At 38.0% G+C, this 466411-nt stretch overlaps 3 protein-coding genes, 3 long non-coding RNA genes and 4 pseudogenes across 9 annotated transcripts; 9 read left to right on the plus strand and 1 right to left on the minus strand.

The window, feature by feature from the left end:
* Positions 1–6927: 6927 nt before the first annotated feature.
* LOC139951778 (uncharacterized) lies at positions 6928–14776 on the plus strand. Its single transcript, XR_011787842.1, has 6 exons — positions 6928–7172; positions 8093–8254; positions 10071–10168; positions 11180–11237; positions 13459–13535; positions 14378–14776. It is a non-coding gene; the product is annotated as an uncharacterized lncRNA (long non-coding RNA).
* Positions 14777–14780: 4 nt separating this feature from the next.
* Positions 14781–15465, plus strand: LOC139951777 (uncharacterized; annotated as a pseudogene).
* Positions 15466–18120: 2655 nt separating this feature from the next.
* LOC139951340 (uncharacterized) lies at positions 18121–22800 on the plus strand. The gene is made up of 4 exons (XR_011787757.1): positions 18121–18346; positions 19358–19415; positions 21637–21713; positions 22556–22800. It is a non-coding gene; the product is annotated as an uncharacterized lncRNA (long non-coding RNA).
* A 5106-nt stretch (positions 22801–27906) lies between these two features.
* Positions 27907–37261, plus strand: LOC139951339 (uncharacterized). The gene is made up of 3 exons (XR_011787756.1): positions 27907–28029; positions 29562–29833; positions 35984–37261. It is a non-coding gene; the product is annotated as an uncharacterized lncRNA (long non-coding RNA).
* A 232-nt stretch (positions 37262–37493) lies between these two features.
* On the minus strand, positions 37494–48450 carry LOC139951336 (uncharacterized). The gene is made up of 7 exons (XM_071950188.1): positions 48171–48450; positions 46491–46740; positions 45734–45962; positions 45254–45379; positions 44065–44290; positions 43220–43358; positions 37494–42253 (listed from the first exon to the last, which is right to left on the minus strand). The coding sequence occupies exons 1-7, from the start codon at positions 48281–48283 to the stop codon at positions 41783–41785; spliced, it is 1554 nt and encodes a 517-aa protein (XP_071806289.1). The 5' UTR covers positions 48284–48450; the 3' UTR covers positions 37494–41782.
* Positions 48451–52001: 3551 nt separating this feature from the next.
* Positions 52002–75315, plus strand: LOC139951337 (monomeric sarcosine oxidase-like; annotated as a pseudogene).
* A 1537-nt stretch (positions 75316–76852) lies between these two features.
* On the plus strand, positions 76853–167298 carry LOC139951235 (uncharacterized). 3 transcript variants are annotated; one of them, XM_071950011.1, is made up of 26 exons: positions 76853–77021; positions 82386–82452; positions 87413–87483; positions 90157–90214; positions 91038–91072; positions 92753–92843; positions 93586–93641; positions 98069–99104; positions 102493–102593; positions 103415–103478; positions 120183–120232; positions 121047–121137; positions 121553–121602; positions 132547–132628; positions 133493–133542; positions 134352–134629; positions 141953–142043; positions 142825–142906; positions 149694–150316; positions 152146–152289; positions 153377–153550; positions 154510–154587; positions 155371–155439; positions 156719–157031; positions 158452–158507; positions 158750–167298. In XM_071950011.1, exons 2-26 carry the CDS (start codon positions 82392–82394, stop codon positions 159095–159097), a joined length of 4152 nt encoding a protein of 1383 aa, XP_071806112.1. In that variant the 5' UTR covers positions 76853–77021; positions 82386–82391; the 3' UTR covers positions 159098–167298. The 3 variants fall into 3 exon arrangements, with proteins under 3 accessions (XP_071806112.1, XP_071806113.1, XP_071806114.1); XM_071950012.1 differs by having other exon boundaries at positions 133496–133542; XM_071950013.1 differs by having other exon boundaries at positions 103415–103466.
* On the plus strand, positions 146992–147938 carry LOC139951798 (uncharacterized; annotated as a pseudogene).
* LOC139951705 (uncharacterized) lies at positions 148020–149218 on the plus strand (annotated as a pseudogene).
* Positions 167299–173776: 6478 nt separating the features above from the next.
* LOC139951334 (roundabout homolog 2-like) lies at positions 173777–460182 on the plus strand. Of its 2 annotated transcripts, XM_071950186.1 has the most exons (31): positions 173777–173813; positions 234629–234962; positions 391397–391527; positions 397353–397530; positions 410943–411133; positions 414116–414206; positions 416256–416394; positions 420627–420754; positions 421720–421844; positions 422428–422593; positions 424979–425002; positions 429551–429707; positions 430709–430836; positions 431423–431614; positions 432934–433083; positions 434269–434369; positions 436490–436700; positions 438825–438937; positions 439594–439813; positions 440745–441038; positions 441963–442124; positions 442973–443009; positions 443784–443884; positions 447436–447595; positions 448891–449192; positions 449633–449698; positions 450875–451546; positions 452502–452606; positions 453490–453672; positions 454955–455071; positions 456006–460182. In XM_071950186.1, the coding sequence occupies exons 2-31, from the start codon at positions 234890–234892 to the stop codon at positions 456221–456223; spliced, it is 4935 nt and encodes a 1644-aa protein (XP_071806287.1). In that variant the 5' UTR covers positions 173777–173813; positions 234629–234889; the 3' UTR covers positions 456224–460182. The 2 variants fall into 2 exon arrangements, with proteins under 2 accessions (XP_071806287.1, XP_071806288.1); XM_071950187.1 differs by lacking the exons at positions 173777–173813; positions 234629–234962 and adding an exon at positions 371636–372178.
* Positions 460183–466411: the final 6229 nt, after the last annotated feature.

The raw sequence follows: 466411 nt of genomic DNA on the forward strand, positions 1-466411 counted from the left end.
CAAAGCTGTTTATTGAGGCAGAGAAAAATAGAGCTTAACATTCAGTGTACAAGTATGGCTTTTGAGTAAAATAAATGCATTGGTCATGTGAAACAGGAAACAACTGTGTGATGTAGACTGATCATTGTAAAAAATAGTAGAAATACCCCTGCCCTGTAAAACAACCGTGCATTGTTTTGTCAAAATGTCAAAGGAAAAGGGGCCTGTGTGAATTATGATTTGTTAACCTATAAAAAATCCGGAAAAACCTTAAGTTATTTGGTTTGTATCCCACTCCAGTGAATTTGTCTTTGTTCACCCCAAAATCATTTACAATTTGCCCAGTCAGTAATTTCCTTTGATATGATTTGAAACTTTGCACGGTGGAAGTTTTATTAAAGAGATAGTACACAGTAAAACATCTGTTTTGAGAAGTGTTTGTTTTAAAGACCGTTGGTTAACGATTCTTTATGCCAGAACTTCAAACATAGAATTAATCTGCAACAAAACATTTCAAAAAGTGATTGCGTTTTTAAAAACCTGTGTTATTTGTGTCAACATGGAAAGAATTTTCCCTTTATATAGGAATACAAGCTGGAAAGCATTACCGCTGTAACGATTCTTATGTTCAATTTGTGAGAGGGGTTCAAAATTGTTACACCTTTTTCATCCCCATAATGTACAAAAAAGATGAAATGTTTCTCAAAATGCGATTATCTAAAGCTGTTTACTAAGCTTCACCGCAGTTATAAGTTTTTACTGACCCATTATTTGAAAGTTGAATATTATCTATAGGAATACAATCTGGGAGGCAATAAAGGCACTGTACACGTTTGGTAATTGTCAAAGACCAGTATTCTCACTTGGTGTATCCCATCATAAGCATAAAATAACAAGCCTGTCATAATTTGGGCTCAATTGGCCATCGAAGTTGCGAGAAAACATTTGGTGTGCTTGCAGCTAGGAATAAAATACTTCTAGCTAGAAGTCTTTTAATATTTTAGTTAGAAATAACCCCTTTCTCAAAAATTACGTTACTTCGGAGGGAGTCGTTTCCCAGAATGTTTATACCATGAACAACCGCTCTCCAATGCTCGTTACCAAGTCAGTTTTTAAGTTAATTGTTTTGAGTAATTACCAAACGTGTACCTTCCCTTTAACGCTTCTCATTTTAATTATTTGGGAGAATAAAAATAGGAAGGATAATCCCAATAGGAATATAATCTGAGAAGCATTACCGCGGTAATGCGTGTTATGATCGGGGAGGGGGGGTCAAGCGTTTGTAACAGGAAGCGAAGTATAATTTTTTTATCTAAAACTTGCACTGTAGGGCCTACTATCCAACTGCTATAGGCCCTACTCCTCACCGCATGTATAAAGTTTTATGGCATTCCAGAGTTCAATATGGTCCAACTGGAAAGAATTTAGTCAAATTAGGATACAATAGGGATACAATCCGAGAAGCGTTACTGCGGTAATGCTTTTATATTCAATTTGGGGGGGGGGGGGGGGAGGGGAGGGAATAAAAAGTGGTACCCCGTTTTCCATACCCGGACGTAAATGTACTTCTTAAACGATGCATTGTACTATCCAAAGCTGTCGTACTTCTTACCACTTAGATTTTTTTCCACTGGTTTTTCAGAGTTTCATTGTCATAATGGGAAGAATAGTTCATATAGAAACACAATCTGAGAAGCATTACCGCAGTGACGCTTCTTACATTAAATTTTGGGGTCGCCAGAAGCCATTGGACACTATTGGTAATTGTCAAAGACCAGTCTTCCCACTTGCTGTATCTCAACATAATATGCATATAATAACAAACCTGTGAAAATTTGGGCTCGATTGGTCGTCGGAGTTGCGAGATAACTATGAAAGAAAAAAACACCCTTGTCACGCAAAATTGTGTGCTTTCAGATGCTTGATTTCGGGACCTCAAATTCTAAACTTGAGGTCTCGAAATCAAATTCGTGGAAAATTACTTCTTTCTCGAAAACTACCCACTTCAGAGGGAGCCGTTTCTCACTTTTTTTTATACTACGAACCTCTCCCCATTACTCATTACCAAGTAAGGTTTTATGCTAATAATTATTTTGAGTAATTACCAATAGTGTCCACTGCCTTTAAGCTATTTTTCTGTGCTTAGCAAGTGTTTGTGCTTCCAGGCATAATGAAATTAGGCCTACGTTCCAGTCTATTTCCTGGCAGGCAATACATTCCACTGCTCATATTATGAAAAATGCTGTATGATAACGACCAAATAAATAGAAGGCTGGATTTCTGCACAAAAATATTGGAAAAAGTCATACAAATTGAACTTTGATAGCGCCCTCTATTGACAGGCTAATTTCATTTTGATTCAAATTATATCGCCAATTGTTCTTCACCAATGTTCTCCAATAATTTCACGAAATCGCCTTAAAAATTACAGATTATTCTTCATCCATCAACCAGTTAATTCTCGCCCGTGCGTGCAGTATAGAAGTGAGTAGGACTTTTCTTCTTTTGTTATCTCTAAAGATGGGATATTGGTATTTTTTAAGTATGGGGCTCGTGATCAGTGTGATGATCAATCATTGATGGTTTGCTGCGTGCATGGGAAAGTTTGTTATTTACCAGTTACGATATGGTAGTGTTTTACCGTAGTTACAGAAGTTCCGGAGTACCCAATCATCAAGTGGTTGATTATTAAGGTTACTAGTGCTGTGTTTCTTCTCTTTGGGCCTAATAATAATCCAGTTGATCTCATTGTTTTGTGTACATGCTGTATTACCTATAAAATTTTTTTTTATAATAATTGACACTAGGCCTAGGCCTGTTTCGTTGTCTACGGATATGTGATGTGTGCTTTGTTTACCCACGCCTGCTTCTTCTATTCTGTGGAAGAGGTAAAGACATCACCAATCAGTGGTAAAGCTCGTTCATTTCAACAATGGATGAAGGTAAGTGAAGATTGAACAACTTCTTTCCAATTTTCTCATTTGCTTTCACCTTTTTTGTTTACAGTACAGTACTCTTGATGTTGGAACTGTAATACTTACCTTCATTGGTGATGATCAGTGTTGTAGCCATGGTGGGCGACGGTGGGCGGGCCTGCCCAGTACTGACATGTTCAGCGCTTGCGGAAGCAGGGAATTCTGTGTATACGGCAAGCGTATTTCACGGGTTAGCGGTAAATTTTGGCTTTTGTGAGTGCCTACTCCACGTTTCTAGGCATTCTGCGCTTGAAAGGCAAGCACATGAAGCCGGTTATAAACAGCTCCAGCTGGGCCAAATTTCATGGCACTGCTTACGGGAAGCAGAGAATCAGCGCTTACCAAAGCAGGGAATTCTGTGTATACGGCACGCGTATTTCACGGTTTTGCGGCGAATTTGGCTTTTGCGCGTGACGTTTCTAGGCATTCTACGTTTGTAAGGCTAGCACATAAAACCGGTTATAAACAGCTCCAGCTGGGCCCAATTTCATGGCACTGCTTACGGTAAGCAGAGAATCAGCGCTTACGGAAGCAGGGAATTATGTGTATACGGCAAGCATATTTCTCGGGTTAGCGGCAAATTTTGGCTTTTGCGCATGCCTACTCTACGTTTCTAGGCATTCTACGCTTAAAAGGCTAGCAAAGAAATCCGGTTATAAACGGCTCCAGCTGGGCCCAACTTCATGGCACTGCTTACGATAGGCAGAGAATCAGCGCTTACGGTAGCAGGGAATTCTGTGTATACGGCAAGCATATTTCACTGGTTAGCGGCGAATTTTGGCTTTTGCGCGTGACGTTTCTAGCCATTCTACGCTTGAAAGGCAAGCAAATAAAGCCGGTTATAAACAGCTCCAGCTGTACCCAATTTCATGGCACTGCTTACGATAAGCAGAGAATCAGCGCTTACGGAAGCAGGGAATTCTGTGTATACGGTAAGCGTATTTCACAAGTTAGCCGCGTATTTTGGCTTTTGCGCGTGACGTTTCTAGGCATTCTACGCTTGAAAGGCTAGCACATAAAACCGGTTATAAACAGCTCCAGCTGGGCCCAAATTCATGGCACTGCATACGGTAAGCAGAGAATCAGCGCTTACGGAAGCAGGGAATTCTGTGTATACGGCAAGCGTATTTCACTGCTTAGCGGCGATTTGGCTTTTGCGCGTGACGTTTCTAGGCATTCTACGTTTGTAAGGCTAGCACATAAAACCGGTTATAAACAGCTCCAGCTGGGCCCAATTTCATGGCACTGCTTACGGTAAGCAGAGAATCAGCGCTTACGGAAGCAGGGAATTATGTGTATACGGCAAGCATATTTCTCGGGTTAGCGGCAAATTTTGGCTTTTGCGCATGCCTACTCTACGTTTCTAGGCATTCTACGCTTAAAAGGCTAGCAAAGAAATCCGGTTATAAACGGCTCCAGCTGGGCCCAACTTCATGGCACTGCTTACGATAGGCAGAGAATCAGCGCTTACGGTAGCAGGGAATTCTGTGTATACGGCAAGCATATTTCACTGGTTAGCGGCGAATTTTGGCTTTTGCGCGTGACGTTTCTAGCCATTCTACGCTTGAAAGGCAAGCAAATAAAGCCGGTTATAAACAGCTCCAGCTGTACCCAATTTCATGGCACTGCTTACGATAAGCAGAGAATCAGCGCTTACGGTAGCAGGGAATTCTGTGTATACGGCAAGCGTATTTCACAAGTTAGCGGCGTATATTGGCTTTTGCGCGTGACGTTTCTAGGCATTCTACGCTTGAAAGGCTAGCACATAAAACCGGTTATAAACAGCTCCAGCTGGGCCCAAATTCATGGCACTGCTTACGGTAAGCAAAGAATCAGCGCTTACGGAAGCAGTGAATTCTGTGTATATGGCAAGTGTATTTCACGGGCTTGCGACGAATTTTGGCTTTTGCGCAAGCCTACTCCACGCTTCTAGGCATTCTACGCTTAAAAGCCTACCTCAGAAATTTGGCGCTTGCACGTAAGCGGGGAATCGTGATGGTAAGCGCGGAATTCGGCGGTAAGCAGAGCCATAAAATTGGGCCCTGGTCATTCTCAACCATTTAAACACCTCAGGTGTAGCGCTCTCAACCAATAGGAGTAGCGAAACTGTCTTGGGTATTTATGAATGGATTTTTATAAATTTCATGAATTTTCAGTAAAACTTCCGTCTAAGCTTTCTTAGTTTGCAGTTTATTAACTTTAATCAATTATCACAACTCGACTGTGTATCAGCTCCCTGGCATATGTTATTTTTAGTATCCGTATGTCATTGCTGGTAATGCTCATTAACATAATTATCAATCACTTTACTTTGAAGTGCTTTCTTTTGCCATTATAGTAAGTTTTAAAATGTTCAATTTGTGTTGCCAGGTTTTTATTCATTCAAACTTACATTTATTTTCATATGAAATCAAGTACAAACAATTGTTTTTTAAAGGATAACCAATAAACAAACAAGTTCTTTGGTTTGTATCCCACTCCAGTGAATTTGTCTTTGTTCACCCCAAAATCATTTACAATTTGCCAGGTCAGTAATTTCCTTTGATATGATTTGAAAATTTGCACGGTGGAAGTTTTATTATTGTACACAGTAAAACATCTGTTTTGAGAAGTGTTTGTTTTAAAGACCGTTGGTTAATGACTCTTTATTCCAGAACTTCAAACATAGAATTAATCTGCAACAAAATCTATACAAAAAGTGATTGCGTTTTTAAAAACCTGTGTCATTTGTCTCAACATGGGAAGAATTTTCCCTTTATATAGGAATACAAGCTGGAAAGCATTACCGCTGTAACGATTCTTATGTTCAATTTGTGAGTGGGGTTCAAAATTGTTACCCCTGGCATCCCCATATGTACCAAAAAGGTTAAATGTTTCTCAAAATGCATTCCAGAGTTCAATATGGTCCAACTGGAAAGAATTTAGTCAAAATAGGATACAATAATAGGGATATCCGAGAAGCGTTACTGCGGTAATGCTTTTTTATTCAATTGGGGGGGGGGGGAATAAAAAGTGGTACCCTGTTTTCCATACTCGGACGTGTGTACTTCTCAAACGATGCACTGTACTATCCAAAGATGTTGTACTTCTTACCACTTAAAGTTTTCTTGTTGGATTTTCAGAGTTTCATTGTCCAAAATAGGGAGAGTAGTTCCTATAGAAACACAATCTGAGAAGCATTACCGTAGTGACGCTTCTTACATTAAATTTTGGGGTGGCCAGTTTCTATTAAAGCCATTAGACACTATTGGTAATTGTCAAAGACCAGTCTTCCCACTTGCTGTATCTCAACATATTATGCATATAATAATAAACCAGTGAAAATTTGAGCTCGATTGGTCGTCGAAGTTGCAAGATAAGGCCGTGTCCCGAAACGGCGACTTCGGCTACAGCTACGGCTAGGGCGCGCGCGTCTGCCTATCCTTCAACACTGATAGATAGAAGTACTGAGTATACAGTGCTAACACACATCGGTGTATGGGTAAAAACCAAAATTAATATTCTTTATCCCCGATGCAAATTTAACATCTATTATACTGATAGACGCGTTGATCTAGCCGTAGCTGAAGCCGAAGTCGTCGTTTCGAACACGGCCTAACTATGAAAGAAAAAAATACCCTTGTCACACAAAGTTGTGTGCTTTCAGATGCTTGATTACGGGACCTCAAATTCTAAACTTGAGGTCTCGAAATCAAATTCGTGGAAAATTATTTCTTCTTTCTCGAAAACTGTCCCACTTCAGAGGGAGCCGTTTCTCACAATGTTTTATACTACGAACCTCTCCCCATTACTCATTACCAAGTAAGGTTTTATGCTAATAATTATTTTGAGTAATTTACCAGTATAAGTAGTGTCCACTGCCTTTAAGTTATTTTTCTGTGCTTAGAAAGTTTTTGTGCTTCCAGGCATAATGAAATACGTCCTACGTTCCAGTCTATTTCCTGGCAGGCAATACATTCCACTGCTCATGTTCTGAAAAAATGCTGTATAATAACAACCAAATAAATAGGCTGGATTTCTGAATAAAACTATTGGAAAAAGTCATAAAAACAGAACTTTGATAGCGCCCTCTATTGACAGCCTAAATTCAATAATGTTTCAAATTACTGTCATGTTCTTCATCAACGTTCTCCAATAATTTCACGAAATCACCTCAAAATCAAAGATTAATTTTCATCCATCAACCAGTTAATTCTCGCCAGCGCGTGCAGCATAAAAGTGAGTAGGACTTTTCTTATTTTGTTATCTCTAAAGATGGGATATTGGTATAAGTATGGGGCTCGTTAGCCCACCTTGTTGAACTGTAATGGCTCCGCTTTTAACATCGGTCCCATCACTCACTGTCACCATTACCTTACAGCCCACCTTCGATACATGTCTTAAACGCTAAGTTTTCAAAGGTCGCAAAGTGCCAGGTAGTTTGATTGCAAATTTCTCCCATTTATAACAGACCTTTACTACTCCAACACACCTCATTGTATTCCTTACATCAGTCTGTGGAATTACTATAACACAAAACAGGGCTTACTAGTATGATGACTTGGCGTTCAATAAGACATGTATCGGAGGTGGGCTGTAATGGTGACAGTGATGAGAACGATGTTAAAAGCGGAGCCATTAACAGCTCAACAAGGTGGGCTAGGGGCTTGTAATCAGTGATGATCAGTCATTGATGGTCTGCTGCGTGTGTGGAAGGTTTGTTATTTACCAGTTACGATATGGTACTGTTTTACCGTAGTTACAGAAGTTCCGGAGTACTCAATCAGCAAAGGTGTTGGAAAAGTTTCCGTATGGCGCCACCACTTTTTCATTCGAAATAAAAGAAAAAAGTATCTAATTTACCTGATTGATATATCCCTTTTTGTAAAAATGAGTGAAAAAGTTGTGGCGCCATACGGAAAGTTATCCAAAAATAATATTAATAATTGACACTAGGCCTAGATGCCCTGTGTGTTTCGTTGTCTACGGATGTATGTGATGTGTGCTTTGTTTACCCCACCTGCTTCTTCTATTCTGTGGAAGAGGTAAAGACATCATCAGTGGTAAAGCTCGTTCATTTCAACAATGGATGAAGGTAAGTGAAAAATTAACAACATCTTCCCAGTTTTCTCATTTGCTTTCACCTTTTTTGTTTACAGTACAGTACTCTTGATGTTGGAACTGTAATACTTACCTTCATTGGTGATGATCAGTGTTGTAGCGATGGTGGGCGACGGTGGGCAGACCTGCCCAGTACTGACAATTTCCGCCCGGCACTTCAGCTGAAAAACAGACTGCCAATACCACAACTAGTTCCAATGGTAGGTCTTGTATTGCATAATGGTCATCAGCCAGTGAGGCAGTTGAACATCTTCTGTGATTAATTTCTGGACAGAAGTTTTATTGGGCTGTTAAAGTCACCTGGAAGTGGTATTTTTTCAAAATAAAGCTTTTGTCACTAATATATGTGATTTGATGAGTGGAATGTGAATCAGTTAACTAAGGTTTTAAAAAATCAGTTCTTATGTTATTTACAAATTTAACAGTAGACCCCGACCCGAGAAGGCGCTGTTCGTGACGTCAATCGAGGCAGACTTTGCCTGTAATGCGTAGAGTAAACACAATTGCAAAGTACATGTACGGACCAAGTCGTGAGTTTGTGCGTTTAAAAACAAAAAAAAATGTTTTTTTCCGGCAATGCCGACCAGGTGTATTGCTGCTGAATGCAGAAAAACACTTTTTGAAATGTACCAACTCACGACTTGGACGTACATGTACTTTGCACGTGTGTTTATTATACGCATTGCAGGCAAAGTCTGCCTCGAATGGCGTCACAAAAGGGGTAGGCGGAGTCAGCCCCCCAAACAACTTTATATATTTTTTTAACATATAAATCGTGACAAACAATTACTAAAAAAAATTGTTTTATTGTTTGTAAGTATATACTCTTATGTTTGAAAGAAAAAAATCTACTTCCAGGTGACTTTAAGTTTGTACAATGATGCTTTAAGGCAAAACGAGTTGTCTTTCGACCCTTGTCATTTTATTTAATTTTTGGAAATCTGAAAAGAGCAAAAGCTATACTCTGCTACTTTGAAAACTCTAGGTTTATACAACCATTTTTTCAAAATTTATGAAAGGAGATAATACCAAGAGATCTGAGCAACTGAAAAAGGTTGAAAGCCCTTTACATCCACATGTATCAACTGCTAGACAAATTGCTTAGGCCTGCAGACATCCCGCTCCTCCGCCCCTTTGACATAATGTCGGAGGAACCACCTGCAACCAAGTGGAAATGACCAAAAACACTTTTCCAAAAACAAAGTGTCACCCGCCAGACAAATGTTTTGCTGCATTTGGCCTGGCAGACGCTCTGCTCCCCCCCAACTTTGTATAGGGAATGGTGTTATTGGTTTTTTCAACTTGGTTTATGTGGCTCCTCTGATGTTTAACCCGGGGGTTGGGAGAGGAGGAGTCTAGCGGGCCCAATGCGGCAAAACCCTTGTCTGGCGGCTGATACTGGTTTGGGGAATAGTGTCATTGGTCAATTCAACTTTGTTTGAGGTGGTTCCTCTGATGTTTACTTAAGTAGGGGGGGGGGGTGTCGGGCGGGCCCAATGCAGCAAAACCTTTGTCTGGTGGCTGATACTGGTATTGGGAATAGTGTCATCATTGGTCATTTCAACTTGGTTTTAGGTGGTTCCTCAGATGTTTAACCCAGGAGAGGGGGGGGGGGTGTCTGGCGGGCCCAATTCAGCAAATCTCAAGTCTGGTGGCTGATACTGGTATTAATTATAGTGTTATTGGTCCTTTCTCTATCTGGTCATTTCAACTGCGGTTCCTCTGTTGTTTAACCCAGCTACTAGCATACTTGTTATTAAATTATGGGCTCTTACGTTTTAAAAGAACACCAGGTCGACGCGTGGGGTCAGGGCTGGAGCTCCAGAAAGGGGGTGTTTTTAGAATTATGTATTTCAAGAGTATCACTGAGTATGGATTGAATTTTTGGTGCATCTTCATAAACCCTTGGAGTATCAAGAAGACGACAGGCCTAACCATGCCGGATTAACATGAGTTGAGATTTGTGAGTTTGGTGTTATTTACCGAGCTTTGTTTGTTTTGATTGGCTGTTTGCAGGGAAGAGGTTGAATCAAGGAAGAGGCTTAGTGAGAACAATGCAAAGGACTTGAAGCATATGGATAAAAGACGAAGAGACAACCAGGAGCTCCACACAGGTTATTACATTTGGAGAAATCTTTCCATAAAGCTTTGTCCTTTTTGTTGAAACTGTACTTAATTTTGGTCCAATACCAATCCATCAAGTAGTTTATTTATTTGTTTATTTATTTATTCACCCAGGCTTTAAAAACTTCAAAACACACAGCAACAATAAGTAGAAATGTATAACTTTTGCATTATTAGTAAAATAATTAGAGACATATCAACAAAAAGCAAGCAGAAGCCTATAGGGATTGCCCAATAGGGAACCAAATCACTATCCAGTTCTTGAATTGGTCTCAACGTTTTGACCAGCTTGCTCTAGTCATCGTCAAGAGACTGACTCCGGGGTAGTGCAGTTAATTATGATCCTATAAAGCTAAAGTAGTTGTCCCAGCCAATTTTCTATACCTGCGCCAGGGTATATTTACAAAGCAGGACAGTTCTTTTCAGAACAAGTTTCCCCAAAATCTGATATTCTACTCTTTGCGGTAGTAAAATAAAGCAAGACAGTTCTCTAAAGAACAAACTCTACCTGGCAAGTAGAAACACACATGGTGTTTGTTACTGCAAACCAAATATATATTGATACCTCACCATGCAAAGCCTAAATTCTTTTGTACCCTTTTCACTGATGAAAGAGGTTTCTAAAAAAAGTATTGCCTTGTTAGTGATTTCCAATCCATGTTTAGTTTCACCTCACATGTAGGTACTTTTTTCCCCAAAAGACTTCGTTGGATTAAAACACAAGTGCTTTATTTGTCTTTAAAAAGACAAATTTGTCTTTAAAAAGACAAATAGGTAATTAATATCTGCAAATTATTTATTATGGCCCATCAAAATGAACTAGGCATTTGTGAGCTTTTAAGAAACTGGTGATTGTTAAATGTAATACTGTAAAAAATTAACTATGCCTAGTGATCAAATGCACACAAAACATGCAACTACACATGTAGATCATTCAGACTGAATTTCTTCGTTTAACAGCAGCTGATGTAAATTTGTCCGATATTTGTTGTCTATTGTAGGTTGCGTAGAGAAGCCCTACAGAAGTACATTCGGCGAGCAGTAGCATCTAGACAAACGGTAAGTACAGTCTTTCTTATGATTTTGCTCCTGTAGATGATCAGCGTATATTAATAGAAACATGAGTCTTTAACCAATAGTTCTTTTCCTAACAAACACTATTCAAAAAGAGACTCACACGGTGTTATCGCAAAATGTTCTTATAGTTATAATTCCACCATACAAAGTTTCAAATTCTACTAATGGTGGTGGGCATCAAATAGGTGGGGGTGGGGTGTGACAAGGGGAGAGGGGCACAATATCAAATGTCCCCCCCCATCTTTTTGACCACCTTGATCATGAAGCCAAAGTATTGCACTGTGTAAGACCAACCCTGTGTCTCGCCATGGGCATTAATCCTGGGGGCTAAGGATGACACAACTTTTTAGAAGGGTGGGGGACACTATATCAAACGTCCCCTCTCAAAATTGACCGAAGATTGCACCACAGAGCATCTAAAATGCAGAATTTTCCCGTGCCTATAGCTGATGTGACCTCTGACATCACACGAAAACCATAACATGATTCGCGCGCATACTGCCGGGCAAAACCTTTGTGTTTTGGTAGCCAGCTAGAAAGTGTACGCAATCTTACTGTGACTGCGCAACTCGGGTGCCCGGCGAAACATGACGTATAGAGTGTTTTGTCAACAGAGGGTGGTTTGAATGTAAACATAGGTCACATCGTCTATAAGCGGGCCTGGACCCTATGCTATTTGGCTTCTCACACGAATGCTCAAACATTATGATTGATGCCATTGACGGGACACAGGGTTTGGTCTTATACGGTGCAATACTTGAGTTTCAAGATAAAGACAAGTCATTAGATACGGCAAACATTTCAGTTTATGCCCTCCACCCTTCAAAAATGGGGGGGGTGGGGCGGGGGGATAGTCCCTTCCACTGTTTCAAGGGGGAGGTGCAATTTTGTCAACGTTTGAGCATTAGTGTGAGAAGCCAAACAGCATCTAGGATCCAGGCCTGATTAAAGGCAGTGGACACTATTGGAAGTGACTCAAAATAATTATCAGCCTAAAACCTCACTTGGTAACGTGCAATGGGGAGAGGTTGATAGTATCAAACATTGTGAGAAACGGCTCCCTCTGAAGTGTCGTAGTTCCCGAGAAAGAAGTAATTTTTCATGAAATTCATTTCAAGATCTCAGATTTAGAATGCAAGGTCTCGAAATCAAGCATCTGAAAGCACACTACTCTGTGTGACAGGTGTTTTTTTGTTTTGTGCATTAATATCTCGCAACGACCGATTGAGCTCAGTTTTTCACAGGTTTGTTATTTTAGGCATTTTGAGATACACCAAGTGAGAAGACTGGTCTTTGAAAATTACCAATAGTGTCCAGAGTCTTTAGGCGAGCCCGGACTCATTTGCCCCCTACAACTTGTGTCATGTATGTAGATCCGTACTTGAAGATGCTGTTAACTCAAAAGGTTCTACTGCTGCTCACATTTTAAAGGCCTTGCTCTATTCCATTCTTTTTGCCTCTTGTTGACAGTTGCCCTAAGATTGCACCACAGAGCATCTAGAATGTGAACTGTTCCCAGGCCCTTAAACGGGCCCGACCCACGCCGTAAAGGTTTCACACGAGCATGCTTATAGATCCGCACATGAAGATGATGTTAACCAAAAAGGTTATACAACTGCTGCTCACATTTAAAAGGCTTTATAAATGTTCTGTTCCATTCGTTTTGCCTATTGGCCTAAGTTTGCACCAGAGAACATCTAGAATGCAAAGTTTTGCCCAGGCCGAAAAAGGTTTTGCGTTCCGCTTTGTAGCATGCTCCATCTTTAATTGGTTTGCCCTACCAACAAGCCCCCACCCCCTTTATAGAATTTCCTGTCTTAATCCACCCTTGACGATGCTAGGAATGAACCGCCGTCTGAGCATTATATGTAGAAATAATTTGTATACGCAGCTATAATTGAGTTGGTTTTTAGCTAATAACCAGGATAGCAATTAAATGGTGCATCATTTGTCATAGCTCGAAATAGCCATTAAATTCCAAGATCTCAGATGGGGCACATCTTCCCTCAGACTCATAAGATTGCACTAGAGAGCATAAATGGCCTTAAAATTTTCCTGGGGCCCTTAAGCGAGGCCGGACCCCACGCCGTAGATGGTATGACTAACGATGTTCCTCCCCCCATCTTTCAAGACAGATTGACGCCGATGCTAATGGTCACTCTAAAGAAATTATAACATTATGAATGTTTTCTCATTTTCTCAGTTGCACAAAACCCAAGAGAGCAAAAGAGCTGAGCTGGAGAGTCAAATGAAGGATAACAGGAAGCGGAGGAAGACTCTGTAAGAGACACTGTTTTTTTTCTTATTCAAGATTACATCTCAGCAACACCGTACTTAAGGGTTTGGATACCTTTTGAACAACACAAAACTCAATGTCAACAGATATACATTAAACTATCCGGTTTGAAGATAATGGTGGTAGAAGGCTTCTAAAATATTACTTGCCTTGCTGAGGTTGTAAGTTTTGAGACATGAGTAAAAAAATGTTATGAAAGTAGTTTTCGTTTCATGAAACAAAAGTGATCTTAGCATGTAAAACGTATTTACGCTACTCTCCTGAAAACCTTGCTGTTTGATTTTGCCTTTTGTTTTCTTCGCAAAACTTTAAAACTAATGTTGCTAAAATTGTATTATACATGTACATCATTCACAGTGCATAGGGATTTATGTAGCGGCAAAATTGTTATACAAAAGGTACCAAAACCCTTTAAAGATACAACTTTGTACTTGTTTTTGAGATCGTCATTCCTTTTATCGATTGTCCCTGAATGAGAATGCATTATTAACTGAACCATTTCTGGGTTTATAATTTGGTTTTAACCTTTACACTGATGTGTTTTAACCACTGTACCCTGTGAAAACAAATATAATATGCAAATCACTCGAGTGGGATTTGACCGCGCGACCTTTGCATTGCTAAAGCAGATGTCCTACAACTAGACCACCGAGCTAGCCCGATGGCTAGAGGCAGCTCAAATCCTGGGTTTAAAAAACTGACTGACCCATAACCCTATTAACAATAAATAATTGTAGTGCCAGTAGTGAAAATTCTTGTTGTTTCTGTCCAAATTGCTTGTATTAGAAATGTAAAGTTATTGTGTAATGTTTATTTTCATCTGCAGCACGCAGCAGCGCTGGAGTGGGAGTGAAAAGATCACCTTTTGTCACAACAGTGGAGTCAGTGCTACTATACGGAGATGAGACCTAGACCCTAACCACCAGGATGGAGAAGTCTCTGGATGGTTGCTACACCAGGATGCAGCGTATGACCCTAAACATCCCCTGGCAAGACCACATGAGAAACTCCAATCTGTATGCTGGCTGGCCAAAGGCTACAGAGAAGATCCGTGAACGCCACCTCAAGCTTGCTTGGCACTGTATCCGCCACTCAGAGCTTGCCCCTTGCCCAATCATCCTCTGGGAGCCCACCCAAGGCAAGGCTTCTCGTGGGAGAAGATGACTCTCCTACCTAGACACACTGAAATGAGACATCGGCTTGACCAGCGATGAAGAACTAGGCTCCTTCATGCTGGACCGGAACATCTGGAGAAAAATCACTGAGCAGGCTCGAGCCTCTAGATGGCGCTTGACTTGATTGATTGGGAGTATGATTCAAACTGCGAGCAGCTCATCAGGCCTCATCCAAAACACCTGTCATCATAGTCCATAGTGATGGTACCCAAGCCCATCAAGAGAGCCCCATAGTCTGCCGACCAGAACACCAATGGGAATCTTGAGGTTCAGGTGGTCACCAAGCAAAATCCTAAGGAGAGGTCAGATAAGACTGGTGAGGTCAACCATTTTGAAGTCCAGTCGCTCAGACGACGTCATTTTTGTCACAGTGATGAATTTGGTAATGCTTCACCAAAGTCAGTCGGTTCAGAGCCTCCATCGCCAACACGATCAACGGAGAAATCTTCAAGAAAAGATGCTGTCATCCCATCACCTTGGGGTTCACCACAGAAATCCCAAGGTGATGAGCTCTCTGCAGCGTTTCCTGGTCATCACACCAGAAGCATCAGCCATAAGAAAGTACCGGAAGAAGGCGTCAATCCCGAAGTTTTTTAATTAGGTTTTATTGTTTTGTTATCCTTGAGTTTTATACATATTAACTGCAACAATGACGCTACAGTTGTACCAGTTGCTTTAAAATGTATTAAACCACCTCAGATGTATAATTATTTAACTTGGCTTTTAAGTCACTGGACACTATTGGTAACTGTCAAACACTAGTCTTCACAGTTGGTGCATCTCAACATATGCACAAAATAACAAACCTGAGAAAATTTGAGCTCACAAAGTTTTATACTATCACCCTCTCCCCATTACTCAAAATCAACTGGTATGCAGTGCTAACCCCTAAATGAATTAGCACCGTGGACTTGTTAATGCCTTTATCAAATTATGTGACAGGATGCCATACACAAAGCAAACCCTTTCCATTAGGGCATGAATACAACAAATTAAAAAAATTATATGATGTTATATGGGATAGTAGGGTTTGTATAAAAAGCAAAACTTATAACAAGGAACAAAGTTAACTTACTGTTTTAAAGGCACTGTACACATTTGGTAATTACTCAAAATAGGCCTTTATTAGCATAAAACATTATTTGGTAACGAGCAACGGAAGACTGTTGATAGTATAAAACATTGTGAGAAACGACTTCCTATAAAGAGATAATTTCTCACTAAAATAATATATATAAAAATTGGCCAGAAGCACACTATTTTATACAACAAGGGTGATTTTTTCTTTCATCAGTTTCTTGCAACTTCAATGAACAGTTGAGTCCAAATTTCCACATTCTTGTTTCTTTATGCATATATGTTCGGATACACCGAATACGAATACTGGTCTTTGACAAAAACCAAACGTGTTCAGTCCTTATTGTGTTTTTTTTTTTAAATTAAGATGCGTACTGCCTGTGATAGTATTAACAAACCATGCAATGTACTTGTACAGTAGCATTAACATCAGTGCCCAATTTCATATAGCTACTTTTAGCAAGCACAAACCATAGAGTTATATATAAGAACTAGAGCGCGCACTGACCTATATACGCGCCCCGGTATGCGAGCAGGCGGCCATTTTTTAAGTTGACAACACAGCTATCTCACAGTGTGTGTTTGTGCGGCCATTTTGTAAGTTGAACAAACAGCATCGCGTGAGCGTTCAATACAAAAATTCAAACATGTATTTCGTATTCAACGCGCGTGCAGAATGACGCGCTTATCATCTTGCGGTCCCGTAGCGTTTGTGCACGAAGCAACGCTCGTTTGCCCTCTAGTTCGTATATATAATTCCATGGCACAAACACATTTCTTGTTACCAGACTAAAAAGATACCAGCAAGGAACCATGTCACATGGTCCATCTTTTGCTTGTTTCCTGCTTAAATTTGCTCAGCAGACAAGAAAATGTTAAGCAAAGATGTCTGTTTAAGCAGCTACATGAAATTGGCCTGCAGTGCGTTATCAGTATCAGTATTTTTCAGCATTATTGTTTTATTTTTAAGGTTCTGGTTTTTGTTTGTTTTTGCATTTTATTTGTTTCCTGAACTTAACTATAGTTTTACAATTGGTGTCTGGACTCAAACTTCTAGAAAGTTATTATTCTATGCTATCTATTCTGGGGGAGGTTTATGAAATGTTATTGCTGTTTCAGATCTGCAGAGTATTGAGCTTAAAGCTTTTAGTATCTTATTATATAAGTTATCACACAAGCGCGAGTGGATTACGGAAAAATATAGCGCCTCTGCTTTCCATATCCAAAGAGGCCGAAGGCCGAGTTGGATATGGGACGCAGACGCGCTATATTTTCCGTATTTCCACGAGTGCGCGTGTGATAACGTATTTATCTTTAAGCAAACTTGGCGCGTGACATAGAACACACATGACGCATGGTAGTGATATTAGCCGTGCAATATAGGTTTTTATCACCACTCCATTCTGCCAATTTGATTGGAGAATTAGCGCGTACTTGAAGATAATTTCAGTTGATGTTGTATGCTATGTTTAATTAAAAGTACCACTTGGTGATCTTTAAATGAAAAACCAGAGTAGAACCATAGTTTCATTCTACAATCAACCGTTCGTTACATTGTATAAAGTACTAAAATATGTAGTACAAAGCCTTTATATGGAACCAATTGATGGTACTTTTAATAGCAAGTTATTAGGTTGACCCTGAAGGCACTGGACACCATTGGTAATCACTGTCAGCATAAAGACTGACTTGTTAAAGAGCATCGGAGAGCTGTTGATAGTTTAAAACATTTGAGAAATTTTTCCCTTCTGAAGTAATGAGAAAGAAGTAATTTTCCACTAGTGTATGAACAAAAAATTGATTTCGGGACTTACAATTTGTTTTAAGGTCTCAAAATCAAGCATCTAAAAGCACAAGAGATCGTGTAAACAAGGGTGTTTTTCTTCCATTATGTTACTACTTCGACGACCAATTGAGTTCAAATTTTCACAATAACCAAAGGTGTCCAGTTTCTTTAAGGGGTCCAATTTACACATCTATTGATATTCACTCTTCACAACAAACAAAACTACTACAACAAAGTTTCACAATTTGTTTTCACATTTTGGTGAAAGTTCCACATTTACTTGTTTGTTATTAAATAAAATAAAGTAGGCCCCCATAGCTTATTTTACTCAAACGAGATTTTGCATTTGACAACAATGGGTAAAAAATGGCATTTGGATAAGAAGTTGGACTTAGAAAGTTTCCCGCTCTTTTTGAGTGTGATGGTTCGACCTGTCCTCGTGTGTCATTTTGTTATCTAAACTAAATTAAGTAAGCAACGAGTGAGTGTTCTGAGTATGGATTGATCACTGAGTATGGATTGAATTTTTGGTGCATCTTCATAAACCCTTGGAGTATCAAGAAGACGACAGGCCTAACCATGCCGGATTAACATGAGTTGAGATTTGTGAGTTTGGTGTTATTTACCGAGCTTTGTTTGTTTTGATTGGCTGTTTGCAGGGAAGAGGTTGAATCAAGGAAGAGGCTTAGTGAGAACAATGCAAAGGACTTGAAGCATATGGATAAAAGACGAAGAGACAACCAGGAGCTCCACACAGGTTATTACATTTGGAGAAATCTTTCCATAAAGCTTTGTCCTTTTTGTTGAAACTGTACTTAATTTTGGTCCAATACCAATCCATCAAGTAGTTTATTTATTTGTTTATTTATTTATTCACCCAGGCTTTAAAAACTTCAAAACACACAGCAACAATAAGTAGAAATGTATAACTTTTGCATTATTAGTAAAATAATTAGAGACATATCAACAAAAAGCAAGCAGAAGCCTATAGGGATTGCCCAATAGGGAACCAAATCACTATCCAGTTCTTGAATTGGTCTCAACGTTTTGACCAGCTTGCTCTAGTCATCGTCAAGAGACTGACTCCGGGGTAGTGCAGTTAATTATGATCCTATAAAGCTAAAGTAGTTGTCCCAGCCAATTTTCTATACCTGCGCCAGGGTATATTTACAAAGCAGGACAGTTCTTTTCAGAACAAGTTTCCCCAAAATCTGATATTCTACTCTTTGCGGTAGTAAAATAAAGCAAGACAGTTCTCTAAAGAACAAACTCTACCTGGCAAGTAGAAACACACATGGTGTTTGTTACTGCAAACCAAATATATATTGATACCTCACCATGCAAAGCCTAAATTCTTTTGTACCCTTTTCACTGATGAAAGAGGTTTCTAAAAAAAGTATTGCCTTGTTAGTGATTTCCAATCCATGTTTAGTTTCACCTCACATGTAGGTACTTTTTTCCCCAAAAGACTTCGTTGGATTAAAACACAAGTGCTTTATTTGTCTTTAAAAAGACAAATTTGTCTTTAAAAAGACAAATAGGTAATTAATATCTGCAAATTATTTATTATGGCCCATCAAAATGAACTAGGCATTTGTGAGCTTTTAAGAAACTGGTGATTGTTAAATGTAATACTGTAAAAAATTAACTATGCCTAGTGATCAAATGCACACAAAACATGCAACTACACATGTAGATCATTCAGACTGAATTTCTTCGTTTAACAGCAGCTGATGTAAATTTGTCCGATATTTGTTGTCTATTGTAGGTTGCGTAGAGAAGCCCTACAGAAGTACATTCGGCGAGCAGTAGCATCTAGACAAACGGTAAGTACAGTCTTTCTTATGATTTTGCTCCTGTAGATGATCAGCGTATATTAATAGAAACATGAGTCTTTAACCAATAGTTCTTTTCCTAACAAACACTATTCAAAAAGAGACTCACACGGTGTTATCGCAAAATGTTCTTATAGTTATAATTCCACCATACAAAGTTTCAAATTCTACTAATGGTGGTGGGCATCAAATAGGTGGGGGTGGGGTGTGACAAGGGGAGAGGGGCACAATATCAAATGTCCCCCCCCATCTTTTTGACCACCTTGATCATGAAGCCAAAGTATTGCACTGTGTAAGACCAACCCTGTGTCTCGCCATGGGCATTAATCCTGGGGGCTAAGGATGACACAACTTTTTAGAAGGGTGGGGGACACTATATCAAACGTCCCCTCTCAAAATTGACCGAAGATTGCACCACAGAGCATCTAAAATGCAGAATTTTCCCGTGCCTATAGCTGATGTGACCTCTGACATCACACGAAAACCATAACATGATTCGCGCGCATACTGCCGGGCAAAACCTTTGTGTTTTGGTAGCCAGCTAGAAAGTGTACGCAATCTTACTGTGACTGCGCAACTCGGGTGCCCGGCGAAACATGACGTATAGAGTGTTTTGTCAACAGAGGGTGGTTTGAATGTAAACATAGGTCACATCGTCTATAAGCGGGCCTGGACCCTATGCTATTTGGCTTCTCACACGAATGCTCAAACATTATGATTGATGCCATTGACGGGACACAGGGTTTGGTCTTATACGGTGCAATACTTGAGTTTCAAGATAAAGACAAGTCATTAGATACGGCAAACATTTCAGTTTATGCCCTCCACCCTTCAAAAATGGGGGGGGTGGGGCGGGGGGATAGTCCCTTCCACTGTTTCAAGGGGGAGGTGCAATTTTGTCAACGTTTGAGCATTAGTGTGAGAAGCCAAACAGCATCTAGGATCCAGGCCTGATTAAAGGCAGTGGACACTATTGGAAGTGACTCAAAATAATTATCAGCCTAAAACCTCACTTGGTAACGTGCAATGGGGAGAGGTTGATAGTATCAAACATTGTGAGAAACGGCTCCCTCTGAAGTGTCGTAGTTCCCGAGAAAGAAGTAATTTTTCATGAAATTCATTTCAAGATCTCAGATTTAGAATGCAAGGTCTCGAAATCAAGCATCTGAAAGCACACTACTCTGTGTGACAGGTGTTTTTTTGTTTTGTGCATTAATATCTCGCAACGACCGATTGAGCTCAGTTTTTCACAGGTTTGTTATTTTAGGCATTTTGAGATACACCAAGTGAGAAGACTGGTCTTTGAAAATTACCAATAGTGTCCAGAGTCTTTAGGCGAGCCCGGACTCATTTGCCCCCTACAACTTGTGTCATGTATGTAGATCCGTACTTGAAGATGCTGTTAACTCAAAAGGTTCTACTGCTGCTCACATTTTAAAGGCCTTGCTCTATTCCATTCTTTTTGCCTCTTGTTGACAGTTGCCCTAAGATTGCACCACAGAGCATCTAGAATGTGAACTGTTCCCAGGCCCTTAAACGGGCCCGACCCACGCCGTAAAGGTTTCACACGAGCATGCTTATAGATCCGCACATGAAGATGATGTTAACCAAAAAGGTTATACAACTGCTGCTCACATTTAAAAGGCTTTATAAATGTTCTGTTCCATTCGTTTTGCCTATTGGCCTAAGTTTGCACCAGAGAACATCTAGAATGCAAAGTTTTGCCCAGGCCGAAAAAGGTTTTGCGTTCCGCTTTGTAGCATGCTCCATCTTTAATTGGTTTGCCCTACCAACAAGCCCCCACCCCCTTTATAGAATTTCCTGTCTTAATCCACCCTTGACGATGCTAGGAATGAACCGCCGTCTGAGCATTATATGTAGAAATAATTTGTATACGCAGCTATAATTGAGTTGGTTTTTAGCTAATAACCAGGATAGCAATTAAATGGTGCATCATTTGTCATAGCTCGAAATAGCCATTAAATTCCAAGATCTCAGATGGGGCACATCTTCCCTCAGACTCATAAGATTGCACTAGAGAGCATAAATGGCCTTAAAATTTTCCTGGGGCCCTTAAGCGAGGCCGGACCCCACGCCGTAGATGGTATGACTAACGATGTTCCTCCCCCCATCTTTCAAGACAGATTGACGCCGATGCTAATGGTCACTCTAAAGAAATTATAACATTATGAATGTTTTCTCATTTTCTCAGTTGCACAAAACCCAAGAGAGCAAAAGAGCTGAGCTGGAGAGTCAAATGAAGGATAACAGGAAGCGGAGGAAGACTCTGTAAGAGACACTGTTTTTTTTCTTATTCAAGATTACATCTCAGCAACACCGTACTTAAGGGTTTGGATACCTTTTGAACAACACAAAACTCAATGTCAACAGATATACATTAAACTATCCGGTTTGAAGATAATGGTGGTAGAAGGCTTCTAAAATATTACTTGCCTTGCTGAGGTTGTAAGTTTTGAGACATGAGTAAAAAAATGTTATGAAAGTAGTTTTCGTTTCATGAAACAAAAGTGATCTTAGCATGTAAAACGTATTTACGCTACTCTCCTGAAAACCTTGCTGTTTGATTTTGCCTTTTGTTTTCTTCGCAAAACTTTAAAACTAATGTTGCTAAAATTGTATTATACATGTACATCATTCACAGTGCATAGGGATTTATGTAGCGGCAAAATTGTTATACAAAAGGTACCAAAACCCTTTAAAGATACAACTTTGTACTTGTTTTTGAGATCGTCATTCCTTTTATCGATTGTCCCTGAATGAGAATGCATTATTAACTGAACCATTTCTGGGTTTATAATTTGGTTTTAACCTTTACACTGATGTGTTTTAACCACTGTACCCTGTGAAAACAAATATAATATGCAAATCACTCGAGTGGGATTTGACCGCGCGACCTTTGCATTGCTAAAGCAGATGTCCTACAACTAGACCACCGAGCTAGCCCGATGGCTAGAGGCAGCTCAAATCCTGGGTTTAAAAAACTGACTGACCCATAACCCTATTAACAATAAATAATTGTAGTGCCAGTAGTGAAAATTCTTGTTGTTTCTGTCCAAATTGCTTGTATTAGAAATGTAAAGTTATTGTGTAATGTTTATTTTCATCTGCAGCACGCAGCAGCGCTGGAGTGGGAGTGAAAAGATCACCTTTTGTCACAACAGTGGAGTCAGTGCTACTATACGGAGATGAGACCTAGACCCTAACCACCAGGATGGAGAAGTCTCTGGATGGTTGCTACACCAGGATGCAGCGTATGACCCTAAACATCCCCTGGCAAGACCACATGAGAAACTCCAATCTGTATGCTGGCTGGCCAAAGGCTACAGAGAAGATCCGTGAACGCCACCTCAAGCTTGCTTGGCACTGTATCCGCCACTCAGAGCTTGCCCCTTGCCCAATCATCCTCTGGGAGCCCACCCAAGGCAAGGCTTCTCGTGGGAGAAGATGACTCTCCTACCTAGACACACTGAAATGAGACATCGGCTTGACCAGCGATGAAGAACTAGGCTCCTTCATGCTGGACCGGAACATCTGGAGAAAAATCACTGAGCAGGCTCGAGCCTCTAGATGGCGCTTGACTTGATTGATTGGGAGTATGATTCAAACTGCGAGCAGCTCATCAGGCCTCATCCAAAACACCTGTCATCATAGTCCATAGTGATGGTACCCAAGCCCATCAAGAGAGCCCCATAGTCTGCCGACCAGAACACCAATGGGAATCTTGAGGTTCAGGTGGTCACCAAGCAAAATCCTAAGGAGAGGTCAGATAAGACTGGTGAGGTCAACCATTTGAAGTCCAGTCGCTCAGACGACGTCATTTTTGTCACAGTGATGAATTTGGTAATGCTTCACCAAAGTCAGTCGGTTCAGAGCCTCCATCGCCAACACGATCAACGGAGAAATCTTCAAGAAAAGATGCTGTCATCCCATCACCTTGGGGTTCACCACAGAAATCCCAAGGTGATGAGCTCTCTGCAGCGTTTCCTGGTCATCACACCAGAAGCATCAGCCATAAGAAAGTACCGGAAGAAGGCGTCAATCCCGAAGTTTTTTAATTAGGTTTTATTGTTTTGTTATCCTTGAGTTTTATACATATTAACTGCAACAATGACGCTACAGTTGTACCAGTTGCTTTAAAATGTATTAAACCACCTCAGATGTATAATTATTTAACTTGGCTTTTAAGTCACTGGACACTATTGGTAACTGTCAAACACTAGTCTTCACAGTTGGTGCATCTCAACATATGCACAAAATAACAAACCTGAGAAAATTTGAGCTCACAAAGTTTTATACTATCACCCTCTCCCCATTACTCAAAATCAACTGGTATGCAGTGCTAACCCCTAAATGAATTAGCACCGTGGACTTGTTAATGCCTTTATCAAATTATGTGACAGGATGCCATACACAAAGCAAACCCTTTCCATTAGGGCATGAATACAACAAATTAAAAAAATTATATGATGTTATATGGGATAGTAGGGTTTGTATAAAAAGCAAAACTTATAACAAGGAACAAAGTTAACTTACTGTTTTAAAGGCACTGTACACATTTGGTAATTACTCAAAATAGGCCTTTATTAGCATAAAACATTATTTGGTAACGAGCAACGGAAGACTGTTGATAGTATAAAACATTGTGAGAAACGACTTCCTATAAAGAGATAATTTCTCACTAAAATAATATATATAAAAATTGGCCAGAAGCACACTATTTTATACAACAAGGGTGATTTTTTCTTTCATCAGTTTCTTGCAACTTCAATGAACAGTTGAGTCCAAATTTCCACATTCTTGTTTCTTTATGCATATATGTTCGGATACACCGAATACGAATACTGGTCTTTGACAAAAACCAACGTGTTCAGTCCTTATTGTGTTTTTTTTTTTAAATTAAGATGCGTACTGCCTGTGATAGTATTAACAAACCATGCAATGTACTTGTACAGTAGCATTAAACATCAGTGCCCAATTTCATATAGCTACTTTTAGCAAGCACAAACCATAGAGTTATATATAAGAACTAGAGCGCGCACTGACCTATATACGCGCCCCGGTATGCGAGCAGGCGGCCATTTTTTAAGTTGACAACACAGCTATCTCACAGTGTGTGTTTGTGCGGCCATTTTGTAAGTTGAACAAACAGCATCGCGTGAGCGTTCAATACAAAAATTCAAACATGTATTTCGTATTCAACGCGCGTGCAGAATGACGCGCTTATCATCTTGCGGTCCCGTAGCGTTTGTGCACGAAGCAACGCTCGTTTGCCCTCTAGTTCGTATATATAATTCCATGGCACAAACACATTTCTTGTTACCAGACTAAAAAGATACCAGCAAGGAACCATGTCACATGGTCCATCTTTTGCTTGTTTCCTGCTTAAATTTGCTCAGCAGACAAGAAAATGTTAAGCAAAGATGTCTGTTTAAGCAGCTACATGAAATTGGCCTGCAGTGCGTTATCAGTATCAGTATTTTTCAGCATTATTGTTTTATTTTTAAGGTTCTGGTTTTTGTTTGTTTTTGCATTTTATTTGTTTCCTGAACTTAACTATAGTTTTACAATTGGTGTCTGGACTCAAACTTCTAGAAAGTTATTATTCTATGCTATCTATTCTGGGGGAGGTTTATGAAATGTTATTGCTGTTTCAGATCTGCAGAGTATTGAGCTTAAAGCTTTTAGTATCTTATTATATAAGTTATCACACAAGCGCGAGTGGATTACGGAAAAATATAGCGCCTCTGCTTTCCATATCCAAAGAGGCCGAAGGCCGAGTTGGATATGGGACGCAGACGCGCTATATTTTCCGTATTTCCACGAGTGCGCGTGTGATAACGTATTTATCTTTAAGCAAACTTGGCGCGTGACATAGAACACACATGACGCATGGTAGTGATATTAGCCGTGCAATATAGGTTTTTATCACCACTCCATTCTGCCAATTTGATTGGAGAATTAGCGCGTACTTGAAGATAATTTCAGTTGATGTTGTATGCTATGTTTAATTAAAAGTACCACTTGGTGATCTTTAAATGAAAAACCAGAGTAGAACCATAGTTTCATTCTACAATCAACCGTTCGTTACATTGTATAAAGTACTAAAATATGTAGTACAAAGCCTTTATATGGAACCAATTGATGGTACTTTTAATAGCAAGTTATTAGGTTGACCCTGAAGGCACTGGACACCATTGGTAATCACTGTCAGCATAAAGACTGACTTGTTAAAGAGCATCGGAGAGCTGTTGATAGTTTAAAACATTTGAGAAATTTTTCCCTTCTGAAGTAATGAGAAAGAAGTAATTTTCCACTAGTGTATGAACAAAAAATTGATTTCGGGACTTACAATTTGTTTTAAGGTCTCAAAATCAAGCATCTAAAAGCACAAGAGATCGTGTAAACAAGGGTGTTTTTCTTCCATTATGTTACTACTTCGACGACCAATTGAGTTCAAATTTTCACAATAACCAAAGGTGTCCAGTTTCTTTAAGGGGTCCAATTTACACATCTATTGATATTCACTCTTCACAACAAACAAAACTACTACAACAAAGTTTCACAATTTGTTTTCACATTTTGGTGAAAGTTCCACATTTACTTGTTTGTTATTAAATAAAATAAAGTAGGCCCCCATAGCTTATTTTACTCAAACGAGATTTTGCATTTGACAACAATGGGTAAAAAATGGCATTTGGATAAGAAGTTGGACTTAGAAAGTTTCCCGCTCTTTTTGAGTGTGATGGTTCGACCTGTCCTCGTGTGTCATTTTGTTATCTAAACTAAATTAAGTAAGCAATGAGTGAGTGTTCTGAGGAATCCATCCCTGACCTGACGCTGGCTTTCCTGTGCAAACGTTGTTTTCATGATCTCGTTGGATAAAATTACACAATTTATTGTTTTTAGTTATTTATTATACAATACGCATAACTAAAGCTTTAACTATGTGTTGTAGTAAACCATCGGCCTATTGAAACTCTAAATATGTTATATTACTTTTATCATTTACCAAATTATTTTATGTTGGTGGAGTTTTATTAAATAAAGAAACAAGAATATTTATACCAGCCACAATGTTGTGTATTTCAATTGTTTTGTATTACTCAATACATCAGGAGACTTTATAGTTCTGAAAAAGATTCTTGCCTTTAGGAACTTCCTCGGGTAGAAAATCGGCCGTGTGACTTTCTTTTGGATTCAAGGGGACATTAAAGACAGTGGACACTATTGGTAATTACTCAAAATAATTATTAGCATAAAACCTTTCTTGGTGACGAGTAATGGGGAGAGGTTGCTGTTATAAAACATTGTGAGAAACGGCTCCCTCTGAAGTGCCACCAGTTTTTTAGAAAGAAGTAGTTTTTCCCACGACTTTGGAGACCTCAGATTTTAGAACTTGAGGGCTCGAAATCAACCATCTAAACAGGGTGCTTTTTTTCTTTCATTATTATCTCGCAAGTTCGATGACCGATTTAGCTTAATTTTCACATTTTTAAAAAAAAATTTCACATGTTGAGATACACCAACTGTGAAGGCTAGTATCGACAAAACTGCCACCGAGGTAATGGTCTAAAGTAATTCAATTGATAAACGAATCACACAGTTTTACCCTTTTTAAAGTATTTATATTCACTTGATAGTATATTGTGTGAATCCATAACAAATTTCATTTACTCGAGGAGCTTCACACCTACAACAATTATTTTGTGTGAGGCATGCGTTTCGAAAAGATCCTTATCTCGGCGTTTGCGAAACTTCTCATTGATTTAGCTGGTTTATAGTATTTTTGGACCCTGAACTGGGAAAATGCCTGCGTTTCGAAACGGCGAAGAGAAATGAGCAGCCTTTTGAGCCTGAATGAAAAAAAAGCTGCGTTTCATAAATACCCTTAAGCCTGAACTGGGAAAATGCCTACTTTTCGAAAACACCTGAATAATTTCGAAACGTAGGCATTTCCCCAGGCTCTGAAGCCTAATAAAACCGCCGTTTCGAAAACACCCTGGTATATTCGAAACGGCCGACTGGGAAAAGCAGGCTTTAAAAGCCTGAACTTTGAAAATGCCCAAGTTTCGAAAATACCTTGGTATTTTCGAAACGTAGGCATTTTCCCAGTTCAGGCTTTCAAAGCCTATTAATTCCAGTCTGCCGTTTCGCAAATACCCTGGTATTTTCGAAACGGCGGACTTGGAAAAACAGGCTTTAAAAGCCTGATCCTGGAAAGTGCCTACGTTTCGAAAATACCCAAGTATTTTCGAAACGTAGGCATTTTCCCAGTTCAGGCTCTGAAAGCCTGTTGTTTCCAGTCCGCCGTTTCAAAAATACCAGGGTCTTTTCGAAACGCAGGTATTTTTACAGGTCAGGATCCAAAAGTACTTAAAGCCTGCTATATCCGTTCGCCGTTTCTAAAACGCCCAGATAATTCGAACCCTGATGTTGTAGCGCCACCAACTGGCGGTGTATTCCTCGGCTGCTGAAACGGCAGAGATCCTGAAACTGGTCCGTGAATTGGACCACACAGCCGGTGTGTATTTTCATAATTGTAAGGGCCTACAATAAGTATTCTGGCAAGAGAAGATCTATTAAGGTATGTTATGAAAAACCAAAGCAAAATTATTTATTTTGGTAGCGTACCTTACTTCAGTCGTCAGGCCGTATGGTTACGAGATTCTTTTGATTGGAAACGGTTGATCTGGTCCAACACATATAATTTCGACAGCTAGTCACCAGATTTGCCCCATCTTTACCACTTCCAAAAATCATGACACAAATTCTGAGGGTACGAACTTAATCCGCAATGTCTAATGCAGCCTTCCATAATACTCAAAACACCATTTAGAATATTTTTCGAAGAACAATGGACAAAAACTTACCGATCCTGGAGCGATTCTCAGGTTCATATTTTGAACCTGTCGCATCAAACGCATTATTTTGTTGATGGGCTAAATGGGCTAAACCATTCTGTAAAATGGTTCCTGACCATTGAAAGTAAAATTTTTTTTTTTTTTCGTTGGAGCAGGAGATACTCTTTGAAATACCATTCACTCAAACAAATCTATTTTTTAATGTTTGGGGCCAAACATCTGACATAGCATCTTTTAGCCGCTCGAGTGCCCTTAAAGGCAGTGGGACACTATTGGTAATTACTCAAAATAATGTTCAGCACAAATCTTTTCTTGGTGACGAGTAGTAGGGAGAGGTTGATGGTATAAAACATTGTGAGAAACGGCTCCCTCTGAGGTGCCATAGTTTTCGAGAAAGAAGTAATTTTCCATGAATTTGATTTCGATACCTCAGATTTAGAACTTGAGGTCTCAAAATCGACCATCTAACATGTCCTAACGCACACAACTTCGTGTGACAAGGGTGTTTTTTCTTTCATTATTATCTTGCAACTTTGATGACTGATTGAGCTCAAATTTTCACAGGTTAGTTATTTTATACATGTGTTGAGGTACAACTGTGGAGGCTAGTCTTTGATAATTACCAACAGTGTCCACTGCCTTTAAATCCTGTGAATTGAATCAACCAATTATTTTATTGCATACTAATTCAGGTTCCGATAAATCTGACCATTTGTAAGTAGTTAAATACTTTGTTAGTGCAGTTTAGTTATTTTAGTGAGTTTTATTCTGTCCATATTATTTAGTGATTTATGGTTGTACATTAACTCTTTTTCGATGTGCTTTTTACATACATCTAGGCCTAAATCCCATGCCATATTCAAAATTCATCAAGAGGGACCAATACAATACATCAGGCCTGTATGCTATTGCTTCGTTTTTGAAAGGGCAAGCGCACCAAGGCATTTTCTCTTGGAAAAGGGGAGGAAATTATAAATTTGTACTGGAGCATTTCAAGGGCACCAAGGCAATGACCAGGGGCCATCGAGGCAATCGCCTTTGGTGCCACGGTGAAGTATCATACATCTAGGCCTAAATCACATGCCACAGATTATTCCAAATTCATCATGACAGACCAATACAATACTACATGTAAATAGCTTCATACATGTTTTACTGTTAGTTCATGTCAGCGCTATGACAGAATTAGTCTTTAAACAATCTAGTAATCTGCAAAAATAAATTAACTGATTTTTGTCTGTCTTTCTTCTTACAGAATTTACAAGCTAGATCCCAGTGTAGCCGTTAACATCCCAATGTCAACACGCACACAAGTAAACTTTCAAGACGTTTTCCTAAGCCCAAGACAAAACAGGTGTCAAGGACATCCCTGTGTAGGAAGAAGCGTTCTTCGCCCAGGTCCGGTGAGAAGGTGGCTCGAAGTAGGGAGACGTCTCACAGTTGGGATTGAGAATCGACGAAATTGGAGGAAAATACACCCTGCAGAAGAATGGATACAATGAGATTGCTGTTGTGGCTGAGTGTAAGGTAACTTTTACAAGATTCAAATCCATCAAAGTCAACAATCGAGCAAAGCAGAGGTTACTTTGTATTGGAATTAGTGTTGTGGGTCATTTAAACATGGTTTTATTAGGCTACTCTGATGTGGGGGGGATGTGTCTGGCAGGCCTAATGCAGCAGAAAACTTGTCTGGTGGTTGATACTTATTGTATGATGAATAGTGTTATTGGTCATTTCAACTTGGTTGGAGGTACTTTCTCAGATGGCAAACCCAAGGAGAGGGGATAAAGGGTGTCTGGCAGGCAAAAAAGAGCAGACAATTTGTCTGGCTGTTGATCTTTTCTTTGAAAATAGAGTTACTGGTCATATTCAACTTGGTTTCAAGTGGTTACTCCAATGTTGGGTGAGGGGGGGGGGGTGGTGTCTGCATTGTCTGTTGGCTGATACTATGTATTCGGTATACTTTTTTGGTAATTTCAACATGATTTCAGGTGGTTACTCTGACGGGGAGGGGGGGGGGGTTGTCTGGTGGGCCTAATGCAGCAAAACATTTGTCTCATAGATAGATAGATAGATAAAAGGTTTATTGACAATAGCCATCACAGCATAAAAACTGAATTGCAACTATGATACAATATTTTAAAAAGATTAAAAGGACATCATTAAGAGAACAACAATTTATATACAAAAATAATTATATAAAATACACAAGCAAAAAGGGGAATAAAATTAAACAGCAACCACACACCTTCGGCAAGACACACACCACACCAGCACACACAAAAAGGAACAAAAACGCATGTACACACTTGGACTAAACAAAAACAGCATTTTACAAGAACTCTGCAACACAAACAAGACCAAAAGAGCTTTATAAAACGGAATGCAATAAAAAATTAATTAATATTGTACAAATCGAACCAGGTAACAAAATACAACAAGCCATGAGTCATAAGCACAGGCCGGATAATTATGGGGTCCGGATGGGAAAAAAAAAACATTTGAAAAATAAATCAAAGTCAAACAGAACTGTTGTTCCACATATTAGCCATATATATGAGAGGGTTTTTCTGACAGCGAGTTGTTCTACATCTAGGAACGGACAGTTTGTTTGAGTTCCTTAGGTCTCTATTGTGGATGGTACTCTTCTTTGGAGGGACCCAACTATGGAAACGCTCTGATTTCATTAGTGATTTGAAGAAATTAAGGCAAAGCTGTTCTCGTCTATCAAACAATGTGGATAACTTACAGAGTTCAAGTGCCTCATCATACTGTGTGTACTGATTGCCAAGGATGATCTTACAAGCCCTTCTCTGAACTCGTTCCAGTGCAGCGCTCTCCTTGGCAGTAAGACCAGGATGCCACACAGGGGCAGCATATTCTGCCAGGGGACGTACGAAACCAGAGAAGATGGCGATAAGATCATCCATTGGCAATTTGAAGCGCTTAAGAAGTTTCAGTAGATACAATCTGCCATTAGCCTTTTTAAGCATTTCTGCAATCTGACTATCCCATTTTAAATCAGACCGTATGTGAACACCTAGAATTTTTGCAACTTCCACAGTCTGTAAAGTAACGTTGGCAATTTTGGGAGATTGTTGAACGGGGCTGTGTTTCATGAAAGATACTTGCATGGAAGCACATTTCTCAGGATTAAGTTTCATATGGTTCACTGCGGCCCAGTTCTCAAGTTCATCCAGATGATCTTGCATGACAGATGATTCTTTATGCGCTCTTGTCTCAATCAATGTTAGATCATCAACGTACTTCAGGGATGTAAGGGAGGTATCAGAGGCTGCATCATTCACCATGGTTACAAAACCAAGTGGGCCAATGCGAGTGCCTTGGGGTACTCCACCATTTAACTTGATCCAATCGCTGGTTTCACCTTGGTAGCGAACACATTGTTCTCTTTCGGTGAGAAAACTGGCAACCCACGTAACAACCGATGGCCGAACGTCGAGGGAGATGAGTTTTCTCAGGAGAACATTATGATCAACTAGATCGAAGGCCTTGCTAAAATCAGTGATAACAACAGAGCTTACGTGACCAGGCTTATCAGAATTCATGAGCAAAGTGTCCATAAGTTTCGCCAGGTAATGAGTGGTAGAGACTCCCCTACAATTACCGTACTGGTTGGGGTCAATAGATTTATCCAAGTCCTTGCGCAGCCACTTAGCCATAAAGCCTTCCGCAACTTTCGCAAAGTGGTCAGTCAGGGATATTGGTCTTAACTTGTCCCAAGTCGCTGGTTTAGATTTGGGAATAGGGACGACCACAGCTCTCTTCCATCGAGGTGGGACAATACCTTCATGGTAGGATTGATTGAGGATGCTCGTGAGGGGTTTGCTAAGTTCGTACGCGAACTCTCTGATTAACCGTGCAGATATACCATCAGGTCCAGGGGCTTTCCCTGGCTTTGTCTTCCTCAACATGTCGTAAACTTCGTAGTCCTGAACAATGGGACAGGGATGTTGATCAGGTCGATACACAGGGAGTTGAGAAGTGTCGAGGGCTTCCAGATCTTTAGCAACCGAAACAAAGGTGTCGTTAATACCGCTAGCAATGGCTTGAAAATCTTGGGAGTCAACGCCTGGAGGAGGTTGTATATATGATTGAGAGTTGTCTGGCGGCTCATACATGTATGTTGTTTAGGACAGGGATGTTGATCAGGTCGATACACAGGGAGTTGAGAAGTGTCGAGGGCTTCCAGATCTTTAGCAACCGAAGCAAAGGTGTCGTTAATACCGCTAGCAATGGCTTGAAAATCTTGGGAGTCAACGCCTGGAGGAGGTTGTATATATGATTGAGAGTTGTCTGGCGGCTCATACATGTATGTTGTTTAGGAAATAGTGTTTTTGGTCATTTCAACATTGTTTCATCGGGTGGTTCCTCCGATGTTGGGTGGGGGGGGGGGGGGTTGTATGGCAGCCTAAAGCGGCAGACAGTTTGTATGGCGGTTAATGCTTGTATGCAGAAAAGTGTTTTGACCTAGAGAGGGGAAGTGGGTGGTGTTCTAAGATGGTAAACCCAGGGAGGGGGGGGGGGGTGGGTGTCTGGGCGCAAAATGCAGCAGACAATTTGTCTAGTGGCTGATACTTTTCATTGGCAATGCTGTTATCGTTCATTTGAACTTCGTTTCAGGTGGTACTTCGGGGGGTGGGGGGGTGCTTTCCATGGCAGGCCTAATGCAGCAAAGCAGAGGCTACTTTGTATTGGGATTAGAGTTTTGGGTCATTTAAACATAGCTTCATGGGGCTCCTCTGATGTGGGGGGGGAGGTCTGGCTGGCCTAATGCAGCAGAAAACTTGTCTAGTGGTTGATGCTTGTATGAAGAATAGTGTTATTGGTCATTTTCAACTGCAGGTACTTTCTCAGATGGTAAACCCAGGGAGAGGGGATATAGGGTGTCTGGCAGGCAAAATGCGGCAGACAATTTGTCTGGCTGTTGATCTTTTCATTGGGAATAGAGTTACTGGTCATATTCAACTTGGTTTCAAGTGGTTACTCCAATGTTGGCAACAGACAATTTGTCTGGCTGTTGATCTTTTCATTGGGAATAGAGTTACTGGTCATATTCAACTTGGTTTCAAGTGGTTACTCCAATGTTGGGTGGGGGGTGTCTGCATCCTTACACAGCAAAAACATTGTGTGGTGGCTGATACTATGTATTTGGTATACTTTTTTTGGTCATCTTAACATGGTTTCAGGTGGTTACTCTGATGGTTAACCCAGGGGGTGGGGAGGAGAGGGTGGTTGTCTGGTGGGCCTAATGCAACAAAACAGTTGTCCGGCGGCTTATACATTGTTTAGGAAATAGCGTTTTTGGTCATTTCAACATTGTTTCAGGTGGTTCCTCCGAGGGTGGGGGGGGGGCCTAAAGCGGCAGACAATTTGTCTGGCAGTTAATGCTTGTACATGTTGTATGGAGAAAAGTGTTATTGGTCATTTCAACTTGGTTTTGACCCAGAGAGGGGGAGGGGGTGGGTGTCCCTTGGGGCAAAATGCAGCGGACAATTTGTCTAGCAGTTGGTGCTTTTCATTGGGATAGTGTTATTGGTCATTTCAACATGGTTTCAGATAGCTCCTCTGATGTTGGGGGAGGGAGGGGGTGTGTCTGGCGGGCCTATTGCAGAAAACATGTTGTTTGGTTGTTGATACTGGTTGGAAGAGTAGTGTTTTTATTGGTCATTTCAACTTGCTGGGAGGTAGTTCCTCAGATGGTAAACCCAGGGAGAGGGTGGAGGAGGTATCTGGGCGCGCAAAATGCAGCAGACAATTTGTCTCGTGATTGATACTTTTCATTGGCAATGGTGTTATTGGTCATTTGAACTTGGTTTCAGGTGGTTCCGATGGTGGGGGGGGGGGGGGGTGGTGTTGTCCATGGCAGGCCTAATGCAGCAAAGCAGAGGATACTTTGTATTGGGATTAGTTTTTTGGGTCATTTAATCATGGTTTCATAGGGCTCCTCTGATGTGACGGGGAGGGGTGTGTTTGGCTGGCCTAATGCAGCAGACAATTGATCTGGTGGGTGATACTTGTATGGAGATTAGTGTTGTTGGTCATTTCAACTTGGTTGCAGGTAGTTCCTCAGATGTTTAACCCAGAGAGGGGGGAGGGGGTGTCTGGGGGGAAAATGCAGCGAACGATTTGTCTGGCTGTTGATCTTTTCAACTTGGTTTCAGGTGGTTCCTCCAATGTGGTCATTTCAGCATGGTTTCAGGTGGTTACTCTGATGGTTAACCCAGGAGGCAGGGAGGGGGGGGGGGTTGTCTAGCGGGCCTAATGCAGCAAAACATTTGTCTGGCGGCTCATACGTCGTATAGGAAATATTGATTTTGGTCATTTCAACATGGTTTTAGGTGGTTCCTCCGATGTTTGGGGGAGGGGGACGTGTCTGGCGGTTGATACTTAAACGAAAAATATCGTTACTGGTCATTTCGACTTGGTTTCAGGTGGTACCTACAATGTTTGATTCAGCTCATGTGATGTTGTGTGTCCATGCGCCTCGGCAGACATCCATATCTGACTATGTCAAGTTATCCAGTAAATGTTCTTGTACTCAATTATTGGTACCTTGTTCGTTTGACCAAAGTGCTCTGGGCTACTGGATGAGACAAGGCCAACACAACTTATTGAAAAAGAGTCAAGGAACTGAGCTGTTATGTAGGTTTTTAACAAATACAGATAGAGATGATGAATATTTAGCAGCATCATTTAAAGACAGTGGACACTATTGGTAGTTGTCAAAGACCAGTCTTCTGTATCTCAACATCTGTATGCATAAAATAACAAAGTTGCGAGATATGAATAAAATAAAAAACACCCTTGTCACACGAAGTTGTGTGCCTTCAGATGCTTGATTTCCAAACCTCAAATTCTAAACTAAGAGGTCTCGAAGTCAAATTCGTGGAAAATTACTTCTTTCTCGAAAACTACGTCACTTCAGAGGGAGCCGTTTCTCACAATGTTTTATACTATCAACCTCTCCCCATTACTCAATACCAAGTGAGGTTTTATGCTAATTATTTTGAGTAACTACCAATAGTGTCCAGTGTCCACTGCCTTTAAAGGCAGTGGACACTATTGGCAATTACTCAAAATAATTATCAGCATAAAACCTCACTTCGTAACGAGTAATGGCCTAGCAGTTAAGAGCGGCAGATTCAAGCTCTGGCGTTAGATCAGTAGAGTGTACGAAGGTTTGAGTCCTGGTCATTACACATGTTACACTTGTGTTCTTAAGCAAGACATGTAACCATAATTGCTTCGAAAAAGTTGGGGAGGTAGTGCTTTCTGCTATTCCAGCCAGGCTTCAGATAGATGATGTACCCAAGCCTACATCTGTATGGACTGTAAAAGGGTTAATCCTGTAGAAAAATAGTTGTTTGTTGGCAATAACTTGAAGTGGCCTTCAGGCCATGTGGCCTTCAGGCCATGTGTGTCTGGCGACACAAAAAATGTGTTGGCTGACAAGGCTTGATTGTTATATAATTATTAGTAATGGTAATTGTTTTCATGTGCTATGTAGGTTTTTCCATCTTACATCTTATTTATTTCAAGTGGCATTCTTGTAACTAGATGCAATTTTAGACAAAACTCACAAACCATTTATGACTTGTAATTGAAAAACAATGAGCAACTCATCCTATCTTTGTTTTCTTTGTGATCACCCAGTAGGTTCCTGTAACTATCAACCGATATTTGAGAGATTACCAAAGGGAGGGAGTGAAGTTCTTGTGCCAGCATTATAAGATGGGCGAGGGTGCTATATTGGGAGATGGCATGGGATTGGGAAAAACAGTTCAGGTACGACTAATTACTTGTTATGAGTGTTAGGGCATCAAGCAGGAATATTATCTGCTTTAAAGACAGTGGACGCTATTGGTAATTTTCAAGGAACAGTCTTCGCACTTGGTGTATCAAAACATATGCATAAAATAACAGACATGTGAAAACTAGAGCTTAATTGGTCCTCGAAGTTGCAAGATTCAAGGTTGTAGCTACCACGGTCGGAGCCGGTCGGCTATCACCGGCCCCAGCTTTTGCCGACCGGGATCCAACAAAAAAAATCAAACTCCGACCGGCATAAATTTATGTAAAACTGTTTTAAATGCCATTGAAATAAGTGAAAAATAAAGAAAACAATCCTGTAAAACTCCTATTTAGGTGTGTATTTTATTTCTGTAAAAACAATCAAACAATTTTCTCTCCAAAACCGCGATGTTCTCCGTGATTGTTGCTTAAAAATAAGCCGCTTGAATGCTGCGAGTTCATGGAGTACTAAAAAAAGCACGCACAATCTCCGGCGTGCGTGTAGTATCCATGATGCACAAAACCACATGGTAATACACATGGTAATAGTTGTTCATCATACAGAGTGCGATACACAGTATAACCTGCCGTTTATTTCACCAAACTATCCCTAGCTTAGAATTAATCTTAGGACTTGGGAGGAGTTAAGTTCCAAATCCATAGACGTTAGGACGCATTGAACCCATCCGAAGTTAGGACTAATTACTCGTCCTGACTCGAGATAGGATTAATCCTAGCATTTCATGAAATCAGCTGCAGCACATGTAAATATTATATACATGTAGGTTATGGTGATACATACAGTGTTGGGTTGGCAAAGTCCATTTTCTTTAGCCCAAAGATGCATTTGGAGTGCTTTAAAGTAATGGTTTTTAAAAGAGTATGTTAGTCAGAGTTTAGCGCCCCACATCAGGACATGTTTTTGGAAATAGTGCCCTTATTTGACATGTTGGGCACCTACTGTGCTGGTGTTCACAGTGTAACCAGCGAAAGTTAATATTGTTTACCAGTTTTTTAACGCTTAATTGTAATCTGCAGTTCAGACTATTTTTTTTTTTTCAAGGAATCAACCGTTTTTATCTCAGTTAGTTCTGTTTGTTTTTTGATATTAGTTGTTGCTTGCTTTCATTAAATTTGTCCATGTACATGTTACTGAGTGCCAATTTGTCTCTGAGAACTATTTCGTTACTAAGATTAATGCCGCTATTCATATATTTGTACATGTATTCAGTTCTAAGTAATACTATTTAGCTTAGTTGTATATATTGCAAGAATGTAAATTCTTCACATCCACTTTTTGGTTTTTAATTAACACAGCTATATGGTATTAATGTTATTTAACTGAAACCAAAGGCTTGGTTTTGCAAGTGTTATGTACTGTAAATGCAACTTCAATTAAACTTGTCATGTTATAGCTTTTTATATAATCAGTTGGGTTAATATCTTGCCAGTATGTTTTGACGAACCTTGAGATTTTGAAAGCTTGTATGATGGCTGGTATTCCTTAGTTTAGTTATAAGGAAACAATGGATGTTGTCTCATGCTCAAGATGTATTGGACTTTTCTTTTTAAAAAGACACTGGACACCTTTGGTAATTGTCAAAAACTAGGCTTCTCACTTGGTGTATCTCAACATATGCATAAAATAACACACCTGTGACAATTTTGACTCAATTGGCGGTCAAAGTTGTGAGGTAATATTGGAAGAAAAAAACACCCTTGTCGCACAAGTTGTGTGCGTTCAGATGCCTTGAATTTGAAACCTCAGCTGAGGTATCTTATTCAATTCAAATATTTTATTGAGAAATTACTTCTTTCTCAAAAACGACGTTTGTTCAGTGAGATTCGTTTCTCACAATGTTTTATACTATCAACAGCTCTTCATTGCTCGTTACCAAGTAAGGTTTTATGCTAACAAACATTTTGAGTAATTATCAATAGGGTCCAGTGCTTTTAGGCCATTATTATTTGATTGTAATAAAGAGATTAATGTACACAATTTGTATTCACATTAAGGTCACATTCTAAATAAGATGCAGTCTCAGATTCAATAACTGCTGCATTAAGGCCCGGTCAAACAGGCCTCGATAACGAGAACGAAAACATTAAAAAATGCACGCTCTCGATTGGCTGAATGAGTGTGGGCGTATTCTGCGTGGAGCAACTCAACCAATAGATTGCGTTCTCTTTGCGTCGTTATCATTATTGTTATCGCTGCAGTGTGACTCAGCCTTAAATTTAGTCTCCACACAATAATGAGACTAATAATCCAAGTATTCAAATATTTATTGACATTTCAAACAATCTGCATTTCTGCAGTTTCATGTTACAGTTTGTGCTCAAGACTGTCTTATCTTGAAAAATATAAAGATGACTTTGTCATCTTGGAGAAGACAGAATATTTTAAACCACACATAAATAAAAATATTAAGTCATGCTTAACCAAAAAAATGTATATCTGCTTGCTTTTTACTACAAATATGAAATGTCAAGTTATGAAAAGTTATAGAAGTTGATATACATAGCATATGTACATGTACATCGATGTACATGAAATGTTCAGGTCAATAACTGTTATTTCAGAACTGCGTATACAACTTCATTCAGTTAAAGTCATGGCAACCTTCCAAACAAAAACCTACAATGTAATGGTTCTGCCCAGGACGTCTGTAATGGTGGAAAAATGTTTCCCTGGAAACCATTGCGAAATTGATCAGTTACATGGTAGATTATATAAATAGACTGAAATCAAAGAAGAAATTGCAAGTGTAATTTAAACATTTGGAAAATGTGTGGTGGTCCGAAACAGAGGAAATTCTTCGAATGGTGGTTGGGGAATCCAGAGTGCTGGGTGGTTTTTCTGGCAGTGACCATTGTGGGCAGAACCTTGCAATGTTAACTTAAAGCCTATAATGTTCATTCATATTTGCATTTCAGTTTTAATTATGCAAAGGTTTAACTCCTTGTCAGATTTGTTATAGTAAGTCAGGAGAGACTCTTTTGAAAGATCAAACGAGAAACTTTTATTAAAAAACATATGACAGCTTTGGAGCCAGAAAGGAACAAACTTAGTGTGTGGATCAGATGTACTTAATTTGTGTACATGTACATATTCTGGTACATGTACTAACTTACCAAGAGAACATTGGTTGTCAGACACAAAACATTCTCTGTTCACAACCGACTATGAGTGCGTTTGGCGACCCCCAACTAAAGCCCTACCGAACAGCATCCCAATTTTTCCAAGCTCTCAAATCTATCTCAAGATGAACTGTCTTTATTTTTAAAAGCAGTTACGTAGGATCAATCTTTGCGCTTGATAAAATCGGTCTGCAATGTTTTGACAAGAGGTATTCATTTTGGGGGTATATTTATTACTAATTTTAACTATAATGGCTATAACATGTTATTATGCATCCCAGTGCTGTATAGGGGTTACATGCTTGATACATTTCTAGTGCTAGGAATGGATGATTCAATTGAAGGGTCTGGGTACTTTTTGTAACACAAAACACAAGTTCCACAGATTAACATTAAACTTACACAGTTTGACGATAATGGTGGAAGAAAGCTTTCCTTTAAAAATATTCATAACTGAGGTGCTGTAGTTTATGAGAAATGAGTTAAATAATTTTCGTCTCAGTTTTAGCATGCAAATTGTATTCACCAGTTATGGTATAATTACCCTTAAACTGTATAGTTACCATAACTCAGGTTAATACTAAGATTGCTAAAATAATTTATGTGACTTGTTTTAAAAACTACATCACCTCAGCAAGTAATATGTTACGGAAAGCTTTCTACCATCATTATCTTCAAACTGTGTAAGTTTAACGGTAATCTGCGGACATTGTATTTTGTGTCCTACAAAGACTACTCAAATCCTTTAAAGCCATTAGACACTTTCGGTAAACAGTTTTGTCTAAGGCCCACACTTCGTGTATCACAACTTGCATATAAAATAACAAACCTGTGAAAATTTAGGCTCAATCGGTCATCGGAGTCAGGAGAAAATAACGGGAAAACCCACCCTTGTTTTCCGCACGTTTTGCCGTGTCATGACATGTGTTTAAAATAAGTCCGTAATTCTCGATATCTAGAATTGATATTGTTTTATAGTTTTCTCAAAAAGTAAAGCATTTCATGGAATAATATTTCAAGAGAAGTCTTTCACCATTACCCTGTAAGTTATTTGTTAATCTGTGAACTTTTAATTCTGTTTCTGTTCCGAAAGTGTCCAATGGCTTTAAAAGGCAACGTGTCCCGTACTAGACATAAAGTGTGTACATGTAGTTTAATACCTGCCAGCCAATGTACATGTAATAAGTTACTGCACAATAAACCTTCAGAAGCTTCAAACAAGAATTCAATTCGGTCTCCACAATAAAGTGAACGGCTCTCTTTTATTGTTTAATTTATATCCACCAAACTGGATAAGGATTGTACACACATACATGTAGTAGGATATAAAACTAAGCTCAAGAGAATGAAAATGTTTAACCTAGACAAACGGCCAACAAATGATGCACAATGAATGAACATGGATCACACTATCATGTTGCATACATGTACGTGCATAAAAAAAAACATTTATTTTCTTGTTAAAATTTGTTTAAAGGCAGTGGACACTATTGGTAATTGTCAAAGACTAGCCTTCACAGTTGGGGTATCTCAACATATGCATAAAATAACAAACCTGTGAAACTTTGAGCTCAATCGGCCTTCGAACTTGCGAGATAATAATGAAAGAAAAAAACACACATGTCACAAGAAGTTGTGTGCTTTCAGATGCTTGATTTCGAGACCTCAAGTTATAAATCTGAGGTTTTGAAATCAAATTTGTGGAAAATTACTTCTTTCTCAAAAACTATGGCACTTCAGAGGGAGCCGTTTCTCACAATGCTTTATACCATCAATCTCTCCCATTTACTCGTCACCAAGAAAGGTTTTATGCTAAAAATTATTTTGAGTAATTGCCAATAGTGTCCACTGCCTTTAAGTAGTTTCCACAAATTTTACCACCCTAAAAGCAATAATCTATATACAATTTAAATACAATAAATATATACATGTACAATAATAATGATCTTGGATTTGTATGTACAGGTACAATTTGAGTATTTACAATATTTTTCCTAAGGATTTTTTTGGCCTAAGCCTTACCCTAGAACAATGAAAGTCATTATAAGGGTCAGGTATTGCTGTGAGCATAGACACTGCAAACATGTGGAATGGTCATGGCTGAGCGGTTAAGAGCACCGAATTCAAACTCTGGTGTTTCTGAGCGGCAGAGTGTGGGTTCGAATCCCCCAGCCGTAACACTCGTGTCTTAAGCATCGCTTCGTCCTTCGGATGGGAACTAAAGTCGTTGGTCCCATGTGTTGTGTAACGCATGTAAAAGAACCAAGTGCACTTATCAAAAAGAGAAGGGGTTCGCCCCGGTGTTCCTGGCTGGATTAGATTGGCAGCATATTGCCCCACAGCACCTTGTAAACCATTAAATGGTTCTAAGAATTAGGTCTCATATTTCAAACTTCGTCCCACTCACCTTGCAGTAAATACCTAGCTTTGTATCCTTTGGAAAAAGGAGTGTTACCAAATATGGTTGTTATTATTTATGTGCCAAAAGCCCTAGATATTCATTGCCTACAACTGTCCAGTTTAAATGGTGGCTGTTAATGGCTCTAAGGCATCCAGTGTAAGCTGAGGACCAGTACCTCCAAGACCTTTCTGCCTCAGTAATTCTTGTTGAAGAATATATGCTTCTGCCTTGCACAGTGGTTTACGTTTCCCCTTGTATGTCTCCATGTGTACTGTGCGAAAATCATGCTTTCCTGCTTCTTCAACAGGCCTGTTAGCGGGAACAAACGGACGGGTGGGTTGATCTAGTGTCTTCCCCTCAAACTTATTCATTGTCTCTGATTCAGTGGCCATTTTACCTAGAGCTGGTACGTATATGTTAGCTTCATGTAAATCACCGTAGCGTATGCGAGCCTTGACACCCCAGTCTTTGTAGAAGCGCTTGTTTATTGTTTGGTCGTCAAACTTGGCTGGTTGTCTCTGTGTGTTGGTCATTGGACGAGCTTTAGACACAACGTAAGCATCTTTGGACTCAATTGGCTTGTAGGTCATCTAGAAGGGATAAATGAAATAATTTTTAATGCAACAGTTAAACTGATTGCTCACCAATAATACACTAATTCACAAAAAACGAGCTAATGTATCAATATACTATGTATTTAACACTTCAGGCATTGCATAGTGAGGTATCAATATATATTTGGTTTGCGGTAACACCATGTGTGTAATCTATTTGCTAGGTAGAGTTTGTTCTTTAGAGAACTGTCTTTTTTTATTCTACTACTGCGGAGTAGACTATCAGATTTTTCCAAGAGTCCAAGTGTCCAGTTTTCTAAAACTTTTGTCTTTATGAATCAAGTTCAAAGTTATTATAATCACCATTTTCTCTCCTAATTTTCATAGATCAAACTTCAACAAAATGTGAATGTTTTGTCTTTTAACGACACTGGACAATATTGGTTATTGTCAAAGACCAGTCTTCTCACTTGGTGTATCTCAACATATGCACAAAATTTACAAAATTTTGAATATTTTAACTCAATTGGTCGACGAAGTTGCGAGATAATAATGTAAGAAAGAACATCATTACCAAACAAAGTTGTGAGTTTTCAGATGCTTTACTTCGATACCTCAAAATCTAATTCTGAGGTATCAAAATCAAATTCGTGGAAAGTTACCCCTTTTTCGGAAACTACATTACTTCAGAGGGAGTCGTTTCTCACAATGTTTTATACTACAGTATCAACCTCTCCCCATTACTCGTTACCAAGTAAGTTTTTATGTTAATAATTATTTTGAATAATTACCAATAGTGGCAAGTGCCTTTAATAAAGGCAAGAACTCACATGTTATTTCCCATTCACTATTGTATTATTCATGAGTCTGTGTAAGCTATCATACCTTATGACGAGCAGAGTATACTAATCGAAACGTCGAGACCAAACCGGCTCTTTTCAGAGCCACAACTCCTTCAAAGTTTACTTTTCATATTTATATTTATAGTTACTCCTATCATACCTTATTTGTTGTAGTTGTAGTAAACTTGGTTGTGGGTGGTATATACTCCGTTGGATCTTTGGTCATCAGAGCTGGCTTAGGATGCTTCCTTGTGTCATGTCCTGGATATTGGGTTCGTTGTTCAGTGACAAAGTCCAATCTAATTGTAATAAACACCAAACTGTCGTGAGTATTTTGTTTACTGCCTTTTACAACCACTACTACTCTAATCTTACTTTATGTTTAAGTGTTGTGGCCGAACGGTTAAGCGCACCAAGTCGTTACACTTGTGTCCTTAAGCAAGACACTTAATAACCATTGCTTCGTCCTTCAGATGGGACTTAAAGCCGTTGGTCCTGTGTGTTGTGTAACGCACATAAAAGAAGCCAGTGCACTTATCAAAAAGAGATGGGGTTTGCCCCGGTGTACCTGGTTTGATTTGCAGCACATTGCGACCTGAAAACCATAACATGGTGCCATGTAAAAGGAGTATATCTCATAAATCAAACATAGTCCCACATCCTTTGCGTAAAATACTGTATGTTTAAGCGCTTTGAAACGCCCTTCAGAGTGCTATATAAATACCGATTACTATTATTGTTATCTCTATATGCATAGTTTTCTGGTTTAACTCGTTAACAAGTAGGATTTGAATCTTTTTATTGTAGATGAGGTTTGCGGTAACACCTTTGAAAATCTCTTTTGAGTAGTGTCGGAATTACGAAGTGAACAGATGAGTTTTGAGTAGTTATACTATGAAATACTTTCAGACTTCAAAGTAAGACATGTTCAATCTGTCAGGACAACAATTTGACAGCAAAATGGTTGAATAACTGTAAGGCCCTTTCAATTTAATTTGTGCATACCTTGAGTCCATGCTAAGACGGATAGTAGTTGGGGGCGGAGTCACAGGGTGCTCAGGGAGGGGTTGACTGCGGTACCCTGGGAAGTCCCTCATGTTCTGTGTCTTTCCGTCAAACTTGGAGCGTTTGTCTCGGCCCAACTGTGAGGCAAACTTAATGGTGCGACTCTTTTCTTGTGGTCCCATATCTTTATAGGTGTGTTTATTGGTTGTGATGTGGTCGAAGTCACCTGTATCAAAAACAATGTGATTTAAACTTAGGTAAAGATAAACATAAATAATGTGAGTAGGTATACACATTTAAACCGGGGACAAAAGAAGACAATAGGGTTCGGGAAAGGTCCAGAGTTGGAAAACATGTACAAAACCACCGGGATCCGTTGCAAAAACAAGCTAGAGTATAAACAACAAGGGACAATATGAGGTCCACGGTTACACTAGCTTATACAAGCTTGTGTGAGTAGGATTTGAAACTTTGCATAGTGGGAATATGATGTAGTAAGGTTTGCGGTAACGCCATGTCATGATAATTTCTTATTGAGATAAATAATGTGCACATGTTCAGGGACCTGTGACTAACCAAGACAAAATGGCCACCAAAGATCTGAGCCCAATTTCATACAGCTGCTAAGCACGAAATTTGCTTAGATTGAAATTTCTTCCATGACAAAAACATGGTTACCAACCAAATTTCTATTTGTTGCATATTGCTTGTTGCTGATAATCAGCTATTGATTGCTTATCCTGAAAATCATGTGGAAATTTGGTTGGTAGTCCTGTTTTTATCAAGGAAGAAATTTTGGACCGAACAATTGGGGTAGTCTAAGCCGAGACTGACATCATGTGGCATCAATGTTTCACTTTAGCCTGACCTTTACAGAATAAAACAAATTATTGTAGTATCCCACCGTATGCCAAAAATAACAAATCTGTGAACATTATTTTGGTGTAATTGGTCATCGAAGTTGCAAGAGAATAATGAAATAAAAACAACCTTGCGTGCTTTCAGATGCATAATGAGAGGCTTCAGTCGAATTCTTTTACCGTTTGAGTGAGAAATTATCTCTTTTTCAAAAACTGTATTACTTCAAAGGAAGCCGTTTCTCACAATGTTTTCTACCATCAAAACATCTCCTTTGCTCGCTAACAATTATTTTGAGTAATAACCAATTGTGTCTTTAACTCGTACATACCTTCAATGACTATATTGTCGGGGAGCTTTTTAGCAGCAAGTGTTTGTTCTGCGTGATTGCCAGGGAAGTCTCTCTTTGACACGGACTCCAACTCTCCAAGTTTCTGTCCGGGGTACAAGATAGATCCTAAAAAAATAAGAAGTTGAATAACTGATGATGTTTGTTGACAGAAAACAGAGAAAAATTACCAGGTAGAATGGATAGAATGGATTGTGCAAAGTTGAGTTGCTACATGTACCAGAATAATTTTAACTATTTATTTGATCATCTGGGCCCAATTTTATAGAACGTACCCAATGTGACGTTACCATTCAAATACCTGCCTACAACATGGCGTCTGTGATGCAACCGGGAACGCTTCAAGCAGCGTGCTCATTTGTCAACGCGCTTAGACGGCATACGGCCTGGATTTATGTAAGACTATAGGAATGGGTGGCCCAAGCATTTTGGCTGGGATTGTAGAAACAAAAAATTACAAACCTGTGAATGAAGGTAGTTCACCGAACGATTTAGCTGGGCGTGGCACCCAGTGCTTAAAGTGCTCCTTGTTGGATGTCCTGCTGTCAAACTTTGCTGATCTAAGACCCTTCCTGTTCTGAGTGCTCGGTCTAAGCATCTTAATTTCAGGGAATGACGTATGACCTTGATAAGTCACATTGTAAGATGTCTTGTTCTCAAAGGGTGCAGTACTTTGCTCCATATTCTCTTCCTGTTTTCAAACACAGTTACAATAAACAACAATTAAAAGAGTGTTAACTCAAACAGCTTTAAAGAGACACTATTTGCATGATCCTTAGGGAAAATCAACTCCAATCCTAAACTAATCTTTATAACTGTCACAATGAAGAAGGCAAGTCTCGCATCTGATAAGTGAGTGAGCTTCTTTCCTTCACATGTTTAAGCAATGTTTTTGGGTTACACCGCAGTCGTCGAATGCCCTCTCTGCCTACACATAATGCATTGATGCATTGTGGTTCTGAATCGCACTAAAACTTAAGGTCTAAACACAGAGCAGGGACAAGAAGGAGTTCAATTAGTTGTACTTAAAAGGTTCCATGTGTGTTAACGCACTGGCAATCTTGACGCACAGTCCTAAAAAACACAGTTCATAGTCATCGATGAGACATATAAACTGTGCTTTTTTATGATCGCTGGTCAAGATTTCCATTGCGGGACCGTGTTCAAACCGGCCTTTACTGCGGTTGTTTTAAGATCTACAAGATGAGCCTATACTAACCATTTTGATTGGCTCTTGTTTCTTCGCTTGAACTCTCTGTTGATAGTCTGATCGTTGGATTGTATTGAAGTCCATGTCAGGAGGATTGGGGTCTCTTGGTGTTGGAGGTGGAATCATGGGTAGACGACGCTGGTAACCCTCATCAGGTTCCTTGAAGGTTTCTTGATAATGACTCAGTGAACATTTGTTGTTAGGACCAAAGCGATTCCGCTTGTACCTTTTTTTACAGTTCTTGTGATGCTTGTGCCGTCTGTCATTAAAACAAAAAGGTAGTTTAGTTTAAGTTACAATCATGTTTTATCTGCAGGGTCACTGCGACTCACCAACACATCACCATGAGTTTATAAAGTCCGGAAAACTTTAATGTGTTTTTGTTACTTACTTCCGTTTTTTTAATAAAAAAATGAACTACACTTGTTCTTTGATAACATATTCTTGTCAGGTGCTGGGTTGCTTTTGCGGAAGTCAACATTGTTTTTAAATTTTAAATTAAAGTCACCTGGAAGTGGTATTTTTTCAAAATAAAGCTTTTGTCACTAATATATGTGTTTTGATGAGTGGAATGGGAAAAAACAGTTAACTAAGGTTTTAAAAAATCAGTTCTTATGTTATTTAAAAATTTAAGAGTAGACCCGACCCGAGAGGGCGCTGTTCGTGACATCAATCGAGGCAGACTTTGCCTGTAATGCATAGAGTAAACACAATTGCAAAGTACATGTACTGACCAAGTCGTGAGTTTGTACGTTTCAAAAAACAAAACAAAAATGGTTTTTTTCCGGCAATGCCGACCAGGTGTATTGCTGCTGAATGCAGAAAAACACTTTTTGAAATGTACCAACTCACGACTTGGACGTACATGTACTTTGCACGTGTGTTTACTATACGCATTGCAGGCAAAATCTGCCTCGATTGACGTCACAAAAGGGGTAGGCGAAGTCAGCCCCCAAACAACTTTTTATATTTTTTAAACATATAAATCGTAACAAACAATTATTAAAAAAATTGTTTTATTGTTCGTAAGCATAAACAAATCCAGGTGACTTTAAGAGATTTTTAGGGAAGCACTATCTATATGGGGTGCTATTTATTCCAACCCCCCCCCCCCACCCATTTTAAAAGTTTGGGGTTCCGCAGCCCTAATATCTAGTAGCCATAATGTCTCCCTATTTTGTAAATCTTTGTATTTGTTCTAGGGCGCTGAAAATAAATAAATTATTGTGATCATACACATTTCTTTTTCTTGTGACTTTTTTCATGTATTTTTTATTTTTAAAAGTCCAAAACAAAATCCCATCATGCGACCCTAATAGGCCTATAGTTAATTCATTTTCATTTATTCAATGGTTTATTATAAATCTATTCAATTCACTAATTTTCCGCACGTCGCCACCAATTTATCCGCCTTTAATTAACAAACAAAAAACACTGTAGACTGTACATGTATATTACTTCTAGATTCTATAAGGCTATAAGGCTCCCCGTGAGCCTTTTAGTTGCTAGAACTTCTAGCAGAAGTACATGTATATCATATAAATTATTTCCAACATAAAATAAACACAAAAATGTACTTATAAATCAACATGTTTCAAACATAAAATAAACAACAAATAAAATATATCAAGATGTTTCATCAACAACAGAAGTTTCGAAAAAAAACCAAAATGACTACATGTATCTTACCCACAATCACACAGCTCACAGAGACACGTAAAGGCAGGAAATGGTTGATTGAGTATTGCACGGGCTTCAGAACTGCTCGTATCAAGCCGACTGGGTGGGTAGTCCAATGTCATGATGACCACTGTTCCAGATAACAACTTAATTTACAAATTGTATATCACACAACTTCTTTTTATCCTTCTTATAAATATGAAAACGGCCCCAAATTGTTGATAAATGACTCGCAAATTGTGTTACTTTGGTGGATTTCCGTGCACCTGCCAGTGTTGTGACATGCACCTGCTATTTGGAGCTGTGTGTATACAGTACACAGAGCGGTACGGTCCCGTCGTCCGTAGGCCTTAGTTACCAGTCAACAAAATCGGAACCCACTTAACGTGGCGACCTAGCAACGGGACATTGGGATCAAACTACCGGTAGTCAATGGGTGTATGGGGGGGACAGTGTATACAATGGTTAAGCTTTTGGTGTGTAGTGTCTCCGTACCCTGGACCGAAACAGGTCAACTCGTACCCAAGTCAACTCGTACCAAAGTCAACTCGTACCTAGGTCAACTCGTACCCAGGTCAACTCGTACCCAAGTTAACTCGTACCGTACAACGTACGTTGTATGCCGAAACGGAGAATTTCCGTGCGGCGTGATTTTGTAAGCGATGGGAAACCATCATATGGAGCTCACTTTTATTAATAATAATCTCACGAATTTCGTTTTTAATAATGTTTGTTCATCTCATTTCTGCCTTTTTTCCGCTAGGATATTCATTCAGATCCATTGTGGTTTCTTTTAAATTCCCGTGTTGAAGGGTCGCCGTGAAAGGCGTTGAACAGATCAGATGCACACTAGTTCTTCGTATCAAGGAGGTATAAATATTTCGACCTCCATGTTCATAATGAGACCGATTATTTTCAATGAAAAAAAAAACGCAACCCTTCATGTTTACCTTGGTGTGTTCCCAAAAGAAAATTTCATGGTAAGAATTCATTCAATTCATTCATTTGCGTTATGTTCTTATTATCTTTTTCCGAATAAAAAAACCCACAAAATTCATTCTAACTCCCCACCGATAGGGCCTAAGTAAAAAAAAACTGCAACATGAAAAAAAAACCAAGAAAACAAAATCATTGCAACAATGAATAGCTAAATGTATGATTAACAATATAAATAAATAAATTAAACTACAATATTTATCAATACGAGTAAAAAAAATTGTAAACATTTATTTGGGTGCGAGTTGACTTGGGTACGAGTTGACTCAGGTACGAGTTGACTCGGGTACAAGTTGACTTAGGTACGAGTTGACTTGGGTACAATATGATTTTCCGGTATCTGAAAGGAGAAAAGGAGATGGCCACTTTTCGGCCGCCCAAGAAAATCTGCTTTTCAGGTGGCGGAAAAGCAAAGAAATAGAAAATTGCATTTTCACATAACGTTAAATCTGCTTTTCTACTATTCTGGTAGCAGACATGCAAATGGCCACTTTTCGTCCGCCAGCATTAGGAGACAGAGTAAAACCTGCTTTTCTGGTAACAGAAAAGTAGAAACGTAAAACATGCATTTTCACAAAACGTTCAGTCTGATTTTTCTGGTAGCAGAAAAGTAGAAAAGGAGAAAACTCATGTAAATCAACCATAAAATCTGCTTTTCTGCTTTTCTGATACCAGAAAAGCAGATGGCCACTTTTCGTCCTCCATAATATACATGTTTAAAGCTCTATGCATCAAACCATTGTACCCTTTTCATGAAATGTAAATTGCACATAGCGCGTGCGCACTAATATTTTGGTTGGCAAAAAATGTAGGATCATCAATCGGGCTGTTTATTCACGGGTAAATGGGTGCGTGACGCAGAGACGCGATTGTGTGTCTCCTCAGTGCACAACTATATGGCGTTTGCCAACAAACAGGGGTTGTGCGCCTGCGAGAATGTAATTAGCATGTTTCCTGAAAAGGGTCAATATTTACCCCAGCCAAAATGGAACTAATGACTTGATGAACTTTTAAGAATGTTCATGATCAGTCCATGCACCAAACAGTTCATGGCATGTTCATCACAGCAGTTCAAGAACTGTTCATCCATTCCATTAATGGACAAGTTTTAAAGTTGTGTGTGTTTTCATAAAAGTCCATCTAAGCTTTCTTTGCAGAATAATGAACTCTAATGAATAATCATAACTCAACTGTGTATTAACTTAACTCCCTGTTTTCAAATTGGTATACATTTTTATTCTAATTTTAATTATTTCCAGTATCTGTATGTCATTGCTAGTAATAATCATTAGTATAATTACCAAACACTTTACTTTGACGAGTTTTTCTTTTGCCCTCTAGGTGTATGGTAAGTTTAAAAATAATGTTAAATTTATTTGCCAGGTTAACATAACGCATTTTACATGTATGGCTTTAGTATGAAATAAAGACATTGATCATGTGAAACAAGAAACAACTGTGTGGTGTAGAATGATCATTGTAAAATAAAAGAAAAACCCCTGCCCTGTAAAACACTGTGCATTGTTTTGTCAAAGGAAAATGTTCCTGGGTGAATTATGATTTGTCCGGCAAAATTACGAGGTCTTTGGTTTATATCCCGCTCCGGTCAATTCGTCGTTGTTCAACCAAACAATCATTTACAATTTGCCCAGTCAGTTTCCCTTGATGTGATTTGAAACTTTGCATGGTGGAAGTTTTATCAAAGAGATAGTTACACCGTAACAATCCTTTTTGAGTAGTGTTTGTTTTGAAGAACATCGTTGGTTAACGACTCTTATTCCAGAACTTCAAACCTCACTTAGTACATAATGTAAGTAGGCCTATACACTAGAATTAATCTGCAAAATTTTCATGTCAAAAGTTGATTGCGTTTTTGAGAAACTGCCAAAACTCCATTGCAATTTGTGTCAACATAGGAAAAAAATTCCTAAAAGAATACAATCTGGAAAGCGTTACCGCGGTAACGCTTCTTATATTCATTTTGGGGGGAAATAAAAAGTGATACCATTTTTGTCCATACCCGTACATAATACCAAAGCTTCTGTGTACTTCTTTCCACATCAGTTTTTATTGCCATCGATTTTCAGAGTTGAATATTATGTCCCTAAAGGAAAAATAATCTTTATAGGAATACAATTTGAGAAGCATTACCGCGGTAACGCTGGTTATGATCTTTGGGTGCTGGGGGGGGGGGGGGGGCGGGACACCAAGAAGTGAAATAATTATATCTTATTTGCATTGTAGGACCTACATGTACTATCCAAGAGTTTTATAGCCATTATATTCCAGAGTTAAATACGGTCCAAATGGAAAGAATTTGGTCAAAATAGGGAGAATAATCCCTACAGGGATACAATATGAGAAGCGTTACTATACTCTGCGATTCAATTTTCGGGGAATAAAAAGTGGTGCCCCGTTTCCATTTAATATACCAGCATGTACTTCTCAAACGAGTGAAATGTACATGTACTATCCAAAGCTGTTGTACTTCTTACCACATAAGTTTTGTTGTCATAAGATTTCAGAGTTTCAAATTCTGTCCACAAAGGAATAATTAAAAAAAGCATTACCGCGGTGACGCTTCTTACATTCATTTTTTGGGTACATGGGTATAGCCAGTTTCTCATAGGGCGGCTAAGCTATACTTTTCTGTGCTTAGCAAGTTTGTGTGTTTACAGGCATAATGAAACTAGGCCTTATACATTCCAGTCTATTTTCTGGCAGGCAATAAATTTCACTGCTCATATGAATTTTTTTGTATAATAACGACCTAGCCTCAGGCTGGATTTCTGAATGTTTCAAGCAAATTCAAAAGAGGGCGCTCTTCAAATTTAGGTTCTAAGTCTCAGAACAAGATGGCGCGTCCCATACGTGTAGATTTACGGAAATGAGTTGATCTGTAAATACAGTTTTGGGGGCTATTTACCTCAGATCAGTGATGGTTATTTGTAAGGTGAGTTTTATAGAGTTGATTTATGTTATATGTAGTTTAATAATAAGCATGGGTTTCGTGATTGAATGATAACTTCCACCAGGCAAGTTTAGTTTACAGGGTCGCACTAAATCTAATATTAAAAAAAACCGACAACTCACGACCCCTCACGACAACTCACGACAACTCATGACAACAATTTTTGGATAACTTTCCGTATGGCGCCACCACTTTTTCACTCATTTTTACAAAAAGGGATATATCTATCAGGTAAATTAGATACTATATTATTTTATTTCGAATGAAAAAGTGGTGGCGCCATACGGAAACTTTTCCCATTTCCCACTGGGGGACCGAATGCTGCCCCCCCCCCCCCGCCCCCCCTCCTTTTAATTTTTAAAAGGAAAAGAAAGTCCGAATTCCATTTATTTTATATTCTTGCCGCTATGCAAATGTTCCCAATTCAAAGCTTATTTTAAAAAGGGAAAGAAAGTCCGGAATGTCCGTCTTTCTAAAGACGCACCATGTCTCCCCGGACTCTCCAAAATTATCTTTACCACATGTAGTGTTATGCCCGTCTTTCTAAAACTGCCCTCTACCGGTCGTTGCCTGACCACGACTCCGCGACTCCACTTCCCCGACTCTCCACAATCTTGACCACTTGTAGTGGTATGCCCGTCTTTCTGAAAACGCCCTCTATCGGCCATTGCACGCACCACAACTCCGCGCCTCCGCACCTCCACCTTCCCCGACTCTCCAAAATGATCTTGACCACATGTACTGGTATGCCGTCTTTCTAAAAACGCCCTCTACCGGCCATTGCCCGCACCACGTCTCCGCGACTCCGCGACTATGCGCCTCCACCTTCCCCAACTCTCCAAAATCATCTTGACCACATGTAGCGGTACATGCCCGTCTTTCCAAAAACGCCCTCTACTGGTCATTGCCCGCACCACGACTCCACACCTCCGCGCCTCCACTTGGAAAAAAAAAAAGGTACTTTCGGGCTGCGGGGTATTCTGCAATTACTCCCAACCATTAATTAAATATATGCACAAGATTCATATGCACCCAAATCACTTTCAAATCACTATTGAAAAAATTGTATTTTTAAGTGTACAAAAAGTGTTTTTTACCCCAAATTTAGTAACAAACGGAAATATCCGCCATGTTGTCTTTCTACGTACTTGGACGATTCCATTTCACCGCAGGGGTGATACAATATGCAAGATGATTATTTACCATTTTATGTGCCTCTCAAAGTCCCCATAGAGTTTTTAAAAATATGATATTTAAACCTCCACTTTTAATTTCGAATTCAAGAGTGTCGGCTTAGTTAAAAACAGCAGCTAAAACCAAAAAGAAAAATAAACAACTCAGTCCTCAGAAATTACCCATACCCCCTGCAGTGTAATAGAATCGTCCAAGTACATCGAAAGACAACATGGCGAATATTTCCGTTTGCAACTAAATTCGGGGTAAAAAGAACTGTTTTTACAGTTAAAAATATACAACTTTTTCAATAGTTTGAAAGTGATTTAGATGCATATGACTCCTATGCATATTTAACGATTGACTTGTGTTCAAATGTTTTGTTAAAGTGCATTTAAAAATTGTTGTCGTGAGGGGTCGTGAGTTGTCGGTATTTAGTGCGACCGAGTTTACACACTAGGTGCGATATAGCCCCATAAATCGGTCCAATCCACTCCGTATCCTTGGCCCCAGAACGTCTGCTGATATTAAAATCTTTGGCTTTGTCGAAAAACCATCTGCAATGATCTGCATCATGAAACTTAACCGATCTAATGCCATAACGTAACGCTCCTGCCGATGGCGTAGTCGAAGGGTTACGAATCATACGCAATCTGTGCAGGGCGAAATGTTTAAAAACATACAATTTTGACAGCTAGTCAGTAGATTTGAAAATCATGACACAAATTCTAGGAACACAAACATGATCCTCAATGTCTAATGAATCCTTCACTCAAAACACCATCGAGGAAATAGTTTTAAGAAAAATGAAAAGAAACCAGATCCCTGAACGAAAGAGTGAACAAATTTCCCAGGTTGAAAATTTGAATCTGAGTGGGGCGAAGCTTCGGCTGTGTGTGCACGTCACTGGGGTCACCAGACTCAGCGCTGCGTGTTGCGCGGTCACACATGACCAACTTAACGTTCCGATCTATGCACGGCAAAAACTGTACACGCGGTGAGATGCAGAAATCAGAGAAACAGCGCGCCCACTAACGTTGGTTCATTACAAGCATGTACAGTTTTTGCTGTGCATAGATCAGAACGTTGCAATAATTGTGTGTGACCGCGCAACACCAATGGTCTTGGAACAAAGCCGTAGGCTGCACAGTTATCGGGATACACAATGCACCACACGTGCTGAGCCCGTTGACCCCGATGACGTGCACACACAGCTGAAGCGCCCCACTAAGATTAAAATTTTCACCCTGGGACATTTTTTACTCTTTCGCTCATAATCATAATTAACTGATTTTGTGTTTGTTTTATAAGAATATACAAAGAGGGAATTCCTATGCATTTTCGTTTGTCCAAAATCATTAAAATGTGGTTATTCTTAGCTAAAATCATTCTTGCCGTTTGTTGAGAAGGACGCTTGAACGCAATGCAATCTGTGTATTTTTCTGTGACGTAACCACTGTAGACATATAACACCTAGTTCTTTGTACTTTGCTTGCCAGGAAATGCTGGTCATTTTGGACTGCGGTACGCACGTGGAACCTTTGAAGGAAGACTAGTTGTAACTCCTTCTGTTCCTTGCTCTATGGTTAGACCCAGTTGTTACGGATTTATGGTCTTTTGAATATTTAACGAGAAAGAGCTAGCCGTAACAGAAAAACCGTTTATTAGATGGAGCTAAAATTTGAATTTGAGCTTGTTGAGCCAAGTTTACCCCATTAACAAAATTTTAACAAATTTGATGAGGGTAAGGTTTAACCCATTGGCTGATTTGGCATGGAATGACTCGTTGGTACATAATAATTATTTGTGTTTGTCACTCTGTATTACTCCATACATTTATGTCACCCTGGTGGGAACATGAAGGGAAAACTCCCTTAAACAGTGGGTTTGTACAGAAATCGTTATGATTAGCTTGTCTTCAGCTGGTCACTCTAAAAAATGTTACCCTTGTTGAAACATGTGGACAATACACGTATTAGCTTTTGGTCAGCAGTTTTGCTACATGTAGCTCAGGTGGGCGAAGTTCAGCAATGAACTTTCCCTATTAGAAACCAAAGATTTAGTAATTCTATAAAATATATTGAGGGTAAATTCCATTTCCCGACATTATCAAGGAAGAAATTTCATGGAAAGCAAATTTGTGTGCTTAGCAGCTCTATGAAATTGGGCCCTGGCTGCTGGGGATGAGTGAAGTTAGTTGCTCGCCGGTACCAAGCTCCTGTCAAGTTGGTTAAATTATACCACAAGAGGGCGCACTTTTTATGGAGATTAACAACTGAGCATAGTTCACTATCCAATATCGAGCACTTGCGTCTTGGGCCAAGACTAGGTGGAACCTGGCTAACAACTTTTTTTCATTAAAGTTTTTTTTGTTCCTTTATCCAGAACTGTGCTACTGATAGATATTGATATGGACACCCAGTGGTTTGAATACATCGTGGTGGGATGTGGAGGCATTGGAAGTGGAACACTGTTTTGGCTGGCCAAGAAAGTTGGTCCACGTAAGTGTCAATTTATATTAGCACTGGAATCTTGAGTATAATTGTTGAGGAAGTTGTTACTTTTTAAGGTGTACCATGGATGTACCTAAACGAAAATTTGGCGAAAATTTAACTCATGCCTTCCTCTTATTTCCTGTTGAATAACAATTTCTTAGTCAGACATTCAAATCTTATCAGAGTTCAAACAATTTGGTGTGGAGTGATATGAAAGGACATTAGACTGGAAGATTGAGGTCAAATGTACTTGTTATACCTCGCTAACGAATTAGGTTTATTGGACTAGAGCCAATCACGTGATGTGATACAAAGATGCATGTTATACCTCGGGTACAAATCAGGAAGTTTCCTTGGTCGAGAACCAATCATGTGATGCGATACAAAAACACACACCATGGCTGCACAGCGCGGAGGGTAACATGAGTTTTATTAACTGGTGTAAATTACCTTGATTGTTCCTACCGTTGGTCGATTTCCAGCGCTTAGTACGAAACAGCCTTGGGTTCGAGGGAACAGTGAAGAATTGTTTCTTATTTGAACAACTGTTTGTCTGCTTTCTAAAACTGTATGCCAATAATGTTTGAAGATGACAACAGCACATTGGGAAGAGGAATAATAAATTGACCATGGTATAACATTAACAAAACAAAATGTTGCACGATGTGACAAGGTACATAGGTTTAGCACCCTCGTTGTGACGAGTAGTGCTGGGCGAATAGTGAAATTTTGTTATTCGGATACCGCTGGCCAACTATCCGAAATTAACCGGATATTCGAATAGTTTTTTTCGCCGCTAGAGGGCGCTATAAATTTTTTTTTACAAAAATATTTAAAAAAATATTTTTTTTGTCGCTAGAGGGCGCTGTTCGTTTGTGAATGAGATCTTCTGGGCGGATTGATATTAGTTTTAGACAGTGTCACTCGGTTCATTCATAAAAATGACCGGATCTAATTTAAAGATGGCGATTTGCTTTTTCTTTTGATCGTGGATGACTCTACGTGAAGGAAAACTTTTGTAATCTTTGAACAATTTATGTCAGAATTGTCATTGTTTTGACTCTTCACGGAGGTGAGCATAGTTAAATACTTAATATATGCTGTTTTATGCTGTCTTAATAGAATGTTTCATTAGGATTCAGACAAAACATTCATGTCAGTTGTCGCCCGACGTCCGCGGATATTCGGATATTAAAGAATATCCGGTTACTTGGTTGTAATTACAGAACTATCCGGTTTATAAATAGCTATTCGCGCCCTATGCGGATATCCGGTTAAGAAAAAAAGGCATTCGCGGTACGGATAGGAAAACCTATTCGCCATTAACCGGATATTCGAATAATTCGCCCAGGCCTAGTGACGAGGTACATAGGTTTAGCACCCTCGTTGTGACGAGGTACATAGGTTTAGCACCCTCGTTGTGACGAGGTACATAGGTTTAGCACCCTCGTTGTGACGAGGTACATAGGTTTAGCACCCTCGTTGTGACGAGGTACATAGGTTTAGCACCTTCGTTGTGACGAGGTACATAGGTTTAGCACCCTCGTTGTGACGAGGTACATAGGTTTAGCACCCTCGTTGGCAAATGGCACTCATGGCTTTGCCTCAGGTGCCATTTCCCCCTTCGGGTGTACAAAACATTATGGGTCCCATCACAGCTTGCAACAATTGTCTTTGTTATACCTCGGGGACAAACTGCGAAGTTTGATCGGTCGAGAACCACATGACGTGCAACAAATACACATGTTACATGGCTCAGGGGTCAGGTAACATCAAAAGTGATGTACACCGGTGTACATCACCTTGATCGTTCCGGCGTTGGTCGATTTCAAGCGCTGTGTACCAAACAACTGTGGGTTCGTGGGAATTGTTTCTTGTTCGTCCGCTTATTAAACAATGAATAGTCCGTCGTAATAATGTTTGAAGATGACAACAGAACTTCGAGAAGAGGAATAACAATTATACAAAGGTATAACAAAACAATTGTTGCACGCTGTGACTGGGGTCCATGGGTTTTGTTAATGTAATTTAATATAATTGCTTATAATTTTCTGGTCTTAAATGTATACAAATGTAGTGAACCTGTTTGCACATTTCTGGCAGGCCATTGCTTTTGTGATTTTTTTATCAAATGTTCACTATGTATTTGTGTTGTAAAGCTTTTTAATAACTAATATTTGTAGTTATTGTAAATTATGTCGCAATTCAGCGGTATGCTGCGATGGCATTTTTAAATAAATAAACCAATTTATATTATACAACCTCGGGGGCAAATGGCACCCTCGGCTTCGCCTCGGGTGCCATATCCCCCCTTGGGTGTACAAAATGGGTGTACAACAATTTTAAAATGATAGTAGGGGATAGAATGTAGATTTGTAACAAAGGTTACAACACTACCAAAGACCACCTTATCAGGGACTTGTTGATCCTTCTGGGCCAAATTTCATAGAGCCGGTTTTGTGATTCCTGTATGGTTTCCATTTGATAGCGCTGCTTATAGTAGGTGTAAACACACGAACAAAACTCTTATCTTCTGGTGCTTACTGCACGAATATGAATTATGTAACCATACACACCAATGGTTAATGCGCCAGATGGCCCCCTAAGTTTATTACTAATCTGTGAAATACACTTACACCTTTTTAAAATTTTTCTGCTACAGAAGTGCAAGAATTTGCTTACCGTTATGCAGTGCTATGAAATTTGGCACTGGTGGGTTTAACCAAGTTGACTTTGCCACATATTGTAATATCACAGGAGCAGACAATATATTTAGTAGTGACCTGATTTGACCTCATTTCTAGTCCAAATCCAAAAATGTTCACAATGATCAATTTCATTTGTTTGTTTGTGCTGTTTACAAAAACATGCACACTTCGTGTTTACAACTCTACAGCCCGCTACTTTTATTACTATACTACTATACTACAAAGGCATTTATAAAGCGCTCTTACAAAAAATGTATCACAGTGCTTTACACAGAAAGAAAGGAAAACCAAGATAAACATACAACAAAATTAAGAGTCATATAAATAGGTTTTGAGAGCTTTTCTGAAGGCTGCTAATGAAGATGAATGGCGTATATTGTAGGGTAGTCGGTTCCACAAAGTAGGCCCTGCAGCAGAGAAACCCCGGTCACCAGATGAAGTGCGAGAATGGGGGATGATCAGAACTCTGTTATCTTTCGCAGTCCTTCTCTAGTTGGAACGTACGGATTAATGAGTTCTTTGAGATATAGCAGAGCATCTGTGTCGGTGATACATTTAAAAACAATTGTGAGAAGTTTGAACTGGATGCGTTTTGAAATACAGAGCCAATGAAGTTCACGGATAAGTGGAGAGACGTGGTCATATTTCTTGGCCTGGAAAATGAGCTTTGCAGCCCGGTTTTGTAGACGTTGAAGCCGTTTAGTGTCTTTGGTGGAGAGACCCGCAAGCAGAGAGTTGGCGTAGTCGAGCCTTGATGTGACAATTGCTCTTACTGCGTCCTGGCAGGCAGATTGAGTGAGGAAAGATCTTATGCAAGACAAATTGCGAAGGTTATATCTTTGAATTTGAAATGACTTTTTTTGTTTTTGTTCTATACACAGGCGCTATAACTACATTGGAAAGGAGTATGTGAGCTTATGTAAGGGAGCTTTTGAATGCTGGGCAGATCTGGAGAAAGAGTCTGGATTACCTCTAGTATACAAAACTGGAGACGTTTCATTTGCTGAAAAGAACACTGAACAGGAGAGGTACTTGGCCAGGATGAAGGAGACAATGGATTCATATGGAATCAGGTAGGCCTTTAGGTCATGTTCCTTTTATCGAATAACAATAATAAATGCCAATAATAATTTTGCAAACAGGCACCAGACTATTTTTTCTTCCAGCCTCAGTTTGGTTTCATTGATATCAATGGGAAAAGTTCAAGTTCCTGAAGTTCTATAGTAGTGCTGGGCGAATAGTGAAATTTTGATATTCGGATACCGCTGGCCAACTATCCGAAATTAACCGGATATTCGTATAATTTTTTTTGCCGCTAGAGGGCGCTGTTCGCTTGTGAATGAGATTGTATGGGCGGATTGATATAAGTTTTAGACTGTGTCACTCGGTTCATTCATAAAAATAACCGGATCTAATTTAAAGATGGTGATTTGCTTTTTCGTGTGATCGTGATTGACTCTACGTGAAGGAAAACTTTCGTAACCTTTGGACAAATTACGTCAGAAATGTCATTGTTTTAACTCTTCACGGAGGTGAGCATAGTTAAATACTTAATTTATGCTGTTTTATGTTGTCTTAATAGTAATTTCATAAGGATTCAGACAAAACATTCCTATCAGTTGTCGCCCGACGTCTGCGGATATTCGGATATTAAAGAATATCCGGTTACTTGGTTGTAATTGCAGAACTATCCGGTTTATAAATAGCTATTCGCGCCCGGTTAAGAAAAAAAAGGCATTCGCGGTTATGGATAGGAAAACCTATTCGCCATTAACCGGATATTCGAATAATTCGCCCAGGCCTATTCTATAGACTGTATTGAGTATGTAGGGTGTCGTGGCCGAGCGGATAAGAGCACCAAACTCAAGCTCTGGTGCTTCTGTTCAGCAGAGTGTGTGGGTTCGAATTCCGGTCATGACACTTGTGTCCTTGAGCAAGACACTTAACTATAATTGTTTCTCTCTGCCCAGGGATAAATGGGTACCTGTGAGGGCAGAGATAGTTTATGTGAATGATTAGCTTGGAGCGTGGTAACTCCCAGTACCGGCTGGGTACTCCCCAGGGAGCTGAGATGGTTTAAGGAATGACAAATATGGCCAAGTGACCAGGGGTAGTAATGTCAGAAGCGCCTAAAGCACTATATAAAAATTGATATTATTATTATTATTATTATTATTGTGAATAACTTATCCGGCACATCATCAGAAAGTTCACTACAAAAATTAAACATATATGTGTGTTCAAATAATGTAATGCCACATACCCAGAGAATCACCATCATCCCAGTAAAGCTCGCCTTTACCATTGCCATCATCACTGACTCCAACAACAATTGTAAAGAGTGACTGGCGAAAAGCTGTAGTAGTTGTTTCTGTGCTGTTATACTGCATGGCTAGGATGAATCCCTCACGTAAGTGAACATTAATCTCACTAGGATCTGCCTTCAGTTCAACTATCTCAGTGTTGTTTACCCTAAAATAATTGCCCTGTTAAAAAATTAAAAAATTGTGAAGTGACTACTTTTTCACAATGGATACATAAATTCCTGCTTCTGGTCAGTAACTACACATAACCTCTTTAGAGATGAGTGTCTTTTACAACTCTTGTAATTCAGTCAGAGTTTATTAGCCGTTTGGTAGCACAGCGCAGCGAAGAAGCTTTGTTGTTTTCAGCTGTTTTGTAGCGCAGCGCAGCGAAAAAGCTATTGTTTTTGTTAAAGTTTTTCTTCTTCTATTATTATTTATTTCTATAGGTGTTTTCTAAACCGGAAATTCCCCGATAATTCAAAAGTGGCCAAAGTTATGAAGTTGGTTTCAAGGATGTAAGTGTCTAGCAAGGGTTGGCAGTTAAAAAAGAACATTGATGACGTCACAAAACGCAACAGCGCCCTCTAGCTGCAGGTTGAAAACTCTTTAAAATGTACTTTTGAAGATGCGTGTGGTGAAGTTTTGTGTAATCACTTCAAATTTACCTACGTTTACTGCAGGCGGGCATTATGTGTGAAGTTTCACATCAATAACGTCATGGGGGGTCACGTTATGACCTGTCACGTGACGTCATCTTAAAGGTAATTAACTGTAAATATTTGAAAATCTATATCAAATCACCCACAAGAGACCTTAGGTTTCTGTTTGTGGGATTGGGTAGGGATAATTACCTCACATGACCTCTATTTCGGTCGAAACAGGAAGTGTCCTCTTATTCAAAAGTGGCAAAAAGTATGAAGTTGGTTTCAAGGATGTTAGTGCCTGGAGTGGGAAGTTAAAAAAAAGTATCGCTGACGTCACAAAACGCAACAGCGCCCTCTAGCAGCAGGTTGAAAACTCTTTAAAATGGACTTTTTGAAAATGTGTGTGGTGGAAATTTTGTGTAATCACCTAAAAATATACACACATGTTGATCGTCAGGCAGCCATTATATGTGTGTGATCAATGTTTCATATCAATGACGTCATGGGGGGTCCCCGCGATCATGGTAGATTGTTCATCTGCATTTTTTCCCCAGCCATTTTTCAGCTTTCTACTTCTGTCTCGAATTGAGACAGGTTTCTTTGTTTCAATTTGTCTTATGCATTCTCTAACCTGTATAGCCTGTATAACCCGATGATCAATTTGGCCGTGTACGAGGATGTAGGTGATAGGGGGTACTATCAATTGGCTACAATAGAATTAGTATACCAGGATTTGCGGGACACGATAAATAATTTAAGCTCATCAGTCACCCATTTATTTTAAAGCTTAAATTTCATGATAGTTTACCTTAAATGGGAAAAAGAGCTATCTACACGAAAATCGTAAGTACTTTCACGTCTCCATTTGATGAAAATTTTGTCAGATTGTGATGGTCCAAGTATCGTTAATTTGGCTGCACCATGATAAAGGTCTGATGGACACTGGCTGAAGTACACCTTGCAAATGGCCAACCTGTTGTTAAAGGGTCTATGTAACTTTTGTAGGACAAAAAACACAATAACCACAGATTTACAGTAAACTTATATATTTTGCGTGCTGAGGTGCTGTAGTTTTGGGGAAACGAGTAAAATATGTCATGAAAATAATTTTCGTCTCATGAGATGAAAATTATTTTAATCATTTACAAATGTATTTCCATGACATTATTACTAATTTCTCAAAAACTACAGCACTCAGTAGGTAATACTTGCAGGGAAGCTTTCTACTAATATTATCTTCAAACCCTGTAAGTTTAATGTAAATCTATGGACATTTTGAAAAGGTACCCAAATCCTTTAGGCAATTGTAAGCGTGCAGAAAACAATGTTTTTTTTGCTGGGCAAATTTGTTTTCCATGATCCATTTGTTATCCAGTAAAAGTGCATCTTACAGGTACGGTCATACATTGGTAAATGATGATAATAATGATGACACGAAAAAAAGTGTATTACTAAAACTTTCTATCCAAAATTATTATTGTTGTTTGATAAAATATTTAAAGACACTGGACACTATTGGTAAATGTCAAAGACTAGTCTTCACATCTCAACATATGCATAAAATAAGCAGTTGTCTGTAAGCTGGAACCAGGTGTACCATATTGTGGTCCGAGTCACCAAGAGGAGCTTGCTTTAACGATTTATAAGGGCCTTTCATTTTTGTGTAACAATTGTCGACAGTTCTATCTTGACGAGTTTTACAGTCCACGTGCTGGTAGTACTTTGGTAACCCCTTCTTTAGGTTTTGATTGAAATCCCTGATACAATGAAAACAGCATCTGAGTTCTCGTTATCATGCTTCGTAAAATTGGTGGAAAGTTGGTCAATAGCTGCAGATGCTTTTGCCTCGGGTGGTATGTACACTGCAGCCACTATTGAGGAATTCTCTCGGCAAATAAAATGGCCGACATTTCACGATAAGAGTATCCAATTCCTGTGTACATGAGTGTGAAATAATCCTGGCATCGGTGTAGCACAATCTGATCAGTTAGAAACATGAACTACCTCCAGAAGATTTACCCACTTCAGTAAAATTATGATCTAATTGAAAAAGGGTGAATCCCGAGGGTGTAACTGCCGAGTCAGGGACAGTTGAATCCAACCAGGTTTCAGTGAAACAAAACACTGAACAGTCTTTCCGATTATGAATAGTGCAGAAAAGTTTACATTGACGCAATCTGGTTAAGAGTCCACCACTCTTACCCTGCTTTCGTCCACTACCAGATTGTGTATGAGTTGTGCTATACATTCGGGCGAAATTTATTATTGATTTTCGCAAAAAATCTGCAGCTATTGCTTCCATGGTCATTAATGGTTCTGAAATGGAAGTAGTGAAATGTTTTTAATTTCTTGGTGTACATTTACCATCTGATTTGAAATGGGGATGTAATGCAAATTCCATTGTTTAAGAAAGGTCAGCAAAGATTATTTTTCTTGAGACGACTGAGAAGCTTCCATGTCAGTCAGCCACTTCTGTTGAAGTTCTACCGAGCGGTGATTGAGAGTGTCTTGACACAGTCAATGATCATTTGGTGGGGCAATGCAACAGCCGATGACCGGAAGCGTATCAGCCGGATTGTTCGCAACACTAGTAAAATCTTAGGTTGCCAACTTCCATCACTTGATGAACTGTATCTCTCTCGAGTTAAAAAACGAGCCCTCTCTAAGTAGATGACAAGTTTCATCCAGTACATGATTGCTTTCAGCCCATGCGGTCAAAGAATCAAAGAATTAAGAGATGGTTCTTATGAATGATTTAGCAGAGTAGCGCATATTAATGTTGCACAGCCTGTAAACTACCCAGGGAGCTGGGAAGGTTTAAGGAATGAATTAAGGCCCAAATGTTGGAAGCACTTTGAGACACCCTCCAGGTGTGAAAAGCGCAATATAAAAACTGGTGTTTATTATTATTAGGCCTAAAAAAAAAAATATGTTGGTTTGCCCTATCCCGACCGACCGTAAAATAAGGAAAATCTCGGTCGCGTTTTTTAAATTATTTTTATTTTCGTTTGTGTTTTCCCTTTTTTTTTTACTTCAGAATTTAATTTTATGAATGTTTTATGCTCACGAAATGGTATATTTGACACAAATATTTATTTTAGGCCGACTACTTACTGTCGACAACAATAATTATCCAGTGCAACCATGGTGCAACACAGTCGTGGTATTCAACCTTCACAAAAGCGCAACGGAGATCGATTTCCCTCTCACACATATCAAACGCCACGCCCGTTTATCCAGCGTCACGATTTCACAAGAAACCAGTCTAACAATCGATTGAACAACAGAGGGCGCTGTTGCCAGTAATGCCCTTATATGGTATCGCTAGTTTATTGAATGGACGAAAAACATGGTGAATGAAATGACTCTCAGAAATATTTTTTGAAGGATTTCGCCAAAATAAAGACGCAAAAAGAGCGCTTGAAGCGAGATTATAAGATGAAATACCTTGCTTGTTTGACAAAAAGATCTTTCATAAAATGTTTATGCAGTTTTGGCAGGGCATTCTTTGACATCTCAAAAAAAAATATATATATATATTCTGACCGACCGACCAACCCAAGCAAAAAATTGGGTGAAAGAGCAATCCAACATATTTTTTTTGTTTGCCTTATTATTACATCAATAAAAAACCTGCCCTACAACATTGTGTCTGTGAGCATGTGCGTGTACGCACATGTGCCGTAGAAATCAAACCAGAAATGCTGCGTGCTTCATTGATGAACACGTTTAGATGCGATGGTCTGCCCTACAATATGGCGACTTTCATAGCAACAAAGGGGTTATTCGATTCAGTCTGTTAGAGGAATGGATGATTATTTAACAGACGTGGTTAAAGACACTGGACACTGTTAATTGTGTCAGACCAGTCTTCTCTCTTGGTGTATCTCAACATATGCATAAAATAACAACCCAGTGAAAATTTGAGCTCAATCGGTCGTCGAAGTTGCGAGATAATATTGAAAGAAAAAAACACCATGGTCACAGGAAGTTGTGTGCTTTCAGATGCTTGATTTCGAGACCTCAAATTCTAAATCTGAGGTCTCAAAATCAAATTCATGGAAAATTACTTCTTTCTCGAAAACTACATTACTTCAGAGGGAGCCATTTCTCACAATGTTTTATACTATCAACCTCTCCCCATTACTCGTTACCAAGAATGGTTTTATGCTAATAGTTATTTTGAGTTATTACCAATAGAGTGTCCTCTGCCTTTAAACTGGAGAGTAACCTCTTAAGGTTTTTTGAGGTTTTCCAAGTGTTTGGGGATTCTGCCTCGAGTTGCCTTAAGTTTTATCTTGCATTGCTCCCTTAAAGACACTAGGCACTTTTTGTAATTGTTAAAGACCAGTCTTCTCACTTGGTGTATCTCAACATATGCATAACAAACCTGTGAAAATTTGAACTCAATTGGTCGCTGAAGTTGCGAAAGAATAATGGAAGAAAAAACACCCTTGTCGCACAAAGTTGTGTGCTTTCGCTTTCAGATGCTTGATTTTGAGACCTCAACTGAGGGTCTCGAAATCAAATCAAGTATTTTACTGAGAAATTACTTCTTTCTCAAAAACTAGGTTACTTCAGAGGGAGCCGTTTCTCACTATGTTTTATACTAACAACTCTCCGTTTCTCGCTACCAAATAAGTTTTTATGCCAACAATTATTTTGAGTAATTACCAATAGTGTCCAGTGCCTTCCAAATTTGCCATTCTTGTACATTGTTGAGGTTGCTATTATGATGGATCTTTTTTTAACCGACAGTTTGTCTGTTTTTGTTTGTTTTTTGTTGCTATAATCTTTGCAACTGGTTCAAGATGAACCATCTGATTTTATGAATATGTTAAAGTAAAATTCTTTGTTAATCTTTTGGAATCAGATGTGATTGCCTTGATGGAGAGCGTCTAAATGGCAGGTTTCCACAGTTTACAAGAAACCCCAACTGTAAAAAGCTTTGTATTTTCCTGATAATGGAGTGATTGACGCAGATTTGGCTAATGCTGCTCATATACAGCTAGCAAGAAAATATGGTGCGAGTATCCGAGAAGGAGTGCGAGTTACTGCAATCAGAAAAACAGGACATGTAATATTGGTAAGGCAATTAATTGTCTAGTCCTTGGTCTATTTGTTGTCTCTTTCGTTTGTCTCCGGTCTCAGATTTTCTGGTTTACTGCCCGTAAGGCTTTTTCTTTTTATTTTGTTGGATGCTTTTTCTGTGTTTTGTCGTATTTACATGTTCTTTGTTCATTCTGGAATAAAAAAATAAGTATTAATAGTACGATTTTGTTTATTACATACAAATAATGGATATTTATGAGTGCAATGGTGTGAATATTTTCATGAGTTGAAAGATGGAATGTCCGCAGAGTTGAGACCATTCAATCGTTCAGCGATTGAAAGTATTAATAGCACTGTTGCACAAATTAAAAACATTCATTATTTGTTTTATATAACAACATCCAAGTAGATCTTTGTCATTCTGATCAGAAAATACGACTTTTAAAACAAAGAAAGCGCACTATATTTTATTAATTGACATTACACCCATTTATTTTGGTTGTGGTTCGCACCGTGCAATAGAACAGACCCGATGGAATGAAAAATGCACGGTGAATGACCTAGTGTGCAATTGTACGTTTATTTGGTGTCAGTTGACGGACAATCCTCCAATCAATTGGCAAGGTTCTGCTTGGGTGTTATATAATACATATATGTTGTATATATAGCAATGTAGTTTAACTGGGCAATTGCGGAAGCAGGCGCTCCACTGGCATTTCTGCTCTGCTTTTTTGCCAGAATTTTGCTCCTTTAGGCCCTATTAGTTTATTTCAAAACATCTTTTTGACTGTGGGGACCCCTGAACAAAGATATTGAGAAAATAAGTAGATATTACAGGCAGTGTATACTATTGGTAATTACTCAAAATAAATATTAGCATAAAACCTTACTTGGTAATGAGTAATGGGTAGAGGTTAATAGTATAAAACATTGTGAGAAACGGCTCCCTCTGAAGTAATGTAGTTTTCGAGAAAGAAGTAATTTTCCTCGAATTCAAAGTTTAGAATTTGAGGTCTCGAAATTAAGCATCAGAAGGCACACAATTTCGTATGACAGTGGTGTTTTTTCTTTCATTATTATCTCGCAACTTCGATGACCGATTGAGCTCAAATTTTCACAGGTTTGTAATTTTATGCATATGATGAGATACAGCAAGTGAATAGACTGGTCTTTAACAATTACCAATAGTGTCCACTGTCTTTAAGTGTAGACCACCACCATAAGGCTCAGTTGGTAGAGCACTTGCACGAATCTGGAGGTTGTTGGTTCAAATCCCACTCTCTTTGAAAAAGTCCAATGGGAACACGGCTTCACTACACTTTATTACAGTTGGTAAAGAATGTTATCAACTTTGGCATACAATTTTTTTTATGGGGTGTTATGTTAACGGGCCCCCAAAAATAGGGTAGGTAGGTAGGTAGGGATTTTGTTTTCCCTCCCAGAAAAGAAAATGACATGTTTTCTAATTGTTTAAGCCCGTAGTAAACAGAATAACAAAAGAAAACAAGGCTATACACAACAAATAGTATCGTAGGAGGTCCTGTTTTCGAGGTGTCCCTATTATCGTTGCAAATCTTTTACCTCTCTGTGCGCGATGTAAACAGTCCCTAGATAAAAATTGTGTGGTTTTATATGCCAAGCAAAGAGTCTCCTCTTCTTTGACCAAAACTTAGAAACACGTAAGGCTCCACTGGTCATTTGCACTTGTAAATGCAAAAAGTTTGGTATTTTAGGCATTTCTACAAGGTATAAAAATATGTCATAACGTTGAGGCCATATAAAAATATTTGCCCACCGAAAAAGTTTCATCAAATGTATTGCAATTCACAATTCGTGATGATCAAAATCATGTGACAGAATGTTTTGCTGAGCATTCTTGAAAAAAATACCGAGGCTTAAAGAAGCCATGTGCCTTATATCATTTTCTAACATTTTTGGAGATTTTTATTTTGTAACCCTCGTATCAATACTATTATTTATATCAAAATTTAAACATCAGCTTGTTGATTCAATTATCACTGTTTATTTATACGTTTTATTATAAATATTAAGAAAAAAATAGAAACAAAATAAATAGAAATCAGATTTTGAAGCCAGTAATTATTCACTCTTTTTATATTTTTAATTTTTTTTTTTATTGTTTGCAAGTTACCATGATAATTTTAAAAATTTAATAAAAATATTTTTTGAATAAAATTAAGGCAACTGCTGGCTATACAGTCATACACAGAATCTCAAAGAACACTTGTAGTCACTGCAGATTTTTCTTCCATGTATGGCTTCACCGGGAAACCATACTTTCTCGTTTGCCGTGAAAACAGGAAAAACTCAAAACAAATGGGGCCAGTTGAAGTCATCCAAGATCGGTGTGTGGTGTGAACATTTCAATGTCCATCAAGTTTTAATACATGTTTGCGTACTTCGTGTTAACAAATGAAGATAATTAGGGCATCGGTTGATATATGGCATCATTATTTTTTCCCACTTCAAATAAAAAGGCATAATAGCGTGATAACTGGTAAGCAGAGGATATGTTTTTATTAAACTCTTGATGACATTTATTTTATTTTAATGTATGTATGATGTAATAGATTTTAATCATTAAATTTCTTCCCTTGCAAAAAATGAAAGTACCCAGGGTCGGCCATATTTTTAGGGTAGGTCGGGTTACGCCAACATAATTTTTTATTTTTATGCTTTACTATTTATACTTCATTCAATCAATAGGTTGAGACAAGCCATGGAGTATTTGGATGCCGCAAGGTGATAGTTACTGCTGGAGCCTGGGTTAATCATGTTGTGAAATCTGTAGGATTGGAACTACCTTTTCTGACTACCAAGGAACAAGTGACCTACTTTGGAACACCTAACATCAAGGATTTCACAAAAGGAAAGTGAGTAGTGATATGTCCAGATCTCTGAGGGTTTGTCTATGTAGGGTTACCATTGATCTCTAACACACTAGAACAAATTTGGGTGAGCGACTAGACCTGACCAGGGCCCTTTATTGGAAACCAGAAACTGTGACGTAGCTCTCGAATTAACCATAGTTATAGTATTAACCATGCACTATGCTCCAGTGCATGGTCGATATAGCCAATCTCCCTGAGCTCTATAGTTTCTGGTTTAGTCTAGTTGGTCTCCTCAAGTCTTTAGTTGCACCCGAACTTGCTCCATGCTGATGAAAAGGTCTTACCTTAAAGGAACATTACAGAATTGGTTTTGTTAACAAAACAGTTGCTGACAGTGTAAGCGCTTTATGTAATCCACCATATACATAAACTGACAAACCTGTCGGAGTTTGACATCGATTGGCAATCTGGGTCAAGAAAATAGTGAAAAACTGATTACACATTTTGCATTGCATCAATGCCAAAACAAAAATGATTAAAACGCTCACTGAGCGATGAACTCCAGACGAATAATTAAATTATTTATTTCTCATCAAATATTACATTTTAAGACGGAAATATTCCAAGGGATGTTTTCTACTATCATCATCATTAGACCGTGTAAGTTTAATGTAAATCTGTGATCTTCACAATTTTTTTCTTCTTACAAATTCTGTAACGTTCCTTTAACGTTGAGGGTACATCATGGTCAACGTCATGCTTTTTTGTATAAGTTTTTAATTTTAAACTTGTATATGCCAAGTCTTCTTTGTTGAGAGTGTTCACCCTCGCATCTGATCAATGATATGGCCGCCCTTATATAAAGCTATCTAGTTTTGTCAGGTTTTTATCAACTACCAATGCATTGTCTCATTTTCTGGTGAAGTTGGTGGTCCATAATCACTGACTTATGTTGCGTGAGACTAGGAATCGGTCGAGTAGGTCCATGAAAAGCATTTGAAACCGTTTGTTACAAAATGCATATAGTTTAGAAAGACGTTTTAAAAGTAGAATACAATGATCCACACAAACATGCCTGCCTCGTGGTTTTCCTTTTACTTTGCGAACTAACAACATCGGCCATTTTATGGAGTAAAAAACTTGACTCCACAAAATGGCGTGCTAGTTCACGACGTATTAGGAAAGCCATGCAACTTCCAGGCATATTTGTGTGGATTATTATTATTATTATTATTTATTCGGCATAAAAACACATACACATACTTAACTTTTAAAACATCTTTCTACCCATATGCATTTGATAACAAACGGTTTCAAACGCTTTTCATAGACCAACTCGCTCGCTCCAATGCAATGTGTCCCTTTAGTATCATTTAACTTTCTGACTTGATTTAGTTTTCTGTGCTGGAGTTACCATTCACCTGAAGGCACAACGTTTTATATGGCCTACCAATACATGGAAATTCAGGAAGGAAAGCTGGTATAGATGCAGTAGGAGACCCAGTCAAGCCTGATACACGCAACTATACACCCAATCGGAAAAACCTGAACAAGTGCATAAGAATGCTTCAAACACATATACCAAAAGTAAGCATCATACGTAATGTACATTAGTGTCTATATGCATTGATTACCTGCGATTGTGGATGCGAAGCAAATTTTGACCTCACAATACCTGTTTTTGCTGCGAATGTAAGAGTTCTTGGGACTTAGCATAAAACTTTACTTGGTAACGAGTAATGGGGAGAGGTTGATAGTATAAAACATTTTGAGAAACGGCCGCCTCGGAAGTGACATAGTTTTCAAGAAAGAAGTTACTTTCCACAAATATGATTCCCTGGAAAATCAAAAATCTCCTAATGACCTCTGTACTTGAATCAAAAATTAATTTGACGAAATTATTAGAAAGCATCATTACTTTTTACGTTAAATTTAATTTAAAGCATTTTTTTCCCCTTTTTTTTCAGTCATTGGGTCCGATTATCCAGACCAAAACGTGCCTGTATACAATGACTCCTGATCGTCATTTTGTCATTGACACTTGTCATCGTACTGGATTCCCTGAAGTCCTTGTGTGTTGTGGTGCGGGACATGCATTCAAGTAAGTATTCAATTCAATTCAATTCACATTTGTTTCCATACAGCAACACAGGATGCAAATACAATGTAATAGCGGACAGAGTAGTTAAAGGTTTTTAATAATAACAATATCGAAGTCTTGTACAGCGCACGTATCTACCAAACAAGGTACTCAAGGCGTTGAGTGTATAAAACTTTCAGAAAGATAGGTTATTGCGGTGATAAATTCTGAGACCCAATTATTTAGCACCTTATAAAGGTTTACAAGATGCTACGGTTCTTTTACATGTGTTACACAACACACGGCACCAACGGCTTTATGTCCCATCCGAAGGACAAAGCAATGGTTGAGTGTCTTGGTTAAGGACACAAGTGTCAAGGCTGGGGATTCGAACCCACACTCTGCTGATCATAAACACCAGAGTTTGAAGTCGATGCTCTTAACCCCTCGGCCACGACACTTCCACGATCAAAGGAAAAGAAACGTTGGTTGTTTTCATCATTTTGGTTAGTGTGCTCTTATGGTTGTCAGGAAACCGGAGAGTTTTAGGTCTGACATTGAAGGATCCATTTTCAGGCTCTTCATTTCAAGCTTTTGTTACCGCAGGGTTCACACTGTTTGACATTCACTATTTTCTTAAAGGCCTATAAATGTTTTGGGCATGTTTTTTAATTTAAAGGCAGTGGACACTATTGGTAATTACTCAAAATAAAATAAAATCTTACTTGGTAACGAGAATGGGGAGAGGTTGGTGGTATAAAACATTGTGAGAAACGACTCTCTCTGAAGTGGAGTAGTTTTCGAGAAAGGAGTAATTTTCCACGAATTTGATTTCGAGACCTCAGATTTAGAACTCGAGGTCTCGAAATCAAGCATCTGAAAGCACACAACTTCGTGTGACAAGGTTGTTTTTTTCTTTCAATAATATCTCGCAACTTCGACGACCGATTGAGCTCAAATTTTCACAGGTTTCTTATTTTATGCATATGTTGAGATACACCAACTGTGAAGACTAGTCTTCGACAATTACCAATAGTGTCAAGTGTCTTTAAAGGCACTGGACACTATTGGTAACTACTTAAAATAATTGTTAGCATAAAAACTTACTTGGTAATGAGCAATGGGGAGCTAATGATAGTATAAAACATTGTGAGAAACGGCTCCCCCTGAAGTAATGTAGTTTTTAAGGAAGAAGCAATTTCTCAGTAAAATAATTCAATTGATTTTGAGACCTCACGCATGAGCTCGGAATCAAGCATCTGAAAGCACACAACTTCGTCTGACAAGGGTGTTTTTTCTTTCATTATTTTCTCACAAGTTCGACGACCAACGGAGTTCAAATTTCCCAGGCTTTGTTATTTTGTGCATTTGTTGAGATACACCAAGTGAGAAGACTGGTCTTTGACAGTTACCAAAGGTGTCGTGTGTCTTTAACCAAAGCATTTGTATTTCAAGAAATGCATTTTGTTATTCATTATCATATATCATGCAGATTTGCGAGTGTCTTTGGCAAAATTCTGACTGACTTGGTAACTGATGGGCAGACGACCTTTGACCTCAAGCCATTCACACTGGATCGACCAGCTCTTACTGACCCGACCTTTGTGCCACAAGTTAATATCAGCAAATTCGAGAAAAGGACACAAACAAATGAAATATCCAAACTATGAATCAACTATTAAAAGTTCAATCATGAATTTGCCTTAAAGACACTGAACACCTTTGGTAGTTGTCAAAGACCAGTTTTCTCACTTGGTGTATCTCAACAAATGCACAAAATAACAGACCTGTGAAAGTTTTAACTCAACTGGTCGTCGAAGTTTCGAGATAATATTATGGAAGAAAAAAACAGCCTTGTCACAGATGCTTGATTTCGGGACCTCAAAATCTAATTCTGTGGTCTCGAAATCAAATTCAAATATTTTAGTGGAAAATTACTTCTTTTTCAAAAACTGTGTATACAGAGGGAGCCGTTTATCACAAGGTTTTATACTATCAACAGCTCTCCATTGCTTGTTACCAAGTAAGTTTTTTATGCTAATAATTATTTTGAACAATTACCAATAGGGTCCAGTGCCTTTAAATTCCATTGTTATTTTATTCTTGTTCAAATCAAAGACTCAGTTTTTTTATTATATAAAGACACTAATGTGAAAAATATCACTGTGAAATGGATGGAAAATACTGGTATGTAGGTTTGGCACTGCCTAAAACCTTCAAACAATCCGTATATTCTATTTTAGATGTTCTGACATTTATACCTCTTTTTTAAAGCCATTGGACCCTTTCGGTTCAGAAAAAAAAAAAAAAAGTTCACAGATTTACAAATTACTTACAGGGTTTACAGAAAGCAATGGTGAAAGACTTCTCTTGAAATATTATTCCATGAAATGCTTTACTTTTTGAGAAAACAGCAAAACAATATAAATTCTCGTTAACGAGAATTACGGATTTATTTTAAACACATGTCATGACACGGCGAAACGCGCGGAAACAAGGGTTGGGTTTTCCGTTGTTTTCTCCCGACTCCGATGACCGATTGAGCCTAAATTTTCACAGGTTTGTTATTTGATATAGAAGTTGTGATACACAAAGTGTGGGCCTTGGACAACACCGTTTACCGAAAGGGTCCAATGGCTTTAAAACAAATTTTTGACAACTTGTACGTAATGTTACAATTTTGTACATAGTTCATGCATAGATAAAACAAAATTATATAATCACTCAAACATTATTATTTGAATGTCTTCACTCTTGTACTATAAACAAAATATAAATTCTTTAATATTTTGGAAGTATTAAATAAAACACCTGAGGCCAAATTGAAATTAACGCATATTCCCATAACCTATGGAGCTATGGAAATACCATCCGAAATCTTAAAGGATTTGGGTACCTTTTCAAACTGCCACAGATTTACATTAAACTTACAGGGTTTGAAGATAATGATAGTGGAAAGCTTCCCTTCAAATATTACTTACCGAGGTGCTGTAGTTTTTGAGAATTGAGTAAAACAATGTCATGAAAATACGTTTGTTTTGAATGCGTCTACATGTACACACATGCACACATTTCAAGGCATATTGACGCCTTATAGGAAAAATATCGACGGGGGAATATAAGAATAATAAAATTGTTGCTATACCATTCAGTGACACATGTATCTGTTGGCCTGTTATTTGAAATATATATTTGTGACAAAACTAATCCTATTTCGAGGCCTTTTTTGTTTGTTGTTTTCCACAAGTAGGCCTATGATTGTACAGACTCAAATACATGAGCAAAAGTGTACTGTGTCGGTGTGCATGACAAAGTTTCAAAAAAAGGAGTACAGCGCCCCAGTTTACTGGGTCTAGCCAGAAATTGCACTCCAGTGCGGTCCTAATAAGAACTTTATCATGGTGCAGCCATTTTGAAATTACTCCATTTCTATCAATGTTACCAAACCGAGGCTGGAATAACAAAATAGTCTGGTTCTTGGAAAATGATTATTAACATTCATTATTGTTTTTCGATACGAGGTACATGACCAAGATGGGGGCAGCATGATAAAGTTCTGTAGTGTAGGATCCCGTATAACTACTTATAAATAATGGTATGATCAATATTGCTACAATTCTTCGCGCGTACCACTATCTGACCTAACTCGTTCAGTTTTTAAAAACGTGTTCGGAGAAAATCACGATTGAAGTTGTACTACTTTTCAAACTGCTGTTTCGGAGTCTGCTTACTAATTTTTAAAATAAATGTGTAATAGAGACCTATCGAGATAGGTCACTTTGTGAAAATACTACGCTCCCCAGTTAGGTCACTTCGTGGAACGAGCATTTTCACGCGCGCCCTAACTGCGTGCACTTTAGCGCATAGTATAACCATTGGTAAAGTGACGTATCTATCTAAGTGCAGCGATGCGTCGCTTTTTACTAATTAGTTTAGTTACCAAACATTTACGTATTAGGCTCTGAAACTTGCTGATAATGTTATTACAGAATTGAGTTTGTCAATAGTTGTTTAAAAAAGATATTTGCAAAAATGTGTGATTTGAGTCAGTTCGTGGTACGACCGACGAATTGAAGTAACCCAATTAATGAGATTGTGTGTGCGCGCTTCGAAAACAAGCAAGTTGTCATGATCGTTGAGAATATTCACACTCAAAATTCATTTTAATTTTACCCAAAACGTGTGATATGTTTGTTTGAACAAATCCAGGCATATATAGGGTTATCTAAAACTTCAAAAGCTTTAGATTGGTAAGTTTCATGATGCAGATCGTTGCAGATCATAAAAAAAAAAAAAAAAAAAAACTGCTGGATTGAGGAAGCCAATACTCAATAAAGTTGATTGCATTTTGGAAAACAACAGTTTAGCCTGACGTTTCAACCCCAGCAGCTGAGCAGAGTCTCTCTCGATGGTCAAAATGACAACACACAACAAAGTTTTAATTTCTGTAGCAAAGTCGGAGCACTCAAGATCGAGAGAGTAGGAAACTACGCCCAGTATCAATCTTGAAATGTCCCTTCACCTCTCAGAAATTAATAAAAAGGACCACACTATTTTCAAGGCCAGTGTCATCCAAGGCCAAAATATACTGGCGCACCCCATGCGATTTCTATGGTAGCGATGAAAGGCCACCACACATCGCAAAATCACTTTCTTTACAAATATTTTCGATGTCGCAAATATTATCGCAAATATTTTTTCGCAAAACGTTGTCATTGGAGTAGCTCTCCATGACAAGACCAAAGCCCCCCCCCCCCCCCCCGCCCGCCGCGCATCATGAATGTAGTTTATTTCTCTGGCAATGATGTCCCTTAATAGCTTCCGTACTGGGTGACGTCAACAAATATAAATACTTGCTGTACGGGAATTCCCCGTTGATATGGGCGCGTAAAAGTAAATAAAAGTCCTATTCAACCAACGCTAATTGTTAAATATGGTTAAATATTAAAAAATACAGACACACAAAAATATGTGTAAGTCCCTCAGTCATTCAAAACAAAAACACAAAGATACAGTGCCCGCTGGCCTTCAGTTTTCTTTTCGATTTTAAGGGGGTAGTCCCCCGCCCCCCCCCCCCCCCCGAGCTACGACTGTCGCAAAAAACCAAAAAAACGTCACAGGTAGAGGTGGTAATTTCGAAACGCAGAAATAAAAGCAGCCATCTTCGGAAAGGGGTCCTACGCTTGAGAACAAAATAGGACCATTTTGTCAGGCCTAACTCACCAAACCACCCAAAATTGTGAGTCAGGATATATGGGCCATATGTCAACAGTCCCTGAAAGTTTGGGCCCTCGAATCTGCCATTTGCAGAAAATTTTACAAATTATTAACTCGGTGAGGCTCGGCGCATTGATTCAGTCACTATTTACTGAGATGCGCCCATCATATTGCGTTCAGTCGAGATATATATTGCACGTAAGCAATTTCAAGGCCGCCATTTTTGCTTGGAGTTTTGCTTGGACTTTTGTCGTTAATCGTTGGATATTTGAATGTTTGTCATCAATAAACTGCTGAACGGTAACTCAGAGAGCGGGATAAGCTAGCTGAGACAAAGTTTGGAGAATTTAAGCCAGATAAAACTAGGTAGGTAGGCCTGCCTTTTTCTTTTGCTTTCGTCAATCTTTTGCGCTCGATATTCTGAAAATCAGTATCTCGACGCAAAATGCTTGGCCACGAAAAATCAAAAAGATGTACAAGAACGGGGTGGTCGGCACTCCTTTTTATGTACATTTGTCTTTAAAATCACAGTGATTTTATTTCAAATGATCACAAGAACTCGGACAGTCATGCAAAATGTTTTTCAAAACAACCCCAAACCACAAAACGCAGCATCAAAGATACATATTGTGTTGCCTACCCGGCGCACTCCCAATAAACAACTCAAGACTTACTCTGCACACTGTTAGGTGGGGTTCCTGGCATTTTCCGCTATAATTACCGGTATTCTTCTACTACGTGTATCAACTTCGCTGTATTGGTTGAATATTTTTCGTCTGACAGGAGAAAACAGTGAAAACATAAAAACTTTTTTCCAATCAAATGCTATGTAACTTCACATCATGGTACGGAAGACCGCATTGGGCATATCTTTGGATGGGGCAGACTGAGAGTTGTGTTTGGAAAGTGACTCTCGTTTGTTCTGTCTATACCCATTCTCTTTGAGCACTGTGTTAAGTACTCCTAGAACTATTTCGGTTTCGTCCGGCTATCGTCTCCCATAACCTCATAGGTTTATATCTCTCACGCGTTAAACGATGATGGTTCAATCATTGTTCAATGAATTTTGGAATCGAAAATCTCTCTTTATTTTAATTTTAATCTCGCCAAAATTAGGCTCTATGTGTCCTTTGATATCTCAATGTCCGAGGGGGCGACCAGAGAACCCACTCCGCAATCTCAAAAAATGTTAAAAGTTATAAATTTTAACCGTAATTCAGTCCCCAATTACTCCGTTTTACCACTACACTACAAATGCTAATTGTCCCCGAACGCATCGCGAAGTCACGACACGTGACGAGCGTGCGCATATGATTTTTTTCCAGGACAAACGTGGAGAATTATCTACACCTGTTTGTCCTAGAATAAAAAAAACACTCGATCCGTGCTTTGCGTACAAAGACATATGGACACGCGTCTGGGAACCAGACGTCTGATTTCTAGACGCGTGTCCATATGTTTTGTACACAAAGCACGGATCAAGTGTTTTTTTAAATTCTAGGACGGACGAACGTGTGCGAAAATTCTCCACGTTTGTCCTGGGAAAAAGATAATATGCGCACGCTTGCACGTGTCGTGACTTCGCGATGCGTTCGGCAGAGTTCAACGCGTGAGAGATATAAACCTATAAGGTTACGGGAGACGATAGCCGGACGAAACTGAAATAGTTTTAGGAGTATGTGTTAAGGTGCTCCAGTTCATTTGGCAAATGTTCTCTGTCACAAATCATGTGTGGCCTTCGAAGTAGGGTCCAGTTCATTGAGGCTTTCACAGAAGGAGGATGAAATGACCAAGCATTTAGATAGCGGTCTGTATGAGTGGGTTTTCTGTACACTGTTTGTGCAAGAGAACCATCAGTCCTCAAATGACTACATCACAGAAAGGTAATGAATAAGATGTCTCTGTTTCCATGGTGAACAGAATGTTGGGATGTTGGCCGTTAAGGTGACTAAGGAAGTCATCAAGGTTTTCTAATCCATGTGACCAAACGATGAACGTGTCATCCATATATCAGAACTGTACCCAGGGCTTTCTGTGCAAAATCTTCCATTAATATGTTCGCTAAGACTGGAGAAATAGGAGACCCCATGGGGTTCCCAAAGCCTGTCTGTATACCCATCTCTCTGTAGTGTATTTCGCGTGGGATGGTAGACAATAATCCACACACTGTGCAAAGGAGCTGCCGTACTGGAAAAATGTTTTATTAACTATACCTGGGAATGCAGGTCATGGTGTGACCTTTGAAATGAGCTGTATGCAAAGTAGACAGTACTTAATATTTATGAGCTGGGTGTAACCAGGTGGGCCAAAGCAAATATAGCACAATTCCTCCCCACTAAATATGAAGTTGATTTCAATGTTCAACAAGTCCGGTAAACAAATAATAACAGTGATCCATTAAATGTATAGGTAAACAACAGTTCAAAACAACTTGTTTGAGTGAACATCCAAAAATGAGTAAAGTCCATTAAATATCAAAGTAATCCATGGCAACATTTTTGTTTGTTGAATAAAACACCTTAACTATGACTTTAAACAAAATCGTCTTCTTTTTTTTGGTTTTTATGTGCAGTCGGTTATAAATTGAGTTTATCAGGAGGTTTATGTTCGCGTGCGGGGTAGCGACATTCAACAACATGAGGACTACCCGACATGGAAGGTTTAGTAGGTGATGACGTTTCACTAGGTTCAGTAAGGTCTGGTTCAACTGGTGTTGGTGTAGGATTGTCCATTTCTGATGGTACGATCTGTGGTATGACATCATAGGGTACAGGTACATTGAGATTAGGGGGTTTCCCAATGTCCGAGTCGAGAAGTTGGTCAATATGGCGGCTCCAGATCATGTTTGGACCGACACAAACTTCATAGGACACAGGTCCAGTGCGAGCATGTACCACACCAGGTATCCATTTTTGATTGCCTCTGTAGTCGCGAACGGAGACAGTTTGACCAATGTGAAACTCACGCGTTACATTGGCAGATGTGTGTGACGCAGTCTGATCCATTTGCTTGTTGTTGACATGACGGTGGACATTAGGCTTTAGAATATCCAATCGTGAACGAAGGTTTCTCCCTAAGAACAACATTGCTGGAGATTGTCCGGTCGTGCTGTGTGGGGCACTCCTGTATGCAAACAGAAAGTTAGCCAATTTGGCTGCTGTGGAACCCTTCTCCCCATTGATTTCAGCGCTTGTTTTAAGGTTTGAACGAATCGTTCAGCGGGCCCATTCGTAGAAGGGTGGTACGGGGCAGATGTAATATGCTTTATCCCGTTACGCTTCAGAAATGTTTGAAACTTGTCCGATGTAAACTGTGGGCCGTTATCGCTTACTAACTGCTCTGGCACTCCATTCCGTGCAAAAATGCTGCGTAGAATTTCAATTGTGCGCGTAGAGTCTGCAGATTTCGTGCTCACAACCTCAGGCCACTTGGAGTGGGCGTCCACAACTACAAGAAACATTTGGCCAAGAAATGGGCCAGCATAGTCAATATGAATACGCTGCCATGGTGTTGTGGGCCACTCCCATGTGTGGAGTGGTGCTGACTTGGGATTGTGCTGTACTTTTTGGCATCCAGCACAACCTTTCGCAAGTAGTTCGATGTTATTATAAAACGGCAAGCTGCCAGAAAAATTATGATTGTCCGCCCTTTCTTGTCCTTGTGTACCTGTACTCGTGCTTTGAGAATGTTGGCCCGTTATACCCCGAGTTACGTGTAAAGGCCGTGAAATATCCTGACTATTAATCTGTGGGATGTTCGCAATTATTGGCTCTTTATACATACTAGATGTTTGAAACCTTTCCGTATTCACGGTACTCGTGTTACCTTCTAGCGTTACTGTTGGGGCTGTACTTGCCCCAGCATTAGGTCTGAAAATGTAGCGACTCACCTGATTGGCCCGGCTAGTAAGCCATCAGCTTCACCACTCTCTGTAGCCGCCCATCTTCGCCTTCCTCATCAGGTATCACTTGGATTTCTTCAATGCGGTTCCCACTTCCAGCGAGTTGCCAAGAAGGTACCGAATTTTGCGAAACTATACAATCTATCTTAACTCCTCGGTGGCAGAATATTCAATGACGGTTCCCAGAAAGACAAGCACCCTTTCCCCAAATGCATTGCTTTGGTTGGTTGAAAGGAACAATGGAACCACGTCTGAATGCGCCCTGACAATCCCAATCGCTTATAGCCCCGACTGTGCAACCTGACTATAATTATGCATATTTCCTGGTGTTAAATCGGTTTACTGCGTTACGCATTAAACCCTATTAAAGCCATTGGACACTTTCGGTAAACAGTATTGTCCAAGGCCCACACTCGTGTATCACAACTTCTATTAAAATAACAAACCTATGAAAATTTAGGCTCAATCGATCGGTCATCGGAGTCGAGAGAAAATAACGGGAAAACCCACCCTTTTTTCTGCACGTGTCGCCGTGTCATGACATGTGTTTAAAATAAGTCCGTAATTCTCGCTTTAGAGAATTTATATTGTTTTAATGTTTTCTCAAAAACAAAAGCATTTCGGGGAATAATATTTCAAGAGAAGTCTTTCACCATTACCTTCTGTAAACCCTGTAAGTTGTTTGTAAATCTGTGAACTTTTTTTCTTCTTTTCTGTACCGAAAGTGTATAATGGCTTTAAAGAAAACAAAATCTATTTCCAGGTGCCTTTAATGTGAGTGTGATATCACCTAGCACAAATTTTATTTGCAGTAAAAGCCTCGATGTATATATAGGCCTACATGTACCTACAAACACAAAATTAATGTAAATAACTTAAAGTCACCTGGAAGTGGTATTTTTTCAAAATAAAGCTTTTGTCACTAATATATGTGTTTTGATGAGTTGAATGTGAATAAACAGTTAACTAAGGTTTTAAAAAATCAGTTCTTATGTTATTTACAAATTTAAGAGTAGACCCCGACCCGAGAGGGCGCTGTTCGTGACGTCAATCGAGGCAGACTTTGCCTGTAATGCGTAGAGTAAACACAATTGCAAAGTACATGTACGGACCAAGTCGTGAGTTTGTGCGTTTCAAAAAAAAAGAAAAATGATTTTTTTTCCGGCAATGCCGACTAGGTGTATTGCTGCTGAATGCAGAAAACACTTTTTGAAATGTACCAACTCACGACTTGGACGTACATGTACTTTGCACGTGTGTTTACTATACGCATTGCAGGCAAAGTCTGCCTTGAATGACGTCACAAAAGGGGTAGGCGGAGTCAGCACCCCAAACAACTTTATATATTTTTTAAACATATAAATCGTGACAAAACAATTACTAAAAAAAATTGTTTTATTGTTCGTAAGCATATACTCTTACGTTTGAAAGAAAGAAAAAAAAATCTATTTCCAGGTGACTTTAAATTTATTTATTTGGAAATAAACAAGAATTTGAACACATATTTAGCCTACTGCTTACACAGGTGTGTCTTCCCAGAGTTCCAATATAAACCAGGAGCGTAGCTTGAGTTTTTAGGACCCGAGATTGAGAGCTATTAGTATGAATGTCCAACACTAATGAAGATACCCAAGATGCAATCTAGTCTGGTATCAGTCACACATCCTTGACCCTCTTTTCCTTTGGCAAAAGACTGCGTGTGAATTTGAAAAGTAACGCTAAACCTAAAAAAACAAATACAAGAAAAATATTGTTGGTGCAGGTACTTACAGTTATGCGAAAGTGAGTGATGTGCCATCATTTTTTTTATTATTATTATTTTTTTTTAGTTCACAATGGCTGAGGCTCCAGAGAGAACAACTGTGACAAAGGAAGTAGAAAAAACCAAAGACAAAGGTTAGTTGGTGATTAGCTGAGCGTGGGTTCGAATCCCCAGCCATCTTAGTTAACAAATCTAGTTATTGACTACAACTTGATACTGTATCAGTCTGTAAAAAAAACTAATTAAGAGTCAGTTCAGGTAAATAATTGACATAGTTGCTCACGGTCAAAAAATGAATTTTTTTTATACTTTGTTGGTGGAAGGGCCTTGGGGTGCAAGTTAACAAAATTGCATTTTCAATTCTATATATAGCCCGTTGCCATGGTTACGGCTCATTTTGTTTTTTGGCCATTTTAGGCCGATTTTGGGGTCTGAAAAACTGGTTTTTAGCTCATATTTACAACTCCACCCCACCAAAATGCAACATTATTTCAAAAAACCTTTTATATCACTACAAAGTATCATCCTTGGCCTTCCTTGAGAAAAAAAAATTATTGCTTTAAATATCACCCTTGTGCTATTTTTGCATCATGCATTACAGTATGTTTTTAGAACTTGCAAAATCGACATTTTTACCCTATTTTTGGACCCCAAAATGTCAACTTGCCAGGGGTCTCAGAAAATTTTCCTTTCGGCTGTGATTAGGGCCAACAGTGGTCTTTCCATATCTGGTGTCAAAAAATTGGGCAATTGTATCCTGTTGTGACAGTACTGCCTCAGAACTAGACTTTTTTCCCCAAAACGTGAAAAATGCCTTTTTAAGGGTCTTTTCACATAATATCGAAATACGTGTCCATGGTAAAAAAAAGGGAATATTTTTCTTATGCTTTGTGGATGGTAGGGACTTGGGGTCCAAATAAACAACATTTACATTTCAAATCATAATATAACACGTTGCCATGGTAACAGTTCATTTGCGTTTAGGCCACTTTAGGCCGATCTTGGGGTATGACAAACTGTTTTTTTAGTTAATATTTACAACTCCACCCCACCAAAAAACAAAAATATTTCATAAAACCTTTTACATCACAAAAAGTATCATCCTTGGCTTTACTTGAGACAAAAAAATACTGCTATAAATTTCACCCTTGTGCTATTTTTAGAACGTGCATTAGAGTATGTTTTTAGAACTTGCAAAATCAACATTTTTACCATATTTTTTGCCCTCAAAATTTCATTTTTTTTCAGGGGTCTCAGAATATTTTTCTTTCGGTTTTGATCAGGGCAAAAATTTGTCTTTTTTATTTCTGGTAAGAAAAACTTGGGCAAGTGTATCCTGATGTTAACAGTACTGTCTCAAAAATAGACTTTTTTCCCCAAACAGAAAAATGCATTTTGAATTGTTTTTTCTTCATATTGAATTTCTAACATTAAAAAGTAATAATTCTATCAATCTCGCAGCTTTTCCTAAGGACTAGTGGATTACCCAACATTGATCAGGAACTGTTGATGACCTTAATTTTACAATTTGCCCGGCCCAGCCCCAATCATATATTTCTTGACATTGCATAAAACAATGTTTTGTGAATAGCGCCTCTTTTTTTGAAAGTGTTCCCTTTCGGTTGTTATTGGTGTTTTCATGTCTTCTGGGTAGAAACACTGTGTTTATTGTATCCTGTTGTGACTGATCATGCCTTAAGTATAGTAATTTTTCCAAAAACAATGCATGCTTGTTAAAAAATCTGGCACTGTTTCCATGCCCTTTGAGTAATGAATACAAAGTTTTTATTTAAACATAATGGTATCCAACCAAACCATAACCAATGCTTTGCCACTGAGAGTTCTTGATTTGGCTACTTTACCTATTGTACAGGTATGATTCCCATTGCAAGTAGAGTGTGATGAGCATTCTTTACAAGTTGTCTTTAATACAGGGCCTACTCACCTTGGTCCCTGCCTGCTACCAAATGTAAAACTTTTCATAGAGATAGAGATCATAAACAATGTAGTTTCTGTGCTTGAGGCAGATGGTTTGGAGCATCCAATCATGTCCAACACAAATGTGGGAAATTAAAAAGCCCGCTTAAAAGTGTTGGAAAAGTTTGCCAAGATCTTATTAAAAACAATGATACTAACGATTTGCAAGATGAGCGTAAGAGATCATTTAAAAGGAACACGTTGCCTGGGATCGGTCAAGTTGGTCTTTGAAATGCGTTTGTAACCGTTTGTTATAAAATGCATGGTTAGAAAGATGTTTTTGAGTGATACTTGTGTGGATCATTATATTCTACTTTTAAAATATCTTTCTAATCATATACATTTTGTAATAAACGTTTACTAACGCTTTTCAAAGACCAACTCGACCGATCCAAGGCAACGTGTTCCTTTAATGAAACAACATTGAAAGAAGTTGTAAATACTTGCACCTGCTCAACATAAATAAATAAGATGCATTTGCAGTGACAAAAGTCTATTCAGGCTAGTTTGATTATTTTTTCCATTCACTATCTTACTAATTCATAATTATTATATATGTCTCTGAGAACGATCAACAAAAAACATTGTCAAACATTACCTGCTGAATTGTTTATCACGTTAAATAAACCAACTCTTTTGTTGTTTGCAACAGTACAATTGAAATGAACCCCACCATAGATGGGCCAAAGCAGGTGAATGGCCATTTACTTAGATACTTTGGATACAGTACTTGCTCACTTTTAGAGCCTCTTTGTTCTGATAGGGATGAAAATGTTTAGTTTGGTACCGGGCAGGGGACCAAGAAGACTGTTATAAGGCCATGTATAGACAAGAATAGTAAAGAATGCTCATCGCACTACTTCTCTTCTTGCAATGTGAATCATACCTGTACAACTATAGGTAAAGTAGTCATGACAAAACAAGAACTCTCAGTGGCAAAGCATGGTTATACACTTTTTATTTGTTACTTAAAGAGCATGGAAACAGTGCCATACTTATTTAACAAGCATGCTCATTTTGTTTTTTATCAATTCAAACTAAGGGATAACTTCAAAATGCATTTTTATTGTTTTTGGAAAAATTACCATGTTTGAGGCAGAAGTGTCACAGGATACAATAAACCAAAGTGTTTCTCCCCAGCAGACATGCAAACCATAATGATAGCCCAATCACAACAAAAAGGGAAATATTCTGAGAACCACCAAAACATTAAGACAGTACAAACTTTCTTGATGTGCAAGGGGAATTAAAAAATGTGACTTTCAAAAAAGAGGCGCTGTTCACAAAACTTTTTTTTATTTTATGCAATGTCAAGAAATATGATTGGGCCGGGGCCGGGGTGAGGCCGGGGCGGGGCAAATTATAAGATTTAGGTCATCAACAGGTCCTGATCAATGTTTGGTAATGCACTAAGCCTACAGAGTGCTTATGAAAAGCTGCCAGATTGATGGAATTATTACTAACTTCTTAATGTTATAAATTCAAAATGAAGCAAATATTTCAAAATGCATTTCTCTATGTTTTCGGGGAAAAGGGTCTACTTTTGAGACAGTTCTGTTACATCAGGATACAATTGCCCGAGTTTTTTTTACCAGAAATAAAAAGACAAATTTTTGCCCTGATCAAAACCGAAAGGAAAATATTCTGAGACCCCTGAAAAAATGAAATTTTGAGGGCAAAAAATATGGTAAAAATGTTGATTTTGCAAGTTCTAAAAACATACTCTAATGCACGTTCTTAAAATAGCACAAGGGTGAAATTTTTAGCAATAATTTTTTTTTCTCAAGTAAAGCCAAGGATGATACTTTGTAGTGATGCAAAAGGTTTTATGAAATATTTTTGTTTTTTGGTGGGGTGGAGTTGTAAATATTAACTAAAAAAACAGTTTTTCATACCCAATATCGGCCTAAAGTGGCCTAAACACAAATGAACTGTTACCATGGCAACGTGTTATATTATGATTTGAAATGTAAATGTTGTTTATTTGGACCCCAAGTCCCTACCATCCACAAAGCATAAGAAAAATATTCCCTTTTTTTTACCATGGACACGTATTTCGATATTATGTGAAAAGACCCTTAAAAAGGCATTTTTCACGTTTTGGGGAAAAAAGTCTAGTTTTGAGGCAGTACTGTCACAACAGGATACAATTGCCCAATTTTTTTGACACCAGATATGGAAAGACCAATGTTGGCCCTAATCACAGCCGAAAGGAAAATTTTCTGAGACCCCTGGCAAGTTGACATTTTGGGGTCCAAAAATAGGGTAAAAATGTCGATTTTGCAAGTTCTAAAAACATACTGCTAACAACATACTGTAATTGCATGATGCAAAAATAGCACAAGGGTGATATTTAAAGCAATAATTTTTTTTCTCAAGGAAGGCCAAGGATGATACTTTGTAGTGTTATAAAAGGTTTTTTGAAATAATGTTGCATTTTGGTGGGGTGGAGTTGTAAATATGAGCCAAAAACCAGTTTTTCAGACCCCAAAATCGGCCTAAAATGGCCAAAAAACAAAATGAGCCGTAACCATGGCAACGGGCTATATATAGAATTGAAAATGCAATTTTGTTTACTTGCACCCCAAGGCCCTTCCACCCACAAAGTATAAAAAAAAATCATTTTTGACCGTGAGCAACTATGTCAATTATTTACCTGAACTGACTCTTAATTATTCATTAAATAGAATTATGTTGGAAGCAAATTGCAGAAAATATGTTTGAGCCATTGTTCGTTGGAATGTTGGAGGGGGAGGGCTACTGTGGCAGAGAGTTTAAGTTTGTGATAAGCAAGATGTATGCACATGTCGAGGGTTCCAAGGTTCAATTTGATTTCTTGTCACTAAGAAAATAACACTGCTTGGTAAATATCTTGGGCACAAGGCGTCATGTACGTTTGGCACATGGTTACTTTTTTTCTGATTCTTGATAAGATTTGTCTGTTACCTAGTCAGTTTTTGAGCTTGCAAGCTTTATGAATTTGGCAGCCAAATTGAGAAAGGATCGTAAACACTTTAATATTGGTACTGTATCTCTACGCTAACCAACCATCTTCAATAACTTTATGACACGTTGCTTTGATATTCTTTAATTAACATCCTTGTTTTTTCTGTTTAGAAGGGAAACTGATGGAGACATTGTCATCTCCTGAGAAGGCCCCTCTGAAGCCTGAGGAAGCTGAAAACAAGGTTTGATTTATCACCTGATTTTTAAATTTGGCTAAAATCAAATCAAGCAAGCTCAAGCTTTTCCTTTTCAAGTTCTCACCTCTGTGCACTAAACCTATTTGACAGGAGTTAAGAACTACACTAAAAGAATCAAGCATTTTCCTGAAGAAGATCAGGGTATTTAGGGAGCGTTTTTGCGGTCGCAACCAATAATTTTTTCGGTCAATGCTTGAGTCCAAACTAGGGTGTAAGAATCGAGACCCTTCAGTTTCTTGGAAATTATCAATGATGTAAAACCTTGTGATCAAACGCACACTTTTGAACATGCTAAAACAGTTTGTTGGTTAACCTCTGACAAATCAACACTCTTGTTGACTCGAGTCGGTGACTTGGACTCGAGTCAGACTCGAATCACAAATTTTGTTGACTTGCTACTTGACTTGACTTGGACAAAAATGACTTGTGACTTGACTTGACTTGGACAAAAATGACTTGTGACTTGACTTGACTTAAGCAAAAATGACTCGTGACTTGACTTGACTTGCGCAAAAATGACTTGAGAGTTGAGAGGTGACTTGAATATTGAATAAATTTGATTTTATGACAATAAATTAATAATTATCAGTCGTAATTGTTGCAATAATCAAGTCTTCGCAACGGCGACAATGCCGCTGCTACATGTATCTCGATGTTTACCACAATGCCTATATGGACGTATGTGTAACACGCGCATGCATACAGTATCTGTGTACATGTACATGCACTAGTTTGCGCATAGAAAAAATGAATTCTTCCATACAAATCGTTTAGGACAGCTATGTAGGCGTGTATCCTTAGGCTGCAATAGTAGCAATACAGACGGCTGGAAAAGAGGCTGTACAAGCTTGCGTATTGTATTAAGAATTTGCACAATATTTACTTAAATTATCTCAAATTCTAATAGAAAAATAATACTATTGACCTAAATAGGCCAATATGTAGCACATATTATATTTAGTAAGGTCAATAATTGTCCTTTTAAAGCGTTTCGTCCTGAAATATTTAACTATAAAAACATTGTACTTTTCATTATTTAAATTCTCCCTACATCACCATGCTCCCAGCATGCATTGTGCCATGGAGTTGGGAATTAACGCCGTCTATTCGTGTGTACACACACACGGTGGACGTCTGGGATTCAGCTCAGCAGTACGTTGCATGTGTTCAATTCAGCGCGGTACTCCGCCAGCAGCTGAAAGAATCGTCTTCACCAAATGTTGTTGTAAAAACGTTGTAAAAGTGGTTGACGGACTTGCAACCACTTCCAACTTCGTTCGTCGTTGACAGGTCTCTTAACAGTTTTTTTTCTTTTACTTAAGTTTGCCACAACACCATGGGGTGAGCTTATTTCGGGTTATTATGTGACTCACTGACTTGTGACTTGACTTGACTCGAGTAAAAATGACTTGTGACTTGACTTGACTTGAACAAAAATGACTTGTGACTTGACTTGACTTGAGCAAAAATGACTTGTGACTTGACTTGACTTGAGCAAAAATGACTTGTGACTTAACTTGACTTGAGCAAAAATGACTTGTGACTTGACTTGAGCAAAAATGACTTGTGACTTGACTTGACTTGAGTAAAAATGACTTGGCCACAACACTGCAAATCAACACTCAATTATTAATTTGCAATGAATAATATGCTATTGAAATTAACTCAATAGTGCCGGTTGTACCATAATGGAAATCACTTTATGAGAACCATTATCACAGGGAATCAGCTATGATTTACAAAATGTTTTAAGGATTTTAAATTTGTGTAATAGAGCTCAGGAAATTTTGATGTGATGTAAGTTTAAACGTGATGACTCGAAAGACGTCTACTTAACATGGCTAAGTTAAGTTGTAAGCTACATTGTTGGATATGCCTTATAGCTTGACAACATGATTGTTTAAACCATCACTTTGGATTTAGTTCCCTTTGGTTAATCGTGTGAAATAAGTTGTTATATGGTCAACCTTTAACCAGTTAATTAAGTTGGCCTTTGTTATTTTTAGTTTATAAATAGAGACAAAGACACACTTCTGTTGTAGTATCATCGGGTCATGTTCTCTAACTCTTAAGAATCTCTGATGAAAGTCAGTGAAATCTACAAGACTGTTAATTTTTACTCAATTCATCAATAAGGGAATAAAAGAGTGTCGACGAGTTCTTAAATGCTGTTTAAAAACAGCAGGGAAGCAGGGTTGTTCCCATTCATTAATGCCCTTTTGTTAAAAGCGAAAAAACTTACATTTATAGACAACTGTGAAAATCTTCTTCAAAGCGAGTTTTTAAAGTTTGTGCATTTAAAAACAAATTGTAAAAATCATGTTATATAGATAAATTAGAAAAGAGTTTGCGTGCCAAATCTGCTCCAGAGCGAAGTTAAAAAATGTTTTTTTCTTTTAATGCGTGTTGGGTTGTGTGTGCGGGAAATGTCACATGCTCTTACAATTGCATTCCGTGTAGGTAAATTTGCGCACATGTGCTTGGGACACCCATCACGCTAAGCCAGCTGGGTTTAAACTGCTGCAGGTACATAGTCTTTATCCGCCATGTACACACTCCCTAAGTGACGCCCTCTCTGTCTGTGTATAGTTTTTTTAAAATATGATATAATTGGACTTTTTACTAACTCTAAACTTTTGTCTACTTAATTCAACCCAGCCTCCTGAGGACCTATTCTTGCCAAGGTCTTCTTCGTTGGGTTTGGATGATAGTTTGGGTAAGTTAATGGATGTGAGCAGAGAAGTTGTCCAAAACAAAATAAATAAAAAAACAAAGCTTTTACTAAACTTTTTTTTTGGGGGGGGGGGCGGATTTGTACAAACACTGCAATAATGTGATGGTTTTAAGGTGAAGAACCAAGGTCCGCACGCATGAGCAATGCACATAACAGTAAATGTATGGAATGCCTAATTAAAATAATGACTGTTAAAGGAACACGTTGCCTTGGATCGGTCGAGTTGGTCTTTGAAAAGCGTTTGTAACCGTTTTTTATAAAATGCATATGGTTAGAAAGATGTTGTAAAAGTAGAATACAATGATCCACACAAACATGCCTCGAAATTGCGTGGTTTTCCTTTTACCTCGTCGACTAACACGTCGGCCATTTATGGGGGTCAAAATGTTGACTCCCATAAATGGCCGACCATGTTAGTTCGCACAGTAGAAGGAAAACCACGCAATTTCGAGGCAAACTTGTGTGGATCATTGTATTCTACTTTTAAAACATCTTTCCAACCATATGCATTTATAAAAAACGGTTACAAACGCTTTGTTTTGACCAACTCGTCCGATCCAAGGCAACGTGTTCCTTTAATGTCCATTCAAAATGATGTCAAAATTCCATCAATATATACCTTCAAAGGTTATCAAAACAACACAACTAAAGTGAAATACAGTACATGATTGACACAAAGTCTTCAGTCTACAGTCCATAGAGTTATCTCCATAGGCAGGGTTTTTCCTTAGATTACCTGATTGTTATTGCTATTTATAGTTAAACAAAGGTGTACCTAATTTGGTTGTGTCTTTTTTGTATACAGAAATAGAACCACTACAGAGTGCAAGAATGACAGCTGTAAGTAAAAAAAAAAAACGTATTTACAAAGTTACATAGATTAAAACAGTCTGAAAAAGACACACTCAAGTATAACATGAACAGAAAATGGCAAATTTACAAAGTATTGGAGTTAGCTTGGGGAAAACCAGCAGTGAACAAACCTGCAAGTAAAGTACCCCGTATTAACATACAGCTGGTGTGTTAAATAAATCACTGCACTCCATTAAATGGAGTTTGGAAACAATTATTGCCTGTATTGATTAAGGCTTGTAGGAGGAACACATGGTCTATTGAACACAAAGTAGTCACACCGGGGGTGTGTTTGATGTTCGGCTAAAATCAAATCAAGCAAGCTCAAGCTTTTCCCGTTCAAGTTCCCACCTCTGTGCACTAAACCTGTTTGACAGGAGTTAAGAACTACACTAAAAGAATCAAGCATTTTCCTGAAGATGATCAGGGTATTTAGGGAGCGTTTTGGCTGTCGCAACCAATAATTTTTTCGGTCATTGGCAAGTGATAAAGAATGGCCAATTCAACCGAAACACATCCTTGATTGAATCAATGAGTTGTTAAACTAAATAATGTGTTTCAATTAATTGAGCTTTTTTTCTGATTGGATGTCGCCCAATGCTGGAGTCCCAACTAGGGTGTAAGAATCGAGACCCTTCAGTTTCTTGGAAATTATCAATGATGTAAAACCTTGTGATCAAACGCACACTTTTACTAAACATGCTAAAATAGTACGTTGGTTAACTTCTGACAAATCAACACTCAATTATTAAATTTTCAATGAATAATGCTATCGAAATTAACTCAATGCCAGTTGTACCATAATGGAAATCACTTTATGAGACCCATTATCACAGGGAATCAGCTATGATTTACAAAAATTTTTAAGGATTTTAAATTTGTGTAATAGAGCTCAGGAAATTTTTGATGTGATGTAAGTTTAAACCTGATGACTCGAAAGACGTCTACTTTAACATGGCTAAGTTAAGTTGTAAGCTACATTGTAGGATATGCCTTATAGCTTGACAACATGATTGTTTAATCCATCACTTTGGATTTAGTTCCCTTTGGTTAATCGTTTGAAGTAAGTTGTAATATGGTCAACCTTTAACCAGTTAACTAAGTTGGCCTTTGTTATTTATAGTTTATAAATAGAGACAAAGACACACTTCTGTTGTAGTATCATCAGGTCATGTTCTCTAACTCTCGAGAACTGTTAATTTTTACTCAATTCATCAATAAGGGAATAAAAGAGTGTCGACGAGTTCTTAAATTGCTGTTTAAAAACAGCAGGGAAGCAGGGTTTGGTTTTAGCAGTCTGGCTTTACTCTAAAGCATGTACTGGGTGTATTCATGCCCTGTGTAGCACTTTCAAATCTGTTGAATCACCATAAGTCCTGATACAAATTGACATATGTTTTGATTTTTAATAGTCAATAATAGTTAGTACTCATAACTATAATCTTTATTCATTAAGGTTTGATTTGGGGTTCACCCTTTTTTGCTTTTATTCATTTGTTATATGTGTTAACACTTTTGATGTAAATGGGGATTGCATTTTATCGATAGTTATCCCAGGTAATCACCCCCCCCCCCCCCCCCACTCAGAATAAAATATATAAAAAAAAATTAAAAAAGGACAAATAGCAATGCTCCGACTCTAATCATCCATTGAATTGTTTTACCCAGGATTCTCTACTCCGTGCCATTTTTCGGTCGCTTTTACCAGCATCAGCTGCTTCTACATCCTCATCTTCAAGTGGTTTTGTAGGATATTCTGGTAGGTAAATAGATGTAGTTTGGTTTTCATATTTTAGATTGGTAAAAACAAACAAACCCAAAAATAAAATAACCAAAATTGTAGAGTCTGTCTGCTCCCCTTAAACTCCTGGCCTTCGACTTAAAATAATAAAATACAGTTAAAAGTATTGTACATTTAATGCTGCTGCACCTAAGTGCATCAGACAATCTCATTTAATAGCCATTTCCAAAACTTGAGGACCTATTCTTGCCAAGGTTTTCTTAGTTGGGTTTGGATGATAGTTTGGGTAAGTTAATGGATGTGAGCAGAGAAGTTGTTAAAAGCAAAATAAATAAAAAAACAAAGCTTTTCCTAATCTTTTTTTTTTGGGGGGGGGGGGGGATTTGTACCAACACTGCAATAATGTGATGGTTTTAAGGTGAAGAACCAAGGTCCGCATGCATGAGCGATGCACATAACAGTAAATGTATGGAATGCCTAATTAAAATAATAACTGTTAATGTCCATTCAAAATGATGTCGAAATTCCATCATATATACCTTCAAAGGTTATTAAAAAAAACACAACTAAAGTGAAATACAGTACATGATTGACACAAAATACTGTCACAGGCAAGATGATGGCTAAAGTGGACGAAGACCGATAGTATAGAGTCCATAGAGTTATCACCATAGTTTATCCTAAGATTACCTCATTGTTCTTGCTATTTATAATTATAAAGGTGTACTTCTAACTTGTTTGTGTCTTTTTTTGTACACAGGAATAAAACCACAGAGTTCAAGAATGACAGAAGAGCAAGAAGAAGAAAACTACAAGGTTTGCTAATAAAAAAAATTGTCATTGGGTACAACGGATGTCTTATCCTCAAATGTCTTACCCTCGGATGTCAAATACCATAATGCGATAATGGAATCCCATCCGGAGGGTCAGTTACATAGGTTGACACAGTGAATGTAAATGAGTAAAAAACACTTGTTTTATCCGCCATACCACTCTTGCAAAGAGCCATGTGGCGGCCAACTTCTTTTAAAGTGAAAGACGGGTATTTTCAACAGGATGAAGAGTGAAGTTCGTTTCAATTTCATTATCAAAAGAGCGAAACTGACACCACTCGGACAAGAGAGTGACATTTTTACCCTTTTACATTAAGAGAGTTCAACTGTCACTGGTTGGTTTCTATTTCATGACTTGAAAATTTCAGCTTCAGTTCCTGCCCTACACACATTATAGAATATATAAAGTCTGCATCACAAATGTACAGAAATTTCCATTTCCATTTGGCACATATGAATAGAACAATTATAAGTTAAAAACAGTAATTAAACAGATTAAAAGGGTCAGAAGTAGACACACTCAAATATAACGTCAACAGAAAATGGCAAATTTACAAAGTATTTGAGTGAGAGGGCAAAACCAGCAGTGAACAATTCTGCAAGTACCCCTATTTATGCAATGATCAATGATGTAAAACTGCTGATCAAATGCACACTTTTGAATATGTTAATTTAATATGATAGTTAAGTTCCGGGTCAGTTACATAGGTTGACACTGTGAATGTAAATGAGTAAAAACCACTCGTTTTATCCGCCATACCACTCTTACAAAGAGCCATGTGGCGGCCAACTCCTTTTGAAGTGAAAGACGGGTATTTTATTATTATTATTATTATAATATGAATAGGGTAGATGGCCTTAGCTTTCGATCCAATCCGGACCTTCTTCAGAGGCATAAAACAAGTACAAACAAATACATATCAGAAAATAACAGCCAATCAAAGTTTCTATTTCAGAGACAATATTGGTGGCTATGAACCAATAGGAGTGAAGTGGCGAGAATAAAGGATGTTTAGAATGAAAGGATGGGTTACTGGACCATAAAAGTGGTAAATGTATTGTTCGACAACAATGCAGGGAGACATGAAAGGGTAGGATTAGAGAGCAAGTTGCATCATGATGCAACTAACAATGGTCAATTAATAAGAATAGCAAGATCAAAGGGATGATGATTTTAAAAAATAGGTATGAGGGACCTGTGGAAAAAAAGAAGAAGAAAAAAAAAAAAAAGTTTTTTTTTACTTATATCAGATAGTTACAGTGATGAATTTATAAAAACAACTTTAAACAAGATTAATTTATACTTTATGTACAGAATATATACAACATATAAGTTCTTAGGCCGAAGTGAAGTGGAGGGTAATGAGAAGTTATTTAACACCAGTGTTTATGTTAAGTCCAAAGGGTTTGACTGTCTTGAGTTGGTGAATCTTGTGTGATTCTCTACTCTTGCGGTGTGTGTCATCACCATTGCAAGCTTCAATCACCAGAAGTTCAACATCACTGACACTATGATTGGAGCTGTTGAAGTGGATAGAGACTGGGTACGGTTTCTTAGTCTTTATGGAAGAGACATGATTCGCAAAGCGAAGACTAAGTTTGGTCTTAGTCTCTCCCACATATTGTAGCCCACATCTCTTACATGATATGACATAGACTACATTAGACGTGCTACATTCACAGTCGGTCTTGATGTTGTATGAAGAGCCAGTGGTATGACTCTTCACCTTAAGTGAGGGCTTAATGTGCAACGTCCTGCATTTGGAACGGGTACATTTGTGACAGCCCAGTATATCTGTCGGGGGTTGTGTTTGGACTGTACCTGGGGAAGTTTGGCCCTGACCAGTATGTCACCAAGGTTCTTAGGGCGGCGGAATGCAACCATGGGAACCTTGGGGATTGCTGAGTGTAACCTGCTGGAGGAGTGAAGTATAGGCATGTTATTATTGAGAATTGAGGGAAGTTTGGGTAGTTTGGGGTGGAAGGTGGTGACCAAAGCAACTCTATTGGTCGGAGCTTTTTTAGCTCCCGTGTTAGTCAACAGAGTATGACAAGGTACGTTGAGAGCCCTGTTGATAGCAAGTTGGACCCTACGTTCGCTGTGTCCCCTAGATACAAGGTGTTTCCTTAGCTCTGATGAGCGCCTCTTGTACAGGGTATCTGTGGAACAGATACGCCTGATACGTAAGGCCTGACTGTAAGCAATTGCCTTCTTACAGTGACTAGGGTGACAGCTATTGGAGAGAAGGTACTGGTGGGTGTCGGTGGGTTTACTGTAAACATCTGTGACAAGGCCATTAGGAGACTTGGTTATTGTCACATCTAGAAAGTTCACACTGGTGAGAGATTGTTCGGTAGTGAACTTTCTGGTGGAGTGAAATGAGTTGATATGGTTAATAAACTCATCCAAGCTGTCTTGGTCACCACACCAGATGGAGAAAATATCATCAATAAATCTCCACCAAACTAGTGGTCGGTTGGGGGCGGAGGACAGGAGTCTGTCCTCCAACTGAGACATGAATAGGTTAGCATATGAGGGTGCCATTTTGGTACCCATGGCAGTACCCTGTACCCGTAGAAAATGCCTGTCAGAAAATGTGAAATTATTCTTCATTAGAATGTGGCTCATGAGTTCCTTAATATGACTCACTGAGGGGCGGGACTGATTACTAGCATTGAGGGCAGAGACACATGCACTCATGCCTTCATGATGGGGTATGTTAGTATACAGTGATGAAACATCAAAAGTAACCAAAATAGCAGAGTCAGGTATTTAGTGCTTGACCTCATCTAGTTTGTGGAGAAAGTCTTTGGTATCCTTGATGAAGGAAGGAATACGGCAGACTAAGGGTTTGAGGAAGCTATCGACAAACTCAGAAATGCGCTCTGTGGGGCTACCATTCCCAGATACAATAGGTCTCCCCGGGTTATTGGGCTTATGTATCTGAGGTAGAAGGTAGAATCTTGCTGTACGGGGGTCATGTGGGAGGAGATAGTTAAATGTATCTTTCTCAATACCATTGGCGTTATAAATCCTAACCAGGGTGTCACTGATATCTTGGGAGAAAGATTCAGTGGGATCAGAAGCACATTCAATGTAATGATCAGTGTTACTGAGCTGTCTAAGGCCCTCAGCAATGTAGTCATGTGTGTTCATGACTACAACTGCAGACCCCTTGTCAGCCCGTTTAATCACTATGTCTGGTGATTGGCGGAGTTGTGTAAGGGCGTGCCGCTCATCTTGGGGGAGGTTATTGGGAGTAGGGGTACTGGGGGCCTTAAGAACCTCGGAGTTAACCGAATTGATGTATGTCTCTAGAGACACATCTCGGTTCTTAGGGGGTACCCAAGTGCTCTTTTCCTTGAAGCGGTTGCGGGGAATGGGTTGGGTCTCCACAGATGACTCATCATCCATGGAGGGCTCTACATGAAAGTATTCACGTAGGCGTAACCTACGATTGAATTGGGCCATGTCCTGTTGGAAAAGAAGTTGGTTAGGTTCTCTGGGTGTGGGGCAAAACTTAAGACCCCTTGAGAGGAGTTTAACCTGTGGGTCAGTAAGGACCATGTCAAACAGGTTAACTACAGTATTGGTTTCTGGCGACCTAACAGTAGGAGGAGCAATGCTGGCTCTCTTACTGTGGAAACGTCTATGGGTGTGTTTCTTATGGTTAGCCTTATTATATATATAGTGATGAAGAGTGAAGTTCGTTTCAATTTCATTATCAAAAGAGCGAAACTGACACCACTCGGACAAGAGAGTGACATTTTCACCCTTTTACATTAAGAGAGTTCAACTGTCACTGGTTGGTTTCTATTTCATGACTTGAAAATTTCAGCTTCAGTTCCTGCCCTACACACATTATAGAATATTTAAAGTCTGCATCACAAATATACAGAAATTTCCATTTCGATTTGGCACATATGAATAGAACAATTATAAGTTAAAAACATTAATTAAACAGATTAAAAGGGTCAGAAGTAGACACTCAAATATAACGTCAACAGAAAATGGCAAATTTACAAAGTATTTGAGTGAGAGGGCAAAACCAGCAGTGAACAATTCTGCAAGTACCCCTATTTATGCAATGATCAATGATGTAAAACTGCTGATCAAATGCACACTTTTGAATATGTTAATTTAATATGATATTCAAGTTCTGACAATCTTATCAACACTCAATTATTCAACTTGCAGTAAATAATGTAGTTAAATGTAGTTAAATGGTGTAATACCATCAACATAATTTCAATCCTGCCCAATGTATGATGATGGAAATCACTCACATATGAGACCCTTATCAGGAATGACCAAATGTTATTGTACCTTTGTCCCTTCATACCATCTCTTCATTACGTTTTATCATTAATCTTGTCACTCATTTCAACAATGTTCTGATTAATTTGTAGTCTCTTCTGAAGCATATGAGGCATATCTCAAAGGAAATCGTGGAGCTCTCAACTATGGAAATGACAGAGAAGCTATCTGGTCAGTATACATTGATGGAGAAATTGATCAAAGAACAGAAACAGCTCGTAAACTTCCAACAAGAAATGGCAGCAAGTGTAGAACAAAGAGCAACTGACAGTCAACTGGATCAACAGACATCAAGAGACTTGTCAGAATTATTTGGTTTTTTGAGTAAGATCCACTTGGTGTCATTAAAGCTGAATATACATAGGATGAAATCTGTTGATGAAGCTCAAACAGACACCAAAGTATCAGAGAAACAAAATCAATTAGACAAAATGGAAGAGGCTCTTTCTAAACTGGAGTGGACACTGAGGCATCTTGGTCTCGACCGGATAAGTCCTGATTATACACCGCCACATGTCAGAAAGTATGAAACAAAACAGTACATGATAGAAAGGGTATACTACTGCCAACAAATGCTAGTTGATGATTTGCAAGGCTTGGCTCAACAAACCCTACTGGATAAGGAGCCTGCCTATCAAGAGCAGTACATGAAGAATCTGAATGTGCTCATTAACACACAGCAGCAATTGGTTCAAAACCTCACAGATCTGCAAAAGCAGAAAAAAGGCAGCAAGCTGGAGAAGGAGTCCTCTAAGCAAGAGGATCTACCTGCAGGGGAGATTGGTAAACAGCAAATTGAACTGGAACTGATCAATGAACAGACTAATTTGGTGGAAGATTGTCTCCACTGGGTGCAATGTCATAGAGGATGGCAAGGGTCATTCCACATGGGTCATGACATTGGTCATTCCATCTTTATGGCGATATGTTCGGTACATACAGTGCATCGTGCTCATGGTAAGATGTCCCATGGTATTGACCACTGGAAACACCTCATGGAGAGCGTCATTGATTTTATTGACAAGACGATTTATGGTGAAAATGAAAAATTTGTTAAAATTGAAATGGAGATCATGCTCAGTCAAATAAGATTCTTGGATAGAGCTCAAGTGGGGACTAAAAGACGAGGTAAGAACATTAACATTAACTTTTCAATTCATCTCAATATTTATTAAATTGTTTTTCCCATACACCTAAAAGTACGTTAAGCAGTGTATACAGTACTTTCCTTGAGTCCTGTGAAAAAATCAAAGACCTTAACCTTTTTCGAACAAATGTCTTACCACTTATACCAACAAGATCGCCCCTCAGACACCTGCTTTAGAATCACAAGAGTTGTGGGTTCAAATCCCACCAAATAAGCAATGGCGGCACCAGACCTGTTAATCTGGGGGGGGGGGCAAGAGGGGGGCAAACTTAAATTTAGGGGGGGGGGCAAACAAAATCTATAATGTAATTTTTGTACTGCAGAAAAGCACTGACTTACCACTTTGACGGACTTACGCCAGTGTTATTCTTGAGTGGGGGTATTTCCTGGCGTTGTCGATGGACACTAATCACCTTTAAACTCTTAAGTCTCTCGTCGGCCATTGTGGTTCTCAAATGTGTTTTGATAAGTTTGAGCTTGTTGAAGCTCCTCTCACAGCCAGCTGTAATTACTGGGAGGGTCATGGAGATCTTGATCGCTTTATAAAGTTCTGTGAAAGTCATATATAGAGGTTTCAGGTGTTCTGCGATTCCTCCACTGTATGAAACTTAGCCCCTGTACGTTCATTCATTCGCTTTGCTTGTCTTAGCTCCATCTTTATGTCTTCAAGATTGAGTTTATAATGGGTCGCTAGAGGTCTAATGGTCTCAAAATCGAGAAACCATTTTGACGTTGGATCTGTTGCCGACAGCGATTGGAATATTTGGAGGTTTTCCCCAATAAATCTTTTGTTGAGTTCTCCAAGAAAATTGTCGATAGTTGGATACAATATAGCTCGTTTCATATTGGATTAATCCGTTACCGTGTCCCACTTTCCAAGTGCACTCAGTACTACAAAATCGTCCATCTTTGAAGGGGTAGACTTTTGGCGGCTCTTTCTTGAATTGCAACACTTCAACCCATTTCTGACAGCAATATCACATGAGCGCTCAAAATATTCATGGCCTTTTCATCACATCTGTTAGTTTGCAGTTCTCAAATGAGGCTTTCAATTAGACCTGCTGCTTTCATGTAGTCAAGTTTGGAACTTTGTAGCACATCAGAAGCTCCCTTGGCTTCGTGTAGAGTGTCCTTCATGAGAAGCATACAGGATGTGAATGTCTGGTCTAGCTGTGCCAAGATGGATCTGGCGTTTAATGCACGGTCTCGATTGCTGTCGGATAATTCTACATGCTGCAGAAATTTTACAAAACAGTCAAACCTTGATAAAATTGCACTTACAGCACTCACTTGGCATGCCCATTGTGTGTCCGACATTGTCTTGAACTCGATTGGTTTTTCTTTTAGAAACATGTCTTCTCTCTTTTGGAAGGCGATCCATTGGGCGTGTACATTAGAGCCGCTTAGAAAATTGTAGCAGGTTTGAAGCGTTGAAAAAAAATCAGCCACGGGAATAACAGATTTCATGCTGTCAACAATAACCAAATTGAGACGATGGGCAAAACAATGGACGTATACATGTATTGCCTGAGGGACAATTCACCGTATCCTCTCTTGAACTCCAGAACACCGTCCGCTCATGACAGAAGCGCCATCGTTACCCTGACCAACTAGGTTCTGGACGTCCAGCCCATTGTCCTCTAACTCTTGAAGAATATATTGTGCCAAGGATTCTGCATCAAGTTCATCAACTACTTTAAATCCTAAGAATTCTTCCCGAGTTTCAGAATCTTCAAAGTATCTAATAACAAAGCTCATCTGTTCTTTTTTGCGTAAGTCCTTAGTTTTATCTACTAGTACAGAAAAGTACCCAGCTTCTCGTATTTCTTCCCTGATTTCCTCCAGGATGGTATCACTTATGATATCTAAAATAGCATCTTGTACGCTATGGTGTGTGTACTTGGCATTTCTAGGCCCTTCACACAGTCTTTCTTTCAGAGACGGGCAATACTTTTTCAAGAAGTCCAATATTTCCAGGAAGTTTCCTTTATTTTGAGATGTCTCTCCTTCCTGATGACCCCTTTGAGCAATGTTTTGAACGGCTGTTAATCTCAAAGTATCACTAAGTGTTTTCATATCTTCTCTGTTTTTCTCTACAACCAGACGATGACCTTCACTGAGGTGGTCCAATACTGTCTTTTTAGACAGTTTGAACTCTAAGTATTGACTCTGAGTATCTAAGTATTTTTCCATGTATTGAATCCTTCCAAAACAAATGTTTTTTGCTCATTTGGATGCAAGCCTGACGAAAAGTGACGACAGACAAAGCAGTAACCTTTGTCTGTAGTTGCTGAATATTCAAACCATGGGTATGCTTTATACCAATCAGTGTTAAATTTTCGTCGCATGTGTCTTTGGAAACCGGATAGGCTGATTAACACCAAGATGAACTGGTCCATTATCTGGTGATTGGGATATGTCAGAAGGACCACAGATTTTAGCAGAAGACCTACTTCTATTTGGTGTCCCGGTACTACTCACACTACTGCTGGGTAAGGATTGCTCTTCAACGGTAGCTGGTTCATCCAATAAACATACTGATGCTGTGTCATTTTGTTGATCATCAGCACTCAAAACCTCAAATTGATCATCTGGGATGTTTACAGCAATATTAACTTCAGTCCTGAGGTGTTTGTCTTTGGGTTCAGGATTCTCATCGCTTGATTCAGAATCAGATCTGTGCCTATCATGGCATGGAGGTCGTTTGGATTTCTTGCAAAACTTTCCAATATCCATTTTAACTAACTTTTGTATTCACTCAAGAAATAAGACTTTGCACTGTGTGCATGTGACGTGTTGTGCGAACTGTGTGTACAATGGCTGCTTGCGGTTTTGGGCAGACAATGCATTTCTATTTATAGCAAGTTCACATACTTGTACAGATAAATAAATCCACTTTTGATTAACATTGCCGGAGATGGAAAGTGTATTGGGCTTTTTTGATGGTGCCAGCTAGTTATAATCGATGAAATTGAGTTTATTATTTCCAGCGCAAACAACATTGTAACAAATTTGGTGCAATGGTTTGGGATTAAATTCAATTTCCGCCATCGGGGAAAAAACTGGGGGGCAAACTGGGGGGGCAAAACAAATAACTTGGGCCCCCCCCCCCCCCAAACCAAGATAACTCAATTGTAGAAAGACACTCACTGTTAGTTTACCCAATTGCAGTGAGACAGTCAAACCAAGACAACTCAATTGTAGAAAGACACTCACTGTAAGTTTACCCTATTGCAGTGAGACAGTCAAACCAAGATAACTCAATTGTAGAAAGACACTCACTGTAAGTTTACCCTATTGCAGTGAGTCAGTCAAACCAAGATAACTCAATTGTAGAAAGACACTCACTGTAAGTTTACCCAATTGTAGTGAGACAGTCAAACCAAGATGACTCAACTGCTGGGAGACACTCATCCTCAAAGCACGATCACCCATTGATTGATGTGAGACAGTCAAAGGAAAAATATGAGGTGAGACATATAATTATTTAGGCCACTTTAAACTTTGATAGTTTGTACATGTCAGTCTACATGTTAAATATCAAATAGATACTGCTGATAATAATCCCATCAAGTTTGATAGAAACAATTCATGATAACTGGTTCACTAATGACTATCCATACTGCTTTTTGTTGTACGATGTAACTTTGTTTCTTTAAATGACAAGCTTCTTGTTTTAAAGGCAGTGGACACTATTGATAATTACTCAAAATAATTATCAGCATTAAACCTTACTTGGTAATGAGTAATGGGGAGAGGTTGATGGTATAAAACATTGTGAGAAACAGCTCCCTCTGAAGTGGAGCAGTTTTTGAGAAAAAAAGTAATTTTGTACGAATTTGATTTCGAAACCTCAGATTTAGAATTTGAGGTCTCAAATTCTAAATCTGAGGTTTCGAAATCAAAGCATCTGAAAGCACACAACTTCGTGTGACAAGGGTGTTTTTTTCTTTCATAGTTATCTCGCAACTTCTCTGACCGATTGAGCTCAAATTTTCACAGGTTTGTTAATTTATGCATAATGTGGAGGTACACCAAGTGAGAAAATTGGTCTTTGACAATTACCAATAGTGTCTAATGCCTTTAATGCATTTAATGTAGCTTTTTAAGTTTTTTTCTCTTGAAGTAGTGAGAATGAAAGATTCAATTTGAGGATTCTTGTCAGGATATTGTCCTTTTGTAAAAAAAATTATTTTCAATTTTTTAAACAAGTTTGGAATATCCACACAAACTGAAACGCAGGATTTTCTTACTTGATGGTAAATTTCAAGTTCTTCTTCTCCTGGTATAGGAACGTGACCTGGAGGGGCTCAAGATCAGTTTGGAAGAAACTTCATTGTCAGGTAAAGAGGAAGGTATACCAACGTACATCTTATATGAATGTCATGACTTGATTTCCTTTAGCCCCCTTAAAGGCAGTGAACACTATTGGTAATTACTCAAAATAGTTATTAGCACAAAACTTTACTTGGTATTAACAAGTTATGGGGAGAGGTTGATAGTATAAAACATTGTGAGAAACGGCTCCCTCTGAAGTGACAGAGTTTTTGAGAAAGAAGTAGCTTTCATCGGATTTGATTTTGAGACCTCAGATTTAGTTTTTTTAGTTCTCGAAATCAAGCATCTGAAAACACACAACTTTGTGTGACAAAGGTCTGTTTTTCTTTCATTATCTCCCAACTTTGATGACCAATTGAGCTCAAATTTCACAGGTTTGTTATTGTATGCATATGTTGAGATTCACCAAGTGAGAAGACTGGTCTTTGACAATTACCAATAGTGTCCAGCGTCTTTAAAGGAACCTGTTGCCTTGTATGGGACGAGTTGGTCTTTGAGAAGCGTTTGTAACCGTTTGTTATAAAATGCATATGATTAGAAAGTTAATTTAAAAGTAGAACATAATGATCCACACAAGTATCACTGGAAATTGCGTGGTTTTAGTTTTACCTCGTCGACTAACACTGTCGGCCATTTACTCCAATGGCCGACTGTGTTAGTTCGCAATGTAAAAGGAAAACCACGCAATTTTGAGGCAAATTTGTGTGGATCATTGTATTCTACTTTTAAAATATCTTTCTAATCATATGAATGTTATAACAAACGGTTACAAACGCTTTTCAAAGAACAAGTCGATCGATCCAAGGCAACGTGTTCCTTTAAACACCCAAACTATTTGGCCATTGCAAATAGGGGTTGTATATTGCAATTCTAATTTAACTCCCTCTACAAATGGTAAATTATTCTCAGCTCAGCATTTTGATCTTTGACCTCCGACAGACAATTTACAAAGCAGCTGACATGCTTTGACATTGCAATATGAGCATGCACAGTACAAGCACTCGCTGTGCTACACTTGTTTGCCCGATATCAAAGGGAAACAAGGGTACGGGGTTTCATGGTCTTTTTTCCCGAAGGGGTATATATATAATCCCCAGTTCAAGACCTTTATCATTTTGTTGTGCAAAGTATTGATCAGCAGCCTCTTTATTCATTGTATTCAGTGATGGGCGTTACTTCAAAGACAATTACCAAGTATTTGCCAAGTTTTCAGCTGATTGTCAGAGAACACTTGGAAAGTTCCCTATTTACTCAAAAGAAAATGATAAATCACACTGCATTTTATAAGTTTTGTGTTCAAGTTTTTCTTCCTTCTTGTGTCTCATGCCTCATCCCGGTTTGGAACACCAAGCCTCACTCTCTTCATCTTCCCTAATTCCACCTTAGCCCACCATGCCACACTCTCTGCATTTCCCCTCACTCCACCTTGGCTCACCATGTTTCATTTTCTTCATCTTCCCTCACTCCACCTTGGCTTACCATGATTCACATTCTTCATCTTCCCTCACTCCACCTTGGCACACCATGCCTCCTCCTCTTCACCTTCCCTCAATCCACCTTGGCTCACCTGGCCTCACTCTCTTCATCTTCCCTCACACCACCTTGACTTACCATGCTTCACTCTCTTCGGTTTCCCACACTCCATCATGCCACACTCTCTGCATTTCCCCTCACTCCACATTGGCTCACCATGCCTCACTCTCTTCATCTTGCCTTACTCCACCTTGGCTCAACATGCTTCACTCTCTCCATCTTCCCTAACTCCACCTCGGCACACCATGCCTCACTCTCTTCATCTTGCCTTACTCCACCTTGGCTCAACATGCTTCACTCTCTTCATCTTCCCTAACTCCACCTTGGCACACTATGCCTGACTCTCTTCATCTTCCCTCACTCAACCTTGGCTCAACATGCTTCACTCTCTTCATCTTGCTGAATCAACCTTGGCTAACCATGCCTCACTCTCTTCATCTTCCCTCACTCCACCTTGGCACACCATGCCTCACTGTCTTCATCTTCCCTCAATCCTCCTTGGCTTACCATGCTTCACTCTCTTCATCTTCCCTCACTCCACCTTGGCACACCATGCCTCCTTCTCTTCATCTTCCCTCAATCCACCTTGGCTCACCATGCTTCACTCTCTTCATCTTCCCTCACTCCACCTTGGCACACCATGCTTCACTCTCTTCATCTTCCCTCACTCCACCTTGGCACACCATGCCTCCTTCTCTTCATCTTCCCTCAATCCACCTTGGCTCACCATGCTTCACTCTCTTCATCTTCCCTCACTCCACCTTGGCACACCATGCTTCACTCTCTTCATCTTCCCTCACTCCACCTTGGCACACCATGCTTCACTCTCTTCATCTTCCCTCACTCCACCTTGGCTCACCATGCCTCACTCTCTTCATCTTCCCTCACTCCACCTTGGCTTACCATGCCTCACTCTCTTCATCTTCCCTCACTCCACCTTGGCACACCATGCCTCACTCTCTTCCCTCTCTTCCTTCACTCCACCTTGGCACACCATGCCTCACTCTCTTCATCTCCCTCACTCCACCTTGGCACACCATGCCTCACTCTCTTCAACTTCCCTCAAACCAACTTGGCTTACCATCCTTCACTCTCTTCATCTTCCCTCACTCTTCCTTCACTCCACCTTGGCACACCATGCCTCACTCTCTTCATCTCCCTCACTCAACCTTGGCACACCATGCCTCACTCTCTTCATCTCCCTCACTCCACCTTGGCACACCATGCCTCAATCTCTTCATCTTCCCTCACTCCACCTTGGCTTACCATGCTTCACTCTCTTCATCTTCCCTCACTCTTCCTTCACTCCACCTTGGCTCACCATGCCTCACTCTCTTCATCTTCCCTCACTCCACCTTGGCACACCATGCCTCACTCTCTTCATCTTCCCTCAATCCACCTTGGCACACCATGCTTCACTCTCTTCATCTTCCCTCACTCCACCTTGACACACCATGCCTCACTCTCTTCATCTCCCTCACTCCACCTTGGCACACCATGCCTCACTCTCTTCATCTTCCCTCACTCCACCTTGGCACACCATGCTTCACTCTCTTCATCTTCCCTCACTCCACCTTGACACACCATGCCTCACTCTCTTCATCTTCCCTCACTCCACCTTGGCACACCATGCCTCACTCTCTTCATCTTCCCTCACTCCACCTTGGCTCACCATGCTTCACTCTCTTCATCTTCTTTCACTCCACCTTGGCTCACCATGCCTCACTCTCTTCATCTTCCCTCACTCCATCGTGGCTCACCATGCTTCACTCTCTTCATCTTCCATCAATCCACCTTGGCACACCATGCTTCACTCTCTTCATCTTCCCTCACTCCACCTTGGCACACCATGCCTCACTCTCTTCATCTTGCCTCACTCAACTTTGGCACACCATGCCTCACTCTCTTCATCTCCCTCACTCCACCTTGGCACACCATGCCTCAATCTCTTCATCTTCCCTCACTCCACCTTCGCTTACCATGCTTCACTCTCTTCATCTTTCCTCACTCTTCCTTCACTCCACCTTGGCTCACCATAGTTCACTCTCTTCATCTTCCCTCACTCCACCTTGGCTCACCATGCTTCACTCTCTCCATCTTCCTTCACTCCACCTTGACACACCATGCCTCACTCTCTTCATCTTCCCTCACTCCACCTTGGCTCACCATAGTTCACTCTCTTCATCTTCCCTCACTCCACCTTGGCACACCATGCTTCACTCTCTTCATCTTCCCTCACTCCACCTTGGCTCACCATGCTTCACTCTCTTCATCTTCTTTCACTCCACCTTGGCTCACCATGCCTCACTCTCTTCATCTTCCCTCACTCCATCGTGGCTCACCATGCTTCACTCTCTTCATCTTCCATCAATCCACCTTGGCACACCATGCTTCACTCTCTTCATCTTCCCTCACTCCACCTTGGCACACCATGCCTCACTCTCTTCATCTTGCCTCACTCAACTTTGGCACACCATGCCTCACTCTCTTCATCTCCCTCACTCCACCTTGGCACACCATGCCTCAATCTCTTCATCTTCCCTCACTCCACCTTCGCTTACCATGCTTCACTCTCTTCATCTTTCCTCACTCTTCCTTCACTCCACCTTGGCTCACCATAGTTCACTCTCTTCATCTTCCCTCACTCCACCTTGGCTCACCATGCTTCACTCTCTCCATCTTCCTTCACTCCACCTTGACACACCATGCCTCACTCTCTTCATCTTCCCTCACTCCACCTTGGCTCACCATAGTTCACTCTCTTCATCTTCCCTCACTCCACCTTGGCACACCATGCCTCACTCTCTTCATCTTCCCTCACTCCATCGTGGCTCACCATGCTTCACTCTCTCCATCTTCCCTCACTCCACCTTGGCTCACCATACTTCACTCTCTTCATCTTCCCTCACTCCACCTTTGCTTACCTTGCCTCACTCTCTTCATCTTCCCTCACTCCACCTTGGCACACCATGCCTCACTCTCTTCATCTTCCCTCAATCCACCTTGGCACACCATGCTTCACTCTCTTCATCTTCCCTCACTCCACCTTGACACACCATGCCTCACTCTCTTCATCTTTCCTCACTCCACCTTGGCACACCATGCGTCACTCTCTTCATCTTCCCTCACTCCACCTTGGAACACCATGCTTCACTCTCTTCATCTTCTTTCACTCCACCTTGGCTCACCATGCCTCACTCTCTTCATCTTCCCTCACTCCATCGTGGCTCACCATGCTTCACTCTCTCCATCTTCCCTCACTCCACCTTGGCTCACCATACTTCACTCTCTTCATCTTCCCTCACTCCACCTTGGCTCACCATGCCTCACTCTCTTCATCTTCCCTCACTCCATCGTGGCTCACCATGCTTCACTCTCTCCATCTTCCCTCACTCCACCTTGGCTCACCATACTTCACTCTCTTCATCTTCCCTCACTCCACCTTGGCTCACCATGCCTCACTCTCTTCATCTTCCCTCACTCCACCTTGGCTCACCATGCCTCACTCTCTTCATCTTCCCTCACTCCATCGTGGCTCACCATGCTTCACTCTCTCCATCTTCCCTCACTCCACCTTGGCACACCATGCTTCACTCTCTTCATCTCCCTCACACCACCTTGGCACACCATGCCTCACTCTCTTCATCTTCCCTCACTCCACCTTGGCTTACCATGCTTCACTCTCTTCATCTTCCCTCACTCTTCCTTCACTCCACCTTGGCTCACCGTAGTTCACTCTCTTCATGTTCCCTCACTCCACCTTGGCTCACCATGCCTCACTCTCTTCATCTTCCCTCACTCCATCGTGGCTCACCATGCTTCACTCTCTCCATCTTCCCTCACTCCACCTTGGCTCACCATACTTCACTCTCTTCATCTTCCCTCACTCCACCTTGGCACACCATGCCTCACTCTCTTCATCTTCCCTCAATCCACCTTGGCACACCATGCTTCACTCTCTTCATCTTCCCTCACTCCACCTTGACACACCATGCCTCACTCTCTTCATCTCCCTCACTCCACCTTGGCTCACCATGCCTCACTCTCTTCATCTTCCCTCACTCCACCTTGGCTCACCATGCCTCACTCTCTTCATCTTCCCTCACTCCACCTTGGCTTACCATGCCTCACTCTCTTCATCTTCCCTCACTCCACCTTGGCACACCATGCCTCACTCTCTTCCCTCTCTTCCTTCACTCCACCTTGGCACACCATGCCTCACTCTCTTCATCTCCCTCACTCCACCTTGGCACACCATGCCTCACTCTCTTCAACTTCCCTCAAACCAACTTGGCTTACCATCCTTCACTCTCTTCATCTTCCCTCACTCTTCCTTCACTCCACCTTGGCACACCATGCCTCACTCTCTTCATCTCCCTCACTCAACCTTGGCACACCATGCCTCACTCTCTTCATCTCCCTCACTCCACCTTGGCACACCATGCCTCAATCTCTTCATCTTCCCTCACTCCACCTTGGCTTACCATGCTTCACTCTCTTCATCTTCCCTCACTCTTCCTTCACTCCACCTTGGCTCACCATGCCTCACTCTCTTCATCTTCCCTCACTCCACCTTGGCACACCATGCCTCACTCTCTTCATCTTCCCTCAATCCACCTTGGCACACCATGCTTCACTCTCTTCATCTTCCCTCACTCCACCTTGACACACCATGCCTCACTCTCTTCATCTCCCTCACTCCACCTTGGCACACCATGCCTCACTCTCTTCATCTTCCCTCACTCCACCTTGGCACACCATGCTTCACTCTCTTCATCTTCCCTCACTCCACCTTGACACACCATGCCTCACTCTCTTCATCTTCCCTCACTCCACCTTGGCACACCATGCCTCACTCTCTTCATCTTCCCTCACTCCACCTTGGCTCACCATGCTTCACTCTCTTCATCTTCTTTCACTCCACCTTGGCTCACCATGCCTCACTCTCTTCATCTTCCCTCACTCCACCTTGACACACCATGCCTCACTCTCTTCATCTTCCCTCACTCCACCTTGGCACACCATGCCTCACTCTCTTCATCTTCCCTCACTCCACCTTGGCTCACCATGCTTCACTCTCTTCATCTTCTTTCACTCCACCTTGGCACACCATGCTTCACTCTCTTCATCTTCCATCAATCCACCTTGGCACACCATGCTTCACTCTCTTCATCTTCCCTCACTCCACCTTGGCACACCATGCCTCACTCTCTTCATCTTGCCTCACTCAACTTTGGCACACCATGCCTCACTCTCTTCATCTCCCTCACTCCACCTTGGCACACCATGCCTCAATCTCTTCATCTTCCCTCACTCCACCTTCGCTTACCATGCTTCACTCTCTTCATCTTTCCTCACTCTTCCTTCACTCCACCTTGGCTCACCATAGTTCACTCTCTTCATCTTCCCTCACTCCACCTTGGCTCACCATGCTTCACTCTCTCCATCTTCCTTCACTCCACCTTGACACACCATGCCTCACTCTCTTCATCTTCCCTCACTCCACCTTGGCTCACCATAGTTCACTCTCTTCATCTTCCCTCACTCCACCTTGGCACACCATGCTTCACTCTCTTCATCTTCCCTCACTCCACCTTGGCTTACCATGCCTCACTCTCTTCATCTTCCCTCACTCCATCGTGGCTCACCATGCTTCACTCTCTCCATCTTCCCTCACTCCACCTTGGCTCACCATACTTCACTCTCTTCATCTTCCCTCACTCCACCTTTGCTTACCTTGCCTCACTCTCTTCATCTTCCCTCACTCCACCTTGGCACACCATGCCTCACTCTCTTCATCTTCCCTCAATCCACCTTGGCACACCATGCTTCACTCTCTTCATCTTCCCTCACTCCACCTTGACACACCATGCCTCACTCTCTTCATCTTTCCTCACTCCACCTTGGCACACCATGCGTCACTCTCTTCATCTTCCCTCACTCCACCTTGGAACACCATGCTTCACTCTCTTCATCTTCTTTCACTCCACCTTGGCTCACCATGCCTCACTCTCTTCATCTTCCCTCACTCCATCGTGGCTCACCATGCTTCACTCTCTCCATCTTCCCTCACTCCACCTTGGCTCACCATACTTCACTCTCTTCATCTTCCCTCACTCCACCTTGGCTCACCATGCCTCACTCTCTTCATCTTCCCTCACTCCATCGTGGCTCACCATGCTTCACTCTCTCCATCTTCCCTCACTCCACCTTGGCTCACCATACTTCACTCTCTTCATCTTCCCTCACTCCACCTTGGCTCACCATGCCTCACTCTCTTCATCTTCCCTCACTCCATCGTGGCTCACCATGCTTCACTCTCTCCATCTTCCCTCACTCCACCTTGGCACACCATGCTTCACTCTCTTCATCTCCCTCACACCACCTTGGCACACCATGCCTCACTCTCTTCATCTTCCCTCACTCCACCTTGGCTTACCATGCTTCACTCTCTTCATCTTCCCTCACTCTTCCTTCACTCCACCTTGGCTCACCGTAGTTCACTCTCTTCATGTTCCCTCACTCCACCTTGGCTCACCATGCCTCACTCTCTTCATCTTCCCTCACTCCATCGTGGCTCACCATGCTTCACTCTCTCCATCTTCCCTCACTCCACCTTGGCTCACCATACTTCACTCTCTTCATCTTCCCTCACTCCACCTTGGCACACCATGCCTCACTCTCTTCATCTTCCCTCAATCCACCTTGGCACACCATGCTTCACTCTCTTCATCTTCCCTCACTCCACCTTGACACACCATGCCTCACTCTCTTCATCTCCCTCACTCCACCTTGGCACACCATGCCTCACTCTCTTCATCTTCCCTCACTCCACCTTGGCACACCATGCTTCACTCTCTTCATCTTCCCTCACTCCACCTTGACACACCATGCCTCACTCTCTTCATCTTCCCTCACTCCACCTTGGCACACCATGCCTCACTCTCTTCATCTTCCCTCACTCCACCTTGGCTCACCATGCTTCACTCTCTTCATCTTCTTTCACTCCACCTTGGCTCACCATGCCTCACTCTCTTCATCTTCCCTCACTCCATCGTGGCTCACCATGCTTCACTCTCTCCATCTTCCATCAATCCACCTTGGCACACCATGCTTCACTCTCTTCATCTTCCCTCACTCCACCTTGGCACACCATGCCTCACTCTCTTCATCTTGCCTCACTCAAATTTGGCACACCATGCCTCACTCTCTTCATCTCCCTCACTCCACCTTGGCACACCATGCCTCAATCTCTTCATCTTCCCTCACTCCACCTTGGCTTACCATGCTTCACTCTCTTCATCTTTCCTCACTCTTCCTTCACTCCACCTTGGCTCACCATAGTTCACTCTCTTCATCTTCCCTCACTCCACCTTGGCTCACCATGCTTCACTCTCTCCATCTTCCTTCACTCCACCTTGACACACCATGATTCTCTCTCTTCATCTTCCCTCACTCCACCTTGGCACACCATGCTTCACTCTCTTCATCTTCCCTCACTCCACCTTGGCTTACCATGCCTCACTCTCTTCATCTTCCCTCACTCCATCGTGGCTCACCATGCTTCACTCTCTCCATCTTCCCTCACTCCACCTTGGCTCACCATACTTCACTCTCTTCATCTTCCCTCACTCCACCTTTGCTTACCTTGCCTCACTCTCTTCATCTTCCCTCACTCCACCTTGGCACACCATGCCTCACTCTCTTCATCTTCCCTCAATCCACCTTGGCACACCATGCTTCACTCTCTTCATCTTCCCTCACTCCACCTTGACACACCATGCCTCACTCTCTTCATCTTTCCTCACTCCACCTTGGCACACCATGCGTCACTCTCTTCATCTTCCCTCACTCCACCTTGGAACACCATGCTTCACTCTCTTCATCTTCTTTCACTCCACCTTGGCTCACCATGCCTCACTCTCTTCATCTTCCCTCACTCCATCGTGGCTCACCATGCTTCACTCTCTCCATCTTCCCTCACTCCACCTTGGCTCACCATACTTCACTCTCTTCATCTTCCCTCACTCCACCTTGGCTCACCATGCCTCACTCTCTTCATCTTCCCTCACTCCATCGTGGCTCACCATGCTTCACTCTCTCCATCTTCCCTCACTCCACCTTGGCTCACCATACTTCACTCTCTTCATCTTCCCTCACTCCACCTTGGCTCACCATGCCTCACTCTCTTCATCTTCCCTCACTCCATCGTGGCTCACCATGCTTCACTCTCTCCATCTTCCCTCACTCCACCTTGGCTCACCATACTTCACTCTCTTCATCTTCCCTCACTCCACCTTGGCTCACCATGCCTCACTCTCTTCATCTTCCCTCACTCCATCGTGGCTCACCATGCTTCACTCTCTCCATCTTCCCTCACTCCACCTTGGCTCACCATACTTCACTCTCTTCATCTTCCCTCACTCCACCTTGGCTCACCATGCCTCACTCTCTTCATCTTCCCTCACTCCATCGTGGCTCACCATGCTTCACTCTCTCCATCTTCCCTCACTCCACCTTGGCTCACCATACTTCACTCTCTTCATCTTCCCTCACTCCACCTTGGCTCACCATGCCTCACTCTCTTCATCTTCCCTCACTCCATCGTGGCTCACCATGCTTCACTCTCTCCATCTTCCCTCACTCCACCTTGGCACACCATGCTTCACTCTCTTCATCTCCCTCACACCACCTTGGCACACCATGCCTCACTCTCTTCATCTTCCCTCACTCCACCTTGGCTTACCATGCTTCACTCTCTTCATCTTCCCTCACTCTTCCTTCACTCCACCTTGGCTCACCGTAGTTCACTCTCTTCATGTTCCCTCACTCCACCTTGGCTCACCATGCCTCACTCTCTTCATCTTCCCTCACTCCATCGTGGCTCACCATGCTTCACTCTCTCCATCTTCCCTCACTCCACCTTGGCTCACCATACTTCACTCTCTTCATCTTCCCTCACTCCACCTTGGCACACCATGCCTCACTCTCTTCATCTTCCCTCAATCCACCTTGGCACACCATGCTTCACTCTCTTCATCTTCCCTCACTCCACCTTGACACACCATGCCTCACTCTCTTCATCTCCCTCACTCCACCTTGGCACACCATGCCTCACTCTCTTCATCTTCCCTCACTCCACCTTGGCACACCATGCTTCACTCTCTTCATCTTCCCTCACTCCACCTTGACACACCATGCCTCACTCTCTTCATCTTCCCTCACTCCACCTTGGCACACCATGCCTCACTCTCTTCATCTTCCCTCACTCCACCTTGGCTCACCATGCTTCACTCTCTTCATCTTCTTTCACTCCACCTTGGCTCACCATGCCTCACTCTCTTCATCTTCCCTCACTCCATCGTGGCTCACCATGCTTCACTCTCTCCATCTTCCATCAATCCACCTTGGCACACCATGCTTCACTCTCTTCATCTTCCCTCACTCCACCTTGGCACACCATGCCTCACTCTCTTCATCTTGCCTCACTCAAATTTGGCACACCATGCCTCACTCTCTTCATCTCCCTCACTCCACCTTGGCACACCATGCCTCAATCTCTTCATCTTCCCTCACTCCACCTTGGCTTACCATGCTTCACTCTCTTCATCTTTCCTCACTCTTCCTTCACTCCACCTTGGCTCACCATAGTTCACTCTCTTCATCTTCCCTCACTCCACCTTGGCTCACCATGCTTCACTCTCTCCATCTTCCTTCACTCCACCTTGACACACCATGATTCTCTCTCTTCATCTTCCCTCACTCCACCTTGGCACACCATGCTTCACTCTCTTCATCTTCCCTCACTCCACCTTGGCTTACCATGCCTCACTCTCTTCATCTTCCCTCACTCCATCGTGGCTCACCATGCTTCACTCTCTCCATCTTCCCTCACTCCACCTTGGCTCACCATACTTCACTCTCTTCATCTTCCCTCACTCCACCTTTGCTTACCTTGCCTCACTCTCTTCATCTTCCCTCACTCCACCTTGGCACACCATGCCTCACTCTCTTCATCTTCCCTCAATCCACCTTGGCACACCATGCTTCACTCTCTTCATCTTCCCTCACTCCACCTTGACACACCATGCCTCACTCTCTTCATCTTTCCTCACTCCACCTTGGCACACCATGCGTCACTCTCTTCATCTTCCCTCACTCCACCTTGGAACACCATGCTTCACTCTCTTCATCTTCTTTCACTCCACCTTGGCTCACCATGCCTCACTCTCTTCATCTTCCCTCACTCCATCGTGGCTCACCATGCTTCACTCTCTCCATCTTCCCTCACTCCACCTTGGCTCACCATACTTCACTCTCTTCATCTTCCCTCACTCCACCTTGGCTCACCATGCCTCACTCTCTTCATCTTCCCTCACTCCATCGTGGCTCACCATGCTTCACTCTCTCCATCTTCCCTCACTCCACCTTGGCTCACCATACTTCACTCTCTTCATCTTCCCTCACTCCACCTTGGCTCACCATGCCTCACTCTCTTCATCTTCCCTCACTCCATCGTGGCTCACCATGCTTCACTCTCTCCATCTTCCCTCACTCCACCTTGGCACACCATGCTTCACTCTCTTCATCTCCCTCACACCACCTTGGCACACCATGCCTCACTCTCTTCATCTTCCCTCACTCCACCTTGGCTTACCATGCTTCACTCTCTTCATCTTCCCTCACTCTTCCTTCACTCCACCTTGGCTCACCGTAGTTCACTCTCTTCATGTTCCCTCACTCCACCTTGGCTCACCATGCCTCACCATGCCTCACTCTCTTCATCTTCCCTCACTCCATCGTGGCTCACCATGCTTCACTCTCTCCATCTTCCCTCACTCCACCTTGGCTCACCATACTTCACTCTCTTCATCTTCCCTCACTCCACCTTGGCTCACCATGCCTCACTCTCTTCATCTTCCCTCACTTCATCGTGGCTCACCATGCTTCACTCTCTTCATCTTCCCTCACTCTTCCTTCACTCCACCTTGGCTCACCGTAGTTCACTCTCTTCATGTTCCCTCACTCCACCTTGGCACACCATGCTTCACTCTCTTCATCTTCCCTCACTCCACCTTGGCTTACCATGCCTCACTCTCTTCATCTTCCCTCACTCCATCGTGGCTCACCATGCTTCACTCTCTCCATCTTCCCTCACTCCACCTTGGCTCACCATACCTCACTCTCTTCATCTTCCCTCACTCCACCTTGGCTCACCATGCCTCACTCTCTTCATCTTCCCTCACTCCACCTTTGCTTACCTTGCCTCACTCTCTTCATCTTCCCTCACTCCACCTTGGCACACCATGCCTCACTCTCTTCATCTTCCCTCAATCCACCTTGGCACACCATGCTTCACTCTCTTCATCTTCCCTCACTCCACCTTGACACACCATGCCTCACTCTCTTCATCTTCCCTCACTCCACCTTGGCTCACCATGCTTCACTCTCTTCATCTTCCCTCACTCCACCTTTGCTTACCTTGCCTCACTCTCTTCATCTTCCCTCAATCCACCTTGGAACACCATGCCTCACTCTCTCCATCTTCCCTCACTCCACCTTGGCTCACCATACCTCACTCTCTTCATCTTCCCTCACTCCACTTTGGCTCACCATGCTTCACTCTCTTCATCTTCCCTCACTCCACCTTTGCTTACCTTGCCTCACTCTCTTCATCTTCCCTCACTCCACCTTGGCACACCATGCCTCACTCTCTTCATCTTCCCTCAATCCACCTTGGCACACCATGCTTCACTCTCTTCATCTTCCCTCACTCCACCTTGACACACCATGCCTCACTCTCTTCATCTTTCCTCACTCCACCTTGGCACACCATGCGTCACTCTCTTCATCTTCCCTCACTCCACCTTGGAACACCATGCTTCACTCTCTTCATCTTCTTTCACTCCACCTTGGCTCACCATGCCTCACTCTCTTCATCTTCCCTCACTCCATCGTGGCTCACCATGCTTCACTCTCTCCATCTTCCCTCACTCCACCTTGGCTCACCATACTTCACTCTCTTCATCTTCCCTCACTCCACCTTGGCTCACCATGCCTCACTCTCTTCATCTTCCCTCACTCCATCGTGGCTCACCATGCTTCACTCTCTCCATCTTCCCTCACTCCACCTTGGCTCACCATACTTCACTCTCTTCATCTTCCCTCACTCCACCTTGACACACCATGCCTCACTCTCTTCATCTTTCCTCACTCCACCTTGGCACACCATGCGTCACTCTCTTCATCTTCCCTCACTCCACCTTGGCACACCATGCTTCACTCTCTCCATCTTCCCTCACTCCACCTTGGCTCACCATACTTCACTCTCTTCATCTTCCCTCACTCCACCTTGGCTCACCATGTCTCACTCTCTTCATCTTCCCTCACTCCATCTTGTTCCATTCCATCTGTTGATATTGCCTCACCCCAAGTTTACCTTTCCTTAATTTATATGTTACCTTGGTCACCTTGCTTCATCTATCGTGTTCTAGCCTTGACCTTTTGCTTCCTCTTGCCTTCACCTAATTTCTCCTTTCATCAATTTATTGGCTTGCCTGCCTCTTAATTAATTTTCCTGGATCTAATTTACTATCTGTCTAGCATCAAACTGTTTTTGACAGAAAGATAAAGGAAAAGTTATTAAATACAAATTAAGACTGGGTTGCTGTAAAAATCAAAGATATTTTTAAAATGTTGGCGGACTTCAAAAAATGGATTTTGGCAAAACTCCATGTATGAGTAGGTATGGGTACACAATACACAAAAGTCAAAAAAAAAGTTATATCAGACATTGGTTGCCATGGTTACGGCCAAAATAAGATTTTCAGCAAATTTTCCAAGTTTTTACCTTTTTTAAGAGTTAAAATATAGGTAAATTGAAAGCACTGGTACGTGTAAATGGGAAAACGTTGAAGTTTTTCTTTCACACATGTTGCACAACCATGTTTACTCTTTCAGAAAACGTTTTCAAAAATTAAGTGTGCGATCAACTTTGGATCAAACCACTGTTTCAAATAGGGGTGTTTTTGTCATATTTTCTTATAGGGAAAAATAGGGGTATCGAATGGGGCCATAAGTCCGAAAGTGGCACTTTGTGGATTATGACACTTTTATAGTTGGAAGATAAGGTACCAACCTACATAAAAATGCAATAAAATGTTTTGGTATTTTAAGTGCGCGAACACAGTTTTGCCGGAAAGTTAGCACTTTGGCAGGGCAAAAACGCAACAAATGGCAAAAAATTAAAAATATCAGGATTTTTTTTGGGTAAAACCTTGGAAGGGACTTGAGGTGCATTCAAACAAACTAAACTTTTGAAATCACCATATAGCCTGTTGCCATGGTAACAGCTCACTTGTGTTTTGGCTATTTTTTGCCAATTTTGGGGTCAACAAAACTGTATTTTAGCATATATTTGCAACTCCACCCAACCAATGTGCACTCTTTTTTCATAAAACCTTTCACATCAATACATTGAGTCGTCCTATGCTTAACTTGAGACAAAAAAATTATTGCTTTAACTTTTACCCTAATGCTATTTTTAGAACATCATTAGCGCATGTTTTTAGAAATTTTCAAAATCAACATTTTTACCCTATTTTTGGCCCTCAAAATGACAATTTGCCAGGGGTCCCAGAATGTTTTCCTTTCGGTTGTATTTCTGGCCAACATTGGTCCTTCCATTTTGAGAAAAACTTTTGAGAAAAACTTGGGCAATTGTATCCTGTTGTAACAGTACTGCCTAAAAAAATGCATTTTTAACTTGTTTTCTTTAGATTGAATAAATAACATTAATAAAATAATACTTTTAAGTCTTCCATCAATCCGGCACCTTTCATGAGCACCCTGTAGCCTTGTGGACTACCCAACGTTGATCAAGAATATTTTTAATGACCTAAGTTTTGGATTTTTTACTACCCCCCCCCCCTCCCCTGCATGCCCAGCCCCGGCCAAGCATATCAAATCTTGTTGACAATGCATTACAAAGCGCCTCCTTTGTTGAAAGTCCCTTTTTAAAATTTCCATTGCACATCATTAATAGTAGGAAAGTTTGTGCTGTCTTCAGTCACCTTTAGGGAATATTTGCCTTTTCGGTTGTGAGTGGGCGATTATTTGTGTTTTCATGTCTGGGGAGCACAAATAGGCAGCTGTATCATGTAGTGGCACTGCCTCAACATGGTAAAATTTGAAGAAAAAAAAATAGAACAAATTAATTCTCTTTATTGGCATTTCTTACATGCTGAACAACGATGTTGATTGAAAAAAAAAAAAAAAAAAAGCAAAGCAGCTTACAAGTATAAAGAATATAACTGATGCCTCTGTGCAGTGTTAAGGGCGTGTTAGAAATTTTTGATGTTCAAACGAAGAGCTGTGAACGTCCATTTTGTCAAGATTGTATAGCTGCTATAGCCAAACGTAAATGACCACAAACATACCACAGAATCTCTTTGTGATGCATGTTTATACAATTGAGAGTTATATTTTTATACTTGTAAGTTGCTTTGCTCTATTGTGTGCCTGTTTTTTTTCAATCAACATCATTGTTCAGCGTGTAAAAAGTAATAAGAGAGCATTATTTTTTCATATGAGTATGAAATTTGCAAAATACACTTTTTTTTGAAAGGCATGAAGTTTCTGGCAACACTGCTCCACAGTTCAAAAAATACAAAAACTTTCTTTTTTAATTATGTGATGCCTGTTTTATACAACTGGGCGTTATGTTGTCATAAGATGCTTTATTATATTTTGTCCTGATATTTTGTCAGTCTTCATCACTGTTAAGCATGTAGAAAGTCATAAAAAGAGCATTATTTTACAACTTTAATACTATACAATCGACAAAAAGCATGAAGCTTCTGACAACACTGCTCCCCAGTTCAACGAATACCAAAACATTTTTTGAAATTCCTACAGACCAGTATCTTATCTTTCAAGCCTGGTTGCCCAACTTTCCTAAATATGCTACTTTCGGACTTCTGACAAAAAACTTTTGACCGTTGCCATGGTAATGAAGGTGTAAATGCAAAACTTATGCTTTATTTTTACATTTTGGTTGATGGCCTTCACTTGTGCAAAGTTTAAACGAAATCCATTTTTGAAAGTCTGCCACCACTTCTTTGATTTTTAGAGCAACCCAGTCTTAAACATCACTCCATGATGATATTTAAACTTGTAATTTGCTTTAGAACAAGCTTTAATTGAATCTGGAGGGTCTCCTGAGGCTACCATACTGTCTGTAAGTAATGAGTATTCTAACTGTTGTTAATTTGTGGATACTGTTCCTATCCAAAAATCTCCAAACTATCGCTGAATAAAAATTCCTTAAAATACAAATAAATTCGAAGATGAAACAGAAAACTCAAACAAGGTCAGACTGATATGAAAACAAGGGATCAAAGTTCTTTATTCACAAAAATGTCAACTACTGCAATATTGATTGTGTTTAACGAATGTACAATGAATATGTTTAATAAACAAAGATACACTATTTATCTTTTACCAACTACTTATATCTGTTGAGCAAAGATGTCAGAAGTGAGAAGATACAGGCGAGGACCCAAACTGGCTACTACAGGGGGCGAAATCTCAGTCCTCTGCTGATGTAATTAACATAAATTGGGAGGAAATTCACCTCGACTCCAGTCAACAAATATGGAGAAGAGGATCTCAAAAAGCTGAACTGGAAATTTAGTTTGATAATAGTTATGTCCCTTCCAGAATTTAATTCAGTTCTTCACTACACTAAATAGTTAAAGATAAACTCTCTCAAAGTGTTTACCCAACGAGTTGTAAACAAACAAAGTCTTGAAGCATCCACCAGTCTTGAGTATTTGTGGTCTGTCCGAAAAATTTCCAATTTGATAAGAAAATGTCTGCCAATCAGTTTCAAGAACAAAAAGTGTACATGGAACTTGAGATGGCACATTATCTAAAATGTCTTGTTTGGGTATAAAGTAAAACTGCAGAGTGTCATGTTTTTACCACAAAGTGGACTATTTTTTACTGGACTACATGAGAGTGAATGTACAACCAAAATTGTTTTTTATCAGGATGTCACTGTCAACCCACTTGATGAAGACAGCAACCTGGATGCAATCACACAGACTACTCAAACAGTTACACAGATGGCACAAAGAAATGGTGAGCAAACAGTCAAAGGCTGACCCCTAGAAATTAAGGTTTGAGCTAACTACTGCCTGGCTATTACCATGAGGAGAAGCACTGTAGTAGAGGATGAGTAGACATTGCTTTTTTGTCATAACAATCATCTAGAAACTTACAAATTGTGTATTATTTTTGAAAAAAAAAAAAACTCTAGTTACATCAACTGCAGTATTTCTTAACCTTTAGTTTACCTATACCTTACTTCATCTATCATCATCTTTGTTCACCTTGCTCCTAGCCACCACTTATTTGCTTTCTCTTGCCTTTACCTAAAGCCCCTCTACATTTATTGGCTCGCTTGCCTTGTTTAATAACCTATCTGGATCTAATTCACCATCTGTCTAGCTGTCATTTGTTTTTGACAGCTATTAAAACTTGTTATTTGCTTTAGAACAAACATCAATTGAATTTGGAGGGTCTCCTGAGGCTACCATAGTATCTGTAAGTATTGACTATTTTTACTGTTGTTAATTGGTGTATATTGTTCCTGTCCTAAAATTTCCAAACTTTCGCTAAAAATACCTAAAAATGCCCATAATATATTCCAAGATGAAACAGAAAACTTAAACAAGGTGAGACTGATATAAAAACAAGGGATCAAAGCACTTAAAGGGACACACCGGCTTGGGCTATTTGGGCTACAAAATAGACTAAGATATGACTTCAACGGTCTTCCAGGAATGAAGAACAGTCCTTAAAAAAATCATCAAATTTAGCCGTATTTAAGCATTTTAAAACAAAAACACAGGTCGCGTGATTGTTCTTACCAAAAAGTGGTACAAACAATCACGTGACCTTCCGAGCTAGTTTTACTTCCAGCCGTCTAACAGTAACTTACTAAACCAAATTTAATTTTTTTTTGTTACAAAATTATTAACGAATAATTGACGAAAAAGATCATGTATTCAAATTATCTCTACAAAATGTAAATAATGATGAAAAATCTAACGTAAGATTTGCATTCAAAGAGTCCGTGTAACGGTAGCTTGTTATATGGCCCCACGGCGTGGAGCAATTGGAGCGTAAGCCTTGGGGCATATAACGTACCGCTCCCAGCTTGCGGGTCTCGCTGTGAGCTTGGGAGGGGTTGGGAGCCAGACATCAAAGTACGTGTTTGTAATCGTGGGTTTGTCAGTCGGTACACCTCGTCTCAATTCCGTTATTTCTTATGATCGCATAATGCTCTGTTTTGTTTCATGGCTCCTAATTTCTTTTTGTTAGGAGTTTTCAGGTAATGAAAAAAGATTTATGATATCAAAACATAGGAATACCGCATTTTGTTGTATTGACATTGTTATTGTGTGAGTAGCTTAAAAAATGTTTTATGAGGAAGAAAAAAAGGATAACAAAAAACGGAGCCCCCGATCGTAAAACGAACAGGTGAATAAGAATTTTCTAAAAGGTTGAAACAAAAATATTGATAAAACAAAATTCCCTTAAAGCATTATTCTGTGAATTAAGTGTTATTTTTGAGATTGTTGAGGTATTATGTGGTTACAATCCAAGCTACGCAGATACTCGGCTACGCTTACGTTCATTCAAGTTACGGTATAATATCAACAAGTACGTTTTTAAGCCCGAGTCAAGCTACGCTTACGTTCCATACGCAGCTACGTTAACGTTCCAAGATACCCAGCTACGCTTACGTTCCAAGATATGCTGACGTTCCAAAAGATAAGGTTACGTTCTAAGCTTCGCGCGGCAATCCCGCTAGAAAGCTCTACGTAAGAAATGCTGCAAGTAGCGTTGTGTAGAGGGGAGGGTTAAAGTGGCTGGGCAGGATCACATTACAAATCACTGTAGCAAACCACCCATCCAAAGTTAAGACGAATCTTAGTGCTTTGAGAAATCGTACACTAACCCTTGTCCGTCTTTTTCCGTTTTGGCATTATTTGTCAAGCCCATCCAGTGTTTTCCAGTTTCCAGCGGGTCCCGACAGTGGTTCTTTCCCAGTCCGGTTTATATCCCGTTTCGTTTATTCTGTTCCCGTTCAGTTTATTATTTTCCTGTCCTGTATCGCTTTCAAGTCCCCTTTCCTTTTCCCCCTCACCAGCCCCATTCATTTTTCCCCACTTCCCTGCCCACCATGTGCCCCTTCCCTATCCCGTCCCATATCTTACCACGCCTCCGCGCCTCCCGTCCCCGTGATCCCCTGCATTGGCATTGTTTTTTGCTTGCCACTGTTTGCCCATAACCCATATTATTTTCCAGTTTCGCGCGGGTCCCGTTTGTGGTTCTTTCCCGTTTCATCGGCTTGATCCCCCCATTCAGTTTAATATTTTCCTGTTCCATGTCCCATATCATGATAGTCCCTTTTCATTTTTTTAATCCCTACCCCAGCCCTGTTCATTTTCCTCGTCATTTTCTTTTTTTTCCAGCCCATAACTTTCCCCGTTCCACGTGGGTCCCGCCAGTAAGGTGATTTTTCTCTGTCCAGTTTTGTTTCCCCTGTCCAACAATGTCATCATTTGTCCCTTTTTATTTTCCCCTTTCCGTATTATTTTCCCAGCCCTTTTACTATGTTCCCTTCATTTTTAGCCCTTCCCCTGCCCCCTTCCAACAGATGCACCACACTGCGTGCCCCTTCCTTCTCCCTTTATGTACCACAACGTGCTCGAATAACCACCACCAGCCTTCGTCCTGTCGTCGTGCCTAGCTCCCCCCCATGCATTGTTCTTTACTGTATGTACGCGCGAAGTTACTGGACGGTCGCGCTGTGACTGTGACATCACAAAGGAAGCCTGCACTCAATCACAAAGTTATAAATGCTCGTGCTTTGACTGTGACGTCACAAACAACACATATTCTCAACCCACGGGTACCCCGAAATTGACCCATGGACGCATCATTTTAGCAGGGTGCGGGCACCACTTAACGTGAAAACAACATGTCGGCGTCCATGCGATTTAAGCGCTTTTATAATATAGATTATTATATAGAAAGGTTTGCGGTAACACCATGTAATGACTATCTCTAATGAGTTGGGGTGGTTCTGAAAATAACCGTTGGAACCAACGATTCTTTTCAGAACCACCCCAACTCATTAATAATAATAATAAGACATTTGTAAAGCGCCTAATGCAAAAGCCTCTAAGCGCATTAAAGAAACAATAAAATAAATAATTAGAGAAAGATACAAATAGGCAAACTACAAAAAAGAAGCTTTAAACAAATGAGTTTTAAACAAGGACTTAAAACATTGTAAAGTATTAGCTTGGCGAATATGCACAGGAAGACTATTCCAAAGAAACGGTGCAGTGTAAGAAAAAGATCTGTGCCCATAAAAAATGGAAGAAGCTCTAGTAGCAGAAAGCAATGACTGTTGAGATGATCGTAAAGTCCGAGTAGGGGAATAATGATGAACAAGTTCAGATAAATAAGCAGGAGATTGACATGTTTGAGCCTTGAAAGTTAACAGAAGAATTTTGTAAACTGTTCGAAACTTAACTGGGAGCCAATGCAATTGCATTAGTACAGGTGTAATATGGTGAGAACGAGGCAGACAAGAAACGAGGCGGGTAGCAGTGTTCTGTACACGTTGAATTTTAGCAAGATCTTTATCGGGGAGTCCATACAGAAGTGAATTGCAGGAATCAAGTCTAGTAGTGACGAAGGCATGAACAAGACGAAGAGTAGTAGCTTCATCCAGGTAGCGGCGAATTTGTGATATTTTCCTAATAGCCATGAGAGCTCCTTTGCAAACATTATCAACATGTCTACTCATGCACAATGATGAATCCATAATAACACCGAGATTACGGGCAAATTCAGATGGTTCAATGACAGACTGGGCAATTTGTACTGTTGGCGGAGAAATCTTTTTTGCGAAACGAGATCTCAAAAATAAAATCTCAGTTTTTGAGTCATTCAAAGCAAGTTTATTTGACAACGCCCAAGATTTGACATCTTGAATGCACACTTCAACTTTTGCAATGGCAGAAGCGCGATCAGCTGGATCAAATGTAATGTAAAGCTGGGTGTCGTCAGCGTAAGCAACACTAGAAATACCATGGGCAGCAATGAGGTCTTGCAAGTGTGCACTGAACAATATAAATTCAAGTGGCCCAGCTACAGAACCTTGTGGAACACCACACCAGAGATGATGGGGATCTGATTTAACATTGTTGATGAGAACATGCTGGGTTCTGTTGTTCAGATAAGAAGAGAACCAGTTAAGGGCAGTTCCAGTAATTCCATTGCGTTAAGATAAACGTTGGATGAGATGCTCATGGTTGATAGTGTCAAATGCAGCTGAAAAATCTAACAGCACGAGGATTGCTTCCTTATGGTTGTCCAGTGCACGTAAGATTTCGTCCTGCACACGAACAAGAGCAGTCTCAGTACTGTGGAAAGGACGATAAGCAGACTGCATTTTAGCATGGAGGTTATTTTCATGGAGATAGTCATGAAGTTGACTAACAACAGCACGCTCAATCAATTTGGAGATGAATCTCAAGTTAGAGATAGGACGATAATTTGACAAACACTCTGGGTCCAAATGTTGCTTTTTCAGAAGTGGCAGGATGCAAGCCTCCTTAAGATGATCAGGGAAATGACCAAAAGACAAAGATCTATTAATAATCTCTGTGAAGACTGGCAGCAATTCAGAATAACACTCCTTAAAAACAGATAATGGCAGAGGGTCCAGCTTGCAGGAGGTAATCGAACAAGATTTGATCATCTTCATCACTTCATCAGAAGTGACTACACGAAAAGTGGCGAATGACGAAGTACAATGATCATGAATGTCAACGGAGATGGGTGGAGGATGATTATTATCAAATCTGCCATACAGTTTCTTAATTTTGTCTTCGAAGAAACTAGCGAAATTGTTGGCAAGATCAACAGGATTATCAAAACTTGGAAGCTTTTTCAAACACTTCGGAGAAGAAAGCTTATCAATAACACGGAACAGACTTCGTTGGTTGCACTCGGATATTAGATGGCGATGATAATTAGATTTACTATTGTTTACAAGGTCTTTGTATATAATACACTGTTCTTTATACAACTCATGATGCACAGCAAGGCCAGATTTTATCCACTTTCGCTCACGACGACGTTTCACTTGCTTGGCTGCACGTAAAGTATTGATATACCATGGAGCATGAGGGCGTAGTATTACAGTTTTTAGAACTTCAGGAGCATGATTATCTAGAATATCCTTAAGAACAGAATCGTATTGCAAAACAAGTTCATCTAAATCGATGGCAGGATCCGTCATCAAAGAAGAGTTACAAATATCAGATTTAAAAGAAGGCATATCAATTGAACGAAGTTTGCGAGTAAGTAATGTCCTAGTTGATGCTGGAGGGCAAGCAATATTAATCAGACACTTCACAGCAGCATGGTCAGAAGGAAGATCATGATGAGTTGAAACCAAAGAAATTAAATCATCAGTGACATTAGAAATCAGTAAATCCAATGTATGTCCAGCGATATGAGTAGACGAAGTAACATGTTGTTGAAGGTTGGAAGTATCTAACAAGTCACAACAAATAACAGTTTCACGGTTGTTGGGAACATCCATATGAAAATTAAAGTCACCGGACAAGAGAAAACTGCAGGGATTAGCGATGAGTGATTCAATTAGGCATCCAAACTCTTCAAGAAACATCGGAAATGTGAGATTATTTTTCTTGTTAGGTGGAGGTCGATAGATGATGAGAAGACGGAAAGATGACGACATTGATGATAACGTGAGCTCCATGTTCAAAGGCTCTAAATTCATGATTTTGGTGAATTTTTATATCAATACCAGTTCTCACAATGATACCAACACCACCTGCTCTTGAATGAAGACGTGGACAATGGTGGAAAACATAGTTAGGTAAAGTGTTACTGATGTCAGCAAGAGTACGATTATCTCGATCCCCTCCAGTTAACCAAGTCTCAGTCATGATGGCAAGTATATCTAACTGATGACTGATTAAAAATCACAGAGTGCAGTAGATGTATCCTTGGATTTAATAGAGACACATTAGAGATAGTCATTACATGGTGTTACCGCAAACCTTTCTATATCGTATTTCCACAATGCAAAGTTTCAAATCCTAATTATCATTATTATTAAGACTGGGTTGCTGTAAAAATCAAAGATATTTTTAAAATGTTGGCAGACTTCAAAAAATGGATTTTGGCAAAACTCCATGTATGAGTAGGTATGGGTACACAATACACAAAAATCTAAAAAAAAGTTATATCAGACATTGATTGCCATGGTTACGGCCAAAATAAGATTTTCAGCAAATTTTCCAAGTTTTTACCCTTTTTAAGAGTTAAAATATAGGTAAATTGAAAGCACTGGTACGTCTAAATGGAAAAACGTTGTAGTTTTTCTTTCACACATATTGCACAACCATGTTTACTCTTTCAGAAAATGTTTTTAAAAATTAAGTGTGCGATCAACTTTGGATCAAACCACTATTTCAAATAGGGGTGTTTTTGTCATATTTTCTTATGGCGAAAAATAGGGGTCTCGAATGGGGCCATAAGTCCGAAAGTGGCACTTTGTGGATTATGACACTTTTATAGTTGGAAGATAAGGTACCAACCTACATAAAAATGCAATAAAATGTTTTGGTATTTTAAGTTCGCGAACACAGTTTTGCCGGAAAGTTAGCACTTTGGCAGGGCAAAAACGCAACATGGCAACAAATTATACATTATTATTAGGTAAAAATATCAGTATTTTTTTTTTTTTTTTTTTTAAACCTTATGGGTGGATGGAACTTGAGGTGCATTCAAACAAACTAAACTTTTGAAATCACCATATAGCCCGTTGCCATGGTAACAGCTCATTTGTCGTTTGGCTATTTTTTGCCAATTTGGGGGTCAAAATAACTGTATTTTAGCATATAATTTATTTGCAACTCCACCCAGCCAATGTGCATTTTTTTTTTCATAAAACCTTTCACATCAATACATTGAGTCATCCTATGCTTAACTTGAGACAAAAAAAATATTGCTTTAACTTTTATCCTAATGCTATTTTTAGAACATCATTAGCGCATGTTTTTAGAAATTTGCAAAATCAACATTTTTACCCTATTTATGGCCCTCATAATGACAATTTGCCAGGGGTCTCAGAATGTTATCCTTTCGGTTGTATTTCGAGCCAACATTGGTCCTTCCATTTTGAGAAAAACTTGGGAAATTGTATCCTGTTGTAACAGTACTGCCTAAAAAAATGCATTTTTAACTTGTTTTCTTTAGATTGAATAAACAACACTAATAAAATAATACTTTTAAGTCTTCCATCAATCCGTCACCTTTCATGAGCACCCTGTAGTCTTGTGGACTACCCAACATTGATCAAGAATATTTTTAATGACCTAAGTTTTGGATTTTATATAACCCCCCCCCCCCTCCCCTGCATGCCCCGCCCCCAAGCATATCAAATTTTTTTGACAATGCATTACAAAGCGCCTCCTTTGTTGAAAGTCCCTTTTTAAAATTTCCATTGCACATCATTAATAGTAGGAAAGTTTGTGCTGTCTTCAGTCACCTTTAGGGAATATTTGCCATTTCGGTTGTGATTGGGCGATTATTTGTGTTTTCATGTCTGAGGAGCACAAATAGGCAACTGTGTCATGTATTGACACTGCCTCAACATGGTAAAATTTGAATTAATTCTCTTTATTGGCATTTCTTACATGCTGAACAATGATGTTGATTGAAAATAAAATAAAAAAAGCAAAGAAGCTTACAAGTATAAAAAATATAACTGTATACAATGTATAGTTCGAAGACTCACCCCAAGCTAATTCGGCTGGTAATAGTGTTATCCGGCTATGTTCCATTAGGGAACTTGGAAATTAATTGATTTACGTAACCATTAATTGTACACGCAGTCACTGATTATGTGATGCCTCTGTGCAGTGTGAAGGACATGTTAGACATTTTCGATGTTCAAACGAAGAGCTGTGAACGTCCATTTTGTCAAGAAAATTGAACATTTTGTTTAAAGTCACCTGGAAATAGATTTTGTTTTCTTTCAAACATAAGAGTATATGCTTAAGAACAATAAAATATTTTTTGGGTAATTGTTCGTCACGATTTATATGTTTAAAAAATATATAAAGTTGTTTGGGGGCTGACTCCGCCTACCCCTTTTGTGACGTCAATCGAGGCAGACTTTGCCTGCAATGCGTATAGTAAACACACGTGCAAAGTACATGTACGTCCAAGACGTGAGTTGGTACATTTCAAAAAGTGTTTTCTGCATTCAGCAGCAATACACCTGGTCGGCATTGCCGAAAAAAAAGAAAAACAAAACACGTACAAACTCACGACTTGGTCCGTACATGTACTTTGCAATTGTGTTTACTCTACGAATCACAGGCAAAGTCTGCCTCGATTGACGTCACGATCAGCGCCCTCTTGGGTCAAGGTCTACTCTCAAATTTGTAAATAACATAAGAACTGATTTTTTTAAAACCTTAGTTAACTGTTTATTCACATTCAACTCATCAAAATACATACATTAATGACAAAAGCTTTATTTTAAAAAAATACCACTTCCAGGTGACTTTAAGATTGTATAGCCAAACGTAAACGACAACAAACATACCGCAGAATCTCTTTGTGATTCATGTTTATACATATAGGTCTTTTTCCCATGCTGGACCCACACTCTGGAATGACTTGCCTCTACAAATCCGCAATATTTCTAACATCAATACTTTCAAGGTTAAGTTGAAAACCACTTTGTTTAATCTCGCCTATATGTAACTGGTATATTTGTCTTATTGTCCTTGCTGTGTGTGGTTCCCCCTCCTGTGCGCCTTGAGCACCTCATTTTGGTGGATTTTGGCGCCCTATAAATATTCTTTATTATTATTATTATTATTATTATTTGAGAGATATATTGTTATACTTGTAAGTTGCTTTGCTCTATTGTGTGCCTGTTTTTTTTTCAATCAACATCATTGTTCAGAGTGTAAAAAGTAATAAGAGAGCATTTTTTTCATGTGATTATGAAATTTGCAAAATAGGCATGAAGTTTCTGGCAACACTGTTCCACAGTTCAAAAAATACAAAAACTTTCTTTTTTAATTATGTGATGCCTGTTTATACAACTGGGAGTTATGTTGTCATAAGATGCTTTATTATATTTTGTCCTGATTTTTTGTCAGTCTTCATCATTGTTAAGCATTTAGTAGAAAGTCATAAAAAGAGCATTATTTTACAACTTTAAATCTATACAATTGTCAAAAAGCATGAAGCTTCTGACAACACTGCTCCCCAGTTCAACAAATACCAAAACATTTTTTTGAAATTCCTACAGACCAGTATCTTATCTTTCAAGCCTGGTAGCCCAACTTGCCTAAAAATGCTACTTTCGGACTTCTGACGAACTTAGCAACCCCCTCTATTTCCCAAATTGAACTTTGTTAAAAACACCCCTTTTTGAAATAATGGATTATTCCATTCACAATTGACTGTGTCAGGTGCACTTTTGGAAAGATCAAGAGTGTATATTTACCATTATCAGTTGAAAGGCAGATAATATATTTTAACCGATGTCATGGCAACCAAAGTGCAATGCAAAAACTATGCTTTCTTTATACACTTTGGTTGAAGGAATTAACATGCGCAAAGAGTAAACAAAATCCATTAAAACAAAAATTCACATTTTTTGTTATACAATTTGAAAATAAACACATTTTTTTCCAAAAAAGGACGAAGTTTATGGCAGCACTGCTCCCCAGTACAACAAATACCAAAACTTTTTTTTTGAAATTCTTACGGACCAGTATCTTATCTTTCATGCCTGGAAGCAAAACTTTCCTAAATATGCCACTTTGGGACTTCTAACAATTTTAGCAACCCCCTGTATTTCCAAAATTGACTTTTCCTCAAAACACCCCTTTTTGAAATAATGGAATCTTCCATTCACAATTAACTGTACTTTTGTCAAATGCATTTTTGGAAAGATTAAGGATGCATATTTATCATATCCAGCTGAGAGGTAGGTCCACTATTTGGTTTTTACACAGTGGAGCCCTCAACTTTGGGTAATTTTTACTACTCGTGAAAAGAGCTAAATTAGGTGAAATATAGTAATTTTCTACTTTTGACCGTAGCCATGGCAACGAAGGTGTAAATGCAAAACTTATGCTTTATTTTTACATTTTGGTTGATGGCCTTCACTTGTGCAAAGTTTAAACGAAATCCATTTTTGAAAGTCTGCCACCACTTCTTTGATTTTTAGAGCAACCCAGTCTTAAAAAGCAGTTTAAGTAGGAAATCTTTGTTTGTAGGTCATCATCTGAATCTCACTTAACCTTAAGCAGCTAAATCACCCATACAAATTCTCTGCCAAAGTCATACAACAGAAATAATTATTATTACATTTTTATTTTTGCTATTTCACACTTTGTTTCACTACACTCACGGTCCAAGGTGGCTGATTGGCTGGCAAGCTGACATTAAAACAACTGTGCGGGTGCGCAGTATAAGCTTGCAAAATGTTCAGAAATATTGTTGGCAGTTGTTGCAACAAACTGATCAATTTTCAAGTATTATGACTGTTGAAATTCCTTTACTTGAAATTGTTTCATTTGGTAATTTGTTCACCAACCCTGCCCCTCAGTTGTAGTATCCAATACTTCGTAAAACCATGATAACAACTATTTGTACAATTTCCTTGTCAGCGTCATTATTGTATCAAGCAACATACGTTAGGTCTACACATAATAAAATAATCACTAGTTCTTATATAGCGCATTTCACAATAACGTCTCAATGCGCTTAACATTAGTACCCGGGTCATTGGGCCAATAACATTCCTTTATCTTTCTCAGCTGCCTGGGGAGTATACAGCCCGAGCTGCCGTGGTGCTCCGAATGCTTTTTCAAACACATCCGTTTATACCCATGGGTGTAGAGAAGCAATTATTGTAAAGCATCTTGCTTAAGGACACAAGTGACATGACCGGGATTCGAACGTACACTCTGCTGATCAGAAACACCAGAGCTTGAGTTTGGTACTCTTAACCGCTCAGCCACGACACGCTACAATACAACGCACAATCATCCGTTAAGACAACCCTCATTCCGATCTTAAGTTTTGAAGGAGCTCAATGGAAGTTCTACATTTCTTATGTGAAATCTTTCCTATGACGTGTCCTGAGTTGGTACTGGAGATATAAGACAAGCTGAACCCATTGTGAAATCCAGTGGTGAAATCGGCCCCTGTTACCATGGTTTCCATGTTTGCAACAGTTTACATCTGCTTTGCCTCTTTGTCAAGGTATCACATTTTTTGAAGATACAACCTTTTTTTGTTGATGTGCTGTGTCTTGCGTGTTGCTTTTTTTCCCTCCTCAAAATACAAAGTATAACACAGATATTCCTTTGTTTGTGTTTTTCTGCTAATAAGGGAGCAACTAAAAATGCAGTCACGAGGAAAGGACAACGCCCGGAGTTGACGAAGTTGTGCGGGGAACTTAAAAACACCCAAAGTAAGCCCGTTTGAAAATATTTTGGCATGTAGGCCTATTTATTACAGACATGAAGTGGTTACAAAAATTATAAAAGTTACCTTGCAAAAAAAATTAAAAGGAGCTTTAACAGGTGTTTAACATGTTTAAAAAGAGCAGTCCCACATCAAGTTTAATTTTTTTCATAAGAGCAGGGTTTTGTCTCCTTTCCTATTAATTATATTAATGTTATTGTTATTTGCATCATGATGCAACTTGCTCTCTAATCCTACCCTTTCATCATTCCCTGCATTGTTATACATACAATGCATTTACTACTTTTATGGTCCAGTAATTCATACTGAACATCTTTTGTCCTCACCACTTTACTTCTATTGGTTCATAGCCACCACATGTTTCTTAAATAGACACTTTGATTGGCTATAATTTTCGGGCTCTTTTTTGGATCCTGGCTTTTATCCAATCCCCATTTTTTCTATAAATGGATATGTATTTGTTTGTACTTGTTTATGCCTCTAAAGAAGGTCCGGTTTTGATAGCAAGCTAAGACCATCTACCCTACTCATTATATTGTATTTATTATTATATAATTAAAACTATGAAGTGTTGGCTTGACCTTTTGGAACGGGTTCTGTAACTTGGAACTTAGTTTATTTGTGCTCATCCGCCATTTGACCATGACGTAAACAGACTTAACTCAGTGGCATCTCTGGTCCTGATATCCAGTTTTTCTGTTTTAATTCTTCTAAACTTCTCAAATTTCAAGTTATTTGAATTATTTAAATTTATAAGTTATTTTACATCAAATGTTTAATTTATCAATCATTCTAATTTAAAGTTGTATCTTTCTTTAACTCTCGACTGGATCTCCAATAAATATAATAGCAGATGATGACCCTGAACCAATCTTGCCCTTTCCCAAAGATCTGACGCTGGTAAATATATTTATAAATCTTTTGGTATTCTTTAACTAAACACTCTTCAAAGTATTGTTTTATTATTTAAATCTTAACTCCACTTCTTGCTCAAAATGTACTGTTTTTATTCATTAAGAGCATTTACAAAAGTGGGGATCTAGTTTTTTGTTGAACATAATAGTCAGGTTTATTGATGGTAACTGTTTCTCTTACACCATTGGTGCCATACTAGTAAGTGCTTAAAGGGTCTAGGTACAGTTTGTATGACACAAAATGCAATGTCCACAGATTCACATTAAACTCACACAGTTTGACAATACTGATGGTAGAAAGCTATCCCTCAAAATGCTGAGGTGCTGTAGTTTTTTGAAAAATGCGTATAGTTGTCATCTCACAAGACAAAAGTTATTGGTACCTTATTTGTTTTTCTTGATTGTCATAATTATTTGTTTTAACTTTACAAGCCTTCATTGAAATAACTGTTTTAATTTTTTCCCGAAAGTATTTTGGTATAACATTCATTTATTTATTTCTTTATTAATTGCAATTTTATTTAGCATTTATCAAATACGTTTTTTAATAAGTTAGTTTAAGGATTTATTGATTTGTTTTGGGTTTTTTGTTTTCTTTTCCTAAATTGACGGTTGGTCCAGATAGTTTGGACTGAAACCAATATAAATATAATAATAATACAAAAATAATAAAAACATTGGTGATGGTTGTTATGTATTACTAAACAAGCAAGAAACGTATACTGTACAAGAGAGACACAATTCAGGATTTCAAGGTAAAGGGTGAAATGCTTTGTAATTTGTGCTTGTTTGCAGACGGATATTGAAACTGAGGTACTATTTCGAGAAGTAGCAGAACAACTGGGAGAAGATTGGGAACGGTTAGCCACATATTTAGGCCACCGCCGTAGCGACTTGTACGCAGTGAAACGTGACAATGCAGATGATGTCCGCGACCAGATATTCTGCATGTTAGTTCGGTGGCAGCAGGAACTTGGACCATTTGGAAAGAACGCTTTCGACACTTTATCATCTAGTCTGAAGCGTATTGAAAGGAATGACATTGTTGAGTTTTTAAAGCGACGGGTTACAAGGTTTGTCTCATTATCATTGACTATTGCATTCACATAAGGTAGTAATGTTCCATTGTTGCCGGCCAAATTGGCCGCCATCTTGGATTTAAAGTATGATAGCTTAAGCAAGTATATCGAAAAAACATACAACAAACATTTCTAATCATAAATGGTGTTTGAAGCTTTGCATGGTGTGAAGAATAAGAGCATGCCATAAATATAAATGTTAATATTAAACTTGCGGGTACAACCGTGGGTAAAAACTCTTTTGAAGGAGTGGTGGCTCTGAAGACGAGCATAGCCGAGTATACTGTTCGAAATGTGCTGTTCTGGAGCAGCTGCTCCTATTAAAGGAACACGTTGCCTTGGATCGGACGAGTTGGTCAAAACAAAAGAGTTTGTAACCGTTTTTTATAAAATGCATATGGTTGGAAAGATGTTTTAAAAGTAGAATACAATGATCCACACAAGTTTGCCTCGAAATTGCTTGGTTTTCCTTCTACTGTGCGAACTAACATGGTCGGCCATTTATGGGAGTCAAAATTTTGACCCCCATAAATGGCCGACGTGTTAGTCGACGAGGTAAAAGGAAAACCACGCAATTTCGAGGCATGTTTGTGTGGATCATTGTATTCTACTTTTACAACATCTTTCTACCCATATGCATTTTATAAAAAACGGTTACAAACGCTTTTCAAAGACCAACTCGACCGATCCAAGGCAACGTGTTCCTTTAACTAGAAATGCAAATAAATGGTGTCTCTTACACAGTGACGCTAATAATGTGTTGCACCACATCACACAAAAGTTGTAAAAACCTACATCATAAATGCTGTTTCATCAACTACAAATGACCAGGTACAAATGGGATGCTGATCACCAGAAAATCGAAATAAATCAAGCAGAATAATAAAAAAATAAAAAATATTATTATTTTTTTTTTTAAATTAATACAACTGTGTTAGGCTTGGATTGGATGTAAAATTAAACACAGTACATATTATTTCTTTTTCTGAACGTCAATAACGGAGAATAATTTACACCTTAAACTAGACTAGATTATGCATTTTCCCTAATCACAATTTAATACAGAACAGAACAGGTTCAATCTCTTTTTGGAGTGTTTAGCCTACACATATGAGGGTCTTGTCACTGTGTTTCACCATGCTTCTGGCCTTCGGTTAAAGATGATGATGAAGATCTGACAGCAACTCTTGAGAATAATTAGAGAAGTTGTTTGAACTGTTAAAGAAAGAGATAAAGAAAACACAAATCATCTTAATATGTAATCATTCAGATCAATTCCATTCCATAAGCAAGTGGTTTTCTAGTTTTCAGACACTACTGCAACTGCATTTCAAGTTTTTATTTTGTTAAATCTAGGTCCAATCAGAAAAGTGGTTAGTACTGATTGACACATGCAGATTACACTTTTGTTGTACTTTTTAAAACGTAGCAAACTTTGCGGGGAAAAGCTCTTTGACACTCACGCTGAATATTTAAAAATTAGTTGGTAGACTGAGTCGGTCACTCTTATTATTATTATTAGCAGGCAATTGCAGACAACATGTTTTTTCAGTGCATATTAACTCTTGTTCTTTGTTGGCCTCATTAGTTGTCACCCATTTTATTTTTGTGAGTGATTCGTGTAATAATCTTTTTGGATGTGTATCTTCCACTAAATTTCCAAAATACAAAAATTATATTTATTATATTATATCAAATAACAAAACATATTCGAAGCTTATGACAAGATACTTACCGATAAAGAATTAGAAACAAGGATCCAACTTGTAGGGGCACAACAGCAATCAGCAGCCTGAGGATCATCAGATAGTTGCCTACGTATTATCACCATAATCAGTTGAAACGGTCGTTGAAACATGACCGACTGCGTGCATGACGTGAACGACAGAAAAAACTAGGTTTAAGTTTGCTCAGTAGAAAATACCATTATTGGCAGCTATTTCCTCATTCACTAAATCTTGCAACATCAGCTTTACTAAATCTGTAAATCCTTCATTACTAATACCTTGGGAGCTTACTTGTTTTGTCAAATAAAATTAGTTTGAGAAGAAATAGTTCAAAACAACATTTGAATCTACCACTTTACTTTCATCTCTGTTGCATGCAACATCATGAGGCATATATGCATCACGACGTAGGATGCCCAATTCCGTGCTCTCGTGGTTGCCATGGGTTCATTCAAGGTGAAAAGGGGATGGGGGAATGTTTTTTACCCTAACACAGTTGCAAGAGTGCGTGGTAGTCTAGTGGGATTTCTGGAAAAAGCGACTGTTTGGGGCATTTTGGGGTAAAAGTGGGGAACCAGACTTTTTCACCTGCAATAGCTGCACGTGCTTCGAAATCAACTAGTATGACGACCAATGAATTTCATCATTCATCAATTTTTGCATCCCATACATCCCTATATGCAGTTCAGCAAAGACAGTAAAGACAAACCCAGGAAAACGATCCTCTTCCAACCAGACTTGCTAGTATGACGACCAATGAATTTCATCATTCATCAATTTTTGCTCAGTCGATGCATCCCATACATCCCATATGCAGTTCAGCAAAGACAGTAAAGACAAACCCAGGAAAACGATCCTCTTCCAACCAAACTCCTACTACTTGTCTTCATGCGCCAATCCCTGTTTTAAACCGATGGCAGAGGTGTAAAAGGCAATTTTCTGGCGCCGAAAACCAGACAATGGTAGGCAGGCCACCTAGGAGAAGCAAAACTCTGATCACCATCCTGGGTAGGTAGAACTCCTAAGCCTAGGTTGGTAGTCTACCTAGGAGATGACCTCTCTGATCACAATCCCGAGTAGGTAGAACTCCTAAGCCCAGACTGATATTATATACATAGGAGAAGGACTTCTCTGATCACCATCCTTGGTAGGTAGAACTCCTAAGCCTAGATTGGTAGTCTACCTAGGAGACGGACCACTCTGATCACCATTCCGGGTAGGTAGAACCTGTATAAGCTTAGATTGGTAGTCTACCTAGGAGAAGGACCACTCTGACTATCAACCCGGGAAGGTATAACTCCTAAGCCTAGATATGGAGTCTACCTAGGAGAAGGACCACTCTGACTATCAACCTGGGAAGGTATAACTCCTAAGCCTAGATTGGGAGTCTTCCTATAGGAGAAGCAAAACTCTGATCACCATCCCGGGTAGGTAGAACCTTTAAGCCTAGATTGGTAGTCTACCTAGGAGAAGGACCTCTCTGGCCGCAAAACCGGGTAAGTAGAGTCCTGAGAGGAGTAGCGCCCCAAGTCTTATTATAACCTTAAAAAGGACACCAATGGTAAATGTTATGGCAAAACATTTACTTCCAGTTCCGGGAGTGGACAGGAGCGATGCTGCGGACATGTGTGCTGGCAAGGTCTTGGCCCGACAGTGTAACAGTGCCTATACCCCCCCCCTCACTAGACTATGGTGTAGTTCTGGTGCCCCAATTCTACAGTACATTCTTGCAAGTGAGTGTGGTGTACTTCTGGTGCACTTCATCATTGTTGAACAGTTTCTGGTGCCATGCGGGTGTACCACAAAGTGTATTGAGTGTGTGTGGTGTACTTCTGGTGCTGTTGCATATTCAGTGATTGTGTAGTGCAGATTTGGTGTACACCAGAGAGTCACCACGCACCAGATGATGTGGTGTACAATGTGTACACCACTGTTCGGTGTGTAAACCTTCCGAGGGGCACTTTGAACCATTACAAATAATACAGAGCAGACACAGAAGGTGATGACTTTTTTTATCGCCACTCCGTATTCATTTTTTTTTTGTGGCTACTTTAAGCCAACTAATTTGCTTACCGTTACGCAGCCCTATGAAATTGGGCCCATGCACACAGTGCAACATAACTGCAATACGTTGTTAGTGTTGCGCACAGCAGTGTGTATTTTACGTGTGTTTGTATGGTAGGCGTAGGGAAGTAAACGGGTCTCTAAAATGCTTCAGAAATGTTGTACAGTGTATTATCTTCTTATTACGCAAGTTAGTTTTTAAACCTTTCAATGGGCGCTTTGAACCATTAAAAAATAGTACATAATAAGACAGAGAAGGTGATGATTTTTTATTATCGTCACTCTGCATTTATATCGCCCGCCATTTTGTCAGTAGGGGGCCTACCCTTCTTTTTTGCTTAAGCATATGATCTAAAATCATGTGCGCGCAGATTGTTTACGTGCTAACCTCGTAAAATTGGTGTACGTTTAGCATGGAGGTAGAATGGTTCAAGCAATTATTTTTGCTACATTAAGCAAACAAATTTGCTTACCGTTATTAAGCAGCTCTATGAAATTGGGCCTTGGCCTGGCATGCCTGTGCTGAAGCATGCTCTGGAGGTAAGGAGGGGCTGAACCATGAAGTGTTTTAAATGTCAGGAGGTTGATTTTGTACTGAACTCTGAAACTATAATTACTAGCCAGTGTAGATTGTGTAGGATGGGAGAGATATGAGACATTTTTGTACAAATGCAGCATTTTGGACTGATTGTAATCGACGCAGTGTATTTTGAGGCAGTCCAGCAAGGAGACTGTTGCAGAAGTCGAGTCTGGTAGTGATGAAGGCATGTATGAGCTGCTCTGCTGCATTCGTTGTAAGCATGCGACGGATTGCTGCAATCCTTCTAATGTGCATATAGGACACCTGGCAGGTGTTAGAGACATGTTTCTCAAGAGTCATGAATCGATCAAATGATACTCCAAGATTGCGGGCATCAGAACTGGGTTGGACAATAGCATCGTCAATCTGCAAGTCTTGGATGTGTATTTTGTTTTTGAGCTGGGGAGACGATTTATGACAGGAAATTTGGTTTTGTCAGGATTGAACTTGAGGAAATTAGCCGACATCCAGTTCTGGATATCGGTCAGGCAGTTGGCAAGTGACTCAAGCATCTTGGAGCACCTGGTAGTGGGGCTGAATGAGGTGTATTGGGTGTTGTCTGCATAGAAGTGATATTGTAGGCATGTTGGCGCGCTATGCGACCCAGGGGTAGGGTACAGTGTAAAAAGAATTGGACCGAGGACAGAGCCCTGTGGTACTCCATACAGAACCTTAGCTTAATTTGAACTGAAGACTCCACTAGTATGCTGACAACCTGGAGGCGATCACTAAGGTGATCACTAAGCCATCTAAAAGCAGTGCCTTGGATACAAAATAATTACTTTGTCTACAGAGAAGTACCTTATAGTCGATCATGCCAAAGGCGGCTGAGAGGTCAATTAAGACTAGCAGTACGGCCTTTTTGCTGTCTACAGCACACATAATGTCGTTGTGGACCTTGAGTAGAGCCGTTTCAACACTGTGGCATGATCTGTGCTGATTGGTGGCTCTCACACAGCTGATATTTCGCCAAGTGCGCATTTAACCTGCTCGCAATGAATTTCTCAATGACCTTTGACACGAAAGACAGGTTCAAAATTGGGCGATAGTTTTTCATATCATCAGAGTCGAGTGTCTGTTTTTTGATGACTGGTGTAACCAGGGCTGTCTTGAAGCGCTAAGGAAAAAAATCGGTGCTTAGTGACATGTTTGTGATCAGTGTGATACATGTAGGTCCTACAAGTTCGTCCAGGCTAGCCTTGACCATGGATGTGGGGGTGGGGGGGTCCAGCAGGCAGGATTTCAGAGGGGAGGTACGAATGACTTTGGCAATCTCGAGTTCTGATGACGGGGTGAATGAAGTAACCGAGAACTGGAAGCACTGAAGATTATCCGCATTGTCTGGAAGGATCGGGGCCATTTGGTCAAGATCATCTCTGATTCGTGGATTATGCTGGTGAAGTAGACAGAGAACCTATCAGCAAGCTCTTTGCGGGACACATGTGTGGGGAGTTTTGGGGCTGGTTTCCTGTGCAAAAGGGCCATTGGTTATTTGAAAGAGTGCTCGTTGGTCACCTTGGCAGTCTCTGATTTGATCATGGTAGTAGTTGGACTTTTTAACTTGAAAGTACGCAAGAAGATAATACATTGTAAAAAATTATTCTGAAGCATTTTAGACACTACACCTACTGTACAAACACACGTACAATACACACTGCTGCGCCAGCACAGATGTTGCACTTATGCGCTGTGTGAATAGGGTAGCTTAAGCAAAATAGAGGCATTAAGGACCCTTTTTGTTTGCTTACCACTTTAAGCAAAAAACCTTGCTTAAAGCAAGGCTATGAAATGAAAAATTTGCTAGGTGCGCCCAATAAGCACAAAATCGACCGTTACGGCAGCTCTATGAAATTGGGCTCTTCGCTTAAACAGGGTGCTCATGCAGAAATGGGGCTTTAAGGACCCTTTTTGCTTACTTGCTTGCTTGCTTGCCACTTTTAGCAAACAAAATTGCTTAACCAGACTATGAAATGAACAATTTGCCCGGTGCGCCCGTTAAGCACAAAATTGACCATTAAGCAGCTCTATGAATTTGGGCCCTGAGGTCTGAGGTCTGAGGTCATCAGGCAGCAAGCTTTTTGTTCCTCGGACTCGCCTTGCTTCTTATGGTGATAGGGCCTTATCTAATCTTGCCCCCCGCCTCTGGAACTCTCTGCCTCAATGTCTAAGAGATATACACATGACAATTCTTACTTCCAAAACTCCCTTAAAACACATCTTTTCAGACTAGCCTTTGAACACATCTGAGTTTTCTTTAATTGACCTATAGACCGGCGCCTTTGAATGCCTATACAGAGAAAGTGTGCCTTACAAATCCTGCGTTTTATTATTATTATTATTTTCACCCATTGGTCTTTCCCACCTACATGGTAGAGTATTCGCAGCACAATATTGCACAACACTGGCTAAGATTATTTGTGGAAAAAAAACCAACAACACTATTTTATATAGTGTCAAATGTCAAGAAACGGACTGGCTTGAAGGGCATTTGTATTTTTAAACGCAACTTTTCTTGTTTCATTCTTTCTTTCTTTTTCACAATTGTTATTATTTTTCTTATAACAAATTTAAAAAACAAATCGATGCGGCGTCCAAAGATGGAGCTGGCAGGGACGAGCAAGATGTTATTTATTTTACTTGGCCCTTATATGTACTTATTTGAAAGGCAAGTTATGTGAGGGTGAAACACTTAATGGACTGTTCGTATGGTAAGTGTCCGTACTGCGATATGTTGTTACTGTCTTTTTGCTTTTTTTGATTCCCCCATCTTCCCGGAAACCAGTCCCTTCCATTCCTGTCAGTGGGGTTTGGAGCTCTGTCGAGCTTCACAGGGGTCTCCAAGTGTCAATGCAAACTGGTTCAACGAGCTTTAGAATTCGTCATTTTGTATAATTAAATAACTAAACTATATCCCTCTTAAATAATGTACAATGATTTTGTCAAAAGAATACCCCACGAGCAAAGACGTAATAAAGGAGAAGGTACTGATGACGAGGACTTAAACCAGCAACTGCACAGGGCGAAACTCTCTACCGAGGTAACTATGAGCCATCAAAAAGGGGAATTCACTATGACAAGTAATCATTCAACAAAACAACAATGTGCAGACACAAGCTGAACGCGTTAAAATATGGGGAAGGAGTTCTCAGTATGCAGAACTGTAGATTTAGTTTTAAATATGTCTCATTCAGAATTAAATTCAAGGTCTTCACAGCAAACAAAATACACAAATACAGAAATCTTGTAGCATCCACCAGTCTTGACTATTTGTGTCCAATCGGAAATCTTTGCAAATTTTATAAGAAAATCAAACTTTAGATAGTGATATTAAAGTAAGATATAGTCTAAGCTATTTAATATAAACTTAAATTAATGTGTAGGCCACTAGTTGTGTATTTTATACACTTTTGAAGATAAGACGCCATCTCTGAGATTGGATTTTTGGCCAAGTGTTAAGCCTGCATTTTTTTTATAAAAATGAATGAGGATGCAGTTTTGAAAATGGCAGTTCCAATAAAAGTCTGACAAACTTTATAATACTTTTATTGGACTCCACAAATAAACATACATGTAGCATCTCCGATGAAAATTGTAGGCCTCTATACTTTTTGTGTTTTGTGGTTTTTTTAAAATCAGATTTGCCGCCAAGACCACCTAATCAGAGATGGCTCTCGATCTGAAATTGTATTTTTGTGTATAAAGTACATGAGTGCAAACTGCAGAGTGTCATGCTTTTGCCATGAAGTGCACAAAATTTTCTTTGGACTACATGGGAGTGAATGTATAACCATTTTTTTAAACATTTTTTTGTTAATCAGGAAGACAGCAATCTGGGTGCTGCAGGACATACTTCAATCACACAGACTACTCAAGCAGTTACACAGATGGTAGCAAGAAATGGTGAGCAAACAGTCAAAGGCTGACCCCTATAAATCCTCCGAGAGGAGAAGCGCTGTAGCAGAGGATGCGCATCAATGTTTTTTTGATGATAATCAAATAGACGTTTACACTTATTAGTAGTATTTGTTATGAAAAGAAATGTCCCATATGATCAGTGTCCCACACGAAAGTGACTCAAAAAACCTCTCTTAATAAGGGAATAAAAGAGTAGGCGACGAGTTCTTAAAGGGCCGCATAAAATCGGCAGGGTCGTGGCCGTGTGATAAAGGCCCCAGCCGAAGACGAGGGCCTTTAGTGCACGGCCACGCCCCTCCAAGGTTTTAAACGGCCGTTTAAGAACGAGTCACTACTCTTTTATAAATGTCCTTATATAAAAGTCCTTTTATAAAAGTCATAAATGCCCTTATGTTAAAAAGTGAAAGAATCTCACAATTATAGACTAGGTGACACTGTTCTTTCTTTCAAAATTTGCGAATTTTAAAAAAATTTGAAAAATGTTTTGTGCGCGTCGGTCGGTGTGTGTACGCGCGTGTGTGTACACACATTACGCGCTGTTGCTAATAGCTATGAATTGCGTTTCGCGTAATTTAAAATGGCGTACATTAGCTTGCGCGCCCAACACGCGAAGACAGCAAGTCTAAAACAGCTTCAGCTGTGTCTTTATCAACCGTTTAAACACCCCCACGTGACGCACTCTCCACCAATAGGATTAGCGAAACTGTCCAGGGTATTGAGTGTCATGGCCGAGTGGTTAAGAGCATCAAATTCAAGTTCTGGTGCAAATTCACCGGAGTGTGGGTACGAATCCTGGTCATGACACTTGTGTCCTTGAGCAAGATACTAATTGCTTCTCTTTCACCAGGGGATAAAATGGGTACCCAGCAGGCACAAGATGGTCATAGCAACGTTAAACCGACGTCAAATCCGACGTCAGATGACGGTCAGCTCATGGTTCTATGTGAAAGTTTGTAGGACGTCTGTTATCGACCATGATACAACATAATTTCTCCGACCACAAACCGACGTCGAAAGACGGTCAATAAATGAATGTCATTTAGACGTCGGCAAATTTCCCAAAACATGACGTCAAATCCTGACGTCGGATGACGGTCGGCTCATGGTTCTATGTGAAAGTTCGTAGTACGTCTGTAATCGACCATGATACAACGTAATTTTTCCAACCACAAACCGACGTCGGCATATTGTCAATTAATGACATGTTTAGACGTCATTAGAATACCCCAAACTTGACTTTACATCAACATTTTATGTTTACTATTTATTAGTTAGTTTATTTTTAATTATTAACAATATCAATTAATACAATGCACACATACAATCCGCTTGATCTCCCTTCGTCGACCTCTAGTCACCGCACCTATATACTATTCAATGGTACAGCATGTGTATATATACCAATCGGTTTCAAGAGTTTTGCATTCATGGGTGTTATAGATTGTAATTAAAATTTTGTAGTTTTAATTAATATTTTGGAATTAAGCTGTCAAATTTAGCTCACACATTGAATTTATCACAAAATCTATTGATATTTAACACAAAAAAAAAAAAAACGTGTTTGTAGTATCTAATTACCGATAAATTTGTTGTATAATTGTTGCAGTATGTAACCACATCTAAGTCTGACCTCAAAATTTGCATAATATGCAAATGATGTCGTGCCAGTAAATTGCCATCACAAGCTGACCATAATATGACGAAATACTGATGTACATATTATGACGTCATAATGATGTCACAGATTGACCAAAATATAATGGCGCTACTATCTGGTTATAACACAAACAATAATATGAGGTTTGTTTATGGTCGGCTTATGGTACTACAATTATGGTTTCAAAGGAACATACAAAAGATTTACGGAGTGGTGAGGGTAGGAGGCACTTCTTTAAGATTGCTTAGCAGATGGTGAATGAGCGGAAGGATGTGACTGGTGCGAGCTGTGACAAGGATTAGGATGGTAACATCGTGACAGAAAGTGAAGGTGTCCAAGCAGGACGTGTGGAAGAGATACATGAAGCGGCTGCTCAATGAGGAGATGAGTGGGACAGGGAGGTGGAAAGTGACGTGGTGGAGGGCCCATTTTGCCTTATCAAAGAATGGGAGGTGGCTCAGGCACTGAAGCTCACCAAGTATGGGAAGGCCGCTGGTCCATCTGGAGTGGTTCGTTAGATGTTGGGGGCCTCTGCTGGTGTCAGTGTACAGTGGTTGACAGCTTTGTGCAATTCCATCTTGGCAGAAGGTCGTATTCCAACAGATGGCAGTACAGTGGCGAGGACAGAAGCAGGGGAAAGTAGGAGTTTGAAGAGAAGGTCGTCGTACAACAGGGCTCACTACTGTGCTCCATGCTGTTGGCTACTGTGATGGACCAGGAGTGGATTGCACCAAGCGGTCTTAAACCAGTCTATGCACTATAGCCGGCTAACTTGAAACGCGCTTAGACAGTCTTTAATTATAGACCGATTGCAATAGCGCGGTCTTTAATTATAGCCAGTCTTAAATCTTAAGCCTGCTCTGAGCTGGCTATAATCGGTTTTTGTTTTGTTTTTTTAAGATGGCGCTGCATTTGTTAGTTGTAGATGATTTGATGCAAAGAGCTCTACGACGAGTTTGTATTTTAGAAATAGATTACACCCATGAGAGGCATTTTGATGATGATACAGTGAATCGTAAATATATGTTCCCAAGAGTAAAAATTATACAACTCACAGATTTGATATCCAATGCCGTACCGCCAGTGACTGCAGAAGTGCTAAGTATAATGGGACATTTGTTCGTATTGCATTACTTTTCGCCGACTTATCTAAGACCGGCTTATTGCAACAGGCTTAATGACTGACTAAGCTAAGACAGATAGCCGGCTATAACTGACTGGTCTTAGACCGCTGACTAAGACCGTTTTATTACAATCCGCCCCTGGTGTCCAATGAGACACTAGACTTGACTCAAGTCCCGATCCCTTGTCATTGCCAGAAAACTGTTGTTTTGTGATGCTCTGTATTTCCCCTACCTGTTCCCACGCGGGACAGGGACTTGACGAAGCCGCAGACGCCTGATATTTAAATGTATTCACTTATGAATATGTGTAACGGCCCCCCCCCCCCCCCCCCCCCCCCCCCCCGAGTGGAGGGGATTGGCACCATTTTGAGGAGGCACAGGCTGGAGGTGGTTCGGTCATGTGGAAAAAAAGGAGGATACAAACTGGGTCAAGAGGTGTACCAACATAATTGTGGGTGGGCCCTCGCCCATTAGTCGACCACGCAAGATGTGGCAGAGCTCCGTGTCAAATGACATAAACTGCTTGAAATCAATGCAAGGGACATGACGGGCAGGGTCAAGTGGAGGAGAGCCTTAGGTAGGGAGCAGACCAACCCAGAACAGACTGGACAATGGCCTTGAAACCAATAGCTGTTGAGTGAGATGCTTGGTCAGAATCCATGTCTCACAGCCATATAGGAGTACATGTATAGGTAGGCGGGCTGTCTTGATGAAGATGTTGAGTTTTAGCTCTTGAGTCACAGTAGAGGACTTCCATATCCTTCCCAGTTTCCAGAAAGCACCCCATGCTACATATCTACGTCGTCGTATGTCACTCTCTGATGATGCCTTCATTGACCCCAAATATTTGAAGTCTGTTTTGTTTGATGACTTCTCCTTTGAGTGTTAGGTTTGTACATGGTTGAGTAGTCATCAGTTCGGTTTTCCTGGTGTGTATCTTGAGCCCACCTGATCTGGCAGCTTCTGAGACATCTAGTAGTTGTGATCTTGCGCCCTCCAGGGTTGATTCACAGAGTGAGATGTCATCTGCAAATTCCAAATCACTCAGAATCTGAGCTGGCGCTCTACTAGATCTCCTTCGATGTGTTATAAAACCCGAGTCTTTGATGGAGATTGATAGCACGTAGTCAGAGCCACATAAACAGTGAGAAAGGGGGCCAAGACATCCCCCTTGAGAATTCCGGTGTCTGTTGGAACCTCTGTGGTCAGTTCTCCTTCAACGAGCACTGCACTCTTCGATCCATCATACAGAAAGCGGATGGCCTTCCCATGTCTTAAGGTACACCATAATGACGAAGGATGGGAAACATGAGTTTTCTGTCGACGGAGTCAAAGGCCTTTTGGAAGTCTACAAAGGTTGTGTACAAAGGGTAGTTGTTGGGCTGCTGCACCCTCCATGACTCTTCTCAGGATGTGAATTTGGTCGACACAGCCACGGCCTTCACGAAAACCTGCCTGGGTGTTTCTTAGGTATATAAGGATCAATATATATTGGTTTGCGGTAAACACCATGTGTGTATATCTACTTGCCAGGTAGAGTTGTTCTTAGGGAACTGTCTTGCTTACCTATGTCCGCCTAAAGAAGAACCCGATCCCATCAGTTGAAAGGAAGCTCGCTGCCAAACTCTTCTCCCTAAACCGTAGCACTGCCATATCCACTCCACTGTACAGATAACTCAGGCCTTCGGCCTCAAAGTGCCCGAGATTCTTTGGTCAGCCAAAGATTCACAAACCAGACAAACCGCTCCGCCCTATTGTCTCCTCTCGAGGTTCCCCTACCTACAACCTCGCCCAACACTTGACCAAGCTTTTACACCCACTTGTGGGCAAAACACCTCACCATGTACCCAATTCAGCAGGGTTTATAGATATTATCAAGGGAATTGAATTACAGTCATCCGATATATTAGTGAGTTTTGATGTCAAATCTCTTTTCACTAACGTACCCACCGATGAACCTTGCCAAATAACCAAAGCGGTACTAGAACAAGATGATACTCTAACCGATCGAACCAGCCTAACGCCAGACCAGATTCATGATCTATTAATGACATGCGTGAAGTCCACATACTTCCAATGGAGAGATGGATATTACAGACAGGCTTTAGGAACCCCCATGGGGTCTCCTATCTCCCCAGTCTTAGCGAACATTTTCATGGAAGATTTTGAACAGAAAGCCCTGGGTACCGCTCGACTCAAACCCAAACTTTGGCTCCGATATGTGGATGACACGTTCATAATTTGGTCGCATGGATTGGAAAACCTTGATGACTTCCTTAGTCACATTAACCGCCAACACCCTAATATTCAGTTCACCATGGAAACTGAGACATCCGATTCATTACCTTTCCTTGATGTACTCATTTCCAGGAAGACTGATGGTTCTCTAGTACACTCCGTATACAGATAACCCACCCATACAGACCGCTTCGTCAACGCTCGGTCATTCCATCCTCCTTCTGTGAAAGCCTCAGTGAACCGGACCCTAATTCAAAGGGCACACATTATTTGTGATAAGGAACACTTACCTCATGAACTGGAGCACCTTAACACAGTGCTAAAAGCGAATGGATATAAACCTAACAAACGAGAGTCCCTTTCAAAACACAACTCTCAGTCTGCACAATCCAAAGATATGCCCATTGCGGTCCTTCCGTACATTGGTCATTCCTCACACAAAATTCAACGGATCCTCCGTGAGGCCAAAATCAAGGTCTACTACCGAACTCGCAACAAGTTGGATACTAAGCTACACACCCACAAAGACAAGCATGACTCTAGCAGTCAGGCAGGGGTCTATCGAATTCCTTGTACTTGTGGTAAAGTGTACATTGGCGAGACCGGTAGAGATCTAACTACCAGGCTAAAAGAACATAAAGCACACGGCCGCAGAGGGGAATATGACAAATCTGCCATTGTCAAACACTCCACCGATTTAGACCATGTCATAGATTGGGACCAGGCTCGTATCATAGCACCTGAGAGACATTGGTATACAAGGCGCATAAGGGAAGCTATCGAAATACACAGACACGACACTGTGCCACAAGATATCGGCTATTTCATCAGCAGCATTTGGCACACTATCCTACCACCCTCCTCCTCCAACAACCACCAACCTACTGATACGCCTCACTACACCCGAGAGGTTTCTCACACAATGGGCAACCCTAACAATGGTCCTGAGCCCGCCAACCACACAACCAATCAGAGCATTGATTGAACTGCAGTGGATCCACTGAACCCCTATAAATAAGCCCACTCCTCTCTACCTCTTCAGTCTCCTGACGATGACTAGAGCAAGCTAGTCGAAACGTTGAGACCAATTCCGAACTGACTCCACGGCAGTACAGTTATTACGATCCTATAAGCTAAAGTAGTAGTCCAGTCAAATTTCTATACCATCCGCCCTGGTAATAGTTATAAAGCAGGACAGTTCTTTTCAGAACTGAGAAGTCTCCCGAACCTCCGATTTTCTACTCCACGGCAGTAGAATAAGCAAGACAGTTCCCTAAGAACAACTGTACCTGGCAAGTAGATATACACACATGGTGTTACCGTAAACCAAACCAATATATATTGATACCCCACCATGCAATGCCTCAAATCCTATATATATAAGGATCGACGATAGGTCTTATTCTGTCAAGGAGCACTCTGTTGTAGATCTTTGCAGCAACTGACACTAAGGTGATGCCTCTGTAGTTTGACATGGAAGTCAGGTTACCCTGAATAATAATAATAGTTATTCATTTTTGATAAAGTGTCTTACAAAAAAAAATCTCAAAACGCTGTACAGAAATTGTTTACATTTTATAAACATAAGCAAAATACAGCAAGAGTACATTATACAATATATGAACTACCATAGCTCCTAAGAGACTTAGTTACAAGGTGTCTTTGCAAATCTCACTTCAATTGCACAGTTTCAAATTGCATTGATACTTGTATGAGTCTTATTTTATTGTGACAACTTTTTTTTCTTTTCCAGAACCGCTTTCTCATCTTGAAGAGGTATTGAATGAGTTTGACAAGCAGACTAAGATCATCAGTGCCAAAGAGAAGACTGACATCTTGCTGCAGTTACCATACATGGCAGTTGGCTTCTTCAATAACTTAGGTGGCACTTTGGCTCTGAAGAAATATGATGTGCACCTTTACATTCCGCATGGTGCAATACCTGAAGGCCCTCCCAAGCTGGTGTATATCTATGTCAACCCTGATGAAATAGTTGCTGAGAAAGTCAATAGTGAAGAGAAACAATTGTCACCAGAGGTTCAATGTGGTCCTCCAGGTCTCACATTTAAAGACAGTGTGGTGTTGTCTTTTCCTCATCATGCAGACTCATCTGGCTGGAAGTTTACTGCTAAGATGTGTCCAGCCTCTTCAGCAGCCTGGCAAGCCCTTGATAGCAGCATTGATGGTCAGCTGGTGTCTGCTCAGGGAGGCAGAGCAATTTTTTTGGTCGATCATTTCACTGGGTTTGCATTGTTTGGCACATCATCGGGTAGTAATGGAATTTGTGTGAGAGTTGGAGCCTTTGGAGGTATCTTTGATCTGAGGAGTTATACTTTTCGAGTTTATATGTGGAAGGATGACAGGGTGTCTGAGGAGGTAATACGATTTTCCAAATTTGTTAAAGAACGTTTAAGGAATTCTTCATGATGAAAATATCTGATGGGCTCTGCAAAATCAAGTCACAAGGGGGACAATTCACTTATTGGGTTTTATACATAGCTGAAAAGAGCCAACAAGCTTCAGTTTGGCATATCTTACACATTTCGTCAGCGGTTTCACGAAGTAGCACTCACTGCTATACCAGCAAAAAACAACAATCAAAGAAAACGGCCTCTGAAGTTGAACACTTTTAAGAAACCCGCCTCCCTTCAAAACTTCAAAGTATTTCCATTTAAATTTTTCAATGTAGATACTTGATGACTTGAACTTATCAATTAATCTTATTTTGACTCATTTGCATAATTAATTATGAAACTAGACACAAGAGAAGATGCGTGCTACTTCGTGAAACCCAAAAAGTGCAAAATATGTCTTTTTGCGTTTTCACGAAGTAGCACTCGCCTATGCTACAACACAGCATTTTGTATTGATTTTTGAAACTAGGTCAGCGCGCGCGCGCTCACACAACTTGCGTGCTACTTCGTGAAAACGTTTTTACCACACTTTGACTCGAGTGCGTGCCATGCATACAACGGTAAACAGAGGTTCGGGTGCTACTTCATGAAAACAAAAAATGCCACGTTTGTGCCAAAATTGAAAACACTAATTAGCTTAATTAAAAAAGTAAAGCTGTCTGAGCTTCGAAACATTATGGAATTGTAGGTCTTCGTGCATTATCAACAGAAATGTAAAAAAAAATAAAATGTGTAAAAAAATCCTTAAGCACGTAGAGTGCTACTTCGTGAAAACGCTGACGATTTGTATGATGTTTGGTTCAAAAGTAATGACCTTTTGAAAAATAAATTATGTCACAATCTTAAAATATGACCCATACTGGGGAAACAGCCCGTCAAGATTAATTTCTTTTCACCCTCCCATCATTCAACAGTCCTGTACTGGAAAGCGGGTTGTGCGACAAGCGACTCATTTATGTAGAACCTGTCTCATATAGTTACATGGGGGTAGGCAAGCAATTCTTTTATAAATCGGAAAACTTGTATGTTTGAGTTGTATTTCAAGTGTTTATGTTGAAATCAGTGATCACAGATCTATTGTAGGAATCATGCTTGTTTTATTTGAAAGGATGCACAATGCACATGTAAAAGTTGTTATAGGAAATAAAATGCAGAATTTTAAACAGCTACCTGAGCGGAATGTTTTTAACGGAATTGGTATTTTAACTTGTTTATAAAGCAGTTGTTTACCATTTTAATGTAATTTTGATATGTGAACACTTCTGAAATTTTCGTAATTATCAATTAAAAAATCAGGCCCCAACCTAAAGGTTTTCAAAAACTAAAAACACTTCTGCCGTTGACGGCCCCGTCAAAGGACAATGCCCGCTGACGTCGTTTGTGGGAGTTTGCTTTGTTATACCTTCACGCTGCAACAAAGCGGCTTAACAAATTGGAGCTCCCAACTATAACGTTTTAAGAGTGATTACGTAACAGCTTTTCGCAAATTTATCAGAAAAGCGCTGGATAAGGGTATTCAAAATGATTGTTTCTTTTACACAATTAAAATCTATTTATAATCGTATGACTCGATTTTCTTATTCATTGAAAACATTTTAAATGAAATTCAGCAAAGTTCACGACTTGACGTTTTCGTTTAACCAGGTCTTTAAATTAAAACTCTTTTGTTACAAAGTTGGACAAGATGCCGTAGTTGGTTGTTGTTTTTTGTGAATTTTTAGCTTAAAATACCATGCTGTTCTGAATAGTAAAACTCTTTCTTGTTATTCCACATTTTTGTTTGTCTCGCAGAGAGTTGAGGAACTTGAGAGGAAACTAAGATCAGAAATGTTGGATACCTATAAGAATATGATTTTTGTCAAAGATAGAGGACACATGCATGTGGAGATGACAGAAACCGTTGAGGGATGGGAAGTGAGACCACAAACAATCCAGGTAAAGAAATCTAACACAAAGACATTACCGTAATTACTACATCAGTTGAAACAAGTTTGACATTTGAGTTTATTTACCTGTAACCTTTAGGAGACCAAAGCAATTGTCAATGGAGACTTGGAAATACAAGTACAGAATGAGTATTTGGCCATGGAAGCCGTGTATGGGTCTAGGGGCAAAGCCCTTGGGTAGGGTGAGGCAGCCGATCCCTCTTTAAGGTGTTATGTTTTTAGCTTGGTATAAAAAAGCTCTCCTTGCTATAGATTATTTATATCGTAATTAATCTTAGGCTTGGTTCAGTTCCTGAAAGCTTTTGACTTTCTGCATATGCTATAGAATATTCATATCTTAAGGGGCCATTCATAATTGTCGATGTTTTTTAAATTTTGAATTTTTTTTCTTCTCAAATTAGTGGGTGGGTGGGTCAAGGTACATAATTGAAAATCGAAACTCACTTTTTATAAAAAAAAAAAAAAGGTTAATAAATAGGAATAAAAAAGCGAAGTTTGACTTGCCTGCGTACCAGTGTTCCTTAAAAACATCAACAATTATGAACGGCCCCTAATTAAACTTAGACTTGGTTCAGTTCCTGGAAGCTTTTGACTTTTTGCATATTTGAAGACTAGGGAGGACTCTTAATCTTTATTAAATATATCATTATTAGGCAAGTTTTGATAGAATGTACACTTGAAAAGAACTCTTGAATAAACCTATAATCCTAATTTTTATTGTTAGGCTTTTGTAACAAAATGCCCTTTATTATTTTTTACTTCTCCCTTTCTTTTTTTTATAGTCCCTATTCAATTGTTCTTCTTTTTACTTTCTATCTCTCCGTTTTTTTTTTTTTTACTTTCCCCCTTTTTAAATATTTTTTTATAATTTTTAAATGATGGGGGAAGCCGCCTTGTGCCTCCCTGCAGCGTAATATGCTACTCATTGTCTTACTTCGGTGTAATAAAACAAGTCAAACAATCCAGACAACAGAAAACAATAATTTGTATCTTTTACGAGAGCCGGTGATATCATAGTAAAAGGAGAGTTTTTCCTCTAGCAGTAAAGTTCCCAGCAAATTGATTTTTTTGTTCAGGAGATCCGAGAAGAGGATGTATGGGCGTTCTCTCAGAATTCAGTCTCATTCAATGTGAGAATTAGGGGAGGCATCAAAGATGAAATTCCTTACATGGCTGTAAATTGCTACCAGCAACAAGAAGGAGATGATGGGCAAGGAAGGCAGCTTCTACTCGATGTTGGGCCAAAGCTAGTGGGTATTTTCAGATAATTAATAAAAAATGATTATTAGAGATAACCAGGAAGATACAAATATAACTGAAGGGATGTTTTGATCAGTAAGCTATGGTTGTCTTTAGGAGGATGCTGGACTCTTTTGCTGGACGCTATTTAAGTAATAATATAATAATAGTAATAATATCAAAGTCTGATATAGCGCAGTTTCTACCAAACAAGGTACTGAAGGCGCTGAGTATATACAAAATATCAGAAAGATAGGTTATTGCAGTGATGAATTCTGAGACCCAAGTACTGCCTTGGGGATGAACTTCAGTTTAGTGAGCACACACTCCCTACCCAAACCCAGTGGTGGGTTTTTGAGTTTTCAGTTCCAACTCCAGCCAACATGCTTCACCGAGCTCAGCCCAGCTTTTCTCGTTTCTGTTCCCACATTTTTACACCATAGAGCAATGCCCAGCTACAATTTCCAAGGCAGTACTTAAAGCAGCGTTCAACAACAGAGTCAAGCATCCTCCTGAAGACTATCAGAGCATACTGATCCAAAGGTTCAGTTGTCAACCACCGGTTCTTTTCAGAACCAACACTAGCCAAAGAGAGATAATCACATGGTGTTACCGCTAACCTCACCTGGTTATATTAAGAATGGTAATTTTTCCCTCTTGTGTATTTTCAAATAAAAAAATATAAATAAAACAATAGGAAAATTTGGTTTGTTTTAAAGGCAACCAAGTACAAACAAATGCACGTACAAGTAAATGCTCTACCTACAGTAAAACAGAAAATTATATGAATACAAATATGATAAATGCAAATTGTGTGTGTCTGAACGTTATTAAAACTTTATCGAAAAAGTTAAGGACGTGTTAGTAAATTCATTCGGCAAGAGTGGCTTTAACGCTTGACTTTGCACCGTAATACACAGTCATCATTGGTGCACCGCAATGCTTGATTGGATTCATTTTTACACTACAGGCTCAAATGAGGAATAACAACTTGATCCACACCTGTGATGCTCTGCAGAGGCGTATGTGCGATGCTGCTCATTCAATTGTAAGAGCTACAGGCAACTAAATGTATCGGTTATAGCAATAGTATATAAAAACAACTAATGAAAGAGAATTCCAGAAATATGAAACTATGATATAAGTCAGGGTAAACAATTGATGCTTATTTGTGGTTTCCACCAATGCTTTCGCTTGAATGCAATATTGGCACAACAATACTCAAGGATAGGAACTGCAGAGATTACAATGGAAACATTTCATCTGTACCAATTGTCTAATAAATAATAGGCTTATATAAAACAAGACTTTGATGGAAATTTAAGTGTGTTATTTAACAAATTTAGGCACCACATGGAGACTTGTTTTGATTGGCCCTTACTGACCACTTAATTCTAAGAATGTCCTAAAATAAATTAAACACATTTAAAATGCAAAAATAAACGCCTACATTTTTTTAATGAAATAACCACCAAACGGTGACCATCCGCCACTTGCTAGGGCAAATAAAGCATTGAACCATGTAAGGCTGCAAATTGGCTGAAGAATTTGGGAGATGAAGCATTTTATAAAAATAACGTTAATTAAATTACCACTACATGACCATTGGCAGCATTTTGTGAACATTCTTTAATAGAGAGATATACATTTTTAATAAGATGTTAAAAGTTGCATCAGGGATTAAAGTACTGTTTGTTTGGTACGTCTTCTCGTCCTGAAATGTAACAGTCCAGATTTTACAGTGTGGTTAATTGTGTCCGTAATGTGTTAAGATGTGTTGAAAGAATTAAATTGATATGTTTGGAACATTCTTTTTTTTTGCACTTGACAGCGTGCTTCATGCCATACTGATGGGAGTGGAGATAATACTATGCCTAGTAAACCAATGACTGAAGTCACTGTGAGTATAACGGTCTTACCATCAATTTGATAGGTATATCAAAGGTGTTTTGTATTCATACAACAGCCCAAACCTCTTGGTATTGTTAAAATGTTAAGGTTTAAAGAGAATTTTCCTAATTTTCTCATAAAGGTTTATCTTAAAATAGTTTGTTTAAAGGCACTGGACACTACTAGTAATTACTCAAAATAATTGTTTTTGAGACAGGTAATTTTCCACTCAGATACTTGAATTTGATTTTGAGACCTCAGAATTAGATTTTGAGGTGCCAAAATCAAGGTGCATCTGAAAGACACACAAGTTCATGGGACAATGGTGTTTTTCCCAGTTATTATCTTGCAACTTTGACTACCAATGAGCTCTAATTTTCACAGGTTTGTTATTTTGTGCATTAAGTAAGAAGACTAGTCTTTGACAATTACCAAAGGTGTCCATCAATGTCTTTTAATTTTAAATGTAAGTTTTGATTAAGTGCCATGTGTTATCAAAACAGAACAGCTATTTGTTTATGCATGATCTCTACTGCACCAATCCTTCAAAATAAACCAATATGAGTTTATGTATGATCCCTCTGACCCAATCCTTCAAAATCAACCAATATGAGTTAATGTAGGATCCCTACGAGTTAATGTAGGATCCCTACTGACCCAATCCTTCAAAATCAACCAATATGAGTTTATGTAGGATCCCTACTGACCCAATCCTTCAAAATCAACCAATATGAGTTAATGTAGGATCCCTACTGACCCAATCCTTCAAAATCAACCAATATGAGTTAATGTAGGATCCCTACTGCCTTACTCCTCTAAAATCAATCAACATGAGTTTATGTACACTCTAAGAAAAACAACCTGTTGTTGCAATTATTTTACTCTTTGTGTTGTTCAAAAAGGAAAATGGTCGTTTGAAGGGTTTAAAATAAACCGATATGCTATGCATCCAAACCTACAAGCGTTTGCTTGTAACGTAATGGGCCATTGCCTTCATACACTTTCAGTTTCTGTAAAATCAACTTGATGTTTGTATGGATTTAAATATTGTTGATTGTTAATTGTTTGTTGTTGATGAGTTTTTGTAAATTTACGACCTACAAAAACCATTTATTAAAGTCTCTTGGTTGTATGGGCAAATAAGAGGAGCCGATGAAGTGCAGATGTTTTCAGGAATTTAAGATACAGCCTTTTCTCAAGTGTGTTGCTATTCATCCCTCTACCTCAAAATAAAAATGAAACGTGTATAATATTTTTATTCATTCATTTATTGTTTGTCTGCTATTAAGAATGCCATTTCAAGTGTAATCAGAAGAAGACCGTGCGAGGAGGTGAGGATGTTTGGTGGCTTATCAGACCAGAAAGTGAATGATCTTTGTGAGTTTCTTGACAATCAAGCTGCTGGTGACCGTGGTTTGCCTCTTCTGGATTATCTCTCTGGTAATGGATACATACTTCCCAATACACCTAAAAAGGAAGTCCTATCAAGGTACTTTAGCCTGTGTTTAAAGCACAACATTGCTGACCAGGACGCTGTTCAATATCTAAACCTGGTCTTCAATGAACTCAATTACACAAGAGCAGCAGAGATAATAGAACCAGGTATGTTCTTATGCTTAAAAATTCTTATATTCTAGGCATAGAATCAGGAACACTTTCTCAAATCTATAAAATTTTAAGATGGATTGAAAAATATTACTTCAATCATCATTTCAGTTTTCACATCGGTGTCTTTTTTTATATGAGTTTGGCCCATACATTTTTGGCCATGACTTATTACACATTTCTTCTTCTACATATCACATGACTTTTTACACATTCCTACTTCTACCTATCACATGTTGGTGCCCTTCCTTTCCCATGTACCAATATTGTCAAGAGTCATGGCGTTACATGCTGCCACACAATGCGATACCCGGTCCAGTGCCTCTTGTTTTGTGAGATCTTTACTCTAGCCGACCTGTCTATTTCAACTTGTGTTCCAAAGCACTACAATAGCTAACATAAAGATTGACCGTTTTAAAAAATAAATAAAAAAAGCATATCACTGTCTTTCTAACAATTATATTTTTGAGCACACTTCTCTAATATAAGTGAACTCAATAATATCTTCCTATTAACAATGGTTATGTAAAATTAATTTGTGTCGTGTTGAATATTTTCAAATTCTTGTAATCTTTTAACCTTCTTTAAAGTCACCTGGAAGTGGTATTTTTTCAAAATAAAGCTTTTGTCACTAATATATGTGTTTTGATGAGTGGAATGTGAATAAACAGTTAACTAAGGTTTTAAAAAATCAGTTCTTATGTTATTTACAAATTTAAGAGTAGACCCTGACCCGAGAGGGCGCTGTTCGTGACGTCAATTGAGGCAGACTTTGCCTGTAATGCGTAGAGTAAACACAATTACAGGTGTATTGCTGCTGAATGAAGAAAAACACTTTTTGAAATGTACCAACTCACGACTTGGACGTACATGTACTTTGCACGTGTGTTTACTATACGCATTGCAGGCAAGTCTGCCTCGATTAACGTCACAAAAGGGGTAGGCGGAGTCAGCCCCCCAAACAACTTTATATATTTTTTCAACGTGACAAACAATTACTGAAAAAATTGTTTTATTGTTCGTAAGCATATACTCTTATGTTTGAAAAAAAAATTATATTTCCAGGTGACTTTAATGCCAAATTGCACTGCCGCAAAAAAAGTTGAAAAGTTTTAATTTTATTATTTGAGGCAATGGACACCAGTTAACACGCAGAAAAAGACATTTTAAACTTAAAATTAACAATTGGGGGAAGGGAGATAACTTTCCTAGGAAGGAGGAAATTATTTCTTCCCTAAACCTAAGTATAACATGTTAGTATTAAAAGTTCAGATAGCTTGAGACAACTTTAAAGAGACTTCACAAAGTGGTCAACAAGTCTCACATATTTAAAAGTTTAGAACATAAATTGTATTTATATAAAAGTGAAATCGTAATTGTCTTTCTTAAACTCATGATTCAATCTTCGTTTAATCAGGTGGTGAAAGAACAGATGCTGAATCAATCTTGCAGTTTCTTGACAATGAGTCACTGGTAACGTATGATTCAATTACTCAGTAATTAAACAAACATTAACATGTGTTATCGTTGATTTTGGGGGTTGAACAAAGAATTGTCTAGAGAGGGATTTGAACCAACGACCTCCAGATTAACGTGCCAGCGCTCTACCAACTGAGCTATCTAGCCCTATATTGGCGCTGTCCCTATTTTGTCAATATCTTTGTTATAAGTGTTATTGTTATAATGGAATTTTAATTGTATGTATTTACTTTCAGACGAAAGGAGATGCTGAGATATGTCTTAGAGATTTAGCTAAAAAGCTAGGTCCAGAGTGGGAAGACTTAGCAACCTATTTAGGCATCATAAATAGTGAACTTACTGCAGTGAGGAGTGAGTGTGCTGGGAGAGTCAACGGCCAGATATTCTGCATGCTAGTCATATGGATGCAGAGATTTGGTCCATTTGGAGAGGCGGCTTTCAACACTTTGTCATCAAACTTGGGGAGGGTAGAAAGGAATGATCTGGTTGAGTTGTTGAAGGGAAAGGTAGCAAGCATATTGTTCTTTAACAGACAAACAACAGACAATTGTTCAAAAAAGGTAAACAAAGGTTCCAGCTCTTGAGTGTTTGTGGTCATGTGTCTTTGTCACTGCTGATGCACGTGGAGTAATGCAAAAAAACCTGCTCCTACCAATTTAAGAAAAAAGGAACAAATAAAAGCTGTGTTGTTACTATTTTTTAACTAAAAAAACACTACTCCTATTGTTCCATTTTGAGGCTGATTGGAAGGGATCAGGTTCATATCAGATTCAAATGGAAACATCTTTTACAAAGTTAAGTTTTTCTTGCATGATGTCAGCAATATAAATCACCTAACCCTTCCCTCTCAATCTGTGTTATAAAGACACTGGACACTTTTGTTCAAGACTAGTCTTCTCACTTGGTGTATCTCAGCATATGCACAAAATAACAAACCTGTATCATCGTAGTTGCGAGATAATAGCGAGAGAAAAAACGCCCTGGTCATTCGAAGTTGTGTGCTTTCAGATGCTTGATTTTGAGACCTCAAAATCAAATTCTGAGGTCTCAAAATCAAATTCAAATATTTTAGTGGAAACTTCTGCTCTCTCAAAAACCACGTTACTTCAGAGGGAGCCATTTCTCACAATGTTTGTAAACAGCTCTTCGTTGCTTGTTACCAGTTAAGTTTTTATGCTAACAATTATTTTGAGTAATTACCAATAGTGTCCAGTGCCTTTAAACGGATTGGCAGTGTGAGGAGCTGGTATTTACTGCATGGTAATGACTGGGTTGGTGGCTGGTTGCTGTCAGTCAAAAGGTGAGGCTCATTAACATCTGTCAGCCACCAGCCATGGTATGATTATAAAAAATAACTAAAACAGCTCAACAGGGCCCAATTTCATAGAGCTGCTAAGCATGAAATTTCTTCCCCGATTAAAACAGGATTATCAGCCAAATTTCCATTTGTTGCATAGTGATTGTTACTGGTGTTCAGCTTTTGTTTGCTTATCCTGAAAATCACATGGAAATTTGGTTGGTAAACCTGTTTTTATCAAGGAAGAAATGTTATGCTTAGCAAATTTTTGTGCTTGGCAGCTCTATGAAATTGGGCCCAGCTCTCTTCTTGAATGTACTTAAACTCTTAAAACAATCAACAATAATACCCCTCTTGTTATCAATCGTAGATTTAATACTCAGTACCAAAAGAGTGGTAAAAGACATGGTGCACCTTTCACACTATTCTTATTACATTGTTACATACCATTAAAGTAAGCAGCTTTTTTAGTTCATGAGAAAATGAACAAAGAAAACGTTTGGTGCAATATGATGCATTCCTGTTTGAGATGTAATGGTTATAAAACAGCACCCAGCTGTCAAGTTGTTTATAAAGACATGTATTTTTATCTGTAAACCCCTACAACTGTTATGATAGCTAAATATTATAAGTTATCCCCCAAGCGGGAGTGGCATACGGAAAAATATACTGCTGAATGACTAGCAAAGTGTTTACGGATTAAAGGAGCGTCACTAATTCTTAAAATTGCTTAGGTACGCCATTTTGTTAAACAAAGAGTTGGCCGTAATAAATTTAAGTATTTTTTATGACAAGCGTCACACGTGCATAGCACAAAGTTTTAAATTAGAATGTTTTTTTTTCGCGATGAACAGCATGTACACGCACAAAGTTTAGAAAGTAATTTTTGCACTGTCTGTATGCGGAGCGTGATGCATTGACACTCACAATACGCAGTGTGCAATAAAAAAAAACTGGGCATAGGTTATTATACACATAATGAATGTTTATGAGTGCAATGGTGCGAATATGTTCATGAGTTGAAAGATGGAATGTTCTATTCAACGAGGCGGAGCCGAGTTGAATGGAACATTCCAGCTTTCAACGAATGAACATATTCGCACCATTGCACAAATGAAAAACATTAATTATTTGTTTTATATAACATCCAAGTAGATCTTTGTCATTTTGATTGAAAGATACAACTTTCAAAACAAACAAAGCGTAGGCCTACAATCTTTAATTGTAGAAGCCGAATGCTAGTAATTTTACATAATATGCCTTGCAGTAACACTGCTGCGTTACCAAAGACACGCGCACGCAGTGATGTTTTTTTTACTCAGCTTTTTCGTTCCATCCGAAAAGTACCATTGCACGCTGGCAGCGTGCAATGGTACTTTTCGGATGGAACGAAAAAGCACGGTGAGTGACTCAGCGTGCAATGGTACTTTTATTTGCTATCACGTGACGGACAATCCTCCAATCAACTGGCAAGGATCTGCTTGGGTGTTATATAAAGGTTTTGATATAACCTCCAGTTCGAGCATTTCTTTGGTGGATTAGCACGTAATGGATGATAAATCTTTATAGCATCGTAGCAATTAATCAATGATGTTGTAATATAATAAAGATGGATTAGAGTTTGTAATTGTTGCCTGATTGTTGCAAGTAGACATCAGAAACATCTATGTCTTATTCCTCAGAGTAGTGCTATGTTATATTGGATGTTAGTCAGTCCTCTTTTGGACTGTGTCCTTGCTCTATATGACCAACTTCAGCAAATTATGTACATTCAAATAATTTATGTCCACTCGGTACTTACACATTGAGAGATATTTTTGTTTACCCTTTAAGGGTGATTTAGAGGAGGATTTTGTAATTATTTACACCTCTCTGGTTTCTTATTGGTTTATAATCAGCTCAAATGTACATTTTACTGTCCTTATCAAATAAATCATGATAATAAACTTATAAACATTCCAACTTGATAGTTTTCCTCGGACAACATGCCTTTCATAAAATTGTGCCTTTTATGTAAAAAAAATTTATGCAAACAATCTTATTCATGAATTGTTATTAGTGTAGCTAGTCTGTTAGAAAAACTGTGAGAAGTTATTGTAATAGTTGTATGCATTATTTCAAACATTAACGCATTTGCAGGCCTAGCCTATTGTAGATAGTTTGGAAAACTTTGGAAAACAAAATAAGATTTTTAGTCTTGATGATAATCATAATTTTTGTTTAGTCTTGTGGGATGTGGTAACTTCCAAAGTATACAATTAAATCAAGCCTGTGTGTAGCGTAGTTTGATATAAACCCGGTTTAATTCATAAAATATTAACTGGACTGAAATTAACACCTGATGGTGTTTGTACAGAAAGTTAAGCATTATGATTACTATGTATTTTAGGACAAAAATACAAAAATGAAAACAACACAAAATTAAGTATAGTTTGGATCAATGTCTCACTCTCCAAGAATGCAGAGTTTCACAAATCCCCCATACTATAGGGGAGCCCTTAGTAAGGGCTTATAAGAATCATCCTCCCTGTGACATCACACTGGACTGAATCCAAACCAAACAACGAAGAATACCGCAGTAATTGGCACTCCTGGTTAATTTTAATCTTGAATCAGCTTGAATTTGTTCTTGACAATTTGAACTTGAATATGGCTTCTAAAGCAAAGTGCCTTCAATTAAATTGTACCATGTATACATCGTATGCTAGAAATATTACTCATCAATGTTTATCGGTAGCTAGTCTCTATACTTACGTGAATTATAACTATACATTTTAAGCTTTATATTTGTATGTATTGGTTTAAACATTAATCCATTTACAGGCTTAGCCTATACAGCTGTAGATTGAAAGCTATGATATACAAAATAAGATAAATTTTTAGTGTTGATAATAATCATGTTAGCCTTTTGGGATAAGGTATCTTTCAAAGAATACAATTAAATTAAGCCTGTGTATAGCGTAGTTTGATGTAAACCTGGTGTATTATTAAATATCAACTGGACTGAAGTTAACATCTGTTGGTTTTTGTACAGAAAGTAAAACAAGTTCGTTATGATTACTATGTATTTAAGGACAATTAATACAAAAACGAAAATCGTGAAAAATAAAATAATGTTTGGATGTGTCTCAGTTTGCAAAAAACGCAGTTTCACAAGACGCCGATGGCATATAGGAATCATACCTCTTTGTGACATCACACTACGAACTCGATCCAAAACGGACAATGGAGAAAACAACTATAAAATTACAACAGTCTGTGTTGTGAGGTGTTATTTTAGTTGTCTTTATACCTTTTGGACTGTAATATGTTTTGTGGTCCACTTGGACTAGAGCGAACAAATAAATATTGAATTGCTATTTGTTTTCTTCTATATTATGATTAATGTTTGTATCTATTAGTTCCTGCTAGATTGTTTGCTGTGTTTGCTTACTTTCAAGACTGATACACAAAAGTGAATTGGACGTCAAAACCTTTTGATACACATATAGGCCTACAACTAGAGGGCATGTTAATTTGTAGGTAGCATCTTTGTCTTGACAATTTGAACTCTTCCTGCAAAAACAGGTGCATTTTATGAATTTGTGCCATGATACGATGTTGTGTAAAAATTACTTTCTGAAGTACTATCCATTTAAGTTGTATGTGTTGGTTTAAGCATTCACAATCTTGTGTGTATATTACAGTCGTAGGTTGAAAACTATGAAACACTAATTAAGATTTCTAATGTTAATTTAGGCCTAATTATGTGATATCTTCCAAATGTAAGCATACTCTCTTAATGTAAAAGAGTGAACATTTCACTCTCTTGCCCGAGAGGCGTCAGTTTCGCGCTCTTTTGAGTGTGAAAGTCACTCTAAATCTAGTTGAAAGTACCCGTCTTTCACTCCAAAAAGAGTTGTCTGCCATATGGCTCTTTGCAAGAGTGGTATGGCGGACAAAATGAGTGGTTTTCATTTCACTCTTTTACAGTAAGAGAGTATATAACTAAATTGAGTCTTTGTGTAGCATAGTTTGATACAAAACAATTGTAAACATTTATTATCAACTAGAATGAAATTAACAATAATATGAACCAACAAACCAAGAGTTTCACAAGAAGCCCATAAAAGCCTGGATCAAACCTCTCTGTAATATCAGACTATGGATTCAATGGTAAATGCCTATAGTGACTAAGTGACTGCTAAAAACCATAGGGCATGGTGGATGTTTCAATTTAAGATAGCATCAGAGATGATTCTGTTGTTTTAAGTTTTCCTTTAAAGTCTATAAACAAGTACATACTATATACCTTTTTGACTGTAATATGTTTTGTGTTCCACTGGAACTAGAGCGAAAAAAACAAATATTGAATTGCTATTTGTTTTCTTCTATATTATGATTAATGTTTGTATCTATTAATTCCTGCTAGATTGTTTGCTGTGTTTGCTTACTTTCAAGACTGATACACAAAAGTGAATTGGACGTCAAAACCTTTTGATACACATATAGGCCTACAACTAGAGGGCATGTTAATTTGTAGGTAGCATCTTTGTCTTGACAATTTGAACTCTTCCTGCAAAAACAAGTGCATTTTATGAATTTGTGCCATGATTAGATGTTGTGTAAAAATTACTTTCTGAAGTACTATCCATTTAAGTTGTATGTGTTGGTTTAAGCATTCACAATCTTGTGTGTATATTACAGTCGTAGGTTGAAAACTATGAAATACTAATTAAGATTTCTAGTGTTAATGTTAATTTCAGCCTTATTATGTGATATCTTCCAAATGTAAGCATATTCTCTTAATGTAAAAGAGTGATAATTTCACTCTCTTGCCCGAGTGGCGTCAGTTTCGCTCTTTTGAGTGTGAAAGTCACTCTAAATCTAGTTGAAAGTACCCGTCTTTCACTCCAAAAAGAGTTGTCTGCCATATGGCTCTTTGCAAGAGTGGTATGGCGGACAAAATGAGTGGTTTTCATTTCACTCTTTTACAGTAAGAGAGTATATAACTAAATTGAGTCTTTGTGTAGCATAGTTTGATACAAAACAATTGTAAACATTTATTATCAACTAGAATGAAATTAACAATAATATGAACCAACAAACCAAGAGTTTCACAAGAAGCCCATAAAAGCCTGGATCAAACCTCTCTGTAATATCAGACTATGGATTCAATGGTAAATGCCTATAGTGACTAAGTGACTGCTAAAAACCATAGGGCATGGTGGATGTTTCAATTTAAGATAGCATCAGAGATGATTCTGTTGTTTTAAGTTTTCCTTTAAAGTCTATAAACAAGTACATACTATATACCTTTTTGACTGTAATATGTTTTGTGTTCCACTGGAACTAGAGCGAAAAAAACAAATATTGAATTGCTATTTGTTTTCTTCTATATTATGATTAATGTTTGTATCTATTAATTCCTGCTAGATTGTTTGCTGTGTTTGCTTACTTTCAAGACTGATACACAAAAGTGAATTGGACGTCAAAACCTTTTGATACACATATAGGCCTACAACTAGAGGGCATGTTAATTTGTAGGTAGCATCTTTGTCTTGACAATTTGAACTCTTCCTGCAAAAACAAGTGCATTTTATGAATTTGTGCCATGATTAGATGTTGTGTAAAAATTACTTTCTGAAGTACTATCCATTTAAGTTGTATGTGTTGGTTTAAGCATTCACAATCTTGTGTGTATATTACAGTCGTAGGTTGAAAACTATGAAATACTAATTAAGATTTCTAGTGTTAATGTTAATTTCAGCCTTATTATGTGATATCTTCCAAATGTAAGCATATTCTCTTAATGTAAAAGAGTGATAATTTCACTCTCTTGCCCGAGTGGCGTCAGTTTCGCTCTTTTGAGTGTGAAAGTCACTCTAAATCAAGTTGAAAGTACCCGTCTTTCACTCCAAAAAGAGTTATCTGCCATATGACTCTTTGCAAGAGTGGTATGGCGGACAAAATGAGTGGTTTTCATTTCACTCTTTTACAGTAAGAGAGTATATAACTAAATTGAGTCTTTGTGTAGCAAAGTTTGATACAAAACAAGTGTAAACATTTATTATCAACTAGAATGAAATTAACAATAATATGAACCAAAAACCAAGAGTTTCACAAGAAGCCCATAAAAGCCTGGATCAAACCTCTCTGTAATATCAGACTATGGATTCAATGGTAAATGCCTATAGTGACTAAGTGACTGCTAAAAACCATAGGGCATGGTGAATGTTTCAATTTAAGATAGCATCAGAGTTGATTCTGTTGTTTTAAGTTTTCTTTTAAAGTCTATAAACAAGTATATACTATATATATAGTATGTACTTGTTTATAGACTTTAAAAGAAAACTTAAAACAACAGAATCATCTCTGATGCTATCTTTAATTGAAACAATCACCATGCCCTGTGCCCAACACATACAGGTATATATACCTTTTGGACTGTAATATGTTTTGTGTTCCACTGGAACTAGAGCGAAAAAAACAAATATTGAATTGTTTTTTGTTTTCTTCTATATTATGATTAATGTTTGTATCTATTAATTCCTGCTATATAGCAAACTAGTTGTTTGCTGTGTGTTGCTTACTTTCAAGATTGATACACAAAAGTGAATTGGACTTCAATATTTACAACAATTATTATACAATTAGATGGCATGTTTACATGTAGCATCAAGTTAACAAATTTTGAGATTCCAACGGTGTAAGGCCGTATCCGAATTGGCGGCTACGGCTACGGCTGGATCGCCATGTCGTCGTGCATTGAAGTATAGGACGCCCTTAGCAACACCCCTGGCAACGGCTGTAGCCGTAGCCACCAATTCGGATAGACCAAGACCCAGCCAAGACCAGAAAACAAACATGCTTTGTTGTAAAAATTATTGGCATTTTCTCCTCTGTAAATTTGATTTGTGAACAATGTTGGCTTTGTCTTGACAATTTGAACTTTTTTTCCTGCAAAAACAAGTGCATTTCATGAATTTGTGCCATGATTAGAATTAGATGTTGTGTAAAAATTACTTTCTGGAGTACTATACACTTAAGTTGTATGTGTTGGTTTAAAGGCAGTGGACACTATTGGTAATTACTCAAAATAATTATTAACATAAAACCTTTCTTGGGGACGAATAATGGGGAGAGGTTGATGGTATAAAACATTGTGAGAAACGGCTCCCTCTGAAGTGCCATAGTTTTCAAGAAGGAAGTAGTTTTCCACGAATTTGATTTCGAGACCTCAGATTTAGAACTTGAGGTCTCGAAATCAACCATCTAAACGCCGAAAGGGTCCAATGGCTTTAAGAAGGCCCAAAGTGTTACTGTTAGATCCCTATTAACAAATAATAGTTTCCAGAAGTACCTGTTCCCCAAATACTGTAAGTTATATAAAAATGACCACTTAATTTAATAATTATTAAGTTACTTTCCACATTGCAAGTAATTTTGTGTTGATACATGTGCAGAATAACTTTCAACAATAAAACAAAATAAATAAATAAAAATAAACTGGTTGTCAAAGATTCTTATGTCATTAACAAATAGATTGCTTTCTGAACTTTGTGTGTGATCAAATGATTGCAGGGGAATAAAACGCTAAAGGACATTGATCTAATTATAACCCCTAAGGCCAAGTAAAACCAATAACATGTTGCTCGTCCGAATTTTTTGAAAAAGTTGGTGAGGGAGGTCCTTGTTATTTGTTATTTTCATTTTTTTTGTTATTTTTTTCAAGATGGCCACCATGTTAAAGATGGCTGCCATATCGTATTTGAAGATGTTTTTATGGTTTTATGAGTATGTTCTGTATGTCCTCAAATTCTGTGTGTGTTCCTGTACAAAGTTTCTTATTGTGAGTTGTGATAGCATTTTTTGTAGGCCTACATGTAAGAAAGATGATGAAATTGCTCAATAAAAATGAAGGGTAGGCCTACAATTGAAATAGCTATCAATAATTTGTAAACTGACTTCAATTACCTTCAATTCTATTTTTCCTTTTTCTTAAATAACAAATAATTGAAAAAATCGGTGCGGCCGCCAAAATCGAGGCGGGCGGGGACGAGCAACATGTTATTTATTTTACTTGGCCTAATTGAGGTAAGGGATTGAAGCTCATGCCATTGGAAAGGAAAGTTGAAACTTTGTTAAGTACCAATCCCCGCTTCATTCAGTTGTAGCATTTGATGGTACCATTATACACATACTGACTGGCAATAAGGTAACTAGTGTACGTCTGGCCCCTCTTCTGGTCACTCACAGGCCCGAGGGGAATAGGACGTACACTAGTTACCGAATTATGCCGGTCAATATGTGTTTTATAAACCAGCTCGGGCTTAAATGTCAAAGAAGAACAGAAATCTGGAAAAGAAATTAAGTTTTGTAGTGCTGTTCACGGTTCATGTCAAGAGAGGGCGCTGTAACCGGGCACTATTTTCAAAGACTAGAGCCCGCTCGGGTACTAGTTCCCGTATAACCTGCGCGCGCGATCACTAGACTATATTAGTTCATCCCACGTGACCTCAGCCAACCAGAATACAGAAAAAGCAAGAGGTGTGTTATAATGACGAATAGTGGATAAGGGAACCAAACTAACAGCGGCGTAACTAGACATTTTCATTTGGTGGGGCAAGTGGGGGCAAGTGGGGGCAATGATTAAATTTGGGGGGGCCAAAGAAGTGCAAGATTATTATTAAATATGTTAACTGTATATAGTTGATACACACCAATGCAGTTCTAAAACAGTCTACATACTACATTACAGCAGGTAACAAAAGATTGCGAAAACAACAAAATCTTAGAGAACTTGTCATTTTGTATAAGATAAAACTTTTCGACTGTATAAAAGGATTAAATTACCAACTGTGATCACCAATTACCAATTTAGAGTTGTACACAGCATTCTCAAATAGGCTCTGTGGGTGTGTTAATACCCAAAACATAATAATATTAGGCCAAGTAAAAATAGAATATAGAAATGTTTAGCGTCCCCGCCCGCTTCCTTTTTACAGGACACCTCCTTTTTTTTTTCTTTTTTTTTTAAAGGGGTTATTTTAATAGATCTCAGCAAAAAAAAAAAAAAAAAAAAAAAAATACCGAATGTCTTGTCTGAATGCCTTGACCAAACTGTTTCATTAATGTTTTGTGTATTTCAGCAGCAGAAAAAAAAACCAATTGATATTTGACATTCATGGCGGCTATCTTAAATTAAAAAATAAAAAAGCCCCTCCTCCTTCCTTTGTTTTGAGAAACCCAGACACTAAACATGTTTCTTTTTTTTACTCGGCCTTATTGTAATAAGTGTAAGCCATAAAAATAAACGGATATTTAAAATAGGCCTACCTCTCAATTGCACCGCTTTCTTCAAAGGAGAAGAAATGGTCTAAGCAACCTTTTTCGCTGGCCATTTTGCTGTAGTAAATTTCTCTGTAGTGCATCTGACCATGGAGGTAGAAATTTCTACCTCCATGATCTGACTAAATTGTGCGTTAACGGAGCTATTGGTCTGCGTTCAGACCACCACGTATCTAACAGAACTTTGTTACATCCTGCACTCTCTGTAACCGCAAAACCACAACAAACTTTTACCGCCAATACGATTGTGCGCGCGTTTCCATGCATTTTTCATGTTATAGTCCACATAGGGCTTACTGATATGAATACAAGTTTTCCTTTTTACGGCAGCATTTTATGCAGCCTTAAACGGTTTATATATTAGGCCTATAAGAATATACTTGTCTCTGATTTCATATGGGGGGGGGGGGCAAGAGGGGGGGGGGGCAAAGGTTCTGAGTGGGGGGGGGGGGGGCGCCGGCCCCCCTGCCCCCCCCCCCCTCTGGTTACGCCACTGCAAACTAATTATGAGACCGTGTGCACGCTTCAAAAAAGAGAAAGTTGTCAAGTCGATCGATGACAAAGTTCTTACTCAAATTAAAATTCATTTGATTTTTACAAATGCGTGATGTTCATTTGAACAGTTCCGGGTGTCGGGGATCTGCAACTTCAATGAAGCATTAGATCAGTAAGTTTTTTATGCAGATCGTTGCAGATGTTTTTTTTGTTGTTTTTTTTTTTTAACTCAAGATTTTGATATCAGACGTGCTGGAGCCAAGGATACGGAGTGGATTCGACCGATTTGTGGGTGCGTTCGTTTAGCTTCCCCGGGTCGACCCCGGTGTGTGGCGTTTTTTTTTCCAGTACGAACGTGTGCAGATAATTACCCACGTTCGTCCTGGAAAAAAAACGCCACACACCGGGGTCGACCAAGGGAAGCTAAACGAACGCACCCATTGTGGCAGCAATCCCCCAGGTCAGACCCCCAGGCGCACCAATGTGTGGAGGATGCGTCTAGTACAAGATAAAAGGGACACTGATTTATATCTGTTGTTGTGGCCATACTGTACATTTCTTCTGTAGGCTTTGCACATTATTTGATTTTAAAGGGGTTGGTATTTTTTTGTAACACAAAACACATCGCCACAGATTTAAATTAAACTTACGCAGTTCAAAGATGATGATCGATGGGTTAGCTTCCCTTGTTAGTGCTATGTTTTATTTATTTATAGAAATGAGTAACACAATGTAACCTAGCCTTGCTCAAGGCAGTCGAATTATTCACTCCGAAAAAAGACCGCCGCTGTGTATAAAAACCCACCCGTATTCACTGTGCGTAAAACCCACCCGTATTCACTGTGCGTAACATCGCACGACACGATGCCCCCGTACACTATCCGCATGCGGAGGCCGTGTCGGCCTGACGGCCTCCGCATGCGGATAGTGTACGGGGGCATCGTGTCGTGCGATGTTACGCACAGTGAATACGGGTGGGTTTTACGCACAGTGAATACGGGTGGGTTTTTATATAGCGGCGGTCTTTTTTCGGAGTGAATAATTCGACTGCCTTGAGCAAGGCTAAATGTAACCAAGCTACCATTACTGTTATTTAAGCAATTCTCCTGAAACATCGCTCTGTGATTTTCACTTTTTTTGTCTCAAAAACTTGACGACTAATGAAGCTAAAACTTCTACATGTAAACTATGTTACATACATCTTCATTCACAGTGAAGGGCTACAAAAGTTAAAATGGCTACTGAGTAAAATGACTTAGAAAATGAGCTTTGCCCCTCGGCCTTAATCTCTTATTAGGAAAAATAAATAGGCCAGGCCAAGATTTTGACTCTTCTGTCAATCCAACCAATAGCTCAGTCAAATGTTTGGACAGAAATTTGTATTAAAATTACTGGGAAAAAACAAATTGATTGGAATCTTTCTGAATGCTCGCAAATTTGTACTGTTCCTCATCCTCAGGAAATAGTTGTACTTGTACCTTTGCCACATGAAATCACAAAACCTAAAGAGCGCCCTCAATGGGTTCATTGTAGACATATCATTGGCTGAGAGTTGTGAGCAGTGTGTAAACGTGTGCTTGTTTTCATTGTTTTACCTCAGCAATGATGGCCAGTACATCCAAGAGGTGTCTGTCAAAGTTTAAAAGGAAATAGCCTACACACCACTAATGCGGGGTAAGCCTAAAATAATTGTAACCAAAATAGACAATTATGTGTTTTTTTATTCCTGATATTTGTCTATTTATTATACTATATACTATAGTGCCCAAACTATTTATACTATCCTTTACTTAAAGTCGAATGCCCTGGAAGTGGGATTTTGTCAAAATATAGCTTTTGTCACTAAAATATGTGTTTTGATGAGTGGAATATAAATAAACAATTAACTAAGGTTTCAAAATAAGTTTCCATGTTATTTACAAATTTGAAAATAAGCCTGACCTGAGAGAGCGCTCTTTGTGACGCCAATCGAGGCGCGCTGAATTGCATGCAGTGCCAACACAAGATAGTGACGCTTTGCGTAAGCTAAAAACATGCCCTCAAAGTTGAAAAAATACCAGAGTTTTTTTCACGTTAGGCAAATGCTCCTTTAGGTTCGTTACGTCTTTCAGGTACCTTCTTCGACTTCCCGACTAGCTGGAAAAATGTTGGGATGGCGTCATGTTTTAGAAAAGAACTTTTCTCTTCATGTGAAAATATGTAGTGTATTCCGGATTCTAGAAGCATGACGGCTCGAAGTGTTTGCTGCACAGCGCTGAAAAAGACTTGCAAACTGACCCCATCTTCAGTTGTTTTGCAATTTGCTGCATCCAGCAGCAATACACCTGGTTGACATTGCCGGAAAAATGCAAGAAAAAACCTTTTTCGAAACGTACAAACCTACGACTAGGACTTGAATGTACTTGCACGTACGTGTGTTTGATGTTCGATCGAGGCAAAGTCTGCCTCAATTGACGTCACAAAAGGGGTAGGCGAAGTCACCCCCACACAACTTTATTTATTTTTTAAAACATATAAATCGTTAAAAACAACTACTCAAAAAATCATTTTATTGTTCAGAAACATAATATACTCTAATGTTTGAAGAAGAAAAATTCTATTTCCAGGTGACTTTAAGAGTAAAAGGCAGTGGACACTATTGGCAATTACTCAAAACATTTGTTAGCATAAAACCTTACTTGGACCAAATCGTTTTTGTTTTTTTCCGGCAATGCCGACCAGGTGTATTGCTGCTGAATGCAGAAAAACACTTGGGCGTACATGTACTTTGCACGTGTGTTTACTATACGCATTGCAGGCAAAGTCTGCCTCGATTGACGTCACAAAAGGGGTAGGCGGAGTCAGCCCCCCAAACAACTTTATATATTTTTTAAACAAATAAATCGTGACAAACAATTACTAAAAAAATTGTTTTATTGTTCGTAAGCATATACTCTTATGTTTGAAAGAAAAGAAATTATATTTCTAGGTGTCTTTAAATTAAATTTAAAGACAATGGACACTATTGATAATTGTCAAAGCGAGTCTTCTCACTTGGTGTATCTCAACATTTATGCATAAAATAACAAACCTGTGAAAATGTGAGCTTGATTGGTCGTCGGGAGTTGCGAGATAACTATGAAAGAAAGAAACACCACAAAGTTGTGTGCTTTCAGATGCTTGATTTCGAGACCTCATATTCTAAACTTGAGGTCTCGAAATCACATTCGTGGAAAATTACTTCTCGAAAACTATGTCACTTCAGAGGGAGCCGTTTCTCACAATGTTTTATACTCTCAACCTTTCCCCGTTACTCGTTACCAAGTGAGGTTTTATGCTGATAATTATTTTGAGTAATTACCAATAGTGTCCACTGCCTTTAAGAAAATGTCAAGTAAATAAAAAAATTCATCAGGTGAAGAGAGGATTTTGTTTACACAAAAACACAACAAAAGATAAGTTGAGGACATTGTAGTTAAACTAGATGTATAATCCATAATCTAGTTTTGTGGTGTATGTTACTACTACATTAGTAACATAAGCAGGAGCGCACTTCTCTTATTTTTTTACCTAACTAGTGGTAGAATTAATCTGAAAGAGTTCATTGCCTAGTTGTACATCCTGATATACGATGCCCCTAAGGTAAAGGTAGTTAGCCTACATGGAAACTAAGTCAAATCACTGCCTATGTCTTGTTGGACACACATGTCCGTCTAAGACCCTCTCTTCAATCGGCTTCCTGCGTTAGATTGAGGCTGAGCTGCATCTGGCTTCATCAAATGTGCCTACCCCTTTTGTTTAGTATGAAACCAAACACCCCGCATCGAACCACTGCTGAATTCTAATCCGAGGCCCCAGGCCCACTAAGCAATAATATCATCAATATTTTGATAAAACTATTTCCATATTTATCATCTAGAGTTTCAGCCAAACAAAGATGTGTTGGGTTTTTCTGGAGTGCTAGTGAGTGACAGTCCGCTTATGTACTAGTGGCCCATGCACAGATTGTCCAATCAAACTGACAGACACGCTGTACCAGCGGACGTTCTTACAGCTCAATCTGTGAAAATTGATGCCTAGGCAATTGAATAGCCTCACAACCAATAAAGTGAGTCATACTGGGATGCATTGTCTTTATCTAATCTTCTGGAAGCAGGACTTCATCTGGTGAAGGAGATAGATCTGAAGCGAAAAGACAGGTATGTTGGGTTTCTTTAAATCATATTTTCATCGACTCTTATATTAAGTTTTTCAATTGTATTTGTTTAGTTTGCCAGATAGATCAAGGATAGGTTTTTAACTATAATAAAACTTTATAAAATGATTCTTCTTTCAATATGTACATTTGCTGCATTATAAACTGAAATGAGTTCAGTTGAATTTTGAAAAGATGAGTCAAAGGCAGTGGACACTATTGGTAATTACTCAAAATAATTATCAGCACAAAACCTTACTTGGTAACAAGTAATGGGGAGAGGTTGATAATATAAAACACTGTGAGAAACAGCTCCCTCTGAAGTGACGTAGTTTTCGAGAAAGAAGTAATATTCCACGAATTTGATTTCGAGACCTCAAGTTTAGAATTTGAGGTCTCGAAACCAAGCATATGAAAGCACACAAATTGGTGTGACAAGGGTGTTTTTTTGTTTCATTCATATCTCGCAACTTCGACGACCAATTGAACTCAAATTTTCACAGGTTTGTTATTGTATACATTATGTTTAGATACACCAAGTGGGAAGACTGGTCTTTGACAATAACCAATAATGTCCATTGTCTTTAAACTAAATTGAGTTACTATATTGAACTTATCATCGGTGAACAAGAGTGAGCTTTTGGATTGAACAGCCTTTGCTAGAAATGTCAAAACTGTATCATACTGTAAAAACAATTCAGTTGTGATCAGAACAGTTGGGACCTAATTGGATCACATAAGGATATTAAAAAAACACCATCAAGTAGTAACAATATTAAGGAACTTATAAAGACAGCATTGCTTCAAAACAGCGTTACAAAAAAAAAGCTAGATAAAAAGACAAAAGTCATCAGCAGAAAAATTGTTAAAAAGTGTTGTGTAAGTGAAAACGGTTGAGCTGCAGTTAGAGCTGATTCATGGTCTACATTGACACAACCACTTAATTTACTTAAACAATACCAAGCATGAGACTCTATTGACTAAAACGAGCACTGAAGATTCAACCGTAACAATTTACAGATTTTTTGCTATACAAATAATAGTAACATGGCGCTCTACAACGAATACATAATAAAAACGCAAAATTTTTTGCCTAAGGATTGAACTAATTTTAACAAAGTATTAGTAATTTCTTTGGTATATTTTGAGATTCAGGAGATTGGATTTTAAAGTCCTATACTATTAAATCGATGTTGTACTCAAACAAATAGGATTCAAACTGCATCGTGGCTAGCTCGGTGGTCTATTGGTTAGACATCTGCTCTAAAGGTTGGGTCTTTGAATCCCACCTAAGTTCTTGTGGATTTTTTTTCACAGAACTCTGAAAAGTTCTGAGGAAACTGTACTTAATAAACAACAGTGAAATGGTAAAACCACGTTTTTCTTTATCACGGATTACATTAAAATACATATATGCATAAAACTTCTTTACCCTTCTTAACCACTGTTTTAAAACATGCCACACTTTTTTCTCAAATCCAATTTATTAGTTCACCAGACATTTTTACGCCTTTCAGAAGACTTTTAGATCGCAAAAAGAAGTTCTTGGTAGGAATGAAGGCATATAACATTTCAGATTACCTTTCAGGACAAGAATAAAGTGAATTTGTAAATCTAGGTCTTTTGCAGATTCAATCACATTTTATTTTGAAGGTGATTATTTGTTGTCGTACACTGGGAGCAGATAGTACATAAAGGCATTGAGAATAAAGAGTGCATCTGTTATGGAGGGCTAGTAAATTAGATTAAAATGAGAGTTTGAATCTCATAAATGCATGTACATACATTGTACTTGTAATCTTCTTTGTAGTGTCTACATAGTACGATGTACTCAATAAACTGGAACAACAAGAAAATTATTTTCAATTTCTCTTGCAGTCTGTGCATGCAATGGCCGTAAAGAACAATTAATGGGGAAAATGGGATAAGAATTGCATCTCCAGCTTTTGTATAGCAGAGGACACACAAAGAGTATGCAGCATCTTCTATTCCTCTTGCAGTACTTTATAATAACAATGGAACTAGACAAGGGATAGACAAATTCCATAAAATTGATATAATCCTATGTAGTCTGGAAATACCGCTGGGTTTGCAGGTTCAATGTGAGTTCTCTCACAAAGCTCATGGTTCAATGAAATTTTTAACTCCAGGGCCCTATTTCATAGAGCTGCTAAGCACAAAAATCTGCTTAGCATGAAATTTCTTCCTTGATAAAAACAAGATTACCAACCAAATTTCCTCATGACTGTCAGAATAAGCAAACAACAGCTGAATACCAGTAACAAGCAATATGCAACAAATGGAAATTTGGTTAAAGTTTATCCTGTTTTGATCGAGGAAGAGATTTCATGCTAACAAATTTTTGTGCTTATGCAGCGCTATGAAATTGGGCCCAGTTCACCAGGAAGATGCACAGTTGTAAAGGCAGTAGGGACCGAAGCCCTTTTCACACTATTCTAATCCTGGGGTTGCCCCCTGTGAATAACGGTCAGCCTTTTCATACTGTGATCACTTTACCCGCGGTCTGCCCTCTGTCTGCCTCGGCAAATGGGCATACCCAGGGGAATAACCTCCCCTGCTCTGGAGTAGGGGTAATTGGCAGCTTCAAAACACAACTAAAAACCCATCTTTCAATGGTTTCAATCAGTGCCAATGAGATTTCAATATTTTTTTAAATTTTTTTTAGTCTAATGATATTGGTTTCTTCTAAATAGCCTGTTATATTGTATATTTGGTGTACCTTTTGTATTATTATTGTATATTTCTAGCTTTAATTTTCCTGTTTGCTTATTTATCATTTATATTTGTTTTTTGTGAAGCGCTTAGAAACTTATTTTTAGTATAAAGCGCTATAATGTAATTATTATTATTATTATTATTATTATTATTATTATTATTATTATTATTATTATTATTATTATTATTATTATTATTATTATTATTAATATTATTATTATTATTATTATTATTATTATTATTATTATTGTTATTATTATTATTATTATTATTATTATTATTATTATTATTATTATTATTATTATTATTATTATTATTATTATTATTATTATTATTATTATTATTATTATTATTATTATTATTATTATTATTATTAATATTATTATCATTATTATTATTATTATTATTATTATTATTATTATTATTATTATTATTATTATTATTATTATTATTATTATTATTATTATTATTATTATTATTATTATTATTATTATTATTATTATTATTATTATTATTATTATTAAAACCCCTGGGTATTCTTGAAACGTGCAGCCTGATCCGCGTAGAATAGGGATACAAGGTGAAAGTTTGCCGGGGTAACCGTGGGGTAAAAAAGTCCTGGGCCTCTCTTGGGCTGTATTCTACAGAGATAAAAGAAACAGTGTGAAAAGGGTCTGAACAGTGGACTTTCTTTACGGGGGGATCCTTCGTACTTCCTCTTAAAGGCACTGTACACGTTTGGTAATTGTCCAAGTGTTCTCAATTAAGCATAAAATTACAAGCATGTGAAAATTTGGGCTCAATCGGTCATCGAAAGTGCGAGAAAATGATGAAAGAAAAAACGCTCTTGTTGGACGAATTTGTGTGCTTTCAGATAGGAATAAAAGACTTCTAGCTAGAAGTCTTTTATTAATTAAGTGAGAAATTATCTCTTTCTCAAATAATATGTTACTTCAGAGGGAGTTGTTTCCCACAATGTTTTATACTATCAACAGCTCTCCAATGCTTACCAAATGCTTACCAATGCTTGCCTCTCCAGTAATTACCAAACGTGTACCTTCCTTTTAATGCTTACAAACAGATGCCCACACATTTGTACATTACAGAGTTTTGCGTTGAGCAGTGTGTATCTTTGCACAAAGGAATATAGAAAATTATATAGCTTTCAATTGATAAAATTACAGCTTGCAATAGTGCAGTGCTTTACACATAATATTGGTGTATGGGTAAAACCAAATAATATTTGTTATTCGCGATGCAAATTTAATATCTGTTAATTTTTTGTGGTAGCCTACCCACATGTAGGATTTGAAGTGCCTTTAGCAGCCAGGCAATCTCGGTGGTCTAGTTGGTAAGACGTTTACTCTAGATGGTCCTGAGTCAGAATCCCACCTGAGTAATATGCTTGGCATTGTGTTCACAGTACTGGTACCCAGAAAGTAATACAGCGCTTTAGACACATAAGTGTGTGGGATAAAAGCCAATAATATTCCTTATCACCAGTGCAAACTTAACTTTAATTAACATTTACTTTGAAAGTACAATTTACAATTCACATGACTGGAAAACATCACATCACACTAGGTTTGCTTTTTGTGTTTAGAGAATAATTTGAGCTGAGTGGCAGTCAACAATCAACAAGCGGAGAGTGATGTAGATTTTGTGTCCACCAGGTTTTTTTTTTTTTTTTTTCTTTTTTTAAAGCTGCTTTCACCATTCCTGCTTGTCTTCTTCACTCAAGTAATCTTTTTAGTATTGTATTTAAGAAGTATATATTTTTGTTTTGTAAACCAAATTCCCCATAGTCTTTTGACTTTATTTGGTGATGTTTGTTGATAAAAAAAAAAACCAATAATGATTTGAAAAAATAAGAAGAAGTTCACTGGTAAAATGTCCCAGTGTAGAACGGTGCAAATCAGATACCAGAGGAATCTTAGGCCAAGTAAAAAAAGAAACATGTTTAGTGTCCGGGTTTCTCAAAAAAAGGAAGGAGGAGGGGCTTTTAACTTTTGATTTTTTATTTCAAGATGGTCGCCATTCTTTTTAAAATGTCAAATATCCATTGTTTTTTCTACTACTCGAACACACAATACATAAATGAAACATTTTAGACAAGACATTCAGGTTGTTTTAGCTGAGATCGTTTAAAATAACCCTTTTTCATAAAAATAAAAAAATAAAAAAATAAAAAAAAGAAGGAGGCGGCCTCTAAAAAGGAAGCGGGCGGGTACGCTAAGCAAGTTTCTTTATTTACTTGGCCTTAGTGGATGTTGCAATAGAAAATGACTTCGCATTAATGTTGTTCAGAATTGTTGTCCTTGAGTTTTTCTCAGATACCATGACTCATCACTGCCTAATGATTTTTTTCTGCCGACAGTAAAGTATGTTTGACTGGAAGAATAAGTGTGTAACTTTTATCAAAGCTAAGGTCTGCAATTTTAAAGATTAACACTTAAAAAATAGCTATCCATTAGTTTAAACTATTGACATATCGTGTCTGAATTTGTGATGTTACTTTCATCAATTCTGGTTGTGAAGCCAAAGACTCTCAGAAAAGTGAACTTAATCCTTATATATAGCCAAGAACCATATTAGAGAAGACAAAGAAGGAAGTCACAGTTTTAGATTTGGCAAGAAATCTCCCAAGAATTATATCAGGGAAAACCCACGCAAACCGGTAGAGAGTTCAAACCCAATTCACACAGTGCCCTGACAAAATTCAAACCGGGGTCCGAGATGTGGAAGGCGCGGAAAGAAACCATTTAGCAAAGAAACCCGACCGCCCGACATAGATTGCTGAGGTGTCCAATGCTGTCTTTTGTTCACATCTTGAGAACTAAGCAAGTGCCCTAATCCCATAAATTGTCTGCTGTTTGGGATTAACAACTTGGCTGTGGTCACTGACTTGTATTTGGAGCATTGGATAAGCACCTCAAGGCTTAGCTTAGGGATGACTTTTATCAACCAGAAATAAAGATTCCCAGACTGGAAGTATTTTATTAAGTCTCGCTACAAAAGAGGGTGGGAAGGTTATGAATCTCGTCACACGGCTGCTAAATTACCTCAAACCATTTGATATCTCGCTATGTATCTTTCATACTTAAATACATGTAGAAACACTCAAGGGGTGGTTTGGGACGGGCAAAACTCTTATCACTCCTATGCATCAACCGGGGTTTCACGGGTGCCAAGCTTGTCTAATTAACAAGAATTGACTGTACATACGTTTTTCTTCATTTTATCTGATGAAGAAGTGTTGTTGCTATGAAAGCTCATGCCGATTGTAAAGTGCCACTTTTTCTTCTTCTGTACATACTGAATAAGACTGGACTAGTTATAGCCATAGTGCAATTTCTCAATTTTATTAATTTTTAGAATTTTTTTTAAGTTAAATTTATCAATTTGATTAATTGAAAATAATTATATGAAATCAAGATGATGTTGTGATAAAATCCTAACATCATACAGGATTAAGATTGGCTCGTTGTAGTACAGGAAGTTGACTGATTGAGTAGTACTTGATGTCCCAACTGTATTTGTGATCCCTCAATTCATGCAGTCACTAGGTGTCTCTTCATATTACTTTTAGATCATTGAGGCGGTGCATCAATCATTGTTAGATGGACTACTCCTTGGCAAGTGTTTATCACATTCCTCCATCCTCAGTACCAGACCAAGGTACAACACTCTTTTGTTGTGCGTTTATTTGTTACTATCTTGAAGTGATTGCTTTAAGTGTTTACTTTACCTTAAGAGTGAATGTGGCTTGTGGTGATGTTTGGGGTCTGAGTGTTTGCTCATCCAAAGTGGGTTTCATTATGATACTATTTGTTTCGCTTGATTGATTGATTGACTGACAGACCTATGTCTGTTTATCCTGTACTGTGCGTCTTCATTGAGCATGCTAAGGCATTGTGTCTTGCTAGCAGGCATATCAAATGCACTTTACAGATAGATGTCACACTTGGAGTGATTTCGTGTCTTGGCATCATGCGGACAGATTGTTCCCATCTTGCTTGTTTTTGCCAGTGGGCTTATTCATAGTAAACCAGTGGTAAGAGTGTATTTCCAATTTACATCTTATAACAGGGTCATTCTATAAGAAGGGCACTTCGTCAAGTCATCTATACCTGCTCTTTGGCATTTTCCATGAGGTATGTTTCTAAAAGAATTGTTTACAACAGGGTTGCATTATTGAGTACAAAACTTAAAAAAAACCGAGAAAAAAAACAGGTTTTGTTCAGATGTCCACTAGATTGCCATATATTTATAAGTCCAGCATAACAAAGATGCCTGTGATTTTTTTCCCCATAGAACTCGGGATGGGAATGTACAGTGCTCAAATCAGTGTATATTATGGGAAAAACCAAAATTAATATTCTTTACCCCCTATGCAAATATAACAAGATATTTTAAATGGTTATGAAATGCTGAAACCTCTTTCTATGTTAACCAATTATAAGAATTCAAGAAATAGTTTTTTGACAACAGGTTGGAAACTAAATCTCAGGAGGCTTGGGAGGGGTCTATTAAAATCAGCATTTAACTTAGGAATTTTTGGGAAGGGAATTTTGATGTATATATTTGTTGTTTTGCTTTATGATGTAATTGTAAGTTAATTCAGGTGAGCCCTATACATACATGTAATAATAATAATATCAAAGTCTTATTAAGCGCACGTATCTCCCAAACAAGGTATTCAAGGCGCTGAGTGTATACAATTTTTCAGCAAGACAGAGTATTGCAGTGATGAAGTCTGAGACCCAATAGTGTAGCACCTTACAAGGGTTTACAGGGTTCTACGGCGCATACAGCAGCCACAGCCAGGAACACCAGGGCCAACCCCCTTCTCTTGCACTGGGTTCTTTTAGTCCACTGGGTTCTTTTACATGCGTTACACAACACATGGAACTATAGGCTTTACGTCCCATCCAAAGGACGAAGCAATGGTTAAAGCCATTATACACTTTCGGAAAACAGTATTGTCCAAGTCCCACACTTCGTGTATCACAACTTATATATAAAATAACAAACCTGTGAAAATTTAGGCTCAATCGGTCATCGGAGTCGGGAGAAAATAATGGGAAAACCCACTCTTGTTTCCGCACGTTTCGCCGTGTCATGACATGTGTTTAAAATAAATCCGTAATTCTCGCTATCAAGAATTGATATTGTTTTAATGTTTTCTCAAAAAGTAAAGCATTTCATGGAATAATATTTTTTAAAAGAGAAGTCTTTCACCTTTACCCTCTGTAAACCCTGTAAGTTATTTGTAAATCTGTGAACTTTTTTTCTTCTTTTCTGTACCGAAAGTGTATAATGGCTGTCTTGCTTAAGGACACAAGTGTCACGGCTGGGGCTTCGAACCCACACTCTGCTGATCAGAAACACCAGAGTTTGAATTCGGTGCTCTTAACCGCTCCGCAACAACACTTCTAGGCTTATACCTTGTCCATAAGCCTGCTGCCAGACAATGCTTGATTGATTTTTGTATAATTGCTTTGTAAATTGATTATAAACAATCAATAAAACATGTTGACTTTATGGTGTCAACACCATTGCATCTGTCTACCATAATGAAGTCGCTTGTTATTATGACAGAGTTGTCAGCATGTGACTGTAGAGGGTGCATATTTTCTGTGTGGTTTATTTTGGAAATATGAAATGTGAATGGAAAGTTAGGAATATTGGTAATTTGAAGGGGGTAAAACTGTAATTTTTACAAGTATTTTTGTTTACCTTACCCTATTATATCGCTGAATGCAATAATATCCTTGTAAGAACATTGTCTCAACTGATACATTTCATTTTTGTAAAGAAAATGAAATTAGACCATATAAAAGCTATAGACTCATCAGGAGGAAAATAATTGTCCCTGCAAATTATATTTTAGGATTTGGAAACATCTTGGGAAAACTGTCACAGGTATTAATGCTTCTCATACTATTAATGCACAAGGGCGTATAACTGTAAGTCTAAATCATTGAATGTGTCTATGCTACCAGAACAGTTATACTCATAAGTTTATTCATGAGTGTAGCCTACTTAGTGCATGAGACACCAGACAATGGGAGACCCAGAGCATTAATGGTATCAGGTCTTACTGTCTGTAGCTGTATCTTTTGTTCTCCTCAATTGCTAATAACCAAGATGCCTACCAAGATACTGAACAATGGGCCGGTAATCCTCTTTACCAGATGCCATCTCCACCAGACTATTGTATCCCTTGATTGCATTAGGATGGAGTGCACAGACTCATAATTATCTGGGATGGGGTTGAATTGTAAATGTGTCATAATCTTATTGTATTCTCAGATATAAATGACTTTATTTTATTAATGGGATTTCGGGGGTACAGGTGTAACGTTGATTAATAGTCAACTCTCAGGATAATTATGAGTTAATGTGTTATTTCTTGAAAATAGATTAGTTGTGAAAATTGCTCAAATGGTCTTACGTATGAGTATTATTTAATTCATAAGTACACTGACAGTTAAACATAATAATATTGGTTGTATGACCGCATTTAACCTGGTGTTACATCAGTCACTGATGTAACACCAGGTTAAATTACATTATAAAAGGGCTATTACAGACACTCCCCGGCAGTATTAAAGACCAGTGCCCAATTTGAAACAGAATGAACACTATTGGTAATTACTCAAAAAAATTATTAGCCTAGAACCTTACTTGGTAACGAGTAATGGGGAGAAGTTGATAGTATAAAACATTGTGAGAAACGGCTCCCTCTGAAGTGACGTAGTTTTCGAGAAAGAAGTAATTTTCCACGAATTTGATTTCGAGACCTCAGATTTAGAATTTGAGGTCTCGAAATCAAGCATCTGAAAGCACACAACACCGTCTGACAAGGGTGTTTTTTCTTTCATAGTCATCTCGCAACTTGGACGACCAATTGAGCTCAAATTTTCACAGGTTTGTTATTTTATGCAGATATGTTGAGATACACCAAGTGAGAAGACTGGTCTTTGACAATTACCATTATTGTCCACTGTCTTTAAAAGCAGAAAATATTGCTCCATTCTTGTGTGCTCATCAGAAAGAGCATGGTGGCAGTCCAAATGGTGCATGCTACATGGTGTTTTAGCCAGTAACCCAGTTCTGGCAAGGTTACTGTTGGTTAAATTTTTGATGGAACATTCAGCCTTTTTCTCTTGGGTGGATGGTGGCATACGTGTCTGTGCGTCTGTCTTATACACAACTCTGTAGTTTTATATTCTTATTGTTAGGTTGGGACTGGGAACATTAGCTACATTTATGTTTCAGCGTCACAAACGGGGACCCAACATAATCTTGATGGAATTTATGGCATGGAAAAGTGACAGTTACATGCAATTTGGATTTTGCTGAACTTTTTGTAAGTTTGTATGAATTGTTGTGTGGGGGAGTTTCTGTTTGTTAGGATGGGACTGGAAAGCTTTTTTTGGTACTAGTGCTTGGGCCTGATGAAAGCCTTTTTCGTTATACTCAATAATGAGCTATGATTCCTTTAGGGTATTCTACACTCCAATCCTCAGCCAAGATGTCAAGATACATCACATACTCTCTTATTGTTAACCGCACTTTGAGATCAACATATTTATTTAAAGACTCCTCCTTTATCGCAAAACTCTTTCCAGGAGTTTGGACAGACAAATCTTGAGGTAAACATCAATTTCTAAAGCTATAATATTTCCTGCTGGATGCGACAACGTTAGTGTTCGCATCCAGCAGTGTTGAGTAGATGGTACTGGAACGCTACGACATCTGATACATTGTAATGTTTACTCAAACTGATTGCCTCTTTTCATATTTTTGTAATATGATACACTTAACAGGCTGTTAAAGAAACCAGATATGCTCGGTAGTGATGTAAGATTTAATAGTTGGTTTTATTTTATTTCAACATTTTTATTGTAAGATGATATATGTGGGGGGTTTACATGCTTCAATCTTCTTGGGTAGGGAAGATGTAGAAAATTTGAGATGCACGTATCTGCCTCTATGGTACTTCAATAAAATAAGCTGAGAAAAGGTTCCTCCTTAAACTGACTTGTTATTCCAGTTTCCTCCAGACAAATATACACAGTGTTGATGTACAATCATGGAAAGGTTCATAAGGGTTGGGACTGGATTAATAACATTCATCTATAGAGTTATATATAAGAACTAGAGGACGCAATGGCCTATATACGCCGCCCAGCATGCAGCCATTTTCTAAGTTGACAAAACAGCATCGCACAGCGTGTGTTTGTGCAGCCATTTTGTAAGTTGACAAAACAGCATCGCATACCGTTCAATAAACACAAACTCCATTGTGTACTTCATATTCAACGCGGGTACAGAATGGCGCGCGTGTCTCCTTGCGGTCCCGTCGCGTTTGTGCAAGCAGCGTCACCAGTGCGCCCTCTAGTTCTTATAAATAACTCTGCATTCATCTAACAGATTATATTTATTCAAAAGAAAATAACTTAGAATTGGATAATGTAATGTGCATATATGCACATTTATCGATTGACTAATAGCTGACTAAATAATCATGAACACTAGAATGGGTTGCGCCCTATAGCGTCTTGCCAACTGAGCTTTAAAATATGAAGCTGAAATAAATTGAGTATAATTTGATGACATTAAATTTAAAAACTCTTTGTTATAAGGCTTTTTTTAAGCCATTGGACACTTTCTGGACAGAACAAAAATTAAACGTTCACAGATTTACAAATAACTTACAGGGTTTACAAAAGGTAATGTTGAAAGACTTCCCTTGAAAATATTTTCCCATGAAATGCTTTACTTTTTGAGAAAACATTAAAACAATTATCAATTCTCGGTATCGAGATGAACCGATTTATTTTAAGCACATGTCATGACACGGCTAAACGTGCAGAAACAAGGATGGGTTTTCCCGTTATTTTCTCCCGACTCCGATGACCGATTGAGCCTAAATTTTCACAGGTTTGTTATTTTATATTTAATTTGTGATACACGAAGTGTTGGCCTTTGAACAATACTGTTTTCCAATGTTGTGCGATTGCTTTAAGTGACTTAATGTCAAAGGTCTGCAGCACTCTTAAAATCCAAGAATGCAATTCCCCTTCATCTGGGAGGTGAGAACATCAAATACTATTGTGTTTGCAAAAATACAATCTTTATTGATTTATTGCTGTACTTTTCTCAGCATGGCTAACAAGGCACATGGTGGCAGACAGTGGGTAAACTTCTATTAAAAAAATGGTTGAACAAAGCAAAATTTACTATTATAGAGTGACTTGAACTTGCAGCATCACAAATTTCTTACTCTCCAGGTCAACAGAATGAATCATTAATCTTCAAAATAAAAAAAAAAGTATGTGTATGGTTGAAAAGTAAACATAATAAACATACATTAAGAAAGTCACCCCTCTTTAATTAATTGAAATAACATATTTTTGTGTATAAATGTATTTCTATAAATGCACTGTGAATCAAAGATTGTGTAGCATATTTTAAAATAAACTTCTCATAAGATGCACATAGTCCATGACTGAACCAAAGAGGGGGGATGTAGACACATCAGTTGAGAATACCAAGATGAAATTATTTCCTGCAGAAAAAAATTGCAATCTAAATAGATACATTTCACTCACAAGATCCCAATTTGCAGACATTATTTTGTGATCTAGGCCTCTTCTTCTTATTTTCTTGTTTAGCAGCCCATAGCTAGAGTTTAATTATAACACAGTCTACAGGTTGGTGATATTTAGTAGTACTGGGGTAATATGATGTATTCACGCTACATCGTTGGGCCTGCAGGCTGTAGGTTTAATGAAAATGGGTGTTGGTAATGGAAGAGCCCCCACTACTTGCTGGAGGCAGTTTCACTTTGTTTGTGTATTTACTCTGGATGAATCATAGTAGTGCAGTGTGGGACAGCTGAGGGTTTGCGTTCATTAGTTATGGCCATTGCGGCACGTTTGATGGCTAATCTCTATTGTTGATACATTGCAATAACCAAGTGTTGATTAGGTCCTTTTGTGTCGGGGCTGCAATATCTAGTGTATCCTGAAGCAACAAGTTCAGTTCAGACCTCAGAGAGAGGCAGTGCACACATCAGCGTGATTCATTGGACTGGCAATATCTACTGATCTTCATCGTGTGGTCATATATCGGTCGTTGAAATTTCACAGATGAAACACAAAGGACTCCAGTGGTAATGGAGCTGGCATGCTATTTAATTCCAGTCACAATCGCAAACAACTCCGCTACCCACTTGAGCATGTTTTAATATTATCTGGCACATTAGGGCTCATAATATTCTCTGTATCTCATATATACCCCTTCCCATCTGTAGGAATAATAGCTTTAAAGGGTGCACTATACCTCTAACTTTTTATGGAATTCATTGTTTAAAAGATCCATTAGGTTGGAGATTTTAGTGGTACACAAATGGCTTTCTCTCAAACTTTGTTGATAAGTTGTTTTATTGAAACTGAAACGCTAACAAGCATAATTATTTAAGGCAGGGAAATGTACAACTGTCTTTTTTTCTGACTTTCTGAACTTATTCTTTTACTGCAGTATGAAAACATCAAATGGGCTAGTCTTCCTTTAAAGCGAGCATATATGCAGTGAGAATTTTATTCTGCGATAGAATCGTGCGTGTCTATACATTCTGAATTCACGTTTTTAGCAGTCACGCTTTCTGTTGTCAATACCAAACAAGGATGCTATAGTACTTTCCCCCGTCCACTCCATGGCTGGTCATAAGTACATTATTCTGTGTCATAAAATTATGGGCTTTATTTTGGGTTATTATACAAAAATACACTTTTAAAAATAAGCTTGGTAGGAACAAAGTTAATTTTGGTGTTCTGGGAAGAACTACTGAAATTACTAGTACTATCCTATACATCTTTGAGGAATTTGCATTTTCAGTTGATGGAATACAAACTATCATAAATAATACATGCAGCCACTAACTGAAACAGTTTATTTGATAGGCCCTATCTATTGTTTTGTATTTATTTATATATTCTTTATGTCAACTCATTTATGTCAACTGTTTCTCACAATGTTTTAAACCATCAACCTTTCCCCATTACTCGTCACCAAGAAAGGTTTTATGCCAATAATTATTTTGAGTAATTACCAATAGTGTCCACTGCCTTTAAACAGGCTGAGACATAAGAACAATTCAAAACCTGGATGAAAACATATCTGTTTGCTTTGTACAATTGTTGATTTCCCTTTATAGCGCTATACAAGAATGGTTTTAATATTATTATTATCACTGGACATAACCAGTGCTTCTGTCTACATGATTGCATCTTAATCAAGATCCGTTTGAAGAGCTACCAAATTCACATCTAGTTCACTTGTTTCACATGCCTTAATATGTTTTTTCCCCTGTTTTTCAGGTTTGTTTGCCTTTTGCCTGCCTTTTTCTGTGTTGTTTTTCAGTTTCTCTTTTATTTGTTTGGTTGGATTAGTATGGTGTAACAGATAAAACTCACTACTTGGTGCATCTGATATAGTAAATGTCGCCCTCTGTTGACCAACATTAATGATTGCCAGTTTCAAACCAATAGGCTTACTGAGTGTGGGATGTTTCTGTATCAAGAGAACTATAGTACGAGATTCACCTTGATGGTTTTATAATCAATTAAGCCACTAATGAAATACAATTGCCCTTTGTCACCATTAAAGATATGGTTTGAAGACTGTAAAACAAAGACGCACACATAGGCCAATAGAACGTTGGATTGAGTTTTTGTTCAAAATAACTTGAATCTTCGACCAATCCCTTTTCCCTCCAATGAAAGTTTGACAAACCATTTATCAGACATACAACATCTCTGGGATGAGCTGGTTTCTGCCTTTTTTTTCACACTGAAAACACTGTACAAATGTTTGTGTCCCAGACATGTTCCTCTTTTGCCTTGCTCGAATGACATGCATTGCTTTTGTAAGAGAAGACAGCATCAAGCCTCAGGTGGGATCCAAGAAATTTACAAGAAAAGGAAAACAAGAGATAAAAAAGAAACTGGGTGATGACATGTCATGATGAATGTATACAAAACCTGCATATTGCTCGGAACTAGTATGGGATGGCGCAAGTTAAGAGTTTGCAAAAGGAATGATTGCAAAACATACAAGAATTTGAGAGCAGTGTTGGGTTCGAACCCTCTTGACGACTCTTGACCCTTGACGACTCTTGACCCTTGCTTTAAGAGTTTTAACTTTTACAATATTTTCCTTTTGTAAACTTTTAAAAGAGTTTACAAAAGTAAAATATTGCAAAACAAACAAGAATTTGAGAGCAGTGTTGGGTTCGAACCCTCTTGACGACTCTTGACCCTTGACGACTCTTGACCCTTGCTTTAAGAGTTTTAACTTTTGCAATATTTTCCTTTTGTAAGCTTTTAAAAGAGTTTACAAAAGTAAAATATTGCAAAACAAACAAGAATTTGAGAGAAGGGTTGGGTTCGAATCATCTTGACCACTCTTGACCCTTGACGACTCTTGACCCTTGCTTTAAGAGTTTTAACTTGTGCAATATTTTCCTTTTGTAAACTTTTAAAAGAGTTTACAAAAGTAAAATATTGCAAAACAAACAAGAATTTGAGAGAAGGGTTGGGTTCGAATCCTCTTGACCACTCTTGACCCTTGCTTTAAAAGTTAAGAGTTTACAAAAGGAAAAGATTGCAAAACAAACAAGAATTTGAGAGCAGGGTTGGGTTCGAACTCTCTTGACCACTCTTGACCCCCAAAGCTTTAGTCTTGAGCCTATGTTTTACATTGTATGGTATTGTACGCCCTCTGTATTCAATTAACGAGCCTGTTGAATAACCTCGATGCACTGTAATAGCCAACATCCATAAAGAGATATTTTAGGGAAGACATAAAATGATGTACATTACTGGGGTAGGTCATTAGGTCGCTTCAGATGTTGTCTATTGGACTCGCATAGTTGAAAGCAAGATGTGCTTTATCTGGTCATTAGCACTGGTAATTATATACATTATAATGCCTTATACCATACTAACATAACAGGTCACTGACACTTGAATATATTATAAGACATTCAGAATAGTTAAAGTGTTTTTTTCTATCAAAATTCAGTTTTCAATTCAAATATTAATAGAAGGGGAACTAATAAAGGGAACATAACTTTACACAGAGGTCTCATACTGATTGTTTGTTAACCTTTTTCTGTGCGTGGTGGGGAGATGGCACGGAATTTCTTATTTCTAAAAATACATGCTGGATAACTTTATAACATCAAAATCGATTTGGTGAAAATTACCTCTTCCTGTAAAACTACATTACTTTAAAAGGGCAACTTCTATACAGTATTTGTATAATATCAACAGCTCTCCAGTGCTCTTAAACCCTACACATTTTCTTGGTAATTAGACGACTTTTGAGTTTTTACCAAAGGTATTATTTCTTTTAATTAACAAATTCAAGCTTTGTATTATGATTTCATTTTATTGGAAATAAATGCAATGAATGTCTGAAAAAAAAAAAACAATAAATCTGATTTTGGATCAGAAATAAATGTAATGATTGTATGAAAAAAACTTAAAACTAAACTGTCCAGAACGGGCATTTTTGTGTGTGATAAGATAAAGCAAAAATAAATAAGGACTGGTTTGTTCGTTTTGTACAGCAAGTTGATATTCGGAACATGTGCTGCATGTATGAGGTGAAACTGGACACTTTGTGTTGACGCCCATGATATTGAATACTTTCAGAAGCAAGCTACTTTAAAGATTAATGTGTGTAAATGACTCACTGACTCATCAGATGGGCTTGTCAATGAACGCAAGGTTGAATACCTCCAGCTCAAAAATAGCAGTCTCGGAAAATTAGCTGCAGGATATTCGTATCTTAAAAGCAGAAAATAAGGAAACATGAAATAATTGAAACAAAACATGTTCAGTGTTGAATACATTCATTGCTTCAAGCTTGATTTAACAAAGTGCATAAATAATTTAATTGAATGTATTTCTTGGAATCATGCTTGCATAGAAGTAAACAACCATCCTGTGATAATACTTGATGTGACTGAAGCACTTTGAAAGTATGGATCGTGTAAACCCGTAGAAAAGGCAAACTGGACCACAAAACTATGAATTATAATCACAAATACAGTTAACAAATTGTAGATTTCTGACAAGTCTCAATGCAGCTTGTTGGGGAACAACAAAAGTGCTTCTCCACGGACCTAGATGTTGCCTTTTGTTTAAAGTTTCACCTTTTAATATATTTTATATTTACTTTTATTTTGTCCATACTACTCTGTATTTTACACTATTTACAACATTGAATAAACATTTTATATCTATCTAGCTAGCCCAATTACAGACCTACAAGTAGTTGCCATTTTCATGAAATGACGAATCTGTACCACAGCCAGAGAAAAATTGTGTTTGAAGTATTTTCCAAATTGCTATTGCAGAGACTGCTTGATTGTTTTCCTTTAAAATTCTATTACCAAACAAGCTTTTTTCGTCAGACATACAGAACTGTCAATATTTGTTCAATTGCAGCTTTTTTGATGAATTATTAATTCCTAAACTGCTTCCCCCACTTTGTCAAAACAAAAAAAAGGAAGAATTACACAGGCAGAGCACTGTGTACAAAATGTATATTGAGATTTTTAAGCTTGTGAACACACCAAGTTTTGTAGGTCAACAGATTCGTTGATTTGCAAAAAACACAAAAGTCATAACACACACATGTTCGGGACTGTGCCAACTCTTTGGGACTTGATTGGCCACTTTGAGGAAACGCAAAGTGGCAAATCTAGTGATTTTGCCAACAAACTAATTAGTGCAATTAGGCAACTATTTTGTGTTCTGACCCGAAACTTGCTGAAATGTAAATAGCAATGAGCATACCTTGAAGTTTTTAAAAGCGCAAGACAGTTTCATTGTCGATCACAACAATTAGGTATGCACACGTATCTGATCCAAAACAAATTGAAGTCTAAATTGTCCTGATGTACCTTAGGTGATCATGTTCTTTACACAGCATGACAAGAATAAAGTACTAGGCACTCTCAGAAAGAATCTAGGATGATTGTCCAAGCTGTCGTCCGATTAGCTTTAGGCAAAGGGAGTGCTGTACGAAGAGAAAACAGTGACTTACAGCTAACTAAAGTAGGACAAGTCAAACAACTTCGGACATCAACCACTTTGAGGGGCATGAATATAACATGGGGAAGAAAAGACAGGTTATGGGGCGATTCTTAAAAGCCAATGGAGACGTTGTGGTGGAGTAGCTGGTCACCATATACTCTCTAAAACTCCAGACATCTTGGAGATGTGGTTGCACCGCCCGACTGAAATTGAATTTCAATTGACCAGACAACATCTCCCGTGACTGTGTTTAGGTGTTTGTGCAACAGCGCGAACACCTCTTGTTTTTGTGTGTTTTTTTCCTTCTCCTTCTTCTTGTTTTTCATCGTCTTCTTCCGCACAACTAATTCTCGACAGCATTACTCTAGGTTGAGACTAAACTGAGCCTAGAAACTCATCAGACAACTGAACCCCAATATGAAGACGGCACAAGTTTTCATAATAAAATTAACAAGACTTGTAATGCGCACATATCCACCCTGCTGGGTGTTCAGGCGCAAGAAAAAAAACAAAAATTAAAATAAAATTAAAATAAAAAACTGACACAACTTAGTCGTTGAAAACCTGTGCGTAAGATACGTTTTGAGAAGAGTTATGAATTTTGTGGTACAGAGACAAGATCTAATTGATTAAGTGGTGGAGAGTTCCAGATGCGTGGTGCAGCTGAAGACGTCTATATGATGACATCTATGATGACATCATCAGGAGTTGAATTATGTTTTGAAAAATCTAAGTTTTATTTTAAGAAAAATCACAAGTTCTGAACCACATGTTAAATTTTACAATCAACATCAAAGGAAAGGTCTTTGAAAACATAACAATCACCCCATATACCTTTGTCATGGTGTGGTCATCTTGATTTTACTCCTTTTCAGCTCATTGTAACCAAACTGAGGCAAGACAAAATAATAGTCTGGTGCCATGCGCAATTAATGTTAGCATTCATTACTGTTATTGGAAACAGGGGAAATGACCAAGATGGTGACAGCGTGGTAAAGGTCTAGTGAACCTTGACTTCCAGTTCAAAGCGGAAGTTGAAAGATTGAAAAATTCATACTCAGGAACAACTTATAATAATATCATCAAATTTATACACCAGTTGAAGGTCTTTCAGTCTGTTCAAACTTTTGCAAAGAGACAATGAGGTTTGAGTCCTGGTCAAATTTTGATGTTAAATCCCATGTACGTTTGACCAACATTTAAATGAAACAATAAAGTTATTCTTTAATGGATTGGTACAGTGTTGTAAGACAAAGGCAGAAATCTAAGGCCAAGTTTTTCATCACAAATTGTGATTAATTTCTGAGAAAATGCTGTTTCCATACCATGTTCATTAAAGGAACATTACAGAATTGGTTTTGCTTGCAAAAATGTAGGCAGTGTAAGCACTTTATGTAATCCACCATATAAATAAACTGACAAACCTGTAGAAGTTTGAGATCGATCGGCCATCTGGGTCACGAGAGAATAGTACAAAACCGATTCCAAGTTTTGCATTGCATTGATGCCAAAACAAAAATTATTTAAATGCTCCCTGAGCGATAAACTATTTGTTTCTCATCAAATATGAAATTTCAGACAGAAATATTTCAAGGGATGTTTTCTACTATCATCATCATTAGACTGTGTAAGTTTCATGTAAATCTGCGATCTTCCTGATTTTTTTTTCTTACCAATTCTGTAACGTTCCTTTCACTGCACGTTTGTGTCATTTTGTGTGGTTTATTTAAATTTCCAATTATCAATGTGATGGTATTTATTGACTCTACAGGGAAAGAAAGAACACAATTTAGCTTAAAGGCAGTGGACACTATTGGTAATTATTCAAAATAATTATTATCATAAAATCTTTCTTGATTACGAGTAGTGGGGAGAGGTAGAGAGTATAAACATTGTGAGAAAGAGCTCCCTCAGAGAAGTGATGTGTAGTTTTCGAGAAAGAAGTATTTTTCCATGAATTTGATTTCAAGACCTCAGATTTAGAATTTGAGGTCTTGAAATTGAAGCATCTGAAAGCACACAACTTCGTGTGACCATGGTGCGACAAGGGTGGTTTTTTCTTTCATTAATATCTCGCAACTTCAACGACCGATTGAGCTCAAATTTTCACACTTTTGTTATTTTATGCATATGTTGAGAACTGTGAGTACTAGTCTGTGACAAATACCAATAGTGTCCAGTGTCTTTCTTTACAGATAATGAATAGATTTGACTGTATTGCTACACTTACAGGATTGTTGTACACACATTGTTGTGTAGCTTGTTATTGTATACTCTATCATTCATGAATAATGTACATGTAATTCAACTCGGTATCCTCATGGGTGCAATAAGGGTGCTGTGTACTGAGTATTACTCACAATAGAATATTAACAAATGTAGACTGAATGTCTGCACACACAGGCGCTACCTAGGAATGTCGTTTATAACCGACCTCTTTATGAAAATTGTGCGTTTTAACCATTTTAACCGATGTCCGCTGCAAACAAGAACTTTGCATTTGACTGACAAGGTGCGTTATCAATCGCTGAGTGAAACACAATTTTACAGAAATATCACAATATTACAGAGAAGAGAATGATGAGAAAGGGCTTCTGGAATTTTTTTTTCTTTTTTTTTCACAAATATGGTTAAAAGGTGACGCATTGACCTGAGATATTAAGAGTGTTTAAAATAAATCTGTTATTCTCGATATCGAGAATTGATAATTGTTTTAATGTTTTCTCTAAAAGTAAAGCATTTCATAGAATAACATTTCAAGGGAAGTTTTTCACCATTACCTTCTGTAAACCCTGTAAGTTATTTGTAAATCTGTGAACTTTGAATTGTTGTTCTGTTCAGAATATGTCCAGTGGCTTTAATTTGAGATTTTTTTTAGAGAATAAACTCAAACTTATCAAGTTGCACAAACTTTAAGAAAACTATGTCTCAGATAACTATGGCTGAGTGTAATATGAGTTATCATGAACACTCTCTAAACCTAAAAGAGTGAACGTTTTCTTCTCTTCTCCGAGTGGTGTCTATTTTGCTCTTTTGAGAGTGAAAGTCAATCTGTGTCACTCTTTTGAGTGAATTTGGAACGAATAATCACTCTAAATGGAGTTGGAAGTACCCATCTTTCACTCTAAAAAGAGTTGTCTGCCATATGGCTCTTTGCATGGGTGGTGTTGCGGACAAAACAAGTGTTTTTGGCACTCTTTTACATTAAGAGAGTATGTTCAGGGTCAGTTGAGAGGTTTCCATGTACATTTTGCCTCGGAAGTAGCCATCACTGATCAGCTTAGTCTGCTGTGGATTATAATTATAATGTACATATAATGTAGTTAGGATCAGTTTCAAGATCCAGTGTTGAACTTCCCTTTATTTAGCTGAATTGTAGATGAATACGACTGGCCACTGGGTCTAGACATAGCCTAGTCTGTTCATAAAGTGTGACTCGTACGAGTCTTTTGGGAATCACACATCAAAGCATCAAATAACGTTCAGCAAACCTAGTCATTAGCCCTCCGAAGCTTGTTAATATTGTATATGCTCGATGATTCAGCAAGGGGTAAAATAATTGAAATCGTAAATTCTTTTTTGTCACATCTGAAAAGTTATTACTTATGACGGAAACCACTCATCAAAATGAGAGGAAATTGTTTGCATTTTGTACACTTACTGTCATAAAAAAGCAGGTCAGTTGTTTCGTTGGATATGAAATGACATGTGGAAATGACAACTCAAACTTTTGTCCTGAAAATGCACTTAAACAGCTACCTGAGCGGAATGTTTTCAACAGAAATGGTATTTTTACTTGTTTATAATGCACTTGTTCACCATTTTAATGTAATTTTGATATGTGTACACTTCTGCACTTTTCGTAATTATCGATTAAAAAATCAGGCCCCTACCTAAAGGTTTTTTGAAAAACTAAAAACACTTCTGCCGTTGAGAGCGGGCGTCAAAGGACAATGCGCTGACGTCATTTGTGGGAGTTTGCTTTGTTATACATCCATGCTGCAACAAAGCGGCTTTTTCTACTTAAAAGTTTTGAGAGTGATTACATAACTGGGCTTTTCGCAAATCTCGCAGAAAAGCTCTGGACAAGGGCATACAAAATGATTGTTTTTTTACACAATTGAAACCTATTTATAATCATATGACTCGATTTCCTTATTCATTGAAAACATTTTAAGTGGAATTCAGCAAAGTTCGCGACTTGACATTTTCGTTCAAGCAGGTCTTTAAAATGTAGGTGTGCCTCATAGTAACGACCAGTGTAAAGTTTCATCTAAGGTTCAGTGATTTGTACGAGCAAAGAATGTTGGCTGTTTTTGTTTTATCTTTGCAGGCAGTGATAACAATTGTTCTTAAAGGTAGGGTATAGATCTGTTTTCGTCAACGTAGAGCTTGTTAATTTATCAGCAAAAGGATTGAAGAAAGACACGTAAAAGTCTAAAGTTAAAGATTCAGCTGAAATGTAGTACACAAACTTAGTTTGAGTTTTGTACAATTTATTTGAATATTCATGTGATTTTATAATCATATGTAATTTTATTATATAAGTTATTTAGAGGAGGACACTGCAGATCACCTAAAACGTTGAAATTTCAAACTGTTTGGGGTGCTTAAAGAATTTCTGCTATACAAGTCGCATATCGATCAAAATCAGGTTTATATGTTTAATCTATGACTTTGGGGTTTGAACAAAGAATTTACTCGAGTGGGATTCGAATCATTGACCTCTGGATTAATGTGGAGACGCTCTACCAACTAAGCTATGTAGCCCTATATTGGCGGTGTCCCAGTTTTGTCAATATCTTTGTTTGGGGTGCCAGTCAGAAGCTATACAGCCGTTAACTGCTGTGATAGCCAGGGATCACACCCAAATTACGATACAACCTGGGAAGCTGCTACCCAAAGATCATTAAAAAATTTACCCAGTCAGTTTCCCCTGTCGTTTGTATTGATATATTTAATCTAAAAACTTGTGCTTGGTTGTATTTTGACTGTTGTAGAAAATGTTCTTTTTTGCCTAAAACAAGGAGGTAATTATATTATCAGCAATTGAACCACTTGGAGTTTGTGTGGAACTGCTTGGGACTAAACCTGTGCACATGTAGTAGCACTTGGTATGGTGATTAAGAATGTATACCTCGGTGTTTTGTATCACTACGGCAGTGTGAGGGGCTTAGCTAGTGCCTGCAGGTGTGTAGGGTTCTACCTTGAGAATACTGATGAAGTTGTGACCATTGTACTTTACTGTACTCTACTGAGTGATGGATATCAGTAAATCAGTGCATAAGGAAATAATGTGTAAAGGAAGTTTACATCTGGGCAAAAATGCAGACATAACATTAAGAATCGCACATGTAAACAGTATTTCTTTTAATCACAGTCAACACATTAAAGGCAGTGGACACTATTGGTAATTGCGAAGACCAGTCTTCTCACTGGGTGTAGCTCAACATATGCATAAAATAACAAACCTAAGAAAATTTGAGCTCAATTGGTGATTGAAGTTGTGAGATAATAATGAAAGAAAAAATTCTAAATCTGAGGTCTCATAATCAAATTCGTCGAAAATTACTTCTTTCTTGAAAACTACATTACTTCAGAGGGAGCCGTTTCACACAATTGTTTATACTATCAACCTATCCCAATTGCTCGTAACCAAGAAAGTGTTAATATTTATAATTATTTTGAGCAGTTACCAATAGTGTTCACTGCCTTTAATGTTGACATTGCAATTGTTTATATTAGACCATTGTCTTTGTTTGAGGCAGATCTACAAGTAACTATTTCACTTTCGCAAATTTAAATTCAAAGGTAATTGCCAGTTCATCCTTGGAATGCTTACTGCATGAAATTTACCAAAGTGGTTATCAAACAAACCACTGTGAAAGTAGTACAAAGCCCCAGTGAAAAACACTCAGTGCGAAAGAGACGTAAATTACATTGGTGTTTATAATATATTTGAATTTGAATCTTATATAATAACACCAAGAGTTTGTCTTAAGACAAATTCTAGGCACTTACAATTCTGGTACTTAATTAAGACTTAAACCGTAATGTACCTTTTCCTTTAAACTGACTACGACTCAAACTGACTTGTTCAATGTCTTGTGTCTATACTTCTACTCCCGGAAGCTGAACACCTACAGTTTGTTGTAAGACAAACTCTAAATATCTAGTTTAAAACTTGTGTAGCTTTATTTTCATTGAGGGTACTTGTATAATGGCACAGAACGGTTGGTACTTTTTAAAGGCTTAAACCGTTATGAGGGCTGTACCTTTTCCTTTAAACTGACTGGTTCAATGTCTTGTGTCAATGCTTCTACTCTCGGAAGCCGAACACCTACAGTTTGTTGTAAGACAATCTCTAAATATCTAGTTTAAACTTGTGTAGCTTTATTTTCCCGGAGGGTACTCGTTATGGCACAGAATGGTCGGTACTTATTTAAAACTTTTAAGTTTTAAAAACCTTAATGACGGCTGTACCTTTTCCTTTAATCTAGCTATACCTGAAACGGACTGGTTCAATGTCTGGTGTCAATGCTTCTTACCATCAAACTAAAGACCCAAACGATCTTGTATCAATAAGCTGACATACTTACCTCTCAGTTCACATGACCTCTGGTGGGGTTACACCTATACTCTCAGCCTATTGCTGGATTCCTTGGGAGAACATTCTGAACCGTAGTTTCGGTTGTGTTTCTGCATCATGTAACTACTCAAATAAGTAGAGATGAACTTAATTTTCACACAATCAACTCTGCAAAATATTTAAAAGACAGAAGTACTCTAGAAACTCCTGGGTCAAACAGACCTGGATTCCATTTGGCCTGACCAATTGGTGGGTTAGTTTGACCCCGGCCGGAACTTGTTTCAAAATTACCAAGAAATGTTTCAAACTGACATAGAATCTGATGCATTTTTGTTGCCAGTTTCCTGACCTGGAAATAGGTCTGACTCAATGGGACTCGGAATCCAGGTCAATTGTGAACAGGATGGTTTTAGAGTGTACTGGAACTGGTTTGAATTTTGCCCTTTAAATGATTTTTTATCGAACACCTTTAAGAGTCCATTGGGCTATTGTGGGAATAGAATCCATAACTTTTCTTGATCTGACACAAGTCTCTTAAGAGTCACAGTTAAGTATTTGACATAATGTGATCACCGTCAAAAAATGAATTTTGTTTATACTTTGTTTTTGAAACAATTTCACATTTTGTTGTGGTGGAGCTGTAAATATGAGCTTTAAAAACCACAGTTTTCCAGACCCCAAAACTGGCCTAAAATGGCCAACAAACAAAATGGGCTGTAACCATGGCAACAGGCTACATTTTGGAATTGAACGTGCATTTTTGTTTACTTGCCCCCCAATGCCCTTCCAGCCAAAAAGTAGAACCTACTTGAACCTAGTTAACTGGGGTCAACTGGTTCAACTGGATAGTGACCAAACTCGTCCATTTTCCGTATTAACCAACTGGTTTGGACTAGGTTTAACTGTGTTCAACTAGGTTGAAATTATAAATCAGTTGGTTTCTGTCCATTTTCCATATTAAACCAACTGGTTTTAACTGTGTTTAACTAGTTTATCAACTGGTTTTCAACTAGTTCCAGTTAAACCCAGTTTAACTAGGTTCAACTGGAATTTTGACCTGGGATATCTCAAAAAGGCATATTTTTTTTATTGTGGCTTGGTGACATCTTGTAGTTGCTGGTATATTCCTCAAAGATTGTCACATTCTTTTTTGTAACAAGTTGTTTCACGATTATTACACCATGTGTAATGCTAATGTTGCTTAAATTTGAGCCTTGTTTGTCTGTGGTTTGAATAATGCAGCCATTGCTGTGCCTGGTGCTCCTTGAAGAAACAAAATCCTGTTGCACAACACCAGACGTATAGTGGGAAGACCAAATGGATCAGGTGTTGGAGCAGACTACAGCTCTTGCATTGTTGGTTGCTAGCTGAAATATACTTGGTATTGTTACATTATACATCCAGACATGATTCAATTCATCCATCACCATTGTTGTGTAAGGGTGCCTTCCTGTCATATGATATATTAGTGAGAGATTACCGTAATGATGTTACGGGAAGATGTTGTGCGGTGGCTAGGTTTAAAGGCAGTGGACTATCGGTAATTACGCAAAATAGTTTTTAGCATAAAAACTCACATGGTAACGAGTAATATGGAGAGCTGTTGATAGCATAAAACATTTTGAGAAATGGCTCCCTCTCAAGTAACGTAGTTTTCGAGAAAGAAGTAATTTTCCATCTCAAAGCACACAACCTCGTGTGACCAGGGTGTTTTTTATTTCATTCATATCTCTCAACTTCGCAACAAATGGAGCTCAAATTTTCACAGGTTGGTTATTTTATGAATGTGTTGAGATACACCAAGTGAGAAGACTGGTCTTTGACAGTTAGCAATAGTGTCCAGTGTCTTTAAGATGCGATGTCGCCATGGAAGTTAAGACTGATTACTCTTGAGCATGGGTCCCTGATATACCGTCATACTTGCCATGCCTAGCCGCAGGACCATGCTTAATGCATACATTGATATGCACGCATTGCTATTCAAGAACTTGAATGAAACATGCAGGGGGGAGACAAAAGCTGTCTTGATAATTACATACATGTACTCTCCTGCTAAGATGTAACCATAGGCAAACTAGAAAGTTCCTTTATTTAGCATCGGTGGTCAATGCTGGATAAGTGTTGACTACAGGCACTGGGTATAATGCTTTGGCGGTTGTATCTTTCAGCCAGATAGAGATACACACACTCTTCAGAGCCGACTATGTCTATTTTTAGTCAAGTACATAATGTTCAGCAATTTGGAAATCAGTGCTCATGAGTTCCAATGCAAACCCTGACCAATACATGGTACATGTCTGTGCTGATGGTAAGGTTTTACAATGTGCCTGCTAATGTTCAATTTGTGTGATTTATTCATGTGTCTGAGGGCTTATACACACTGACTGATTGTAGCATTATGTATATAGGGGTGGGATGGAGGAGGGGGCAGTCTTTCAGTCTAGAGGGGCACATTGGACCTGCATTAAAGGAACACGTTGCCTTTAGCATTATATATAGGGGTAGGATGGAGGAGGGGGCAGTCTTTCAGTCTAGAGGGGGCACATTGGACCTGCATTAAAGGAACATGTTGCCTTTAGCATTATATATAGGGGTAGGATGGAGGAGGGGGCAGTCTTTCAGTCTAGAGGGGGCACATTGGACCTGCATTAAAGGAACACGTTGCCTTTAGCATTATATATAGGGGTAGGGTGGAGGAGGGGGCAGTCTTTCAGTCTAGAGGGGGCACATTGGACCTGCATTAAAGGAACACGTTGCCTTTAGCATTATATATAGGGGTAGGATGGAGGAGGGGGCAGTCTTTCAGTCTAGAGGGGCACATTGGACCTGCATTAAAGGAACACGTTGCCTTTAGCATTATATATAGGGGTTGGATGGAGGAGGGGGCAGTCTTTCAGTCTAGAGGGGCACATTGGACCTGCATTAAAGGAACACGTTGTCTTGGATAGGGCGAGTTGGTTTTTTAAAAAGCGTTTGAAATCGTTTATTATGAAATGTATATGGTTAGAAAGATAATTTACAAGTAGAAAATAATGATCCACACGAACATGCCTCGAAATGACACGGTTTTCCTTTTACGTCGTCCCTACGTCGGGAATTAACAGTGTCGGCCATTTTATGGTGTCAAAATCATTTGAGGTTAGCATTTTGTAGGTTTCCCCCCTATTTTAATGATTACACCTGTTTATTTATTTATGTTGAGACATCTCAAGTAAACCCCTTTAACTTAAAGGAACATTACAGAACTGGTTTTTGCTAGCAAAACAGTTGCTGGCAGTGTAAACACTTCATGTAATTTATGTAACACTTTATGTAACCATATACACATAAACTGACAAACCTTCACAAGAGAATAGTGAAAAACCGATTACAAATTTTACATTGCATCGATGCCAAAATAATATTGAATAAAACTCCAAACGCGAAGTTAGATTATTTATTTCTCATCAAATATGACATTTCAGACAGAAATATTTCAAGGGATGTTTTCAACCATCATCATCATTATCATCATCAGTTTTATGTAAATCTGTGATCTTCATGATTTTTGTTTCTTACCAATTCATTCTGTAATGTTCCTTTAACCCCTTTGGTTGGAAAGCAGTTTGCAACAGCTGATTTTATCCCCCTTTACATTCATGTGAATATATTTGTAAATGTTTTTTATTTTTATTTACCTAACCAAATTCCATTTAGTCTGTGACTTTTTATTTGGTGTGTAATTTTTATAAAATAAACCAATAATATTGAATTACTTCAAATTCTGTTCATCAACATTCAATAAGACACTTAAAAATCTATGAAATATTAATTGTGAAACTATGTTTTATCATTTTTTTTTATCATGGGTATTCACCAGGCCTAGAGGGCAGACAGGCAAACAAAAGATTTGAGCACAAAGGAATGAGCCGTAGTTTGTCCGTCTCTGTGTAGTCTCAAGAGTGTCTATTAACAGTCCTTTTGGTGATCATCGTCTTATCACAGAGTAGAGAGTGTCAAAGCTTCCTGTTAGGCATTTGCAGCATTGAAAACAAAGACAAAAAGATCAATTCAATTCAATATTTTCTTAGTCATGTTAAAAAGTACATGAATTTCATTTTCCTGGTGTGAAAAGTATATAATAAAAAAACATCAAAAATACATAACACCACATTATGATACACCACTTTATGTTTATGTATAGAGAGGAGATTACATTAAAGGAACACGTTGCCTTGGATCGGATGAGTTGGTCTATAAAAAGCGTTTAAAACCGTTTGTTATGAAACGTATATGGTTAGAAAGATGTTTTAAAGGTAGAATATAATGATCCACACAAGTATCTCTCAAAATTGCACGGTTTTCTTTTAACGTCGCGATTTATCACGGTCGGTCATTTATGGGAGTCAAAATTTTGACTCCCATAAATGGCCGACCGTGATATTGGACGAGGTAAAAAGAAAAACCACGCAATTTCGAAGGCATATTTGTGTAGATCATTGTATTCTACTTTTACATCATCTTTCTAACCATATGCATTTTATAACAAACGATCACAAAACGCTTTTCAAAGACCAACTCGACCGATCCAAGGCAACGTTTTCCTTTAAACCTACAGCAGGTTACCTACTACATAAAGTTTCTTTTCCTGGTTTTTGAAATTATATATAAAAATTTATCAAGAATACATAAAACCACTTAAGGACACACCACTCTATAGGGCCTATATTTACAACAAAAAGCGTAAGACTATACAGAATAAACCTTTATCACGCTGTCCCCATCTTGGTCATGTTCCCTGTATGTCATGAGTGTATGTGTTATAACAAATTTATCTTCCAGTCCCACGTGCAACGTTTAAAATTTCAGAGCGTTATTTTCGCGACAAACAGCATGCATGCGCAAAGTTTAGAATGTTATTTTTGCACTGTTTGTAAAGTTTTTGTAATTAGGAGAGTAAGTTTGATACATTGTTTTTACTAAATGAGGAATACAAAATTGGTTTATTACAGTATATAATAAATAGCCCAAGGCCAAATTTAGCAAAGCTCTCGCCACTATTGTTTCCTAAATTTGATTCGTCTGCGCTTGTGGAACTGCCGCAGATGTTTCATCCAGTAGTTTCTATAGTTTGCAAAGATTGCATACTTGTGAATCTTAACTCCGAAAGATCCTTAAAACTTTACTGCACCTAAAACTTTGGGCAAATTTGCTAACCGCTGCAGTTGGCTGCAGTTGTTATGTTTTTACCCCCCCCCCCCCAGAAAACCCCCAAAACACATCATTTACATGAGTGATATTGCCAAAATGGTCCATTGATTTGTTATAGACCTTCAACCTGAAAAATATATTTCCCCAAATGCCTGTAGAATCCAAAGGTGGTTTATCTAAACCTTTTGTTTTAAGGGACTTGCTTCTTCTCAATATTCTTAAAAGCAAACAAAAAACTTTTGTTGGTTAAAGTAAAAATCTTCAACGGATGTATGAGCATCAACAAATCAGGAATAACTCCTGCCGAAGCCCCGTCTAGGTAGTAGTCGTTGTAAGATTGGTTTAGCCAAGTAAAACATACAAACTACAGAACACCCATGGCTGAACATCAAAGATTGATTGCAGAACAACTCATCCCAATCTGCTGCAAACATACTCAAGTATTCTTAAGTGCACTTAGTCAAAATCAACTCAAGGTGAGATGCACAAATCTAAAATCTCTTCATCAAAACTGCATGTACTTTGGACATTTTGTTGGAGTGGCTTGGAGATGTACCACAGAGTAATGGATAAGGACCAAACCGGCAAGCGGTGTGTTGTTGTTGTGTGGCAGTGCTAGCAAGATAATTACATTTAGAAAAATTCTTGCCTCGATGCTGAATGACTTCCATAAAAAAAAAAAACTGTGGATTTATACGATTCTTCGTTAGCAACCGGCTGCATAATAAGATAGTTATCTCCAGGAAGCTTGTGGCTTGCTAAATTGAATTGTCTTCCTATAGTTCTGTCTGCCATGAAATATTTTTCATGCTCGGGAGGAAAAATCAGGTTGCATCATTAGCCTTGGCAGGTTTATCTAGTGGCTAGTGGCCTCAGCTGTGAAATTGGACACTTATTTTAGGGGAACTTTAGAGCTATGCCGTTTTCTTAAGAAGTCCAGTGCATTAAAAAAAAATGAAAACGAACATTTTTTTCACAGTTTCTTGTGATTTACAGACCTCAGGCTGCTCCACAAGCTTTATGTAAATCACAAATTATGTATCAGCTGCTTAGTGAAAACATTTTGAATGTATTTGTTAATTGTTGGTATCCGGGGTAGAGATTATGGATTCGAGAGTGAATGGATGCCTTAAAATATTTTGGTGATGACTTTGAACGTCACTAATTAAAATGCTGTATTTGTTTTGTTGAGATCCATAAAGGCCTATTTTCTGGTGGAAGTTACACCCCCACCACTCCTAGGTGTAGTCTTTTAAACATCATCCGCAAGGTTTTTAGTGTTGCACAAAAATAGTCAGCGATTTGATTTAACACAAGGCCGGAAGGCAACTTCAAGGTGTTGGCTACAATTATTTTATTCCAGAGGCCGTTGCCACCTACTCCTAGGGTTGAAACAGGGTCACCCCTTTTACAGTCCGTACAGATGTAGGCTTGGGTATCATCAGTCCAAAGCCTGGCCGGTAGAGCAGAAAGCAATACTTCCCCAATTATACGTAGCAAGTGTCACGACCGGGATTCAAACCCACACTCTGCTGATCAAACACCAGAGCTTGAATCCGGTTCTCTGAACCGCTCAGCCATGACACGCCACGGATATCAAATTGTATCACTGTAGTTAGAAGAATAGAGGCATAGATAAACCATAGCACTCTCCCTAGATCTTTTCGCAAATACTGGGGCGCGCACGTAAAGCTTGGAATTAGGTGCATTGTGGTTTAGCTGGTATCCAAATTTGATCCATATCTATCCCACAATGCACCTCATTCAACAGTCTGCGCTTGCGCATTGGTATTTGCAATAAGGTCTCTGAACAGTTGTCCAAAGGGCCCAATCTCGTGAAGGTGTGAGTACTTAAACTTGCTAAGCACAGAATAGTATTGGTTAGCGGAAACTGTTTACTTACCAGCCAAGATTACATTAAGCTTACATGGTTGTGGCTGGTGCCTGACTCAATGTCATGCTTAGCAGAGAAATTGGTCAAGCAGTATTTTGAACAGTATGCAATTGGGCCCTGTGTAGCCAAGTAATGGCAATTCAAACACATGAGGACCAGTCAAAACTCATTCCAAGTTGTCCGACTGTAGACCTTTGTCCCGGTGTGGCCATCTTGATTTTACTATGATTCCAACTCATTGTAACCAAACTGAGGCGTGACGAAATAGAAGTCTGGTGCCATGTTTGCGCAATGAATGTTAGCTTTCATTACTGTTATGGAAACATGGAACATGACCAAGATGGTGACAGTGCGATACAGGTCTGTATAGCTAGTTCAGTATTAAAAAACTTCATGTGAAATATGGACTAGTGAAAAAGCTGATGGATCAGTGAAAAGCTACCCAGTCGAACTGGCAAGTCAATAAAAATGGTTAAGGGCAAACCCTGAACCAGTAACCCCAAAGGAAACCCTTAATTTGTTAACAATACATGTAATGGTAAATGAACTGGATTCTGCAGAGGTCACATCATGCATATTATGTATATTCCCAATGTTTACTTTTTTAAAGCCATTATACACTTTCGGTAAACAGTATTGTCCAAGTCCCACACTTCGTGTATCACAACTTATATAAAATAACAATCCTGTGGAAATTTAGGCTCAATCGGACATCGGAGTCGGGAGAAAATAACGGGAAAAACCCACTCCTGTTTTCGCGCGTTTCGCCGTGTCATGACATGTGTTTATAACAAATCCGTTATTCTCGTTAACGAGAATTTATATTGTTTTACCGTTTTCTCAAAAAGTAAAGCATTTCATGGACTAATATTTCAAGAGAAGTCTTTCACCATTACCTTCTGTAAACCCTGTAAATTATTTGTAAATCTGTGAACCTTTTTTTTTTTCTGTACCGAAAGGGTCCAATGGCTTTAAACAGAAATAGCCTCAACATTCACACTCTGTAATTGCATTACAATCACCTGGGCTGCCCCAACTCATCCTGTCTTAGTATAACAAATAAAATAACCTTGAGAATTCATAACAAATGAACCCCTTTTATATTGATCCTGAATGAAATATGTGTTGAGCACAACATGCCATCTGTATAAAAGAGGTTGCTATGGTAACACTAGACAATTTACCACAGATATGCATTTGGAAATATTACTCTTTCTTAGCATGACCAGACATTGGAGGCATTGCTACCATTTAGAGAAGGATAACATAAATTTATCAATTAAAGGAATGTTACAGAGTTGGTAAGAAACATGTGAAGATCACAGACTTACATAAAGCGTACACGGTCTAATGATGATGATAGCAGAAAACATCCCTTGAAATATTTCTGTCAGAAATTTCATATTTGATGAGAAATAACTAATCAAATTTCCCGTTTGGAGTTTATTGCTCAGTGAGCGATTTTTGTTTTGGCATCGATGCAATGCAAAATTTGTAATCCCTTTTTTACTATTGTCTCATGACCCAGAAGGTCGATCGATCTCAAACTTCTACAGGTTTGTCAGTTGATGTATATGGTGGATTACATAAAGTGCTTACACTGCCAGCAACTGTTTTGCTAGCAAAACCAATTCTGTAATGTTCCTTTAAGCATCAGAGTCTAGAATCTACGGCATCGGTCCATTAATAGTCGCCGGTCCATTAACAGTGGCCAGTCACCAACCTGGTCACCAACACACATTCATAAATACCCAAGACAGTTTCGCTACTCCTATTGGTTGAGAGTGCGTCACATGGGGGTGTTTAAACGGTTGATAAATGACCAGCTTGAGCTGTTTATAACCGGCTGGCTTCCATGTGTCGGGCGCACTAGCTAACGTATGTCAATATAGCTATTAGTAACAGTGTGTAATCTATTTTTAATCGTGCATGCGTACACACAACCCACACGCGCATCAAACAGATTCTTCACAAAGTTTTTGAACAAAATATTTCAAACCTCAAATTTTCAATTGTCAAAGTGTTTATAATTGTATTTTTTCAACGTTTTTTAACAAAAGGGCAAATTTATGATGGGAATAAAAGAGTAGTGACTCGTTCATAACTGTCCGTTTAAAATCTTGCAGGTTCATTGCCGAGCGATAAAGGCAAAGACCCTGCCGGATTTAAACAACCCTTTAAGAACTTTTTGCTACCCTTTTATTCCCTTATACGTGACCTGAATCTCACCAAGCTGAGTCCCCGCACTATTATTCCCTTACGAAAAGTTAAGTGGAATGTCATTGGGCACTGCACTCAAATTCTGGTTGCAAAGTCATTGTGGTTCGAATCCTGGTCATGACACTTGTGTCCCTTGGAGGACACATGACTTAATAGGAGACTAATAGATGACAGGTGCAGACCAAAAATACAAGACCAAATATCATTGAGCTACAAAATGATGCATAGGGGCCTTGAATTTCATATCATCTTTGAAAGGGCAGTGGCGTTTTCATTTTGCAAAGGGCCTTTTATTGGCACATTTTACGGAAACTTTTGAAGGGGCACCAATGCCTTGACCAGGGGGCAACTGAGGCCGTGGTCTTGATGGCCTGCATGTAATTCCAGGCATGTGCTTACCCGAACAAGGTTACCAGCCAAATGTACAAACTGTGGCTGGTGTCTCGCTCATTTTAGCTAAGCAGAAAATAGTTATTAAGCAGCTCTTTGAAATCGGACCCTGGTAGTATACACATATTGACTGCTTCGAGTGCTATTGTTAAAACTACAACTCCGCGTATCCCGGAGCAGTCTATTTTCTAGAGGCGCAGCCGAGGAAAAATGGAACGGTCCGGGGATCACCGAGGGAGTCGGAGTTTTAACCAAAGCACAAGTAAAAGCAGTCAATAGTTGTTATAACACCCCAACAGTCTATTTATCATCCTCGTACACAAAACATTCATGACGTGCGTTTCAGATTACAGATGCACAACAAATTGGGTTTGAGGTGGGTATAAAGACGTCTGGGTACTGCACGCCGTGTGATAGTCGTCAGACTATCACACGGAAAACTATGCACAAGGCCGCTGTTTCTAGTGAAACTAAGACATATCATGTGACGCACTCTAAACCAATGAAAAGGCAGAATATTTGTAAGGGGTGTTATAATATTTCATAGTTATATAGGTTTACCTGGAGGTCTGCTGCTAACTGGCATGCTGTAAGCCTGGTGGTCTTGAAGAACAGGCTGCATACTCCCCAGGGAGCTGAGTTGAAGTAACTGGCTCAATGAATGTGGTAATCATGTACATGATATACATGTGTCAAACTTGGCAAGATACCAGCATGATAGAAATGTCAGAAATTGTTAAGACCATAGGACTTTTCTCACAGTCATTTGCGAAGGGGGTTTCTTCAAAAGAATATAGTGCTGCAAGATGTGCAACTGTGGGGCTGTATTTATTGTCAGAGTTTGAAGTACGACAAGGGTGTTTATTCAGTTTTGTGAATTATTGATAGCAATGGTCATGATCTGCACTATTGTTGCAAAAGAGTTTCTGATTGTTCTCCAGTGCATGCTTGATATTTCAGCCCAAGTTGGGTTTTACCAGTTTGTGTGATGGCATTGGACAAAAGTACCAAGGAGGAGGTAGTCAGGCTCCATTTTGGCATTGAATTGTACATGTAGCATACAAACAGAATGCAGGGTACTGAACTATATAATGGTCAAATGGACTAAAAGAAAAAAAAACATAAACAAGGCAAACTGATTGGATAATATTGAGATAATTTGGGTTGAACAAAGATAAATTGACTAGAGCAGATTAATTGACAACCTCCAGATTAACGTGCGGCATGGCGCTCTACCAACTGAGCCATCTAGCTCTATTTATTTATTTCTTGTTTATCCTGGGAAATCCATTCAGTAAGAAAAACTCACTGATCTCCCATGGATCTCAGCTAATAACAAACTACAGAAGTGAACTTAAGATAAAAATAATACAAATTTACACAGAAAAACATTGCACATTCATTTAAAAAAAAAAGCATTAGATCCAAGCACACATACATCTAGGCGGTCTCCCTATTTTGTCAATATCTTTGTAAGGGAGTGCCAGTCAGAAGCCAAACAACTGTTAACTGTATATTAATTTGGTTTTTACCCATACACCGATGTGTGTTAGCACTGTATACTCAGTACTTTCCCCGAGTCCTGTGAAAAAATATCACAGGCATGTTACTCGGGTGGGATTCGAACCCACGACCCTTACACACATCGGTGTATGGGTAACCAAACCAAATTAATATTCGTTATTCCCGATGCAAATTTAACATCTAAAATATATCAGTGCGGTACCCGCTGCCAAAACATAGGATTCGAACTGCCTCTAGCTGCCGGGCAACCTCGGTAGTCTAGTTGTTAAGCCACTGCTTTAGGATTGCAAGGGTGGTGGGCTCGATTCCCACCCGAGTAACATGCCTGTGACATTTTTTCACAGGACTCGGGAAAGTACTGAGTATACAGTGCTAACACACATCGGTGTATGGGTAAAAAACAAATTAATATTCGTTATCCCCGATACAAATTTAACATCTATTAAAACTTTTAACTGCAGTGTATCCAGAGACCACATGCAAGTTTACGATACAACCTGGGAAGCGGCAGCCAGGGAATCACCTTCCTTGCGGCTTGAGGGGGTGCAACTTTCTTTTTTAAATATCAAGTAATGAACCACAAGGGAAACTAACTGGGTAAATTTTTAAATCATTTGGGGACTGAAAGTTTAGTACTCTGAGTGTTACTCCAAGTCCTCCCATTTTTTATTGTGATGGAAAAGTTTGACCGCATTATGACATCTACAAAGGCTGAGGGTGAGGACATTCTACTACTGAAGGTTTATTATTCTGAAACAGAATGTAGGAGGGGATTTTGCTGTCTAGAAAGAAAAAAAAAACTGCTGGTACGTGACATTGCACTTGTGTGAACTAGCATTAATCATTTCAAAGGCATCTTGATTTCCTAAACATTTCCGGCAATAAACTCCGCCAACATGGAAGTTATCGCCCACGGTTCTCCATCGCAAGCAATTTTCACATTGATCTGATTTCTAAATGCAATGTGTTCTGTTTATGTTCTGCCGTTTTGGAACGTGGAGATCTAATAGAGCTGCATTTCAGAGCACCAAACTCGAGCTCTTATGTTTCTGTTCAGAAGAGTGTGGGTTCGAATCCTGGGTGTGACACCTTTGTCCCTGAGCCAGACACTTAAGTATAATTGCTTTTCCCACCTAGGGGTAAATAGGTACCAGTGAGGGCAGAGATGGTTCTTGTGATTGAATTAGCTTAGTGTGGTACATATTTGGCTGCCTGGCTGTTTACTCCCCAGGGAGCTGAGATGGTTTAAGGAATGAAATGGCCCAGTGATCAGAGTAACAATGTTGGAAGCGCTTTGAGACATGGTGAATAAAGCGCTATTTAAAAACCAAATATTATTATTAATTTCCCTGGAAACTTTGTTGTTGTTTTAATAACTGATCTGTTTTACCGTGCCAAGTGACCATAGTCTTTGGTTACTGGACATCACCAGGGCTCTAAAACCCATTGACGAGTGACTTTCCATACGATTTTGTTTGGTATAAATATTCCCAAAATACAAAAATAAGTGGTTGCTCAAAATTAGTTTATTGGTGGTTTTAAAATGCTTCCTTTAAAGGTAAGGTCATTGTTTGTTTTTTGTTAATGTAATGTTCAACATGTTTTTTTTTTCCGAGCTTGTTCAACGCTTCAGCCTCACCAAATCTCTGCTAATAGCTTTTTATTGATTACATTCCTGCACATTACTCAACTTGTAACCCCCCCCCACAATTCTCTACAAGAGCCACCCCCCTTTCAGAGACATTTCATCCAGTTCGCACATTCATGGTGGCACATAAATAGTAAATGAGTCTACTGATTAACTATTGCTCTGAACCAGACTCAGAATCATTTAAGAAGGTTGATGATTAATACCATTTCATCTTTGAAATAATTACTCTCTCAACATCTAAACCAGTTTGAAGCATTGGAGAAAACATACGAGTAGCATCAACTAGAGGAACGTCAAAACAATCTTGGATGATTGAAAATAATCAAATGCATCATTCATAAATACCTCAGACAGTTTCGCTATTCCTATTGGTGGAGAGCGCGTCACGTGGGTGTGTATAACCTTTGTTTATGACCAGTAAACGTGTTGAAACATGGGGGTAACACGCGAGTTTGCACCTGTGCTTATTGGACAGTTTCTTCATTCCTATTGGTCGAGAGCAACGGCCAGGACAGTTGTGCCACATCACGTGCGACGCGCGCAGCAATCTCATTATAAGGAGTTGTTTGCCCGAGGGCCTTACCATTTCTTAGCTGGAGGGGTGTTGTGTTGAAAGAAATCATTGAAAATTAAAAAAATTTCATTTATTTTACTTTTTGACAAAAAAGTTGATGTATTTTTGACCGAAAAGGTATTTATAAATGGGAATCGTAGTTTGTTGAATCGGTTTTCAACTAGTGGTTTAAACCCTCTAAGGCCTGGTCCTTCATAATTTACCTCGGTTTCGTCTGGATAAAATTATCAAGAATCAGGCCTCGTTGGGTTTAAACCACTAGTTGAAAATCTCTTCACCACACATTGATTCCCTTATTTACATCAACGGATGTTGAAAAGATAAGGTTTAATAACACCCCAGCTACTCATCAGGCTTACCCAAGGTCTAATTGCAAATGAAGTTTGAATCATGCTCGACTGCCTTTGTTCCCATATCAGCACTCAGAGTGCATTTACTACTCTGTCTAATGAGAACTCAATCTCAGATATTTTTCTTCTCTACACGTATCCCTCTGTGGACTTTGGTAATTTATTTGCACTGATCTCCGTAGGATTGCTTGGGTTAAAATTTCAACCCCGTCCGCTGTTTAAACAGTTGATTTCTCTCGGAAACGCACAAAGTGTTAAATTTACTAGAAATAATTGAAAGTAACATCGGTACATTTGAGCCATTCCGCTCTTTTAAAGAGAGAGGTTTTAGCGATCATTTATACCATTATTTATTCATGCTGGACATTGCACTTTTTGGTGCCGAAGCTTGATTGAAGCTTGAATGAGTTCTGGTGTAAATTACCCGGGAAATGTTGAATGTGACCATTGAAATTGAAGATGCACAAAGTGCTGTACGATGCATAAATAATGAAAAGAGGGCATTTTGTTTGTAATGTCTACCAGGCCAGTCCGCAGGGTTTGATTTTCTTCTTCAATTTTATCTATTTACGATTATAATTTATGATTATTAATGACAATTAGTTTAAATTTGAGTTTTGTGATAACTTGGTTTTAACATCGAGCTTTAGTAAGATTTGAATGATATTAGTTTTGTGTAATGTGGTGACCTCGTCTAGTTTGTGAAGCAGACAGCCATCTGACAGCTGACATGACATGGTCTATTCTGCTGAAATAAGCAATGAGTTACTGATGGGTAGCAAACAAGGGTGAATGGCAGTGACGGTATCTCACACACTTGTCTTTACCATTTAAATACAGTTCTCACTTAAACAGCAAATGTGTAAACCATTCTAGAGGACAACCAGACTTGGTTTACATTCAGTTTACGTTTTAAAGGCATGGACACCTTCAGGTATTGCCAAAGACCAGTATTCTCACTTGGTGTATCCCAACATGCATTGGGTATTCAAATCTGTGACAATTTGGACTCAATTGGTAGTCGAAGTTGTAGGAGTATATTGAAAGAAAAAAACACCCTTGTTGCACAAATTTATGTGCTTCCAGATGCCAAATAAAAGGCTTCAGGCCTGAAGCCGTTTGTTATTTGAGTGAGAAATTACCACACTCTCAAAACTACATTACATCAGATGGAGCCGTTTCTCTTAATGTTTTATACTATCAATCTTGATAGTATAAAACATTAAGAGAAACGGCTCCATCTGATGTAATGTAGTTTTGAGAGTGTGGTAATTTCTCACCCAAGTTAGTTTTTATTGCAGCAATTATTTTGAGTAATTACCAATAGTGCCCAGTGCCTTTATAGCTAAACATAATATCAGTCAAATTTGTTCTTTAAGTGAAAAATATAGTTGAGATAAGAAAACTCCTAAATGCTCAATATCAGATCTACCTATCGCAGCTACATAACTCATATCAATCCTCAAGTTTGGTCAAATTTTGCAGAGCTTGGTATTGCATGTAAGCATCCATGTCATAATAAGTATTTGGGCTAGGGATGGCAATTTGATGAGAAGCCAATAGTTTAGGTGTTACGTTACAACGCTGAAGGGTTTTATGGTTAGTGAGAGACTCCTTGTCTTAAAGCCATTATACACTTTCGGAACAGAAGAAAACAAAAAGTTCACAGATTTACAAATAACTTACCGGGTTTACAGAAGGTAATGGTAAAAGACTTCTCTTGAAATATTATTCCAAGAAATGCTCACTTTTTTGAGAAAACATTAAAACAATTATCAATTCTCGACAACGAGAATTAAGGATTTATTATAAACACATGTCATGACACGGTGAAACCTGCGGAAACAAGGGTGGGTTTTCCCGTTATTTTCTCCCGACTCCGATGACCGATTGAGCCTAAATTTTCACAGGTTTGTTATTTTATATATAAGTTGTGATACACGAAGTGTGGGCCTTGGACAATACTGTTTACCGAAAGTGTCCACTGGCTTTAAGCCAAAGGGATTCAAGGTAAGAAATGAAAACAACCCTCTCAGGTCTGGGCCCCATTTCACAAAGCCAGTAAGCACAAAAACGTGCTAAGCACAGCTAAGCCTAGACCCGTGAAGAATGAATTTTTAAGGAAAATTCACTTGAACTTTGTTTTTTTTTAAGAAATCATGAGTAGATTATTTTAAACAAAACTTTGGACATCATGTACACTCATAATATTCGCTCAGGTAGTTCTGTACCACGGTGTCACCCATCGCAACTTTTAGCAGACAGTGAGGCGGAAACGTTGGAGGGTTATAAACAACCTACTCGGCAAAAGACTAATAAGTTCTAACAAAATCTGTCTCCTTTCAAATAGAATAAACGCACCATGAGCTGTGCGCTTCTTCTTCAATGAATGGTGCTTTCGATTGTCCCACTTCTCACTCAGTGGAGGAATTAATAAGTGACATTCTGCAAGTGAGCAAGTGAAATTGAATTGTGAATTAAGCAGAACTTTAGACCCATTCCTCATTTAGTGCAACTTCAGATCTTATCAGTGCGAATGTATCAAAGGGGGATTGCCCGCGGCCGGTGAACCACTGTCTTTTCACAATACTTGTGACCCCAGTTGAATATAGCTGTTATGGATCCAGTGTTGTCTTATAAGTGAGTGAATACAAAGTATGCAGGATCCATAGGCGTCTGTAATCTTAAGAGATGTGATCGATGGTTGTGTGTTGCCGTGGGCACTGTGTTGCATAGCAGCAATGATATGGGTTGGGTTTGGGCTGCAATATGGAATCTACCTTCACACCTTGTTTTAAAGGGTCTATGTAACTTTTGTAGGACAACAAACACAATGTCCACAGATTTACACTCAACTTACACAGTTTGAAGATAATGATAGTAGAAAGCTTCCCTGAAAATACTACGTGCTGAGGTGCTGTAGTTTTTGGGATATGAGTAAAACAATGTCATGAAAGTAATTTTCGTCTCATGAGACGAAAATTATTTTAATCATTTACAAACGGATTTTCATGACATTTGTTTTACTCATTTCTCAAAAACTACAACACCTCAGTAAGTAATATTTGAAGGGAAGCTTTCCTACTATCATTATCTTCAAACCCTGTAAGTTTAATGTAAATCTATGGACATTTTGAAAAGGTACCCAAATCCTTTAAAGGGAAGGTACAACAACCTTGATGTTTAAAGGCGTGCATTCATTACCATACATACACTTGTGTTCCAGATAACAGTACTGTAAAATGTTTTATTTATGTTTCTTAAAATAAATTCAAAAATACTTGCCAGAGGGAAAATCTGTTGTTATTCAACGAAAAAATATCTTTTACTTAGAACTGAAAACACTTAAAGTGCAAGCAGTCCTGGGGTGAACTTTTGAGAATGGTTGGATGTTTTTTAACAATGCTGGATGGGATTTTTTGTCTTGGCTTAAAAGCAAACACTTACTATTTGGAAAAATACAAACCTTATGCTTTTAAAAGTTTAAGCCCAGAGGAAAAAGCTCTTCATATATCTATTTATTGTATCTCTTGAGCATTTAAGATAAGACTTTAGTTGAAGACCGCTGGCAAAACCTTCGACACAATTTCGTTTGTCTTGCTCTCAGAAATAAAGCATTGATTTACAATGCTATATTTGTGCTGTATTTGACATCTGAGCCCAATTTATTACATCATTAGCTTTAGGAAGAGTAAATTCATTTACGTCAAGTCTAGTTTTCAATAAATGCAACGTCAAGCCATCAAGTCATTAATATATGGCTTTTATACAGCACCCTTAAAGCCATTGGACACTTTCGGTAAACAGTATTTTCCAAAGGCCCACTTTTCATGTATTACAACTTATATATAAAAAAACAAACCTGTGAAAATTTAGGCTCAATCGGTCATCAGAGTCGGGAGAAAATAACGGGAAAACCCACCCTTGTTTACATACGTTTCGCCGTGTCATGACATGTGTTTAAAATAAATCTGTAATTCTCGATATCAAGAACTGATATATATTTTAATGTTTTCTCAAAAAGTAAAGCATTTCATGGAATAATATTTCAAGAGAAGTCGTTCACCATAACCTTCTGTAAACCCTGAAGGTTATTTGTAAATCTGTGAACTTTTTTTTTTTCTGTTCCGAAAGTGTCCAATGGCTTTAAGCCAAAAATAGTGCGTCCAGAGGCGCTTTACAGAAAACTTGTTGAAGTTATAAAAACAACAACAAAGCAACAAGTATACATGTATGCATGTGGGTTTTAATTTAACAGGACTTGTGAAAGTACTAAGTATACAATGCTTGACACAGATACGAGTCTGGGTGAAAACATAAGCAATTTTCTTTATCACGAATGCATATTTAGTATCTATTTAATTGTTGTGGTACCTGCTGCTAAAATCAGGTACGGTTAAAGGGCGTTTTAGGGGTGGGGGTCACATTAAAAAAAAAAGCAAATTTGACCAAACATCTAACATGTCATAAAGACCCACTTGTTCCATATGGCTTATGTACATAGGCATCAGACAGGTTTGATCATCATTGGGCCAACAAAGCGTAAGGTAAATGAAAAAACCCAATGTAACATGCATTATACAGTCTTTAAAAACTAAAAACTGGATATTATGTTTGAAGGGTGGAGGGGGGGGGGAACTCTGCTCCAAAATAGTTATTCCTCCCAACCATGTCAGTGTGTGAATGCATGACAAAAGAGTGTTGATATCGTGTGCCACACGCTTGCGGTGTATCTGCGAACTACCTAAGTGCACAGCGCAAAGCATTTACAGTGTGGGGTTTGGGGCCTGCTTTAGGGCCCAGGGAAAATTAAAACATGAGATGCCTCTTCAGTGCAATCTAGGAAGAGGTTGGCATCGTTCACATAATTTATGTAACCATTTGAAAACTAGGGTTTTGCTTTACCATGCTTTGTTGTGCCTATTTTGTATGTAATATATGTAGAAAACAGCTTTCTAGCCAGTTGTATGCAACTAGGCCTATGTGAATAGCGTAGGAGGGGTTGTTCAGTAGACAGCGAGTGCCATGTCATTTATTTATGCCAAGTGCAATCTAATATTTTGTCTCCATTTTGAAGATTTTGCTTTACTTGCCTTATTATTTTTTCATTTTTTTTTACGGTGAAATTAAAGGCACTGGACATGTTTGGTTATTGTCAAAGACCAGAATTCTCACAACATAGGGCCTATGCATTAAATAACAAATCTGTGAAACTTTGGACTCAATTGGTCATCGAAGTTCCCAGAGAATAATGAAAGAAAAAATACCCTTGTTTGCACAAATTTGTGTGCTTTTAATTAGATGCCTTAAAACTTTCTAGAGACTTCAGGCCTGAAGTCTTTTTAAACTTAGTAAGAAATTAGGGCCCAATTTCATGGCTCTGCTTACCGCCGAATTCTACGCTTAAGATCACGATTCCCCGCTTACGTGCAGCGCCGAATTTCTGCGCTAGCCTCTTAAGCGTAGAATGCCTAGTAACGTGGAGTACGCACGCGTAGAAGCCCAAATTCGCCGCTAACCCGTGAAATAGGCTTGCCGTAAGCACAGAATTCCCTGCTTCCGTAAGCGCTGATTCTGTAATTACGGTAAGCAGAGCCATGAAATTGGGCCCTGATCTTTCTCAAAAACTTACTTCAGAGGGAGCCATTTCTCACAATGTTCGATATTGCCAACAGCTGTCAATTGCTTGTTACAAAGTAACTTTTTATACTAACAATTATTATGAGTGCCCATATCCTCCTTTTGACATGGAATCTCTCCAGCATGACTTTTGACAATGACTCCATGTAAAAATGCCTGCTTCGTTAAGCATGCAAAAAAACACATTACACATATATCAAAATCTATCATAAATGTGACACGCTACGTGAAAATGAGTCGGATGTCGCCCAATGCATTACTAAGTAATGGACAGTTTAATGTGCCCCCCCCCCCCCAAAAGCTATAAATACACAAATTTGTTGATCATACGTATGTCTAATTTGTATCCTTTTGCACGAAATGGTAGTTTAAAACATCACTTTACTTGTAATTCGTTGTTCATGATGTATTGATGTATTGGCTAATTTCAAACAGAAGTAACTCAGCAACACGATACAACCCAAAGCTAAGACATTGACCAAATTACTGCTGTTGTGTGTTCTTTCCAGTCAAGCATATAACTCAATCCTTGAAATTGTCAACATCTGACTCATTTTCACGTAGCGGGTCACAAATTTGTCTGCTGCTGATAGGATTGACACTGACTCTGACTTGGACCCCATGATGGTCAGAGACTCTGACTTGGAACTTTTCTTCAAGACTGTGTTCCTTGAATATGTAACAGTTTTTGTGTGCTGCTACTGCTGGGGCGGCCAAGCTTAATGATCATTTACAAACCATTGGCCTCGTCTATATTTACTGGTAACCAAAACCTGTTTTGTGCATTGGCACCATGCCTCATTTTCAAAAAGCCTGTAAGCACAAAAACGTGCTAAGCACAGAACAATATTGCTTAATAACAGAGTTGGTTTCCCAGCCAAAATAACATTAAATATACATTGGTGTGACTGTTGTCCCACCCAATTTTTGCTTAGCAAAGAAAACTGTCTAGCAGTATTTTCTGCTTTAACAGCTTTATGAAATTGGGCCATGGTTAGTTTGCAGTAAGAGAATACCTTGGAATACATTCTGTAACAGCTTTGGTTGGGGTTGTATGGCGGCTCAGATCAGATGATATTTTATTTCTTGTTCCTTTTGTTTTATCTTTGGGTTACGTGAGTGCAGTAGCAACACCTGCTGACACACCAGCAGGATTGACAGCTGAAATAAGCTAGAAACCTAACCATACATTAGGAATATTTTTCTGGCCTCAAACCTTTTTCCCCCCTAATTATTCCTTTTCATTTTTGCACCCCTGTTTTTGTCTAGTCTTTTCCTTTGCTCATTTTTGTCCGTATAATATATTCACCCCCCCCCCCCTTCCTTGGGGCAAAAAAAAAAAATGATTTGCCCCAAGGAAGGGCAATAGCTCCCTTTGCTCCATCATCCCTGGTTCCGCCCATGAATAAATTTCTGCGCTTGATGGAATTGGGTTGTGGCTGATAGATACCACAATTGTACAAGGGTCCCATACCTGCATCAAGGACTTACAGCTGTTATATCAAATACGAGAGACAAGCAACTAACATGTCACTAACTAATTTGTGGTTTGATGAACATTAAGTTCCATTTAACACAGTAGTATAAACACAGACCATGAGTTTGTGCTTCAAGTGTGTTTTAACAGCAGTAAGAATTATTTGTTGGTATTGAATACTTGTGTTTCATTTTACTAGCATCCGGATGACAGGTGCCCACTTGTGGGATATTTGTGCAGTTATAATGATTCATAGAGAGAAACTGATTGGGTAATTATAAAGCATTTTTGTGATGAGCAACGAACACTTGACGATGGAACAGGATTTGAACCTGAGACATTTGGGTTCACATGCCAGTGCTCTACCAACTGAGCTGCTTAAAGGTACTGAACACCTTTGGTAATTGTCAAAGACCAGTCTTCTCACTTGGTGTATCTCAACATATGCACAAACTAACAAACCTGTGAAAATTTGAGCTCTATTGGTCGTCAGTGCAAGATAATAATAAAACGACAAAAACACCCTTGTCACATGAAGTTGTGTGCTTTCAGATGCTTGATTTCAAGACCTCAAGATTTAAATATAAGGTCTCAAAATTAAATTCGTGGAAAAATTTCTCAAAAACTATGCTACTTCAGAGGGAGCCGTTTCTCACAATGTTTTATACTATCAACAGCTCTCCTTTACTCGTTACCAAGTAAGGTTTTATGCCAACAATTATTTTGAGTAATTACCAATAGTGTCCACTGCCTTTAATCTATCACTAAGCAACAAATGCAACTACAGTTGACTATATTTCTATGTACCATTGAGTAACCTTTGGACTGAAATAAACGGCAGAACATTGTTAACAATTTCATTCAGTCAGTCAATCATTCATTTATTTTCATTATAAAACTAACTGGCAGCACAAAGTTGAATTATGTGGCATTACAAGGTAAAAATATTGAGAGAAAAAAATTGCACAGATAAAATACATGAAATTGCACCATTGCAGTACAGGGGTACATAGGTACATTAAAACAAAGATGACAATAAATAGAAATATAAATTTAAAACAAAAAAACACTTAAAGACACTTAAAAAATGCACAGTGTGTTGTGGGAGCCCTTTAATACATTGAAACCCCACTATGAATTAAAACACCTAAAAACTGAACAGCCCCCAAAATAATTTTGACCAAAAATAGGGATACAAATAAATCAAATAAAAAAGGAGAAGATAACACAAATCAATAAAATGGTTTAATATTTCACACTTCACAGTGCTCATTAAAAAAAAATCCATGTTGAATATCATATTTCCTTTTTTGACCAAAAAAAACATCAGAGAAATGATCATCTTTCCAATTTTCATTTTCATAACGATTTTCAACATTAATTGCTAATGACCTTGCTCCTGAAACACTTGAGACTCAATCGCCCGGTACCCAGAGATACCCTTCAAGTAGCTGTTTCCACTCACCAGTTTGATATCAGGCATGTGTTTGATCACATTTAATAATCCATGGCAAACATGTGTCTACATGGTCATTGACTTGATGGGAGTCTCATGGTAGTATGTAAAGTATCTCAAATTTGTAGAATGAGATTTGATTATTCAAGTGTGTCATTTGCCAGCTGCTCTGACCAACCCAAATGAGAAGTTTAAACAAACTGTTATTTTTGTGTGAAGCGGTTGTAGCTCTTTATTTTAAAGGAAATTACTCCAAATAACTGTTAGCATAAAAACTTACTTGGTAACAAGCGATGGAGAGCTGTTGATAGTATAACACACTTCGAGAAACGGCTCCCTCTGAAGTAACGTAGTTTTCGAGAAAGAAGTTTGAAGTTGATTTTGAGCCCTCAGAATTAAATTTTGAGGTCCAGAAATCAAGCATCTGAAAGCACACAACTTCATGTGACAAGGGTGTTTTTTCTTCCATTATTATCTTGCAATTTCGGCGACCAATTGAGTTCAAATTTTCACAGGTTTGTTATTTTGTGCATATGTTGAGATACACCAAGTGAGAAGACTGGTCTTTGACAATTACTTAAGGTGTCCATGTCTTTAAAGGGATACAATATTGTATTTACAATAATTAACAATAACATCACAATGTTTGAAGATGAAAATGCAATTTGATTAAATATTAACATTCCAGCAGCCGATTTGCACGAAATGCTAGGATAAATCCTATCTCGAGTCAGGACTAGTAACTCCTAACTTAGGATTAATCTTAAGGTTTGCATGCTACAGTGCAGGGCTGGGACTTGCCCTAAGTCCTAAGATTAATTGTAAGTTAGGAAGAGTTTGGTGAAATTGACGGCAATTGACCATATGTTTGACTGCAGGAGAGCAAATTCAACAGGGCACTTTATTGCATCCTAATTAGCCTACACATACATACATACATACATCATTTGTAAATCGCCTTTTCATCGAGATCAATGTGCTGAAAAGAGCAAAACCAAAGGAACTGAACTACAACAAATTACATCTGATACAAATAAGTTTCTTAAAAGAGATTTTTTGAACAAAGGCAAAGAGTTCAAATTTCTTTACGTACTGGGAGGTTGTTCCATATTCGGGGAGCAATATAGGAGAAAGTTGTGAGCAGATGAGAGTGTTCTGATGGTTGAGTGTTCGGTTAGGCGTGTGATGTCAGAAGCTGATCCCAAGCTTGAACGTGGTGGTTGGTAGAGAGCAAGGCAAGATGATAAGTAGCCCGGAGCTATCCCAAAAGTGGCGCGTTTGTGTGAAATGCTGATCGTCACATGCCTTGCTTGAAGTTTGCTTGAAGATAAATTTGTTATCACATGCGCTTGTGGAAACACGAAAACTATAGTGCTTCTCGGCCCTCTTTAATTAAAAGGATTTTACCTGAAACTACAGATAATAAGATGAGAAAAACCGACCGTCCGATAGCCAGTTTGTATTTTTACCACCATTCAGTGTTGTCTAATAGCTTGGCTACCTCATTTGATGAAACTCTAACACTACAGCCTGACTCATGATGGCTTAATGTTCATTGGAAATTAGTGTACCGAAATCGAAGCTCATCCCCCAAACTAATGATGTATAATTCTTTGCAATTAACACAGGTGTTTTGAACAACCCTTTTTGAAAAAAGGGAATTGACTAGTATTGATCCTTTAATAACTGCAATACAATGAGTCAATCAAGAACGAAGGACAGAGAGTCCGGATTCAAGAGAGTCTAGCTGACCTCTTGATGAAGACATCCTCAGTGAGGTTAAGTGGGAAGGATAGACCTGTGAAATGGACAAGATTAGTTTGTTTTGATGAAGTATAAATTAGACTTAATTGCACTGACACGGAGGCATGGAGGCAAGTTAAACCATAGTATCTGTAGCTTAGTAACTAATGACTACTTAGTGCTCAGTCAATTAGGGATTCATTGAGGCATAGGGAGAGAGCTAGAAGGTGTCTGTTCCCCACTGCCGTCAAACTCAACATGCAATGTGAAATTAATGGCAAACTCACCTGTTATTTTATATTAAATTTTTCATAGTACTTGATGTATAGCCACTGTTTTCTTTTAATTGACCCTTTGGTGGCATCCCTGCGTTGCCATTAATTATTTATTACATTGGATACCCAGAGCAACTGATTTATAACAACATCGTGCGATAATGTGATAAATGCAAAATTCACTGCAAGAACCCCAGTGGAATGATGCTTGGCAGACTGACTGCTCCTTGTGGTAGTTTCTCTGTTTTTAAATAAGGGAAACCTGTAAAAATTTAGGCTCAATCCGTCATCGGAGTCGGGAGAAAATAACGGGAAAACCCACTCTTGTTTCCGCCAATTCACCGTGTCATGACATGTGTTTAAAATAAATCCGTAATTCTCGCTATCGAGAATTTATATTGTTTTAATGTTTTCTCAAAAAGTAAAGCATTTCATGGAACAATATTTCAAGAGAAGTCTTTCACCGTTACCTTCTGTAAATCCTGTAAGTAATTTGTAATTCTGTGAACTTTTTTTTTTTTTCCTGTACCGAAAGTGTATAATGGCTTTAAAGGCACTGGACAATATTACTCAACATAATTGTTAGCATAAAAACTTACTAGATAACGAGCAGTGGAGAGCTGTTTAGAGTACAAAACATTGTGAGAAACAGCTCCCGCTGAAGTAACATAGATTTTGTGAAAGAGGTAATTTCTCACTCAAATAGTTAAAGACTTCAGGCCTGAAGTCTTTTATATTAGCATCTGAACACAAATTTCTGCAACAAGGATGTTTTTTTCTTCTTTTATTATTCTCTTGCAACTTTGATGACCAATTGAGTCCAAATTTTAGGATTTGTTATTTTATGCATGGTTACAGCAAGTGAGAATACTGGTCTTTGACATTTACCAAAGGTGTCCAGGGGTTGATTTCACAAAGAGTTAGGACTAGTCCTAACTTAGGACTAGTCCTAAGAGATATCAAAAATGTACAGCTAGTCTTAAGTTAGGACGGATAACTTGTCCTAACTCAAGATAAGACGAGTCTCAACTCTTTGTGAAATCCACCCCTGTGTCTTTAAAGCATAAGTCACTCTATTTGAATTTGTAGTCATATCTTTCTCTTTGGGTTAATTAATTAGGAAATTCACAATCTCGAGCCAAAGGGCTTATGACTCAAACAGACCCAAACTCAGTCACAGTGGATCCTCTGCCATTATAACTTGGCTGACTGTCTGTGGGTGTTGCTCAAGGGGGTTGTCTAGCTGTGCTGATGCCCAACGGCAATCAAATAGACACTTCTTGCACTTGTCAAAACTATTCAATCAGCTACAATTCAAGAAACACTGGTTGGTCGCATGTCTTGGCTCCTGATTACAAATACACACATTGAACATGACTAAGTGGGATGTGTAGGCTTCCAGAAAGGTCTAAATTGTGAATTTATGATGATTGGGTAGCAGCCTATGGAACATGTTCATTGAGGGCTGGTATGGGGATCGAGGAGGCTGGTGGGGGAGGGGGAATATGTGCATTGGGGGGCATGGTAGGGGAAGGGGGCATGCAATGGGGTGGTGGGGGAGGGGGAATGTGCGCTTACGTAAAGAATGAGAATTGCTTGATCATAAGAATCTGACTGTAGCATGCATCTTTGGTTTCAGAGAACATAATGTGTTTCTTGCCATTGACTGTGTTCTTTTGGGAACTTGTCTTGCCCTCTAGACTGCCGCGGAGTACCTTCTCGAAGTGTCTCGTTCCAGAGAACATTAAAAAGAACTTTATATTGTTGTACGAGTTGAATCTTTTAAAACAAGTTAGAGTGACTTTAAGTATCAACAGCACAAAGATATAAATTACATTAATACAATGCTTTAATACGCAAGTTTTAATAAGCCATGCTGATTGACAGGGTTATGTCGAGTAATGCTTGGTCGGTTAATACATGAACCTGATGATGTCATTTGATGTTTAGTTCAGACTCTTGTAGAGATACAATCAAGCATATAAGTCACTTGATGGAGTAATACGTGGGCCATGATTGCGTACCTACCCCTGCCTTGCTCTACTTTTCCTGGCGTCCAAATCGGACATCATGCATAACTGCCATTTCAAGTTGAACACTCAGACATTCCGGCCTCTTCCATGCTTGGAATAGCCAACCGTAGCTCAACAAACTAGTCAAATTAAGCAGTTTTTTCTTCTCTTTCTTTCATTGTACAATACTGAAGTGTTTTTGTCAGTTGAAAACACTGATGTGCACGCATTTCCGTTACAGAAGCTACATGTCCCCATAGGATTTGATTTCAGGAGCCACACTAGTGGCACATGAATCAATAGGTAATCCATGCATGAATTGATGGAGCTTATCTATCCTGCGTTAAGCTTCAAGATGTTGGTGGTCTGGCTTTCATACAGGTCATTATGTGTAGCTCCATTTATCTGTTGCACCAATATCTAGGATTGAATGGCAGGTGGTTGTTCAAAGCCTTGCTCTTGTCCCTGCTCTAAGCGCTATAATGTTCTAGTCAAACGACAACATTGTTTACATTTCATTCCAATCTCCCCTATGGGATATTGTCATAACTTGTTATCAAGTGAATTGTCATTACTTGTTATCAAGTGAATCGATGCTATAAGGATTGGAAATGCTTGTAGCCAACAGGCTAGCTCGATGGTTTAGTGGTAAGACATCATCTGCTCTGGTAATGCAAAGGTTGTGGGTTCGAATCTCACCGTATTGATTTGCCTGTGGATTCATTCCAATCTCCCTTATGGGATATTGTCATAACTTGTTATAAAGTGAACTGGAACTGCTTGTAGCCAACAGGCTAACTCGATGGTCTAGTGGTAAGACATCTGCTCTTGCAATGCAAAGGTTGTGGGTTTGAATCTCACCCCTTTGATTTGCCTGTGGATTCATTCCAATCTCCCTTATGGGATATTGTCATAACTTGTTATAAAGTGAGTTGGAACTGCTTGTAGCCAACAGGCTAGCTCCATGGTTTAGTGGTAAGACATCATCTGCTCTGGTAATGCAAAGGTTGTGGGTTTGAATCTCACCCTATTGATTTGCCTGTGGATTCATTCCAATCCCCCTTATGGGATATTGTCATAACTTGTTATAAAGTGAATTGGAACTGCTTGTACCCACCAACAGGCCAGCGCGATGGTCTAGTGGTAAGACATCTGCTCTGGCAATGCAAAGGTTGTGGGTTCGAATCTCATCCTATTGATTTGCCTGTGGATTCATTCCAATCTCCCTTATTTGATATTGTCATAACTTGTTATAAAGTGAATTGGAACTGCTTGTAGCCAACAGGCTAGCTCGATGGTCTAGTGGTAAGACATCTGCCCTAGCAATGCAAAGGTTGTGGGTTCGAATCTCACCCCTTTGATTTGCCGGTGGATTCATTCCAATCCCCCTTATGGGATATTGTCATAACTTGTTATAAAGTGAATTGGAACTGCTTGTACCCACCAACAGGCCAGCGCGATGGTCTAGTGGTAAGACATCTGCTCTGGCAATGCAAAGGTTGTGGGTTCGAATCTCATCCTATTGATTTGCCTGGTGGATTCATTCCAATCCCCCTTATGGGATATTGTCATAACTTGTTATAAAGTGAATTGGAACTGCTTGTACCCACCAACAGGCTAGCTTGATGGTCTAGTGGTAAGACATCTGCCCTAGCAATGCAAAGGTTGTGGGTTTGAATCTCACCCTATTGATTTGCCTGTGGATTCATTCCAATCTCCCCTATTGGATGTTGTCATAACTTGTTATAAAGTGAATTGGAACTGCTTGTAGCCAACAGGCTAGCTCCATGGTCTAGTGGTAAGACATCATCTGCTCTGGTAATGCAAAGGTTGTGGGTTTGAATCTCACCCTATTGATTTGCCTGTGGATTCATTCCAATCTCCCTTATTTGATATTGTCATAACTTGTTATAAAGTGAATTGGAACTGCTTGTAGCCAACAGGCTAGCTCGATGGTCTAGTGGTAAGACATCTGCCCTAGCAATGCAAAGGTTGTGGGTTTGAATCTCATCCTATTGATTTGCCTGTGGATTCATTCCAATCTCCCTTATTTGATATTGTCATAACTTGTTATAAAGTGAATTGGAACTGCTTGTAGCCAACAGGCTAGCTCGATGGTCTAGTGGTAAGACATCTGCCCTAGCAATGCAAAGGTTGTGGGTTCGAATCTCACCCCTTTGATTTGCCTGTGGATTCATTCCAATCCCCCTTATGGGATATTGTCATAACTTGTTATAAAGTGAATTGGAACTGCTTGTAGCCAACAGGCTAGCTTGATGGTCTAGTGGTAAGACATCTGCCCTAGCAATGCAAAGGTTGTGGGTTTGAATCTCACCCTATTGATTTGCCTGTGGATTCATTCCAATCTCCCCTATTGGATGTTGTCATAACTTGTTATAAAGTGAATTGGAACTGCTTGTAGCCAACAGGCTAGCTCCATGGTCTAGTGGTAAGACATCATCTGCTCTGGTAATGCAAAGGTTGTGGGTTCGAATCTCACCCTATTGATTTGCCTGTGGATTCATTCCAATCCCCCTTATTTGATATTGTCATAACTTGTTATAAAGTGAATTGGAAATGCTTGTAGCCAACAGGCTAGCTCGATGGTTTAGTGGTAAGACATCTGCTCTGGCAATGCAAAGGTTGTGGGTTAAAATCTCACCCTTTTGATTTGCCTTTAGATTCATTCCAATCCCCCTTATGGGATATTGTCATAACTTGTTATAAAGTGAATTGGAATTGCTTGTACCCACCAACAGGCTAGCTCCATGGTCTAGTGGTAAGACATCTGCTTTGATGGCAATGCAAAGGTTTTGCGTTTGGTTCTCACCATATTGACTTGCCTGTGGATTCTGTCACAGAACTTGGGAAAACAGAGTATACAGGGGGGGGGGGGCATATAGAAATTGTTTACACCAGTATGGTGGTTAAAAGTATGGAGGAAAGAAACCTTTCTCCATTATGTGATGTAAGTTACCATCTTTCCTGCTTGAGTTGCTGAAGAAATGGTATTATTTCACAACCTTGCTCAAATTAAGCAAGGAACCCTTGCTAAATAGCTGTCGTGCGAAAAGGGTTAAAGAAAGGCTATGGGTATTGTTTATATAAGGGGAAACTTGAATAAGTAAATATTTATAGATATCCTGTTGGGATGAGCATTGTGACTGCACCTTGGCTACTGGTCACAAGGCTGGAGAGTTACACACCTGACTGAACTCAAAGTAGGTGACTTACTGACCAGGTAGTAACAATAACCAATCCTGTCAAACAACCCCTCCAATTAGTCATACTTGACTTCACTTCAAACAGCATTGTCAATATAGTATGATCACTGTAACCAGATTGGCTCACACAATAACTCTTTACATAAAGGATTAAGTCACTTGGACCAATGAAGATGGGCTATTGTGTGTGCTGCTTGCTTAGCTCCCACAATCTGTGCAGATAATCAATATTGGTCTTATGGTGTATCCTTTCTCCATAGACTTAATATAAGACCATCCAGACTTGTAAGAGTGTCAAGGCTCTGAAAGGTGACTGAAGGTGTTGGAGGAAATGCAGGAACAGCAAAAATATATCCTGTTAAATATTTTGAGGAGTTGTTATCATTTAAATAAATTTCATAATGTTCATTTTATACACTGGAATTCATTTCTAAAACTTGAAATAAAAAAAATGCATTTTTATCTTGAATCGTTTTGATGGAATAAGATAGTTAGAGTCATTCTGCCATCTCCTTCTGGAAAGTGACTAAACAGATCTAGAGTGCACAAAAGGAGGAGGCAAGACAAAGCATACCATAATGCTAGAGGCAAACCCACCATATGCCATTCACTACCAAGTATCCTTGCATTAGGCCAAATAAAAACAAATACCAGTTAATCGTCCCCTCCCTCATTCTTTGTTTGAGGCTGCATTCTTTTTTTAATTTTTTTTTTTTTATTTTACATTTTTTTCAAAGAGACAAATTTTCTCTGTATATAATACATTAAACTTACTAATCTTTTAGGAACTTGTAACTACATAAAGTGGCTGGTGACTTTAAACTGAAGAATTGGTGACCTTTGAAAGAAATAAAAAATAAAAAGGCCCTCATCCTCCTATTTTTGGAAAAACCCGAACGATCAACTGGTATTTTTTTTACTTGGCCTTACCTGCTTCACTCAGACGGATTCTCTCTATGGCTTAACTCAATTTTCCACATGCATGCAGTTAGCTGCCTGAGTAACTGAACTGAGTCAGTATTGTATCAACGTAGGCCTCCTTTATGATTTTACACCTTCTTGCTCGCCGTCTCAACAAGATTACACACCTTGGGTCGGCAAGCAGTGGCATTGCAATGATTGGCCGGTGACTAACATACTAAAAGCTGTGTTTGCAAGGAGTAGGAAGCAGTCATGTTTTGAGAGGGATGTTAGAAAAATCTTGCTTGTGTTTTAGAAGGACTGTAGGTTGCATTGTCAATCTACAATAACAACAGCAACCTATATATATGATTTGAGGATTTGCATGGTGAGGTATCAATATATATTTGGTTTGTGTATCTACTTGCCAGGTAGAGTTAGTTCTTTAGAGAACTGTCTTCCTATATTCTACTACCGCGGAGTAGATTTATCGGATTGTCCAGTCAATGTTGTGATGTTAAGCCACAGAAGCTCAGGCCTGCTTTTGGGAATTTCAACTTGGGTTTTGTTTTGGTGATTTCTTTTAATGGAATAATCCTCTAAGGCAGATTGTACTTAAATTTTCAGAGTTTAATTCTTGGAATACGGTGATTTACTGTTTTGACAATATCAAATCTTTATTTTGATCTTGTTGATTTTGATTGTTTCTATACCTTCTTGATTTTATGTATGTATGTATGCTACAAGAAGGCGTCGCTCTACCTTCCCATTTAATTTTTTTGTCGCTTTCTTAGCTGCAAGGGTACTTCTGATATTATCAATAAGTTCTATAGACACAGTCCATATGGTCTGTCCTTGTAGAGTAGGAGGTAGCCTAGGTGTATTATGAGTCACTGACCACCAAGGCACATTTCAACCTGAATGAAGGTCTCTTCAGACCGTCCAATCTATCTGCTCCTCAAGCCCCTGTCTGCCAAACAAACAGTCAGCACAAAGAACTTGACAGAGCACATCTCCAACTCCAAATTAAAACCCTTGTTTTGATAATTGACCAGTGCGAAAGCCGTCATCCAATGGGCTTGTCCGATGATGGTGTAATGGGTTGTAATTCAGACCAGGAAGTTCCCCTTTTTTGCTGTTGGCTAATTGATCCAAATTGCAGTCAGTGATGGGACTAGTTGCTTTACTGCATGTACTGCTGAGTCAGTAAGGTAGGGTGTAGTGATGCTGTAGGCTACATCACAACAATACACAGCTTGCTGACACAGTAACCTTCAATCGGTGCAGGGATTGTCAAGAAGTTAGGCACAATGCCCGTCATATCGTCTGACCTACTTGGGGACCATCAGCCTTGGGGTGTAAGACATTAGCACCAAGAAAGGAGACACCATCAGACACTACCAATGGCACAGAGTATTAAAGATATGAAATATTAGACTGCAGTGCTAGTATGAAGTTACTGCTTCTTAATTGAGGATTAGGCCAAACGTATTCAACACCTTGGTTTGTACCTCAAATTTTCTCTTCTTTATCAGTACCTCAACTTTCCCTTAGAAACATTTCAGAGGTGAGTTACAGTTAAGTGAAATGCAGCAAAAAAATAAAATTTTATAAAATAAAAAAAAATACATGCAGTCAGAGTTTACATTAATTGTGTTCCATTAGACTGGCTGCAGTAAAATACAATTTTACTAATTATTTTGAAAATGAACTTTGCAGAACCCATGGAACAAGAATTTTCATTGTGTAGCCTAGATGTGATGGGGTGATGGATAGGGGGTTCTCAAGCAGAGACAGTGGGTGTAGAGAGATGTAGAATCACAAAACATACCCATCAGCAATAAACAGTGTCGGATTACCAAGTGTTGCTTTTGTCTACCCATAGCTCTACCCATACCCTGTACAACCCAATGCCAAGGAGATGTCCTGTGCTAGTTGACAGCCTTTGTCAATACACACAGCTATATGTATATATGTAGCAAACATGGCATAAGCTGTCATTGTCATTGACACAGGGTAAACCTTTCTACACTACATGTTGATATTGACTGTTGGATTCAGGAATTTGGTTATTGTAGTTGGATGAGTTATTGCCCCATTATAGTACAAAGAGATCAATGCCATGTCTTGTGTGTTTTGTGTTCATCTATGGAGTTTGTGCTGGTGTGGGATTGTATCTTTTCTAATATAAGCACACTGCATTGTGGTTTGCCCAGGACCTCCTCAGGTGTGACATGTATGCAGTCTGTCCACATAGACAGACTAATCCATAGAATATCCACAGTGATCTTTAGCCTGCTATGTATTCATCATTGGATATAATTATTCATGATCAAAAAAGTGTCGTCGTTTTTGTCCTTCCAAGCCCTGTTGTATGTTTGCGGAGCTGAAAATGAAAGCAAATTTTAAGTTCAACATATTACTAAATTTTAAGTTATATTACGGCTGTGACGCCATGCTGCACCCATCCCAGTTTAGCCAAATTTGTGCTGCAAAGGGATCACACTACTCAAGACTCAAGATAACGAGTGCCTTGATTAACCTGGAGCCAAAATTGTTCTTTGGTTGGCAATCACTTGAACCCCCCCCCCCCGCCCCAATCCATTCATGGAAAATACATTATTGATTTGAAAATTTAATTTTAATCTAAACATAATAAGCGCCTTGATTAACTTGGAACCTTTGGTTGGCAATTGCTCACCCCCCCTTGATACATCCATGGAAAATACAATATTTGAAAATTAAATTTTAAGCTAAACATAACAAGTGCCATGCCACATATTCATCATTGGATATTCATGATCCAAAAGGTTGTCATCAACTTTGTAATATATATACCTACTATGTTTTTCCAAGCGCTGTTGTATGTTTGCCGAGCTGAAAATGAAAGCAAATTTTAAGTTTAACATATTACTAAATTTTAAGTTAAACATAACAAGTGCCTTGATTAACTTGGAGCCAGAAATGATTCTTTGGTTGGCAGTCACCCCCCCCCCCCAATCCATTCATGGAAAATACATTATTGATGTGAAAATTTAATTTTAAGTTAAACATAACAATTGCCTTGATTGCCCTGGAGCCTTTGGTTTACAATTGCTGACTCCCCCCCCCCCCCCCCCCCGATCCGTTCATGGAAAATACATTATTGATTTGAAAATTTAATTTTAAGTTAAACATAACAAGTGCCTTTGATTAACTTGGAGCCAAAAATTATTCTAAGATTGACAATCCCTCAACCCCCCCCCCCCGATCCATTTATGGAAAATACATTATTGATTTGAAAATTGTAAGTTTGTTCATGGTTGGTTCAAGTGTACCCCCCATACTCCAGACAAACAACTGAAACACTTTACGTCCTTGAGTACATTTTGTTTCAATCCATGCAATTCATGACGATTCAATCAATGAAATTGCCAAGCATAAACAACAACAACATTGTTAAGTGTAAAGCAAGAAGCGCAAGTATAAAAAAAGCAAGGTAATTATTATTTTTTATAAAAAATCAAGTTTAAACAAGGAATTATAATCCTTTTCTGAACAAGTAGTGGAATTGGGGTCCAAGAGGCATCCCCTTCTCTACCTTTGAAAAGATAGCTATTTTGCCACCCTTTCATTTCTACTAAGCTATTGAAAGGCACTGGACTACTGGTAATTACTCAAAATAATTTTTAATGTTAGCATAAAAACTTACTTGGTAACAAGCAATGGAGAGCTGTTGATAATATACAAAACATAGTGAGAACAGCTCCCTCTGAAGTATCGTAGTTTTTTGAGAAAGAAGTAACTTCTCACTTTGAATTTGAGACCTCAGCTGAGGTCTCTAATTCAAGCATCTGAAAGCCATAATTATTACTTGTGCGACAAGTGTGTTTTTCCTGCCATTATTCTCTCTCAACTTCAATGACCAATTGAGCTCAAATTTTCACAGGTTTGTAATTTTATGCATATGTTGAGATACACCAAGTGAGAAGACTGGTCTTTGACAATATTACCAAAGGTGCACAGTGCCTTTAAACATTATTTGTCACTAAGACTTTTATTATGACTTTTCCCACCCACTAGGTGTTCCGTATTAAAATATTTTAACTGCTTTTATAATTTTTTTATTTTAATTTTGGATAAAAAGGATAACAACTGCACATGGGCATTGATTTATGCATGTAGTCTGGTATTATACAGATTTAATGTTAACTCTAGTGGAGTATAAATATTAATAATGTTCAAAGGTTGCTATGCCAGCCACACTGTTTTCCCTCATCTATAGAAATCTTGACACACACATAGCCTATTAATAGTGCAAGAAGCATCACTGAAACCTGAGCCTCCTCGGGAATAAGCTGGATTTAGACAAATTAAAAATTTGTATTATATCCACATTCAGTTGATTTTTTTCATGACTGAAAACATCAACAGAAAAAAGCTACATGGTTCCTTTTACAAATTGATTTTCATAGTTAATGTTTAAACAATTAATAATAAAAAAAAACAGGAAACGGAGAAATGTGAAGACATTTATTCTGGGGGGCGGTAACCATCTGTGCAAATTTCTCAGAAAAAGAAGAATTGTTTTCATGATCAATTAATGGGTAGGTAACCAGAGATTATGTTAAATGGTCCCCTGCGATCTAAATGTGATTACCACCCCTTACAAAAAAAACCCTGTAAGAATCTTATAGGAATAAAAGAAGTGCCGAAAAATCTATAGGAATTCTATAGGAATCCTATATAAATCCTATATAGGATTCTATAAGTATTTTGCCTATAGATAGGACCTTTTTGTAAGGGACCTAAGTCCCTTTCACACAAGAGCATTTTATCAAGGGTCCCTTGCTAAATTATAGCATGGTTGTACATACAATGTACCTCGTTTAAAGCCATTATACACTTTCGGTAAACAGTATTGTCCAAGTCCCACACTTCGTGTATCACAACTTACATATAAAATTAAAAACCTGTGAAAATTTAGGGTCAATCAGTCATCGGAGTCGGGAGAAAATAACGGGAAAACCCGCTCCTGTTTTTGCGCGTTTCGCCGTGTCATGACATGTGTTTATAATAAATCCGTAATTCTCGCTATCGAGAATTGATACTGTTTTAATGTTTTCTCAAAAAGTAAAGCATTTCATGGAATAATATTTTAAGAGAAGTCTTTTGCCATTACCTTCTGTACACCCTGTAAATTATTTGGAAATCTGTGAACTTTTTTGTTTGTTTCTCGACCGAAAGGGTCCAATGGCTTTAAAGGAAAACAATTGTTCTTCTACTGTCCAAGTTCTGTTGCAAAATCTTGTTAAACATTGCTACACTTTACAACCATGCTAAAATTAAGCAAGGGACCCCAGTTAAATTGCTGCCGTGTGAATAGCACTTGAGACTCTATTCTCAAGAGTGTTGTTATGTGAACATGTTTGCAAGTTAAATCAAAGGAGTGGTTTCTGTAATGGGCTTATCTCCTCTTATCAAAAGCCAGGACTGACCACTGACCCAGTTCACACACCTACCCCTTTGTTGTGATTATCACATAGACCTCACACAGATAACAGTTTTTTTGTAAATGAGTGCACACACAACCAATGTGATACAAACTCTTTGCCCATCACACAATTTCTCTCCAGTTGAGGCGGTTTCTGAGCAAAAGCATGACTAGCTGACCATAGTCATACAATTTCTAGAGTCATCTAACTTACATACTCCCGCTGAATTGAACAACATAGAGGGGTTGTAAAAATGGGAAAAACCATACAGTTTTGGTCACCCCTCCATACAGAGTGGAGATGCCCCTTGTAATCTCACCATTCATACTGCTGTTCATTAATTGCACTGTGGGCACACTTTGCGTTACACTCTCACAGATCTTACCGCTGGCTACAACTAGACCAGTCATTCAGGGTCAGGAGAACAGTAGTAAAGCAGTGAAGTAGAGAGGAGCAACGTGTGTATACAGCCAGCCCGGCTGTACCATACCACCACTGGATATCAAGAGAAGGAACTAGCGATCTCTAGGAAACGGGGGAACATCGATGTGAATGTTGTATGACCACAAGGTGGCAAGGTGTTATGTGCTAGCATTGATTGTAGGAGAGACCATCATCAGCTGAGGACTAAAAAACAGGATGACATACTGCATCAGGCTATTAGTGGTGTCAATCTGCATGTGGAGGCATATCCAACCATCTCAAGCGCAAGGTAAGTATTTCCATTGCTTTGTTTATTGATTCAACCAACACAATACCATAACACGCTGAGTGTCAGTAGATCAACCCAGTATATACAAAGTGATGGAATGCTGGTAAAGTCAAACGTCAAACCATATTATGCAGCGTGTAGAATAATTTCTACCTCAATGGTTTGTGTGGATTTTTATACAGAGGCAAAATTTTAATAATGCAAAGATTTAAACCATTTTAAGAAAAAAAAAATAAAAAAAATTGCCATCTTTAATTTCAGGTATAGCTAGCTTCGAGGTATTAATAAGCCTGTGATATATTTTATGATGCAGTGTGTGATTTTTCTTAATTCAAAATAGGACCTTTTAGCCATACTTGTTTTTTTCATTTTTTTTCTTTCCGGAAGCAGCTTGAAGATCCTGTCACATTGATAACAAAAAACTTAGAAGCCTGAGAAACTAATACCAATATCTTTGTATTTAAGTTTTATGGCTATATTTACAATGTTAATCTTGGGTCATTTTGGGAGTTATATTGATTGGTTTATTTCACAAATATAAGCTTCACAGCCTTAAAGCCGTTGGACCCTTTCGGTAAACAGTGTTGTCCAAGACCCACACTTTGTGTACCACAACTTCTATATCAAATAACAAACATGTGAAAATTTAGGCTCAATCGGTCATCGGAGTCGGGAGAAAACAACGGAAAAACCCACCCTTGTTTCCGCGCGTTTCGCCGTGTTATGACATGTGTTTAAAATAAATCCGTAATTCTCGTTAACGAGAATTTATATTGTTTTGCTGTTTTCTCAAAAAGTAAAGCATTTCATGGAATAATATTTCAAGAGAAGTCTTTCACCATTGCCTTCTGTAAACCCTGTAAGTTATTTGTAAATCTGTGAACTTTTATTTTTTTTCTGAACCGAAAGGGTCCAATGGCTTTAAAGCCATTGGACACTTTCGGTAAACAGTATTGTCCAAGGCCAACACTTCGTGTATCACAACTTATACATAAAATAACAAACCTGTGAAAATTTAGGCTCAATCGGTCATCAGAGTCTGGAGAAAATAATGGGAAAACCCACTTTTGTTTCTGCACGGTTCGCCGTGTCATGATATGTGTTTAAAATAAATCTGTAATTCTGGATATCGAGAATTGATACTGTTTTAATGTTTTCTCAAAAAGGAAAGCATTTCATGTAATAATATTTCAAGAGAAGTCTTTCACCATTACCTTCTGTAGACCCTGTAAATTATTTGTAAATTTGTGAACTTAAGGAGGCTGAATTGCGTTATTTATTTTTTTACATCATTAAAGGCAGTGGACACTATTGGTAATTACTCAAAATAATTATTGGCATAAAACCTTACTTTATAACGAGTAATGGGGAGAGGTTGATGGTATAAAACATTGTGAGAAACAGCTCCCTCTGAAGTGACCTAGTTTTGGAAAAAGGAGTAATTTTCCACGAATTTGATTTTGAGACCTCAAGTTTAGAACTTGAGGTCTCGAAATCAACCATCTAAACGCACACAACTTTGTGTGACAAGGGTGGTTTTTTCTTTCATAGTTATCTTGAAACTCCATCGACCGATCGAGCTCAAATTTTGACAGGTTTGTTATTTTATGCATTTGTTGAGATACACCAAGTGAGAAGACTGATCTTTGACAATTACCAATAGTGTACACTGTCTTTATGAAAAGTAAAAAATTGTATCGCTTTCCTCAATGGTATTTTGACTTTGCAAGAAATCCAGAGAATACAAAAATATTCACTTGGCATCCCCCTAGGCAGGATGTGTTCATGCTCTGCATTAATCGATTGTATTTTGGATTCTTAAAATTGACAATTGTTATCATCAATGGCTTCACTGGTCAACAAATTATTCAACAAATGTTTGATATTGATCTGATCAGAAGTGATGCAAATCTCCCTCATGATGGTTAAAGCTATGGTAACTACCCCTAAAATTAGTGGCAATAAAAACTTACTTGGTTAGAAGTACCCTAGATAGTATAAGCATAAGGCATAGTATGAGGCATTTTGAAAACCATTTCACTTTGAAGTAATGTGGTTAAACATTAATTTCTCAGATTGTGTTTTCCAGTTAAAAATTGATATTCCTGAATGGACTAAACTCCTAGGGAAGTTCTGCGATAACTCAAAAACTTTGTGAAATGAAATTTAACCTATATTATTATTATTATTATACATCTATATAGGATTAAAACAATCAAAGGGTTGCGAAAACCAAAGGTATACATTTCCATTAAAGAGTATGATCCCTTGTAAACTGGACTCAACAGGTGAACATTGTACAAAAATACAAAAGATTAAGGCCGTATCCAAAACATCAACTTTGGCTGCAGCTACGGCTTGGTCACCGCGTCTGCCTGTGTTGAAGACGCTCGAGATCTAGCCGTAGCTGTAGCCGAAGACGCTGTTTCAGACACGGACTAACAAAGGAGGTTGACTTGTACTGCCTAGGAGGTGGGCTTGTACTGCCTCTCTCATGGGTTCATCTATAAGATATATGAAAGTAGCTCTAGGCTCTAAACAAAGCGAAGTACATTCATCATGTGATACAGGGTTGACCAATCATGAGACTCATGAATGGTCAACCCTGTATCACATCAGAGTCTCCTCTTATCAGCCTGGGGTTATAATTAATGTTCCATGAAACATGAACCCTTACTACTCATTTTGGGGGAGGGAGGGGGGGGGGTAGAGGAGAAGTTGAAAGCATCTGATCTCATTGAACGAGGGTTGATCATTAAATCCAATACTGGTATGATCGGGCTGATCATAGAGGGATAGAAGGAGGAACCTAAGATGTCCATAGAGGGTAAATGAAACGGCTTTTACTTCATCCTCTGGTAGGGTGTCATATTCAACCTTAACTATCACTTTCATCATCTTAAAGGAATGGTATAGGCCTGTGTGTTCCGGGAAAGGGCACCGAGGCATTTTCTCCTCGGTAAAGGGCCCCCTATGAGGAAATTGTTAGTTATACTGGAGCATTTCAAGTGCACCAAGTCATAGAGCAAGTCGTAGAAATATAACATTCTACATCCGTTGTTGTACCATCAGCCTGGGGTTATAATTAATGTTCCATGAAACATGAACCCTTACTACTCATTGGCGACATCACATGCAACAAAGGCAATTGTCAATGGTCATTGCCTTGGTGCCTTCTAAAAAGCTCTAGTAGAAGTTTACCATCTTCTCATAGTGTTCCCTCACCAAGGAAATTCAAATATGCCTCGTTGCCCATGCCCTTTCCCAAAACAAAGCGTACATGCATGCTACAGCCATTAATTCATACACAGGCGTTAATAAGTTTCAAACATTTATGATTTATGCTTGATTCAGCTACAATGTGCTTGTTTTTGCACTCAGTTTGGGGAGGTGACAGCCTCTGATTATTATGCAGCGAGAAGATTTCAATAAAATGTAAATCTGTAGCTTGGTTGGGTTGAAATGGCCGAGACTGTTGACATAAATTACTTTAACTGTTTTTTGTGTGTCATAGTTAAAGTCCCATAGCAATTTGATATGAGGGGCTATTCTGAATAGTCAATGTTTTTTACCGAAATTGTGGCTGAGTAGGTTAAAACAAAATAACAGATATCGAACAATTTATAAAACAAATTATGCAGGCCTATATATTAATCCTAAACAAATAAACACAATTATCTCCTACAGATAAATCCCTGATTACAAGTATTGTAAGTACAGTGTAAATATAATCTCTCATTAATTCATCTTCTAGCTGCCTGGTTATATTTAAATAAACAATTTTGAAAGAAGAGTGCTAATTTCATCCCTTGTTTTTTAATTACACAAGGTTGTGTTCGGTGAAGCCAATCAAGCTTTAGAAAACAACTGATGTTGGAGACCTTAAATATCTGGTTCATTTGTGGCATTACTTCAGTGCTGCAGTGTGTAGTAAGCTTGGGCGATATCGATTTATTTTATTCATGATATATCGCAGACAATCTATCGCGATATTCGATATAATCGCGATTAATTAAATTTGACATCATCAGTCTTCAAACTCCCAGTGAAAGTTGTAGAAGAGACAGTGACAGCATAAGAGAGGTGTTCTAATGACCTATTCTTCTGGTTTTACTCCAAATCTATGGGGTGCATGATGTCTCAGCTAGAAAATACATCCCGATATTGCGATATTTAATCGATATCGCGGTATATCGCGATATATCGATATTTCAATAAAAACCAAATTGATCCGATATCAAAATCGTTTCCAAGTTAGTATCGCGATATTCGATAATATCGTGATATCGCCCAAGCTTAGTGTGTAGATAATATCATGAAGCAATTCAATATTCAAAAATATAAAAATTGGGTTGGCAGGTGGGTCAAAACAATGTCAAACATTTTTATTTTTATACTGACTATTCTGAGAGGCCCCTAAGTAACACTTATTTGCAGGCCTGAAACTTCACGGAGGCAACAAAGGTGATTGCCTCCATGCTCCCTGGTCATTGCCTTGGTGCCCTTGAATTGCTCCAGTAGAAATTTACAATTTCCTCATAGCCCGGGTGTCTTTTACCAAGGAGAACATGCCTTGGTGCCCTTTGCCCTTTCAAAACAAAGCATACTTGTCTGTACATGTATTTGGTGGTAGGTTGAAGGGTATATTGGTGTCTGGGTTCTTAATTTACATGCCTTACATGATGAACACATCAGAAATTGAAAGTTAGCAATTTGAAAATAGGTCTATAATTTTCCTGTTAACAAGAATGATAGAAAGGATATTTTCAAAGTCTATCTTCTGCAACTCTGAATTCTTGGTATAAAGCTGCTGATAGTATTTTTAACGTAGTCAATTTATTCCAGTCGTAGGTAATGCAAGGTTATCTTTCAATTATTCTAATATTATTGAGGGACAATTACTGTAAATTACAGTGTAAATATAGTCTCACATTAATTCAGCTTCCAGCTGCCAGTGCCAGGCAACTTAAACAAAGCATAATTATGCTTAATAGTGTGATTCTAAAATTAAAACTAACGAGAGAGGGATTTTGAGATTTTGCCATTTTGTTATTGCATCTCAGCCAGTAGGCCTATCCAAATATCAAATTATGATGAGGTCAGTTTGTAGAAGGGAAACATTTACAATGGGGATGAACAATAGCTGTTGTGCTTGTCTACTCAGCAATTGTTCAGAGACAATGAGGAGGTAGTTGCGTTGTTTGCAATATTGTATGAAAGCTAAGTATGGCCATCCCCTGGCTGCTACAATCGCAAGTGTCTCCCGAGCTCAGTCAGCTTTGTGTGGAGTTGAACTCAATTTGCCATGAGTCACTAAATGACGCTTCATTTCACATGCCAAAAATTACCTCCAGATATGAGTCTAGAATTTGATGGAGCCACGGACAATACTTGTCTGCTGCCTACTGAAGTTCACTATCAGTCATGATGATTAAAAAAACATGTAGGAATTACTTTGAAATGTATGACTTCTGGATTCATCATTCTTTATAACTCCATAATCAGCAAGTGTGTGAAATTCTCATGCATGGTGTATAATGGTAGCACCTTCTGGTATCCACCAAAATCATACACTCTCTCATTTAAAGACAGTGGACACTATTGGTAATTACTCAAAATAATTATTAGCATAAAACCTTACTTCTTGGTTACAAGTAATGGGGAGAGGTTGATAGTCTAAAACATTGTTAGAAATGGCTCCCTCTGAAGTAACGTAGTTTTCGAGAAAGAAGTAAATTTCCCTGAATTTGATTTTGAGAACTCAGATTTAGAATTTGAGGTCTCGAAATCAGCCACCTGAAAGCACACAACTTTGTATAGCAAATGTTTGATGAGCTTTGGTCTCAACTCGCCCTCAAAATATTTATTTAATTTTTCATTTCTACAAAACAAGCTGGTACCTGTCAAGTCTTGTACATTTATGCGTTGGTAATATTGTCTTGGTTATAAATCTCTGGACTTTAGCCAACATGGGGGAGGGGAGCCAATTTTGTCGGATTGTCTAGTTCTTAATTTTGTTAATATTGCAAACTCTGCCAACAGGGAGGTGCAAGAGAAGTTGATCATGTAGTGCAGAAATAATCTTGGGCTGCTGCCAACTGAAAAAGAGAAGGAATTCCCACATTCTAAAATACAATTAGCTTGCATTCTGTAGAATCGTCCAATTAGTAATAGATCATAATATTTCTAAATCATATTATGTTAGGCTCTTGCGCTGCTGCTGTGTTGTGCGGTAATAATTAGCAAAGTTTGTCACTGCCTTTGCGCACTGTAAGTTGTTGTATCAGCTAGATGAATACAAGATGACCCCAGGGTGATTGGCTGTTACAACTGATGTTTTGTTTAGCATCAGAGTGGTAGTGCTTGCCCGTAGCTGTATTTCCCTACAACATACGTGTAATCACTGGGATGTAGCCACTCTTATCAGCTCATCTTTATTCCAAAGATTCAATTAATAAAACATACTGAGATTTCGTGAGACAAGCGCGAGCTTTGAGGCAATGTATGCAGTTGGGTTATGCTCATGTGTTTGTTTGTTGATGGAGCATCTTTGAGCTGCAGTGGCTTTGGTTGGGTTCCCTGTATGTCAATATAATCATTACCCTGATTATATGTTAAAGGGGCCAGTTCATTTACTTGGCAACCTCAATTCTCAGAGAAATAAATAGCTGTTGTAAACTGCTTCACTTGGCAACCTCAGTTTTGAGGAAAACATTTGTTAATTGCCTGATGTTTCAACCCCAGCGGGTCTTTCTCAAAGGCTAAATTTTGTGACATATTCTGTTTGAGAGATAACGATGTGAAAACATCAACTAATATGACTAAGAAGTAGGATTTTTTTTATTACGAAAAACTTTTATTTTGGTGTGAATCATCTCCAGAAAGCTTCATGGATGAAAGATGATATTTGCAGTTTGTCTGAACAACTCATGTTCTAGACTAGTCTTTGTAATTTTCCAGAAAAACTGTAAAATATTCCTGCGTGACCGAAATGACTTTCTGACAGGTAATTAGAGGTTTTTCTGTCATACCTTCATGGCTGCATGGAGGGGTTCAAACGGTCAGGGAGTGAGTCCTTCTCATAGAGAACGATGACATTTACTGACATTTTCAGATAATTTATCTTAGAATGATGAGCGAACTTTGTGTATTGTTAGGGTGAAGTTCCTTCTTCTTTTTTGCTGTGCAGTATCACCAGAATGTGTTGTGTTATACAATGTGTCAACATGAATGTTAATATTGAAACTGGCAATTAAGGCAACAAATCCCACAAGGCGAAGTCCCAGAGGGGATCAACCCCAAGCCCCATCAGCTGTGACACTAGGCAGGCACTGCTAGCTTAAGGCTCCCTGTGGCATATTCTATCAGTCAAGAAAACATTCAAGGTTTTACCGCTTTTACTTCACCTCATGTGCAAGTGAGCATATAATTGGTTTAAAGGTGGACTGTCACTCACTTTGTGTTGTGTGTGAGTTGCTTGATGGACTGTCAACATTGTTTTAATACAGGTTCTAAAACTCCCAAATAAACAGAAATTTTATCGAATTCAGTTATAATTGAACAGGGAACCAACTAAACCAATATATCAATTTCACATTTCGTGGCTCACAGGCCAAATTGGACGGATTTACAATCAAATATTAGCAATAAATAGCAAGGTTAAGAGACAAGGTTAAAAAAGTTCCATTAAAATTTAATATGGTCTCAGTTTTGATAGAAAATTATCATTGTGCAAATTGCTTAGAACTATGAAAATGCAACCCAAGGTTGTTTAGAAACTGCAGAGTTGTCATACGTTGAATGTTTTTTCACAATGGAGTAACTATTGCCCCTGGTGATGTTGATTACCATCCAAAATGTTATTTTAGATTGTTACATTGTTCCAAGGATGTGCCAGTTTTGCACCCACAATACGCATTGGAATTGTCCCCTCAAAGATGTAGTTGGGGGGGGGGGGGGGCTTCCCCATATGAACATTTCTAGTTACTCTAAAGTCCTTTTCACATGGCAGCAATTATGCAGGGTCCCTGGCTTAATTTGAGCATGGTTGTGATTGTAAAGCTTTATAAATTACACTTCTTGCCAAAGGTCCCCAGTGAAATCTTCTTGTAAAATTTGCCATCCTTTGTGGACAGAATAAATATTGTTGTTCTTTCACATGAGGTTCATAGCCTGATGTTTTGCAACCATGCTAAAAAGTAAGCAAGAGACACTTGCTAAATCGCTGTCGTCTGAAAAAGTCTTGAGGTGCTATTCACACGACAGAAATTTAACTGGGGTCCCTTGCTTAACTTTAGCAAGGTTGTAAAATGTAGCATTGTTTGACAAGATTTTGTAAGAGAATTTAGGCACTCGACAGTAGACAAAATTGTTGTCACACGAGGTACGCTTTGTAAAATGTTACAACCATGGTACAATTTAGCAAGGGACCTTTGCTAAATTTCTCTCATGTGAAAGGGGCTTTAAGTCTACAAAGATGCAGTTCCAGGCTTCTGTAACACTCTTTCTTCTGAGCGAGGATATCATTTACATCAAACAGGAAGGCCTCTGGTGACAATGACATCATTATGCCTTGATCATCTTCAGGGTACTACCTGACAGCCCCAGCTCAACACACAATGTATGCTCATGTTAGTCATGTAGGAAAACAAACACAGACAATAGTTACATGATTTCTGTTTCATCCAGCAGTGAGTTTTGCTGCCCGCAGTCTTTTGGTCTTCAACCATCTGACTGTTTTTATTATGCCTAGTATTAAGCACATCAAATACACAGCTTTTTTCTGAGTGTTGTTGTACCACTCACTCAGCTTGTTTGTTAGCTGAGAACAAAATAAGAAAACATAATCAGCCAAAATAAATTGTCAGATTTGTTTGTAACGGCAGTTAACGGTTGTATGGCTTCTGACTGGCACCCCCGAACAAAGATATTGACAAAATAGGGACACTGCCAATATATGGCTAGATAGCTCAGTTGGTAGAGCGCCGGCACGTTAATCCGGAGGTCGTTGGTTCGAATCCCACTCTAGTCAATTCTTTGTTCAACCCCAAAAATCATTTGTTGTTTATGACGGGTCCTAACTTTGCTTTGCTTTCCTCAGCAATATGTTTTTTTAGCAATACCTTTTCCGTAAGCAGCTATGTATATAATTAAATTGGACTCTGTAATGCAAAGAGTCATAAAATTAGCCAAAGGAAATTTGAATTTAAACAAACCAAAATAAGCGTGTTTACTTTAAATTATAGATTTGTAAAATAGTCGCCAAAGCTATTCTGTGTTGTTTACATCTGAAAGTGTACATGAATACTGGTAGCCAATAGAGCAATGTTGTACAATGGTTGTTCAGTATCTTCACAATTGCACCTTATTTCTTTATTACTAGTTTATAAGTTGTTAGGATACAATGGCTGTGTGTAGCTTGTGTGTCGTGATAGCTACTGGCAATATTGGATCACTCGTGGAGTATGTGAATGAATGCTAAACCTGTATCTATTCAGTTTGTCCATTGACATAGAATAAAATCAAAACCCAAGCTTTGTTAATTAAGTCCGTTAGAGGGTAATGAGCTACCCTGTACTTGCCAGTGTTTGGATTGTGGATTCTACGTGTGGAATCAATAGGTTGTGATGTAATGAAGTAGCGTTGGATGCGGCTGGGAACCTTAGCTTCAATGTCAATGGCGCTGACTTCAAGATTGTAATTGACTTCAAGAGACAGTTTTACATTTAACCATAGAGTAAGGACAGAGTCCTTAATGTAAATTAGGTGTGCCATAAGCCCGGCTCATACTTCCTGCAAATGTGAATGCGATGCGAATTTGACGTGAATTTGACGTCACAACCCTTCTTTCTCAGCGATATTCGCAAATAAGTTGAGCGGAGTTAACTGCTGCGAATTATTTGTTGTGAATTTGTGAAGTATGAACCAGGCTTAAAGGCTATTAAAAATTCAATGGAGGTGTTATTCCATTTTACATTTAAATGACAATTTTAGCAAGGAGGTACAAAATGCAAATAGGGTTCCCAATATTAAGAAGGTCCGGCTTGTGGCATGGGGTGGGGCTATGGTTAGGGGTGCCTAAATTGATCAAGTTTCTAAAATTGTTTATTTGTGATTTTGTTTTTCCCTTTAACAAGGATGATATCCACCTTAAATAGACCCTAGTTGCCGCTCTGGATTGTGACTAATATAGAAGTATATATCTGGTGTCCCAAATTAATGCTGAGACAAAGTGCAAGGCCACCATCCTCTGACCCTACCCCGGGGTGCCTCCAAGCCCCAGTCATTCCACTCTGGTCTAGACACTCCTCTGTCTAACACCATAAAGCTGCGATAGGTACATCTATTAGAGAACAAATATTCAACAAAAAATAATTTGCAACTTGAGTTTTAAACTCAGTGGGAAGCCTGTAGCAAAAGATGTGAATCACATGAATGTTTTGCAAGCAATTATTTCCCAAGGAAACAACTCTTCCATCGTCAGTAAATTCATTTGAAAGGGGAATTGGGTTGTAAATGATGCTACAGTTGACTTTGGGCACTCAGTTGTACATAAGTTCATTTAATTTCAGTAGAATACTTTCTGTATCTCTAATTGACTATTGGAGCATGGAGCATTACACAGCAAAGTCTTGAGATGCGGTTAATGAAGACTTAGTGAAATCTTAAGATGAAGTGTTATCCTAAGGGAAATCAATTAGGACCCTTGATCATTGATCTTCAGCATTATGCACATTAGAGAGTAAGCTTCGGTATGCTTGCATAATAGTAAGTTAGAATCATTTGGCTACAGTTAAACACGGCAAGATGCAAGCTCAGTTATTGAAAACCTTTTGTTTATTCTAAATGTCAAGTCTTCAACTGTTAAATGTTTTAATGTAAAATTCACTTCTTTTGTTTGTAGAATTTTCATAAAAATGGGATGTAAACCTTTCTGTTTGTGTCAAGGGGTTTGATATATTTTGTAGATCAAGGTTTTTGCCATGACATGAATCCCTACTCACTGAGAATGAAGAAGAATGTAGTATGGTGTACTGTAGAAGTTTCAGCTTCATTAGTCATCAAATTATTGAGAAAAATAATCATTTTGTTTATTCTTTGGAACTAATGGTATATTTTGTTGATCGTCAATCTATTGGAGTACTCTGTTTCATATGCACTGCAATATTTCTCCACCATGACAGAAGCAGGCCTGATACTTCATGGAGGCAACAGAGGCGATTGCCTTGGTGCCCTTGAAATACGGGGCCCTTAACCAAGGAAAAAATGCCTAGGTGCCCTTGCCCTTTCAAAAAAACGAAGCATACAGCCCTGACAATATTTCTCAACCATGACATAAGTCTGCACTATACTGCACGCTATACACAGCCCTTTAATATTACAAAGTTAATAACCTGTGTTGACCAGCAGTAGATGATTTGATTACCCAGCACGCAAAATTGCTCAAGTCAAATTAGAAACCAATGTAAAATCAGATACAGGTCTCATGGCTTGTTTGGATTAACCCATCCTTTGCTAGAAAATTAATAGATTGGGAATCATTTAAAAATGAGTATTAAAGTCATGTCGTCTGATAGATATTTCCTTGAATTTGCAATCTTTACGATGGCAGATTGATTTGGTATTTAGAAATTACTTCTTTCTCAAAAACTACATTACTTTAGAGGGAGCTGTTTCTCACAATGTTGTATAATATCAACAGCTCTCCAGTGCTTGTTACCAAGTAAGTTTTTAAGCTAACAATTATTTTGAGTAATTACCAATAGCGTCCAGTGCCTTTAAAAACTTTGTTGCCATATGTATTTCATAATTGAATTTCAAGAGTTCTATAAACAACACTGCAGCAAAATAGCTTTAAGATATTTTGCCTTCTGCCAAGTGATGTTTTTTTCTTCCAACTTTAAAATTGATAACTTTGTATGAATTCACATTGCAAAAATGATATTGTCTTTAGTGCGGCCTGAAGACACTGCACTAGCGTCTGTATTGTAAACCCTTTAGTGTATTTCTCTGCAAATAAAGCATTGCGTCCAATCAGACAGTGTTTATCTTGGTTAATGTTGGTACAAAGTAACCAGTATTTGTTTTCTCCGGTATAAATCATCTACATAAACTGGATGTGTACTGTGGCTGCATGCTCATGAAATTATAAACCAGTAACGAAACCTCCAAAAGACCTTATGTATTGACATCATCAAGCCGCCATCTAAAGTAAAACTATGATGTAACAGTGCAAAACACCCCGCTAAATGCGTGTCGCGCACTGGATCAGCCAATGAGCTTCCTTCTCTTGACCTAGTTGAGGGCGCTCTACTCAAATGACGTCATCTGCATATGGTCTATAGGTAGGACAGAAAGAGACATTTCATCTATCATAGTCCTCATTTCTCTAGGGCTCTAATTTGGTCAATGGTTCAAATCTGTATTCTTTTCTACAAACACGTCATTCAAATACATGAATAATATCATCATTGATTTCTTAAATGCAGTGAATACTATTGGTAATTACTCAAAATAATTATTAGCATAAAACCTTTCTTGGTGATGAGTAATGGGGAGAGGTTGATGGTATAAACATTGTGAGAAACGGCTCCCTCTGAAGTGCCATAGTTTTCGAGAAAGAAGTAATTTTCCACGAATTTGATTTCAAGACCTCAAGTTTAGAACTTGAGGTCTCGAAATCAACCATCTAAACGCACACAACTTTGTGTGACAAGGGTGTTTTTTCTTCCATTATTATCTCGCAAGTTTGATGACCGAATGAGCTCAAATTTTCACAGGTTTGTTATTTTATGCATATGTTGAGATACACCAACTGTGAAGGCTAGTCTTTGACAATTACCAATAGTGTCCACTGCCTTTAATGATATCATGTCATTTTCTTTACATATATGGATTTAAGGTTTCTTATAGTTTTTGATTAGAATGCATATTTAGCCTTTTTGCAAGAGAGCACCTTTTAATAAGTGTTGAACCATGTGTCATGTGATGACCTTTCGCATTCAAATAAATAAATAAACGTGTCAAAAACAGCAATATTATTCTACTCCTCCTTTTCCGTAGTAACTCGTGTCAATGACGTTATTGAATGCCGTCAAATTTTCAGCGCAGATTCCGACGATAACACAAGTTTATCTTCGTGATTTCAATTACGCTAAGATTGGAATGACATTTAGAAGAATGTAGTGTTGGATGAGAGAGTAGATGGCTTGTGTACCGGTAGCCCTTTTTCCTGTGTCCATACGATTCTAAGCAGACCTATGTTGATTTTAGTAAGGCTCGTGTCATGCTCACCCAAGCACATACAAATAGCACCCCATGTAGTACATCTGCAAAGCTGCGATAAATAATGCTTGGTTAGCTACAGAAAAAGTCATCAGTTATCCCCTGTTTGCAGGCAAAACAAAACAAAATCCACACACAGTTTTTTGGCGGAGTGTTTTTATTAGCTGGAGTTGTGTGCTCAGACTCTGGAATCCGGGGGAAAAGTTGGGATGAAAGCAGTAATTGAGTGACTGTGATTGGAGATAGCAGAGTCAATATTGGTAGGCTTTATAGTGTAGGGGTGCCGCCACTATTGATTGGAGGGTGATGGACTTGGCGCTACGTTTGCATCGGACTCGGATCTCACTCTAGAGGACTTCATCGTCGCAATCAAAATCGGTCATTCACAAAAAAAAAGAATCCGGTCAGATCTGCCATTTAGTCCTAGACAAGTTTTTCTGCGGAAGACAAATCCTAAGATTTCTGTAGGTGCAGTTTGAGCCGCTTCAATCTCTCAGGGACTGAGTTTTATCGGAGATGTTTATTTAAAAAACTTTTGAAGAAAAAATAATGACTGATGATTAAAAAAATGGCAATTACTAAAACAAAATATTATTCAATTTAAAAAAGAGTAAATTTTGTATTATTATTATTATTGTTACAGTTTAAATTTAGGAAGGATTCCGAAAAGTATTTCAAATTAGCACAGAGATCAGTTGACAGTGCATCTGCAAACTTTTTTTTGGCGTTATTCCAAAAAGTGATTTGAGACATTGAATGATCAGACTGCAGTAGAGGTCTGCAGGCATTATTGGATAGGTTCAACAATGAGCATTAGTCTTTGTCTCCTAAAATACCACATTTTACTCAAAACTCCACACTCTGGTTTGAAATGAATACCCTGGTTTTGTTGGATTATGATGGGTTTGTACTTAATATTGCATATACATTGTTTAGTAAATTCATTTGCAAGAAAATGTTTGTTTGTTTCCCCTTGTATTTTGACCCTTTTTATTATAATTAGGTTCCCAAATGATCATGGGCTACCATCATAAAAGCAGGTTGAAAATAAACAATATGTTTTAAGCAATTTGGGTATGAAGCGAGGCATTTTTGGTGGACTAAATTCCCATGTATAAATTGCCTTGGGTGCAAATGCTGTTAACATAAGAGCAAGAAAGACCTACTCTGTAGAATTGATAGGCTTACATACAATGCATAGCTAATCTGAATAAACCATGCATAATGGTGAGTTACATGCTGTTACAGTTTCAATCACAACTTCTAAGTACCACCGTGAACCCAAAGTGTAAACCACTCAACTTTTTTTCATCATTAAAGGCACTGGACACTATTGGTAATTACTCAAAATAATTGTTAAAACTGACTTGGTAACGAGCAATGGAGAGCTGTTGATAGTATGAAACATTGTAAGAAACGACTCCCTCTGAAGTAGCGTAGTTTTAAAAAAAAAGGTGATAATCTCACTCAAATATTAAAAGACTTCAGGCCTGAAACCTTTTTAGGCATCTGAAAGAGCACAAAGTTGTGCAGCAAGGGTGTTTTTCTTTCATTATTCTCTGCAACTTCGACGATCAATTGAGTCCAAATTTCCACATCTATTTGTTATTTTATGCATTGGGATACACCAAGTGAGAATACTGCGCTTTGACAATTGCCTTGTGTCCAATGCCTTTAAAGGAATGGAACATCCTCACTTTTTAGTGAGACAAATTCACTCAAAGTCTCTCAAAAAGATTGTCTTAAATTAATCTCAGAATAATTTTGTAACAGGTGAACTCTTTCTTGTTCTTTTCAATGTGTTACAATGCATAATTATTTCTCTCACCATCCAAGTATAGGTGTACGCTCATCATATTTCTTAAGTACTAATTTATATCAAGGTTGAGGTTTGAACACAAACACCTTCTCTGTATAATCATCAGCAAAATGTACAATGTCTTTGGGCCTGTAAATGAAGCCCTAATTTATTCTAGATTTGTAGGACTTACAAGGGCAGAGTACTTGTTTCATCTATACCTGACACAATGCACAGTAACTTAAGTACGTCATGCTCTGACATCACTTAACATTGAATTGATCTTTGTGTATTGGGTTCACATCATAAGATATAAGTTTCCCCCACTTCAGTCGAATGTGTTACAAAAAGAAATGCTCCTTCCTGGAAAATAGTGCAGTACCATTTTGTATTGTAATTTAAAAAAAAAAAAAAAAGGCTATGAATTCCTGTAGTGAACGACATACTTGCAGATTGCTAAATACTGGGTGAAATGGAATGGAAAGAAAAGGAAATGGATGGAAGGCTTTGGAGCTGATTCCATTAGTTGGCATTGTCATACTACATTTATCAAGACTACTGGCTCCACTGTGTCTGGCTTGTGTGTTGCCTTGAGTGAAGGCCATTACTACACTGGCCCCTAGATTTGACATGCTTTGTTATGCCAGCTCTCCTGTCATGTCAATTCTTGGGATCTAGCCCGCCGCTGCCTCAAGATGCTGGCTGACATTTGCCCAGATTGCCTCCAAATCCCGTCAATTCCCACAAGATCCAATGAATATTCTGATGTCTTTGTGTGACTCAACCACAGCAAGGTCCCTTCCCTAGAGTAGATTCTACTAATCATTGTGCAATGCAATTAAGACCTTATTGGTTTACATAGTTCCTTTGCTCTAGTTGACATGCGTCACCCAACTATCTTAGGCCAGGTTTCATTAAGTTTGTCGTATTTAATAGGCAGGACCAAGTACAATTTACTGCTTCCACAAACATTCATCTCAGATTAGCGATTCGACACCACTGATTATCACAAAATAAACAGTGAATAATTTCCCTTCTATTTCACAAAATGCTACACAAATATTTTAGTTGCTACCCAAAAATCAGGATTTGCTACTCAATAATTAGCCAAACTAGTTCAGTCTAGTTATTTCGCTTATGAACGATTCAAAACCACTGGTATCACAACGTAAGCAGTGAATAATTTCTCTTCTATCATAATATGCACAAATTGTTTCAGTTACTTCTCAAAAATCATCATTTTCTACTCAATAATTAGCAAAATTAGTTCAATCTAATTATTTCGCTTTGCAAAATTGCTGGGTGAAATCGTTCCCTGGTAAGACATAAAGTCAACCACATCCAAAGCCGTTTGAGTTGACTCTACATTCTGTGGTAATAGTCAAGCCCGGTTCATACTTCCGCAAATGCGATATGAATTTTGATGTCAACAAATAATTCGCATGTCTTCAACTCCTGCGGAATATTCGCTTGGAAAACAGTCATGTGAAATCAAAATTGGCTTTGCATTCTCATTGGCAGGAAGTTTGAACCGGTCTTGACACAGTTTGAAACCTCTCAGCCTCAGTTTGGGTTGTGAAGTTGGGTTGGAATTAATAGAAGATGGCTGCGTGTGCCATTCATTGAGATATTTTGTTGCATATAATAGTTCGTATGAATACAATCACGAGTTGGGGATCTAAAGGTTTGGCTATTAACTTGAAGAAACATTTTGTGAGTAAAGCTATTAATACACTTTCAAACCATATGACCAATACTGTCCATTGTGTTGGATTTGAACTTCGGAATAGTGGTAGAGTCTACCCTCGGTAATTGAGGAATATTCACAAAAAGAACGGTTTGAGGCAAACTAGCTAATCCTAGAGTTGCCCTCCCAAGGAGATTATTACCAACTTGGAGGGAAAAAGTCATCTGTACTCCCTTGATGTCACTAGTCGCATATGATTAAATCAATCTCATGTATTATTTGCTACCATAACTTATAAAATTAATTGTTTTTCTGTGATTCCTTCCTAAAAATGCCTAAATAATTCATACTTAAAGTCACGTTCCGTATAGAAATAAATCCTTTTAACTTTCAGTGTGTGTCCCCGAGGCTGGCCCATAAACACAGAAACCAGAGTTCAACCGGGTCTGTTCCTGTAGATATAATCGTAATATACAAAGTTGACACTGATTGATGCTTATGCTGTAAGTTACATATCATTTATAAAGCATGACAAATGACAAAACGCAACAAAAGCCAACTACTAGCTTACATGGGCTTTACGATCTCCGCTAGATAATGGGTACACCACACATCTAAGTATTCTTCCACAACTTCAGCATCTGTTGGAATACTGTATGCTTGGTTGGTAGAGGGGAAATAACAGTTGTTCGCTGGTTTTCATGAAAAAGTATTGGTGACCGCTTTATCACCTTTCATGAGAAAAGAGGGGTTATCTTAATTGAAAAGAGGTTTTTGTAATTTTGTACAAATGGAATAGGAATAAAAGTCCAGTGGAATTATTATGGTGCCGAAATGTAACAACCACACAGACAGGCTTTGTGTCCTCTAGTCCTACACATGTTTTTATAGATGTAGTGATTTATTCGATCTTTTCAAAACCGTCTACTAAAACGAGTAAATGCTCTCTGAGATATTTCTGCAAAATGTTGTAGAGGCGCTCGCTGTAAAGCCTTTGTGAGGGCAATGGATAGATGCACATTGCACTATAATTGCATGAATATTTCGATACATACCCATCAATCAAATAGGCATGGGAATTGTTATTAAGCCAATGTTCTGTACAGCAATCAGAGATAATGTGCTCAGAGGTAATCTACAACTACTCAGCTTTTCACAATGTACTCCCAGTGCAACAACGGCGTGCTAAGGGAGTATGCACTGACAAGTGTCGCTATGCACAAGGTTTGATCAGTACTGCAAGGTTTCTTTATCCATGCACGTTTAGACTTCTGGATTCGAGACAATGATATCAGCTTTTTAAAATTTATTTTGAAGACAAAATTACTGAAGTCTATTCTATCCCTATGTCGATAAGGAAGGTTTAGCATTGGTTACAATCTGATTTAAATAATGTCAAAATTTTCTGTACTCACTAAAATATGTAGAGTTGTTGCCATTTTCGCCTTTCTCTTGTTAGACAATTTGACCTGTAATGATCACCAATAGGAGATTCTACTAGTTATCTGTACTTTCTGGCCTTATACAGGTCTTGACTTTTTACTTTTTGCGAGGAAGGGGCAGGGGATCCACAAGACAACAGGGCTTGATGCTCAGAACATTGACAGAAATCCCCAACCTCACTAATAAACCGGCTCTTTTCAGAGCCAACACTCACTCAACAGAGATTTACACATGGTTGTACCTGCAAGTTTACTATTCATTTATAGTTTCTTCTTATTTCCCCACACCATGCCAAGCTTTAAACAATACTCGAAACCACTTCCTTACAGTTAGAGAACAACAAAACTATGGCAAGGTTGCCCCTAAGTCTTATTCTTCAATGTTGTTGTTGCAACCAGCGGCCAAAGCTAGAGCTGAGGTCATTTGATTCATACGCAGGCAGTCTTGTTGCAGACAGTGTTAGTTTGTTACTAAAAGGTATGGAGCGGTGATATGTCCACGCAGGAAGAAAAATACGGAATTGGAACACACAATCTGAGAAATGCTTCATGCAAAAACTTGTCAAATTGAAACTCTTTTGAATCCCTTTTTCTTAAACCACATTCCTTTAGGAGGGAATTGTTTCCCAAAATGTTACTCATCAACAGCTGTAGTACTTCTTACCAATTAAGTTTTCATGGTCATTAACTTGTGGAGTAATGGACCTTTATATATGCATTGACGTCATTCAGCCACCATCTTAGAGGTAAACTGCTGATGAAACAATTGAACCCACAGTTTTGGACGCACAGCGCACAGGATTGTCCAATTACTATCCTCCTCTTGACTTCTAGGTGAGGGTGTCCGATTCAAATGACGTCTGGTGCATACGGTAGACCAGTGTAATACAGTGTAATATCACACTGAACTAAAGGTACTTTCTCCCTTTAAAGGCACTGGACACTATTGGTAATTACTCAAAATAATTGTAAGCATAAATTTTTACTTAGTAACGAGTGATGGAGAGCTGTTGATAGTATAAAACGTTGTGACAAACGGCTCCCTCTGAAGTAGCGTAGTTTTCAAGAAAGAAGTAATTTTCCAAGAATTTGATTTTGAGACCTCAGATTTAGATTTTGAGGTCTCGAAATCAAGCATCCGAAAGCACACAACTTCGTGTGACAGGGGTGTTTTTTCTTTCATTATTATCTCGCAACTTAGACGACCAACTGAGCTCAAATTTTTACAGGTTTGTTATTTTTTGCATATTTGAGATGTACCAAGTAAGAAGACTGGTCTTTGACAATTACCAATAGTGTCCAGTGTCTTTAAGAGATTCCTTTCCTGGACTACTCAACTTCTTTGACGTCATTTGTTGTATGTCGTCACCACTGTTATTTTATATAACATTGATTTGACACAGATGCAACAATGTCTACAAGGTAGTTCTTGGGGGTGAGCTCTGTTACAATCTCTTTTGAGAGACTGGAATGGGGGACTTTTTGGACGCTTGGTGGCAGCAGACTTACCAGGTAAACTCCATTGTTCTTGGTAATGTGCGCAAACTCAGAACTACGTAAACAATGGAAATTTACCAGGTAAGTCTGCTGCCACCTAGCGTTCTAAAAGTCCCCCATTGGTTCGCTTGGCCCCCGCGCCTTGCTTTAACCAAAGGCGCTGGGATGGGCAAACGTATCATATGCACGCTCATTGGTTAAATAATGCGCAGTCCCATCATGCATCACACTCACACTGTGCCATATTTCTATGCACTGCATACATGACATACTTCCTGAACAAGAATCTGTGCAAGCTGATTAGCCCATCCCAGCGGTCCTGGATAGACTGGCCGCTGGGGCCGAGCGAACCCCATTGGTATAGCTCTGATGAGTCGTTGGACTAGTGTGTTGTTGTCAATGTCAGTTGTCATCAGGAAGTTTCTCTTGAACTAGCCGTAAGTGAGCATCCGAGCTGTTTATGCTAACACTCAGAATGTACAATGATACCCTGATGGTCAAAATGCATGCCATTGATTTGTGCTGAGAACCAGGCCAAGTTGTGTATGTGCTCTATTAACAAATACAGCTAAAAAGCTCCTGGCTCAAGCCACTAAATATATCCATTGCCTGTACTTTAATTTTGTTTATCCTGAAGTTGCCTGTGTTAATCCATATATTGGCGTGATTGGAATCTTCTTGAAAAGAAGACCCTAAGTGATGGCACTTGCTCCCTGGGGCATGCATTCCGCCACACTCCACTATTATTAAAATGTTTTCTTGGTTAAATGTCATGAAAATTCAGCAGTGGGACTCTTCTTTTTTAGTTTTGGGTGGAGATGAGATTGGAGCAGTAGGGATTTAATAAACATTAATTCATGCCTTTGGGCATTGCAACTTGGAAGGAGATGGCAGTATTGATAGGGGACTGCAGATAAACTAATCTCCCACAAATTGTCAATGACGCTGTTTTTCAAAGTGCATGAGTGAGCTGGTTAACCTTCTAATGAGGGTCAGGAAGGGGGTAATCCTAAGAGGCCAAACCCATTTCACACAACGCTAGACCTGTCAACTTCTACCAATCATGACTGGCTCACATCGCATTAAGCAAAACTTACTCAAGAATCCAATTTGAATTTGATAAGATATTAAGTTCTTATGAATGTTAGCTAGCTTGTTTCTTTAGCTTTAAATGTGGGGGAAAACAACTTGGATCGAGTTACTGCCGCTTAACCGAGCAAAGGAATAATTGATTGACTTGAGTTTATGGTTGTGGCTTCTGGCTGCATCAGTAATGTTGAAGCATGCAAAAAAAAAAAAACTAATAAGACTTATTCTGATCTCCATCTGTGTGTGCTCTTACACTAAAGTCAGTTCTTGACTGAGAGCATCACTTCTATGCGATATGCATTATATTCTGAGCGGCTTATAGTTTTAAAATGATGGTACGTATACAATAAAGAGTATTAAAGGCAGTGAACACTATTGGAGCAATGGAGAGCTGATGACCGTATAAAACATTGTGAGAAACAGCTCCCTCTGAAGTAACGTATAGTTGTTGAGAAAGAAAGAATTTCTCATTAATATACTTGAATTGATTTCAAGACCTCAGCTGAGGTCTCCAAAATCAAGCATCTGAAAGCACACAACTTGTGTGACAAGGGTGTTTTTTCTTTCATTGTTCTTTTGCAACTTCGACCTCCAATTGCGTTCCAATTTTCACAGGCTTGTTATTGTATGCACATGTTGAGATACACCAAGTGGGAAGACTAGTCTTTGACAATTACCAAAGGTGTCCAGTGCCTTTAAGAGAGCCATATTTACAGTCCAAGCCATTCATTTCAAACACAGCCTGATGTTATAAACTACAAAGTTATGCAGTTTTCATTTCAAAAATGAATTTCACTGGGTGTCAGATACAACATAGAGCAAGGCCCATTCTCTTTGGGTACAAAGTTGGAACAAGTTAATGTATTCAAAACAAGCTGATGCTAAACGACGAGGTAGCCAGTATGGCTGACTGTTAATGGATTCTTCATTAATAAAACAATAATAATGAATACTTAGAATGCGTACACATCCACCTAATTATAGGCACTGATCTCGCTACAAAGAAAAACAAAAACCCCTGTGAAAAACCTGATAAAGTCTCGAGTTGGATTGCACAAAGAGTTTTACACTAGTCTTATCTCGAGTTAGGACGAGTTACTTGCCTATTTATGACTAGTCTATGTGAGGACTAGTCCTGACTCTTTGTGAAATTGACCCCTTAAGCCCGGTTCATACTTCCTGCGAATGCAATACGAATGTTGACGTCACAAATTCGCAACGAATTATTCGCAGCAATTCAACTTTGCTCAACTCAATTGCGAATATTGCTGTGAAAGGAGGGTTGTGACGTCAAATTCACGCCAAATTCGCTTTGCATTGGCATTTGCAGGAGGTATGAACCGGGCTTTATTCAGTACCAGAGCCTCATTATGCAATTGCTCCATTTAAATTATAGGTGACCTTATTCATTTCAGACCTGGGAAAGTTGAGGTATTTGGGTCACGGAATAATGTCAGAATCAGAACAAATCAAGGTGGTGGGGAAACAAAGTTGCAAACCACCTGAACTGGTTAATATCATAGGAATATCCACAGCTGTTGTTCCAAATGATTTTCTCACAGTTTATTTTCTAACACCTCACAATCTCCAAATTTGATTGCCTAAACCGTATTAGGCATTTATTAATGATTACTCAAAGTGGACAAGTTTCTTTGCACATCAGTGGTTTCTAAGAGAACCTTAACTAGCTTGACAATAAAGAATCTCACTTAAAAAATCGTCCTGAAGGTACGTGAGAAAACTAAAAGTACAAGATAGAAGGCACTGAAAGTGCAGAAGCACCGAAGAATAACTAGCCATTCCAATGAAGCTTGGTTACCAAAAAAGGGTCAAGCAACAATTTATCATTGGTAGGTGTTTACAATTTGGTACCGTTGGTAGGTATCACTGACATAGCTAGTTGTGTGGTATGTTATTGATAGCTGGTTGTATGTTATGTAGGTACATGTAGTTTGTGTGGTATCTTTAATTATAGTTGCGTGGTATCAGGTATAGGTATAGTGGTGAGGTATCCTAAATAGGTGTGTGGTATCATTAATAGGTATGTGGTTTCTTAATGATACATGTGGTGGTTGTGTGTTGTTATTGATAGGTACATCTAGTCTGTGCGGTATCTTTGACTATAGTTGCATGGTATATCACAAAAAGGTATAGCGGTGTGGTATAGTTGATAGGTAGTGGTAAGGTATCATAGTTATGTTGTATCTTATTGGTAGGTGTTACTGTGTTGTTATGTACATGGCATGTACATTAGATACATGTAAATTGTGTGGTTTCATTGATACTTAGTGAAGTATCAATGAATAGGTAGTTGTGAGGCATCAATAATAACAATAATAATAAGACTTGTAATGCGCACGTATCCACCCTGCTGGGTGTTCAAGGCGCATCAATGGATACAATGTAGGTAGTTATGACTTGTGTAGTATCTAGTGTGATCATCATTATCAGGTTATGTTGTATGGTGAAGCAGTGATCCGGGACATTGTCAATATTGCTTACTATTCAGTATTCCTTCAACTTCTTGAATGTTTTACTTTGGTGATCTTGGTTAGACCTTTCTAACATTTGTTTGCCACAATGCCGTTATCTTTCCCTTGAATGTCCGATTTTCATTCACTCTTTGTACCTCACACATCCCTGTATTTACACTGAATATATCAATTATATTTTATAGGAGAAAGGAGTTACATGCACAATTCCTTTTAAACTAAGAAATATAGCTTGAGATGTGTTCCCTTGAAAATCAGTTTTTAGATTGGCAAGTTGTATTGTAAACCTCCCCGTCAGGCCAACTAAATGATAAATGATATGATCAAGTGATTAATTGTTTTTTTCCGATGCACGTTTGCCAAAGTGGTACTCCAGAGAGTAACCTTTGGTAATGGAATGGCTTGACCATCACTATAGAGTATACTGGGTTCTGAAGCAGGATGGGTCAAGTACATTCGTGGGTCTGTCATCAAGACAACATCCCACAAGCTGACTAGAGTTTCTCTGCTGAAGCTATTCAAGTACACAGGTACTCTTCAGTCATGGACAAGTTGATCAACCTGACCCCTACTACGGTCAATATGCATGGAACCAATCACTGACCTAATGTAAGAGTGCAATGGAATTATCACCTGTTATACGGCAAAACAACTATCAAGTACTTGGTTTATTTCAAGTTTGAAGTTCATTCGTGTCAGATCAGCATTTGCAAATTGTATTCTTTGCTTTTTTGAAATGATCTCTTGAAATGGCAATTCCTATCGCAAAATATTTTCATTATGTGACCCCCTAAAAAGTGACAAATCAGGATCTAAAATTTTTGATGCAGTTTGATGATCTTATTTATTTTAGACAATTTGTTAAACTATGGGAGTGTTTTTGAAATACATGTTTAATGGTTTAATATCCAAACCTACCTTCATAGGATACTATGGGCATCATATTGCGTAATATAATAACAATCCCGTTGCATACTTTTAGAAGAACTAGTTTTTATAGTGAAAAGCCCAGTAGGTTGTTACTCAAAATTAGGTAGTGGCAAGTTTTTTGTGCTAAAAAAAAAAAAACTTATATATTTTTTGTTTTACATCTGACCAGTGAAGACTGCAGAGTTGGAATGTGTTTATGCTTAGCTAAAACCTAGTAGACTTTACTTAAAAAGAAATGTATAGCAACATTTTTCTCCTGAAGGGACTTACAATAAGTTAATTTGAGGTAAAAAAAAACATTCATCTGCATCCTCTAGTTTTCAAGAATCATTAACAAAAATCTAAAGAAATTTTGATTTAAGGGCTTAGATTTTGACTGGTTGGGTGCAAACATTTATCGGCTGAAGGGGAAAATGAATAAAAATTGCTTAAAATTAGTAACATTTTCTACTAGTACTGGGTGAAAACATGGTACAATGTATACAGAATTGCACTCAATTTGTACACAACACAATATCTGTAAATAGCTTGTAAACAAGTTAACAATTAATTGTTATGATCAAGTTTCTGAATGTACTCTAAGGCTGAACTTAAACAAAACTGCTGGTTTAATGAAAGTAGCATGAAACAAACACAAACTGATGTAAGTGTATTTACAAAGCTTGAACAAAAATCTCCCCTTTTTCAAGGATATAACTTTCAAATTTAATGAGTTTGTCTGGAAATCGCTGAACACACTGAAATATTCATGGTTGCCATGACAACTAGCAGGTTTTCTTGCTTACTTGAGTTTCATTTCACGTCCCCTAAGTGTACCGTGGTTTTCAAGAATCTCCCGCCCCAAAGGCAGATAGAAAAAGCCACTTCTTGTACCCGTACTCTTTCATTCTTCTTACTCCAGACTTTTACATGTGGAATGCTGAAGTATTTTAGGTGAAGAGTCTGGGAGTGATTTTTTTTCACACGCGGCTGAACTCGCTGAAAATAAAAAAGGAAGGTTGTCATCTTTTTTTCCCCCCCAAACGAAGCTTATAGAAACCATGTAAATTTGGCAAACTGGGGATAAAAATCTGTTTTTGTTTTTGTTTTTTTAATTAATGGTTAAAGTCCAAAGACCATCAAATGTCACTGCAATATTACACGATGATGTATTTGCTTGGGCCTATAGTCTAGATTATCTTTTATCTATTAAAACAAAAACAATTTTTATTATTTTTGTATTTATTTTTAAATGAAAGCTTCTCAATAACAACAGTCAATAAACTACTTAAACTTACAAGTGAATGTAATACCATAACAAAATATGGATGCAGTCCTCTTAAATTTACTGGCAGGATTATTCCAGAGTCCTTCTAAATACTTTTTATGTTCTTGGACAAATATGTCCAAGTTCATTTACTCCAAAAGTGCGCAGTGCCTTATAATGTCATTAATTTTGTGAAGCTCTTTTATTGGGAATTTAAAGTTAAATTTAGAGTCTTCTCTGGAAATTTTAATTGAATTTTTGTTGTGATTTTTTTTTCAGTCTTTATAACACATAACACACAACTACACAAACTGATTGTATAAAATTAATTGAAATTTGTGGAGTTGCTTGATATTTCTGCATAATCATCCTGTGATGGTCAGACTGTACTCAAGGACAACCTAAGGTCTATATTTAGCAGGTGGAAGTGTCGTGGCCGAGCGGTTAAGAGCACCGAATTCAAACTCTGGTGTTTCTGATCAGCAGAGTGTGGGTTCGAATCCCCAGCAGCTGTGACACTTGTGTCCTTAACCAAGACACTTAGCCATTGCTTCGTCCTTCGGATGGGGACGTAAAGTCGTTGGTCCCATGTGTTATGTAATGCATTGTAAAATAACTCAGTGCACTTATCCAAAAGAGAAGGGGTTCGCCTGGTGTTCCTGTCTGGTTTGGCAGCATATTGCGCCACAGCACCTTGCAAACCATTACACGGTGCTAAGGATTTGGTCTTATATCTCAAAATTCTTCCCACTCCTTGCAGTAATAATAGTTGGCGCTTTGTATCCTTTGGCAAAAGTCGCGTTATAAATACGGTTATTATTGTTATTAATATTATGTGTTTTTAGCTGAATTTGATATTGCTTATTTTTGTAGATGCATCCAAGGATAATGAAACCTGAATGTTGTTTTACCATAAAATATGTGCTCTTGTCAGTGCTTGTATTTGGTTCCATAGGTGTGATATTTTTTTTTTAAAAGTCTAATTTCCAATTCTTTTAACCCCAGGAAAAATTACAGAAAAACTGTGACTAAATAGCCTGAAAAGTCTATTAAAGCTTACACCATGTGTAAATTGCTACCCCCTCCCCCCTCCCCCCGGACCAAATATCATTCATGTTACAATAAGTAACCCCTTTTAGTGGTACTCTTTAAATGTAAAAGAGTGAAAAACACCCTCATGTGGCTCTTTACAAAGAGTGGTGGTTATTTCACTCTTTTAGAGGGGTTTCACTCCAGGACAGAGTGAAAAAAACACTCAAAAAGATGCAAACTTCAATCTAAAAGAGTGGAAGACCACTCGAAAAAGAGTTGTCCCTCATATGGCTCTTTACAAAGAGTGGTGGTTTTTTCACTCTTTTAGAGGGGTTTCACTCCAGGACAGAGTGAAAAAATCACTCAAAAAGATGCAAACTTCAATCTAAAAGAGTGGAAGACCACTCGAAAAAGAGTTGTCCCTCATTTGGCTCTTTACAAAGAGTGGTGGTTTTTTCACTCTTTTAGAGGGGTTTCACTCCAGGACAGAGTGAAAAAATCACTCAAAAAGATGCAAACTTCAATCTAAAAGAGTGGAAGACCACTCGAAAAAGAGTTGTCCCTCATTTGGCTCTTCAAAGAGTGCTTTTTTACTCTTTTGCATTTAGAGAGTAGTGAACAACATACTTTCAAATTTTGAATTCAAACAATGTGCTCCTGCTCCCCCTATGCATTGGTAGGGGTAGTTGGATTTGTTATTAATGGTTTATTAAAAAACATTCAAACTTGGCAGCCAGAGGCTGAATTGCGTTTGAAATAAATGCAGAGCATATGAAAATTTGGTGACTTGATTGTAATTTGTCATTTGTGTGTTTGTTTTCTTTTAAAACCCTCTGTTCTTTGTATCACTGTTAATCTTGTTGTCTATATTCTATATATGTCAAACAAGATGAGCAGACATTGATTGCTGACAATTGGCTTAATGCTCTACCAGGGTTGGGATCTTATTATTATCATACAACCTGTAATCTTGCATTGAGATAAAGGCGAGCGCCTCTTAATGCGGTCTGCCAATATGCCCTGATAATTCACAGAGGATTTGACATTGATTGGCATTGGGGCACTTTAAATGGCTATGACTCAACGCTATATTTTGGTCTGTATGCTATTTGCTAACACAGTCTGTAATGTCCACAACTAGCTGGCATTTACTGTCTGTGTCATGGGCAGGAATAATCATGACCTTCAGTTGTCATTTATTACCTTTAAATTACCTTCAAAGTATTTAATGTAGTTGTAATTAGTTTCATTTATATAAAAAACAATGGAAAGTGGGATTGGGAGAGAAATGTTTCCTCAAATATTGAGATAAATTTCCAACTGAAAAAGCAGATAAAGCCATGAGTTAAGTTAGTATTTTTTTTATTCTCTAGGCTAACTGCACAAAACACATACTTCTGTATTTCTTGTAGTATGTTGATTATTGTTACTTTGATAATTAGTATTCATATAATAGATGTTAAAATAGTATTCATACATTAGAATTAGAGTAAATTTCACTCATCTTTCTAAAAAGTATTCAGAAAAGAAATGCACAGTGAAACTGCTGGTACAGAAACATAAATAAAGGAAAAAGTTATCTTCAAGCAAACTTGAATCTCTGATTCTGATTGGTCAATCCATAGCAACAAGAGTGAGATATTAACCCATACTACAGGGCCCCATATCACATTCTGTCCTAAGACAATATTTGTTATCACGAGGCAGCTCTGAAAATATATAGAATCTGTATATTTTTCTGTATTCCACTTGCACTTTGATAATAGGCCTACTAATAATGAATCTGCTAAGCACATATATTCTGTTGCCAGAATACTTGCGCAGTTAGAAGCGTTTGACAAGTGACCAAGGTGATTTTGTTATCCTAGTCGTTGCAATATGAAACCTTATAGCTTGATTTATAAGATGAGTGGTGATGCTTTGCTCAAATCTACCATTTCCTCTCTAGCATTGATTGAGTGGTCGTACGTTTTCATCTCTTTTATTCTATCAAGCAAATGGTATGAGAAGTTGTATTATTCATGTGTCGGAGCAGGTGTTATGTTAAACACTGCTTCTGCTGGAGTAGGTAGGAGTGCATAGTGATAAAGTCAAGGGCATATAGCCTATTTATTACTGAGTGTTTAGGCCCTCCCTTGGGTAACAAGGTGTGTACTTGGCATACTTTTCAGCATCTTGCATGAGGCAGACTGCTATGGGTGTGTGTACACTGCACACTGGCAGACAGCAAGGTTGCATGGGGTGTGTGTTCAGTGCTGGTTGGGTAGCAGTTAGTTCGTAATGGGGTTCTGTATGGGGGCGTTAGGGACTCGTTGGACAGGATCTGCCTATAGTTTGAATCAACATCAGTACCATTGGCATTAATTTACCCATTAACATTAAAGGGAGATGTGGCCGAAATTGTGGAACCACATGTTCATTTCAAACTTTAAACAGAAAAAAACAAAGTTCACAGATTTACAAATAACTTACAGGGTTTACAGAAGGTCATGGTGAAAGACTTCTCTTGAAATATTATTCCATGAACTGCTTTACTTTTTGAGAAAACATTAAAACAATATCAATTCTCGTTATTGAGAATTACAGATTTATTTTAAACACATGTCATGACACAAATGTGCGGAAACAAGAGTGTTTTTCCCATTATTATCTCCCGACTCTGATGAACGATTGAGCCTAAATTTTCACAGGTTTGTTATTTTATATTTAAGTTGTGACACACCAAGTGTGGGCCTTTGGACAATACTGTTTACCGAAAGTGTCCAATGGCTTAAAAAAAAAAAAAAAAAAAGGTTTGAAAGGTTATGAAAGTCTAATTTCTCGAAGTTGTTGCTTTATTGAGAAGCAGGCAATAATAGTGTCTTGTTTTGTTATCCTTTCCATTTGAGGTGATACATTGCCAGGAGGTTTACTTGTTGTTATTCAGTGCAACAATTTCATATTTTCTCAAAGATGGAGGCATTTTCAAACCGGAAATATTTCTCCGGAAGTGTTGCACTTATATCATTGCAACATGACACCAAGTGAGCTTTTTCAACACTAATTTAAAAACTTGGCCATGTTTTGTACTGCTCCTTTCAAAAAGACAATATACCCTCTTAACCGGCCTGATTTTCAAATTTCCATAGAAACTAAAAGGCATTGGTCCTGTGGGAAGATGAAAAAAGCCTAGCGGTATTGCAGTTCAATTAGAGCCTGTGTATTGTGATTACACACTGGTTCCCTAGCGTTTCTCAACAGCAATATTACATTGAAGAAGGCGTAACCGGTACTTGAGTAGAGACAGGATATTGCTAGCTGCAGAGTTCGAAGTACTGTAGTTTCCGTCCTACGCCATACCACAGTGATATTAACAACCATCCATCAATTATCACACTCATTTCGAACCAATCAATTTGACAACTTGGTGGTCTTGTTATTTTATCATTTGAAGGAAATACCCCAAGGGGCTTAATTTAGTTAATAATTGACGAGAATTAAGAGTGCTTGATGAAGATAGTGAAGGAATGCAAGGATTTTTCCTGTGCTGTGAGAGCAAGAGACTGTTATTCAATGTGAAGCCAATCAGGAACTGCAAGTTCTCAACAACTTCGTCTAAATTATGTTGTCAGTCTTCAAATAATTAAATCGCATACTGCTATCTACAAAAGTGTGACATTCCCAATTTGCAAACACTTCTCAAAATTGTCAATTTGTATTAAAAAACTAATTCTCAAAATTGTAAGAAAAAAAAATAAAAACAATTGATGCTGATTTTACCTAAAAAGCTGTTTAGCAGAAAGTATTACTTGACGAATGTATTTGGAATGCAAGAAAAGGGTACAAATGGAGGAAGGAAGGTGTCACTTTGGTCGAAACCAGTTTCAGCTAAGCCAACTCCGCTTGCTAAGCAAAGTTAGGTTCTTTGTTTGGATGTTTGTGTGTAGTGTTAGTGTACTTTCTTAATGAGGTCAATGTTATTTCCTGGTTTGTCTGAGGATAAGGAGCTTGTTTACGATGTGCCAGTTATCTCCTGATTAGCATCCTCCTCCCCATCACAGCATTTAATAAAATCACACATGTAATCGGATTGCAATTGGCTTGATCATTGATTTCATTAGATAAGATCAAGTGGGCTTTGCACAACGCATAGTGGCCCCATATGCTAGGTCTGTGGGGACAATAGGGTAAAGTCATCTTACTATCCTATCATTTAATTAGGCTATTGATTACATGGCGTTGATGGCATTGATATTAACATCTGTCTAACTTATCACTCGTAGAAGTCACTCTGTATGCATGGCTACACCCCCCTGGCAAACTCTTACTGCAATATACCTTTATATAGAAACTAGTTGTCTGGATGCAGTGAACCTGCTTCATCTACAACTAGACCTGAGTAAAGTGCTTTAAGTGCACGGCTTAAAGGATTTGGGTACTTTTTCAAAGTGTCCACAGATTTACATTAAACTTACAGGGTTTGAAGATGATGATAGTAGAAAGCTTCCCTTCAAATATTACTTACTGAGGTTCTGTAGTTTTTGAGAAAAGAGTAGAACAAGTAACAAAATAATTTTTGTCTCAGGAAGACCATAAAACATAAACATGTGGGGGGGGGGGGAATGAGCATGCATATACGTCAGCCCATTCCAGCGCCTTTTGTTCAGACGATAGGACCCCGTAAAGACAAGTAGTTGCAAAAAACAACAAGGTACAGAAGTTGTGATTAAAAAATATTTACAACTTCAAACAATATTTACTTTTATCAAATATTTACTGGTATTGACCCAGTTCACCCGACGTCATCATCAGGAAAATCTTGACTGCGCCATACTGGTGGGCAGTTTCACTGTGTGTTTTTATATATAACTTTATGCTGTGCGTTATGCAGTGAAGTGCGCATTTTAGGCGACGCTGCGTTAGTACACGTATCCTGACTGCCCACCAACATGGTGAGCGTGGCATCAGTCGCCGCGTGTGACACGCATGCAAGGGCTCAATTGAATAGTTTTCCAATTCATCACTATGGGAAAAATTTGATGAATTGTATTATTCCATTGGACTTATGATCCAGGATCCATAATTTGACCACATAGCAGCGAAATTAGGATTCATTTGTCTAATATATTCGGCTGCATTTTAGCACAAATTGTTGATGGTCAACTGGCTCCTTATATCAATTTCTGAAGGGTTTCCTTCTCATGCAATTCAGGTCAAGTACATTAGCCAGAAACCCTATTCTATTACCTAGGAATTTACATTTTGGCATCCGGAAAAACTTGCCTCTTCTCACACTCAAAGTAACAGTCTGGTAAAAGGCACTGGACGTGTTTGGTAATTGTCAAAGACCAGTCTTCTCACTTGGTGTATCCAAACATATGCACAAAATAACTCTGTGAGCGAAGTTGCAAGAGAATAATAAAAAATATAAAAAAACTTGTTCCACATATTTGTGTGCTTTTCATCTGCCAAATAAAGGCTTCAGCTGTAGTATTTTATTATTTGAGTGAGAAATTACCTCCGTCTAAAAAAACTACGTTACTTCAGAGGGAGCCGTTGTAATTATTTTGAGTAATTACCGATAGTGTCCATACCTTTAAGAAGCCTTGAATGTTGCAGTACATGACAATGCAGAATATTCTGGTGTTGAAGGAAGGAACACACCAACAAAGGTGTTATAATTTTAATGGGAAAATTCTGCAAACCTGCACAAGACAATTTTTAATCAAAAATATTTATAGGCTACTATTGCTACATGTAGCTTTCCTCTTAAGAAAGCTTTACATCCAGAAATAATTGATATTTAAATTTGCATGTAAACCTATGTCTTTGTATATGTTTTTAATTGTTTTTACCCTCACTATGTGTAAGGCACTGTATATTCAGTACATGTCCTGTATACAAAAATCCACAAGTAGACCTTTATCATAGGGTAAAACAGTCGGCTGTTCAACTTTTGGGAAAAGGTCAGGTTGAGTTTAGAACTATTGAAAAAACCCACCCCTTCTTTTTAGACAACACAGCGACATACCTATAGAGGGAGACATCAGGGGTGAAAGGCATGGATTGCCACCAGGCAAAAATCTCATACAATGACCCTGTACCATGTGACGCTTACATTGTCAGCTAAGTGTTTCCACTCTGCTAGGCAACAAAGATTGTTAGTGAGGCACTTAAAGTTTGGCTAAACTTTAATTTTACCCCCAGTTTTCATTTGCATTCAGATTATAAAAGAGACAAGATATACTAAAGGTACTTGTTTTTAATCGAATGACCTTAGGCTATGTTGCTCCATTTAAATTTATCATGTTTTTCAGGAAATGTAACTGAGATATTTCTCTGAGTATTTTCCAAGTTGTATAAAATTGACCAGAGAGAGATGCTTTGTGACAAAAGTCTATAAACGGCCTCAATGTCATTACATTCTTAAGAAAAACACCTACATGTAGACTTGTGGACAAGTCGTTAAGTCGGCCCCACGTGGTGAATGCACCCACTAACTGGCACTAAGTTTTCTTTAACGACACTGGACACTATTGGTAATTGTCAAAGAACAGTCTTCTCACTTGGTGTATCTCAACATATTCATAAAATAACAAACCTGTGAAAATTTGAGCTCAATCGGTCGTCGAAGTTGCAAGATAATAATGAAAGAAAAAACACTTGTCACACAAAGTTGTGTGCTTTCAGATGCTTGATTTCGAGACCTCAAATTCTAAATCTGAGGTCTTGAAATCAAATTCGTGGAAAATTACTTCTTTCTCGAAAACTACGCTACTTCAGAGGGAGCTATTTCTCACAGTGTATTAAACTATCAACAGCTCCCCATTAGCAAGTAAGGTTTTATGCTAATAATTATATTAAGTAATTACCAATAGTGTCCACTGCCTTTAACAAATCTGCTAGTTGATTGAATTTATTTGTTTTATTACATTTGAAGATAATCCCCTGCAATTTCTTAATGTTGAAATATTTTTCTGAAGTTCTGAAAATCACAATATTATTGGATGCATTTGAATGAAGCAAAGGACAAACATAAGCTCATTTCTTTTGTCCCATGGTCCCCTTAAATGTTACACTTCAGGACCTATATTTAGTGTGGAAACTGAAAGAGCTATTTTTTACTTGCTTGTGTCGCCCGGTATTCTCACTGAAGGCTAAGTATTTAAAATAGATCTATTCAGGTGGCGTGACCAGAAGCAGTTAAGGCGATATCATCTTACAGTGCATTGGGTCAGTCAGGTGGCAATATTACATGTCCAGTGGATAATGTTTCATGTATAATCAAGTCTATACTTTCAGTCTATACGTCAGCTCTTATCGTCAGAGACTTTTTGTAACGGCTTAACAGGTTTATGAGAACTACATAGGTTACTCAAGGAATTATGGTGGGGCCTATGTACTAACAAAAACACAGTCCTAAGGAAACTTTGTATTTATTTCAGTTTGTCTCCAAGTTACGTCACTGATAGATTCTAGAGTTCTATAATCTAGTTTTTTTCCAAGTTAATTTGCTGATAAATTCTAGCGCTTTATAAATCTATGGATGATTGCTAGCAACAGGGGCCAATTTTCAAAGCGCTGCTTATATTGGTAGGCAAGTTTTCATGCTAACTAAAGCAGAAACATTTCACAGCAAGTGAATTAGGCGGCCAGCTTACATGTTTACCATGGATTTGCGTTGTTACATCATTCATTTTCCTACAGAAGCACCGGAAGGTTAGCATGGCCTTTTTTGTGCTCTTAGGGTTAGCAGCGCTATAGAAACTCCCACAGTTAGGACAAAATAAGACATTAAGCAGCTTTATGAAATAAGTCCCAGTTCCGTAAATCAGGAACTAACATTGAAAGTGAAGATTAGCATCTTGTCTGGATTTGTTTCAAACAAGAAGAAAAAGCTCTAAGCAATATTTGTATGAATAAATTACCTGGAGTAGGCTTACTGTACTGTTTGTTTTTTAGTTGTTATTTTAAAACCATAACTATAGACTTAAGACACTGGACACTATTGGTAATTGTCAAAGACTAGTCTTCACAGTTGGTGGATCTCACCATATGCATAAAATAACAAACCTGTGAAAATTTGAGCTCGATCGGTTGTCGAAGTTGCCAGATATTAATGAAAGAAGACAAAAACACCCTTGTCGCACCATGGTCACACAAAGTTGTGTGCTTTCAGATGCTTGATTTCGGGTCCTCAAATTCTAAATCTGAGGTCTCAAAATCAAATTCGTGGAAAATTACTTCTTTCTCAAAAACTACGTCACTTCAAAGGGAGCTGTTTCTCACAATGTTTTATACTATCAACCTCTCCCCATTACTCGTAATCAATAAAGGTTTTATGCTAAAAATTATTTTGAGTAATTACCAATAGTGTCTACTGCCTTTAAAGCTACTGTAATAAGAGGAAAGTGTTTCAGTTTGTACCTGTTTTTTTCTTTACGTATAGTGACAGATGGGTTTGTTTTGTTGTTATCAAAAGATCACTGACTGATAATAACCTACATTTTATCGAGGGTATGTTATTTCAGATTGAATAATGTTTGTTTTTTCAAACAAGAGACCATTTCATGCAAAATACTGCAGCAGATGTGGGGTAAACTGCTCCTGTCGTTCTCTATCAGCTTAAAATATTCCGTGTGAAAACAACAACAGTGCGCGGATCCTTCAGCCGTGTTCTAGCCTTACAAGAGACTATCCACTATGAAACTAAAGATTCTATAGCCTAGTCATTAATACAGCTGAATAGAATACGTCAGTGAGTTCATTCGATGAGACAATGTACGTATCTAGCAATTATTGCATTTTGTATTATTGCCGCTTCTTACAGGTAGTCCCAGCTGTCATCACATCATAGGAAAGGAAAATTAATATGTCAAACACAGGAACACTCCATTCTTGAATATCATCTCTTACCTTATATTATCAACAGTGTGAGCAATCAATACTGTGACACGTTATACTCCCCCTATCTGATGTACATTGATTCAGAAAGAGGTGGGTGGAGCCACAGTCTCAGAATTGAGGGGGGATTAAGGTGTGGCTACTCCCCTAAATAGGTTGCAAAATCAGATTGTTTATCCCAGTTTATCAAGACTAGGATTACGTCTTTATAGTTTGCCCCTTGTTTTATTTTGGGAGGGAATTCAGTAGTGAGCAGCAGCACTATTCATGGCTCTGCTAAGCAAAGAATCAGCGCTTACTGAAGCAGGGAATTCCATGCTTACGTCAAGCATATTTCACAGGTTAGCAGGGAATTTTATGCACGTGCATGCTGTATGTTACGTAGGCATTCTACGCTAACAAGGCTAGTGCAGAATTCAGCGCATGCCCTACGTAGAATTGTGATTGTAAGCGCAGAATTCGGCCGGTTAGCAGAGCCATGAAATTGGGCCCAGTTCTTTTTTTCTCATCAATACTGCTGTTAATTTCTTTTCAGCAGCTGATAATTTCCTTGTTAGACTGTGAACATGTAGGCTACATTCTAGACTTGATCGTGGAAACACGGTAATCAATGATGAGATGTGAATTATTCTTCACCATAACTATAACCCCTAAAAATAAGCCCACTTCTCTCATATCTCTATAGTCTCCTGACGATGACAGAGCAAGCTAGTCGAAACGTTGAGGCCTCACTCATTTTAAGAACTCACTCCGCGGTAGTGCACTTTATAGCGGATCTTATAAGCTAAAGTAGCTTGTAGTCCCAGCCGAATTCTATACCTTTCTCCCAGGTAGTAGTTGATAATAATCAGGACAGTTCTTTTCAGAACCAAGAACTACCGAAAAAACCTTATAAATCTACTCTGCGGTAGTAGAATATTTATAGCAAGACGGTTCTCTAAAGGACAAACTCTACCTGGCAAGTAGATACACCTGGTGTTAATACTCCAAACCAAATACATATTGATACCTCACCATGCAATGCCTCAAATCCTATATATAACTATAGATTCACACAGCGCTTCAGTCAGGTGTGCTCATAGTGTAGATTTGTTTGAGAAATATAAACAAATTTGACTTATTTCCCACACTATGGTCCTTATGTCTTCAATGCCTTGAGTCGTTGGGGTGTATAACTACAGATTGTCAAGGTTATTAGATTCATTGATTAATCTCTATAAGAGTGTTTTATGCAGATCACACAAAGCCCATAGAATGACTTGTAATCTAAATTGAACAAGCCATTATATATCTCAGCTTGCCAAGCACAAGGTGATATGTGAGCTTGCATAAGCGTTTCATCCAGTAGCCTATAGCTTGCTACATACATGTCTTAATGAATAGTCTACTCCTGATTTGACTTTGCGTCAGACATTTGGGTGTAGTATATCATTTATGCTTAATGCCAGTAGTTCTTTCAGAGTATCATTATTAAGTTAACTCGTTTAGATATGAATTCTACTTACTAATGACACACATGACTTAAGTCAGAGAGCCGGTTGTTCTGTATGAGTATGTTTATATACACTCCTAGCCTTTTTTCAAGCAAAATAATGAACAACTGTGAACAGATATACAAATTTTTCTGTCCATTGAACTTGGCGTGGTTATCGTCCGCATGACTTGAACTAGAATGTGGGTTGTAGTAATGCAATGAGACTACGCATGAATGTGCGTAATACATAAAGATGAAGCTACTGTCTGACTGCGTTATAACGCCAGCCCGTCACAAATCATTCCACTATTCCAATCTTAATGTTAGTAGATTGTGCCTTGATAAACACCCCACTTTACTGAATTCTAACTAGAGGGAATTCCTTCATGAGACTCATCAAGCGCTAAATAAAATCATTCCAGTGAATGCTTTTCAGTGCCGAGCATAACAATCTAACAGGCACCACTATGCATACCCCTTGTTTCTTAGGCCCTCCCTTTCCTAGTTCACTGCCGCTGCTTCTGAAGGAAGAGTACGTGAGAGCCCTCACTGATGTACGTGTATGTTAAGACACCAGAGGAGAGCCCAGCATGGTTAGTCATTAATACATAAGGGGGTAGAGAGGCTGACAGGTAAAATCCTCAGCAATTAAATTTGAGGTGATGCCTGTCTGTTTAATAGGATTAAAAGACCGCTGCAAATCCCCCATTGACGATTACGCCACTGACTGAACAAGGGCTTTTACTGCAATCACACAGGACCTGAGATGTGTACTCACATTATTCAATGTTTCAAGAATAGCAGGAAAAATCTCAAGTATTTGTTGTCTGAGTTAATTATTGACAAGTGGGGGGGGGGGGGGGGGGGGGGGTTGATGAGATTAGAGTTAACTTGAACTTTGTTAAGTTCAATGCTGTGTATAGGGAGTGTTACTAATTTTTTTAAATATATTTTGTTAGCTGGTATTAGAGTGGATTGTAGTGTTCTGTTTGTATAGGATATTGTGTGTACACCAAAGGCATGTTACAATCGGCAACCCCTAATCTTTTAGAACATATTACATATTATCATTCTTTGGAAGACCATGATACAAGCTTGTGTGTGGGCATTACTCAGGTATTTTGAAGCACTACCCCCCCCCCCCCCCTATTTGAAAAGGGTATAAATTGTAAAAGAAACATATTTCGTTTTAATTAATTAATTAAAAATATTTTCTGTAAATTTATACTATGATCAAAATAAATCCCATGTTGGATGATATGGGTGTAAACAACAAAATGTTTACAAAGATGTACATAAGGTACATAAACAAATGTATGTTGAATCATTAATTTAACTTACCTAGGATTTTTCAAATGCTGTACCTGAACGTTTTTAATTTATTATTTAGCTCACTGTTGAGAGAATTTCTTTTGCGTTTTTGTTGTTGATTTTGTTAGTTAAATTTTATTAGCATTTTCTGCATAGAAAATTACAATTGTCCCGCATGCAATGCATACAAGCATGAAATCTCACCGTCTGCTGCAATTCATTTCCATTTTAGCACAATGGGAATTTCATTGTAAACCATTCACCACTGGAACAATGATGCCCTACACAAGCATCGTCGCATCCATATTTATATGCATTTTTACATAATGGGAGACTGCAAGTTGGGTATAAATATTGTGTAAGGGACAAGACGGCTGAGCTTTCCCCTAACCACTGACTCATGTCATTGTGTGCATCCTTTTGTGTAATCGCTTAAGTGGTCCTGCTTCAAAATAGGATTAGCTTTTAGGAATTTTTTAAAGAAAAAAAAAAGCTGGTTGTATTCTTTATGTATGCCAAGGTTATTTACGTGTCGGTAGGCTGGTTGCTGGACTGGTATCAAATGAATGTAATGCATTCATACATATAATATAAATAGGTCTATAGGATGAAGATACTAGCGAGCTATGTCTTGCAGTGTTTACTTATAGAGATTGTACACATCGACAATCTACTGTTGTTGTATTGTTCTTATTGTTCAGGTAAAATAAATATACAGTCATGTCTGGTATGTTTACCCTTGGAGCAAGTTGTTCTTGTGATATATATAAAATAACAATAGTTATGAAAACTTGCAAAGCACGCAAATGTACTCAAATCATGTACAATTTTAAATACTTAACTTATATATTGTTTAAATATTCAACTCATTTATTCATTCATTTATCAATTCAACTTGGTTTATTTTAATAAAAACAATTCAAGCTTACCAAATTGAAAGATTACAGTAAAAATGACCGATGAAGAAAGTGTTAAGTTTTAAGACAATGGACACCTTTGGTAATTGTCAAAGACCAGTATTCTTACCTGTGAAAATTTGGACTCAATTGTTCATTGAAGTTGCAAGAAGGCCAGAAGTGTTTTAATATTTTAGTGAGAAAATTAATGTTAATGACATATTATTAAAAAAACAAAAACAATAAGTTGGCCTTCTTAACTTAATTTTTAGTTATCACACATGAGTTTGCTCGTGGAATATGGAGAAAAAACAAAACAAATAGTTTACCTCTGTTCGGTCAAAGTTCTGGACAAATAGAATAGATCTGAATAAATTTTCAGCAATAAAGAATAGTTTAATGCTTTTGTGGTTGTATTGTGACATCAGTGATTAGGATAAGTGGATACTGAATTGACTGGTTGACTGCAAAGTAGTGGACTGAGTACACGATTTACGTAAGGAATAATGCTGTCAAATGTTAAATCAACACAGCAAATCATAATGTGGAGAGCCATGGCCGAATGGTTTAGTTCGCTGGACCCATTTTCTGGTGTTGTCAGCAGCAGAGTGTTGGTTTGAATCCGGGTCATGACACTTGTGCCCTTGAGCAAGGCACTTAACCATAATTGCTTCGTAAAAAGTTGGGAAGGTAGGGCACTCTGCTCTACCAGCCTGGCTCCTAGTTTATGATACGTTTCTTCAGCCCAAGGGGTAGCTGGCAACGTGCCCCTGGTGACAGTTGATTTGGGTCAACAGCCCATATCAGTTAAAGTGTAGCCCTCACCTTGAAGTGGCTGTCCAGCCTTGTGATGTTAGGCAATATTTCATAAAAAGATATTTTTAAAAGTGTGAAGGATTGGTTGAATCACCAAAGACTTAACTCTAGCTCATTTGTCCTTCTATTAAAATTTCGTAATAAAAATAGAAGAAAAATTTAGTTTTGCTGTGAAATTTAGCAACTCCAATTTCGGTGAAAATCTTTTGAAAAGTGTGACAACATATTGTGAAATTATTCAAAACAAAAGTTATTACAAGCATGTAGGCCTACTTTTCTCCCCGAGAAATATATCTGCCTTTAAAGAAAAAATCATATCTTTGAGAAAGTAATGATTAAATATTAGTATTTTTTTTAAACATTTTGCTTGCAACAAAATTGTTGTTATTATGGAACATAAGCCTATGCTTACTCATTTTTAGAAATGTTCAAAGATTTCCATGTTGCGGCACCCCTTTGACTATTTAATGGAGCGTAAGATTTGTTCTCAAAATACAAAAATAAATATTATTTTTGTATAAAATTTAAGTGGCTTTCCTAATGGAAAGTTTGCTTGTTTACAGTCTGAGCAGATAGGAGCATTTTCAGCTATGTGATTTCATGGTAAATGTACAATAATAAGAAGTCAAACCAATCACAGCAGATAGTCCTTAAAGTTCAAGAACACACGGTTGAGCAGTTTAGATCAAAATAACTGATGCTTTACTTTAACCTTGGTTTCAGTAAGCCATTTTAGTATGTTTCTTACTTGTCAGTCTTGCTTTGGGATAGGGAAAATAATATCCAAGATCCATAGAGAAAGACATTGATACTTATTTAAAACAAATAGAGAGGACTTATCAAAATGGTATGCTCAAAATAACTGAAGGTCAGATTTACTGTAGGTCTACAACTCACAAAAACACTTCAATCAAGATTGAAACAAGGTGCCGTCATATTCAAGAAATAAATGCCAAATGTTTTCAGACAGTATTTTTACTCCAGCGTTGGGGCATTAGAATGGTTGTGCAAAGGCTCTGTTGGTGTTTCTAGTTTAGCTCTTTCTTATTGAATCAAATCAATTTCTGAATTGCCCCATCATATTAAAAAAAAATTAGTTTTTTAACTAATCATGGTGGACAAGAGAGGGTTGCTGTTATCATCCTTTATGTGCTCACTTTCTTTGTCTTTAAGGAATCTGGCCCCAAAAGAGGTATCAATATTGCTTTGCAATTTTCTTTTTTCTTCTAAGCAGAAATGAGCAGGATACCAGTCACAAATTGTGCATGTGACATGGTACTGGTAGCCTTATCCTGGTAAGCAATGTTTTGCTGCACTTAGCTACTTTTTCTGCTTTTAAGCAGCTCTATGAAATTGGGGCCATTATTATACAGATTGCAAACACTATAGCCTTTATTATTGCACACACACGAGATCTCCTTGAAACGACCCTGGATGTAACATTTAACTTGCTTTTTTGAACAGGTGGATTATTTGCTGTAAATATTTTAAAAAGGGCGAGTATGGCGACGATAGCAGTTCAAACCTTAAGACCCTTTCACACCAAAGCAATTTAGCAGGGGTTCCTTGCTTAATTTGAGTATGTATGGGTGAGAAATTTGACAAAAATGCATCTTGTGTAAAAGGACAGCAATGTTTAAACAGTCTATAAAGAACAGTAAATTTGAGGGACCTTGGACCGTCCAGCCGTTGTTTTCCTTTCACACGAAGTGCAATTTGTACAAGTTTACAACCAGGTTAAAATATATCAAGGGACCCCTGCTATATTGCTCTCTGTGTGAAAAGGGTTCCGGTGTACACAATGTCTACTGACTGGGCTCCTATGGGGTATTGCCCCAGCAGTGAGTACTGAACCATCCCCTCCTTGTTTGTTATTGTGCAGCTGATATTATTGTTGTGTTTGACTTGGGTCACTTTAGAGTGAGAACTGTTTGCCAATCACTATCAATGTAGGCAAACACTCTACTATTGATTCAACACTTTGTATTGCTATCTGGGAGTTAGCTTAACACTAGAATAGTATAGATCCATTTGGAGTGGTTTGTTTGGTAGATTGGAAGGAGTGTTAGATAGGATTTAGCTGTGGTTGAAATGCTATTAGGGAGAGGAAATGAGCAGGCAGAGAAAAAGGAGCCTTGAGGAGGGACATCCAGCCTACCTGGGTATATGTATAGCTCAATAGGACTACATCTGACTGGGAATGGATAGGCCTAGCAAAGGAAAAGGAAAAAGCTTTGACTCTAGGGTCAGTGGTTGAATTGAACAACCAGTTAGGTATTGTACTTTGATTGGAGCTAACATCAAACTTACCGATCAATAAATAAACACTGTATAGAGTGACTGATCCTTTTAAAGTTTATGGAACTATACAACATAAATAATTGCTCCTGGGAATTGATCTGTTATGAAGTTTTAAATTAAAATAACTCTAAAGAGGTTAAAGGTTACAAAGATGTGGTAAAGGAGACATTTGTAGAGATGACAATGGAGATGACCAAGTCATCCTAAGTGACAGAAGAGATGACCAAACCACCCTGGGCTCCAGTAGAGATGACAAAGCCAAATGACAGTGGAGATGACCAAGCCATTCTAATTGACAGTAGAGATGACCAAGCCATTCTAAGTGACAGAAGGGAGATGACCAAGCCATTCTAAGTGACAGTAGAGATGACCAAGCCATTCTAAGTGACAGAAGGGAGATGACCAAACCGTTCTCAGTGACAGTGGAGATGACAAAACCATCCTAAGTGACAGTGGAGATGACCAAACCATTCTACGTGACAGTAGAGATGACCAAACCATCCTAAGTGACAATGGAGATGACCAAACCATTCTAAGTGACAATGGAGATGACCAAACCATCCTAAGTGACAATAGAGATGACCAAACCATCCTAAGGGACAGAAGAGATGACCAATCCGTTCTCAGTGACAGTGGAGATGACAAAACCATCCTAAGTGACAGTGGAGATGACCAAACCATCCTAAGTGACAGAAGAGATGACCAAACCATCCTAAGTGACAGTGGAGATGACCAAACCATTCTAAGTGACAGTAGAGATGACCAAGTCATCCTAAGTGACAGTAGAGATGATCAAACCATTTTAAGTGACAGTGGAGATGACCAAACCATTCTAAGTGACAATGGAGATGACCAAACCATCCTAAGTGACAATGGAGATGACCAAACCATCCTAAGTGACAAGGGAGATGACCAAACCATTCTCAGTGACAGTGGAGATGACCAAACCATCCTAAGTGACAGTGGAGATGACCAAACCATTCTCAGTGACAGTGGAGATGACCAAACCATCCTAAGTGACAGTGGAGATGACCAAACAATCCTAAGTGACAGAAGAGATGACCAAACCATCCTAAGTGACAGTGGAGATGACCAAACCATTCTAAGTGACAGTATAGATGACCAAGTCATCCTAAGTGACAGTAGAGATGACCAAACCATCCTAAGGGACAATAGAGATGACCAAACCATCCTAAGGGACAGTAGAGACGTCCATAAACCATCCTAAGTGACATTAGAGATGCCAAAAACAACCCAAGCAGGAAAAGCCAAACACTTGAAGGTCAGGCAGTAGGAACTACTGAACACTCAAACGTGACAGTAGAGATTTGACAACTGATTATGAATAAAATACTAAAATCATCTCTGCCTGTTAAAAACCATCATTATATCCATTGTTATTTTTAAAATAATGTAATGTTCACAATATCTCAAGTGCTATTTCTAAGGTTGAATCGATTTGACATTCGTCGATGTCATCTTGGTTTGTTTGCTGAGTAAGTGCAAGACTGTAGTCTTCAAGTTCAGTGATGGAGAAATATAGCTAATTCAGGGGTAAATGTTTCAAAGAGTTGGGACTTGTCTTATCTCTAGTTAGGACGAGTAACTGTTCCTAATTTAGGATGCGCACTCAGGAACAATTTTACAAAAGATAAGAAGGGTTTAATACCTAACCTTACTTCCATGGCAACGGCGCTGAACCCATCCTAACTTGGGATCGGTATGAGGGTCGTTTTAGCGGATGCAGGGTTAAGAACCAATCCCGATATCCACAAAAAAAGGTGGAGGTGGGGTTACTGAAGGAGGAGAAATAAAGAAAGATGGATGATTTCTTCAATTGGCTCAGGATTGAAAGTTGGCTCCCTGACCGAGCAGCTGTAACTTTGCCCACTTGTTCAAGCCAACATTGCAGACTACTCGTATCTGATGGCAATTTAGTGGCTGCTGTGAGCGCCTATTGGTTGAGATTATTGTGGTTTAGTCAGTGGGTGGTTTAGCAGTGACCGCTTCCAAGCTAACCTCCTCCAGGGGACTTCACAGCAACTGTTCACACATCTTCAATACTCAACTTATAAGCTATCATATTTTCCTCTCATATTGGATCTCAATTGTGCTTATTTTTGCCCCCCCGAATTCCTTGAATGATTAACATTTGAATTGTCAGTAAGAGTCTTTTATTATTGGACTGTGGAATGATGAAATAAACTTAAAGAGATTAAGATTGTATTGTGTGTGGTTCCAGTAACAGCTGAAAGCTTATCCAAACAAACCCCTCATGCCAATTCAACACATTTTCTTTTTACTAATAATTCACAATTTGTAAAGCACCCAAATTGTTGTGTATGAATAGTGGCAGGAAAATACCAATAGTGGCCAGTGGATTCATCACCGGTCATGTGTAACTAATTGTTGTCGATTTGCCGCTCTATACAGCTGCACGAATAGAGCTAAATTGCTAGCGGCCGCACTGGCTCGGGTCTCTAGCACAATGACCCGGTATATAATGCCAACTTCTATATTCGAGGCATTCATTTACTGGCTTATTTTGGCAAGTTACTCAAGAACTTGTGATGGTATGCGCCCCGGTGTAACCTAGGTGAGCTTCAGTGGAAGCATGCCATCAGAGCAAGTGCACATTTTGACCACAAGCTGCACTGCATAGTGCAGGCACTTCACAAAGGCAACAAAAGGCGATTGCCTCCGTGCCCCCTGATCATTGCCTTGTTGCCCCTAAAATGTCCCAGTAGACATTTTTTCTCATGGGGTACCCTTTACCAAGAAAAAAAGGGCCTTGGTGCCCTTGCCCTTTAAAAAACTAGCCAAACATACTACCTGATAATGCTCCACATGATGTAGCCAAAATGTCACCAAATAGCCCCATAGCGGCAGCACTTGTGGCTAAGGTGTCTTGTCAGTTATCTTTACACAGCTGACTGCGGGACTTCCGTTTCATATTTCAGCATTTATTGCACCTTGGTCCTCATCTTGTATCTGATAGACTGTAAAGCCCTTGACTGTTGGGGCTGAAGAAGGCTAGTCATGTGCTTGACGGCAGTCATGTCTAGTCTTCACAATCAGCACAAACACCTTGCATCCTAACTATAATTCATGTATATCTTGAAGGAGTATCTTGAAGGGAGGCTACAGTCCCCGATGTATCATTCATGTATGTATCCTACTTCAGGATAACCATGTATGGGTAAAACCGTTGGACCCATGTGTTGTGTAACGCATGTTGAAGAATTCACTGCCCTTATCAAAAAGAGAAGGGATTCACCCCGGTTTTCCTGGCTGGATTGGCAGCATATTGCGCCACAGCACCTAAAACCATTACATGGTGCTAAGGATTAGGTCTCATAATTCAAACTTTGTCCCATTCACCTTGCAGTAAATACTTTGGGGGAAAAAAAAAACGGGTTATAAAAACGGTTATTCTTATTATTATTATTATTATTATTATCACTGACTATATAACACACTATTACATAAATACATAAGCCTATCATGTATTAGTTTCATTAAGAACCATCCTTTCATAAATATTAAGTTTTTTTGCCAACATTATTATGCAAAACTTTATTTTATTTGACTGAGCGTTATTCCGAACTGTGCTTTTGTTTTGACAGTGTATTAAGTTGCACATTTAAATGAAGCAAGCTTATGTGAAGATTATGAAAAACATGAGAATTTGCCATCAAAGTTTGTCTTATATTTGGGCAATCAGAGAATGAGGACCCGGTCTTCATTGTATGGTAATGACCTGGGCCCAATTTCATAGAGCTGCTAAGCCCAAAAATTTGCTAAGCATGAAATTTCTTCCTTGATAAAAACAGGATTCCCACCCAAATTTCTGCCGTTCATTAGTCAACAAATTTTGCATGAGAATGGGAAAACATCTCTTTGGGGTGATTCTAGCGACAAAAATATAACATTAATGCAGTACTTTTTCGGTAAGGAGCTATTTTGCTACTGGAAAAGGGTACTTTGTGTGCTTGGGAAAAGGGCATGGAGCCATAAACCCTATTTCTGGGCACACAATGATGTAAGGCATACAAAAATAGTTCAACAACTTGTACTTCCGATAGTTACCAATCCTAATGCCGTGATGTGAACTAACACAAACTTGATGACTTTAAACAAGTTCTGATTGTGTGTGATGAATGGTAATTATTTTCCAGGTGGATAGGTTACAACCCATTATCTTCTTCTAATGCTAAGAGAAAGTAGTAAGAAGCAGTCGGCATAGAAGGGGAACCATTAAATAGCACAGGGTAACAGTAGTTGTTTTGGCCACGGTTTGCAGTGCCCAGGAGGCAAGGTGTGAGATAGCAGGTCAGGCAGTTGAATATGGGCCAAGCAGGCAGAAGGAATGACAGTAGAGTGGCATATTTATGAAGAAGCTGCTCGTAGCGTAGCGTAGATGTGTTGTTGAGTAGCTATCGGGTCACTACGGCCGTGCCTCCTGCTCACCTGAGTACCTGGACACTGACGAGCTAACATGCGACCCCAATACTGGCCAGCGAAATTCAGCACCTGTCAAGTAGTTGTTTGGCTATATTTAGAAGTGCATTTGGTGCATCCTAGGAGAGACGATCTCTGCTAAAAGTCAGGAAGTGCTTGTGTACAGGGAAGTTAAGGGTCAAATCAGGCAGGCGGCATGCGTATGGGCATGTAGTCTACAAGTACTTAGCAAGGAACCCGGCTCATTTGCCCTAGCACGTGCTGCTCTGCACTTTAATATGAGCATACTGTATGGTAAAAAAGTGGGTTGGGCAGAAAGGGGAAGTGTGATAAAGTGGATGGTACATTGATTTGTAAGAGTGCTTTGCTAGTAACAGGTCAATAAATAGCTTTGCAGTGACCCCTTCTTTGAATTTCAGCTGTGGTATATGCATGTGTAGTGACTGGAATCCGGTGGCCACTGTGGAAGCACAGTCTTAAGATGTTCACCGGAAACACGAGATGGATTTACTCAAGTAGGTCCCACCTCATGTGAGACTTGCCTCAGCATTTGCATTGCCTTCAATGCCTTATATCCTGTACTTAACGCATATTGACTCTTGTCTTGATTAGCCTGTAAGGACATCTTAATACACTCCCTCTAGACAGGCTCATCAGGGTTTGTAATCAATGCAAGTTTTACTTTACGCTTCATCAGGTTTTTGCACCTTTTTCTCTGCCCTTAGTTCACCTGTGCACGCACCCTCCCGCTCAAAACCTGAGAATTCATTAAAAGGAACACGTTGCCTCGGATCGGACGAGTTGGCCTATAAAAAACGTTTGAAACCGTTTGTTATAAAATGCATATGGTTGGAAAGATGTTTTAAAAGTAGAATACAATGATCCACACAAATTTGCCTCGAAATTGCTTGGTTTTCCTTTTGCTTTGCGAACTAACACGGTTGCCCATTTTTGGGAGTCAAAAATTTGACTCCCATAAATGGCCGACAGTGTTAGTCGACGAGGTAAAAGGAAAACCATGCATTTTCTAGGCATATTTGTGTGGATCATTGTATTCTACTTTTTAAACATCTTTCCAACCATATTCATTTTACAACAAACGGTTACAAAACGCTTTTCAAAGACCAACTCGACCGATCCAAGGCAACGTGTTCCTTTAATATTCTGTGCCTGCACTATTAAACCACAGACATGAAAAAGTGATACATTTATAACCCCCAAAAATGGTATACCAAAGCTATGGGGGGGAGGCAATCAACTCTTATCATGGCCTTTACTCTTCAAAGGTTACACCACTTTGTATTTGCTGTTATCGGCTAACATACTTTAGACATAAATGGGAAAAAAAAAAAACATTTTGTTTGACCACTGATTTGAATGCAGTAATCACATGTAAGCTTATATTGTATATTACTTTGTTGAAATAATTTAAAATCAAAACAGTAATTTACTATCCCTTCAAATTCCATAGAATTTCTCAAAAACTATAATGTTTCAAGCAAAAATGTTTCTAACGGAGTTTCCTACCATGACCAACTTTCTAACATGTTATGCACCCAAGAAAAATTGTGGACAGGAATATTGTTCTCTCTCTTTGAAGGGTCTGGGTTCTTTTTGTTGGAAACAAAACACAACGTCCAGAGATTTACATAAAACTTACACGGTTTGAAGATAATGATGATAGAAAGCTTTCTTAAAATGTTACTTAAGTAAAATAAGTCATGAAAATAATTTTCATCTCGATGAGATGAAAATTATTTTAGCATGTAAAATGTATTTTTGTGACATTTTGTTTTGACTAACTTCTCAAAAAGTACAGTACCTCAGCAAGTAATACTTTAAGGGAATTCTTAAATCTGTGGACATTGTGTTTTGTGTTCTACAAAAAGTACACAGACCCGTTGGTTTGGTTTTACACAGTACAGACAAACTAAGGGCATCGACCTGACAAAATCTGCCATAACTAATTATTATTAACATTCCCAAGTACATGTTCAAAATACATTTTCTGTGATGGGTCAGTGAAGCATATGTGGGAGTAAGGGCACTAACACATTATTGTATAATGACATAACACCTGTATCTCCAGCCCTAGAAACTACCATCAAATCTAAAGCAGCCATATATCCTCACTAGAACGTGTCAACTTGTCATTATAGGAGTACTTAAGAGTGTCAGTAAAAACTAACCAAATGATGTTGAGGACTGGAAGCTTTGATTAATGGTTCACCATACTGGCTTTGGTTACTTGATAGAAATTGAAGCCACTATACTGATAGTCTCATTATACTATATGTCTTCTGGTTTACCTACTTAATATTATTTATGATGTTGTGCACTTAAGGAATAATGTTACAGAGTAGTTTTTATATCAAGTAATAAATCGCACAGGAAAATGACTGGGTAAATTGTAAATAATTTGGCGTTGCGTTGCACAAAGAAAAATTGACTAGTACTTGGAAAGTAAAATGAAAGTTGAATTCTGACCCTTTTGTCACTTTAAATGTAACTCCAATTTCGTGCAAATAATCTTTGTATGCATTATTTTATTTCAATCTTAAATCTGTCGGAATCAAATATTAATAATAATAATATTGAAGTCTTATATAGTATACTACCAAACAAGGTACTCAAGGCGCTGAGTATATACAAACTTTCAGAAAGATATGTTATTGCGGTGATGAATTCTGAGACCCAATTATTTAGCACCTTATAAGGGTTTACAAGGTGTTACGGCGAATACATCAGCCACAGCCAGGAACACCGGGGCAACCCCTTCTCTTTTCGATAAGTGCACTGGGTTCTTTTCCATGGGTTACACAACACATGGGACCAACGGCTTTCATCCCATTCGAAATAACTGATAATACAAATCTATACTCAAACCAGTGGACTCTGATAAGTTTGGTTTAGTTTGATTTAATATAAATGCTTTATTACTAGTCTCATTGGTTGAACTAGTAACCCAACCGTGTAAGTGACTATCACATGTCTAATAACTACCAGCCAATCACACAGCAGTATTCTTGTGTAGGTGGTAGTGACGGGATTCATTACCATATTATTTGCATAAGTTAGCATTGTCAATACAGCAGTGTCCACATCTCCCTATAGTGTATTCCCGCCCACACGTTAGGCTGGAAATATTCACTCACAATGTATGTGACAGGGCTGCTGGAACACTAATAAAGATCTTTCTGTGCAGTGCAAATTTGTGTGCGCTGTGTCTGGATGAATGTAGGCTTATTCCATAAAACACTGCGGTAATCTCTAGGGAGTATATTATTCATTGTATGCAGGACTTTTAGTCTGGGGGGGGGGGCTTCAAGAAGAGAATTGTTCACAGGATTGACTACTTAAAGAAAGATTCTTGCTAAAATAAAGCTACTTATGTTTGAAATCATACTTGCTGTCAAATTAATACGGAACAAAGTATCATAAAAGGTATTGCTTTAAGTTGGCTGTCCCAACTACAAGTTAAAAAATGGCTGCCCCAACTACATGTTAAAAAATGGTTGCACCAACTACACGTAAAAAAATGGCTGCACCAACCACAAATGTTAGCACCAACTACACCTAAAAAATGTTTGCACCAACTATGCGTTCAATCATGTTTGCACCAACTACATGGTTAAAAAATAAATATCAACCACTTTACAACTTGTAGTTGGTGCAAACATTTTTGAGCGTGTAGTTGTTGCAAACATTTTTGAATGTGTATTTGATGCAAAAAAATTTGAATGTGTAGTTGGTACAACATTTTTTGAACGTGTAGTTGGTACAACATTTTTTGAACGTGTAGTTGGTGCAGTCATGTGAAGTGAATTTTGGTGATGCATTTATCCGACGCCCTCCCCTTCTAGTTATGACGCAGAAAATCTGCTTCGGACAAAGCATTGAAGGAAGTATAAACCGGGTTTGAGACCAAAATAATCTTCAAAAGACCCATAGACCTAGAAACAAATCCTGTGACAAAAAGACTTATAGTGTTTTAGATGGCAGGACACTGATGTTGAAAAAACCCACCAGGCTGAAACCCAAGTCTTAATGGCAGGATTTGAACCAAGGTCCTCGGAGGAAAGCAGGGGGAAGTAAGATGCAGGAGAAAGTAACTTTACACCAAACTTACATTATTGTGATGTATACAGTTTGTATACATGTATGCCACAAAAGTCTAAATGTCATTGTGTTGTTGACTGCATAGTTTTCTTGTAGTCTGCAAGTTTATTCCCTGAATAATTGAATGACAAGAGATTGAGAAATACCTGTGAACTTGATCCACACTTTAACGTGTGCGACATACTGTTGCACATGTGTATGCATACATTTATAAAAGGGACCTGGCGTATGAATAAACATGTGGGTTACAAAGATGCAGAGTTTCTATCAAGCCAGTGTTAAGTGGTCACCCATGGGATGGATAATAAGAGGCCACAATGGACATAAGGCCGGGGCGTCCAGAGCATAATGCAATCATATTGCTATACTTGAGTCTGGTCACAGAGGAGGACTGCGAGCGTTCTTGTTGATTCATCCATTATGTTATCTGGCTACATATTTGCCAATGTGAAAAACAGTGTGAGATACCCCTCCGTCTGTGTGGGTAAATAAGGCAATCATTCCACTTTCTATTGAGTTCGTTGAAGAGTTAGACAGTAATATTTCATCTTGTTGTCAATGAAGTTACTTGGCTGAAAACCAAGTCCACATGGCAGGGATTTGAACCATGGTCCTCAGAGTTTAAAGGCAGTAAAAGTAGTACTACACCAACATGACATTAAATTGTGATGTGATTTTTCTCAAATTACTTTCAGGAGGGAAAAAAAACCTAAAAGATTGAATTCCATGGAAAGATTATTCTCTCCACTACAAAGTCAATGCTGTCAAAGTGTATGTAACGCATCAATGCCACTCTGAAGAAAACCCAAGCGCAAACGCTCTCTTTGAGCGCAACCCGTAAACAATAGAGTATCATTTACAAAATTCTACAGTAATATACTCCCTCGTGACAAGTGTTCTAGGAACGAAATGCACTACCGTGCAGCTTTATGTCCCATCCCAAGGACAAAGCAATTATGGTTAAGTGTCTCGCTCAAGGATATACAGGAACACACTAACACCACATCATCATCTTTGACAACAACAACAGTTGTGGTGAATCTATCTTGCTCAAGGCTAACCCATCATCAGCAGGGTTGGGATTCGAACCCACTCTATACTGGTGGTATATCAATCAGCTTGATGGCCACTTAAGAATTGAATTGACTCTCTGGAGTGGTATGGTTTTTGCATACAGCGCTGCCCTCTGGTAGACCATGACCTCTCAGTGATTATTATTCCACTGTTTAATCTGCAGGCCTATGGCACTGAGTGGTAATTGATGATAAGTTGCTTCTTTATACATCCTGTCCATACCACTACTCCACTTCATCCCGCTGTTTAGCCGCAGATCAAAGCTAATTAATTCCCTCTCAAATGACTTGCATTATAGTCCCATTAACATCTGTAGACTAACTCTATTGGACAATTAAGTATGTACGTCATAGGTGGGTGATATTCAATGATATCGAGTAGGATTCCCAGTAGTGTCGTATGAGCAAAAGGAAATGAGACTTTGATATGACACTAGCGGGCATGCTAAGTACTGAAAGGTGTTAGACTTGATGCTTGGCATTCAAACACCAGCTGGTTAAGAATTTAATAGAAGAAGAAAAAACAAGCTAGTCGAAACGTTGAGACCAATTTAAGAACTCACTCAATGTGAGTGAAGTTAATAACGATTGTATAAGCTAAAGTAGTAGTCCAAGCCAATTTTCTATACCTTCCACCCAGGTAATAGTTATTAAGCAGGACAGTTCTTTTCAGAACTGAGAAGTCTCCTGAACAATCCAATAAATCTACTCCGCGGTAGCAGAATAAAGCAAGACAGTTCTCAAAGAACAAACTCTACTTGGCAAGTAGATACACACATTGTGTTACTGCAAACCAAATATATATAAGAAATTGCAAACATCCAGTGTCAAATGATAAACAAAGGAATTAAAATAACAATATACATTATAATAATTCCACACAAATAATTATATATATAAAGAAAATTGTCTGTAATACCATTAAAGGTATAGGACACCTTTTGAAATCGTGAATTACCAGAATTCTCAGCTGGTGTATCCCATAATACATAGAATAACAAATCTGTGAAAATTTTGACTCAATTGGTCATCACAGTTGCAAAAAAAAAAGGAAAAAAAAAAAAAAACCTTGTTGCACAAATTTGTGTTCAGTCAGATGCATAAAATGGCTCTAGGTCTGAAGTCTTTTAATATTTGAGTGAGAAAATACCTCTTTCTCAAAAACTTTGTACTTTGAAGTTTAATACTGTGCTCTCCATTGCTCAATGCCAAGTAAGTTTGTATGCTGTTCTAACTACTATTTTGAGTTATTACCAATAGTGTCCAGTGCCTTTAATCTATTATATAGAGATTTTGACAAAATGTAGGTGTATTTTAATGCATGGATCTCAAATGCAATTTTTAGCAGTTTTGTCATTAAAGGCAGGATATACTTTTGGTAATTGTCAAATACTGACCATTATCCTCAAATGAAGCCTTTCTCATGCATCTGGAAGCACACGATGTGTTTTGAATGTTGCGACTATTTTGATGCGTTATTAATTCCTAAACACATAATGCAGAGCAAGGCTCAAAATACCAACTGAGAAATATTAACGAGGGCATTGTGCCTGCTCCCCTTTCCGCCCTGCTGGAAAAATAAGGGGTTACATTGCAAATGGAGTTGTGCAACAAAAATAGCAGTGTGTCTCTGGCTTCGGTGGAACAGCAGGCCTGAGGGTTTTTGTTTCTGCCGTGGTATCACAGAACCCAGAAGAGGTGTGGGTTTCTTTCAGAATGCTTTTGAAATGGGTTGGTACAGATTTCGTTTTATACCCAACCCCACTTACAAAAACAGAATTGTTTGGATGTTGATCCTGAAGTTGCACAATAGACCTTTATCATGCTGTCACCATCTTAATCATGTTCCCTGTTTCATATAACAGTAATGAATGCTTAACATTCATTGCGCATGTCACCAGACTATTATTTCGCCTCAGTTTGGTGACAATGAGTTGGAATGGAGTAAAGTCAAGATGACCACGCCGTGATAAAGGTCTATAATCATAAATAATGGCGGATGTTGATGTACTGGTAACTCTAAAATCTCATGAGTTATTGTCTAATTTGACTTGTAGAAAACAATGGCAAATAGTACATTATTGTTGCATCTTACATGTACATGTACATGCATAGAAAGTTTGTCAAAAATCTAAATAATTAAAGGAACACGTTGCCTTGGATCGGACGAGTTGGTCTATTCAAAGCGTTTGAAACCGTTTGTTATGAAATGCATATGGTTAGAAAGATGTTTTAAAAGTAGAATATAATGATCCACACAAGTATCACTCGAAACTGCACGGTTTTCCTTTTACGTCGCGAACTATCACGGTCGGCCATTTATGGGAGTCAACATTTTGACTCCCATAAATGGCCGACCGTGTTAGTCGACGGGTAAAAAGAAAACCACCCAATTTCGAGGCACATTGTGTAGATCATTGTATTCTACTTGTACAATATCTTTCTAACCATACACATTTTACAACAAACGGTTACAGAACGATTTTCAAAGACCAACTCGACCGATCCAAGGCAACGTGTTCCTTTAAAGTAGTCAAACATATTTTGATTGTGGAAAATAAAGACAAATTAATCAGCAATATTCAAAACTAATGTAGGTGTATCTCGCAAACTCTGTATAACTGATGATAGGGTCTGTAGTGTAAAATGAGTTTTGTTCGTGACCGTAGTTATTTTGTTTTCGATTCAGTCCAAGTTGATGTGGGAATGAATATTGCTAGAAACTAGCCTTAGTACTAAAGAAGATGTATTCAGCGCATTAATGCAAGTGAACTACCCCTGAGGGACACGCCATGCTGTGTGCCATAGTCACCCAATACCCTATTTGCATTGAGTACATTAGAAGGGATCTAAGGATGCACTACGTTTAGTCACAATTTGGCTACTTTGTTTCAGCAATAATAACAAGAAAAAAATCCTTAGGAAATTGACTGATTAAATACACCAACTTAGGTTAACTGAGCAGTAAATCCATGTGTGGGCAACTAAACGTGTTCTTCATCAAATATAACGTTAAGTCTGAAGACCCATTATTTCAAGACTCTGGTTTCCAATTTACTGAATAGTAATCGTGTTCCGGGTTTGCACTTTTTTGGGGGTTTGCATCAACGACAAAATTACCTGCATGTACCTGTTACTAGCGTCTGTTATGTATGGTCATGTATGATGTACATAGGCTTATGGGATTGGGTGCTAGACAAACAAGAGGCATGGTTTACATTGATCCTGACAATCATGTGCCACAGTTTACACACATCTTGGATTTACAAAATGAGCTATGTGTTAAAGGACATACATGAACTTAAATGCACAAATCATTTGCCAATGTTCAAGTGCTGGTTGACACATACGACTGGTAAGCCATTGGTGAGTTCCATCGCATGTCTAACCTGCTAAATCATATGCTTGCTTTTGCATTTAAGAAGACAGACATGATTTTCAAACCAATTTAGCTAATTTACAAGATTTAAAAGGAGCCATTTCAACCCACAGTATATATTTTTATTGTGGCACTCCCACAAAAGAAGAATTTTCGTTGAGTAAACAGGTAAAACATAGGATTCGAATCGCATCTAGCCACTGGGCAATCTTGGTGGTCTAGTTGGTATGACACTGGAATTGCAAAGGTCGTGGGTTCGAATCCCACAGAGTAATATGCCTGTGATATTTTTTTCACACTGAACTCGGGTATACTCGAGTATACAGTGCTAACACACATCGGTGTATATGGGTAAAAACCAAAATGAATAGGTATAATCTTACTTCATTTATATTTGTGAAGTTTGATTGGATTGGATTGTTTGAATAATCGACAGGTATGTATAGTAGCTGTTTTTCTGGTGCATACTTATTGAACATGAGTAACGGTTAAGAAGCCTTCTCAAGGAGAGCTTCTTCTATTGATCGCAGCTTGTATTGCACGCTAGATGGTACTCACAGCAAGATGCTGTTTCTATAGTCTCCATAATCGCAGACTAAATCTTAAAGGGACACATTTGCCTTGGATTGGGCCAGTTGGTCTATGAAAAGCACTTGAAACCGTTTGTAATAAAATGTTTGGTTAGAAAGATGTTTTAACATGTTTTAAAAGTATTTGCAATTTCTTTCTTAGTGGCAGTCCTTGTGCATCCAATTAAGAAAATATAAATCATCGGATTTGATTATAAAGATCAACACATTTTCAGTCGAGAAAGACAATCCTCAAACCATTTGATATTTTTTGTGTGTGGAATTTCCTGATAGTAATTACGAATAGTGTCCACTGCCTTTAACAGCTTGATGAAATTGGGCCTAATTGACTGCATGTCATTTTGAACATTTTCATTGCTCACGTTGTACTACAGATCACCTGAAAGCTGATCTGCCCCTACAGCTTCATAAAATTTGGTGGTCATGAAAACAACAATCAACAACACTGATTAGTTTTGTCAGGGGTTTATTTATGTGCATGTTCATATCAGATTTATTGATTGTAGCAATTGCAATAATAAGCAGGCGTGATGGGTTGGGTGCTCAGTTGTTTCTGACAGTTTTTTTAATGCAGAAATATTTCTCTGGAGGATTGGTGAAAGTGCTTTATAATCTGTCAGATTTCAGTTTGAAACTAGTTGTGATTGCTAAAATCATGTTCTTTGTCTTAAAGTGGACACTATTGGCAATTACTCAAAATAATTGTTAGCATAAAAACTTACTTGCTAACAAGCAATGGAGAGCTGTTGATAGTATAAAACATTGTGAGAAACGGCTCCCTCTGATAGTAACATAGTTTTCTGGAAAGAAGTAATTTTCCACAAATTGGACTTTGAGACCTCAGAATAAGATTTTGAGGTCCCGAAATCAAGCATCTGAAAGCACACAACTACGCTTGGTGCATGTTTCCCTTCATCCTATGATATGTCATCTTTTAAGAGGAATATCAATTCCTACCTTCAGCTCTACTGAGTTTCTGCATTTCTATGTTTTCTTCCTTGTAGCCCTTTATCTAGAGTGGCTTTTAGTCTTGTTTTGGGCGAACTTGCATACAAAAAAAGAAACCAATAACTATATTTAATACAGTACTGCAGATTATGGTTACTGCTTTATCTCTAATTCCCAAGCATTGACATAAACAAGAAAGCTGTTTGACTTTATATCTTGGCTTCCACCCTGTACCTTTACAATTATTACAGACAGGTAGGCAAAAAATAATGTTCTCCCAAGACTTCCTTTCAAGATTGTGCAAACTTGTTGTGATTTTATGAGTTCAAATACATGTAAAAGTGCATCAGAAACCTCACCACATGCATGAATAGGTTTGGAATTGAAAGGTCTGAGTGACATGGCCTCAGGTATTGTTATTGGTCTAGGTGTTCACTCAGTTTGCGGGATTGCTTAATGTACTGACAGTCAAAAGTGGTCAAAGTCGGCAAAGCAGAAACAAACAATTCATTGTTGACATTGTAGAGTTGTGGTAACTTTCTTTCACCTTAAAGGATGGATTCACCCCTTGGTGATGACAGTACTATTGAAGGTACTTTAGGCCTATCATCAAGATTGGTGTTTGATCATTTATTTGTGCTGTGCTAATTTGTGTGTTTTAAAAGCAGTTCTATGAAATGGGCCTAGGGCTTAAGTCCGCAAAGCCCAGAATAATTTTCCTGATTAAAAATGGGTTCACTGCTTTTGCACTCTTAACAGATCTGAAGAAATAAAATGATAGGGCAAGGTTTTTCCTTTCTGTTTTAAAATGACTTCAAATGAAGCGAAATATTGCAATCTATTGACCAGTTTTTGAATGCTTTAGTCTAGTTTTGTACATTTAACCTTTTAGATGTTGTGCTTATTTTTGCTTGTGGCAAATCCTGAAGCTCTGTCTGTATAAATGTGTGCTTTGTTTCGGTACCTGTCATTCAATTCATCAGCTGAAATAATAAATCAAACAAATGAGTAGCTTTGGGAAGAATACATCCCTTCAAACGTTATGTGCATTTGTACTGTATTCAGATTTGTATCTTAAAGCAAACCTATGACGATTTCAGTCATTTTAAGTACTGTACTGTAAAGGGGAGGTACACGTTTGGTAATTACTCTAAACAAATATTAACTTAAAAACTGACTTGGTAACGAGCATTGGAGAGCTGTTTATAATATAAAACATTGTGGGAAACAACTCCCTCTGAGTTTCCACCTTTACAATAGGTCATCTGTAATTTATTATTGGAAATATGATTTCACCCCAATACGCATCATATGCTCTCCTTTAATCTAACGACTCACAACTATGTGGGTGTGTCTAAAATTTTCATTGGTCCACTGGTTGTAAAACATTGAGAGAAAATTAGGAAAAACTGTGCATGAAGGTGCTCTGTGAGTGACAGGGTGGACTGTCATAAATTTGTTCTTCTTCCATGGGGGGGGGGGGGGGGGATGGAGGCCAAAGGGGTCTGGTCATACCACTGACACATGTGGTTATATCAACTAGGCATGTCAAACTGTAATGAGGCGCTAACAACTGTAATGTATAGGGTCATTGCTATCACTCAATCATCTATTGAGTCTGTCAGTCACTCCACCACCAACTTGCCCAATGTTTGCTCTGTGCTTGGAGTAGTAGCTGCTTGGATGGAGAATTGAGCATGTTGGAGCATGATGGTTGGAGAAGTACTTATTGATAAACAGATGAACACACTTAAGAAATGGTGAAACGGAGGGACATTCCATGGTTATGGTGTCTGTGCATGAAGTAATGATTTACAGCAAATGGTGGAATGTCTACTTAAATTGCCATTACCCTTGAACATGATTTCTGAGCAAGCGTAAGAAGTAACAAAAATAACTTTGAGCAAAACAAGGTCTTTACTAGGCCTGGATAGTGAAGGCATCTTTGAAAAGAACAAATTCTTAAGTAGGCCTGCGTAATGAAGGGTGTTTTTGAAGGGAGGAAAATGGGAATTCTGGAGAAGTCCTGAGTAGTGAAGGTATCTTTTAGTTGAAGGTCTCATTTCCTAAACCTGACTGGGCAACAGAGGGTTGCCATCACTTTGTGCTATAGCCAATCAGACCATGCGATATGATCTGTTTGCCGCGATTCCCTTGAGTACAACCGGAATGAAAGACAAACTTCAGCAGCATAAGTTCTTACACAAAATTTTAATAATTATTGAAATTTATCGTGGATTTTAATGATTGATAATAAGAAATGGAATATAATGAGTAATACACAAAATATGTTCATGGGAAAAAGTAAACAAGTTGCCCCCCCCCCCCCCCCAAATGTGTTGTTTACAAGTTATTTCAATGCCCTTGGTTAACTGTCGGGATAGCAAAAACCCAAATCATACACTAAAGTGGATCAAAATGTGTACGTCATACATGTAGATTTGTTGTGATTTTTTTTTCTGGAGAGACCAACTTGAATAGATGTAGAAACATACACGAAGTAAATAAATTTTGCTCCCACTTGTCACTTTTTATCTCGCAATGTCGGGATGATGATTGTTTGTACATGCCTCTCCTACTCCTGCCCATAGGTGGCGCTCTAATGAGACATTTCAACTCGATATTTCTTTCAATTCCTTTCTTTGGATTCCGGCTTACTTGCTGTGCCCAAAACGCGCTATAAGTGGGGGACAGGTCCTTTGCGCACGCTGGACCATTCCTATGGAATCAGTTGCCTAAACCATAGAGCAAGGAACACATTTGGGATAGTGGCACCGTGGACACTTTTATAGACAAATTGAAATTTTATTTGTTTCAAACAGCTTTTAAGTAGTTTGTTTCTTTTGTTTCCCTTTGTTCCCTCTTCCTTCTGTTGATTTGTTTCTGTTTTCTTCTTTTCATGCGCTTTGAGCACCTTATTAGGTAGATACATGCGCAATATAAATTTTCCTTATTATTTATAGTTATTAATATGCTTAAATAGGCCCGAGTATTGAAGGTATCTTTGAAACAAAATAAAAACTTGATTAGTGATTGATTTTTGAGAGAAAAAAAAGGATTTATGTGAGAAGGACTTCATGAAGTGACTTATTAGAGCAAGGCTATATAGTTGAATCAAAATGGAGAGAATACAACCATTTGTATGTACACTACATTGTGATTCAAATGTTCATGGTAGATTCAAACTTATTTCTTTGAAACAGACTTAAATGTTGTTTTTTTTTTGCTTTTTTTTGTATGACACAAACGTCCACAGATTTACATAAAACTTGTACACAGTTTAAAGATAATGATGTTGGAAAGCTTTTAAAATATTACGTAGGAGGTGCTGTAGTTTTTTTTATTATGAATAAAACAACTTCACGCAAATAAAAAATAAAAATGTTGTCTCAATGAGACGAAAACTGTTTTAGCCTGTACAACAGACTTATGCAACTCTCATGAAAACATTGCCCTGTGATTTTCACTTTGTTTTCTAAAAAAAAAACACCTTCACAACTAATGAAGCTAAAAACTCTATAGGTTTTATTACACACCTACATTTACAGTGAGTAGGGATTCATGTCATGACCAAAAACTTGATCTACAAAAGGTATCAGACCCCTTTAAGAAGAAAGTACTGATCCAAAACCAAACATTTTCCCATCTTTTTAAACAAAACAATTCCTATCTGATATTGTTGTATTTTGTTTGTTAAGGTCGCACACTCAGATAGAATCACACCTGACATTTCAGTCTGTATATTAAGTGGATTAAATTGTTGAGTGCAAGATTTCATGGATCTGATATTTTTATTTGATGTAGCAGAACCATGGCTATAAAGCTCTTTGTTGTATCAATCATGTAGAATGGCAAACCTTTAATGTTTGCCGCTATCGGACTCAAGGTTCTGGCTGTAAGGTATAGACCTTTGTCATGCTGCCTCCATCTTGGTCATATTTCTCGTATCAAACAACAATAAAGTATGCTAATAATCATTTAGCAAATAGGAACCAGACTATTTTCATACGAACAGCGCCCTCACTGAGGTCATAGGAAGTCCTATCATTGGCTGAGAGTTGTGCGTGGCGAGGTCACGCTTGTTTGCTTCCATTGTTTGACATAAGCAATGGCAGCCAACATAAGGGTTCTATCGTGCTAGTAAGTGTGAGATTCTGTCTTTGAGGATTTATACCAGTCATTAAACTGCATTATATCTTCTTAACATGTCTTCATCAAAACTTAAAATGTTATAATTGCAAATGCTTTAAAGTTGCTTTTGAATAGAGAAACTTTTTGGTTTCATTAATAAATTAAACAATTTTAATCCTCAAAATAGGTCAACAAAATAAAATATAGCTCTGTTGGTAGAGCACTTGCACGTTAATCTAGATGGCGTTGGTTCATATCCCACGCTGTTAAATGTTTCTTTGTTCATCCCCGAATTTTTCAAAACTTTTCCCAGTCCAGTCACTTTCCCTTGTGGTTTATTACTTGATATTTGAAAGAGTTTTAATTAGTTTAATTTTGTTTTTTATTAAGGAGATTCATGTTTTACCATTGAGCTGCATATGGCACTCACAGTGATTGTTGAGTGAGTTACATTGACATTTAATGCACTAATCAGTAACCAATGCTATACTCTAGCTTTAAGTACCTACACTAAATGCCAGGCAAGCCTTTACTGATTAAAGGACCATTAAACTAACCATTAGGGCCTGGATTTCCTGGCTGATATTCATTATAGTATGATTGGAAATATAGTGAATATATTGAGCAAGGGTTGGGAACCATACTGTATAAGGCCTTTGAAACTAGCCTAATGATCATGAAGCATTTAAAAAGACACCAGTATGGAGATAGACCTTGCTATTGCACTGTCTCATGCAGCCCGAGTTTTTGCCAAGGAAGTTGGAAAAATGTTAACAGCCATAAATTTAAAACAAAAACTGTTTGTAACAATAAAACTTTACACAATATTCAAACATATTTTTGAATTTGTTCATAGTCTTGCATTTGTTGGAAACAAAACAACCAATCTTTTGAGGTATTTAATGTTATTGAAAGTTTGCAAAAAATGTTGAGAAGTAACAAGTGGGAGTGGGTGCACAAACAATTAATCATTCGGCCAACCTAGAAATGACTTTTTAAGTTAAAAAATGAGATTGGGGACTGCTGAGCCATAGAGGAGTTGGAAAAGAATAACTTCATCTGCGAAAGAAACCAAGTAATTGTTGTTTACGCTACGATTTTACCACCAGAATTAGTAGCAACCTATTGTATTATGTGAAATGTTTTTTTTATCAGGCCTGGAGTTACACAGAGGTCACGGCCCCCATTGCCCGTGGTATTGGCCTTGGTGCCCCTTCAAAAGTTTCCCATATAGTTTCAAGCCATTGGACACTTTCGGTACAGAAAAAAAAATTAAAAGTTCACAGATTTACAAATAACTTACAGGGTTTACAGAAGGTAATGGTGAAAGACTTCGCTTGAAATATTATTCCATGAAATGCTTTACTTTTTGAGAAAACATTAAAACAATATCAATTCTTGATATCGAGAATTACGGATTTATTTTAAACACATGTCATGACACGGCGAAACGTGCGTAAACAAGGGTGGGGTTTCCCGTTATTTTCTCCCGACTCCAATGACCGATTGAGCCTAAACTTTCACAGGTTTGTTATTTTATATATAAGTTGTGATACATGAAGTGTGGGCCTTGGACAATACTGTTTACCGAAAGGGTCCAATGGCTTTAAAGGAACGTTTCAGAAAGGAACGTTTCAGGATTGGTAAAGAAACAAAAATCGTGAAGATCACAGATTTACATAAAACTTACACGGTCTAATGAAAATGGTAGAAGAAAACATCCCTTGAAATATTTCTGTCTGAAACAACATATTTGATGAGAAATCAATAATCTAATTTCGCGTTTGGAGTTAATCGCTCAGTGAACACTTTTTTCATTTTTGTTTTGGCATCGTTGCAATGCAAAATTTGTAATTGGTCTTTTACTATTCTCACGAGACCCAGATGGCCGATCGATCTCAAACTTCTACAGGTGTGTCAGTTTATGTATATGATGGATTACATAAAGTGCTTACATTGCCAACAACTGTTTTGTTAGCAAAAAACAATTCTGTAATGTTCCTTTAAGATTTTCCAATGGAAGTGCCCATTGCAAAATGAAAATGGCATTGCTCTCTCAAAGCTGAAATTCTAGGCCTGTTATTGGTTCACTTGTTGTGTAGCTGGATGCTGTTATATGCTGTTATATTAACATACAAGTCATACCTTCATGCTTTCTGGTAAATGATCCCACATTAGGGTGAGTGACCACTTAAGATGTGCAGTATATTAAACCTTAGAACCTTTCACCCACTTAAGTGAGCTTTTAAATACTCTTAATTGACCTTTTAATACATAGGTCCAGTCGTTGAAATAGAGTTTAACCATAGTCTTCCAGTTTTGGGTATTGCAAAGAACAAAACATTGCACCCTGAGAAGGGTTTATTTACTGATGCCACTTATCGAGTCCATCGTTCTGGGTACACAGAATGCACTAGCGTACTTACTTTTAAAACAAGCAGATGTAATTCCTTTAAATATCTAGCGGCACATGTGGCTTATATATCAACAAACACCTCAAGGTTTATATTCCATTTGTGTAATATAAGAATGAAGCGGACTTGGGAAGTTCTATTGATTTCATGGGGAGTTGTTATGGTACTGTGCATTAACACCCCTACCCTCAAGACACGAAGGAATTATTGTGACAAGATAAACTAGGCTAAACACACAGTATTCGATAACCCCAATAAAGTTGATTTGTAGCTAATGGGGGGGCTTGATTCAGCCTTTACCCAACAAACATACATGACCCGGCCCTCCACTGTCTTGTTTAAGGCTGGAGTGGACCTGGTCAATTCTTATTATCAGCATTAAGTAATACTGTCTACTTTATAGGGTTCATGCTTGAACTGTTAATAGTCAACCTGTGGAAACAGGCCGGCCATACCGCACACGTCTCACACGCTCATGTCTAAATCACATTAGATTCTTGCTAAAAGAAATATGTACAAAAGAAGAGTGGGGCTCTGCACTGTATTCGGAGTCTCTCTCACAAGAAACAAATGGACCAAACAGATTGTCCTGATAAGCACATCAAGAACTTCAGAGAATTTCATGGAATATTGGTCGATATTTACGCCAAATCCTAAAAGTATCTGGCACTTTTAGCCTGTTAGAGAGAAGTCAATGAAATACATGGTTCCTTTTATGTGGGTGGGAAGCTAAAAAAAAAAACCCTGTGTAATCTGGTAAAGACTGAAGACCCAATTGGTACGGCTACTCTAAGTGGGGATAAGCATGGTACAGGGGTTAAAAGCAGGGAATGTACCACTACATCAACCCAATCCCCCCACTTGGTAAAAGAAAGCTCACTTGATTGAGTCATGTCAAAGGCCGGCTTTTTACAGTGTTGCTACAATCTCTGTACCGTTCATATTCCTAGGGGGCATATACAATGCTATGAATTCTACATTATTTCAATTTATGACATGAACAGTAAAGCCTGGTTCATACTTCCTGCGAAGGCCAACACAAATCAAATTTTAACGTCATATGGCTGTTTTTGCAGCGAATGTTTCGTTGAACACAGTTCAACTGTTGTGAATTTGTGACGTCAACATTTGTATCGCATTCGCAGGAAGTATGAACCAGGCTTTATTCTATTCACAACAAACGTACACTGTATTCAATGAGACACTTTAGTTTCATTAGCTTGAGCTAAACTTATCCAAGGTGTTAAGTTGCATCCACATAACCTCATTTGGATCTAGTTTCATCTTTTTTTTCCTCTACAATTTGGTCAATCGGAAACAAAAGCTTGAAGCTATGCAATGGGCACTGCACTGTGATGTGACTTGTACGTGTACTTTGCTGCAATATATTTATATTGCTGAAAACTTTGTAGGTTTTAGTCTTAAAGGAACACGTTGTCTTGGATCGGACGAGTTGGTCTAAAAAAAGTGTCTGAAACCGTTTTTTTTTAATGAAATGCACATGGTTAGAAAGGTGTTTTTAAAAGTAGAATATAATGATCCACACAAGTATCAGTAAAAATTGCATGGTTTTCCTTTCACGTCGCGAACTAACACGGTCGGCCATTTAAATTTGACTCCCATCAATTTGCCGACTGTGTTAGTCGACGAGGTAAAAAGAAAACCACGCAATTTCGAGGCATATTTGTGTAGAATTGTGTTCTACTTTTAAAACATCTTTATACCCATATGCATTTTGTAACAAACAGTTTACAGCACGCTTTTCAAACACCAACTCGACCGATCCAAGGCAAGGTGTTCCTTTAATTGAAACGTATCATGGATTCAGAACTACAATACAAAAGGGGCCAAAGGAATGGGTGAAGCAGGTTCTTGAGGCTCAGAGTGAAGTTCCTTTTGCTGAAAGATGTAGATGGATATCAGAGGCTTCACACAATGGTTCTGTTAGAGACTGGTCCACCTTCCTTCTTCTGAGATTGTTTCTTTTGTCGTTAATCAACTTGTTCATGTATGTTGAAGTGTTGATTTTGTACCTAAGCAGGAAGATGTCTACTCCTCACATAGCAACGCTGTATACACAAGCTTCTAAAACCCTTGACTTTCATGTGAAATTCAATACAATTAACAATACAGTGTTGGTTTGTATAGGTTACATTCACTCCTTTAGTGTTTGATGCTCATTTACTACATGTGTTATTGAGTTTACCTGTGTACCTTGCAATCAGTTCAACTGGTAATACTTCAAGTGTGTCTGGATTATGTAAAATTGAATTCAATATTTACTTTCCCTACATATATGCCTACTATTGTGTGCTAATAACAGAAACTCCACTGGCTAGCTTGCGCACAATCACCACAACAGTGCGCTGTGCGAGCAGTACCACAGAGTGACTATATGGTCCACATGAAACATTGTGAGAAACGGCTCACTCTAAAGTAGCGTAGTTTTCGAGAAGGAAGTAATTTTCCACTCAAATATTTGAATTTGATTTCGAGACCTCAGAATTAGATTTTGAGGTCCCGAAATCAAGCATCTGAAAGCACACAACTTGTGCGACAGTGGTGTTTTTTCCTTCCATTATTCTCTCGCAATTTTCGACGACCAATTGAGTTCAAGTTTTACAGGTTTGTTATTTTGTGCATATGTTGAGATACACCAAGTGAGAAGACTGGTCTTTGACAATTACCAATAGTGTCCAGTGTCTTTATTAATAGGCTTATATCTTTGTATTGGAAGAAAATACATGTCTTTAGGACTGTTTGAGTTGGAATGGCATCTTTAATGTGCTATACGTATGATTGTATCCTAGAGCGACATATGGGGATATATTTGCAGACATTATAGTGATACAAATAGATGTGATTAAATATAGTGAAAGCATGTAAACCATGAGGGAGAAGGCAGCTTTTAAGATCCCCTCTCTTTCTGTCTTCGTACGTGCTTTGATATGCTGTGTTAATGTGTTTATGCTTGGAATTGCTCTAGAGGCAAGAAATCAATGCGTTTATGGATTTGACTAACTCCCAATGTGTGATGTAGCTGGGACACACTGTATTCCTTCCCTGATAAAGTTACGTTGACACACTCCCGCTGTCTACAGACTTAATATTAACCAATTTACTGCAATCGTATCCCTACAACTGCTCAAGTCCAGCGTTCAATAGACTACCTGGCACCTTGTACAAAAAAATTGTTCATTTTCGTGTGCTCTCCTCCTCCAGCGCGATATTTTGCAATTATTTTGTTCTTATGTTGTTAATAATTCTTACCACAATAGTTTTTTTGATACAGGAGTGTGATATTGTGTTTGATAATGTTGCAAATTAAATCAGCCTAATATGATAAAACTTGATACAGAAACACTCAGTGTGAGTTGCTTTTGCTGATGAGGATATACAGAATAACACTACAACTTAATGTTTCCTTGAGACATATCGTCTGCCTTCATCTTCTTATTCATGTTTCCTAGTAAATTTCTTTGTATGTTTTTTAAATTATTACTGAGGGACTCTGTATCATGATTTTAAACTTAACATAGTATTGGAATCCAACAGTTTTGATCAAAACCTTGTATCCCAGAAATAAAACACTTCTTCTAAGACAAGTACTTAACCCTTCCGTTTTGGCTCTTTCAATTTTATTTTACTTCAGAAAGACACCCCTTGTTTGATGCATTTTGAGGTTCAAATGTTTTAGTCATTGTGTTATGAGAATAATACCGATTTTTAGTGTCTAATTCCGTGCCTTAAAAATATTGTCAGTTGAATTATAAATAAGTAGTCAAAGTAAAATTTGTTTCCCTTCAAAACCAAACATTTTATTATTTTTAATTTCTTTCTAAAGAAAACATTGTACTATTTTTTTAAAATAAAGAACCTGCCTCCTCTCTGCCCAAGATATAAGCGGCTTGACAACTGGGAACAATTTAATAAAATATAGGCCTATGCTTACTTTTTTGCCTTCTTTGTGTGAATCATGAGCCATGGTTTTGTACATAAACTACCTTGTATAGTTTCAGTTTTGCATACTCAACATACTTAGCAAAAGTGTTTTAATTTTGAGGTGGACATTTAGAATAAGACTTTTGAGAAATTACTCAAAGCAAAAAGGCAGAATGGTCTTGGGAATTTGTAATGTTTGAGTTAAACATTCCCATTTTGTGCTAGGAATTTTGGGCTAAAGCGGCCACCACGACTGTGTTTACATTAAGCTGCAGGCCAGTTCATTAATGAACACCTTTACTGAAATTATATAATGCACTTTAACAAACATCGTTTTGCAGTCTTTTTTTCTTTAAAAGGCATGATACAAATATCCAATATATATAATAGTTTGGCTGTGATGTGAGCTTCTTTTAGATTCCTTCTAGACTACTAAACAAGTTTTCTTATTAATAATGTTTGAACGTAATGCCAATCATAACAACTGGAATGGATTTTTTTCAAAAGCTTGTCTAGCAGTGAGTGGCAAGCACAGCCCCTCAAGCATTTTTCCTGTTTTGTTTCTTTACGGCACTAATTTCTTGTCATTTCTTATTTTTTTTTCATCCCATCTCTTTCTATGATGTGTGTCCATCTGCTGCATGTGATGCATGAAATGGTCATATCATTCTACTGACATCATCCCCACCTGTGCATTGCCATGGCAACGCTACTCTTCACTCTTGGCTGTTGAAGGTAAGAATGCCCGTGTTTAAGACCTTACATTTCATCAGTGTTTGGCTATATGAGATGATAATTTGTAGATCCTGTATCTGTGATATCGTAGTTTAGGCTGGAAGGGAATTACAGGCGAGACATTGAATGCTATCGCGCAAATTGAAAGATGTTTTTCTACGGCGGCGGCGGCGGAACGCGGGCTTGACTATCCTCAGGGGCGTCATCAAGAAAGAAAAAAATACAAAATAAATCTGTGCCTTCATTCTGAATTAGCTTATGGGTTTCCTTTTCAATCTCATAATTGGTGACCTGAGTTCAAATCCAAGTTATCAATCAATTCTAAAACCAGAAAAATCAAAATGTGTTATTTTAATTGAATAGTGCCAAAGAACGTTTATTGTTATCATAGGGAGAGGGATTAATACAGTATTATAAAATAGTTTAACAGAAATATTAATTCATCAAATGATCTTTATCAATGTCAACCATGTTGTCCCATTCAACTCATGAGCCAAAGTGAAGTGAGGTTGGACTGAAAACTTGTTTTATTATTTTCTTGTAACATTACGTAAGAAACAAGAGGACATGTGCAGACTCTATCCAGCTTGGTATTTTATGACGAAACCCGTCTGCTGCCACCTAGCGTTCCAAAGTCTCCCATTAGATGGTTGTTGCATTGTAATGGAATGCATATTACATTTAAACAAAGACGAGTTGGTCATTTTTCTCAGCCTCAATTCATTAAGTCTAGATTTGAATTGTGTACAAACACTTCCCATAGACAAAAATCCACCTGCAACACTTATCGGTCCAAATATAGCAAAACCAACCATGCATTTGCACTTCAAGGCACTGGACACCATTGGCAATTACATATTATTTATAACTAAAATAATTGTTGGCATGAACAAATTACTCAGTAACGAGCAATGAAGCACTGGTTGATAGTTTTTTCTTTTGTTATTCTCTTGCAACTTCGATGACCAATTGAGTCCAAATTTTCACAGAGTTATTATTGTATGCATATGTTGGGATACACAAAGTGAGAATACTGGTCTTTGACAATTACCAAAGGTGTGCAGTGCCATCAGAGCCTACAGGTTTGGGTTTTGTTTGGGTTACAGCGTGGAGTTCTGGAAGATTCTGACAGTTTCAAAATAAAGTAAGAAGTATATGACAGGGGAAAACTGTATTACCCCCCTTGTGGTGGACTTCATTGCTTTACAGTAGAGTGAAGAACTGGGGAAAAAACAGTTGTGCCTCATGTGCATGTTTGCCACACAAATTCATTTGTTATTATTACTTTTTTTAAGGAAGTTAAGGTATTAACTGACAAGACTCGTGGGTGAACCAAAGTCCACAAACTTATTGCTTTTTGTGACTCGTCCCCATGAGTGCGTAGACAATCTCTAAAATGTGCTGCAATTTTTGGAAGAAAAGTTCAATGATTTAATCAGTTCTTAAAGGGGAGGTTCTGCAGTTTTTTTTTTTTTTATCTCAAAGTTCAAATTGATGTAATTTGAACCACTAAAGCAAATGATTAAGTTAATTCATTAGTATCGTACTCTAAAGTGACACCAAAATGTAAATATTTCCGAAGCAGTGAAAAATCATGTCCAGTGATAAACCATGTGAAAGCCATAAATCCATATTCAGTGATGATCGTGAGTCAATGATAATGATCATATAACTATTATCAGAGATAACGACCATTTATTCATAATCACTGATTATATTGACTATATATCTGAACATTTTTCAGTGATTATGACCATATATCCGTATTCAGTGATAATTACCATATATTCAGTGATATATCCATATTCAGTGATAATTACCATATCCATCTTCAGTGATACGGACCGTGTTCTTTGAAGATTTGAAGGACCGAAACATGCTACCTCATTATGCCTACTGCTACCTTCGTTAGTCCTACCTCCTTACTTTTAAACATTTTGGTGGGATTAAAAGTTTTAGGATCAGATTTATGTGACCTTTAACCCCTGAGGACCTGAACCTAGTGTCATTTATGTCACTCAACCCACGACATTTAATTTTCATTGCCCCCCTTTTGAATCTGTCCAGAAATGTCTTCAATCTGAGAGTGGAAATGAATATTCTTGAGTTTCTCTCTGGGAATCATTCCGGAAGACCGAAGGAATCTTGAATTTATTAGAAGCTGAGAAACTGCAATTAATCTTTGGCAATCCCAGGAGAGCAAGATGCCTGATTGCTTTCTCTGACATTAAGGCACAAGTCGGTTTAATTTGGAACTCACCCCTTCTGTATGTATGTAAATTTAATATCCGATAAAAAGCCTAAAGAAGTCTGGTGTTGTTTTTTTCCCCCTATCAAAGCTTTAGTAAGGGAAACGATGTCTTCAAGTAGAAAAATGTGTGGTGTATCATCCCCGGGCAGTGAAGTGGTACAAGCTTGAGGGGAAATGTTTGGATCAATTTGGGCAAAACAAAACATGAATGGGGAAGAAGTCAGTATTTAATTGCTGTATGATCACCCTGCAGACAGGCAAGATAGCATCATGGTACATAGGGCGACCGATCTTATTTTACATTTATCATCCCCCAGTTTCAATTTCTAAACTCATACTGCTGTTACATATTGTGTTTTTCTGTGCGAGTGTTATATACTGTTTTGCCAAAGGCCAGGTACATCCTCGTTATAGCGACAAGATTTCAAACTTACAACATTTTTGTTTAGCTGAACAACTAATTGTGTCCTGCTTGTAGTGACTGAACTTTACATGATGGTGTTCTGTACACGTTTACCTACCCTTTAAGGGTTGGCAAATATGCAGTGTTTTTCATCAATAAGCACATTTTTAAGGCTCGTGATTGCACCGAACGCCACAAAATGTCACTAAACAGGAAATTAATGTGTTTTGTACTTCTCTGTTCACAGAGAAGTTAACATTTCTCTTTCCTGAGTCCTCACATCTTCGTGAGTTTGTCGCGTGGAATTGTCTATAGTTTGAGGCTAGACGTGACATATTTATTTAGACAGTTTGTGGCACAATATATTACCTCCCTCTAAAAGGGGGGAAACCTCTAGTAAGCTGTTTGTCCTTTTTTGCTGCATGAAAACTATACCATTACTAACACTGAATGTTTGGCTCCCTGTTTACCCAATTATAAATAAATGAATAATAATATCAAAAGTCCTATATAGCGCACGTATCTACCAAACAAGGTACTCAAGGCGCTGAGTTATTACAAACTTTCAGAAAGATAGGTTATTGCAGTGATGATTTCTGAGACCCAATTAGTTAGCACCTCATAAGGGTTTACAAGGTGCTACGTCGCATTAAGCAGCCACAGCCAGGAACACCGGGGCGATCCTGTAACTTAGTTTGGTTACACAAGTCAATTGCATGTTGAATATGTGTGATAAGATTTTGTCTTCACAGGACCACTAATCTTCCACTGCTTGTGTCTTTTTTCTTTATAATACTCCTTGCCATGCCAATGAACTATAAATATGGATAGAAGTGCCCTTAATTTAAGTGTCAACTTGAGTCTTGTGCATGACTTCCACAAATTCCAAGGTGTTGTTTTATCCACAATCATTATTGTTACCCCATATGTTGTAGCATTGGGGTAGCTATAACCCCTTGCGAAGCCCCCCCCCCCCCTTCATAGTCCAGCTGATTTGATAGAGGTGGCCAAGAGACAGCACCATGAGAAACTGGCGGTATTTGTCAAATGAAGTTTGTCTGGTGATTGAGAAAGGGCAGTTTAATATAGCCAAGTCTGCGCTGAGTGCCCTGTTATTGACAGTTTCCTGTTGACATGAAAGAAGAGGATAGCTTATGCAGCCTGCCATCTTCTCACCACACTTCAACTCACAATCTAACATTGCATGTCGCCCGCTCCTCCGCCAGAGAAAAAAACCTGCTACCTTCATGCCTGTATATACATCAGATAAAATGACATTAACTTGTGAAAACTGCGCCGCAGGGGGCGCCAGGCAAAATGAGTTTATTCAACTGCTTTCTTTCCTGGGGATGTTTGGCCAATCAGATCGCAGGACATCCTGTTTGCCTTGGTGCCGCATATAGGTTTTCCTCGTCTCATTCAGAATGAATTTGTGATTTGTGTATGGGTTCATAATGGTGTAATCCGTGCCGCTGGTATAAGGCAAGGGTGACAATGGGGGTAGCTGGGTTGCTGTTTACAAGTGGGACAGGTGCCTAGGTATATAGAACGGTAAGGTGAGATTCAAACTGGCAGTATATTCATGCCTGAAGCCATCACCCGCTTTTACCATCCTACTTTCCATTTGGGAGTCTTGTTCACGATCTACTTGGCATTTTTCCATGTGTAGTTGATAGACTTTGCAGCCAATAATAGTTAGACGATCGTAGCACACCGAGAATCAAGATTGTAATTACCGTGCCAAGACATGGCCTCGTCTCGTAATTGCTTTCACATTTTTTGTTTCAGTTTTAGGTGTAGGCATCTTCGATTCTGGTTTGATTTTTGCTCCTTATGATCATAGAGCTAGGACCATGATGAGGTTCTTGACTAGTATTTAATTATAATAACAAGAAATAATGAAACAAAATTGTTGTAGAGTAGGATATGACCCTTGCGACAAGGTCTAAAGCTATCATGAACTATCAATCCCATGCTTGCCTCTCCTTTAGTTGAAGTCTTGATAACCTACTGGCTGGAGTCACTGTCTGGCATATGTCAACAGCTCTATAGAAAAGGAGCCTGTCGTAATTATATCTTGAATGCACAGTATAATTGAAAGCAATCATCTGTGAAGGGGGAACTGTTGTACTAATTAATTGCTCTCTTGTTTGCAAACAATTTCCATACTATCACTCTTGAAAAAAGAGAGATACCTGCATAGTTTGTGCAAGATTCAGACAGTCAACAGAGCTTGGAATTCTAATTAGAAATCTTTGTGTGAGGCTGCCAAAGCATTTTGTATTGAACTTGAATAACTCATGAGGACATTGGATGATACATAAAGGGTGTTTTGAATCTTTGATAAACTGTGCCCTCTGTAAATTTGGATATCAGAGAAAATTTGCAGTCAGCTTAAAAGCACTGAGAAGACGATAATAAACCCTTGCTCTATGATTTTACTAAACATGAAATCTGAGCATCAACTTGGAACAGAAATTTAAATGGAAGCTTCGTACACATTTGGTAGTTACTGAAAACAAATATTAACTTAAAAACTGACTTGTAACAAGCATTTGAGAGCTGTTGGTAGTATAAAACATTGTGAGAAACGGCTCCCTCTGAAGTAACGTAGTTTTGGAGAAAGAGGTAATTTCTCACTTAAATATTAAAAGACTTCTAGCTAGAAGTCTTTCATTCCTAGCTGAAAGCACACAAATTCGTCTAACAAGGGTGTTTTTTTAATATCATTTTCTTGCAACTTCGATGACCAATTAACCCAAAATTTTCACAGGCTTGTTATTTTATGGTTATGATGGGGTACACCAAGTGAGAAATCTCGTCTTTGACAATTTACCAAACATGTACAGTGCCTTTAAACAACCAAAACATGAGGAATAGTTTATCTTTGATGGACTCCAACCATATATAAGACAGAGCTGCCTACACTCCCTGATTCTGCAGAAAGTTTCCTGAATATAAACCCAGTCTTTCCATGTTTTGATGAACAAATTTGAAAATCTCCCTGTTTGTATAATAGAAACCTTTTTCCGTATTATACTGAATGTAATTCTAAATATCTCTCTGATTGTTGTACAATACATCGTTGATTGCAAGATGTTAATGTCGGCAGATGTAGGCCTATAACATACTCTTTAAGTATAAGGTCAACCTACATTGGTGATCATAATAATGAACAAACATGTCCTTAAAGTGCGTTTATGAATGGGAATAAAAGAGTAGTTACGCGTTCTTAAACGTCCGTTTAAAATCTTGCAGTGTCGTTGCCGTGTGAGCCTTTATCACATGGCAACGACCCTGCCGGTTTTAAACGGCTGTTTAAGAACTCGTCGCTACCCTTTTGTTCACTTTTGTTGCCTAAAACAATAAAAGGAACTATCACTCAGTGAGCTCTGATAAAGTCAACAATTGAGGGCACTGTTCATGCCAATGCTCAACAATTTGGGTGTCAGATGTGGCTATGGGTTTTATTCGAGCAAACCATGTGTGATGCTACAAAAAAAAGATACATGCGTGTTTTGCCTTCCCGTCCAATAAAACTCAATGACTGGAACCTAATTGGCATGCAGCCACGGGTGAAGTAAGGATGGGATTTTACTGTAGAGGTACAGAATGTACACTGATCTAATGTGTATATGCTGAAACAGTGAATTAGAATTAGAATGGTTTGTTAGCCAGTGATTAAAAACAATCACAGGAAGTATTGGTCTCATATCATAAAAACTATTGTTATCCTCAAATGCAATACTAGACTTGCATGTATTTAGTGCAGAATTCAAAAATATTGAAATTGTTCTATATTGTTCCATGGCCTTTCCCCCAGTTTGTTGGCCCGAATATCCAATACAATATACAAGCCTCGCTTCTAATTAAGGATATTAACTTAGAACACATCTACAAGGCTTTGGGTCAGTAATTTGAGGTATATTTGTGACTAGATGGTTTACTGTAAGATATTGAGGTTCTGTAGTTTTTGAGAAGTGAGTAAATCAAATCACAAAATAATTTTTGTTTCAGGAAGACACAAATTATTTTAGCATGTAAAATCCCATTAATTATGATATTATACCATAATCATAGCATAACTGGTTAATACGTTTTTACATGCTAAAACTGAGACAGAAAACTATTTGTTTTACTTATTTGTGAAAACTACAGCAATTCAGTAAGTACAATTTTAGGTGAAGCTTTCTAATATCATAATCTTCAATCTGTGTAAGTTTAATGTAAATCTGTGGACATTGTGTTTTTTGTTAGGAAAAAGTTTATAGACCCTTTAATCTATGTTTGTAACCCAAGTTTATTGCTACAAAACCAACCATGAAAGTGATTTTCTTTTACACTTTTAAAACATATATGATTTGGCTTAGAATGAAACAGCTACTTCAGATGGCTCATGCCTGTTGTAGTTTCCCATCTAAGAGTGAAAAAGAACCCGTCCACAGTTTTCTTCTGAGGAAGGTCCAAAGATCATTTAAGAGAATCTGAAGTCACCCCCTTCACCCTCCACAAACTGCATCTGACGTCTCCTTTTTTTGTGTCTTTTTTTTGTATTCATGTAAAATGTTACATTCCCTTCAAGCAAATTCATGAAGACCCCACTATCAATTACAACTGCTTACTACCTCATTCACTCTGACAAGCCCGTTAAGTTCCAATCATAACAAAGACTTGGCTATTTTCCCTAAAATGTTTATGCTAGCGGATCGGCACAGAATTTTCCTTACAGCATCACACGTCTGCCACTTCCCTCAGTCTTTCAAACACTTTACAACACGTTTTTCATACATGCAAACTGCATGTGTGCCCCTATATTACAATGTATTATCTATAGCGAGTTCAACAGTGGTATCATGCATATTAATTAAGTGCACTTGTAAGCATCCAACAAGTGGGCAACAACTCCACTGGGATCTTGTTACATGTGCCACTACAGCACAATATCACATGGCACAAACAAGTCGCTATTTTTGTTTCCTTATGCTTTGTCTCTTCTCAAGTAAAATGGTTAAAGTAGACAGTTTCCCATTTGGCCCTGCAACTCTCCTGCCACATGACTGTCCTAAGCTATTTAAATACCTTTTCTATCCAATGGCTACCTTTTCTATCCAATGGCTAGTTGGACACAGCCTCGTTATATGAGATGCTATACTTTATCTCAGTGTATCTCAGTTTGATGCAAGATGGACTTTAGTTTTGCAGGGGTTATTTGCATGTCAAGTGCAATAAGCAGTCTGTTCTTGGAATGAACACATACTGTAGTCCAGTACAGTGCATATGTTGGAGGCATTTTGAGGGGATTTAGGCCCCTTTCACGCGAGAGCAATTTAGCAAGGGTCCCTTGCTAAATTATAGCACTGTTGTCATTTTTTCCCCACAAAATGTACCTCCTGTGAAAGGGCAACAATTTTGTCTACTGTCCAAGTTCTCTTGCAAAATCTTGTCAAACAATGCTACATTTTACAACCATGCTAAAATTAAGCAAAGGACCCCAGTTAAATTGCTGTCGTGTGAATAGCACTTTCAGAAGCAATGAATCATTGGTCTGGATTGCATACTGTGTGTGGGTTTAGAGGCAGTAGTGAGACAGCTGGCAGGCTAGGCTTCTTGGATGAATACCTAGCTTTACTAGGATTAAAGGCAGTGATCCTTGCAGCATTCTACATGGCAGGCAAGCTGCCTACAAGCTGCACTTCCATTCAAACAATATCATGTGTGCTTTGTCAATAAAGAAGGAGGGGTCTCGCTAGGTGTATAGAGCTACTCTTGGATTAATTTATGTAGACGGGTAACAGAATACTAGGCTCGGGCGATTTGGAACACAATCCAAAATCATTGATTATCGATCTTGATTGATCTTTGTTTTCGTGGTTAATAAGGAAGGAGGGAATTTTCATAAAAGCTACAGTGAGAGCTAATCTTGGATTAATATAATTGCGGATATATCTATTGCAGAATTTTGTGGAAGGATATTGAACATGTTGATTGATTGTGGGTTCAGAATTATCAATATTTTCATTTGACATGTAGCATAAAAGTTCATTTCATGGTAAATTAGAAGGTCGGGGTGCCCCCCCCCCCACCCCGTTGATATGTCAAGGCAAAACTGACTGATTTTAAGTTTTTTGGATTAATGAATTTCACTGTCAGTGACCATAGTGAGTTTTGGATTCAGTAGGTATGTCTGCAGATTAGTTTGCAATGTTCAGAGTTTAAATGCAACACAACTGGATCCTGTTTATCCACTATATTCTGAGCTAGCTCTGCATCCCCTGTACTATGATAGGATGTCAGGTCCCATTTATCGAGATGTTGTTATTTTCATATGCTTGTTTTGTGCTTTTTCATTCCACGGTCTTTAGCTCTGCCATTATTTTCATGGAGTACTTAAGTGCCTGACTTCCTCTGTATCAACTCTCATCAGTATTTGTTGATGAATCCATCAGGCCTCACATAAATCTACTCTAATGCATTGTGATGAGGGGGCGCTTAGCGCTAGGGTGTGTGATCCGCTAAAGGAAACTTTGCAATCAAGAAAATGATCAATGTGGAAGAAAACATAGTCAGAAATCAAATGTAATTCACTTTCTGATTTGTTTGAGATTGTCTGCTGATGAATAGTAAATTTAGGAGTTCCTAACAACACCTATAAATTCAGCTTAGTCCTTCAAGCACAGTTAGTTTGATAGACAGAGTGCATTTGTTTGACATGTGAACATTAAAGCCAGTATGTCTTTATTAAACCTTTATAAACATTCCTAAGATAAAGATGAATAAATCCATGATATGAAGATCATCAAGACCCAGTGCCATGATATATATACTGCTTAAAGGGATCGTACACTCTTGGGTTTTGGAACTGCTTGATTGGAATGTCCTATCCTATATAAATCCTATATAAATGTAAGATATACAATAAATTTAAAGGGTGTTAAATTTGCATTGAGGATAAAGAATATTCAGTTCGGTTTTTACCCATATGCACCGATGTGTGTTAGCACTGTATACTCAGTACTTACCCAAGTTCTGTGAAAAAAACCACTGGCAGATTACTCAGGTGGGATTCGAACCCATGACCTTTGGAAATTCTAGAGCAGTGTCATACCAACTAGACCACCAACTAGACCATTGAGATTGCCCGGTGGCTAGAGGCAGTTCGAATTCTATGTAAATTGTATTTCAAAAGGTGGTTGCTTTTTGGAGATATCGCCGAAACTCCAGAGCGTTTATGTTCACACAAGAAGAATAATCCGTAATTTCAATACATAATCTGAGAAATGTTTCTGACAGTGTTTCTCAGATTGGAAAACACCCCTGGCATATTACTCAGGTGGAAAACCGATATCCTTTTCCATAACCACATTACTTCAAAGTGAAATGATTCTCAAAATGCTTTAAAATACTATCAAAAGCTGCTGTATTTCTAAGCAAGTTTTTACTGCCATTAATTTTATGAATGCTTACTAAACATTTACCTTCCCTTGCTAGCAATGATTTTCAATTTTCACCTCTGCTATGAAAGGAAGACAAGTCTACACTGCCAAAACTTATGTCCACACAAAGAGAGTAATCCATAATTTGAATACATAGTCTGAGAATGTTTCTGAAAGTGTTTCTAAGATTGAAGTTTGGGAGTGGAAAACTGATATTCTTTTCCATAACCACATTACTTCAAAGTGATAACTAATGAGGTACATTGATGTTGACCCTAGGTGCGAATGGTTTTGACCTTTAGAAAAAAACCTCCTCTAAAAAAAAAAGTACTGACAACACATGTAAAATGCACCCTTTTTAAAGGTTTCTCATATTTAAAATATGATTTATTTTCAGTTGAAAACTGACAAAAAAAATTATTTTCCAGACTTGACATAAGTGGTAGCTATTTTTACTGGTATTCTAAGCATCTTTTCACACATTTTCTTTTAAGAGAAAATAGAATTAGCTGTTGCAAACAACTTACCAACCAAATGGACCGTGGGTACAAATGCAAAAATAGTTAATTTGAATAGTGTTTTTTTAAAGCTATTTTTTGGGAGGAAACAGAATCAACTATAGTGTTCCTGTGTGTTTTTTTATATTTTTTATTACATTCTGAAATGTGCGTTTTTATTATGGGATGATTTCTCACAGGAAAAAGGTATTGATTATTTTTCTTCTGCTGTGTAAACTGATTAACTCAAGATGCTATGCTTGTGTGGTTCTATTGTGGGAAGAATGCGTCAGGGAAAAGACTAACTGTCACAGTGTGATTTGATTCTCATGTTAAAGGCACTGGACAATATTAGTAATTACTCAAAACAATTTTTAGCATAAAAACCTGCTTTGTAACAAGCTGTTGATAGTATAACACAATGTGAGAAACGGCTCCCTCTGAAGTAAGTAGTTTTTGAGAAAGAAGTAATTTTCCACTAAAATACTTGAATTTGATTTCGAGACCTCAGAATTAGATGTTGAGGTCCCAAAATCAAGCATCTGAAAGCACACAACATCGTGACAAGGTTTTTTTCTTCCATTATTATCTCGCAACTTCGACGACCAATTTAATTTGATTTTGGTGATGCATTGATCTTTCAGTTCTGTGGAATACACAAAATGATTTGTTTTCCCTCCAACTGGGTGCATTTTCTGTGCTAAAGAATTGTACAATTTGAAATAATGTTTTCAAGAACTTATTCTTAAATAAATTGAGCCAAATTGGAAAACTTTTTGCTATTTTTTTCTAGAGGCATTTACGGTTAAGTTGCGTTTTTTTTAGTTGCCGGTAATTGAATTGAGACTGCTCCTTAAACAGCAGAAAGTGGCGTATGTATTGTTTGCAGACAGTACTAGGGGAGTAATGATGAAGATAATGATGAGTAGTGGCGTGACATGGTAGAATCTTAAGACGTAGACTGGTCAAACTGATGAATGTGGTGATAGGTTATGTCAGCCTGACGCCATGCTGACATGGCCCCCAGCTGCCTGGAGTGGCCCCATGCACCCAATAATAGCGGCACTGTCACAATATAGTACAATATCACTTGCTTCTCATTCCCACTGCCACATGTGTCTGAAGGAATTCAAGTAGATCAAGGTACACACTCGCCTACGCAGACGGCGACCCCCCCCCCCCACCCCTTCTTAAACCCAAAGAAAAAGTAGCCCTTAAATTAACAAGGCCCTGAAGGATGGCATTAAACTAACCGAGGAGGGCTGTCAATGTAAAATTAAAACGGCAAATAAATAACGGAAAAGGCTCATTATTTGTAACTTTGTATTGTTAGAGAGACCAGGGCTCAATTTCATAGAGCTGCTTAAGCACAAAAAGTAGCTTAGCAAAGCAAATGTATGCTTACCAGAGTAAGGTAACCAGCCAAAGTACCATGTCACAAGTACAATTTGTGACTGGTACCCTGCTCATTTGTGCTAAGCAGGAAACTGTTAAGCAAATTTCTGTTTAAGCAGCTCTATAAAATTGGGCCCATATAGAAAGGACCCTCTCTACGGTATGACTTTGAGTTTGGGAAAAATGTTTTGGTTCCAGACCTGTATGCAAAAAAGTGTTTTTCTTTTAATTTGAAAGATTTACTAAATAGGTGGTGATTTTTCCCTCTAGGCCGCTTTCATTAAAAAATCATCCAGTCATCTGCTTTCCTAAAATTTCAAAATAGTTCAAGGTGATTGGTGTTTATTGTACCTCTGTCAGTATGACCAATATTGTTTGTTTAATGAGCCAACTATAAGAAAGGTAGACGGGCCTGGAATTTCACCTTTGGGAGGGCAAGGCCATTTTGATTTTGAAAAGGGCGCCTCCATTTTAAATCGTAAAGTCTATGGGAAACTTGTGAAGGGCTAGGGGCACCAAGGACAAGGCCAGGGCAATTAAGGCCACGTCCTCTTTGGGGGGTAACTTTGCAGATATCCATACATCTTTACTTTTCTGCTGCTGGGTATACCCAAGGTTTTGCATTTTCTTGTCAAGGGAGGGCGCTGTATTGTGAGATCATCTCAACAGGAAAATGTTGATTGTGGTTGATGGGTAACTTTTTGTAACAATGGAATGTTTATTCATTTCAGTGGACAGTCTAAAAGAATGGCTAACAGACGTGTGCATTGTTTTGCAATGCACCAGTTGTAAACGTTGAAACAGTTTCTCATAATATGTCAATAGCAAGCCCATTCTAAGTGCTCAAGAAATGTTGTTTTCTGCCACCCAGCTTCTCTGGACTGTGACGCTTAGATTACCATTGGCATAATATCTTAATATCATCATTTTAAACATTGGAGTAAAATGAAATGCCATATGCTTTTGGTAACACGGTTGCTACTAGTAATGTAACAACTGTTGAAGGCTGTAAACCAAATGAAAATACTCCAGACCTCCATAAGGTACTGATGAGGTAGGTCACACGGTCACACCCCCAGTGTCTAGAACTGATGACCGGAATGAAATTGATTAATAATTCACGAGATATTACAATTTTACCATGTTATTTTAGCCTCAGAGAACTTAGGCAGCCTTTAATTTAACCCATGTTGTGTTCTTATGTTTCTTGATTAATCCATTCTTGTGAAGTAGGAATATTTCTTCATCAGTATTTGGCGCTCAGAGCGTTGATTGACGGTAGAGGGAGACTATATCAAGTATTAATGTCTCATTCTTTGAATTGATTGAGCTCTACTTTTGGCTTCTCACAACACCTGAGCGCCCCATAACAAGTGAATTACACGCTGGCAGCAATGAGAACTCTTCATTTGTTTTTCACCGTTGATCACATAAATGTACTATTGACTACAGTGGGATTGGGACACCTGCAATGCATGAAATGCGGCTTACATTTGATTGTGTTTTATTTGCTGGGATTCATCAGGTGTGTTTAATGTGTATTCTTATTGGAGGCTTGGTGGCCGATTGGTACAGTCATAGCTGAATATTATGTCTGCTGGTTGGGCACAGCAGGAGGTGTGACTCTTTACTTTCAAGCAAGGAGACTTTCTTGCATGAGTTGTAATCACCATTTCCCATTTGCATAAAGCATGTACCTTTGTGGTTAATTGCACACCTGGGTGATCACCTACACTTAACGTATCAGAGGAGAGGGGAGACACCGTGGCTCTGTTATTGGCGTCACTCTCCCCTCCCAGCTTAAGCCTGGTAGTAAGAACCTGTAACTAGTCCGAAGCTGTTGGATGAGTCACGTCCATCTGCCTGATCAAACTCATACCATGATTGTCCTGATTATAAATCTTAGTCATATAAGGTGTTGGAGTATAATCCACATGTGCAGGTGTCGCGGGGTTTGAAAACACACTAGAATAGGCCCAGCCCAATTATGATATTGAAATTCCAGAATGAAATTGAAATCTGTGATATTACTGGATAGTATTCAGGCCTTGTTCACACGCTAGATAGAGGTATAGGCCTTCTTTGTCACATCACAGGCACCAGTTGTCTGTCACCATGAACACACTTCACACTGCACATGCCAACCTGTAACCAAGGTTTCTTGTCTTTACAATCCTGAAAATGCGCCTGTGTCAAAGGTCCTCCTATAATATAGTCAGTCGCTAATTTGTTTCAGCGGGAGATGGTAAGGCTTGGGATAGGGACACACCTTTCAGTGCTTCCCTTGTTGAGAATACTGCTAGCGAGATTTCCTGTAGTTTATACGATGAACCGTTGACGGCAGTTCAAGTGAGGATACATTACAGTTTTTATATTTGGAAAATTTGCTGTAAACTTAACACTTTAAATGTTAATATTGTAACTATGTGCGAAGAAGTCAAATGAAGGTCCAACGTGAGTGCACTAACTGAAATGAATATTATGATTTTAAAGTAATTAAAACTTTTGAGCTGGGTGTTGATCTAGCTGCAGGGGTTTGTTTCGCAGCAAAGGGGTGATCAACACAATAGATGTAACAAAGAAAAATCAACGGTTGTTACAAAAAAGTTATTTTGTAAGCCTAAACCCTGGGACATACTTCCTATGCATGCGAATGCGATACAAATTTTGACGTCACACATTCGCAAGAAATAATTCACAGCAGTTGACTTGTGCTGAACTCCTGCAAAACATTCGCTGCGAAAACAACCCTGTGATGTCAAAATTCTTATGGCATTTACATTCGCAAGAAGTATAAGCCGAGCTTAAACTTTGCAAGGTAGAGGTAGTAGGAGAGCTTTTATAGACACTTGTGCTGTCTGTAACTTACTGGAAACTTGTGTCCTGACACTAGATAGGATTTACTAGAGTGAGGTCAACCATAGAGGAAGGAAACCTCATAAGCCTTTTTGAGATATGGCGGACTTAATGCTACAACACTATTAGGTTTGGGTAAATTTGTCTGTATAAACCCAAGCCAACTGTGCACTCCTATCACGTCTGTCCACCATACCTAAAAAAAGGCTAATGGGTCGACCTTCTAGGCAATGATGGCTTTGCAGTGACTGTTTCTCTTGATGGTGTTAAAATGTACTAGGATGCTATTTGGAGGACAACCATCTTACTTGGAGGAGTTGATGAACCTTACTGTAATTTTAATTGTCTTGAGTTGAGGACCAATCAAGCAACAGCATGCAGTTCACTGTTTAGTAGACAAGCTTTGTAATGTTTCGCCCTCTGGCAACGGAAGCTTCATCTTCTGGTTAACTATCTTCAAGGCCTTCTTGGTGTGAGGTACAGCCCTTCTAAACTACCTTGTTAGTAGGAAACGAGATGGACAGACTCAAGGATGGACTCTGGGGTCGATTTCATAAAGAGTTAGGACTAGTCCTACCTTAGGACTAGTCTTAGGAGGTATTAAAAACTGAAGTCTCCTCGCCGTAACTCGAGATCAACTCTTTGTGAAATCCACCCCCCTGGTCTGGTAAACTGGAGTTGGGGCTTCTTATCTACCAAGGTACAACATAGGTCATCCAACAAACACTTTCGAGGTCCAAGTCTCTGGTCTAGTTTGTGCATCAGTCATTCCTTGCTGGGTGGTGGTATTGAACTTTGAAAAGAGCAGGGTCCAACTTCTTGGCTCTACTTATCGAAAGCAAATAACCGGCGCTTACAAAAGCAGGATATTCTGTGCTTTCATCAAGCGTGTTTCATGGGTTAGCGGGGAATTTTTCTTGTGCGCGTGCGTTCTCCACGTTGCATAGGCATTCTATGCTTAACACTAACATAGCTAGCGCAGAAATTCTCTGCATGCTGAAGCAGAGAATGGTGATTGTAAGCGCAGAATTTGATGGTTAGCAGAGCCATGAAACTGGGCCCAGATATGTTTTTGCTGTGTAAAAAAAGGGATGTTGGTTCTCCATAGGTGAGGTTCGTCCTGAGGCATCTAAGGCAAACTTAAGACATATTCATACGAAGCTTTGAGATATGAGCTACATTTGCTTCCTAATGTCTATAAAAAGGGCGTGCTGCTGCTGGTTTACTGCCTTCATGTTTTTCAAGATAAGAGGGCAACATTTGATAGCGTTGTCCCTAATGGCTTTGAGTGCATTAGGCCTACAGTGCTGTAATGCAGCCCCAACACGCACTAGGTGTATTTAGTAATACTGTACTCGTCTGAAAAGACATGAATGTGAGCTAATGATGAATAATATTGTCTACATTTTGGATAATTCTTGAGCTAAATATTATGAGTCATTTTGGAGTGAGTGAGAATGCATTTCCTGAGTGTATTGATCAACAGTGGTTGAACAATCAGTGCAGTGATCTCTTGAATGGCGTAACCTGTCTCGTTTTACATCTTATGTCTCACCATTTAGTCTGCAGGCTATTGTGTGAGCTGACATGTGAAACCGGAGCCAGTTTCCCTGGCGGACGGTCATGCTTTTATGATTCCTGCCACTAAATGATTGTATAATAACCATAGAATCAAATGACATGATGTAATTTACAATGCAGGGTATGTGTAGCAGGACTATGGTGAGGTTGTAAGGCTTGATTGTATTGCTTGTAGCCATGAGATTGATGATGAAATCTTTTGTTACCAGTAGAGGGTCATTACCTTCTGTATGTTCCTCTAGGCACTATCATGTAGAGATCATGTGTATACACAGATTACACACATACTTTGGGGTATTGAGATCTAGCGTTGCCTTCTTTACAAATTTGAGGTCATTTAAGTTTTCTGTTTTAAACTAAAACAAAAACTACCAAAGGGACTAACATAATTTTGGTGTACAGCCAATTCTACACCATGGTGCAAATTGTCTTGTGATGTAATTGTAATGGATAATAAATTTTGCATCAGGGATAAAGAATATTAATTTTGCTTTTACTATTACACTGATGTGTGTTAGCACTGTATACTCAGTACTTTCCTGAGTTCTGGGCAATCTCGGTGGTCTAGTTGGTAAGACACTGCTCTAGAATTGCAAAGGTCGTGGGTTCGAATCCAATTGGAGTAATAAATCTTCTGATGAGTATCATTTGATTCAATTACAACATCTAAACAGATTTTAAGTTAACTTGACACATAACTTCAATGCTGAATATTAACATCTTATAAAACCTAAAAAAATGGTTTGACAGAACATTCAACCCCTCAACCAGAGTCCTGAAGTGAGGTTTAAGGAAATAAGTCTTTGTACAAAATTACTTTTTTAAAAATGTCTAAAACCTAATTGAGTTAAAACCAGGTGCAAGTTTCTACCTCAAGATCATTACAAGAAAAAAAAGCCATCCAGGCCTTTTTGGATTCAACTGTTTTGACTTTGACTGTGTCTTTTGCACTGTCCTGGATGTGGTAGCCCTATGGCAAAAACACTGCTTCAAAATAGCAAACATAACTACTGAGTCCAAACTATAGTTTCAAAATGACTAATAGCCTTGATGGAAACCGATCAGCCATGCAACTGCAATAACAGGTCCAATTATTAATATACCTGTTATAAAAACAAGCCTGTTTGCCCATTTCTGAAGTACATTATCGAATGGCGCCGCTGTTTAACGCCTATTCATTATGAAAACAATTACACTCTCTCCATCACTAGAAGTGAAGGCATGCCGCCACTATCCTGTAGCAAGACTTCTATACATACATTAAAGCATGAGATTCCTGCTGCAAATAAGTCAAATGAAATACCGAAGGGATAAACCATTAAGTACAGTAGTAACAGTAAAATCAAATGTCAGTTCCTGCTCCTTTTGTTTGCAGTGGTTTTTAAAGGGACACGTTGCCTTGGATCGGGCATGTTGGTCTATGAGAAATGTTTGAAACCGTTTGTTATGAAATGCATTTGGTTAGAGGGACGTTTTAAAAGTAGAATATAATGATCCACACAAACATGCCTCGAAATTGCACGGGTTTACCTTTTACTTTGCAAACTAAAACGGTGGGCCATTTTCGACTCCTTAAAATGACGTGGCATGTTAGTTTCATGACGTACAAGGAAAATCATGCAATTTCCTGGCATATTTGTGTGGATCATTATATTCTACTTTTAAATTATCTTTCTATAAACCAAATGTATTTCATAACAAACGGTTTCAAAAGCTTTTCATAGACCAACTCACCCGATCCAAGGCATTGTGTCCTTTTAAAGTATAACATTGTCCCTTTTAAAGACATTATTTTTCTCCTCAATTAGGACACTTAAAGACACAAGACACTATTGGTAATTGTCAAAGACTAGCCTTCACAGTTGGTGTATCTCAACATATGCATAAAATAACAAACCTGTGAAAATTTGAGCTCAATCGGTCGTCAAAGTGGCGAGATAGTAATGAAAGAAAAAAACACCCTTGTCACACGAAGTTGTGTGCTTTCAGATGCTTGATTTTGAGACCTCAAATTCTAAATCTGAGGTCTTGAAATCAAATTCGTGGAAAATTACTTCTTTCTCGAAAACTACATTACTTCAGAGGGAGCCGTTTCTCACAATGTTTTATACCACCAAAACCAACCTCTCCGCATTACTCGTTACCAAGAAAGGTTTTATGCTAATAATTATTTTGAGTAATTACCAATTGTGTCCATTGCCTTTAACCTGTATTGTCTGAACAGGTGCACTAAACTTCCTTTTGTGTAATGTCATCTGATACACATTGACTCAATTTTTGACTTTCGTTCCATCATTAGAGCAACAGTAGTATGTCCCAACTCTTTTTACCCTACAGTTGTGTCACTTGAAGTAGATTATACTGATAAAGTTATGTTCTTAAGTTAATTCACTGTCTGCTAAGAGTTGATCAGCTTGCCAAGAGAAGTGGTTATGTAATTATATGAAGGTGAGCTAGCTTGATTGAGGTTGCCCTTTCCGTTGTTTACATTCTCTTTTTTAATACCAACGCATGTACCCATGCGGACACTAATGTGTTTTTGTAGTTTTGGATCATGTGTTGTAAAAACATTCAAAAGTAAGTGACAAACCACAAGGGAAACTGTACATTTTTTATAAATAATTTGGGGTTGAACAAAGAGAAATTGTTTATGTGCAGGATTAGAACAAAATACCTCTGGATTAACGTGCATGCACTCTACCAATGGAGCTGTTTATCTACCTATGTTGGCGGTCTCCCTACTCTCTAAATGCAAAAGAGTGAAAAAGCACTCTTTGGAGAGCCATATAAGGGACAACTCTTTTTTCGAGTGGTCTTCCACTCTTTCTGATTGAAGATTGCATCTTTTTGAGTGATTTTTCACTTTGTCATGGAGTGAAACCCCTCTAAAAGAGTGAAATAACCACCACTCTTTTTGAAGAGCCATATGAGGGACAACTCTTTTTTCGAGTGGTCTTCCACTCTTTCTGATTGAAGTTTGCATCTTTTTGAGTGATTTTTCACTCTGTCCTGGAGTGAAACCCCCTCTAAAAGAGTGAAATAACCACCACCCTTTGTAAAGCGCCATTTGAGGGACCACTCGAAATGTAAAGAGTGGTGTTTTTACTCTTTTACATTTAGAGAGTATTTGTTGCTAACTTTGTTCAGGGGTGTGCTACTTTGAAGCTATGTTATACGTATACAAGGATCACACCAAAGTTTACAATACAACCCAGGAAATAGCAGGCAAGGGGTCATCACCATGCAACTTGTTTTTCTTCAAAATTCAAGTAACAAACCACAAGGGAAACTGACTGGCTTAGTTAGTCATATAGTGCAGCTGGCATGTCAGTCCAGATGTCGTTGGTTCAAATCCTGCTCTGGTCAATTTGATGTTCAACCCCAAATTATTGTTTATAAGATACCCTAGATTGTATTAGCATTTGTTACCCCGAAACACAAACATTTTGACATGATCTGTGTATTCTATTAGTTTATGTAACAAAGTCATAAAGTTATGCAACAGCAACAGGATTAAAAGTTATTGGTAGGGAGCCCTCTTGTGAACTTACTGGTCCAGGTTTAATAACTTTTATTGGTCCAAACTTTTTCTTTACTTCATACAATACGTTTGTGGTGGAATGGACAGCATGTAAATGACTACCAGAATGATAACCACTTATGGTTCAAACTATTTATAGTTGGTCCTAGAAAAATGTGTTCATGTGTATATGCTTCTGGATGTGGTATCACTGAGCTACTTAAGTACAACACGATAGAGCAATAAACTTTTAAGGGACCATCATTCAAGAAAACATTACTAACTTCTGTGGTCCTTTCTCCATGCTCAAACACTTCTTAACTGTTGTTTAGTTTTAGCTATTAGTTCTTGTAAGAGGGATTATATCAAACTTAGGCTATTGACATAAATTGTGAAATATTGAAGAGTGTTTTGGGGTTCTTTTTTTTTGGGGGGGGGGGGGATGGTGTACTTAAATGTTCTCAAGTTTGTGTGTACATGATGGTAATGTTCCGATTTGACATAAGGTTGCCTTTATGGAAATAAGAATTGAATGCTGAAGCATTACTTGCTGTACATGAGAGAGATTTTTCATCAAATCATACTCTTTGTAAAGATTTAAAATTTTTACACACTTTGATTGGTCGATTATTGATGTGCACTTAACATGAATCATCCGATGCAGTGATGTAAATCTGCTGTGCGCACACCAGAGCCCAATTTCATGGCTCTGCTTACCGCAAGCAAAGAAGTAGCGCTTACGGAAGCAGGGAATAATTCCATACTTACGTCAAGTGTATTTCACAGGTATAGCAGGGAATTTGTACTTGTGTGCATGTGTACGTCACATTTATAGGCCTTCTTAGGCTTACACAGCTAGTGCAGAAATTTGCCATTTGCACAGTATAAGCAGAGAATGGTGATTGAAAGCGCAGAATTCGGTAGTAAGCTGCGAGCCATGAAATGTGCCTCTGAAGAGTTTGTCATATTAATGCTTACATTATAGGCTTACATGCCTGCCACAACATTGTACCATCATTTTTTTTTTTTTTACTAAGAGAAGTGACATAAATAGGTTTCTGATGATTTTTTAAAGCAATCGCACAACATTGGTAAACAGTATTGTCCAAAGGCTCACACTTCGTGTGTCACAACTTGTACATAAAATAACAAACCTGTGAAAATTTAAGCTCAATCAGTCATCCGAGTTAGGAGAAAATAACGGGAAAACCCACCCTTGTTTCCGCATGTTTTGCCGTGTCATGACATGTGTTTAAAATAAATCCGTTATTCTTGATATCGAGAATCGATAATTGTTCTAATGTTTTCTCAAAAAGTAAAGCATTTCATGGAATAGTATTTCAAGGGAAGTCTTTCACCATTGCCTTCTGTAAACCCTGTAAGTTACTTGTAAATCTGTGAACTTTAAATTTTTGTTCCGTTCAAAAAGTGTCCAATGGCTTTAAAGAAAAAATACCTGTTGTTACCCATAATCTTAAAATGACCTCTTGTCACATGGGGGCGCTGTTTAAAGGATTTGGGTACCTTTTCAAAATGTCCATAGATTTACATTAAATTTACAGGGTTAGAAGATACGGATAGTGGAAAGCTTCCCTTCAAATATTACTTACTGAGGTGCTGTAGTTTTTGAGAAATGAGTAAAACAATGTCATGAAAATACGTTTGTAAATGATTAAAATAATCTCATGAGACGAAAACTATTTTCATGGCATTGTTTTACTCATTTCTCAAAAATTACAGCACCTCAGCACATAAAACTTTCAGGGAAGCTTTCTACTATCATTATCTTCAAACTGTGTAAGTTTAGTGTAAATCTGTGGACATTGTGTTTTTTGGCCTACAAAAGTTACATAGACCCTTTAAAGTGAGTTTGAAGTATTTGGATAGGAATTTGCTGCAGTGTTCATAATGATTTTATCTAGAAATCAATCCTACTGCTCATTGTATAAAGTCAACCTGTAGCTTGCCAATGTGTGATGAAGCAAATGTTGTCAAACACAGACCACTCTAGCCTGTCAGTTCGGCAAAGTAATTATCATAGGTCTCAAATCTCCACTTTAAAGGCACTGAACACTATATTATTGGATAATTACTCAAAATAATTTTCAGCATAAAAACTTACTTTGTAACGAGCAATGCAGAGCTGTTGATGGTATAAAACTTTGTGAGCTCCCTCTGAAGTAACATTGTTTTTGAGAAAGAAGTAATTTCTCACTAACATAATATTTGAATTTAATTTGAGACCTCTTCAATTCGAGGCATCTAAGGTAAAAGGGTGTTTTTTCTGCCATTATTCTCTTGCTACTTTCTCGCAAATGTTCACAGGTTTGTTATTTTAAGCATATGTTGAGAAGCACCAAGTGAGAACAGGTCTTTGACAGATACCAAAGGTGTGACTGTCCAGTGACACCAAAGTTGTCAGTAAAACAGCGCTTGGCAATGGCCATACTTGTGGTTGTTATCTCATTACTCCATGGTTATCTAAGGCTTAGTGGTTATTGATATCTTTTAAAGGGAGTGTTAAGATTGGATTTATATCAATAGTTAAGAAACTGTGTGCAATCTTCACGTTGAAAACATTGCCAGCATTTGATTGATCATAAAAGCAGTTGAACTTGTGAATGGCGGCACAATGGAGGCAGAAGTATTATTTCCAAAACTAGAGTACTTCAAAGAATAAGATTGCATTTGAATTGTTTTAACAAGCATTGACTGAAATCCCATAGGTGGGTATTGCTTTACATGTCTTGACTTTATTAATTCTCTATTCTATTGATTTATACTTATTTGTGGGTAGAATTGACAGAAAGAAATAAGAAGCAATTAGAGATTTTTGGAATTCCACAGAATCTTTTTGTAAAAGGTGTGGGCGATTGTATTACTTGAACTTACTCTTGAGCCATTAATCATACAAAGTGCGTGTACCAAGGAGTTGAAATAATGTTGACTGGAGCTATTCTTTGTTGTGTGCTCATTGTTTGGCTTTTTGAGTGTCTTATGACCCCACTTATGCCCCTTTCTGCCCCCTTGACTTAACCTTGCTTCAGCTTCCAGCTTGTCTCTATCTCAGATGGAGGAAGTGATTCTGACCTTGTATAGGTAAAGATTGTTCACTGAATGAGTTGGTCATATCCACTGCATTCCATTGAAATTCAAGTCTTGGCTGGGAAGCTTTTTGCCGGGTCGGATTAGATGCTGGATAATACCATGGATGTCTTTATCTGATGAACTCTTGCAATAACTCAGGGGACAGGTTTCTCACTTACCTCAATATCTGTTGAGTATCAAGCGTTATCAAGAGACTGAATTAAAAAGGGGCGCAAGCCGGCACTTAGCGCTCTTTGCTCCAATCAGCTTGTTGACAGTCACGGATAAAAGAAGATCATTGTGAGTTTGTTTTAAGTTATTCCATTCAGGTGGGAGAGGATAACGTGACAATCCTAACAACACAATCTGTGTGTGCGTCCACAACACGTTTGGCTGCGGGGACAGCCTTCACGGATTGATTGCTTCTGGTACACACACTTACATTTATTGACAAATTGCGATAAATTGGTCAGGGAGGAAAGAGGGTATAAAACTGTGGCTTGTTAGACAGGCTGCATTGGAGCTGCTCCCCCCCTCTTGCTGTCAATAACCAAGTGTTTCTGCAGGCAAGGCGCTTAATAGCTGTGGAAGTGTGCAGCGTGAGGTTAATGAGCGCACAGGTATGGGTGCAGTAACATGATGTGTTTCACCTGCTGAAAGGGAAGGCTCAAATCACAGGCAGACTGGTGCAGACTACCCCACGGCCATTCACATCATGCTACACCTAGTAACTCGATGCATAGGAATCTACCACTAAAAACCATCAAGGGACCTTCACTTTACTGCAACATTTGAGAACACTTCCCCTCTGGTCATTTGTATGATTACCAAGAAAAAGCATTATTCAATTGCACTCCACTCTACCCATTTCGAATCCAGTAATCCAATACCGTGTTAATTGATTAGTCAATTTTTGTATGGAATGCTGTGCTATGAACTTACATGTATACATATGCGAGGTCGTGTGTTAGATGGATTTTACATTTTATGTAGGGTAATACATTCAGATTTATACTTTAAAAAGACAACCCACTCAGCATGAACATAATATGCCTTAGTATTTCCTTTAAACCTTAGGCTATAATACTAAAAGACTCACCTTTAAAATGAAAACTCATCAAAATCCAACAGCTAGCTTTGCTTAAGTCTGTTGGACTTGACTCGGGCCTGTAGGCATCATTTTTTTAAAGGGCATGGACATCAAGGCATTTTCTCCTTGGTAAAGGGCACCCTATGGGGAAATTGTAAATTTCTACTGTAGATATTTAAGGGCATGAAGGCAATGACCAGGGGCATGGAGGCGATCGCCGTCATTGCCTCTGTGAAAAGGCCTGTCGACTACTAAAATTAAAAAGTAGCCATGCCTTTAACCACATACTGAAAGTTAGCTAATTCATTTTAAAATACTTGGGACTTTCAGACCATCTCTGAAGAGTGCATGCCGTTATAGTGAACATAAGCTGTACCTACTGGATATTGCTCTGAGTCTATGATAGCTCTCAAATTAACAGCTAGCCCTTTCAGAATCTATCTGTGTATTCAATTACTTCCCTGTACAGGTATTGTGCTGTCAGCTCCTAGCCGATTGCCTTTATCATGCAAATTATAGTGACAAGTTTTGCCTTTTTACAGTTTGTTTTCTCTAGCTTGTCATCTTGTCTAAGATTGCTGTGAACACTATAGGACTATTTCCAATCTTGAGTATTATTGGTAGTGTCTGCGTCTGTATAATATAGTAGTGGCATATGTGGTTTGTGTAGCAGGGAGATAAATCAGAGTAATGGTAAAGAGAGAGTGGATATCATTAGGGACTTACAGGTCAGCCATGCCATGACTAGTGCCATGTCTCTAGGGCAAGCAGCTCTATCCTATGGCTCTACACATAGCACCCCCATCAACTTACAATATTTCAACCTGACATGTTGTCAAACTTCTCCAACTGTGAAAACTATATTAATTTCCACCTGATGACCACTACATAAAGAGGCTTAGTTTGCCGGCAGCACACACGTTGAATCATTTATTCATACACAATAAGACCACGGACCGAGAAATAAATTAATAAGTGAGTAGCAGTAAATAAATGAAGGTGTTTTTTTATTATTATTTTTTTTTTATTATATAGAATGAAGGAGCTTTGATTAAGAGATTGTGAGTATAGAGTGATAGGAGAGGAACGTGTGTGGTTACAATCTGATTAATATAGTACAGTGAGTTCATGAGGAAATGAAAAGCTGTATGTTGCTGAATCTAATAAGACTGCTTTTACACTTGCACCATGGACCTCTGGTTGAGTCTCTGCCTGACTCCAGGCTTACAGGTGCATCCAGCAAAGTAATAACGCCAACCAGGGCAAAATGAGAAATACCTACACATCATGCCAGCGTATTCACATAGCTTGACAGTCTTAAAACATTCAAATAGACAGATCTGAAAAAAAAAGTTTTGACATAGCCAATTTATTTTGATATTCAGTCTCTGAAAACAAAATGGAGACTCTTTAATTTGGTTCATTCGAATTCAATTTCAGTTTGTATATTGCCATATTTTGACAATGAGCGCCCCAAACCAGCATTGAATGGCTGACTCTGTATTGGCAGATAAGACCAACAAGATATGAAAATAAAGTGCAGAGATAATTGAAACACAATTGAATATTGTGTGATTGTTTTCATATCTTTAGATTCTTCTAATTAGTCATGGATGCATAAACAAAGTTTACTCATCTTCATTTCAGTAGTATGTTAATAATGATAATAATAAGACTTGTAATGCGCACATATCCACCCTGCTGGGTGTTCAAGGCGCAGTAAAAAAAAAAAAAAAAAAAAAAAAAACGTTTAAACTGATGTCAGTTTTAAAAAGAAGTTAAAAACAGGAAACTATTTTGTTCTGAAAAGGAATGTCCTGCTTTTTAACTACTACCCGGGCGGAAGGTAGAAAATCGGCTGGGACTACTACTTTAGCTTCTAGAGGATCGTTATTAACTTCACTCCCACGGAGTAAGTACTCAATTGGTCTCAACTAGCTTGCTCTAGTAAATATGATTTGAGGAAACCTTTTTTAAAAACTGAATTAAGAAAATCAGATCCTGTTTTTAATACACTTAGTGTTTACCCTTGAAGATATCATTAGGCATCTATGTTTACCAGCAATGTTTTCATTTTTTAAATTGCCAAGCATACTACGCAACTCCTACTTACTGCATTTTTTATACCACTGTAAGTTTTTAATGAAACTTTCAGTTTGGTCTCCAGGCATTTCTACAGAGCCCCAATAACCTTTTATCTAGACAGTAATTAAGCTTTAGTTTGACTGCTGCTGTAGTGACGAGGCATATATCAAACACATTACAGTAGTTTAATATCATATCCAGATATGCAAAAGAAATCCAGACGAGTCGGAACCTCGGTGATTTGAAGAAAAAAAAATCTACCTTTTCCTGTGACAGGACACGGCTGTATATAACTGCCCAATTCCCATTACAGGCAAACAGGGGTCCATGTCAATCTGCCCTTTCCCTTTTTTTTGTGCGAGGAAAAAGTATTTGAGATTTGGTGGCGACTACAAAGCCAGAAATTGTGGGCATAATCTAAGGTTTGTTCCCTTGGGAGGTCGGCTGACTAGCGGTCTAGTCGTGAATGTGAAAATCATCAATAACGTTGTTGATGATGGCGTCGGTGTTGTCTACCTACACACAAGGTGGTGGCTACTATCATTCCATCCTGCCACACAAAGGGCTTCTCAGGTGTCATCTTGATGTACCATGGACTCTGACTTTAATTACTAATAGACCTTCAGTGTTCCATGGAGCTACCTGAGCAGTATTTACCTGCACTGAGGCAAAGCAAGATAATCAACAACTGCATCAAGGCAAAACTACTTCATGCAAAGAAAAACAAAAACACGATGTTAACTGAAGAAAAGGGTACACTTTTTCTGAATGAAAATGCTTTTGTGATTTTCACCAATCAAAACAGCACTCACTAGTTTTACTGAAAATATAAACTTTTAAGTCTTCATTATTCTGCAAAAAAGCCGACAACAAGTAAATGCCCTGACGTTTTGACCGAAAGACTTGGGCCACTAACTCTTTTTCAGTATTTTAATCAAAGATTGATTTTTGTTTGGGTCTCAATCTGACAAAGAAGAAGATGAAAAACTGAATGGTGACAATGAACGTTTAGCACCCTCAGCAGTACGATACTTGGCAGTATAGAGTAGTGCTGCAAGGCCAATATCTACTAACTGGGTAGATAAATCTTGTATTGTTGTTTCAGATGCAACCCATACATTGGTTTCTGAGTGTATTACAATGCCTAAAGGTGGTAGTGAACGTTGATGATGTCATAATTCCGATACCATCTCGTTAATGAATCCATACTCGGTGGTAGGTAGACTGTAGGGAAAGCCACTATCATCCATTTACCTTCTGATTACAGACTTGATAATGTCATTATAGGTTTCAATGCTTATGATTTCCCTTGTTAAATCACAGAGACGTTCCTGTAGAAAGACAAACACTCCAGAGACATTTACTTGTTTTGTCCAATTTCTTATTCTGAGACGCTTCGTTGATGCAGTTGGGATCACTCACATTTTTTAAAGCTAAATCAGGAAAACTAAAATTCACATATAACTGTAAATATCGTTAATTTTGACATTGTTTGAATTGGTTTGCATTGAATTGAACAAAGCTGTGCAGGACATTTTCAGAACATTTGAAATGATAAAACGTAAAAAGAGGCTTGTTCAGAACCTGTGAACGAGAGAAATAGGAAAGCTTATTATGATGTATATTCATTTTGTTTGTTTACCCATATACACTGATGTGTGTTTAGCACTAAGGGCCACCATGACGGTTTTCCCCCTTCAATTTTTACTTTTTTGCTTGTCAAGCTGTAATACCAGAAATAGTTTGTCATTGTTTTGTCTCATGGTATGTAAGCTGTGTGCAATTTTCAAATCACATATTTCTGTCATTAACCGAGACAGCTGTTATTTCATACATTCATCTGCTGAGATAAATCTGTCATGCTTTATCATGTATATAACGACTCAATTATTTTGTCTTTGCAAATGTTGAAGCTGTTAAACTGAAAAAATATCTGACATGCCAAGGGCAGATGGGCAGTGATATTTCATTTGGTTGTTATGAACATTTATCAATGACCAATCACAAGTTTGTTCAGGGTGATGACAATGTTTATCGTCCCTGATTGATATTTACAATTGGAACGAGCCCCAAACCTACACTTTAAGAGGAAGAGTTAATCCTGCTTTGAAATATCAAACAAATATCATCCTTTGTTATATAGAGCTTCAAAGTAATAAATATATGCATATGTTGTGGAAGTGTCGTGGCCGAGCGGTTAAGAGCACCGAATTTAAACTCTGGTGTTTCTGATCAGCAGAGTGTGGGTTCGATTCCCCAGCCGTGACACTTGTGTCCTTAAGCAAGACACTTAACCATTGCTTCGTCCTTTGGATAGGATGTAAAGCCATTGGTCCCATGTGTTGTGTAACGCATATAAAAGAACCCAGTGCACTTATCGAAAAGAGAAGGAATTCACCCCGGTGTTCCTGGCTGTGGCTGCTGTATGCGCCGTAGCACCTTGTAAACCCTTATAAGGTGCTAAATAATTCAGTTTCAGAATTCATCACTGCAATAACCTATCTTTCTGAAAGTTTGTTTATACTCAGCGCCTTGAGTACCTTGTTTGGTAGATGCGTGCGCGATGTAAGACTTTGATATTATTATTATTACACCAAGTGAATAGACTGGTCTTTGACAATTACCAAAGGTGTCCAGTGCCTTTAAATGGAATCTCTGCAACCTTGGAGTTAACATGTCAAATAATAGTGTGTTAATATCTTGACCACAAGCATAAACATGTTACATCAACAACTGATTTTGATTTTATTTCCCCAAACAAAAAATTGATTTTTCTACATGGTGGCTTTGTTTAGAATAACAAGAGGTAGGCATGATGACTACAAGCGCTGACAGGTGACACATTGTCTTAAGGTAACGCAGCCCCCGTGGCATTATAATACAGTCTCTGTAGGGGGAGAGTATTTGGTGTTGTGACCCTGCGTACCTTAAGGCAAGGTGCTAGATTTCTTACCTGTTGGCATTATACACCCTTGGGGGTGTCTAAGCCGTCAGCTGTGCACCATTAATTTGGGTTATTCACCTGCTGCTATGCCTTTGATGTCATCTGGTTATAATGTGCTTACTGTCCAAAAAACAGAAGAAGGAAATTCATGTCTGGTATTATGAGCTGTACTCAATAAAAGACGTTTTTATTACAGGAACTTAAGCTTTATACGAGATGGGAGGATTTGAATCGGATGTGAGTAAGCTGGCGTCTCTTTCTAAATCATCACAGTGTCATCAAACAATCAATAGTCTTCCCATAACACTAATAGCGAGTATTCAATCACAAATGGTGATGTGACCTTGTCAAATAATAGTAACGCAAAACCGGCAAACAAAAAAATCATACCAACCTATGGGTGTCATAAAACATATTGTATTTTTATTTCCTTGTGGGAGGTTTATTGCTAGTTTACACATAGGCCACTATGAAACACAACACTGGGATAGGATGTTCTTCTTCTTTGATCTTTTTGTGAATAGCAAAAACTTTGGAAAGCTTAATTAAAGGGGGGAAAGCTCAGCACAGGTTTGGGAGGTTTATTGCTCTAAGTTTACACATCGGCCACTATGTAACACAGCACTGTGATTATAAGATATTCTTCTTTATCTTTTTTTAAAGAACAAATTAAAAATCTACCTGGCAAGTAAGACATGGTTTACCACAAACTAAGTATATTTTGATACCTTACATTTGCATTTGTGGCAAATTTAGTTAACTTAAAAGGGAGAAGCTCTACAAAGGTTTGGGAGAGGATCTATAATTATTTGGAAACATAATGAGGGGAGTGTGGGTGTGTAAAAGTCGACCTTTTAAGTAAGAAGCTTGTTTATAGGAATTGAGGCATTGCATGGTGAGGTATCAACATATATTTGGTTTGTGGTAACACCATGTGTGTATCTACTTGCCAGGTAGAGTTTGTTCTTGGAGAACTGTCTTTCTTTATTCTACTACCGTGCAGAAGATTTTTGGATGTCCAGGAGAAGCTTGTTACCAAGAAACATGGTTTGCATCACTTTCAATCAATTCTAGGTTTAGAATTTCCATTATTGTTGTTGTGAAGCCAAGAACTCTCAGAAAAGAGAACTTAATCACTACAAGAGCCAATAACCCAATGGAGAGAAGACAAAGTAGAAAGTTGTGGGAGGAAAACCCTAGAGAATTATTCCAGGAAAAAACCCACGCAATCTGGTACAAACTGAAAACCCAATCCACATAGTGCCCTCGGTTTTCAAAAAGCACTGTCCCAGACACAGAAGGCAAGGAAAGATATACCTCTACGCCAACGCGACCGAGCGTTCGATCTTCTATTGTACTCTATTTGTCCAGCTTTAAACTTGGACATCATCATAATAAATATAATAAAGTAAAATGAAATAAGAGCTGGTCATCAGTGCTGAGGTGTGGTCAGTTGGATAGTACAGCTACGCTCGAGGCTTTCAATAATACGAAGACAAATTGAGATTGCTCTGGGTCTGGATAGAAAATGGCAGCAAGGAGATGGCGTAGAAGGTCAAACTGATCTACTTTCTTTATATCTCTTTTAATCCATAATAAAGTCTGGCCAGTCACGCTTCTGTCTCAGGAAGTTCAATCAAATGATCAATTTAGTTTTTTTTTCTGTTGCCCGATAAGTTAGTTTAAATTATTCGGCAGATTGTGTTTCGATTTGTGAGTAAATTGTGTACATGCACAGCTATGCAGAGTTAATTACAATGAAAACTGTTCAGTTCATCCATACATCCTCCAAGATTCAAACCCTACTATAAGTCTCATTTTGTTTCTCAGAAATTTTTTGTGTATTTTTTTCTTTTTGGAAGGTTTAGTATTTACATTATGAAGAAAATTAACTTAATTGGTTTTGTTTCATTTTGTAAAGTAAGAACCAAATCTATATGCATGGCCTTGAGCAAAAACAAAGTTGTTAGGGCAAAAAAACATGTTTAGCATTCTGCCTTGTTTGAAAATGGCTGACCAATATTTTTATTTTATTTTTTTATTTTTTTGAGGGGGGGGGGGGGTCTGAGATTATTAACATGTATCCTTTTTCTTTCTTTTTTCGTTAAAAAAAATAAAATTAAAATAAAACAAAAAGCAGGCAGCCTCTAAAAAGAAAGCTGGCGGGAACCCTTTTGGCCATAGTGTTAAGGTTTGTGTTTGCACGAGCCCCGTCAGGTACATGTACATCTCCCTTAGTGCTGACTCTTGTCTTAGGCTGAATGCACTCCCAAAAACATAATCAGAGCAAACTGAATCAGAAAGAACTAGCTCTTATGTAGAGCCACTGCAATGCTTCCTAAGAGAAACTATCACATGGTACCACCACAAACCATACCTTGATATATGTCCAGGTCAAAATTCCAGTTGAACCTAGTTAACTGGGGTCAACTGGTTCAACTGGATAGTGATCAAACTCGTCCATTTTCCATATTAACCAACTGGTTTGGACTTGGTTTAACTGTGTTCAACTAGATTGAAATTTTAAACCAGTTTTTTTCTATCCATTTTCCATATTAAACCAACTGGTTTTAACTGTGTATAACTAGTTTATCACCTGGTTTCAACTAGTTCCAGTTAAACCCAGTTTAACTAGGTTCAACTGGAATTTCAAACTGTGTTTTGACGTTGCTATTTCTCTTTTATGTACCCTTTCATAGTTATTAATCAATTTGGGTTTGTTTGTGTTTTGTTATTGTTTATTTATTTTATTTTTTTATATTTTTATTTTGTGGGGGATGCTTGAAGGAATGTGGTAAACAAATTTGGATACTTATTGTAGCTGAGCATTGATACCTACGCACATCTCAAATATCCTCCAAACAATTGAGATTACTAATATATTAATTCAATCAAGCTTGTGGATATATCAGACCTTTTGAAATTGAAGACTGGGATTTTAGGAGACATACTCTAATTGAGTTTTGCATTCTGAAGCACTTGAATTTCAGTCCATCAAATTGTGGACTCTAGCCCCGGCGTGCATACCCCCTTGCCAATTGTAATCACTTTAATTTTGGAAAGGTTATGAGTGGCGTTATCTGATATGACTGTGCATTCAAGCCTGCAATGGTATTAGGTGTGTCGCTCTTGGCATAGTTTGGTCAGGCCTATTCCTTTGGAGTCACCGCCTTGTATTAACACTGAACAGAACCACCGAGAGCACAAACCTGTGCTGTATATTGCATTAGCTGTCGCTGGGGTTACTCGCCTTCGTTCTCATTGTAGGTTTATCACGAGGGTCCCCGGTGAAACTCACAAGGGTATTCTGTTAAAATTAGAACAGGTTTGTATATGACATAGATTCACACTTAATGGAAGTGATGTGGGAATGTGAATATATCTACAGAGAGTTGTTCGATGGTTAGGTTTCTGAATCACAAACAACAGGTAAAAATGCCTTGAAGGAAAACAGTTTGTTTAATAGCAACCTTTGTTGGTTACCAGCCATTCTTCAATAAAAATATATATATGATTTAGATGGTAGTCTGTTTAAAGGGAAGTGGACTTCAAAAATACTTAATACTGAGGTTGTTCACTGTAAGCTTGGGGGTATGGAACTGGTGTACGTGCATCAAAAAGAAAGCTTTTATGTAGTATAACATCATGTAGGGGCCTACAATTTTAAATCATGCAACTTTGACCAAACTTAGGAATTTTTTTAAGGAAATTATTGTTTTAGCTGTGATGAAGAATTCTGAGTGACAGTGTACAAAAACAAAAGCAAATAACTCACTTTTGAATAGTGTCACTGCAGAAGTTGCTTACTTTTAAGAGTCTGTAAATGTATATGGGGTTAGTGGAAGTTTTGCCGATGGAGCTACGATTTGTCTGTTAACAGCATGGTTATCCGCAAGTGCCTGCTGCCCAGTGGCCATGGAGTTGGGCTGGTGGTTTAGGAGGGAGATGGAGGGGTTTGGGTTGTGGGATTAGACGCTTCCAAATTCAACCTCCTGGCTCCTCAGTGCCTGTTACTCTAAGCTTTGGGGAAAGTGCACTAGGCTGTAGATTTGTGACTAGTTGCAGGCTTAAACAAACACCCTACTAGCTTCTTATGCAGGGGTTGGTTGGGTTGAATCAGCCCTGATGTTGACATACCACAGCTCTCTCTTCCATACTGGATCACTTCTATTCAGTCGCTGCAGAATAAGGCTTATACTTATCCCGCCATAATACACAGGTTTGTCAACTTTGTAGAAGCTGAATAGCGAGGGTGGGCTGGAATACAGGCCACAGGTACAGAAACTGAAAGAACTATGTGTGCTTTGTAGAGAGCAGAGTTAGTTTCTTTGACCATGTATCAGTCGTACCTGTTGGGTTGAAGATCGGGTGACAATTGTAGGGGCGGTTTGGGAGGGGAGTTGAACAATGCAAGCCTCCCCCTTATGTTGTATGTACACCCGCTCTGGTCACCCAGCTGTATTTAGCAATTCAATTGAAGGATTGAACTGAATTCAAAATGTTTTCTTTTCTTTGAAAACATTATAGAAGCAATTGAAAACAAAATTGTTTACAGTGCAAAACAGTAGGAGTAAATGTAAATATGTGTAACATGTTCAAAATGAATCCAGTGAGAGTGCCGATTATTCTGTGTTTGTTTGACACAGTAGGAAACAACTAGCTTTGTATGATTAAAAAGTGTTCTTATGATTCCTCTTCTCCTCCCCAATGTGTTTCATACCATTGAAAAGCTCTTTGTATGCTGAATTTAGGAATTGGACAATCTAGAATCCCACATTCAGTAGAGTTGTTTGTGAGGAAGTTAAGAGCTATTGTTGGATTGACTGAAGAAAAGAAGAAAGAAAAAAAATACAGTTCACTAAAAAGGGTTGCAAATATTGTGCAAGATTATTTTAAAACTGCAGGCCTTTACTTCTTTCTGAATACAGGCAGAGAGTTGCTTCAGTAAAGGCACTGGACACTATTGGTAATTACTCAAAATAGTTGTTCACATAACAACTTACTTGGTAACAAGCAATGAAGAGCTGTTGATAGTATAAAACATTCTGAGAAACTGCTCCCTCTGCAGTAACGTAGTTTTTTGAGAAAGAAGTAGTTTCTCAGTAAAATATTTGAATTGATTCATGCTTGATTTTGAGACCTCACGCGTGAGGTCTCAAAATCAAGCATGAAAACACACATTCGTCCATCATTATATCGCAACTTCGACGACCAATTGAGCTTGCAATGTTAACGGAGAATGATGATCGTAAGCGCAGAATTCGGCGGTAAGCAGAGCCAATACATCGGGCCTAGGAAGGAAAGAAATTACAACTTGACAGCCCTAGAAATGGTTGCTGGTTACGTTGATACATCCTAGATTCCATCAGAGTATTGAAAGTGAAAAAATGGTTATAACTGAATAATGAACATAGAATATTGAATTAAGAATGTCATTACGACGTCTGTAAATGTGTCTCCTAGCAACAAGATTCACTTGATGTTCTGATGTTCCTTTGCGCTGAGGGTTTTACAACATTTCTAGGGCAGTCGGTTTCCATGCACATAATCACTCCTTTTTGAGTCAATGAATCCTTTAAAAAAAAAAAAAAAAGCTGTTTGGTAAGTTGTTCTCTCATGGTGGGGTAGGACACTTGCTTGGTGTGAAGTCAAATCAGCAAGAGATTTGCACTTTGAGCATAAAGCAGTCATCTCTGCCGTGTTTGTGGAGATGGAAGTGCACCCTTGGCAAACAGGGTGGATTCCCTCAGAAAGGCTAAACATTTCTGTCATTGCCTCAGAGCATGTGTTACACAGGAGGACTGGTAGAACATTTCATGTCACTCAGGCTTGCTAGATGCATTTCAAACGACACTCCATGAATGCAACCATGTAGGGAAATTCTAACATTGAATGGAAAAGGAATTATTTGAAATCCATCATGATCATCATGTAACCGAAACAACTTTGATGATAAGATTCATTTACAGTAATTGGTGAGGAAGAGGTGCTGATGGCCCAATTATTTAATGGCTTGATGAGTGCGAGGTCGGTGTATAGCTGTCAAGCTACTACACTCAATAAAACAAACTGTAGAGTTAACCTTTCTATAGGTTGAATAGCATCAGCAGAGTGTAAAAATGCTTAAAGACACTGGACACTACTGGTAATTGTCAGAGACCAGTCTTCTCACTTGGTGTATCTCCACAAATGCACGAAATAACAAACCTGTGAAAATTTGAACTCATTTGGTCGTCAAAGTTGCAAGATAATAGTGGAAGAAAAAACACCCTTGTCACACGAAGTTGTGTGCTTTCAGATGCTTGATTTCTGGACCTCAAAATCTCATTCTGAGGTCTCAAAATCAAACTCAAATATTTTGGTGGAAAATTACTTCTTTCTCGAAAACTTTGCTACTTCAGAGGGAGCCGTTTCTCACAAGTTTTATACTACCAATAGCTATCCGTTACTCGTTACCATGTAAGTTTTTATGCTAATAGTTATTTTGAGTAATTATCAAATATTGTCCAGTGCCTTTAAATGTTATCTGTTCTTGAGTGTTGATGGTTCCCTCTTGGATTACCTGTAGACTGCTGTTTCTGTAGGAGAAGCGAGACCATAGAGTTATATATAAGAACTAGAGCACGCACTTGCCTATATACGCGCCCCGGTATGCGAGCAGGCGGCCATTTTCTAAGTTGACAAAACAGCTATCTCACAGCATGTGTTTGTGCGGCCATTTTGTAAGTTGAACAAACGGCATCGCGTGAGCGTTCAATAAAATAAACCTCAAACGTGTGTTTCATATTCAACCTGCGTGTAGAATGACGCGCTTGTCATCTTGCGGTCCCGTGGCGTTTGTGCACGAAGCATCACTCGTGCGCCCTCTAGTTCTTATATATAACTCTATGAGCGAGACTCACTGTTCAAACAACATTAAAGTGCAGAAAAATGAGAAATTTAAAAATCAACCACACACATTATAACCAGTTTGACTTGTAGAAAGGTTTGCGGTAACACCATGTAATGACTATCTCTAATGAGTTGGGGTGGTTCTGAAAAGAATTGTTGGTTTCAACTCGACATTTCGATCAGTATGCTCTGATCGTCTTCTGGAGAAAGCAGCTTTCTCCAGAAGACGATCACCATGCAAAGTTTCAAATCCTACTCAGTTTGACTTGCTTGGTTTGCTACAATCAATTAAGCAAACTACAATAATCATAACCTCTGACATACTTGGGATTCATCCTTAGACAACATTCAATTATTACCCCCCAATATAATGTCTCTAAATTATATTTAAAAAAGAAAGAAAGATAAAGCTGAAAAGTGTTAGCTCCCCACATCTGCTTTTAATATACAGCACACAATATGAATATTGTAGCCCATTACTCATGCAGTTGACCAAAGTAGTGTCCAACCTGGGTAGACAGGTTGGAATTCACAATGGACACATTTGAATATCACTTTCTAGATGTAGAAGATTTTCCATGTGGAATAAATTATGGTTAATGATGGTGATAGATCATCCCAAACAAGATGTAGTTAAAGATAGAAATATCATGATGTCAATATGTGGATACACAAAGAGAGGCTTACAAGTTTAGTCAAAGCAAACTGAGATATGAAAATGACTCAAGTCTATCTATTCAGATTGTATGTTACCGTCCATTCCAAAGCGAGGATAAAATGAGCATACAATGAAATTTAGCAAACTGCTTTAAATTAAGCGCTTCTACACACGCAAGTTTGTTGTTTCAATGAAGAGTTTTGACAATGTTTAAAAGTTAATGATTGGCTAACTTTAAGCTTAACACTTGTATTTAGTAATAACAACTTTTCAGTAGTTTGTTTCTTTCTTTTGTTTCCCTTTGTTCCCTCTTCCCTCTGTTGATTTGTTTTTGTGTTCTTCTTTTCATGCGCTTTGAGCACCTTATAAGGGGGATATATGCGCAATATAAATTTTCCTTTTTATTATTATTATTATTATTAGTAGTAGTAGTAGTAGTAATATTTGTGTTATAAGTGGTTTTAAGTGGGTGATGAGATCTAGAGATCTTAGTGTTCAAACAGGCTATACCACCATGGGAAGTTCTTATTGGATCTTAGTGTTCAAACAGGCTATAATCTCCACCATGGGAAGTTCTTATTTATTCTGAATGATAGAGCAAGGGATACAAACATTCAGACTATCAACGTTAGGATTCATACTGCCACCAGTGTACTTTGATTCTCAAGGGAAGTACACAGAATCTCCTGAAGACGAGCAGAGTATACTGTTCGAAACGACAAGACCAAACCGGCTCTTTTCAGAGCCACCACTCCTTCAAAAGAGATTTTACTCATGGTTTTACCCGCAAGTTCACTATTCATTTTTATATTGTTTCAGTTACTCTGAAGTACACAGGGTTTTTCTGAAATAATTGTTAATACAAGATCAGTGCTTATCTTTCTCAAATACTTCAGGAACGTTAAGACAATCCAAAATGTAGAATTCTGAATGCATTTTTTCTTCAGGTTGGCTGTACAAACTATCACTTTGGTTTTCACGGATGTGTGCTCATGTTGAAATAATTGTTGTGGAGATGCTTGGAAAATGACTTCATGGCTTGTTAAATGAAGAGACACAGGTGCATGCAACTGCATCCTGCTAGTAAATGTTTTGCAGCGAAATGTCAATTGCAAGTTAACTTTCCAAATGTGAAATGGCGCTTTGGTTGAACTACTTTTGGAAGGAAGAATTTGTGCTTGAGATGGCTGTGCAGACATGGGTGAGTTGCTTGCATTCCCTGGTCGTTAGATCCGCAGCCAGCTGTTACGCTCTGCTATCAACAGCTTGTCTGGTCTCCTAACCCCAATGTTTAAGGAATGACAGTGTTGGCATAGCAGTAGAAACACTCGCACAGACTGTCATAACTTCCTGAGAGATGTTTTCATAACCACGAAATAGTCGCAAACAAAGTACATCAACAAGACTCCTGTGACTTTTGTTTTCTTTAGTTACAAACTGATTATTGTAACATACTTCTTAAATTATGACTTTAATAAGTTACATATTTTAGCAAAGTCAAGAAAGCATTTTTGTTTAATTGGAGCTATGTTATAATTCTAAATAACATTGGGGACCATTTCAGTTACTAGGTTGCAGATAATGTGAGGGAAGATTCCATTATGGAGTTAACCTTCAAACCAATAAAAAAAAATGTGTGAAAGTTCCATTTGACAGAACACTAACAATAATTATGTACATTTGGTTTTAGACCTAGGTTTTAATTCCATCTTTAAAAAAATAATCAGGTTTTTTTTTTAACTCCAAAGCGAACTGATTTGTCCCTCTTTAAAATGCTGCACAAACTTGACCCTGGAATGTGAGTAATATCGGCAGGTACAGATCTTCCCTCTTGGTGTCAGACTCCAGGTGGGCACTTAATGTCTTCTAACTCATGGATTCTTGTCTCTGAACTTCAGTTTTCTGCTTTGATCGTTTCAGACGATTTCAATCTAAGATGGTCTGAATATTTTCAGGTTGACAAACACTACCCAGATATACACCTGAAATTCCAGCAAATGGTTCAGGGTTAAATGGATTAGCAAGTTGAGTAATTCAATTATTGTAACTAGAAATCGTTATTGTAATTGCTTCCAAATGTAGACCATGTGGTGGATGAGTGTGGCTGTATGGTGACTCATTTTGGATCAATAGAACTCAATACTGATGAGTTATGAATTGGTAATATGCAAGGTTTATGGTCAGTCAAGTGTCCACTAGACCCCATGGTTGGTGGCCGTTGACCATGGTCTGAGCATGGAGGTATGTCTGAGCAATGATTGTTGGACTATGGAGAAAGGCCAGCCATAGAGCTGCATGAGCAAACTGACCACAACCAGTCAATGATGATGTAGCCAGGGCTTCAAGCAAATTACCCCTAGGCTTGTAATAATAAGGACTCCCCAGGGGAAAATCGCCTACCAGTTTGCTGAGCTTGGAGAGTTTGGCTTAGCAGAAACTGGCATTTAGCCATTCTGCCATGAAATGCATTTTGTCTGTGACTGGTTCCCCTTCTAATATCTACTGAGCAAGTAAACTTGCTAAGCAATATTTTCTGCATTGCAGGTCAATGAAGTCCTTGCTCTATGATGAAGTTAGCTGTGGATGTGACAATGGGGCGTCCATAGTGAGCAGGTGACACCTTTGTTTAAGCACAGAGAAAGGTTCTTACTCCTGTCAGACAGTGGCCAGTGAGGAGCAATCCTTGGTCGTTAGCGAGGGAGTCATGCTGCAGTATCTATTGATTCTTTTGTCACCATTGCTAATTAAGCTGTTAATTCTGTTAGTGTTGGTCTTTTTCACAGCTTGTTATTTATTGACATGTGTCTGGTGTGTTGAGTCTGATTAATATCACAGTAAGATATGAAAGTGAAATGACCTCTTCATTACCGGTCAATATAAACCTGTAAGGACGTGGTTCTTCGTTAATACTCCACCCCTTGCCAGATTTGACTTGACAGGAATATTTTTCTTGATACTCATATTCATACATCGCCGAATTTCTAAGATTCTTCTCGTTGGAAAATGTATATGGCAAACGTTTTTTTCAGAAAATTATTTTGAAATTGGAATTGGCGAGCTATGAAGGTGTTGCCGAACAGTGTGTAGTTAAATGTTGTTAGAAAGTCCAGAAGCCATTGACACCTAATAATGTTATGAAGAAAACCTACAGACTTTTAAAGCCTTACGGACACCCCCTTCTCCCCACACGCCACAAAAAAAAGAAACAAGGCAAAGCTTTTACGCTTAGGTAGATAACACAACTAATTTGGATAACTGGCACAGAACTAGTAGAGGATCCGTGTTATTATGTACTGATTGCATGCGATAGTCCATGTTATTTAGGATGGTAGATTAATAATATAAGGTATAGCCTGAAGACACACACCATCTACTCATTATCTTGTCTCTTCATATTACATCTTGGATCTAGATGTATGCAATGGAATAGACAGTAGCTAACCCAGTATCAAACCTGTAATCAACGATAATGTGCGTGAGTTTCTCTATAAGCATAGAGAAAGGACCTCTCTCTATGATCTAACCGTGGGCTCAGCCTCATGTTTAAAAAGAAGTAGGGGCCTACATCTCAGATGTATGAAAGCTTGAAGAACTTAAAGGAACACGTTGCCTTGGATCGGACGAGTTGGTCTATGAAAAGCGTTTGTAACCGTTTGTCATAGAATGCATATGATTAGAAAGATATTTTAAAAGTAGAATATAATGATCCACACACGTATCACTCAAAATTGCATGGTTTTCATTTAACCTTTGGCTAACACGGTCAACCATGTTAGTTCGCAAAGTAAAAGGAAAACCACGCAATTTCGTAGCGAATTTGTGTGGATCATTGTATTCTACTTTTAAAACATCTTTCTATACCATATGCATTTTATAACAAACGGTTACAAACGCTTTTCAAAGACCACGTGTTCCTTTAACCAGACAGCCATCCATCTGGAACCTGGTTTGGAACTTGAGGGATTTATTGTTTGTTAACTGATTTTTGAGCTGCTGTAAAATGTTGTTGCTTTCGATTCGTGTGCTGATAATTGAAAAAAAAAAAAGGAAAAAAAAAAAAAAAAAAAAGCTACTTGAACAGGTTACAATCATGGAACTTATAATGGTTTATTATTTCTGTGAATAAACTGCACACGTCAAGTAATTCTGCACAACCTATCACTGGTATCCCTTTAACAATACCACTGCAAAGAAGGAAATGCATATTTTACATACACGGTGAGCTGAATTCCTTGTTTACCTGTGAAATATGCATAGGTCAGCATTGCATTTTCTGCCTAAGTTCTGATTGTTCACATACCATAGCATTGCCATGAAACTGATGAAGCCTGGAATTGCTGGTTCATTTGCTGACCTGAGTATATATTGTTCATGTAATAATTATACATGCATGAGTTTGTCCATTAAAGGCAGTGGACACTGTTGGTAATTGTCAAAGACCAGTCTTCTTACTGGCTGTATCTCAACATATGCATAAAATAACAAACCTGTGAAAATTTGAGCTCAATCGGTCATCTAACTTGCGAGATAATAATGAAAGAAAAATAACCCTTGTCACACGAAGTTGTGTGCGTTTAGATGGTTGATTTCGAGACCTCAAGTTCTAAATATGAGGTCTCGAAATCAAATTCGTGGAAAATTACTTCTTTCTCGAAAACTACGGCACTTCAGAGGGAGCCGTTTCTCACACTATTTTTTATCATCAACCTTTCTCAATTACTCGTCACCAAGAAAGGTTTTATGCTAATAATTATTTTGAGAAATTACCAATAGTGTCCACTGCCTTTAACTGACCAGTATCGTGGGCAGGGCCACAAACCCCAGGGCTTATATGGGTTTCAACCGAAGGCTGGTAAACATGTTTGCTGTCACATTATATTACAAGAGCAATAACTGCTGAAGGTTTATGCTGTTCACACTGCACACATGGGAATTGAAATCAATGTCATTCTGTCCAACTTAGTATTGTTGACTGGATTATGATTTGTCCTTAATCAGTAATAGTTCATTAACTGTAAGTATGTGAAGAGCGGTGGCTTCACAACTGTATTGATGATAGATGCTTTGAATGTGACAACTGTTAAGTAATATAACTTTCATTAATCTGGGCCCAATTTCATAGAGCTGCTTAAGCACAACATTTTGCTTAAGCAAAAACATCATTGCTTAGTAAATTCAGATTACCGGCCAAGACTCCACTAATGTGTTATGCCAAGTAAACAACAGCTAAATACCAGTCACAAGCAATGTATATGTCATGACATTTAAAAAAAAGCATGCAATTTATTTGCTTAAGCAGCTCTATGAAATTGGGCAGAGTGTATACGGGGCCCAATTTTATGCCCCTGCTTACCACTGAATTCCCCGCTTACGATCACCATTCGCCGCTTACCTGCAAGCGTAAAATTTCTGCGCCAGCCTTGTAAGCATAGAATGCCTAGTAACGTGGAGTACGCACGTGCATAAGCCAAAATTCCCCACTGACCCGTGATATACGGTCAGCCTAAGCACAGAAATCTCTGCTTCTGTAAGCGCAGATTCTTTGCTTATGGTAAGCAGAGCCATGAAATTGGGGCCTTGTAAGCTCATTCAAATGGATATATTGGCCTAATTGGTTTGTTGGAAAAGTGAATCACACAGCCTCTAAAGTTTTGGGGAAGATATTTCAAAAAAAGAACTGAAAATGTTATTGTTTTTTTGTTCTTAAAGAGAAAAGTAGCATTTTTTGCTGAAGGTATTTATGCTGGAAAATAATGATATTCTAAAGATTTTTTTTGTTTCCTCTGCCGAACAAGTACTTTTTTTTTGATTACATTGAACATATAGATTCTTTATTTCAATTTCTTGTAAAAACAGACAGCGACATCATTGCGGTAGAGATTGAAGTAAACGTACCTCTCTAAAAATCCAGAAAACCACTTTCATGTCTAAATCTGTTTCATTAATTTATATCAATGTGAAATTTGGACCCGTACATGATGAACTCCAGATATATCTAGGATGTTTACTAAAAGGAGAAATGTTCTGGGTTGAATAGTTCTCTCTGAAAGACTTGTTTTCTCCATGATTAAAACTTCATATCTAAGCAAGTTCTGTCTTTTGAAATGTAAGGCTGGGGGAAGAAATTAAATAAACTGTTCATTCATGGATAGGTTGAGATGAGATTGTTTTTGACAAGGATTTTTGAAACGCTTTCAGCTGAGAGACTACAAGTATGGATAGACTTCATCACTTCATTCAGATTTTTTTATTTATTTTTTATTTATGCAAGTTCGCCCAAAACAAGACTAAAAGCCACTCTAGATAAAGGGCTACAAGGAAGAAAACATAGAAATGCAGAAACTCAGTGAAGCTGAGGGTAGGAATTGATATTCCTCTTAAAAGATGGCAGATCATAGGATGAATTTTAAAGCCATTGGACCCTTTCGGTAAACAGTATTGTCCAAGGCCCACACTTCGTGTATCACAACTTCTATATCAAATAACAAACCTGTGGAAATCTAGGCTCAATCGGACATCGGAGTCGGGAGAAAATAACGGGAAAACTTACTCCTGTTTTCGCGCGTTTCACCGTGTCATGACATGTGTTTATAACAAATCCGTAATTCTCGTTAACGAGAATTTATATTGTTTTACCGTTTTCTCAAAAAGTAAAGCATTTCATGGACTAATATTTCAAGAGAAGTCTTTCACCATTACCTTCTGTAAACCCTGTAAGTTATTTGTAAATCTGTGAACTTTTTTTTATTTTTCTGTACCGAAAGGGTCCAATGGCTTTAATTTGCTGTTGAATGAGCTGTTGAGTCTGTAGAACTAACTGCAAGTATGACACACAAAGAAACATGCTTGTAAAAAGCCACAATTACAAAATGGCAATGACGAGGTCCTTGTCAAACGCTTTCCCTTGAACAAGATTTCCAACTCTGGGGTTTGTAGAAGATGGAACTCGATATGAAACTAACCTTGGACACTAGGAATTACTGTAAGAAAGTTCAAAGCTTTGAATTTAAATGTTGTTTAAGTCTGTTGTGATGGGTTAAGAGATAAGAACTAAATAATTTCTTTAAAATATTTAAAACTAACTTTTCACTCAAACCTCCAAAAATGGAGAAGATAAAAAGATTTATATAAAAATTACATCAAATATACAGTATAAGGGACATAAACACATTTTATCTTTTTCTTTGCTCAACCTCAAATGATTTACGATTGATTTTATGTAGATCCTGTAAGTGCCATTATCGTACATGTGCGATCTATTTTATGTACTCAAAAAGTGTCATCAATCATAAACATGTAGACCCACCTACAACCCATAATAATATGCTATTATGAGAGGGGATTCTCACTCAAGAAGTACTATAAACTTTTAGATGTACCAAGGCAGCACAAATCAGCAAGATGCAAGGTTTGGTTGGAAAGACTTATTTTTTGGTTTTGTTTCAAAATTTCAAAAATTCTCAAAAATCTGTTTCAAAATGGCAGGAAAAAAAAAAAAAAATGGGTACTGAAAGAGTTATAAATATACTTACCATAAGATGAAGCAGGTGAAGAATTGAGCTTGATTCGGGACTTTGCCGTTGTATGGCCTTTACATGGATAGAAAATGTCCACATGTCCCCTCTAGCTGCATTTCTGCATGACTTTCTCCATGTCAAGATCATCAGAAATTTAGCGCCACAACGAGGCTATGAGGGACATACATGTATCAAAGTCAGTAGGTAACTTGTTTGCCAGATAGTCATCTATAACAGCAAACTTAAAGGGAACATGAGTCGATTTCACAAAGCGTTTAGACTGGTCTTATCTCGAGTTAGGACGAGTTACTCATAGGACTAGCCTTAAGTTTTTTAATATCTCCTTATGTTAGGACTAGTCTTAACTTAACTCTTTGTGAAATCGACCCCAGGAAACATTCAAAGTATTATTTACAGAAGCGTTATTGGTAAAAGAAGAAATATCGAATACACTTCAGTTGAAAGACAGTTTTTTAAAGTGGCTAAAAAGACAGCTTTGGTAAACCAGTCACAACTAGGAAGAGTACTGGTAAACAACTCGCAACTTTATAGGGAAAATATTGCACACTATAGGGAAAACATTACAGTAAACCATTCACAGGTAAACCACTTACAATTAAAATGAAGACACTGGTAAACCATTCACAACTAAGAACATTTGTAATACAGATTACATTACTTTTATGAAGTGTAGAAAAACATATTTTTTCATGCGCACTTTTTTTTAAGGTTACAGGCTCGAATCCAGGCTTATTACTGTTTATGGTATGTTTTCTGACCCTATTCATGTTGTTCACATTGTTCAAAGAATCTTAATGAGTTTATTAATGGGATATGAAGCTGTCTAAACAAAGACCATCTGGTGTTCATCAGTAAGATGTGCACCTGTAAGCGTCCAGGCAAACCAACATACATATTATATATATTATAAATGTTCCAGCTCAATGCTGCTAATAAATCCCACCTCAAGGTGACAATCAAAACATCATGCACTGGTCCGGAATGCCCATTTCATCCCCAAATCACTTTAATTTTCCTATCAAAATTTGAAATATTAAGCAGTATAGATAATTGCATTGTGCGCTGTTCCTGCTACTAATTTGAGATGATGAGGTATTATATGACGCGTCCCTCGCAGGCCTCAGTGGGCCACGAAGGCCTTCTCGGACAATAACCAACCTCTCTCATCCCAGTGTAGAGTGCTGAGTTGACATGGCTTTTGTTTTCTGCTGTCATTTTAATAGAGTAATGAATGGTTAATCATTGGATTCGGATGATTTGAGATAAAGTGTTATATCAGGGTGAGCAGCGTGCATAGATGGATCTGCTCATGTGGTCGTACACTGTCAGTGATAAAGATCACATTAAAGGGACTGTCTAATCGTATGATGATCTTATGTGATAAAAATTACGTTACATGTCTACTTCACTCATACTTACCTGTAGTGGGGACTTTAAACTGAAGAATTGGTGGCCAGTTTGAATTAAAATGCTAGGCAGCCATCTTTAAAAAAAATTAAAAGGCCCTCATCCTCCTCTTTTTGGAAAAAACCTGGACGATCAACTGGTATTTTTGCCTTATGATAAACAAACAAATTTTAAAATTTGGTTAACCCATCCAGGTAACTCAAATCTTCATGGTTTGATACTGGGTTTTATAGTTTTCTTCTAAAATGGCAAACAATTCTTGTCACATTCCAAGTATTTTATGTTCAGTTAAATCCTTCAAAATGATTGTATAGATACTATGTGGTTACTGCCCAGGGTGGCTTTGGGTGTTTAGGGTAAGTTTCAATGAACTTGATGGTATCTGCATCAAACATTCATCGGAAAAAACCTGATATGGACAATTGCATTAATATTAGATAAGTTTGCCCCCGGGGCAGACTTCCCCTTTAAGATCCTTATTTCTGATCTTTATCCTCGGAAGGGGTTTTCTTGAGGGTGGAGTCCAGAATTTCAGACTGGCTCTTGAAGGATTCATGGATTGAACAGATGGTTGATGAGGTGTCACTTTATTGTTTGTTGGCCACCTTTGCCAGATAATGGCCAGTGGTGTAAAATATACTGTGAGAGAAGTCTAAACAAAAGAAAAGAGTAATTTATTAATGAGCAATGTGGATTGGTGTGGAATGGATTGGACCCAGGTCTATGACCTCCTAAAGTCAGTGTCCTCAGTTGTTCATTTCTCAGCACCATGGGGAGCTACAGTAGGAGGCAGACAACAAGACCATTTCATGTCAAACATAGTCAGGTTCCTTCACCCAATGATATGACACACATCGGCGGTCTAACACCTGGTAAAAGTCAGCAAAAGTTAAGTTAATTTAACATGAACCAAACCCTGCACAACAATTGAAACAAAGAAAATAACTTCAACTTGCACTATAAGTTTGTTCTAAAAAATAAAATGTTTTTGATCGGAAAGTTTTTTGTGATAATTGTTTTTAAGCAGGTTTTTATTCTTGACTCGTTAATGCCACTGGATGCTCTTCGGAACAGGAAAAAAAAAAGTGCAAAGATTTACAAATAACTTACAGGGTTTACAGAAGGTAATGGTGAAAGACTTCTCTTGAAAAATTATTCCATGAAATGCTTTACTTTTTGAGAAAACATTAAAACAATTATCAATTCTCGATATCGAGAATTACGGATTAATTTTAAACACATGTCATGACACGGCGAAACGTGCGGTGGGTTTGACACGGCGAACAAGGGTGGGTTTTCCTGTTATTTTCTCCCGACTCCGATGACCGATTGAGCCTAAAGTTTCACAGGTTTGTTATTTTATATATAAGTTGTGATACAGGAAGTGTGGGCCTTTGGACAATACTGTTTACCGAAAGTGTCCAATGGCTTTAAAGAGCTTCAAAAATCATTACTTTTTAAAAACAAACTGAGTGCTTCATAATTCTAATTCTTAAAGAGTCCTGCGTGTCATACTTAGGTTACTACTTTCTCTTGAAGATGAGAAATCTTCATGTAGATATTTAGTTGAGCTCCGCTACATTTGTAGATTTCACCTGTGAAGTTTCCCCAGAAGGTAACGCCCGAGACTGCTTTGAGATATTGATTTATTTAGTTAATTTTATCTTCTTGACAAGCAGTTAGTTGCCTTTTAGCATGTAGTTAATCAATGTGAAAGCTTAGATTTGGAATCAGGAGAGGACATGTTGTTAGAATGATTAGTCATATAACACTTGACACCAAAAGTCTCTGTGTGGTTGATCCACAGGATCCGTGGTGGTACACCTATAACTGCTGGGATTGGTATATACTGCCCGAAGGTAACCAGTGCCATCCTGGTCTTTTCATTGTCAAATCAAAAACACAATCATGCATGCTCCACGGGATGAAATTATCTCCAAAAGGAGTTTGAGCAAAGGCGTCTTTTTGTGAAGATACACTCCCTCGGGGCCTAACATGTAGAGAAATCCTGAGAGAATGATATTCCATTACGAGAATTCTCAGCGGGGAGCTTCGTTAAGATGGGCAGAAATATCAGACAGATGGTAGTTTGAAGTAGTTGTCTCAGCCCTGTTCATGATTTCCTTGCTGCAAGTGCAAAGACCAAAGCAAAATAAGACAACAAAAGTGGATTGACCGGCCGAGGAGATGCATTTATTAGGGGTAGTGTGCGGTGGGAGACACGCAGCAGGGGGCTTTGTTCAAAGCAAACTTTTTTGACTAATGTTAGAGATCATTCAGGAATACATGCTGTGGCTGTGGGGAAAATAATCAAATACTATTGTTTCAACAAAGCTGGGTACATTTTTAGTTATTGTACATGATGTAGATAAGGAAGTGCTGTTTGTTAGTGTCTCATCAAATTTAATTTTAAGATTTAATTCTTCCCGTAATCAAATATAATCAAAGAAGAATTTCTAGTTTTAATTTAAGAATGGTTTTGAGTTGTTTACCTATTGGATGTATGCAACTGCATGGGCTTGCTAATCTTTAACCCTTCCCCCCTCCCCTCAGTTTGTGTTACTCCCACTCGCCAATTATTATTATTATTATTATTATACATATTTAAACAATTTTGGGTAATGTTCCGTTTAATTTTTTTTTTTTTTTTTTTTTTGGGGGGGGGGGTGGGGATTTGAGGTGATGGGGGCGATATGGTTAATAGTGATGACAATGCATGGGCTTTCTTCCTTTCAGAACGTAATGTCAATATTTTAGTGACTATTGGTCCACTCAATTACATTTATTAATTCATTTCTTTAATGGTTGAATAGCCAATCAGTAGACATCAATCATACCATAGTGAGATTTTATAATAGCTTTGCAATATTAATGGCGTCTTGAATTTGTGTGTAAACCCGTTTAGTCTTGAACCAAGTGTTGCATACGTCAAAGTTAAGCACATGTACGCCTCGCAAAACACTGTCACAAAAATCTTGAGTAGATACATGACAGCATTAAAGATACGGCTTGGATTTTTTTAAGGCATTTGACATTGTGAGGGTGTTTTCAGTCAAAATCTACATCCGTATTGAATGCACTGGACACTATTGGTAGTTACTCAAAATAGTTTGTTATGAATGCTTACTTCAGGTAGCAAGCAATGGAGAGCTGTTGATAGTTTAAAACATTGTGAGAAAAAGCTTTTCCTTAAGTAACATAATTTTGTAAAAGAGGTAACTTCTCACTCAATTATTTAAATACTTCAGGTCTGAAGCCTTTTTAGGCATCTGTAAGCGCCACTAACTTGTGCAACAAGGGTGTTTTTTCTTTCATTATTCTCTTGCAGCTTGGGTGACCAATTGAGCCCAAATTTTCACAGGTTTATTATTTTATACATATATTGAGATACACCAAGTGAGAATACTGGTCTTTGACAATTAGGTGGCCAGTGCTTTAAAGAAGAAGACTAAAGTTCTTGGGTACCATATAAGGGTCTTACATTCATCATGCACAATAGTGCCTATCGTCCCCAGCCACAACAATTAACTGCTTGCATGGACCTCTAGCAGATTAATGCATCCTTTCTTTCAATAATGTTGGGTCTTTTCTAAGAACAGGAAAGTGAATTGGTTCATTGTTCTTTTACTCCGTAAGACACGTTATAGACTGGACTGATGTAAATGTCAATATCTGCATTGTGTTGTAGGGTAGGGCTCTGTAAAAGCATTATTGTATGTGCATAATAACAACAATGCACTATTGAAAGTTATGTTCAAGGTTCAATTGTTATTGGCATGGTGCCTACACAATCAATCATATACTTCCATATCTCCCCAGTAAATATTCAATATCGCCATGTAATGAAAAATCAACAGTATGATCAAACAAGGACCTTGGAAGTAATCTTTGCCGAATTTCACTTTTTTTTTTAATACTTTGCCAACTCAATTTGTTGCCTGTTTTTTCTTAAGGGGAATGCAGTGTCACGGCTGATGTCAAGTTGAGCCAATCACCATGCAATGCCTCAAATCTCATTGCTGCAAACTACTAATGATAGACTTATCACAACACAACTAAATGGTTTGATTTACCCCCCCCCCCCAAAAAAAAAAAAGTCTGGTTATACACTGCTGTCTCTATGCTCTAACTAATCCCTCAGTACTCATTGTGAATCCAGTAGTGCTGAGGTAAAAAGAACATTGTAAGATTGGTTTCTATATGAGTGAATTTAAGCCCATGGAATTGAGCAATAGACCGTTATCACGGTGCAGCCATCTTGAATTTTCCCCATTGATATCAATGTAACCAAACCGAGGCTGGAACAACAAAATAGTCTGGTTCCTCTTAGCGCAAAATGATTATTAGCATTCATTATTGTTATTCGATACAAGGAACATGGTCAAGATGGATAAAGGTCTGTCTTAACTGCTTGAGGATGGACAGGCCTGATACTTCACCATGCCCCCTGCATGGGCCCAATTTCATAGAGCTGCTAAGCACAGCAATTTGCTTAGCATGAAATTTTTGCCTTGATAAAAATAGGATCACCAACCAAATTTCCTCGTGGTTTTCAGGATAAGCAAACAACAGCTGACTACCAGTAACAAACATTATGCAACACATGGCAATTTGGCTGGTAATCCTGTTTTTATCAAGGAAGAACTTTCATGCTAAGCAAATTGTTGTGCTTAGCAGCTCTATGAAATTGGGCCCTGGTCATGTGCCTTGGTGCACTTGAAATACTCCAATAGAAACTTACAATTTCCTCATAAGATGCCCTTTACAAAGGAGAAAATGGCTTAGTGTCCTTGCCCTAGTTCAAAAAACAAAACATACAGTCCTGATAGTGCTTTGCCTTTTTAAAATAAGCTAATATTGCCAAATTAAGTTATAAACTTAAGGTGCTGCTTACTTTAAGAAGGCAATTTGCACTTTCCATATTGGCAAACATTGCTTGGTTGACAATAAATTTGCTTGTACAAATGCTGTGTTTGCAAACTCAGACTTCTCAGACTCCTTCTTAATCTTGGAATAACACTATTTTTTAGGAAATTTCTAAATTGTGTATAAACTATTGTTTGATTTGTGAAAAACCAAACAGTGTAATCAGCACACTAATATATAAAGATGTTTTGAGGTTGTTTTGTTTTACGTGGGCAAAGCAATTTAGAGGCTGTTGTAACTGAATCTGTCTAGGTTTAAGGACTGCAGAGCTGAAAATAAAGGTAAGGAAATGCTATAAGCCACTGAGGTCAACCAGTGCCCCATAAGACTGAAATAAACCAGTCTGATTAAGTTTGCTTCTCCCGGTAATTCATTTAATTGAGTAAGCTTATCTGAAAAGATGCCGAAAATCATTTTGTACATGGTGTTGCCATGACAACATATGCTTATTAAAAACCCCAACCGGTACTTATGAAGTATTTGTTACCATGGAAACAAAGAGATTTTCTTTCTTGAAGATGAGAAAACAGTTCTTTTATGAAAATGGGACTCGGTCAACATATAATATGTTTGTGCAGTGAGTCTTGGTAAGAAATGTGTATAATGGAAAGATACTGATGGTGTACAGTTTAGGCTACACTGGTTTTTAACTATACGCCCTGCCTGTAGCAAGGTTGCTTGTGGATTTCGTAGTAATTGCTAATAAACAGTATGTCCATACATAAATTTCATCAATTTAGGGTATAAAAAACTTTGTCACTCAGCCTTTATGTCTTTGCTTTGTTAATTTAAAGGCACCAGACACCATTGGTAATTTTTAAAGACCGGTCTTCTCACTTGGTGTATCTCAACATATGCATAAAATGGGGAGCCGTTTCTCACAATGTTTGATTATACCCTTGCTTGTTACCAAAGTAAGTTTTTGTGCTAAACATTAATTTGAGTTACATTGCTGCCGTTTAAATAGTATTTTAAAAATCTTTAGCTAACGTTATACAAACGGCACAGGGCCTATATGACCTGTATATATAATATCTACCGACTGTGCAAAATAAGTTCTCTAAGATGGGTAGGTAAACAGTTATTCCCTGATTGGCCCTTTGCCGAAACACTTCTAGATTCAGAATATATCCTTGTTATTTTGTTTTGACAGAACTCCTGATAAAGATAAGCATTTGCTTGATTGGAATATTCCACATTGATTTCACTCTTTTGTCATGAAAGAATATTGCTATGGCTACTATCACAACGAGAGCTTTCTGATCAGTATTATATTTATATTTGGACTGGAAAATGGGAGCGAAAATGAGACACTCCAAGTTGCTACTTTATGCTAATTATCATTTGCCATTCTGCCTGTCTTTACTTCCATACAATCTATCTGTTTCCGATTGTCCATACTTATACAGGGGTAGATTTTACATTGTATTGTATGAGAATCCTGCACATTAAGTGCATCCCGACGGTCTAGCCATTCCTTTGATATGAAGGATGTTTACGAGTCCTTACCGGGAAGATCCGCCAGTCATTAATGGACTACAAGATAGTTATTTTCAGCCTGGAACTAGTGGCTTGGTCCCAGGACAGACCCGTTTAGCAACTTAATCCTACACCAAACAGGAGGACTATAAGAAATGTTGAACTGTTCTCAGCCAATGACATTTAGATGGGTATAAAGCTGATATAGAAGAGCTGTCTTCCAGAATGGTATACTTGAAAGTACAACAGGGCTGCTTGGGACCCCAATACTGCAGTTTTATAAACCTTTAAATGTCATGATGCCTCCATCTTGGTCATGTTCCTCGTGTCCAAATAACAATAATGTATGCTAATAATCATTTTTCAAATAGGATCGCACCAGACTATTTTGTTCTTCCAGCCTCGGTTTGGTTACATTGATATCAATGGGAGACTTTCCAATGCTAGGTGGCAGCAGACTCACCAGGTAAAATTCCACATGTTTACGTAATTCTGAGAACAATGGCTTTACCCGGTAAGTCTGCTGCCACCTATCGTCCCAGAAAGTCTCCTATTGGAGAAATTCAAGATGGCTGCACCATGATGAAGGTCTATTAGGAAAACAAAGTACCATGACCTGTACTCGAATGGGCTGATAATTAACGGATAATGGTGTGCCCATTTATGGACAGAGCCCACCTGAGAAGGTTATCATTGGTCAGATCCCTTGGTCAACCATATTTTTTTCGTCTGTCTCACGTGTACTACATCTCTTACCTTTGTCATTCTCTGATTGAAAGCTAACATTGAACTAGGGTGCGTTATTTCTGTAAGCAAGAACAGTTAGTGTCGTATTTACAGGAGTAACTATTTCTTTCCTCCATACCATAGTTAAAAAGACTGAACACTCTACACATGGTATGATTGCCTCCTGTACGGAGTTGCAATATTTTTGTTCAATTAACAAAAAGGTTTCTATTTAAGAAAACCAAAACAACTTGTACAAAATAGACATGAAATCTCTTTAATAACACATTCACAAACTTCTAGGAACCCTTCTAAACAGCCTTTGACTACTCCATGTATACACTAACGCTGTACTCTGCGACCTTGCCTCAAAACCAGTTGGGAATTATTAATTTTTTAATGAAGCTGTGAAGCGTCCATTAATTATCCATATTGGAATCTATTGTAAATATTTGATTGTCGTGACAGTAATACATGGTAAAATAATGGACGACACGTGATGAATGTCCAACTGACAAGATCTGTGTTTTGGGTATATATTATAATATTTAAAAGCTGACATTTTGGCTCTGTCCTGATTGTCTGACTTTCAATGTTACCCACATGATCGTGCTTTATGTAGTACGAGGCAAATATCAACGATAGATCATACAACAATTATAAACATGAAACCGATAAACTATGACTATAATTCAATTTGAGAAGAGAGCTTGCATCATCCTGGGTATATACATCAGACTTGTTTTGTGATGTGTTGAACCAGCACAACGGTGGGTGGAATGGAATCCCAGTCATGCCTCTTCATGTGGCGAGTGTCTTGGGCAGGATACCATACGTTGCTCCTCTCCAACCAGGTGTATAAATTGGGCTTGAGAGTTGAATGGTAATCAGGATGGTAATGTTTGGTGATGATTTGACAGTTTCTTTGTACTTGGTTGTGTGATGTTGTAAAGCAATAGGGAATGAAGACATTTTTAGAGAAAGAGTACACATCATAGGATGATAACACACAAAATGAGATCTTTATGATCTCAAGATTATTTTTTTCTAAAGTTTTGTTTTCTGTGTGAGAAATGAGCAGAATTTTTCGCTTTCAAGAAAATGTGTGATACTAATTCACGACTTTTAAAAACATTGGTTCTGTCCTGCTGGTCATTATTCATGTGAACTTTTTCAGTCCAAATTGAAAAAATACTTGATCATGCTGGGGGACTGAAATACGTCTTGCCTGCTTTCATGATGGAAGAACGTTTGCTATTTTTAATGATATTGGTACAACAAGGTCCATGTCCTGCAGTTGTTGCTTTGTGAAACTCTTTGGGGGTAAAATGGTGTATAGCTGTGGATCAATAAGCCAAATGTCAGAAGTAATAGGGCCAGTTGGGCACCATTTGATGTTTATTGAAGTGGGAAATAAAGGCTCATTGTTACCTTTATGGCCATTGACTAAGCCCACAAGCAGTGAAATGGCTTTTGTTGTAATGATAACAAACTCCCCATGTCGAGATTCAATTATGGATCTGATGTGATTCCCTGGAAGAAAAAGAAACTCCAAGGGATCCCAAAATACCAAAGCCAGTAAACAACTGGTAATGTAGCCATTAGGCCTTGGTATGTGGTGCTTTTATGTATCTCAGATGATATCAGTCTGTATACCTTAATGGGGTGCGTTCGTTTAGCTTCCCTGGGTCAACCCCGGTCTGCCCTGGTACGTTCGAATAGCTTTGACGGGGCTCACCCGGGTCAGCCCCCAGTGCCCTGCTTGTAGAGTGGGTCACTTGGGGGTGACCTGAGGTGCATGCTGTCACCACGAGAGGGTGAGTGTGATCCTTCAATTAGCTCTTGCCAGGGGCTCACCCGAGTGAGCAGTGCAGGGTCGACCCGGAGAAGGTTATCGAACGCACCCAAAGACACTGGACACCTTCGGTAATGGTCATAGACCAGTCTTCTCACTTGGTGTATCTCAACATATGCATAAAATGACAAACCTGTGAAAATTTGAAATCAATTGGTCAAAGAAGTTGCGAGATGACAATGAAAGAAAAAATACCCTTTTCGCCCAAGTTGTGTGCTTGTAGATGCTTAAAATCGAGACCTCAAAATCAAATTTTGAAGTCTCAAAATCAAATTTAAATATTTTAGTGAGAAACAAGTTCTTTCTTGAAAACTATGTTACTTCAGAGCATGGAGGTATTTCTACCTCCATGCTCAGAGGGAGACGTTTCTCAAAATGTTTGAAACTAACAACATCTCTCCATTGATCCCTCACAAGAACGTTTTTATGCTAACAATTATTTTGAGCACTTACCAATAGTATCCAGTGCCTTTAAAGCCATTATACCCTTTCGGTACAGAAAAAAAAAAAAAAGTTCACAGATTTACAAATAATTTACAGGGTTTACAGAAGGTACTGGTGAAAGACTTCTCTTGAAATGTTGTTCCATGAAATGCTTTACTTTTTGAGAAAACATTAAAAAAATATAAATTCTCGTTAGCGAGAATTACGGATTTATTTTAAACACATGTCATGACACGGCGAAACGCGCGGAAACAAGAATGGGTTTTCCCGTTATTTTCTCCCGACTCCGATGACTGATTGAACCTAAATTCTCACAGGTTTGTTATTTTATATATTAGTTGTGATACACGAAGTGTGGGACTTGGACAATACTGTTTACCGAAAGGGTCCAATGGCTTTAAGCACAAATGAACATGAAGATACGTGAACAAGCCATGAGAATTTATTAGATTATTCAATGTACAGCCTTGTGTTTTCATTGTTAAGACCACAAGACCATTCCACATGTACCATGCGCAGCTCAGCGCAGAGAAGACTTCCAAGTGATTTTATTATTGTCATGTTTGAACAGGATGCATTGAATCTCGTAGACAATTTGAGGACAAAGGCTATTGTAATGGCTTAACAATAAGGAAGAACCTCTTGTGTATTATGATAGGCACTTATGCATAATTGGACAAGCTGTTATATTCACAGCCTGCAGTGTTGTCCACTCAAAACAATTTCTAACAAATGTGTACATTTCTACATCGTACTTTTCTCAATGGCACTTGCAAGAGATACTGAAATGATGGATGTTTTTTTTTGTTCAAATCTCGAAATTTTCTTGAAGATGAAATATATATCCTTCACAACTTGGGAACTATATTATATTATAGGATATTAATTTCCCAAGAAAGTTGTCTAGAAATAACTAACTGCCCCTTTGTATCATAGTAAACTTAATTTTTCAGCTTCACTTGAAATGATGGGGTTGTTGACGTCATTGTGGTAAACTTATGGTATAGGCTTCAATTTTACTCAGGAATGTACTGCCATCTTTTAGTTGGGAAATCTTTGGGTTACATCTTTTGTCTTTTCACCAAAACAAACTCCAGCATTTGTCTTATGTAAAAGGTAGTCCTATTCAGGTTTTATTTGACACGTTTCTCAAGTTCTCTCTTTTCATTATGAATAGACTAGTTTCCCTTTAATCGGTTTGGTTGTAAGGTTGAATGGGAATAAAAACAATGTTAATTGGCTGAAGTTTAAAGGCACTAGACACGATGGTAATTACTCAAAATAATTGTTAGCATAAAAAATTATGTTATTGGTAATGAGCAATAAAGAGCTTTTGATAGTAAAAAACATTACGAGAAATGGCTCACTCTAAATACAGTAACATAAATTTGAGAAAGAGGTAATTTCTCACTCAAATAATACGAGGCCTGAAGCCTTTTATTATGCATCTAAAAGCAAGGGTGTTTTCCTTTCATTATTCTCTTGCAACTTCGACGACCAATAGAGCCAAAATTTTCACAGGTTTGTTATTTCATGCATAAGTTGGGATAAACCAAGTGAGAGTACTGGTCAATGTCCCGGGCAAATTAATGATAAATCTTGCGGGATAAAGTAAGGAGAAAGAACTGACTGAAACACTTGTTCCCTGAACCGAAATTGTATCTGGAATGTTTACAATGATTGGTTTTCACAACTGGCAAATTTTCCTCGTTTATTTACATCCTGGGTACATGTGTTGTTGTTTCACTTATTTGGTCATCTACCAATCAGTTGTGATTATTCCTGATTTAGTTTGATATTTGTCTACCCAGTGGGTGTCAAGGCCTCACCAAGGGAATTCTCTTGTGCCATCACAGACCCAGCATGATTTGCACCTTCTAACTGCTCTCTGTGAACCACGTTCTCGCACCACAAGCTTTGTGCAGTGTTTAACAGCGCCACATTGCTCGCCAGTGTTTCCTGAACACCATGGTTTCACACTTGCTGTTTGGCAAATCACAGTCAATTTGTATTGTGGCCATGAAATAAAAGAAATGTTACTGGGAAACAGCCTCTCCGTTGACTTGCGCTCTTAATTGGGGTCATATAATGATTAGCATTTGTGGTGTTCTCACACACCACTTGTTGTGCCATGTTTTGATATTGAGACTGACTTTGTAAGCTTAGTGGAGGGTCTAGCAGGGGATAACTACTCCCAGCTGATAAGGCTGAAGCTATGGCATTGTATAACTGACCTGAAATAACCTTTCTGCACAAGGTTACGATTTGCATTGGCAGATCCAAGACTTTGACAGGCACCAGACTATTCATGGAGAAATCAAAAGGCGCATCCTGTACCATCCACGGAGGTAGCTTCGGCTAAGTGCTGTTTACACCAATTCCCAAAACGGAGACTGAGTTGTCTCAGCGGAAACAGATTACTAGACAGAAACACTTAGTTTTGCTTTTTTAGTTGAAAAATCCTGCTTAGCAATGCAGTATGTTGTTTTGCTTTTATTATGTAAGGGATCCGGGAACGCACTTTGTTAACACGCTGAAGCTTTTCTTTAAGAAAAGTACTGAAAGCTTAGTATTGTCTGTTTAGTTGGTCTTAGTAGTTTAGCTTTAGAACATTGGTCTGAATGAGCTGTCAGACTGGACATATTTGACTTAATGGCTTTAATGAAAAGGTTGTATGAACCAAGGTTTCTGCAGTCTTATTAATGAAGTGGAGCAATAGTCTTGCCTGCCTCCAGGCTACGGAACTACCTAGAGCTAAGAGGAAGGAATGGATGAGGTAGTCATGTTCCCACAGTACATAGTCAAATCATACAAAGACTTACTAATGAATGTGAAGGTTACTTTTATTACATACTCGGATCACTTGAAACAAAAATATTTGCATATTTTACGCGAAAGTTTGTTTTCATGTTTTCATTTTTAGAGATATTCCAAATTTTTCTGATTTACTTCCAAGCACTTGTCAGTTGTTTTCTTTCCTTTTTCCTCATCCGACAATTTTTTCCCCCATTGTTGGGGGGGGGGGGTATTTAAACTCTCACTGGTCCACCACACCCTGAAAAAAATTGATGTTACAACTTATCAAAAAGTGAATTAGAAATAACCAAACTACTGGAAACTTCTATGATGTATTTCTTTTGAGAAAATATACATGAAAGACATCCACAGAGTCTGCCTGAACGATGGTGTTGAATTTAGTTGTGGCTCATCTGAATACTATTATATAGGAGTAGGAGTGTGGCAGCATCAATCATTACTCACAGCGCATACATCAATGCACCGCTGGGCTAAATGTGTACACAACGGAATCTGAATTATGTGAATTTGAGACATCGTGGAGAAATAGCATCCTGTAATTGTCAAGTACTTGGCAGGATTGATTATCACTAGTCTACATCAAGATGTAACCTGTCTTTTTAACTGACCCTTTAGAAGAATTAATACCGAGAAGTTCATCTCAAACAATTCACTTCTTGATTGAGCTGTGAGGATGTTTTAAGTCAAAATCTACATCCCTATTAAAGCTTCAAATGTGATGAACACATGTAGAATGACGCTTGTAAGCTAAGATTTTAAAACACGGAGAGTGTAGACCAATGTCGTATTACTGACCATCAGAAAAGTCAATGTTAAAAACAAATCGCTTTTTTTTTCTCTCTTGAAATTTAGGGTAGGCGGATCAAAAGAATTACCTGAAAATCAATATTCAGTTTTAAAAATACATAAGATATCTAATATTTTATTATAACAAAACGAAAAATACAAAATCCAAGCTGGCCAAGGCAGCAAGATTGTCATAATTCCTAACTAAAATACAAAGTTGTTCTTTTAAACCGGGGCAGGGGCACTGCGGCCTTTAAAAACAAATGATTTTGAAGACCCTTGACCTTTGAATATCTGAATATTTTAGGCATTACTTTGTTCTTCAGAAGTTGTTTTATGAAATTTTTTATCATTGACTATTCTGAATGGGTCCTTTGTGCTAGCTAGCTGAGATGTTATTTTGTGTCTACTCAATGCAGTATATACGGCTCAACAAACAAACAAAATGAATAGGGGTTAACGTGTCAAGAATTCTATTTTAATAGATTTCTTGTGATGTTGAGTACTTTCCAAGAGGAAACCTCGCCAGGACCTTGCACAAAATAGACCTTATGATGTCACAGGATAGAATAGTGTTCATTGTGCATTGTGTCGTGCATTTCAATTGTTTCATTGTCCTTTCAGTCACAAGATGGTCACAGAATGACGTCAGTGCTTGAAGCCATTGGACACTTTTGGTAATCAGTATTGTTCAAAGGCCCACACTTCGTGTATCACAACTTATATATAAAATAACAAACCTGTGAAAATTTAGGCTCAATCGGTCATCGGAGTCGGGAGAAAATAACATGAAAACCCACCCTTGTTTCCGTACATTTCGCTGTGTCATGACATGTGTTTAAAATAAATCTGTAATTCTCGCTATTGTTTTAATGTTTTCTCAAAAGTAAAGCATTTCATGGAATAATATTTCAAGAGAAATCTTTTACCATTACCTTCTGTAAACCCTTTAAGCTATTAGTAAATCTGTGAACTTTCTTTCTTTCTTTTGTGTTCCGAAAGTGCATTTCAGTTGTTTCATTGTCCTTTCAGACACAAGATGGTCACAGAGTGACGTCAGTGCTTAAGGTCTACTTAAGAGCATTTGGCTGTCAGTACCAATAAAAATATATCCATGGCTACAGGAAAAACAATTTGGATATGACCAAACTATAGCAACAAACAACGGGAGAGGCGCTGGACACTATTGGTAACTTATGAAAAAGTTAGCATAATTTTTTTTGGGGTAACAACGATTGGAGTGCTGTTGATAGCATAAAACATTGTTGTAAACTCCCCCGAAGCCATGTACATTTTGAGAAAGAGGTAATTCTCACTAAAATATTAAAATACTTCAGGCCCAATGTCGATGACCAATTGAGTCATCCTGTTCACAGATTTAATATTGTATGCATATGTTGGGATACACCAAGTGAGAACACTGGCTCTTTGACAATTACCAAACGTGGCCAGTGCCTTTAAAACCAGTGCTATGCACAGATAATTCTTCGCAGTGTTTTGTTTGAATGGTCGTCGAATCTTGTAGTCTGTTGAAATGTAACCAAACCCAATGGAAATAAGCGCCACGAGATCCAGCTTGACGCTAGCCAGGCAAGAAGTTCATTTCAAACAATTTGTTGCATTGCTTGAATTGAGTTGCACTCTGCGAGTGTTTTCATTTAGGGCATACTTCACCTATTGCACTCAATCAGGCTCAAGAGTTCAGACTAGAAGCACTTGCCTCCAGACAGATAAGTGTGTAAGAAAATTATTATTTGCACTTGCATATTTTATATTTTGGCAATCAATGGTATGGCGTTGCCGTGTCAGGATAACTTGAGGATGATCCAGGAGGAGGAAAGATGAGGGTTTGAAATAAACACACTTCTATGACCTTTTTTGAAATGATGGCGTGGGCTTGGTCTCAGGATTAGGCTCTGTAAATGATTTTGAAAATGTGTGCTTTCAGATAGGGCTTTAAACAGGCGGACAGAGCCAGGAGGGGGGCCCAAGTTGAAGGACCATTTGAAGGAAGTTTAGCTATCACTGTATAAAGGAATGATCATAACATGTTTGAAAAGTGTCATTTAAGCTCTTGGGGTTTCATAAAACATCATAGTTCAACATGATTTGATAGAATTATAGATGTTAGTTAAGAACATGCTCATTTTCATTGGACGTTTACAAAAGGGATATAAGCTTTTGGCACCACAATAGAATGGAATAGTCTTTTTTAATACCAGCTTTATGCCCATATTAAGCTTTTAGTTACAACACAGATTTAATATTTTTTTCCTGGTAATCATTTATACTTTATCATGTATTGAAATTGACTTGATCAATTATTCAAGCAAATAAATTCATCTGGATTGATGATAATCATGGATTATTAGGGTTTTTTAAATTTTTGGTTTTTGGTATTATTTTAAATTTGTATTATCTTCGCAGACAGCACTTTCTAGGAGTATCATTAAAATATATTGTATCCGCTTTTTTTTGAAAAGGAATGGTTCAGACATTGATAAGGTATTGTTACGAGGCTTACCATGTGCAATTCAGCACATTGAGTTCCAATCTATTCCTAGGCTGAACGGTATGGAAGTTCCAAGGGGGCCTTTACTCTATTTATTTTTTAAAGGATCGTGGTACTTTTTGTCACAAAAAATACAATGTCCACAGATTTACATTTAACTTACACAGTTTAAAGATAGTAATAATAGAAGGCTTCCCTTTAAATATTACTTGCTGAGGTGCTGTAGTTTTTTAGAAATGTGTAAATGTCATGAAAATATGTTTTACATGCTAAAATATAAAAAAAATCGCACTGAGACAAAAGTTATCTGCCTACAAAGGTACCCAAATCCTTTAAAGGCACTGTACCATAAAATAACAAGCCTGTGAAAATGTGGGCTCAATTGGTCATCGAAGTTGCGAGAAAATGATGAATGAAAAAACACCCTTGTTGGACGAATTTGTATACTTTCAGATAGGAATAAAAGTCTTCTAGGTAGAATTCTTTTAATATTTTAGTGAGAAATAACCTCTTTCTCAAAAACTACGTTACTTCAGAGGGAGCTGTTTCTCACAATGTTTTTACTATCATCAGCTCTCTAATGCTCGCTATATTTGTTTTGAGTAATTACCAAACGTGAACCTTCCCTTTAAATGAAAGAGCGATGAGGTAACACCCTTAGCAACTGAAATGGTCAAGCTTTCAGATTTTAGGACATAGTCATAAAACTGTCTTTAGATGTAGACTTATCATTAAGTTGACAAGAACACTGTAAAAACATTAATAACATTTCCCTTCCGGCGGCATAAAGACTTCATCTATGATGACACACTAGAGTAAGGACATACTCTATGACGACAGGAACCACACTGTTATTTTAAACCGCAATAATTTTAAAATTCTTGAATAAAAACTTCTGTATTGTCTGCTTCAAGACATTGCCAATGTCTTTTGACAAAAATAGATGTTTTTTGAGCATATTGAAAGTTCAAAATCTTAATCACAAAGTCACATCACAATAGAGGTTTTTTCTGCATAATTTTATGGTTACCTCAAGCATGCCTCAAGCATGCACAAAGGATGTCTATAGTACCCAAAGACAGACATTGCATTCTTGGTTCTTGTAAGTAAAATACTATTTTATATATCTGCAATTCATTGCTTATTCATAATAAGTTTTGGTTTTCACTTTGTGTTCCAAGTGACTGTTCCCTTCCTATAGTTGTTTACAGCTATCGCAGCTATTTGGTTGTTTATTGGATAAACAACCAAGACCACATGATTCTTGCCCCCCCCCCCCACCCCCCCCCCCCCCCCATACACACACAAATTCTGTGGTTCAGATAAGAAGCCATCTTCGGTCCAAACCACATTGCAATGCAGGGTACCAGATTAGACTGTGCACTATGTTGTGTGACATTTGGACCGAAAATTGTTCTCTCAATACAGCAACTCTCTCAATTCACAGCTCCAGTTTCTTTGAGAGCAAAAGTCATCTGTGTTATCCTCTATAAACGATATGGGAACGAACCTCACCCTAAATAGAGTTGAAAGTATTTAATTCAGTCACTCTGAAAAGAATTGTCCGCCATATGGCTCTTTGCAAGAGTGGTGTTGGACAAAACGAGAGGTTTATTCACTCTTTTACATTAAAGACTCTGGACACTATCGGTAATTGTCAAAGACCAGTCTTCTCATTTGGTGTTTCTCAACATATGCATTAAATGACAAACCTGTGAAAAATTGAGCTCGATTGGTCGTCGGAGTTGCGAGATAACTATGAAAGAAAAAAAACATCCTTGTCACACAAAGTTGTGTGCTTTCAGATGCTTGATTTCGAGACTTCAGATTCTAATCTTGAGGTCTCAAAATCAAATTCATGGAAGATTACTTCTTTCTCGAAAACTACGTCACTTCAGAGGGAGCTGTTTCTCACAATGTTTTATACTATCAACCTCTCCCCATTACTCGTAATCAAGGAAGGTTTTATGATAATAAATGTTTTGAGTAATTACCAAAAGTGTCCACTGCCTTTTAGAGAGTAGTCTCATCCTGTACATGTGTTTACATTACGAAGACACCTGGATAGGATAACATTCCAACAGACTAAACGCTCTCATTGTAAAGAAATAATTTCCTGTTCATTGAAGAAGCGTGAGGTAGTCACATTCAAAGCTTTGTTCATTTAGTACTTGCCATGTTGGGCCATCTGTTTTCATTCAAATCAACTTGGTAATTACAAGGGCCTTTAAAAGGATGTGGTTAAAAAAACACATAATTAAAGGCACTGTACACTATTCTTAAAATATTTGTTAGCATAAAAACTTACTTGGTAACAAGCAATATGGAGAGCTGTTGATAGTATAAAACATTGTGAGAAAGGCTCCCTCTGAACATGGAGGTAGTGACGTAGTTTTCGAGAAATAAATTATTTTCTACGTATTTGATTTTTAACCCTCAGAATTAGATTTTGAGGTCCCGAAATCAAGCATCTGAAAGCACGCAACTTCGTGTGACAAGGGTGTTTTTTCTTCCATTATTTTATCTCGCAACTTTGACGACCAATTGAGTTCAAATTTTCACATGTTTGTTATTTTGTGCATGTTATGTTGAGATACACCAAGAATACTGGTCTTTGACAATTACCAATAGTGTCCAGTGCCTTTAAAAAAAGAAAAATATTAAAGGGAAGGGTGTCCTGTAATTTATGTGAAGATAACCACTTTTTTGTTCTTTCTGGGTTTAGTTTTTGTGGTTAAAGTTGATCCTCTTAGAAGATATTCTGGACAAAAAACAAATAAGTTTCATCGAAACAAATATTCCAACGATGTGTGTGGCACAATATGATGGTATTAATGATGGTATTAAAATATTTTGAGTACCTGTATTTATGTCTATACATCGAGGACAGAGGGAAGGGGGGGGGGAGTATGATGTTGACAGTCATTTAGTTTCAACATTATATTTACTGGCTTGAAAGCCAGTGGCTCCTCATTTTATTCATCCCAAAATAGAAACCGGGTTTATTTGTCAATTTGTGAAAATAACTTGAGGGTCTAGTTAAACTGCATTGACATTGGGCTTTTGCGTATGACGTTGGGTATGGGAATCAATATTCACAGTCTCTTATGATTAAAGATGATACAGCGTTGCTTTACTCCTGAACGTGGATCAAGTGAAAACTGCGGTATTAAAAAAATCCCAATCTAAAAAGTTGTTATTTATGTAAATAAAAGGTTTTAGTTTTGAAATTAAGTAGAAAGAGATGTCCTTTCTTCCATGAATGAAGCAACATTACAAAAAGGAGAAACTATCACTTTGTAGTTCTGGACGCTATATTAAAAGTACACACATTTGAAAATATATCACTTGCCAGAAAATCATGTAATGCTAATTATTGTTACTGGTTCTAATCTTTGTTGAAGGCACTGACTAGACACCTTTGGTAGTTGTCAAAGCTTCTCAGTTGGAGTATCTCAACATATGCATAAAATAACAAACCTGTGAAAATTCCAACTCAATTGTTTGTTGAAGTTGCGAGAGGATAATGGAAGAAAAACACCCTTGTCGCACAAGTTGTGTGCTTTCAGATGCCTTGAATTCTAGACCTCAGCTGAGGTCGCGAATTCAAATCAAATATTTCAGTGAAAAATTTCTTCTTTCTCAAACACTCTGTTACTTCAGAGGGAGCTGTATCTCACAATGTTTTTTAGTATCAACAGCTTTCTTTTGGTCGTTACCAAGTAAGTTTTTATGCTAACATTTATTTTGAGTAATTACCAATAGTGTCCAGTGCCTTTAAGATCAGAACTTTGTCAATATTGATTGTGATTTTTATTGTGACCTTGCACTTTGCTGAACAATTTTAATTGCCAAGCAAGAATGTAAGAACGATACATATCATTAAGATGAAACTTAGCTATTTGTGAAATGGAGCCCAGGTTTTGCCAAGACTACTATTTACCAATATTATTATATCCAAGAAAATCCTGCCAGTTTTCTTGTCTTGGTTGTGCACGAGACAGCCAGACAGTTCTCCATTAATAAGCCATGCTATGGGTTTCTATGACAGCCATTGTAGTCAATACAAAAGTACATGTGTGCTTGTAAATCCTAAATTCATTTATTCATAACAAAAAACCTAATCCTCTGAAAAGTACAATTGAATTGTATATTTCGAAGAGAGGTAAATTATTCAGCCAACTGAAAGATATTTCGACAATAGACTGGAATATAGTATTTTTTTAATTAAGTTGTGATTATTTGTACATTGCTTTCCAGAAAAAGAGAAAAGTTGTTTCATTTGGGAGTTGTAGTGAAATTTTCAGTGTATATAATTAAATAGGCTCTGTGATACTCAGTGCTAATTCAATGAGGGAGGAGTCACTGTTATTAAACTTCTTCATTTTCAAATTTTGGGAAACCTCTGATGCAAGACTCCTTGGCACCTGTGTTATTATCCTCATATAGAAAGGTTTGCGGTAACACCATGTAAGGACTTTTATCTCTAATGAGTTGGGGTGGTTCTGAAAAGAACCGTTGGTTTCAACTCAATGTTTTGATCAGTATGCTCTGATCGTCTTCTGGAGAAATATCCAGTCTTTTATTATTTGAATGAGAAATGACCTCTTTCTCAAAAACTATGTTACTTCAGAGGGAACCGTTTCTCTTAAATATTTTATACCACCAACAGATCTCCATTGCTCGTTACCAAGTAAGTTTTTATGCTAACAATTACTTTGAGTAATTACCAATAGTGTCCAATTCCTTTAATATATTTACAATTTTAATAGGTTTATTACCACCATAAATCTACCGAAAGACTATAGAAAGACATAGTTGTTTTTCGGCGCAAACAAATTTGGAGAACAAAGCAAAGGTTCTGTTTTGGGGAGCCCTAACCAACAAGCCTAAGGGCAGGATTTCATGAATAAACATCATTTCTCAATTAGAATCTGACTAATCGGGGGAATAAAAAAAAAAAACTTTTTGAAATCTGTGACCCAGAGAAAATGTGACTTTCTTGTGGTTGTGAGGGAACCGGTGACTGGCCTCTAATGACCATTGTTGGGGCATTGAATTGACTTTCTGAGGAAAGTCTCTGTAAAGACGATTCTGTGCTCAGAGTTTGAGAGATTGGTTTGATAAAATATGTTTTTCCATCAGGGCCCAATTTCATGAGCTGCTGAAGCAGAAAATATTAATTTTACAATATTGTCCAATGAGCAGAAAAGAGCAGGATACCAGTCAAATATTGTTCATGTGACATGGTGGTTAAGCTGGTAACTTTATTCTGGTAAGCATACTTGTTATGCTTAGCTACTTTCTGAGCCTGGTGTGGTTTGAATGACCTTTGTGACTTATAAGTGATGTGATTTACCTTGCTTAACAACTGTCTTCTATGTAAGCAGAAAAGAGCAGGATACCAGTCACATTTTGTTCATGTGAGAACAAATGAAAAGGTTTTGTTGCTAATGCTTAGCTACTTTTTGTGCCTGCTGTCGATTTCACCAAACTATTCCTAACTTAGGATTAATCTTAGGACTTAGGACGGGTTCAGTTCCGTATCCATATACATAGGACGAATTGAACCCATCCTAAGTTAGGACGGGTAACTCGTCCTAACTCGAGTTAGGATTAATCCTAGCGTTTTGTGAAATCGGCTGCTGGTGTGGTATGAATGACCTTTTTGACTGTGAGCAGTGATGTCATTTACCTTGCTTAACTAGAAGAAAAGAGCGGGATACCAGTCACAAATTGTTCATGTGACATGGTGGTTAAGCTGGTAACCTTATTCTGGTAAGCATAATATTGTTATGCTTAGCTACTTTTTGTGCCTGGCTGGGCCCAATTTCATAAAGGTGCTAAGCACATAAATTTGCTTAGCATGACATTTTTGCCTCGATAAAAACAGGATTACCAACCAAATTTCCGAGTGATTTTCAGGATAGGCAAACAACAGCTGAACAGTCACGAACAATATGCAACAAATGGAAATTCGGTTGATAATCCTGTTTTAATCAAGGAAGAAAGTTCATGCTAAGCAAATGTTTGTGCTTAGCAGCTCTATGAAATTGGGCCCCAGGTGTGGTATGAATGACCTTTGGGACTTAGAGCAGTGATGTCATTTACCTTGAGTGTAACATGGAACCCTCCTCCGTAAACAGCAGGAAACATCCTCTCTACTTTACATCAAGAAATGTTCATCAACAACACACCCATCAACTCCAATGAAAACCCCCCTCTAGCTTAGCTTTGATCTTTTCCAGTTTCCTGGAGGAGACTATTGAGGGAAAAATACACTGAGGGGTTTGCAAAAAAATAAAGTGGAGACATAATGTACACACACCTACTGTACAACTTGTCAAGAATCGTCACATGCTTCAAATATAAACGCATTCATTTTTGAAGTCTTTGCTGTATGATTTGATTAACCTGCCTTTATTTGATCAGTGACTTTACAAGGTTTTGGCTAAAGTGCATTGCTCTACCAGTGTCAACGTATGACAAATTTGATGTAAAAAAAGGAAATTGATTTTTGATGGCTTCATAACAATTTATTGTGCACGATGTGTGGGAACATTCCAGTTTTTTTTATGATTGCTATTGAAGGCAAACAAATAAACCAGTGACCATGAAGTAACATTTGATTTAAAAGGCAGTACAACTTGGCGTGTTTGACAGCTTTACCAATAAAGCCAATAATATTGCACACACTGGATAAACAATGTATTGAATGGATGGGCTTACCGAGCTGTGTTAAATAGGATTGGAGTTTGGCGACAGAGTACTGGGCAAATTTTCTCTATAGCGGGGCTTACTAAGCACATCTGTGTGTGTTCTAATAATAAGATTTGATGAGGGTGTTGTTAATATGCCAAGAGCAAAACTAGGGAGTAGTGGAGGAATATTGAAAGAACCCAGAGGCCATCTGCTTCTACAGCCAGCCATCTACCTCCCCCCTCTCAAGAAACAAACGCTATGTGGTCACAACCACGCAACCTGGCCTGTGGATGTTATATCAGTAGCTTACTGCCTCCCCTACAAACTCTAAGAAACACCAGGGTATATTATCACCAATCCTCAAGGCACGGTAGCTTTATACTTTATGCAAATATTTAGCAACACTTACAATTTATTGTTTAAAATGACAACAAACTAAACTGAAATACTAAACTGACTAAAGAGATACGTTTTTGTAAATTTGAAAGAAATGGGCCTGGCAGAAACTAGAAAGCATTAGACAATATAGGATCTAAATCTACCCCAGGACACTTCTAAATAGTCTTTAAAAATTACTCAAGTTCAGAAGAGAAAAAATACAAGTTGCTGTGTGCTAAAAAAATACAAGATAAAACTTTGGTTGTGTGACCATCAGGTGTGCATCACAAACACCCCTATTTGGACATAATGGTAGAGTCCTAGTGCAATCTGTTAGGGGCCTTAAGACATTTACCAGGTGTGTTGCATGGAGTGAGGATATGTCCATATCATTGCATGCTGGGTGAGGCCACTGTGTAGGCAAGTCTTTGTGGGGCAAGCGGCTAGATCTGTAAACATTTCCACTTGATTACAAGTTGGTGTAGCTGGGGGTGGTGGTTTGACTGTGGGCATTTCATGTCTCATCTATTGCTAGGCCTAGGTAGATGCAGGACACACTAGATCACGCCTGGACATTTTAAACACAGGCTCTGTATATAATTGCCATCATAGCTAAGAAAAGCATCCCCTACATCAGAATTCCAGCAGTCTTCCCTGGGAACTGTGGACCGGAGTAAGTTTGTTGCCGAATTGTTAGTGATTGCTAGCCGGGCCGTCATCAAGTTATAATCAGAGTGTTGTTTGATGAGATTGGCAGTGGGTGACTGGAAGCATGCTGCAAGCTAGGATATGAATACATTCAGTCGACCTAGTTGTATGCATCAGGCAATAGGACGAGGAGTTGAAGTGATAATCATCAGTGAAGGATCTGTTGGATTGCTCTATGCTTGTTTCTTAAGTGGATCATAAAATCTTCAAGTACGCTGAAATATGATGAGGAATACTGTCTTCACAGTCGTAGTAGTTTTGGCATTGTCTCACGGTGGTAAGTTTGTTTCTTCTCATTTTGTGCATTTGTTGGTCAAACTTTCTTCCTCCATGATCGGAGCAAAATTAATTCAGAACTTTATCCATCTTATTTCCTCTCTTATTTTATGATAATCTGCACTTATAAAGAAGACTGTGTTTGTTTTTACATTGAGGTAGGTTTTTGATTGGCAATAAAGCAGTTTTCTTGTGTCTTTTTTATGAAGATATCTTCAAGTTCACACCCCATATTAAAAGACTTTGAGTGTGGATTGATTATTTGACAAGTTCTTGAAAAGAATGGATGTGAGTGTTTTACTCTTTTAAGATTAAAGATAGAAGTAGTGTTGATTACAAAAGAAGATAGTGGTGAAGCATAGAGGGTAGTAGTTGCGATAACGTAACCCTCCGTCGTCGGGAGGAGGGATACGTTATCGCAACTAAGATGGTAGCCTCCCGATGAACTCACCAACAAAATCCTCAACAGCAATCAAGTCAAAAGTTCCATCCAAATCAGATCCTCTTTATTTTTACTTCAATTCAGCTCAATTCGATTTTTGCTTCCCTTCAAAATGTAAGTGATATTAAATAGAGGAAACGGATAGTATTTATAAAGATCAAAGTTTTAAAATGATTTGTAAGATGTTTGTTGGCTTGCGGACAATTTCTGTTTTCCTGTACTAGATTTGATTTCTCCACGAGTCAAGTGTTAAAAATGTTCCCCAACATTTCACGCCACATATATCAGACACTTTCACAACGATTTGCTTTTGTATCGCTGTCGTGCGAACCGCCTCAGTTGGTAAAACTCCAAATCGTACCATGGAGGTAGATGGTCGTACGTAACAACCCTACTACTTACTATAAAGAAAAGATTTAAGGAAATTCTACTTAACACATCAGGGGCTTATTTCATAGGGCTGCTTACGCACAAAATTTTGCTTTTAAAAGCAAAAAAATCCTTGCTTAAAAAAATCTTATTACCGGCCATGACTCCACTCAATTGTTATGCTAAGTAAACAACAGCTAAATACCAGTCACAAGCAATGTAAAATGGTATGAAATTTAGGCCAGTAACATGTGTAAAATAAGCGAGCTATTTTCATGCTTAAGCAAAATGTTTGCTTTTAAAGCAGCTCTATGAAATTGGCCACAGGGAACTTAGCTGAAAGGTTTCAAGTTTACAGTCAAAGTGAGCATCCCATCACGTCCACACACAAAAATGACTCACAATGAAATAACAGTGTCAGGTACATCACAGTGATTAGCATTCATTACACAAATGGCTAGTGTGGATTAGTGGTGTTGTTTCAGCCATGCTGTCATGACACAGTTCATATTATTGGGATTTCTTTGTCTTGAAGTATCTGTCTGGTGATGATATACACTGCTTTTGTAATAGGAACTGAGCCGTGCCATAATGTGGCTTTTGTTATAAGCTACCACCAGCACTGTTTATTGCACAGGAAGTAGTGTTCTTAAATCTCCTCCATCACTTGATAGTCAGAATCTGTTGTCAAGGACCAATATATTCCTGTTGTTGTGTGGAGACTTAACACTTGCTAGACAGAAAGCTGATATGACTAAATCATGTAATGAATATGTTTACTCCAACAACAATGGAAAACAAGTTAATAGTAATTTTTTAGCAATAGACACACCGGAATGGGACTCAAAAATTCATTTTGTGAGTCTTCTGGGAGTCTATGCAATGTGTAGACAATTTCCAAGGAATCAAAGATCGAAAGAGAGTCTCACGTTTAGTATTAACATTTTTTTGGGTTAAAATATCTGCTCCTATTGATTTGTCAGGAAAGACAAATATTGTTTGTCACAAATCATGAGGGATAGAACTTTCACTTCAGGAAACATAAAAATTTATTGTTTGTACTGGCAGAACTTAACTCCAACTCAGAAATACCAGATTTTGTGGGCTTTTTTACTCTGCACAAAAGCTCAGCACCCCCGGATCTGAGAGAAGTAGTCAAAATTAACTTCCGCACGTCAGTCATGTCGAAGCTTTATGTTTACTGCATGTACTGACTGTGCTTAATGCGTATGATCTAGGTGCTGCATGTTTGTCTGATAATATAAAGTGGTAATGGAGAGCTGTTGATAGTATAAATCATTGTGTAAAACGGCTGAGCCCTCTGAAGTAATTTAGTTTTCAAGAAAGAAGAAATTTTCCACTAAAATATTTGAATTTGATTTCAAGACCTCTGAATTAGACTTTGAGGTCTCGAAATCAAGCATCTGAAAGCACACAACTTCGTGTGACAAGTGTGTTCTTTCATTATTATCTCGCAACTTAGACCACCAATTGAGCTCAAATTTTCACAGGTTTGTTAATGTTATTGATGTGTTGAGATATACCAAGTGAGAAGACTGGTATTTGACAATTACCAATAGTGTCCAGTGTCTTTTAAAACTTCATTCGGATCATCACACTCCAGAACTAAACGTGTAATTCGTCTACCAGCATGTTGACAATCCACGTGTTTTTGTCATGTTTGTTCCAACCAAGCAGCGTCGGCTACATTTCCTTAATAAAATGAAGTGCATTTGAAGTGATTGTTAGTGACACCCTTTGAAGTTCACCTTTTGTTTGTGCCAAACTTGGTCAATACGTTGAACACCTCCACTCGTTGAGTTTGGAGTTGACTTAGTTGAACAATTTTCATTATCTTTTCGAGAAGTTAGGAGATATTTATTCCAATCAAACCCGGTCATAAAGTACAACATACAAAGCATAGATCCGGATGGCCTCTCAGAGGAACATAATTTTAATTATTTCACACTTTCATCTGGATTATAAACAGTTTATAAATGAACACAATAACAAAATTTGAATGGTAAACGTAACAAATGCCTCGTAAAGTAGTAAATGTAACATTCAATGTTTACATCCGATAATGTGTCAAATGTTGCTCACAAGGAAGCCTGAAGCACCAGGGTTTGTCAATTCCTTTAAGTGATAAATTTTCAACTAACGTTTTCCAAATAATATTTGTTATGGCATGAGATTGGTAAACATCAATATTTTCAAAATGAAGAAGGAAAAAATGTCTGTTACAAAATGTCATCCTTGTTTAAGTTAAATATGAATGGTAAAGTTAAATATGAATCTAATTTTTTTTCAGTGCCTTATAAATATACCAAGACAGTTAACAACATACCAATTTAGATGATCACTTGTTTTTTTTGTTGTTTTTTTAAGAGCATCGCTTTGAACGAAGCCTAAAATTTTAACGCTTCTTGCTTTATACCCTCGCAGCAACACACTGTCTCCATGCATTAATCACTTCCAGAAATCTGGTCAAACTGTTATTTTGTAGCAAAAATTGCCACTAGAAGCTATATTGGCCAATGTCTGAAAGAACACTGTATATTTGACAGAATTGATTGATGACCAGTTACTGTAGTTTAGGCTGTTGTTGGACGATTATTTTTCTTCTGGAAAGCTTTTTGAGGATGGATGTTCAGTGTTGCACACCGCCTTGTTCCAAATTGCTTTCATGGAGTCTCATTTTTATAATTCCATTGATTTGTGGGACTAAAATATCAGGTAAAGAAGTTTTATGTCAAGTTCTTGTTGTAGGGATGAAACAAATTTATGTCTTTTTTTAACCATGCTTGAATGTTGAATATCCATGGAGTTTTTTTAATACTTTATAAACAGGCAGGCATGAAGTGTTTCTGCTCAACTGTTGTGTTTTGGGAAGATTTCTTTACATTTTCTAAACTAAGTCCTTTTACTTTCACATTCCTATTTAAAATAGAGCACAACAATTTGTTATAGTGAATTTTTATCAGTTGTTCTTCTTAAAAAGGTGAGTGTGATGATGAAAGTCACAATTGAGTTTGTGATATTTCTTTACTGTTGAAATTAAGAATGCTCTGCTTCCTCTTTGTAGAATATGTCTTGAGAATATTACTTTAGGTCTGATACTTCCGTAGGGCAACAGAGGCAATTGCCCCTTATACTTCTGACCAATGCCTTGGTGCCCCTTGAAAGTATAAATGTGTACTTTCCCCCACCCGATATAGAGATACACTTACTTAGGAAAGTTGGCTTTGCTTTACTCATGACATATCAGACCTATCACATTGCTGGTTAACAGTTAGAGCTGGATGGCAAGGTTGTGAAGTAATGGAGTTAGAACTGAGTATATCTTTTCTACACAACAATGTGGCATCATAATAAACCCTAGCATATTGAAGATATTGAAACACCGATCTGTATTCTGCCACTCAGTCAGAGCAAACACCCAGTCATCATGTTACTATCGCTCCAAGTGTTTATTAGTGTACATTGTATGTAGATGTTTACACCATTCTGCAGTTCAATCATCGTGGACAGCAACTTTCACTTTGAGGTAGAACATATAGAGTGGCTATGATCGCTGACTCACAGTCACAGCTCCCCCCTAAACTTCCCCAACATTTACCATTGTTGAAATTATATCTTTGTTCACAACTTTATTATTTCAAAACTTCCATTACTATTGGGAAATAAATTCTAGATTACACAACCATTTTTGGTTGGACCATGGAGGTAGCATGGTTTGACAAGGCTTCAAGCCAATGCTTATGGTTGACTTCATTACACACCAATGGCATCCCAAGCAAATACCAGCACACTCAACAGCCTGGTATCCCACAAATCCAGTGTGTATCAAGCTAGCTAATTGCATCCTTCCCTCTTCTGTATCAACATTCTTGTGGGATTATCCCCTCTTTGATCTGTATTGGGATTTCATTCAAGTTTGTATAAGAAGTAGTGCAAACATGTTTCAGAGGATTAAGGAGTGTATTTGTGTAGATTCTGTTATATCAGTAATGATGGAGTTTTGTACCACTCCATGCTGATTACTCACATAATCCTAAACCATTATGACAATAGAGGAGTGCTTAGACCTTCATAAAGATGAAATAGGATTACATGATAACACATGCAATCTCTGTCAAAGCAAAGTATATTACATCCTTAATGCTATTATAATTGTGTTATTATTACAAAGGCTTCTTCTTCTTCCCACACTCAATGGAAATGCATGTCAGGGTACTGTGTGTAAAGGTATTTCAGTCGTATCCTCAATGCGGAATGTCATAATTTGATTTCACTTGTATTCTTGACCGGATAATAATTGAAATGCAAGTGTGGTAGACTTTTTTTTTTACTGGAGACCAAATCTTAGAAGATTTTTAGGAATGGAATGACAAATGCTGAGTCATGATCATTCAAGCATTCAAACCATTGGTGCTGCTTGGTCAGAAAATACAGACTCGTCACATGTCGTTTCCGTCTCAAATCATTTCTTGGGATATTTTTCATACATGGCTTGGTTTTAGGGGAATCTGAATCATAAACTTAAATGGAGGAGGAAGGAGAGCAATGAAGGGTCAGGGTCCCTTCTATTAAACCCATCAGGTTTCTCTTGTTCTCTTAGATTTGCCTTTTTATGTCAATATTTCCTCTCATATTAATGGTTCTTGTAACTTAATGGAACAGTACAGAATAGGTAAGAAACAAAAATCGTGAAGATCACAGATTTAAATAAAACTAACATGGTCTAATGATGATGATAGTAGAAAACACCCCTTGAAATGTTTCTGTCTGAAATGGCATTCGATGCGAAATAAATAATCTAATTTTGCATTTGGAGTTCATCGCTCAGTGAGCGTTTTATTCATTTTTGTTTTTGCATCGATGTCATGCAAAAAGTGTAATCTTATTTTCACTATTTTCTTGTGGCCCAGATGGCTGATCGATCTCAAACTTCTACAGGTTTGTCAGTTTATGTATATGGTGGAAAGTTCTTACACTGCCAGCAACTGTTTTGTTAGCAAAACCAACTCTTTTCCTTTGATATTTATTTGAATACAGTCAACTTATTTTGTTCCTATGTGCAGTTGTATGTTGTTGGAGTTATTTTAAGCAAAATATCTGGACTAAGTTATTGACCTATAAAGATACCCTGAGTGACCATACTTGCTAAAGGTCAACAGAGTAATCCCGTTGCATGGTACACCACTAAAGGGTCCTAAATGGTCCTAAAGGGTGTCTACTATTTTTACAGTAACTCAAACTATTACGACCATCAGTGATGTTTATACAGATTAAACCAGAAGTCCCATTTAATTAAATTTCCATGGAGTTCTTTTCAACTTAAAAGACATTGTGAGAAACGGCTCCCTCTGAAGTAACGTAGTTTTCGAGAAAGACGTGTTTGCAGTGGACACTAATGGTAATTACTCAAAATAATTATTAGCTTAAAACCTTACTTGGTAAGGAGTAATGGGGAGAGGTTGATAGTATAAAACATTGTGAGAAACGGCTTCCTCTGAAGTAACGTAGTTTTCGAGAAGGAAGTAATTTTCCATGAATATGATTTTGATAACTCAAATTTAGAACTTGAGGTCTCAAAATCAAGCATCTGAAAGCACACAACTTCCTGTGACAAGGTGTTTTTTTTTTCTTTCATTATTATCTCGCAACTTCGACGACCAGTTGAGCTCAAATTTTCACAGGTTTGTTATTTTATGCATATGTTGATATACACTAAGTGAGAAGACTGGTTTTTGACAATTACCAATAGTGTCCAGTCTTTAAGTAAATGTACTTCCCTAGTCATTTGTGATTACTGCTTATGTGTATTACCAGTGTGTTACTCAACAGAACATCTTTCCCATTATTGTAAATGGGAAAGTAAATATTACACTATATTTTGGACTTGTGGAAACAAAAAAATAGTTTAAGATCTCAATGCCTGATGCCTAATTTTGTTTAAATCAAAAACTCAGTGAAATTTCATTTTGTTTCTTTCTTAAATATCACGTACCTTTCAACATATTAAAATAAAAATAAAATTAAAGCTGGACTGATGTAGGCCCTACTCATTTCTGTCTATTGGATGTGTTCACCAATTCACATCAGATGACACGTCCATGCAAAACATTTCTTATTAGAATTTCGGTTGACGTATATTAACGCCTGGAACAACTTTGGAGCGTCTTTTTTCGGTTGTGATCAACTGGCTGGCTGACGTGTATATACAAGCCCCGGGACAATCCATTGTGGAGGTCGGTGCACAGGCATTCACTACGCTTCGTTTCTCAAAGAAGGATAAAGAGCAGTGGAATTCATGATCGAACTCCCCCTTTCAGGATGTTATTGGGTAATCCATGATTCTGGACCTTCATCATTTTTTGTACCAACAAAGATAACGAGAGATTGACTGGCTTCCACAATTGATTTTATTTAATACAGCATAATGGCAGGCAAGTCTGCAATTTCAGCAAACCATGATGGCCGATTTTGGCCTGAGATTATGACCCAAGTTTACCTGTTCACTGCGCTGCAAGTCGTTCCATAATTTCTCAAAGGATAAACAAACAGAAACCTGTGCATTTTATGAGAACTTTTGGGGGTTTCATTGTCAAAACAAGATTTTATAAACAAACACTACCTTGCAAGTACCAAAAAGCTCTGAAGAAGAAGAAGAACATTAAGAGTCATTGTAAAGACTTTTGAATACCGATTCAACTCAAGAAGTTCCTGATATCTTGGGTTAGAGAGATCCCTTTTTAATTTTAGCCATTTGTTGAGTTTGTCAATGTCAGTTTAGATTTTTGGATGTTGGACCAATGTGTTTCATAGCACAGGCACTGGTCTAAACTCTACCCTACATCAGTTCCACTTCATGTTTAGCTTTGGTCCTTTTTCTCTGGTAAATCAGAGTTTTTAATGAGAGGTTGAGCAATGTGAATATTACACAGGTCTGGTGATGCTGGACTGTATGCAAAGTTAAAGGCGGTGGACACTATTGGTAATTAATCAAAATAATTATTATCATAAAACCTTTCTTGATTACGAGTAATGGGGAGAGGTTGATAGTATAAAACATTGTGATAAACAGCTCCCTCTGAAGTGGAGTAGTTTGCGAGAAAGAAGTAATTTTCCACGAATTTATTTGAGACCTCAAGTTTAGAATTTGAGGTCTCGAAATCAAGCATCTGAAAGCACACAACTTTGTGTGACAAGGGTGTTTTTTCTTTCATAGTTATCTCGCAACTCTGACGACCAATCGAGCTCAAATTTTCACAGGTTTGTTATTTTATGCATATGTTGAGATACACCAAGTGGGAAGACTGGTCTTTGACAATTACCAATAGTGTCCACTGCCTTTAAGCCCCTTTCACACGAGAGCATTTTAGCAAGGGTCCCTTGCTAAGATGCTAAACATTGCTACATTTTACAACCATGCTAAAATTAAGCAAGGGTCCCCAGTTAAATTGCTGTCATGTGAATAGCACTTTTAACCAATTCTACCAAGTCAACCATGTAGGCTTTGCCTCCATATGAGTCAACAGTGCAATGAAAGTACACATATGCAGATAGGAGCTGAAAGAAGATCAGCTCTGTACTGAATCACTGTATCCATGGATGAACCATAGCCGCAAGGCACTCTTCCAAATGTTGCTAATATCACTACACTCAATGCATGCTCAATTGGTTCTGTGTTGAAATAGATATGACTTTGTCTCAAGGCTAGCATGAGTGTGGTCCGGGCCTTTAGCCCTGCCAGGGTTGTCCCTTCCAGAAAGGAATTACAAGCAAAATGCCAAGCAGTTCAGGAAGGAATAAAAAAAAACCATTGCAGATATTTATTGCGCTTAATATATGTGGGACCTTGTACTGCACCTGGACTGGAGAATCAAACCCTGTTGAATGTGTCTTGTTGAAAGTAATCAGTTTGTTGTAATTACATAGCTGCGTAGACAGCTACTGTGATTCAGTTTCTTCTAGCATTATGGTTTCTACTGCGTGCTCAAACAGAATCGTAAGACAAGTTACTCAGTCATTGCTTACACTTTATGGGATACAGTGGTAGTAAAAGCTGAGTGATTGTAAAATAAAAGGAGGGTACAAGAGTAGATGTCACTTAGCTGTGAAAATTCCACTGAAACAGGTGCGGAAGTAGAAAACAGGATATAAAGTTATTGCCTATTTCGGTTGCCTTAAAGGCCATAGGTGAGACTATCTTCCTATTTCTCACAATAACCATTTCATTGTTGTACACCAAGAACAACTTATCGTTCTGTCCCCTGAACTTACTTTGTTTTTCTTTATTCAAATGTACTGAAACTTTGCAAGCATAAACAAACTTGTGTTTGCTATATTATACATACATGGCATTGTTTATGCACCCCACAATGGTAAATAAAAATGGTGTCAATTACAAAGCAAGGTACTTAATGTGGAAATGTTGCTAATAAGCTAAAGTTGTGAGCTAAGCCAATTCATGAGGTAGAGTCCCGATTTAGTGATTGCAGATGGTAGGTGGTAATCCATAAATACTTCAGTTTATTTCAAAGTGGTGGGGTTCATACACACCCTTGTTTGATAAAGAGATGGCAGGATTCTAAATGAGGTACAGCCGTACAATAGCTGTGGATGGTTAAAAGTAGACAGTTCATGTTTCCACAATTGTTGGACCCACTCCGTTGGTCTGGTGTGTTAAATACCCTGCATGTAATAGACACCAGACAACAAGACATGCAACTTAATTTACCAGACAAAAAGTAGTGACCCTTTCATGAAATCTCTTGTGTTTATTTATTCACAACCAAAAATGAACTTACAAGGCATATATATAACTGAAAGGTTGAATGAAACACAAACAAATAAAACAACCGTAACAGAAAAGGAGTTGTTTGTATCACTTGGAGTAGCTGTACTATCTATATGTAAAAGAGTGAAAATTTCACTGACTTGTCCGAGTGGTGGCATTTTCGCTATTTTGAGAGTGAAAGTCACTCGGTATCACTCTTTCTGAAATTGGAACGAACTTCTCTCTAAATAGACTTGATAGCATTTTACCACTCTTAATAGTTGTGCGCCATATGGCTCTTTACAAGAGTGGTATGGTGGACAAAATGAGTGGTTTATCACTCTTTTACATTAAGAGAGTACTTCGAAGCGTAGTGGATAAAACTTGTAGAGCCTAAAACAGAAGTTAAAAGAGACAAAGGTCATGTGTCTCAAAGTCAGATGATACCAAACCAAAATATGATCCTTTTATTTCAATATTGTTAATGATTGGAAACAGATATCGAGCTGTTTACTGTTTAATCTGCTTACTTTTATTAGTTGCCTACAGATTGTCCTGAATAAATATGTGTGAAATATCTCCATTTCAAAGAAAACTGTCTTCCCCCCCCCCACTTGCCCTTGTTTTGTGTTTTGATTTGGTAAATCCAAGCAACACATACACGTGCAGGAAATCCTTGACAAAGTTTAAACTAGTTAAGTTGTTTTCCCATAAACGTGGTATGAATAATAATGAAGTGTTTACAGCCTGCTGGTGTGGTGCGTTTATTGTAAACACGATGATTGAGAATGTCTTCTTTCGAAATAATGTAAATGTATCAAAACAAAAACATATCAAAACATAAAAGGAATGCTATTGGGAGGATGTAGTAGCCAGAAATCACCAATGACAAATACTGAAATACCTACAATAACATTGGAAGGAGCATACATCATACACACTTTAACAGTACATCAGCATGTCTGAGTATGTTTACCCAAACCATAAGTGCCTACTTGCCCTGAAAATTTAGACAAAGCAGTTGTTTTAGCACCTGGTACTACATGTAAGACGTTATGTCTGCTCTATCCACTGACTTTAAATATCAGGTACAGCTGACGGTAGTTATTTGAGGAAATACGGATAAAAGATGTCAGATTTTTGGCCCCAAACATTAAAAATAGATTTTTTTGAGTGAATGGTATTTCAAAGAGTGTCACCCGCTCTAACAAAATAAGTTTAACTTTTACTTTTAATGGTCAGGAACCATGACAAAAATTTAAAACGTTTCATATAAAACACATAAGAATTGGTCACGTGATATATTGTCGGGATCCTGACAGAAACTAATTTTGAGCACTTTATTTCACTGCTACTAATAATTGGCGGACTTTTTCGAGCAATGGCTCAAATGAAAGCTTGTAACTTTCTCGACCCCATCAAAATACCAAAATTTTGGGTCAAATCGTCCAAAAATCTGACATAGCATCTTTAAAGGGAAGGTACAAGTTTGGTAATTACTCAGAACAAATATTAACTTAAAAACTGACTTGGTAACGAGAATTGGAGAGCTGTTGATAGTATAAAACATTTTGACAAAACGGCTCCCTCTGAAGTAGCATAGATTTTGAGAAAGAGGTAATTTCTTACTAAAATAATAAAAGACTTCTAGCCAGAAGTCTTTTATTCCTATCTGAAAGCACACAACTTCGTGTGACAAGGGTGTTGTTTCTCTCATCATTTTCTCGCAACTTCGATGACCAATTTAGCTCACATTTTCACAGGCTTGTTATTTTATGCTTATGTTGGGATACACCAAGTGAGAAGACTGGTCTTTGACAATTACCAAACGTCTACCTTCCCTTTATTTAAAACAGATGATGGTATTAATCTCCTTCATAAAATACTGAGGTTGAAATGCTGTTGTTTATTTTAACCCTGAATTACACATCCAAAAAGCTTTTAAATTTCCTCACACTCTTCTTTGATTCAAAGAGAAATCATGAACATATAACAAATATTTAGCAAACATAGTTTTCCTGATAAATGAACTATCTAACAATACAGGTGTAAGGCAGGATTTTGTAAAGAGGGTCTCCCACTTTGCTGTAATTTAGAAACGAGGTGTCCAAAATGTTCATGACCAAAAACAGGATGTCCAAATTTACAACAGGGTGTCCGCCAAAAGGCACACAACAGACACCCCTACCCCCTCTGGCTACCATGTAACCACTATTGGCAAACCACTTCAATTGTTAAGCCTAATTCTGTTTTCTTGGAAATGGCAGCATGTTAGGTGTAACTAAGTTAGGTGGAATGGCTTGTCCAAAGTGTTTTGATATAGTTCCTATGTTTTGTTTAGTGAGGTTGTTGTCGCCCAAAATAAGTTGGGTTAATTACCAAACAATTATTACACAATTTTTATGTTGAGTTTGTGGGTGAGGAGTAACTTATTTCATTTGTAAGCAACTGAAGGAAAGCTCTCAGATCTCTTTAAAGCCATTGGACCCTTTCGGTAAACAGTTTTGTCCCAGGCCCACACTTCGTGTATCACAACTTCTATACAAAATAACAAACCTGTGAAAGTTTAGGCTCAATCGGTCATCGGAGTCGGGAGAAAATAACGGGAAAACCCACCCTTGTATCCGCATGTTTCGCCGGGTCATGACATGTGTTTAAAATAAATCTGTAATTCTCGATATCGAGCATTGATATTGTTTTACTGTTTTCTCAAAAAGTAAAGCATTTCATGGAATAATATTTCAAGAGAAGTCTTTCACCATTACCTTCTGTAAACCCTGTAAGTTATTTGTAAATCTGTGAACTTTTTTTGTTGTTTGTTTTTGTACCGAAATGGTCCAATGGATAAACAGATTTACACTAAGCTTACAGTCGGTGCGTGTAAATAAAAGTTTCTAAGTGTTTGGGCTAAATATAGTGAAGAGAAAATGCCTGCCAACTTGATCTGTATTGTCTAAAGTAGTAAAATAAACTTCAAGTGGGAAGTAACTGGCGCCTTTGAGAGTCACTGTAGAAATAGTCTGCAATCACATCTTGGGAAAAACAACTGAATATGTTTTATTTTTACTTTTTGACTTGGGAATGATATTTTTAGGGAGGGAAGTATTCCTACCCTCCTGATGAGGAATGGATCTCCTTGATCCATGCCATGGTGGAGAGAGGTGATCAAAATAATTTTGGAGTAGGACACTGAAGAAGAATTATTTTTAACACGAAAAACCGTTTGTTATAAAATGCATATGGTTAGAACCTCACAAAATGCCTCGAAATTTCCCAGTTTTCCATATATAACGTTGTGAGCTAACACGGCACGCCATTTTGTCAAGTAAAATTTTTATTCCACAAAATGGCCGACCTTGTTAGTTTGCAAAGCAAAAGGAAAAGCACACAGTTTCGAGGCATATTTATGTCGATCATTATCTTCTACTTTGAAAACATCTTTCTAACCATATGCATTTCATAAAAAACGGTTTCAAAAAAAATTCATATCATTGAGTAACTCCCCCGATCCAAGGCAACGTGTCCCTTTAAGATCTATTGATGAAGACAGCGCTGATGCACTTTAGTCTTCATCTTATGATATCATACGCTAATAATACGAATGAAAGTTACACGAATACTAATCAAGCAAACAATCTTTTCTATGGTTTATGTAATAATTCTGGACAGCATCCAGATCTATTGACTTTCATATGAAACATAATGGAAGTTTAGATAGCCTATGTAGTATAAAGTAGTAAACTAAGTAGCCTTTATGCATGATAAAATTATTGGAGGATAATAAGAAACCACAGGAACATCCTGTGAATTACATACACACAGCGTTTTTATAGCGCCCCACAAAGATCAAAATTTCCTTTGAATTACATACATTCGGCGTTCTTATAGCACCCCACAAAGATCGGAGCGCTTTACAAAAGTTGAATTTGTTTTTGAGATTTAATTTAATTTAATTTATTGAACTGTTCGAGAACGCATAACAATTTAACACAATTCCAGTAAAAAAAAAATTAATTATGAAAATTAATTAATCCAAACGAAAGCAATCAAATGCGTAATTGCATAAAAAAAAAACAGTAAAAAGTTACAGCGATCCATAAAAAGGTTACAGCAAATAACAAAAAATCCATGAAAAAGTTACAGCAAATAACAATCAGTAATAAAATTACAACAAACAAACAATGCACCTTGAAGCTCACTCATCTTCACCAAGCTGTTGTTGATATTCAAGTCATATCCTTACATTTCTTTTAGTGTAACCTACACCAGCTGTACCTTCTATGTAAAGCTTTAGAAAGTAAGTCAAGAATGTTTTAATGTAAGGCAGTGGACACTATTGGTAATTACTCAAAATAATTATTAGCGTAAAACCTTTCTTGGTGACGAGTAATGGGGAGAGGTTGATGGTATAAAACATTGTGAGAAATGGCTCCCTCTGAAGTGCCATAGTTTTCGAGAAAGAAGTAATTTTCCGCGAATTTGATTTCGAGACCTCAAGTTTAGAACTTGAGGTCTCGAAATCAACTATCTAAACGCACACATCTTCGTGTGACAAGGGTGTTTTTTCTTTCATTGTTATCTCGCAAGTTCGATGACCGATTGAGCTCAAATTTTTACAGGTTTGTTATTTTATGCATATGTTGAGATACACCAACTGTGAAGGCTAGTCTTTGACAATTACCAATAGTGTCTGCTGCCTTTAAGTGTAATTTACACCAGCTGTACCTCCTATGTAAAGCTTTAGAAAGTAAGCCAAGAATGTTTTAATTAAGATATGCAATGTTAATGAGATATACAGGAAGTGATTAGAAGAAGCAATCACTTAGACTAACCTATGGGCAAGGCTTTCTACACCTGTTCAGATATATTGCTGATTATAAACACACAAACCAAAAATACCATGTTCTTTTGTAACATAAGAATAGGAATGTCTTTGCTTGAAATGCCCGGCATGGCATGTTAATTTCTCCTATCTTTGATTCCACGTGGCTTTTGAGAAGTTAAACATTATCAGTATGTGACTTTAAAGCGCAGTGTAGCGTTCATTCGTTCGTTAGACGGTGTGTTTATGTTATCAATTAGACAGTCCAGCCAATCTTTGCAGATAAGATTCAAAGAAGACTAGAAGAGTGCTGGAAGTGATTTGTTAGTAGTGTGGCAACAGTACCAAAACTTACAATACTACTTACAGCATCAACTTGATACCTTATGACTTTTTCATCCATGGAAATATCAGCTACCTAAAGGGACACTTTGCCTTGGATCGGTCGAGTTGGTTCATGAAAGGTCTTTGAAAACCATTTGTTATAAAATGCATATAATGAACCACACAAAAGTGCCTCGAAGTTGCGCGTTTGGTTTTTTTTGACTCCAAAAAATGGCAGACTGTGTTGGTTCGCAAAATAAAAGCAAAACCACACAATTTTGAGGCATATTTGTGCGGATCATTGTTTTCTACTTTAAAACATCTTTGTAACCATCTGCATTTCACATTTCAAACGGTTTCAAACACTTTTCATACACCAACTCGCCCGATCCGAGGCAACATGTCCCCTTAAATGCTGTTACAAAACATCAGAATCGGGTGCAAAATTGTGTTCGCCTAGTATCTGTTTGTAGTTTATTTTGATTACATTTTTCAAATGAAAGCTGAAGGAGGTCAACAAACATGAATTTTAAAGAAATCAACGCTTTTCTAAATGTCACTTGTTATTTTATTCTTACTGTGTGTGCAAAGAGCCACACTGTGCAGATCTATGTAAGCAAACTGATGTGAGTTTGGGTTAATATGCATGATTTGTAATGGAAAGTCCTATAATCCTAGGGCTTTAAGGCCAGACTCAAAACCACAAAATATTCTGATAACTTGAGTAGGTCTGAATCAGTGCCATCAATAATACAACATCACCATCACAGACGTTTGTATTGTGACTGCAAACATCGGGTTAATGGACACATTTCAACATAGTTGAAATATTGATATTTTCCAACAGGTTTATAGATATTCATATCTTTGCCAGGTGTTATGTAGATTGGGGTACTTAACCACCACAAGGGACTTAACCTAAAGTTGTCATAGTTAGATGTTACCATCTGGTACATCTAAATCATATGATGGTGTAAATACAGACTCTAAGGGGCACTTAAACGAGCATCACCTGTACACCTTTAATTTACATCTTTTGGACAGCTTGGAAATACCGACTAGTTTGTTGCCCTGGAATTCAACTGATATTTTGTGGGGAAGTTAATAAGGGAATAAAAGGGTAGCGACGAGTTCTTAAACTGCCATTTAAAACCGTCGTGGTCGTGGCGTTCGGCGGGGGCCTTAATTGCAAGGTTTTAAACGGCAGTTTAAGAACGAGTCACTACTCTTTTATTCCCATTCATAAATGCCTTTTTGGTTAAAAGGCGTAACAAAGTAAGAAACTCTGTAAAACTTATCCGGTTTCCGATGTCCTTGAGCTCTGTACGTGTGTTGCATTTTTATGACTGAGACAGTTTTCGGATATGCATTCGTGCGCGTTGTTAGTCTTGGTGCAAGACGTTTCTCGTTTTGCTTTCACACACAGCGCGACCAACTCAAATGTCTTGAACTAAGACTAGCGCGACTAAGACTATCTGAAAACAACCGGCTATAAACAGCTCCAGCTGGTCTTTATCAACCGTTTAAACACCCCCACGTGACGCGCTTTCCACCATTAGGAATAGCGAAACTGTCTGAGGTATTTATGAATGGAATATCAACCATACCAACATGAAATACAGTATTATGTAAAGATCACAATGCTGCCAGTACAAATCAACATTTCATCTTATTATTATTAATATTATGTGAACATTTGTGGTCAAGAATGAATGTTAACTATCAACCTTCATTGTCTTTTGCTGTTTTGAAGCTCACAATATATATATATATATTTTCCTATGGGAGAAATACACTCTAAATCGTCTTATCCACATTTGTGTATATAAACAAAAATTTTCTTTTTAACATCTGTGAGTGACATAAATATAACTACAAGCTTCTTAATTTTTCTAACAGGAAAAAGCTATCCCACAAAAGGTTCTATAATTATAAGTTTAAAACTATGTGTTTAGTTTTTTTGACAGCATATCAAAAATTGTTGTGTATTTCCCAATACAGTCTACCTTTAGAAAAAGATGGAAGAACCATGTTGTTTTTGATAGGCATGATCTGGTTGGGTTCAATATTATTACTGGATCTTCTCACTAAGCAAACTCTGAGTTAGTCTCAAGTTTCTTTTGAAAATGAAAGATGAGAGCAGTCAATCTCACTTGGCTTCTCTGCAGACTTCATGCATGACTTGACATTGAGATGTGTCTAAGCACAAGTCAGTTCTTGACAGACAACTGCTTGGGCTGGGATACTACGACCATTCAGAGAGGTCTTCAAGCATGTGCTAAATTGTGATTTTTCTTTTGGTCTGTGATTATTGTCCTGCCTCGGACATTAATCAAATATGAGCTGGCTCGGGTAGCAGTCATGGTAGTCTTTATGTTTGCCGACTTTGGCATAACACCCCAGCCATGAATAGTACAATGGCCAGTCACACTCGATGCCTCTATCATCTGGAAATTAATTTACACCCTTGTTATGTTTCTCTTAATATAAAGGAGAAATAATAGCATGAGTGAGAATGGAGATTTCTTGCCCACCATGGTGGTGGGGGGAGTGGTAAATGATGTGTGACTAATTGCTGAGGTTCTTTGAGTTTTGTTGCACGTTCAGGTTTAGGGTTATATGATCATTATGTTATTTCTTATATTTTTTCCATGATTTCCCTCGCTTTTCATATTTTTTTTGAGAGTTATGATAACATCGTCCAATCAATGGAGGACACATCTATCAACTATTTTGTTTTCTCTTTTTTTCTTTTTTTTTTTTTTTTTTTTATATTATATTATAAAGCTACATGCATGCAGTCTTGTACCCAACATATTGTTTCTAATAGGGGCTTAAATAAGAGGAAGTTGAACATGTTATTATGATAACATCGTCCAATCAATGGAGGACACATCTATCAACTATTTTGTTTTTTTTTTTTTTTTTTTTTTTTTTTTTTTTTTTTTTATATTATAAAGATGCATGCAGTCTTGTACCCAACATAGTGTTTCTAATAGGGGCTTAAACAAGAGGAAGTTGAACATGTTATTTCAAGCTTGGGTACCCATGGGAATGGGATGTTCTTGGGTTGCATTGTGGAGATGTTGGTAGTTCTGAGGATTGGGTTCAATGTACTTTGTGTGCTTATAACAATCCATGCATTAGGCCTTAAGGCAGTTAATTTGATGAAAGAGACGGATGGCTAAGCTGAATTCATTGTCCGCATTGCAGGCTTGTAATTACACAGAAGCCACGGAGGTCATGACCTGTGTTGCCCTGGTCTTGGCCTTGGTGCCCCTTCAAAACTTTCTCTTAGACTTAAAGCCATTGGACCCTTTCAGTTCAGAAAAAAAAAATAAAAGTTCACAGATTTACAAATAACTTACAGGGTTTACAGAAGGCAATGGTGAAAGACTTCTCTTGAAATTATTATTCCATGAAATGCTTTACTTTTTGAGAAAACAGCAAAACAATATCAATTCTCGTTAACGAGAATTACGGATTTATTTTAAACACATGTCATGACACGGCGAAACGCGCGGAAACAAGGGTGGGTTTTTCCGTTGTTTTCTCCCGACTCCGATGACCTAAATTTTCATAGGTTTGTTATTTGATATAGAAGTTGTGGTACACAAAGTGTGGGCCTTGGACAACACTGTTTACCGAAAGGGTCCAATGGCTTTAAAGGGAAGGTACACGTTTGGTAATTGTCAGACCAGTCTTCTCACTGGGTGTATCCCATCATAACCATAAAATAACAAGCCTGTTAAACTTTGGGCTCATTGGTCATCGAAGTTGCGAGAAAATGATGAAAGAAAAACACCCTTGCTGGACGAATTTGTGTGCTTTCAGATAGGAATAAAAGACTTCTTGCTAGAAGTCTTTTATTATTTTAGTGAGAAATTACCTCTTTCTCAAATCACTTCAAAGGGAGTCGTTTCCCACAATGGTTTATACTATCAACAGCTCTCCAATGCTCGTTACCAAGTCAGTTTTTAAGTTAATATTTGTTATGAGTAGTTACCAAACGTGTACCTTCCTTTTAAAGATTTTCCAACGAAAATGGCATTTACAAAATGAAAATGGCATAGATGTAATTTCAGGCCTGGATTGAAAATCTGCCATAAGGTACATGTAGACCTACCTAGAGTGTGCACAAAATAAAATAATTAAAGACACTGGACACTATTGGTAATTGTCAAAGACCAGTCTTCTCACTTTGTGTATCTCAACATACGCATAATATAAAAAACCTGTAAACATTTGAGCTCAAATAAGGTTTAATGCTAATAATTATTTTGAGTAATTACCAATAGTGTCCACTGCCTTTAAATCTATTGAGTTGAGTTGGTTGGACAAGAATCTGGTGGTAGACCTATGTGTTTCCCTAATGCGTTTTAAAACACCATAAATCTCTACAGGTATAACCAATGTAGGAATAGCAACTATTTTTTTATTTAATTCTAAACAAAATGTTGTTTTCTTTGTTTTGCAGCTATAGCAGCAAGGAGAAGGGAAGATGTGCAACCGACGATCACTGAACACCCTGAGAATGTAGTAGTCCCTAAGAATGCTCCGGCCAGACTCAATTGTAGAGCAGAAGGCAAACCAGAACCTAGTATCTCAGTAAGTATGCCTTCCTTCCTCCATGGATCAAGTCATTTTCAAACTATGCTTTAAAGAGACATGTTGCCTTGGATCGGGCGAGTTGGTCTATGAAAAGCGTTTGAAACCGTTTGTTATCAAATGCATATGATTAGAAAGGTGTTTTTAAAGTAGAATAAAACGACCCACACATGCCCCGAAATTGCATGGTTTTCCTTATACGTTGTGAACTAAAAGGGCAAGCCATTTTGTGGAGTCAAGTTTTTGACTCCATAAAAAGGCTGACCATGTTAGTTTATGAGTAATGTTTGTGTGGATCATTAAACTCTACTTTTAAAACATCTTTCTAACCTACCTATTTCATAACAAATGGTTTCAACTGATTTAAATGGACCAACTCTAGCGATCCAAGGCAATGTGTCCCTTTAATAGATGTCAAATTTGCATCGGGAGTAAAGAAAATTTAACATCTATTAAATCGTTGCGGTACCCACTGCTAAAACATAAGGTTCAAACTGCCTTTATCTACCAGGCAATCTCAGTGGTCTAGTTTGTAAGACACTGCTCTAGAATTGCGAAGGTCAAGGGTTCGAATCCCATGTAATATGCCTGTAATTTTTGTTCACAGAACTCGGGAAACAGTGTGAAGTGCAAACACACAACAGCGTATCAAAAATAAACTATGCTTTGGTCATTATAGTGTACTGCACCATGTATGGATGTCATAACCTACTTTCTATTTTCCCGTGTATTATTTATTGTGCCCATATAATGAAACAACTGTTGAGTCCAAACATTAAGGGTAAGTTTATGTCTAGTAGTTGAAGGCAGTGAATAAATGTACATAGCAACATGTCTGGGCTGGTGACTGAGTGAAACTTATAAAATAATGGACGCGCCTGCTTGTATTAATAGCAGTGTGACCCTATTGGTATGTACATATGCTGACTTGTACATTATACAAGAAAGCAGTGATCGTTGTAATTTGATACATCTACTTGAGTTATTGATCTAGTACTCCCTTCATCAGGGAATCCTGTCAAAGTCAACTTTATAAGTGAAACTCATCTTCTCTATATATGCAGTTTGCCATTTCTTTGGAATCGTGTTTTATAATCAAAAGTTCTTTTATATTAGGCCAAGTAAAAAAAAAAGAAAAAAGTTTAGCGTCCCCGTCCTTTTTAGAGGCCGCCTCTTTTTTCTTTTTTTTAATGCACATTTTTAAAAATATTTTTATTAAAGGGTTACTTTAAACGATCTCAGCTAAAACAATCTGAATGTCTTGACCAAAATGTTTCATTTATGTATTGTGTGTTTGAGCAGTAGAAAAAACAAGGGATACTTGACATTTTAAAAAGAATGGCAGCCATCTTGAAATAAAAAATTAAAAGCCCCTCCTCCTTCCTTTTTTTGAGAAACCCGGACGCTAAACATATTTTTACTCGGCCTTACCTTTGTCAGGCCACAGAGTAGCCACAGAGGCAAAGGGGAAAAGGAAACTTATCATTTGGGATACTCGTTCTATTTGGTATCAATTAAAGACACTGGTCACTATTGGTAATTATCAAAGACCAGTCTTCTCACTTGGTGTATTGTTTGTTTGTTTGTCTTATTTCCAAATATTAAATAAATAAACAAGAAACATACAAACATTAAATGTTTGATTGTTAGAAAACCCATCCCCTGTGTGACAATGTTTCACTCCGCCTTGAGCAAGGATGTGTGGCTCAGTCAACATATGCACACTTTTACACTATATTTAGGGTGGCGATAGGAATTTGCAAATAGAAAGGCTGGCACAGTAAAGGAAGGTAGGGGTCTAATCCCAAACATGTCTGATTGGCCTTGATAATTGGACAAGTGTGAAACCAGCCTGGTTGGAGATATCAAGGTGTTGGATGGTGGACAGCAAACATCTGTGGATACCATGCCTTCCTGTTGCTCTCTGGGTCTAGCCTGGTCTGCTGTTGCTCTAACAGTCTAGCCTGGTCTCTAACCATGGAGGAAGAATGGTCTAACCTGACCTGGTCTGCTGTTGCTCTCTATGGTCTAGCCCAGTCTAGCCTGGTCTAGTCAGTCAGCAGGTGGCTTGTGCCACATTTCCTGTATCAAGGAATAACAGTAGGTCCAAACCTAAAGCCTCTCACAAACAACATCATTCACCTCTTGTACTTCTGCCTCCCTCTAAAGATTGTATTGTTTTAAAGGCAGTGGACACTATTGGCAAATGTCAAAGACTAGCCTTCACAGTTGGTGTATCTCAACGTATGTATAAAATAACAAACCTGTGAAAATTTGAGCTCAATTGGTCATCGAACTTGTGAGATAATAATGAAAGAAAAACACCCTTGTCACACAAAGTTGTGTGCGTTTAGATGGTTGATTTCGAAACCTCAAGTTCTAAATCTGAGGTCTCGAAATCAAATTCGTGGAAAATTACTTCTTTCTCGAAAACTATGGCACTTCAGAGGGAGCCGTTTCTCACAATGTTTTATACCATCAACCTCTCCCCATTACTCATCACCAAGAAAGGTTTTATGCTAATAATTATTTTGAGTAATTACCAATAGTGTCCACTGCCTTTAATAACACTTGACATCATTTATCAGTATCACCTCACATTGAGTGTTTAGGTTTACAGTAGAAGCAAAGGTAACCATTGTTTTCAGTTTTAGTTATTTCCTTATCTAGCTCTAACATTTTTTCACTGTAGTAGTAAAGGCAACCATTTTTTTCAGTTTAGTTTTGTTTTTAGTTGAGTTCTAATTTTCCATTACCTCTTTGTAACATTTTGGGGGAAACAAAATGAAACTTGATGCAGACGACCTGTCAACCTGAACCATGTCTTTAACTTATGGAAGAATAGAGGAAAGCGCCATTTAAAGGCAGTGGACACTATTGGTAATTACTCAAAATAATTATTAGCATAAAACCCTACTTGGTAACGAGTAATGGGGAGCTGTTGATAGTATAAAACATTGTGAGAAACGAATCCCTCTGAAGTAACGTAGTTTTCGAGAAAGAAGTAATTTCCACGAATTTGATTTCGAGACCTCAGAATTAGATTGTGAGGTCTTGAAATCAAGCATCTGAGAGCACACAACTTCTCGTGACAAGGATGTTTTTTCTTTCATTATTATCTCGCAACTTCGGCGACCAATTGAGCTTAAATTTGCACAGGTTTGTTATTTGATGCATATGTTGAGATAAACGAAGTGAGAAGACTGGTCTTTGACAATTACCAATAGTGTCCAGTGTCTTTATTAATAAAATGGTCAGCTATTAGCAGTTTCAAATGTGTTGTTATATCCCTGTGTATAGCTTATAAAGTTGTAGCATTTTAAGTAATCAATTTTCCAAACACTTTTGGTTTCCTATAACTGAATACAAAGTTTGCCCGCGTGTAAACAAAACTTATCAAATTAACACATTTACAGAATTATGTTTTCCTAACTGTGACAGTCAAGAATTATTTTGTGTTCCGTGACTGCGAACCAACCAGCGTTTTACTAGCAAATTGTTTATTTCAATTTGATATGCATAATTGTATTAGTAAAGCTGTGAACTGCCTATAAAGTACATGTGACATTGTTGGTTGAACTCATTCACATTGTAATTCAAAGCTTAACCTAAAAAAGTGCAAATTATTTAAGTGGATTCCGTGTTAACAGCAGTGCATGGGGCAGGGGTAATCCTCCAAGCTGTACACAAATTTACTGGTAGTCACTATGATCAGCGGCAATTTGCAAACCATCCCACCTTAAAGGAACACGTTGCCTTGGATCGGACGAGTTGGTCAAAACAAAAGCGTTTGTAACCGTTTTTTATAAAATGCATATGGTTGGAAAGATGTTTTAAAAGTAGAATACAATGATCTACACAAGCTTGCCTCGAAATTGCGTGGTTTTCCTTCTACTGTGCGAACTGACATGGTCGGCCATTTATGGGGGTCAAAATTTTGACCCCCATAAATGGCCGACGTGTTAGTCGACGAGGTAAAAGGAAAATCGTGCAATTTCGAGGCATGTTTGTGTGGATCATTATATTCTACTTTTACAACATCTTTCTACCCATATGTATTTTATAAAAAACGGTTACAAACGCTCTTCAAAGACCAACTCGACCGATCCAAGGCAACGTGTTCCTTTAACTGATGACGTTGCTATGGATATTATGTAGATGTCTGAAGATAGAACCTACAGGATAGACATCTGGACCCAATGTTATAGAGTTGCTAAGCGAAGAAAAAACTTCCTTTGCACAGTTGAGAGTTGTAAAGCGCAAAAGACCCCCTTAGCACATGATTATTTAGAGTTGACAAGTAATAAAGACTCCTTAGTGTATGATTATTGAGAGTTGCTAAGCAGAAAAGACTCCTTAGCACATTGTTGAGAGTTGCTAAGCAGAAAAGACCCCTTAGTACATGATTATTTAGAGTTGCCAAGCAAAACAGACTCCTTAGTGCATGATTATTGAGAGTTGCTAAGCAGAAAAGACTCCTTAGCACATTGTTGAGAGTTGCTAAGCAGAAAAGACTCCTTAGCACATTGTTGAGAGTTGCTAAGCATGATGACAAACCAAAATGTAGCAGGGAGGGAACCATTAAATATTATTCATAAATACCCCAGACAGTTTCTCTACTCCTATTGGTGGAAAGCGCGTCATATGGGTGTGTTTGTTGATAATGACCAGCTGGAGCTGTACATAACAGAGTGGCTGTCGCGTGATGGGCGCGCAAGATTATCACGCGGAACGCAATTCATAGCTATTGGTAACAGCGTGTAATATATTTCTAAGTGCGCGCGCGTACACACAACCCAAGCGCATCAAACAGATTATTCACAAAGTTTTTGGAAAAAATATTTCAACCCTCAAATTTTCAATTGTTAAATTGTCTATAATTGTATGTTGTTAACGTTTTTTAACAAAAGGGCATTTATGAATGGGTCGTTGCTGTGCGGGCCTTTATCGCATGACAATGACCCTGCCGGTTTTAAACGGCCATTTAAGAACTCGTTGTTACCCTTTTATTCCCTTAATAATAATATTAGTGGCTTCTTATATTATAGCTCTCAGTGTAGTTTACTTTTTTTTTCAAACATGATTCCTCTCATTTAATTAGAGTTGAACAAACCAATTAGATTGACAAACTTAGACTTGTTGGAGCCAGTCCTACTCACAGTTTTGATCTGGTTTTGCTAAGACAACTCTGTTCATAAGTCGGGTTCGTACATTTCTTTGTCAAATAATATAGTGGCTTTAGTAAGCTATAGGCCTGTAGCGTGAGATATTGAGCCTGGACCAGTCTTTTTTACTGTTGGCTAAAGTCTGTGAAAGATGGTCAACAGTACTTGTTAGATTTCAATAATGGATGGATGCATCAGAGTACAATCAATCATGTACATTGATATAAAAAATTATGCGATCAAGCAAAGTGAGAGTCCTTTGTCAACCTAGGTAAAAAAATAATTAAAACAAATTCAAAAAAGAAATTCAAAGGAGTAAAAAGTTTGAAAACTGTATAAACCCCATGTTCATAGACCACCTTCAGTTCAAAAGAATATTAATTTAGGTTTTACCCATACACCGATGTGTGAGAGTTACTCAGTACTTACCCGAGTCCTGTGAATCACAAGCACGTAACCCGGGTGGGATTCAAACCCACAGCCTTTGCAATTCTAGAGAAGTGTCTAACCAACTAGACCAGCAAGATTGCCCTGTAGCTAGAGGCAGTTCGAATCCTTTATTTTAGCAGCGGGTATCACAACGATTTAATCGGGGTTAAAGAATATTAATTTTGGTTTCTTCAAATTTTTGATTGTTTTTTTAATATTTGTTCCTTTCAGTGGCTAAAAGATGGCTACCCAATGGACATGTCAACAGGGAGCAGTCATATTACGCTACTGGATACAGGAGAGATGCTATTCCTCAGTGTTAGTCGTCTAGATGTGGGAACCTATCAGTGTATTGCTGAAAATCGTGCCGGAGCAACTCGCAGTCGAAACGCTACCCTTGAAGTGGCATGTAAGTTTGAATACACATTTAACAACAGGCCTGGAATTTCACGGAGGCAATGGCCTCCGTTGCCCGGGTCTTGGCCTTGGAGTCCCTTCAAAAGTTTCCAATATACTTTTTAAGATTTCCCAGTGGAAGTGCCCTTTTCAAAATGAAAATGGCCTTGCCCTTTCAAGGATGTAAATCCAGGCCTGTAACTATTGCTTTAAGTGGAATCAGTATACGAAAAAAAGACCCAGATGTTTTGAAATATGTTCTGTCTTTATATGCTTAATGTGAGATAAGAGGAACTCTTTCCCCATTCTGGTAAGCCGCACTACAGTTAAACCAATCCTACCTCCATAGTTAAACCAAGTTATTTGAGTTCTATATATCCATCCACATCAACTGGTGACAGTTTAATGGCAAATGTGGTCAGAGAAAAGCAAACAATGGCATGGAATCTTATGAATAACTTCCCTACTAGTGCTGCTTTTGTTGTTTATGCTGACTTCAATTCTCACCTCAGACACTATTGAAAAAGAATGATGGACTAAAGCCCAAAGATTCACTTAGCATAGTTTATATGACTTGATTGTTGTTGTGGGTGTCTTTTGTAGGGTCATTGATACTAGGTTGAAGTGGTAAATACTCAGGACTTCATTCTGTCTGGGTTTTAATGGTCACGCCAAAAGTTCCAATTGCATCCGAAAACCTTCTTGAGAATGCCTCAATGGTATTCTCATTGTTAAACTTCAGTGCCATATATCTAAATGTTGACATAAGGAAGCTTGCAGGTGATGTCATCATACCTGAGCAGACCTGATACTTCACAGGGGCAGCAATGAAGGCGATTGCCTCCTTGCCCCCCGTGCCCTTGAAATGTCCCTGTAAAATTTACAATTTCCTCAAAGGGTACCCTTTATCAAGGAGGAAATGCCTTGGTGCCCTTGCCCTTTCAAAAACAAAGCATAAAGGCCTGCTGAGCTTAGACAATTCCTAGATTGATGTTCATTCCTTACAGGGTGCCCTTTATTAAGGAGGAAATGCCTTGGTGCCCTTGCCCTTTCAAAAAAAAAGCATACAGGCCTGCTGAGCTTAGACAATTCGTAAATTGATGTTCAATATAAAATGCTCTTGGTCTTGTTGACAACTTAAAGTGGGCGTTCAACCTTCTCAAGATCTTTAAGAATATCTCAGGATTTACAGAGCCTGGAATTTCATCTTTGAGAGGGCAAGGCCATTTTCATTTTGCAAAGGGCACTTCTATTGGAAAATCTTAAAGTCTATGGGAATTTTTGAAAGGGCACCAAGGCCAAGACAAGGGCAACGGAGGCCATGGCCTCCGTGGTCTCTGTGAAATTCCAGACCTGCAGAGTGAAATGCCTTAAAGACACTGGACACTTTTGGTAATTGTCAAAGACCAGTCTTTTAACTTGGTGTATCTCAACATATGCACAAAATAACAAACCTTTGAAAATTTGAACTCAATTGGTCGTCGAAGTTGCAAGATAATAATGGAAGAAAAAACACCCTTGTCACATGAATTTGTGTGCTTTCAGATGCTTAATTTCGGGACCTGAAAATCTAATTCTGAGGTCTCAAAATCAAATTCAAATATTTAAGTGGAAAATTACTTCTTTCTCGAAAACTACGTTACTTCAGAGGGAGCCGTTTCTCACAATGTTTTATACTGTCAACAGCTCTCCATTGCTCATTACCAAGTAAGTATTTATGCTAACAATTATTTTGAGTAATAAGTGTCCAGTGCCTTTAACACAAAGCTTAAAGGGTGTACAGTGTATGTACTTTTTGTAGGGACAAAAAACACAATGTCCACAGATTTACACTTAACTTACACAGCTTGAAGATAATAATAGTAGAAAGCTTCCCTGAAAATATTACGTGCTGAGGTGCTGTTTTTGGGTAATGAGTTAAACCATTTCTTAAAATTAATTTTGGTCTCATGAGACTAAAGTTAGTTTAAGTAAGCATTTACAAACGTATTTTCATGACATTGTTATACTCATTTCTCAAAAACTACAGCACCTCAGTAAGTAATATTTGAAGGGAAGCTTTCCACTATCATTATCTCCAAACCCTGTAAGTTAAATGTAAATCTATGGACATTTTGAAAAAGTACCCAAATCCTTTAAATGATACATCAATGAAAAAGACTATATTCTGCTCTCAACACTTCTCCTGTCTTTGTGTTCAACAAATACCACTGAATCTACAGTGCTTCTGAAGACCAGCAGGCGCTTCATTTTCTAAGTTCAAAGACTACTTTGATAACTTTACCAGCAAGACCCTAACAAGTATCTTTCCAGTTAAGAAAGGAAACAAATTCCTCTATAATTCCAGTGTCAAATTGAATGCCATCTGGATAAATTTCTCCACATTGATGTGTCTCCTGCACCTTCCGAATGCTGCTAATAAATTTGTTAAAGATGCTATGTCAGATTTTTGGCCGATATGACCCAAAAATTTTGATTTAAAATTCAATGGTATTTTGATGGGGGTTGAGAAAGTTACAAGCTTTCATTTGAGCCATTGCACAAAAAAGTCCGCCAATTATTAGTAGCAGTGAAATAAAGTGCTCAAAATTAGTTTTTGTCGGGATCCCAACAATATATCACGTGAGCACTTCTTATGTGTTTTATAAGAAATGTTTTAAATTTTTGTCATGGTTCCTGACCATTAAAAGTAAAAGTAAATTTTTTTCCGTTAGAGCAGGTGATACTCTTTGAAATACCATACACTCAAATAAAAATCTTGTTTTAATGTTTCGGGCCAATGCACTTTACATATAACCATTATTTGGTTGGTTAGTTCGTGGACCACAGCCAGCCAGCCCTAAAAACAGATAATCAGTTCAAATTATAAGGACTATTGTCAACCAAGGATCAGCTCAGTTTTCAATTGCCATTTAAAAGCTGGCTTCATGCATTTTTGTATACCAATTTTACATATTTAAAGCTATTTGAGGAGATGGCCATAGCTTTTCATCCAAACCGAACCTTCGTCGAAGCCATAAACAAGTACAAATATAAACATATCTATTTATAGCAAACGAGAGAAAAAGCCATACATTCCCATGTACATGTACGTCATCTGATTTTCATTGTAGTCATGTCAGATAAGATGGCTAAATTTATACGACAAGACAAATAATTCCACCTTGATAAAGTATGGCTTAATCTAAAGTCATTTTACCATAAGGCTCAAGGAAGTAAACTTAAACCATATCTGCTTCAATCCGATCAGCAAGAGGTTTGATCCTTTTTGATGGACTTGGTGTCTAGGCCAAACAACCTTCTCCTTTGCTCAAGGCTAAGCATTATGGTTTTACAGAGGCAACAAGTTAATTACTAAAAACTAGTTGGGATCTTTGGAGAGATAGTCTTAGTTTTTGATCCAAACGGAACCTTTGACGAAGGTATTAACGTACAAATAGATATCTGTATATAGCATTATAAAAGACAGTAGACACTATTTGTAACTGTCAAAGACCAGTCTTCTCACTAGGTGTATCTCAACATATACATAAAATAACAAACCAGTGAAAATTTGAGCTCAATCGGTCGTCGAAATTGCGAGATAATAAAGAAAGAAAAAACACCCTCGTCATACGAAGGTGTGCTTTCAGATGCTTGATTTCGAGACCTCAAATTCTAAATCTAAGGTCTCGAAATCAAATTCGTGGAAAATTACTTCTTTCTCGAAAACTACGTCACATTAGAGGGAGCTGTTTCTCACAATGTTTTATACTAACAACCTCTCCTCATTACTCATAATCAAGAAAGGTTTTATGATAATAACTATTTTGATTAATTACCAATAGTGTCCACTGCCTTTAAAGAGAGGAGCAAGAAGGATTAAGAGAAAAGGTATCCAGAAAAATGGCGGGAAAAATAAAGCCGATCAAATTTATTAATACAAACAAAGCCTTATATAGTGATTCCCATATGTCATCTTTCTTTCATTGTAGTCATGTCAGATTAGATGGCTAAATTAATATGACAAGACAAATCATTCCACACAAGTATGGCTTATTCTGAAGTCATTTTACCATACGGCTCAAGGACCATATCTGCTTCAATCGGATCAGCAAGAGGTTGATCCTTTTTGATGGACTTGGTGTCCAAGCTAAACAAAGATCTCCTTTAAGACTTTGCTCAAGGCTAAGCATTATGATTTCACAGAGGCAACAAGTTTCTAAAAACGATCCTTGTACAAATTTGAAACCTGACGAAGTGGTCGACAGGGCCGGAGCCTGTGCAATTAGGATTATTTGTGTAAACATAAAACAGTTTCTGAACAGGTTGGTTACAATCGGTTACACGTGTAACCGTCCGTTTTTCATAAAAAGGGTTTTAAAAATCGTTCACACAACAACCGCAGATGAGCTCAAAACTATTGTGTCTTCATCAATAATAATTTATTCGAACCATCATATGAATCCTCATAGCCATTGGATTGGAATTTTGTTAACTGCATCTGTATTACTATTAGGAAAAAACAAAAACATATTCAACGTGATGTGCATATAGTCCAATTTCAGAGAGCTACTTAAAGCCATTGGACCCTTTCGGGTCAGAAAAAAATAATAAAAGTTAACAGATTTACAAATAACTTACAGGGTTTACAGAAGGCAATGATGAAAGACTTCTCTTGAAATATTATCCCATGAAATGCTTTACTTTTTGAGAAAACAGCAAAACAATATAAATTCTCGTTAACGAGAATTACGGATTTATTTTAAACACATGTCATGACACGGCGAAACGCGCGGAAACAAGGGTGGGGTTTTCCGTTGTTTTCTCCCGACTCCGATGACCGATTGAGCCTAAATTTCCACAGGTTTGTTATTTTATATAGAAGTTGTGGTACACAAAGTGTGGGCCTTGGACAACACTGTTTACCGAAAGTGTCCCATGGCTTTAAGCAGAAAATTTTGTGCTTAGCAAAAAATAGCAGGATACCACTCACACGATGCTCATGTGAAATGGTGTTTTAGCTGGAAACCTTATTCTGGTACGCATAATTGCGTTGTTCTAAGCTACTGTTTGTGCTTGATGTCCTCTGCTGTTAGTCCAGTCTAAATCAGGAGCTCAGGCAGATCAGGCACAAATCTATTGATTCACAACAAGACCTTTTATTCATGATTTCACTAAACTCAGACTGCTAAGAAGCTTTTTGAGAATTTATTTACCCTAAATATTAGGTTGAGAAAGTACCAAAAGGGTACGCAATATGAATTTTAAAGAGTCTTGACAGAACCACACCAGCCTTAAGAGCATTACTCATTAAATAAATACTTAAAATGGCTCACAGGGGAGGCCATTTTAGCCAGACTTTCTACCAATCTACCATTATGATGTCATTCCATCAGTTGGTTGTGATTCATTACTCCAGTGGGAGTCAGTTAGTAAGTGTACGGTTGGGAGTTGAAGTCTGATCATTGCTTTGTTGACTCCCATGGTTGAGAGGTCTAATGGTGGTATACACTGTATTATTGGTACCTTTGTTAAAGGGACTGGACACCTTTGATAATTGTCAAAGACCAGTCTTCTCACTTTGTGTATCTCAAGTTGATATACACAAAGTGAGAAACATGTGCATAAAATAACAAACCTGTGAAAATTTGAAATCAATTGGTCATCAAAGTTGCGAGAGAATAATGGGGTGAAAAAAACACCCTTGTCGCACAAGTTGTGTGCTTACAGATGCCTTGAATCTGAGACTGATCAGCTGAGGTCTTGATTTCAATTCAAAGATTTTAGTGAGAAACTACTTCTTTCTCAAAAACTCCTTTACTTCAGAGGGAGCCGTTTCTCACAATGTTGTATACTAACAACAGCTCTCCATTGCTTCTTTCAATTGAGATTTTCTGCTAACAATTAATTTGAGTAATTACCAACAGTGTCCAATTTTTGTGGGTACTTTTTGTAACACAAAACACAATGTCCACAGATTAACATGAAACTTACACTGTTGAAGATAATGATGGTAGAAGGCTTCCCTTCAAACATTACTTGCTGAGCTGGTGAAGTTTTTGAAAAAAGAGTAACACAAGGTCAAGGTCACAATAATAAATGTTGTCTCAGTTTTAGCAGTTTTAGTATGTTTTACATACTGAAATTATTTTCATGCAACGTGTTACTCATTTCTCAAAAACTACGGTACCTCAGCAAATAATATGTTAAGGGAATCTTTCTATCATCGTTATCTTCAAACCATGTAAGTTTAATGCAAATCTGTGGACAGTGTGTTTTGTGCCCTACAAAAAGTACCCAGACCCTTTAACCTGCTGCTTCTCGTAGTCATGCACCTTCTTGTGACCTCGTGTTTTTGGATAATATTTATCTGTTTGTACTATACAAAATTCAGGAACATAAATAAGGTCAGATGCTACTTCCTCTTTCAGTAAATGTTCAATCTATGAATCTCATCTGTCTGGATCTGGAAATGAATATTAAGCTGAGGCTAGGCAGACCTTGTTGCAAATTATATTATTTGTGGTTGTGTTTGTGTGAAACCGTTAAGCGTTTCTCATTATACGTTAAAGAACAGAAGATTAATTAACTCACAAAATATCCAAGTCAGGAAATGAAGAACCCAAGCCTGATATTTCACAGAGCAACAAAGGCGATTGCGTCCCTGCCCCCTGGTCATTGCCTTGGTGCCCTTGAAATGCTTCTGTACAAATTTACAATTTCCTCATAGGGTGCCCTTTACAAGGGGAGAAAATTAAGGAGAAAATGTTCTTGGTGCCCTTGCCCTTTCAAAAAATGAAGCTTACAGGCCAGAGAACCAGTAGTCTGCTTGAAATGTAGGAGACTGATACGTCCCCATCACATTGATCAGATTTGAAGCAATCAAATTATGTACCCTCTCCAATTGAATAAATCTTATAACAAGTTTGATAGGGTTAGTGAGTGATAAAGACCAATAAGAAGAAGTGTCAAATCCAGCTTGAGAATTGATGAGATCCTTTAAAGGTCAAACAGTTTTAATAATCCGCAAAATCTTTTCTGTTTAGACCTATTTGATATTACACCTCTGTCCTAAATATCGCCACACAAGACTGATGTGAGATAGGAGCTTGGTGATGGGGGGTATGGATTATCTGCAACATCTTTTGGCTGGGAGTTCTTAAATAACCAATTAGAGAGGAAGAGACAGGGAGAGATGGTGTGGGTGTTCTCAAGAAAGACTCTGAGTTCCCCAAGGTGTTGTCTTCAGCCTTGCTGTCAATCATGAGTATACTGTGTTGGAATGGATAATTGCTATGGTTTGGTGCTCTTATTAGCCTAATGTTGTTCTGACCCATGGTAGTGTTGATATGTGTATTTCTGCCTTGGGAAACCATGGACAAACACAATCACTGATTACAACACTTGAGGGAATACCATACATCTCCACTTCTAACAGCTATTCTTATGCGCTTCCTAATTGCTTAATTTACCCCCATGGTGGTTATGCTGTTGATACAGAATATGTCCCTGTGTAAGTAAGGACATAAAGTAATTTTTATGGAAGGCTTCAGTTTGTTTGGGTTGAGCAAGACATAGCAATTCCAGGCCTGTATGCTTCGTTTTTGAAAGGGCAAGGGCACCAAGGCATTTTCTCCTTGGCAAAGGGCACCCTATGAGGAAATTGTAAATTTCTACTGGAGCATTTCAAGGGCACCAAGGCAATGGCAAGGGGCAACGGAGGCAATCGCCTCCGTTGCCTCCGTGAAGTATCAGGCCTGCAATTCATGTTGTTCTGTATTCCATGTAGGTGTCTATTGACAGTTGATCCCATTCCCATGTGATACTATGTTCTTTGATTGAGAATGAATTGATGTAGAAACTAATCCAGTCTTAGACCTAGTCCCAGATGAATCAGAGGCACCAGTCCCACACACTCTTTTGTTCCCTTGACGTTGTTTACGTTAATAATTGTGTTTTTGACTTGATTCCCCACTTGTGTGTGTCAAGAGTTAGTTGGAGGAATTCTTGGTTTGAAACGCCTATAATGACTCTCAAGTAGTTTTACATTGCTTGTGGGGTTATTGAGCTAAAATGGGCCAGTAGTTTTGACAGTCTGGCTTGTGCTTTTGTCTGTGCGAATGTTGGGTTGTATGTGGTTATTATACAGCCACCAGCACTGTATATAAAGCAAGCTGGCTCCAGACAAGATTGCTACCATTGTAGTGTCTCTTATCCTGCAGGTTTAGCTGTCCACTTTCAGCTCCATCATTCAATAAATTAGCGCCCTGGAATCCTGCGCTTTGATGTTGCTGACAATACCAGTGCTTGGCCGCCATCTAGAGGTCCATCAGCCCACATTGTGTTTAGTTTACTCACACATGCCATGTCTATTGTCCCAAACCAAATAGTTGAGCAGCAATCAAATCAGTTTCACCAGCTCGGCACTGATGGTCAGTTTTGTTTGTTTGTTGCACTGGCCCGAGCTAGGTAACACAACACTGTTCACTAACGCCTAAATGAACTCAAATAAAGTATGCTTCCTCCAATTTCACTCAGTTTCAAGGAAAATAGAATCTGCTTTGGCAGTCCCCAATGAATCCTCCACAGGATTATTTCAATTGGAAACATATATTGAACTAGTCTTTCTATAAAACTGTAACTTTGATGACTGCAGACAAGATTTGTGTCTTCATTGAGGTCAATAAGTCAGCATTCTCAGCTGATAGTTTGGCTAATCTGATTTACCTCCCGTCATGTGGTATAAATTGGTGCAATGTTCATGACATCTGTGGGGAGTATTAAGTGAGGTAACTTTAGACTGGTAAAGCAGATACTGTCAACTTGTCTTGCAATCATTATATTCTCACATCTCTTTTAACAGTTCACCAGTTTACAAAATGTCAAATGATCTTTTAGAATCATTTTACCCTTCTTGGAATGCTTTGATCCTTGCTCTATGCTTAGATGTTCATGTAGGTGCGGAACATATAACAAATTATAACCTGAAATCTTTCTGCTTGTTTTTCACCCACAAAAAGGAACTACTAAAGGTCACTTTGTTGGCTCAGTCTTTAAAGCCATTATACACTTTCGGAACAGAAGAAAAAATAAAAGTTCACAGATTTACAAATAACTTAAAGGGTTTACAGAAGGTAATGGTGAAACACTTCTCTTGAAATATTATTCCATGAAATGCTTTACTTTTTGAGAAAACATTAAAACAATTATCAATTCTCGATAGCGAGAATTACGGAATTATTTTAAACACATGTCATGACACGGCGAAACGTGCAGAAACAAGGGTGGGTTTTGCCGTTATTTTCTCCCGACTCCGATGACCGATTGACCCTAAGTTTTCACAGGTTTGTTATTTTATATATAAGTTGTGATAAATGAAGTGTGGGCCTTTGGATAATACTGTTTACCGGAAGTGTCCAATGACTTTAATGTCATTAGTTGCTATTTCATATCCATAATCTTAAGAGGACATTTAGAGAAAAAATAACAAAAAAGCACAATCCACATGCAGCTTAAACGTTTTTCTTAGCAACTGAATTTTTACTTTTATTAAAAACGATCAAATTAAAGACTCTTGATCAACAAACTTTACATCCAAAGAGCTCAACAATTTGCAAACGCCTCTCATTATTAAATCCATACAAATTGCACCAACGACCTTAAAGTCCTGAGCCTACATCTTGTTCCATCAACACATTTCTAGGTGTATTAATTCATTCCTTGACAACCTAGTAAATTTCGACGAGTGGTTTATGTTTTGTATGAAGCAGCGGTATACAGTCCCTTACGGGCATGCAGCAGCTACGTACCACAGATTACAATACCGAAACACAGGATGTCTCAGCGCTGGATTGTTTTGATGACACTGCTAACTACTTCTAAAATTTCACCTGCTACTTCACATAATCTCTGTCACTATTCTGATCTTGAGAAACTCATCGCTACCGATTTAGATGAGGGAATCTGTCATTTTAATTCATGAAGTACCAGTTTCAAGGCTGGTTGCTTGCTGACGCGAATGACGGGTGCACCTCGCCAACATGACTCAACTCAGTCAAGTTTTTTTTTTTTAAGTTCAAGATGGTAACTTGGCATTTGATCTGGAATCAGTTTAGCATTGGGGACTGTTCATCACAGCCAGTTTCTTCAGGTTGGGGAAGACCATCTTGTTTAAAGGCAGTGGACACTATTGGTAATGACTCAAAATAATTATTAGCTTAAAACCATACTTGGTAACGAGTACTGGGGAGAGGTTGATGGTATAAAACATTGTGAGAAACGGCTCCCTCTGAAGTGCCATAGTTTTCGAGAAAGAAGTAATTTTCCACGAGTTTGATTTCGAGACCTCAGATTTAGAATTTGAGGTCTCAAAATCAACCATCTAAACGCACTTCACTTGGTGTGACACAGCTGTTTTTTCTTTCATTATTATTTCGCAACTTCGCCAACCAATTGAGCTCAAATTTCCACAGGTTTGTTATTTAATGCATATGTTGAGATACACCAAGTGAGAAGACTAGTCTTTGACAATTACCAATAGTGTCCAGTTTCTGTAAAGACAGTGCACAGGCTGAATGGGAGCTGAGATGGTTTAAGGAGTGAGTTAAGGCCCAGTGACCAGGGGTAATAATGTGAAGCGCTTTGGGACGCCCTCCGGGTGTGAAAAGCACTATATAAAATTGGGATATTATTATTATTAATGAGTTGTGTCCATGATTGCAGAACATTGTGAAACTTGTTGTTTACGCTGAACTTGAAACAAAGGATTTTAATAATAATAATAATAATAATTTATTTTTAATATAGCGTCTTACATAAAAAATCTCAAAACGCTGTACAGTGTTTTACAAACATTAAGCTAAAAAGAGAAAAGTAATGCTATGTGTTTATAATGCTGCATGGACCAATTGTACATGACCCCCCTTCTTCACTAGAGCAGACCAAATCATTAAGAATTTACCCATTCAGTTTGCCTTGTGGTTTATTATTATAAGATTTATATAAGTGAAACATGAAAACTTATTTGAACACTTTTAAATTTTGTTTGAACCAATGATGCCATCTCAGAGCATAACTTGTGGCTGTTTGTGGAATGAGACTGAGTAATGCCCGTGGATTGTCCAGCAGCAGTAAGACCATGGATTCTGGAGTAAAGGAATAGCTCCTATGATGAGATTATCTGTAAGGCGAGAAGAAGCTGTGTCTCTTTGGGCTTTAACTGACCCCGCATCATCAGCTCATCTCAGCCAGCTACCCACACTATGTGTCCATGGAGAAATACTGGCGAAGCAGTATCAACCTCATTCAATCGGTTGTTATTGATTCCAGGCTGGCAAAATGAAATGGATTAGTAATTGAAGATCTGTGGGGGGTTCAATGGTCTAACAATCCTCCGTTAAGCTCTTGCAACAGGCAGCTAGCCTCGTACATCAGCTCTATCTCATGTGGTGATGTTCTTCTTAAAGGCACTGCCGTTGATTTCACAAAGAGTTAGGACTCGTCTTATCTCGAGTTAGGACGAGTAACTCGTCCTAACTTGGGATTAATCTTAAGGTCTGCATGCTACAGTGCAGGGTTGGGACTCGTTCTAAGTCCTAAGATTAGTCTTAAGTTAGGAAGAGTTTTTTGAAAGCGACAACTGGATACTTTTGGTATAAGGTTTATCGCGATTTAGAACCGATATGCATTAAGGGTATAGGCAGATGGGGCATTCGCTACCGCGGTGTATGTTGTAATGCACGACGTACACACGCATGGCCTATATCTTTGTGTGGGTTCAACAGCGCCCTCTCTTGATATATTGCTACTCGCAATAAACCTTATTTTACTCACAATAATTGTAAGCATAAAATTTTAATTGGTTATGAGCAATGCCAAGCTGTTGATAATATAAAACAATGTGAGAAACTGCTCCCTCTGAAGTAACCTAGTTTTTGAGAAAGAATTAATTTTTTACTAAAATATTAAACAATTCAGACTGTAAGTCTTTTTTAGGCATCTGAAAGCACAATGTGCAACAAGGCTGTTTTTTCTTTTATGCCTTCCTTTCAACTTCAATGAGATCTCAAGCCCCAAAATGTCCCAGGTTTGTTATTGTATGCATATGTTGGGAAACACCAAGCTTGGAGCTATAAAGCACCAAGTGAGGATACTGGTCTTTGACAAAAACCAAATGTGTCCAGAGCCTAGCCTTTAAGGGAACATGTAGACTGGAATGAGTTGGCTCAAACCTTGCCCTCTAATGCACAGATGGTGGATTTGTTAAGATGGTTTTGCCTAATTCCTGTTTGATCTGGTGTTAATTCCTTATGATGGGACTCAAGTGACAGATTTCACTAAGTTGGCTAAAAGATGTTGGATTGGTATTGCTTGCTTAATCTAAGCACATTGAACTTATCATGTATGGTAACCTTGATTCAGAGACAGATGATTGGATTGACCTTTAAGTCTGTAATTTTAAAGCAGTTGCATCCTTTTGGTTTCTACAAGGTCATCTCTGATGCTAAATAACCAGTCGCGTCTTTAAAAAAAACACAGTAAATACAAGCAATGACATGTTTTCTTTATGCAATTGCAATCATGAAATCTTATTTTCCAAGGCCCTGGACCGTTTTACCTTCCAGTCCTGTTTAGGTTTAAAAGTTCAAAACAATTTTAAGCATAAAACCTTACTTGGTTACAAGTATTGGGGAGCTGTTGATAGTATAAAACATTGTGAGAAACGACTCCCTCTAAAGAAACGTAGTTTTCGAGAAAGAAGTAATTTTCCACGAATTTGATTTCGAGACCTGGGAATTAGATTTTGAGGTCTTGAAATCAAGCATCTGAAAGCACACAACTTCATGTGCCAAGGTTATTTTTTTTCTTCATTATTATCTCGCAACTTCGACGACCAATTTAGCTCAAGTTTTCACAGGTTTGTGATTTTATGCATATGTTGAGATACACCAAGTGAGAAGACTGGTCTTTGACAATTACCAATAGTGTGCAATGTCGTCTTTAAGGTGGACATGTTGTGTGGGTATGAAATGTTGCCAGTTTGGGGTGGTTGGGTTTTATTTGCAGCGGGTACTGGTGAATTTTCTAGAATGGGCTTGCTGATTATAATTTCAAGCAGATAAGTGCTGGATTTACTTTATGAAATTTTGAGGGAAGGGGGGGGGGGTCGTGGCAGCTCCCTGATCTTCCCCTCCTACAAAAATAAAATAGAAATAAATAAAGTAAATTTAAAATATGTTACGAATCATAATCTTGTAGAATTACCCAAAATTTACAATAATTTATAAAAGGGCCAATGGATGCATGTTCTTTGCATTGTTGTGAAATACCCATGATGTACATGGACCAAAATAACATGTGGCTCAATGATAGTTGCTCTTATGACTAAATATTTAAATCACCAATGCAAATAAACTTTTATGTTTATATTTTTTTTTCTTGTAGTTTTACGAGATGATTTCCGGACGGATCCATCTGATTCAGTGGGTTTAGCCGGAGAGCCAGTGGTGTTAGAGTGTCAGCCCCCTCGAGGCTACCCAGAGCCTGTAGTCAGCTGGAGTAAAGACGGTCAAGATGTGAATACAGATGGAGATAGAGTCAAGGTGCTACAAGATGGCAACCTCATGATATCACAGGTAATAATAATGTCTTATAATAATAATAATAATAATAATAATAATAATAATAATAATAATAATAATAATAATAATAATAATAATAATAATAATAATAATAATAATAATAATAATAATAATAATAATAATAATAATAATAATAATAATAATAATAATAATAATAATAATAATAATAATAATAATAATAATAATAATAATAATAATAATAATAATAATAATAATAATAATAATAATATATGTGATTTATATAGCGCCTAATATAAAGTTATCTCTAAGCGCTTATCAAATAACTCAGATAAAGTTATTGAAGTTATTGAGCCACAAGTTACTGGACAAAACGTGCCCAGAAAATGAACCCAAACTTTTTTCTCACAGCATACCCAAGGAGTCTTGACGAACTTGAATCATGTCACCATATTTTCAAAAACATTTCGATCAGGATTTAGTTTAAATTATAATAATGACCAATATACTGCAATTTTGTAATAGTAGTGTTTCATTCTCTCCCGTTTGAATGAGATGTTATGTGATGAATGTATTTTTTTGGTAGGTATTTAAGGAAGAAATTAAGGCAACTTTTATTTGAAGATACCTGTAAAGGCAAGATGGTTAACAGTCTTGTACAACAATTTAAATTTACAACATTATGTGTTCTTAATTTCTTCAACAAAAGCTATAACAACTACTATTTTATTAATTTAGTTTTATCCATACAACGATGTGTCTGTGAGCACTGTATATTTGGTACTTCCTGATTTCTGTTAAAAAAATCACAGGCATATATTTCGGGTGGGATTCAAACCCACAACCTTTTCTAATTCTAGAACAATGTCTAACCAACTAGACCAACAGAGAATGCCTGGTGGAGGCAGTTAAAATTTTTGTTTTGACATTTGATTGCTTTTTGGCGTGTTTGTTTTTTAACAAGTGACATCGAAAGTTGGCGCTAAATATTTTAACATGAGATTCAATTTCAATCAGTGGGAAACACAACCAGACCTTCATTTCCTCTCCAATTCAATCGGATTTGAAACTGCATCCTTGCCTGTGATTTCTAGTTCACAGTACTACAGGTTGTCATTGGAATGCTGCATAATAGTTTTTCCATTTTTCAGACGAGTCTTTCGATGAAAAGCATATAATTGAACTTAAAGCCATTATATACTTTCGGTAAACCGTATTGTCCAAGTCCCACACTTCGTGTATCACAACTTATATATAAAATAACAAACCTGTGAAAATTTAGGCTCAATCGGTCATCGGAGTCGGGAGAAAATAACGGGAAAACCCACCCTTGTTTCTGCCCGTTTCGCCGTGTCATGACATGTGTTTAAAATAAATCGGTACTCGCGCTATCGAGAATTGATATTGTTTTAATGTTTTCTTAAAAAGTAAAGCATTTCATGGAATAATATTTCAAGAGAAGTCTTTCACCATTACTTTCAGTAAACCCTGTAAATTATTTGTAAATCTGCGAACTTTTTTTTTTCCTGTACCGAAAGTGTCTAATGGCTTTAATTTAACCTGTCAGTAATGCATCAACATGAATCTTGAAATAATGGAGGATTGATAGACTTAGCTCCAGAAATAGTCACAGTCAATTAAGCTGATCTCCTGAACAACATACAAAATCACATTCCAAATAAAACAGTCTAAATGATCTTTAAATTAATAAAACATGCACTGATTGTCAAGTTCCAAGAGTTAAGACTTAGCTCTTAATTTGGAAAAGGGAAAAGGTATTCCTCAAATTAAACAGGTTTCTACCTAAAGTAGGCTATCATGCAAGACATGATTTCAATGTCAACTGAAATTTACTTTTCAAAGTTTCTGAACAAAGTGTTTGAAGAGTTCCTTTATATGATGAGAGTTGTTTACTTAACTCTGGACAGACTGTAATCAAAGAGGGCGCTATTTCAAGTTTGAAGACAAGGTGAAATATTTCATATGCAAGATACTATGGAGTAGATTTATCGTATTGTTTTGGAGACTTCTCTGTTCTGAAAAAAAAAACTCTCCTGCTTGTTTACTACTACATGGGCAGAAGGTATAGAAACTTGGCTGGGTTTACTACTTCAGCTTATAGGATCGTAATTAACTGCACTACCTCGGAGTCAGTTCTTGAAATGGTCTCAACGTCTCATCACACTCCTCACCACCTGATAAAACAAAGTATCACCATATATGATTTGAGGTTTTAATCAACCATGACACCCTACAAAAACAAAAACAATCAAAATGTCATCACAGCCTCAATCAGCAGCATTGCCTTCAAATTCCACTACTTGGCTTTTGGACTTCTTGACATTGGAAATATTGTATTTATTTGTCTGGATTTTGGAGAGAGATATTAGAGAGTAATACATCTAGGAAGTCATGTTCTGAAGTATTTATGGCTTGTTAAATTCCTTGAGTTTGGTTCGTCTGTTGGATTGCGCTAAATTCAGACCTGCTGTTTCCCGATAAAATATTGATGCCTCTGTAGTCAGAGTCTTAGCCCTGACTTCCACTCCCATTTTAGTGTGAGGCTCTTGTGAACTGTTATATAATAGATACTGTTAAATAAATTGTTGTTGTTTTTGAAGAAAAATAACCTTGTCTTGGGAAGTATGGGTTATATTGTATTTGGTTTTTATAAGTATTAGAAGAGTTTGCACAAGCGAGGACCATAATTTACTAGATGAATTACCAATATTTCTGATACCCTTTTTTTTTTTTTGCTTAAAAAATGTCTTGAAATATCCTTCATTTACTGTCAGTATTATATCATACTGTAACCATAAGAAATATGATCACCTGTGTATGTTAGGATTCTACTTAGGATGGGACATTCACCTGTGTGTTAAGGAAAAATGATCAAGGCAAGACGATATGAACACCAAATGGTGTAACATCCCTAGGACAGGAAGATGATACAACTTTAGCGTTTAAACCCAATAGGATTTCACCTGGCTTTTTTTGTTCTGTCTGTATTTTTTTTAGGCAAGGAGAACAGATACTGGAAGCTATGTGTGTATTGCAACAAATACCATCGGCACCAGACAAAGCCCACCGGCAATTCTTAATGTACATGGTAAGTACAGTCGCTAAAGTAACAGTAGTCGAGAGAGAGAGAGAGAGAGAGAGAGAGAGAGAGAGAGAGAGAGAGAGAGAGAGAGAGAGAGAGAGAGAGAGAGGGGGGGGTGAAAACCAGTTGACAATAAGAACATGATCATAGAATGTGCTCAAGAACTTTGTAGAAAGTTATAGGACGTACAGCTTTCCCAAGGAGCTGGATTCATTTACTTGTCGACTTATTAAATCTTTATTGTCGGTGACGTCCATAAAAAAACTGGTGACTCTTTTGTAGCTGAAAGCCTCTTTCTGATTAACATTCACTGAAAGCAAGAAGGAAGTTTGACTGAGTACGCAGTGGGGACAATCGACAAGACTGCCTCGCTGTGGGCACTAGCTTTATCATCTTGTCATATTAAATTTCTTTTGATTCTGCTCGCAGTCACTTGTAGGATAGCTTGTCAATGTTGTGTATTATTACAACCAAGGTCTACTACACTCTGGCTTCTCATGCCCTCAGTGACTGCCATTGACTTGCAGGACTTTTTTGTAGACTGTGGATTCAGCCAACTCCTATTAAGGCCTTAACACTTGACTGCATCTAAGATTTACACAACTTGATAGGAGCTTTTAAAGGAACACATTGCCTTGGATCGGACGAGTTGGTCTATAAAAAGCATCTGTAACCATTTTTTTTTTAAATGCATATGGTTGGAAAGATGGTTTAAAAGTAGAATACAATGATCCTCACAAGTTTGCCTCGAAATTCCATTGTTTTCGTTTTACTGTGCGAACTAACACGGTCAGCCATTTATGGGAGTCAAAAATTTGACTCCCATAAATGGCCGACCGTGGTAGTCGATGTGGTAAAAGGAAAACCGTGCAATTTCGAGGCATGTTTGTGTGGATCATTGTATTCTACTTTTACAACATCTTTCATCCACATGCATTTTATAACTAACGGTTACAAACGCTTTTCATATACCAACTCGACCCATCCAAGGCAACATGTTCCTTTAACAAGGCATTATATATGGTGGGTTGTTTTGGGGTTCGACCTAATTGTATTTTGTCTTCAGTTAGAAAAAAGGTTGACATTTCAAATTATACAACCTAGACAGTGGCTAACCAGACATTTTTTCTTTCATTTTAATTTTGTTATTTGTTTCTTTTTTGGGGGAGAGGGTTGTACTGGCCACTTTATATTGTATGGGACTGTATTCCTTTGTGCATTATTTATCTCACCCAGGGAAGGGTTCTTCTTGGTAGGGGAGCTGCCTGCCCTCTGAACCTAGAGTCAACTTAATCAAATCTAGGTCTGAAACCCAAAGAAAAGGCATTTTATGCGATTATGCAGGCCTGATACTTCACGGAGGCAACGGAGGTGATTGCCTCGATGCCTCCTGGTCATTGCCTTGGTGCCCTTAAAATGCTCCAGTAGAAATTTACAATATCCATATAGGGTGTCCTTTAGCAAGGAAAAGCTGCCTTGGAACCCATGCCTTTTCGAAAACGAAGCAAACGAGTCTGATTATGTTTTTGTGACTACATGTATTAAGTTGGTTCAAATAATAATGTATGCAAATACCTCACCATACAAAGTGAGCAAGATGCCTCCTAAGGCATGATGGCTTGAAAACTCCCTTCCCCAGACCGGTGGACTGGCGGCATGTCTACCACAGGGTTTTCTGAAGGAAACTCCAAATTCCAAATCGATATGCCTTCCCGAATTCTCCATTTCAGCCAAGATCAGTGAAAGGATTTGAGGAGACTTTGGAATCATTATGACATCAATGACTTAACTTTAAAGTGCTATTCACACTACAGCAATTTAACTCGGGTCCCTTGCTTAATTTTAGCATGGTTGTAAAATATAGCATTGTTTGTCGTATATAGCAATGTTTGAAAAGATTTTGCAAGAGAACTTGGAAAGTAGAACAATTTGTTGTCCTTTCACACACAACCATGCTACTAGCAAGGGACCCTTGCTAAATTGTTCTCATGTGAAAGGGGCTGTAGACTTTTTCGATCCAATCTGTACTGACTGTGTGTGTTTGACCTCATGTAGCTCGGCCGACCTTTACCAGACCAGCTGAAGATGCTATTGCAGCACCAGGTGATACAGTAGATCTACACTGTGTAGTGGAAGGAGATCCTATCCCTACAGTCACATGGAGTAGGATGGATGGAGACTTGCCACAAGGAAGGTGAGTATACATAAAAGCCACCTCATCCCCTTCCACTAATTTGCTTTATTTGTAAAAAAAAAAAAAAAAAAATTGGTTTCACAAAGAGTTAAAATTGATCTTAAGTCCAAATCAAGTGCTAAGCAATGTGTGATGTCCTATACAAATCACTATGGTGGTGATAATGGCAAACTCATGTTCAGATGAATCTTAGTGCTTTATGAAATCGACCCCTGGACTTGGTAAAGGGAACCATTTTCCCCTACAAGATCTTGGCCCATTATAATGGCTCTGCTTACCGTAAGTTTACTGACGCAGGGAATTCCCCGTTAAGTGTATTTTACAGGTCAGCACAGCAGGAATTTTGTGTTTGTGCGGTGCGTACTCCAGGTTTCTAGACATTCTAACCTTACACAGCTAGTGCAGACTATCGATACTTGCACAATAAGCGGAATATGGTGGTCATGAGCGCACATTTTGGCAGTAAGCAAAGCCATGAAATTGGGCCCCCCTCTCTGTCTCTACAAATTGAAAATATATTTCTTCGCACTGAGCTATGAACTGTTCAAAACAGCAACCAATGGGAGACTTTTGAACGGTCCTTTTTTCACAATTCTCGCTAGAACTGCGCTTGCCTTTTTAAGCAGACTATGTGGAGAATGTTTGACTGGTACATTAGAAATTATGTTTAGGTTGAATTCTGGAAGGCATACATTTGAAACTTTTGATAAATAAATCAATGAAAAATTGATGTTTAAATAAATGGACACAAAATCCCCTGTACCATCCATCCTCACAGTGAAATGGTACAACAGAAAGTATATAGGTCACGTGTGCCTCTTTTCACCTACATTGTAGCTATTATTATAATCTGATATTCACTCCAAGTCACAAAAAATTCATCTTCAAGTTAGGCCACAAAAAAAAACCTGATGAGTCAGTCTTAAAGATGACAGTGGGAGCAATGGGGTGTGCTTGATGGGCAGATCGGCAGCGCTTCTATTGAATTGGAAATGAGGAGTTCCCCTTTCATAGAATGGAGGTCCTTGCTGCTGAAGTAAACTAGCTAACTGACCAAAAGTGTTGTCTAAACAGTTATGTGGACACAATGCTCATGTCCATGCAATATCAGAATGACTCTGTGTTTATTCTCCAAAGTGTGAACATTCCTGGTCTCCCAAAAAACTATTTACAATCATTCACTTTGGGTTGAGAAGTAACAAAGACTAACTGGTATATGGTAAACATCTGGGATAGGAATGGTCAGTAGGTGTTAAAATATGTGGGAATGGACATAGTGCAGCTGTTTGTCTGTCTGGAATAGTTAATTATGTAATTGCACTGAGATTTCTTTTCTGATGAGGAAGTTTACTCAGCGGTGTGCAGCTAGCCACCTGTACTTCGTTTGGTAATAAATCATTTGTAAGATAAGCTTGTCTCACTGTGGTCTCCTGATGAAGTAGAGAAGTCAACCTTGTTGATGACAGCGGGTGTGGTTAAAGGAACATGTTGCCTTGGATTGGAGGAGTTGGTCTTTGAAAAGCGTTTGAAACCGTTATGAAATGCATACGGTTAGATACAGATTTTAAAAGTAGATTTTAATGATCCACACAAGTATCACTCGAAATTGCATGGTTTTCCTTTTATGTCGCGAACTAACACAGTCGGCCATTTTATGGAGTCAAAAGTTTGACTCCACAAAATGGCCGACCGTGTTTCTTCGCGCCGTGCAATTTCGAGGCATGTTTGTGTGGATCATTATATTCTACTTTTAAAATATTTCTTTCTAACCATTCAAACGCTTTTGAAAGACCATATCGACCGATCCAAGGCAACGTGTTCCTTTAAGTCTAGTATAGTCATTCAACCCAGGATATTGAATAGGTGTTACTTCTCTCTCCAGGTTTTTCCTCCGACTAGCCTTGATTTAGAATGAAATACAAGCTGGAGTCCTCTTCTCAAATATTGAGAAGATAGCTGCAGAGCTGATGAAATATATAAACTCCATTAAATTGAACACATTTTGATACTGGAGGGTGGGGGAGGGGGGGGGGGGTGAGTCAAGGTTATTGTTGATGATGCAGACATTTACTGAGTATTTGTTATTAAAGGCACTGGGCACTATTGTTAATTACTCAAATAAATTGTTAGCATAAAAACTTTATAGAGAGCTGTTGATAGTATAAAACATTGTGAGAAACGGCTCCCTCTCTGAAGTAACATAGTTTTTGAGAAAGAAGTAATTTTCCACGAATTTGATGTATATTTTGTGACTGTATCCTGCTTTTTTGTGTGCAAAAGTAGCTAAGCATAACAAAAGTATGCTCACCAGAAAAAGTTTACCAGCTATAATACCATGCCACATGTACAATTTGTGACTGGTATCCTGCTCATTTTTGCTTAGCAAATTTTAAGCATGAATTTCTGCTTAAGCAGGTCTATGCAATTGGGCCCATAGCTTTTGTCCAGTATTGGATTGATTAGATACATTTCCCCTGATAAGTAAGACCCTTTGATTCAAGCCTCCTGGTGATTGCATTGTGAGGAATTATTTGTTGTATAGTAAGTTGTTCAGGATTTTGAGATGTCCATATGCCTAAATGGATTACTATATAACCCTCTCAAGCGAGATCAATGCTTGTATTATTGTAGTATTAGTTGTTTTCATTCTGGCATCCTGGTCTGTGACTCCAACCTTTCATAACAGGAAGTTGATTGTGAGAGGCTTAAACCATGTCATGTGCATCAGTTGCTTGATAGAGCCACTCTGGATAACTGGTACCCAATAATCCTGTTAAAGGCAGTGGACACTATTGGTAGTTGTCAAGTTGTCAAGTTCTAAATCTGAGGTCTCGAAATCAAATTCGTGGAAAATTACTTCTTTCTCGAAAACTATGGCACTTCAGAGGGAGCCATTTCTCACAATGTTTTATACTATCAACATTTCCCCATTACTCGTAATTACCAACACTGTCCACTGCCTTTAACTCAAGAATCATTTGCTAGAATGACCATTCCTTCATGGGATGACAGACACTCGCTGGTATTTCACTAGGTAAAACATTCTGGACAAAATCAATCAATCAATCAATCAATCAATCAATCAATCAATCAATCAATCAATCAATCAATCAATCAATTGTTAAATTTATAAGGCGCTAATCCAAAAGTCGATGCTCATAGCTGAGATTTAAGCAAAGTTTTGAAATTTGCTTATGAAGTAGATTGCCTGATTCTGAGCAAGGTGATTCCACAGTCATTCTTGCAATGTAAGGTGTAGTTAGTAGTTTTGTCTGTTCCAGTAGACCTTTGTCATGCTGCCTCCATCTTTGTCATGTTCCTCGTATTGAATAACAATAAATATTGCTCATAATCATTTTGAAAATAGGAACCAGACTATTTTGTTCTTCCATTCTCGGTTTGGTAACATTCATACCAATGGGAGAAAGTCAATATGGCCGAACCATGATAAAGGTCTGTTGTCTAGATTAAAAGAGTTGTAACTGTCAAGCAAAAGTTTCAAATAAATTAGACATTAGTTATTAGTGAGCAAACTTACAAAATCTCTCTCACTTAAAGGCACTGGACACTATTGGTAACTACTAAAAATAATTGTTAGCATAAAAACTTACTTGGTAACGAGTAATGAAGTGCTGTTGATAGTATAAAACATTCTGAGAAACGGCTCCATCTGAAGTAATATAGTTTTTATTAGGCTTCTATTAGGCATCTGAAAGCACACACATTAATTGTGCAACAAGGGTGATTTTTTCTATTGGTATTCTCTTGCTACTTTGATGACCAATGAGTTCAAACAATCTCAGATTTGTTATTTTATACATTTGTTGAGATACACCAAGTGAGAATACTGGTCTTTGACAATTACCAAAGGTGTCCAGTGCCTTTTATTTTAAGTGGACAAAACCATGACCAAACCTTAGTAATTTTTCAGTAATTTTACCAACTGCTGTCAGTGTTTGAGGGAAATTAACACGTTAATGACAATATTGTACATTTACGTTGAAAAATCCATCACTCTTTACTTTGCACTTTCTGAACAAAATGTTATTTTTGTTTGAGTTTTAATACTGAATACGATTCCAAAACAAATACACTCTGATTGTTAAGTTGAAAGGTTTCATCCATACACATGATAATGTATTTGACTGAGTGTGGAAGTATCACAGTGCAGTGTAAGCAATTCAAATGAGCTTTCTTCAGACGTTTTATGACATTTTCTTTTGTTGTTTCAGATTTCAAATTGGTGAAGATAATTCTCTGCATTTACGTCATGTGATACAAGATGATGAGGGTATTTATATATGCAGAGCAGAGAATGGCTGGGGCGCAGAGACGATGATGGTTACACTGGATGTCAACAGTAAGTTAGGGGGGCCCCCACCCCCCACCCCCCTTAAAAAAAAACCAAATAAACAAACAAACCAAAATAAAACATGTTGAATGTCCTGCCTTTTGAAAAAAGGAAGGAGGAGGGCCTTATTTAAAGACAACTTGCTGGACTAATTAAAAAAAAAAAAATCATCTGAAATCATAAATAAATGTCTTTTTTCCGCTGAAAAAAAAAATAGGAGGCAACCTCTTTTAAAAAAAATGAAGCTAAACACGCTAACTATTTGTTCTTATAATAGACCCATATTATTTGCAATGAGCAGAGAGTGTTAGTAATCAGTAATTGATTTCAAGTTGGTTTTCTTCATTTAAGGCACTGTACACGTTCGGTAATTACTCAAAACATATATCAGCATCAAAAATTACTTGGTTATGAGCATTGGAGAGCTGTTGATAGTATAAAGGCCGAGTTATAGTCGGTCGCGCGATGGTTGGGCGTCGGAAATCTTGGCGCGCGATCATAAAAAGACACGGTTTTTAGGCCTCAGTCTTAGGAATGCGCGCAAGATTTCCGTCGCGCGACCATCGCGCGACCGACTATAAACCGGCCTTAAAACATTGTCTGAAGCATCGTAGCTTTAGAGGAGAAGGTAATTTCTCACTTCTGGCCAGAAGCCTTTTATTCGTATCTATAAGCACACAAAGTAATGCATCAAGGTGTGTTTTCTTTCATCATTTTAGTGCAATTTCAATGACCAATTGAGTCCAAATTTTCACAGGCTTGTTATTTTATGCATATGTTGGGATACACCTGGTCTTTGACATTTACCAAGCATGTTGAGTGCTTTTAATAGTGCACACAGAGAGTTGTTTCTGGCATGGACAGATACACATTTTGCACTGCTCATTTTTTTTCCTTTTCTAATACGAGAAATTGTTTTAATTTATTTGACTGAATGTAATAATTTGTTTTTGTTTTGTTATTTGATTGTAAAGCTGAGCCAACATTCACTACGGAACCATTGGACCAGACTGTATCTATTGGGCAGGTGGTTTCATTTGAATGCAAAGTGACTGGTAGTCCAACTCCGGCCATATTCTGGCAGAAGGGAGGTGAACAGGTAATAAACATTTATGTGCTTTTGAGCGTGAGGGTAACCTATAGTGGAAACTCGATGAACATTTGTCAATTCTGATGAATGTTATAACCCTAAGCCCACTGCAAACCCTTGCCTGTTCGTACCCAATTTGTTTGCGAAATATCAGTTATGCATACAAGTCCATTTTGAAAACTTACGTGACAGTTTTACTGGGTTTTATTCCAAAACGAAGAAAGGGACAAATTGATCATAGATCGAAATTTTGCAACAACTTCACTGGCTCCCTATCTCTCAACGAATCATCTTCAAGCTGATGCTCATTGTTCACAAAGCACTTAACAGCAAGGCTCCCCACTATATCTCTGAACTACCTTAAGTTAGCACTCCGTCAAGGAATCTTTGATCTAGCTTTGTACCACAAAGTTCAACTCCCTTCTCAAAACAAATCTTATGTCACAGGTTTTCAAGAAATGATTTTCTTGTGTCTGTTTAAGGTTTTGTTTTGTTATTGGTTTTACTGCGCCTTGAACCGCCAGGAGGGTTGATATGTAAGCATTTACAAGTCTTTATTATCATTAATATTAAAACGTATGACCATTGACAGGATTTGTGGTACCGTGGAGAAAGCTACAGCAATGGACGGATTGATATAAGTGAAGAAGGGGAGTTAGAGATCCAAGATGTCCGCTTAGAAGACGAAGGTTATTACACCTGCTCTGCACTAAGTGTATCTGGTACAGCAGATGTGTCAGCATACCTTACAGTACTAGGTAAGCAATGTAGGTGTACTACAGGTTCTTCAGTATCATATTGAGTTGAGCGTCTCATTTCCTACATGTGACTGGGCAACAGAGGGCGCCATCACTTCGCGCTATATACCTTATCGCAAATACTCGACGTGGAATGAGGTGCATGCTGGTCCAGCTACAATCCCGGCAATGTCTCGTACGAGTTGCCCAGAAGCAATTGTTTGGCCATAGATGGCGATTCCAAAATTTGTGTTGTTTAAAGTCTCTTTCAATGCCATTTGTTAAGACGGGGAATCTGGAAAGTGCACATCATTTACTCATTGGATAAGAATTTGTCTTGCAATGTCATGATGATGACTGTGGCTATTCAACCTCTCCTACTCCTGCACATATAGGTGGCGCTCTAATGAGACATTTCAACTCAATATGATTAAAGATAGTGTCTGAATTTAAGTGTCATGGAGGACTCCAGGTTCAAACCAGCACAGGAACTAACCAGTTAAACATTTCATAATTTGGTAAATGAAACGTACATACTGAATGACAATCGGTGCTGCAAAGTGACAGACTAGTGTTCTTGGCTTGCACATTGTTGCCTAACCAAAACACTACTTTGGACTACTTATTTCTCTTTCAAATCTAATTGTAGAAATAAACAGAAATGACTTTCAACCGAAAATGTGGAAGCAACACTTTCCCACAATTAACACTGATTATACTTTAAACAATAATACTAAGTGACAGACTAGTGTTCTTGGCTTGCACATTGTTGGTGACTTAAAACCCAAACACAACTTTAAACTCCTTATTTCATACGTTTTCTCTTTCAAATCCAATTAACAAATGAATATAAATGATTTCCTTCCAACCAAAAATGTGGAACGAACACTTTCCTGCAATTAACACTAATTATATTTTGAAGCATAATGCAAAGTGACAGACTCATGTTCTTTGTTTGTACGTGGTTGGTGACTTCAAAACCCATAAACCACTATGGACTTCTGATTTCATCTAAGTTTTCTCTTTCAAATCCAGTTTATACAACTAAATATAAATAACTTCTCTTAACCAAAAATGTGGAAGCAACACTTTCCCACAATTAACACTAATTATGTTTTGAACCATAATGCAGGGTAACTTGGTAAAGATTATATCTATACCAGTAAAACTTCCTCTGGGGTGATCTAAATGAATGCAGACATCTTTGTGAAGTTGTTCCATGGCATAAAGAAAGTAAAAGATGTCCTGACAAGATATTTCTTGACATGTAGAATTAACCCTGATTACCCTCAAGTCAAAGCTGGTTAGATCTGTCTGCAGGATTGTTGGGTTTTGTTGGAGTTATCCGTGCTTAGCCAATGCAATAATGTGTTAATACATGACGCTGGTTTTAATAACACTACCAGGCATAACAAGTCAATGTGTTCATGATTCAGGTTTGCATATTTAAAGGCACAGGGGTCGATTTCACAAAGAGTTAAGACTAGTCTTATCTCGAGTAAGGACCAGTTATTCGTCCTAACTTAGGACTATCCATGCAATTTGTATATCTCCTAGGACTAGTCCTAAGTTAGAACTGGTCCTAACTCTTTGTGAAATCCACCCCTGGACACCTTTGGTAATTGTCAAAGTATTCCCACTTGGGTGTATGCCAACATATGCATAAAATAACAAACCTTGCAAAGGAAAATATGAAAGAAAAAACAACTTTGTTGCCCATAACTTGTGTGCTTTCAGATGCCTAATAATAAAAAGGCTTCATAGGCTTGAACTTGTTTATTGTTTGAGTGAGATATTGCCTCTTTCTCAAAAACTTTGTACTTTTCTCTCACAATGTTTTTTACTACCAACAGCTACCAATCGCTTGTTATCAAGTAAGTTTGTATCCTAACCATTATTTTGAGTAATTACCAATAGTGTCCAGTGCCTTTAAAGGCAGTGGACACTATTGGTAATTACTCAAAATAACTATTGGCATAAAACCTTTCTTGGTGACGAGTAATGGGGAGAGGTTGATGGCATAAAACATTGTGAGAAACGGCTCCCTCTGAAGTGCCATAGTTTTCAATAAAAAAGTAATGTTCCACGAATTTTATTTCGAGCCTCAGATTTAGAACTTGAGGTCTCGAAATCAACCATCTAAACGCACACAACTTTGTGTGACAAGGGTTATTTTTCTGTTATCATTCGATAACCGATTGAGCTCAAATTTTCACAGGTTTGTTATTTTATTCATACGTTGAGATACACCAACTGTGAAGGCTAGTCTTTGACAATTACCAGTAGTGTCCACTGCCTTTAAAATAGCAGGGTAAACACTGGTACCCAAGAAGCTGCAGTACTGACTCATGACTGACATAACCAGTTCTTGTTTCTATGCTATTCTTTCCCCATCATACATACCAGTTCCAACCAGTACCATTGTCCCAGGTAAGAGTGCTAGCCCTGCATGCTTTGTATAGTGATGTGTGGTAGTGTCATGTCCTGTTTCAAACTGATGGACAACTGTTGACTTGGAATGAGTTGACGGGTCAGGGAACAGAGTTTCAATGCTTCATGTATTGTCCATTAACGTTGGTTTTTGGGGGAGTAGTGAGAACAATTTAGTCAAACCAAACTGTTACCCGAGTATCAAAGTCTTTGTGCAAATTTTTTTATAAAAATAACCAAAATATGCGATGTGAAAATGTTAATGAAGGAAATATTTCTTCAGTGTAAAAGTAAGGTTGTATTTCCTTCCCCCATGGTTAAATGTTAAATGGATGTATTTGAGAATTTGATGTTTAAGTTTGTTTTGACTTGCTGTACTTATTTGTTGTCAGTGAATTTCACATCAAGAGCATATCAGTGGTTTATTCCAAAAAGACAGTACTGCATTGGTTCGGAAAGCAATGTCCTTAATTGTGATAAAGTGGGTGCGTTCAGACACGGTACTAAAGTTGGTTTAACTCATGGTTCAACTGGATCGAGTTCAACTCAGTGTGTCTGAACGGATTGTCCGAATTGAGTTCAACCCACAAAAGATAAACCGTCCAGGGAGGGGGTTTATCTTTAGACCGCTTCGGGTTTATCTTTTACCACTGTGTGTGGACAGAATAAAAAAAAGACCACATCCGGTTTAACTCACAACAGGGGACCCATTGACCTCCGTAATCATTACGTAAACACACGGTGACCAATGAACAGGAGTAACGGGGTCGCGTTTTCTTTGACCTCTTAAAACCAAAGATAAACCGGATCGGAATCAACTTAGTGCTGTCTGAACGCAAAGGGTTTTATTTTTACGATTACCCCCTGCTGCTCGTAAAAGTTAAACCGGTTCGGGTCTAACTTAGTACGCTGTCTGAACATACCCATATAGAACAAATTCTATGAAAGCATGATCGCTGGAATGAAAATGGTATTAACACTCACCAACCTTAGCATTTATAAATGTTAGCATTTATATATTTTCACATCTTTGATAATATCATTTATAAATATTGCAGTATAAAGTACCATACAAGAAAACTGTACGTGTCTGTCTATCTATAGTGCATGTTGTTACTTGGAAGACAAATAACTCTTTTCAAATTACAAACAAATCTACTTGATCAAAGAGAATTGTATCACTTATTCTCAATACTTTGTTTGTATTTGGTTGAATTTAAAAGGATTCCAAAAGTTCTACACTGTAAAAAAAAACGCTGAAATTTACGGTACTTTACCTGGCACCCTAGCTGCCAGGTAAAGTGCCGTAAATTTTGCGGTAGAAGTTTTGCAAACTACCCCTTTAAGGCACTTTAAAAGGTTCCACTGTAAAATTTATGGCACTTTACCTAGCAGCTAGGGTGCCAGACGGCACTTTACCTGGCAGCTAGGGTACCAGGTAAAGTGCCATAAACTTCATGGATATTTTTTACAGTGTATGGTATAATGTGTCAATTGTAACTAGTGAGTTGCGACAGGAAGAGACCAGTTTTCTTTGATCACATTGTTGCTGGAAGCATTTTCGGTACAAATTCAGCAGAACCAAATGGTGGACTAGTCTGGCACCCTGTGTTCGCCAATGTGTATTTTGAGACACATGCTGACTAAAGCGAAAGTTGTCGCGACACTCTCAATATACAGCTCTGATACATTATGCTCAGCCAGTTGCAAATCGGACCAGTGTTTCTAATGGGACAGACCTGATAGAGCGTAGGGTTCTAACCTGCAGGGCAAGACACAAACATCCCTATTCCATCTGCTCTTTTTAATGCACGTTTTTAGCAAATTCTCAACTTTCAACTTTCAGAGACCAGTCTGGATTATTGAAAGAGTGAACTGCAATGTTGAATAGTGGATGAATGCATGCGGTGTATAAAAACGTCTTGTATCTTGTATTGATGTTTTCTGTTGACTTCATTGTGATTCTTGCACATGGTTTCTTGCATGTCTCATAGCATGACATTTACTTACTCTTCCATTTCAACCGACTGTACAAAGACTAAAATCATTGCTATTATAACAAATGGGATCTGAAAGTGTCATGTTCAGGGAGTGTACATTTTTAATTGGTAATTTACTGTCATACTTCTATTACTTCTTCTGTAGCAGTAGACACAGTTGCTGCTATAAAATATCTCAGCTCTTTCCTATGTCCAAGTTCAAATATACTAAAACAGTCGTAGATTTTTTTTGTTTTTAACGAGTAATGGCGCTATTTAAAACGATGTCGTTACATTTTACAAACCGCTCAAAAATAATACACACATGTCATGACACGGCGAAACGAGCGGAAACAAGGGTGGGTTTTCCCGTTATTTTCTCCCGACGGATTCAGCCTAAATTTTCACAGGTTTGTTATTTGAATATTAGTTGTGATACACGAATTGTGGGCCTTTGGACCAATACTGTTTACCGATGTCGTGCGATTGCTTTAAATACATTAGCAGTGATGCCATTGTATCTTTTGGAACGGCTACATCTTCCTGAGATTCAAACAGTTCTCTAGTTTAAGGGATGTTAGTCGGGGATAAGGAATATTAATTTATTAATTACCCGCTGCCAAAACATAGGATTCAAACTGCCTCTAGCTACCGGGCATTCTCGATAGTCTAGTTGGTAAGACACTGCTCTAGAATTGTAAAGGTCGTGGGTTCGAATCCCACCCGAGTAACATGCCTATAATGGTATTTTTTCACAGGACTCGGGGAAAGTACTGAGTATACAGTGCTAACACACGTCGGTGTATGGGTAAAAAAACAAAATTAAAGTTCTCTAGTTGTTTCAATAGTCGTTATAATGGAAACCCTTTAGTTGATGACCCATTACACATTCCTTTCTTTCTAAACATAGAAATGTATTCACCTTAATTTATTTATTTATCTATTTAGTAAATGTGATTTTGTGATGATTTTCAATTGTGAAAACTTACGAGCAGACCCTAACCCTTTTCTCCTGAAGACATAATGTCATGTTAATTAAAGGCAGTGGACACTATTGGTAATTACTCAGAATAATTATTAGCATAAAACCTTACTTGGTAACGGGTAATGGGGAGCTGCAGATAGTATAAAACATTGTGAGAAAAAGTAGTTTTCGAGAAAGAAGTTATTTCCATGAATTGATTTCGAGACCTCATATTTAGAATTTGAGGTCTCGAAATCAAGCATCTGAAAGCACACAACTTCGTGTGACAAGGGTGTTTTTCTTTCATTATTATCTCGCAACTTCGATGACCAATTGAGCTCAAATTTTTACAGGTTTGTTCTTTCACTATTATCTTGCAACCTCGATGACCGATTGAGCTCAAATTTTCACAGGTTTGTTATTTCATGCATATGTTGAGATACAGCAAGTGAGAAGACTGATCTTTGACATTTACCAATAGTGTTCAGTGTCTTTAAGCATTATTTGCTTACACAATGAATGCCTTGGAATATGATACTTTATGTCTTCAAATTATGTAGAATAGTGATATTGCAGATTAATGTAGTTCTCAAAAATTGGTCCAGATTAGCATGGCATTTCCTTCGGCAAAACAGCCTAGCTCAAAAAATAACATTTTGAGAACAGCAAGATCAGAGATTAGCTGTTTTCCATAACTTTTGCCATAAAAACGGAGGTAGAAAAGTTTTGATTGCAGTCAATGCAACAAAGCCTTTTCTTCTCCAATTTGACACAATTTCCAGCAAATATTTCGCTTTTGTTCTGTTTTGGTGCAATGGGTTTGTTCTTTTATTTCGAGTGGTGTCCTCGGTCAATGATGTTATGGCTGAGTTGTGTCCAGGGGTGGATTTCACAAAGGTAGTCCTAACTTAGGACTAGTCCAAGGCAATGCTAAGAGATAGGACCAGTCCTAAGTTAGGATGAGTTACTGGTCCTAACTTAGGACCAGTCCTATCTCTTAGCATTGCCTAGGACTAGTCCTAAGTTAGGACTACCTTTGTGAAATCCACCCACTCTCCCTGTCCTTCATGCATGTAGATATCTCATGCATAACAGATAAAGTTGGATCAAGTGAATATAAATATCAAATTTAATTCATGTAAATATCCAATAGATTTTTTGATATGATCAGACTGATTTAATTATTGACAAGTGTATTTGATACATTGAAATGATCAGGTTGATTTCATTTAAGATGATTTCATTGACAATTTAAGATGCTTAAAAGTATCCAGTTGATGATTTTAAGATGACTTCATTGATGATTTTAAGATGATTTCATTGATGATTTATGATGATTCCATTGATGATTTAAAATGATTTCATTGTAGATTAAAGATGATTTCATTGATGATTTAAGATGATTTCATTAATGATTTAAGATGATTTAAGATGATTTAAGATGATTTCATTGTTGATTTAAGATGATTTCATTGATGATTTCAGTAAAGATTTAAGATGATTTCATTGATGATTTAAGATGATTTCATAACTGATTGTTGATTTTAATAATGATTTAAGATGATTTCATTGATGATTTGATATTATTGTTTTATTTATGAACAGCTACCCCAGGTCAGCCTCCTCCTGTGATCCGTTATGTACCTAGTAACCAGACGTACTTATCAGGAGCATTTGGGTTGATTCCATGTGAAGCTACTGGAGATCCTGACCCAGTACTACAATGGAGTAAGAACTCCGCACCCATACAGACTAACTCCAGGTCAGTTACTCTACTGTCTACTCCAATACTATCGTGAACTGATGTAAGGATTCAAAACACAACTCCAGGGATGAGATTATTCAGACTTTTGGCTGAATTCAGACTTTTTATGTCGACCTGGTGAAGAAAATCAGACAATTTTGTTTCCACAAATAAAGAAATTTTGCTCATTGGTCTACTTCTCTAGTGCTTTGGATACTGTTTCCAAAAGCTCCCTGGAATCTATAACCCCAGGGGTTCCAAACAGTAGAAATGGCATCATTTCAACATACCTTTGAAGTTGTATCCAAGTTTCAGACTTTTTCGTTAGTAATGACTCTCACCCCTGCAACTCAGACCTGTATGCTTGTCTTTTAAAATGGCACCAAGGCATTTTCTCCTTGGTAAAGGTCAACCTATGAGGTTGTATGTTTCTACTGAAGCATCTCAAGGGCACCAAGGCAATGACCAGGGGGTCATCGAGGCATCAGCATCTTTTTCGTTGAAGTATCAGGCCTGATTGTCAGCTACTTATTTTGTAGAAACTTACTAATTTGAAAGGGAAAAAGTCAATATCACCATCTTGAAATGACAAGTTTATAACGCATTATTAGAAGACACTGGACACCTTTGGTAGTTGTCAAAGACCGGTCTTCTCACCTGGTGTATCTCAACATATGCATAAAATAACAAACCTGTGAAAACTTGAACTCATTTGGTCCACGAAGTTGCGAGATAATAGTAGAAGAGAGACACCCTTGTTTCACAAAGTTGTGTGCTTTCAGATGCTTGATTTCGAGACCTCAAAATCTAGTTCTGAGGTCTCAAAATCAAATTCAATTATTTTAGTGGAAATTTCCTTTTTTTGTGAAACAAATGTTACTTCAGAGGGAGCAGTTTCTCACAATGTTTTTTACTGACAACAGCTCTATATTGATCGTTAACAAGTAAGTTTTTATGCTAACAGTGATGACCAATAGTGTCCAGTGCCTTTAAAATTGTATAAATGTTTTTGATTTCAGGATCATTGTGAGGGATTCAGGTACCCTTGAGATTGGGAATCTGTATGTATCTGATACAGGTTTATACACATGTACTGCATCAAATGAGTGGGGACAGACTAGCTGGTCAGCTTCGCTGCAGGTTGTGGGTAAGTGAATTTAGAGAGGGGATGGTCTTGATGGGCGTTTCCTTTTCACAAAGTTCTAGTATCTCCCTTACATAAAAAACCCAACAAGAATCTTGTAAGAATGTTAAAGGAAACAAAGAATTGACAACAAATCTATATTAAGAAAATCCTATTCGTATTTCGCTATAGAGAGCCTAGGACTTTTTTGTAAGGGCTGTGTATTATGCTAGTGTTTATATATATAATGATTTTGTCTACATCATCCTTGCAAGGTACTCAGTCAGATTAAAGACGAGTTCTCATTGGATTTTTTTTCCACGCAGAAAGTTACCGTGACTGGCTTTTTGAGATAATATCAGTAAATGGGAAACAAAATCTGGGAGACGCTACTGTCTGTAACACTTTTCAGGTTCAAATACTTGGGGATAAAAACTTATATATTTTTCCATAACCACACTACTTCAAAATGAAATGATTTTCAAAATGCTTTGTACTATCGAAACCTGGTTTACTTTTATTCTAACCAAGTAAGTTTTTATCGCCATTAATCTGTGAAGAGTGTTTACCAAAACTTGGAATTAATTTTTATTATTGCCTTGCGTTTCAGTTGAGCCGACCTCTGGTTCGGGCGTTTCTCTGCAGAGTGCACCGAGCCTCTCTCAGCTGCCTTCCCCTCCTGGACCCTTGATTCCAAGTAACATTACCAAGACAACCATCAACTTATCATGGCAACAACCATCCTCAGATACTCCAGTCACCCATTATAGATTGGAATATTACAGCCCACAAACGGCTTCAGGTGAGAAGCAGTGTAAAAATAAGAATAAGAATAATAATAATAAAGGTTTTCTCGGTCAAATTCGGCAAATGAGCAGCCAGTCTCATTTTCATGCGTTTGAATTAAAGCTGTTTTGCCTCTCCAGTTGTTACTGCGTTTTAAATTTAGAATTCGACCATTTCATTTCGTTTTGAATCGAGTCAAATTCCTTGAGCATTCTGTTCAATTTAGCGTAGCGTCATTCTTTTTCGTGACACACACGCCTCAAAAAGTGTCTGCGAATATGAATTCGGCCATTCCATTTCGTTTTGAATCGAATCAATCTCCTTGAGCACTCTGTTCAATTTAGCATAGCGTCATTCTTTTTCGTCACACACATGCCTCAAAAAGTGTCTGCGAATTTGAATGCTATTTTGATGAACCGTTAAATTGAATGACTATTTTGTTCAATCGAATGACGCAACATTACATTTGGCAAATAATAAAATGGAATCGAATGACCCTGTTTAGTAGCATTCGATTTCGCGCGAAATAGAATAGCTTGGTGTTTAAATTGGCTGCTCATTTTCCGAAATTGGCCAAAACAATCTATAATAATAAAAATATTAATATTATTAAGTTTTCATATTGCGCTTTTTTACTTCCGAAGGGTGTCCCAAAGCACTTCAAAGTGTACTCTCATTTAAGTATTTACTGTCACAGTTCACACTACTCTAAAAACATTATAATTGTGAAAATACACATGGCCACCGTGGAACACGGTGGCCATGTGTATTTTCATAATTATGATGTTTTTAAAGTTTTAATTGCAAAAAATTGTTAATCGCCTGACGTTTGGACCCTAGCAGTCTTTCTCGAAGGCTAATAAAAAAATTAAAAAAAAAAGCTTTAATTCTTCATTTAATTATATATTGTTTTTAGAAAACATTGTTTGTTATTGACCCCTTGCACGCGCGTCACACGCAGTGACTGGTGCCTTGCTCACCATGTTGGTGGGCAAGTTAGGTTAACCTGTACTAACGCCGCATCGCCTAAAATGCGCACTTCACTGCATAACGCACAGCATACTCTATGCATAGAGTTATATATGAAAACGCACAGTGAAGTTGCCCACCAGTATGGCGCATTCAAGATTTTTCTGATGATGACGTCAGGTGAAATTGGTCAATAGGGTTTTAGGTACTTTTTGCACACAGGTTTACATTAAACTTACACAGTGTAAGATTAATGTAAATCTGAGGACATTTGTGTTTTTGTGTTCTGCAAAAGGTGCCCAAACCCTCTGAATGCTAAGACATTTCTATTTTCCTGATTTTGATTGATTCTATTCTCCTAACCAGGCTGGATGTTATATTCTGATCACATTGAGGAAGACAGGGTTTTAGTGCAGCAACTGAGACCAGGCACAACATATTTATTTTTAGTGAGAGCTGTGAATGACCGTGGGATTGGTCCACCAAGTCCCATCTCTCAACCAATCACTACCAGAGGTAAGATGGACTTCATAGGAAAATCCTTGATCTTAAAGGTTCTGGGTGGTTTTCACAAAGTTAGGAAGAGTTCCTCGTCCTAACTTAGGACTAGCTATACGTTTTTGATATCTCCTCGGACTAGTCCTAAGTTAGGACCAGTCCTAACTCTTTGTGAAATCGAACACTGTTAGTAATTGTCAAAGACCAGTATTTTCACTCGGTGTATACAATAATAAATCTGTGAACATTTGAACTCAATTGGTCTTCAAAGTTGCGAGAGAATAACGAAAGAAAAAAATACCCTTGTTGAACAAATTTGTGTGCTTTCAGATGCCTACTAAAAGGCTTCATGGCCTGAAGTGTTTTATTATTTGAGTGAGGAAATACCTCTTTCTCAAAAACTACGTTACTTCAGAGGAAGCTGTTTTCCACAATATTTTTTACTATCAATAGCTCTCCATTGCTTGTAGTTTTTACGCGAGCAATTATTTTGATTAATTATCAATAGTATCCAGTGCCTTTAATGTTCTGTCAATGTTCCTTTTTAGTGAATATTTCTTTTGTTGGGGAATTGGTTTTTTTTTTTTTTTTTAACTCCTGTCACTGATTGTTCGAATTGAAGCATTTTGTGTTGAACAACAACAATTAAATGATGAGAATTAATCCTGAATAGTTGACTTTGATGTACTTTGAAGGCAAAATATGCATTTTCAATACAGCTGTCAGCACACAGGAATTTGTTTTTCTCAACAGCCTATCACATCCCTGCGCAAATCAATTTGTCTGACAAAATTGTTTTGCTTATTAGCAATAAAATTGGTAGCATGCTAGGAAGTGATGGACTGGCATTGAATTTGTGTTTATGATTGATATGCTTCCTCTCCTGACGATGACTAGAGCAAGCTAGGCGAAACGTTGAGACCAATTCAAGAACTGACTCTGCGGTAGTGCAGTTAATTACGATCCTATAAGCTAAAGTAGTAGTCCCAGCCAATTTTACTTTACCTTCCGCCCGGGTAGTAGTTAAAAAGCAGGACAGTTCTTTTCAGAACGGAGAAGTCTCCTGAACATTTGATAAATCTACTCCGCGGTAGTAGAATAAAGAAAGACGGTTCTCTTAAAAACAACCTCTACCTGGCAAGTAGATACACACATGGTGTTACTGCAAACCAAATATATATTGATTATGCTTTATTTCTTTAGACTCTGGGAGGACTTCGGTTGTGCTGCAATTAGCAGAGGCAGGTGTGGCTATCAAAAACACTTTAGTTCTCAGTAATACAGAGGTCAAGGTCATCTGGCAGGTAGGTCAGACAAAACTACTAGCTTGGGTATCTATCGCTCACCAAAAGGCACTTTACCACCATATCTCTCAGAAGGACTCCAACCCCATATTTCCAACCGCCAGTCTATGCGATCTAATAACAAACATCTTTTAAGGAAACCCCTGGCCAAAACATCATGGGGTGAAAGATCATTTACTTCTGCTGCCCCTTCATTGTGGAACGACTTTCCGGACCATGTTAAACTTTCTCCATCAATAGCTGTTTTCAAAACTTCCCTCAAGACTCACCTAATGAGGACTTCATAACTTGTTCCCGTTTATTGTATCTCTGCGCCATGAGCATCTTTAGATGGATACCGGCGCATTATAAATGCCCATTATAATTACCCATCCCATATCAAACTACAGTCATGACCAAAATCCTTGGGCCACCCATTCCTAACATTACATAAAACCATTCTCTGTACACTTCCCACTGACAATAATCATTTTCTCCCCCGTCCCTCGACCCCCCGCTCAATGTTGACTGTAACGTAGAAGACCGTGCAATCAGAACAAACATTAAAAGGGGACCCCAATGAGATATGGCCGGGATTGTGGGTATCAGTTCATCAATTAATGAAGATGCTAATTGGTGGTATAATTACTTTGGCAGTCATAACGACAGTGACATGTGCAAGTTGCTAACTATTTAAGTTTGGCAACAAAATAATAATAATAACACAGCTTTAGTAAAGGCACACTGTAGTCTGCTAGAAAATCATTCAAAGGCGTTGGTCAAGATGGGAAAGAGGATAAGAAAAATAAACTGCTATGGTAAAATGAATATACATAGATTGATGGGGGACTTAAAGAATCAAGAGTGCAGCTTCCGCAATAATGCATGTTCAATCTTATGAAAGAAACCAGTTTGATACCTAAAAGTTTTAATATTCAAATAATATTTGATGAATATGAGTGCATTGTTGCAGAATGAGCAGCTGGGAGAGATTATTTTAGAAAAGTCCAATAATTATCTACATATGGAAAAGTAGTCTCTTTTGCGCTTGATAATTAAACACTCAATAAAGTACATTCTGCAAGTCAGTAACTCGACGCAAAATGCTTGGCCAAGAAAAATCAAAAAGATGTACAAGAACGGGGTGCTCGGCATTCCTTTTTATATTCATTTGTCTTAAAAACTGTCGGACGGTCATGCAAAATGTTTTTCAAAACAACCCAAAACGCAGCATTTTAGATAAATATTGTGCGGCGCAATTCCAATAAACAACTCTGCACACCAATTGTAGAGCGCCCTCATTCGTTAACTATAAGTGACTTGGGTAGGTGGGGTTTCTGGTATAAATATTCTTCTACACTGTCTATCAACTTAGCTGTGATTGGTTAAATATTTTTGTCGGATAGGAGAAAACAGTGAAAACATCAACAACTTTAGTCCAATCAAATGCAATGTAACTTCACACCACAGTACGGAAAGGCGCGCATTGTGTGCATGCCTGACATCCTTAAGTTGTATTACAATGTATACAACCCCCACGCGCACACACGCACACACAGTGTTAATGCACTGAGTGCATGATCACAGCGCTTTGATTTATTGAGACTTTTCATACTAAATTTTTCCATATGATTGTACTCAAATATTAAATTTAGGAGCATTGCAACAGTATAGCAAAATAAAGGATGATACATGATTTGTGGTCCACCAATAAAATGACAAGTATCTTTAGGCCCTATGTGTGAGGATGGTAGTTCGAAATCTTATTTGCAGATGAAACTTCTCTTAAAGGAACATGTTGCCTTGGGTCGGACGAGTTGGCCATTGAAACGCATTTGAAACGGTGTGTTATGGAATGCATATGGTTAGAAAGATATTTTAACACTGTCGGCCATGTTATGGAGTCACCATTTTGACTCCACCGATAAACCAACCGGGTTTCTTTTCAACATAAGAGGAAAACCATGCAATTTCGAGTGGATCATTATACTCTACTTAAAAAATATCTATCTAAGCGTTTGCATTTCATAACAAACGGCTTCAAGAGCTTTTCAAAGACCGATCCAAGGCAATGTGAACTCCTTTAACTGACATTTCCAGATGAAACGTCCTTATCTGAATTGTACTGTTCTATACAATAGGTTGATCAACACGCCAACTTAATAGAGGGTTTTAACCTCAAACACTGGATCAACTCCAACCCAGACGAAGTCACTGTCCAGGTTGTCATTGGTGCTACTTCTAAGAAACTAGTTGGTCTGCAACCAGACACACACTACACTGTCGCTGTACAGCCATTCATTGGAGATGTCACGGGACCAGACTCACCAACTGCTTCATTTATTACCGAAGGTACATTCACACAAAACTTGTCGGCCATTATTTTATTGGAAATGCTGATGGCTAAACTCTTTACTACGAAGTTCAATTGGATTTCGTTTCTGACAATTATTTTTAAATGTTTTTAAAAGGGTTTGTTTTTTGTTGGGAATGATAAGGGGAACCACCATAAAGCCGTGTTTATACATGTACGTCATGTTAAAACATAAAGTAATCAATAATCAAGTAATCAAGTATTCAATAATACAAAATGCCCCTTTCTCTAATTGTGATGCAAGGAAATTTGATATTTGTGTGAAGTTTTCATCAGAAAAACTAGCCACCCCACACCTTGATTTTTGAAATAGTTATTTGTTCTTGCTGCTGTAGGCAGTGCCCTGCACAGCTTCATGCTTGAAACTGATCAAAATATAGTTGTTTTTTTCACATTATGAACTCATACCCATTTGAACAAGTTACAGTGGTTGTACATTATTAGTTCATCAGCAGCGCCAAAACTAGGCTAAAATTCTAGGGGCACTTAGGTTGCTCCATTTTTTTTCTTCTAAGGGTGGGAGCATTTGTGGACAACTAAAAAATGCAGCTTTTCTTGCAGTTTTCTTTTAAAGCCATTATACATATTCGGTACAGAAAAAAAAAAAGTTCACGGATTTACAAATAATTTACATGGTTTACAGATGGTAATGGTGAAAGACTTCTCTTGAAACATATTCCATGAAATGCTTTGCTTTTTGAGAAAACATTAAAACAATATCAATTAGCGACAGCGAGAATTACGGATTTATTTTAAACACATGTCATGACACGGCGAAAGGTGCGGAAACAAGAGTGGGTTTTTCCAGTATTTTCTCGGGACTCCGATGACCGATTGAGCCTAAATTTTCACAGGTATATTAGTAAGTTGTGATACATGAAGTGTGGGACTTGGACAACACTGTTTACCGAGAGTGACCGAGAGTGTATAATGGCTTTAAACTGGCCCCTTTTCAGCCTTGTTGTTGTGCCATTTACTTCTTCTTTTTTTTTGGTACAATATTCTGATGTTAGTGTAAAAACAAACGCACTGTGTTCATAAAAATGAAAAGAATATTTTGTTAAACATTGTAATTATCATGGTATGTCATGTAACTTTTTACTCTGGAAATATTTCATCTCAGAAGTCCAGATTTGAAACCACTTGCCCCCCCCCCCATAGTCTCACCAGTGTAGTGTTCGGATTGACACTAATAGCCTCCCTTGAGATGGAATAATTAATGGAATCATTTTTCCATAGAAACATATGCCTCATCAGTTTGGGGTAAAATGATACAATGCAATGGAATTAAAGCATTAGAATTGATATCAAGTTATGATTAATAGTGGAGAGAATTGGTTTGTGTGACATTTTGATGTGAAGGGTTGGAGCAGGTGACCAATGGAAGATGTTGATGTTGAGGATGTTAAGAAAAATAATGAAAGCATAATTGATATTCTTCATCAATCTTACAAGTTGTTGTGAATTCTCTATTTCTTGTACATGAATTGGCTTTGAAACTTGCCTCACTGAGTGTTCTCACTTGGCTGTTTCTTACGGACACATACAGCACTTACGTTACAAAAAGGGTATACAAGAGTGGCGATGGGATCTTAAACAGCTGTTCAAAACCGGCTGGGGCAGAAAGGGGTGTGATAAAGTGGCACGGCCACTACCCTGCACTGTTTGGCACGGTCGTTTAAGACCGAGTCAAAACTCTTTTCTTTCTATTTATATTTATGATACAATTACTGTCTCGGGTATGTTTTGATGACTAGCAAAACTTTTTGCTGACTCAGTTGTTGTATTTAGTATTTCAATGTGCATTTTTATTGCCTGTGAACGAAGTGATACAGGCATTTGAGACTTCCTCTTTACAGCTGATTTCCTCTGTTTTGGTTTTGATTTTCCTCTTTTTTTTCTTCACTTTCTGTGCACAAAAGTATTGGAATATTATATTTTCCTCTTTTTTTTCTTCACTTTCTGTGCATAAAAGTATTGGAATATTATATTTTCCTCTTTTTTTCTTGCCCGGTTTTCTTTTTTCCTCTTTTTTTTCATGGATAGTTACTCACATGCCTGGTTATATCAGACCAACATTGCAATTTGTTTCTTCTTTTCAGATGTTGTGATCAGGCCAGGTAGCAGTGTATTACAGAATAAGCTAGACACATGTGGGATTAGTATACAGTCTGTAGAGGCATTGGATTCTACAACACTACAGGTTACTTGGCAGGTATGTACAAAATGTGGACAAAATTGTAACGCATTCGAAACTTTGTTTTGTCAGAATGATGAGCTAAGGCCGAGTCACACTGCAGCGATAACGAAAACGATAATGATCATGAAAGACTTTGATCTGCAACTTCATAAGACTTTGATATTACTTCGCTATTATTAACCATGGTTTAACTTTAAAGACACTGGACGCTATTGGTAGTTGTCAAAGAACAGTCTTCTCACTTGCTGTATCTCAACATATGCATAAAAAAACAAACCTGTGAAAATTTCAGCTCAATCGGTCGTCGAAGTTGCGAGATAATAATGAAAGAAAAAACACCCTTGTCACACGAAGATGTGTGCTTTCGGATGCTTGATTTCGTGACCTCAAATTCTAAATCTGAGGTCTCAAAATCAAATTTGTGGAATTTTTTATACTACCACCCTGTCCCCATGACTCGTTACCTAGTAAGGTTTTATGCTAATAATTATTTTGAGTAATTACCAATAGTGTCCACTGCCTTTAATGCTTTTTTTCTCAAATTTTAATAGACTTTTAGTAATAATTGTTGTATTTTTTACTCTCTGTATACATGCATCCGCAATTCGGCTTTTTGGCCGCCATGTTTGCATTTTTAATAAACATTATTTATCTTTTGATGTTATTTTCAGGTGAACAGACATACGGCATACATCAGTGGTTACCACATTAGAATCCAATCACTGGAAGTGAATTGGTCCAATACCATAACCATGGACACAGAGTCAGCTCGGTCCCAGTTACTGACTGATTTAACTCCATGGACTCAGTATGCAGTGACTATTACACCCTATAAAGGACAATACACAGGGCAGGAGAGTAGAGTTGTCATTGCTAAGACTGGACCTGATGGTAAATACATTTCTTACTTCAAATTCAATTCAGTTGATTATAAACATCACGTTGGAAAAAAAAAACATGAAAATTGTTGTCCAGTGTGCATAAACGATAAAGATCTCCAAATAACGATATTAGGGTCATTCTTCAGTAAGTGTCTATTTACATGTCCCTGTACTATAGACGGAAAATGCGTTATTTGCAAAAAGTATTTTTGGGCGATAACTATCATGAAAAAATATTGTGATATTATGGTTTTTATCGCGATAATTTTTGCCAGTGATGCGGCAAGCAAACCAGGAAAAACAGAAACGGAACAAAAGCAGTGGATTATCTTTTGAATTTGGAGTTGAATAGTCGCAAGTATTAGGCAGGAATGACATTCTGAAACGCTTGGCAGGTGTAGGTTGGTTGAGGATGAATTCTTCCTGATTTGTTGACAACCACTGAAGAGTGAAGTCTAAAGTCAAAAGCTGTTAGAGTAGACACTCTATCTAACTAAATCAAAAAGTAAAAGTCCCCTCGAAAGCAAAAGTAGTAGTCCCGACGATTTTCTACCTTCCGCCGAGGTAGTAGTTTAAAAGGCAGTGCAGTTAGTTTTAGAAATAAGAAGTCTCCTGAACACGGAAAATCTACCTTGCGGTAGTAGAAGTTAAAGCAAAAAAAAAAACCACACAAATAAACATCCAGAAGTCTGTGGACAAACAATATGTGTTAGTGTTTTATCCGAAATAAACAACTTGGATTTTTGTATCACGTCAATATCATTGAATATATATTTGGTTTGCGGTAACACCATGTGTGTGTATCTACTTGCCAGGTAGAGTTTGTTCTTAGAGAACTGTCTTGCTTAATTCTACTGCCGCGGAGTAGATTGTTCGGGTGTTCGGGAGACTTCTCAGTTCTGAAAGACCTACATTTATTGTATTTCGTTTTATTTCTACAGTTCCTTACTCAGCTCCAAGGAGCGTGTTTGGGGAGAGTAATGGTTCATCAGCCATTCTAGTGGGTTGGCTTCCTCCCCCTGTACACATGGTTCCTGGTATACTTGCTGGTTACAATGTCTACGTCTTGGGAAATAGCTCGGATCAACACAAGAATGTTGTGGCGGGTAATATGAGCAGTAGTGCAATGGTGACGGGGCTGGACCAAGGCAAGGCATACAGAGTTATGGTATCTGCATTCACAACTGCAGGATCCGGACCGAACAGTACTGAAATTACTGTCAGAGTTCCTCCAGGTAATTATTCAGTTGTTGCCTTAAGGCACTGGACACTATTGGTAATTACTCAAAATAATTCTACAATAAAAACTTATTTGGTATTGAGCAAGGGAGAGCTATTGACAGTATAAAACATTGTATAAGAAACAGCTCCCTCTGAAGCTATGTAGGTTTTGAGCAAGAGATCATTTCTCACTCAAATTTTTGAATCTGATAGCCTAAAAGACTTCAAGCCTGAAGTCTTTTTCAGTAGGCATCTAAAAGCACATTTAATCTTTGCAACAAGGGTGTTTTTTCTTTCACTATTCTCTTGCAACTGTTATTACCAATTGAGTCTTAATTTGCATATGTTGAGAAAACTGGTCTTTGACAATGGACTGTGCAAGTCTCGCGCGCACCGGAGCGAGAAAACACGACAACTGAAGAACTTTTTTTTGTGTGAATCAAATCTTTGCTTTAATTTATTAACTCCATAAGGTTGGGACCACAATGGTCCAGGAAGTTCAAATCTGCGCGAGACTTGCACAGTCTATTACCAAAGGTGTCCAGATTTTGAGAAATCTACTCGCTGTTGAAGAATTTGAAGCAAGACAAGTTTTCTACCACCAATTGTTCCAAAGTCTCCAATTGCCTCAATGTTCATATAATTTATCTTCAAGTACGCGCTAATCCTCCAATCAGGTTCGCAGAATGGAGTGGTGATAAAAACCTATATTGCACGGCTAATATCACTACCTGCGTCTTGTGTGTTCTATGTCATGCACCAAGTTTGCTTGAAGATAAATACGTTATCACACGCGCGCTCGTGGAAATACGGAAAATATAGTGTCCCATAACCAACTCGGCCTTCGGATATGAGACGCAGAAGCGCTATATTTTTCCGTATTCCACTCGCGCTTGTGTGATAACTTATAATATTGATTGTGTTTTGTTTTCTTGTAGTGTTGATAACCGATGATCTTGGGGGGAGTATAACGATGATTGTATCTCAGCCATGGTTTATTGCTACCCTGGCTAGCCTCATGTTGATTACTATCATCTTTATTACTGCTTGGTTATGGAGAAGGAGACAGAAACAGAAGCAGTCATCAAACATTACTAAAGGTATAATTAGCTAAGGAGAATGGAGGAGTTGTGGATAGATGTAGTTTAGCGTAGATTAGTGGATAGAATGCTTAAACTTTTTCTTCTGCATGTTGACTAGCACGTTAATTTCTGTAGTTAATATCTGCAAATTTGTATACATTGTATTACTGTTAAATTATCTGGCATTCGTCCTTCATAATTATACTCATCGATATTTGTTTTCCACTGTATGCTTAATTGGTATTGTCGACATGAAAAATAAATGTACTTTAAATTGAATTGAATGGAATTGAACATAAAAATAATTCCCCCCTTTTTTCTATCAATGGATGTGTATTTGTCTGTACTTGTTTTATGCCTCTGATGAAGGTCCGGTTTGGATCGAAAGTTAAGGCCATCTACCCTACTCATTATAATAGTCGATATTTATTTAGCACTTTATACCGAGGGGCATCTCAAATCGCTGAAACATACAGTATTTTATGCAAGGGATGGGACTAAGTTTGATTTGTGAAGGCGAAGGCGAGAACATTGTAGTCATGAATCTACATTTTAGAGTCTATTCTCTGTCTTCAACTGTTTCCCTCATTGATTATGTTAACAGTTTTGTTTCTTGATGCATTAGTTGAGTTTTTAAAATAGTCTTTTTTTATTAGTTCGGTGTTCTTTTATTTTATTTTTTTCCCATCACACAAAAGCTTAACAAACAAAAAAACATACTAAACGCCTGTTATTTATTGCACTAATTTGTGTATAGAAAGTGTGTGGTTGGGTCAAGTGGGGACACCCAATTAAAGGTATCATTAAAAAAAAAATAGTTTGTATATATTTGTTTCATTTATAAATGTGTTCTTTTCAAACTACAGCTTCCATTGGCAAAGATACTGGTGTGATGCAGAATATGTAAGTAGTTTTTATTTCATTGGTTGAGTAGTTGAGACAGTCTTTGAACACAGATACTCAATTCCTTAAATTTTCATTTTACTGAAAGTCCCAGGACTCGCTCACTGTTCTCATTATGCCAAGATTTTTGGTTTTCTAAAATGTTTGTATGCAAGTCTCCAGGCACACAAGGCCTGAAGGCCACTTAAAGGTGTGGGCTACAATCAACTTTTTCTTTCCAGGGGCCGGTGCCACCTACTCCTGGGGCTGAAACAGGGTTACCCCCCTTCAGTCCTTGAGGATGTAGTATTAAAGAGAAAATCTGTTGTATCTAACCATGTGTTAGTGGGAACTTCCCCCTCTACTCTTGATGCATTTGGTGGCGGGGGAATTCTCGGAACTTATAAATTTCTGGGAATTAATATATCTCATGTCAATTGATCAATTTGGGCAATTGATTTATTTCTGGCGATTGATGGCATTTCTGGCAATTGATGCAATAATTGTTGGCGATTAATATAGCCTATTGCTGGTGACATTTTGCTTGACATCGATTATTTTGTTTAAATAAAACGCTCACTGAGCAATTAACTCCAAACGGGAAATTAGTTTTCATTTATTTCTCATCTAATATGACATTTCAGTCAGAAATATTTCAAGGCTGTGTAAGTTTTATGTTTTGTGTTCTTGGACGTTTTTTTCTTCTGCTTACTAATTCTATAATGTTCCTATAACTGCAGTATTTCCGATATCCAAGATGAATGACCAATCAATATGTGTATGGTTTGATTGCAGTGGTGGCGTTGGTCCTGGAACTACGGCGATCAACCAGAGTAATAGCCAAGCCTGGGCAGAGACTCAATCCTGGCTTCATACTACGGCTAGCGATGGACACGGTAACCATCCTGGATGCATGACTACTTGCTCTCATGCAAATAGCTCACTCAGCGATACCTTGGAAAAAACCAACTACTTTTTCCCTAACTGGGGCACAGGTGCAAGCTGGTACCATGCTAACGGTGCGCTCACTTCATGTAACATTCACTAATCCCACACCTCACTCCTACCCTCCCCCTCCCTGCTATGGCATGAAATACTCTTACACTTGTTTCAGACGGGCGCTCCAGAGTCGCGCCGAACCAAATTCTGAATTAAGTACATGAAAAGTTCGACGTCTGAAACAGTTAGGAGAGACTGGGTTTGCTAGAAGTTGAACGATCGACTGTTGCAGTCGATCGACACGACTCTGGAGCGCCTTGGTTTCAGACGTCAATCTTGTCATGAGCCAAACCTAATGTAAATGTTATATTAAGTTCGCCTGTCTAAAACCAAAATTTAATAGGGTCAACCCAGAGTCGCTCCTAGTCTATTTGGTTCGGCGTGACTCTGGAGCGCCTGTCTGAACTGGGTGTTGTCTAACCTACTCCCTTATATAAAGCATGGCTTATGGATGGATGTTGATATTACTCAAAATATATTTATGAGTTACTTTTTTTTTACACAGTGAATAATGATAATAATAATTAATAAAGACTCGTAGTGTGCACATATCCACCCTGCTGGGTGTTCAAAGTGCAATTGTCAAAAGTTGAGAAGTTTCCGAACATTCTTTCTTTACAGAGAAACAAATAAAAGGGCAATGTTTTATAATAGATGTTAAATTTGCATCGGTTTTAAAGAATATTAATGTTGGTTTTTACCCATACACCGATGTGTGTTAGCACTGTATACTCAGTACTTCCCCGAGTCCTGTGAAAAAATATCACAGGCATGTTACTCGGGTGGATTCGGATTCGAACCCACGACCCTTGCAATTCTAGAGCAGTGTCTTACCAACTAGTTTTAAGTGAAACTGGGACTTAAATTGATTTCAAGTCAGAGGGCACTGATTTGTAGACTCATTATTCTCCATATAAATTACTCATGAGAAAATGTTGGAAATAAACTTAGCTGTTGCAAACTGCTTACTAGCCAAGATAATGGTATTTTAATGCAAGATGCAAAAGAAAAATTAGGGGCATAAAATTTTGTTGGCATTATAAAATAATGTAAAAGTCATCTTACTCTTTAGTTGTTCCAATCCCAAAGCATGAAGTGAATTTGTTGACGTTCCTCCTGCCAAATGTAGCATGTTTGTCTACTTGTTTCCCCAAAAACTATTACTAAATACCGATGTTCGCTTTCACTGGCTACAAAAACTTCCATGGATTTTTGAAGAAGTTGTTTATTTGTGTTAAAGGGAAGGTACACGTTTGGTAATTACTCAAAACAAATATTAACTTAAAAACTGACTTGGTAACGAGCATTGGAGAGCTGTTGGTAGTACAAAACATTGTGGGAAACGACTCCCTCTGAAGTAACGTTGTTTTTGAGAAAGAGGTAATTTCTCACTAAAATAATAAAATACTTCTAGCTAGAAGTCTTTTATTCCTATCTGAAAGCACACAAATTCGTCCAACAAGGGTGTTTTTTCTGTCATCATTTTCTCGCAACTTCGATGACCGATAGAGCCCAAACTTTCACAGGCTTGTTACTTTATGCTTATGATGGGATACACCAAGTGAGAAGACTGGTCTTTGACAATTACCAAAGGTGCACAGTGCCTTTAATATTGAACCCCTGAGCATCTCAAGCTGCTCATTATTATTATTATTATTTATTCGGCCAAGACAATAACATTCACAAAAATGCAGTATATACTACAAGTAAACATACTGAGGAAAACTAGTATAAACTTTATAAAAAATAACACAATTTGATCATCAAAAAACAGTTAAACAACCTTGTTGACTATAACACCATTGTGGTTGTTTTAATCAAGAGATACATTGGAATGACTTTACAAAGTGGCAAAGTTACATTCTAACTTTGCATGATAAGGGTGTGCTTTATGAGTTAATACTTCAGCATGTTTTGTTTGCTATTTAACCAATGCATGACTGTATGACGCTAAGAATGAAAAGCTATTAAACAATTCTTCAATATGCTGCACAATGTAATTGACATTAAGCTTTAATTGCATGCATGATTTGCTTAAAACAATTAAGTTGAAAATGCCTGTTAATTTCATTTCATTTCATTTCATTTCATTTAAGTTGCAATCTTTGCTTGATGCCGGTTGTGTAGAGGTTTTTATTCACATTTTAAAACTGTTGCATTAAAAATACCCATCTAGTTCCATAACTATTTGAAGTGTGCTCCTTTGTGAAAATGTCATCATATGTTAGAAAGTGGAATTACACTTGCTTTGGAAGAGGTGTTGAAACTCATTTCCAAACAACATAGCCTGACATTGACCTGCAAGTTTGATAAAAGACCTTGCTTTTGAAAGGAAACACAAATGACTTGCGAGGTTTAAAACATCATGTTTGACCCCCAAAAAACAAAACAAATAAAATGCGCTGTATTTTTTACTGCTTGGTGTCGCTCTCAAATCTATTTGTATCATTTCCCAAAACAGTTATTAATGACTGGAACACATAACAACCACAGACATCATATCCATCACGGACAATAAGCCCTTTAAAGGAAGTGATAAGAAATACTATTGAGAGCGCCCTCACGCAGTTAAAATAAATATGGGCATAGGGGAGTCATTGAGATAGTCTAATATTGCAACATGATTGATATAGAAGCCTCTACTAATCATGTGTACTAAACTATCATTTATTTTGCAGAATTTTAAAATGAGCCTAACCTGTAACTAAATAACTTCAATGGAAATGATCAATGGAAACAAATTTTATTTACCCAACTTCTGTGTATAAGTGCGATGCTACATTGGTGTATTCTAACTTATAACTTCCTGACCACTAACTTAAATATGGAACCTGCTCTGACAAAAAAAATCAGCACAAATCACACAATATATTATTTAAAATGCAATTCATGAAATTTTTTTGACTGACACTTTGTCCAGCTTCAGTCAGTTTGAGGATTACAATAATATTTGAGAATGTGTGGCAAGCTCATCTCATGCTAAAATGACAAAATATGAACATTTTAAGATTGACAATGGTAAATTTGACAGAGATTTTTGCCAGAGCAGGTTGCATACACAAACTATTCTGCTTTCTAAAAGAAATGGTGTGACTATAATCTACTTGTATTGAGAATATTTCTGTTTGTTATTATTTGAACCTCTGTTACAGACTCAATGTTAAAAACGAGGTCATCTGTAAAAATAATTTGTTTTTAATTTATCAACTGTTGAAACTGTTCCTCTCATTTAGATGAAATGATGTACATGCGTAAATCAAAAAATCTGACTTGTATATAATTATATAATTCTCCTGAAGGCGAGCAGAGAAACAATGAGACCACACCGGCTCTTCTCAGAGCCAACACTCACATAAAAGAGACTAACACATGGTTGTACCCACAAGTTTACTACTTATTTATAGTATTTCTTCCTAATTATAATTGAGCTTTTTATGTTGGGTTGCAGATCCTGAGATGTGTAAACAAACATTAGCTACAACTGACTGTCAAATTGAGTGTAAGGACGCTAACATGTCTCAGCTAGCAGAGAGTCAGCGCAGTAGTAACTTTGATGCTTCTAATCCTACGCTGTCTACATTTCAAGGCTCCATTCCCAGGCAGAGAGGGTGTGTAGACAACTCATTGTTCACAAATAATGATAATAATAACAATAATAATAGTGGCTTCTTATATAGCGCTCAGGTCCGTCACGTAGTGACGCTCATGGCACTTCAACATAATTACCCCTGGTCACTGGGCCTTAAATCATTCCTTAAACCAAAATGTAGCGCACTAAGCTAATCAATCACAAGAACCATCTCTGCCCTCACAGGTATCCATACCCCTGGGTGGAGAGAAGCAATTTTAGTAAAGTGTCTTGCTCAAGAACACAAGTGTCATGACCAGGATTCGGACCCACACTCTGCTGAACAGAAACACCTGAGCTTGAGTTCGGTGCTCTTAACCGCTCGGCCACCGCTCGGCCACGACAGTTACTCAGATTCTATTATTCAGGGACTCTTCTGTCTTTTATTTTCATTTGAGACTTTTTAAAATCACTGACTTTTGAAAAATTTCATTTAAAAGCGGCAGGCGAGTCATATCCTTTCGTTTACTAGTCTGCCAGATCGAGTCAACAAATTTTTCCTTGTCACAATAAGTGAGGGGTACGGTGGTAAAATCACAAAGAGATTGTTTGTTCCCATAACAAATTTCAGTGTACATACCATTTTTTAAATATTCATAAATAGTTGTTGTCATCTGTACTTTTTTACTATTGTGATGCGCATCTGTACATATTTTTTATGGAACTTGCGCATAATAAATGAATAAATTATTATCGTTGAAAGGGTAAAACACAACAATGTTGATAAAATGTTAAAATTTTAGCTTTTATATAAAGCTGGTAAGAGGTATGTTTGAAGCACTCTACACACTTCTGTTACTTCTATCTTATTACATGTATATGTATATTTGTAATGTGCAAGTATTATTGCTAATTGATTGCCTGTATCGAGTGCAAGTATTATTGCTAGTTGATTGCCTGTATCGAGTGCAAGTATTTTTGCTAATTGATTGCCTGTATCGAGTGCAAGTATTTTTGCTAATTTATCTGTATTGAGTGCAAGTATTATTGCTGATTGATTACCTGTATTGAGTGCAAGTATTATTGCTGATTGATCACCTGTATTGAGTGCAGGTATTATTGCTAATTGATTACCTGTATTGAGTGCAGGTATTATTGCTAATTGATTACCTGTATCGAGTGCAAGTATTATTGCTAATTGATTACCTGTATTGATTGCAAGTATTATTGCTAATTGATTACCTGTATCGATTGCAAGTATTATTGCTAATTGATTACCTGTATTGAGTGCAAGTATTATTGCTAATTGATTAGCTATTATGATTGACCCATTAGGAGTCCTGAATATGCCGTTGTGGAGAGTGAATTACACACACCTTGTTGTCAGGGTAGTTACCCTAGAGCGCCTCATTTACTCTGTATCCATGACACTGAGCCCTACGCCTCTGCTACCCTGGTATTGCCTCCTAACATCAGAGAGTATGCAGCCAGGAGACAGAAATGTAGTGACAGCAGCTCTAACTCAGGCTCTGGGTATAATACCCAACCGACCGGAGTCAGAAAAACAAGTCGTTCTGGACTGGAGAATGTTGCGTATAGCAGCAGCGGTTCTGGACCACCTGCTGTGCCCAAACGAGGTTAGTGCACACTTTATGAAGAAAACATTTGTTTCTTCAATTTCAGTTCAAGTTTATTTATTTCTTCACAGTTTACAAGTCTCCCGAACAATCCGATAAATCTATTTTGCGACAGTAGAATATAGAAAGACATTTCTCTAAAGAACAAACTCTTTCTGATACACACCCTTCCTGGCAAGTAGATACACACATGGTGTTACCGCAAACAAGTTGTTTTTCCTTTAAAAAAGTGAAAGTTGTTGTGCACTTTTAGAAACACTCGAGGTTATTTACTGATTACAAAAACAATTCATTACAAATAACATACATTTTTTAAATTTTTTAATTGCAGTTTTCATGAAGAGATTATTGAAACTAAATCAAAATTGCAATCTGGATGCCTAAACTGAGCCTTTTTTCATATCTGTTGAATGTGGATATTTTTTTCTTTTACTCTGTAGATGGTAGTATGCCAAGTGCTTCTGATTGTCCGAGTTTGCCGAGTGATTCAGGAGCTAGCTCAGCAGGTATGTATAATGACTCCATCAGTCCACAAAGCATCAACACTATAAGAGTTGTGCTGGATTTGTTATGTAATTGTTATGTAAAAGTTCACAGATTTACAAATAACTTACAGGGTTTACAGAAGGTAATGGTGAAAGACTTGTCTTGAAATATTATTCCACGAAATGCTTTACTTTTTGAGAACTCATTAAAACAATATCAATTCTCGATATCGAGAATTACGGATTTATTTTAAATACATGTCATGACACAGCGAAACATGCAGAAAAATAGGGTGGGTTTTGCCGTTTTATTTCTCCCGACTCCGACGACCGATTGAGCCTAAATTTTCACAGGTTTGTTATTTTATATTTAAGTTGTGATACACGAAGTGTGGGCCTTGGATAATACTGTTTACCGAAAGTGTCCAACGGCTTTGAAATCAAGTTGGCTGGTCTACATAAATGTAACAAAAATTAATGTGAATCGTCTCCTTGCATCGCACGATATGTACGGGATAGCCACACAAGGCGTTTGTACAGTACTTAACAGATGCAGATATGTCAACCAAGTGTGCTTAAAGGCATTGGACACTATTGGTAATTGTCAGAGACCAGTTTTCTCACTTGGTGTATCCCAACATATGCATTAAATAACAAATCTAAGAAAGTTACAATTGGTCATAGAAGTTGCAAGAGAATAATGTAAGAAAAACATTCTTGTTTAACAAATTTGTGTGCTTTTTATTCCTCTGCCTAATAAAAATGCTTCAGGCCTGATGTCTTTCATTATTTGAGTGAATAAAATACATCTTTCTCAAAAATTTCATTGCTTCAGAGGCAGCCGTTTCATACAAATCAGGGCCCAATTTCATAGAGCAGCTTAAGCAAAAAATTTGCTTAAGCACGAAAATAGCTCACTTATTTTACACATGTTACTGGCCAAAATTTCATGCCATGTACATTGCTTGTGACTGGTATTTAGCTGTTGTTTACTTAGCATAACAATTGAGTGGAGTCTTGGCCGGTAATCTGATTTTCTTAAGCAAGTATTTTTTTGCTTAAGCAAAATTTTGTGCTTAAGCAGCTCTATGAAATTGGGCCCTGTTATACTACCATCAGCTCTCCATTGCTTGTAATACCAAGTTAGTTTTTATGCCAACAATTATGACAAATAATTGATCTGATTTTATCTTGTAGGGGACAGGGGAAGTAGGAAGAAAAACCGCCATAGAGGAGGCTCCAAACAACAACCTGCACGCAACTGGACTGAGTTACTGCCCCCACCTCCTGAACAACCTCCAACTGACATCGACTCACCTACTGGCACTACACCCTGCCTAGCACCCTGCTCACACGCGCCTACTACTAATGCACATATGAATCAAGCACCACCCTGCTCACATGCTCCTACTAATGGGCACATGGATGGGAAGTGTTGTTCATCTAGAATGCATCCACATATGGACACAGCACCAGCCCCACCTATAAGACAACATCACTCAATGACTCCAGCATACCCCAACAATGACTCTCATCACACCTACCCTGGGGGAGTACCATACGATAACCATGCATCACATAGACCCCAACCAACAAACTCATTGCCTAATAAACTAGGCAACAATAGGAGTGGTTCCCCTGCAGATCGTATGCAGCAATCCCGTCACGATGTACCTGATAGACCCACAGAGGCTACTCAGTTACATCCAGGGGGATCCTGTTTAGCAACAAAGCGGTTATTTGAGGATCCAAGACATGAGCAGCTTGGAAAAGAGTTATTGGAGTTTAATGATGACATGTCACAGAGTGAGATACTGTCTGATAATGACTATGCTCCTATGTCTCCTGTGAGGACAAGACCAGTAATAGGTAATTACATAGTGAAATTCAAGTATTACATCCATCGTAACCAACGTACGCAAATTCTCAAATATGCATTTTGTTTTTTCCCTTTGTCCTTGTACTTAAGATTTTCCAATAAACTGTACACACTGTGGTGCGCCCCAGTCTTTAGAATTTCCCTACGGATACCCTTTCTCTTCCCTTTTTTTGTTTTGTTCTTGGTATCCATAATGTATTTGAGAGTGCACCCCACAAGCTTTCTGAAAAATTAGAAATCATCGGGTGTAAGTTATTACATACAAAATATTAGAACGAGAGATTGCGGTAACACTTTGTAAATATCTTTTGAGGAGTGGTGGTTCTGAAATGAACCGGCGGTTAACGACTCAAAGTTTGAGTTGTATCAGTATGCTCTGATCTTCATCTCCTGAAGACGATCAGAGCACACCAATCAAAATGTTGAGTCAATAACCACCGGACCTTCTCAGAATCAACATTACTCAAAAGAGATATCCACATGGTGTTACCGCAAACCTCTCTTAGTTATATTTCCATCATGCTAAGTGTGAAATCCTACTTGAACTGTTTCCAAGTAGTAGAAAGTGCGTGGTCACAGTTGACAGTGGTATTAATGACCAGTACTAGTACTTTCTCAAAGACATCCAGGCCTACCTAGGATCAGGGCAAAATTTCATAGAGCTGCTAAGCACACAAATTTGCTTAGCATGACATTTTTGCCTTCATAAAAACAGGATTACCAACCAAATTTCCACGTGATTTTCAGGATAAGCAAACAACAGCTGAATACCAGTAGCAAGCAATATGCAACAAATGGACATTTGGTTGGTAGTCCTGTTATTATCAAAGAAGAAATTTCACGCTAAGCAAATTTTTGGGTGATAGTTTTAAAAACATTTTGTCATTAAATGTATGAGGTGTTAGGGTTGTTGTTTATTGTTGTGATTGTTTGTCGCATAAACAGAGGATGAGCCGGTCTATCAGCCACAGTCACTCTGCTTATCAGAAATGGATCTTCCAGTTAGAGATGATTTAGAGACCGATGTAGAGTCTGAGAGCAACTGCACAGGTAAGATCGACTTATTGCTTAAGTAACTTATTAGGCACTGTAGACATTTGGTGATTGTCAAAGACCAGTATAGACCTGATGCATTGACGTCATCAAGCTGCCATCTTAGAGGTAAAACAGTCGAAACGCACAGATTTGTACACTTGGCGCACAGGATTGGCCACTGAACAACCGCTTTTTTACCTCTAGGTGAGGGCGCCCTACTGAAATGATGTCATGTGCTTAAGGTCTATTTCCACTTGGTGTATCCCAACATATGCATAAAATAACAAATCTGTGAAAATTTGGACTTGATTGGTCATCGAAGTTGCAAAAGAAAATAATGAAAGAAAGAAACCAACCTTGTTGCAAAAATTGTGTGCTTTAAGATACTTTTATAAAAGGCAGCCTGAAGTCTTTTAATATTTGAGTGAGAAGTTACATATTCCTCAAAAACAACGTTACTTCAGAGGGAGCCATTTCACACAACAGCTCCCCATTGCTTAACTGTTACCAAGTAACTTTTAATAATTTTTATTTTTAGTAATTACCAATAGTTTTTCAGTGCATTTATACTACAATCATTATGACTGAGACGTATTAGTGAATTATTGTGTGCTTTATGTAACTATTTTACTGAATGGAAATAGCCAACGGTCAATAGACAAAGTGTATCAGTCACTATGTCACCATGTTGGTCATGTTCCCAGTTTCCCTGTTTCCAATAACAGTAATAGATGTACTTCATTGCGCAAACATGCCACAAGACTATTATTTCGTCCAGCCTCCACTTGGTTATAATAAGTTGGAATGGAGTAAAATCAAGATGACCACTACGTGATAAAGGTCTATAAAAGACAACTACATTGATTGTAGTACATTATTTGATATGATTGACTTGTAGATGCTATGCTTGGATCCTGGTCATCAATGAATGGTAGTTCTAGCAGTGGTCGTCATAGCAGTGTTAGTGAAAGTTCCGATGGTTCATTCTTTACTGATGCTGATTTTGCTAGTGCAGTAGCAGCAGCAGCCCAGAGTTCTGGAATGAATGTTGTGGGCTCCACGGTCACAGATCCACGAGCAGGTAAAATCAATTCACATTTTCACACTAATGGTGTATTTTTCTGCATCCCTGTGGAGACATGTTTTGTTTGCCCCTGTACGCTGCTGTCGGAACACAGGTCCAAAAACACAAACACGGACAAAGCCTTCACAACTCACTGCCGGCCAGAAACTGTGGAACAGTATACCATCTCGCATCAGAACACTGGACACTGTTTCGTCATTCAAAAACCACTTAAAAATCCACCTGTCCCCAGTTACTTTTTAATTATTTTTGTTTTTCATTGCCTGTTGTTGCTGAGCGCCATGATCTAGATGGAATGGCGCTATACAAATCTGGTTATTATTATTATTATTATTATTATTTACTCAAGCACCTCCCTTAGACTTTGCACCCTAGTCTTGGAGACCCTTTGTTTTCACTTTTCTGTTTTGTCCTCTGTCTCAATAAGGAAGTGAATTTGAAGTCATGTAGACAGGATATGATTGTTCAGAGTTGGGTTGGACTCCCGAGATTGTTCTTCCTGTGTTTGTTTGTTGGTTTGTTTTGTTTGTTTGTTTAATTTCCAAATATCACAATAAATAATAATAAAACATACACGAAAAAGGAACAAAGGGTGATAAGAGGAGGGCACGAGGAAAAAGCCTAGGCTTATACAGAGCCTGGACCCTTTATAATATAAATTAATCAGTATAAGTTTATAACAATAACAATGTTGATTGATGAAATGAAAGTACAGTGAAAGGTATAATCCATACAGCAAAAATAGCACAAAGCAATGGTTGGTTGTAACTAAACTGCTTTTAATAATTTGTTTGCTATGCAGCCATAAACACATATTGAGAGTTGATAACAAAAAGGTGGTCATATTGGTTCCTGATTTTCGGCAATATCTCTAAAACGCGAGCACCTTTTTAAATAAAGATTTCATGGGTTAGTTTTATTGTGTATTTCCACATGTATGTAGGTTTTAAATATTTGCATGCTGCCCCAAAAAACCCAGAGGTATACTTTACCTTTATTACGTACATATCGGTGTATGATTTATGACCCCTTGCATGCACGTCACCTACGGCGACTGCGCCACGCTTACCATTTTGGTGCACACATAGGTTTGCGTGTAAATGCAGCGTCGCCTAAAATGCGCCCTCGACTGAATAACGCACAGTGTAATTGCCCACCAATATGGTGCATCCAATATTATTCTGATGATGACGTCAGGTGAATTGGGTCAATTGGTGTATTATCAAATGAGCGTATAATGTAGTTTTGAATCATGATTGGTTTGATATGTTCTATTCAGGTAAAAAGCACAGTAGGAGAGGTTTGGTCACACCGAAAGCTGGCACTAATGGCATGGATGGAAGTAATTCTGGACACTATGGTTCTCATGAACACAGTCATCGACATGGCAACCAAGGTATTTTAAAAAGATGATCATGTGTACATTAACACTCTGAACTTCAGTCATTATATAGGCACTGAATACATTTGGAAATTGTCAAACTGTTGGTGTATACCAACATACGCAGAAAATAACAAATCTAGGAAAACTTGGACTCAATTGGTCGTCGAAATTGCAAGAGAGAAATGAAAGGATAAACACCTTTGTTGCAAAAATCTGTGTGCTTTGAGGCTTGGTAGTCTGTTACATTTTAAATGAGAAATAACCTCATTCTCAAAAAGTACATTACATCAGAGGGAGCCGTTTCTCCCATAGTTTTGTACTAACAACAGCTCTCCATTGCCAAGTATGTTTTTATGCAAACAATTAACCAAAAGTATCCAGTGCCTCTAAGACACTCTGCCATTAATTTTGAGAGAGGAACATGATGTGAGCTTGATGTCCATATGGGGGTTGAAGAAAGTGCTTTTTTGTTTTTCTGTTCCCTTGATAAAAAATTCACACTACAAAAAAAAACTACAAAAAGAAAAAGAAAAAAAGTACCCAAACCCTTTAAAGAAGGGTAATTGTTAAAGACCAGTCTTCTCATATGGTGTATCTCAACATATACATAAAGTAACGAACCTGTGAAAATTTGAGCTCATTTAGTCGTCGAAGTTGCGAGATAATAATGAAAGAAAAAACACCCTTGTCCTTGAGTGCTTTCAGATGCTTGATTTCAAGACCTCAAAAATTAATTCTGAGGTCTCAAAATCAAATTCGTGGAAAATTACTTCTTTTTTGAAAACTATTATTCTTCAGAGGGAGCCGATTCTCAAAATGTTTTATACTATCCACCTCTCCCCATTACTCGTTACCAAGTAAGTTTTTATGCTAATAATTATTTTGAGTTATTACCAATAGTGTCCACTGCCTTTAAAGCTTACCATGTTATGATCTTTGTGTACAGGTGGAATAAAGAGAGTAGGTGAGAATCCGCACAGACCATCAATGAATACAGCTTCAACTCATCCTACGTTACCCATCGGAACAAGACAGCATCGAGACAAACAAAACAGTGTTAAAAAAGATCAACTGATCCTGCAAGATACCAACGATATGGGCCTCACGGTCACGGCTAATCCTATGGCATTTGCTCTGGAGAAAAAGGAAACTTTAAAAGTATAATTATTTAATTAATTAAGAGTTTGATCATATATTTCAGATATTATTTTTTTGAAAAGCCCATCGTGTTTAAATATTATTGTCCTGACTTAACCGGAGCTTACATGTACAGATAAGAGCTGCATATGTTAGGAAATGAAGTAGCTGAGCTTTAATACTGTCATGACTTTTATCAGACTACAGCCATCGTTGTCATATTATTACAAAGATAATGGTAACTTTAATTTCTGTAAAGGTGACCAGACTAGTTTCCCTTCCAGCCTTGGTTTGGTTAGGCCATGTCCGAAACAGCGACTTTGGCTACAGCTCTGGCTAGATTGTGCGCGTCTGTCTATTTTTTAACACTGTCAGATCTAGCCATAGCTCTAGCTCTAGCCGAAGACGCCGTTGAGATGGCCTTACACCGAATTGAGGAAATCAAGATGGCTGTACAATGAGAAAAGTCTTGCATTTAATCAGATGATATCAAGCGAACCTTGTAACCAAAGAGATGTCCAGTACTTTGAATAATGTTGGAATTATGGCAACTTTTCTACCTCTGGGGTACAATGTTTTAGTCCACCAAACCCAATTCATTTAAAACCATAGATCAAACAGAAATCTTTTTCCAATACACACAGCTTCAAACTGTTTCAAACTTTCGAGTCTGTGCTGTGGTTTAAAAACAGGAGCATTGAATTGCTGGTGGACTTACCTTATGTAGAAAATGGAGTAGAATTTACCGGCTTAGATGAACGTATAAATATCATTGTATACAAGCCTACATTTCAGATCATTACTACAGGCGTAGTCTGGATCTATTGATTATTATCAAGCAAATACAGCTCGGCTTTTGTAACAAATTATTGGTCCCATTCTGTAATCAATAAAGTCACTCATTAGTATCCCTGTAATTGGCTGATCAATTTGATATCATAATAGTAATGGTGAGTGCTTCAACTGTACTGACTCAACTACCATTCACTCAAGTGGTTTTGTATTGTATGAAAATTAACACAACTGGCTTTGGTGTAATCCTACCATGCGTTCCCACCTGGACTTATATTCTGCGATGTTTGCAAAGCATTTTACAGCGTGGTCGCGGTAGGTTTACTGCAGGGAGCTGTTTCCATTGGACTTTTTAGCGGCCCTGATAATTTATAGTAGGCGAGATAACCAACCATGATTGTTATGAATTAACACTATTTTACTAGCATTAACTGTTAAACATGATCGATATTTGTAACTTGCCAATCAATTTCAAAATCTTGCAGACTAAAAGAAAAAAAAGTATATATATTTTTGTGTTTTTAAATTTCGTAACAAATGTTTTGTTATATTTGGGATATCAGAAAATTGAAAAGAAATCATTACCATCTCATGAATAATTCAAACATCATGGTTAGATTTTATTTGAATTGGATGATACTGGTAAATCACTGGTTATGTTGACATTTCATGTTTTGTTGCCATACAGTTTTTTATGATGACAGTACTTTTCCAGTACAAAGTACGAATACTCCAGCACTAGAGGTTTATACAAGTATCAATTATGACTTTTACAACCTAAATTAAAGCTAAAAGCTCCATCTGGTTGTGCTCTTGTTTTACTTAGAAAACGTTTTCCTTCTGACAGATAAGGTGGCTTGATAACATAAATCTTTCTGTCTTGGTTAAAAGCTTCCAGGTTTTCACTCGAAAAGTGAAATGTCATAAAGTATGTATACAGAGCAGATATAAATGTTTCTGAGGAAAAGGTCTCGATGTCCCAGACTTCACGTACTTCACAACAATCTTCCCAAATTGTCAAAATTGTTGGTAGACTATCTTCCCATGTCTGCTTACACAATGTGTTTTTATTCAAACCTGTCAACAGACTTACTCCAGGCCTAAATTAATACAAATGTTTTATTTCTAAAGCAATGCTTACTTGATGGCAAATCTCATTACATTGCTGTGTCACATTATGTCAAAATTATGTACTGCTTTTGACTTTTGACAAAACTTCCCTATAGTTTCGGTAATACAATTCTTTGTTCATTTCTATGTGCATCATATTTATCACTAAGGCAACGTTCAAAGGTGTTGATCTTAATTTATAAACTTGTATTAAAGACATTGGACACTATTGGTAATTGTCAAAGACCAGTCTTCTCACTTGGTGTATCTCAACATATGCATAAAATAACAAACCTGTGAAAATTTGAACTCAATTGAGATAATTTGGATAATAATGGAAGAAATAACCCCTTGTCACATGAAGTTGTGTGCTTTCAGATGCACTTAAGCAATATATTTAATTGCTGAGAAACTTTGTCATAATTAGAAGCAGTATGGAAAGGTATAGCCTCTGATCACACTGATGTAAAACAAAAAATGGGACAATCAATTTCAGGGTTTTTCTTTGTCTTTGTGCACTGGTGACATCAATGCAAATAATGCCAAAATTTTTAGCGCTCTTTCATGAACACATTAAGATAATTATTCCTAGGATTGTATTTAAGCAAAAAACGACTGTATATTTCTGTATATGTACTTAAGACAAAGCAATAACTTTGAACACAAATGGAAATAGGATGTCCTATTCATTCAATAAGCCATGTTAAGTTAACTAGTGCTACTTGTCTTTTAAAAGGGTGTACTCAATCACAATGCTAACCATTTGGGCAATAGGAACTGTACATGGTTGGATGAAAATTCTGTAAATTAATAGATAGGCCTACTTTAGTAAGAATTTATGAGATGTGTTGGAACTGAGGACATCGCAGTTTGTTTTGCATTGCTTAAAGACACTGGACACTATTGGGAATTGGGACACTATTGGTGATTGTCAAACACCAGTCTTCTCACTTGGTGTATCTCAACATATGCATAAAATAACAAACCTGTGAAAATTTGAACTCGATTGAGATAATAATGGAAGAAATAAACCCTTGTCACATGAAGTTGTGTGCTTTCAGATGCTTGGTTTCGGGACATCAAAATGTAATTCTGAGGTCTACAAATCAAATTCAAATATTTTAGTAGTATAACTTCTTTCTCGAAAACTACGTTACTTCAGAGGGAGCCATTTCTCACAATGTTTTATACTATCAACAGCTCTCCACTGCTTGTTACCAAGTAAGTTTTTCTGCCAACAATTATTTTGAGTAATTACCAATAGTGTCCGGTGCCTTTAAGTGCTGTTACTGGGACAGACAGCTGTGCAGAGACACAATGGTTTTCCATTTGATATGCAAAGAGATGAACAATGTGGCGTCATTGTTACCTAGGTCTGTTGTTACTTAAATAATAAGATGCCATCATTGCTATGTTTTGTTAACAATCTTAAGGTTAGAAACATCACAATGAATTGAAACTGATTGCACTACCAATTGTTCCACAATCATTTGATTTTAATTGTTCCTTTTGAGACATTTTTTAAATACTTGGCAATTTAATATCTCACTGACGATTATTATTATTATTTTCTTTTGAACATTCCAACTGGATGACCGCCTTGACAGTAGTGTGAGCTGTTCATACTTGGTAACATGTGACAACAAAAGGCTGATTGTATTGGCTATAAGCATAACACAAGGTTTCCAGGCAGAATATTTAGGGGTGTCGTGGCCGAGTGGATAAGCGCACCTAACTCATGTTCAGCAGAGTGTGGGTTCGAATTCAGGTCGTGACACTTGTGTCCCTGAGCAAGACACTTAACTATAATTGCTTCTCTCCACCCAGGGGTAAATGGGTACCTGTGAGGGCAGAGATGGTTCTTTTGATTGGGTTAGCCATGTAGCGCATATTAATGTTGCACAGGCTGTATACTCCTCAGGGAGCTGAGATGGTTTAAGGAATGATGTAAGGCCCAGTGACCAGGGGTAATAATGTCGGAAGCGCTTTGAGACAACCTGTGAAAAAGCCCTATATAAAAACCGTTATTATTATTATTATTATTATTATTATTATTATTATTATTATTATTATTATTATTATTATTATTATTATTATTATTATTATTATTATTATTATTATTATTATTATTATTATTATTATTATTATTATTATTATTATTATTATTATTATTATTATTATTATTATTATTATTATTATTATTATTATTATTATTATTATTATTATTATTATTATTATTATTATTATTATTATTATTATCAAGACACCTTTGACTGATTTCCTGTGCCGGACAAATATTATCTGATTAACCATTTTGTGGTTCACTTTTAGCATCTCAATTGAGTTTTGGTACACATCTTGAATACATCACTCTCCATGACACACAATAAGCATTAGGAAGACATTAGAAAACAATCTTTATAAGATGTCCGAATGTTTGCCGAGGATATTTCTTGTTTTTGATTTAAGTAATTAATGAGCTATCGATCCCCAGAATCAATGGTCTATGAAACATGTTTCAATTGCTTGTCTTCCCTTCATTTAAATCATTGTTATCAGGACTGTGTGCGTCCAAGCATTAATGACGTATTCACTAGGGTATTTTGAAAGTCACAGACTGCCATTTTGATTTTCCTCTTCAGCAAGCAAGAGAGTCACAGCCATAATTCAAAATATGATCAATGGTTTATCTATTCACTATTAGTAAGTAATGCTGGATAGGACCAATGGGACATCTAGCAGCGATGCATAATGTTAATCATTAATATGCATTATATCTTATATGAAGTAGAAATAAAGCCTGTCAAAGGGTAAAACGCAAGCATCATGATAAATGGCGCATGTCATTTAGCAATATATACAGCTGTACAACCTAGATTTATCATCGCAAGTTAACATTATGTAGTTATATCATCTATTTAATAACTTAGCACAAATTGACTTAGGAATGCAGTACTAAATCTGACATGACACCATCACCTTGACGTGAAGTTCAACCATTGCTATTCTTTTCATAAGAAGTGCTGTATTTACGAGCTAGAGGGCATTTTGTACACTTTCTTTGTATAATATTTACAGCTCTGATGTAGTCTTGATTCCACACTGGTTGTTTCAGTTTTAGTTTGAATCCAAGGAGGCTATAGCCTTGTGAACTTATCAAATTTTTCCAGCAAAAGTTCACAAGGCTTATAGCCAGTGAACTTATCATGTTTTTATTGAAAAAGTTCACAAGGTTATAGCCCTGTGAACTTATCATATTTAAAGTTTTCTTGAAAATGTTCAAGAAAAATTGGACTTATCAGGCTATATTTACACATTTTTTGTAAGCCTTGTGAACTTACACAAGGTTTTCTTGATAATGTTCACAAGTCCTTGTGAACTTATCATATTTTTTCTTGAAAATGTTCACTTATCATATTTTTCTTGAAAATGTTCACAATGTTTTTATAATCTGTAATTGTATATTTGCTGGTTTTTGATGTTTGAATGTATTTTTTATATTGTAAACCTAAACACGATTCATCCTTTTGGCTGTTCTGTTTGATTTTTCTCTTGAAAAAATTCACAAGGCTATAGCCTTGTGAACGTGCACAATTTTTCTTGAAAATGTTCACAAGGCTGTTTCAGTTTTAGCTTGAAACCAAAGAGGATTGTGTTTGAAACCATGATTGAAACAATTTAACTACATATTAATCAAGTAATCCTGATCGGTTGAGAGTCTTGCAAAGCTACACAATTTGAAATCCTAAGCTTCCCTTAGCACATGTACATATCACTATTGTAACCACTCACTCCAAGAGATGTCTAGTCTGCATTTTTTGTTTTTAAGAAAATTTGTTTCAAATTGTAAGGGGTCAGCCTTGCATTTTTGTAATTTTTGTTTGTCTTCTGAAAATTGCTTACAAACTAAAACATTGTGAACTTATCATATTTTTCTTGGAAATGTTCACAAGGCTATGTATAGCCTTGAGAACTTATCATATTTTTACTGAAAACGTTCACAAGGCGTATAGCCTTGTGAACTTACCAAATTGTCTTGAAAATATTTGCAAGGCTATTATAGCCTTGAGAACTTATCATATTTTTACAGAAATATTCGCAAGGCTATAGCCTTGTGAACTTATTACGTTTTTCTTGAAAATGTTCACAAGGCTCTATGAACTTATCCTTGTGAACTTATCACATTTCTCTTGTGAACTTACGTTTCTTGAAAAAGTGTAGCCTTGTGAACTTATCATATTTCTCTTGAAAAAGTCCACAAGGCCTTGTGAACTTTCTAAATTTTTCTTGAAAATGTTCATATTTGACATCGCTAGCAGATGATTAAAAAAACTGCAACTCCAGTGTTGAATCAAGACTAGCTTGTCACACTTATGAAAAGAATAGACAGTAATGACCTTAAACCTGAAGCTGTCAAAGTGCAGATTGGCGTCTTCAATACAGTACACTTCAGTTATTTCAGCATTATCTATCAATCATTATCAATTAGTTATGTGTTGTGTAAACACACTAATTCATTTGTTCTTGTACAAAATTATTTGACAGACTATGTACAATTATGTTGTTGTTTTCTTTATGGGGAAAAGTATTTTTTATCTTTGAAATCCATATATACAGCTTTATTTTAATGAAGGCTTATTAATAATGTACCATAGCACGTTCATTTGCAAAGAAATGCAGGCCACAAGTACTTCATGTATTAAGCTTTGTATAAATCATGTTTTGTAAACAATTTTTAACATGTAACTTGTAAGAAATAAAAAGCGTACTATGTACATGTGATTAAATTATAAATGTTGCTTTGCTCGTTGTCAAAATTTTGTTGAAACGTTCTGTTGCTTTTCGGAGTTGTGAAGAAGTCAATGGGAAACTACACAACCATACACAAGTCATTGGAAAACTACACAACCATACACAAGTCAATGGGAGAGTTCAGCTGGTCTCTACTCTTACAACGGGAAACCAGCCAAAAATTGCAAAGCATAGTACATGAGAGTTAGCTGGTCTCTACTCTAACAACGGGAAACCAGCCAAAGATTGCAATACATAGTCTGTGAGAGTTAGCTGGTCTCTACTCTTACAACGGGAAACCAGGCAAAAATTGCAAAGCATAGTACATGAGAGTTAGCTGGTCTCTACTCTAACAACGGGGAAACCAGCCAAAGATTGCAATACATAGTCTGTGAGAGTTTAGCTGGTCTCTACTCTTACAACGGGAAACCAGCCAAAAATTGCAAAGCATAGTACATAAGAGTTAGCTGGTCTCTACTCTAACAACGGGAAACCAGCCAAAGATTGCAATACATAGTCTGTGAGAGTTAGCTGGTCTCTACTCTAACTACGGGAAACCAGCCCAAGATTGCAATACATAGGCTGTAAGAGTTAGCTGGTCTCTACTCTTACAACGGGAAACCAGCGAAAAATTGCAGTACATAGTATATGAGATTTAGCTGGTCTCTACTCTAACAACGTGAAACCAGCCAAAGATTGCAATACATACATGTAGTACATAGGAGTTAGCTGGTCTCTACACAACCATACACAAGTCACTGGGAAACTACACAACCATACACAAGTCAATGGGAAACTACACAACCATACACGAAATCAATGGGAAACTATACAACCGTACACAAGTCCATGGGAAACTTCACAACTGAGTTAACTGGTCTCTACTCTTACAACGGGAAACCAGCCAAAAATTGCAAAGCATAGTACATGAGAGTTAGCTGGTCTCTACTCTAACAACGGGAAACCAGCCAAAGATTGCAATACATAGTACGTGAGAGTTAGTTGGTCTCTACTCTTACAACGGGAAACCAGCCAAAAATTGCAAAGCATAGTACATGAGAGTTAGCTGGTCTCTACTCTAACAACGGGAAACCAGCCAAAGATTGCAATACATAGTACGTGAGAGTTAGTTGGTCTCTACTCTTACAACGGGAAACCAGCGAAAAATTGCAGTATATAGTATATGAGATTTAGCTGGTCTCTACTCTAACAACGGGAAACCAGCCAAAGATTGCAATACATACATGTAGTACATAGAAGTTAGCTGGTCTCTACACAACCATACACAAGTCAATGGGAAACTACACAACCATACACAAGTCAATGGGAAACTACACAATATGGGAAACTACACAACCATACACGAAATCAATGGGAATCTATACAACCATACACAAGTCAATGGGAAACTTCACAGCCGAGTTACCTGGTCTCTACTCTTACAACGGGAAACCAGCCAAAGTTTGCAAAACATAGTACATGAAAGTTAGCTGGTCTCTACTCTAACAACGGGAAACCAGCCAAAGATTGCAATACATAGTACGTGAGAGTTAGTTGGTATCTACTCTTTCAACGGGAAACCAGCAAAAAAAATGGCAGTACATAGTACATGAGATTCAGCTGTTCTCAACTCTAACAACGGAAACCATGCAGCCAAAGATTGCACTACAGTTGGCTGGTCTCTGCACAACCATACACAAGTCAATGGGAAACTACACAACCCTTCAAAAGTCTTTGGGAAACTACACAACCGTACACAAGTCAATTGGAAACTACACAACCATACACAAGTCAATGGGAAACTACACAACCCTACACAAGTCATTGGGAAACTACACAACCGTACACAAGTCCATGGGAAACTTCACAACTGAGTTAACTGGTCTCTACTCTTACAACGGGAAACCAGCCAAAAATTGCAAAGCATAGTACATGAGAGTTAGCTGGTCTCTACTCTAACAACGGGAAACCAGCCAAAGATTGCAATACATAGTACGTGAGAGTTAGTTGGTCTCTACTCTTACAACGGGAAACCAGCCAAAAATTGCAAAGCATAGTACATGAGAGTTAGCTGGTCTCTACTCTAACAACGGGAAACCAGCCAAAGATTGCAATACATAGTACGTGAGAGTTAGTTGGTCTCTACTCTTACAACGGGAAACCAGCGAAAAATTGCAGTATATAGTATATGAGATTTAGCTGGTCTCTACTCTAACAACGGGAAACCAGCCAAAGATTGCAATACATACATGTAGTACATAGAAGTTAGCTGGTCTCTACACAACCATACACAAGTCAATGGGAAACTACACAACCATACACAAGTCAATGGGAAACTACACAATATGGGAAACTACACAACCATACACGAAATCAATGGGAATCTATACAACCATACACGAGTCAATGGGAAACTTCACAGCCGAGTTACCTGGTCTCTACTCTTACAACGGGAAACCAGCCAAAGTTTGCAAAACATAGTACATGAAAGTTAGCTGGTCTCTACTCTAACAACGGGAAACCAGCCAAAGATTGCAATACATAGTACGTGAGAGTTAGTTGGTATCTACTCTTTCAACGGGAAACCAGCAAAAAAAATGGCAGTACATAGTACATGAGATTCAGCTGTTCTCAACTCTAACAACGGAAACCATGCAGCCAAAGATTGCACTACAGTTGGCTGGTCTCTGCACAACCATACACAAGTCAATGGGAAACTACACAACCCTTCAAAAGTCTTTGGGAAACTACACAACCGTACACAAGTCAATTGGAAACTACACAACCATACACAAGTCAATGGGAAACTACACAACCCTACACAAGTCATTGGGAAACTACACAACCGTACACAAGTCAATGGGAAACTACACAACCATACACAAGTCAATGGGAAACTACACAACCATACACAAGTCAATGGGAAACTACACAACCCTACACAAGTCATTGGGAAACTACACAACCCTACACAAGTCATTGGGAAACTACACAACCCTACACAAGTCACTGGGAAACTACACAACCGTACACAAGTCAATGGGCTATAAGTTCACAAGGCTATTTGGTAAATTTTTTATGAAATATATGAGTTTAGAACTAGACTATTATATAGAACATTTTCTGTAAAAATATGATAAGTTCACAAGGCTAGCCATACACAAGTCAATGGGAAACTACACAACCATACTCGAATCAATGAGAAACTAAACAACCATACACAAATCATTGGGAGACTTACAACCATACACAAGTCATTGGGCTATATATTGGGAAACTACACAACCGTACACGAGTCAATGGGAAACTACACAACCATACACAAGTCAATGGGAAACTACACAACCATACACATGTCAATGGGCTATAAGTTCACAAGGCTATTTGGTAAATTTTTTATGAAAAATATATGAGTTTAGAACTAGGCTATTATATAGAACATTTTCTGTAAAATTATGATAAGTTCACAAGGCTAGCCATACACAAGTCAATGGGAAACTAGTACAACCATACTCGAATCAA

This window comes from Asterias amurensis, chromosome 19, assembly GCF_032118995.1.
Source record: "Asterias amurensis chromosome 19, ASM3211899v1".
Classification (NCBI taxonomy): domain Eukaryota; kingdom Metazoa; phylum Echinodermata; class Asteroidea; order Forcipulatida; family Asteriidae; genus Asterias; species Asterias amurensis.

Bases quoted from the DNA above. Each gene is read 5' to 3' on its own strand.
- LOC139951336 (XM_071950188.1), bottom strand. From the start codon at position 48,283: ATGACATTGGACTACCCACCCAGTCGGCTTGATACGAGCAGTTCTGAA. The intron at 45,380-45,733 runs GTTTGTAATTTT...TTATTTTTTTAG, and splicing joins TGAACTACCTTCATTCACAG to GATCTATCTTGTACCCCGGA. The intron at 44,291-45,253 runs GTATGTACGAGT...TTTTTGATACAG, and splicing joins CGACAATATAGTCATTGAAG to GTGACTTCGACCACATCACA.
- LOC139951235 (XM_071950011.1), top strand. From the start codon at position 82,392: ATGGCTGAGGCTCCAGAGAGAACAACTGTGACAAAGGAAGTAGAAAAA. The intron at 91,073-92,752 runs GTAAGTAAAAAA...TGTTTTACCCAG, and splicing joins AGAGTGCAAGAATGACAGCT to GATTCTCTACTCCGTGCCAT. The intron at 103,479-120,182 runs GTATACCAACGT...AATTTGCTTTAG, and splicing joins ATTGTCAGGTAAAGAGGAAG to AACAAGCTTTAATTGAATCT.
- LOC139951334 (XM_071950186.1), top strand. From the start codon at position 234,890: ATGACATACTGCATCAGGCTATTAGTGGTGTCAATCTGCATGTGGAGG. The intron at 397,531-410,942 runs GTAAGTTTGAAT...TTTTTCTTGTAG, and splicing joins CGCTACCCTTGAAGTGGCAT to TTTTACGAGATGATTTCCGG. The intron at 425,003-429,550 runs GTAAGAGTGCTA...ATTTATGAACAG, and splicing joins AACCAGTACCATTGTCCCAG to CTACCCCAGGTCAGCCTCCT.